At 41.0% G+C, this 534,278-nt stretch overlaps 7 protein-coding genes, 5 long non-coding RNA genes, 1 other non-coding gene and 2 pseudogenes across 36 annotated transcripts; 6 read left to right on the top strand and 9 right to left on the bottom strand.

The window, feature by feature from the left end:
* Positions 1-41,978: 41,978 nt before the first annotated feature.
* Positions 41,979-49,842, top strand: LOC118554324 (uncharacterized). 4 transcript variants are annotated; one of them, XR_013443411.1, is made up of 5 exons: positions 41,979-42,091; positions 42,347-42,462; positions 44,901-45,011; positions 49,352-49,433; positions 49,554-49,842. It is a non-coding gene; the product is annotated as an uncharacterized LOC118554324 (long non-coding RNA). The 4 variants fall into 4 exon arrangements; XR_013443410.1 differs by adding an exon at positions 45,375-45,512 and having other exon boundaries at positions 41,986-42,462; XR_013443409.1 differs by having other exon boundaries at positions 42,001-42,462.
* A 1,958-nt stretch (positions 49,843-51,800) lies between these two features.
* PSMG2 (proteasome assembly chaperone 2) lies at positions 51,801-73,762 on the bottom strand. Its single transcript, XM_078060647.1, has 7 exons — positions 73,567-73,762; positions 69,960-70,131; positions 66,169-66,227; positions 61,382-61,500; positions 60,326-60,499; positions 52,940-53,060; positions 51,801-52,122 (listed from the first exon to the last, which is right to left on the bottom strand). Exons 1-7 carry the CDS (start codon positions 73,621-73,623, stop codon positions 52,024-52,026), a joined length of 801 nt encoding a protein of 266 aa, XP_077916773.1. The 5' UTR covers positions 73,624-73,762; the 3' UTR covers positions 51,801-52,023.
* A 55-nt stretch (positions 73,763-73,817) lies between these two features.
* CEP76 (centrosomal protein 76) lies at positions 73,818-96,521 on the top strand. Of its 2 annotated transcripts, none has more exons than XM_036121738.2 (12): positions 73,818-74,262; positions 75,327-75,482; positions 76,522-76,603; positions 77,230-77,454; positions 78,834-79,019; positions 80,823-80,920; positions 81,293-81,421; positions 86,141-86,329; positions 89,935-90,101; positions 91,191-91,524; positions 93,583-93,800; positions 94,406-96,521. In XM_036121738.2, the coding sequence occupies exons 1-12, from the start codon at positions 74,200-74,202 to the stop codon at positions 94,542-94,544; spliced, it is 1,986 nt and encodes a 661-aa protein (XP_035977631.1). In that variant the 5' UTR covers positions 73,818-74,199; the 3' UTR covers positions 94,545-96,521. The 2 variants fall into 2 exon arrangements, with proteins under 2 accessions (XP_035977631.1, XP_077916772.1); XM_078060646.1 differs by lacking the exon at positions 73,818-74,262 and adding an exon at positions 74,507-75,018.
* A 14,209-nt stretch (positions 96,522-110,730) lies between these two features.
* On the top strand, positions 110,731-319,633 carry SPIRE1 (spire type actin nucleation factor 1). 3 transcript variants are annotated; one of them, XM_036121718.2, is made up of 17 exons: positions 110,731-111,310; positions 136,561-136,595; positions 195,268-195,501; positions 211,423-211,548; positions 239,290-239,367; positions 250,637-250,801; positions 273,759-273,845; positions 274,507-274,636; positions 292,708-292,880; positions 295,644-295,734; positions 304,910-305,052; positions 307,940-308,113; positions 312,138-312,275; positions 312,864-312,934; positions 313,480-313,507; positions 313,604-313,740; positions 316,233-319,633. In XM_036121718.2, exons 1-17 carry the CDS (start codon positions 110,989-110,991, stop codon positions 316,489-316,491), a joined length of 2,391 nt encoding a protein of 796 aa, XP_035977611.1. In that variant the 5' UTR covers positions 110,731-110,988; the 3' UTR covers positions 316,492-319,633. The 3 variants fall into 3 exon arrangements, with proteins under 3 accessions (XP_035977611.1, XP_035977613.1, XP_035977614.1); XM_036121720.2 differs by lacking the exon at positions 307,940-308,113 and adding an exon at positions 284,020-284,061 and having other exon boundaries at positions 110,732-111,310; XM_036121721.2 differs by lacking the exon at positions 307,940-308,113 and having other exon boundaries at positions 110,735-111,310.
* Positions 286,578-356,686, bottom strand: PRELID3A (PRELI domain containing 3A). 15 transcript variants are annotated; one of them, XR_004926430.2, is made up of 8 exons: positions 356,556-356,686; positions 344,815-344,983; positions 343,394-343,483; positions 342,493-342,563; positions 342,281-342,383; positions 341,711-341,765; positions 340,549-340,636; positions 339,464-339,767 (listed from the first exon to the last, which is right to left on the bottom strand). XR_004926430.2 is itself a non-coding variant. In XM_036121735.2 (7 exons), exons 1-6 carry the CDS (start codon positions 356,585-356,587, stop codon positions 340,583-340,585), a joined length of 519 nt encoding a protein of 172 aa, XP_035977628.1. In that variant the 5' UTR covers positions 356,588-356,686; the 3' UTR covers positions 337,362-339,456; positions 340,549-340,582. The 15 variants fall into 15 exon arrangements, 12 of the variants coding, with proteins under 12 accessions (XP_077916769.1, XP_035977629.1, XP_035977622.1 ...); XR_013443408.1 differs by having other exon boundaries at positions 339,465-339,767; positions 341,711-341,762; XR_004926428.2 differs by lacking the exons at positions 340,549-340,636; positions 341,711-341,765 and adding an exon at positions 337,362-339,456 and having other exon boundaries at positions 339,573-339,767.
* Positions 356,687-360,105: 3,419 nt separating this feature from the next.
* TRNAM-CAU (transfer RNA methionine (anticodon CAU)) lies at positions 360,106-360,180 on the bottom strand. Its single transcript has one exon. It is a non-coding gene; the product is annotated as a tRNA-Met (tRNA).
* A 35,654-nt stretch (positions 360,181-395,834) lies between these two features.
* Positions 395,835-439,726, top strand: AFG3L2 (AFG3 like matrix AAA peptidase subunit 2). Its single transcript, XM_036121709.2, has 17 exons — positions 395,835-396,132; positions 400,504-400,603; positions 401,203-401,280; positions 404,081-404,187; positions 404,324-404,476; positions 407,166-407,240; positions 410,520-410,644; positions 412,425-412,698; positions 413,900-414,037; positions 416,603-416,756; positions 424,387-424,494; positions 424,596-424,721; positions 426,872-426,982; positions 429,680-429,795; positions 433,062-433,262; positions 435,040-435,234; positions 438,887-439,726. Exons 1-17 carry the CDS (start codon positions 396,016-396,018, stop codon positions 439,127-439,129), a joined length of 2,421 nt encoding a protein of 806 aa, XP_035977602.2. The 5' UTR covers positions 395,835-396,015; the 3' UTR covers positions 439,130-439,726.
* LOC118554312 (WW domain-binding protein 11 pseudogene) lies at positions 417,374-419,837 on the bottom strand (annotated as a pseudogene).
* Positions 439,727-442,215: 2,489 nt separating the features above from the next.
* On the bottom strand, positions 442,216-458,850 carry TUBB6 (tubulin beta 6 class V). Of its 2 annotated transcripts, none has more exons than XM_036121714.2 (4): positions 458,732-458,850; positions 457,848-457,956; positions 455,936-456,046; positions 442,216-443,728 (listed from the first exon to the last, which is right to left on the bottom strand). In XM_036121714.2, the coding sequence occupies exons 3-4, from the start codon at positions 455,994-455,996 to the stop codon at positions 442,665-442,667; spliced, it is 1,125 nt and encodes a 374-aa protein (XP_035977607.1). In that variant the 5' UTR covers positions 455,997-456,046; positions 457,848-457,956; positions 458,732-458,850; the 3' UTR covers positions 442,216-442,664. The 2 variants fall into 2 exon arrangements, with proteins under 2 accessions (XP_035977607.1, XP_035977605.1); XM_036121712.2 differs by lacking the exon at positions 458,732-458,850 and adding an exon at positions 458,341-458,509.
* LOC118554315 (uncharacterized) lies at positions 457,451-474,675 on the top strand. Its single transcript, XR_004926425.2, has 3 exons — positions 457,451-457,640; positions 468,263-468,292; positions 474,139-474,675. It is a non-coding gene; the product is annotated as an uncharacterized LOC118554315 (long non-coding RNA).
* A 6,759-nt stretch (positions 474,676-481,434) lies between these two features.
* CIDEA (cell death inducing DFFA like effector a) lies at positions 481,435-501,145 on the bottom strand. The gene is made up of 5 exons (XM_036121715.1): positions 501,029-501,145; positions 491,891-492,035; positions 490,933-491,079; positions 484,024-484,205; positions 481,435-481,905 (listed from the first exon to the last, which is right to left on the bottom strand). Exons 1-5 carry the CDS (start codon positions 501,064-501,066, stop codon positions 481,758-481,760), a joined length of 660 nt encoding a protein of 219 aa, XP_035977608.1. The 5' UTR covers positions 501,067-501,145; the 3' UTR covers positions 481,435-481,757.
* LOC144379898 (uncharacterized) lies at positions 493,941-499,626 on the bottom strand. Its single transcript, XR_013443403.1, has 3 exons — positions 498,829-499,626; positions 498,607-498,750; positions 493,941-498,473 (listed from the first exon to the last, which is right to left on the bottom strand). It is a non-coding gene; the product is annotated as an uncharacterized LOC144379898 (long non-coding RNA).
* LOC118554309 (uncharacterized) lies at positions 500,245-530,456 on the top strand. Of its 3 annotated transcripts, none has more exons than XR_013443405.1 (5): positions 500,245-500,687; positions 525,005-525,204; positions 525,625-525,876; positions 528,682-528,826; positions 530,214-530,456. It is a non-coding gene; the product is annotated as an uncharacterized LOC118554309 (long non-coding RNA). The 3 variants fall into 3 exon arrangements; XR_013443404.1 differs by having other exon boundaries at positions 524,963-525,204; XR_013443406.1 differs by lacking the exon at positions 530,214-530,456 and adding an exon at positions 529,119-529,336 and having other exon boundaries at positions 524,963-525,204.
* Positions 520,144-521,538, bottom strand: LOC118554327 (calcium uniporter regulatory subunit MCUb, mitochondrial pseudogene; annotated as a pseudogene).
* Positions 526,748-528,687, bottom strand: LOC118554310 (uncharacterized). Its single transcript, XR_004926424.2, has 2 exons — positions 528,608-528,687; positions 526,748-527,694 (listed from the first exon to the last, which is right to left on the bottom strand). It is a non-coding gene; the product is annotated as an uncharacterized LOC118554310 (long non-coding RNA).
* Positions 530,457-534,278: the final 3,822 nt, after the last annotated feature.

The raw sequence follows: 534,278 nt of genomic DNA, 5'->3' as shown, positions 1-534,278 counted from the left end.
TATGAATATGGATAATGGTATTAAATTGTTTTCAAATAAGTACAGCAGTTCAATGCAGTGTTTTAAAATCACTGTGTTACTCTTGTGTTGGACATTGTGCTTTTTTTCTCAGACATTTCCTGTTAGAAGAGACCAAGAGTTCCTTCCTGGATGAGGCTTTTGGCTCCTTTCCCATCTAATTTCCCAACCAAGTGATGAGTTTGGGCTGAATATCCAGTCAGTTGTCAGGTTACTGGTGATATTCTTGTTGTCTAGACAAGACAAGCCTCTGAGTCATGTGAGCATCACCTTAACAGTCTAACAAACTCATAATTGTTTTTATTTTGCCAACTGTGAAAGTTTGATAATACCGTTCATTGAATACATCTCTTTAATCTTTTAAAAATGTAATGACTCACCTTATGTTCCTTTTGCCTTGCTTTCCAGCATTTTTGGTTTATTTTAGGAGTAAGCAAACTCTTAATTCCTGGTAAATCTTTCATAAAGAATGCATGAAAAGTTCATTATACCACAAAGTAGTACAGCAAGATAATCCTCTTTTTGTGTCAAAGTTATTGAAGGTCATCTACACTCAACTAACTACTTCTATTTCCCATTTCCCATCCACCCTTTACCGACCAGTGCCTGATTCTTTTGTGTCACTCCAGAAATGACCCAGGACAGTCACCTTAGCTCGTACTGTAGCCAGATAGAGTTTACTCTTCAGTTTTTACTGTACATGACTTCTTGACAGCAACATTAAGAATTCCTTCTTTGAAGCTTTCTCCATAAACTCAGTAAGACCTTTCTTTGCTTTCTTTGCCTCAGTTTTTCTGCCTGACCCTTGATTGATTGTAAGAACACTTAACATGAGATCTCTCCTCTTAACAAAATTTTAAGTGTATAATACGTTTCAGTGTTGTATAGCAGGTCTCTAGAGTTTTTTCATCTTGCTTAACTGAAATTTTATGCTTGTTGAATATGATTCCCTTTTCCTCCTGCCCCCAACCCCAGCCATTGGCAACCACCATTCCACTCTGATTCTGTGAATTAGACTATTGTAGACACTTTATGTAAGTGGAAACACCCAGTATTTGGCTTTCTGTGACTTGTTTTACCTAGCATAATGCCTCAAGGTTTATCCATGTTTCTGCATATTACAGAATTTCCTTTTTAAAGGCTGAACAGTATTCCATTGTATGTATACAGTTGACTCTTGAACAACACAGGGGTTTGGAACACCAACCCCCACACAGTCAAAAGTTTGTGTGTAACTTTTGACTTCTCCAAAACCTAACTAGTAAAAGCCTGTTGTTGACTGAAGGCTTACCAGTAACATAAACAGTTGACACCTATTTTGTATGTTACATGTATTCTATACCGTATTCTTACAATAAAGTTGGTAAAGAAAAAAATGTTACTTAGAAAATCATAAGGAAAAGAAAATACAGTTATAGTACTGTACTATGTCGATACCATAATTTTATGTTCTCTGTTTATAAGATGAATTATCTGTCAGTACCTGTATCAGTATTGTCTTATATGATATAAAATACTGTAGATGTGATACATATTCCTAACACTAGACATAAAAAATGGAAAGGTAATGTGAAAAATTCAGATTTCTTTATAGGAATAATGATTCATGCATTGATAACAAGCAGCAATATGATTACTTTATGGTAAACTAGTGTAATCAATACAATTGCTTCACAGTGGCCTAGCGTAATCAATATGATAGCCTAGCATTACATTAATGAATGAATTGTTATAAAATTTTTGTGGCATACAGTATTACAGTCATATTCATAATACAGTATTGGAAACATTAACATGTGATACATCTAGGCAACATGGTTCATCTGTGCATTTTTTCAATTGTTGCAAATCTTCAAAAAATGTCTAATATATTACTGAAAAAAAATCTGCAAATAAGTGGACCCACATAGTTAAAACCTGTGTTGTCCACCTGTGTTGCCACATTTTCTTTATTCATCTGTCAGTGGATTCGGTTGTTTCCACATCTTGACTATCATGAATAGTGCTGCAGTGAACATGGGAGTGCTAGTATCTCTTCAAAATCCTGACTTTTAATTCTTTGGGATAAATATCCAGGAGTGGGGTTGCTGGATCATGTGGTAGTTGTATTTTAATTTTTGAAGGAACCTCCATACTCCATAGCAGCTGCACCATTTTGCATTTTCACCAACAGAGCACAAGGGCTCCAGTTTCTCCACATCTTCAACACTTGTTTTTGATAATACCACCATGACAGGTATAAGGTGGTGTGTGTGTGTGTGTGTGTGTGCGCACACGCATGGGTGCATTTCCATGATTAGAGCGTTTTTTGATAAACCTGTTGGTCATTTATATGTCTTTGGATAACTGTTCTTTGCCTTTCAACTGGTTTCTGAGTTTTTCTGCCATTGAATTGTAGGAGTTCCTTATATATATTTTGGAGACTAACCTTTTATTGGGTACATGGTTTGTAAATATTTACTCCCATTTAGTAGGTTGTCTTTTCACTCTGATGGTTTCTCTTCTCTCTGACTTGAATATTGGAGCTCCCAAGGACTCTGTCTTTGGGCTTTTGATTTTAACATATTTACCTTGAATGATCTCATCTTTTCCCAACTCTTTATCTGATTCCTCTGTGCTGATTATACGCAACTTCCTCCACTCCTGCCCCGGCGTTAGCTCTGAGTTATAAATCATATATCCAATTCCGTAAATGGTAATGGCATAAATTTCTTAAACCCCAAAATTGAGTGTTAATTTCCCTCATCCCGAACTCCCCATTCCTCCTGTCTTATCAGTTCGGTGGCACCCATCAGAAACCTGAGATTTATTCTAAATCCCTCTACTTGGGCTCCACATCCCCTTGGTCACAAAGTTCTGTTAATCCTACTTCAAACTTTCATTACAGACGGGGAGCACAGCAGTAGACTCTCCTGCCCCCTGTGATAACACCTGTTTGTACCAATCCACTCTGCACAGCCTCCCAAGTGATTTAAAATAAAGATCTGAGTGTCACCCTCCTTAAAATTAGCTAATGGCACCTTAGAAAAACTTGCCTTCGTTTTAAATCCCGCACCCCCAGCATGCTGTGTGCAACCATTTCATCTTTTGCCCGTTACCTGACTGTCCTTTTTTTTGCTTTTTTGTTTTTTGGTTTTTTTCCTAGTTTTACTGAAAAATAATTGACATTGTCACTGTATGAGTTTAAGGTGTATAGCATGATGGTGTGATACGCATATATTGTGAAATGATTACCATAGTAGGTTTAGTTAATACGCACCTTCTCATATAGATACAGTAAACAGAAGAGAATTCTTGTGATGAGAACTCAGGATCTACTCTAACTTTCATGTGTATCACATGGCAGTGTTAGCTGTAGTCCTGTACATTACATCCCTGGTACTTATAACTGGAAGCTTGTACCTTTTTCCAATTCTCCCTCACCACCCACCCCCCCAACCATCCACCTCTAGTAACCACAAATCTGATCTCTTTTTCTGTGAGTTCATGGTTTTGTTTACACATATGAGTGGATCACACATATTAAATGAGATTATACAGTATTTGTGTTTCTCTTCTTTCACTTAGCATAGAGCCTTCAAGGTCTACCCATGCCACAAATGGTAGGATTTCCTTTTATTTTTTTGATTGAATAATATTCCACACATACCACATCTTCCTTATCCATTCATCCATTGATGAGCACTTAGGTTGTTTCCATGTTTTGCCTATTGTAAATAATGTTGCTATGAACATGGGAATGCAGATACCTTTTTGAGTTAGTGTTTTTATTTTTGGATATATTCCTAGAAATGGAATTGCTGGATGACAAGTAGTTCTATTCTTAATTTTCTGAGGAACCTTCATACTGTTTTCCTTAGTCACTGTACCAATTTACATTCCCACAAACAGTGCACAAGTGTTCCCTTTCTCCACATCCATCCTCCTGTCTTTTTGACGATGGCCATTCTAACAAGCATGAGGTGATACCGTGGTGGCTTTAATTTGTATTTCCTTAATGATTGGTGATGTTGAACATCTTTTCATGTTGGCCATTTGTGTGTCTTCTTTGGAAAAAATGTTCGGGTACTTTGCCCATTTTTTAATTGAATTATTTGGATTATTTTGCTATTGAGTTGTATGAGTTCTTGATATATTTTGGATGTTAACCCTTTATCAGATATGGTTTGCAAATATTTTTTCCCACTTTGTAGATTGTCTTTTCACTTTGTTGATGGTTTTGCTGTGCAGAAGCTCTTTAGTTTGATGTAGTCCCACTTGTTTATTTTTGCTTTTGTTGCTTATGCTTTGGGTGTGACTGCCTGTCCTTAATGGGCACCCTAAGGGGCAGCTATGTCAAACCATTTGGAATTAGTGGAATATTCCTTGCTCATTAATTTGTTGAATGAATATTTATTGAACATTTAATGTGCTGAGCACTATATGAGGTCTTGCATATTCAGTGACTGGGGGGAGAACATCGTTGTAGACTACTACAGTCTTGTGGGAGAGCTAAACAGTCACCATGTAAATAAGCAAATATGCAATTAAAATTAGCAATAAAGTGCTGTGATGAACAGAAGTGGCTACTTAAATATGGAGAAATGGGCTTTCCAGACTTGGGAAATCAGAAGCAGAGTTATTATTCAGGGATACTGGGGCACTCTGCTGCTCTCCTTGGATAAGGATAGGGCCTTACAAGAAGTTTGGCTCAAGAAAGGGAGAGGCCAGTGTTTGAAGGCATTAGGTTAAAGGAAAGTGCATAGATTGCTACCATCTGTTCTTTTGTTCCAGTTTGGAAAGGGCAGTGGCAAGGCAAGAATCAAAAGTTTTCTGACCTGGTGAGACCCTATCCTCTGGTCTTTGAGACTCATGGGCCCATACTCCTGAGGATTCTGGGGTCTAAGGGAAGCTCCTCTAAAATAAGCTGTATTTGGGGCACCTGGGTGGCTCAGTTGGTTAGGCGACTGCCTTCTGCTCAGGTCATGGTCCTGGAGTCCTGGGATCGAGTCCCGTATCGGGCTCCCTGCTCAGCGGGGAGTCTGTTTCTCCCTCTGACCCTCCCCCCTCTCGTGCTCTCTCTTTCTCATTCTCTCTCAAATAAATAAAAATCTTAAAAAAAAATAAAATAAAATAAGCTGTATTTGCCACTGCCCTGTGTGATCACCTTACTTTTGATAAAAGTTTGTCTTAATTAAATCAGGGATTTAATGTAACCTGGTGGGTCTTTTTTTTTTTTTTTTAAAGATTTTATTTATTTATTTGAGAGAGAGAGAATGAGAGAGAGCGAGTACATGAGAGGGGGGAGGGTCAGAGAGAGAAGCAGACTCCCTGCTGAGCAGGGAGCCCGATGCGGACTCGATCCAGGGACTCCAGGATCATGACCTGAGCCGAAGGCAGTCGCTTAACCAACTGAGCCACCCAGGCGCCCAACCTGGTGGGTCTTTAGATGGATCTGTTCCCAGCAGTTCTACCCCACCTGAAATGCTGCAGCTACTGTCAAAATGAAATTGATGTGAAAGCCCCACCACCACGATTGTACTTTGGATAGAGTATTGGGAAACCCAAGGAGTGAGCTGACTCTTCCCAGGTGGAGACCAGATGGCATGTGGCATGAGACATCTGGGTGGTTGAGGGAACCAAACAGCAAAATTCACCTGCTGTTCCAGTACTTCAGATTGCCTGGGCCAGTGAACAGTTTAAGGAAGTCGAGATAACAGCAAGGTAGCCCAATGCACAATTCCCAGCTGTAGGAATACTAAGGCTCCCCTCCAAAAGTTGACCAGTGGGATAAGAGAGGTCCCAGGGATACCCTCTCTGGCTCCCAGCAGCGGCATTCCAAGCAGAAGTTGGATAGCTACCATTATAGGGGGCACCTGGGTGGCTCAGTTTGTTAAGCATCTGCCTTGGGCTCAGGTCATGATCCCAGGGTCCTGGGATAGAGCCCCGAGTCGGGCCCCCTGCTAAGCAGGGAGCCTGCTTCTCCTTCTTCCTCCCTCCCTCACCCCTGCTTGTGCTCACTCGCGCTGTCTCTGTGTCAAATAATCTTAAATAAAACAATAACAAACTACCACTTTAGGTGTGGAGGGGAGAATGGAACTGAGAAATGCTGTAACTTTTCATGTCTTTGGGGGTAAAATGTGCCATGGGTACAGAAGCAAATTGCAAGGAGGGGGAAAGAAATCAGAATTCCTCTAAGTAGTAATTACATTGGCCTGTGTGAATTAGTCTTGCTGTTAAGATCTGAGCTAGAGCTGGGCGCCTGGGTGGCTCAGTTGGTTAAGCGACTGCCTTCGGCTCAGGTCATGATCCTGGAGTCCGGGGATCGAGTCCCGCATCGGGCTCCCTGCTTGGCAGGGAGTCTGCTTCTCCCTCTGACCCTCCTCCCTCTCATGCTCTCTGTCTCTCATTCTCTCTCTCGCAAATAAGTAAAACCTTAAAAAAAAATAAAATAAAAAGATCTGTGCTAGAGCTCTGTAAATTGTGCACAGTAAATGAGTGAGGCAAAAAACAATTTAATAGAAGAAATTGATATTAAAGCAAGGAATAAAAACTAATATGCTTGGAAGATAATGGTGTCTAAGAAAACTAAAAATTCTTAATTCAAATGAGTGTAAGATGATTCAATTTAAGTGTTAAATCTGATTTCAGTCCAGTTCTGTGTAGAACTTAGGGCAGGAACCTTTACTCCTTACCAAATACTCTGTTTACTCTTCTGTGTTTCCTATTTCCCGGCCCCACCCCAGCAGCTGCATGGAGCACATGACTAGTTCTGACAGTGAAACGTGAAAAGCAGTGAGGTGGGGAAAACCCACGCACAATTCTCCTGGCACTTCCCCTGCCCAGGCAACTGAGGCCAAGTGTTCTGAGTTAGTTAAAAGATGGTGGAGTCTGCTGGCCTAAGTCCCTAAAAGTGGTAAGATCAAATGGGGTTTCTTGATAGCCTTCTGGGGACGTGTAATGAGAGTGAGAAATGAATGGTAGTGTTAAGCCACTGATACTTTGAGATTGCTTATCCATAACATACACAACTGAACTACAGAAGGATGGTAACACACTAGAAGTGTTCGGGTTTGGAAGGCGAGATGCATAGTTTGCATTCTTATGGAAACTTTGCTTGAGTCCAGGGCATTTAATCTGATGAAGAGAGGCTACCCCGCTCTTAAGAAAAGATTGTTGTAATGTGGTCAGGAAGTTCTGCTACTTTCTACCAAAAATGTATATTGACCTATTCAAATTAAGTGAACTCTACAGTTAAGCTGTCACCTAACTTTAAAATGTAGGGATGGACTTCCTTCTACAGGGAGATAGAAATTTTACAAGATATATTATGTGTGGACATACACACCAGAAGACTATTACAGATGTGGAAGAATGTTATGGACATTGTTGAACAAAGAGGAAATCAATTGGATTTCTTGGAGAAGAAAACTGGTGTTCATTACTAAGAATGTGTAAAGTTAGCGTAATCAGGAAAAATGAGTACCTTTTAAAGAGACCAAACCGAAGCACTGGAAGAAGTGGAAATAGAAGGGCCACACCACCTCTTAGAGCTTAGGAGGGAGGAGCAGATGTAAGGAGAGGCCTTGTGACCAGGGAGGCTCCCTGAGCCTTGGGAGACCATCTTCCTGGAGCTCCTGGCCAAGCCATGCTGCCATTTCGATCCTTGGAAGCAGCTTACAGTGCTTGTCTAGGCACGACTCAGTGGGCTGAAAGAGTCATGACAGCACGAAGTAAAATGAGACCTGGGGGAAAGCACACACCCCCGCTACCAGGTGAAGAGAAGGAATCAGGTTTAGATGTACTGCTGTTCGGAATAATGAGCCTCCAGATGGAGATGTCAGCCGCTCCCCGAGAGGAGACCAAGTTCTCATAACCTTCTGACCCCAGGAAATCAGTGGCCACTTGTGGAGGTGACAGTAGAATGGGTTTGGACTATCCCATTATATATAACAGCCCCAATGCAGTTAGTTCACCTGGACTATGGAAATACCTCAGGGTCACAAAGTATATCAGTTAAGAAATACTGTGGCTACTACTAACAGATGGGAACAAAGAACAGCCTACACAGGATAGAAATTCAGAAACGTAGTGCAGGACTGGTTGGACAACTCAGGGATTCATGATCATGTGCTATCTATTTTTCTACTCTACCATATATGGGTCTTCTCAATATTATCTAAAGGTCTAAGATAGCTGCTGGAGCTCCAGTTGTCACGTTCACATTCCAGGACAGCAGTGGCCCTCCTGGCTCAGTCAGCTCGCATTAAAGCAGGTTTCCCTGAAGTTGGCATTGCCGCGTCCACTCTCATCTCATTTGCTAGAATTTGGCCACATGCATGCACTTAGTTGCAAGGCATCTAAGTATTTCAGCTGGGCCTATTTGCTGCTTTGTGTAAATAGAGTTCAGCCACCTACACACAACCTAGCATAGGCATTAAAAATAAATCCATTGCCAGAGCACCTGTGTGGTGCCATCCGTTAAGCATCCAAGTCTTGGTTTCTTCCGCCTCAGGTTGTGATCTCAGGGTGGTAAGATGGAGTCCTGCGTCTGGCTCCACGCTCAGCTTGAGATTCTCTCTCCCTCTCCCTGCCTCTCCAGCTTGTGTGCGCTCTCTCTTTCTAAGATAAATAAATCTTTACCAAGTAAATCCATTGCCCTAGAAAAGGGCTGATATCCAAACAGGAAGCTGAATGCCTGGTATAAATGTGTTTGGTTTTGGGGAAAATCACTCAGTACATTTCTGGGTCCATGTAGAAAGTGTCTTTATATTTCACTTCTGTGGCGCTCAGGCAATAATTACAGAATGCAAAATTGGAAGAATGAACATAGCACTATTTCCTCATGTGAGGATTCATGTTTTTGCATGGAGTTTTCTATGACCTGTAATTTCTCTAATAAAAATTTAAAGGATATCACTACTCCAGCCAGGATTTTGGTGGAGGGTAGTAAACAGATGTATGGTAAACATAATAATGCAACTGATGCATATTATTTTTTTAAAAGATTTTATTTATTTATTTAACAGAGGGAGACACAGCAAGAGAGGGAACACAAGCAGGGGAAGTGGGAGAGGGAGAAGCAGACTCCCGGCCAAGCAGGGAGCCCGATGCGGGGCTCGATCCCAGGACCCCGGGATCATGACCTGAGCCGAAGGCAGACGCTTAACGACGGAGCCATCCAGGTGCCCCTGATGTATATTATTATCAAGATGTGCCAGTATCTTTTATGAATTGATTCTTGTAGGACCCAGACATCATTGTTCTTAAGTTCTATGAATCAAATTATTCCCACTGAATTTTTTCTAGGTTACAAAAGTATCCAAATAATTCTTAATTTGCTTGTTTGGGATATTCACATCCACACTCAAAACTCTGTGGATATTCTTTTCCTTGGCAACCTCCAAATGGGAGCTACACTGGGAGGAATATTCTAGGAAATGTTGTTCTTGGCGTGCTTTGTTAGAACCTGCCCAGTTGTCTGCATCCCATTTCTCTCTAGTCAGTGCCCTAATGATAACACAACAGACCCTGGGAGGCAATTCAATCTGCATTGTAATTCAGCCACACTCAGGTTAGACTTGGGGTGTGCTTTTCAGAAATCTTAGCCCTCCCTGTGTATAGAGGAGATCAGGGTTTTGTTTTGGGCAGCCATAGAAATGTTCAGATTCCTTATGTGGACTTTGAGCTGGGGAATTTAAAGCCTTGAGATTATCATTCTCTTTCTTCCAAGTTCTCCACACTTAGAAACAAGCAACTAGCTCCATTATAGTCTTTATTTTTACTGAAGTCATCTGTGGCCACAAGTACTTGGTCACCAGAGCCTTGCCTTCTCTAGGTATCTGATTACAGGTATCTACAGATGATAATCTGAGTAAACGGTTTTGCCAGAGCATGCCACAGACTGTCAGTGTCCCTGTTACCACTGGAAATAGAGTCATTAATATCTTTAATCAGAACAGACAACAAATTTCAGAAAGCCCAGAATCACTTGAGAGAATGCAGCTTTAAGATTCCATTCCCTGGAACCATTCCACATCCAGTACCAAATTCTGCTATCAGTCAGGGATCAATCAGAGAAGCAGAACCACTTGGAGGTATGGGTATATGTAGGTATAAATGAAACTATTTGTTAAAGGATTGGCCTCATGCAACTGTGGGAGCCAGTTAAGGAAGCTCTGTAAGGCTGTTGTCTTAGCATCTGCAGCTAGAACCTGAACTGAACGGGATGGGCAGTGGTTATAAAGGGCTGTAAAATGGGAAAGCAAGGACAAGTTGGGACCCACAGGCGTGAGTTGGACCCATGAGGGTGGACTGAAAGCTGTGACAGCTCTGACAGCCTCTAAAGGTACAGTGTCCAGCAGGAGAAACTGGCAGCATCCGTCACAAAGCTGACATCCATGTGTGACCAGGCCTTGGCTCAGGGAAGGTGGAACAGTGCAGCCCACTGCTTTTCTACATTCCCAGGTGAGCCCACTGGTAGGTGACAGTGTGTACAAGCCATATAATGCCTACTGCTTCATGCCTACCCTCCAAATCTTATGGCCACCTTAACTGGAAATGTACAAGGAGTTGAGTTCTGGGAAATGTAGTTCAGCCTAGCAGAATTGGACATGTTCCAAAGCCACCACATTGCTAATATTTGTATACTAGGATTAGATATCACAAAGGATTTCCGGAACCAGATCAGCAAAACTGTTGAACTAGCCCACTTAGAGAGAATGGAAAGAACTAATTCTGAATCCTTCCTTGCAATGGTATTTACTGTAAGCAATTGTATCTATAACTGGTCAAGCTCTTCCCCAAACTGCTAACACTGGCGTTATGAATCTGCAAGTCATGCTGCCTTCAATTAAAACTAATCTGATTCCAGGAGGAAGGAACAATATTCTGGTGTGCAGTGCAGTTTGTCTTAGTGACTCTCCTGTTAAATAGTCCTTGCCCTACTGGTCATCCAATCTGCAGGGAAAGAAGTACTCCGGCTTTTAAAGGTCTACTAACCAACCCCTATTGGTTAACTAACCCCCTATCCTGGGCGTCCCAGAACCCAGATCTAAATGACTTGTAAACTAGGGAAATTGAAGATAGGTAGGTGGGGATATGTGTAGGTGTACACACACACACACACACGCCACACGTGAGCAAGTACATGTATAAACCACATCCACATAAGTGGTTTTGTTGTTAGTACACATTTCACAGATCACAGCTTAGGTATAGAAAATTGTTAATATTTTCCTATAATTGAACTTAATCTTTGCCTTGAGTATTCAATCTGCTTAATAAGCAGAAAATCAAGGTCTTTTCCAGGTAAATGTGGTCAGTCGAGGCAGGTAAAGATGTGAAATCAAGATTCTGCCCCTCCTTCTGTCTGCAGAAGCTTTAAGATTCCATTCCATCTGAGTCCTCACTTGCATCTTCACACAGAGGGTGGGGAAGGGTGGGATCGTGGCCCAGGTGCATCTTCTGCAGGACTCAATGGTCCTGCACAGCCTCCAGTTTATGCAGACCGGGGTGCACTGGCTGGAGCCCCAACCCGGAGGCCCCTGCAGCCCTCTCTCAGCCTCTCAGGAAGCTTGGGCACGGGGTGGGAGGCTCAGAGGGCTGTCTCGTCCCACCACCTGTTGTATCTGCCCTGCTGCTGTGTCCTGTGGTACCAGGACATCTGGGAAGCTGGCGGTCTCCCCAGGCTGTACCCTGAAGAGGGCCCAGGTTCTGCTCTCAAACTCCCCAGCATCTCTCTGGGGTTTCTGTTGTTCCTTGCCCACAGTATTACAAAACACCAGACAGTCGCTTGAACAGCAGACATTTTCTCGCAATTCTGGAGGCACCATGATCAAGGTGTGCCTGCGAATTCACTTTCTGGCTTAGAGCTGTATTCCTGGCTTGCAGACTTCCACCTTCTCTCTCTGTCCTCACATGGCCTTCCCTTGGTGACCGCAGAGACAGAGCAAGCGCTCTGGAGTCTCTCCCTCTTTTTTTTTTTTAATTTTTTTAAATTTATTTTTTATTAACATACAATGTATTATTTGTTTCAGGGGTACCGGTCTGTGATTCATCAGTCTTACACAATTCACAGTGCTCACCATAGCACATACCCTCCCCAATGTCTGTCACCCAGCTACCCCATCACCCCCACCCCCCTCCACTCTCTCCCTCCTCTTGTAAAGGCACCAGCCCTGTTGGATTAGGGCTCCGTTCTAATGACCTCATCTAACCTTAATTACCTCCTTAAAGGCCCTGTCTCCAAAAACAGTCACATTGGAGGTTAGGGCTTCAACATGTGAATTTTGGGGGGACACAATTCAGTCCATAACACCCCATTCTTGGCTTTAATGGGAAGCAGGGTGCAGGTTGTCTTCTGAGAGACAAATATTTTTCTCCTAGAACATGTCATCTCTTTTTGAAGACATTTTTTTCCTTTTTAAAAAAATTTAAATTCAATTAATTAACATATAAGGTATTAGTTTCAGAGGTACAATTCAGTCACTCATCAGTCTTATATAACACCCAGTGCTCATTACATCACATGCCCTCCCCAGTGTCCATCACCCAGCTACCCCATTCCCCTGCCCACCTCCCCTCCAGCAACCCTCAGTTTGTTTCCTATGATTAACAGTCTCTTAAGAGGGTTCGTCTCCCTCTTTGATTTCATTTTTAAGGACATTTTAAGGTATAAATTCTATGCTTTAATCTCTTGGGGTTCTTAGCCTTTTTGGTACTCAAAACCTCTATTTCTTTCTCAAAAGCCCAACTCCTTTCCAGAAGTCTGGGAATGTTTCTTAACTATGGAGGGGGTTACATGGGAATTAATTTAAAAATTAATTTAAAAAAATAAAAAAAATAAAAATTAATCAAGCTATAAATTTAAGATTTGTGTGCCTCACTATCTGTATGTTATTACTCAATTTTATTTTATTTTATTTTATTTATTTATTTATTTATTTATTTTTTTAAAGATTTATTTATTTATTTATTTGACAGAGAGAGACACAGCGAGAGAGGGAACACAAGCAGGGGGAGTGGGAGAGGGAGAAGCAGGCTTCCCGCTGAGCAGACAGCCCGATGCGGGGCTCGATCCCAGGACCCTGGGATCATGACCTGAGCCGAAGGCAGACGCTTAACGACTGAGCCACCCAGGCGCCCCTCAATTTTATTTTTTTTTAAAGAGCCCAACCATTATTAGCAAAAAAATGTGCTTGCATGACAACCCTGTGGGTTTCAGAAACCTAGATTTTAACCTGAATTCCTCTCAGGACAATCCTTCCTGATGCTGAAGCGCTGGATGTGTCTGACTGAAGGGGGAGACAGTCCTCGTGTAACGTGCAGAGGGACAGGGGGAACTTAAGTTAGCGTCTACACAGCTGTAGCAGAGTGTCTTTGGTTGGATCCACCAAGAAGAAAAACTCAAATAGCGTGGCTGCTCTGGGCAGGGAACTAGCAGCCTGGGAATGTAGGGGTGAAATACAGCTTTTTGTACTGTTTACATTTTTTTTAACCAGGAGCATGTATTACATAAAAAGTCGCATCTGCACCATTAAATAGTATTTCAAAAGGTCTGCTAAAAATGACATGGAAGATGTCCATGACATATTGTGAATTCAAAAGAGAAAACAGTGGGTGTAGTGAGAGCATCTCACCCTCGCTCACACACAGTGGAAAGAATCGCTCCAAAATGGTAGCCTGGGGACTGATGTAGAATTGGGGCTTTATTCCTTTTGTTTCTATACATCTTTTTGGTTTGAAATTTTTGCAACTAGCATGTGTTACTTTTATAATTAAAAATCCTTCCTAACAAAAATATTTTGCCAGTGGGAGTAATTCTGGGTTTGACCTTTTCCTATTAAATTTGGGAAATTTCATTAAGAATTTTAAGCTACAGTTTTGTGGCTGATTCAACCGCTTACATTCAGAGAAATTCCAGCTGTGAAGTAACACGTGGGAAGTAATACCAAAAAAGCCTAAACATGTGCCAACAGAGAACATGCCTTGTGTTCACTGAGGTCGCGAGTGGACCAAACTCTGAACTTCAATTCAGATTTCCTTCTTTAAGAAAGTTTGTGGGGTCCTTTCCTCCCTGCCCCATTTTCAAGAAATTTGCAACTATAGAAGTTTTAGAGCAGATTATTTAATAAGACTTGGTTAGGGTTTAAAGACAATGAGAGAAAGGGAGAACTGGTAACTCCTGTAATGTTAAAATATCATTTCACAGAAAACTATCAGTTCAGAGACATTTTTTTATACCAGATTTAGGCTGTGGGGACACACAGGCATTTTAAAGGAAAACTATTGAAATCTTTATAGGATATAAAGCAGCTTTTTAAGAGAAAAGATATTATCTATTCTGATGGCCTTGACTCAGAATTATTGACACTGAGGCTATTAACATTTCATGGTGTTATATTTTTTCATTAGCCTTTCTTACAGCTATCAATCTATAGTTGTGCATTTGGAGGCCACGTCTTCTTATACTGCACTAATAGGTTTCTGTCATCTCTTATTGTTTTGGTGATGTGACATTGGGCTAGAGGTTTACGGGCTGCGACCAAGGTGACATTTTTTCCCATCTTCAGAGACAGCATAAATGACAGAGAAGGGCAGCCACATGCTCTAACCAGCTGTCTGCACAGGGACGGTGCTGGGGAACACAAAAGGACATGTGCCATTCGTTTTACCAATACACATTCTTGAGTGCAGTGCTAACAGAAAGAAGAAAGAGCAGCCGGATCTGGTATCTTCTGTTCTTCTGTAATGTAATACAATTTTCGTAGTTGTTAAAAAGGCCAGCACTAACATCGCTAGCCCCATCTAAATTTGAGGAGGAAATCGACAGTACCAAAAAAGAAAGGAGAATCATGAACTATCTTTCAGCTTAGATGAAGTTGAGAAATAGTTTTGCAGAACTTCAAAGCACAGAAGAAAATGTTTCCTTGATGCAAAGAGGACAATCTAAAACCTTCTATGAATATAACTGCATATCAGTTCTCCTGACTTCAAATATCATTGTCAAATTAAGAGCACATAATTGTTTCTAACAAGACTACATAGAAAAGGGGCAAAAATAATTTTAGTTTTCTAGATTAAAATTAACCTCTTTATTTCACCAGAATTAAATAAAAATTATCATATAAACAATACTCTAGGAATATATATACCTATAATGTATATAAAGTAATTTCATTTTTATGAGAATGCTTTCAAATCATCAGAAACAATTACAACTCATCTTTAGCTGTATTTGTAGGAAAGGGAGAGAGGGAAAGAAGGAGAACATTATTCTGTTTGAGGTTTTTTTTGTTTTTGTTTGCCTTCGCTTATTCCTTCTCTAAGGTTCTTCCTTTCTGTAGGTAGGTCTGAGCTTCTGACCTACGTCATTTTCCTTCTCTCTGAGGAACTTCTCTTAACATTTCTTGCAAGGCAGGTCTCCTGGCAACAAGTTCCCTCAATTTTTGTCTGTCTGAAAAAGTCTTTATTTCTCCATTTTTTTCCAAATTTTTTATTGTGGTAAAATATACAATACATAAAATCTCCCAGTGTTAACCATACAGTTTGGTAGGATCAAGTACATTCACATTGCTGTACAACCATCACCCAGTCCACCTTCAGAACACTTCATCTGACAAAGCTGAAGCTCTGTCCCCATTAAACAATAATCCCCCAGCACCCCCTGCGCAAACCCCTGGCAGTCAACATTTTACTTTCTGCCTGTGTAATTGTGACTACTTTTAGTACTTCATATAAGTAGAATCATACAGTATTTGTCTTTTTGTGACTGGCTTATTCCACTTAGCAGAATGTCCTCAAGTTTCATCTATGTTGTAACATGTGTCAGAATTTCCTTCCTGTTTAACCCCGAATAATATTCCATTATATATACATACACATTTTGCCCAACCAACCGTCCATCAGTGGACACTTGGGTTGCACCCACATTTTAGCAGTTGTGAAGAATGCTGCTGTAAACATGGGTGTACCAAGATCTCTTCAAGACCCTGCTTTCAATTCTTTTGGATATATACCCAGAAGTAGAATGGTTGGATCTTGTGGTAATACTATTTTTCATTTTTTGAGGAGCCACCATACTGTTTTCCACACAAACTGTACCATTTTATATTCCCATCAACAGTGCTCAAGGCCCCAATTTCAACAACCTTGCCAACAGTTCTTATGTTCTGCTTAATTTTTTTTTTAAGATAGCCATCCTAATGAGCGTGAAGTGTTATCTCATTGTACTTTTTATTTGCATTTCCCTAATGATTAATGATGTGGAGCATCTTTTCATGTGCTTATTGGCCATTTGTATATCTTCTTTGGAGAATGTCTACTCAAGTTCTTTGCCCACACTTTAAATTGGGTTGTTTGGTTTTTTGTTGCTGAGTTTTAGGAGTTCACTCTATATTCTGAATGTTAATCTGTTATCAGATACATGACTTGTAAATATTTTCTCTCATTCCATGGGTTATCTTTTTACTCTGCTGATATTTTTTTTCAATGCACAATTCTTTTTAATATTCATGAGGTCCAATTTGTCTATTTTTAATTTTGTTGCCTGTGTGGTGTCATATCTAAGAAATCATGCCAAATCCAATGACATGAAGATTTGTCTGATGTTTTTGTGTAAGAGCTTTATAGTTTTAGGTCTAAGTTTAGATCTTTGATCCACTTTGAATTACTTTTTATTTATGGTGTTAGGTAAGGGTCCAAGTTCATTTCTTCACATGTGGTTATTCAGTCTTCACTTTTTGTTGAAAGGGCTGTCCTTTCCCCATTGCTTGATCTTGGCCCCCTTGTCAAAAGTCATTTGTCCATGCATGCAAACTTTTACTTCAAGGATCTCTGTTCTTTTTTTATTTTTTTTTTAAAGATTTTATTTATTTATTTGACAGAGAGAGATAGAGAGAGCAGGAACACAAGCAGGGGGAGTGGGAGAGGGAGAAGCAGACTTCCCGCAGAGGAGGGAGCCCGATGCGGGGCTCAATCCCAGGATGCTGGGATTATGACCTGAGCCGAAGGCAGACACTTAACGACTGAGCCACCCAGGTGCTCTCAAGGATCTCTGTTCTATTCCATTGGTTTATACATCTCTCCTATGCCAGTATACACTGTTTTAATTACTGTAGCTTTATAGTAAGTTTGGAAACCATGAAGTGTAAGACCTCCAGCTTTGTTCTTCTTTTTCAAGATTTTTTTTAGCTATTTAAAGTACCTTTGATTCCACATGAATTTTAAGATGAGTTTTTGTATTTTTGCAAAAATCATCCTTGGGATTTTGGTAGGGATTGAACTGACTCTGTAGATTGCTTTGGATAGTATTGACATTCTAATAATATTAAGTCTTCTGATCCATGAACATGGATGTCTTTCCATTTATCTCTTCTTTAATTTTTCATCAATGTTTTATAGTGTTCAGTGTACAATTCTTTCACCTCCTTGATTAAGTTTATACCTAAGTATTTTATTCTATTTGATGCTAATGTAAGGGAATTGTCTTCTTAATTTCCTCTTAGAATTGTTCTTTATTGGTGCATAGAAATACAACAGATTTTTGTTTGTTGACTTTGAACTCTGCTACTTTGCTGAATTTGCTTATTAGTTCTAACAATTTTTGTGTGTCTTTAGGGTTTTGTCTGCAGAGATAATTTTATTTCTTCCTTTTTAATCTGGGTGCCTTTCATTTCTTTTTCTTGCCTAATTGCTCTGGCTAGAACTTTCACTAATGTGTTGAATAGAAGTGGTGAAATTGGTGTTCTTACCTTGTTCCTGATCTTAGAGAAAAAGTTTTCAGTCTTTTACTATGGAGTATGATGTTTGCTGTGGGTTTTTCACATATGGCTTTTATTATATTGAGGTAGTTTCCTTCTATTCCTAGTTTGTTGAATATTTTTATCATGAAAGGATGTTGAATTTTGTCAAATGCTTTTACTGCATCAATTGAGATGATCATGTGGCTATTGTTCTTTATTCTGTTGATGTGGTATATTACATTGATTGATTTTCTTATGTTGAACCATCCTTGCATTCCAGAAAAAAAAAATCCCATTTGATCATGGTGTATGATCCTTTAAATATGCTGCTGAATTCTATTTGCTATTTTGTATTTTGTTGAGGATTTTTTGCATCAATGTTCATAAGGAATATTGGTTTGCAGCTTTTTTGTAATGTGTTTTCTGGCTTTGGTACAGAATAATGCTGCCTTCATAGAATGAATTATGAAATTGTTCCCTCCTTCTTTAATTTTTTGGAAAAGTTAGAGAAAAACTGAAGTTAGTTCTTCTTTAATGTTTGGTAGAATTCACCAGTGAAGCCATTATGTCCGGGGATTTTTCTTCATTGAGAGATTCTTGATTACTGATTCTATCTCCTTACTAGTTATAGGTTATTTTATTCAGATTTTCTGTCTCTTCGGATTTAGTCTGATAGCTTTTGTGTTTCTAGGAATTTTTCCATTTCACCTGGGTTATACAATTTGATGGCATACAATCGTTCATAGTACTCTTATAATCCTTTTTATTTCTTTAGAATTGGTATTAATGTCCCCACTTTCATTTCTGATTTTAGTGATTTGAGTCTTCTTTTCTTAGTCCTTCTTTTCTTGATTCCACCTAGCTAAAGGTTTGTCAATTTTGTTGATCTTTTTGAAGAACCAACTTTGAATTTCACTGTTTTTCTCGTTGTTTTGTTATGCTCAACTTTGTTTATGTCTGCTCTAATCTTTATTATTTCCCCTTTCTTCTGGTAGCTTTGGGTTTTGTTCTTCTTTTTCTGTTACCTGGATACATTTACTCATTTAAGATCTTTCTTGTTTTTTAATATAAACATTCAGAGCTATAAATTTCCACCTTAGCACTTCTTTCACTGTGTCACATTAGTTGTGGTATGTTATCTTTCGTTTTCATTTATTTCTATTTATTTTCTAAATTCTCTTGTGATTTATTCTTTGATCTATTGGTTGTTGAAAATGTGTTATTTAATTTCCACAATTGTGAACTTTCCAGTTTCTTTCTGTAATTGATTTCTAACTTTCTCCCATTGTGATCAGACAAGCTATTATCTGTCTTTTTAAATCCATTGAGACTTAGGTTGTGACAGAACAAATGGTGTGTCCTGGAAAATGTCCCATGTGCCCTTGAGAAGAATGTGTTCATGTTGGGTGGGGTGTTCTGCATATGTCTGTTAGACCTAGTTGGTTTATTCTGTTAAGTTCTCTATTTTCTTATTTCATGTCTGGTTGTTCTATCCATTGAGAATGGAATATTGGAGTCTACACAATTATTTTAAAATTGTGTGTTTTTCCCTTCAAATGTTAATTTTTGTTTCACATACTTTGATGGTCTGTCATTAGGTGTGTAATTGTTTATAACTGTTATATCTTCTTGCTGTATTGAAACTTTTATCAATATATAATATCCTTCTTTTTTTCTTATAAGCTTCTTAAATTTAAAGCCTATGTTGTCTGATATTAGTACAGTCACCCCCTCTGTCTTTTGATTATTATTTGTTTGGACTATCCTTTTCCATTCTTTCACTTTCAACCTATTTGTATTTTTTTATCTAAAGTGACTCTTATAGACAGCATATGCTTGGATCATGTTTGTTTATCCGTTCTGCCAATCTGTGTCTTTTGATTAGATTATTTAACCCATTTATATTTAAAATAATTCTTATTAAGAAGGTACTTACTTCTATCATTGTGCCATTTGTTTTCCATATGACATATAGGTTTTTGTGCTTCATTTTCTGCATTACTGTCTATTTTCATGTTTATTGATTTTTTTTGGTAGTAGAATGTTTTAATTGCCTTCTCTCTTTCTCGTGTATATGTGTGTGTGTGTGTGTGTTTATTCTGTAGCCTTTTTCTTTGTGGTTAGCGTTTCTTGCAAGGAAGAGCTAGTGGTAATGAACTTCCTCAGCTTTGGTTTATCTGGGAATGTCTTCATTTCTCCCTCACTTTTGAAGGATAGTTTTGCCAGATATAGGATTCTTTGCTCTCAGGTTCCCCTACCCCCTTTTAGTACCTTATATATTTCAGTCCACTGCCTTCTGGCATCCAGCGTTTCTGACAAAAAAAAAATCTGCTGAAAATCTTGTTAAGGACCCCTTGTACATGACAATTCTCTTCTCTTGCCACATTCAAATTTATTTTTTGTCTCTCAACAATTTATAATATATCTTGTGTGTCTCTTTAAGTTCATCTTACTTGGAGTTTGTTGAGCTTCATGGATGTTTATATTCATGTCTTTCATCAAATTTGGGAAAATTTTGACAATTATTTCTTCACATATTCTCTGCCCTTTTTTCTCTTCTTCTGAGACTCCCATAACACGTATGTTGGTCCACGTGATGGCATCCCACAGGTCCTTTAAGCTCTATTCACTTTTCTTCAATCTTTTTTCTTTCTGTTATTCAGACACAATAATTTTAATTGTCCTATCTTCAAGTTCACTGATTCTTTCTTCTGCCTGCTCAAATATGCCTTCGAATCCCTCTAGTGCATTCTTCATTTTGGTTATTGTACTTTTCAGTTCCAGAATTTATTTTGACTCTCTCCACAATTTCCTTTAGTTCCTTGGCTTCTTTAAGATAATTGTTTTAAAGTCTTTATGTAGTAGATCTGCCGTCAGGTCTTTCTTAAGGACAGTTTCTATTGGTTTGTTTATTTGAATGGGCCATACTTTCTGTTTTTCTGTATGCCTGATTTTTTTGTTCCACACTAGACATCTGAATCTAATAACGATAATTATGGATATTAGATTCTTCCCCTTTCTCCAGTATTTTCATGTTCTTTTTTTCCCTTTATTTTCTTTTCCTTTCCTCTTTCTCCTCCAATTCCCCTACTTCCCTCTCTTCCTCCTCTTTCTTTCCCTCTCTCTCTTTCTCCTTCCTCTGCTCCCTCCTCCTCTTTCTCTCCTCCTCCTCCTCCATCTCTGTCTCCTCCTTCTTCCTCTTCTATTATTGTCAGCTGTTTCTATACCAATGAGCAGCCTGAAGTGTAAATTAATGTCTTTTCAGGTCTTTTCTGAGCCTGCACCTTTCTCTTGGCATTCACAGTGATTTTCCAAGTCCTCTCATATATGCAGTTGCTTCTGATTGTCCTAGTCTTTAGTGTCTGGCTCCCAAAAGGGAGAAAAGAATAAAATTAAAGGGGGAAAATCCACTGGCCTATTAAATCCCCTGGATTTCATTTGCAACAATAATTTTGCCCACTTCTTTGAGTGTACCTCTGTGATCAGAAAAAGCGATCATAAATCAGAGCACATATCACTGATATTTGGAGGAGATGGTTTTGTTGTTGTTTTTACTAGCCTGTCTTCCACAGACTGTGTGCAAGCTGCTCCTGGAACATGTGCACAGCTGCCTGCTACACGCTGGGGCATGAGTAGCTATTATTGCTTTGTTTTGTTTTTTTTTTAAGATTTTATTTATTTATTAGAGAGAGAGAGAGAGTGTAAGCACATGAGTAGGGGGGAGGCGCAGAGGGAGAGGGAGAAGCATACTCCCCGCTGAACAGGGAGCTGGATGCGGGACTCTATCCCAGGCCCCTGGGATCATGACCTGAACTGAAGGCAGACACTTAACTGACTGAGCCACCCAGGAGCCCCTGAGTTAGCTGCTGTGTTAAGAGCTGAAATTGACAGAAATTAAACACAACTTACCATTCAAGTGTTCCAGTGGAAGTTTCAAGCCTTCAGTACAGTCTAGAGTTCCACAGGCACCAGGGTGGCTCAGTCAGTTAAATGTCTGCCTTCGGCTCAGGTCATGATCCCAGGGTCCTGGGGTTGAGCCCTGCATCAGGCTCTCTGCTCAGCTGGGGGTCTGCTTTTCCCTCTGCCCCTCCCCCTGCTTGTGATCTCTCTCTCTCAAATAAATAAATAAAATATTTAAAAAATAATACAGTCTAGAGTTCCAAAATAGTTACATCAGACAGATTTTACCAGTGTAATTGTTGCCTACATAGTGAGACAGATTTCTGATGCTTCCTACTCCACCATCTTCCCAGAATCCTTTTCCCCTTCACTTTTGAAGGATAATTTAACAGGTTACAGAATTCTAATTGGTAGATTTTTTTTTTCTCTCAACACTTTAAATATTTCATTCCAACGTCTTCTTGATTGTGTGCTTCCTAAGGAGACATCACATGTAAATTTTGTATTTGCTTTTTTATAAATAACGTGTTTCCTCCTCTGGGTTCTTTAAGGATTTTCTCTTTATCTTTGATTTTTTGTGGTTTGAAGATGATATGCCTAGGTATAGTAGGGGGTTTTGTTATTTTGTTTGTTTGTTTGTTTTGGCATTTACCATACTTGATGGGTTTTTTTTTTCTTTTTTAAAAAAGATTTTATTTATTTATTTGACAGAGAGAGACACAGCGAGAGCAGGAACACAAGCAGGGGGAGTGGGAGAGGGAGGAGCAGGCTTCCCATGGAGCAGGGAGCCCGATGCGGGGCTCAATCCCAGGACTCTGGGATCATGACCTGAGCTGAAGGCAGATGCCACCCAGGCGCCCTGCATACTTGGTGTTTTCTGAGATTCCTGGATCTATAGTTTGGTACCTAACATTAATTTGGGGGGAAATACTCATTTATTATTGCTTAAATCTTTTTTATGTCCCTTTCTGTATTTTTTTTCCTTCTGGTATTCCCATTATGCCTATGTTGCACCTTTTCTAGTTGTCCCATAGTTATGGGATATTCTGTTCTGTTTTGTTGGGGTTTCTTTCAGTCATTTTTTCTCTTTGCTTTTCAGTTTGGGAAGTTTCTATTGACATAACCTCAACTGCAGAGATTCTTCCCTCAGCTGTTTCTAGTCTACTAATGAGCCCGTCAAAAGCGTTCTTCATTTCTCGTACAGTGTTGTTGATCTTTAGAGTTTCTTTTTGTTTCTTTCTTAGAATTTCCAACTCTCTACTTATATTGCCCATCTGTTCTTGGATGCAGTCTACTTTTTCCTTAGAGACCTTATCATATTAATTATAGTTGTTTTAAATTCCTAGTCTGATAACTCAAACATACCTGCCATGTCTGCTTCTAATGCTTGCTTTGTCTCTTCAAATTGTGTTTTTTGCCTTTGGTATGTCTTCTGATTTTTTCTTTATAGCCATATATGGTCTACTGAGTAAACGGAACTGCTACCAAGAGGTCTTTAATAATGTGGTGGTAAGGTATGGGGGGAGGGAAAGCATTCTGTAGATTTATCAATTGTGCCTCAGTCTTTTAGTGTACTTTCCAAGTACTTCTCATTCCCCACCCCCACCTCCACTACCTTTCCTAGAACAGGATGGCTAGAGTGGGCTGGAATTGGATATTTCCCTTCCCCCAGGTGGTTTAGCTTCTGATAAAATCCCAGCAGATTTGGCTCCGGCAAATAGTTTCTCCTGAGAACAGACCCTGTTAACCCCAGCAGATTTGGCTCTGGCAAATAGTTTCTTCTGAGAACAGACCTTGTTACGAAGAATGGAATGCTCTGGTGAATTTTAAAATAATTACTTTTCCCCTTCCTCTGTCAGAAACAGGAGGATATTTTTTCCAGTATTCACTATGAGCAAGTGGTAGAATTCTTGGAGGTAAAACTCACAAAAGTGTCCCTCTCCCTTCCTATGCATGGGGTCTCCTGAAGTGTTTAACTCTCAGACTTGTCCACAATGAGCCTCCAGCAGTTTTTTAGTTATAATTCATGTTCTCCTACCCTGGCAGTAGCTTCCCCAAGAGTTTCTATACATGGGATTCTGCTCTGGTAACTTGTGATTCTCATTATCTCCTAATTTTGAGAGCAGCAGTTTGCCCCATGAGCCCCACTTCTCTGATGGATCTAGGAAGAGTTGTTAATTTTTCAGTTTGTTTAGCTTTTTACTTGGTGGGACACAGCGACAACCTTCAAGCTCCTTACATGCTGGACCCGAAATCGTAAGTCCCCTTTGCTTTTTCCTCTTTAATATTTTGTTAATTTTAGTGTCAATAATAAAACTGAAGAGTGAAAAACTAAAAGTTTAAAATTTTTCTTTAGCTAAGTCCTTGATTGCTACATTCCAATCTTATTTTTCCAGATTCCTTTAAAGAGCTTGAATTAAAGCTACTACTAATGAAAGGGTATTGTCAGCTGAGAATTCTCTGCTAAAATGAGGCTTTCCAAAATTGGAGACAACTTAAATGTTCATCAAGAGAGGCTTGGATTAAATAAACTGTTATATATGCATGACGGAATACTATATACTGACATGGAACAGTGTTTATGACATATTGCTTGGTTAAGAAAAATAACAAGTTGTCCCAAAATATATATGATATAATTCAACTTTTATGTAAATAAATAAACAACTACACACATTCACTCATACACAGAAACATGTAAATCATTTTTATATATTCCTATTAAAGGTCTTAAAGGAGAGACCTCAGAATGTTAGCAGTGGTTCTCTCTATTGAGAAGAATTCATTGGGGAGGGTGAGGTGAGAAGAGGTGGGAACTTTTGCTAATAGCTATATACACTTCTGATAGTGTATTCATGCTATCATTCAGCTTTGTTTGACTTAAATGGAACCAGAGATAATCCTTTGCATTAAGTAAAATTCCAGGACCTTATAAATCTGATATAAAATAAATAACTGAGAAAGTCAGTGACAAATACCAAATCCAGGGAAAGAGTTTTCTAATTATCATGGCCTAAGAATACACTCATGCAGTCTTATTTCACAGAGGACATTTGTGTATTTGAGAACAAACCATTTCATATTCAGTTTCACAATTGGACACATTTTTCCTGATCCAAAAAGCAAATATTTGGGTAATGTGTAATCTGCTCTCTCTTACCTGGCTCCAGGGATGACATGATATTAATTCCTTTCCAAGCAGCTAAGCAAATAAATTCTAAAACCAAAATAGTTCATATTTAAAAGTTATAGAAATCTCTAAAGTTTCTTGTTTTAAAACACAGTATGATATGAAGAAGTAAAGATGTATATTCAGAGATTATCCTCATGGTACCTCTGACGCAAACCTGGAACCGGCGTCTCTAGTCCTGTATTAAGCCATCAGTTTACATCTTATTTCAATACTTCTGGGGACAAATTTGCCCTTCGGGAATTTTAAATATAACCAGGAATGACCTGCTGGAACACCCTTGCCAAATAAGTCCAGGAAGATGTGCAAGAACCCCTGAGGTAATATGTACTGGGTTAAATATGTCCACGAAAAATCATGGTCTTAAAAAAAAAAAAAATCTTGTTCTTGCCAGAACCTTAATTAGAAGTAAGGTCACTGCCAATGTTATTGGTTAAGTGAAGGTGAAGTCATACTGGTGGGTGGGCCTTAATCCAGTATGACTGGTGTCCTTATAAAAAGAAAAGACACAGACACACAGGTTGAGGGCCATGTGATGACAGAGACAGAGATTGGAGTGATGACACTATACACTGAGGAACACCAAGGACTGAAAGCTACCACCATGGGCTGGAAGAGCAGGGGACGATCCTCCTCTAGAGCCTTCAGAGAGAACATAACCCCCCTCACACCTTTTGGACTTCCACCCGCAGAGCTCTGAGGGGATACATTTGTGTTGTTTTAAGCCATCCAGTTTGTGGCAATTTGATTCAGCAGCTCTAGAAAACAAGTGTATAATGTCTGGTTTTCATTGTAAAAGTATTAATAAATCTAATATAAAATACCTTATAATTTTAGCAGAATTTCATATAGAAATGATATGGTAGCATTTTATAAGAAAATTATTTTTTGAAAAGAATTGTGTGTTTTTTTTAACTTATAGAAATGTCGAGTATAGAGAAAAGAATGTATAAATATATACCCATCAACTAGATTTAAGAATTACTTTACTTTTGGGCGCCTGGGTGGCTCAGTCGTTAAGCGTCTGCCTTCGGCTCAGGTCATGATCCCAGGGTCCTGGGATCAAGTCCCACATCGGGCTCCCTGCTCGGCGGGAGGCCTGCTTCTCCCTCTCCCACTCCCCCTGCTTGTGTTCCTGCTCTCGCTATCTCTCTCTCTGTCAAATAAATAAATAAAATCTTTAAAAAAAATCTTCTGTCTCAGTCAGAAGAGCATATGACTCTTGATCTCGGGGTCGTGAGTTCAAGCCCCACATTGGGTGAAGAGAGTACTAAAAAAATAGATAAACTTAGAAAAAGAGAATTATTTTTCCCATATTTGCCATGTCTGTAAAGCATTGTGAAATAAATTACATATATCATGCATGTACTCCTAAATGCTTCATTATACAATTCTGAAAAAAATGCAGAAAATGTCCTACATAGTCACGACACCATTATAATATCTAACAAGATTAAAAATTCCTTAATGCCATCTAACACCCCATCCATATTAAAATTTCTTCAATTTTGTCCCCAAAATATCTTTTATAACTGGTTTGTTAAACTAGGATTCAATCAAGGACCACACATTGCATTTGGCTATTATGTCTCTAGGTATCTATTGGCCCCCTCACCTTTTTTATTTGGTAATGTTGTTGACTTGTTGGAGAGACTGAACAATGAATGTTGAGTGGACTGAAATGTGTCTCCCCAAAACTCATATGTTGATGCCCTAATCCCTAGTTATATGTGGAGGCAGAGTCTTTAGGGGGGTAATTAAGGTTAAATTAGCTCATAAGGGTGGGGCCCTGATTTGATAGGACTGGTGTTCTTATAAGAAGAGGAAGAGACATGAAACCCCTCTCACTCCCCTCACACATACAGAGGAAAGGCCATGTGAGGACACAGCAAGAAGGAAGATGACTGTCTTTGAATTAGGAGGAGAGGCCTCACCTGCTGGCACTTTGACCTTGGACCTCCAGCCTCCAAAGCTGGGAGAAAATAAATGTCTGTTGTTTAAGTCCTCCAGTCTGTAATATCTTGTTATGGCACCTGAGCTGACTAATAAACTACTGTCCTATAAAGTGTTCTGCCTTTTAGATTCATCTGTTTCCTCATGGTGGTATTTAACTTATTTCTCTATCCCCTATGTTTCCCATATATCAGAATTTAGATCTAAAGGGTTACTTAAATTTGGGCTCAATATTTTTGACAAGTCCTCGTGAGTGATGCTGTATACTTCATATTGCTTTCTAGTTACTGCACACCGTACCTGGTTGTTCCACAATTGATGCTAAATCACTCATTTAAGGTGGTGTGAGCTGATCTCCCCATTGCAAAAATACTTACATGGCTTTTAACTTTTGATTGAATTATTTCAGATATCCATAAGTTGTTTTCAGAGTGCAAGATTGCTCTAAATGTTTTCCATTAATGAGCTGAGGTAAAGTAGGAGAATTTGCAAAAGTATCCCAAAATAGCCTGCCATGTAGGAGACACAGCTCAATATTCAGGTTCAGAAAACTTGTGATGTAACAAAAATATCACTTTAAAAAAATTAATGTGCCTTTATCTTTTACCTTTTTGATTATAGATCTATGAATTTGGATGTTCTTGATTGTGAGCAACAAACTTGACACAAACTTCCTTAAATAATAAGAGAACTATATTATCTTATAGAAGGGTCCAGAAGTAGGGCAGGATCCAAGTTAATTATAACTCTGTCTTTTTTTTTTTTAAGATTTTATTTATTTATTTGCCAGATAGAGACATAGCAAGAGAGGAAACACAAGCAGGGGGAGTGGGAGAGGGAGAAGCAGGCTTCCCGCTGAGCAGGGAGCCCAACGCAGGGCTCGATCCCAGGACCCTGGGATCATGACCTGAGCTGAAGGCAAACGCTTAACAACTGAGCCACCCAGGTGCCCCAATTATAACTCTGTCTTAATACATGGGGCTCTAGATTGGTTCTGTGGCCCTGTCCACAGCCTTGACTCACCCTGGGGCCAAGGCCCTCTGAGGTTACCAGGTGGCTAGTGCTGCATGTATCCTCATCCAGGAGAGGGGGAAATCCCAGGAAGAGATCTAGAACCCCTTTTAGCAGCACTTAGAGCTATACTATATGGTGACCCCACTGTCTTTGCCAGTTCAACAGCTTACCACTTCTTTCTGACTGGTATGACTCTTTTTTTTTTTTTTTTTAAGATTTTATTATTTTTAAGTAATCTCTACACCCAACCTGGAGCTCGAACTCACAACGCCAAGATCAAGAGTTGCATACTCTACCAACCGAGCCAGCCAGGCACCCCTGGTATGACTCTTTATCTTCCTCCTGCATGCTCAGTGCATGCATTTTGGTGGGGTTGATTGCTACCACTTCCCATCACTCAAGGGCACTACCTGGCCAATCCCAGATATGGTCATTGGTGCAGGATATGGCCTGAATTCCCAGGGTGTGTCGGCCCCTTGGAGAAGAGAAGTATGTTCACTGGACGTGAGTCCTGGGGGGTGTAAGGCTGGAGTTGCTAGGCTGTCCCCCAGAGAGGATCTGACCAAGAGCAAGTCCAACATAGCAGAAAACAGGGTCAAGAAATGGGCAGGAACCAAGCCCAGGTGATAGTGTTACTGTGCCCGAAGCAAAACTGCTTCTCTCTACTGTTATTGAGTTAAAAAAAAAAAAAAAAAATGTTGCTTTTATTCTGTTTAAGCCATTTTGAGGCTCTGTCATTCACAACCAAAGAGTCATATTTATGCTACACTACACTCTACTGTATTATACTATGTCACACTACACCACACACACACACACATTCCAAAGTTTAAAGACAGGAAACTACAAGCAATGTCATTCTTGAATTTGGAGTCAGTCATTCTTAACAAATCTCCTTGTTGTATGTATTCATTCCCAAGTTAAAGAATCCCTCTGTGTGGATATGGCATGTGGTCTCTCTTTTCCTGTGGTTCTGGAGCACAAGGTGGGTGGACAAAATTGGGCAAACTGTTCCTCTTACGGAGTTCCATCTTGGGCTTGTTTTAGTCTGGGGTTACCACATGTCCCTAGCAGTGGGCCAAACACATTTTTTTAGTGAGTGTAAGGGCAGAATTATTGGGCTTCACTTTTTTAAAGTGTAAGCTGTTAGATGGTTGGCTAATCATTTTTGAATATTTGTCTTAATTGGCAATTGATGATCAATTCCATTAGACTCTATTGTTCTCCCAAACACCTACACATGAGTATGGATTCTGATTCTCTGTTCCATCAGACTTCACTGTGACTGGGAACTCCCCACTGGGAGGAAGCATGTGGAAGAGTTTAGGAAGTGAGAAGCATCTCTTGTGGCTGGAGGTCCAAATCCAGTGCTCCCAGAGCTAAGGGGAAGAAAGACCCAAAGCCTGACCAGGGAAGCAGTCATGCCATTAGCATGAGGACTTCCCCTGACCTCCCAAGTTCAAGGCTTCATGTTTTGCCCCAAAGTCCTGTCTCCAAATTCTCCTGCAATGAGCAAGAACTCTATGTAAAAGCATGGCTAATATCCTGGATTTTCCTGAGACCTAGAAGGAGAAGAAGATAGGAGTTTCCAGGAAAAAAAGGAGGCTGACAGATCAGACATAGAAACAGAAGCCACCAAGGACAGCTCTGTCTCTTCATGATTTCACGGTGCATGGCCTTGTTTGTAGGGTATCCAAAGGCTCAAAGATTCCATATATCCTTGCAACAGCCCCAAGTTTGCCTGTATTGAGCTGACTACTGTCCTTCTCTGCAGTATACTCTTTGTCCCAGGGGCTTCCAAGTGATGGTTTTTAACCTTTTTTTAAAAAGCTCATCAATTGGTGCTTTAATTATTTTTGGCTTGGGTGTTCAGGTTCAGAGCAGTTTCAAGAGGGTGCTATCAATAAAACCTGTGGCTGTGGCTAGGTTTCCCTCGTGCAAACCCCTAGATCCCCCAGAGCAAGCTGCTGACTTTGCTAAGACACCTGTTGCCCTTTGTGGTCTCTCTTCTCTATCCTTTGCGTGCGCAGTCACTGAAAAGCAATTCCTGGAAGAAATGTCCTCAAAGATGTTGATGTTTACTGCCTCTTGAAAAAGAGCTTCTCAAGATCTGAATTGTAACAACATTCAGAGTTTCTTGTTACCGCCCTGGGTATGGCTGTGCAAGGTAAACTGAATTCAGTGAGACTTGTTGGACAGCCATGACAGGGACTTGACTGAACGAGATTCTAATTGCTTAACAACCAAGCAGGCCATACGTTAGTTAGAATTTTAGAAGCAAGCAACCAAAAAATCCTTTACAGAATGCTTCCAGAGAGTAATACAGAAAATATAAGTGGCTTGAAAATACTACGGTTTATGTCAAATCAGTTTTATAAACATTTGCACAAGGATTGAAAACTGGTGTTTGGGAGATAGAATGACAAAATCATCACTCATCTTTCCTTGTTTACATCCTCCAAGAGCAGGGAAGGAGTTCTGGTCCATCAACTCAGAAGTTGTATGCAAATGTCTCTATTTAGTAGTTTATCCTTCATTTATTCAACAACAGGAATTTTTCTGAGGACCTATCATGTACATAGAAAGCAGTTGAGTTAAATCCTGAGGGTGATACCTGCCCCGCCAGGAGCTGATAATCTGCACCAGGAGATAATCCCTACACATGGTTCAGTAATCATTAAGTAGCGATTCAAGGATGCGCTTGATTAAAGGTCTGAATGTCAGGGACAGAGAAGACCAGGAAGTTCAGAGGTCAATGGGCTCAGGGTGTGTGCTGCAGAGGTCCCAAAGACTTTGGGGAGTGGACCACCATTTTTTATAGGCCACACGCACACACATTCCAAGAGTCAGGAGACAATCCGAGCAATGGTTTGGAGCTGGGAGGGTGGTGGGAGACAGTGAGGGCCCAAGCCTGAGTTTTTGTACATGCCCAGTATCAAATGAAGTGGGAGGGTAGGCTGGGAGCAGACAGAAAGTCTTGGGTGACACACTGAGGGAAGCATTAGATATTTCTGAGCAAGACAATGACACAAAAAAATCTGGCAGTGGTAACTGTCTCCCAGACTAATCTACTTTTTTCATAGTACTTATCACCTCTCAACATGTTATGCAGAGCACATTTTTACTATGCTTCTTACTTATTGCCAATCTAGAATGTCAGTTTCCCAAGAGGGCAAGGGTCTGCAGTGTCTAGAACAGTGCCTGGCACATAGTAGGTGCTCCATAAATATTTACTGAGTAATTACTATTTTCAAATGTGTCTCAAGACCAAAAATGTTCAAAATGTCAAATACGGAAAAGTGAGATGTTGAAAAGTGAGAGTGAATTTCTCTCTATGAAACTCATCTGCCTGACTTTTTTTTTTTAAAGGCCATGACAGAAAAAACAGTGGTTTGGTTGGGAAAATGCTGGTCACAGCAATGTTGGGAGGAATCATTTTACACTGGAAGGGAAGTGGGAAACCATGCTGTGGGTGGAAAGGAGTAGGAGTTGGAAGAGATCACTGGGTTGGCTTCAATTTAGGAGCCACTAATTAGCTTCCCCCAAATAAATATTCAATGAAGAATTGTCACTCACTCAGCATATCGAATTTAGTTGGGAACACTGGTCACTCAGTACTGTATAAAATAGCCTTAAAACATGCCTAAATGCTAAATTCCTAGAAACATGTAACCTACCAAAACAGAAACAGGGAGAAATAGAAAATTTGAGCAGACTGATTGCCAGCAATGAAATTGAATCAGTAATCAAAAAACTCCCAACAAACAAAGGTCCAGGACCAGAAGGCTTCACAGGAAAATTCTATCAAACATTTAAAGACCAGTTAATACCTATTCTTCTCAAATTATTCCAAAAAAAAGAAGAGGAAGGAAAACTTCCAAATTCATTCTATGAAGCTAGCCTTACTCTGATAACAAAACCAGATAAAGGTATTTATCCATCAAGAAAGAGAACTACAGGCCAATATCTCTGGTGAACAGAGATGCAAAAATCCTCAACAGAATACTAGCAAACTGAATCCAACAATACATTAAAAAATCATTCACCACTATCAAGTGGGATTTATTCCTGGGATGCAAGTGTGGTTCTATATTCACAAATCAATCAACATGATGCATCACATCAACAAGAAAAAGGATAAAAACCATATGATCATTTTAATAGATGCAGAAAAAGCATTTGACAAAGTACAACACCCAGTCATGATAAAAATCCTCAACAAAGCATGTTTAGAGGGAACATACTTTAACCTAATAAAGGCCTTATATGAAAAACCCACAGCAAACATCACACTCAATGGGGAAAAACTGAGAGCTTTTCCCTTAAGATCAGGAACAGGACAAGGATGTCCACTCTGACCACTTTTATTCAACATAATACTGGAAGTCCTAGCCACAGCAATCAGACAACAAAAAGAAACAAATGGCATCCAAATTGGTAAAGAAGTAAAACTTTCACTTTTGCAGATGACAAGATACTATGTAGAGAAAACCCTAAAGATTCCACCAAAAAAACTGCTAGAACTGATAAACGAATTCAGTAAAGTGGCAGGATACAAAATCAGCATACAGAAATCTGTTGCATTTCTATACACTAATAATGAAGCATCAGAAAGAAATTAAGAAAACAATCTCATTTACAATTACACCAAAAATAATAAAATACCTAAAAATAAACCTAACCAAAGAGGTAAAAGACCTGTATTCTGAAAACGATAAAACATTGATGAAAGAAATTGAAGAACATTCCATGCTCATGGACTGGAAGAACAAATATTAAAATGTCTATACTACCCAAAGCAATCTACAGAGTTAATGCAGCCCTATCAAAATACCAACAGCATTTTTCACAGAACTGGAACAAAAATCCTAAAATTTGTATGGAACCGCAAAAGACCCCAAATAGCCAAGGCAATCTTGAAAAAGAAAAACAAAACTGGAAGTATCACAATTTCAGACTTCAAGTTATACTAGAAAGCTGTAGCAATCAGAATAGTATGGTACTGGCTTAAAAATAGACACAGAAATCAATGGGACAGAATAGAAAACCTAGAAATAAACCCACAATTATATGGTCAATTAATCTTTGACAAAGGAGGAAAGAATATACAATGGAAAAAGACAGTCTCTTCAACAAATAGTGTTGGGAAAATTGGTCAGCTATATGCAAAAGAATGAAAGTGGACCACTTTTTTTCACCATACACAAAAACAAATTCAATAAAATAAATTAATGAAAAATAAATTCAGCCCAAGTGTCTACTGGTAGATGAATGGATAATGAAGATGTGGTATAGATATACTATGGAATTACTCAGTTACTCTGTTACTCAGCCATAACAAAGAATGAAATCTTGTTATTTGCAATGACATGGATGGAGCTAGAAAGTATAATGCTAAGCGAAATAAGTCAGTCAGAGAAAGACAAATACCAGATGATTTCACTCATATGTAGAATTTAAGAAAGAAAACAATTGAGCAAAGGGAAAGAAAAGGGAAAGAGAGACAAACCAAGAAACATACTCTTACCTATAGAGAACAAACTGATGGTTACTAGAGGGGAGGGGGTGGGGGGAATGGGTAAAAATCGGTGATGGAAACTAAGGAGCGCACTTGTCACGATGAGCACAGGGTGTTGTATGGAAGTGTTGAATCACTAAATTGTATACCTGAAACTAATATAACACTGTATGTTAACTGGAGTTAAAATTTAAAACTTAATTTAAAAATGCCTAAATACTAATATTAAGTGTATCATCTTACATTTGTACTCGAAGAAAGCGTGAGCACACACATGATCATGAAAGCACACATCACTTATTTTAAATAAGAACAGTCTGCCCACATACAGATGCTGCCTGCTCATTGCCACCCATGGGACATGTGCTTGTTTTTCTAGCCCTGGCAATGGATGTCATGAATGCCAGCCATGATTCCTTCCTTGGCAGGTCCCTTTGCCACCCCAGTATGAATTTGTAAAAGAGCTGACTCCACTAATTCCCTTGTTATCACTGGGTACCAAGCCCACTTCTCTCCACCAACTTCTCCCCTTTCCCTGGTGCCATAGTACATTTAAATACCTCAAGTGTGCCCAGTAGTGTTACTATATACCCAGCATAATTTTAAGTGGGAAATGATGTTGTATCCCTCAAATGAATAGTACTATTTAAGTTTTATAAATAACTACTGCAATAAGAGTCTGACCAACAATGATACTGTTGGGGTTCAGAACATGTTGTTTCAAAATACTGGCATATGGCATATGTCATTTTGGCATATTGATTATTTTGAATTAAACATACTTGAGAAACAGCTGGTGTAAAAAGGACACTGATCCTCCCTTGTCTCACTGAGAGCAGAAGATAAATCTTTCACGTGAAAGATAATCTTCCTGTAACAAGAGGGTAGAAGGCATCCTTATCACCAGAGACAGGGAGTTTAGGGCCAAGAAGACTGTACAAACAAAACTTGTGACATCTTCACCATATTAACAACCCTAGCTCAAACCCCTTTGTCTTGTCAATTCTTCACAAATTTATTGTTTCTTTGTCTAAAAGGTATATGAGGTGGCGCTCTTGTGTGCACATATGTTCATATGCAATTTAAATTGTTTATTTTTGTCTTGTTAATCTTTTATTATTGGGAGGAGTGTTCCTCAGCCAGGAACCTAGAAGGGTAGAGGGAAAATTGTTTTTCTTCTCCTACAATACTTTGTAAGTTGTAAATCCCGCTCAATGGGTCAAGTTACCCTCTTTAAGTATGAAGAGACCAGCCCCACTGTGTCTATTAGTGCCTGCAAGCCCACTGTCCACCATTCTCTGCCCTGTCTCCCTCCCAGGGGGCCACTCTGACTGGAGCTTAGCCTTTGGGAATCCCCAGCAGGAGAATGGAGGACAGACAGGTGAGCTGGGACAGAGACAATTCTTTTGATAAGAGATGATGATGACTTACAGCAGGAGATGGTGAAGATGGTGAGCCACGGTCAGTTCTTGATACGGTGAAAGGGGAGCCTTCAGGGATTGCTGACAGGAGGTACATTTGTGAAAGGCAAGAGACAGGAAGGGTGCCCAGGTTTTTTGCCTGAGCAACTGGAGGAAGCCAGAGATGTTAGTGGAGGTAGGGAAGAATGGTAAGGAACAGTCTTTTTTTTTTTAAGATTTTATTTATTTATTTGACAGAGAGAGAGACAGCGAGAGAGAGGGAACACAAGCAGGGGGAGTGGGAGAGGGAGAAGCAGGCTTCCCGCCTAGCAGAGAGCCCGATGCGGGGCTCGACCCCAGGACTCTGGGATCATGACCTGAGCTGAAGGCAGATACTTAAAAACTGAGCTACCCAGGCACCCCAGTAAGGAATAGTCTTGACCAGGATGGTGGCAATTTGGTTTTAGATGTAGTGAAGCCAAGGTATCTCCTACATGCCATGAATTTGGCATGCTGAGTAGGCAATTAGATGTTTACATTTAGAGCTCAGGGGAGAAACTGAGCTGGAAATATAAATTTGAGAACAGCAGCATGTATATGGAATTTTAAGCCTTGAGACTGAAGATATTAAATATTGAATTTTTAAAAATCTCTATCATTTCAAATATATATTGATAAATATCAACTGTTCTAAACCCTATTTGCAATGCAAAATGATCTGAAATGATTTAGTCATAAATAGAACACACAAAGCATGTTCTATTTGCTGTACTTCTGGCCTTGTACTCTCTTCTTGGAGACATTTTACCAAAGGTTAAGTAAATTTATGATTACATTACAACCTGCTTCCTGGGCAACCTCATTAACTTCAAATTTTTCCCCTAAATTATTATCCCTCTAATTGAAATTGGCCTGCTTTCTTCCCTTGAACTATCAATTCTGCTAGACTAAATTTGGAAAAATTTGCCTTCTTTTGAATATGAAGAGGATACCATAGCCCGACTCATAAAAGAAATATAGAAAGCACAAGTAACTCCTGCTGTTTAGTGAACAATATTGAAACAATGACAACATCAAGTTGATTTCAGCAACCGGCTACCTTTAGGAACCTGGTTCCTTTGTGAGTGGTGGCTGAGCTTGTGGGCCTGCTGTTGAGGGCACCCCCAATTGGCTCAGGCCCTAAAGTGCTCTGACTCAAAGTAGTCTGAGATAACATTTCTCCCCTTTATTTCAAAAGAACAATATGTTAACCCTAGAAAATTTAAGCTTTGTGGGTAAACAAACAGAAGAAAATAAAAAAATCACCCATAAATAACTGCTGCCAACATTTTGGTAAATAGCAATCCCATCTTTTTGCTATGCTTTCCTCCCCCTAAATTGAGATTATATGATAAAGAGTGTTTTGTAACCCATTTTATTTATTTAACCATATGGTTAAGTGAACATGTGTTCAAGTCATTAAATATTCTTCCCTAACATATCTTTGTGGTTAAAGAAAATTTATATGGGTTCATCAAAATTCAAGATAAATGACAAAACAAACACTCATTTCATAGATGCATCATTTCCAACAGATTCCCATGGGTTTCTCCATGTAGATCAATGTGAAAATGTTGGGGTTTGGAGCAAATGGTCGGGAAAGAATTCTTGAGATGTCTTCGGGGCAAACAGGGTGGTTTTATTAAAGCACAGGGACAGGACCTGTGGGCAGAAAGAGCTGCTCTGGGGTTGTGACAGGTGACTGATTATATACTTTTAAGTTGGAAGTGGGTTAGGGATAGTGAAAGTCTCTAAGGAATTTGGAAGCAAGGTTCCAGGACCTTGTGGGGCTAGCTGTTGTTAGGAAAAGGCCATTTACTACTGTTTTAGTAAAACCTTAGTCATGAGTCTCTTCAGATTTATATCAGTGGGCCACATCCTTGGAGGATGATTGCTACCTATATCTCAGTGGGGTAGAGATAAGGGAAGTTTCCAAAGGACTTTTTATATGTTAAAGGAGACTTACAGGATCCTGGAAGTTGGACAATATTAAGCTAAAGTATTAACATCGAGGCAGTTGAGTTCCTAGGGGAAGGTCACTCTGCCCGTCTCAAGAACTTGTCAGTGGGCTGTAAGTTGTAAGATTTAATTTTTTTTCCCCTAAATTTCTTTTGCCTTTGTCCCTCGTATCAGATCACTGTGAACTATTGTCTAAGATCATTTTTAAAGGGTACATGATATTTATCTTATAGATGTCTCCAACTTTACATTTAGCCAATCTCCAGTTTCATTTGTTTTCACGTTTTCATTGTTATAAATAAGTCTTGTACTTTTGTAGGTAAGTTACACATGGATTTCACAGAAAGCTCCAGTCTGAGGCTGATTACTTCAGAGAGGGTAGTGGCTGCCCGAAAGCTCCCGAGTCAAGTTCCTTAGGCTTTCATTCTGAGCTCCACTGGCTGTTAATTCACTGTTATTTACTACAATTTTAAGAATTAGGCTTGCCTATTTTGTTTTTGTACAAGCAGATTAGATGTGCAAGCTGAAGGGGCAGGTAGGGGTGAGAGAATCATGGGAGTTGGGGGGGGGAAAGGGCACACAGGATGAACGGCTGAGACCTGAGACAGGGGTTGTTAGATACATGCAAAATGATGGGAGGAGGACACTCAGATTGTTCTTTTTTTTTCATCAAATATTTATGAAGCATATGAAATGTACTGGCACTATGAAGATATGCCTAGCTGGCTAGGAGAGAAAAACAAATCAAGGTTCACAGAGATGACTAAATAGGGATTAAAAATACAATGTAGTCAACGTAACAAAACTTAGGTTCAAAATCCTTTATTTAGAAAGCTGAGTGAACAATAAAATACTCTTTGGAAACGTTCCCTTTCTATGCTTAAACAGGAAAAGTATTGGCATTTGAAGGAGAGTCAGTTACTCGGAAAGTTCTCATAACTAGGACACCTCATCGCCTAACCACCATTTTCAGGGTATTTTAGCTAATATGCAAATCAACAGCAGCTGTGAAAACAAACCCCCCCACAGCAGCAGCACAATAGATGGAATATGCTTGCAAGTTTTGTCAGGTTCTCTTTGGAACCGCTGTGAAATTACAACTATAAATATCATTTACATAAAGTATTACTGAAATACACAGAATTTATCATCTTGGAAAAAAAACATTGTCAGAGTATCTAAATGTAAATAGTCTCTATTCAATTATTCTAATCTATTTAGGATCTTAAATGGAATTACTGCCACATTAAATAAAAGTTTCATCTGCACCTCTTTTTTTATTATATCTGATTTATCTTCTCAAAGGAAAAAAAAAATATTTCTGCCAACAGAAAGGATTTCCCCCCCCATAAATATACCCAGTAGCAGTATCCTTTAAAAATCACATAATTTCAAAGTCAAAGGAAACAAAAACAAACCAACCAACAAGAAAGTTGAAGGGAGAAAATAAGATTTAAGATTTTTATTTAGGTTAGAAACTAGTCGGAAATAATATATTTATAAATTGATGTATCATTCTGCATTGTGTAAATGACATCCAAGACGCTTAGATTTTTGTAAATCAAAAAGAGGTATAACTTACATATTAAAGGAGAAAACAGTCTAACAGTTCCCTCTACTGGATGTTTTAATAGAAAACTAGACATAGTGAATTCCTGAATAATGGGAATGCACAGGATAGTGCAATTCCTGAGAGGATAGTGGACAAACCTGCATGGTGGTCTCTTTGGGAAGAAGGCATGAGGGGAAGCACGAGCTGAGGAAGCATTTTACGTCCGTATCCTTTAAATTGTTTTTGGTGAAAGTATATTCATCACTTATATAATTAGAGAATTTTTTTAAAAAAATACAAAATTCTATATATAATATCAATTTTGTTTTTAAAATGTTTATACATTTAAATAAATATATATATACATATTGAATAAATGTTTGGGTAGAATTACACCAGAAGGTCAATGGTTTTTAATTTTGGCTGTAATGATTATGGATGATACCTATTTTCTTCTTTATGCACTTTTGTACTTTCCAAATGTTTTATAATGAGCAGGCATTGATTTTATAATTAGGAAAATATTCCATTTATCAATAAAAAGTTTTAAAAGCCTAGTAAAATATTAGGTACATAAAAATGTTTTCTTTCTATGAATAAGATGTTGTTTCAACTCTTATTGTCAATTTATTCAATCTCTGTTTTTGTCAGTTATTTAGATAAGAGCTTATTCCTTAAGAATAAATACATATTGCAAGATATGGAAGTTTAATGCTCAAAATCTACCAAGTTGTATGACTGAAGTAAGTCATGGAATCATAAGCAGGCAGTTCCCCACTTGTTTATGGATTGTGTGTTTCTACCATGTGCTTGTTTAGAACTCAAAACACTTCACCATAGGAATAGGGCTCTAAATGTACTTCTCAATTTGGGCCCCAGAAGTCTATTTTACCCAAAGTATTGCTAACCTAGTGTGTGAGTTGTAATAAAAGTAGTAAACAACATTTGCAATGAAGAATAGTAAATAAGATTTCCTTAATAGTGGTATAACCCAAATGAGAGCTGGGACCCTTGGCCTGTAAGCTGATTTAAGTTCCTCAAACCCCAGTACGGAGGTGTGGGGAAACACAAGTCTCTAGATTTCTGTGAATTCATAGGGACTTAATTTCTTATGGTGTAAAGATCAAAACAACGTACTTATATTATTGCAGTGTGGGTATGACTCAAGATTCTGCTAGGGGAGGGGCGCCTGAGTGGCTCAGTTGGTTAAGTGGCCGACTCTTGGTTTCGGCTCAGGTCACGATCTCAGGGCCGTGGGATCGAGCCCTGGATCAGGCTCCGGTCTAAGTGGGGAGTTGGCTTGAGGATTCTCTCTTCCTCCCCCCACTCACAGGCTCTCTCTCTCTCTCCTCTCTCTAAAATAAATAAAGTTTTTAAAAAAATATTCTGTAGGGGAGAAGAAGAGGGAATTTATATCACTCAATTTAAAGATTCATTTTATTTATTTTAAAGCTTTTATTTATTTAATTGAGAGAGAGAGAGCACGAGCGGGGGAGAGGCAGAGGGAGAGGGAGAAGCAGGCTCCCCGCTGAGCCGGGAGCCCGATGTGGGACTTGGTCCCAGGACCCTGAGATCATGACCTGAGTCAAAGGTAGACACTTAACCGGCTGAGCCACCTAGGTGCCCCTAAGGTTTCATTTTAAATGAAAAACTTCAGTGCATCAAAGGACTCTATCAAGAAAGTAAGAGACAACCCATAGAATGGGAGAAAATACTTGCAAATCAAATATGTGATAAGGGTCTATTATGCAGAAATTTAAAATTTACTAATAAAAAGATAAATACCCAAATTAAAAATGGGCACAGGATCTGACTAGACATTTTTCCAAAGATATACAAATGGTTAATAAGCATATGCAAAGATGCTCAACATTATCAGTCATTAGGGAAATGCAAATCAAGACCACAATGAGGTACCAATTTCCACCCCCCAGGATGGCTATAGCAAGGATGTGGAGAAACTGAAACCCTCACCCCTCACTGGAGATCACCTAAAATGGTGCAGCCCCTGTGGAAAACAGTTTGGCAGTTCTCAAAGATGCCCAGATATTAGGTTAAACATCATTCTGGGTGTCTGTGAAGGTGTATCTGGATGAGATTAACATACAAATTGATAGTCTGAGTAAAACAAATTGCCCTCCCCAATGGGGATGGGCCTTATCCAATCAGTTGAAGGCCTGAATGGAACAGAAAGACTCAATACGGGAGAATTCACTATCTCTGCCTGACTATCTTTGAACTGGGACATCAGTCTTCTCTTGCCTTCAGACTCGACTTGAACTGGAACTTACCCCCTTGGCTATCCTGAGACTCCAGCTGCAGACTGCAGATCTTGGGCTTCTCAGAGCCTCCATAATTATATGAGCCAATTCCTTATAGTAAATCAATTATATATATATAAACACACACACACACACATATATATATATAAATTCTGTTTTTCTAGAGAACTCAGACTAATACAGTATGTAAAACACATAAAAGCATATGCTCATAAAAGATTTTGTACACAAATGTTCATACAGCGTTATTCATAATAGCCAAAAAAGAGAACAACTCAAATGTTCATCAACTAATGAATGGATAAAGAAATCATGGTATAATCCATAAATGGAATATTATTTGGCAATAAAAAAGAATGAAGTACTAATACATGGTAAAACATGGATGAACCTTGAAAACATTACACGAAGTGAAAGAAACCAGCCACGAAAGGCCGCATATTCTGAGTCCAATTATATGAAGTGTTCAGAATAGGCAAATCCATAGAAGCAGAAAGTAGATTAGTTGCCAGGGTTTGGGGAAGGGGAGAGATGTTTTTTAACTGCTTGTAAAATTCCTTAAGCATGAATAAGGGGTTTCTTTGGGTGATAAAAAAGGTTGTGAATTTGATGGCTACACAACTTTATGACTATACTGAACAACATTGAACTATATATTTTAAATGGTAAATTTTATGACACATAAATTAAAAATTAGACAGATAGACTGGATAGTTTAAAATCCCTAATCATCCCTTTTCTCTTTGGGGGGAGTAGGAGGAAATTAATAGTGTTGGGTACGTATAATAAGAGGCCAAATAGATGATCTATTTGATGAATAAGCTATTTTGGTTAGTGTTTGTATTCCTAAGGCTTATTCCTGAGATTGCTCTGGTTTTTAAGAATTTTCAAAAAGCATTACTGCGTAATTAAATAGAACATACCGAATGTAACGAGAGTCTGTTTTTAAGAATGCAGTGCTCTCCCACGAGAGGGCCATCTGTCCGGTCTTCGGGTTCTCTTCACTGGGAAACGAAGCGAACGTGGAGGGTCTGCACCCTGAGCCATTCCTGTACAAACTCCAGAGCAGAGCCCGGGCGTTTCGGGTGAGCTAAATCTCTGGTGGCTGTTTGTTTTGTCTTTCTCCTATAAGTGAAGTGTAGATCATCTTTTCTGGTTATTTGAATCCAAGAGGTTTAGAAAACTGAGGTTTTATGTGAAGTGACCTCTAAGAAACAGCTCGTGTCCTCTTTAAGCTCATCCTCGTGTCTACCCGTTGGACAGCCAGGTGTTTTCTCCTCTAATATATACCCGCAGGACAACGGAAATGAATGTATTTTTAACAAGCCTGGACCACGGAGGATGGCTTGGATTTAGTTCTTATTTTACTTCCGTCACGTCTGTTCCGGCGTGTGCGCGAGACTTCCTTCCCTCGGAGGTGGAGAGGCTCCGACCGGAAGTTTCCTGCGCTGTGTATCCCGCGTGTGCGCCTGCGCGGAGCGAGGGGCTCTGGCGCAGGTGGAGGTCTTCACGGCCAGACAGCATCACCTGCTGTGCTTTCCAGGCAAGCAGGGCAAATCGCATCAGCAGCTGGGTGCCTGTCCTGTGTGTGGCTGTCGCCACATGACCAGCCGTGACCCCAGAGTGGAAGTGGGGTGGGCAGCCCTGCTGGGGCCCCAGTTCATTTCTATTCGCATCATCTCCACACATTCATTCTTTACTTCCAAACTCCTATGAAAATTTACCCAGGGCCTGGGAAATTTGGTAGCATCAGTACCAAATCTAGACTTTTCAGGAATATTTGTTTGGATTGTTTGAGGGTGAAAGGTCTGCATGTGTCAAGTGCAGCTACAATTTGGAACTGGAAGACAAAAGACTACCGAGGTTGGTTGGCAGAGCCACGCTGACAGCCAGGGAAGAAAGGAATTAATGGAGGTATGTGTCTACAAGGTACAAGCCTGGAAAAAATGGTTTAATTTAGATATTTCTGTCCTACCCACTGTCTCAGCCTGTTCTCCCCTGCAGCACCAGCCACAAAGCTTCCCATCTGTCACTCCCAGGTTCCTTCCCTCCTCCTTAGCGACCAGCTTCTTGTTTCTCCTCTAACATACTGAGCGATTTAGCTGCTTCGATTTCTAATCCTATTACCACAGTAGTAAAAGAGCACACACATGTGATGATAATGAGTCCCCAGTATACCCAGTGTATTCTGCTCATTGTGAATTTTCACTGGGCTCTCCCAGATAAAAAATCCTGCATATACAAATGTTTAATTCACTCTACAAACATTTGCTGAGCAGATACTAGGTGTCAGGTGCTGGCATGCAAAAATAAAGTGCAGGGTGGAGAGTAGGTGGTGAGAGACTCAGGCCACTAACGCTACCCCGATGTCTGTTTCCTGGCTCACTGCCTTTGTGCACGCTCTTCTCGCTGCTGGGTGTGCCCCTCCCCTCGCCTCTAGCTGTGTGATTAATTTCCACTTGACTCGGACATCACTTCCTCAGACTAGCCCAGCCAGGCTGTTTTCGGGTCATCTCCTCCCTGTTCCTATAATACATGCATATTTTTGTCTTTACATCTGCCCCAGGGAACCGAAAATAACTCCCAAAAAGGGGATGGGGCGGGGGGAAGCTCAGAGTAGACCACATTATTTTTGGTATAGCTTTGAGCTTCAAGGATTTGATTTTTCTAATTTACCTTCTAAAAGGGAATACAGAGGAATTTTGGCATAAGCACAGAGCACTGCCCATTAGATGAGACCTGGACAGGCTATGAAGGCCCCACGGGTCACCCTCTGTACACTCATCATTGCACAGCTGATGGCCAAAGGCCTGGGGGAGGCTTCCGCCCCTGTGCCAGACTGGACAGAAGGGACCTGGCCAGAGCTGCCTGTGGGTCGCCAGAAGTGGAGAGGAGTGTGAAGCAGAAACAGAGCCCACAGCAAGGCAAGCAGTCAGCTGGAGGAGCAGAAGCAAGCAGGTTGAGCTCCGTTGGGCAGGCTGGATCTTACGTTTGGTGGACCGCGGAGGGTGCTTCAGGCTGTCACTGGGACTTAGGGGACCATGCAGATCTCAGCTTGCAGTCCCCATGAAGCCTGGTAGCGCATCTTCTGAACTTTCCTATGCCTCTCGACTTAAACTCATCACCAGAGATGTCATCTAAATCTCTCTCCGACACAGGTCAGAAGAAAGATAAGAAAGTCAATACACTAGAAAGGGAAATCCTTAGGTAAAAAAGCAGTTTTCTTGAGAGAGAGAGAAAGAGAGAGAGAAAGAGAGTGAGCATTGGGGGGAGGGGCAGACAGAGAGGGCAAGAGAGAATCTTAAGCAGGCTCCACGCCCAGTGCAGAGCCTGACTCGGGGCTCAATCTCATGACCCTGAGATCATGATCTGAGCCAAAATCGAGTCAGGCACTTAACCAGCTGAGCTACCCAGGCACCCCCTAAAAGAAGCATTTTTTTAAAAAGATTTTATTTATTTGAGAGAGAGAGAGATGGAGAGAGCACAAGCAGGGGGGAAGGGCAGAGGGAGAGGGAGAAGCAGACTCCCCACTGAGCAGGGAGCCCAATGCGGGGCTCCATCCCAGGACCCCGAGATCATGACCTGAGCCAAAGGCAGACGCTTAACCAACTGAACCACCTAGCGCCCCAAAGAGAAGCATTTTATTTTATTATATATATATTTTTAAGATTTTTATTTATTTGACAGAGAGAGACACAGTGAGAGAGGGAACACAAGCAGGGGGAGTGGGAGAGGGAGAAGCAGACTCCCCACTGAGCAAGGAGCCCGATGCGGGGCTTGATCCCAGGACCCTGGGATCATGACCTGAGCCAAAGGCAGACGCTTAACCAACCAAACCACCTAGCGCCTAGCACCCCCAAAAGAAGCATTTTATTATTTTAATTTTTTTTAAAGATTTTTATTTATTTATTTGACAGAGAGAGACACAGCAAGAGAGGGAACACAAGCAGAGGGAGAGGGAGAAGCAGGCCTCCTGCTGAGCAGGGAGCCCGATGCGGGGCTCGATCCCAGGACCCTGGGACCATGACCTGAGCTGAAGGCAGACGCTTAACGACTGAGCCATCCAGGTGCCCCCAAAAAGAAGCATTTTAATCAGAGTTGCAAAACTTCTGTGGTTTCCACCTTTCTTTTTTTTTTTTGTATTCTTAGTATTTTATTTTAAAAAAGTTGGGTGTGTATATATGTGTTATACTCTATACCTTTTTTGTAATTATTATTTTTAATTTTCCCTAAAAACTTTATTGGTCCTATAAACTTTATCGTGGCAAAAGACACATAATACAAATTTACCTTGCTAATATCTAAGTAGATAGTACAGTCTTGTTAACTATATGCATATTGTTGTACAACAGATTTCTAGAACTTTTTCATCTGGTGGGACTGAAACTCTATCCCTAATGAACGACTCCTTGATTGTTCCTTTCCCCAACCGCTGGCAAATCACCATTCTACTTTGTGCTTGTGTGAGTTTGATTACTTTAGATACCTTCATATAAGTGGAATCGTGCAGTATTTGTCTTTTTGTGACTGGCCTATTTCACTTAGCATAATGTGCTCAAGATTCATCCATGTTGTAGCATATGACAGGAGTCCCTTCTTTTTTAAGTTTGAATAATATTCCAATGTATATATAGTCCACATTTTCTTTATCCATTCCTCTATCCATGGACATTTAGCTTGCTTGCACATCTTGGCTATTGTGAATAATGCTGCAGTGAACCCGGGTGTGAAATATCTCTTTGAGATCCTGTTTTCAATTTGTTTAGATATGTACCCAGAAGTGAAATTGCTGAATCATATGGTGGTTCTATTTTTTATATTTTTAGGAACTTCCATATTGTTTTCCATAGTGGCTTCACCATTTTTGAATTCCACCAACAGTGCAAAAGGATTCCAATTTCTTTACATCCTCACCAAAACTTGTTATTTTCTGATGTGTGTTTAATGTGGCCATCCTAATGGAGGTGAGGTGATATCTCATTGTAGTTTTGATATGTATTTTCCTGATTTTTAGAGACATTGAGTATCTTTTCATACGCTTGTTAGCTATTTGTATATCTTCTTTGGAGACATGTCTATTCAAGGTCTTTGCTCATTTTTAAATTGTTTATTGTTGTTTTTTATATTGACTTGTAGGAGTTCTTCATACATTCTGGATATTAACCTCTTATCTGATATAGTTTGCAAATACTTTCCTCCTATCCTATAGATTGCCTTTTTACTCTGTTTCTTTGGTTACACAGTAGTTTTAAGCTTGATGTAGACACATTTGTCAATTTTTACTTTTGTTGCCTGTGACTTTTGTGTCATATCCAAGAAATTCTTTCCCATTACAATGTCATGAACATTTTCCCCAACATTTTTTTCTAAGAATTTTATAGTTTCAGGTCTTAGGTTTATTTATTTATTTATTTTTAAGATTTTATTTATTTATTTGACAGAGAGAGACACAGCGAGAGAGGGAACACAAGCAGGGGGAGTAGGAGGAGAAGCAGGCTTCCTGCAGAGCAGGGAGCCCGATGCGGGACTTGATCCCAGGACCCTGGGATCATGACCTGAGCCGAAGGCAGACGCTTAATGGCTGAGCCACCTAGGCGCCCCCCAGGTCTTAGGTTTAGTTCTTTAATCCATTTTGAGTTAATTCTTGTATATGGTACTAGGTAAGGATCCATCCTTATTCTTTCGCATGTGGATATCCAGTTTCCCAACACCATTTGTTGAAGAGACTGTTCTTTCCCCACTGGGTAGTCCTTGCGCCCTCACTGAAGATCATTGGGTCACACATGTATGTGCTTATTTCTGGGCTCTCTGTTGTGTTCTGCTGGTCTATATGTCTGCCTTTATGACAGTACTGTTCTCTTTGGATTATTGTAGCTTTGTAATATGCTTTGAAATCATGAAGTGTGAGATCGCCACTTTGTTCTTTCTCAAGATTGTCTTGGCTATTTGACGTCCTCTGAGATTCAATATGAATTTTGGGATTTTTGTCCCCAAAAATCCACTGGGATTTTGATAGGGATTGCATTGAATCTGAAGATTGGTTTGGGTAATATGGACATTTTGATAATATTAAATCTTTCAACCCATGAACACAGGATGCCTTTCCATTTATACATGTCTTTTTAAATTTCTGTCAGCAATGTTTTAGAGTTTTCACTTCAGTCTTTTGCCTCTTTGGTTAAGTTTATTAGTATTTTATTCTTTTTGATATTAATGTAAATGGGATTGTTAATTTCCTTTTCAGATTGTTCATTGTTAGTGTATAGAAATGCAGCTGATTTTTGAGTGTTGGCTTTGTAACCTGCAACTTTGCTGAATTCATTTAACAGTTCTAACAGTTTTTGTGTGGAATCTTTTGGATTTCCTACATGTAAAATCATGTCATCTGCTAACAAATACCTTTACTTCCCTCTTTCCAATTTGGATGTCTTTTCCTCCCTCCCTCCTTCTCTTCCTTCCTTCCTCTCCCAATTGCTCTGGCTAAGACTTCCAGGACTATGTTGAATAGAAGTGTCAAGAGTGAGTATCCTTGTCTTGTTCCTGATCTTAGAGGAAAAGCTTTCGGTTTTCCACCATCGAGTATGATGTTAGCTGTGGGCTTTTCACATATGACCTTTATTATGTTTAGGTACTTTCCTTTTATTCCTAGTTTCTTGAGTGTTTTTTATCATGAAAGAATGTTAAATTTTGTCAAGTGCTTTTTCTTTTTTTTTTTTTTAATTTTTTTATTGTTATGTTAATCCCCATACATTACATCATTAGTTTTAGATATAGTGTTCCATGATTCATTGTTTGTGCATAACACCCAGTGCTCCATGCAGAACGTGCCCTCCTCAATACCCATCACCAGGCTAACCCATCCCCCCACCCCCCTCCCCTCTAGAACCCTCAGTTTGTTTTTCAGAGTCCATTGTCTCTCATGGTTCTTCTCCCCCTCCGATTTCCCCCCCCTTCATTCTTCCCCTCCTGCTACATTCTTCTTCTTCTTTTTTTCTTTCTTAACACATACTGCATTATTTGTTTCAGAGGTACAGATCTGAGATTCAACAGTCTTGCACAATTCACAGCGCTTACCAGAACACATACCCTCCCCAGTGTCCATCACCCAGTCACCCCATCCCTCCTACCCCACCCCCCACTCCAGCAACCCTCAGTTTGTTTCCTGAGATTAAGAATTCCTCATATCAGTGAGGTCATATGATACATGTCTTTCTCTGTTTGACTTCAAGTGCTTTTTCTTTATCAAGATGATCATGTGATTTTTGTCCTTTCTGTTAAAGCTACATTTATTCATTTTTCTTTTGTCAAATTGTCCTTGAATTCCAGGGATAAATCTTACTTGTTCATGGTGTATAGTCCTTGTAAAGTGCTATTGATTTGGCTTACTAGTATTTTGTTGAAGAGTTTTGCATTGACATTATTCAGGGATATTGATCTGCATTTTGCACTTTGCTATCAGAGTAATGCTGGACTCATAAATGTATTAGGATGTATTCCCTCTTCAATTTTTGGGAAGAGGTTTTTTTTTTTTTTTTTTTAAAGACTTTATCCATTTATTTGACAGAGACACAGTGAGAGCAGGAACAAAAGCAGGGGGAGTGGGAGAGGGAGAAGTAGGTTTCCGCTGAGCAAGGAGCCCAATGCGGGGCTCGATCCTAGGACCCTGGGATCATGACCTGAGCCAAAGGCAGACGTTCAACGACTGAGCCACCCAGGTGCCCCTTGAGAGAGAGAGAGAGGAGGATCAGAGAGAGGGACAAGCAGAGTCCACACCAAGTGTGGAGCCCGATGCAGGCCTGATCCCATGACCCTGAGATCACGACTCCAGCCAAAATCAAGAGTCAGCCACCTAACCAACTGAGCCACCAGGTGCCCCAATTTTGGGGAAGACTTTGAGAAGGATTGATGTTAATTCTTTAAATACTTGGTAAGGGGCGCCTGGGTGGCTCAGTTGGTTAAGCGACTGCCTTCGGCTCAGGTCATGATCCTGGAGTCCTGGGATCGAGTCCCACATCGGGCTCCCGGCTCGGCAGGAAGCCTGCTTCTCCCTTTCCCACTCCCCCTGCTTGTGTTCCCTCTCTCGCTGTCTCTCTCTCTGTCAAATAAATAAATAAAATCTTTAAAAAAAAAAAAAAAAAAAAAAATTAAAAAAAAAATAAAATAAAATAAATACTTGGTAAAATACTCCAATGAAGCCATCTGGTTCTGGGCTTTTCTTTGTTGGGAAGTTTTTAAATTAGTAATTGATTATTGATTAGTAATTGATCATTAATTCAACCTCCTTACTAGTTATAGGTGTTTGGATTTTCTATTTCTTCATTATTGAGGCTTACTAGATATTGTGTGTTTCTAGAACTTTATCTACTTCTTTTAGGTTATCCAATTTGTTGGCATATAATTTTTCATAATACTCTCTTATAATCTATTGTATTTCTACGGCATCAGTTGTAATTTCTCTTTCATCTCTGATTTTAGTTGAGTCTTCTCTCTTTTTTGTCTAGCTAAGGGCTTTGGGGGTTAGAATTTCAACATACAAATTTTGGGGGACATAAACATTCAGAACATTCCATAGCACTTACTATTGCCATTTTGTTTTTTTTCTTGTCCCTTTTCCTTTTGTTGACTTTGTGTTTCATTGATGTTTTTGTGTTAACACGCTTTGATTCCCCCCCACCGCCCCATTTTCTTTTGTGTATCTTCTTTGGGTGTTTTTGTAACAGCACTCCTGTCAGTCTTAAGGGTTAACTGGCTTCAAGTTAACACACTCTTTACTTGCTGACATAAGACCCTTGATCTGTAACAGAACTAATTTACTTTCTTTGAGATTCGCAGACCACTGGCCTTGAAGAGTGAAGAACCAGAACTTTCCCAGGCCACAGAGGCCAGTAAGTCTGTTTGAAGCCACCTCAGCTTTCTGATTAGCCCAGCAAAATTTTTTTAGCAAAATGTTTTTTTCTTTTAGGTTACATAAATGATTTTACTAACCTCCCTTTGTGTATCTGTAGACCTTGCCGAAAGAACAGAGCATTCCTACACAACATGAGAAAGAAAGAACTGCACCCCCTCCTCACACAACCCCGGAGCACTGAGATGTTTGTAGTTGGAAACATCAAGTCTGCACATAATCAAGAAATGTTGCAGGCCGCTGTACAATCTTTACTGATAAACTACCCTAAACCCCTTTAAAATCCCCAGACCAGGCAGAAACCTCGGAGTTGGCTTTTGGACAAGAGTCCGCTTTCTTCCCAGGTTGCTGGCCCCCTGAATAAAGCTCAAATTCCTTTCCTATCAAAACTTGTCTCATGAGTGATGATCTTTCAGGCAACAGGCAGCTGAACTTGGGTTCTGTAACAGTTTCTTTGTGGTTACTGCAAGAGTTACATAAGACATCTTATTTTTATAACAATCTATTTTAATGCTGATAACAACCTAATCTCAATCATATACAAAAATTCTATTTAAGATTTTATTTGAGAGACAGCATGAATGGGGGGAGGGGCCATGGGGGAAGGAGAAGGAAGGGGGCAAGAATCTCAAGCAGACTCTGCGCTAAGCATGAAGCCTGACACAGGCTCGATCTCATGACCATGACATCATGACCTGAGCCAAAACCAAGGGTCGGGCACTTGATTGAGGAACCCAGGTGCCCCACAAAAACTCTATTCTTTTACATCTCTCCACCCGCCCCCCCCCCCCACTTTTTTGATTCACAAGTTATGTCTTTATCTATTAACATAGTTTTATAATAATTTTTAATGCTTTTGTCTTCTAATTGTCTATACCAGAACTAAAAGTACTTTACACACCACCATTACAGACGGTGATAAAGGACTCTGCATTTGCCTATTTACTTTTACTACAGAGTTTTAGATTTTTGTATGCTTTCACGTTGCTGTCTACCATCTTTTTTCAAAGGGTGGGACTCCCTCTAGCGTTTCTTAAAAGGCACATCCAGTGGTGATGAACTCCTCAGCTTTTGTTCATCTGCAAAACTCTCTCTTCTTCATTTGTGAAGAATACTTTTGCTGGATAGTATTCTTGATTGGCCAGTCTTTTGTTTCAGCATTTTGAATATAATATCCCACTCCCTTCTGGACTCTAAGGTTTCTGCTGAGATATCCACTCATTCATTATCTTGTGGGTGCTCACTTGAATGTGACGAGTCGCTTTTCTCCTACTACTTTTCAAGATTGTCTTCTATTTTTGAGTTTTTTTTTTTTTTTTTTAAACTATAGTCTTGGGTGTGGGGCTGTTTGGGTTCATTCTATTTGGGGTCCTTTGAGCTCAAAATTTGGATGTCCATTTCCTTCCTTAAGATTAGGGAAATTTTCAGCCATTACTTCTTCAAATAAGTTTTGTCTCTTTCTCGCTCTTTTCTCCTTCCGGGACTCTCATAATGCATATATTGGTCCACTTTATGCTATTTTATAGGTCCCTTAGGCTTGCTCCATTTTCCTTATTTTTTTATTCCTTTCATTTGGTAATTTCAGTGATCAGAATTGCGGATTCTTCTGCTTGATCAAATCTGCTGAACCCCACCAGTAAATTTTTCAGAATTCTATATGGTTGTTTTTAATTTCTTTCTCTTCATTGATATTCTCTCATTTTGTTCATTCACTGTTGTTCTGATTTCATTTAGTTGTCTGTACCCTTGTAAATCATTGTGCTTCAGTAGGTTTCCATTTCCTTGGTATTGGTTTCTGGAGATTTTATTTTAGCCCAGTGGATTATCTGAAGCCATTCATCAAGATACTCAACAAGACCAGGGGCGCTTGGGTGGCTCAGTTGGTTAAACGGCCAGCTCTTGATTTTGGCTCAGGTCATGATCTCAGGGTCCTGGGATTAAACCCTGAATCGGGCTCTGTGCTCAGCTGGGAGTCTGCTTGAGGATTCTCTCTTTCCCTCTCCCTCTGTCCCTCCCCTCACTCACACACTCTCTCTAAAATAAATAAGTAAATCTTAAAAAAAAAAAAAAAGATCCTCAATAAGACCTAATGCATCTGGGATATTGTCTCATCTGAAACAAATTTCAGCAGAACCACCATTGGGATTTCTTTAGAATAGCTACTATAAATACAGAGAATAATTAAGTATTCTTCTACTATTTTTGGACTTCTGACTTCCAGAACTGCAGGACAATAAATTGTGTTGTTTTAACCACTAAGTTTGTGGTAATTTATTACAGCAGAAACAGGAAACTAATACAGAAGTCTGAGTTTAAAAAAAAAAAAAAAGACACATTTCAGACAAAATTACTTAGGAAATATTTTATTGTACAAAATTTACATTTGTTGAATACAGTGAAAAGCATGGTAAAAGAACTTTTTGTTAATCCCTTTTCTTTGAGATTTTTTTGTGAAAAGTAAAGATTTATTTTCTAATACATTCGCAGATAATATAACTTTTTATATAGTTGTTTAACAGTTGTGTTGGTAATAAGTGTCTTGGGACATAAGGTATAAAACTGAAAAAAGATCAAAAAAGCGCAGGGGGAAGACCACTACCAAAGAGTAATCTCCACGAACTTGGCATTTTCCACTTCAAGGCAGATGCTGTGGGGTCATCACACTGTAACTGAAGAACAAAATACTTTAATCCTTCAATTTTATGACCAAATCCCCTTTTAGCATTTAAGTCGCATAAAACTCGCCCTTCTCTAGTTTTTTGTTAGTTTTTGCTCTTTTTGGGTTTGACATTTTTAGCTGAGTTTTATTGTAAGGAAAAACAAAGCAATAAATTTGTCTCTATGTTAATTGAAGATAAATTTCCTTAAGTTCCAAGTCATAAAGATATGCCAGAAGGCTATGGAGTCCATCAAGTAAAATCATATTTGAAAGGAATAGGGTTTAAATAATAATAATAATAATAATAATAATAAAAATCAGTGCTGTGTGATTTGTATCAATTTGTTCTTTTATCATATCATTATGGTACTTCTATTATGCCTAAAAGCTGATTTCCCTGGGTGTAATGCTTTTACCTCATAATACAGAAAAGTATTTAATTATAATGCACATTCAATAGTTATAGTATTGCTCACATAAATAGGTTTTGCTTTCCTTAAAAAAAAAAAAGTCCTGAATTCTAAAGAAATTTGTTTATTTTTCTAAGAATATGTCTGGTACAATTAATGCAACATGAACAATTAATATAATGAAGTACTTATGGTTTTCCTTTCTGGAAAATCAGTCTTAATGAAACAACTGTAGACAACTGGTTAGTTAAATGCCCTCTTTTCTTTTCAAAAGCTCAACTGAACTAAATTTTATATAAAGATGTATCTATACTTAACAAACTTTCACTTATTTGGTCTACTTATATAGAATAAAAAATGCAAGTTTATAAATACATAACCAGAGAAATCAGAGGCTTAAAGTGTAGTAACACTTACACATGGTTTGATTATCTGAAGCCATTCGTTAAGATACTCAACAAGACCTAATGCATCTGGGATATTGTCTCCTTCTGAAACAAATTTCAGCAGAACCACCATTGGGATTTCTTTAGAACAGCTACAACAAATACAGAGAATAATTAAGTATTCTTCTATTGATACAAGATGCTGATTCCATCTGTGTCTGTTTTTATAGCTAAGACAATCTGCCAGGTTTAAGGAAAGGAGAAGATGCCCCATAATAAGCTCACTTATTTATCCCCCTTTGCTCCAGATATATGCTACTTGTGGGGAAAGGACTAGAAGCCATGTAATGCCCACTCTGGGCATATGCAAGTTTGCGTCTCATACGAGGCTGCATGAAAAACCATCCACACTGAAATATGTTCTACTTCCCAAATCTGCTGTAGAAGATAGTGATTTTCAGAAGCACCACAGCAAAGAGACTGAAAGAAAATAACACCCTTGTTACTAATAACCTAAAACAGCGAAGGAAAATTGTGGAACTGAATAAAGGGAAAAAATGTACTATTACTTTTTTTTTAAAAGATATTTATTTATTTGAGAGAGAGATAGCAAGAGAGAGCATAAGCGAGGGTGCAGGGAGAGGGAGAAGGAGGCCCCCCACTGAGCAGGGAGCCCGACACGGGGCTGGATCCCAGGACCCCAGGATCAAGGCCTGAGTCGCAGACAGACACTTAACCGACTGAGCCACACCGGTGCCCCTTTACTATATTACTTCTTACAGATTCCACCTACTGAGTGATTTATTATGTGCTAAGCACTATCTGCATATTTTATCGTTCAATCCTACAATTCTTGAGGAAGTTATAATTATCTCCATTTTATAACTGAATCAATTTGGAATAGAACATGGACAGAATGCCTGGATTCAAATTCTAGCTCTGCCACTTACCAGACATGTTGGGCAAGTTACTTAGAGCTTCAGTGTTTCTCATTTGTAAAAGAGGGAACACAACAGAACTTACCTCACAGGTTGTTGGGAGGTGTAAAGGAGGCAGTAGAGGCAAAGTGGTTAAAACAGTGCCCAACATATAGTCAATACTATGTATGTGCTAGCTATTATGATGAAGTAACTGAAGTTTAAAGGGTTTGAAATGTAGTTAACATACTCAAAGTTCTAAATCTATGAAGTGGCAGAGGTGGGACTTGAACCCAGGTCTTTTGGACTCCAAAAGTCTCTTAACTGTATGCTATAAATGCCTCAAGCTAGTGATGAGATGGAGATAAATAAATGCAAAAAGCTTCCTGTTTGCCAACAAAAGCAAAAATTATTTCTAATACCCTAAAACCAAGAACTATGAGAAAAATTTCATGCCAAAACTTGAGAGCACGTGACTGACAGAGAGCTACAGAAATAAAGGTGAGCTGGGTTTCTAAGCAAGGGATTTCAGATGTGGAGAAGACTCTGAGGTAGGTTCAGAAGTCTCAGATGTACCAGGAGAGCCTACCATAGCATCTCAGTCTCTATATAATCAGAAATTGGTCCGGGTGCCTGGGTGGCTCAGTTGGTTAAGTGTCCAACTCCTGATTTCAGTTCAGGTCATGATCTCAGGGTCGTGAGATCCAGCCTCTCACTGGGCTCCATACTGAGGGTGGAGTCTGCTTGGGATTCTCTCTCTCCCTTTTCCTCTGCCCTGCCCCTCCCACTTGCATGCTCCCTCCCTCTCTAAAATAAATATTAGAAATCGGAAGTTGTTAGCACTAGTTATATCATCTCACCATGTAATTCTCAAATATCTTAGGGGCTCTCAAGCTTTGTATGGTAGCACTGTGAGCCATGATGACTCAGAAGATTCTAGTTCCTAAACATTCATGCTATGGTAGCCTTAGAAATGGCTCCTGCCTAGAGGAGGCTAGCTTCCCTGGCTGTGCCTTTATTTTCAAGCCTCTAGGTTAAAAAATGCAGGGGTATGTCTTGAATTTACAGTGCCTCCACTACTAGTTTGTAACACAAAGAGTAGCATTAAGAGTTTTAATAGCATCCTCTGGTGCTCTCTGTAAAAATGGAAAGTGGAGAGTAGCTAATTTTGTTACTTTCTGTGACATTAAAATCTAGCACATGAGATACATCCATTATTAAATTATAAATGTACTTTGATTCCAATTAAGTATAAGGGATTTCAGGCCAGCCACACCACTGCCACCACCTATCATTAGAGTAACTAATATTATCTTTTCCAGACATCAGAATATATATTTGTTCTCATAATGGGAAGGCAAAATATATATGTTACAAAAAATTTAGCAAAAATGGCTTTTTTCTCAATTTCAAAAATTCTTTATTGCAGTAAATATATAATTGCACTGAACATTAAACATGGGTTTGATTATAAATGAAAAGATTTGCATTAGAAAATTAAAAGAAAACTGATTTTGTGAGAAACATTTTTAAATAAGATGAACTCTAAAGTTTAAGTTAGAGTTGATGTATCTTGCAGGTACACACATTCAATTCAAATATATTTTAAAGGAGCTGGGAAGAGAACAAATGAAAAATTAGTAGTGGTAGTTACCTCTGGGTGATAGAACTGAGTATTATAAATATTGTTTCTTTGGACTATTCTACATTTTCCAAATGTTCTATGATGAGTACGTCTAACTTTTATAATATTTTGCTATCATTGCTAACTTTGTGAGCAAGTTTACAGTTACCCAGAAGTTATTCTTTTGGTCTCATGGAGTTTTACCCTACACATGTGTGGCTCAGAATTCTGACAAAGACTCAGGGAGACCCCCTAAGGCTCTTCTTGAATAGCCCTTCTCTGGTTCTCTGCCTTGTTCATTCCAGGTGTCCTAGCATTCCCCAATCATGTTATCTGTCTTCTCAACTCAGCAAGACCGCTCTCCTCAGGTTCCCTCCCCTTCTTTGTGTTGTAGTCCACAAAGTATCTGCAAGCAGAAAGCTGGGGCAATTGTAGGACTTATTTGCCTTCTCTCAGGAATCACAACTGTGTGCTGTTTGCTATCCAATGTCTGAAAAAGTTCTTTCATTAATTTTGTCCAATTTCCAGTTGTTGATGGCAAGATGGCAAGTCTGCTATCATTACTCTAACAAAATCCAAAGCAAAAGTAAACTGATTTGTAAAGAACTAAGAAGTCGGTGTGAAGGAGCAGTGAGCTGCAGGAATACAAAGAGAGTAGTAAATTCCTTGTGCAGAAGGGAGAAGCAAGTCAGGACACAAGGAGTGCTGTGAGGTGACTCTTGGAAACTGGGTTCGTTTTTGCAAGGCAGATAAGAGGAGAAAAGTACGTGGGACAAGGGAAGGAAGAATGAGACAGCTTTTAGGAAACTGACTGCTAGTCGTTTAGCTGGAGTCCAGGGCACCAAGGAATGAGCCAGGCAAGGAAATCCTGCAGGGCCTTGTATGGCACCTTAAGGAGTACAAATCAGATTCTGCACACAGCAAGTAAAACTGCTGATGGACTTTACTCAGGGGATGTTGTGATCAGTTTTGAATTTTAATTCTAGCAACACTCAAGCTAGAGCAGAGTGAGTGAGAATGGAGGAGGCAGGGGGAATCAATCAAAAGATCTTGAGAGCAGCTGCTATAGACCAAACCCATGTCCCTCCAAAACTGAAGCCCTAACCCCCAATGTGACTATATCTGGAGATAGGATCTCTGCAGGTAATTAAGATTAAACTAAGTCATAAGACAGAGGCCCTAACCTGACAGGACTGTGGCCTTATAAGGAGAGAAGGAAAGAGAGGTCTCTCTCTGCCATGTGAGGATATGGCCAGAAGGTAGCCATCTGCAAGCCAGGAAGGGGGGCCTCACCAGAACCCAACCATGCTGGCTCCCTGATTTCAGACTTGTAGCCTGCAGAACTGTGAATAAATAAATTTCTTTGTTTAAGCCACCCTGCGGACAGTATTTTGTTACGGCAGTCCAATCAGACTAACAGCAGTCTAGGCTACAAATGATGTGGCCCGAATGAAGCAAGAGAAGGACTGAAAGCTGGTGGTCTGTAGGGCAGGTGCAGAGAATGATTAGGTAGCCAGGGCTTCCACCAAAAGAATAGTTGAAGTGATATTTTATATTATGGGGAATAAACTAGACAAGATAAGAAGTAAAAACACAAATGACAGACTAAGAAAAAAAAAGAAAAATGGGGAGAAATGATGGTTTTAATAGGACTAGAGTAGGTTTTCAGGGAAAAAGAGAAAGCTGAAATGGTACACAAGTATGGCCAGAGACAGACAAAACTGCTGTACTGGGAAAACAAGCTAAAATGCCTGTATCCTTTCTAACAGAGAAGTCTTGAATATTTTGGAAAGAAGGAGGGGCAAAAATAATTACAAATAACAAGGAACAAGTTCACCTTTTAGACAAAGAATAAAACTCACTGTGATCCTGAACCATGAATCCTAGCTCTAGAATGAAGTGGTTCAAAGTGCAGGATTTGGGGCCAGATGCCTAGGTTTGATCCTGGCTCTACCAGATTACCCACATGGCTTTTAGCAGTTATTTAATCTTGTTGCTCTTCAATTTTCTTATTTATAACATGTAGTTAACAGCAATACATACCTATGAGCTTATTATGAGAATTAAATAATTTAATACATGTAAAGTGCACAGAACAGTACCAGGCACTTAATTTGCTATTACCATGACTACTATTTATATTACTATTATGACTTCTTCGGGTCATGCAGAAGTCACAATGTAGATTTTAGAGCAAGCAAACCAGTCATTCTATTTGGCAAGGCTAGGTTTACACTCTTTGAAATGTATTATGTTAAGGAGGCAGATTTATTGGTTGACTTTGAGCAATGATGGCGGGGACATATTTAAATTTTTTCTAGGTTAGCTCTGCCCAATTCTCTTAAGCCACCACTGACGGCACAAGGAGATGCTCCTTATTCATCTCTCCTCATGGGAGAGCAGGGAGTAGACTATATGAGCTTGAGAAGCAGTAGATGCCACCCTCTAAACACTGCCCCTCCCCCTCTTCATAACCATCGGCTCTGTCTTCCATGAACCCACCAGGCACATCAACTCCTGGCAAGAAGGAAGAGTCAGAGCCAGTTGAAGCATACAGCAAGGCGTACTGGTTAGCCCCAGACTTAGCCTCAGGTTGTATGAGACAGGAAGCTAAGGGCAGGCAAAAATGGGGACAGTGTAAATGTCTACAAATTTGATGGCAGGCTGGGCCATCACATAAGTCATATAAATCAATTTACAAAAAGTGGCTAAAAGAAAAAAAAGATCACTAACTTCCACCTTTACTTTCACTTGCCTTCTGAAAGTTCATGATTCCCAAAGACTAATCAAGAGTGACTGTAGAGTATTTAAAAGAAAAATGCCCCAAAATAACTATAAATCTGTTATTGGGCACACAATATAGAAAGATGTAATTTGTGACAACAATATCATAATGGGCTGGGGGAGGCAGTGTGCATGGGAGTAGTTTTTGTGTGCAACTGAAGTGAAATTAGTATCAACTCAAATTAGACTGTTATAACTTTAGAATGTTACATGCGATCACCATGGAAACCACAAAGCAAGTATCTATAGAATATACACAAAAGAAAATGTGAAGACAATCAAAAGATGTCACTATAAAAAATCAACCAAGCACAAAAGAAGGCAGTAAAGGAGGAAATGAAGAACAAAAAAGCTATAAGATATATAGAAAACAATAGCAAAATGACAAGTCCTTCATCAATAATTACTTTTAATGCAAATGGATTAAACTCTCTAATCAAAAGACAGATTGGCAGAATGGATTAAAAACATGATCCAATTATGTACTATCTACAAGAAGCTTACTTTGAATGTAAGGACACACACAGTTTGAAAGTGAAAAGATGGAAAAAGATATTCCATATAAACAGTAACCAAGAGAGCAGGATGGCAAATATCAGACAAAATAGACTTCAAGTCAAAAACTGTTATGAAAGACCAAGAAAGCTATTATATATTGATAAAAGGGCCAATTCATCAAGAAGACATAACAAATATAAAGATATATTCACAAAACAAGAGCCCCAAAAATATATGAAGCAAACACTGACAGAATTGAAGGGAGAACTAGATATGATGCTACAGTAATAGCTGGAGACTTCAACAGCCTACATTCAATAATGGATGGAAAAGACTGAGAAGGAAACAGAATTACCAATTAGACCTAACATATATACAGAACACCTCACTCAACAAAAACAGAATACACATTTTTCTCAAGTGCACACGGACGGTTCTCCAGGACAGACCTTTGGTAGGGCACAAAATAAGACCTGATCAATGAAAAAGATTAAAATCATACAAAGTGTCTTTTTCAATCACAAAAGAATGATACTAGAAATCAGTAATGGAAGGAAAACTGGAAAATTCACAAATATGTGGAAATTAAACAACACAATTTCAAACAACTAATGGGTCAAAGAAGAAATCACAAGGTGAATTAGAAAATTTAGGGGTGAATAAAAATGAAAACACAACATGCTAAACTTAAGAGATGCAGCTAAGGCAGTTTAAGAGGGAAAGTTAGAGCTACAAATGCATATTTAAAAAAGAAGAAATTTCACAGATTAATAACCTAAGTTTACACTTAGGAACTACAAAAATAAAGGCAAACTAAATCTGGAGTTAGCAGAAGAAAGGAAATAATGAAGATTAGAGATAAATAAAATAGAGAACAGTAAAACAATAGAGAAAAATCAATAAAACCAAAAGTTGGTTATTTGAAAAGATCAACAAAACTGAGAATAAAAAAAGACTCAAATTACTAAAATCAGAAATGAAGGTGAGGACATTAGTATGGATTTTGCAGAACTAAATAGGAGTTATTATTGAATAAGTACAGATTCTCTGTTTAGAACAATGACAAAGTTCTGAAAGCAGATAGTTGGTGATGGGTATACAACACTGTGAATTCATTAACAGCAATTAACTGTACACTTAAAAATGGTTACATTATGGGTGTTATGCACAAACGGTGAATCACAGAACACTACATCTAAAACTAATGATGTAATGTATGGTGATTAACATAACAATAAAAAAGAAAATAAAAAATGGTTACATTAATGTTTCATATATTTTACCATAATTAAAAAAAAGATTGATTGTAGAGGTTGCATACAGTAAGTATCAGGATCCTTAACATGCTGCACATTATAAAGTGTTAAATATGGTTTTTTAGGAACCAATTTTCCTAAGACTAAATTTCAAGTCTTCTCTTCACTTATCTTACTTTCCACTATTTTTAAAAAAGTAGGCTCCATGCCCAATGTGGTGCTTAAACTCACATTACCTTGAGATCAAGAGTCGCATGCCCTTCTGACTGAGCCAGCCACGCACCCCTCTTACTTTTATTTTTAAATAAGGTGGGGAACAAATAGACAAACAAACTCACCCTTCATCATAGAGTGTTTTTGTGATACCTCCTCCAGGAATACGAATACAAAACTCAGAATCATCTATTTCAGGAATGCATGGGCTTTTTTCCATTTCTTCCCAGTTAAGGCTCATTATTTTAGTTTGAACACTTTTTTGCACAAAAGGTGTGAGTAGGTATCTGAAGGGAGTACTAGAAGCAATCATATAATTAACTTTCTAAAAATCCACAATAAATATGAACATTAAGGCAAGTTTTTAAAGCAAATGTTTGTTCTCTCTATATTCTGTTGCTAAAGCAAAGCACAAGTTTCAGCAGTCTGCGCAATAACATGTAAAAATATTGCTCTGGCTTGCTATTTACATACTTAGGAGCGAGTATAAAGACACAGGCCAACTTAAACTAAGGCAAGGCCATCATGGAGATAACCTATTTCCCACAGCTATGCTCCCTTCTGGCCATGAGGCCTTTTGTGAGATTCCTAGACATGTTATATCTATTTGTGAGATTACTAAAAATTAGCTCCAATTTTGAAAGGTTAGTCCTGGCTAATGTTTCTTCATCATGACTTTTTGGTGCATCAATGATAATGAAATAAATAGTTTATAATTTCTATCTCTTGGATGTTTTGCCTACTATTTAGGAATTCAGTCTGACATGCCTGGGAGTTATACTTAAAGGCAAATGGATTTCTGTGATGGCTAAATAAATAGAAGTAAATAGAAATGTGAATCCAATCTTCCAAAAAATTATCATCCAATGAATCTTAGGTACCCTCTCTCTTTCTCTTCATCAGCTAGGCTCTGTGATGTCGCCACACACAATACCAAACAATCGAAGCACAGTTCCAGAAACATCTCTATCTTTACACCAAAGCCTTCCTTGTGCCCCAATCATAGGACTACCTAACCATACTCCCTCCCGTCTCTTGACTTTCTTTTATCTTCTTTCTAAATTCCAGAGGGGGGAGGCAAAGATATACATGGCTTTTAAAACTTATTTTAGCTTTTTAACAGAGACACCATCATAATACTGTGTAAATCATAACAAAATTTTTCAAAGGCAAAAACATACCTGCGAAGCTGTAGATCATTACGGTGATATGAATGACTGCTTGAAAGAACAATAACTTTGGCACAGTTACTACTTTTCACCCAGGAAAGCAGTTTTTCACAGAATGGCTTTGATTTATACTTTGTATACCATTGAAAGAATAAAAAGAAAGTCTAAAAGTTAGATCTTAGCATATAATAAGAGTATTCTATAAAATATTTTATCGACCTTATATAAAATTATAATTATTTTTGGATCCATTTACTGTCCTTAAAGTGAAGATGAGGGATGAAGAGCAAGGAATTTTTTACTGTATCTTTACAATTAAGAAATAAATCGTGAGGAATCTAGATTTCAAAAAAATTCTATTCTGACTGACAAGGGAAAATTTCCCAGTTCTCTAAGTAATCTATCATTACTTAAAAACTATCACATGGATATCTAGGAGATGTTCTTGCTAGAAATTTCTGATCTGAACATGACCAGGAAATAATCAGGTGAACCTAGGATGCTGAACATCTGGCACTGATCCTCAAAGGAGTCAATATTGTGAAGAACAGAAAGAGGAGGAGGCCACTTCTACATCAACAGCTACCAACTAAAAAGATATTATAGTCAAATGTAACATGTGAAACTTGATTGGATCCAGAATTGAAGAATATTTTTTTTTTTTTTTTTTTTAAAGATTTTATTTATTTATTTGACAGAGAGAGACACAGCGAGAGAGGGAACACAAGCAGGGGGAGTGGGAGAGGGAGAAGCAGGCTTCCCGCTGAGCAGGGAGCCCGATGCGGGGCTCGATCCCAGGACCCTGAGATCATGACCTGAGCCGAAGGCAGACGCTTAACGGCTGAGCCACCCAGGCGCCCCAGAATTGAAGAATATTTTATGCAGCCACCCTGGAAAACAGTATGGAGGTTCCTCAAAATGTTGAAAATAGAGCTACCCTACGACCCAGCAATTGCACTACTGGGTATTTACCCCAAAGATGCAAATGTAGTGATCTGAAGGGGTATGTGCACCCCAATGTTTATAGCAGCAATGTCCACAATAGCCAAACTGTGGAAAGAGCCAAGATGTCCATCAGCAAATGAATGGATAAAGAAGATGTGGTATATATATACAATGGAATATTATGCAGCTATCAAAAAAACCCACGAAATCTTGCCATTTGCAATGACGTGGATGGAACTACAAGGTATTATGCTAAGCGAAATAAGTCAATCAGAGAAAGACAAGTATCATCTGATCTCACTGATATGAGGAATTCTTAATCTCAGGAAACAAACAAGGTTGCTGGAGTGGTGGGGGTGGGAGGGATGGGGTGGCTGGGTGATGGACATTGGGGAGGGTATGTGCTATGTTGAGCGCTGTGAATTGTGTAAGACTGATGAATCACAGACCTGTACCCCTGAAACAAATAATACATTATACGTTAAAAAAAAAAAGATAGTAGGAAGGGAAAAATGAAGGCGGGGAAATCGGAGAGGGAGACAAACCATGAGAGACTATGGACTCTGAGAAACAAACTGAGGGTTCTAGAGGGGAGAGGGGTGAGAGATGGGTTAGCCCGGTGATGGGTATTAAGGAGGGCAGGTATGGAATGGAGCACTGGGTGTTATACGCAAACAATGAATCATGGAACACTACATCAAAAACTAATGATGTAATGTATGGGGATTAACATAACAATAAAAAAATTAAAAAAAAAAAACTAATTATGTAATATATGGTGATTAACTTAAAAAAAAGAAAAGAAAAGAAAAGAATATTTTAGGGACAACTGGGGAAATTTGAGTATGTCTTATGATACTACTGAATAATTCATTAAATGCTGATTTTCTTAGATAATGCTGCTGTGATTATGAAGGAGAATGTCCTTATTCTTGAAAGATGCATGCTGAAGTATTTACGGGTAAAATATCATGACATCAGTAGCCTACTTTTGGATTCTTTGGCAGAAGGAAACTGTGTGCATGCACACGCAAAGAGAGTAGATCAAGCAGGTGTGGCAAGATGTTAATAGCTGTTAATCTGGAAAGTGGGTTATGAAATTTTGGGGAGAAAAACTCACTTTATGGAAACTCTTCACAGACTGTTAATAAAATAATTATTCAATAGAATTTAAAATGCAGACAATAGCTAGCTTTTAAAATAGGAAGGTGGTAGAGTATGATTAAGAGAGGCAGGCTCTGGAGTGAAGCTGCCTGGTCTAGAATGCTGGCTCTACCTCCTACAAGGACCGTGTGTCTCAGGGAAATTGCTTAATCTTTCTGTGTTTCAGTTTTCCTCATTTGTAAAATGAGGATAATGTTAGTACTTACTTTATCGGATTGCTGATTATAGGTGTTTGTGTGTGTGTGTGTGTATGGCATATATATACGTGTGTGTATATATGTATATATTTATTTATTTATATATTCATGTATATATGTGTGTGTGTATATATTTATTACTCATAGCCATATTGGTGCAAAAAATCCATGTTCAATAAATATTTGCTATTTTGAAATCACTATTTCCACCTACCAAATATTTCATTAGGCATTTTTTTTTTTTTTTTGCCTATCTTAGTTACCCAAGTATTAAGAAGAGAACAGAAAAAGCCACACACATGGCATAATGTAAAAAATATTAGCAACTCTCACTGCAAAATTTTGAGTATATTATTAACTAAAAAAAGTAAAGAGTGATTCTAATGTAAATATTAAAATAATCAATAGCATTATTCACAGTCATCTCAAACTGGAAAAAATCTAATGTCCCATTAACAGTACAACGGATAAATTATGGTTTATTTATATAACAGAATCCCACAGAGGTGAGAATGAATGAAATACCTCTCCTTAGAACAACATGGACAGACCTCACAAATAGAATGTTGAGTAAAGGAAGCTAGACATAAAGTACATACCATAATGTGGATGGAACTGGAGGGTATTATGCTGAGCGAAATAAGTCAAACAAAGAAAGACATGTATCATATGACCTCACTGATATGAGGAATTCTTAATCTCAGGAAACAAACTGAGGGTTGCTGGAGTCGGGGGTGGGGTGGGAGGGATGCGGTGACTAGGTGATGGACACTGGGGAGGGTATGTGCTCTGGTAAGCGCTGTGAATTGTGCAAGACTGTTGAATCTCAGATCTGTACCTCTGAAACAAATAATGCAATATATGTTAAGAAAGAAAAAAAAAAAGAAGAATGTAGCAGGAGGGGAAGAATGAAGGGGGGGAAATCGGAGGGGTAGACGAACCATGAGAGACGATGGACTCTGAAAAACAAACTGAGGGTTCTAGAGGGGAGGGGGGTGGGAGGATGGGTTAGCCTGGTGATGGATATTGAGGGCACGTTCTGCATGGAGCACTGGGTGTTATGCACAAACAATGAATCATGGAACACTATATCTAAAACTAATGATGTAATGTATGGGGATTAACATAATAAAAAATTAAAAAAAAATAAAGTACATACCATAAGATTCCATTTACATAATAATATAATAACTAGGATGAGGCATGGGGGAGAGCCTATGGAATGCTGACATATTTCTGACCTCCCCAACAGCTGGTACTTAATCCACTTAACCAATATTTACCAAGTGCTTCTCTACATGCTAGGCACTATTCTAGAAGTTAGGGATATAAGAGTGAATGACACATTGTCACTTCTCTCAGAAAACTTACTTTATACTAGTTGTAGATGATAAACAAATATATGATATGCCAAGTAGTGAGGAGCTGTGAAGAAAATCACCCCAGGATAAGAAAATAGAAAGGGTGGTCAGGAAAGGCATTTCTGATGAGGTAACATTTAAGCAAGGACTCAAGGAAATGAGCCATTTACGTAACTAGGGGAAAAGTATTCCAGGCAGGGAAAATAATGTAAAGACTCCGAGACAGGAGTGAGCTTAATCTGAACAACAGAGAGGCCAATGTGGCTGAAGCAGGGTGAGTGAGAGAGGGAAACGGCAATGAGCACACAGGAATGGCTCGGAGTTAGATTAGGCAGAGCAGCTGCCCAAGAGAATGCTCTGTGATAATGGAAGTGCTCTTTATGGCAGCTGCTTGCCACATGTGACTATGGAGAACTTCAAATGTGGCTAGTGGGAAGGAGGAACTAATTTTTAATTTTATTTACTTTTAGTTTATGAATCCAAATTTAAATAGCTACATGTGGCTAGCGGGTACCATACCAGGACAGAGGTAGAACCAGGATAAGCCAAGGTAAGGCTGTGAGTTCAGTGGGAGTCAAACAGGAAGCCACCAGAGGGTTTGAAGAGATAAGTGATGTGTTTGATTTAGGTTTAAAGGATCATTGGTGGTGCTATTTGCAAACAGACTATTAGGTATTTGTGAGAGTGGGTGGACAAGAACAAAATCAGGAGTGTGAGAGAAGGCAGTGGTTTGAACAATAGTGGTTGGTAGCAGTGGAAGAGGAAAGAAGTTAGATTTAGAATTTATTTTGACACATACATAATTTAAATGTACATGCCACTGGTTGAAATGTGATACAAATGGAGTAAACCGAAAATATTCCTAAGCTTAAATGTTTTCACCAATGCTACCTGAAGGGAATATATAAGACCCACCCTATATGTCCCAATTCCTTTCAATATAATCATGAAATAATGGTAACACCTCTGAGATTTTATAAGATTGGTTCTCTATAGAACCAGACTCTTCTTAACTGTACATACAGTAAAAAGAGCAAAACTGAGTTTTGAATCTTAATTCTCAATAATACTTAATATTTTCTCATTATATTTTACTTTGATCAACTTAAAAAGACAAATATAATATACTAACCTTAATAAAAATGGATCTTAACTGAAGAGCCACTAGCTTCTTTGAAGGCAATGAATATACTACAAAGACAAAAAAATGAAATCATAAGATACTTAATATGATGGAGTTATACAAGTGAAAATACTAACATAAAAACTAAATTGAACTGTAAGAACTTTTATACCTAACATTTTCAATAAATATAAAACATATGAACTGTATCATTCAGTTAAAATAAAACATTTTAGAAGTACCTTAAAATGCACCTGTGGGCTTTATTCTATGGAAGAGATTCATTTCTGACAAGTTAATGGTTTGTTTATTTTATTTTAATTTGTTTTAGAGGTCGGGGGCAGAGGGAGAGAAAGAATCTTAAGCGAGCTCCATGCCCAGTGCGGAGTCCAATGTGGGGCTTGATCTCACAACGCTGACATCATGACCTGTGTCAAAATCAAAAGTTAGACATTTAACGGAGCCACACAGGCGCCCCCGACAAGAGAACTGTTAAGAAAATACCAAAAATTATTTTTCTTCTGTGATTGCAAAACCAGAGAAGTATGCCTCTGGAGACTTCTGGCATTATGACCAATAAAATTCTTAAGAATATTTTTAGTTTCTGATATTCTCCCCTCTTCTCGTTAGAGAATAGCGAAACTCATTGGGATTAAGAGAAGAACGAATAGGGGCGCCTGGGTGGCTCAGTCATTAAGCGTCTGCCTTCGGCTCAGGTCATGATCCCAGGGTCCTGGGATCGAGCCCCGCATCGGGCTCCCTGTTCAGCAGGAAGCCTGCTTCTCCCTCTCCTACTCCCCCTGCTTGTGTTCCCTCTCTCGCTGTCCCTCTCTGTCAAATAAATAAATGAATAAAATCTTAAAAAAAAAAGAATAAAATGCAGGAGAATGTTGGCCTTATGTTAAAATCTGTGAAATAGGCACATCTGTGTTCTTTAGGAGTTTCTGAAAGATAACATGCAAAATAAATATAAAATTTTCTGTGAGTCAATGTGTGTGTTTTTCTTCTGGGAAATGCACTTTAACTCTAGGAGAAGACCCACTGTGTCCATAATCTTCATCACATTCTACAGGGATTCTACTTTGCTGATGTTTAACCTGTCCCTGTCCAAGAACCAGAAGCCCTGAGATAAACCAAGGACGAAATCTGGAGTCTCTTGGAGGCATGATTAGGCCCCTGTGCTGAAGGGTAAGCTTTTAGTTACTGTAAATAACCCAGACTTCAGCAAATCCTTTGGTAGTTCATGTCTCTCCAGTTATAGGTCTTTTGGGAGAGTGTCTTGTTGGACCTGTGTGGTGTGATTGGGGGCTATGCTGCATCAGCAAGTCTAGTGACTACCAGGTATGTTCAGGACAAAGGAGGCAAGAGCGGAAAGTTTAGGAATTAGGGAAAAGAGCACAAATTTAGGGGAAAGGGAATAAGATGGGGGCCATTCAGGCCTGTAATCTATCTCTGACGTACATATCTAGTGCAATTCAACAGACCTAGGAGGAAGAGACAGATCTGAAGGGAGTGAGCAAAATGTAAGATACACCACCTCCTATAATAGCAACACTCATATTCTCTATCAGTGTATCATGCTAATCTTTTTTGTTGTTAAGATCCTGCTTCCCATTACTTTTCTGATGTGATACAATATGAAACCAACATCACCTTTTATGTATTCTGGCACAAAATATTTAGCTTTTACCTAACAAAGCCTTTAGATCTAAATACTGTTACAGAAAATACAGAGACTAGAGGAACAAGCCAAATGACACCACAAGGAAGATATTAAATGTAGCAGGTGAGACATCTGATAAGACAATGGGTCCAGTTTTTTCCTCAGAAGTCAGTTTCATGTAGAAGGAAAAAAAAAGAGTGCTCTAGAGTAAAAGAAATTTCAGAGGCACAATAATCAGATGACTACTATGGGTCTTTGTTTAGACTAACTTTAAAGGACATTTTAGGGTAAACTGGAACAATGTGAATATGATAGGGTATAGGAAGACACTAAGAAACTCCTAATTTTGTTAAATGTGATGGTATTTTAGCTATACAAGAAAATGTTCTTAAGAGATACATACTTGCATATTTGAAGATAGAATGTCATGATGTCTACAATTTATTTTAAAATACCTCATTCTAAAAATAAAGTGGATTGGGGCGCCTGGGTAGCTCAGTCGGTTAAGCGTCTGCCTTCGGCTCAGGTCATGATCCCAGGACTCTGGGATCGAGCCCCGCATCGGGCTCCCTGCTCAGTGGGAAGCCTGCTTCTCCCTCTCCCTCTGCCCCTCCCCCTGCTCATTCTCTCTCTCTCTAATAAATAAAAAAAAAAAAAGTGGATTAAAGGACTTCATCCAATTGACTTGCTGCAAGTTTTAGTCAAAGAAAAGCCAGTGGGTCTTCTCCTAGAGTTAAAGTGCATTAGCAGGGTGGTGTGGTGCTTAAGAGGCAGGTCTCAGGGCCAGAGCCTTGATTAGAAGCTCAGTTACACCAATTATTAATCATGTGACCTTAACTTCTCTGTGCAATGGTTTCCTCATCAATAAAACTACGCATAGAGTAGTTGTGAAGATTAAATGAATTAACACATTTAAACGCACAGTGTTCAGCTCATAGTAAATACTCAATAAAATGACAGTTGTTATCATTAGTGGAAGTACATAAATTCTAGTTCTACCATTTACAGTCCTTTATCCTTTAAGGCAATAACTGAAATTCACTCTTGTGTTAACAGAGTCATCTTTGCTGCAGGAATTTTAATATTAAGGTGTTTTGTTTTGTTTTTTAAGATTTTATTTATTTATTTATTTGTGAGAGAGAGAGAGAGAGAGAGAGAGCGCGCACAAGCAGGGTGAGTGGCAGGCAGAGAGAGAAGCAGGCTCCCTGCTGAACAAGGAGCCTGATGTGCAGCTCGATCCCAGGACCCTGAGGTCATGACCTGAGCTGAAGGCAGCTGCTTAACTGACTGAGCCACCCAGGCACCCCTTAAGGTTATATTTTGAAAGTTTATTTCATTATTGCAAGCTAATGGCACCATTAATAAGATGGACAAAAAAAAAAAGCGCTCTTCATTTGTCTTTTAGCCCATCAAAGGTCTTTCATGCTACTCTACCACCTGTGGCTTTCACCTTAAAATGGAAAACAGAAAACTGAGCAGCCAGCAGAGCAGCTTGCCATCAAAGCAAGTGGATACTCCTGTGCCTCATGATCAATAGCTTTCCCCTACTAGCTCAGGGTAGTACCACATTATAAACACAGTGGTCAGTGCAATGTCAACTGTATTCCCCAATTAATCAAGCTTGATGGCCTAATGAGGCACTATGATTTATGGCATGGGAAAAGCCTACACCTACTAGTAGTATTAGGCAACCCTAGCTCTCTGAGTCTTATTGCTATTACGTTATTATGGATTCTATAATAATATGAAAGGATGAGTAGCGCATGTTAAACATAGAGGACTGAAGCCGGTGGAATTCTTTTCCCTTTTCCTTGGTATTAGTGATGCTTATACTTGCCAGAAAGAACAGAAATTAAAACTGAGGATAAAAGAAGGAAAAAAAAAAACACCTTATGTTAAAAAAAAAAGGAAACCTCAAATTCTAGTTAAAGAAGTACAGTCATCATAGGAGTTGCCATTTAGAAAAGGCTAAGAACTAAAACCAGATGTAAGAGAACAGGACGTGACTAGGTCATAAATTCTGCATAGAGCTGGCACTAAGTACATGTTTGCTATAAAACAGTATCTGTAGAATCTACTTCTAATTTAAAACAACTCTTCCTTATAATAGAATAAAACAGGCTTAAGTCTTACATACTTTCAGCATTTATACTGAGTTCTGTTGAATTTTCTTCTGCAGTTGCATATGGATTGTTTCCAACCATCGGCACAAGACAATCGGTATAGAAGTAACCAATCTTACACATATTTAGTGTAGAAATAATCAAATCCATTGCAAGCTGGCCAACATTTCCAACAGATACTGCTGGCTGAAATAATAAAAAATATATGTTCATTAAATCATCAAAATTAGCAGCACTTTTAAAAGTTTAGACAGAAGACAATAATCACGGGACTACTTTTGGATGGTTATGCTCAGGTACATCATAGCTGGATAGAGACTCTTTCATTAGCTGCAACTGAGGTGTCAGCAGGGGCTTCCTCTACTTTTGAGACGACTGATTTAACACTGATGGAACACCTACTACATGTCCATCATTGCTCTAGCACTAGGAACGCAGCAAGACAAACCGACGCAAGTTCCTGCCCTTGTGGAGCTTCCATTCTAGTGAGGGAGTAATTTAATGTAATAAAATAGTGAAATGCATGCATGCTTCACTTTATTGAACTTCACAGAGAATGTGTTTTTTACAAATTGAAGGTTTGTGGCAACCCTGCCTCAAGGAAGTCTATCAGCACCATTTTTCCCACAGCATTTGCTCACTTTGCGTCTGTTACATTTTGGTAAATCTCTCAATATTTCAAACTTTTTCATTATTATATTTGTTATCATTTGATCTGCAATCAATGATTATGACTCACTAAAAGCTCAGATGATGGTCAGTATTCTCCAGCAATAAAATCTTAAAATTAAGGTATGCGCACTGTCTTTTTAAACATAATACTATTGCAAACTTAATAGACTACAGTATAAACATAACTTTCACATGCACTGGGAAACCAAAAAATTCATCTGACTTGCTTTATTGCAATATTCACTCTATTGCTGTGGTTTGGAACCAAACCCCCAATATCTTTGAGGTATGCCTGTATACAGTGTTAAGTGCTATGGAGAAAAGTTAAGTGAGAGTGTGTATATGTATGTGGTTGGTTGCAATTTTAAATAGGGTGATCATGAAAACAATGACTCTATAACTGACCAGTTAATCATGGACCTGAAAGACGTAAGGAAGACAGTCACACAAAGACCAGGGAAAAGAACACTTCAAGCAGTGGGAAAGCGAGTGTAAGTCCTCTTGGGTCATCCTTCCATTTGCTTTGTTAGTGCCTAAAGGTTGGAGTCAGCTTCTTTTCACATTAAACACACACGCGTATTTATCCCCACGACTTCAAAGAGTCCAATTGTCAAATCTCTATCTATAGCCCAAAACATTTATCTGAACTTCAGATCCTAATGGATATGTCCACATGGTTATCTCATAGGCAATGCATATTCAACATGTACAAAACTAAACTTCTGCCTATACTTGTCCTCACATTTTGCATTTTAGAAAAGAGCAACACTTGCTCATCTGATTACCTAACCCACCCAAGAAACTTCTTCCTTTTCTCTTACAAACCACATCTAATACACGTCTAATTTTCATTGATTCTATTTTCAAAGTATCTCTGTAATGTAGCTCTTCCTTTGCATTCTTCTAGCAACTGCTTCCCCCCACCATCTTATTTTTCTGGGTCTCTTAGGGTGGTCCCCCACTTCTCATTGCTCTCATCTACTAACCTTCTGGTTATCTCCTGTAATTCCCTTTCCTCTTCTCAAGGATTTTGCTACTTTAGACCCTCACTCTCCTATATCATCCACCTTTTCCTCACTATTGGATTCTTCCCATCATCATATACACATGCTGTAATCTTTCCTTCTAAAATACCCCCACCCTCCCACCCCACCCCCGTCCCGCACTCTGCTAAAATACCCTCCCTTGATCCCACATACTCCCCTAGCTACCAGCTCACTTCTTGGTGTCTCTCCATAGACAAAATTCCCTAGTTGTCTACTAAAACATAAGTAGGAACTTTATCTCTGAATTGATAAACAAACACATACATATACATGTCTCCATCCCTTCTTCCATTTATTCAACCACTCCAATATGGCTTCCCTCCCTTCACCACTCACTGGTAACTGTCAAGGTTACCACCAATAATCTTTTGGACATTATTTTCCCTATGAATCTTTCTCTTTTTTTTCTTCTGCCAAGTATCTTACTAGCTGTCTCTGCAGAAGTCTGGACTCAAGGTCAACTGATATGGCTGCAGCCTATGAACGAGCAAGGCCCTGAATTCCTTACCTTAACAAGAACGAGCCTATGACCCCATCCAGGTTGTACTAGCTCTCAGAGCATGCCCACAGCCCCTTTTCCTTGTCCTAAGATAACCTCCTGACATCACGGACTCAATTTTGCCTCATTCTGATGTCAAGTCTCCCCCCCAAAGTAAACACGGGAATATATGGTACATACATGTTTCATCTCCTGCAAGGATACCTTTCCCTTTTGTGATTAACAAATATTTTTCAGGGAGATACTTTGAAATTATATAAAATTTCCTTCAGTACATTATCACACACTAATTTTAACATTCATTCATATTTCTTGCATGCATCGTTAAGGTGAGAATTGCCCCAAGGTGATTACCATCATTCAAAAAACTGAGATAACTGACATATAACATTGTATCAGTATTAGGTAGATAACACAATTTGATATACGTATATATTGTGAAAAGATTACCACAATAAGTTTATTTAACATCAATCAACCACAGTTACAAATTTCTCTTGTAATGAGAACTTTTAAGATCTACTCTCTTAGCAAGTTTCAAATACACAATATTGTTTATTATAGTCACCATGCTGTACAATACACCAGGACTATTTATAACTGGAGATTTGTACCTTTTAACTGCCTTCATCTATTTCATTTCAAGCAGCCCTCATCCTCACCCTCCTCTGGCAGCCACCAATCTGTTCTCTGTATCTATGAGGGGTTTTTCCCCCCCGATTGCACACATAAAGCTTTAACAGGTCCTTACGTCCCTCCCTCTCCCAGTAAGCCCTAGGGGTCTTCAGTACCCTTTTCAAAGTGCTATCCTAGCATTTATTGCCCTTACTGGTTTACGTGTGTTTCCAACTAGACTGCACACTTCTTGAGGACAAGGACCTGGTCTTATTTTAATATTTTTACAGTACAGAATGTTTATTGAAACAGTGACTGAATATGGGCAATTTTAGGAGCAATAAAACCGTGTGTTAGCTACTGGCTAAGAGTACTTTTATGACCTTACCTGTAGTTTTCTAGTTAATGAGAGTCTTGCCAGCTTAAGACTGGCTGATACTAGTTGAAGAAAAATTTTCTAGGATATAATAATAAAAAAAGAAATGGCCCCTACAACTTATGTACAACGTTACCTGTAATTACCACACACATTACGTTGTACATTCAACGCAGACTACAAACTCTAGTCTCAGAAACGTTCGGTGAGAGCGCCAACAGATTCTATCTGAAGCGCCGCATCTAGCGACAACCTGTCTTCGGTGCAGGCTGAAAACCCGAAGCAGAAGCAAGTACCGTCCTCTGTCCCAGGCCCGTTGAAACACCTCGACTGGCGGTGGCGGCCACCGGGGAGCCTCCCGAGAGGAAGCACCCCAAGCCGGGCACGCGGAGCTCGCGAAAGCGGGGACTCACCATTAGGAAAGTGTAGCCCGTGAGGTCGGGGACCGACTCGCCACAGGGAACGAACATGGTCGCACAGAAGTGGGAGAACGGGGTGAGCGCGGGCCTGGGAGAAACGAAGACGGCGCCAAGGCGAAACCGCGAGCGCCGCGCCGCGCCGCGTCGCGTCGGTGTCCCCAGAGCCGCTAGCGACGGGGGCGGGGCGGGGCGGGGCCCGTCGTGCGGCTCGGCGTGGGGTCCTGAAGGGCCCGTCCAGCTATCTGCCGGTCCGCAGGGCGGAAAGGGCCCGCGACCGGGGAAAGATGAGGGCGGGCAGTGCCTGCGGAGACCCTGGCAGGGCAGGCAGATGGGGAGCGCTGAGCTCGCGGGATGGGGACCCCCAGGGAAGGGAACGGCAGGCGGAGGTGGTCAGGCAGGGAGGGGGGCAGCCCGAGCCCTGGTAGTCCGCGCCGTTTGAAAGCAACAGTTGAGCGCCGCCGCTGCCTCGGCTCACGCCCAGCCCCGGCCCTGACGCGGCGTCGCGCCTCCCGGGAGCTGCGTGAGGCCAGTCGGTCGCGCCGGCTCTGCTCAGCGGCGACTGGCTTTCCGGGGCTGGCAGGGGCGCACCCGAAGCGGGGAGAAGCGCGGTGAGACGCCGGCCCCAGCATGTCGCTGCCTCCGGAGAAAGCCTCGGAGCTGAAGCAGCTCATCCACCAGCAGCTGAGCAAGGTGAGGGCCGCGGGCGCCGGGCAACACGGGCCCCTCCGGCCGCCTTCGGTGCTGAGCGCCCAGCCTGGCGCCCCGAGGCCTAGTCGACGGCGGCGTCTGTTTGCCGGGACGCGAGCGCAGGCTCTGGGGCGCAGAGCGCGGGCTGGGCGGGCTCCGGGTCTGCAGCCGGGGCCGCTTTCTAGCCTCGGTGAAAGAGAACAATGCTGGCAAGTACTAGTGAGACTTTGAGGTGGCAGAACGCGGCGGAGTGATAGCACGGCTGTGAAGATAAAGCGTTCGTCCTGCGGTTACTGGGTATCAGATCCGGTACAAGTTGTGTTTGGAGCAGGTGTATATTCAGAGTTCAGGAATTAGAATTACGTTAGGAGTGAAACTTGTATCTTTGAAGTTGAACCAAATCAGCAAATTTTAAAGAAGTCATGAAAGGGAAGTTACTAAAGGTCTTGTAATGAAAGTGTTTGTGATACTTCGGAGCGCAAGAAGAACATTGTTAACGTCCTCGGCTGAATGCAGTAAGCTGCAGTAATAAAAGCTACCGTTTATTGTACACTTGTATGCCAGGCTTTGTGGTGAGTGTTTAGCATCTTTTACCGAAGCCTCACAGTAATCTTGATAGGGCACTATTTTTTCCAGGTTCATAAAGGGTAAAAAAGTTGACTCAGGGTCACATCTAATAAGTTGAAGGCTGAAATTCGTACTCTGATCTCCTACTCCAGGACTGTGTTCTCTTGATTATACTACACTCTCTTTCAAAAGGTCTGTTTTTTTGAGTGTTATTTGTGGGGAAATGGTAACAAAGGTAGTAGATAACCAGTAGAAATTATTTCTAGAACTTGTACTAAAAAAAATTCATCCTAAAATTTTTTTCTTTTAAAAAATCTTACCTTTATTCTCATTGAATTCTAGTAACAATTTTACGTTTACTGTTAGCTTGAGAAGCCTTCCTGAATTTTGTCTATCCACTCTCCCATTTTTTTCCTTTGGGTGTTTTGGAAAGAAATTAGTTAATTGGCAATGTTTGATGGCTTCATAAATGTAAATTGTAATGCGAGTTTTCTACATAGATGGATGTCCATGGCAGAATAAGAGAAATCCTTGCTGAGACAATACGGGAAGAATTGGCACCGGATCAACAGCAGTTATCAACAGAAGATTTGATCAAAGCCCTTAGACGTCGGGGAATCATTGATGATGTGATGAAAGAACTTAATTTTGTTACTGTGAGTAATCTTTTAGGGGAAAAATTTTGAGAGTATGTTCCTATGCTTAATGCTGCTTATAGGGTCCATATTTGGGGCCTCTTTTTCCTAAAATCACTTTAAAACAAGACCATTTTTGTCTAGTGATATCCTTACTTCAAGTATAAGCTAACTCTACCCTTTATTGTAGCAAGTAGGATAATGTATCAAAGAGATTGGAGTTACATACTATATTTTTCTCTCTAAAATGACAGAATTTTCTGTTGTCATTCTTTAGTTCTGTAAGTGTACCTATTTCAGTTAAATTAGTTCACCATAACCTAGTTTCTTTCCACTAGCATTCTATAATTTTTTTTAGGTTAGGCATATTTTTTAAATAAACACATTCTTTTGGAAATCCATTCTGTATGATTAACAAATTACCAATTTCTTTAAGAAAATAATTGTGTAAGAACCTTCAAATCTCTTTATACAAATAGGTCAGTAGTGGGATGAGAGCCTCAGTGCACAAATTAGTAAGTAGGCCTTCTTTTGAAAATGAGGCAATAATGAGAAACTGTGACCTAATAATACCTGGGTAATATAATGTAAAAATTGGATGGACCGCATAATACACCAGGGAATAAGTATTTTAATACAGCCTCCTTTTTTGGTTTTTGAAGTTTATAAACCCATTTGTTTAAAAATTGACCCAATAACAGCTTCTACTGTGTGAATGTCATTCCCTTATTAAAATCAGTTCATGGTAGAATCAAGTCAAATGTCATATTAGGTTTAGAAAAAGTTTAACCTTGTTTAAGGTATTAAGGATTTGTTTTTTTGCATTCTGTGGACATTGAAGACAGTTAAATTCCTTATTAGACTTTAGGCGTGACCAGTTGCATCATTTTTTTTTGCAGGCTTTTCGTTATTTTAATTGTACTGAGAAAATAAGAGTTTCCTTGAGGGGGCTTTATCCTATCTACTTTTATTTACTTCTTAGTCCCATTGTTGACATTTCCTTGCTTAGCTATAATTTTTGTTTTCTAATTTGTTTTCATTTTTTTCCCTGCCTTTCTAGGATAGTGTTGATCAAGAGCTACCTTCCTCTCCAAAACAACCTGTTTGTTTTACTGATAGACATTCAACGTTGTTAAAAAAAAGTATGTGTATTTCTTTTTAACATTGATTTTGTTTTGCACAGTATTACATATTGATGTGCTGTAATGTTTGGTATTTGATAGAAAACATTTTTCCTTTCTCGAATGAAGTACTTATCATTTTTGTGATTAATCATCCAAAAAACTTAGATTCTGTTTTGCATGAAGTATGTACGTCAGAAGATTTAATGTATCACAGAGTGGAAGCAAAAACAGGATAACCTGTTTCTCATGTTTTAATAGTATATTTTACAAACTTTATACAGCCTTGCTTTTTTTAATGGTAATTACCTAACAAGTACACTTGCTGCGTTTATATTTGTCTGAGTTGGTTTGTGGAGGTGAAGGAGTGTTGGATAAACAACCAAAAAGTAAAGGTTTCTTAAACCTTGGTTCTGACTCCTTTCTAGCTGGGAAAAAGTAGCCAGAATATAAACTCAGATAAAGATATCTTATTATGTATGTTTTCTTCCCTGGTTGTAAATGGTCCTGGTATAGAGTAAATTTGTTACTCTTTTTCTTTATTTAGTCTTTGGTTTTATTTCTGTTAAGTTATTATTTTCTATTGTCTTAATCACATTCCTTAAGTTATTTGGCAGTTTCCTCATATATATTGCTACACTTTACAGCTAATATTGATCCAACACGGAGGTATCTTTACCTTCAGGTTTTGGGTGGAAAAGCTTTCTTGGAACATCTACAAGAACCTGAGCCTTTACCAGGACAAGTTTGTTCAACCTTTACTTTATGTTTACATTTTCGAAACCAACGTTTTCGTTCTAAACCTGTTCCATGTGCCTGTGAACCAGATTTTCATGATGGCTTTTTACTTGAAGTACACAGAGAAAGCTTAGGTAAGGAGCAATGATAATTTGTCACTTAACTGAGTAAATCTTTGTTAGGTTTTATTGTAGAACAACCATAACAACTTTTGCTATAAGAGATTTATAATGAATGAATCTTCCTACTTTGCTTTTATTTTCTCCACTGCTTTTTTTTTATATAAATGACTTCCACCTTCTTGCTTTATTTTCTGCTTATTAATTTTCCCTGAAGATTATTTTTTATTGTCTTAATGGTTGCTTCATTAGTAGTAAACATTTAAATGCATATGGTGGGGGGCTGGGTGGCACAGTTGATTAAGCATCTGACTCTTGATTTTGGCTCAAGTCATGATCTAAGGGTTGTGGGATTGAGCCTTGCATCGGTCTCTGCGTTCAGCACAAAGTCTGCTTGAGATTCTCTCTCCCTCTCCCCCTCCCACTTGTGCGTGCACTTGCGCACTCTCTCTCAATCAATCAGTCAAACAGTAACTGCCTGTTAGGTGCATTATGCTATGGTAGGCAAGTGCTGCGGATATAGTGGAGAATGAGACATAATCCTCATTTATGAAAGATAGCTAGATTTATGATGTTAATGTAACTTTCAAAAATAAAAATTAGGATGGACATCTGTAACTCTCATTTTTATAACTTTAAAATTATATACTTGATTCCCATAATTGTTTTACATTATTTCTATTAATGTATTTTGTATGTTATTTCAATATAGAAATCTTTACATTTGTAAACTTAACAAAGTTATAGAATTATACCTTCAGAATTTTAGATTGCTAAGATGGTTAATACAGTACGAAAAATTTTTTTTGCCCCCAGTGAAAAATGTTGCCGTGGGCGCCTGGGTGGCTCAGTTGGTTGGGCGACTGCCTTCGGCTCAGGTCATGATCCTGAGTCCCAGGATCGAGTCCCGCATCGGGCTCCCTGCTCGGCAGGGAGTCTGCTTCTCCCTCTGACCCTCCCCCCTCTCATGCTCTCTCTATCTCATTCTCTCAAATAAGTAAATAAAATCTTCAAAAAAAAAAAAATGTTGCCCTAATAGGGCTGTTTAAAAAAAAAAAAGAATTAATTTGAGAGAGAGAGCGTGAGCGAGCACAAGGGGTGGTGAGGGGGAGGAGCAGACTCCCTGCTGTGCAGGGAGCCTGATGTGGAGTTCGATCCCAGGCCCCTGAGATCATGACCTGAGCCAAAGGCAGACACTTAACCAACAGAGCCACCCAGGGTGCCCCAGGATTGTACTTTTTTTTATAATGTAATCTGTTGCATGCTTTTTGAGGCATTACCAAATTATTTTATTTGGTTTTATATAAGTTTATTATTAGTATCCTTTGTAATAAAAGTATTCTTAGTTGGCCTAACAGAATATGTAATGTGGTACATTTGGTTTATGTTGCCAGGTGATGGAACTCGAATGGCTGATTCAACAACAATGTTATCAATAAGTGATCCAGTTCATATGGTGCTAATCAAAACAGACATATTTGGTGAGACTACTTTGGTGGCATCCTATTTTCTCGAATGGCGATCAGTTTTGGGCTCAGAAAATGGAATGACCAGTCTTACTGTGGAACTTATGGGTGTAGGTATGATGATTAATCACTGTTACCTTTTTATAGCCACAGCTTGTTTGTAAATACATTTTATGTTTTCTGAATACTTTTGTAAACCAAGAAGGAAACATGTAAAAAGAATTTCGTTAGGGGGCACCCGACTCTTGGTTTCCGCCCAGGTATTGATCTCAGGGTTGTGAGATCCAAGTCCCGCATCAGGCTCTGCACTCAGCATGGAGTCTGCTTAAGACTCCTTCTCCCTTTCCCTCTGCCCTTTTCACCTGCACTTGTGTGTGTTTTCCGCCTCCCTCTCTCTGAAATAAAATCTTTTTAAAAAATACTTAAAAAAAGGATTTCATTAGAATTATGTTGGACTGTAGTATTGTAGTCTTGGGAAATGTCATGAAGCATTTTATAAGTATAGAACTTCACAGTCAATCTGACCTTGTCTTAAGGAAGAAATTTTTTATGGGGCTTGCTTGCTCTTTCTTTCTTTCTTTTTTTAACATTTTATTTATTTGACAGAGAGAGAGCATGCCCAAGCAGGGGGAGCAGCAGAGGGAGAGGGAGAAGCAGGCTCTCCACTGAGCAGGGAGGCTGATGCGGGGCTCGATTCCAGATGCTTAACTGACTGAGCCACCTAGGCGTCCCTTGCTTTCTTTCTTTTTTCAAATTTATTTGATTGTATATAAGACTGTAAAGAAAATTAAGATTCTTCACACACATGCATATGTAAAAACCCTCTATTCCAGCACACTCCAGTGTACAGTGCATCCCCATTAGTACCAGTGTCTTCCTGCAGCAAGGGTTCTTACAGGTTATGGAGTTGATATTCTTCCATCCTTTTACTTGTGGGAACGTGGGACTCAAACAGGTACTAACTTGCTCATTGACAATATCTGTGAATAGTACTCTTTGAGGACAGAGATGGTGCCTATCTTATTCACCATTGTCTCCTTGGACTCTTGCATACTATCTGATGTGTAATACATATTTGCTAATAAAATAAGACCTACCAATATTTTATGCATAACATGTAGAGGAATTACTTTGGTATTGAAACTAAGTTGCATAGTCTAACCTGGCCAGGGGACAGTATAGCTTTAGGACTTTAGATTCTGATAAGTCAGACCTGGAATGTGTTTTTCCTTAAATAGAAAGTAGGGGAAAAAAGTTTTATGTGGGATATTTATTTTCAAAAGATATCCATTATTTGTCTTCAGATACAGTCCTAACATGGTTATCGTAGTAGTGACCAAGAAACAAGTATATTCTGATTCACCAGAGAAATAGTAAATAGTTCTGGTAACAACAACAACAAAAATATATTTGTTTTCTGATTCTTTAAAGCCAGGAATGGATTGAAAATTTGTACTCACATGTGATGTGAAAAATGGGAAGGGATTAAAAAAATATATATAGGAAAGGATACATAGGAATTACTATATATGATAAAGTATAAATATTTTCTGAGAATGAGATGTTAACTGTTGCTTTACTTTGTTTTTGATGTAAATCTGGTTGGCATACATTTAATGAAGATAAAAATTAAGAATACCAAATCCTATATATCCAAATAGCCCCTTAAAATGTGATAAGCAAACTCAGAAAATAGGTAATCTCTTTATAATTAGATAAAGGTCTTCATGCAAAATAAAAACTAATTTGATTTGGTTCGTTTTTAATATGAATATTCAAGATGATGTTGAATATTATCTGTATTTCATGTAAGAGGTAAAGCACAAAATTCTTTAATTATTTTGGTTAGACTTTGGTTGACTAAATATACATAGTATGGAAACCTCTGAAGTTCTAAATATTTATTTAAATTTATAGGCACAGAATCAAAAGTTTCTGTGGGAATTTTAAATATAAAACTTGAGATGTACCCACCACTCAATCAAACATTATCTCAAGAAGTAGTGAACACACAGGTAAATAATTCTGAATTTCTCTTCTTTGTGTATTTGTTTTCATAGTGGTGTATTTACCTGTTGATCCTAGAAAGTACTTTCTTTTTAGAAAATTATCACTTCCTAGTTTTAAGCAAAAGAATGACAATATGATTTATTTAAAAATGTTTGTATTGTGAGAAAAGATCACTAACCATTATATGGAGACGAGATTATGGGGTGGGGTGTAGATACAGGGAAGTCAGTCAGGAGGCTCTTAGAGAAAAATGGTAGAGATGATAGCTTATATTAGGGTGGTGGTAGAGATGGAGAGAAGGATGCTGAATTGTTACATATCTTAGAGTATGTAAGGAGAAAAAACAAATTGAAGGAAGTATTTTTTTAAATTTCTAGCTTGCTTTGGAACGTCAGAAAACTGCAGAGAAAGAGCGATTATTTCTTGTATATGCAAAGCAGTGGTGGAGAGAATATTTGCAAATTCGACCTTCACACAGCTCACGGCTGGTTAAGATTTTTGCACAGGTTTGTAAATTGCATTAGAAAAGGTTCACACGTATATTTGAGATTTACTGTTGTATATGTAAATTTCAATTAAGATGAATTTGTAAAATGTATTTATTCCAGACAAATGAAACTTTATTTGTAAAAATCGAGTATGATTTTATAATACTCTTTCACTGAGTAGGTGACATAACACATTTGTTTTATTTTGCTTTTCATTTTCAGTTATTCTTTTTAAACCCTTTTTGAATATATTTGGTTTAAAATAGATGTAGACCCACTTTGTTTAATTTGGAGAGTGATATTTAGTACTAAATGATTAAATACTAAGATACTTTGCAGTTGATAATGTAAATTCAGCTTTCATATGCAGAATTGGGGGTCTGTGCATGTATGTTTAGGCATATACATTATTAGGCTATCTTCTTAAAGACATTATTATATGTAATAATTCCATATAGCCAAAATCTCTGAACCAGTGACCAGTAATATTTAACTGCAGCATTTCAGTTCTGTATCTCTGCTTCTATTTTCCTGTATCCTAAGTCTATTTTCTCTCAACATATAATCATATAATAAAATATATGATTAGATCATATATTTTGTAACTTCTGAGGAATGATGCACATATTTTATATTCATTCAACCTTATGTAGATGCTTTTATAAGAGTTATAGTGTGGTATTATTTTGACTAATATGTCTCAGATCCTGTGCATTGGTCTAGTTTTACCCTACGTAGTAGGATGGGCTAAGAGTAGTTCAGTTTCTAGATGAGTTAAAAGTGGGAGAGCCTTGTTGATTAGTGGTGGAAATGAGGGAAACAGCTTCTCACTTTCCAGGAGCATTGTCTATGCATTGTTTGACTGGGCAGACAGGTAGCATTGATGTCAGGATGGGGCAAAGAGAAACCAGTCAAAATATAACTGGCTCCCTGCTGTCTATTTAGTCTGAGGTGAGGTTATGCATTGCCATGTGGAATCTGGGACCAGAGAAGAATGGGTGGGTGAGGAAGTGATCAGAGAAATGGCAAATGAAAGAGGAGGAGAAAGAGGATGATGCAGTTACGCAAATCGGAACGGGGATAATTTTTAGGAAATACTACTTGAACAAGTTCCCATCTCTTAGAATTCATTGTAAGAAGATTTGAACCACATAAGGTCACTTAGTCTCATGGTAACCATATGAGATTGTCAATTGGCCAGGCCTTGCCACTTTTTATAAAAAACAGTATAAAAGAGAGGAGTAAAGAATTTTTCCTAATATCAAACAGCAACTTAGTCATGGAGACTCCGTTAAGTTGCAGTTTCAACTAGTGCTTTTTTGGTTTGACTGGACCACCTCTGGATAAATAGAGAGTAAAAATGTTTATCTTACTTCAGTTCCCCAAAAGTGTCTTTTGCTGCTGCGTTCAATATTTGACTAGATGAAGTTAAGGAACAATAACATTTATTTAAGGCAGTCAGTCTAATCAAAACTAATTTTAAACCAAAAAGTTATTATACATGGTCTGAAATGAATTTCCAGTGCTTCTTGGCACAAGAGAAAATAGTTTACAGCAGCACTATCTTCCTGCAGTGATGGAAATGTTCTCTGTGCTGTCCAGTATGATAGCCATTGAACTATTAAGCATGCAAAATGTGGCAATAAAGAACTGAATTTTGAATTTTATTTAATTTTATTTAAAAAGCCACATAGGATTAGTGGCATTCTTAATGGACAGTGCAGGTTTAGAAGCTAAAGTACCGAAATTTTCAAGACATTTCGTTTATGGGGATATGTTATAGATAATATGAGAAATATTGCTGTAATGAAACATATAATGATATATCTTGTATTCTCAGATGCTACTATTGATGATTGATTTAGGGCACATGCATCTACTTTTTAGGTACTCATTCCTTTCCTCTCTGTTGGTGGAGTTGTAAGAATAGGACTAAATGGCCCACTCAGGAACTCAGTTAATTACCTTTATCCTAACCAAACATCTGTAGAATCATCAGAGTTGTTATACTTAATAATCTATTGTACTTTTTCTTCCTCACTTGCTTGTTTTGCTATAGTACAATAGTAATTCACTTAATGATAGCCTTTAAATTTTCTAGTGTAAGAAATTTTAAAGTAAGTTATAGAAATTGATCTTTAAGGCCATTAAGTTTTTTCTTTTTTTTAAGATTTTATTTATTCATTTGAGACACAGAGATAGAGAGAGAGAGAGCATGAGCAGGGAGAGAGGCAGAGGGAGAGGGAGAAGCAGGCTCCTCGCTGAGCCAGGAGCCTGATGTAGGGCTCGATCTCAGGACCCTGGGATCATGACCTGAGCCGAAGGCAGACGCTTAACCATCTGAGCCACCCAGGTGCCCCAAGGCCATTAAGTTTTAAGAAAATGTTACAAATCACTTGAGGATTGAGGCTATCCTTTTAATGTTCAGATTTTGATTTCAAGACAATATTCTCACACTATAGTAGATTAATAATTAATACTGAGCTAATGTAGGGGTGCCTGGGTGGCTCAGTCTTTAAGCGTCTGCTCTCGACTCAGGTCATGATCCCAGGGTCCTGGGATCAAGCCCCCGCATTGTGCTCCCTGCCCCGCATTGGGCTCCCTGCTCCACAGGAAGCCCTTTCCCACTCCCTTTCCCACTCCCCCTGCTTGTGTTCCATCTCTCGCTGTGTCTCTGTCAAATAAATAAATAAATAAATAAGTAAGTAAGTAAATAAATAAATAACAGAGTTAATGTAAAAGAAATTGAAATAATAGTTTTCTACTTCCCTCCAAAATTAGAACCATGGTTTTCTGTTTTTATGAGTGCCTTGAAACACCCTTCACTTAAATTTCCTCTCTTTCTGTCTCTGTTCCTTAGTTTCCTTAATTATCTTTGATTCTTCATTCTATTTGAGCTTTTTCCTAGCTGATCCCTTTGTTCTATCTCTATTTCTGATTCCCAAGATAGCATTGGGGAGATGGAAAGTAAGAGACCACCATGGATGTGTTTGAGCTGGGGAGGTAACAATGGGGTGAGAGAGGACGGAAAAAAATCAGTGCCTTTTAGAGTTGAGAACCATAGTTATGAGTCAAATCATAATAATACTTTGCTCTATAAAAAAAATTCATGATCTTTCTCATTATAATTAAATGTAAATAATAGGTTTTTTTTTTTCTTGCTAAGGTATGGGATTATAGTGGAGAGGTGATGTTTTTGTGGTATAGAAAGACATCAGTGGTTCTGATAATTGAAACAGTATTTTTCTGTTGGCTGAGTTAGGCCTTGTTTCTCAGGAGCCTTGCCATGATAGAGAGTGTTAAATTGTCTTTGAATTTTGAATAGAAAGTAATCCTTTGACTTTGTCATCTCAGTAACCATGAATGTAAGGGAAATGTGGGCTTTGGTAATATTAACTCAAAAAGCCCAGCGGTGGACAGTCATCAGAGACTTTTGTATGCCCTGTAGTTATTTAGCTCAAATGCTAGGATATATCCTATTTTGAAAATGTAAGATGTTTACCTTAAATGATTTTTAAAAGTCTGCTTTCAGTTCACTTGGTTAACAAATCCTTGTTAACCTTCCAAGTGTAATGGAAGCAAACTAAAAATGAGCTCTGATAACTTGTTGGATCAGTAAATCAGAAAAGTTACTCTGTTTGGATATACAGTATTAAGTTCTGTACGATAATATGAAAGAATACTTTGGCTTAGATCCCCTCTCCATCCCCCAAATACCTGCCTATTCTGTTTTCGGAAGAGTTCTTTTTTTTCCCTAATTTTATTGAGGAGTAATTAACAAATATAATTGTATATATTTAAAGTGTACAACATAATTTGATATACATATACTTTGTGGGATGACTACCAAGATTAAGATGATGAACACATCCATCACCCCACAGTTACCTCTTTCTCATGTGGTGAGGATGCTTAAGGTCTACTCTCAGCAACTTTCAAGTTTACTGTATTAACTAGTCACCATGCTGTATATTAGATCCTCAGAACTTACTCTTCTTATAACTGAAAATTTGTACCCTTTGACGTACATCTTCCCTATTCCTCCTTCTCCCCAACCCCTGGCAGCCACCATTCTATTTCCTATTTCTCTGAAATCAGCCTTTTTTTAAAAAAAAAAAAGATTTCACATGTAGTGACACCATACAGGATTTGTTTTTCTCTGTCTGGCTTATTTCACTTGGCATAATACTCTTCAGATTCATCCGTGTTGTGACGAATGGCAGGATCTTCTGTTTTATAGCCGAATAATATTCTATTGTATATGTAATACCACATTTTCTTTACTCATTCATCCATTAAAGGACATTTTACTTATTTCCATATCTTGACTATTGTGAGTAATGCTGCAGTGAGCATGGATGCACAGATACCTCTTTGAGATACTGATTTCAGTTGCTTCAGATACATATCCAGGAGTGAGATTGCTGAATCATGGTAGTTCAAGTTCTTATTGTCACAAGTTTTGGAGACAGCTGAGGGTTTGAATCCCAGCTCTGTTGCATAATACCTGTAGCTTCAGTTTCTTCATTTATGAAATGAAAACAGTAAGAGATGTTAAGATTAAAAGATAAATTGAATGCGTAGCACTTAGCTACCCAGTGCTGGATGCAGGGTAAGCACTCAATAAGTGTTATCCAGAATTACCTTGTCCCACATTAATATATTCTAAGAAAAAGTTGTAAAATTGGGAATGATTAATCTATCCTTACAGTTGATGTTTTTTCCCTCTTCCCCCAGGATGAAAATGGGATAAATAGACCAGTTTGTTCCTATATTAAACCACTTCGAGCTGGGAGGCTTCTGGATACTCCAAGGCAGGCAGCAAGATTTGTTAATGTCCTTGGTTATGAAAGAGCCCCTGTTATTGGAGGAGGAGGTAAACAGGAACAGTGGTGCACTCTGCTGGCCTTTCTCTGTAGAAACAAGGTATTCTACACATGTAATAGAATTAAAAAGCAGTACATCATAGTTATTGTGAATTGATTGCATTTGAAAACAGAAAAGTGGGTAAATTATCAATTTGAACTAGTCAGAATCTTTTGTTTTTAATACATAAAAAACTTAGCGTCTTTATTTTCTTGTGTAGTTTCTTATTAGCATAATATGATTTTTGTGAGGTGGAGACAAGTACTATCGTGTCAGAAATCAAGATATAGAGGTAAATTAAACAGTGAATTAGAGACGGTGCTGGGACCAGAATCATGGTCTTTCTAGTACTATTCATGTTTTAAAATCTGTTTAGATAATACATTTTTTTTTAAAAGAGAAAATGGCAGTACAAGATGAATATGGAAGAAAATCTTGGATTGCATGATATTTTGTTTAGTTTCAAGTGTAAGTATGTATTTAAGAATTTGTGTACATTTTTGATATTAACTGATTTCAATAAATGAATTTTATAGATGATGTGATATTTTTAATCTTCTGTGTTCTAAAAATGTTGATAATATGAAAACAAGATTATCTTTAGCATTTCAGTTTTGAAATAGAAAAAATTTTTTTATTACTTGTTTTGCAATAATTTTTGTCTGAGGTTTTATAAGTAGTATGAGTTCGTTCACAAGGCAAAGCTTATACAGAAGAGCCTATTTAGCTTAGAGATTGATTTGTTAGGAAGATTTTATCTTAAAAACAATTGGTGGGGGGCGCCTGGGTGGCTCAGTCAGTTAAGTGTCTGCCTTGGGCTCAGGTCATGATCCTGGGGTCCTGGGATTGAGCCCTGCGTCGGGCTCCCTGCTCAGCGGGGAGTCTATTTCTCCCTCTGCCCCTCACCCTGCTCATGCTTTCTCTCTCTTGCATGCTCTCTCTCTCTCTCTCTCTCAAATAAATAAATAATCTTAAAAAAAAAAAAAAAAAACAATTGAAGGGGCTCCTGGGTGGCTCAGTCAGTTACACATCTTACTCTTGATTTTGGCCCAGGTCATGATCTCAGGATGGTGGAGTTGAGCCCCAAGTCAGGCTCCGTGCTCAGCATGGAGTTTACTTAAGATTCTCTTCTCTCTTCCTTCCACTCTGCTTCTCCCCACCTCCCGCACTCTCTCTTTCTTTTTTCATTTTTTTTTTTTTTTAAGATTTTATTTATTTGGCAGAGAGAGACACAGCAAGAGAGGGAACACAAGCAGGGGGAGTAGGAGAGGGAGAAGCAGGCTTCCCACAGAGCAGGGAGCCCGATGCGGGGCTTGATCCCAGGATCCTGGGATCGTGACCTGAGCCAAAGGCAGACGCTTAACGACTGAGCCACCCAGGCGCCCCCACACTATTTCTTTCTTAAAAAAACGAAAACAGTTAAACATTATCAGTAAATTATTTTGATTTATTCTCAAGTTGTGGTTCCCAAAAGTTGTGTTTTGGATTTAAGCTTTTTTATTTTAAATATAGCAGGAATGGTACATATTTAAAGTCATTATGTAAATAATTCTTTCCTAAAGCAAATAATCACCCCTTGATTCATTATTTTGTTTACCTGAGTTTGTTTAAAGAGAAAGCACATCTTAAATTAGAATCTTGAAATTATTAATTTAAAAAAATTTAAAAAAAAATTTATTCAGAGAGAAAGAGAGTGAGTGAGAGTACAAGTAGCGGGGAGAGTCAGCGGGAGAGGGAGAGGCATACTCCCCACTGAGCAGGGAGCCCAACACAGGGCTTGATTACTGGGATCATGACCTGAGCAGAAGGCAGCCACTTAAACTGAGCCACCCAGGCGCCCCAGAAGCTTGAAATTATTGAAAAAGTTATTCTTGCACGAACAAGAGCATTACAGCAGTAAGGGTGCAATTTCTCCCATGATTCTATTGCCAGTTTTTCATCTCTTTTTTTATATTTTTGTGTTTCTCTGTGTATATATTATTTTTCCATAATTATAACTGAGATATAAATAAAGTTTTGTGTCCTGCTTTATAATTTAACATTATGCTATGGACATTTTCCCATGTAGTAGTTGCTACAATTTTTATGATCTCCATCTTTTCATGTTTGCATAAGTATAAAGTTTTCTTTAGTTGATATAACTATTGCCATTGTAGGAACTGTTTCTTTTGGCTACAGTAGCTTCTAATTTTTTGATATCTTTGTGAGTGAATATTTTCATTGAATATCTTTGGGAGTATTATTATTTTTCTTTTGAAAATTTTTAGTATAAAATCTCAGTATAGAAATTACTGTGTCTAGAAGGTTGGATATTTTTCAAAAGTTAAATTTGACATTTTAAAATGTTATTGGTTCTAGTATATTTAATCAAAAAACAGCAGTATAGAGCCACTAATACAAAATTTAAGGGGAAAGAAATCACCCCTCAGGCTAACACTGAGCTTAAAATTTTGCTTTTGTATATTACCTTTAGTCCTGCACTTAAATACATATCTTCATGTAATTGTAGCCTGTTTTAATATTTTTATTTTTTATAGATTATCAGATATTTTGTTTTTGTAGCTTTCATAATATTTTTAAGTTGTGAAAGTAATATTATCAAAGAAAATTTAAAAAATAGAAGGGAAAATGATATATAACCTTCCATAATTATAGCCATTGTTGACATTTTCTTCTTTCAGTCATTTTTCCTGGTATGTATTGCCTTAAAATGATCACATACAGATACTGTAATTCATTGTTTTAAGTTTGAGTATTTTCCGTATTTGCATTTCTTGATGTATCATTTGTCATCTTGTCTGTTCATGTCCTTTAGCTCTTTAGCTATTCATCTTTAAAATCTTGCTACTTTTCTTTCTATGTTATATAAGTTTTTTATAAACTTTTGAATCCGAATGTCCCCTTTTATTTATTTATTTATTTATTTAAGATTTTATTTATTTATTTGACAGAGGGAGACACAGTGAGAGGGGGAACACAGCAGGGGGAGTGAGAGAGGGAGAAGCAGGCTTCCTGCCGAGCAGGGAGCCTGATGCGGGGCTCAATCCCAGGACCCTAGGATCATGACCTGAGCTGAAGGCAGACGCTTAATGCCTGAGCCACCCAGGCACCCCGGAATGTCCGCTTTTAAAGTATATACGTTATGACTATCAGATTTGTGAGCACTGACTTCGTAAAATAATTTAGGTTCTTCTAAAATTAGTGTATTCTTACCCCTGTCCCCAATTGTTTCAGCTTACCACTAGACTAATGATTAAAAGAAAAAATTAGGGGCATCTGGGTGGCTCAGTCACCTTCGGCTCAGGTCATGATCTCAGGGTCCTGGGATCAAGCCCCATGTCGGGCTCCCTGCTGGGTGGGGAGTCTGCTCCCTCTCCCTCTTTCCTCTCTCTTTCTCTCTCTCTCTTGCTCTCTCTTAAGTAAATAAATAAAATCTTTAAAAAAAAAAAAATCTAGGGTGCCTAGCTGGCTCAGTCGGTGAAGCATGTGACTCTCCATCTCAGGGTTGTGAGTTTGAGTCCCATGTTGGGTTTAGAGATTACTTAAAAATAAAAAAAAAACTTGAAAAAATGAAAAAATTAATACTGCTTTTTTAATTATAATTTTTGTTGGATATTTAATGAGGAAACTGAAGGAATAAATACTTAATTCATTTCATTTTCTAGGGTGACTGTGAAGATCATGCTAACCTTCTATGCAGCCTTCTTCTTGGATATGGATTAGAAGCCTTTGTCTGTGTTGGGACTAAGGCAAAAGGAGTACCTCACGCGTGGGTTATGACCTGTGGAACTGATGGGACTATCACTTTTTGGGAGAGTTTAACAGGACACAGGTTTGTCAGCTGTTACAAGGATATTAAAATGAAGATGTAAATGTTTGAGATTATAGGTTCTTTATTTATATTGATGGTATTCAAAGGCACATCCTGATAATTTTCATTATTAGAGCCTTTTTGATAACTATGTAAAACATTACTTCAATTAAAATAATAAATTTGAAGAAAATTTGTACATCTAAAATATTGGTAAAAATATTGGTAAAAAATAAATGATTTATTTTTAATTTTGTGTAATTGGCATATGCTTTTTCTGATGTTTTTCCTCAAGCCTAAAAGTAAGTTCAGGTTGTAAATCATGATTTCTTCTGAAAATCTGATGTCACTAACTCCACATTGGTAAATTCACTGTATACTTTTCTTAGTTCTTTGGACTGCCATCAGATTTTGAAAGAGTTGCGTGCTCCTCCCTCTTTCCTGGGACCATCTCTTTCCTTAGCTTCTCCCATAGCTCTGTCTTTCAGTTTTCATTATTCCTGTCTGGCTGTTCTCACTTCTCCTTCATCTTATCTGTAAATGTGGGAGTTCCTAAAGATGCGGCCCTGGGCCATCTTCTCAGTTTTCTGAATTTCCCCCTGGTTGATAATCGTTTTAATTAGTTGTACCTATTTAGTTGTAGCTAAGTTATTTTAATTGTGTTACCTGAGATGAACGGTTTTGATCTTAATGATTATACATAGAATATATTTTCATGTTGAATAAAGTTGATTTTTATATCATAATATGTGCCATACAATTACTGTAGAGTAATCAAATTGTAGAAATATAAGAAGAAAAAACAAGTATTAAACTCTAGTCCTGGGAAATAGTTATAGCCTTAAGTATCTTTTTCAATAGGTGTTGCCTTTTTTTTTTTTAATTTTTTTATTGTTATGTTAATCCCCATACATTACATCATTAGTTTTAGATATAGTGTTCCATGATTCATTGTTTGTGCATAACACCCAGTGCTCCATGCAGAACGTGCCCTCCCCAATACCCATCACCAGGCTAACCCATCCTCCCACCCCCCTCCCCTCTAGAATAGGTGTTGCCTTCTTAATTTTTAAGTTTTTATTATATAAAGTGATGATTTACTTTTTTTAGGTACATCCACAAACCTGCCAATCCTGATGAATCTCCAGTTGCTGAACAGCCCAAACCATTGTACCCATATCGAACAATTGGTTGTGTTTTCAATCATCAGATGTTCCTGGGAAATTGTCAGCCCTCTGACTCAGTAGAAATCTGTGTATTTGATTTGAATGATGAATCCAAATGGAAACCCATGAGTGAAGAAGCAATCAAATCTGTTTGTGCTCCGGGAGCTACAACATCCCTTCCTCCCTTTCCCCCTCTGTGTGCATCCACAATTGATGCTTCTGTAACAAGTAATGAAATAGAAATGCAGCTAAGGCTGCTAGTGTCAGAACACAGGAAGGTAATTAACACTGAAATTTGTAGTTTTGCGCATTTTTTTAATTTGTTTATATATTTAACGATTTGGGGGGGGGCAGGTGGGATAGTGCCAGTCACTGTTCTGGCCCTGAAGAAAGCAAATTTAATTCCTGCCCTTAAGAAGCTTGAAGTTTTGGGGCACCTGGGTGGCTCAGTCATTAGGCGTCTGCCTTCGACTCGGGTCATGATCCCAGGGTCCTGGGATCGAGCCCCGCGTCGGGCTCCCTGCTCGGCGGGAAGCCTGCTTCTCCTTCTCCCACTCCGCCTGCTTGTGTTCCCTCTCTCTCTGTGTCTGTCTCTGTCAAATAAATAAAATCTTAAAAAAAAAAAAAAGACAAAAAACATAAAAAGATTAGTATATTTTAAGAATTTTTGTTCATGAAAAGAAACCAGTCAGGAGTGAAAAGAGCACAATTGGAGTGGGAAAAGTTATATGCAACACATATAACCATCAAAGGACTAGAATCCCAGAAGACTTACTTCTAATTCACCTCTTCGGATTCCCCACCTTTGGTGAATCCAGTTTTCCGTGTTCCTTGAGGCCATCAAAGGCAAACTGATTTATCAAATATGTTTTCTGGGCTCCCAATTACTATTAGTTTTGGCTTCTAAAATCTGCTGTACTCACTTGCCAACTCATCAAAGCATTTAAAAGTATATTTTGGAAAATATTTAATCTGGCATTTGTAGTTTGGTCTTAAAAGCAATAGGTTGTTTAAGGACCTAGTTCACTACACTGCTGGGAATGAAAGCCCCTCATTACTGCCCCTTTCCTTCCATCACTTACACTGCCTTTTAATTTTCTTAGGTATTGTTTACAAACAAGACCAGTATTTTATTACGTTATAAGAATTTATATAGAGAAGAAAACTGAGCTAGATACTAGTGTTAATCACTAAGTTAATGGTGCCTGTAAACCAGCAAGTAAGATTTACTTTTTGCCAGGGTAAAAAGACAGGTGATCGTAGACCTTTGGGGTTACTTGGAACCACTTAAAACCTTGAATACAGGGGCGCCTGGGTGGCTCAGTCGTTAAGCGTCTGCCTTCGGCTCAGGTCATGATCCCAAAGTCCCGGGATCAAGCCCCGCATCGGGCTCCCTGCTCTGCAGGAGGCCTGCTTCTCCCTCTCCCACTCCCCCTGCTTGTGTTCCCTCTCTCGCTGTGTCTCTCTCTGTCAAATAAATAAATAAAAATCTTTAAAAAAACAAAAAAAAAAAACAAAAAAAAAAACCTTGAATACAGAATGGATTGTGGATCACTACATCAAAAACTAATGATGTATTGTATGATGACTAACATAACATAATAAAATTAAAAAAAAAAAAACCTTGAATACAAAATCAGGAAATGGTAGAGATCTATTATGATAATCAAAATATTTAGGATTTTGAGAAGTTTTTTATGTTTGTAACAATGTTTTAAAAATATGTGTCTAGGTATCTGTAGTTCATTTGATGTTATAAATGAAATCATAATTGCCTTCAGCATTCCATTAGAAACATGTTTTAAGCTCCCTAAAGGCCTATAGCATGTCTTTTTCACCTTTTTATCTCTTTACAGTTTAAAAGTTAGTGTTTTTTATAAATATTTGAGTTTAATTATACATGCAATTCATTTGTTGATTTTTCTCCCCTACTACAGTTGAATTTGTGTTGGAGCAATCAAATTAAGCAGATTCAATCTTACTAAACTTTTTAAAGTTAAATAAAATATGATTTCAAATTTCAGTGGCACTGTGTTTTCCATAGTAGGACTCTTCCATGTAGTCTTTTCTAGTGGATATTAAGGAAGTATAGATTTTGGAGACTTTCCTAACATCATTGTATTGAAAGTTTATTGGTTTTTTTCCTCTAAGAAGTAAAACCAGATACCTGTAGTTCCTTTATTTGTATGTGTCCTTATAATAATTAATAGAAAGTTTAAAAAGTTATGACAGGTTTTAAAAATCTCTTGGCATACATTAAAATAGCCAACATTTATAATTGGTTTTTAAAACATTAGTGTATTTCACCTTTCCTTTTCATCTTTTGATTGCTGTAGGATCTTGGTCTCACTACTGTTTGGGAAGACCAGCTTTCCTATCTCTTATCACCAGCTTTGGCTTCTTATGAATTTGAACGTACAACAAGTATATCTGCAGGCAATGAAGAATTTCAAGATGCCATAAGGAGAGCTGTACCTGATGGTCACACATTTAAAGGGTTCCCAATACATTTTGTATATAGAAATGCAAGGCGTGCATTTGCCACATGTCTTCGGTAAGGTGGAATTTATGAATTCATAAATGTTGTTATTGGCTTAGGAATTTAAAGATATTTATTCATTTGAGAGAGAGTGAGCTCAAGGTGGGGGCAGAGTGGGGACAAGCAGACTGCGCTGAGCATGGAGCCCGATGCGGGGCTGGATCTCACAACTCTGAGATCATGACCTGAGCTGAAATCAAGAGTCAGACGTGCAACCTACTGAGCCACCCAGGCGCCCCTATTAACCTAGGAATTTTAGCAGTCTGGTTAGTCTGGTTATTTAGGAATGACTTTAGAATCACATGGTGAACTTTTATAATGATTTATTATTTTCCTTGCCACAGATTGTGATTCATTAGGTCTGAAATGTAGCTCTAGTAGTTGGGATAATTTTCCCGTTGATTTTGGTGCAGTCTCAGTTGAGGATTTCTGATCTTGTCCAGTGTAATTTTTTAAATTTATAGACTGAAGAAGTATTCTATAATTTGAATAAGTTAACCAAAATCACAGGGCTATTGGTAGCAGAGACAGGATTTTTAAAAATTATTTTAAATACTGACTTACTTAGAAATAAAACCTAAGTTCACTTCTTAATTGAATAAATTTTCTTTCTTCTATAGGTCTCCTTTCTGTGAAGAAATAATCTGTTGCCGTGGAGACCAGGTGCGACTGGCAGTTCGTGTCCGAGTGTTTACTTACCCTGAATCTGCATGTGCTGTTTGGATCATGTTTGCTTGTAAATATCGCTCGGTATTATAGGACTAACATTTCTATAAGAATATACCTGTTTTATTGGAATTTTACATATTGTACATTACTAGCTGTATAGAAGTTATTATTTTAAAAATCACATTCTGGCTTGGATGTCATATTTCACTTTTGTATATACCTGACTGATAATGTTTGAAAAAAATCGTGTGTATTTAAAAATTAAGGATAAAAAACTTGTATAAATCTGAGTGGAATTTAGTATAAATTAAGTGTGTATTTTATTTTAATAAATGCTACTTTGTTTACAGGTATTCAGTAGTTTAAATATAAATATAAAATTTACTCAGTTTTCTTTACATTAACAGTAATCAGAGATACTTATTTGTCTAAGGGTTTGAGTCATAGTAAAATCAATATGATCATTATTTTTCATAGATTAATGGGATTATTTTATATAAATTAGGAAAAATTAACCTCACAACAGATTTATTCATTAAATAGGTGAAAATACGTTTTGATGAATTATCACTTTTGAGGTTTACCCATGGCCATAGGGATATTTGTGACTTTCCAGGGATTTATGGGAAGACTTTGATGCAAGAGTAGGAAAAACTAATAGCAGAAAAGCATAAATATTAACAAAACAAACCTCACATGAAAGTACATAAATAATTTATAAATATGGTAGTTAGATCCATTATAAATTGAGTATTTTTATTTTTAAAAATTTTAAATATTTATTTGAGAGAGAGAGCGCGCGCATAAGCAGGGGGAGTGGCAGAGGGAGAGGGAGAAGCAGGCAACCCACTGAGCAGGGAGCCTGATGTGGGACTCGTTTCCAGGACCCTGGGATCATGACCCACCTGAGGGTAGACGCTTTTTTTTTTTTTGAAGGCAGACGCTTAACTGAGCTACCCAGGCGCCCCAAAAATGAGTATTTTAGAAAAAATTCATCATACCCTTCTGTTATGACACTTTGATAAACTATTTCTGTAATTATTATTGGCAGTTTGTTGCTGATTTTCTGTAGTCAGAGGATTCATTACTAGCCTCTTCATGGATTCCATCTTATAAACCACATTTGTTTGTCTTGAAACCACATTTGTTTTTCTTTCTTCCTTTTTCTTTTTTATTGTGATAAAAACATCAGTGTATATGTGACTACTCTACATTGGAGAATCATGTGAGGCCACTGAAAAATGAGCATATGTGAGGGACTCCATGCTGATATTTGCTTTAAAATTGAGCAAGTTTTAAAAGTTAGTTTTAAAAGTGAACAACAGTGAGCATTAAAAAAGCTATAGCAATTTGACTTTTTGTAAGAAGCTACATGACATAATTGATAGATTTGACTGTCCATTCAGCATCTCTGTGCACAGGTTGCTTCATCCATTGGTCTTAAAGCAACTATGGGGGCACCTGGGTGGCTCAGTTGGTTAAGTGTCCCACTCTTGATCTCAGCTCAGGTCTTGATCTCAGGGTTGTGAGTTCAAGCCTGTGTTGGGTCTGGAACCTACTTAAAAAAAAAGAAAGCAGCAGGATACTAGTTGGCTGTGCAAGTTACTCTTCATCACTTCATTGCAAATGATTTAATGTTTTTAAAATTAAAACCTAGAGATACCCTAAAATTTACCTTTTGTTTATTTTTGTATATGATAAATATTTATGATTTAACTTGTTTAAAAAATCTGAAAATATCCCTCTTAATTTTCATTGAAAACAGTAATCAGATGTTTTTTGTGAGACTGACATGACTTTAGAGAATTAGCAAAATAAGAATTAGACTTTTTTCCTCTGTTACCAGAATTACTCATAAAGCTATCAATGGGGAAAATTGCTTATAATTTTCAACTTTTGGAACAAACCATTTATGGGGCACATACTAAGAGGCAGACTATTTTAAGATCAAGGCTATGTTATCATTGAGGCTGGGCTTCCTGCCTTATTGTACCAGAGTAACACATGTATTCATAATGCATCTTTGGTATAAATTCTAAAATAAATTTCCTTTTTATGCACTTTTAATAGAGTGTGACATGAATAATTTTCTGTAAAGGTGGTTTATTTCAAAAGATTCTTTCAGTACATTTATCACTAGAATTCTCCCATTACCAATAATTTTTCTTTTTAAAAATTAAATTTACCTTGTCTGTTTAGCTGTCATAAAAGTTGTTTTCCTATTAAAAATGTAAAATTCTTTATATAATGTCTTTAATGTGTTCTTTTGTACACTAATACAATCCTCCATATATGTATATGTATAATATATAGGTATATTTATTAGGAGAAGAATATCAGAAACCTAGAAACTTTATTATTCAAGCACGAGCCTGTTGAATAAAACATATTAAATTTAGTTCCAACTAAGTGAACACTCCAAATGCCTTTAAATTTTTTTCTACTATTGAGGTGTGCATTTTTTGATATGATCTGCAAAAACACATCTATAACCTGGCAGTTCTGGAAAGTGCACATATTTGAAACTCACTTTTCTACTTCTTAAAAAGACAAGATTTGAACCAAATGAAGAGTAGGCTTTATATTTGGAAAGACTATTGCTGTTAAAGTAGTATTCTGTGCCATATAACTGACCATCAGAAGGCATTAGTTATAAATCATCAATTGCTTAAACTAACCCATTCACACTTTTGATTTCATGCTGTACTAAACAAGAACATAGTTTAGACTATGTTAGACTACAGTTGGCAATTTTTATAATTTTTTTTTGACTCTTAGATAACAATTTTGACCTTTATATAACTTGAGATAAGTACAGGAATTAGATGATCTGATTTTTAACATGCTCTTAACTTTTAAACCAATGAGAAAGTAGCATTGCTTTCTAGCTGTTGGTAGTTCAGAAATAATTTGAGATTAGCCAAAGCATATATAAAATATTAAAAACAGAATAGCCAAAATAGAAACCATCTAATTTTGAAGAACCTAAATTGTTTATAGCATATTCTACATTTAAAGTATAAGTTGAGTTATAATCATTAATGCATGTAAATGTGGGTATTAAAGGTTTAATATTTTCGTCTGAGATGTGGTTGGCATAATCATTGTAATTACATTTGACTTGTATTTGGTTTGTGAATTAACTACATGACACCAGTGTTGAGATAGTCATGGATATTAGAAGGGAAGTAGAGGAGGTTATTAGCTGTTCATTAGTTCACATATAGTCTCTATTTTTTAAAGATTTATTTTATTTAAATATTTTATTTATTTATTTATTTATTTATTTATTAAGATTTTATTTATTTATTTGACAGACACAGCGAGAGAGGGAACACAAGCAGGGGGAGTGGGAGAGGGAGAAGCAGGCTCCCCGCGGAGCAGGGAGCCCGATGTGGGGTTCGATCCCAGGACCCTGGGATCATGACCTGAGCCGAAGGCAGACGCTTAACGACTGAGCCACCCAGGCGCCCCAAAGATTTTATTTATTTATTTGACAGAGAGATAGAGCCAGAAAGCACAAGCGGAGGGAATGGCAGAGGGAGAGGGAGAAGCAGGATCTGCACTGAGGAGGGATCTCAGCGCGGGGCTCAGTCCCAGGACTCTGGGATCATGACCTGAGCCAAAGGCACATGCTTAACCATCTGAGACACCAAGATGCCCCAAGATTGATTTATTTTAGAGAGAGCGAACAAGCTGTGGGGAGGGACAGAGGGAAAGAGAGACAGAGAATTCTCAAGCCGACTCCGTTCTGAGTGCAGAGCCTGATGTGGGGCTTGATCTTGGAACTCTGAGTTCATGACCTAAGCCGAAATGAGTGACTGAGCCACCCAAGCACCCCAGTTCACATATATTCTTATGAAAGATTCCTTCTCTGATTTTACTGAATTTAGACTTGTACTAATACTCCAAGACAGATGTTTCCTAGTGTTTTTGAAGGTAACTAGTTTTTTGGGTGGTTTTGTTTGGTTGGTTGGTTTTTTTTGGTTTTGCATCTAAAACTAGAGTTTTAACTATCTTTATGCGATTTAATATTTCATGGCCTGGAATTACAGGATTTTGGACTTGAAAGGAGTCTTAATCCACATAATTTATATAGTAATGAAATGGAGATCTAGAGAAGTGAAGTTCTCTGTCCAAAGATTCATATTTCTAATAGGAGATCTGTTCTAGAATCAAGTTCTGACTTTGAGTTTACTTCTTTTTGCTGTGTCTCTGCACAATGTGAGTTTTTCTCTCTGTGGGCATGGCATTATTGGGTATGACCAAGTAACCATCCAACATAGTATGGAAAATTTTCATTTTAGTGGTTCTACCCAAGACATAGGAATATGGAAGCACCTGTCTTTTATGGTACTCATCACATAACCTATCAAAAATTATAGTAATATTTGGGATATCAAGTCACTGACATGAGGCCAGAATTACTTTTTAGGGAGGATGGCCTAGGGAAGCTGAGTCCCTTAGAGGGGCAGTGAGCTGCTTGAGATTCCTTATGGTGTAGAATTCAACTATTTGTATACTTAAGAGAGATTCAGTAAACCGAGGTACAGGGATAGTGCCTACTAACATGGATTTAGAAAATATTTCAGTCATATTGTCTGTATTTTGAGAGAATTCGGAAATCCATTTATTCACAAATTGGATGTACCTAGCCAGTTGTTAACTGAATTTTTACAAAATCTTTTCCTTGTACACAATGTACAGTGAGGGAATAGGAGCAGTGGTAGTATGAAACTGGAAGATGATTGTCAGAAGTTAGAAAATCTATTGATTTGAACACAAGCAAACATTTTATTGACATAATTGCCTACCATACAATTAACCTTTTTTTTTTTCTTCCAAGTTTTTATTTAAATTCAAGTTAGTTAACATAATGTAGTATTGGTTTCAGGAATAGAATTTAGTGATTCATCATGTATATATAATAACTTTTAAAGCATACAGTGCAGTGGTTTATATTCTATTTAGAGATACATACGACCATCCTCAATCAATATTACAACATTTCATCACCTCAAACAGAAACCCTGTACCCTTTAGCTATTACTTTCCCATCTCCCCATTCCCTACCCTCCTTTCTCCCTAGCCCTAAGCAACCACTAATCTACTTTCTATGTAGATTTCCCTATTCTGGATTTTCATATGAATGGAATCACATATGGTCTTTTGTAACTGGCTTCTTTAACTTCACATAATGTCTTAGATTTATCCATGTTGTTGCATGTATCATATCATTCCTTTTTATGGGCAAATAATATTCCATTGCGTGGATATATCATTGTTTATCCATTTGACAGTCAATAGACATTTTGGTTGTTTTCACTTTTTGGCTATTATAAATAATGCTGCTATAAACATTCATGTACAAGGTTTTATGTGGGCATGTGTCTTCATTTCTCTTGGGTGTATATCTAGGAGAGGAATTGCTGGATCATATGATAACCAACATTTTAGTGAAATGCCAAATAGATTTCCAAAGCAGATGCACCACTTTCTAATTCCACTCGTAGTGGATGAGGGACGATCTTGCCAACACCTTGTTATTATCTGACTTTCTTCTGATTCTAGTCATCCTATTGGGTATGAAGTGGTATCTCCTTGTGGTTTTTATTTGCATTTCCCTGATAGCTAATGATGTTGAGCATTCTTTCATGTGCTTATTGGCCATTTGTATATCTTCCTTGAAGAAATGTCTGTTTGGATCTATCACCCATTTTTAAATTGGGTTGTCTTTTTATTATTGAGCTGTAAGAGTCCTTTACATATTTTAAATACAAGTCCCCTATCAGATATATTATTTGTAGATATTTTTTTCCATTCTGTGGGTTGTTTTCATTTTCATTTTCATGATTGTGTCCTTGAAATACTAAAGTTTTTTTTTTTTTGAAGTACTAAAGTTTTTAATTTTGACAAAGGCCAATGTATAACAGATACATTGTTGTTGCTGTTGGTTTTGTTGTCATATTTAAGAACCATTGCCAAATCTAAGGTCATGAAGATTTACCCCTATGTTTTCTTCTAAGAGTTATATAATGTTAGCTCTTAGGCCTTTGATCCTTTTTCAGTTAAGTTTTATATATGCTGTCAGGTAAGGGGCTAGCTTCATTCTTTTGCATATAAATATTCAGGTGTTTCATCACCATTTGTTGCAAAGACTATTCTATCCCCATTGAATGATCTTGACACCCTTGTCAGTTGACCATAGATGTAGGAATAGAGTCATGACTCTGTATTCCTATCATGCCAATCTGTTTTTTTGTTCCTGTACCACACATTTTAATTATCAATCATTGCTTTTCTGTACGTTTTGAAATTGGGAAGTGTGAGAGTCCTACAACTTTGTTCTTTTTCAAGATTGTTTTGGCTATTCTGGGTCTTTTGCAATTCCATATGAATTTTAGAATCAGCTTGTCAGTTTCTATAAAACACCAGGATTCTAAGAAGTATTGCCTTGAATTTGTAGAGTATTTGTGGAGTATTGTCATCTTAATATTGTTAAGATGAAGGCATTTCATCATTTGCTTCACGAATATGGGTTGTCTTGCCATTTATTTTTTTTTAAAGACTTTTTTTTTTTAAAGATTTTATTTATTTGACAGAGAGAGACACAGTGAGAGAGGGAACACAAGCAGGGGGAGTGGGAGAAGGAGAAGCAGGCTTCCTGCTGAGCAGGGAGTCCAATGCGGGGCTCGATCCCAGGACTCTGGGATCATGACCTGAGCCGAAGGCAGACTCAACAACTGAGCCATTCAGGCGCCCCTTGCCATTTATTTTAAATCTTTATTTTTCCTCAACAATATTTTGTAGTTTTCAGAGTATAAGTTCTGTACTTCTGTTAATTTATTCCTATTTTAGCTTTTTGATGCTATTGTAAATGGAGTTGTTTTACTTAGTTTCATTTTTAGATTGCTCATGGCAAGTGTTAGACATATATAATTGATATTTGTATGTTAATCTTGTATCATGCAACTTTGCTGACATCATTTAATAGTTCTAATAGTTTTTTTAGTGGATTCCTTAGGATTTTCTTTAGACATAATCATGACACCTGCAATAGAAGTAGTTTTACTTCTTCGTTTCCAATCTAGATATCTTTTATTCATTCATTCACTCATCTATCTGCCTAATTGCCTTGGCTAGTACTTCTAGCACAATGTTGAAGGAAGTGGTAAGAGCGGATACCCTTGTCTTGTTCATGCTGTTGGGGAGAAATCATTCTTTCACCATTAAGTATGATGTTTTTAACTGGTTTTCTCATAGATGCCCTTTATCAGGTTGAGGAAATTCCCGTCCAGCTACTAGTTGTTTTTATCATGAAAGGGTGTTGGATTTTTGTCAAATGCTCTTTTTGCATCTATTGAGATGATCATGTGTATTTTGTTTTTTATTTATTGATATAATGTATTACATGAATTGATTTTCAAATGTTAAACCAACCTTGAATTTCTGGGATAAATTGTATTTGGTCATGGTGTATAATTCTTTTTATATGCTGCTATATTCAGTTTGCTAGTAATTTATTGAGGATTTTTCTGTCTGTATTCATAAGAGATACTGGCTTGTAATTTTACTTTTCTTGTGATGTCTTTGATTTTGATATCAGGGTAACAATGGTCTCATAAAATGAATTGGGAAGTGTTCCTTGCTGCTGTTTTTTGGAAGAGTTTGTGAAAAGTTGATTCTTTTTTTTTTTTTTCTGAGAGAGATTGGAGAGAGAGTGGGAGAGAGAGTGAGCTCACATGAGCTGGGGGGGGGCGTTAGGGAGGGGCAAGGGGTGAGGGAGAGAGAATCTTAAGCAGGTTCCACACCCAGTATGGAGCCCGATGCAGGGCTTGATCTCACAACCCTGAGATCATGACCTGAGCCGAAATCAAGAGTTGGATGCTTAGCCATTGGAGCCACCAGGTGCCCCAAGTTGATTCATTTTTCACTTTGATTGGTAGAATTCAGAAACCATCTGGGCCTGGGCTTTACTTTGTGGGTAGTTTTTTTATTACTAGTTCAGTTTTTTCACTTGTTATAGGTCTATCCAGATTGTCTATTTCTTCTAGAGGCAGTTTTGATAGTATGTGTCTTTCTAGGAATTTATCCATTTCGTCTAAGTTATCTAATTTTGGCGTACAGTTGTTCATAGTATTTCTTCATAAGGTCAGTGGTAAAAACTCCTCTTTCATTTCTGATTCTAGTAATGGGAGATTTTTCTCCCTCTCTCTCTCTCTTTTTTCTTTTCCCAATTTTGTTGATCTTTCCGAAGAACTAGGGTTTGGTTTCATTGATTTTTCTTTGTTGTTTTTCTGTTCCTTTTTCATTCATTTCTACCCTGATCTTTATTATTTCTGTCCTTCTTGCTTTAGGTTTAGTTGTACTTCCTTTTGCAGTATCTTAAGGTGGAAAGTTAGGTTACTATTTGGGATCTTTCTTCTTTCTTAATATAGTCATTTCCAGCTATAAATTTTCCTCTAAGCACGCCTTTGGATGCATCCCACAGATTTCAGTATGTTTTCTTCATTTTCATCCATCTCAAAGTATTTTCTGAAGTCCCTTTTGATTTCTTCTTTGACCCATTGGCTATTTAGGAGTGTGTTAGTGTGTTAATTTCCAAATGTTTGTGAATTACCCAATTTTTTCCCCTGCTATTGACTTATTGATGTTTGTTTTGTGGATTAACATAGTTTATCCTAGAGAATGTTCACATGTGCACTTAATAGAAAAGTATATTCTGTTGTTGCGTGGAGTGTTCTGTAGATGTCTGCTAGGTCTAGTGGTTTATAGTGTTCAGATATTTTATCTATCCATTAATGGTTCTATTCTAATTGTTCAATTGTTAATGAAAGTAGAGTAGTAAAGTCCTCCAACTATTGCCATTGAATTGTTTCTCACTTTATTCCTTTCAGTTTTTGCTTCATGTATTTTGGTGCTCTGTTATATATGTTTGTAACTGTATGTATATGTATATACCCTTTTATCATAAAAAGTCTTCTTTATGTCTAATAATGTTTTTGTTTTAAAGTCTACTTTTTCTGATATTAGTATAGCTTTCTTGTGGTTGCTGTCTGCATGATCATATCTTCTTCCATCCTTTAACTTTTAATCAATTCATATATTTCAATATAAAGAGTGTCTCCCGTGGACGGTGTATAGTCAAATCTCCCCCCCACCCCGCCCAGTCTGACAGTCTCTGCCTTTTGTCTGTGTCGTTAAATCCATTTACATTTAATGTTCTTATTTATATAGCTGGGTTTATGTTTACCATTTAACTTTTTGTTTTCTTTGTATTTCATACCTTTTTTTGTTTCTTTATTTCCCCTTTACTGCTTTCATTTGCATTAAGTAAATATTTTCTAATGTAGCATTTAAATGTCTTTAATAATTTTGTCACTATATTTTTAAGCTTATTTATTTTTTGGTGGTTGCTCTAGGGTTTCTCATATACATCTTAACTTAGAAGAATCAGCTTTAGATTTATAGTAGCTTAATTCCAGTGATATGGAATTTTTAATTTTTTAAGCTAAAGTTACAATGTTTCAAATGAAACTTGATTACTTTTTTTCTGGCAATACATCACTAAAACTAATGTCTTTAGATTAGTTCAAAGATGTTAAATTGGAATCTTCAGTTCTTAACAAACCTGACTGTAAGAATTAGTTAAATAACTTGTATATTACAAGTAGAGGTTGTTTTAAATATAGTAGAAAAAAATTAATTCAAAAGTTACCTCTTTGTAAAATTCCATGGCAATAATAGGTTCTTTTTCAAAGACATTTTCAAAATTAGCTGAAGTCTTTTTGAAATATGTGTTTACATGGTAAGTTTTTCTTCTAAAATACGTGTAATAGAGATTCTAGTCATTTGGTACACAATCACGGAAAAATGCTACTTTTTGTGTTGTGAACTGCATAGGTAAAAGTTAATGGCAGGATACTGTTGTTGTAATTCTATCTGATTTGCTAACTAAGACTGCAGCAAGCTGCTATCTTAGTTATTTCAGGTGCTTTGAAAGAATTTTTAATATTAATGCATTAATTTACTTTACAATAATTAAGACAAATTTAAGGTGTTAACACTATGCTATTGGGCTTTTAACTGTCATAGTCACTCTCTTGCATAATGGCAAGCTTTCTTGAGTGGGAGAGAAATAAGTGGAGGTATATACATAGGTGGCTGAGAATTTCAAATATCCCTAGATATGCTTGTAGGAATGTTGTATAAATGAATGTCTTCTAGTTTATGTGTTAGATCAGAGTAAAGGTCGTGAACAGTTGGCCTAAATTACTTTGGTGGTTGCTTTAGTGCTCTGCTTTAGCTGAGGAAAGTTGGCCCAATATTTATAATCCTACAAAATCAATAGAATTTAAAAATTGCTTCTGCTACAAAGAAAAAAAATGAACACTGTAATTTAGTTAAAACCGAAAATGTCAATGGCATTAGGACAATATTGCAGTTGAGGGATAACAATTACTTACCAAATTTTGCAAGGGAATAATTTTTTTTTTCAAGATTTTATTTATTTAGGGGTGTCTGGGTGGCTCAGTTGGTTGAGCGTCTGCCTTCGGCTCAGGTCATGATCTCAGGGTCCTGGGATCAAGCCCCACATTGGGCTCTCTGCTCAGTGGGGAGTCTGCTTCTCCCTCTCCCTCTGCCTGCTGCTCCCCACCCCCTGCTTGTGCTCTCTATCAAATAAATAAAATCTTTTTTTAAAAAAATAATTAAAAAAAATAAAAAAAAATAAAAAAATAAAAAAAAATTATTTTTAAAGATTTATTTTTTGAGATAGAGAGAGAGAGGAGAGAGCACAAGCAGGGGGAGCAGCAGAGGGAGAGGGAGAAGCAGGCTCCCTGCTCCTGATGCAGGACTCGATCCCAGAACCCTGGGATCATGACCTGAGCTGAAGATAGATGCTTAACCAACTGAGCCACCCAGGCGCCCAGCAAATAATTTTAATACCCTTAAAAGAATTGCATTAGGAAGTGTGTTTAAAATATTGTCATAGCTTTAGGTTGAGATCTAGGAGTCATATCTTTATGAATTTTAATGTCAACAATTTTTTTCTAACATCTCTTAGAAAGGAAGGATTATGATTACTAGGCAGAAAATAGGAGCAAGGGTTACACTTCCTGTTCCCAAGAGAAATGAACATGCATAGGAAATAAGAGAAAGAAAGACATTGTATTCCATTAATGACTATTGAGAAAAGATCAAGAGGACACAGGAATTCAGGTTAAGAAAATAGTTTGACGGAAAAGCACTACTAAAATATAAGTACAGCCCTACCTATACCCTTCCACAAAAATTACCAAAGCAAGCCTTAATTCATTGCTTATTTAATTGAATTAAAGTAAGCCATATTTTGTGTTAGTTACATATTGACCTGGGAAGAGAAATGAGCCTTTCACAGTCACAGTAGAACACTAGAGCCAAGAGCAGCTCCAGACTTCCACTGGCACATTAGGTAAAAATGACAATCTTTTGAACAACAAGAAAGGGCCATCTTTTTTTGTATAAAGTAGAGCAAAAATTAAATATGGAGGTTTGAAAAATATTTTAGCTTTGTCTCATCAACAAAGTATGACTTCAGTCTGAAAATGCATTCTCTTTAACTTATACAACCTAAAATTCTGGTTTCTTAAATGTTTTATTGAGAATTCTACATTTTCAAGCAATTATTGTCAAACATCAAAATTTTGCTATCAAATATATTTTCATGCCTTGTATTGTTTTCTATTTTCCATTAGAATTAAGAAATAAGCTACTGCTTATCCTAACTTGAAATTTGATGAGAAGTAGGTAATATGGCTAAAAAACAGGATCTGGAAAGCTTATGTTAAAGGAAGTATATTTGGGGGCGCCTGGGTGGCTCAGTCGTTAAGCGTCTGCCTTCGGCTTGGGTCATGATCCCAGGGTCCTGGGATCGAGCCCCGCATTGGGCTCCCTGCTCGGCGGGAAGCCTGCTTCTCCCTCTCCCACTCCCCCTGCTTGTGTTCCCTCTCTAGCTGTCTCTCTCTCTCTGTCAAATGAATAAATAAAATCTTTTAAAAAAAAAGAAATAAAGGAAGTATATTTGAAGTACTTTTGGCAACTGTCAGTAATTTGGGGTAAGTCACTTAACCTTGCAGACTCAAATTTTTATAAGTGTAAAATAGTGGCTTGGCCTCAAATTTAGATCTATGAGGTCTTTTCCAAATCAAATCTTCTTTAACTAATTGAAGCTAATAATTCCACTTATATTCAGAATCAGAAGACTATCTCTCCTTGTTGGTTTAAAAATAATTGCTCAAAGGTGAATCACATTAATAAAGTGAAACATGACTATTGTTTGACCTAGTATTTTCCAAAATCCTTCATGAACATACTGATATGCTACTGTTCAGATATTTTGCCTTGTTCCTCTACTCTTTCTCAGTTTTTATCAGTGGGTATGTAACTTGATCTCATCAAGGTAGGATAGGTAAATTTTGAATATGTTAGATGCTACAGAATGAATATGTTGTGGAAAACATTGGTTTAGGGTACCACTTAGTAAAAGGGCATTCATGGGTATTTTCTAAATGTTTCTCAATATCTTCGCCTTTGGATAGAAAAGTTAATTCTTTTACAAATTTATAGACCAGAGGAATCCAATTTTGTTGTGTTCTTACCTGGTCTTTGTACTTCTGATTCTATGTATGAGGTCACATGCTAATTTTCATGACTAATTTTAAAGATTTGGGGTTAATATTTAGTTTGATTATTGAAATTACAAGAGATGAGTTTCAGATTGCATTTAAGATTGTTGATGGAATTAGCCTTCTTAGGGGAGTGATAATTTGCAATTCTTTATGGGGATGGAGTTATTATAGATCACTTTGAAGATAATTACTATGGGGAGATCACCGCTATGGTGAAACCCAATGCCAGTGAACTCACAAGGACCAATGGAGGGAGATGGGGCGTCGCATCATTCACACAAGGTATTTAAAATATCAAAAGTTTGGTTGATCATAGTGGTATGTACAAATTTAAAGCATCTGCTTTTTATGTACTACTCTTGCTTGCTGGAGTGAGGAATGAAGTATGAGGACTTTTTTCTTGCTCTGTGCAAATGTAGAGAGATAGAAGTAGCCAAGAGAGCTGAGCTGGTCAGGAGGCCTGGATTCCAGTCCCACCTCTTTCATTTACTAGTCCTATATTCTGTCATTTGTAAGATAGGGATAGTAATATCTGACCTTCAAGTTGTATAACTGAAGAAAGCACGTTGAAAGTATAAAATTATCACTTTAAAATTATAAAGTATTATAATTGTGGGCAATGAAAATTTAGGTTATGCCACTGAAAAAAATATGCTGTTCTATTTTTTCCTTTTTGGTGCACTTTTCTAGGTGAATGTGCCTCTTAGGAGCAATTGTCTGGGAGTGACTGGATTAAGCTTGGGCTGCACAGGCAGACTGTGCTCCCTGAAGGCCTTGCTCCCTGAAAGACTCAGAGCAGCTCAGCCAGCACGTCCAGAGTATGAAGCATGAAGTACATTTATTCTGCAAAAATGATAAGTAAATATAAAATAAAAAATTTCAAGGATTCCATTTTTAATAAATGCAACAACAAAATCAGTGAAAACTAAAATCATATTCAGAGTAACACCTGCCACTATTTTTCACAGATCTTAACAGCACTTTGAAAAAGACATTTACCTGTTGATTTGAATTATCAGACATTTTAAATATATAGAGCAATTTTTTTAAGTGGTGAAGCCAAGAATAAAAAAATAAAATCAATGACAGAAATTGGAACAAAATATACTGTATAAGAAGGTATTCGAAGCTTTGAATTTGAATTGAAAATGAGAAAATGGGAAGGTTATTCCAAGTTATTCCACAGTCCTGCTTGAGTCCTGAGAATATCTGTACCTCTGATAGTCTTGAGTTATCAGCAGTCACTTTCTCAGAGTCTTATGATGACGGACGTGGGGCTAATCAAAATTTCAAAGGGTTCTGAAAATCATATAAAAATTATACTGTCTGTACAAAAATGCATCAAGTGTTCAGGTTATATAATAGATTTATAATAGAAGATAGCTAGGATTTTTAAGATTTATCTTTTACTTTTTCTGCATATATCAAACAACATTCTGCTTGTCATCTTGCCTCAATTTCATTCCATATAAGCTCTCAAAGGCAAGAAATTTACTTTAAATACAGTATATCAGTCATGAGTGTAGTATCTGGGGGAAAAAAGCCCTATTTTATATAACCTTCCTGTGGCTCAATGCCATAATGTTTTTCTTCCCCAAATGTATGTTTAAAAACTATCACTTAGGAAAGGAAAAAATCTTTCTGTTGTGAATTTGTGTTAAAGAATACATCTTTTAAAAACAATAACATTTTGGGGCGCCTGGGTGGCTCAGTCGTTAAGCGTCTGCCTTCGGCTCAGGTCATGATCCCAGGGTCCTGGGATCGAGCCCTGCATCGGGCTCCCTGCTCCGCGGGAAGCCTGCTTCTCCCTCTCCCATTCCCCCTTCTTGTGTTCCCTCTCTCGCTGTGTCTCTGTCAAATAAATAAAATCTTTTAAAAACAATTTTTTTTCAGGTAAAATTTGATTTTTCTTTTTCTTCACCTCCACTCCCTTCCTTCTTCCCTTCACTGTTATCTTTACTTGGAGATTTATTTATTGCCCTGTACCAGGAGTAGCAAGGGACTGGCTCATTGATTCATTAGTTGATTAATTAATTTAACTTGTGTTTTGTAGGGGGAGTAAAGGATAAAATGTAATAGATTTTTGTTGTAGCTGTCAAAGTGCAATGGAACAGCAATATCCCATAAGGCCAGGAGATGGTGGTGTTGTCCATAAGAGTAGACATTTAGCTGTTTTTCTGCATTGTTCAAACTGTTTTAAAGCCCTATGTATTTTCAAAATCCACACAGAATCTAAACTTTTAAGATACCAAATTTTGGGTATTTTTTCCCAGTTTTTCTTTAAGAGGTTTTATGTATCTATATATCTATATCAATCCATTCTATCTATATCATATAAGGAATTAGACCTTTCTTCTCAAGGGTTTGGCACACATAGTGCATTTTTACAATGGGATTATGAACCTATAATTGATGTTACTTAAGGGGTTTTTTTGTATCTCTTGTAGTGAAATTATAATAAGATGACTAGGGAGAAGCTTTTTTCTCCCCTTTCAATTCCTCTTTTTAAAAACATCCTTTTGCTTTTCTCTCTTCTCCCCCACTACTGCTGTATTTACTGTGATATCTTAAGCATTTATAATAGACCCTTGTAATTTTTACTGCAAGATGCAATTGTTGAGTGTGAGATCTAATAATACACACGGAACTGCCTTACAAGTTTAATTGATAGTTATAAATTTCTTACTTGGTGGATACTTTCAGCTCTGTCAGGTTCTTAGACAGGACTAGCCTCAGAGTGGAAAGTTACCAATTAAACTCATTTACCAATGAGTGATTATTTTATCTAAGAATTATACTGTATAATTTAATGAAGTCAGCGAGGCTCTGGGGAGTGATTTCTTTCTTTTATTCTATGGCTTATTGCCCTCAGTTCAGTGTTGCCACTGAGATATTAATTCCACATCGTCTGAACTTACTGGGTTAACAGAACTATGATGAGTGTGATCACTGGAGACGTTCTTAGTGAGGAGTTGTACAAACGTTACAAAATGAATCCGGAAGGACGCTGAAACTAATATCTACAAATTATTTACAACATGTTTGTATCCCAGGCCCTGGTCTACGCGCTTGGGAGAAGTCAGTGCGCAAAACCCATAGAAAAATGTCCCTGTCCTCACGGGGCTTACAATGAAGATGGGAGGGCCCATTCAATAAATAATACGTTTAAGTAAATTATATGGTATATTGATGGCGATAGCTACCCCAAAAAGAGCAGGGAGGATCCGGGGGATGGTGTAGGGGCGAGGCCGGGCGTAGTACGAAGTCGGCGGGTCAGGAGAAACCGTGTGGAGGCTTGAACGAGACGCAGGACCCGCGCCCAGAGGGCTGTCCGATGGTGGGCGGGAGCAGGAGCGGTTTCACAGACATTTATTAGGAATTTGCTCCAGGCTGGGTTCGAGCTCCTAATAAGACTCCCAGCGAGCCAATTCCAGGGGCATCCAGGGCCAGTGGCCTCCCAGCTTGGCGGGGGATGGCTGCGGTCGGCGCGGTCAGCTTGGCGGCGAAGCGCACGCCCGAGCTCCCGGTCGTGCGGACCCCTGGCGGGGCGGCTCCGCAGCCCCGGCACTGAGCGCGCGGCTGGCGCGGGCGCGGGGCGGGGCCGGCGGACGCCATCGCGTCGCTACGGGCTGGCGGCAGCGGGCGGCCTGGTCAGGGCTGCCGCGGCGTCCTCGCCGCTCTTCATTCGCCCACGGCCGCCGGGCCCTCGCCCAGTCCCCCACTTGGTCCCCCTCGGCGGCGCGCGCGGCCAGGTTGGGCGGGGCGGTTCCGGGGATGAGGAGGCGGTGGCGCGCCGAGACGATGCTCGGGAGCTGAAAATACGCCGGCACACGGCGCGGCGGCGGAGCGCTGCGCCGAGCCGCGGGATGGCTCAGCCGGCGGGCCCGGCAGGCGGCGGGGAGCCCCGAGCGGAGCCAGCGGGCGGCGAGGGGCCTCCGGGCCCCGGGGCGTCTGGCGGCGCCCCGGACGCGCTGAGCCTGGAGGAGATCCTGCGGCTCTACAACCAGCCCATCAACGAGGAGCAGGCGTGGGCCGTGTGCTACCAGTGCTGCGGGTCCCTGCGCGCCGCGGCCGCTGGCCACCGCCAGCCCCGTCGCCGCGTGCGCTCAGCCGCGCAGATCCGCGTCTGGAGGGACGGCGCCGTCACACTGGCGCCCGACGACGCGGGAGAGCCGCACCCAGCTGCGGGTGAGGCCGCCGACCTGCGCCCCCTCGGAGAACCCTCGCCGCGGCCCCCTTTCACTCGCAGCCCCGGGCCGGGCCCTTCCGCCCCGCGACCTCCACCTCCCACAGGAGGACCCCCTGCGGCCCCTTTTTCTCCCTCGCATTCCTGGGCCCTGCCCTCCCGCCGCGCGACCCCCACCTCCGACAGGAGGACCCCCCCAACGCGGCTCCCCTTTCCCCTCGCAGTCCCTGGGCCCTGCCCTTCCGCCCCGCGAACGCCCACCTCCCAAGGGAGACCCGGGAGGAGCCGGGCCTGGGGAGGGCGGGGGGCGGGGGGGAGGTGGTGGTGCTGGCGCTGTGGTCTAGCGGGGCCCCACGGAGGTCGGAGCAGGGGGTGGGGGGCCGGCAGCGGCACAAAGGGGGATTGTGAAGGGAGCGTCCCGGCAGGCCTGCGCCCCGCAGTAGGGCCGCGGACCTGCCCAAGGTGCTGGTAATTGTACAGACTGTCATAGGAGAGCTGCCCGCGTCTTGTTTGGGAAATGGAGTGGGTTGGGTCCTTTTCATGATAAGCTATGTATACATACTTACGTGCCAGGGCTATTTACTTGGGATGTGGTAGGTGCTATGAAAGGTTCACGTGAGATCTCGTCAAGGATAGTTAATTCTGCTGTCAGGAAAATTATACCTTTCAGAATGAGTAGTCAGCTAATAGTATTTTTAAAAATTTGGCAACAAATTCCTTCGGTTTGGAAATATAAAAAGCCCCGAGGAGAATTGGGAGAAACAGGAGGAGACGAAATAATGATTTCTAGCTTCTGAAAGTTATAAAATAACTACTATTTACCTGCGTGTTAAAATTTGTTGTGATGGAAAAACAGGCTTGTCAAGTCAAAAGTTGACAGGATGTCAGATAAACCAGATAAAATGGATTTCAGTTTGGTTATTGTCTAACGTAAATTCTTCAAGATTATCACCTACACGTTATTATGTAGCTAGGGCTTACTCAGAGATTTAGTGATGATGATGAGGGGATTGATAATAGGTTTCTCCTATCAGTTTTTATAATTCAGTCTTTTGAGAGGCAAGTATATTAAAAACATAGAGAAATAATCCGCCCTCACTTTTAGAAAGTTGATGGAAGTGTCAAAATGCTTAAGGTGAAAGATGTAATTCATTAGTCAGTAAAATGACATTTAATGCAAATCCTTATCTAAATTGGTTAAAATAAAAAACATTCAAGATTTTAGTTATCAATTGTTTCACTTCCCCCAGAACATTAAAATGTGTGTGTGTTTCGAGTAAACACATTTTAGAACTTTCATTTACTTAAATCTGTTCTTCATAATTCTCTTGAAATTATTTTATTTCAAATCGTTTTTAGTTTATTTGATGTGTTTATTGTATTTATTGTATTTATTTATTTATTTATTTATTTTGACAGAGAGAGACACAGCAAGAGAGGGAACACAAGCAGGGGGAGTGGGAGAGGGAGAAGCAGGCTTCCTGCCCATGAGGGGCTCGATCCCAGGACCCTGGGATCATGACCTGAGCTGAAGGCAGATGCTTAACGACTGAGCCACCCAGGCGCCCCGATGTGTTTATTGTTTTTAAACTTGGACAATGTTAGTGGGAAATACTTGGTATTATAATTTACTTACAACATATTAACATGATATGCCAAGATACATTTATTATAAAATATGGCAAAACCATGCCTTGGAATCTGGCATTTCAAGGGGAAAAATGGTTGTGTGCAACCCTCTTTAGAAGCAGCATTGGTAATGTTTGTTGACCTCTGGAAGAAACAAACAGGAGTTTACATTCTTTCTTCTGAACTTTATCCCAGAAGAATGTGGTTTAAGTTATATTTATGGACCTACTAGTAGTTTGTCAAAGACTCATGTATTCTGATGAGAGTCAAAAAAAAAAATCAGAATCTCATTTTGAAATCAATTATTATTGTTATTATTATTTTGTATCATTAGTGTGAGTGATACTATCTTGACCTCAATGTAATACTCTGTCTTTTTGGAGAGAATAGTAGTTTCCCTGCAGTAGCGGTAATGAATTTATAATCCATCCTCTTCTTCCTTAGTTTGGCTCATGATCTCGGCTACCAGTTGTTGAGAGAGCCCAACCAAAGTTGTTGATAGTCTCGAGCACTTTAGGCTTGATCGATTAAAAATCTTGAGGAAGTTCATACTAAAATGTTGCTTACGTTAGTTTATTTCCTCCTAGGATTTAAGAGTAGTTGCATGGCTACAGAAGGCAGTGTCTTCCGAACACTTAATCTTGATTCTTAAAAATGCTGAGTAATTTAGTACTGTGCACATGTATAAATTCTATTTTTCAGGAAAAATGGTAATCATGACGCCTCAATTCTAAGAAGTACTTTTTCACTGTAGGATGTTTAATAGGACTGTATGTTGATTGGCAACAACATACAATCCTATTTATATTTTCACACAGTTTATCCATTGATTTATTTCCAAATGGAGGTTTAGGGAAGTTAAGGGACTTGCTTAAATTCATAATGGTGACTTTGAATCAAATCCAGGTCTTTTAACCTCTAGGCTTATAAACAGATTTGGTTTGAATTTGGGTCCTTATTCCTCCCCTTCCTAGCTGAGTGACCTTAAATAAGTTCCTTAACCTCCCTTAATTAATGAATTAGAGACACTTAAGCTCTGCATATACAATCACCCTGAGTCTGGCCTTCTCATCTGTAAAATGAGAATAGATCACTTTTTCACGCGAGAGGGTTTAAGGGAGACGATGCATGTAAAGTGACTAAAGTAAGGCTTGTTATGTAGCAGAAATTCAGTAATTTTTAGTTTCCTTTCTCCCCTAATTCTGTGTCCTTTTGCACCACCATGGTGCCTGTGGTCCTGCTGTTCTGCATTTTTATTAAAAATTGGAACACAAAGGTTTGGGTCAGGGTTTCTCATTCTCATTTTTGGCTGAATAATTCAGTATGGTGTTGGCCTATGCCTGTGTAGGACGTTCAGCAGCATCCCACTGGATGCCAGTAACTACCCATCCCCTCCCTCAAGTCATGACAATCAAAAAAGTCCCTGGACATGGCCAAGTTTTCTCTGGGCAAAGTCATCCCCTGTTGAGAACCACAGGCCTAGCGGATGATGGGTGGTACACAGGATTGTGTTCAGTGTGGAGAATTGGATCCTGGCTGTAATCCTCGAGTGAGTGAATCTTTGCGCTGGCCACTCTTCCCTCTGCTCTTGAGTTGAATGAACAAGTGGTATCACTTCCCTTAGTCCCATAGGAAGAAATAACCCCTCACATGCTTTCTTGACTTGTTTTGGGGGTAAACGTAGTAGTAATTGATTTTAGTTCTTGTTTACTTTTAACAGTGTTCCTACATCCAGAACGTTCATATTCACTTTGAATTAAATTAGACATACCTATAAGAGAAATAGGGAAATGATGAAAGGTGTGGGAGGCGTGGAAATGAGACCAAAATGGGAAGAAGACAATGAAGAACAAGCAATTTTGTTTAGCATTCTGATATAATCTAGTGCCATATACTAACATCGCCATGAAAGCAGTGTGATATAGGATTGAAGGAGATAAAGAAAAAGGAAAAAATTAGTTATTTCGAGTATATCTTAAGAGTAAAAATGATTAAATTATGAAATAGGGTCTTAAGCAGCATATTTTATGAAGTATTTCTGTGATGACAGAAGGAAATATTGCTTAGAATCAAGAGGGCTTATGATTCTTCCTAGGTGTTTGACAACATTTTTATTTTCCCTAATGTTTATGTACACATAGTAAACCTTACTGTTTGATAAAAGTTTCTTATATGCAGGTTGATGCAGTTTTTGCTTTCACACATTTAATTAACAAGTTAAAGACACTCAGACTCTGCATATACGGCCTGCTCTTTGTCACCAGAATGCCTAACTGGCATTTGGAACTCATTTTATTATACACGTTATTTAGGAAGTAGTCACTGATGGAATTTAGGTTATATTCCAGACCTTCGCAAGATTAGAACTTTTTTTTCCTGGGATGCCACAGAGAATTATTAATAACAATAGTATTAGAGCTTAGAACCATTGTATGGTCTCAACAGCCTCTTAGGCCTTAATACCCATCTGACAAAAATAACATTTCAGATTTTGATTTCAAAATCTTTGATGTATCTTTAATGTTAGATGTATAAAGAACATTTTAAAAATTATGACTGCATCTTGATTTAAAATAATCTTAGATTGGTAATAGGTTTTCCTGGGAGGAACAATGAAAGCCTGGGTACATACTAATAAAGGCATCCCTTGGTATAGGGAACATTGGGCTTTGTTTGGGATTTGAAAAGAGGACATGATCAGTCAAGCTTCTCAGTAAGTTTCATGCTAATATGGTGGGAAAAATGGTCTTGAAATAATATCTATTTGATTTTAAAGAGAGAACAAATACTTGTGGAGAAGGTTGAAATAGCGAAAACATGTTTTAAAACATGAGTTCTTGTTCATTCTTGGTATAATTCTTGAGTGTTAACATCCTGATCATTAAATGAAAGGAATATTTGAGATTTATGTGTATGTGTCCAGGGTAGAGTTTGGGGGTGAATGATGGTATTAGCGGTTGGTGAGATGTCTCATCAGGTATAGTAATAGGTAAGAATTATTCCATTTGTACAATATCTCCCAATATGTTGGGCTAATTCAATTTTAAAAACATGCAGGGACGCCTGGGTGGCTCAGTCAGTTGAACGTCTGCCTTTGGCTCAGGTCATGATCTTGGGGTCCTGGGATCAAGCCCTGCATTGGACTCCCTGCTCAGTAGGGAGTCTGCTTCTCCTCTCCCTCTGCCCCTTCCCTCAGTTTGTGCTCTCTTCCTCTCCCTCTCAAATAAATAAATACAATCTTAAAAAAGAAAATGCATTGAGTTCCTACCATGTGCAAGCAGTGTTCAAGTTTCCATGAGTAATGTAAAGATAAATAGTTCTAGTCATCGAAGAAGAGAAAATAAAACATAAACACATCGATAAGTTTACCATGCAGCTAATGAAGCTTCAACTCTGAGCCCACTCATTTACATAGGTCTCTTATAGGCCCCTGCGCACAATATGTGCAGATGGTCATTTGCAAAATTAAGATATTTTAGCCATAATCAGTAAGATTGGTGTCACTGTTGACTCCAGTTCACCCTTCAGCCTACTTCTAGTTGTGTTGGGTTGTGTGGGAGTAGCCACAGACGTTTTTGGGAAAAATTTTGAAATAATGCTTTGTGGTTTATATCTGTTTTTCTGCCCTATGCAAAGGAAAACAGGGGAGTTTAGTCATATACAGATATGGGTATGTAAGTAAGTTGGGACTTTGTTGGGAAGCCCACAGTGTAGCCTCACCAAGAATTTTGACTCAGCTTTTGAAGAAAACAATCATTGATCTACCAAGGACTATATGTTGGTACGAGATGATGAGTCACGCTCTGCCTATTTTATTTGTAAGGTCAGAATCACTTTCCTGCATCATAAATTCTGTAAAATGGCAACAGTTCCCATCCCACTTTCATAATACTGTCATCAGAGCCATATTATGTTTTTCATTTGCCTCCTGTTGGCTAAGTAGAAAAAATAAACTATTCTCTTCCAGATATTTGTTTAAAATTATGAGGAAAATATTGCCAAATATAGTGGGTTTTTGGATTAACTTTTTATTTCGAGATAATTTTAGATTTACAGAAAAGTTGCGAAGTTAGCACAGAAATTCCTGTGTACTCCACCCAGTTCTCCTAATGTTAACATCTTATACTAGTGTGGCGTCTTTGTCAAAACTAAGAAGCCAGCATTGGCGCATTACTATTAACTCCAGACTTCATTTGGAACTATTAACTCTGGACTACTATTAACTCTGGACTTCATTTTTCTATTAATGGCCTTTTCCTGTTTTAGAATCCCATCCAGAATACCATATCGCATTTAGTCCTCATGTCTCCTTAGTCTCTTCTGGTCTGTTGTGATTTCTTACACTTTCCTTGTTTCCCCCGACTTGACAGTCTTGAGGGGTACTGGTCAGGGGTTTTGTAGACTGTCCTTCCATTTAGGTTTGCCTGACATTTTCTTGACTAGACTGGGGTTATGTGTTTGGGCAAGGAATTACCACTGAGGGGAAGGCTCCTCTCATCACATAGGATTGGGGCACATTATATCCACACAGCACCACTGGTGATGTGCACCTTTGTTTGCCAGGTTTCTCTGCCTAAAGAGTTAACTGTTTTTACCTTTTTCTATACTCTGTTCTTTGGAAAGGAGTCACTAAGCCCAGCCTGCGTTGGAGAAGGGGGCCTCCTCCAGGGGGATGAATGACTATTATTATTACTATTTAATTTTATATTACTTAATTTTAATATAATTTTATATTACTGCGTAATATTATTTGGAATTCTTCTGTAAGGAAGATTTGTCCCTTCTCCCCCATTTACTTATTTATTTACATCATTCTGGCATCATGTATATTTTATACTTTGTTATTCATTACCATGTTATGTTTTTAGTCAGATTGTTCCAACTGTGGCCAGTGGGAGCTCCTTCAGGTTGGCTCCTCTGTCCCTCCTTTTTTTTTTTTTTTTTTTTCCGTTTTTTAAGATTTTATTTATTTGAGAGAGAGAGAGAATGAGAGAGAACACAAGCTGGGGGAGAAGCAGGGAGCCTGATGCAGGTCTCCATCCCAGGGTCCTGGGATGACCCGAGCTGAAGGCAGCCACATAACCGCTTAACCAACTGAGCCAACCAGTCATCTCCTGTGTGCCTTTGACATGCAGCCATCCTTTTGTGTTTTTGAGCACATCTTCACTTTCTGGCACTACAAGATGTTTTAAGGCTTACGACGTGTATTTTTCATCCCCGTCCTACAATCAGACATATCCCTAAGGAGCTCAGCACTGGTTATGCTTGTTGATACTGGGGTTGTTTTGTTTTTAATATGGAAGAAGAGTTGAAATAATAAAAGGTTTACTTATTTTTGATGTTCAAACTTTGTTAGATTTATGAAGTATCTCTTTTTGGTATCTTGCTTATATTGGCATGCCTACCACTGTCTGTGTATTTGCTCATCCTTTCAGCAGTTATGTAATGAATACCTTAGAGCCAAGTTGAATAGAGAGGTTAAGAGAGAGCAGTCTGTACCCACTGTTTATCAGAAGGGAGAGGTACCTGGGAACAGAAGCCAGAGCAGCCAATATTGGGGTATCAATTTGGATATACTGGAGATGAGGGGAGGTCAGTGAAATGTGGCCTAGAGTCAAGTATGGATTGACTGAGGTATGTGGATGGTCAAGAACTGGTTTGGACAAATCCTGTGATCATTGGCCTTCCTCTTATAAGTCTTATGGATACTCTGGGCTAGTGGTGTCTGTCCTTAAAGCTGCAGCGGAACCATGCAGAATGTTGGCGATCAACCACATTTGAAATAGTTCCCCATTTTGTAAACATACATCCTCATTACTGCTCTGCAGTACAGCACGTGGATAAAATACACTCTTGTGATATGCTCATAAAATGTCTTAACCAAGCAAACAAAAGAGATGAAAACTATCACTGGGCAAATGGTTTTTGGTTTTGGCTAAGTATTTCAGACTGTTGCATGGGATCATGAATACTTTAGGGACCAGAAAAATACTGATTTATATAAAGCCATGCAAATTAATTGAGAAAGCTAGTAATATTTTCCCTAATTCTAACTTCTGTGTAGTTACTTCTGAGTGGTAGAACAGGTAAGATTTGTTTATTCATTCATTGAATTTATTGGGCTTATCTGGTTCAGCCTTTGCCCTTCTCAGGTCAATATCTCACCGGCATTCTATTGATTTTCAAATGTATGAAGGATAGACATTCCATGACACCCTGTTCTGTTTTGCTGCTGGTATTGCCCTCATCATACAAAGAAAATACATTAAGAAAATGTCCTATCAAATTTTTAAGCAATTTAAGCAAATTTCAACTAGTTGTGTAGGAGTCCAATAGTATTTTTTTGTTTAAGCACATTTCATCTAGTTGCATGAGAGTTCAATAGGTTTTTTTGTTTTAGTGATGATAGCCTGGTAATGAAATGTTGGTAGGATCTCTTAAACATTTTTGGGGGGTATGTTGTATTAATTCAATCTTTGGCCACTTTTCGTCTAAAAAAAATAATTTCTTTTGACATTTCCTTCTCAAAACTTATTTCTTGGACTTCCCCGGTTTTTTCACAAGTTTTTCCTTTTTTTGGAAGTTCAGCATACATACAGGAAAGTGCACAAATCATTAATGATACAACCATGTAAACACCAACCTGATTGAGGACAAAGGAGCATTACAAGTAGCCTACAAGTCTTCCACATATATAATCATTGTCTTAGTTTTTATCACCACGGATTGGGCTTGCTTGTTTGTAAACTTTGTATGTATAGAATCTTATAATATGTGTTTGTTGTGTCTGCCTTCTTTTGTTCAAAATTATGTTTGTGAGATAAACTACTTGTTATTGCATCTAGCATTAATTTGTTTTCATTGCTATATGGTATTCAATTGTATGAAAATACCAAAATTCGTTTACCCAGCCTGCTGTGGATGGTCATATGAAATGTTTGGAGTTTTAGCTATTATTTTAAATAATACCACTATAAACTCTCTTGAATATATGTATGCACTTCTGGTAGGTATATATCTAGTAAAATTGCTGGGTTGTTGCCCATGTGTCTCTTAAGTTTCAGTAGATATTGCCAAGTAGTTTTCCAAAGTGGTTTTTCAGGTTACCTTTCTTATTAGCAATGTGTCTGTTGTACCACATCCACTGTACTATTTGGGAATGTAATTTAAAAAAAGAAAAGTTTACCTATTTTGGCAGGTATGTTATGGTACATGTTTCATAATGGCTTTGAGTTGCATTTATCTGATGGCTAATCATGTTGAATGCCTTTTCATAGTTTTATTGGCCATGATGATATCTCTTTTGTGAAATTCCTGTTCAGGTCTTTTGACTATTTGTCTAGTATTTTTTTTCTTTCTTTCTTTTTTTAATAACATATAATATATTATTTGTTTCAGGGGTACAGGTCTGTAATTCATCAGTCTTAACACACAGCGCTCACCACAACACATACCCTCCCCAATGTCCATCACCCAGCCACCCCCTCCCCCTACCCCCTCCCCTCCAGCAACCCTCAGTAGTATTTTTTTCTTGTAAAACATAAATGTTATCATTTTAACCATTTAATTAAAGGCATTGATTACATTCACAGTGTTGTACGACCATCACCACTATTTCCAAAATTTTTCATCACACAAACAGAAACTCTGTACCCATTAAGCAGTAACTGCCCATTCTCAATTTCCCCCAGGCCCTGGTAACCTCTAATCAATTTATATTTTTTGTCTTTTCTTATTATTATATGTTACGATTTTTATATATTCTCATACAAGCCATTTGCCAGTTATATATGTTATAGATATCTTCTCCCAACTCTAGCTTTCCTTTTCATGTTAATGGTATGTTTTGATGAATAGAAGTTTTGATACATCACATTTTTATTATCATTGGATTCAAATATCTTTCTGATTTTCTTTGTTATTTCTTCTTTGATTCATGCATTATTCTGTCAATTTTTACTTATATATGGAGGCTATATTGTTAGGTGCATACCCATTTAAGGTTATAATATCTTCATGGTGGTTTTACCCTTTTATCAATGTGGCTATAGTTGACATGTATATGGTTACACCAGCTTTCCTTTTTTTTTTTTTTTTTTTTTTTTTAAAAACACCAGATTTGTTTGATTAATCTTTGCATGGTATATTCCTTCCCATAATTTTACTTTCAAGTTTTTAGCATTCTTACATTTAAGGTGTGTCTTTTACAAGCAGGATATAGTTTGGATTTGTTGTTTATGTAATATAATGATCATTAATTTTAAATTGGATTCCTTATTCTGTTTACATTTAATATAATTACTTGGGTTTGAAAATATACCATCTTACTATCTGCTTTCTATTTGTCCCACCAGGTCTGTATTCATTTTCTCTCCCTTACCTTCTTTTTCGTTAAGAATTTTTTTAATTGCTAAAATTTTCTCCTTCATTAGCTGGCTTACTGTACATTCCTTTACTATTCTTTTAGTAGTTACTTTACAACATGCATTGTTGAATTTTTATTAAAGTCTATATAAATTACTTACTGTATTACTCTCCAGACAATGCAAAGATCATAGAACATTCTAACTTCTTGTATCTCCTTCTGTTGTTGTATGATTGTTGATGTGTATTTTAGTTTATCATAGATTTTAAATATAAGACAATATTTTTGTACAATTTAATATTCATTTAGATTTTCCACATATTTGCCCTTTCCATGCTCTGTGTTTCTTTCTGCGTTACTTTCTTTTGGGATCCATTTTCCTCCTGCCTGAAGAACTCCTTTAGTATTTATTTTAGTGCAGGCCTGCCACTGTTAAATTCACCCAGAATTCAGTAAAAAAAATGGCTAAATTCATTCAGTCAAAAAAAAAAAAGGAAAGCTGGTGTAACCCTATACATGTCAACTATAGCCACATTGATAAAAGGATAAAACCACCATGAAGATATTATAACCTTAAATGGGCATGCACCTAATTAATTAATTAATTTGTAGAGGGCGAGAGAGGTGGGGACGAGGGACAGAGGGAGAGGGAGAGAGAATCTTAAGCAGGCTCCACGCCCAGCACAGAGCCCGATGTGGGGCTCCATCTCCTGACCCTGAGATCATGACCTGAGGTGAAATCAAGAGTTAGACACCTAATCGACTGAGCCACCCAGGTGCCCCGATTTTGTTTTCCTTTTAACAGCAAATTTTAATTAAGATGTAACTCATAGAAAAGTGCATAAATGATGAATTTTCACAATGTGAATACACTCATGTAACCAGAATACAGATCAAGGAACAGAATGTTATTAGCATCCCAGCAGGCCTGTTTGTGAACACTTTCAGTCACCAACCACCACTAAGTCACCACCAAGTCACCACTATCATGACTTTTTTTTTTTTAAGATTTTATTTATTTATTTGACAGAGAGACACAGCGAGACAGGGAGCACAAGCAGGGGGAGTAGGAGAGGGAGAAGCAGGCTTCCCGCAGAGCAGGGAGCCCGATGCGGGGCTCGATCCCAGGACCCTGGGATCATGACCTGAGCTGAAGGCAGACGCTTAATGACTGAGCCACCCAGGCACCCCTATCATGACTTCTAACACCATAAGTTTTGCCTATATTTGAACTTAGGTATATAGAATCAAGTAGTATTATACTACCTAATGTCTTAACTTTTTTTCTCTGAACTTTGTGAGATTGATCCATATTGTTGCATATAGTTGTAGTTTGTTCATTCACATTTTAGTATCATATTCCCTTGTATTTATCCATGGATGTTTGATTTTTTGGATCTTACATTTGGGTATTCAGGTATTGGGAATTATGGATAATGCTGTTGTGAACATTAGTAAGCATGTTTTTGGTGAACAAATGTAGCATTTGTGTTGAGTATATACCAGAAAGTGGAATTGCTAGTTCATAGTGTATGGGTATTTTCAGTATTAGTAGGTACTGCCAAAAGTTTTCCATAATGATTGCACCTCACAAACTTTATTTTCTTTTTTAATTTAAATTTTTTAAAAGTTTTTGTTTAATTCTAGTTAACATACAGTGTTACATTAGTTTCAGGTGTACAAATAGTGATTCAGCATTTCCATATATTACCTGGCGCTCATCAGGACAAGTGCACTCCTCAATCCCCATCACCTATTTAACTTATTTCCCCACCCATCTCCCCTCTGGTAACCATCCATTTGTTCTCTATAATTAAGTTTGTTTTTGGATTTGTGTCTCTCTCTTTTTTTCCTCTTTGCTCATTTGTTTCTTAAATTCCACATATGAGTGAAATCATATGATATTTGTCTTTCTCTGACTGAGTTATTTTGCATAGCATTATACTCTCTAGCTCCATCCATGTCATTCCAAATGGCAAGATTTCATTCTTTTTCATGGCTCAGTGATATTCCATAATATATATATTATATATTTTTATATATTATATATATATATATATATATATATATAAATACACACACACACCACTTTTTTTTTATCCATTCATCAATTGATGGACACAGAACTGCTTCCATATCTTGGCTATTGTAGATAATGCTGCTGTAAACATAGTGGTGTGTATCCCTTTGAATTAATTTTTTGTATTTTTGGGGTAAATACCAGTAGTGTGATTTACAGGTGATAGGGTAGTTCCATTTTTAACTTTTTGAGGAACCTCCACACTGTTTTCCACAGTGGCTGTACCAGTTTGCATTCTCACCAACAGTGCACAATTGTTTCTTTTTCTCCACATCCTCGCCAACACCTGTTGTTTCTTGTGTTCTTGATTTTAGCCATTCTGACAGGTGTGAGGTGGGACTACCTCATTGTAGTTTTGATTTGCATTTCCCTTATGCACCTCACAAACTTTAAAACATTAAAACCAATCTGGGACATTGGTATAAATTTAATAAGGATTTGACTAGTGTCGTATATATGGAAAGTCTATATCCCTAATAATAGTGGGATTTGTGGGTCCATATTTATTTCTGAAAACTAACTCAGATCTTTTTGTGCTACTTATGCTAATGCATTTTTAAAAATTTGGGTCTGTTGTCTTTTTCCCTCATACTTCCCATTTTCTTCATGGCCTAGTCTAACTGAAGGCCAAATTTATATCTAGTATACTCTTTAATACCTTGTATTCTTGAGAGATAAAGATGTATATAGACATAGCTGATGAGTAGTGGTAGAATGCCGCACTAACAGTCACCACGGGTTGTCGGTTCTGGGCTTGGCCGTTTCTTCTTGGATTTTAGTGATAATACTGTATTAGAGGAATCTCCCATTACACCATTTCATTTATTCATTCCACCAGCACATGAGTGCCTTCAAAGTGCACTGTACTAGATTTGAAGACACAAAGAAAAAGTGCACCCATACCTTCAAGAAGATCACAGGTACATAAGCTAACACTTACAGTATAGTTGCAGTAATTCTAAAGTAATAGAGACATGTACAGAAAACTGTGTGAGCCCAAGGGTGAGGGCGACTGACTGCTGGTATGATATAGGGCAGGTTTCGCAAAAGAGACCGATTTTCTGGAGAGGCTTTGAAGGATGAGCAGTGGGATAGAAGGAGGACACTTAGGCAGAAGCAGAAATGTGGAAAACTATTCCAAGAACAGTAGTACGTGGATCGTAGAATGGCATTTGTGCTGACGCCCACTTCCCCATACCAAAAGCAGACACTGTTTGATCAGTCATTGCATTTTTGCTGCTAAATTTATAAGCAGCTTTAGAGTTCTCAGCTGTGCTTCAGGCAGCCACTACCAATGATTTGTGGAGTTGGCACGTGAGGTTGAACCTGTTTGTCTTCTTTGCAGTGGGCGTCCACTGTGCCTGGAGCATAGGATGTGCGGGGGCGCGGTGGAGAATGAGACAGGCTAGAAACGTATGTTGACTGGGACCAGGTTATGAAGGACATTTTTGTGCCGTACTGTTGAGTTTGTATTTATAGCCTGTATAGGCAATGGAGAGCCGTATAAGCTTTTAAGCAGGAAAATGCTTACAAACAGATTTCTCTTTTGGGAAAGATGACTATGGGAGTTTTGGAGAAGGTGGATTGAATTGGGTAAAAACAAGGGCAGAGATACCAGTAGGCATTTCATACTATCGTTAGATCTTAGTAGCCTTTAAGTTGCCTAACCAGTTGGGAGTATTATGGCTCCTCAGATAGGAGATGTTGGAGGTCTGAATGAGGGCAGTAGAAATGGGGAGAAAGAGTCAGGTTGAGAATGATCTAGGAAATAGTACAGGACATGGCCCTTTAGGTTTTGGTGTGGGGGTGAGAAAGAGGAAGGACTCTTGGAAGGCTCTCAGACTTCCCACCTGGGTGCCTGGCTGCTGGGAAGGCAGGAGAGGCAGCATAGGGTGGGAAGATGATGACTTATACTGGTTAGAAATTAAATTGGCCTGGAAAAAATATTTTTCCAGTGGAGTCATATTTATTCCTACCAAGTTCCTTTGCTCTTCCAGAAGGTTGCAGATCACCTGTTGAACGTCACATGGTAACACAGATATAAGATATAAGAGTAGGCAGCAGAAGGTATGGTTTTAATTCTCAGCTCTGACGCTTGTTATTGTAACATACTGGGGTAAGTGAATATGGGTGGCAGTTACGGTGCTATAACTAAAGGCACTTGTGTTCAGAGATAGAAGTACCTGAGATACCTTGCTGGAAGGGTTCTGTTGGCTAGGATGGTCTCCTTCATGATCAGATGCCAGAGTGGGAGAGGAGATTCTAAGGAGAATAACACAGTGACGCTTATGAAATACATGAAAACCAGAATTCATTTGCTGGGAAATACAAAACTGTTTAGAATTGGCACTTGCTACTAGACCTCTTTTTAGGATTTGGATTGGGGAAGTTCCCCTCCAAGTTCTCCTTATTCTTGAATAAAGTGGTAGAGTGCTGTGTGATCTCAGTGTATTTTTGAGGTCTCATGAAATTTAAGCAATTAGTGTTTGAATTAATATCACTAGGGAAAAATTTTATTGCAAGTCCACACTGTTTACAAAAAGAACCACAACTTCCATCATCCCGTCCTCTAACACAGGAGTGTCAGGAATGTGGCTTCTGCATTGTCACTCCCTTCTGTTCCCATGGCTAAATGGCCATGGGTGCCTCCCACCCCATACTTGCCCTCACAGCTCTTTTGAGGATAGCATTCTAGACTGTCACTGTCATTTAGTTTGAATTGGCACAAGAGATGAAACCTTTTTGCTATACAAGTTTTGAGTGTTGCCATATTACATAAAATAGGCAAAAGTAATACTTGAGTTTTATTGAAAATAGTTATGCTGAAATTATTTTTTAGTGGAAAATACTTGGTATTTAATGATATTTGTTCTGTGAGATGATATAAAGTTTGGTTAATTGAGGTTGCTGAATAGGAAGAAAAAAATAATACTAATAATTAAGAAAACATATTTTTTATATGTTTTATATGAACCCCATGTGGGGCTCAAACTCACAACCCCAAGATCAAGAGTCACATGCTTCTTTGACGGAGCCAGCTGGGCACCCCAAGAAAACATATTTTTAAAACTTTCATTTCACAACAAGATCAGTTACAAATTGGCCACTCTAGTACCATGGAATAAGTTGGAAGGGTTTGGGGTCTGGGCCAAACTTCTCCAAGATTGGGGGTGGCCATGACGGTGGTGAGGCCTACCCTCATGGAGGGCTGGAAATCAGGGGTGTTTGGTACAGCAGCCAGGCCCCAAGGAATCCACTCATCTGATGAGCAAGCAGAGCCAGAAAGGGCAGACAGTAGCTGCAGATAAGAGCCAGTAAGTGGTCTCTGCTGGGGAAGTCTGGTAGTTGGTTTTAGCCACTGATAGGAGGTCCAAGGGCTAGACTTTAGTCCCGAGGAAAGTGACTGGCAATAAGAAGCCATGTTTTTTGGGACACCTGGGTGGCTCAGTTGGTTAAGAGTCCGAGTCTTGATTTTGGCTCAGGTCATGATCTCAAGTTTGTGAGATCGATCCCCTGCATCAGGCTCTGAGCTGCTGGGCTTGGAGCCTGCTTGGGATTCTCTCCCTCTCCCTCTGCACTCCCCCACCCCCCAAAAATTTTAATCCACTTTTCACCAGCTCTTCAAAAAAATGTGATGTCTTTATGCCTCTACAGTTCTTTAAAATAATAAGATTATGGTCCAGATCCTACAAAATGTGATTAAATGTATTGTTCATATTGATTAGTCAGGGATTCTTTGTTCTATTAAGACGGCATTAAGCTCACATAGACAGCATATTTTTTTTCTTTACCCACATTTATTAGTCATGAGCGGTGGACAAGTAAACCAAAGTGGTACTTAGAAAGTTTGTTTTTAGGGACACCTAGGTGGCTCAGTTGGCTAAGCATCTGCCTTCGACTCATGTCACAATCCCAGGGTCCTGGGATCGAGTCCCGCCTTGGGCTCTTCTCCCTTTCCCTCTGCCCGCCCCCCCCCCCCAGCTCATGGTCCCTCTCTCACTCTCTCTCAAATAAATAAATAAAATTTTTAAAAAAGAAAGTTTGTTTTTAAAATTCCCAAACTTTCCCCACTAGTGCTGACCCTGTGCTTCACTTTTGGGCATCCATTGCTTCCTAGTCTTTCCCTTACTGAGCTAGGAGAGAATGTAGGACAGTTGGGTGGGTCAGCAGCCTGGGTAACTGGTCACAGTTCTTTGACCTTCAGTGAGTCATTTATTCTCTAGAGCTTGAGCCTCCTCAGCTGTAAAAATGAAGGTTTTATACCAGGGTTACAATATGTTTGATCTATATAGAGCAAGTATTGATTAACTATAAGTATTAATGAGATATTTCATTAACAATTTTCTTAGAGTTTAAAAGAGCATTGTGGGGTTTGGTTTGAATGGGATGTTATTTCTAGAAATGGTCAGGGTAGTTTGGATGGATGCCTTTTGTCCTTAATACATTTCTGGCAGAGGTGTTTGGAATAGTTCCACTGCTCATAGCATTTCCCTTAATGTTGGTGTCTTGTAAAAATAGAAATGAAGTTTTCAGCAAGAGATGTTCAAGGTAGGGAGATGAAAAATTATAATAACCAGAATCATTCTTAGAGTGCTGTCAGTTTTGGAGGGAGCACTTGGGAGGTAAGATAAGACCCTCAAGGGTGTGCGCTGGCAGTAAAAGGCGACCACTAAGCTACCCTGAGGAGACAGGCAGGAGGGAGATGGTGAGGGGATGCAGGGAGAACAGGGAAGGGTGAGGGCTGGAATGCCTCCCTGTGAGTCTCATAGCTTCAGGAAAGTTTAACAAATGTAGGAAGGGTCAGCTGCGTTCTCTTCAGGTTGACACTGCGTGCAGACACAGGAGACCCCTAGAACTTACAGAGATTGGGTGGCGGGCTTTGCACCTACAGGCCAGGGCATGGGTGAGGGCTTGTTAAATTATATAGGTATCTAAGGGGCCAAGTGATCTGTTGACTTACAGCTTTTTGGGTTTGGGAGATAAGGGTCTTTTGGCTTATTTTCTCCTTGGAGAGAAGGCTCAAAGACTTAAATGGTAATAGAGCTAATATTAAGTGCTTATACTCAGTGACAGGCAGTGAGTTGAGCAGTTTTCTTGGATTATTTCTTTTGATCCTCACAACAATTCTATGAGATAGGTACTCTTCTTTTTTAAACATTATATATATATGTGTGTGTGTATATATATATATATATATATTTATTTATTTTTAAAGATTTTATTTATTTGACAGAGAGAGAGAGAGCACAAGCAGGGGGGAGCGGCAGGCAGAGGAAGAAGCAGGCTCCCCACTGAGCAGAGAGCCCCACGCGGGGCTCCATCCCAGGACCCTGGGATTAAGACCTGAGTCGAAGGCAGACGCTTCACCGACTGAACCACCCAGGCACCCCATAAAGATTATTTATTTGAGAGAGAGCATGGTGGGGAGGGGCAGAAGGAGAAGGCAGAGCAGGCTCCCCACTGATCAGGGAGCCCAACAACTTCAGACTCAATCCCAGGACCCTGGTATCATGACCTGAGCCAAAGGCAGACGCTTAACCAACTGAGCTATCCAGGCGCCCCAAGACAGGTACTCTTCTTAGCCTCTGCCTTACATATGGAAGACTGATGTGTAGAGGCCTTAAATTTAGCCAGTAACCTACCTGGGATTCAAGCCCCAGGAGTCTGGCCTGGAACCCTTGTTCTTAATCACTGTGTTTTATTGCCTTGTGCCGGGAGGGGGGGTAGTTCTTACTCTGGGACATTCTGCATGGGATTAGACTGTACACAGGGTAGCCTGGGGTTGTGTTTGGGATGATGAGAGCATGTCATATTGCTTTGACCTTTTCATGGTCTGTGTATTCATACCCTGTACCAGATCACTATTAATGTCGTGGTTAAAACAACACAAAATTATTACCTTAAAGTTCTGGTGGTTAGAAGTCTGAAAATGGGTCTTGTGGGCTAAAATCAAGCTATTTGCAGGGCTGTATTCCTTCTGGATGCTGCAGGGGAGAATCTGGTCCTTTCCTCTTCCAGCTTCTAGAGACTGTCCACATTCCTTGCCTTGTGTCCCCCTTCTTGCATTCACATGGCTCCAGTCTTTGCATCCATCATAACAGCTCCTTGGACTCTCCTGTCTCTCATAAAGCTCCTTGTGGTTACATTGGTTCCGCCTGGATAATCTAGCATAATCTCCCCATCTCTAGAGCCTTAACTTAATCACAGCTACAAAATCACTTTGCCATGTAAAGTATTCACAGGTTCTGCAGACTTTATAGTCTTTTTGTTTATGAGTTGATTATAGAGATTGCCATTTCAAGCTTTCTTATTTTCAGTTTTGAGTAATAACTGATGAAACTTCACTTCACCACCCCAGCCTGAGCCATTGCTGAGCTCCATCTGTTTGACCAATGAGTGTCATCATCCTGGGCACCATCAGATAAGGAGTTGGGGGGAAGGTATGTGTGAGGAACGTCTGCAGAGAGGTATAAAGTAAAAGGTAGTGGCTTTTAAAGATCTTAATGAAGTGTAAAAATGAGTGGAATTTTATGATTTTTCATATGATGTAGCTGCTTTTTCATTTCAAAATTGGTATCCCTTTTATATGGTTGTAATCCTAGTAAACATATTTTGCTATGCCAGTTTTCCTTAGGACTCTATTTTAGTTTATCTATATCTCTTGTCTTTCCACAGGGTTAATAGTGGTAAGCTTAGCTACGATTTGCTGAGCCCCTCCCTGCAGGAGGCATCATGCAGAGCCCTTCAAAACATTTTGTTTTTCATCTAATTTTCACATAAGCCTCATGAGGTAGATATTATTCCCTTTTCTTGTAGATGAGAAAGTGGGAAACTCTGGGAAGGATTTTACTTTAAAGTCACATCACACAGTTAAGTATGGAAGTGAGATTCGAATCCAGGACTGCACAAGTCTAAAGGCTTGCTCTTGCTCTTCTGCTTCACTGCCTTCCCAGGGCAGCTATGCGAAAGGCTTACTTAAATTCTTGCTTAAACATCAACTGTTGTGAAGAAGAAAATACATTAGCACAGGGCCATTGTGGCAGTGGAACATTAAATTGTATTCCATTCTTCCTGACAGGCAGGCCAGGAAGAGGAACTTGATGAACACACAGTCTTTGTTTGGTTAGCAAGTATACCAATTTTCTCCCATGTCTAAATCCTAAATTTCTGTTAATCTTTGAGCAGCTTTACTAGTGAAATGCTATGGCATAGAGGATAATGATTTGATCATTTAACAACCAAAGTAGAAGTGTCCCTTATATGGCTGTTTCTTGTGTCAAATGTATAACATTTTTTTTCGTTAAAAATATAACTTGGCAAAAATGATTTTGTTGGGGGAGATGGGTGTAAGCTAAAGACTGCGCAGTTTCAGTGTCCTAACTTTTCACACTGAAACATCTGGTCATGGATTCTGAGCCCTCAGTGGCCACAGTGTTTAAGAAACCCAGGTGTGATTAGGCTGCAGGGATTATTTTATTGCTAAATTTTGGCCTGTTTAAAACTGTACTCTTTTTCTCTAGTATTCATATAAAAGCTGTCCAGAAAGTGTACCTAATATATACTTGTCTCTTAAAGACTATTAGAGCTCTTTTTTTTTTTTAATTTATCTTTATTTATTTAAGTAATCTCTACCCCCAACATGGGGCTCAAACTCACGACCCTGAGATCAAGAGTCACACGCTCTTCCAACTGAGCCAGCTGGGTGCCCCCAGAGTATTAGAGTTCTTAAACGTATGCTTGATGTTAATCGGTTTTGATTAAGTCTTTGAGAATAATGTTCCTGAAAACATGGCACTTGTTCAGGGTATCATTCTTTCCTTCTCACCCTGCTCTACCCCCAGTCCAATCCATTACCTGTTAATTCTGCTTCTGAATTATATCTTAATTTTCTACTTTTCTTCCTGGTCACTGCCACCACCTGGGCTGGCTGTCCTCCATGTTTGCTGCCCCGCCCCCACCCCCCTGTTGCTATCCAGGACAGTGGGGCTGTCCACCCTCCATGTTTTCATCTTGACCCTCTCCACAGAGCAGGACCAACCTGGAAACCCACCTTGAATCAGCTCATGCCCTTGCTTAATGTTAACGTCCAGTAGCTTCCCATTGTACTTAACATCAAACCTAACTAAACTTCTTACACTGTCCTGAAAGGCCTGTGTGATCTGCCCCTGCCTGTCTTTCCAAATGCATTTTATGCTACCCACCTACCAAACACTTCCAGAGCCTTACCACAGGCTGCCTCCTGGTTCTGGGACAGGTTCTTCCCTCAGCCCTGCAGGTAGCTGCTACCCAACTTCACAGTCTCTATTTAAATGTCATCTTCTCAAGGAGTCATGCCTTACTATTCTAAATTGGATCATTTCTGTTATTTTCTCTCTCCCTTTTCTGTCCTTAATAGCATTTATTACCAGTTGTAATTAATTTTATTTGATTGCTTCTTTGGGTCTGTGTTCACTAAGATATAAGCCCTCGGGAGCAAGGACTATGTGTAGCTTGTTTGCTGCTGTATCATCAGTATTTTAGTATTTAGTAGGTGTTCAGCAAATATTTATTGAATGAATGAGAGGGGCAGAGGCAAACTTCCAGGAGGACAGGGTGTATCTACTGAATGCTCAGCTCATGAAAAAATAACATACTTTCACAGGATCAGATGGACCCAATCATTGCCCGTAGTTTGCTCACATGGGAGAAATTTGGAGAATAAATCTGAGAGCTGTTTATTTATTGTAAAGATTATAGGGGTTCTGTGTCTTTCTGGCAGGCATGTTTGCCTTCTGCTTATTCAGCTAATTTGAATCATATTGATAATGTGACTATGTGACAGACAGTTCAGCTGTATGCTGAGGTTTCTACCACCGTAATTTAAAAGTATTATACATCTACATGAGCACCTTAAATTTTTTCTGAAACTGTGCCTTAATTTCCACCATAGTTGTGTGGTCCGTCAGATTTTGTGATTCCACTGGGCTGAGGCCATTTCAGAGAGTGTGCGGTGTGAGGCCTAACCCTGAACAGCCAAGGTTATGAGTGGGTCTACCAAGACGTGTTCACTGAAATGGTCTCTCTGGTAACAATGAGCAGACTTTTGAATGAAAGTGTCTGATTATCAGCATTTAGGATTTAAAATGTCTTCGTTATCTTAGTTGAGGTGTTCTTTATGACATTTTACATTAGGAATAGTTCATTATTTATTTATTTATTTATTTATTTTAAAGATTTTATTTATTTATTTGACAGAGAGAGAGAGAGCGCGAGAGAGGGAACACAAGCAGGGGGAGTGGGAGAAGGAGAAGCAGGCTTCCTGCGGAGCAGGGAGCCCGATGCGGGGCTCGATCCCAGGACCCTGGGATCATGACCTGAGCCGAAGGCAGACGCTTAATGACTGAGCCACCCAGGCACCCAGGAATAGTTCATTTTTTAAAGCCATTTTATTTTATTTTTTCATTTTTTAAGATTTTATTTATTTATTTGTCAGAGAAAGAGAGAGCACAAGCAGAGGGAGTGGCGGGCAGAGGGAGAGGGAGAAACAGGCTCCCTGCTGAGCAAGGAGCCTGATGCGGACCCAATCCCAGGACCCAGGGATCATGACCCGAGCCAAAGCCAGACACTTAACCGACTGAGGCACCCAGGCATCCCTTAAAGCCATTTTATATCAGTTTATAGGAAGACTCGTTTTTGTATTTCCTAGGACATGAGGGAACTTGTCTAGTAAATCTTAAGAGCAGATCGGATATTTCAGAATGAGTTAAAAAGAAGGGCCTAAAAAACACAGCCTTGATTCTTCCAGCATTATTAAAATGCCCATTCTTTTTGGGAAACACCGAGCTGAAGTTTTGGCTTGCTGTGCAAATCATCCTTCTTCCTAATGTATAAGTATGTTAATAATATTGGAGTATTTTGAAACTTAATGTTTAAATATCATTCCAAATACTTCCTTTTATTTTGCATTGTCAGATAGTTAATCTAACCTTTTAATTAACAATAAATCAGTAAAGTTGTTAGTCTTATTGAAAGAACTAATGCACTGCATTTAATAATCTGAAACCTTGGTTAGGCCTACCATCGGCTTAGTTTACTCGACTTGTAAAAGTGAAGTCCTAGGATTCTAGGTTTTAGAGGGATTCCTTAGGTTTGGCTCCGGAAAGGTGGTAACCTTTAAAGAAGGACTCAACAGTTGTCAAATGAAAATTTCTTGGTTGCCATATTGGCAGTTTCCAACTGCTAAATCAAGGAGTACATTTCCCCCATTTCTCCAGAAGCAGTATTATAATGGGTAGATTGCTGTGATAGCACCTCCGCAGTCCCTTTCCCTAACCCCACTGGTCCCTGCACACGGGAATGGCGGACAGGAGAACAAAACCACACCAGTGCGCATGACAAGGGTCAGGAGCCTTGGAGTCTGTTCTTAGCTCTGTCATTTTGTGCAAGTCATTTGACTCGTCAGGCTCAGATTACTCATCTATAAAACGAATGGATTGGGCAGGATCATTTCCAAGGTTCCTTTAAGCTCTGCTGTCTTGTAATTGGGATTTTCTAATTCCTGCATCAGAGTCTGGGCAGGGATTTGGATGGCAGAGTAGTGTAGGTGGTCAGGCACTTCATACTTAACCACATTTCCATAGTTGCATGATTTAGTCACCAGATCAAATTGAATAACCAGAAGTGATGGTGCACTCACACAGAAATTTTTGGTGCTCTTTATAGGAAAGCATTTTCAGTTTTATAATAGAGGTCAGGGAAAAAACCTTATTTCGTAGGACTTGTGCCATTTTGACATCACTCTGTTATTCTTCGAGTACTTCATTACTTTCTGGTACAGAAAGATGTTCCAGCTTATCTTGTAATTTCACATCTTGGTAAACCCATTTCATAACCTTGGTTGTTCAGGGCTAGGCCTTACACAGCGCACTGTCTGAAATGGCCTCACCTCCACTTGTCCCGTCCATGGAGTCAGCCAATCCCCTGAGTACTGGTTCCTTTGAGGGGAAATGGTCAAGGTGTGCTCTTGCAAAATGGGGTGCTGTTACTTCTCCCTCTTTTGGAAGAAGAGCTAGGAAGTATTTTTTTTTGAAATTAGATAATACCCCTAATTCCAGTTCACTACCACAGGGCTCTTCCTCTCCTTCCCACATGTTAGGTTTGTATGGTCTTTCTCCTTCAGTTCATGATTCCCAGCAACATCAGCATATTTGTTTGCTCAATGCTACAATACATATAAAACCATTTCAAAATTTCTTACCAACTTTACTACCAATAACAAACCTACCACTTTCTTTGCAATTCTATTTACCTTAAGAATTATTATCCTGAATGGAGTGCCTGAGTGGCTTAGTAGTTAAGCGTCTGCCTTCAGCTCAGGTCATGATCCCAGGTTCCTGGGATCGAGCCCCACATCGGGCTCCCTGCTTGGTGGGAAGCTTGCTTCTCCCTCTCCCACTCCCCCTGCTTGTGTTCCCTCTCTTGCTGTGTCTCTCTCTGTCAAATAAATAAATAAAATATTAAACAAAGAATAATTATACTGAAGATGTACATCTGTGTACTCTCAAAGAGATTACTCTCTGTTATTGTTGTCTTAACACTGTATTTTCCCCTCCCTCCCTCCCTGCCTCCTCTTTCTCTTCTTCCCTTCCCTTCCCTTCTTTTCCCTTCCCTTCCCTTCCCTTCCCCAGATTTGTTGAGAGGTAGTCTGTGCCCCTCTTTGAACTGCTCCTGTTTTTAGTACTTTCCTAGGTTAAGCTAATCACCTTCTCTGTAGGAGTCATAGGATAATTAATCTACCAAAAGCACTAATGTTCTGAGCAGCTATATATATATAAATAAAAATATATGCTATATAACTTTAATAACTTTAATATATATAAAATATATAGTTTCATTTAACAATACATAAATATATAAATAACAGTTATGTATTTATCAAACCATAGTATGTAAAACCTTTATATATTAAACCCATTTTATTTCTATGTTCATGTAATCTTTATTTATTGCTCATATATAATTTTTAATCCACAGAACCCATGGTCCCTTGTTTTCTGGTCTCAGTTTCAGCCAGTATTTCACATTAGGATCATTAGGTCATCAGAAATTGTGGATTTCAATTTTTTCATTTTAAGAGTCAGGAGGCACATAAAAAACATTGTGGGCTTTTTTTGTGTGTGTGGTATCATCATAAACTCTAAGGTGTATAAATTCTCATTAAGCATTAAAGAAAACAGACTGCTGGAACAACCACTGTGGGCTAGGGCTAGGTGTGGGAGTCAGAGGCTGGAGAGAGGAAGCAGTTAGGAGGAAGGAGAGTGTTGTTGGAGGGAAGGAGGTAGAGGTTAATGTATGTTTGAACTGAGAACAATGATACTCAAGAAGTGTGGACTGGGGAAATTAAATTGATCAGTACTCAATATAAATATGTAACCTACTCTTTTTGTTAAAACTGCTTAATTGATCTTTAAAATGCTGTTTTTTAATTTAAAAAATATGTTTTATTCATCCAAATTGACAGAAAGATATAATTGTACATGTTCCTTGCTGTTATGTTTCAGTGATGAAGAGAAAATTGATGTTGGTACAGCGAAATATTGTTCAATTATAGTTATTCTTTAGGTGATCCTCTATTGGAAAAATTACTAAATTAATTATGTGGTTTTATCTAATCATATATCAAAGAAAAACAACCATCATATATTAAAGAAAATATTAGTTTGAGACATTCATGCTTTCATTGAAATGATCACTGTACCTTTAAACTAGAATATATATTTGGAGAAAAGCCCAAGAATCTTTTAAAGATTTTTTGAAGGTATTTTCGAATATTTTGAAAGATACCTTTTAAATACCTTTAAAATATTTGAAGGTATTTTAAAAAGAAAGTAAGACTTCAATAAAAATATTTTTATTTTACTTTCATTAACTTGTATATATGCATATTAAATATGTGTGTGTGTTTTAGGTCTTATTACAATTGAGTATATTCTTCCCATCTTCCTACTTAGTGTTTTCTTATGGGCCTATTTAAACAAATCTCTAGGCAGGACCTTATAGAATATTGGTCATTCTAGCACCTTCCATTTGCATAGATTTTCATAGATAAAATGAAGCCATGCCAGGGTAGCTAAAATATTTTTATCAGTGATAAAAAAGCTAAAATCCTTTGGAAGTAACTTTTTGTATTTTTATTACAGGTAAATTGGGATATTCACATTGTACAGAAATAGAGGTAAGAGAAATACTCAAATATTTATTAGTAAAGTAGCTTTGCAGTTCTTTAGATTAACTTAAATATTGAACTATATCTCATGGGTTTTTGGTCTTCTGACAAGGATGTGTTGAGAGCAGGTATATATCTTTTACATTTAAAAAGAGTAAAATGTGAAGAAAAATTCGTTATCTTGCCCATATAAATATATTTTTTATTTTATTTTATTTATTTTATTTTTTAAAGATTTTATTTATTTGACAGAGAGAGAGACACAGCGAGAGAGGGAACACAAGCAGGGGGAGTGGGAGAGGGGGAAGCAGGCTTCCCTCTGAGCAGGGAGCCCAATGTGGGGCTCGATCCCAGGACCCTGGGATCATGACCTGAGCCGAAGGCAGACGCTTAATGACTGAGCCACCCAGGCGCCCCTAAATATATTTTTTAAAGATTTATTTTTAAGTAATCTCCACACCCACTGTGGGGCTCAAACTCACAACCCTGAGATTAAGAGTTGCATGCCCCACTGACTGAGAGCCAGCCAGGCGCCCCTCTTGCCCATATTTTTAAAATGCCAGTGTGTGTTAAAAAGATTACGTTAATCGGGATGCCTGGGTGGCTCAGTCGGTTAAGTGGCTGCCTCCGGCCCGGGTCATGATCCCAGGGTCCTGGGATTGAGTCCCACATCGGGCTCCTTGCTCAGCAGGGAGCCTGCTTCTCCCTCTCTCTCCCTCTGCTTGTGCGCTGTCAAATAAATAAAACCTTTAAAAAAAAAAAAAGATTACCTTAATCATGGCTTTAAAACTTTCCCATGTTATGTGTGAAATTGAGATACTAAGATTCAGAGCCCTTAATAAGAAATAGTTTAAGTTGTTTTTTTCATAATCCAATCTAATGTGTCATAATAAATAAATCATAAATATTTTGAGCTCCTCTGGAGCTGCCTTGGTGTAGGAAAAAAAAATAGGGGCTTAGAAACAATATTTCAGTGAGATTAATAATGAATCAAATAGTTTGTTATCTTAGTTCAAAATTCTGATTGTGAACTTTAAGGAATTTCCACGTGATTCCCTGTGTTCCTTGCAGGAATTTCAAGGGTAGCACTGAAATATGAGGGTAGCATCCATGAAGTGTGTACGTCTGGTGTTCTTTGCAGCAACTGTTGCCTCATCTTTACATTAGGAGTCTTGGGTCTTTGTTAATGGCAGTGCCTAAATAAAGGATTTAAGAAGTTATTTTTCTAATATGGTAATACGTCTACATGTTGATGTAGATTTTAGTAAATTTCAACTGTTATTTTAAATAAAATGCAAGCTTCCTAAGGGATTATATTGTATAATAAAGAAGCAAAAATCATTTGTTCTTTTTTACATTCAGAAATTATACAATTCATTTTTGTATTTTCAACTTTGGAAGTAGAGATAATTTTTTTTTCCAAATTAGCTCTAAAAATAGGCAAGAACTTAATTTTTTTAAAAAGTAGAACTTAATATTTCTATATTGTGAGAATTTTTGATGTACTGTTCAATGTAATATAAAGGAGTGGGATTTGATTTGAGTCAGAAAATATAACTTCTGTCTGTGGTTTCTGGTGGGCATTTTTCTAGCTATGTAATTTTGAGCAGTATTTTTTTCTCCTGCTCTCCTAGAACTTTGGCTTTCTTATCTGTAAAATGTTAATCATAATTCCTATTGACCTCACAGGTTGTAAAATTTTAAAGAGCAAATATATGTGAAAATGTTATACAAACCCTGAAGACACTGTTTTATATATATATATATATATATATCAGGATGACTAAGTTTCATTATTCTGTCTTATGTTGTATCACCATAAAATCAGCATGGTTGTAGCACTTCGTTTAGTATTCACTTTGTATAGGAACGTCACTCATTTTATCTCTGTAATCTCCTAGTTATTAGCTCTTATTCTTTGACCCATACCTTGGGTAACCAAAAGAATTGGAATCTAAACAGAACCTCCTTTCAGGATTTTTTAAAATGACTATTTGATGAGGGAAAATCACAAGAAAATAAAAAGTTCAATCCAATTAATTAGTTAACAGCATGGAGTATTTTCTAGGGGTAACGGTGGTTAGCGACTGGAATTGTAGTTGGTGATTTATCTATATTGTTTGGATTTTTTTTTTTAAATGAGAACATCTCTGTGTATTACTTTGTTAATTAAAATAATAAAAAGGAGGGGCAGTAGAGGTTGTGGGAACTACTTTTTCAAGAAGTTTGGTGACTTGAAAGAAAAAGGAGACAGCTTAAGTAGAAAGTTTTGTTTTTTAGGGAAGATGGTACATTTGAAGGGGTGGGAGGTGGCGGTGGTAAGGAAGCAAGAGAGAGTGAGTTGGAGTCCAAGTTAGAGAGTGGGGATCTGCTGAAATCAGATGTAGGACTACCTCTGGCTTCACTAGAGCAGTGGTTCTCCAAGTGTGGTAAGAGGGCTCTGGGGGGTTCCTGACACCCTTTCAAGGTCAGACTGTTTTTGAAGTAATACTAAGACATTGTTTGCCCTTCTACTTTCATTCTCTTGAGGGTACAGTGGTGTTTTCCTTGGCTACATGACTGTGTAACTATGAATGTCATGCCAGACCTCAGAAGCAGATATAAGATCTAGCCAGCTTTTATTAAGCATGACCTTCAGGAGTTTTACAAAAATGCAAAACAATACCACTCTTCTTCTTCTTATTATTTTTTTTTTGAAAATAGAGGTTTCTTTCCCATAAAAATGTTACTTATATTAACATGTTTAATATTTTTAAATGATTTAATTAAATTTTTAAATAAAAAATTTCTCAGTTTTAATTTCTAATACAGGAGATGTTGATAGATTATGGTTCACATACATAAAAGCTCCTTGGACTCCTCAGTAATTTTTAGAGTGTCAGAGGGTCCTAAAACCACAGTCTGAGAGCTGTTGGGCTGGGGTGTGGTTAGCACGGGTATTTCTGCCCAAGAAACAGGATTGAGGGCTGAGAGCAGTAAAACCTGCAGTCCTGAGGAAGACAATGGGAAGTTGAGGGAATCTTTGATAATAAGGTTTTAAGCCCATCTTTTCTGTCAGTAAGACAACAGGGTCATTTCTGAGAGTGAGGTGATCCTGGATCAGAAAGGTGATTGTTAGAGCCTCTTTTGCCCTTCCATTGTTCTTCTGTTGAGAAAGCTCTGGCATTAAATGCAGACCAAGAGAAGGGCTGCTCACAAGTTGTAGATGAGTAGAACTGTGAAGGGCCCTGGAAAAGGTGGAGTAGCATGTTGCTTGCTCCATCCTTCTCCCTCACTTCTCAGCCTCAAGATTCCTCATCTGAAAGGTGGGTTGTTGTGATTGCAGAGAGTTTAACATAAAGCCTGCCTTAATGAATATAGCCTATTATTCTTAGTTGGGAGGTGTATAGTTTCCTGGGATGGAGAAAGTCATCTTCTTAAGCAAGGTCATGGACCACTAGGAGCCTCAGGGTGACTGCTAGTGAAAGCAAAATCCCTTTATCTTTCTGGGCCTTCAGGATCCTCACTGAGACATATAACTTGAAATGTTCAACTGTGTATTTTAGTAGTTTTTGTAGTACATAGAAATCATATTATGAATTCTTTTTTTAAATTAACATATAATGTATTATTATCTCAGGGGTACAGGTCTGTGATTCATCAGTCTTACACAATTCACAGCGCTCACCATAGTACATACCCTCCCCAGTGTCCATCACCCAGCCACCCCATCCCTCCCACCCCCTCCACTCCAGCAACCCTCAGTTTGTTTCCTGAGATTAAGAGTCTCTTATGGTTTGTCTCCCTCTCCAGTTTCATCTTGTTTCATTTTTCCCTCCCTTCCTCTATGATCCTCTGTCTTGTTTCTCAAATTCCTCGTACCAGTGAGATCATATGATACTTGTCTTCCTCTGATTGACTTATTTCGCTTAGCATAATACCCTCTAGTTCCATCCACGTCGTTGCAAATGGCAAGATTTCATTTTATTGATGGCTTCATAATATTCCATTGTATATATATACCACATCTTCTTTATCCATTCATCTGTTGATGGACATCGAGGCTCTTTCCATATTTTGGTTATTGTGGACATTGCTGCTATAAACATTGGGATGCACGTGCCCCTTCAGATCACTACATTTGTATCTTTGGGGTAAATACCCAGTGGAGCAATTTCTGGGTTGTTAGGGTAGCTCTGTTTTCAGCTTTTTGAGGAACCTCCATACTGTTTTCCAGAGTGGCTGCATCAGCTTGCATTCCCACCAACAGTGTAGGAGGGTTCCCCTTTCTCCACATCGTCACCAACATCTGTTGTTTCTTGACTTGTTAATTATTTTCTAGTTTTACTTTCAACTCTCTTTTTAAGACTTTTCCTATATTCAGAAAAACCAAACAAAATTATGAGTTTAGAGAAAGCAAGGAGGCCATACATAGGCATTCAGTCAACTTTTATGTGATCTTATACCTCAAGATAGTTTAATGTTTCTAAAAGATCAAGTATTATACCTTATTTCTCACTGGAAAGAATTTTTTTTAAAGATTTATTTATTTGAGAGAGAGAAAGAGCCCGTGCTCTCATGCATGTGCGAGTGGGGGGAGGGGCAGAAGGAAAGACTCCTCAAGCAGACCCCCTGGTGATCACAGAGTCCCATGCAGGGCTCAATCTCAGGACCCACCCATGAGATCATGACCTGAGCCAAAACCAGGAGTCCCACAATCAACCGGCTGAGCTCCTCAGGTGCCCCTGTTTGGAAAAATATTTTAATGTACTCAATTATACTAGTATATTCCAGCATTTGAACTCATTAAGGGAAATTTTTCATATAATTTGTTTTAAAAGACATTGTAAAATTTTTTACTTTAATAGGCAATTTAATTTTTTCCTATATCTCTTTTACATTTTTTGCAGGTATAATTTACATACAGTAAAATTTACCTTTTTCAGTTACAGTTCTTCGAGTTTTAACAGATATTCAGTTGTGTTAACCATCTCCGCCAATCAAGTTCTGTCATTCCCCAAACTCTGCCAGTGCCCCTTGGTGGTCACTCCACCCCCGCTTTGGGCCCCTGTCTACCGCTGATCTGTATTTTGTCCTTTCATTTTGAGAAGGGCATGTAATTTAAACAGTGCATTACCCCTGCTTCTCTCTCTCTGGGAGTGCTCACAGCTCAGCCTAGTCATTTATAAACTCTTAAATTAAGACTGACCTCTACCTGTGGGTACTTGCCTGTTAAAGAGGCAGTTCTGGTCCACAGCTTCGGGGAGCTTTTACCCTCATTTTACAAGTTTTTTCTACTGCCATTATTTAAATAATTTTGTGGGTTATACTTTTATACTTGAAGAAAATTACCAAACGCTTAAAAATGCTATAACATAAAGGATTTGAATTTTTAAGTATTTTAATTGAGGCATTTTCATTGTTGTAAATTTTTAGCTTTCCAAATTTCACCGCGTTCCTGTTTTCTATTAACCACCACTAATTATGAAGCACTGAGGCCCTTTCCCTTCAGCAGGAAAGAAGGTTAAATGAATAACTAGAACAATCCTGTTCCCTTGGTAGATGAGCGGTGTTTTGAGTGGAATAGGTTAAAGCATTATATAAAGTTAAATTAACTTTTGTCAATACTTTAATCTTGATAAAGCTAGTTTATAAAAATTGTAGCATAGTGGAAAACTGTAATCTTTACTGAGGGAATCTGTAGAAGATTTGTGCTCACATCTTCTGAATAGACTTCATATATACTGTACATAAATACTGTTTCATTCCCACGTGCATCTTTAAAAAATACTTTAGAGCTAAGTATATGCTAAATACTGTCATAGACATTAACTTAATTCTCATAACAAACTTAGAAACAAAGTCTAGAAAGAGAGCTGAAGTAGAGAGGTATGTAACTTGCCCAAGGTCGTGTAGCCAGGGTGTAGCAGAACCACTTCCCTTCACCTTTCATTTGTTTGTCTTTATCCAGCCTTTGTTTATCTGCAGTGTAAGGCATCTACATAATGCTAAAGATTAGTTTAGTGCCCCATTTGGGGCAGTGAAATGGCTAGGTATCTCGTTATTCTATATATGTCTCTACCTGTGACTACAGTTTCTGGCATTGTATAGCCAGGGACTGTGTTCCTGCTCAGTGTAGACTGGGCAGAGGAATGATTGCAGCCCCTGAACCTTCAGCCCTCCCCCCGACCCCTGTTGGGTAGATGAACATAGAGTTCTGTACTGTAGTAATTTGTGAAGTAGTCTGATTTTAACTTACTCAGAATGACTCAAGAGTTGTTCTATATATTTGAACCTCCTGGGAAACCAGACCTAGAATTAGTCTACTTTGTGGGGGAACCCAAAGATCTTTTTTTTTATTATTATGTTATGTTAATCACCATACATTACATCATTAGTTTTTTTTTTTTTTAAAGATTTTATTTATTTGACAGAGAGAGACACAGCCAGAGCAGGAACACAAGCAGGGGGAGTGGGAGAGGGAGAAGCAGGCTTCCTGCTGAGCAAGGAGCCTGATGTGGGGCTTGATCCCAGGACCCTGGGATCATGACCTGAGCCAAAGTCAGATGCTTAACCACTTAGCCACCCAGGCGCCCCACATCATTAGTTTTTGATGTAGTGTTCCATGATTCATTGTTTGCGTATAACACCCAGTGCTCCATGCAGTACGTGCCCTCTTTAATATCCATCACCAGGCTAACTCATCCCCCCGACCCCTCTCCCCTCTAGAACCCTCAGTTTGTTTCTCAGAGTCCATAGTCTCTCATGGTTTGTCTCCCCCTCCAATTTCCCCCCCTTCATTTCTCCCTTCCTGCTATCTTCTTCTTCTTCTTCTTTTTTTTTTTTTTTTTTTTTACATATAATGTATTATTTGTTTCAGGGGTACAGGTCTGTGATTCAACAGTCTTACACAATTCACAGTGCTCACCATAGCACATACCCTCCCCAATGTCTATCACTGAGCCACCCCATCCCTCCCATCCCTCACCACTCCAGCAACCCTCAGTTTGTTTCCTGACATTAAGAATTCCTCATATCAGTGAGGTCATATGATATATGTCTTTCTCTGATTGACTTATTTCGCTCAGCATAATACCCTCCAGTTCCATCCACGTCATTGCAAATGGCAAGATTTCATTCCTTTTGATGGCTGCATAATATTCCATGGTATATATGTGTGTATATATATATATATATATATATATATATATATATACCACATCTTCTTTATCCATTCATCTGTCGTTGGACATCTTGGCTCTTTCCGTAGTTTGGCTATTGTGGACATTGCTGCTATAAACATTGGGGTGCATGTACCCCTTCGGATCCCTACATTTGTATCTTTGGGGTAAATACCCAGTAGTGCAATTGCTTGATCATATGGTAGCTCTATTTTCAACTTTTTGAGGAACCTCCATACTGTTTTCCAGAGTGGCTGCACCAGCTTGCATTCCCACCAACAGTGTAGGAGGGTTCCCCTTTCTCTGCATCCCCGCCAAAATCTGTCGTTCCCTGACTTGTTAATTTTAGCCATTCTGACTGGTGTGAGTTGGTATCTCTTTGAGGTTTTGATTTGGATTTCCCTGATGCTGAGCGATGTTGAGCACTTTCTCATGTGTTTGTTGGCCATTTGGATGTCTTCTTTGGAAAAATGTCTGTTCATGTCTTCTGCCCATTTCTTGATTGGATCATTTGTTCTTTGGGTGTTGAGTTTGATAAGTTCTTTATAGATTTTGGATACTAGCCCTTTATCTGATATGTCATTTGCAAATACCTTCTCCCATTCTGTCGGTTGTCTTTTGGTTTTGTTGACTGTTTCCTTTGCTGTGCGAAAGCTTTTTATCTTGATGAAGTCCCAGTAGTTCATTTTTGCCCTTGCTTCCCTTGCCTTTGGCGATGTTTCTAGGAAGAAGTTGCTGCAGCTGAGGTCGAAGAGGTTGCTGCCTCTGTTTTCCTTTAGGATTTTGATGGACTTCTGTCTCACATTTAGGTCTTTCAACCATTTGGAGTCTATTTTTGTGTGTGGTGTAAGGAAATGGTCCAGTTTCATTCTTCTGCATGTGGCTGTCCAATTTTCCCAGCACCATTTGTTGAAGAGACTGTCTTTTTTCCATTGGACATTCTTTCCTGGGAGAACCCAAAGATCTTGAGAACAAGCCATGAAATACATCAGAGTTAGTGTTTTGGACTTATTCCATTCTGATTATATAATCAGTTTTTGACACAAGCAGGAGTATATGAAAATTTTTTATGTTCCCTGAGCAGCCTAAAATAAACTACCAAAGGAAGTATGTGGAAGTTCGCTGCTTTATTTTTATTTATTTATTTGTTTTTAAAGATTTTATTTATTTATTTGACAGAGAGGGACACAGCGAGAGAGGGAATACAAGCAGTGGGAGTGGGAGAGGGAGAAGCAGGCCTCCTGCCGAGCAGGGAGCCCGATGTGGGGCTCGATCCCAGGACCTGGAATCATGACCTGAGCCGAAGGCAGCCGCTTAACGACTGAGCCACCCAGGCGCCCCTAGTTCGCTGCTTTAACACAGTATAACATTTAAAAATTCCCACTTTGTGTTTAGCTAAATCAACCCACTGACCTTTGATTTCACTCTGGCTCATGCAGACTCGGTAGCAGTTGGATGAGTAAAACCTCTTTTAATTGACATTTAATATCCATTAGTTGATTTCAGAAGTAACTCAAAAATGAACTTGAAGAAGTATATGCAGTTGACTCTTGAACAACATGGAGGTTAGTTTAAAATCCACATGTAACTTTTGACTCCCCAAAAAGTTAACTGCTGTTAACTGCTATTAACCAAAACCCTTACTGATAACATAAACAGTCAATTAACAGGTACTTTTTATGTCATATGTATTATATACTATATTATTATAATAAAGTAAGTTACAGAAAATGTTATTAAAATCATAAGAGAAAATACATTTATAGTATTGTACTGTATTTAACTGAAAAAAATACAGTATAAGTGGACCCATTCAGGTCAAACCCATGTTATTCAAGGGTCAGCTGTAATATTTTTATGAAAATATTTGCATTTGTGCATAATTTTAGCTGCCTAATGAGCCCATTTAAATGATTGTGAAATTAGTATTTGATACCAAAACTAATTAAATCTTAAATTAAATCTTAAAGCAGAAACAAAAAGACAATTACTGTCAGATCTGCTCTTTCAGCAGAAGGCTTTCTTTAATTTTAAACCTTACTTTAAGGTTTTATAAATGGAATTGCATGACAAGAAGTTAAAATAATGATATATGCTCTATAAAAGGATTAGAAGAATAAGCTCCATTAACCGTTAGTAACAACAGCTTTTTCTTCTTGGTCAGCAGGCCAAAAGAAATGGGAAGGATGCTCACATTCTGCTTCCTGTGCTTTTGGATTAAAAACCCCAAACATGCCTGAATTTACATGGCTTTTTGGTTGACTTTAACTTAAATGGTTTGGAAAATGGTTTATGTGTCCGCAGAGTAAATTGTGTATACGTTTGATTTGCTGCTTCTGAGTGTGAGTATTAGTAGAAGTTGGTAGTGAGTTATTAATGGTGTGATAAATAGGTAATTTCACTTAGATTACATGTGTCATCAGATAGAGACTGGCACATTATGTTAGTTACTTGTTACATTTATAATTCATTTCTCCCTCCCTCCTTGCTTCTTTCTCCCTGCCCTTTGCTCTGACATCTCTCCTCTCTCTCATAACATTTATTATCAAAATGTCTTTCTGTGTTGTAGTCATAGATGTCTTAAGTACAGGGCACATGGTTTGACCATAGGATGCAAAATTTATACAAGTAGTGTTACTTTGTATAGTTTTTACTTTATTTGAAGACCAGTAACGGTTATATATGTCTGCTAAAGGATTTCAGAATAGCCTAAATTATCTGGGAGTAAACATAGTATTCTTGAAGGAGCAAAAAGTTTACCCTGCAGGTATCAGGTATCTGAAGCACCTCTACGTACATACTTTGATAAAGAGTAGAAAGTTTTCTTAATGATTCGCCTTATCAGGGAGCTATTATCAATCTGCCTTAATTAAGAGTTCATATATTTAATTCATTAAATTGTTATTGTAAGCACATAAGTACTGTTGAATGCATGGGTTTAGGAACAAACCTTACAGACAAAATTTAAGCATAAGCATGTTTAAGGTAAGCATACAGCTCACCTGGTAGGGGCAGAAATGCACTGGTGACCTAAAGAGTAGCTTGCCTACTCATGGCTAGTAGTAGTCATGAAGACTAGTCAGTATGATCTAGAGGGACTGGGGAGTGTGAGATGGACAGTCAGCCAGAGAGAGGCTGATTAAGAGAGTTTCTACTGTTCACTACAGTGTCTCTTGACATCATCCCTCAATTTGGTAGAGATTCTTACTGTATTTGGCAGAGTTTAAAAAAACACATTATCAGTAAAATTAGGTAGTTTACTTGGTATTGTGATAATTCCCTAGTTTTTTGTTTTTTGTTTTTTTTTGATGATGGTGCTTTCTTAATTTTTTATGACAGCTTTATCAAGGTATAATTCACAGAATACGAGCCAGCCATTTAAAGTGTGCAATTCATTGGTTTTTGGTATATTCACAGAATTATGCGACCATCATCAAACTTTTATAACATTTTTGTCACCTCTGAAAGAAATCCAGTACCTTCAGCTATCATCCAGCATTCCCCAGTACTGCTACCACCACCCCAAACAACTAATTTTCTTTCTATCTCTATAGATTGGCCTATTTTGGATATTCCATATAAGTGAATTATATAATTGGCCTATTTTGGATATTCCATATAAGTGAATTATATAATATGTGGTCTTTTGTACCTGACGAACTTTAACTTAGTACAGTATTTTCAAGGTTCATCCATGTAATGGCATGTATCATACTTCATTCCTTTTTACTGCTGATTATTCAACTATATGGTTTTGCCATATTTTGTGTACCCATTCGTTAGTTGATGGACATTTGAGTTACTTCTACCTTATGGCCATTATGAGTAATGCTCCTTTAAATGGTCCTGTACAAGGTTTTGTGTGGACATAAGTTTTTATTTCTCTTGGTTATATACCTAGGAGTAGAATTGTTGGGTCAACTGGTAACTTCATGTTTTAACTTTTGAGGAACTGCCAAACTTTACCAAAGTAGCTCCATTGTTTGACATTCCCACCCGCAGTATTTGAAGGTTTTGATTTCTCCACATCCTCACCAATACCTGTTGTTATCTGACTTTTTGATTCTAGCCATCCTGGTGGGTATAAAATGGCATCTATCTCATTTGGTTGTGATTTGCATTTCCCTGATGATTAATGACATTGAGCATGTTTTCATGTGCTTATTGGCCATTTGTACATTTTTCTGTTCATCTTTGCCTATTTTTAAATTGGGTTATTTGTCTCTTTATTGTTGAGTTGTGATAGTTCTTTATATGTTCCCTTATCAGATACATGATTTATAAATATTTTCTCCCATTCTCTGGCTTTCTTCTCATCTTCTTGATGGTATACTTTCAAGCACAAAAGTTTTTAATTTTGATGAAGTTTAATATATTTATTTTTTCTTTTGTTCTTGTTGTTTTGGTATCTTAAGAATCTATTGCCAAATGCAAGATCATGAACATTTACCTCTGTGTTGTCTTCTAAGAGTTTTATCATTTTGGCTCTTATACTTTGATGGTCTTTGATCCATTTTCAATTAATTTTTGTATATGGTCTGAAGTAAATAAGAGACCAGCATCATTCTTCTGCATGTGGATATCCAGTTGTCCTAGCACCATTTCTTGAAGAGACTATTTTTTCCTCATTGAATAGTCTTGGCACCCTTGTCAGAAATCAGTTGACCATAGATAGATCTGTGGGTTTATTTCTGGACTCTCAGTTTTAGTCTGTCATGCCAATGCCATGCTGTCTTAATCGGTTTCTATTTCTTCGTAGTAAGTTTTGAAATCCAGAAGTGTGTCCCCCAGACTTGTTCTTTTTGAAGACTATTTTGGCTTTCCTGGATCCCTTGCATTTCTATATGAGTTTAGATTAGCTTGTCAGTTCTACAAAGAAGCTAGCTGAGATTCCAATAGGGATAGCACTGAATCTGTAGATGGCTTTGAGTAGTATTGCCTCTTAACAGTGCTAAGCCATGAACCAATCCATGAACACAGGATGTCTTTCTATTTGTTTAGATGTTCTTCAGTTTTTTTCAGTGATGTTTTGTAATTTTCAGAACATAAGTTTTACACTTACGTTGTTAAATTTATCTGTATTTTATTCTTTTGGTGCTATTATAAATGTAATTTTTTTTATTTCATTTTTGGATTGTTCATTGAAAGTATTTATAAGTACAGTTGATTTTTATATAATGATCTTGTGTCTACAACCTTGCTGAACTCATTTATTAGTTTTTGCTCTAGGATTTTCTATGTGCAAGATCATGTCATCTCTGAATAGAGATAGCTTTATTTCTTTATTTCCAATTTGGATACCTTCTATTTCATCTTTTTGCTGTTTCTTTTTAAAATTGTTTTTATGGAACTCAGAGTTGGAGGGTGTAGTAATCCTCCAAACTATTTCAATAATTTATTTCAAATCTGTTGTACAAGAGAATACTTCAATGTTTGAATTTTAAGTCAGAGACTTTTGAGACAGTGTTTATGTAATTTATATTTCAAGTAGAAATGTAAATTTTGTGTGTGTTGAAACAGATTTTAATTTGGCCCGTTGTAACTGAATTTGGGGCTGTTTTTTGTTTCCCCTGAGGATCTTTTTATATGTAGCATATCAACTTTATTGCAAGAGTACTTTCTCGAATATAAAGTTAAGAAGCATAGATGGCTTTCACACTAGGAGTTGGTGACTGACTTTACTTGCTGAACTCATGTTTTTAGTTGTAGAGGTTTTATCTGACATGATTGCTTATTCTTCTTCAACAGAAAGTTCTTTGACAGTTTTATAGATTGTGGCCGTTCCATCTGTGGATAATTAATGAGCTTCTTGCTTTGTAATTTGGATTTATTATCTGGGGGAAAATTCTCATGGATAAATAGAGATTTATGTAAATGAAAAGAGTTGTGAAAGGGAGGAGGAATTATGGGTAAAAATGTAAAATCTTTACTTAATTCAGACATCATTTGTCAAGCAATTTCCATTTACCAACTCTGTGCTAGGTGTAGGGAATGCAGTGCTGTCCTCAAGAATTTTTATGTTGTTAGAGTACTGCTTTTATAAAATAAAAAAAAATGTTGGTTTATTAGTAGTCTTAACAAAAAGTAGCACATGGTGTTGCATAACTGAATAAGAGTTCAGAACCTGAGCTTGTTTGATCAAGCTATGCTCTTTTCTAGTTTTACTCTCTTCTTCCCATAGTTGTTGAATTCAGGCACTTGCCCACTAGCTACATAGAATAGCAAATGAACACAGTTGTAACAGTCAAAAATATTTAAAAAGTATCTCTCAAAGGATCTTGTAGTGGATCCATTTCATGGGTTACAACAACACTTAATACAATTGTCAAAATTTCCTTAAATTTTTTTTCAATTCCCTCAACCCTTGTAGCTACTTTGGAGCTCTCCTCTTAACACCTACCCTCAAACAAAACCACCCACCCACCCCACTTTTCCTAGAGCCCATCCTGTCTGTCATCTCCTCATCTCTCCTGCCCTGTGTTCTTTCCATTTCAGCTGGTACCTAGATTCTCCACTCCAAAGGAGAGTCTAGAATCACGGAGGGGATGTCCTTTTCCTTGCCCCATTCCTACCCTCCTTTTCCTGACGTTGATCCCGTATCTTTCTTCTGTACTGTGGACAACTTAGAAACTGGGCTGGCAAAAGTAAAATTCTCCATGGATAGTGGGTAAGGGAGAGAAGCTGGTATGTGAGTGAGAGTAGATGGTTGGGAATAGGATAATGTTTCTCTTTCCATTACATTTTATAAATAATTGAAACCATATTAAAAAGACCATGCTGTGCAGCCTCTCCATTTTGTGTTGGTGATCATGTTGATTATATGAATGTGAGTTTCATTCTTTTTTTTGCTGTGAGATGAGCTCCTTCGCCTCTCTCCTGTGGCTGCCCCCATATTTCACTGTCCATCCCAGAAATGAAAGATAGGGGAAAATGATACCTTTTTGAGTATGGCATAAAACAAAAGACCGTGGGCACTGGCTCTAATTTGGCATATGTTTTGGATGCAAATATCCCCCCTTTACTCTAGAGGCAACAATTCCTATTTCCTTAAATTGTTATTTATATAAATTTTGGCTTATTAAACTTGGAATTTTATTTTTTCCTTCTGTATAGGTAATAAAATTAGGTGGTTAGTACCGAGGTAATAAAAAGGAGCAAGGAAGTCATCATTTGCATGATTTCATACTTTTCTTATTATTTTCAAATAGACTATTCTATAACTGCTCTGTAGCTTACACAGGAAAGAAATTGAATAAATTAATTAAAAACAGATCAACAATCTGTATTTGTGACATGGGCCTGGGGTTTCATAGTATGGGCCAGTAGGTATGGCCTTGAATAAGGACTGCCAGGAAGTGTTAGAGGAGGCCGCTGCTGTTTTTACAGAGGCCATGGTTCCCAGACCTGACTTTACCTTGGGCAGAGAAGGGATGGGAGGAGAGCAGAATGCTTAGAGGGAAGGAGCAGGCAAAAGAATTGAAGGAGATTGTGAAACTTCCTTAAAATACCTACTCAAAGAGCTAGTTACGATTCTTGTTTTAAATTTCTTTGTTCTGGAAGGAACACAGGCCCGTTTAAGAATGGGAGATGGAGAGAATTCTGTAACCCATGACAAGCTGTAAAAGGTTGCTAAGGAGATTCCTTTGAGAAGGAGCAGTGTTTAAATGATCTGTTACTGAACTCTGACTTCTAAAGGCAGGAAATGAAAGGCGGAGGGTGCTTTATTTCACTCCTTTAACATTTTAGGAGGCAAGTAAAGCAAGATTCTTCCCTTAAACACAGAAATCATTTGGTGTGAATAAAATGAATTTATGTGGTGTTAACATTATAGCTGTAAATATTTTATTGAAGTACAGGGCATTGAGAAAGGTGCATAAATCATTAAGTTACAGCTGATGAACTTTTACAGATAGTGATAATGTTGTGTTTTAATGCCATTTAAGTATAATTTATTATTATATATGTCTTTGAAAAATGTCATCTTAAAAAATTTTAATTTCACGTGAAGATCCAAGTGATAATTTCAAAGCATTACAGAGATTTTATTTAGTTTCTGCCTTTAATTGCATGAGGTATTCCATCTTCTTTGCCAGCCTCCTGTTATTTAAACAAAAACCAAGGAAAGAAATTGTTTCAGGGAGGAAGGAGCCATTCTGTTTAGAACTGTTTAGAGCAGTGCCACCCAATAGAAATACAGTGGAATATATGCAATTTATTTTTTTTTTTTAAGATTTTATTTATTTATTTATTTAGAGAGAGAGAGAACGAATGGGGGGAGGGGCAGAGGCAAAGGCAGAGGGAGAAGGAGAAGCAGGCTCCTTGCTGAATGGAGAGCCCGTTGCAGGACTTGATCCCAGGACCCATGGATCTTGACCTGAGCCAAAGGCAGCCACTTAACTGACTGAGCCACCCAGGTGCCCTGGAATATATACAATTTAAATGTTTCTAGTAGCCACAGTAAAAAGGAAAAAGAAACAGGTGAAATTAATTTTCATAATGTTTTCTCTAACTCAGTATATCTAGAACATTATCATGTCAACATGTGATCAATATGAAAATTATTAATGAACTATTTTATATATTTTTTTCGTACTAAAGTCTTTCAGATCTGGTGTGTATTTAACTCACTTCTCAGTTTGGGCTAGTCACGCTTCAAGTACTTCTAGTCACACTTGGTTAAAAAGAGTAGGGAGAAGAAGGAATAGAAATGTTTAAGAAATGAGAAACTTGAAGGGATCAGAAAAGTTTTAGTCCTGAATTATCTTTTAAAAAAATCTATGAGGCTCAGTGGGGAGTAAGGAACAGTATGGTGAGGGGCTTGCCTAACAGTAAAGAGTAGATGCATATTCTCAGATATACTTCATAGATTCTAGGTAGGCAATGGGCAGAGATTTATGATTATAATCATAAATTCAGAATTTAACCTGCTTAAGAAGTTGAAATGTAAGGGTGAGTGGTGAGGGAGAATGAAAAGAACATAGGATCAATGGACTGTAGATTCTGGTGGGGTTGAATGATTATTAGAGTCAGATACTAGAAGGAGTGAGCTAGAAAGTCAAGGGAGATTGTCAAAGAGAGGGACCTTTGAAATTGAAGTGATGGAAAGTTGCAGTTATTGGTAACTGGGGGTCTGGGGTATTGCCGTGACAGGGAATGCCTGAGGTCTGCCAGAGGAGACATTACAGGAGAGGAGTTCACGGAAGTAAGAGGCTGGGGTGTTGGGAGGGTCATTTAACATCATCAAGAATTAAGAGGGGAGACTGACAGGAAAGCAGCCGCTAAAATTATCGAGCTATGATGGAATAGCTGGGGCTTTATAGATGACAGCAACAGGGAGGGAGAGTAGGTATATGTATATGGTCTGGTGATGTAAGAGGCAAAGCTGGAAAGCTTTGAGGAGGAAGGGAGGGAGGGAGAAATTGTGAGGAAGCATCAGGGAGAAGCAAGGAGGACATCCCCAATTTTAGTCCTAGTGATTTGAGGATTATCACAGAAAGAACAGCTAGGACCAACATTGCCCTCTGGGGAGATTCATATTTGGGTTAGAGCAAGAAGGTGAAGGGGGATCATTCAGAGAAGATGAAGATATAGGGGACTGTTGGTTTTGGAGGGCACAATGGAAGGGATTCAGGGGTTGGGGAGGGGTGGACCACAGGCCTAGAAGAAAGGAATGCAGAGTTGGGGAGATGGTCCATTATAGTATAAAACAAGTTATAAAACAGTAGGTACCGAATGATCCAATATTTATAAAAAATTATGCAAAGGACAAATATAGTAAACTGTTAGCAGTGATTGCCTCTGGGATATATGTATATATGTTCTTCTACATTGCTTGTATTTTCTAGGATTTATAATGAGTATGTTTTGCTTTTGTAATAAGAAAACAATAAATGAGACATCATGGACGTATTTGTGTGGGGGAGGGTTCTGTGAGGTGAACAACTCTAAAACTGTAAACACAATTTTGCTTTGTTACTAGTCACGAGCGATTCGGTAGCACTCTGTTCCATTCCTCGGTGCAGACCCGAGTCCAGTCCCATGACTGAGCTAGATGAGGGCCAGGGGAGCCAGAGCCATGCTTCCTGCCTTAGGGGCCTGGCCACAATTCAAGAATGATAGCTGATTCCCATAAAATTTAGTCTTTTTAGAGATCTCACTCTTCAGCCAGGAAAGAAAAGTGAAATCAGGTTGAGCCAGGAAGCATCTGTTGAAGGTGACTTGAAAGAAATGTAGGATGTAAGGGGAAGTTAGCAGTTAATGGCCATTCTAAAAAGATGAACTGCTGTTTTTAAAGCCTTTCCATGAATATTGTTGAATTAACAGAATCCATTTTCAAGAAACAGGACCTTGTGATTGTCACAAGTTACTCAGGCAATTAGAAACTAGGAAATTTACTCTTGTGTAAGCCACTTCATGAGTCACAGTTAAAGTGTGGTAGCGGAGCTGTCAGATCCAGCGCTGTTCTTATATCAGATGACTGCTGAGATAATTGAAATATTTTCTGAAATTTGTTTACCTTGAGCTAGGTAAAAAGCGAGTTGCATGTCCTAACAGAATTATCTTTTATTCCATTATTCAGCAGGTGTGAGGGTAAGTCAGCTTTTTAATTATCTGTATAGTACTAACAAAAGGGAACATTAGATTGTTAATTATAAAAATCAGGTAATTAAAGGGAAAAAATAATTTACTGGTTTTAATAAGGCAAGCAGCCATGGAAACAAGCTAGACCAGGAGAGTAGCCCTAAGTGAGGTAGGTACATAAACACCCCTTTTCTTCCCCCTCACCCCTCCATAAACATAAAATTTACCATCTTAACCAGTTTTAAGTGTACAGATCAGTAGTGTTAAGTATATCCATGTTGTTTCACAACAGATCTCTGGAACCTTTTCAGCTTGCAAAACTGAAAATCTCTTCCCATTAAACCACTTTCCACTCCTCCTCCGCCCAGCCCCTGGCATCCAGCATTCTGTTTTCTGTCTCTATGAATTTGACTACTCTAGGTCCCACATATAAGTGGGATCATATTTCTCTTTTTGTGACTGGCTTGTTCCACTGAGCATAATGACCTCAAGATTCATCCATGTTACAGCGTGTGTCAGAATTTCCTTCTTTGTTACAGTTGCATGTGTATACTACATGTTGTTTATCCATTCATCTCTTGGTAGTCACGTAGGTTACTTCTCCTCTCTTGGCCCTTGTGAGTGGTACTGCCGTGAACATGGGTGAGCAGCCATGCAAGACTTGAGCAGTGACATGATCTGCTCTGGTTTTGTTCAGAAAATACTTCACTCTGGCTCGTCCCTTTCACCCTGATAGGTAAGCGGAGACTGTTTCTGCTGTGTTCCTAATGCTCACAACTATCTGGCAATCAAACATTTGAAGAAATAAGTGGCAGAACTAAACATACTGTGCTGTAGACTCTGGAGGCCATCATGCGGTTTACAGTGTGTTAACTCACACATGTACTGGAGCAATGGTCCTTTACCAAATGGGGATCGCAGGCTTCATTGAAAATATGATGAAAAACAAACAAACAAAAAAGAAAATCTGATAAAAAGCATGGAATCTTCCCCAAAAAGAAAGCACAAAATATAGTAACATGTTTACCTACAATGTCAATGGTTCTTTTTTTTTTCTTTTTTAAGATTTATTTATTTTAGAGAGACAAAGTGTACGAGCAGGAGGGGCAGAGGGAGAGGGAGAGAGAATGTCAAGCAGACTCCATGCTGAGCGCAGAGCCCAACGCAGAGCTCAATCTCAGGACCCCGAGATCATGACCTGAGCTGAAACCAAGAGTTGGATGCTCAACTTGACTGCGCCACCCAGGCACCCCTGTCAATGGGTTCTTGAACTCCTGAGGCCCATGGAAGAACTTCATGCATAACTAGGGCATTGACTGTTCTTATATTCTTTGGCTTATATTGGTGGAGTGCTCATCCTACAGTGATATTTGAGATATCATAGATTCAATCCCTGAGCAGGCAGTGCCACTTACTACAAATTGTAGGTTACATGGCACTTGCCATTTTCATCAGCCTTATTTCATGGCAGGATAGATTTTTCCCCAGCCTTTCCTGATTCCAGGTCTCTAGCTGTGCGTGAGTTCCTAACTCCTGGCTGCTTCTGGATGCAGAAGTCAGGAGACCTTAGCTATAGACCCTTATTGCTGTGTTTTCTGTTCTGTTTCGGGTCCATGGAGATGTTCATCTTCTCTTGAGCATGGCTGTGTCTCAAAAACATTTAAAAAATTTTACCTTCCATTTATTTGGAGTGTATTTGTGGAATGACAGTCACAAAGTGTGAAGTCACAATACCACAGGACTGAGAAGTTACCCTTCACTGACTATTTACTAAGAATGAATTGATAGGAATTGGGGCAGGGTAGGGAGTGTCTCAACAGAAACAGTTTTGCGTCTAGTATGTAAAATTCTAGAGAGAATAGTAAGAATAAAAATTTAACATCAAGCATTTGGGATCTTTGCTTGCCAAAAGATTTCCTTGCCAAAAGGCCCAAGCAAAGCCTTTTAGGGATATGTATCAGAGTTATGAAACAGCATGAAACTAAAAGTCTAATCTGATTTTTACTGCTGTTTCCTTTCTAACTAGAGAAAGGAGGGGATTTTTATCTCATTTTGATGTTGCTATCTGTGCATTAGGATATTTTCAACTGCAAGCAACAAAAAGTAGCTCAACCTTTCATGTTTGTGTGTGTGTGTGTGTGTGTGTGTGTGTGTGTGTGTGTGTGTGTTTATAGAAAGATATTAACGCACACACATTGGGAAAGGGCCTGGAAGCAATAGGGAAATCTCTGTAACACCAAGCACACCTAGCCATCCAGATTTTGGTTTCTAAATAGCCTTCCCCACTAAAAATAGCCAAGGTTCCTTGGAGAAATGGCTGATTCCAGGGCTGCGACAGGAGGTATGAGATGTACACAGGACATCTTGGTAGACCAGGAACCAAGATGTACACAGAACATTGTGAGGGAACATGTCCATACAATGGGATACGATTTGCCAATAAAAAGGAACAAAGTACTTACACATGCCACAACATGGATGAACCTCAAAAAGATGCTATGTGAACAAGATCCACACCCAAAAGATTGCATCTTAATGTGATTTTATTTATATGAAATGTCCAGAAAAAGAAATCTAGAGAAATAGAAAATAGATGAGTGGTTTCTTGGAGCTGGGAGTTGGAAGAGCATGAAGTTTGTTTTTGGAGTGATAATTTGGTTGTGGCGATGGTTGTACAATTTTGTAAATTTACTAAAAAAAATCACTAAATTGTATACTTTAGGTGAATTTTACGGTAAGGAAATTATACCTCAGTAAGGCAGGTTAAAAAAGTTATGGGATTTGTCACAAGGACTCAAGAGTTAGCTTGAAGAAGCTACCACTGGCCAAATCTGGGAATATTTGAGCATACTGACAATGGATTAACTATGTTATAGTATAAAATAATCCATGGGTTTTTGACCTATAAATAAATACATTAATAAATAAGTGGGGGAGAAGGGACAGTTCTTCTTTGTACTAGATTGCTAACTAATAAATGTAGAAGAAATGATGGGTAGAACATCATCATTTTCTAAACATCATAGTAACATTTGGCTTAGGCAAGAATCATCATTAAAACTAACCAATGAAAATTTGATGAGGACTATGATGTTGACATAGTTTCAGAGGAGCTCTGTATCAGTTACATATTGATTTCAAATGGAGAAATAAGATACTGGAGCAATCTGGCAGAACCTCCTTAACTGACTGTATTCATTTTCTGTTGCTGTGCATAAATGTCCAGAAAATCATTACCACAAATTTAGTCATTTATTTTTTTATTTTTATTTTTTAAAGATTTATTTATTTTGGAGGGAGGGAGAGAGAGAGTGCGTGCATGCACAGGGGGAAGAGGCAGAGGGAGAGGGAAAGAGAGAATCTTAGGCAGACTTCACACTCAGCGTGGAGCCCAACGCAGGACTTGATCTTAGGATCCTGAGATTATGACCTGAGCCGAAATCAAGAGTTGGATGTTTAACCGACTGAACCACGCAGGTGTCCCTAAATTTAGCCATTTAAAACAATCACACATTTATTATATCACAGTTTCTGTGAGTCAGAAATTTGGGCATGGCTTTGCTGGGTCCTCTACTCAGGGCCCAGTAAGACTTTAATCCAGGTGTCAGCCAAGGCTGAGTTACCTGGAGGCTCCAGTTGCAGAAGGCCCACTTCCTGCATATGTGCTTGTTGGCTGCATTTAGGTCCTTGTGGTTGTAGGACTGACAGCCTGATTTTCTTGCTGGCCATTGGCTGGAAGATGCCCTCAACTCCTAGAGGCTGTCTGCAGTTCCTTGCCATGTGGATTCCCCAGCATGGCCCCTTGCTTCCTCATAGCCAGCAAGGGAAAGGAGACTCCCAGCAGGGTGGAAGCTATGTCTTAAGTAACATAATCACATACTTGTAATAAAACACCCTATCACCTTTGTTGTATTCTGGTGGTTAGAAGCAAGTCACAGGTTCTGCCCACATTCGGGGGTGGGGGCGGTCTCACAGGGTATGAACACCAGGAGGTGGGGATCGCGGGGGCACCTCAGAGTCTGTCTGCTCTGGTGATCAAAGTTAAAATCACTGGGATACACAAACCAACATCATGTGCTTTGTGTTGCACTGAAAGGGACACAGTATCACTTCTGAGGTATTCCTGCCAAGTATGTAGAACCTAGGCAAACATGAGGCAGACCAAAAATGTAGCCTGTACTCTTCAAAAGTGTCATTGTCATGGAAGACAAAGGCTGAAGAACTTTCTGGGTTAAAGGAGACTAAAGAGGCATGACAACAAATGCAAATAGGTGACCCTGGGTTAGAAAAAATAGCTACAAAGGACTTATTTTGGGGACAGTTGGTGAAATTTGAGTATAGACTATGGATTAGATTGTATCAATGATAAATTTTCTGATTTTGATAATTGTACTATGGTCATCTAAGACATGTCCTTATTTTTAGAAAACAAATACTATAATATTTAAGAGAAGAGATGGGTATGATGTATGTAATTTAGTCTCAAGTGGTTTCAAAAGATAATATGTATGTATGTTTGTGTGTGTGAGAGTGAGAACATAAAGGAAATGGGGCAGAATGTTAACTATACAGGAAATCTTAGGACTATTTTTGAGAATTTCCTGTAAGTTTAAAATTATATTGAAATGAAAAGTTCCAAAAAACTTAAACTGTCTTCAATTTCAAGGATGTTTATTGGCTCAAAAGCTAGAAGTCCAGAGGGGTGGGCTTCAGGATGGGCTTTATGGAGCAGCTCAGCAATCTAATACCTAGGTTCTGTCTGTTTTTCTGCTCAACAGCCCACAGTGTGAGTGTCATCCTAAAGCTGGTTCTTCCTAAAGCTGGTTCTTTCTGAGGTTGTAGGTGCTTGCCCATAAGGATCTGGGCTGCGTGCTTTCTCACTGGGCCCATAAGTACCCTTGCCATTTAAGTCAGTTTAAGCTTTTTGGAAGTTTTCATTTTGACATAATTTTAAACCTATAGTAAAGTCTCAAGAACAGTTCAGTGAAGTCTTGTATATCCTTTACCCAGATTTCTTTTTTAAACATTTATTTATTTGAGAGGGAGAGAGAGAACATGCACAGAGGGAGGAACTGAGGGAAAGGGAGAGACAATCTTGAGCAGACTCCTCACCGAGCACTGAGCCAGATGCACGGCTTGATCTCACGACCCTGAGATCATGACCTGAGCTGAAACCAAGAGTCTGACACTCAACCACCTGAGCCACCCAGGTGCCCCAACCTAGATTTATCCATTCAGGGAGACGATCACTCCCAGAAGTCTTCCAAGCAAATCTTTCTTTGTCTCTAATTGACTCAAAGATTGTAACTTGCCTACTCTTGGAGCAATACCTGATAATGGCTATGGGATTACAATGTGTATTATTCCAATGGTGTGTGGTTGTGTAAAATGTATTACACGTGCATATCTTTTTCACTTAATTCATTTTGAATATTTTGCATGACATTAAATATTTGGTAATACAGTAATTATATGGCCATAAGTTGTATAATTTACCAGTCCTCTGGAGTAGAAGATTAGGATTACAGTTTTTTTATATTATGAGTAACACTTGGGTAAACAAAGCAAATCTTGTATTAGGAATTTATCATAAGGAAATATTCAGAGAGGTGGAATAGCTAGATCAAAGGGTATACACATTTTTTAAGACTTGACGTATTTCCAAATTTTCTACCCAAAAGATTATGCCAATTTATGATCTCACCAATGATGCCAATTTATGTTCATTTTTTTGAACATTCAGTGATACTGAGTGTCAACATTTAAAAATTTTTTTTCCAGGGGCACCTGGGTGGCTCAGTCAGTTAAGCTTCCAACTCTTGATTTCGGCTTGGGTCATGGTCTCAGAGTTGTGAGATTGAGCACTGTGTCGGGTTCTGCACTCAGAGCAGAGTCTGCTTGAGATTCTCCCTCTCCCTCTTCCCTCCCCTGCTCGCACTCTTGTTCTTTCTCTCTCTCTTTCTCTCTCTAAAATAAATAATCTTTAAAAAAATTTTTTTTTTCCAAGTGGGTAGGCAAAAGATGACATCTCATTAAAAAATACACCCTCATCTGTTAGTGCAATTGAACCTTTTAATGACAACAAAAACCGTATTTTTGGTTATGTGTATTTTTTTGGTGAGTTGTCTATTCATGTGCTTTGCTTGTTTTTCTTTGAGATATTCATCTTCATATTGTTTAGGAGCCCATATTTAGTATATCTTATCTCTTTGTTCTGTTGAATATGTTAGCAATGTTTGTAATCAGTTCCTTGGCCTTTTTACAATATATCTTGTATTTTGGTCCTATAGAGTTTTAAAAAATGGATTCTTCTTTGCTCTTAAACATAAGAGAGATCTTTCCCATACTACTGGCAGATAAATTTTCACATATTTTCCTAATACTTTAAAAAAATAGATATATTTAAGTGTTTACCTGAAAATTTGGGGATGGTTCAATGTGAAGGATATTATTGTTTTCAAAGGCATTACCTAATGATTTTTCTACTTTTCTTCACTGATTTGAAATAGAAAGCTTATCTACTATATCTTTATATATACTAAAGTTAATTTGTGGGCTTATTTTTGTTATTGCCCTGTTGATCATAAAGTACTAACCTTACTTTAGTGGCATCTATTTACATATAAATTATGATAATTTAAAACTATATATTTTTTCATTAAAATAGATTTTATTGATAACATACAATAACTACATTTAAAAAGCTTATACTATTTAAACTTGTTAAATTGCTAGTTAATTTGGCTTGATGAAGTTTCATTTTTATTTAAGGAAAAAAACCCCACATGAATGGTGATTTGGGTTTTTTTTTGTTTTTTGTTTTTTGGAGAGAGATGGAGTAGGGGTTGGGGGGCAGAGGGGGAGAGAGAGAGTCTTTTTTTTTTTTTTTAAGATTTTATTTATTTATTTGACAGAGAGAGACACAGTGAGAGAGGGAATGCAAGCAGGGGGAGTGGGAGAGGGAGAAGCGGGCTTCCCGTGGAGCAGGGAGCCCGATGCGGGGCTCGATCCCAGGACCCTGGGATCATGACCTGAGCTGAAGGCAGACGCTTAACGACTGAGCCACCCAGGCTCCCAGAGAGAGAGAGTCTTAAGCAGGCTCCACACTCGGTGCGGAGCCTGACACGGGGCTTTATCTCCCTACCCTGAGATTGTGACCTGAGCTGAAATCAAGAGTTGGACGCTTAGCTAACTGTACCACCCCAGGTGCCCCAACAGTAATCTATGTTAAAGATATGTTGGGACAAATACAGCCTGGGAGCGAGTGGTGAAAGAAGTGCCCTTTTCCCTGCTGTATGGTCATTAAAATGTAATTTGCATTTTATATGCTCTCTAAAGGATATCTTAGCAGAATTCACAATACTACTTTTAATAAAGAACCAAAAATTTGAGGTGTTCTAGAAGGAATTGTTGCTTCTGACATAATTTGAAAGACATTTTAGGTTTGAGGTATCTTATAAACATTGTTCAATTCTTATTTATTTTTTAAAGATTGATTTATTTATTTTAGATGGGGGGAAGGGGCAGAGGGAGAGGAAGAGAGAGTTTCAAGCAGACTCCGCGCTGAGTGTGGAGCTTGATTTGGGGCTCAGTGCCACGGCCCTGAGATCACGATCTTAACCGACTCTGCCACCCAGACGCCCCCCCAATTCTAATTTAAAAAATAAATGTGTATATTTAGGGAGACATAATTATACCAAGTGAATATAAGAAAAAAAATGTTGGGGTGCCTGGGTGGCTCAGTCAGTTAAGTGTCTGCCTTCGGCTCAGGTCATGATCCTGGAGTCCCAGGATCAAGTCCCACATTGGGCTCCCTGCTCAGCCGGGAGTCTGCTTCTCCCTCTGGCCCTCCCTCCTCTCATGCTCTCTCTCACTCTCTCTCTCAAATAAATAAATAAAATCTTAAAAAAAAAAGGAAGAAAGAAAATATTAGTAAATGATATAGATAATACTTCATTTTCTTATTTTATACTGTATATTTCACAATTTTTAAATGTCAAAGATAATATACCCTTTAGTTTGGTGACTCAAGCTAGTCTCGTGTAAAAATCCAAAGTATGTGAAATCTCTGCTGCCTCTGCCCATGCACCACTGGCCAGCACAGTCCCGGCTAGCTCCTCACCCACATCTTCCCTCAAGTGTTGTTCAGACCTATCTGGATATGAGCGAATGGTACTGAGCTGGGGGCAGAGTAGGGGCCTACACATGGAACTATGCAGTCATGTGGGCATCTGTGCCATTTGAGTCCACTCTTCTCTTCCTCCAGCCTGCATATTTAATTATGCCCTCTAGAAAGTAGAGCAAGGAAATTAAGCAGCTGTTTCATTCAGGTGGGCAGATCTAAAAAAAAAAAAGGTGGAGACCGTATCTACTCTGCTTTTTGTATACTTTTAGTGCAAGAGAAGCCAGCTGTTGAGGTCGGTACTATTTAATTCTCAGTAAATTATTACTATGCATAGTTTCCTTTTCTTCTTTCCAAACACTCCTTTGGCAGTTGAACTATTCTGGAGGCCCTGGGATGAAACCATTCGTTTGGCAAATGTTCAGAAGTGCCAGGCACAGAGATACGGAGATAACAGTACAGTTTCCCCTTAGTTTTTGGCACCAGTTCAGCATAGGAAAGCTGTTCTGGCTCCTACCTGTTTGTGTGAGTCTTTAAGGTCTATCCACAGGGTTACAGCAGTAACCAGTCACCGCTCTCCCACTACAGACTCTTTGTGTCTGTGGGTGATAGCTGGCTCACTGGGATTTCAGGCCTGTCAGCTTTAGCCTTCTTTCATGCTTGCTCCAGTACACAGGCCCAGACAGGGGCATGGCTGCAGTGGGTGGGCTCTCTTTCAACTTGGGAGTTGTAAATAAGCCAGGTGGTTGAGATTAACTGTGTCTGTGAGAGAGACAGACAGACTAGAGAAAAGTTGCAAAAATGAAATGGTGTATAGAGGTTTTGAGGTAAGAGATGAAGAAAATGGTATACTTTGGTTATGTAAAGAAGCAAAGGAAGAAAGGCAGGAAGGCATTTGTTAAGATCTGTTATTGGCTGGAATAAAGTAATGGAGTGGTGAGGATTGGAGCAGGCCTTTGAGTGGGTTGCTCATTCTTACAGGTGGAGGGGAAACATGAAGAGGGCTGACAGGGCAGTGCATTGCTGCAGCTGTGGTATTAGGTGCTCCTGTCTATGCTCATGTTCTTAAGGAACATGTAATGAATAGTTATAAAGACGATGACAAAAGTCATGTCTCCCAACTGTATATTCTGTGAGTTATTTGACACAGTCATTTTAATTATTAAGATTAACCATGTGTGAACTAAACAGTGCTTTGAAATTAGGTCCAGTGCCACAGTCATTACAAAATATGGATTTTATATGAGCCATGGATTTCTCTTTCTCATGAAATTTCACAGTGAATGTCCGACATGGGTAATAACTCAAATGACAGTTGCTTATGTGATTTACACTGTCTGGATTAACTTTGTAGGGAAAATACTTTTTCCTAAGTTTCTGTGTAATAAAGGTTTAAATACTGAGAGTGGCCAGGTTGATATTTTATATTTAATTGTTCCCACTGTATTTAAAAGAAAATTGGAAGTAGTATGGTGAAAAAGAAAAATACAATGTCTGTGAAATGAAAAAGTCAAAAATAAGTATAGGAAGTTAAACCAGCTATTTCAAGGATTGGTGGTGAGTTTTTAAGGAGAAAGCAGATTCTAGCTTTCTTTCCTGTTTTTTTGTTTTGCCCTTCATGTATGTTTTCTTTCTCCACAAGATTGTTAATATAGGGCTTCCTCTTTTCTAGCTCTTTGGCTTTCCTTGAAAGCTCCCTTTTTGTATACAGTCAGACCTGACTGCGTGTCTGCCCTTGGCAACCCAGAGTGCTGAAGAATGGGAAAGAACTGTCTGATAATATATCGAGGCAGGTCATTGTGTAGTTCCAGCAACTGGTTCCGCATAGAGCGGGTTTAGTACATCAGCCTTGCACTGTGAGCCCAGTTTGTACAATTGGTGTGGTGTCTCCTCCAACCCCTCCCCACCTTTTTTTCTTGTGGCAAACAGGTCAAGGTGATGTGGGATAAATGTGACTCACTGGAGTATGTAAGGCAGATATTAAAGAGCAGCTCCTACGATACCTGAAATGGTACTCGTGTCACACGTTTCTGACATCTCCTCGCAAGCCTCTGTCATCAGTACTTCATGGGACTTTCTCATATCTCTGTTAGCATTTCCCACACTTGTACTTTCTGCTTACATGTGTGTTTACTCATCTTGATTGTGAGTCTTTTCAGGGCAAAGACTGTGTCTTATTTATCTTTGCATCCGTATTTTGGTACCTGGTACAAAGCAGGCACTCAATAAAGGTTAGTCAGATAATTGATTAAAAAACAGACACAGCTCTAGATGTCTACCGTTTGACAGACCCTGTGATGAATGAGTCACATGTATAGTTTTCTTTTAATAACACTTGGCCTTTTGGGAAAGGTTCTTATCTACTTTGGATTATTTATACTAACTTTACAATAAGGAGGTGAAGTTAGGAAATCAGATAAAAAAAGAAGAAGGAAAATCCCTTGCAAACCCCATTCCCCAGCAATAATAGCTGTGGGCATTTTGCAGTCTTATTTTTACCTCATGGACATGTGTGTTTTACATAAGAGTAATATTACATGTGAAAATACTGGCTTGTAACCTAATTTTTAATTTTTATTTATTTTTAATTTATTTTTAAAGATTTTATTTATTTATTTGACAGAGAGAGCACAGTAGGCAGAGCGGCAGGGAGAGGGAGAAGCAGGCTCCCTACTAAGCAGAGAACCCGATGCGGGGCTTGATCCCAGAACCCTGGGATCATGACCTGAGCCGAAGGCAGATGCTTAACAGACTAAGCCACCCAGACGCCCTATAACCTAATTAAAAAAAATTATTATTGAAGTATAATTGACATACAATTTATGTTAGTTTCAGGTGTACAACATACCAATTTGACAATTCTGTACATTACTCAGTGCTTATCATGATAAGTATAGTCACCATACAATGTTATTACAGTATTATTGACTGTATTCCTTATGCTGTGCTTTTCATCTCTATGACTTGTTTATTTTATAACTGGAAGTTTGTACCTCTTAATCCCCTTTATCTATTTCACCCATTCCCCAACCAGTCTCCCCTCTAACAACCACCAGTTTGTTCTCTTCATTTAAGAGTCTGGTTTTTTTCTTTTGTCTTTTTGTTCATTTGTTTTGTTTTTTAGATTTCACATGTAAGTGAAATCATATGGCATTTGTCTTACTCTGATTTATTTCACTAAGCGTAATACCCTCTAGGCCCATCCGTGTTGTCCCAGATGGCAAGATTTCATTCTTTTTTTTTTTTTTTTTTTAAGATTTTATTTATTTGACAGAGAGACACAGCAGGAGAGGGAACACAAGCAGGGGGAGTGGGAGAGGGAGAAGCAGGCTTTCCGCCAAGCAGGGAGCCCGATGCGGGGCTTGATCCCAGGACGCTGGGATCATGACCTGAGCCGAAGGCAGATGCTTAATGACTGAGCCACCCAGGTGCCCCAAGATTTCATTCTTTTTTATGGCTCAGTAATATTCCATTGTGTATATATCCCATATCTTCTTTATCCATTCATCTATTGATGGACACTTAAGGGTTTGTAACCTAATTTTATCACCTAATTAGCTGAGTGCAGTAATAGATGCTCAATAGATATTGTTTTAATGAACATTTTCCATGTTATCAAATATTTTTGAGCATCATTTTTTATGGTTTCATAGTATTTTTATTGTATGGCTATACTATAATTTATTTAACTTATCCTTCATTGTTCAATATTTAGGCTATGTATTTATTCACATAATAGACTGTTTGATCATATGTAATTCTCTGGCTTCATATCTTTTCTCCTCCTGTTCTTTACTTTGCTATTATTGATTCACTTTTAAGGCTTTGAAAACTTCATCTTTAAGTTCCAGACATTTGTCATGCCATTCCTTCTGCTTATAACACACTTCCCTCTTTGTCTAGCTAATATACATTTTTCAGACCTAAACTTGGCTATTCCTTCTTCTTGGAAATTTTCCAAGTTTGGATTAGTTGCCCCTCCAGTGTGCTTCATAGGTGGCGTTTTGTACTTATTCCTAGAAGCACTCAGTCTGCTGTATTTTAATTGCATGCTTTCTTAAGTGCATCTCCTAGTAGACTATAAACTCCTTCAGGAAAGGAACTATGTCTTATTCTCTGTTGTATTTCCCAGCCCTAAGTGCAGTGCTTGGTATATAGCAGGAACTTAGTAAATATTTTTTTGAATGAATGAATGAATGCATGAAACATCCCCCACCTTCCAGTGTGTATCATTAAGTGGTGATCTTTACCAATCTCATGTTTTTGATTTTTCAGATCAGCTTAATAAATAATATCTTTTATTTGTAAAGTGCTTATAGTATGCAAAATACTTTCAAAACTATTATTTCATATTATTGTTGAATCACTATATTGTATACCTGAAACTAATGTAACACTGTACATTAACTATACTGGAATTAAAAAAAAGAGAAAAAAAACTATTATTTGATTTTGTTAAACTTTGACTAATTTTTAGTATTTTGAATTATCAAGTGAGTCAGTCTGTTGTTTAAATACTGTATTAGTCTTTATTGATAGTTAAGTGATAATTCTCATTGTCTATGTGGTCTTAAATTTTCTAAGTAGATAAATTGCTTTCTAAGCAAATTTCAGTTAATAGATGATATTTTCTATTCATATTTTAAGCCCATCTTAAGTAATAATCATTAACTCTTTTTTTTAAAGTCTCCTTCCCAATCCCTAGTCATTAACTCCTATGAGAGTTTTGTAATTATGGTTTAAATTGATTTAAAACTATACATGAAGATAATAATGGCTTGCCTTTTTTTTTTGTAGTTAATAATTGGGCTTTGATCAGGTAACAAGAAGAGTAACCATTCAACAAATTCTTGGACAGGGATCAGAGAACCTAATGGCACAAAGAAAATATAAGATAGTAGAAATGAATTCTCTCCACAGCTGTCTGTATTGTCATTAAGTGACAATTGTCCTTTCTTTTCCTTCTTTGATGGTATTGATAACTCCTTATAGCAGTGATTCCCTCTGGGACATGGCACACACTCAGGGGGGAGGGTGGTTGTGGTGGAGTCCCCTAAGGAGCTTTTTCAGCTGCTTTGCCCTCTCTCCCTGCAGCAGCAGTCATCTCCACCTGCGGTGAAAGTGGTTGAGGACCAGGTGTGTGAGGTAGACACAGGCTGGGACCAGTGCTTTGCAGGAAGACTAACTGGAACTCCTCCATCAGAAAAAGTCATAGTGGAAGGGAGGCTGGGTTTGGAGTCTGCAGGTCAGTATCGTGGTCTCCTACTGATGAGTTGTGTGGATTTAGGCAGATAGTTTAACCTCTCTTTGTCTTCATCTTCCTTTCTGTAAAACAGTGATTGGATCAGATGATCTTTGAACTCACTTTTAGAAATGATCTTCTGATTTTTCTGATGATCAGACATCAGAAAGAATCTTGTTCTTGAAAGAAAACATATTTGAATGAAAAATGGGATTGTCTAAAATGTTATGTGAATTTAACAGATTATTAATATCATGCATTTATAGAGCGCTTCAAATGAATCTTCAGTAAGTAACTTCAGATTGCTGGCAGTTCTTCATTATCTCAGAAAAAGGAAATCCTGGTGAACTCTTTTCTATATTCAAGCTCTTGAATCTAGGACAGTGATCTCATCTGTCCTCATTGTTTTAAATATCATCTCTGTCCTGACGACTTACAACTTGGTATCTGCAACCTGCCCTGCTCCCCTGAAATTACCTGCCAATTTGCTGGTCCTCTGAGATATCTAATGGGCATCTCAAAGTTAATCTGCCTAAAACTGAATTCCTGATGCACCCTCCCCTCCAAACCGCTATTCTTAAAGTCTTCCATATCTAATCAAGACAGAAACCTTGGAGTTATCCTTGATTTCTAATACTTAACCATCAGTTTATTAGCAAATGCTTTTGGTTTAGCTTTCAGAATATAATTGGGAACTGCCCACTCCTCACCAGCACTCCTACTGCCCTTACTCCACCAGAATCTATGCTTAGTCAAAAGCTAGAGCATTCGTTTTTAAGTCATAAGTCATGTCATTGTTACTCCTCCACTCACAACCTTCAGTGGCTCCCCATCCCCTTAGAGTGACTTATAGCAGTCAACAAAGTCCAGTGTGATCTGGTGCTCCAATACTTCTGATTTCATACTATCTCTCTTACTCACTTTTCTTCAGATGAATTGGTCACCTAACTGTTGACAGAACATTTGAGGCACACACCCTCCTCAGGGCCTTTGCACTGGCTGTCCCTCATGCCTCAAACACTCCCCAGATATTCACACACCTGCCATCTTAACTCCTTCCAGTTGCTCCTATGTAACCATCTGATTTAAGGTCCACCTTGACTGTCTGATTTAAAATTACACACTGCTTTCACTACCGCCCCCACACTTCACACTTAATTTTCCTCCATGGTACATAGCACCTTCTAACATATTGTAATTTACTTATTAATCTTGTTCAATTTCTGTCTCCCTTTTCTAGGACAGGGACTTCTGTGGTAGACAGGGACTTCTGTCTGTTTTGTTCACTGCTGTATCACTGGGCTTTGTAATATTTGGCAAATAACTTACAGTCTCTTTTCCCATCTCTAAAAATAAAGATGATAATAAATGGTTATATATTTTATAGATATTATTTTGGCTAGATATTTTCCAGCGAGTTTATATTTAGGCAGATGAAATCATGAGAATTATACAGCTCATTTCACAAACTACAAGCAGTAACATATGCATGTCAGAGATCCTTGACTCAAGAAAGGGTGCCCCTTTGGCCAAGGAAGCTGCAGCACTCCTGCCTGTCCCTGCCTGCTTGTGTTGAGAATGGCTTCATCGAGAATGGCTTCATCGGCAGTCTGCCCATCCTTCTTTTCTCATTGCTGCTTTTCTTTCTTTCTTTCCTTCTTTCTTTTCTCTCTCTCTCTTCTTTCTTTCTTTTTAAGATTTTATTTATTTATTTGACAGAGAGAGAGAGCATAAGCAGGGGGAGCGGCAGGCAGAGGGAGAAGCAGGCTCCCCGCTGAGCAGGGAGCCCGATGCGGGGCTCGATCCCAGGACTCTGCGATCATGACCTGAGCTGAAGGCAGACGCTCAACTGACTGAGCCACCCAGGCACCCCTCATTGCTGCTTTTCATAGCTAGCTTTAGACCTCCACGTTGCTGGTGTGTCCTCCCGCTCAGGGCTCAGAGGTTTACAGGATGGGCATGGGACTCAGACCACTTTTACACTGAATTTTCAATTTAAATAGTCTCTTGTGGCCTGCAATTGGAACCTTTTATAGCTTTTTTATAGAAAAAATTAATTTCCATTTGTCAGACTGCATTGGAAGGGAACTTCAGAATGTAACCCATTCAGAAATTAGGAGGTAACTTTTAGAATGGCATTTCAGTTGCTATGTAGGAAAGATGTTATGGAAAGAGGCAAGATTAAAATACCCTCATAGCCCAGCTAGTCCTGAGAGTATATTTATTATGTATTTAAGCCTTTAGTAAGTCTTTGTTCTTTATCAGTATATATTTGCTTTATGAAGATAAATTATATAGGGACAATGGAAAAGTACTTATTTTGATAACTTAATATTATTGTTGCCTTACACTACTCTGTGTAGCAGAAAGGTAATTTAATCCTTAAAAAATTTGTTGTCTGCTTCCCTGTTTTAACAGAGATAAAAATGAGCATTGAGGTGGTGGCTGTGACTGGATTAGAACCAGAAGGAACCAGCAGTTGCTTATTAGTGGCTGTCCTTGTCCTGACTCTTCTTAGATTATGCTTTTCTGTTTGTTGTTTTCAGTTTAGCACAGAAGCTTTTTGCTTCAGAAATAATGAAGTGTGAACTATTCAGAATAAACTAGTTTCACATAAGAGCAACTTTAGTAGCATGGGGTCTGAGGGAAACATTTTATGTATCCTGGCAGTTTGGGTGCCTTTTGCGCCATGTCTTTGTGTGTGTTTGAGGGAAGGTTGTAGAAGGAGCATGCCTGCCTTCTCTCCTGGAACGCCCAGAGGGTTAGGCTGCCTTCTGACTTCCTCCCTTGGCCCACCACCCTAGTGGTATGGTCTGTGGTCACGAGTGTCCCTGCTTCTAAACTTCCTGTTCCTGGCTTTCTCTCTGTTGCCTTTGACTCGGTGTGTATAGAGCTGTTCAGTGGTTATGTCCATGGCCTTTGAGGCTGTCTCCGCTGCTAACTTAATCTCTAATCATTTTCTTTAATTTCAGTTTCTTCTTCTCTAGAATTGAGAGAGGGTAATACACATAATATCTATTTAATACTACTGTGATGAGAATGAAATAGATGATGTATGAAAATGTTTATTAGCACAGGCCCTTGCACACATAAATAAGTTCAACAGATGTTAGGTATTACTATAAAAATTTACTTGAAGCTGTATTTTCCGTTATTCAGTCCTTCAACAAGAATATGAATAACATATGAATAACTACCCGTGCTGTCTGCTGGGTTTTGAGAATACAACAGTGACCAAAGCAGATGTGGCCCAGATCACACTGAGTCCAGTGGGAAAGATGTTTGTGCCTTGGAATTTGTCAATTGTTAGAAGAAAACTTTGACCCAATCTAAAGTGGGAAAAGAAATTTAAATTGAAACAGGGATTAAATTTTAAATTGAGAGCTTAATAAAAGAACTCTGAAGTTAAAAAAAAAAAAAAGACTCAGGAAAATCAGTGTAGTTTTCCAGAGTTTTGAATAGAAGTGCTTCTACAAGCTGACAGATTTGCCTATAAAGACAATTAGTAGGTCAGCACTAGACAAGTAAGAAAGGGAGTAGAAAGAAATAAGGTCTGTGAAGTAGACTGGAGCAAGTCCATGGAGCTTAAAAAAAAAAAAAAAAGTAAAACAAGGAGAGCAATTGTGAACTGGAAAGTGATGTCGGTAATTTTCCAGTACAGAAGCCATAACCTCTGGTGGCAGAGTCAGGATTTAACAACTGGTTTTGAAAGAAACAGGATTTGGTTTAGAAATAAAAGTCTCTGCTATTAAACATGTAATGATTATACTCATGTTTTGGTAGCCTCTTTGTTTTAATATCAGTAAATGATATATGAAAGTATGCTATTAACTGTAAGTAGTACATTTCTTATACTGTAGTAAGATTTACTATAGTGAACAGGTTGAGTGTGTTGATATATTTACCTGGAAAAGTCTTTTTTTTTAAAGTTTATTTATTTATTTAATCTCTACACCCAACGTGGGGCTTGAACTCATGACCGCGAGACCAAGAGTCACATGCTCCTCCAACAGAGCCAGCCAGGTGCCCCTACCTGGAAAAATCATAATGCAAAAATTTTAATCTAATTTCCTATTTTCTCTGTTAAAATTAGGCAATTTTAGAAACAAATATCCATTAACTGATGAATAGATGAATAAAATGTGGTACATTCATACTATGTAACATTATTTGGGAATAAAAAGAAACGAAGTACTGATACATGCTACAACATGGATGCAGCATGTAATAAGGTGCTAAGTGATAGAAACCAATCACAAAAGATCACATCTTGTATGGTCCCATTTATTTGAAACATCCAGAATAGGTAAATCTCTAGAGACAGAAAGTAGATTAATGATTGTCTAGGGGGAGAGGATAGGTTTGGGGAAAAATGGAGAGTCACTTCTGATGGATATGGGGTTTCTTTTGGGGTGATGAAAATGTTCAGAAATTGTGGTCATGGCTGCATAACTCTGTGAATATACTAAAACCCACCAAGTTGTGGGCTTTAAATCGGTGAATTGTATGGTATGTGATTATATCTTAAGAAAGCTGTTAATTTTTTAGAATGAAGCAATTTAAGGAATTCCTGACTTCAAAAAGCAGAAGAGGTAGAATAGATCATTTACACTGAGCTGGATTCTCCCTAAGTCAATAGATGCCAATTCCAGTGCATGTTAGAGTGGTAGTTCTCAAATGCAGAGTGCACAGGGTTGCTTAAGGGTTTGTTACAATGTGGAGTCCCAGATCCTTCCCTATAAATTCTTATTCAGCAGGCCTGGGAAGGCCTTGGGACTCTGACTTTTAACAGGCATCCCAGGGAAAAGGTGTTCTTTGAATCAGAAACTGAGAACTGCTCTGGTACAGGGTTCTATTAGAATACTTTCCTGGGCCTGTCGATCCAGCTTTATTTTTATTCAGTTGCTTTGGCTGCCTTATCAGTACTAAGATAAATATTTAGTAATTTATTTAGAGTTTGAAATTATATCGGAACCACTCTAGCTAGCATTGTCTTATTACAGACTGGGAAGCCGAAGCCAGAGAGATTAAGTTTTTTCTTGAAGAGTCTCACAGCTACTAAGTGGGAGAATTGGAATCCAGATATAGGTCTGCTTGTGCCCAATCCAGAACTCTTCCCACTTTGTCACATCATCTCTCAGAATCTTATTTTATATGTGATAATCCTTACCACTGCATGACTGCCGCAGGCTTAGGTGCTACCTACTTTTTAGGGGCTCTGCCTATTCATGTGACTTTCAGGGTATGTGACTTGGAGCAAATTACTTAACCTCTCTGTGCTTCAGTTTCTTTATCAGAAGGAAGTAGGGTAAGACTAATACCTATGAGAATTATTGTGAGAATTTAATGATACCCGTACATTTGAAATACTTGGCACAGTCACTGACACATAGTTCATGTTCAGTAAATGTTAGCTGTCATTTCTAATAAATTTTAATGAAAAACTGGATGTAATGTCATGTCTGTGCGTACGGGGAAAGGCAATATCATGTTGGGTTAAAGAGGCGTCTTTGAAGTCAGTTCCCTAGATTTACATCCTGGCTCCATTACTTACATGTTGCATAATCTTGGGTAGGTTGCCTCACATATATCTGTACCTAGTAGCTCATCTGTAAAATGGGGACAATAATTGTACCTACTTCATAAAGTTCTTGTGAGCCTTATGGGCAAAGGCGTGAATGTGGAGATGGGTCAAACCAAATTATTTGTGGGAGTAACAGTTTACACTATAGGGCTTAATGTTTTAGGATTATGGTGGCAAAATAACTGATTTGTGAAGAATGATTCTTATGTTTTTGGTGATTTAAGTGTTTTATTAAATTTCTGGTCTTGTATTTGTGTATGTGTGGAAGTGATGAATAGCTTTCAGCAAAGGAAACACTTGTCTGAATATTTCAGATGACAATATGACATCTAAATTGCTGCTACTGTTGAAAGCCATCTGTCTGATGGTTCCTCACTGTTCATTTCTCTGCTGTTCCTCTCTTGAAGTTTCTTGGTTATTTACTTTCTCTAACTTTTCCTTTTCTAATTAAAAATCATGCTTATGCTTTGAAGGGTGAAATGTTTTATTATTCTATGTGTCACATGCAAGCATGTGTGTGTATGTGTGTATTTTCCATTTGGCTTGTTCATATTTCATTCATCATAATTTTATTTTTTGTCTGTTTAATAAGTTTCTAAACAAGATATTTAAAAATTTCCTTTTGCGACTAAGGATTTATCATTTTCACTTTATCTTCATAACAAAGTGAAATCTAAATTTAAAATATTTGATGTTATGTTTTGAGGCTTTATTGTTTGGTGCATGCAAATTCATAATTATTTTTTGAAATGTCCCTTTTTACTCTTTTAAATGCTGCTTTCCTTAAATTCTCTTTTCTTTGGACATTAGCATTATTTGCTTTGTTCTGGCTTTCTTCTGACTTGCATTTTCCTGCATGTATGTTTCCATCCTTTTGTTTTAAAGCTTTCTGTGGTGTTTTAGGTGTATTTATGGTAAACAATATGTTGCTAGATTATCTTTCTTAATCTCATTTGAAAGTCTGTTTTTTAATAGGCATTCTTTACCTGTTTATTATAATTTCTGATGTATTTGGACTGATTTCTTCTTATTTTGTGTTATCTATTTGTTATGTTTTGTTTTAGGTCCCTCCTCCCCTTTTTTTGCTTTTTTGAAAAATCACATAGGGCAATACCATCATGCATTTCTACATGGAAGCATTCAACTGAAATAATAAAGCCACTGCCCCTTTTTTAGGAGCTGCACTCTCCAGTTGCAGTCCCCAACTGGCTACTCATTCTCTCTGATCCTTGTACTAAGCTCCATGAGGACAGAGTCCAGATCATGCCTGTTACCCTCACCACTGCACCCCCAGGTGTGGTACCTGGTACATAGGTGCTCAGTGAATATTTATTGAATGAATCAATGAATGAATCAAAGAACGGATAGGTGATTATGAGAATCATCTACGTAGCCTTCAAATATACTGATACCTGGCCCCATACTTTGGAGATTTTGATTTAATAGGTCTGATATGGAGCCCAGATATATATCTTAAGAAACAAACAAAATATTCCCCCAGATAATGTGATTATCAGCTAGATTTGCAATAATTTGGACTCAGATTTTTCCTCTTTAAGACAGCTTTTCTACTTCGAAACAACTTGTGATTCTCTTGATACAGTTAATGACTGTGAAGAGAAACACTGATCATTGGGTAATCTGTTTATCTGCTCAGTTGGGGTGGGGCCACAGTTTCCCTAAAACACGGAAACCTACCACAATTTCAGCTCCTCGTTTACCTATCTATTTTATTTTTTTTTATTTTTATTTTTGGGGGGAGGGGCAAAGGGAGAGGGAGAGGGAGAATCTTAAGCCGATTCCATGCCCTGTGTGGAACCTGACACAGGGCTTGCTCTCACAACCCTGAGATCATGACCTGAGCTGAAATCAAGAGTCAGATGCTTAACTGACTGAGCCACCCAGGCACCCCATCTACTTATTTATTTATTAAGCTAAGCAGGAGGATAGCTGGTTATCACTGTTTGGGTAACACCAAAGGGCAGTGGTAAATTTTTCCTTTTTCTCAAATAATTCTTTAAGCTTTCGTACATCTTTTTCATGTGCTCTACAGAAGATCATTTGACTGAACATGACTCTGTGCCTTTGCATCAATAAAATCAATCACTGGAAACTTATAACCAAAGGGGATTAAAACAGAATGAGTGGTTGGACTGGAGATCTTAGCCTTTTTCTTATTTTTAAGGTATTGATTCTCTTAGTCAACATTTATAATGGTTTAAATAATTGACTGGGACACAAAAGACCCGATTTTGATTTTGGTTTATTGTATTGTACTCATGATGCTGTTTTATTTGTGTTGATTCATCTGTGGAGTTAGGAAATTAATTTACCTTCAAGGAGCAAACTTCATGGGAATGTGAACCTTTTAGGCTTGCAGACAACTGTTAATGAAACCTATGATTGAAAAAGTAGTTCATCAAGTTCCTTGTCTGTATTTGAAACTAAGCATTTAGAACATTAGTCTCTCATAATGAATTTTTGAGTCAGTAGATAGAGTTAAGGAAAAATATTAGTGGGGATGGTATTTTCAGATTTAATCAGGATAGAATAAAACAGCATGGTTTTTTAGTTTTTTATTTTCACCTTTTAATCTTGGTTATTTACCTTCAGTGCTTTGGTTTTCCAGTTTTCAAAATGGAAAGTATACTTTGTACAGTATGGAACCTTAATTAATGGTTACTAATCACGTACGTTAAGCAACTCAGATGAAAGTTACTTTAGTTCAAAGTACTATAGCAATAATATTTTAAATAAGTAGTTTGAGAACTTTCTGTGGAAATGACTAACAGAGGATCATTGACTTACATGTCATGATTATTTTGCGTTCTTTTGATGACATGGGACATGTTTCCCATTCTCAGGGATTCCTGATCTCACTTGTGGATTATTCTCAAATCCTTTTCTTTCATTACTTAGCTGGGAAACTCAGGGAAGTATTAGTACTTCAGCAGGCATTTATGGATTACCTGCCATGTGCAAAGCGTCGTGCTAGGCACAAGAGAGAGACCTAATGAAACAATCTTTATCCTTGAGGATAAATAGAAGAATCATCTGGAAATAAGAAAAGTGAAGCTTTTCCCCTCAGAAAAGTTTCCATTTTCCTTCCTCTATGTCTTTTCCAGATCTATCCTTTTTTAAAGAGATTTATTTATTTGAGAGAGAGAGATGGAGAGAGAGAGCAGGGGGAGGGGCAGAAGGAAAGGGAGAGAATCTTAAGCAGATGATGCCCCATTGAGCAAGGAGCCCATCACAAGGCTCTATCCCACAACCCTGAGATCATGACCTGAGCTGAAATCAGGAGTTGTATGCTCAACTGACTGAGCCACTCAAGCTCCCCTGCCCTTTTTTTAAGGTTTTTTTTGTTTTGTTTTGTTTTTTAATTTTTAAGTACTCTCTACACCCAACGGGGTGCTAAAACTTACAACCCCAAGATCAAAAGTCACATGCTCCACTGACTTGAGCCAGCCAGGTGCCCCTGGATCTATCATGATAACAATGATAATATCTTATATTTATATAGTACTCTCGCATAAACTGTATCAGCTGATGCTTACAATAGGACTTGGTCCCTTTGTTGTGCAGCATATGTGAGACTGTTAAAATTTTAAGTGTTCACCAGTATCTTCTACTCACTCCCAAATACCGCCTTTAACTGTAAAGAGAAGGATACATATATTTGTTAGGTTACAGAATGGTCTATCTAGAAGAACCGACACATGCTACAACCCAGAGGCATGAAACACTGTAAAGTTGTTAGAGCACGTCTGGAACACAGGATTGGGGGGGAGGTGGGGAATGAAGTTAGAGGGGCGCGTGGAGCCCAAGTCATAAGGGGCCTTGTGTGCACAGAGGAGTTTGTAGTTCTTCTGTGACTCACCATGTCTCAAATTTTAGTCTGCCTCAGAGTACATATAAAGTACACTGGCATGTTCCTATCAGTTTATCCAGATTTGACTAAATCCCCCATCATACAATGTGCTGTTTTTGAAGACAAAGATTCATTAATATATTTTTTACAGCTTTACTGAGATACAATTCACATAGCATATAATTTGTCCATTTAAAGCGGTTTTTAGTATCTTCACAGAGTTGTACAATCATCATCACAATCAATTTTAGAATATCTTCTTCACTCCAGAATGAATTCCTATACCCATTAGTAGTTGTTTCTCATTTTCCCCAATGCCCCTGGCAACCAGTAATCTACTTTCTGTCTCTCTAGATTTGTCAGTTCTGGACATTTCATATAAATAGAACTATATAGTATATTACTTATTGTGGCTGGCTTCTTTCACTTGGTATAATGCTTTCAAGGTTCATTCATGTTGTAGCATGTATCAGTGCTTCACTTCTTTTAATGGCTGAATAATATTCTTTTGTATGGCTATATCACGTTTTCTTTTTCCATTCATCAGTTGATGAACATTTGGGCCATCACTGTATTTTGTAATCTTGTTTTTAATAAAATTAGTTCTGTAAATTGCTTAGGAAATTACCACGTTATAAGGAAAAATAAATATGTTTATTCTGATTTTTAATTGAAGAAATAAAGACTTGATTTGTTTTCTAGACCTTCACTTCCTATTTAATATAAATGAAGCAGTCAAGTATATGCTATTGGAAAATAAGCATAAATAAGCCTTATTCTGCTATTAAAATCATGGTGCCTAGATTTTGATTTTATTAATATGAATATCATCATTACAGATTTCACTTGTATCACCTTGTTTTTTATTTTGTAATTGACAAATATTTGTAGCATCTCACATGCGTAGTTGTGGATTCACACTGTCCTCATTGCTTATTGTCCAGTTCTAATTAAAAATGAGGTTGTGCATGAAATGAAATTACAGCTCACAGTCCTTACACTAATTTGTAATAGATAGCTCTGTCACTTCCGCAGCAGTAACAGTCACTGTGGGCTGCCGTTTAGTCCGAGGGACTCAGCTGAGATCGTGTGCACACCCTGTCAAACCAGGTATAACTTTCTCTCTGACTGAAGAAAGCATTTCTACATGTGCCCAGGATTTATGGGAAAATTCCTTAATGTAGTGTACTCCGTTTTTGTTTTTATTTTTAAAGTAGTGAAGGGTTTTAGCAAGAGAGGGACATGATAAAATTTAGATTTTTAAATGGACCACCTTTCTTGATGGCTGGGAAACTGTTTCAAACCTTTTCTCTTTCTTCATCCCTCCAACACCCACTTCTCCCTCCTCACTCTCAGCTGCAACTGTGCTTTTCACTTAGGAAAGTAGAAGCAACCCGAAGAGAGCTTTCACATTCTCCCACTACACAGTCTACCTCCCTGCGTCTGTACCAAACACCCATTCAAGGGTATTACTTCAGAAATAAGCAGAAAGCGCTGTTTCTCTCCCGTACCACTGCCTCCATGTCCTCTTCTCGTGTCTCCACAGAGACTTACTCCATCAGAGCTGCTCTTGTCAAGGTCATCAGTCAGATAGGAAGAAAATTAGAGGAGTGTGGAATCAAGAGAAGATTAAAAAAGAAAAAAAGGACATGGTCAGCTCTGTCAAAAGCTGGTGACAGGTGGATTCAAAGCCTTGATGATTCAGGCAAACTCTACCCTGCGCTCAGGGCTCCGAACAGAGTGGTAGTGTGAAGTAGAGCTGTGGTTCCGGTGGAAAAGCAGATAAATTGGTCCCTTTATTTCTTTTTGGAAACCTTAGTAACCCCTGCAGATAAGAGAAATCAGGTCTTTCTGAGTGTTGCTGAGTCATAGCACTTCCTAAGACACTGAGCAACCCCAATCAGACTTTTTACTGTGGTGAAATACACATAGTGAAAAATTGTAACCATTTTAAGTGTACAGTTCAGTGGCACTATATTCACAGTGTTATGCAGCCATCACCACTGTTCCCAAAACTTTTTCCTCATCCCATATGAAACTCTGTACTCACTATCTCACGGCTCCCATTCCCCCTTTCCCAGCTCCCTGCTGACCTCTAATCTACTTTCTGTCTCTAGGACTTTACCTTTTGTGGATATTCCATGTAAGTGGAATCACAACATTTGTGTTTGTATGTCGGGTTTATTTAGCATGTTTTTAGGATTTACCCATGTTGCAGCATATATCAGAATTTCATTCCTTTTAAAGTCTAAACAGTATTTCATTGTATGTATAGCTCCAATCATTTTAGAATAAATTTTATTACTATTCTGAGTGTGTGTGAATAAAGTTTTCCCCCTCAGTGGTTTAAAATTCCTGTCTTGTCACTAGCTGTTCAGATTTGATTGTCCTTGTATTTTTGTATGTGTGTATGTGTGGTTTTTTTCCTCTCCTGAAAGCCCTTAGGGTCTGAGGTTCTTGTTTTTTAAGTTGGGAACCAGTTTCAAAATTGAATGTCCCAACAAAATAGGACAGTCAAGTTCCCATTATGATGTTTAGAGTTTTCAGAGACAGTTGTTGATATAATTTTTCTTTAATTCTGTTTAAGTGCAGTTTACTCAGAAACCTACTTACAGAAAATAAAGTCCACTTAACCTCTGTAATTGTTCAACTGTGACATTTCTATTAGCAAAATTTCATATATTTATAGCCTATGTATTTTCTTTTGATATTCCAATTCTGCAGTTTTCTTATTCTTACAGATGTCAGGATTAAAAAGGACTTTAGTTGGTTTTTCTTTAAGTTTACTCTTGAAGAGGCTTAGATCCATGGAGATTAAGTGACCAGCTCAGGGTCCCACATCCCATAATGAACAGATTCCATCTCATGACTACTGGTCCTATATTCTTTTCACGATGGAAATACTTTGTTCAGCTCTTTTTAAAAATCGACTTTGTGGTGTAACTTAAGTATAACAAAAGCAGATGTTTTAAATGTCCAGTTTAATGAGTTTTAACAAATGTGTACCCTCATATAACCACCACCCCAATCATTTCATTATCCCAGAAAGTTCCCTCTGTAGTCAATCCCCGCCCAGCCCCAACTTCATATAAATGTAATCATACAGAACGCACTTCTGTGTTCACTCTTTTGCTCAGCAGAATGTTTTTGAGATTCATTTGTGTTACTTTGAGAAGTAGTGTGCTCCTTTTTATTACTGGCCAGTACTTCACTGGGTAGGCACATTACAGTTTGTTCATCCATTCTTCTGTTGATTGACAGGTGGTTTTCAGATTTTGGCTGTTAACAGTAAAGGTACTATGGAGCATTTATGTATGAGGCTTTTCTTTTTTTTTTTTTTTTAAGATTTGTATTTATTTGAGAGGGAGGGAGGGGGAGAGAGAGAGCGTGAGCCGGGAGAGCAGCAGGCGGAGGGAGAAGCAGGCCTCCCACTGAGCAGGGAGCCCCATGCACAGCTGGAGCCCCATGCACGACTCGATCCCAGGACCCTGTGATCATGACCGGAGCTGGAGGCAGACACCCAACTGACTGAGCCACCCAGGCACTCCGTACAAGGCTTTTGTGGATGTAGATTTTCATTTCTCTTGGGTAAATAACTGGGAGTAGAATTGGTGGGTCATATTATAAAAGTATATTTAACTTTTATAAGAAACTGCCAAACTTTGTATCATTTCATATTCACACCAGCAAGTATGAGAGGTCTAGTTGTTCTATGTCCTTATTGTCCGTCTTTTAAATTTTAGCCATTTTAGAGGATGTAAAACGTTACCTGGTCATTTTGATGTGCATTTCTATCATGACTGTTCACATGCTTATAGACCCTTTGTGTATCTCCTTTTGTGAAGTCTATGTTCAAATCTTTTGCCCATTTTTTATTGGATTATTTTATTACTGAGTTCTAAAATTTAAAAAGTGTATTCTAAATTGAAGTCTTTTGTCAGATATATATACATATATATATTATAGATAATTTTGCCCATTGTGTGACTTATGACTTGGCCTTTCATTTTGTTATTTTTGTCTTTTGAAGAGCAAAGTTTTTAATTTTGGTGAAATCTAAGTTTTCAGTTTTTTCTCATGATTAGTGCTTTTTATGTCTTGTATAACAAATACTTACCTATTTCAAATTCATAGGTGAATATGTATGTAGAAAATACTTAAAATCTATGAAAAGCTACTAGTGTTATATAGATTTTTCCTGTGTTTTTTGCTAGAAGTGTAATAGATTTAACTTTCACATTTTGATATATGATGCATTTAAAAATAATTTTTTGTATGTTGCAGAGGTCTGGGTTTATTATTTTCCATGTAGACATCTAGTTGTTCCAGCACCATTTGTTGAAATGATATCTTTCCTCCATTGAACTACTTTGGCACTTTTGTTTAAAATCAATTGATTATATAGTGTAGGATTAATTATGGATTCTCTGTTCCATATGTCCATCTTTATGCCAGTACTACTCAGTCGTGATTACTGTGGCTTTATTGTAAGTCTTGAAATCAGGTAGTGTCAGTCATCTAACTTTGTTATTCTTTTCCAAAATTTGTGTTGGCTATCCCATACACATTTTTAAATCAGGTTTTTAGTTTCTCTAACAGTCCTATGAGAGTTCTGATTGGGATTGCATTGACTTTTAGGTCAATTTGGAGAGAACTGACATTCTAACAACATTTAGTCCTTCAATCCATGAACTTGGTGTATTTCTCCACTTATCCAGATCTTTAATTTCTTTCAGCAGTGTTTTGTAGTTTTCACTGTTGAGTTTTTCCAACTTTCGGTCAGTTGGTCTTTCAGGGAGTTTGTCTATTCATCTGAAGCTATAAATTTCTAAGCACTGTTTTAGTTGCATCCCAAGGATTTGGATATATATTTTCATTATCATGAAATATTTTTGAATTGAGCTTTCTTCTTTGACCTAAAGTTTATTTAGAAGTGTGCTATTTAATTTTTCATCTGCATTTGAAAAGAATGATTATTCTGCCATTTTTGGTGCAGTTGATAGTCATCTGTACTACGGTAAAAGTCAGGTAAACAGCAGGGAAATGTGACAAGGGTAGAAAGGATCAATTCTGAAGTGAATAGGAATACTTCATAGAGGAGGTAACACTGAGCTGGGATTTCAGGGATAGGTAGGATTTGTCAGAGAGAAATGCCATTGGCAGAGAGTGGCATGGATAAAGAAAGGTATGGTAATACGAAAACAATGGCAGTGATATGTGCAGTGTGGAGCTGTGAATGGAAAAGTTCACTGGGCTCAGAAGGTAAAAGACTTAGAATGGCATGTTAATGAATTTGTGACATATCCACATGAAAGTGCTTAGGAAATAATAGTGAATAAAGGAGTAACTCTCATACATGTTCAAATGGACCTTTCTGCCACTTAATAAAGGCAAAAAAAAAAAAGCATGTCTAAATTTTAGGGAAAGAGTGTTTTGTTTTGTTTGTTGTTTTGTTTTTGTTTTTGTTTTTGTTTTCTTGAGAAGTGACTAACCTCTGTTGGAGGTCTGATTTGCTGAACAAAGGTCACGGAATAATTATTCTGTCCCTGTCAGTAACTCTGGCCTCTTTTCATTATCTTCAACTTTACCCCCTCTACTTTCTTTTCATCACTATTTAAACATGCTTAAGGCTCTGTAGTCTTGAAAAGTAATTTAAAAAGTCCTACCTCTGCCCCCTTTCATCTCTAGCTGCTGTCACATTTTTCCCTTTGTCTTCATAAAAATTACTTTTTTTTAAAGTTTATTTATTTAAGTAATCTCTACACCCAATGTGGGGCTCGAACTCATGACCCTGAAAATAAGAGTCGCATGCTTCTCCAACTGAGCCAGTCAGGCGCCCTTGTCTTCATAAAAATTTCTGATCATGCTGTGTACACACAGCATTGTTTACTTACCCAGACTGCCCATGCTAAATTCACCAGTAACCTCTGCTTCACTAAATCCAGGGGATGTGTCCTAGACCTTCCCTTACCTCATCCATATTCAATACATATGACCATGTCTTCCTTCGTGAAATATTTTCTCTCTTTGACTTTTGTGATATCATAATCTTTTGATTCATCCTCTGTCCCTTCCCTAATACTAGTGCTCCTTTACAGTCTAGTTTCTTGATTTCTTATCCCCTGGCCAATCATTAAGTGTTTGATTCTTCTTCTCTTGTGTATTTTTCTCTCCTTCAGCTGTCTCATACACTCCTGACTTGGTGATCAATTATTTGCCAAGAAATCCCACTTTGTGGCCTCAGCTCATGGTTGTCTTCTGCAGTCCATATCGCAGTGGACTATCTGCTGCCTATCTAACAACTGTGATGCTGTTTCTCACAGGTATCTGAACTTACCATTTCTCTCTGAATCTCTTTTTCCTCCAGTTTTCCATATCAGTAAATAGTACCACTCTCTCTACTAGCCCCAGCTAGAAACTCAAGAATCTCTTTGATTCCTTTTCCCTACATTTAATGCATTGCCAAGTCCTCTTTCCTATCCATTCTACCTGTGAAAAGGCTTTTCAGATCCTCACCGTTTTCTGTCTGCACACTGTTAGCACTCCAGCCCAAGAAGCCATCATCCCTGAGTTGGACTCTACTGCAGTTGCCTCCTAACTAATCTTCCCACATCTGCTCTGGCCCATTTCTCATCCATTCTCCAACACCGTATTTTAAAGCTACACTATCTTTCTCTTTTTAAATTAATAGAATATTTCTTTTAGAGCAGTTTCACGTTTACAGAAAAATTGGTTGAAAAGTACAGAGTTCCTACATCCCCCTCTCCTCCTCCAGTTTCTCCAGTTATTTACATCTCACATTAGTGTGGTACATTGTTATAATTGATGAACCAATACTGATACGTCTTTATTATTATTATTAACTAAATTCCATAGTTTACATTAGGGTTCACTCTTTGTGTTACACATTCTATGGGTTTTGACAAATGTATATGACATGTGCTCACATTACTGTATCATAGTTTCACGCTTTAAGAATCCTCTGTGCTTCACCTTTTCATCTCCTCCCGGGCTCCCCAGATCTCTTGCAACATTTTTACTTTCTCCATAGTTTTGCCTTTCCCAGAAAATCATAGAGTTATATAGTCCTTAGCTTTTTCAGGTTGGCTTCTTTTACTTAGCAATACTTTTAAGGTTCCTGCATGTCTTTTCGTAATTTGATAGCTCATTTCTTTTTATTTCTGGGTATTAAAGAGGGCACGTTCTGCATGGAGCACTGGGTGTTATGCACAAACAATGAATCATGGAACACTACATCAAAAACTAATGATGTAATGTATGGGGATTAACATAACAATAAAAAATAATTTTAAAAAAAGAACATCTTGGTTGTTTCCAAATTTTGGCAATTATGGTTAAGTCACTGTAAACATCTGTGTGCAGGTTTTGTGTAGACATAAGTTTTCAACTTATTGGATAAATACCAAGGAGCACAATTGCTAGATTTTATGGTGAGAATATACTCAGTTGTGTGAGAAACTGCCAAAATGTCTTCCATAGTGGCTGAATCATTTTGCAGTCTCACCAAACAGTAAAAGTTCCTGTTGCTCCACATCCTCACCAGCATTTGATGATGTCAGTGTTTTGGATTTTAATGATTCTAATAGGTGAGTAGTGGGATTGTTTTAACTTGCAATTCCCTAATGACTTACAATGTTGAGCATCTTTTCATATGTTATTTGCTGTCCATATATCTTCTTCAATTAGGTGTCTGTTCCAGTCATTTGCTCCTTGTATAATTGGGTTCATTTTTGTATTGAATTTTAAGAGCTCTGTATATTTTGGATACCAGTCCTTTATCAGAAATGTGTTTAGCAAACATTTTCTCCCAGCTTGGGGCTTGTGTCATTCTCTGGACAATGCCTTTCATGGAGCAGAACTTTTTAATTTTAATGAAGTTCATTTTATCAATTTTTTTCTTTCATGGATTGTGCTTTTGGCATTGTATCTAAAAAATTGCCAAGCCCAAGATCACCTAGTTTTTCTCCTATGTTATCTTTTAGTTTTATAATTTTGCATTTAACTTTCAGGTTTATGATCCCTTTTGAGTTAATTTTTGGGAAAGTTGTAAGGTCTGTGTCTACATTTATATTTTTGCGTGTGGATGCCCTGCAGTTCCAGCGCCATTTGAAGAAAAGACGGTCCTTTCTCCATTGAATTGCCTTTGCTCCTTTGTCAAAGTTTAGTTGACTATATTTTTGTGAGTCTATTTCTAGGCTTTATTCTGTTTCATTGATCTGTTTGTATTCTTTTGCCAGTACCACATTGTCTTGATTACTGTGGCATGATATCTTTTAAAAATAAAATATAATCAGATCATCCCACTCTCCAGATCACTTCAGTGGCCTGCCTTTGCTTTTACGTGATGAAGATTCAGGTCCTTCAGATAGCTCATACTAGGCCCTGTGTTCTGTGTGAAGCCTCCCTCCCCACCTCTTAGACTCTTCCTAGCTCTTCCTTTGTCATTAGGATTTTCTTCCCCAGTCATTCCTTGTTATTCTTGACCTGCAGGCCTTTATACTCACTGTTTCCTCTCTAGAATTCTACTCTAACTCCCTCTTCTCCTGGTTAGCTATTCTTGCCTTTCACGTTACCATTTAAAACTTAGTGCATTAACAAGGGCTTCCCGAATCTTCAAGCTAGCTTAGGGCTCCCTATTATACATTCTCATAACACCCTCTCTTCTTTATTATAATGTTAAGCACAACTGTATGACTTATTTATTATGTTTTGTCTAAAACAGAATCTCTGTGAAGGCCAGAGACCTCACAGAGGTGTTTTTTCATTATTCCATTTCTATTGCTGTATACACTGCTCTTGGTAAATACCTGTCAACTGAATTAATGAGTGAGGGGAAGGGAACTGTGTACGCTGGACATTAGCTAGATTCACTAATGGAAAAATATGCTTTCTTTGGATAGCTTTTACTAGATGTGAGGCTGCCACAGTTAGTATTTAGAGATTGCAGCAGGAAATTTTATTAAATCTTTTATGTTTTTGTGAGAAAGGTAGAGAAGTGTCAGATCAGTAAAGGTTGCATTGTAATCAATGTCAGCCTGAGAAAATTGTCTCTGGTGTTCTGAGGGCTTCTTAGTTGCAACTACCCTATTTAACATTTAAATCAATTTTATGAAGACTTAGAAGGCATACCCACATTGGCAGATTTTATAAGTTTAGAAATGATAGTAAATGAATTAGCTGGTAGACTCTAGATTTTAAATGATGTTCCTAAGCTAAAAAAAATTGATCAAAATACAAAGATAAAATAGATTTGAGATAAATGTAAAACTCTTTTACCAGGGTTACATAACCTCTTTACAAACACTAGCTACAGTTATGTTTCACTTATTTTATTAAGATAGAAAGATAGCTAACTATTATGTGGTGTGTATTACTTGTCACTATGGTTGAATGTAAACCTAAAATGTCAGCAATTTAATGATTTAACAGAAATCTGAATATAAAACTGGGTGTATTTATAGAAGTATGTGATGTAGAACAAGGAAGATGCCCATTTTTTGTGTTCTTTGATGATTTTACTACATGTGGAATAGGATTTAATACTGGATGCCACATTTTGGACAAATGTTGGCAGACTAGGAGATGCTTGGATGTGCAGCTTGGTTACAGTAGAATTCTGGTTATGGAATCTCCTAAGTAGCAAAGCCAGGTTGGAGTCCTGGCTTTGTTACTTGTTAACTGATACTAAACAATTTATTGACTCTCTTAAGTTTTCTCATCTTTAAAATGGAGAAAATGTCTACCTCACAGGTTTGTGATAAAGGAAAACATGTTCCTAATAAAATGTTATACAAATATAAGGAAATCTCATTCATCTGATTGGCAAAGGGACCTGAAGAGTGGAAGAAACTGTTTTTAATTTTTAGGCTGGAGAAGAGGGGCTTTTGGCAATGAGGCATGATAGTGAAGGCAGTAGCAGCTGCTGTTTGAAGCACCTTGCTTGACAACCTTGATATAGATTGTATCCATTTAATCAGACTTGGCATTAAAGACTTTTGTGCTACTATATAACTTACATGCGTTTAGCAAAGATTTTAAATACTCTGTAAAGCAAAGTGCTAGGCACCATAGCAAATGCCAGGAAGAATCATACTTGATCCCTGTCCTAAAGAAGTTTTCATTCTAGTAAAAGAGACAAATATGGACTCAAATATTTTTAGGAAGTACAAATCAACATGAAGAGGGGCCAGATGAAGTGAGTTAGCATAGTAAGGGGAAGACTGCATGTGGGCTCAGTGGGCTTACATCAACCTTGAGTGCTTTACATGAAACACTCGTGTTGGTCGGTGTGCTGTTGTTCTGTAGTGAGGCTGCCCTCAGTGATGGCATGGCTGGGTCTAGAGGCCAGAGAACACTCAGTTCCATTCATGTGTCTCTTTACCCCAGAGCTGTAGGGCTTTATAGCCAGCCGTCACTACTGAGAGGTAATTAGTCATGATGATGTAGCAGCCTTAAATTTTGGAATGCGTGGTTTTATTCAATGCCTTCTTTTCTCCACCCTTTATCAGTTGGTTAGGCTTAAAAACCACAACTTTCTAGTGCGCTTCGCTTGTTCCATTTAACTTTAAGGTTTTATGCTGTAATTCCTGTAAGCTTTATTGAATGTTAGAGTCTCTGGAAGTGTCTGGGCTGGGGTGGGGGGGAGTGGTGCCAATGTGACAGGACATGAACGATGATTTTCCAGCTGCCTGGAGACTGGTAATTCAGATGAATATTTTAGATCTGACACTGCTGTTTCCCATGGGTTTTCTTAACATTTCCAGAGGTTTTAGCAAGTGAGTTTCTAAAATGAGTATAAGTAAGTATATATCTAGGCAAGCTGGTATGTCTAGGTACAGTTATGCTTTGATTATTGCTCTGGTGGTCACCCCTATTCCATAGCTCAAGACTATCTGAAGAACTGGGTATATGTTTTAGCAAAAGATTAGAATTTTCTTTCTCCAGTCCATGGAGGTAGTGAGTCACCTGGTGTACATGTCAGTCTAATAATGCCCAGCCTTATTATGCTGTATTCCCAAGAGGTTTGATTAAATATGGAACTACTTTATGGTTCAGATTTAAATCAGGAAAGGTGAATAGATTTAGGATGTTTAAACCAGGTTAGACTTAGTTTATCCTTGAGCTAAGAGAAGACCCTCTAGAAACTTTCAGAGGCTATACAGGGCTGGATCACCACTATAGTGGTCTGTTGGAATGAGAAAGATTGAAGTGACAGATATATTTGCCTATGTCCATAAATTCCATATCCAACTTTAAACCATACAAGTCTGAGTGGAAAGAATTTATATTTTGGTTCATTCATTCATTAACTGTTAAGTCTTTGCTATTTATAAAATAATGTAGAGACAAAGATGAATTATAGAGGGTTTTGCCTTCAAGGAGCTTAATCTTTTTGCGGAATTAAGATATGTACATAATTAACTATAATCCAAGTTAAAAAGTGAAGTGACCACATAAAAAGGTACAAGTTAATGTCATGGTGATTTTGAAGGGAAAAAATGATTGTTTTCCTCAAGGAAGAATAGTGGGTAGAGACTGTAATGTGATGTAACAGCTGACAGCTGTTAATCAGGGTCAGCAAGTCATTATGGAAGAGATTCCTTTGAGCAGGGAGATGGAAAAATGAATAGGATTTGGACATAGAAAAGTAGAGGAGAAAGTCCATGTAGAAAGTAGGAACAATACTGAATAATGTCAGAGAGACAAAGTAAAGAGCAAATAAAGGAAAGAGTAAGGAATCAGTACAGTTGAACGACAGTGTGCATGAGTGATAATAAAAGAAAACTAGGTTGAAAAGGTAAATTATAGTAAGATGAGAAAAAAGATCAGAACGTTAGAATGTATTTTTGTCATTTAAGACCTACTCTCCCGCTCTGGGAATGTCTGTCTAGACACACCTTTTACCATAAAACTGTGAGAAACAAATTTATGAGGGGCCCTGGCATCCTTGGAGAGCTCTGTGATCATTCTTCATATGTTAGACTTTACAGAAGGGGCACTGCAGTCACTGAATTGAGGAACCTAAATGCTGATCCTGGAGTGCAGAGGCCAAGTGGCGGTACTCAGTGACCACAAGCAGGGTTGATCTGGTTATCATAATGAATTATAGAGTCAAAGCAGCAATCAGAATAGTCTGATGCCCAGAAACCTATGGCATTGGCTACTTGATCATGGTGTTCCTAGAAGTAAAATAGATAGGAAGCCCACTGATTTCTTACTTGACCTGTATAAGCAGAAAAAGTTCTAGGTTAAGTGAACAAGAGTCTAACTTGAATCATAAAAACACAGTCATGACACCCCTCAGTCAATTCCCAGGCTTGAGTCATTTGCAGACCCAGAACCTGTTGTATGAAGGAGAGGCCATGTGTCCTGCTGAGGAAGGACCCCTCTACACTGCCAAAAATTTGCATTGTTAATTTTTCTTCCAGCCATCCCCGAAGGGGATGCACTGCCCTGGGGAAAGGAATTAATCAGATTATTTGGGAACTACTGGATATTGGCTCTGAACTGATACTGATTCTAGTAGACCCAAAACGTCATTGTGGTCTACCAGCTTACGGAGGTCAGATGATCTATGGGGTTGTAGTTCAGGTCCATTTCACAGAGAGGCCAGTGCATTTGTGAACCCATCCTGAATCTAGTTATTCTCCAATTCTGGAATGCATCATCGGAACAGACATACTCAGCAGTTGGCAGAATCCCCAAATTCATTCCCTGACCAATGAGGTAAAGCTGTTTTGGTGGGGAACACCAAGTAGAAGCTACTAGAACTGCCTCTACCTAGGACAGTAGTACACCAAAATCAATAGCACATTTTGGGGGGGGCGTGTTCCAGAGACTAGTGCCACCATCAAGGACTTGAAAGATGCAGGAGTGGTGATTCCCACATTTGTAATCAGCCTGCCTATTTGGCCTGTGCAGAGGACAAATGGATCATGGAGAATGACACTGTGTTATCGTAAGCTTAACCAGATGGTGGCTTCAGTTCCAGCTGCTATACCAGATGTGGCTTCATTGCTTGAGTAAATTAACACATCCCCGGTACCTAGTACGCAGCTGTTATCTGTCCAATGCTTTTTCTTTGTCAATAAGACCACCAGAAGCAGTTTGCTTTCATCTGGCAAGGCCAGCAGTACACCTTCACTGTCCTACCTCAGGGGAGTATCAGCTTTCCAGACCTCTGTCATAATTTAGTTCACAGGGATCTTGATTGCCTTTCTCTTCTCTAAGATACCATACTTGTCCATTACATTGATGACATTATGCTGGTTGGACCTAGTGAGTGAGAAGTAGCAACTACTCTAAATTTATTGGTAAGACATTTGTGTGTTAGAAGGTAGGAAATAAATCTGATAAAAATTCAGGGGACTTTCACCTCAGTGAAATTTCTAGGGGTCCAGTGGTGTGGTTCATATGGAGATATCCTTTCTAAGGTGAAGGATAAGTTGTTGCATCAGTCCCCACCCCCGACCCCACAACCAAAAAAGAGGCACAATGACTAGTAGCTTCTTTATATTTTGGAGGCAACATATTCCTGCAAATATATTGTATTACTCTGGCCCATACCGAATGACCCAGAAAGTTGCTAGTTTTGAGGAAGACCCAGAACAAGAGAAGGCTCTGCAACAAGTCCAAGTTGCTGTGCAAGCTGCTCTGTCTCGTGGGCCATGTGATCCAGCAAATCCAATGGTGCTTAAATTGGCAGTGGATAGAGATACTGTTTGGAGCTTTTGGCAGGCACCAATAGGCAAATCACAGTGCAGGCCCTTAGGATTTTGGAGCAAAGCCCTGCCATCCTTTGTGGATAATTATTCTCCTTTTGAGAAGTAGCTCCTGGCCTGCTACTGGGCCATAGTACAGACTGAACACCATGTGACTTGAGTTGCCCTTCATGAACTGGGTATTATCTGACCCTTCAAGCCATGAAGTTGGGTGAGTATAGCAGCACTGCGTCATCATTTGGAATGGTATATATGAGATTGGATGCAAGTAGGCCCTGAAAGTACTGCCCAAATGCACTTCTGCTATACTCCCTTTTCTTTCCTAGTCTATACCTATTTTCCTTGTGGGGAGTTCTACAATCAGTTGACAGAAGAAGAGAAGACTTGGGCCTGGTTTACAGATGGTTCTGCATAAGATGCAGGTGTCACCTGAAAGTGGAGAGCTGCAAGGTGTAGCCCCTTTCAGGGATGTCCCTGAAGGAGAGTGCTGAAGGGAAATCCTCCCAGTGGGCAAAACTTTGAAAAGTACACCTGGTTGTGCACTTTGCTTGGAGGGAATATGATTGGCATATTGGTGACAAGGAAATCTGGGGAAGAGATATGTGGATAGACTTCTCTGGGCAAAAAAAAAAAAAGTGAAGCTATTTGTGTCTAATGTGAATGCTCACCAAAGAGTGACCTCAGTAGAGAAGGATTTTAATATTCAAGTGGATGACATGACAAGTTCTGTGGACACCAGTCAGCCTCCTTTCCCAGCTACCCTGTCATCACACAGTGGGCTTGTGAACATGGCTACAATGGCAGGGATGGAGATTTTGCAGGGGCTTATCAACATAGATTTCCATTCACCAAGGTTGACCTAGCTTTAGCCACTGCTGAGGGCCTAACCTGCCATCAAGCAGAGACTAACACTAAGTCCTCAATATGGCACTGTTTCCCTGGCTGATCAGCCAGTTACCTGGTGGCAGGTTGATTACATTGCACTGCTTCCATCATGGAAGGGGCAGCATTTTGTTCTTACTGGAAGAGTTACTTTTGATATGGATTTGCCTTCCCCTCATGCAGTGCTTCTGCCAAAACTACCATCCATGGATTTACAGAATGCCTTATTCACCATCATGGTATTCCACACAGCATTACTTCTGATCAAGGAACTCTATAGGAAATAAAGTGTAGCACTGGGCCAGTGCCCATGGAATTCACTAGTCTTACTATGTTTCCCACTATCCTGAAGCAGCAGACCTGATAGGATAGTAGAACGGACTTTAAGGAGGCTAAAGAGATGTGTATGAGTGCCGAATTCACAAGGGGTAAACTTGTGATGGTTAATTTTATGTGTCATCTTTTGTTAATTTTTGAGTGTAGTTGACACACAATGTTACATTAGTTTCAGGTGTACAGCATAGTGATTCCGCAAGTATATACATTATGCTATGCTCACCACAACACTATTACAATATCATTGACTATATTCCTTATACTGTGCCTTTTTTAAAAAAGATGTTATTTATTTATTTCAGAGAGAGCATGAGTTGGGGGGGCAGAGGGAGAGAGAGAAACAGATTCCCCACTGAGCAGGGAGCCTGACACAGGGCTCGATCCCAGGACCCTGGGATCATGACCTGAGTGGAAGGCAAACGCTTCACCTACTGAGCCATCCAGGCACCCCTATGGTGTGCCTTTTATGTGACTTATTCATTCTATAACTGGAAACCTTTATCTCCCATTCACCTTCACCCATTGTACCCATCCCCCAGCCCCCCTCTCCTCTGGCAACCACCAATTTGTTCTCTGTATTTATTTATTTGTTTTGTTTTTTAGATTGCACATATATGTGCACTCATATAGTATTTGTCTTTCCCAGTCTGATTTATTTCACTTAGCTTAATACCCTCTAGGTCCATCCATGTTGTTGCAATGGCAAGATCTCATCCTTTTTTATGACTGCGTAATATTCGTGTGTGTGTGTGTGTCACATCTTCCTTATCTATTTGTCTATCAGTGGACTTATGTTGCTTCCACATCTTGGCTATTGTACATAACTGCAATAAACATAGGAGTACATATATCCTTTTGAATTAGTGTTTTTGTTTTCTTTGGGTCAGTATGCAATAGTGGAATAACTGGATTGTATGGTAATTCTATTTTTAATTTTCTGATGAAACTCCATACACTTTTCCACAGTGGGTGTACCAATTTACATTCTACGAACAGTGCATGAGGGCTCCTTTTTCTCTGTATCCTTGCCAACACTTTTGATTTCTTGTCTTTTTTATTTTAGACATTCTGACAGTTGTGAGGTGATATCTCATTGTGGGTTTGATTTGCATTTCCCTGATGATTAGTGATATTGAACATTTTTTTCATGTATCTGTTGGCCATCTGTATGTCTTTGGAAAATGTCTATTCAGGTTCTTTGCCTGTTTTTTGATGTGGAGTTGTAGAAGTTCTTTATATATTTTGGATATTAACCCTTTACCGGATATCCCATTTGCAAATATCTAATATCTAAAGTAGGTTGTCTTTTTGCTTTGTTGATTATTTCCTTCACAATGCAAAAGCTTTTTATTTTGATGTGGTCCTGATTATTTTTTCTTTTGTTTCCTTTCAACTTTGAAAATAGGGATTACAGTTCCAAGTCAGACTATACAAATCAATGAAAATATTCTGTATTTTCAGTGAGAAATAGTAAAAAACCAGTACTGTTTAAAAATCAGAAGTTGAATTTTTAAGTCTTATATTCGTTTTGAAACTTGTGTTGAGAAAATATTATTTCACTTGATATGGTAGATTTCAGATTTTGTGGAGATTTTTTGAGTGATCGCCCTGAATGCTTTTAAGGACTGTAGCGTATGTGATGACAATAACTCTATTGTGTTTAACTTGTCTTTAAAACTTCTGACTTTTCCTTTTCTTTGATACCACCTAGACAACTTTTTAAAAAAGACAGCATTGATAATGGCTACAAGTGGGATAAAGAAAAGGATAGATCTGTTTGTTTGTTTGTTTGGGGGGGGAGGTAGCTGAATAAGCATTGGAAAAAAGAGACCTAGGGGCAGGAAAGAGAGGGAGAGAACATTTCCTCTCTACCTATTGTAAGTCAGATACTATGCTAGGTACTTCCATTCATGTGAATGCCATTTCGTCTTAAAATCTCATGAGATATAGATAATCATTGACACTCATTTTACAGATAAGAAAAATCATGACTAAAATAAATAATTTGCCCTGAGTCAAATGGTTAGTGGTAAAAGTCAGGATTTAATCCTAAATGATTAATGGTAAAGTCAGCATTTATTATTTCTTTAAAAGATTTTATTTATCTATTTATTAGAGAGAGAGATAGCCAGGGGGGTGGCAAGAGAGCAAAGGCTGGGGGGCAGGGAGGGGCAAAGGAAGAGGGAGCAGGCTCCCGGGGATCCCGACCTGAGCTGAAGGCAGACACTTAACTGACTGAGCCACGCAGGCACCCCAAAAGTCAGCATTTAATCCTAAATCTTTGGCTTCGTTGCCTGTGTTCTTCCCCACAAAATAGCTAAGGTGAAATGAGCCATTAACATTGCAAAATAAAACAGAAGGGCTGTTTATATGTGATTTTTCTGAGCAGAAAAGAAAGGCTATGTTGAGGAATAAAATAGAATTCCCTATATTGGCAAAAGTCTGGAGCATTTGTGAGGGTGATATTAGACAGTGATATATACCTGGTGTTCCTAAATCAGGTTCATATTTCACGAGGTACTATTGGTGGAGTTGTGGGGGTAGGGAGGATTATCTGTGCACCACATTGAAATCAGAGTTTGAAAAAGTCTTTCATTTGTTTGCATCACATGAGAGATGTTTCCAATAATTAAATGGAACTCAGTGAGCAGTGTGTATCTATATATAAGTAGATTTTGTTGTTGTTGTTGGTTAAGCTTAAGTTAGCTGCTACTAGTAACTGAGTTTTCAGTCTCTCAGATCCCTGGTATTTCTTTGAAATCGACTTTGATAAACACCGGTGTAAGAGTTCTTTGATAGCTCTATCTGATCTCAGAAATATCTTTTGGAAATTTGGAAAATTAACCTGGTTAGTATTTTATATGAATGGATAATACAGATTTTAGTATATAGTATAAATCTAAGAAAACAAAAAGAGTTCATGTATTGTTATATACTGGATTGAAGAAATCACACAAAAATTTCCACCTGGGATTTTTTTTTTTTTTTTTAATGCAAAGGTGAGACTTTTAAATATCTCCTCAAATCTAATTTGTCACCTGTTTCTGAAATGGAATAGATTAAACCTAGCTTAAGTGTCATACTAAATATTTTATGCCTTACATTTAGTTCTGTAAAGCTGTTTAGTCATCTCCATTAATCACTTTCTTTAATGTCCCTAGGTTATTGAATCTCTGGGAATTGTTATTTATAAAGCACTGGACTATGGTCTGAAGGAGAATGAAGAAAGGGAGTTAAGCCCCCCCTTGGAGCAGCTCATTGATCACATGGCCAATACGGTGGAAGCTGATGGCAGCAACGATGAAGGCTATGAGGCTGCAGATGAAGGCCTGGAAGATGAAGAAGATGAAAAGAGAAAAGTCTCAGCCATCCAGTCATATAGAGATGTCATGAAGGTAAAGAGGCAATTGACATAGTACTTGTTTTTTTGTTTTTTGGTGTTTTTTTAAGATTTTATTTATTTATTTTGACAGAGAGAGAGAGACACGGTGAGAGAGGGAACACAAGCAGAGGGAGTGGGAGAGGAAGAAGCAGGCTTCCTGCTGAGCAGGGAGCCCGATGTGGGGCTCAATCCCAGGACTCTGGGATCATGACCTGAGCTGAAGGCAGATGCTTAATCGACTGAGCCACCCAGGCACCCCAGTACTTGTTTTTTTTAAGAGTTGTTATTTTACTTTAGACTTTTTTTTTAATTTTTAATTTTATTTTATTATGTTATGTTAATCAGCATACATTACATCATTAGTTTTTGATGTAGTGTTCACTTTAGACTTTTAACTGTAGAGAACAAACTGGTGGTTACCGGAGGGAAGGGGGGTGGGGGGGTGAAAATAGGTGATGGAATTGAGGAGTGCAGGTGTTGTGATGAGCACCAGGTGTTGTATGGAAGAGTTGAATCACTAAATTGTACACCTGAAACTAATAATACACTGTATGTTAACTAAGTGGAATTTAAATAAAAACTTTTAAAAAAAGCATATGGGAAAAAGTAAGTTACAAACTGAAAAAAAAAGCAAATGGGAATTCAGCATTTGATAATAGTTCATAGATAGATCTTCAGCTATTAGTGAAAGGAATAAGGAACTAAAATATTCCTGGTTTTGTGATTTGTTCATAACCTCAACATAGCCATTTGTGATTGAATTATAACTCTCAAAAAACCACTTTTAGATATCATATACTCCTTAATATTACATATTCTACACCAGCTTAACTGAGCATGATGTCTTCAGTTGACTTCTGCATTTTCCTTTTTATGGAGTAAATAACAACTATGATCCACTAATTTATATGAAGATTCTGCATCTGAAATATCACAGCTGATTGTCTTAGCTTGTTTTCTTGACCTACTTAGTGAAATTTATATGTAATAAAACAAGTTTTATAGCTTGAATTGAAATTTTCTCCTTAAACTTTCTGTGTACTTGAAGGACATAATGCTAAATGCACAGAGATTAAAATTAAGATTTGTCACCTTAGTCTTAAAAGAGCATTCTATTTAGAGTTATTTACATATGGTGTTTACTAGATTTTGTAAGCAGTATTGGTTGTATATCACTTATTTTCCAACTTTTTAAAAAGCATCCCAGAGACAGGAATAGAGAGGAACCTTGAAGACAGTATTTTCAGGTGTACTACAGCATACCCTGCATCTTGTCCCTTCTTAGATAATAAATTTCCTGAGAACTCTAGAACAGGACTCTACAGTTATGATGCTTATGAAATTCAGATACATTCTTCAGCTCTTTTAATACTTGCAGTACTTTCATTTTAAATCAACAGTGTATGCAGGTAAAATCCTCATATATGTACAAATTGGAATTTCACACATTTAATTCATTTTATATTTTCTAGATGTTAAAGAATATTTTGAAATATATATATATTTAAGGCAAGATAAAACTTTCTGCAGCCCACAAATGACTTACTTGTTTCATTGTAGACCAATGATAACGATAAAAAGTGAAAAGTAAAAGATTTTCCATTAAGACATAAACCTACTTATGTCTTTTTTTTTTTTTTAAAGATTTTATTTATTTGACAGAGAGAGACATAGCGAGAGAGGGAACACAAGCAGGGGGAGTGGGAGAGGGAGAAGCAGGCTTCCTGACGAGCAGGGAGCCCGATGTGGGGCTCGATCCCAGGACTCTGGGATCATGACCTGAGCCAAAGGCAGACGCTTAACGACTGAGCCACCCAGGCGCCCCCCTACTTATGTCTTTAAAAAGTTTTTTGGTAGGGGGTATGTAGGGGGCAGTGAACAGGGAGTGGTGAATAAAGAGGAGAATACCCACCTGACCAGTAGAATGATAGATGTCATAGCCAGATTGCTCTCTTATGCTACAGATTTAGAAGATGAGGGCTAGAGATTTATTGGAATCTTACAATTCTTATTCAATGACATTGAATATGTTAACTTATAAAACAAAAATTCTTAGACATTCAGCAATTTGAACTGGTAACTTTCATTTCATTTTATTATTTTTTATTTTGAGCTACTACGTTTGGCCTCCTACCTATCTTACTGCTTTCATAATATGAAAAATAATTAAAAGGGTGTTTACATATCATAAAACCCATTATTCATGGCCATATAGTGATATATAGAGTTTGTGGTTTGATTAGTGGGTTGAAATCTTCAGTTAGTAAACTGACTTCTTGTTGGAAGAGAAGACAAGAATTAACTGAAGGAATATAGCTGCTTTCTCCTTGTTTGAAGTGGAAATATGAAACTACATTTGAATAATATAAATAATAGAATACTTAGGAACTTGGAGATAGCTTGTTTTTATGTCTTAGTGAACAAGAACTCTTTAGTGTGTAACTTCTCCCCTGAATAGTCATTCTTAGTCTACTAGTATTTTAATTTATGTTTTAACATGATATTATTTGAAAAGTGCTCTCACATTTGTTGTTCTCGGAGGCTTACGATAACACTGTGAGGTAAATTGGGAAGGCATTTTTATACCCATTTTACACATGGAAGAACTAAGGCTCAGAGAGCCTTCTCCAACTTCACAGGACGGAGTAAGGGAGAAGAAGAAGGGTACATGGTGGTTAAATTCAGAGGCTTATACTCTGGTAGGCCTGGTTTTGCCATTTTTGTACCAACTGTTGTTGCCCTGGATTATTTAATCCTATGATCCTTATTCTTTTGTAAAGTGAGAACAATATCTGCCTGATTGAATTTTTGCATATAAAATTAGATGACATAATCAATATAAAGTATCTAATATAGTTCTTGTTATGAATAAAAACTTAATAGCACTTACTATATGCCAGGCATTTTTCTAGGTGCTAGGGACATACTACCAAACAACATACAAATGGTCCCTACCTTTACAGCTTTTAATTGAAATGGAGAAAAACAGAATATAAACAAATAAAGCATAAACACATACATATAATGTTTTATGACTCATTTCAGGGCTTTTTGCCATTGCATATAAATCAGAATGAATTGTAGTCACAAATTTATGTCAGAGATAGAAACGTTCTTCTCTTAAATTAAAAATATAACACCTAAAACATTTTCCTTTAAGTATTTTTTTGAGAAACATATATAACCAAGTTTTGAGAAACATATATAACCAAGTACTTAATACTTCCAAGAAGCATTAAGGAAAGATCATTTTTAAAAATTATTTTCTTGGGGTGCCTGGGTGGCTCAGTTGGTTAAGTGTCCAACTCTTGATTTTGGCTCAAGTCACAATCTCAGGGTCATGAGATTGAGCACCCCCCCCCCCAGTCTGGCTCAGCGCCCTCAGGGAGAGTCTGCTTGAGATTCTCTCTCTTCTTCTGCCCCTCCCCACTGTGCGTGAGCTCTTGGTCTCTCACCTTTTCTCTCTCAAATAATAAATAAATAACTCTTTTTTAAAAAATTACTTTTTTATCTGTAAATACATTCTGGAAACTATTCATTCAATTAACATGAGTCAAAAAGAAAAGATTGTAGATGGGAAGGAAAAAGTGGTGATGATGGAGTGCGAAGTGTGCAGGAGTGGAAGATCAAAGAGACAGGGTTAGGGATGATGAAAGAGTAAGACTTGAAATGGATAGAAAGGACAAGTTAAAAAAGTGTAGAATCTAGAAAAAGTGTCTGAGAAATGACTGAAATTAATGAGAATAGTATATGAACAAAGTTCTTCATTTGGAAATGAATGTAAAGTTCTCAGTTTATTTACACACTCATTTACCTTTTGAAATACTCATTAAGCATTTAGTGTACCTTCTTTGTGCAGACTGCTCTATCAGCACTTAGGTTGCTGAGATTAACTAGGATTAAGTGAACCCCTGTGAATTAAGTATTATAGACCAGGTGTGTAGGAACATACTAGCCCATACACTACTCTTGTTCAAATTAGCGATTAGCAATAGACATTCCTGCTTCAAGATACTTTACTTCCATCTGTAAGAAAATTGTTATAATAAATAGAAATTTGCAATGTCTGTTTTATAGAGGATGTCCTTCTAGATATAGTACCCTCATGAACATTCTGAACATACCAAAGTGGTGGTCCAAAACGTACATGAGATGCTCAGGGAGCACAGAGAGAAGCAATGAACTCAGCCTGGTGGATTCTGGTGCTCTTATACAATCCAGTCCCCCTAATAATTGGGGAAGGCATATAAAGCAATACCATATGCAACTCTTTTGCAAGCAAGAATTTACTTTTGTTGATATCTGAAATTAATGGTAAAGTTTTTCACTTAATAATTGATAGCTGCAGTGTAAATTTTCATAGCCCTTATATAAAATAATTTGACAGTATATTAAAATGTTTGAAACTGTTCATAATGTATAATAGCAAAGGCTAGGAACATCCTAGATGTTCATTAATAGGGGAGTCTCTAAGTATCACTCCCCGCTAAAACAATCCCAGGATTCCTTAGAGAAATGGCTAATTCCAGATCTAGGAAGGAAATATATAAAATAGCCTGGAACAACCTATCATACCAGAAAACAGACTACCCAGGGTTACTAAATTGTATAAAAAGGACTCAGAAGCCAACTCAAAGAGGTTCCCGTTGGTCAAAGATGGAAGAATTTGATCACTAGTAAGAATAATAGCTGTGATGGATTAAAAAACACATCAAATATTCTGATTTCCATGAACACATAAATGATAGTAAAACTCTCATTGGTCACCTTTAGAGGCTGTTAGGGAACCAACTTATTTCAAGAATTGGCAGATAAATGGAAAGCATATTCATCCTGCCTTTTCCATACGAACCAGCACCTTAGGGTAACCAATTAGTTTCGTACACGTTTTTTTTATAAAAGTATTCCAGCTAATATGTGAAAATGGAATGATAGGAATTGCAAAATGGTAATATTCTATTTCCAGAGAAAGAATAGCAGTAATCATTGTGTCATCAAAAGAGACCAACAGACTTTATGCGCCTCCTGATGGAAGTTTACAACATCACTTAGGAAGTATTCTTGCCAAATAAGCAAACGAAAAAAAACCCCTATCTTCAATAAGGTCAAGGCTCCAGATCTAACTACCAATTTTCAGGAAATCCAGAGGATACAGAAACATTTTAAATAACACCATAAGGATGCAATCTGCAAAATCCAGATTGTGGGAAACTCTGTAGGACAAATCATATAATTTCTTCAATAAATAAATTCAAGAAAAATGGAGGGGGAGAGAAGAAAAACTTAGATTAAAAGAAACTTGATACATAGCATCCAGTTGCAGCATGTGGACGTTATACGGATTCCAGTTAAAAGAAATGAATTGTAAAAATGTGTGTACATATTTGAGGTAATCAGAAAAATTTGGCCTCTTATGTTATACTTGATGATATTAGAAATTACTCATATATTTTTGTAAGATTTTGGGGCACCTGGATGGAGTAGTTGGTTAAGTGTTGGACTCTTGGTTTTGGCTCAGGTCTGATCTCAAGGTCATGAGATGGAGCCCCAGTGCTAAGTGTGGAGTATGCTTGGGTCTCTCTTTCCCTCTGCCCCCTCCCCACTAAAATAAATAAATCTTAAAATATTTTTTTTTATTTTTAAGTAATCTCTACACTGAAGGTGGGGCTGGAACTCACAACCCTGAGATCAAGAGTTGCATACTCCACTGACGAAGCCAGCCAGGCGCTGCAGAAATTACTCATATTTTTAATATGATAATAGTATTGTAGTTATTTTTTAAAGAGCATATGAAACTCAGCTATCTGGGATTTGCTATCCTGGCGGGTAGGGCTGAGCAGGTGAGGAAGTAGATTAAGATTGGCCATAAATGGATCATCATTAAAGTTGGGTGATGGGTACATGCTAATTCATACATGATTCACCTAGTTTTGTTTTGAAGTTTTTTCATATAAAAAATTAAAATATGTAAAAGTGTCCAGAATAATCCTTTGTGATAGTAATACCAATGGTAGAAATTTCTCGGGGCACCTGGGTGGCTCAGTCGTTAAGCGTCTGCCTTCGGCTCAGGTCGTGATCCTGGGGTCCTGGGATCGAGCCCCGCATCGAATTCCCTGCTCGGCGGGGAGTCTGCGTCTCCCTCTCCCACTCCCCCTGCTTGTGTTCCCTCTCTCGCTGTGTCTCTCTCTGTCAAATAAATAAAATCTTTAAAAAAAAAAAAAAAAAAGAAATTTCTCACGGAAGTAAGTTTTTAGTAGCACGGTACCCCGATACAAGCGGGTGCAACTGCGCATGTGCACCCCATGTGTGTTTGGGTTGTGGAGTGGCCTTCGGTGGTCTCCTCTGCAAATGGGTTTTGTGGCCTAGTGTCCCCATCCCCGCCACTGTGATCCCATGCCAGGGCATGGAAGGGGTCGCCACCAAGGTTTCCACCAGCCCACAAGCAACAGCATGGCAGCCAACCCCTCCAATGGCTCTTGCTCGTGGCCACCCATGACTATTACTGGCACCACCTGGGTTCCACTTCCAGTAACAGCTCCAGCAGAAGTGCAGACTATCCTGTGGAAGGCATTCCTCACCACGCAGGTCTCCCCAAGGCCAACCCGGTCACTGGTAGGCAAGCTTCTTTTCCCACAAGTCTACTCTCTTGTTCATGGCTACAGTGTTGGAGTCCCCAGAATCCTTGGAGTCTTCCCAGGCCTCTAGCAGGACAATCACCTGTGATTTAGCTCTGGAAGCCGTGAGGAAGCAGCCTGGTGGCCAGCCTGGCAAAGCCAACACTGGGCTCCAATCCTCAGTGGCCAACACCAGGCTTCAAAAGGCACTAGGCTCATCAGACCCCACCCCTCCCCTCCCTTTAGACTAGGTAGGTTGCAGCAAGCAGAAGCAGTTGGGCTCTTTTATATCAATATAGCAAAACACCAAAAAGGAAGTTGATAGAACCCCACTCTTTTATTATCCAAGCCACAAACTTTCCTGATACCTTGTAACTGTGTACCTTGCACCAAGTGGAAAAAAAACTCCAAGGCAGCCAGTAAAAAGAAAAAAAAAGAAAGAAAAAGAAAATTTTTAAATTGAAATATAATTGACATATTATGTTAGTTATAGGTGTACAACTTAATGATTTGGAATATGTATATATTGTGAAATGATTTTCATAAAAAGTCTAGTTAACATCCATCAGCATACATAGTTACACATTTTTTTCCTATGATGAGAACTTTTAAAATTTACTCTTTCAGCAACTTTCAAATGTACAATACAGTATTATTAACTGTGGTCACTATGCTGTATATTACATCCTCAGGACTTATTTTATAACGGTAAGTTTGTGTCTTTTGACTTCCTTCACCCATATTGCCCGCCGCCCCCACACACCCCTACCTCTGCCAACTACCTATCTGTTCTTTGTACAAAAAGATTATTTGTTAAAGTTTTTACTTAAATTCCATTTAGTTAACATACAGTGTAATATTAGTTTCAGGTGTAGAGTATAGTGATTCAACACTTCCATACAACATCTGCTCATAACGACAAGTGCACTCCTTAATCCCCATTATCTATTTTCACCCATTCCCCCACCCACCTCTTCTGGTAACCATCAGTTTGTTCTCCATAGTTAAGAGTCTGTACAAAGATAACTTTTAAAAGAAGAAAATGTTACATGGATACATTGAAGATGTGTTTTGCAGCATTATTTACACTATTCTAAAATGAAATAAATGGCAAAGAAATGATTACCAACTAGATGGACTGTTATATAGTCTCTAAAATTATAATTCGCTGAGTTATTTAGCAATATGGAAAATTTCTGCTTTAAAATAGAAAAGAGACCATGAAGTTCTGCATATACTGATATATGGATAAAGAATGAAAGAAACTGGTAATTTGAAATAGTATATTAGTGGTGGTGTGATTCAGGGTAAACCATTTAGCTTCAGAAATTCCATTCCTCTTATTGTTTACCATTTATATAATAAATAAAAGATTGTAAAATTTTAGTATATTAAGTATGTTATTGGCCATGAGTAGTCTTACAAGTTATGCTTTCAGTGTTAATTCATAATTTAAAACAAAATGTGGCATGTTTCTGCAAATATAAGCATAAAGTTTACACAATAAGCCCTGCTTATAAAAAGCTAGCAGGTTTTTGGTTTGCCGTGTAATGTCAGAATTTGCATACAATTTTGAAAACTCCTCGGGAAAAGTTTAAGAAAAGAATAGTACTGTAGAATGTGATTTAAAATAGAAACAAGATTTATGTATTTAATTTTATTATGCCAAACTAGATTAGCCCAGTGCAGAGTTTGTCTTCATTTTAAAAATGTACATGTGTTACAAATAGCTGATACAGGGTGCTTGGGTGGCACAGTTGGTTAAGAAACTGACTCTTGGTTTCAGCTCAGGTCATGATCTCAGGGTCATGAGATGGAGCCCCAAGTTGGGCTCTGTGCTCAGGGGGTAATCTGCTAAAGTTTCTCTCTCCCTCTGACCCTCCCTGCACTTACTCTGCTCACATTCTCTCTCACTCTCTCAAATAAATAAATTTCTTTAAAAAAACCAAATAGCTGATACAGGATCAATCTATTATTTTCATTTATGTATGAAGGTGGCATAGGTTTAATGGAGCATATACAAGTGAAGGCAAAATGTTTGTTTGAGCTTGTCATTACTGAATTAAGATCCTGCGAACATAGGTTAGTTGGGTGAACAGTGTTCATCAGTCAAATTAGAAAGACTCCAAAGAAGGAAACTGCAATTCTCTGTACTTCAGAATGTTGTGTTCTTTAAGTTTTGAAATTTGCTGGGAACATACTAATTTGTTTTTTCTGATTTAGGCAAAAATTTAGTAACTTATCCTAACTATATGATGCTAAATTTAGTGAAGATGTTTTTTATACAGTTTTTTCTTTGTTTAGTTGTTGATTTCTTATGATAAATATATGATTACATTCATTAGGCAAAACATTTTAGTTATAGTTTAAAATGATATTTTACTTAGGTTTTGCAAATAAAATTCTAAGCTTTGTGAACTGAACATTTTTAAAAACATTTGAATTTCAACAGTCGACAATAAATTATGAGGAAATCCTGTAGCCTAGTATTATCAACAGAGGACTGTAATGTGATAAATTCTAAACATTTGAGAAGATACCATTTTGATTATGCCATTTTCTTTTCTGGGATGATTGAGTTTATAAACATTGCAATTAAATGTGTCTAAGCAAAGGGTGATGGATTGCTAAATGCTTTGGAATATAGAATTTAAGCAAAAACTCTATTCTCAGTTAATTGTGCCAAAGTTTTAAGAACTTGATGGTCTGTATAGTATTTTGATACTAATTAGGGTAAAAAAAATCAGTGGATAATATATAGAATTTCTGAGTTACTGGCATACATCTTTGATGTGATATCAAATAAAATTTTTTCAGAGCACCTGGGTGGCTCAGTCAGTTAAGCGTCCAACTCTTGATCTCAGCTCAGGTCTTGATCTCAGGGTTGTGAGTTCAAGCTCCAAGCTGGGTGTGGAGCCTACTTAAAAAATAAATAAAATTTTTTCTCCTAGTTGGTGCATTCAAAAATATAGATGCTAACTTACTTGACAAAAAAATGAAAATGTTTCAAAATGTTAGAAAGTATTGTAGGTTGTCTTTTTTTTCTAATCACATCTATCTAGACAAAGTTTGCAGATATTTTCAAGTTTTGTTGAAAATATATAACAAGGTCTTATGTGTTTAATGAAAACTTCAGAAAATTTATTTGGATTCTAGCAATAGTATTAATGATTCTATACAGGGAATCCAGATAATGGAGTTGTCAGATTGACTTTTAATTTATGTTCAAGATTCCAAGAGTCAGGATTGAAACTTTGAGCAGAAAACTGGAAAACATATAAAAAGAACCAAATGGAAATTTAGAACCAAAAAATAAAGTAACTGAAATAAAAGTTTAGTGAATAGACTAGACAGAGCTGAAGAGAAAAAGAATGAAATGGAGTATCGTCAGTAGATATGAAGTGCAGAGACACAAAAAGAATAGAGTACAGAATAAAGGGTTAGATACAAAGGCAGTATATTTAATTAAAATCCTAAAAGGAGGGCAAGGAAAAGGGAGGATGGAAGAAATATTTGAATACTAAGAATTAATACATACTAAGGTAATAACTAATGTAGTTAATACGTATTAGTTAATACAAACTAAGAATTTTCCAAAACCATGGAAAATACTATGCCACCAATTCAAGAAGCCCCACAAATCAAGAGCAAGTAAAATAATATGAAAATAACTTAGTTTCTTGTAGTTAAACTGCCAAAAATCACAAACAGAAAATCTAAAATCTTAGAGGAAAAATTAGACTGCACTAACTTCTCAGTAGAAACAGCAGAAGCTGGAAGACATAATGGAATGATATCTTCGAAGTTCTAAAATAGAACCTAAAATTCTTTACCTAGTGAAATATCTTTCAAGAATAAAGGTAAAATAGGGGTGTCTGGGTGGCTTAGTCGGTTAAGCATCTGCCTTTGGCTCAGGTCTTGATCCCAGGGTCCTGGGGTTGAGCCCTGCATTGGGCTCCCTGCTCAGTGGGGAGCCTGCTTCTCCCTCTCCCTCTACCCCCGCCCCCTGCTTGTGCTTTCTCTCTTGCATGCATTCTCTCTCTCTCAAATAAATTTAAAAAATATTTTTTAAAAAGAATAGAAGTAAAATAGCTCTTTTTCTGGTTAACAAATATCAGGAGTGGCCTAGAGTAGGAGTTGGGGAGTCATCAGCCTTTAGGTGGCATTTAAAATTAACCTTAAAAATTTATTTATAGAACAATGGCAGGTAAGTTAAGTAAGAGATAACATAGTCCATCCTCTCTGAAAATAAACTGAAATCTAACAAATGTCAAATAAATTGTCTAAGGTCATATAACCTCGTGTTGATAGATGTGGGTCAGAACCTACTCCTGCTAATTATGTTCCTCTTCCCCCATATTGTCCCTTTTTTTTTTTTTTTTTTGGTAACTGTAAAAGATGGTTTTGTTATATGCTTACTGTATACCATGCTGTATGCTTAAATACTTGAAAAACATGACTTTCTTTAATATAAAAGTAATATACATTCATTCTAGAGTAGAGTGCATAAGAACTTGGCTTAGATCTATAGGTAGACTGCTTGGGTTCAACTCCAGTTCTGCTGCCTAGCTGTGTGATTTGGGTAAATTACTCAGCTATTCTAAATCTCAGTTTCCATATCTATCAGTTGGATTGTTGTAAGGATTAAATGAAATGATGCATTCAGGAACAAAGAACAAAATAAATATCAAGCAGTTCATGGACACTGAAATAACCACTTGGATTATTTCTCCTCTGTGGGACTGTTTCTCCCTCTGTCTCAATGGAGACTTTGTGGAATTTCATTATTCTTTGTTAAGTTTTTAAAACGTATTTTAAATTGCGGTAAAATACACATACAACTTATCATTTAAATTATTTTAAAGTGTACAGTTTAGTGGCATTAAGTACATTCACAATATTGTTCAACCATAATCATTATCTAGTTCCAGAGCTTTTTTATCACCTCAAATGGAATCCCCATACTCACCACTTCTTATCCCTTGTCTTTCAGCCCCTGGCAACCACTAATCAGCTTTCTGACTTTGTGGATTTGTGTATTCTGGGAATTTCATATAAATAGAATCATACAATATATGACCTTTTGTGTCTTGCTGCTTTTACTTAGCATAATGGTGTTAAGGTTCATCCATGTTATGGTGTGTGTCAGTACTTTATTCCTTGTTATGAATGAGTAAAATTTCACTGTATGTATATACCACATTTTGTTTTTCCAAGTATTAGTTCAGAATATTTGAATTGTTTCCACCTTTGGCTACTATGAATAGTTGCTGGTATGAACATTGATATACAAGCTTTTGTTTGAACACTGGCTTTCTATTCTTTTTGATAAACAGTTGACCCTTGAACAATGCAGAGGTTAGGGACATTGACCCCCTGCACAGCCAAAAATTTGCATACAGCTTTTGATTCCCCAAAAACCTAACTGCTAAGGAAGCCAAGTGTTGACCAGAAGCCTTTCTGAATACATAAACAGTCAGTTAATACATAGTTTATATGTTATATGTATTATTTACTGTATTCTTACAATAAAGCAAGCTAGAAAAAGTGTTATTAAGAAAATCATATGGAGGAGAAAATACATTTACAAATACAATACAGTACTGTACTGTATTTATATTTTAAAAATCTGCATGTAAGTGTACCTTAGCAGTTCAAACCCATGTTGTTCAAGGTTAACTGTATCCTACCTAAGGTGGAATTGCTGGATCACATGGTAACTTTTTGATAAATCACCACACTGTTTTTCTCAGTGGCTGTACCATTTTACATTTCTACCAGCAATACACAAGGGTTCCAGTATCTCCACGTTCTCATCAACATTTATTTTCCATTGTTGGTTTTTGTTTTTGTAGCCATCCTACTGGGTCTGAGTGGTATCTCATTGTGGTTTTGACTTGCATTTCTCTAATGACTAATGGTGTTGAGCATCTTTTTATGTGCTTTTTGGTCAGTTGTATATTTTCTTTGGAAAAATGTCAGTTTTTAAATTGAGTTGTCTTTTTGTTGTGTTTAAGAGTTCTTTATAGGGCCGTCTGGGTAGCTCAGTCAGTTAAGTATCTTGGTTTCAGCCCAGGTCATGATCTCAGGGTTGTGAGATGATAGAGCCCCATGTTGGGCTTGGCTCTGGGTGTGGAGCCTGCTTGGGATTCTCTCTCTCCCTCTCCCCTAGCCCCTACTCTCTTTCTCTCTCAAATAAATAATCTTTAAAAAAAAGTTCTTTATATATTCTGAATAGTAGACCCTTATCAAATAATCTGATTTGCAAATATTTTCTCCCATAATGTGGGCCTTTTAACTCTCTTGAAAATGTCCCTTGATGTACAAAAACTTTTAACTTTGATGAAGTCTAGTTTATCCATTTTATTGTTATTGGTTATGCTTTGGTGTCGTATCTAAAAAATCATTACCAAATCCATGAACAAGAAGGTTTATCCCTATGTTTTCAGAGTTTTATATTTTGGGCTGTTATATTTAGGTCTCTGATCCATTTTGAGTTAGTTTTTATATATATAGTATGAGTTAGGGGTGAACTTCATTTTTCTGCATGTGGATATCCAGTGTTCTTAGCATCATTTGTTGAAGAGACTGTTCTTTTCTCATTTAATGGTCTAGGCACTTTTGTCAAAAATTAATCAACCAAAGATATATGGATTTATTTCTGAACTCTCAGTTCTATTTCATTGATTTATAGGTCTTTCCTTATATACCACATTGATTTGATTACAGTAACTTTATAGTAAGTTTTGAAATTCAATCTGTAAGTCTTCCAACTTTGTTCTTTTCAAGATTGTTTTGGCTGTTTGAGGCCCCTTGCAGCTCCATATGAATTTTAGGATCAGCTTTTCTGTTTCTTCAAAAAAAAAAAAAAATCGTTGGTATTAGGGATTGCATTCAATGTCCAGATCACTTTGTGTAGTATTACCATTTTAACAGTATTAAATCTTCCAACCCATGAATATGGAATGTTTTTCCATTTATTTGGGTCTTTCAGCAATGTTTTATAGTTTTCAGTATGTATATCTTGTACCTCCTTGGTTAAATTTATTGCTTAATCGTTTTTTAATACTTTTATAAATGGAATTGCTTTCTTAATTTCTTTTTCTGATTGTTCATTGATACAGAAATACACCTTTTTGTGTGTGTTGATCATGTATTCCACAACTTTGCTGAAATTGCTCATTAGCTCTGATAGTTTTTTGTAGATTCTTTTGGATTTTATATATGTGTAGGATTATGTCCTATGCATTTGAAAAACATTTTTAGACCTAGTTATTACCTTTACACCAGTGTTTTTCAACTTGCAGGTCACAACTTCATAGTGGATCATGAAATCAATTTAATGTGTAAGTTTTGTTTTGAGAACTTGTTGTGTATAAAACATAGATTGTTTGCATGTATTTGAGTCCTTGTATAAAATATATTTCTTCCCAGGAATTATAGTAAAAAAATGAAACTCTTAGTAGTTGCTTTTCATTATCTTGGAAATGATAATTTTTTAAAAAGATTTTATTTTTTTACTTGAGAGAGAGAGCAAGACAGAGAGAGAGCATGAGCAGGGGGCAGAGGGAGAGGGAAAAGCAGACTCCTCACTGAGCAGGGAGTGGACATGGGGCTTGATCTCAGGACCCCAAGATCATGACCTGAGCTGAAGGCAGATGCTTAACCAACTGAGCCATCCAGGTGCCCTTGTTTGTTTTGTTTCTTAAATTCCCCATATGAGTGAAGTCATACAGCATTTGTCTTTCTCTGGCCGACTTACTTTGCTTAGCCTAATACTCTGTAGTTCCATCCATGTCATTGCTAATGCAAGATTTCATTCTTTTTTATGGTTGAGTATATTCCATTGTATAGCTTGTGAGATTTTTGCTTTTCATGCTTTCTGATAAATCATTTCTTAGCCTTGTTTTGGGTACTGTGGAGAAAATTTCTTACTGAAACCCAAGATACTTGAGAAGAATATACTTTATTAAAGATAGTAATCTATCTAGTAAATTGCATATACTTATTACAAATGAAAACAAAAGCCACATTATGAAGGATAATATAATCTACAAAGGTATCTTTTACTCTCCAATGGATAGAAATTATTAAAGTATAATAAAATGTATATTTTCAGTAATTGAATTAATATCAAATTTACTGAATATAGTAAAGAATTAAGGGCAAACTCACAGCTTTTTAAAGCAAATGAAGTACCTTAAAATATAATACATGGATGCAAAATTATTACTTTACAAAAGTAAAATTATTCCCATGCACTAGACTCATGATCGGGTGTCTTTCCAATCTAATGAATTAAATAGTGTTTGATTTTTCTAAATTGTTGTGTATGATGCTAACTTGCATCTTTTACCCACGAACAGTTTTGGGGGTTATGGACTATGTACAGTAAAGGACATTGGGACTGGAGCTACCACCAGTGGAGTTATTCTGCCCTCTGCCCTCTTTGTTCCAGTCTCCATTTACTGATGCAGCATCTTCCCAATGGTCCACCTGTCATTCTGACAGGGTTTTTTTGAGATTTTATTTATTTATTTGAGAGAGAGAGAGAGAGTGATTGAGAGAGAGAGCACTAGCAGGGGGAGAGGGGGAGGAGCAGAGGGAGAGGGAGAAGCAGACTCCCCGCTGAGCAGGGAGCTTGACACAGGACTCAATCCTGGGACTCCAGGATCACGATCTGAGCCAAAGGCAGATGTTTAACCAACTGAGCCACCCAGGCGCCCCTGTTTTTTTACTGCATTACACAATTCAGCATGTATCGGGATGAGCCTGGGCTTTAGAATCCCATAAGACTGTGTTTAATCCTTCTCCCTCGTGTCAGCTTTCTGATTGTGGACAAATCACTTGAGTCCTCTTAGCCTCAGTTTCCTTTGCTATAAAATGGAGATAATTCAGGGTTACGCTGAAGAGTAAATGCTATTATGCTGTGTATATGACGTGTCAAATACAAGTGCCTGGCATGGTAAAAAAAAAAAATTGATAGCTATTAAAACACCTGTGTTATGATTAATACTCAGTAAATGGTAGTTCCATTTCTGCTTGCAACCAAAACTTGTATAAATGTTCTGTCATTTTCAAATAGAAGCTAACGAATTCTACAAAGTTCATCTGTGCCATTGGGTGTTTGTTAGTAGAGCATGTTTTCCATATAATTGTGTAGATTTTACTGATGGTTTTGTGATGCATTAGGTTTTGGATGATGGGAATTGCCTTGCTGTCTGTTATGTAAATATGAATATATGGGGTATGTCTGTTTTTAAGGTACCAAAACCCCAAAATAATAAATGAGCATTATTATTTAATTTCCTCTTCTGTAGTTGTGTGCTGCTCATCTTCCAACTGAATCAGAGGCACCAAATCATTATCAGGCAGTATGTCGGGCACTGTTTGCAGAAACAATGGAGCTACACACGTTTCTGACTAAAATTAAGAGTGCAAGGGAGGTAAGTACTACTGCTTTTATTTATTGGCATTGTGAAAGATTAACCTGAATTTTCAACACTGTCCATCATAATATTTAAAATATTTATTACCATCCTTTTGATGAGTGCTGAAAATAATTTAGGAAAGAATCAACTTAGGCAAAATTGAATCTATTTTTTTTTAAATTGCAGTATAGTTGACATATATACAATATAATGATTGAACAATTCTATACCTTACTCAGTGCTCACCCATCCTCCCACCCACATCCCCTTTGGCAATCATTAGTTTGTTCTCTCTAGTTAAGAATCTGTTTTTTTGTCTCTTTTTCCTTTGTTCATCTGTTTTGTTTCTTAAATTCTACATAAGAATGAAATTATATGGTATTTGTCTTTCTCTGACTTATTTGGCTTAGCATTATGCCCTCTAGATCCATCCATGTTGTTGCAAATGGCAAGATCTCATTCTTTTGTATGGCTGAGTAATACTCCATTGTATATCTATACCACATCATCTTTATCCACTCATCTATCGATGGACACTTGGGCTACTTCCATAATTTGGCTATTGTAAATAATGCTCAAGTAAACATAGGGGTGCATATATCTTCTTGAATTGGTGCTTTCATATTTTTTGGGTTAATACCCAGTAGTGGAATTACTGGATCATATGGTAATTGTATTTTTAATTTTTTGAGGAACCTCCATACTGTCTTCCACTGTGGCTGCACCAGTTTGCATTCCCACTAACAGTGTAGAAGGATTTTTTCTCCACGTCCTTGTTAACGCTTGTTGTTTCCTGTGTTGTTAATTTTAACCATTCGACAGGTGTGAGGTGATATCTCATTGTGGGTTTGATTTGCATTTCCCTGATGATGAGTGATGGTGAGCATCTTTTCATGTGTCTGTTGGCCATCTGGATGTCTTCTTTGGAGAAATGTCTATTCATGTCTTCTATTATGATGATGATGATGATGATGATGATGATGATGATGTTATGTTAGTCCCCATACAGTACATCATTAGTTTTTGATGTAGTGTTTGTTCCATGATTCATTATTTTCGTATAACACCCAGTGCACCATGCAATACGTGCCCTCCTTAATACCCATCACTGGGCCAACCCATCCCCATACCCCTCTCCCCTCTAAAACCCTCAGTTTGTTTCTCAGAGTCCATAGTCTCTTATGGTTCATCTCTCCCTCTGATTTCCCCCCCTTCATTTTTCCCTTCCTTCTCATGTCCTCCATGCTATTCCTTATGTTCCACAAATAAGTGAAACCATATAATTGACTTTCTCTGCTTGACTTACTTCACTTCCATCCATGTCTTCTGCCCATTTTTAATTAGATTATTTGGGTTTTCTTTTCCGTGTTGAGTTATATAAGTTGTTTTATATTTTGAATTCTAACTCTTTATTGGATATGTCATTTGCAAATATCTTCTTCCATTTGTTAGGTTGTCTTTTAGTTTTGTTGATTGTTTCCTTTGCTCTGCAGAAGCTTTTTATTTTGATATAATCCCAATTATTTTTGCTCTTGTTTCTCTTGCCTCAAGAGACATATCCACAAAAATTTTGTTATGGCTGATGTCAGTGAAATTACTGACTGTGCTCTCTTCCAGGATTTTTATGGTTTCAGGTCTCACATTTAGGTCTTTAATCCCTTTTGAGTTTATTTATGTATATGGTGAAAGACATTGGTCCAGTCTCATTCTTTTGCACATAGCTGTCCAGTTACCCCAATACCATTTGTTGAAGAGGCTATCTTTTTCCCATTGCATATTCTTGTCTCCTTTGTCAAAGATTAATTGGCCACATAATCATGAGTTTATTTCTGGGTTTTCTATTCTGTTCTCTTCATCTATGTATTTTTATCAGTGTCTGTGCCAGTTCTGTACTGTTTTGATTACTGTAGCTTAATAGTATATCTTGATATTTGCAGTTGTATACTTCCAGTTTTGTTCTTCTTTTTCAAGATTGCTTTTGGCTGTTGAAGGTCTTCTGTGGTTCCATATAAATTTTAGGATTATTTGTTCTAGTTCTGTGAAAAGTGCTGTTGGTATTTTGATAGAAATTGCATTAAATCTATAGATTGCTTTGGGTAATATGGACACAATATTTGTTCTTCCAGTCCATGAGCATGGAATATCTTTCTATTTGTTTGTGTTGTCTTCAGTTTCCTCATCAGTTTTCAGAGTACAGATCTTTCACCTTATTTGTTTATTCCTAGGTATTTTATTATTTTTGGTGCCATTGTAAGTGGGATTGAATTTTCTTTTCTTTTTGGGGGGGGTTTGTTTTCTTAATTTCTCTTTCTGCTGTTTCATTATTAGTGTGTAGAAATACAGCAGATTTCTGTACATTGACCTTACTGAATTCATTTATCAGTTCTAGTAGTTTTGGGGTAGAATCTTTAGGGTTTTCTATGTATAGTGTCATATCATGTGCAAATAGTGAAAGTTTTTCTTCTTCCTTACCAATTTTGATGCCTTTTATTTCTTTTTCTTGTCAGATTGCTATGGCTAGGACTTCTAGGACTATGTTGAATGAAAGTGATGAGAGTGGACATGCTTGTGTTGTTCCTGATCTTAGAGGAAAAGCTCTTAGTTTTTCAGCATTGAGTATGATATTAGCTGTGGGTTTTTCATGTATGGCCTTTATTGTGTTGAGTTATTTTCCCTCTTAACCTGCTTTGTTGAGGATTTTTATCATGAATGGATATTGTGCTTTGTTAGATACTTTTTCTGCATCTATTGAAATGATCATGGTTTTTATCCAAAACTTGCTGATGTGATGTATCATGTTGATTGATTTGTGAATATTGAACCGTTTTTGCTTCCCAGGAATAAATCCCACTTGATTGTGGTGAATGACTTTTTTTACTGTATTGTTGGGTTCTGTTTACTAGTATTTTGTTGAGGATTTTTGCATCTCTGTTCATCAGAGATATTGGCCTGTAGTTCTCTTTTTTTGTGGTGTCTTTATCTGGTTTTGGTATCAGGATAATGCTGGCCTCATAGAATGAATGTGGAAGCTTTCCTTCTATTTTTTTGGAATAGTTTGAGAAGAATAGATATTAGCTCTTCTTTACATGTTTGTTAGAATTTACCTGTGAAGCTGTCTGATCCTGGGCTTTTGTTTGCTGGGAGTTTTTTGATAACTTACTCAATTTCATTGCTGGTAATTCGTCTGTTCAAATTTTCTATGTCTTCCTAATTCAGTTTTGGGAGGTTGTATGTTTCTAGGAATTTATCCATTTCTTCTAGATTAGAGTCCAGTTTGTTGGCAAATAATTTTTGATAATATTCTCTTACCCTTTGTATTTCTATGTTTCAATTGTTATTTCTCCTCTTTCATTTCTGATTTTGTTTAAAATTAAATTTGTTCTTAATTTTTAATCTGTTGTTTAAATGAAAGTGTGTGAATCCATTTTATAAAACAGATTTTTGTAAAGCTTCCTTACAAATGAGAAATAAAATGCTACTGAATTAGTTCAGTCAGTTTCCCATATGACTTGCTTTTCACCATCTTTCTGCCACTCTTTCCATTTTAAAAGATATAGTACCTTTTTCAGGAAGGAATATAGACTCAGGAAGGAGGCTACACATTTGATAATTTAACTATTTTATAGTGGATTTGGATAAATATTTAATGGAGGTGATTGGAATTAATATTCATATAGTTGACAATCTCATTTTAGCTACTTTCCTTCATTATTATTCATCATTGTCTGTGAGTTAAACTGTTATGTGTAGAGTCCAAAGAGAATCACTCTAATTTATTTACAAGTTGAATCACCATATTGTACATCACACAGATGGTTGTGAAGATTCATGAGATCTATATACAGCAGCACAGCATCTGTCAACACAGTAAGAGCTCAGTACATGATAGGTGGTGGGTATAATTTCTTTTATGACTAAAGTACAGAGTTTATCTGAAGTACTAGTTTAAAACTTCTGATGACACAGTTTGGGGAGGGATACAGTGCGATGTGTAAGAATGGAAGGAAAATATTAACCCATATTAGCCTAATAAGACTAATTATCTCTGATAGTAAGTGACAGATGTGTCATCCAGATCGCCCTTAATAAATCACCTTAAATAAATCCATTTTATATGTCTGAATAAGAGCTATAAGCATTTCTTTTCTGTCCTAGCCTGGATACTGCTCATAGTCTGTCTTTTTGTCATAGGCCAATGAAAAACTATGGTTATTTTTTTTTTTAGGATTTTATAGAGTTAGACCAAGAGAAAAAGTCTTCAAAGGGTGGAAAAGGGTGAACTATGTGTTATCTGAAGAATAATTACAGGGGCGCCTGGGTGGCTCAGTCGTTAAGCGTCTGCCTTCGGCTCAGGTCATGATCCCAGGGTCCTGGGATCGAGCCCCGCCTCGGGCTCCCTGCTCTGCAGGAAGCCTGCTTCTCCCTCTTCTACTCCCCCTGCTTGTGTTCCCTCTCTCGCTGTGTCTCTCTCTGTCAAATAAATAAATAAAATCTTTAAAAAAAAAAAAAAGAATAATTATAAGTACATCATGGACTAGCTTGTCCTCTTGGACAGAACCAGAGGATGTAAGATCCGATTAAACGCTTCAGAGTAAACATCCAAAAGTACATCCTCAGTTAAGGTTTAGTAAATAGTAGAAAAGATTACTTTTTAAGCTTGTAATTGTCTTCCCCAGCTTGTTAAGTTTGAGATTGCTTTCTCCAGAGAAACAAGCATTATTTTTAGGATATAAATACAGTCCTGTGGGGTTAATAGAGTAAATTAAATGCACCGCTGAAGTCCTTTCAACACACACATTCTCAGGAACCATTTCTGAGCTTAAAGAATTGTATTAATAAGTATTTTTTTCCTACTCTATTCCAGTAAGCTAAAAAAAAAATTTTTTTTTGCTCTTGATTAGAACTTTGTCAAACATGTTCCAAGAAAGAAATTTAAACGTTTTCAAAGTTTATTTAAATAAAAATCTCGCAAGCAGAGTAAAACAGCAGTGGCTGGTGGCTGTGTGGCAGTGCCCACAGAGACTGGCCAGGCGCTGACTGAGGCTGGGGCCCCTGAGGCGGTTCCAGCCCCATCTCATCACGTCATCCTCTGGCACCACCCCAGATTTAGCTCTTTGTAGATACTGGTTCTGTCCTGTTTTCTCATCTACTCTGTTTCCTTACTTTCCATTTTTCTCTCTGGAAACTGCTCCATTTTTAGAGAGGACTCCTCGGTGCCCTCGGGCTCTTCTCAGAATGCTCATTTCCCTGAGGATAGTGCTGTCTGCTGCTTCTCTCTCTCTCTCTCTCTCTCTCTCTCTCTCTCTCAGCTGCTCTCTCTGGCATATCTTCATATCTCTGCGCTGCAGTGGGTTGGTAATACTCTCTTTTTCCTCTGCTGCTTCCAAACAACTGCTCTCTTGGACAGAAAGCTCGTGCTGTCCACTTCCGTTATTCTTCATTTTTTTTTCCAGCAGTTTGGTATAGATTTTATTGGTTGACTTTGTTTCTCACACATACATTTCCAAACCTTTAGGCAGAATAGAAAATTTTTCTCTTAATACACACTATCTGATTTTCTATAAAGGAAAAAAATAAATATATATTTTAAAATATAATTAAAATGTATAATATATATTTAAATAAATATTTCCAAATTTTTCTTTTTCAATTGCATGCTCAACTTTATTTTTTTAATTATTTTTTTATTATTATGTTCAATTAGCCAGCATATAGTACATCATTAGTTTTTGATGTAGTGTTCAAGGATTCATTAGTTGCGTACCCACTGTCATCTGCCACTGTCTTGTGTGATTTCTTTGATCAAAAGAAACTATAGCTCTGTATCCTGTACTTCCCCTCTACTTCACTATTCTGCTTACCTGAACACACTTCTGGCCTTGTGACCACTTGTGATTATTCTGCCTTGGAAATCCTGGGCTTTCATTCCCCCTTCCTAACTGTAACTTCTGCCCCGTCGAGCTCTAGCCCTCACTGCCACCTGAGCCCATCTTCCAGTCTCTTGACTCCCCCATTTTTCTCCCAGTTTATCAGCCCTTCCAGGATGGACTTCCTTTCCTGGGTGGACTACATTCAGGTCACATGTCCATCCTGGATTGTTACACTAGCTTCCCGCCAGTCCCCTCATCACAGTGAATCTTCTTCATCAATTTCATTTTTCACATTGTCCATGAATGATTCTTGTAGGTCACAGGTCTGACCTGAGGAGTCCAGCCCAGTCCCATACCTATGTGTGACCATAGGCTAGCTTTCATAGGCTAGGGGAAGCTGCCCTCCCACATTTGACTTGGTACACAGCCAGGGTTCTGCACCCTGGTTTTCTGGAGGGAATGGCAAGGACACTGAGCATCCCCACTGGGCCAGCCATGCTCATCTACACATCTGCATCCCTAGCCCAGGCGCCTTCACCAGGGCCTTTACTGACAGGCTTTCCTCCCCTCTGAGTCAGTACTTTTCTTTCTTTTTTTTTTTAAGATTTTATTTATTTATTTGATAGAGAAAGACACAGCGAGAGAGGGAACAGGGGGAGTGGGAGAGGAAGAAGCAGGCTTCCCGCAGAGGAGGGAGCCCGATGCGGGACTCGATCCCAGGACCCTGGGATCATGACTTGAGCCGAAGGCAGATGCTCAACGACTGAGCCACCCAGGCGCCCCCAGAACTTTCTCTTTCTATCCTTCCTTCTTTACTTCGCACCAGCCCTCAGGTCCATAAAATGGCAGGAACATTTTGTCCACTACTCCTCGGCAGTGAGAAGATTTCCCCCACCTGCCTGCATGTCACCTGTGGGGTGTCATTCTGTGGGGAAAAAAGTGGAACAAGAGAAGCAAAACATCCTTTTTGGCCTCTCGTTTGCACTGTTGCAGGTACTTTTGATTTGGCTCATTCCACCTGACCATGAGACATGTGGCAACTCAAAAGAACCCCGTTGCTTCCCTGATTAATATGGTTCCCCATCAGCTGTAGACTAAAATTTAAACTCCATTCTGTATTTCCCCTACTTATGTTTTTATTGTCCTTTTCAACACTATGCTTAACATTTTACACTGTCTAGTCAAAATTGCTCATAGATTCTGAATACATCATGCTGTTGTAGGTCTGTGACCCTTGCACATCCTGTTCTTTCTGCCTGGAATTCTCTTCTCCCATTGCCTGTGTGGTGAACTCCTATTTAGCCATGTAAACCCGGCTCACGTATTGCCTCCTTTGTGAAATATTCATGACCTCCCTCCAACCCAACAGAGTTTTATATCCTCCAGTTCCTCTATATCTAATTTATCCTTTGGTCTTGCACTTCTCATACTCTGTGGTAGTTATTTGCTTACATCTTTGTGCTTTTTTATCTTCACAGCTGAACCAGGTACTTCTTGAGCTAAATGACTGTTTTAAATCATTTTTATGTTATGACTCTTAATGTAGTGTATGCATGTAGGAAATAGTCCAGAAATATTTGTTGAACTGAAATAACTTATATGTTATATCTGTGTTTTTCCAGAACTTTGGAGGTTTTTGTCTGGTTTAAAGAAGTCAGTTTTGAAAGCATTTGTGAGTCTTAGAAACATTTTGGCCAAAATATTTCTAGTAAAAATGAGAACTTTTATGGGTATATAGATAAGGTCTTTGAGTGCTCTTGATATTCTTTAAATTTAACATAAAAATTCATTTAATAGTTTTGATAAGGCATGCTATAAAATATGTGGAAATCCTGACACTTAAGAACATTCTGTATCATTTAATTACAGATTTTATATTACATAAATTGCTTGTCAACACTGAGGTTTTAGAAGTAAAGTCTTATCATGGTCCAAATGGATTTTTTTCCCTCTGCAATGTATGCTGCTTTCTTGAAATTACGAATATTTTCATACATGTTCATGTATGTATGGTGGTCATTTTAACCTTTTCTCAAGAGTGGTAAATTCACACTTGTACTAAAATACTCTGTTAATTTGATATTTTTTCTAAAGATCTTAAAATACTTTATACCGGCATACCTCATTGCATTTCACAGATACTGTGGGGTTTTTTTTGTTTTGTTTTGTTTTTTTAGGAATTAAAGGTTTGTGGCAACCCTTTATCAAGCAGGTCTATCAATGACATTTTTCCAACGGTATTTGCTCACCTCAGGTCTCCATGTCACATTTTAGTAATTCTTGCAGTATTTCAAACTTTTTCATTCTTGTCATATTTGTTATGGTGACCTGTGATGAGTGATCTTTAATGTTATTATTGTAATTGTTTTGGGGCACCACAAACTCTCCAGATAAGACAGCAGACTTAATTGATAAATGTGTATTCTGACTACTCCACTGACTGGCTCTTCCCCATCTCTCTCCCTCTCCTTGGGCATCCCTATTCCCTGAGACACAACAATATTGACATTAGGCCAAAAAATAACCCTACAAAGGCCTGTAAGTGTTTAAGTGGAAGGAAGAGTTGCACGTCTCTCATTTTAAATCAAAAGCTAGAAATGATTTAAGCTTAGTGAGGAAGGCATATCAAAAGCTGAGATACGCTAAAAGCTAGGCCTCTTGCATCAGTTAGCCAAGTTGTGAATGCAAAGGGAAAGTTCTTAAAGGAAATTAAAATGCTACTCCAGTGGATACATGAATTAAGAAAGCAAATGCTGATATGGAGAAAATTTTAGTGGTTTGGATAGATCAAACCAGTCACAACATTCCCTTAAGCCAAAGCTTAATCTAGAGCCAGGCCCTAACTCTTTTCAGCCTTTGAAGCTGAGGGAGGGGAAGAAGATGCAGAAGAAAGTTTGAAACAAACAGAGGTTGGTTCATGAAGTTTAAGGAAAGAAGCCGTCTCCATAACATAAAAGTACAACTTGAGGCAGCAAGTGCTGATGTAGCTGCAGCAAGTTATCTACAAGGTCTAGCTAAGATAATTCTTCTTCTGTTGGTAGAAGATGCCATCTAGAACTTTCATATCTAGAGAAGAGAAATCAGTGCCTGGCTTCAAAGCTTCAAAGGACAGGCTGACTCTCTTGTTCATTGCTAATGCAGCTGATGACTTTAAATTGAAGCTAGTGCTCATTTACCATTGTGAAAACCCTAGGGGCCATAAGAATTATGTTAAATCTATTCTGCCTGTTCTTTATAAATGGAACAACAAAGCCTGAATGACAGCACATCTGTTTACAACATGGTTGACAAAATATTTTAAGCCCATGGTTGAGACCTATAAAAAAAAAAGAAAAAGAAAAAGATTCCTTTCAAAATATTATTGTGTACTGACTGGCCACCCAAAAGCTCTGATGGAGATGTCCAATGAGATTAATGTTGTTTTCATGCCTGCTAACACAACATCTATTCTGCAGCTCATGGATCAAGGAATAATTTCAACTTTCAAGTCTTTTTATTTGAGAAATACATTTCATAAGGCTCTAGCTACAATAGATAGTGATGCCTCTGATGGATTTGGACAGAGTCAATTGAAAACCTTCTAGAAAGTATTCACGATTCCAGGGGCGCCTGGGTGGCTCAGTCGTTAAGCGTCTGCCTTTGGCTCAGGTCATGATCCCAGGGTCCTGGGATCGAGCCCCGCATCGGGCTCCCTGCTCTGCAGGAAGCCTGCTTCTCCCTCTCCCACTCCCCCTGCTTGTGATCCCTCTCTCACTGTGTCTCTCTCTGTCAAATAAGTAATAAATAAAATCTTTTAAAAAAAAAAGAAAGAAAATATTCATCATTCTAGATGCCATTAAAAACATTCATGGGAAGAGGTCAAAACATCAACATTAGCCGAGTTTGGAAGAAGTTGATTCCAACTTTCAAGGATGACTTTGAGGGTGAACCCTCACCCAGTGGAGGTAGTAACTACGGATGGGGTGGGAATAGCAAGAGAACTAGAATTAGAAGTGGAGCCCTGAAAATCTGACTGAATTGCTGTCATCTCACTGTATGGATAAGCAAAGGATGTGGTTTGTAAAAAATTGTTTTATTTGAGTGTAGTCAGCCCACAGTGTTACATTAGTTTCAGGTGTACAGAATAGCAATTCAACATCTCTATATGTTATGCTATACTTACCACAAGTGTAACTACCATCTGTCACCATACAACACTATTATAATATCAGAAAATGGTTTTTTTGTGATGGAATCTCTGCCTAGTGAAGATGCTGTGAATTTTGTTGAAATGACAACAAAGGATTTAGTATATTACATAAACTTAGTTGATAAAGCAGCGGTGGGTTTTGAGAGGACTGACTCCAATTTGGAAAGAAGTTCTACTGTGGGTAAAATTATATCAAACAGCATCACATACTACAGAGAAAATGTGAAAGGAAGAATCACTTGATGTGGCAAACTCCTGTGTTGTCTTATTTTAAGAAATTGCCACAGCCGCCCCAACCTTCAGCAGCCACCATCCTGATCAGTCAGCAGCCATCAACATTGAGGGAAAGACCCTCTACCAACAAAAAGATTATGACTTGCTGAAAGTTCAGAGGATGTTTAGCATTTTTTAGCAATAAAGTATTTTTTAATTAAGGTATATCCATTGTTTTTCTAGATATAATGCTATTGCACACTTAATAGACTAGAGTTATAGTATAAACATAACTTTTATATGTACTGGGAAAACAAAAATATTCATGTGACTCACATTATGATATTTGCTTTATTGTGGTGGCCTGGAACCAAACCCACAATATCTCTGAGATATGCTTATACATTTTAAGACTCAGACAGCATTTCTTCTGTACCTGTGAGTTGGTATATATCAAGTGGAATTTTCAAAGTGATAACCTCTTACTTAACAAGTTGATTATCTGATCATCAGTGATGTTTCACACTGCCTTGTATCTGTGTGTGTGTGTGTGTGTGTGTGTATAAAATTAGGGTAAAATCTTAGTATCAAAACATTTGAGCTCAGTTGCTGATAATGTTCCTGATTTCATAGACTAAAAGTACTTCATGTTAAATTTCTTATATACTCAGTTGGCAGTTTATTAAAATAAAAGTAAAATCCATAACCTATTCCCAAGTGTTACAGTTGTTCTATGACGTAGTAATTATGTTTATTAGACCTGGCTTACTTTACAAAGCACAGGGCCTTGTAGTTCATCATCTGTTTATTTAGAAAGCAAATTCATTTTCATTCTAATCTTTCATGATGTGATGATTTCCTTCTTAAACAACGAATGAGATCCATTAAGGTTATTCTGTGAATGATAGAGAAGTTTTGGATAGGCCTGCTGTTACTGTGTCTCAAAGGCAATTTGATATCCTTGAAAGTAAGTACATATTATGTGTCTCATAAGCAATTTGATATCCTTGTACGTAATTATAGATGGAGGGACTGGCTAAGCAATCCATTTAGTGCATCAGGTTGTATGAAAGAAGAGACAGCCTGTGTCCTACTGCCAGTAACCTGCCACCGCCCAAACCCTACCAGCAAATGTGGCTAGTGAGCGTGGGTGCTGGAGAATGGAGAATTTAGCTTGGCAGTTTCAAATGTAAGCTTTTTATTGGAAAAAAGGAAGTTTTATTAATGATAGTGCCCTTTACTCCACTGCTGTCTAGGTAGTGTTTGATCATCCATCCCTGTGTTATTATTATTAAATGAAATTATTTATCTGTTCCTCAAACTATAATCCCTACTGCTTTCCTGTATTATATTCCTATAGCTATAAAGTGACCTCTGTTGCTTCCTCCATTTAATCCTCATGAGTAATCCTGTGACCCTTACTTTGCAGCTTGGCAAACTGAGGCTTAGAGAGATTAGGGGCTAACACAGAAGTAAACTCTCAGCACTTCTGATGCCAGCGTTTCCGTCTTCATCCTGGTGAAGGTGCTCTAATGTGTTACTGCTGTTTTCCTGCAAGAACAGTCACATACAGTAGATTGTATTGGAACAAAGTTTAAGAGAGTTCCGGAAGGAAAATGCAGATGTATACTTTAATATAGGCTTCTGAACAAGATTGGAAAGAAGTTTGTGGGAGCCAGAGAGAATAAAATTTGGAGCTGGGGGAGAAGAGGGTTCCTGAGAGAACATGTGTGTGTGTGTGTCTTGTCTTTCTGTCTGTCTGTCTCACACATGCACACAAATGGGGAAAGCATGGGAGGAGGGGAAGGTATCATGTTAAGTTTAGGTATGAATAATATGAAGATGTGAGATGGGAGGAGGCAGGAGCATCATAGAAATGTCAGAGACTGAAACAAAATAATTTTTTTTAAAGATTTTATTTATTTATTTGAGAGAGAGAATGAGATAGAGAGAGCATGAGAGGAGGGAGGGTCAGAGGGAGAAGCAGACTCCCTGCTGAGCAGGGAGCCCGATGTGGGACTTGATCCCAGGACTCCAGGATCATGACCTGAGCCAAAGGCAGTCGCTTAACCAACTGAGCCACACAGGCACCCTGAAACAAAATAATTTTAAGATTAGTAGAAGTCATTTGATTTTATTCCAAAATGTTCCTAGCATGCTCTAACCATCATTGCCTCTTTGTTGAGAGTGTGTAGTGTGCTTGACCCTGCACCCCAATTCTACAGTAAATACAGTGTTTCATAGTAGAGGTATAACTATATTTACTGTAGTAGAAAAAGAAAAACTTGATGTATCAGAGAAGTATACTGTGTAAAAAGAATCTTTCTTTTGATAGAAGAATCCTTTTTACAAGCAAATAACTCACTTTAAAATTTATAATATTTATAAACAGTAGTAATTTTTTAAAAGCCCCTTTATGGTTGGTGAACCATTTTCTTTCACTCATTATTCATGTGACTTCTTACATCACATAGCCTTTGCTAGATTTCTGTCCACTTATCTTTAGAAAGGGAGGAGAGGGCATTTAGATATGCTAAGGCTCCTCCAGTCATAAACTTCTCTGCAGAAAGTACAGTTCATGGGACTAAATCTTTGTTTTAGTCATTCTCATTTTTGTAACAGTTTTGTTGTATAGGCAAAATGTATTCTTTTTAAATATATGCTCAGTAAAATTTGCTATGAAGTTGTTATATACTATTTTGTAATATATTTTATACTATTTTACATCATATTTTAAACTTGAGGTGGATTCTGTAGGAAAGCAATTCAGTGTTGTAGATTTTAGAGGAAAGCTCAATGTTGTCAATATTGAGCTATAACACGTTCAGTATCCACTAAAAATTCTGTATTTTAAAATCTAACAGTAAAAAAAAAATCCCAGTAAAGAAGAAATTCCTAATACAATATTAGTCATATTATTTATAAACAATAAAAATAATTGAGATTTGTGAAACATTATATGTTCATGTTATTGCAGTAAGAACTCTATATTAGAAGACATGTAAAATAGACTTTAAAGTCATAATTTGTGGGGGCACCTGGGTGGCTCAGTTGGTTAAGTGTCCGACTATTGATTTTGGCTCAGGTCATGATCTCCGAGTGGTGAGATTGAGCCCCGCTGGGCGTGGAGCCTGCCTAAGATTCTCTTTCTCCCTCCTTCTGCCCCTCCCCCGCCACTTGCATGTGCATGCACTCTCTTTGTCTCTAAAAAAAATAATAAAGTCATAATTTCTGTTTTTTAGGAGATTGTGTACTCAAAGTGATGAAAATTTTCTCTCCCCTTGCACTTTCTTGTGTCATATACATAAACAACCCGAGAACTAAAGTAGAATATTCCAAACATTTTGATCTTTATGGGATAAGATATCTAGATTGTTAAGCCATCTTGGATTTCTTCAGAGGCAGCCTCTTACAGGTGTCACTTCTGATTATCCGATTATAATGATCTTTGATCTCTTCTCAAGTGTGGTGCTTAATTCGTTTCTTATTGACATCTTAAACTCCTCTTAAAATTCTGTCTTCACTCACCATTCTGATTATGGTTTTTTATTTGCATCCTTCAGGCCTAAGCTGAAAGGACATATCCTCAAGTCTCCCCTCAATACCCTTATATATTTATCACACTCAACCGTTTTCTTTAAAATCAGTTATCCTGTTTATTTCCTTCCTCACAGCTATCACCGTTTTCTTATTCATTGGTGTCTGCCAACTAGAAAATTATCTCACCAAGGGCAGAGACCTTTATTCTCTAATTCGCTGCTGTATCCCAGTATAATAGGGCATCTGTAAATATTTGATCAGTGTTGAATGAGTTAGAGAATCTGTGGTTCAGCTACTGTAGATCTTCTTTCATACCACCTATCTTGAATCTTGGTCCCTTGACACTCTTGAATTGTCTCCAGAATGCAGAGCCTCCTTCATGTTCTCACTGCTTTGTGCCTTCCTCATGCAGTGGCCTGGCATCTCTTGCTTGGGCCATGGCAAAGCCTCCTGATGTTATTTCCCTTTTCATGTACAGTCTACCCACCAGTATTATGCCCCTGTGTAGAGATCTTGTTGGCTACTTGGTACTTGTAGGTGTAAGTTTAGACCCTTGACATGACATAGGGGACCATTCACAATCAGGCCCCAGTTTTACTCTCCAGGCTCTTCATTCACTGTTCACATATGCAACCTCTCCTCCAGTCCCTGAGCACCCAGGGGCTCTTTATCTACCTGAATTGCCCCTTTCCCCTCTTCTCTCACTTAGAAAATGCTTTCTTATTCTTACAACCTAACTCAAATGTCTACTACTCTGATACTGTTTTTCTGATTTAATTTCTTATTCTCTGTATTCATTCATAGAGTGGTCTGCTTTTGCTACTATCACTTATCATAGTACATTGTAATTACTGTTACAATAAATTATAATGAATTAGCTGCTTATGGTGCTGGAAAGAACTGGGATAAGTGCTACTTTTTAATGTTTTAGAAATAATGATGAACTACAAAAATGGATCTTGAGATAGGAGGTAAGGAGGATATGAAAGGCGTGTCTATAAACCTCAACATGGGAGAGGCAGTGAGGGAACTGGGTGGTTTGGTGAAAGTTTGAGAGAACATAACAGCCATACTTAGCTGTCACAAATGCTCGTGAGTGAAGAAGCACTCAATTTCAGAACTAGAATCAGTTGGCAAAATTCATTCATTTATACAACAGATATTTAATGTGTCTCTTGTGTGATAGGTACCACTGTAGTTAATAATAGCTAATATTTATTCCATACTTACTCTGTGTTAGATTCTGTTCTAAGATTTATATGTACATTAATTCATGGAGTTCTCACAATGAGCCATGCATTAAGTGCCATTATTGCTTCCATTTTTATTGGAGACACAATAATGAACAAGATAAAAATGGTTTCTGACCTTACAGTAGTTACACTCAAGCAGGAATGACAGTATAGGAGCAGCCATTCCAGCAGCGTGATGAGGGCCACAGTAAGTGAACGCAGGGCCCTGTGGAAGCACCTGAGAAGAGCGCCTAACCTAGGGAAGGAAACATTTTGTTTCCTCTGCCAATACAAATAGCTACAACTGTTTTAAATTAGCATTATGCCTAAACTGATGAATCACTAAATTCTACTCCTGAAACTAATATATGTTAACTAAATTGAATTTAAATAAAGAATTTAAAGAAAATTGGGGCAAATTGGGGCACCTGGGTGGCTCAGTTGGTTACACCTCTGCCATTGGCTCAGGTCATGATCCCAGGGTCCTGGGATCGAGGCCTGCATCTGGTTCCCTGCTCCTGCTCATGCTCTCTCTCTCATTAACTCACTCTCTCAAATAAATAAATAAAATCTTTTTTAAAAAAAGAATTTAAAAAAATAAAATAAAATTAGCATTATGCCTAGACATCCAAGTCCAAGAAGCACAGAGAGTTCCAAACAAGATGAACCCAAAGAGGTCCACACCACAGCACATAGTAATTAAAACGTCAAAGGTTAAAGAGAAAATCTTAGGGGCACTTGGGTGGCTCTATCGTTAAGTGTCTGCCTTCGGCTCGGGTCATGATCCCAGGGTCCTCGGGCTCCCTGCTCGGTGGGAAGCCTGCTTCTCCCTCTCCTGCTCCCCCTGCTTGTTTTCCCTCTCTCACTGTGTCTCTCTCTGTGAAATAAATAAATAAAATCTTAGAAAAAAAAAAAAAAGAATCTTAAAAGCAGTAAGAGAGAAACAAAAAGTTACATACAAGGGAAAACCTATAAAGCTATCAGCTGATTTTTCAGCAGAAACTGCAGGCCAGAAGAGAGTCCTCTACAACCAAGAATACTGCCAGGTTATCATTCAGATTTGAAGGAGAGAGAAAGAGTTTCCCAGACAAACAAAAGATAAAGAAGTTTATCACCACTAAACAAGCCTTACAAGAAATGTTAAAGGAACTTCTTCAAGTGTAAAGGAAATGGCCATAATTAGACATGAGAAAATTATGAATAAAAAGATGTAAAATATGATAACATGGAGAAGGGAGTAAAAAGGGAAGAGAAGGGGGAAAAAGATACTCTTTTTCTTTTTGTTTTTCAAGAATGTGTTTGAACATAACTGACCACCAAATTAATATAGATTGCTATTTCCTTAGGTTGGTATGTATGAGCTTCATGGTAACACACCCAAAACCTATGGTAGATACACAAAAAATAAAGAGAGAGAAAGTCAAACGTAACACTATAGAAACTCATCAGTCACAAAGAGTGCAAAAGAGAAGAAGAAAGGAACAAGAAGAACTACAAAAACAACCAGAAAACGATTTAAAAATGGCAATAAGTACATACATATCAATAATTAAGTGTAAATGGCCTAATGCTCCAATCAAAAGACATGGGGAGGCAGAATAGATTTAAAAAAAAAAAAAAACAAGACCTATCTAAATCCTGCCTACAAGAGACTTACCTCATACCTAAAGACATGTACAGTGAAGGGATGGAAAAACACCCACCGTGCAAACGGAAGTGAAAAAAAGCCAGGGTAGCCTACGACCCAGCAATTGCACTACTGGGTATTTACCCCAAAGATACAAATGTAGTGATCTGAAGAGGCACGTGCATCCCAATGTTTATAACAGCAGTGTCCACAATAGCCAAACTATGGAAAGAGCCTCGATGTCCATCAACAGATGAATGGATAAAGAAGATGTGGTATATATATACAATGGAATATTATGCAGCCATCAAAAAATGAAATACTGCCTTTTGCAATGACGTGGATGGAACTAGAGGGTATTATGCTAAGTGAAATAAGTCAATCAGAGAAAGACAAGTATCATATGATCTCATTGATATGAGGAATTTGAGAAACAAGACAGAGAATCATAGGGGAAGGGAGGGAAAAATGAAACAAGATGAAACCGAGAGGGAGACAAACCATAAGAGACTCTTAATCTCAGGAAACAAACTGAGGGTTGTTGGAGTGGAGGGGGGTGGGAGGGATGGGGTGGCTGGGTGATAGCTATATGTGACTTTGTTTTAAACCTTGTCATTCAAATTCTTCTGAATGGTTAAATCTTACCCTAAATTTAATAAAAATCCTGTGATGAGAGGATGATCTCTAGATGCCTAGATTGAAGCCAGTTTATCTTTAGCTGCTAATATTTGACCAGATATTGGAATTATGGGGTAAGAAGATGAATTGGAAATAAGCATGGCTCATTATAAATCTTCACAATGTTATATGAGTGTTTTTACACTACATAATCAACAACTACTACTGTAACACTTCATTAAGTGTCCTATGATTAGTCCTATATAAGAAATCAGAATTTCATGATGAAATCTTTGAGCTCAGTTTATCTTAGATAAGACTATTACCAAATATTGTACTTAAAGTGGAATATTATGTGCACACACACACACACATATATATAAAGTATCTTGTTGCTAGGGAAAAAACAATGTTTTTGGAATTGACTGCACTGTTATTAAATATTTTTTTATCTTTCTAAAAAAGTCAAATAACCACATTTTATTACCTGCAATTGGTTGAAAAAAATCAAATGTAAGTATATCCCACCCACCATCTCTTATCAGCCAATAATCAGATCCACCTGATTATTAATGACCACATTCAGTTAAACTAAGGCATCTGCATGTGACATGACTTCCGAATATACTCTGCTGGACTACATTCACAAAGATAAAGCCACAAGACCTCTGCCTCATTCACATATTGAAGTGTATTTTCATCAGCTTTCTCATATTTTCTGCCTTTCATTCTCCTCATGCCTGCTCACAACACTTCCAATAATGAAACTGTACCATTTAAGTTAGCTGGAAATTCCACCCTAAAGCTAAAAAGGACTTATGTTCTTCCAAGTGGTGAACATACCCTGTTTTGAAAGAAAGGGTTACCACCAGATGTCTGTTTGTAAGGTTGCCATTTGTTCATTTTAATGAGATTATCCATCATTAACTTTTCAGGGCCCTTGTCAATGTCTGTCTTTTCAATTGATTTATTATTTTGTAAGTGTTAATAAATGTGCAAAGCACTCACCTCATCAGAAATAATTAAATTACCCTCTCTGCCCTGGGTATCTTTGCTCTTATCACTGCTCTCCCTGCTTAAAATGTTGCAGAAGAATCTTTACTTGTCCTGTAAATTCTTCAATTTAATTAACTTTATTTTAACAGAAAAAATTCAAATGGTTCAAACACTCCAGGAGTACTGTTTCTCCAAAAATGGTAAATTATACCCTTCTGCTTCCGCCTCCTAGCCACACAGTCCCTGTCCCACAGACAATAAATACTGAATTTCTTCTTTGTCCTTATGGAGATATTTTATCCATAACTAACAAAAATACAATATTTTTTCTTCCTTTTTTATGCTGTTCTGAACTTACCTTTTTTCATTTAATATATTGTGGAGATTATTTCATATCTGTACATAGTGTTTATATCTTTTATGTCTTCATAATATTCTGTTGTGTGGATATACTGTGATTGATATACTGTGATTGATTTAATCAGCCCTTTATTGACAATTACTAGATTACTTCCAATTTTTTGCTATTACAAATAATGCTGCAATGGATAGTTCTAAAGGTGTTTTTCATATATGTAGGAAAATTAGAATTGTTATTTCAAAGGAAGTGTGTGTTTATAATTTTCATGAAGTATAAAATTGTCTTCAGTAGAGTTTTACCAATTCATACTCTCCTTAGCATTGTGTAAAAGTGTCTGTTTCCATACACAATGTGTTTTCTAAGTGATAGGTGAAAATTTGTATTCCATAGTTTTAGTTTACATTTTCCTTATTATTATGAATGAATGAGATTGGGTACCTTGTCATATGCTTAAGAGACATTTGTAATTATCAGTTGCCCAATTCATATCCTTTGCCCATTTTTCTAATGTAGTATTGGTCTTCCCTTGTTGATTTGTATTTTTTTTAAGATTTTATATATTTTTTTGAAAGAGAGTGAGCGAGAGAGAGAGAGTGCGTGAGTGCACAAGCAGGGAAGAGGGAGAAGGAGAGGGAGAAGAAGACTCCCTGCTCAGCAGGGAGCCCTATGAAGACGAGGGGCTGGATTTCAGGACCTTGGGATCATGACCTGAGCCGAAGGCAGATGCTTAACTGACTGAGCCCCCCAGGCACCCCTTGATTTGTATTTCTTAAGAAAATAGCTTTTTGTGATATAATTTGCAGGTATTGTCTGTGATATTTTAATGATCATTTTATGCTTATCACTGCATTTCTTTAGGTGTGAAGAGTTGATGAGTATGAAAACTGAAAGGGTGATCATGTATAGGGAGATACTGTGAGTCTAGCTACTTGGGGCAGATGGTCATTAAATCCTCAGCGTATGTGTGTGCATGTGTGTGTGTTAACAAAAATATTGGAATGTAGGAATGATACTCCTTTCACAGAACCTAGAAATGAATTTCCTTCATTTTGATGACTTTGTGTATAGCTTTTCCAATTTCTTCAGAAATTCGGTTTTACAGAAATTATCAACTTACGGTTTAGTATCTTAACATTTTACATTTTTCCATTAAGTAAAATGCTGACTTTCTCTCATTTTGTTGTAGTTATAGTCTCCCTATCATACCCCTCGGGGAGAAGAGTGTGTTACATCCTTAAGAAAGTGCCATAGAACTTGATGAAAATATAAATCATGTTCTTTAGTAATTACCCATTAACTCTTTAATATACATAGGAGACTTCCAGTTATTAGGACTGCTATAATTCCCTGGGAGATTTTTATACCCTAATTTTCAAAATACTACTTTGGGGCTGGTAAATAGATAAAATCCCTTTTCTTGCTTTTCTCTGTGGTAAAAATATCTCCGAAAAGACATCGTGGCTCTTAATCTTTGTGGCTGATATACATGTTCTATTTATTGTAGGCAACATTTGTATTTTGTCACTTGGGAAATGAATTTAATAGTAATTTCTTTGAAAGCGTATTAGCATATATCGAGTAAAAAAAGGTTTAAGGAATTACTGAAACATATTCCTTTTTACACTTTTAAAAGTTTCTAACTGAAAACATGTACTCAGTACATAGAGGAATATTAATAAATGATAAATAGTTTTAAGTGGTTAACAGTATGGAGGAAAATGGTCATCATGGGAATGCTGTTATTAACATATTCATGAATATATATATATATATTTTTAAAGATTTTATATATTTACTTGGCAGAGAGAGAGCGAGCACAAGCAGGGGGAATGGCAGGCCGAGGGAGAGGGAGAAGCAGGCTCCCCACTGAGCAGGGAATCCAATGTGGGGCTTGATCCCAGGACCCTGGGATCATGACCTGAACTGAAGGCAGATGCTTAGCCAACTGAGCCACCCAGGCACCTCCATGAATATATTTATAAGGGTGGGCATTTATATGTGAGCTGATGATGAATCTACACAATTGAATTAAAATTGGCATTTGAGCATTTGATATACTTGTGATTCACAGAGTAGATTTTATTTGTTTATTTTTTTAAGATGCCAGAAACAGAAAGTGTTGGCATGGAGCAGTTCTAATTGCTAGTTTGAGAACGGTTATGTCAGAAATGCAGAGAGTTAATTGCCATGTGGTTGCTCACTTAGAACTTTCTCACCATATTCCAAGCACAAGTTGGCATCTGTTATTACATTTGTACATGCAAAATAATTTATTCAGAAGCTAGAATATAATTGACAGAAGCTTGCCACTAAAACTAGAAAAATATGTAATTTACTTTCAAATTACTCATTTATTTTTTCTGCTAACTAGAAAACCTGAGATTTCTAGTTGCACATTTGTTCAGGCTTGTTCAATTATAGTATTCACAGATTCTCAACTATTTTATTTGATTTATTTGTGAGTCAAGATTTTGATTTCATGAAGAGACTAGAGAAAGGTCTCATTTGGTAAAAGAATAAAATGTTTTTGTGGAGGAGTAAAAGTGTTCACAATCAAATCCTTACAGATATTTATTGGCTTATAATAACTAATACTTACTAAATGCTTAACATGAGCCAGGCTGCATTCAGTATTTCTTCTGTATTATTTTATGCAACATTAACAAAATCCAAAAAGTGGCTATTAGTATCTGCATTTTATAGATGGGAAAACAAGCCGAGGATTAGAGCAGTTAAATGACTTGTGTAAAGTCACACAGCTAGGAAGTGTCTGAACTACAGTTTCTGCTACTGTTCAGAAGAGTAAAGAAACGTGAAATTCTTGGACTATTCATTTAAACTATCTTTAGTATTATAAAGAGTGGATAGTTTTTCTTAGTAGCAGGGAGTTAGGGATTTTATCACAGCCCAGAGGTAAAGGTAGAGATGCGTAAAGGTGTAACAGTGAGACCATCTGGACTACATTTAGTCAGGGATGTGCTGGAGAACAGTAAAATTTAAGGTTGGGTGGGAAAGGGACCATGTGCTTCTCATATTATTCTACCAGAGTACTCCTAAGACACACAAGCATGAACTCATATTTCTGGACCAAGGAGACATATTAAATCATAACTCTTTCAGTTGCAAGTAACAGAAATCCACTCAAACTAGCATGGGTAGAGTGGGTAGAAGATTTACTGGCTCACATAAATGGGAAGTCTAAGGGTATGCACAGCTGGATCCAGTGTCTCAAAACCTATAATCAGGGCTGGCTTTCTCTCTCTCACTCCCCAGGATGGGCTTTTACTAAAAGGCAGGTAAGATGACAGTCTGTAGCTTAAACCTCACATTCTCTCAGTTCAATAACTCCAGAAGAAAGTCTTTTCTCTTAATTGGGGCAAAAATATCTTGGAGGAAAATTCAGTCATGTATCTGTTCAAGAACCAGTCACTGTGGTCAGGAAAATGGGCCCCACTGGCTGGGGAGGCTGTGTGTTCACCCTTGTGAGTGGGCAGTGAGGTGTGCCAGGCATGGGGTTAGCCGTACTCAAACCGTAGGGTTGTGTTCCCCAGTGGAAAGAAGGAAGGGGGAAAAGGTTTCTAGAAAAAACAGCAGACGCCCACTGAGGCATATACTGTTTAGTGCAAGTCAAAATGTCTTTGAGGTCATGCATTTTACCTTTAAAATCCACGTAAATTTTGTTTTATATGTCTGCATCTGTTACAATATTTTAAAAACTTAATTCCATGTGTGGATTGAGTTCCTGCAGGAAATGGATTCTGAGGGGTAAAATTTGAGTTCAGGAGGTCTTATTGGGAATGCTTTGGGGAATACCTGTGAGGGGGTGAAGGAGAAGCTGAACTCTGATGCCAGTATAGCAGGCCTCAGCCAGTCCCACAGAGAGCTCAGAAGTTGAGATGGCCCTTCAGAGTTGTCCCAAGGGAGGCAAGGGGGCCTGACCTGTGTACTTCTGCACAGACCGATGACTGGGTGTGGGCCACCCCAGAGATGGGGCATACCCGTGACAAGGCAGCTCCTTGCCTGCGCGCTGAGTGCAGCTCCTGGAGCAGGATTAGGCTGTGAGCCTCTGGCAGACAACACCTCCAGCAGCCAGTGGACGAGAGTACTTCATTCCTGAAGGGGGTGCGGGGTGTGCACCTGGGCAGCTGACCACAACCTTCATCACATTATCTGTGAGTAACATGTCATTATAAATGCTCCCTGGCATATCGCCGTACTGTTTGACCAGAGGTCCCCAGAAGTACAGGTACCCCAGTTTGAAGGCCCCAGCAGAGACAGGGGGAACCCATCATAGGGGAGTGAAGAGATAAACCAAATGAGGAAGAAACTGGAGCAGAAGGAACAGTTGAGAGACTTGCTGTAATCAGCTTTGGTAGTAGCAGTAGGAATCAAAAAAAGATAAATATTTTCATCTTGCCAAAGACCGCCCATCTTCTACTGTGTCCATACTGTTTGTTTTGCTTTCTGTTGTTTGGATCCTAGAAGGGCTAGAGACCATTGGAAATTTTAAAAAAATAATAATAATTAAAAAATATATATATATAGGCTTGTAAAAATGAGCTTCTCCTACATGTTTTCAGCTTTTTCCATTATCTTTTGGTTTATAGATCCTTGGTAAACAATATAGTGCTTGTCGTGGAATCAGCCTCAAGCTGACGGGGGAAATACGACGGAAGAAATTCAGTGCGGTTTGGGGCTCTGTGTGCTCGTGGTCACAGGTGGGGAGGTGTGTGGTTAGGGTGTTGGCACGTCTGTACGCACCTGCTCCTCTCAGGCATTCAGGTTGCCAGCCAATTCATGTTGATGCTGACTGAATCTTACTGACCTGTTCAGTAGTAGTATTACTTCATTTCTTCTGTGTGGTATTAGGCTTATTAATTTTTCTTTTTAATTTACTTATTTTATTATTTATTTTATCATCTGTTGACTGAATGAGACACTTAAATGTAATGTGAGCTTGGGTTACATGTTTATTTCCCTGAACTGGAGAGCATATTTTTCTGTGTGGCATAAATAGAGGTTTTCTTCTCCAGCCCTCCAGTGGATTCTGAGTTTAGAGAAAAAAATTCAGGTTTTCCTCTGAATAATTTTCCCTTTCATTGGGCTTCTTATTAAAGTTGACTTGATAAGAACTGTTGAGGAGATTTAAGAGTTGGACTGTTCTTGGCTGAAAGATCTTAATTCACTTATTCAATAAATACTTAGCAAGTAGCTACCAAGTGCAAGGCATACTTTTAGAGATTTGAGGAGCCCATCACTGAACAAAATACACAAAAATACATCCTTATGAAGCTTAAAATCTGGCAACGAGGGCACCTGGGTGGCTCAGTCGTTAAGCATCTGCCTTCGGCTCAGGTCATTATCCCAGGGTCCTGGGATCGAGCCCCACATCGGGCTCCCTGCTCCACGGGAAGCCTGCTTCTCCCTCTCCCACTCCCCCTGCTTGTGTTCCCTCTCTCGCTTGTGTCTCTCTGTCAAATAAATAAATAAAATCTAAAAAAAAAAAAAAAATCTGGCAACGAGAGGCAGGCAGTAAACATATTAAGTAAGTCATATACACTGTTAGAAGGCAGGATGCTTTCTGGGAAAAGTCATAGACTAGGGGAATTGCTAGGGGCAGGGCATGGAGCTTGTATAGGATGGTTAAGGTAGGTCCCAGTGAGAAGGTGACATTTGGGCAAAAATGATGTATGGGAATTAGCTATGTGGATATGTGTGGTAAAGCATTCTGGCAAGAGGGAACAGCCAATGCAAATGCCCTAAGGCTGGAGGGGGAAGAAATAGAGATGAAGTACTTATTCTCAGCTCTTGGTTTTTTGGGTTGGGGAGGGAGGAGCCCTGCTGCTGATAGAGACGTCATAGCCTGATAGAGTGCCTAGGTGCCCAGAGGGAGTTCACCTCCTTAATCTCTTTTCTTTCACTATTTTAATTACAAAAATCTAGAACGAACACTCTTCTGGTCAATAGAATAATATATACCTTAAGCCATTAATTGTTTTTGGGATACAGCCTAGATTACAGTCTTCATAGGAACAAAATAAATGTGTGTGTGCCTCTCCTTTTGGTCTCCTCTCTGCTCAGCTCTGATTTCAAAATATGAATACTTGATGCAGATTGTGGACTTGGGTTGAAAACTGTGGCTTTAAATCATCAGAGATTTTTTAAATGACAGCTAATAATCCCTAGCAAAAAATTAGGTATTTTGAATATCAGAAATATTGCTTATACCAGGACATCTGGTATGTCTTTAGACACAGAAAAACAAAGAATCCTGATTTTAGTAATAAGGATTATTACTCAGATTTTGACATAATGTTGTACCAGATATTAAGTGCCCATTATCTGCAAAGCCCAGTTACAATTCACAAACTGTTCTTTTTTCTTGTGTAATATCAATTCATAAATACTAATTTTAGCAAAAGTAAAGTACAACTTTATCCAGCTGTTTTCTAAGACTTTTCTAAGCCATTGGGGTCAGCAACAGGACACTTAGGTTCCCAACAGGACCATTCATCTGGTGTCCCTTCCACACATCTTCCCTCATGTCTGAGACCTCGATGCCACTTCTACCTACTTCACTCTGCTCCATCCCACCTGCGGGGAGACTGCAGCCATGTCATTTAGTTTTTGGGAGCCTCAGTTGTGAGTCCAGCCATAACAAGAGTTGTGCTTGGGGCCAAATATTGGCTGCTTGAAGGCTTAGCCCTTGTTAGCTCTCGTTATTTCCCCACAGCCTGCTGCAGCCAAGAGCAGTAGCCAGGACCATTGGAAAAGAGCAAGGCTCTGGATGAGGATTCGGGAATGGGCCTGGGGCAGTACAGAGAATTTAGAGGTACATGTTTTCGGAGGTGCTTTCCCCAGGGGCTGTAAATGCAAGGTTCTGCTATATTTAACTGATTATATTTTAAATACAGCAGCATCGTGAGGTAGATACTAATACCTTCCTCTTAAAGGTGGGGAAACATGGGCCCAAAGATGGTAATGTAGCATGACTCAGATAGCAAGTGTCTTATTACATAATCTCAAACAAGAAACCTGACTTCGTTTTAAAATACGGTTTCCAAAATGTTAAAAAATAAATAAATAAACAAATAAATAAAATACAGTTTCCCCTGCTTTCCAAAAGTTCACATTATGCCACTTCACTTTTACAGAAAACCTACATTATGAAAGACCTACATTAGGATGGTAATGGCTTTTTCCTTAAAAGCAAAATTTCTCTGGATTTCTCTCAGCTAGCAAAACAGTGTAGGTGCTAGTGTAGGTCTTCAATTAAAGTGAAGTGGCTTACATGAACTTTCAGAAATCGGAAGATACCTGTAATTATGGAAACACATTCTGAAACAAGTAAAAGTACTCCCCCCCCCCCCGCCATAATTTCTTCCTTAGCAAGAGAAGAAATAATGCATTATTTATACCATTTTCTTCAAATGTTCAGAGTAATTTTTTTCTTCGTATATTAATACTCCTATACATTATTAAGTACAAAAATAAACAGGTGGTGTTATTCTCATTTTGTGGAAGGTCAGTCTGAGATGTTGAGAAGCCAAAAATAAATAGTTTAGAAATGTTTTCTATTGCCGGGCACGGTGGCACACGCCTGTAGTCCCAGCTACTTGGGAGGCTGAGGCAGGAGGATCGCTTGAGCCCGGGAGTTCTGGGCTGTAGTGCGCCATGCCGATCGGGTGTCCGCACTAAGTTCAGCATCAATATGGTGACCTCCCGGGAGCGGGGGACCACCAGGTTGCCTAAGGAGGGGTGAACCGGCCCAGGTCGGAAACGGAGCAGGTCAAAACTCCCGTGCTGATCAGAAATGTTTTCTATTAAGTATTCATTATTTTCATGTAAAATAAACTAGGTTTCATACAGTACATTTAAACTCAGTCCACATACATTCAGGAAAATAGGCTCAACGAAAAGTAAAATATACTAGAGTTAATTTATTGTGAGTAGGAATGGTATAATGCAAACTGGTAATTAATAGGTGAATAGATGTTTTACTTATCAAGATTTTCTTAAAATTGCAAATGTTGGATTACTGCAGTTTCATGGGGTATAACATTGTGTGTCAACTATACTCAAATAAAAAAATTAAAAATTAAGCAAAAAAGGGTCCAAACTTGCAGTTCTAAGATGAATAAGTTCTGGAGACTTAATGTACAGCATGTTGACTGTAGTTAACAATATTGTCTTACGTGCTGGGAGGTTGCTGAAAGTAGATCTGAAAGGTTCTCACCACATACACAATAAGGTAATTATATGAGGTGGTGGAGGTGGTAATTTACCTTATTGCACTAACGGTTTTTACAATATACGCATGTATCAAATAATAAAAAGCATTTTATATATTGAAATTTATTCATGAAATTATTTGACAAATATATATGGAGCATGAAAAGTGCCAGTGCTTACATTAGCCCCTGAGAATAGACTTTTGCTTCATGAAACCTAGGGGGAAGGCACAAACAAATGTAAAATTACAGTGTAATAAGGGCTACAGAGGAAGGTGTATGGTGCTATACGCCATTGTATAGTAGGAAGATTTGGCTTTGGAAGAGGGGGAAGGAAAGGCTTTCCTGAAGAATTGGTGATTCTGTTGAGCCCAATATCTGAAGGAAGAGCAGAAGTAGGAATGAAAGAGACCAGATCTGGGGATGAGGAGAGGAGAGCATCCAGGGCAAGACCACATCAGAAATCAGGCAAAAATTAGATCGTGTTTAAATTAAGAGATCTGCAGGGGAGATAAAAAGAAGAGGGCTTAGGTTATATGGAGGAAGTAATATCTTTGAGATTTAATGGTGGATTGAATATGGAGGTTGAGGGAGAGGGCAGTGTCACTACAGCTTAGGGGTACAAATTAATGTGGTGACAAAGTTAGCCACAAGGCCTAGAAGGAAATTAGGATGAGCAATCTCAGTTCATCCCTCTGTAGTATTGTATTTAGTCTAGCCTACCATTGACTGAAATCTACAGAGAAGTAGATTCTGTACTGTTTCAATAACACTTCTGTATATACTTTGTCTGAAGGTATCTGTTAGAAATTTTAATTTGAGAAGGTGGCTTAATGAAATTTTTATACCTAAATGTTTTCTTTTTATTTTAATTGGTAGAATCTTAAGAAGATTCAAGAAATGGAAAAAAGTGATGAATCTAACACAGACCTGGAAGAGCTGAAAAACGCTGACTGGGTAAGGTAGTTGGACATTCTCTGTTTTGCTTAGTGTTGAAGACATAGTGTAATGTGTTTTTTTGGGTATTGTTTTGTTTTTTAAAGATTTATTTATTTATTTATTTATTTTGGAGAGAGAAAGAGTGCATGAGTGGGCGGGGAGGGGCAGAGGGACAGAGAGGGGAAGCAGACTCCCCACTCAACAGGAAACCCAACGCAGAGCTTGATCTCAGGACCCTGAGATCATGACTTGAGCCAAAACCAAGAGTCGGACACTTAACCAACTGAGCTACCCAGGCACCCCATAGTGTAGTTTTTTAAAATCCCTGTTATTGGGGCACCTGGGTGTCTCAGTCAGTTGAGTGTCTGCCTTCAGCTTGGGTCATGATCCCAGGGTCCTGGGATTGAGCCCCTCATCGGGCTCCCTGCTCATTGGGGAGCCTGCTTCTCCCTCTGCCCCTCCCCCTGCTCATGCTCCCTCTCTCGCTCACTCTCTTGCTCTCAAATAAATAAAATCTTTTAAAATAAAATAAAATGCTTGTTACTAAGGGCTGTAATACGAATTGATATTGTATGAATTTGAGTTATATAGTCTTATATTTGAGGAAATATCTACTTCCCATTTTACAAAATTAACTGGTTTTATTAAAGCCACCCCCAATGTCTTCTGAGAATTTAGGTGTTTTAAAATGTTGACCTAATTATATTACTACTTTAGCATACTCATAAGTCAAAACATAAGCTCTGTTTCGGGATAAGGTGTGAAACTATAATGTAGTCCGATGAATAGTTACTGGATTAGTGTTCTGAGGATGCAAAATGAATAATACAGGATCTCTGCCCTCATAAAACAGAAGACAGACTTTTAGCACAGATGATTGCAGTATATTTATGCGACACACTTTGAGTAGCCAGTTTTTCTGGCATGATTCTAGATCCTAGTGAAACCAAGAGTCCCTGCCCTCATACATGACTTAGAGTTGGGTGGGCATGACAGTGTTGAGGACAGGAGAGTCAGTGTCATGAAATTAGACTGAGGTATGCTCAGGTGTCAGTGGGAAGGCACATTTCAGGATTCTGACTTTTCAGGTTAAGGATAAATAATGGTTAAATAATGACATCATTAAATGAGAGACTAGGAATTGGGGGATATGAACAAGTTGCTTTTGACCATATTAGATTTTAATTGTTTAATTGTTTAATTCTTTTCTAACAGCTTTATTAAAGTATAATCAGCATGCAGTAAGTTGCACATATTTAAAAGGCACAATTTGATAAGTTTTGACATGTACACACACACATACATACCCATGAAACCATCACCATAATCAAAATACTGACCCCATCCATCACCCCCCAAGTTTCCTCATACTCCTTTGTAATCCTGCTTCCTGCCTCCTTTCTCCCCAGTTTCTAGGCAATCAGTGGTCTGCTTTCTCTCACTATAGATTAGCTTGCATTTTCTAAAATTTTATATAAATGTAATCATATATACTGTTTTTTGCTTGGTTTCTTCCATTCAGCATAATTGTTTTGAGATTTCATCCATGTTGTTGCCTGTATCAATAGTTTAATGTTTTTATTACTAGTAGTAGTCCATTCCATTGTATGGATCTACATGTGTTGATGTATGAATGTAAATATTCTTAATTTATTGATGATATCTTTACTGAGATATTTGGAATGAAATTAATCTGGAACATTTAAGAGTAAGGTTAAAAAACAAGTAGGCTGTATTATCTTATAAGTGAGTATTGTCATTTTAGAATAATATTGATTATCAAGTTTCCTTTGTGTAGAATACTCTGGTAGTCTTTTTCCAGATGTATTTCATCTTGGCTAAAAAATTTTAAATTTTTTTCTTAGACATGGAAACCAGATAAATAACTCCAGGTGGTCAGAATTTAGCAAACAGTTAATATAAACTTGAACTAAAAATTTAATTTATTGCCTTAAGGCAAGCTCTTTTAAAAACTAGTAGGATCACTGACAAGAGATGCACTAACTGCATAGAGAGTTCCATTTGCCTAGATCACCAGTCTGTTTCTTATAAGACCATTAAAATGAATTATTTAGAAATATTAGAAAGAAATGAGTAAAGAATGAGGAATAGAATGAGGGAGAGTTAGGATATTTTTAATGGCAGGATCTAAACATCTCAGGATCTCCCTGGTGGAATATGAGGTAAATAAAATCTCTGGGAATACATACAATGACAGTTGTATATTATTTTATATGCTAACTATGACTTTAATTTCTGAATTAAATTTCTGAAAATTTTTGCCAAATGATAATATATAAAGAACTGGCTATATAAAAGGTCTGTTTGAATCCTTTCATAATTATAGCAAAATCTTCAAATGTGAGTAATTATCCTCTAATTTATCTGTTTTGAGAATTCAAAGTTTCACATATGTCAGTTTTTTCTTAAAGCCTGGGGAGGTCAAGAAAAGAGACAGAATTTTAAAAGATGAGATGAGGGGGCGGAGCAAGATGGTGGAGGAGTAGGAGACCTGGATTTCGTCTGGTCTCAGGAATTCAGCTGGATAGGGATCATACCATTCTGAACACCTACAAACTCAACAGGAGATCAAAGAAAAGAATAGCAACAACTCTGAACAGAAAAGCGACCACTTTCTGGAAGGTAGGACGTGCGGAGAAGTGAATCTGAGGCGATATTCGGGAGGATAGACGGCAGGGGAGGGGCCTCTGTTGGCCGCTTCTGGCAAGTGATAGAGCCACGGAGCACAAAATCGGAACTTTTAGAAGTCGGCTTCGCTGAGGGACGTCGCTCCAGTGGCTAAGCTGGGGGTGGAAACCTAGTGGAACAGTGTGGTCTCAGGACCCTCGGGGTCACAGAAAGACCGGGGATGCCTGAGTGTGGCAGAGCTCCCAGGTATCGGAGTGGGGAAGCCGGCTGCAGAGATGGAGCCCAGGTGCGGGCTCTCAGCTCGGGGTTGCCATAAACTGTGATCCGGGGCACAGTCAGGCCACTGCTCCTCCAGCAGGGACCCAACAAGCGGCAGATCCGGGGAGACTCACCTTCTTCCCCCCGGGAGGAGAGGTGCGGGAGCGCACCGCAGGGATCTGCTGAGTTTGGAGACTCCTTGCGGGGTCGGGTGCCAGAGATAGAAACGCTCGGTCACAGGCCGGGTGAGCACGGAGTGCGGCCGGAGACCGGGGAGACGGGAGTGACTGACTGCTTTTTCTCTGGGGGCTCACTGAGGAGCGGGGCCCCGAGTTCTCGGTTCCTCCAGGGCGGAGAGTGGGAGGCCGCCATTTTCACTCTCTGCCTCCAAAGCTGTACGGAAAGCTTGCAGGGAACAAAAGCTCCCGAGAGCAAACCCGAGCAGATTACTTAGCCTGGACCGGGCAAGGACGGGGCAATTCCGCCTCCGGCAAAGACATTTGGGAACCACGGCAACAGGCCCCTCCCCCAGAAGATCAGTGAGAACAGCCAGCCAAGACCAAGTTTACCTATCAATGAGAACGGCAGAACTCCAGCGCTAGGGGAATACTGCACATAGAATTCATGGCTTTTTTATCAAAGTTAATTGTTTTTTTTAACTGTCTTTTTTTCTTTTTTCTTTTTTTTTTGAATTTTTCTTTTTCCCTTTTTCAACCAACATCTTATCAATCCCTTTTTTAAAAAACATTTTTATTTTTCATTTTAGAGTCATATTCTATCCCTTCATAGTAGTTACCCATATTTTTGGCATATATATATATATAAGTTGTTCTCTCTTTAAAATTTTGAGATAGTTTCTTCTAACAGATCAAAATATACCCTAAATCTCTAGTGTATGGTTTTTTTCTACTCTCCTGCCTGATCACATTCTCTCCCTTTTTCTTTTTTCTTTCTTTTCTTTTTTTTTAAATCATCTTCTTTTTTCAAACAACTTATCAATTCCTTTTATAAAATTTTTTTAATTTTCATCTTTACAGTCATATTCCATCCCTTCATCATATCAACCCTTATTTTTGTACATATATAAGTTTTTCTTTCTTTAAAATTTTGGGAGGCACTTTCTTCTAACAGACCAAAATACACCCAAAATCTAGTATGTGGCACTGATCTATGTACCAGCCTGATCATATTTGATCATATTCTGCTTTTTTTTGTTTTGTTCTGTTTTTGTTTGTTTTTATCTTTATCTTTTTCTTTTTCTTTTTTCTCTCTTTCCCTTTCTTTTCCCCTGGTGTCAGGTCTTTTCTGATTTGTTTAGAGTATATTTTCTGGGGACATTGTTACCCTGTTAGCATTTGTTCTCTCATTAATCTGTTCTCCTCTGGACAAAATGACAAGGCGGAAAAAATCACCTCAACTGAAAGAACAAGAGGTAGTACCGACTGCCAGGGACCTACTCAGTACGGACATTAGTACGATGTTGGATCTAGAGTTCAGAATCATCACTTTAAAGATACTAGCTGGGCTTGAAAAAAGCATGGAAGTTATTAGAGAAACCCTTTCTGGAGAAATAAAAGAACTAAAATCTAACCCAGTTGAAATCAAAAAGGCTATTAATGAGGTGCAATCAAAAATGGGGGCGCTAACTGCTAGGATAAATGAGGCAGAAGAGGGAATCACTGAGATAGAAGACCAAATGATGGAAAATAAAGAAGCTGAGAAAAAGATAAACAACTACTGGATCACGAGGGCAGAATTCGAGAGATAAGCGATACCATAAGACGAAACAACATTAGAATAATTGGGATCCCAGAAGAAGAAGAAAGAGAGAGAGGGGCAGCAGGTAATATTGGAGCAAATTATAGCAGAGAACTTCCCTAATTTGGGGAAGGAAACAGGCATCAAAATCCAGGAAGCACAGAGAACCCCTCTCAAAATCAATAAAAATAGGTCAACACCCCAACATCTAATAGTAAAATTACGAGTCTCAGAGACAAAGAGAAAATCCTGAAAGCAGCTCGGGAGAAGAGATATGTAACCTACAATGGTAGAAACATTAGATTGGCAGCAGACCTATCCACAGAGACCTGGCAGGCCAGAAAGGACTGGCATGATATATTCAGAGCACTAAACGAGAAAAATATGCAGCCAAGAATACTATATCCAGCTAGGCTGTCATTGAAAATAGAAGGAGAGATAAAAAGCTTCCAGGACAAACAAAAACTAAAGGAATTTGCAAACACAAAACCAGCTCTACAAGAAATATTGAAAGGGGTCCTCTAAGCAAAGAGAGAGCCTAAAAGCAACAGACCAGAAAGGAACACAGACAATATACAGTAACAGTCACCTTACAGGCAATACAATGGCACTAAATTCCTATCTTTCAATAGTTACCCTGAATGTAAACGGGCTAAATGCCCCAATCAAAAGACACAGGCTATCAGATTGGATAAAAAAACAAGACCCATCGATATGCTGTCTGCAAGAGACTCATTTTAGACCCAAAGACACCCCCAGATTGAAAGTGAGGGGATGGAAAACCATTTACCATGCTAATGGACACCAAAAGAAAGCTGGGGTGGCAATCCTTATATCAGACAAATTAGATTTTAAAGCAAAGACTGTAATAAGAGATGAGGAAGGACACTATATCCTACTTAAAGGATCTATCCAACAAGAAGATCTAACAATTGTAAATATCTATGCCCCTAACATGGGAGCAGCCAATTATATAAGGCAATTAATAACAAAAGCAAAGAAACACATCGACAACAATACAATAATAGTGGGGGACTTTAACACCCCCCTCACTGAAATGGACAGATCATCTAAGCAAAAGATCAACAAGGAAATAAAGACTTTAAATGCCACACTGGACCAAATGGACTTCACAGACATATTCAGAACCTTCCATCCCAAAGCAACAGAATTCACATTCTTCTCTAGTGCCCATGGAACATTCTCCAGAATCGATCACATCCTAGGTCATAAATCAGGTCTCAGTCGGTACCAAAAGATTGGGATCATTCCCTGCCTATTTTCAGACCACAATGCTTTGAAACTAGAACTCAATCACAAGAGGAAAGTCGGAAAGAACTCAAATACATGGAGGCTGAAGAGCATCCTACTAAAGAATGAATGGGTCAACCAGGAAATTAAAGAAGAATTAAAAAAATTCATGGAAACCAATGAAAATGAAAACACAACTATTCAAAATCTTTGGGATGCAGCAAAGGCAGTCCTAAGAGGAAAGTATATAGCAATACAAGCCTTTCTCAAGAAACAAGAAAGGTCTCAAGTACACAACCTAACCCTACACCTAAAGGAGCTGGAGAAAGAACAGCAAATAAAGCCTAAACCCAGCAGGAAAAGAGAAATCATAAAGATCAGAGCAGAAATCAATGAAATAGAAACTAAAAGAACAGTAGAACAGATCAACGAAACTAGGAGCTGGTTCTTTGAAAGAATTAACAAGATTGATAAACCCCTGGCCAGACTTATCAAAAAGAAAAGAGAAATGACCCAAATCAACAAAATCATGAATGAAAGAGGAGAGATCACAACCAACACCAAAGAAATACAAACAGTTATAAGAACATATTATGAGCAACTCTATGCCAGCAAATTAGATAACCTGGAAGAAATGGATGCATTCCTAGAGAAGTATCAACTACCAAAACTGAACCAGGAAGAAATAGAAAACCTGAACAGACCCATAACCACTAAGGAAATTGAAGCAGTCATCAAAAATCTCCCATCAGGGCGCCTGGGTGGCTCAGTTGGTTAAGCGACTGCCTTCGGCTCAGGTCATGATCCTGGTGTCCCGGGATCGAGTCCCGCATCGGGCTCCCTGCTCGGCAGGGGGTCTGCTTCTCTCTCTGACCCTCCCCCCTCTCATGTGCTCTCTATCTCTCATTCTCTCTCTCAAATAAATAAATAAAATCTTTAAAAAAAAAAAAAAAAAAAATCTCCCATCAAACAAAAGCCCAGGGCCAGATGGCTTCCCAGGGGAATTCTACCAAACATTTAAAGAAGACTTAATACCTATTCTTCTGAAACTGTTCCAAAAAATAGAAATGGAAGGAAAACTTCCAGACTCATTCTATGAGGCCACCATTACCTTGATCCCCAAACCAGACAAAGACCCCATCAAAAAGGAGAATTACAGACCAATATCCTTGATGAACCTGGCTGCAAAAATTCTCACCGAAATACTAGCCAATAGGATCCAACAGTACATTAAAAGGATTATTCACCACGACCAAGTGGGATTTATCCCTGGGCTGCAAGGTTGGTTCAACATCCGCAAATCAATCAATGTGATACAATACATTAATAAAAGAAAGAACAAGAACCATATAATCCTCTCAATAGATGCAGAAAAAGCATTTGACAAAGTACAGCATCCTTTCTTGATCAAAACTCTTCAGAGTATAGGGATAGAGGGTACATACCTCAATATCATAAAAGCCATCTATGAAAAACCTACAGCGAATATCATTCTCAATGGGGAAAAACTGAGAGCTTTCCCCCTAAGGTCAGGAATGCAGCAGGGATGTCCACTATCACCACTGCTATTCAACATAGTATTAGAAGTCCGAGCCACAGCAATCAGACAACAAAAAGAAATCAAAGGCATCCGAATCGGCAAAGAAGAAGTCAAACTCTCACTCTTTGCAGATGATATGATACTTTATGTGGAAAATCCAAAAGACTCCACCCCAAAACTGCTAGAACTCATACAGGAGTTCAGTAAAGTGGCAGGATATAAGATCAATGCACAGAAATCAGTGGCATTCCTGTACACCAACAACAAGACAGAAGAAAGAGATATGAAGGAGTCGATCCCATTTACAATTGCACCCAAAACCATAAGATACCTAGGAATAAATCTAACCAAAGAGACAAAGGATCTGTACTCAGAAAACTATAAAATACTCATGAAAGAAATTGAGGAAGACACAAAGAAATGGAAAAACGTTCCATGCTCATGGATTGGAAGAACAAATATTGTGAAGATGTTAATGCTACCTAGAGCAATCTACACATTCAATGCAATCCCCATCAAAATAGCATCCACTTTTTTCAAAGAAATGGAACAAATAATCCTAAAATTTGTATGGAACCAGAAAAGACCCCGCATAGCCAGAGGAATGTTGAAAAAGAAAAGCAAAGCTGGCGGCATCACAATTCCGGACTTCCAGCTCTATTACAAAGCTGTCATCATCAAGACAGTATGGTACTGGCACAAAAACAGACACATAGATTAATGGAACAGAATAGAGAGCCCAGAAATGGACCCTCAACTCTATGGTCAACTAATCTTTGACAAAGCAGGAAAGAATGTCCAATGCAAAAAAGACAGTCTCTTCAACAAATGGTGTTGGGAAAATTGGACAGCCACATGCAGAAGAATGAAACTGGACCATTTCCTTACACCACACACAAAAATAGACTCCAAATGGTTGAAAGACCTCAATGTGAGACAGGAGTCCATCAGAATCCTAAAGGAGAACACAGGCAGCAACCTCTTCGACCTCAGCCACAGCAGCTTCTTCCTAGAAACATCGCCAAAGGCAAGGGAAGCAAGGGCAAAAATGAACTATTGGGACTTCATCAAGATAAAAAGCTTTTGCACAGCAAAAGAAACAGTCAACAAAACCAAAAGACAGCGGACAGAATGGGAGAAGATATTTGCAAATGACATATCAGATAAAGGGTTAGTATCCAAAATCTATAAAGAACTAATCAAACTCAACACCCAAAGAACAAAGAATCCAATCAAGAAATGGGCAGAAGACATGAACAGACATTTTTCCAAAGAAGACATCCAAATGGCCAACAGACACATGAAAAAGTGCTCAACATTGCTCGGCATCAGGGAAATCCAAATCAAAACCTCAATGAGATACCACCTCACACCAGTCAGAATGGCTAAAATTAACAAGTCAGGAAATGATAGATTTTGGCGGGGATGCGGAGAAAGGGGAACCCTCCTACACTGTTGGTGGGAGTGCAAGCTGGTGCAGCCACTCTGGAAAACAGTATGGAGGTTCCTCAAAAAGTTGAAAATAGAGCTACCATACGATCCAGCAATTGCACTACTGGGTATTTACCCCAAAGATACAAATGTAGGGATCCGAAGGGGTACGTGCACCCCGATGTTTATAGCAGCAATTTCCACAATAGCCAAACTGTGGAAAGAGCCAAAATGTCCATCGACAGGTGAATGGATAAAGAAGATGTGGTGTATATATATACAATGGAATATTATGCAGCCATCAAAAGGAATGAGATCTTGCCATTTGCAACGACGTGGATGGAACTGGAGAGTATTATGCTGAGTGAAATAAGTCAATCAGAGAAAGACATGTATCATATGACCTCACTGATATGAGGAATTCTTAATCTCAGGAAACAAACTGAGGTTTGCTGGAGTGGGGGGTGGGGTGGGAGGAATGGGGTGACTGGGTGATAGACACTGGGGAGGGTATGTGCTCTGGTAAGCGCTGTGAATTGTGCAAGACTGTTGAATTTCAGATCTGTACCTCTGAAACAAATAATGCAATATATGTTAAGAAAAAAAAAAAAGAAGATAGCAGGAGGGGAAGAATGAAGGGGGGGAAATCAGAGGGGGAGAGGGACCATGAGAGACGATGGACTCTGAAAAACAAACTGAGGGTTCTAGAGGGGAGGGGGGTGGGAGGATGGGTTAGCCTGGTGATGGGTATTAGAGGGTATTAGAAGGCACGTTCTGCATGGAGCACTGGGAGCACAATGAATCATGGAACACTACATCTAAAACTAATGATGTAATGTATGGTGATTAACATAACAATAAAAAATTAAAAAAAAATAAAAGATGAGATGATATTTGAACTGGATCTTAAAGGAATGAGTATAAGAGAATTTGGGACAAGAGCATTCTCAAAAGAAAAATCTAAATATTTTAGGAATATTGTATTAGAGTAATTTTAACGGCAGAATCTAAGAATCTGTTTAAAATAGGAATATTTTAGAAGGTATTCTAATGGACATACCATCGTAGTAAGTGTGTCGAATCCTTTCTTATTCAAGAAATGGCATACATGTTTTTAAAATTATAAATTGTTTTTGAAGACGTTTTTGAGAAATTTAATCCAGAGTTATCTTATGTAGATAATTCTTAGGAAATACATCACTTTTTTTTAAAGTTTTTTTTATTTATTTAAGTAATCTCTACACCCAACATGGGGCTTAAACTCACAACCCTGAAATCAAGAGTCCCATGCTCTTCCGACTGAACTATCCAGACACCCTTATCACTTGGTTTTTAATAAATATATTTAAGTAGCTATTTGAGCCGTTATTAATTTCAACAAACTGCAGTGTTTCAGTTAAATATCATAATGATTTACTTTTCACAGAAGTAGAGACTACACCTTAGCTTTTAGGCAGAAAAATAAATGGATTAATGTATAATAATAGTAATAATAATAATATACATATTTGATGTGTCTTATATTATTATAAGAACTTCATATATATCTCATTTTCTTGAAGGGCCAACAAGGCAACTCACCATTATTTGTGAAGAAAATGGATATTAAGTAATTTGTGCAAAGATAGTGATAACATAAAGATGATCACTTTTGAGCATTTTCCATGTACAGAACACTGTATACCAGTTCTGGCCATCTCAGCAAGTTATGAAGTACCATTTTCTTTTATTGATGAGGAATCCAGGGTTCAGAAAGGTCAAGCAATTGCTTCATGTCAGGTAGCTAATAGGTGGTTATATCAATTAGCTGTGGTCACAGTAATGCTGAATAACCAACCACTACAGAATCATAGTCGCATAAAGCAGTACATTTATTTAGCTTATGAGTGTACAGATCAGTTGTGGTAGCTCCAATCTATGTATGTCTCATCCTTCTCCTGGGCAGCCTGCCAGTCCAGGCATGAGGTTCTCATGGCAATAATAGAAGCACCAGAGACAAGCCCATTGTGCGTTTGCTTTTGCAGCCTTTGGTCACATCATTTCAACTACTGTTTCAGTGGCCAAGCAAATCACATAGCCAAATCCAGTATTGGGGTGTGGGACATGCATTCCTCTTCAGTGAGCAAAATCACGTAACAGGACTGAGCCCATTAATGCAGCCTTCCACAGTGGGTGAGTTAAGGTTTACACTCAGGTGATTCAGCACTTAAGAGCTTATGATTCTTGACTGGCTTTCTATCCACATTTTAATATCCTTAAAGCTAATTTTAAAAAGTGGTTTTGTTTGGTTTACTCAGTGTTTTGCAAACCAAGCTCTTCATTTTTTCTCTGTGACTGTAGCTATTTAGAGGAAACTAGTAAATTTATTCATGGACATCTCTCCCCCCTTGGTTCTTTTAGGCTCGATTCTGGGTTCAGGTGATGAGGGATTTACGGAATGGAGTAAAACTTAAGAAGGTCCAAGAGCGGCAGTACAACCCTTTGCCCATTGAATATCAGCTCACACCTTATGAGATGCTAATGGATGATATTCGATCCAAAAGATACACTTTGCGAAAAGTAATGGTAAGTAACAAAGAAAACTATTAACAGATTGAAGTGGTTATTCTTCAGTAATCTTATTTGTTGAAAATGTTCTTCTCAGTATTACATTTTCAAAATCATTTCTTCCTGTAGAAGTAATACACTGTCATTACAGAAAATTTGAAAAATACAGTAAGCTCAAAGAAGCAAAGTGACAAATGGGTAATTTCACAACCCAGAGAGATATTTTGTTAACATGCTGGTGTATAACTTTCAGTCTTTTTTTTAAGATTTATTTATTTATTTTAGGGAAAGAGAGAGCAGGCAAGCAGGGGAAGGGGCAGAGGGAGAGAGACTCTCAAGCAGACTCCCCGCTAAGCACAGAGCCTGACACGGGCTCAGTGTCATGACCCTATAATCGTGATCTGAGCAAAAATCAAGAGTTGGATGCTTAACCAACTGAGCTACCGAGGCACCCCCAATCTTTTTTCTATACATTTTATTTGGACAAAATGGATTAATATTGAACACTTTGTTTTGTAACCAGTTATTTTCACTTAACATAGTATGTGAACATTTTTCCGTGTCATTATGTGTTCAAAATCATCATTTCTAAATGACTACCTCTTTTATTGCTTTGTGGCTATACCAGAGTTTATTAAACCATCAACTTGTATCAAGTTGTAAGCAGCCTATTTTGTGTATCCTTTCATTTAAATCTTCTTGAATAGCAACAGTGAAATCTTTGAGTTAGGTTCTTAGAAGTGGAATCCTAACAGCACTATGTCTGAAATACATCCTGAATGTGACTTCTGCTCACCACCACCACTTCAGATGGTCTGCGTTCCAAGCCACCATCTCTCGCTCACACTATTACGGTGGCCTCTAAGTGACCTTCCTGCTTTCACTCTTGCCCCTTTTAGTCAATTTTCCCCCAAAATAGCCAGAGTAAATCTCTTAAGGTAAAAATGTGATGATGTCATTGCCCTGCTCAGAACCTTCCACTGTTCTCCATCACACTTGGAACAAACTCCACATCCCTACCTTGGCCTGCAAAGCCCCATGGAGTCTGATACAGGTTACCTTTGAGAATTCACCTCCTACAACCCTTCCTGGTTGATTTCCCCTCCTTAGCCATGCTGGTGTCTGTTGCTGTCACGTGCTCCTGCAACTGAGCCTTCGCTGCCCCTTTTCCTGGAACTCTCTTTTCCCACACATCTACATAACTTGCTTTATCACTTGTCAGGTCTCTGCTCAAGTGTCGCCTCATAAAGCCTTCTCCTCTTCTCTACCCACATGTTTCAGTAGTTCACATTGCCATGTATTTTCAGATTCGCTTTCTCTCTCTCTTACCATTATAGGGACTTAGTTCTTTCACTGTTATATCCCCTGTGACTAGCCCATGTGCCTGACACACAGCCAGTTGCTGAATACTGTGCCCAGCAAATAGTTGTGGGATGAATTAATGAATTATATCCACATTTTTTAAGAAAATTTAATTAGTTATTTTATATGGAAGATTCTTATGAAACACATGGCTTAGTTTTAAAGTAGATTTAAGTAGGGTGCCTGGCTGGCTCAGTCTGAAGAGCATGTGACTCTTGATCTTGGGGTCAGGGGTTTGAGCCCCAATTGGGTATAGAGATTACTTAACTAAATAAACTTAAAAAAATAAATAGCTTGAAGTAGCTCTTTGTTAATTTTAATAAGCTGCAATATTGTAGCTCTAAGTATCATGTTGATTTACTTCTTAGTAAATCTGATTTCCTTTACAAATGAGGAAACTGAAGTTTAGAGGTGCTGCATAACTGCCCAAGTCTGAACTAGTTCATTTTCATTCTGTCTTACCTCAGAATCTGTGCTGTGTGCTACACACGTGGCCAAATTGCCCTTTAGTTATATTGTGATGATTACTATTTACAACATAATAGTTTTTTCCATTTCTTCCTATCCTTGACCAAAGTGGGTGTCTTTTGGGATTGACAAATTTGACTGGGAGAAAATTCTCTTTTGTTTTTAAAATCTATATTTCTTTGATTACAAGTGCATTTAAGCATTTAAAAACATATACCATTTTTTTGTATTTCTTAATTTTATTTAACAAATTTTTTTAAAGATTTTGTCAGAGAGAGAGCACGCACACAAGAAGGGGGAAGGAGCAGAGGGAGAAGGAGAAGCTGACTCCCTACTGAGCAGGGAGCCTGATGTGGGGCTCCATCCTGGGATCCTGAGATCAGGACCTGAGCCGAAGGCAGATGCTTAACCAACTGAGCCACCCAGGTGCCCCTAATTTAACAAATATTTATTGAGCACTTCTCGTGTGCCAGGCACTATTCTAGACTCTGGAAAAAGGACATAATACAGTCCTTATTCTCAGGAAATTCACAGTATGGTGGGAGCCACTGGTAATTAGGCAAGCATTAACAACGGTGTGATAAGCTAAGTGTAAGAGTCTATATGCCAAAAAACAATGTTCAAAGTCCGAGGAATAATGGGATTTGACACAAGAAAAAAACAGAGGTTCTCCATAATGGGAGCCCTTTGCACTCTATAATTCCTATGAAGAATGAATGTAGATGGTTTCTTTTTTAAATGTCTTCACAGTATTTCCTAGTGCACTGTTAATTATTTACCCAAGACTCTATTAATAGACATTTAGATTGTTGCCAGTTTTCATTTTTTTAATTAGTATGATGAATATCCTCAAACCAACACCTCATCTAATTATCTCCTTGGTTTGAATTTCTGTTGGTGAGATGGATAGATCAAGGATTATGTACATTTTAAATTTTAATACATGTTGCCAAACTTTTCTCCAGAAGGACTGTACCAATTTACACTTTTACCAACAATGCAAGATAATTTCTGTTGCCAATACTTGGCAATGCTGTCTTTTAAAAAATGCCTACTTATCTGAACTTTATCCTGAGTGGGAACACTTAACAGTAATCACAGATGATTTTCCTCCTTATCCTAAAGGAATTATTCAGAAATTCATATTATTGATTAAAATAAGTAAATGTTGCTTCTGCTTAATAAATTATTAACACTTCTAATTAAAGTCTTTTACCTGTCACCCACAATATAGCTAAATCATTTTATTTTTCATCAGAAAAAATAATTAATGCTAAATAGTAGTTAAACTTGTCTGATACTAAGAATTACATGGGATAGGAGCACCTGGGTGGCTTAGTCCATTGGGCGTCTGCCTTCAGCTCAGGTCATGATCCCAGGGTCCTGGGATCAAGCCCCACCTTGGGCTCCCTGCTCAACCAGGAGTTGGCTTCTCCCTCTCCCTCTGCCCTTCCCCCCACTCGTTCTCTCTCTCTCTCTAATATATAAATAAAATCTTTTAAAAAAAGAATTACATGAGATGGATTTCTCTTGTAGATGCTGATTTAACAGGTCTCAGCTGGGTTGTAATATGTTGTAAAACATATAATATTGGGTGAGACTTAAGATCATGTATTTGGGAAATAATGGTATGTGATTATACATAGACATAATGACAAAGAACTGTGCATCCAAGTTGGAAGGTATTTACAAGCATAAACAATTACTCTTCTGTAGTAAATGAAAGGTTTTTAAAGAGTCTGGTTTTTCTTTCTCCCATTCATTCATTTTAAGGTAAAATTCACATTAAATTACCTATTTTAAAGTGTCTATACAGTTCAGTGGCATTTAGTATATCCACAGTGTTGTGCAACCTCCACCTCTGTCTAGTTCCAAAATAATTTCATCACCCCCAAAGGAAACCCTGTAGCCATGAAACAATCACTCCTAATCTTCCCTCCCCTGAGCCCCTGGCAACTACTTTTCTACTTTCTGTCTCAGTGGATCTACCTATTCTGGATATTTTATATAAATGGAATCATACAATATGTAACGTTTTGTGTCTGGCTTCTTTCATTTAGCATAATGTTTTCTAGGTTCATCCATATTGTAGCATGTAGGAGTACTTTATTCTTTCTTATGGTGGAATAACATTCTGTTAATGTGCATATACCATGTTTTATTATCCATTCATCACATGATGGATATTTGGGTTCTTTCCATCTTTTCACTATTGTGAATAGTGCTGCTATGAACAATCATGTACAAGTTTTTGTTTGAAAACTTTTTGATTCTTTTGGGTATATACCTAAGAGTGGAATGGCTGGATCATATAATAATTCTGTGTTTAACTTATTGTGAAATCACCAGAATGCTTTCCACACCACTTGCACCATTTTATGTTCCCACCAGCAGTGTATGAGAGTTTCAGTTTCTCCATATTCTTGCCAACACTTTTTACTGTCCATTTTAGTTTTTAATTATACCTACCATAGTAAGTATGAGGTAAAATCTCATTGTGGTTTTGATTTGCATTTCCATAATGACTAATGATGTTATATGTGTTTTCATGTGCTTGTGGGCTATTTGTATGTCTTTGGAGAAAAGTCAGTTCAGATCCTGTGCCTATTTTTTAATTGTGTTGTTTGTCTTTGTATGGTTGAGTTATAAAAATTCTTTATATACTATGGGTATTAGACTCTTGACAGATGAATGATTTGCAAATATTTTCTCCCATTCTGTAGGTTGTCTTTTCACTCTCTTAACAGTGTGCTTTGAAGCATAAAGGTTTTAATTTTACCAGTGTCCAATTTATCTATTCTTTCTCTCTGTTGCTCAGGCTTTCGGTGTCATATCTAAAAATACATTACCAAATCTAAGGTTATAGAGATTAACCCCTAAGTTTTCTTCTAAGACTTCTATACATTTAACTCTTTGATCTGTTTTAAGTTCGTTTTTGTATATGGTGTGAGGTAAAGATCAAACATAATTCTTTTGCATTTTTTTAAAGATTTTATTTATTTATTCATAAGAGATAGAGAGAGAGAGAGGTAGAGGGAGAAGCAGGCTCCCCACTAAGCAGGGAGCCCAATGTGGGACTTGATCCCAGGACCCTGGGATCATGACCTGAGCCGAAGGCAGAAGCTTAATCATCTGAGCCACCCAGGCACCCAATTCTTTTGCATTTTGATACCTGTTTGTCCCAGCATCATTTATTTATTTGCTGAAGAAACTATTTTTACCCCCATTTAATGGTCTTGGCTCTATTGTGATAAATCAGTTGAATACATGAGTTTATTTCTCAACTCTGAATTCTATTTCATTGATCTATTATGATTATCCTATGCCCATCCCACATTGTGGGGTGATTATAATGTAATACATATATTATAGTTAATTATTGTAGCTTTGTGATAAGCTTTAAGATCTAAAAGTGAGTCCACCAACTTTGTTTTTCTTTTTCAAGATTGTTTTGGTAATTCAGGGTTCCTTGAGATTCCATGTGAATTTTAGAGTAGGTTTTTCGATTTCTGCAAAAAATACCAGTAAGAATTTGATAGAGATTGTATTGAATCTCTAGATCACTTTAGGTTATATTGTCATCTTAACAATATTAAGTCTTCCAATCCATAAACATAGAATGTCTTTCCATTCATTTATATCTTCTTTTATTTCTTTCAGCAGTGTTTTATGGTTTTCAGTATACAAGTCTTACACTTCATTGGTTAAATTTGTTCTTAAGTATTTTATTCTTTTTGATGTTACTAGGAATGGGATTGTTTTCTTTGTTTTTTTCTGGATCATTCATTTTTAATGTATATACATTATACATACATATACATACTATATATACATATATGTACACATACAAATGATTTGTGTACGTTGCTCCTATATCCTGCAACTTTGCTCAGTTTATTAGCACTAATAGTTTTCTTGACGGATTCTTTAGGATATTTTTTATATATATGATCATGTCATCTGCGAAGAGAGATACTTTTACTTCTTCTTTTCCAATCTGGGTGCCTTTGTTTTGTTTTGTTTTTTTTCCAATCGGGTGCCTTTTAATTATCCTGTCTAGAAATGTCAGTGTTGAATGGAAAAAGCAGGCATCCATGTCTTCTTTCTGATGTTAGGGGGAAAGCATTCAGTTTTTCATCATTGAGTAGCTATGGATTTTCACAAATGACTTATCATGCTGAGGAAGTTTCCTTCCATTCCAACTTTGTTGAGTGTTTTTATCATGGAAGGGTGTGAGAATTTTGTCAAATCCTTTTTCTGCATCAATTAAGACAATCATGTGGGTTCTTTTGTTTCATTCCATTAATGTGGTATATTACCATTAATGTGGTGTATATTTCCATCCTTGCATTTATGGGATAAATCCCACTTGATCATGATGTATAATCCTTTTTAATATACTGCTAAAGTCAGCTTACTAGGAGTTAGGAGTTTAGCATCCATATTCAGAACTGATTTAATCCATAGTATTATAATGTCCATGTCTAGCTTGATATGAGGGTAATGTTGGCCTCATCGAATAAATTAGGAAGTGTTATCTCCTTTTCTAATTTTTGGAATAATTTGGGAAGGATTGAGATTAATTCTTTTTTGGGTGATGGGCATTAAGGAGGGCACGTGATGTGATGGGCACTGGGTGTTATATGCAACTAATGAATCACTGAACACTACATCAAAAACTAATGATGTACTATATGTTGGCTAATTGAATTTAAATAAATAAAATAAAATAAAAGTTTGAGTAGAATTTACCAGTGAAGTGTTCTTGTCTTGGGCTCTTCTTTTTTGGGAGATTTTTGATTGCTGACTCAATTTTTTTACCTATTACAAGTCTGTTCAGATTTCCTTTCTCTCTTCTTTTTTTTTTTTTTTTTTTTTTTTGAGAGAGTGTGTGAGCAGGGGCGAGGGGCAAAGGGAGAGAGAGAGAGAGAGAGAATCTTAAGCGCAACACATGGTACTGTCTCATGATCCTGAGATTATGAACTGAGCCTAAATCAAGAGTCAGACACTTAACCGATTGAGCTACCCAGGTGCCCCTCCTTTCTCTTTCTCTCTACTTCCTCCCTTTCTCCCTCCATCACTTTCTTCCTTCCTTCCTTTTTAATCAGTTTTGTAGTTTATGTCTTTCTAGGCATTTGTTCCTCTCACCTAGATTATTTTATTTGTTAGTGTACAATGATCATAGTATTCTCTTATAATGTTTTGTATTTCTGTAAGGTCTGTATTAATGTCTCTACTTTGATTTCACTTACGATATTTGTATTTTGAATCCTCTCTTTTTCTTGGTCAGTCTGTCAATTTTTTTGATCTTTTCAATGAAACAACTTTTGGCTTTGTTATTTTCATCTATTTTCCTATTCTTTATTTCTTCTCTAATCTTTATCATTTCTTTCCTTGTGCAAGTGATGGGTTTAGCTTGTTTTTTCTTTTTACATCCTTAAGATATAGAGTCAGGTTATTGATTTGAGATCTTCTTTCTTTTTTTTAAGATTTTATTTATTTATTTGATAGACAGCGAGAGAGGGAGCACAAGCAGGGGGACTGGCAGAGGGAGAGGGAGAAGCAGGCTTCCTGCTGAGCAGGGAGCCCAATGCAGGGCTCGATCCCAGGACCCTGGGATCATGACCTGAGCCGAAGGCAGACGCTTAACGACTAAGCCACCCAGGTGCCCCGAGATCGTCTTTTCTTAATATAGGTCTTTACCTCTATGAATTTCCCTCTGAGCACTGTTCTTACTGCATTCCATAAGTTTTTGTATGTTGTGTTTTCATTTTTATTAATTTCAAAGTATTTTATTATTCTACTCGTAATTTCTTCTTTGACCTGCTGGGTATTAGGAGTTTGTTTTTTAAATTTCACATATTTGTGAATGTTTTCAGCTTTCCTTCTACTAGTGGTTTCTTTCCTTTCTTTGTGATTAGAAAGATGCTTTGTATTTCAGTCTTTTTAAATGTGTTGAGACTTGTTTTGAGGTCTAACATGGAGAATGTTCTTTTTGCATTTAAGAAAAAAACTGTTGGGTAGAATGTTCTATGTGAGTTGGTTTATTTTAAGTTAGATTATATGTTCAAGTTATCTCTTTCCTTACTGATCTCTCTAGTTGTTCTGTCCATTATTGAAGTCTCCAACTATTATTATAGAACTATTTCTATTTTTAATTTTCTCTATGTTTGCTTCATATATTTAGGTGTGTTTGTATTTATAATTATTATATTTTCTTGATTTATTGACCCTTTATCAGTGTATAATGTCTTTCTTTGTCTTTTGTGACAGTTTTTGTCTGAAAGTTTATTTTGTCTGATATTAATATAGCCAGCCCAGCTCACCTTTGATTACTGATTGCATAGAATATCTTTCTTCATGCTTTCACTTTCAACTTATTCATGTCTTTGGATCTAAGTTGAGTCTCTTGTAGACAGCACAAAGTTGGATCGTGTTTTCTTTATCCATTCTGTCAATTTCTTCAATTAGAGAGTTTATTCCCTTTATACTGAACACAATTACTGACAAGGAAGAACTGATCTCTGCCTTTTGATATTTATTTTCTATATGTTTTAAATCTCATTTGTCCTCTAATTTTTTCATTGCTGCCTTCTTTTGTGATTTTTTTTTTCCTATATCCCATTTAGATTCTCTTCCCATTTTTTCTGTAGTTTTTAAGCTTTTATTCTTAGTAGTTCCCTGGAGATTACAATTGATATCTTACCTTTATAACAGTCAAGTTTGAACTAATATCAGCTGTGTGGCTCAGTAGGTTAAGCCTCCAACTTTTGGTTGTGGCTCAGGTCATGATCTCAGGGTCATGGGATCGAGCCCTGTGTTGGGCTCCATACTCAGCATGGAGTCTGCTTGTCCCTTCCCCTCCCCTTCTGCCCCTCCCCCCCATGCACATGCGCTCTTTCTCTCTCTCTCTTTCTCTCTAAAATAAATAAATCCTTTTTTTTTTTTTTAATCTTTTCCATTTCCAAAACATTGCTAAAGGGGAGGCTGTAGTGGGTGGCAACAAAAATAATTTTTAGTATGATTTAATATCTTAAACTATATGTTTTTGTGTTATTATCATGGATACTAAAAATAATTTTTATGCTTAAGGATTTGGGACAAAAGTTGAATAGCAAAAATGCAACTTAACTGTAAATATAAGGAATGACTTTTGGGCCTATTGACCAGATCTCTCAAGTCTAATGAAATAAGTTTCTTAGTTGTATTTTATATGAATTTGAGAATGTTGCATGTGATTCTCTTTGACCTCCTCCTAGTATATTATGAATGTAATCTGGTTTTTCCAGGCTTCAGCCTGGGATATAACAGCAAACTCAGATGTTCAGAGCAGGTAAATGTAAATGAGTGACTTGGGCCAGGTTCAAAGCTAGCAAAGCTTATCTGTGGTAATCAAAGTCAGAATAGTGTTTATCACAGGTGGGGGTGGGGTAGCAACTAGGAGAAGGCACCAGAGAGCTGCTAGTATTCTAGATTTTGAACTGGGTGATGGTTCAATAGGTTATGTTCATTTTCATATAATTAAGATTTCTGCACTTTACCATATATACATTGTACTTCAGTAAGCAAATTTACCCCCAAAGTTGACATCTACTCTCTAAAAGAAATAGACTTCAATACTACAATATATTCCTTTCTGCATACCACACTTATTGTTTGAATTCCACAGTTACGCATGCATTATCAGGCTACTCTATCGTGTGTGTGTAGAGGAAGATTCAAGTTTTAACCATGTAGTTTCATCTTTGGATGGTGGATTCTTTTGACAAAAAGCTAAATAAGTTCTTGGATTATGGCGGCTGTGAGTAGCAACATTTCATGATATTTACAGACAGATGCTGTCTCATGAAAAAAGTCACTTGAGGATTCAATGCTTCTGTGCTTAATGGCAAGAATCCTTTCATTTACTTGAAATGTTAAAATATAAGGAAGAACAGCGGGAGTCTGGCATTTTAGGCAGAGATGGCTCCCATGCCACCCCATTTGGTGCCAGCTCCATATCTTAGAAGTTCTGCCCAGCTGACCAGGATAGAACGTGGCTTTATTTGGAACAGTAAAGAGCCATTATCAAAAGCAGTAGAGAGGGTGACAATTGGGAGAGCTAAGGAGGCTAGACTGTGGCCTCAGTAGTGGCTAAGACCACTCAGAAATTGAACAAAGTAACTTAGGAAACAGGACAAAGTTGGGCAAGATCCCACTTACTCCTGCGGGTCTCAAAGGTTGTACTCGTGCTGGACCCACTTGGGAGAGACTGAGGAGGTGAGCACTTTGTCCCTGGCCAAATAGAGAGGTCTTGTGAATGCAGAAAGTAAAAACTGGGCAGACATTTAACTCCCGTGACAAAGGAAGGGACCCTTACTGGCGTCACTGTGTTTATGTACTACTTCTGACCTATCATTGGCTGATCGCTAAGTACTTTGCTGACCCAGGGGCAACCCCTAGGAAGCCAAGCTTAAAAATAAAAACAAGAATTTTAATGAGAAAAAAAAATACTGAGCAGAGACATTCGAACCTACATGTGGCAGGGGAAGTAGACTTAACAGAATTAGTGTACACAAGTCACCAAGCAAATAAACAACAATACCCATCCCCTGCAAGGAGAGATCAAAATCTAGAGCTCTTACAATATATTTTTTAAGTGTCCAGTTTACAGCAGAACATTATAGACAGCAAAAAAAAAAAAAAAAAATGTGGCCCATAGTAGTAGCTCTTAGTACAGGAACAGTTATGGAATGTACATTCCAAAGACAGGGTGTGGGGGCTAAGGAGCCTCGAATTGCCCAGGTCCAGCCAGTGGTCATGTCCTCTCACTGACCTCTTCCAACTGTAAACCAATAAAACTTCAAAAAGTTAGCATAGGAGAACATCTTTATGACCTTGAGGTAGGCAGGGAGTTCTTTAAATAGGACAGGTGTGTACATTGTGCACCAGAAGACTTACACAAGAATATACTAACTAGCATTTTTGCAGTACCATAATGTGGAAGTAACCTAATGTCCACCAACAGTGAAATAAATAAATTGTGAGCAAATAAATGGAATAAGAGCAAAGAAATTAATTTCTCCTACATGCCACAATGTAACTGAATCTCTGAGACATAATGGTGAGCAATAAAAGGCAACCCCACAAAAAGCCCTACATAGGATTCCATTCGTATATTTTTTTAATTCAAAAAAGCTATTCCTTTGTAAGTGTGTAGGAATGCCTGTTCTGTATTCTTCACTAATACTGTGTTACACTCTCAAACTTTTATCTACCAGTTTTACAGGTCTGATCTCATTTAATTTCCATTTCTTTATGAGTAAGATCAAACATCTCTTTAGATGTGTTTTAGACAATATGTATGATGCTTAATTAAGAGCAGTGACTCTGGAAATAGGGTGACTATGTTTGAATCTCAGTTCTGCCATCAACTCAATAGCATTTTGGGCATGTTACATGTACATATATATGTATATGTATACATATATACAGATACTGGTTTTAAAAAGTGAGACAACCTGTTTTCTATAAAATTTTAAGAAGAGGGAGAAAAAGGATTTTTACTGAGTTTTCTAAGAAGCTCAGAGCACAGAGAAACACTGAATAGCCTGATTATAAAATAAAGCCCAAATGAGGTGGAGACTGGATATAGAGTATGTTTTCCACTTCAGTACTGTAACTACTGAAACGTGGAAAGAGGAGGAGAGGCTAAAATATTAGACACAGACCAGGTCATCACCTCAAGGAAATGAAATTGGGATCTCAAAGAAATATCTGCACTCCCATGTGTATTGCAGCATTATTCACAATAGCCAAGTTATGGAAACAGCTTAAATGTCAACAGATGAATGGATAAAGAAAACGTGTATGCATCTACAGTGGAATAGTATTCAGTCATAAAACAGAAGAAAATCCTGCCATTTGCAACATCATGGATGAACCTGGAGGACATCATGCTAGGTGAAATAAGCTGGGCACACAAAGAGAAATACTGTATGATCTCACTTGTATGGTGAACTTTAAGAAATCAAGCTCATGGAAGCTGAGAGTAGAACAGTAGGTTTCCAGGGGCTCAGGGATGGGAGAACTGGAAAGATGTTGGTTAAATGTTGGTCAAAAGTCACAGGTTTCAGTTATAAGATGAGTAAGTTCTGGGGACTCAGCATGGTGACTATAGTTAATAATACTGTATTGTGTACTTGAAATATGCTAAGAGCATACATCTTAAGTGTTCCCACACACACACACACAAAAAAACAACCAGTAACTGTGTGAGGTGATGGATGTGTTAATTAGCTTGGTTGTGGTAAGCATTTCACAATGCATATACACATATCAGATAATCATGCTGTGCACTTTAAATATGCATAATTTTTCTTTGTCAATTCAACCTCAATAAGGCTGAGGGAAAAAAAGAAATCTGATTGGGGCCCAATATTAATCCATAAACTATAGATCAGCTTTGTACATTTTTAGTTGTTTTTTTTTTTTAAGATTTTTTAAAATTTATTTATTTGACAGAGAGAGACACAGCAAGAGAGGGAACACAAGTAGGGGGAGTGGGGGAGGGAGAAGCAGGCTCCCTGCGGGGCAGAGAGCCCGATGTGGGGCTCAGTCCCAGGACCCTGGGATCATGACCTGAGCAGAAGGCAGATACTTAATGACTGAGCCATCCAGGCGCCCCTTTACTTGTAATCTTATGTCATCATTAGTGGTTCTGCTTTGCTTAAGACAAAAATAGAAAAAAGAGTTTTTTCAAGGCTCAAGTTATTTAAGCTTTTTGTTTGTTGAAGGTTCTGTGAGCTTCAGAATGACAGGTGATTTTATAAATGTGTTCTTTATAATAATTATCAGTGATGCATCTGCTTGCCATTTAATCTATTTAGCTATAAATAATACATTTTTTGAACTTGGAGGCTGTGGGTAGGAAATGAAGACAAATGGATAGATGTTTCTCCTTCATGGTAGCCACTGTTGTTTTCCTTTTCATGCTAAATCCATGCAGTTCATTTAAGTAAGTGTATACTGAGCAAGGGGCTGGGCAGATGGAGGTTCCAATGTGAGCAGGTTCATGTGGGGAAGTTTTCAAGTTTTCAGTCTAAAAAGCTAAAATTCTTATTAATTCCTTATTTTATGTAAATGTACCTGATAAATGAGAGTGGAAATTCAACTACTCATTTAATTAACTTCAAAAACTGGGTGTTAAAAATTTTTTTTATTCTTATCAGTATAACGCCACTTTCTAATTTCTTTAAAAACAAATATTTTGGCTTTCTCCCGAGCCATGCGAGGGAGCCAGAGTGCTGCTTCTCTTGAGTTAGTGATTGGTCAGTGGTGGTCCAACATGCAGAAGTGAGTGAGTGGTGAAAAGCAGCAGAGCTGATGGGTCATGAGAATGTAAGTGCGTTTGAAGGCTCTCACACCCTTTACTCCAGGGCTCAGAGAATAAAAACATCTGCGTGCAGCTAATGGACATTCTTTTGGGCCAGAAGGATAGGAGCCCCTGATCTAAGGAATCAGGGTCTCTTCTGATTTGTTTAGTGTCTATTTTTCTGGGGATGTTGTTACCCTGTTAGCATTTTGTTCTCTCATTCATCTCGTCTCCTCTGGACAAAATGACAAGATGGAGAAAATCACCTCAAAAAAAAGAACAAGAGGCAGTACTGACTGCCAGGGACCTAATCAATACGGACATTAGTAAGATGTCAGAACTAGAGTTCAGAATGATTATTTTAAAGATATTAGCTGGGCTTGAAAAAAGCATGGAAGATACTAGAGAAACCTTTTCTGGAGAAATAAAAGAACTAAAATCTAACCAAGTCGAAATCAAAAAGGCTATTAATGAGGTTCATTCAAAAATGGAGGCTCTAACTGCTAGGATAAATTAGGCAGAAGAGAGAATTAGTGATATAGAAGACCAAATGATGGAAAATAAAGAGGCTGAGAAAAAGAGAGATAAACAACTACTGGATCACGAGGGCAGAATTCGAGAGATAAGTGATGCCATAAGATGAAACAATATTAGAATAATTGGGATCCCAGAAGAAGAAGAAAGAGAGGGGCAGAAGGTATATTGGATCAAATTACAGCAGAGAACTTCCCTAATTTGGGGAAGGAAACAGGCATCAAAATCCAGGAGGCACAGAGAAGCCCCCTCAAAATCAATAAAAATAGGTTAACAACCCAACATCTCATAGTAAAACTTACGAGTCTCAGAGACAAAGAGAAAGTCCTAAAAGCAGTTCGGGAGAAGAGATCTGTAACCTACAATGGTAGAAACATTAGATTGGCAACAGACCTATCCACAGAGACCTGGCAGGCCAGAAAGGACTGGCAGGATATATTCAGAGCATTAAATGAGAAAAATATGCAGCCAAGAATACTATATCCAGCTAAGCTGTCATTGAAAATAGAAGGAGAGATAAAAAGCTTCCAGGACAAACAAAACTAAAGGAATTTGCAAACACAAAACCAGCCCTACAAGAAATATTGAAAGGGGTCCTCTAAGCAAAGAGAGAGCCTAAAGATAACATAGACCAGAAAGGAACATAGACAATTTACAGTAAGTCAGCTGACAGACAATACAATGGCACTAAATTCATATCTTTCAATAGTTACCCTGAATGTAAACGGGCTAAATGCCCCAATCAAAAGACACAGGCTATCAGATTGGATAAAAAAAACAAGACCCATCGATATGCTGTCTGCAAGACACTCATTTTAGACCCAAAGACACCCCCAGATTGAAAGTGAGGGGATGGAAAACCATTTACCATGCTAATGGACACCAAAAGAAAGCTGGGGTGGCAATCTTTATATCAGAAAAATTAGATTTTAAAGCAAAGACCGTAATAAGAGATGAGGAAGGACACTATATCCTACTTAAAGGGTCTATCCAACAAGAAGATCTAACAATTGTAAATATCTATGCCCCTAACATGGGAGCAGCCAATTATATAAGGCAATTAATAACAAAAGCAAAGAAGCACATCGACAACAATACAATAATAGTGGGGCCTTTAACACCCCCTTCACTGAAATGGACAGATCATCTAAACAAAAGATCAACAAGGAAATAAAGACTTTAAATGACACACTGGACCAAATGGACTTCACAGACATATTCAGAACCTTCCATCCCAAAGCAACAGAATTCACATTCTTCTCTAGTGCCCATGGAACATTCTCCAGAATAGTTCACATCCTAAGCCACAAATCAGGTTTCAATCAGTACCAAAAGATTGGGATCATTCCCTGCCTATTTTCAGACCACAATGCTTTGAAACTAGAACTCAATCACAAGGGGAAAGTCGGAAAAAACTCAAATACATGGAGGCTGAAGAGCATCCTACTAAAGAATGAATGGGTCAACCAGGAAATTAAAGAAGAATTAAAAAAATTCATGGAAACCAATGAAAATGAAAACACAACTATTCAAAATCTTTGGGATGCAGCAAAGGCAGCCCTAAGAGGAAAGTATATAGCAATACAAGCCTTTCTCAAGAAACAAGAAAGGTCTCAAGTACACAACCTAACCCTACACCTAAAGGAGCTGGAGAAAGAACAGCAAATAAAGCCTAAACCCAGCAGGAGAAGAGAAATCATAAAGATCAGAGCAGAAATCAATGAAATAGAAACTAAAAGAACAGTAGAACAGATCAACGAAACTAGGAGCTGGTTCTTTGAAAGAATTAACAAGATTGATAAACCCCTGGCCAGACTTATCAAAAAGAAAAGAGAAATGACCCAAATCAACAAAATCATGAATGAAAGAGGAGAGATCACAACCAACACCAAAGAAATACAAACAGTTATAAGAACATATTATGAGCAACTCTATGCCAGCAAATTAGATAATCTGGAAGAAATGGATGCATTCCTAGAGATGTATCAACTACCAGAACTGAACCAGGAAGAAATAGAAAACCTGAACAGACCCATAACCACTAAGGAAATTGAAGCAGTCATCAAAAATCTCCCAACAAACAAAAGCCCAGGGCCAGATGGCTTCCCAGGGGAATTCTATCAAACATTTAAAGAAGAATTAATACCTACTCTTCTGAAACTGTTCCAAAAAGTAGAAATGGAAGGAAAACCTCCAAACTCATTTTATGAGGCCACCATTACCTTGATCCCCAAACCAGACAAAGACCCCATCAAAAAGGAGAATTACAGACCAATATCCTTGATGAACCTGGCTGCAAAAATTCTCACCGAAATACTAGCCAATAGGATCCAACAGTACATTAAAAGGATTATTCACCACGACCAAGTGGGATTTATCTCTGGGCTGCAAGGTTGGTTCAACATCCACAAATCAATCAGTGTGTTACAATACATTAATAAAAGAAAGAACAAGAATCATATGATCCTCTCAATAGATGCAGAAAAAGCATTTGCCAAAGTACAGCATCCTTTCTTGATCAAAACTCTTCAGAGTATAGGGATAGAGGGTACATACCTCAATATCATAAAAGCCATCTATGAAAAACACACAGTGAATATCATTCTCAATGGGGAAAAACTGAGAGCTTTCCCCCTAAGGTCAGGAACACAGCAGGGATGTCCACTATCACCACTGCTATTCAACATAGTATTAGAAGTCCTAGCCACAGCAATCAGACAACAAAAAGAAATCAAAGGCATCCGAATCGGCAAAGAAGAAGTCAAACTCTCACTCTTTGCAGATGATATGATGCTTTATGTGGAAAATCCAAAAGACTCCATCCCAAAACTGCTAGAACTCATACAGGAATTCAGTAAAGTGGCAGGATATAAAATCAATGCACAGAAATCAGTGGCATTCCTATACACCAACAACAAGACAGAAGAAAGAGAAATGAAGGAGTCAATCCCATTTACAATTGCACCCAAAACCATAAGATACCTAGGAATAAATCTAACCAAAGAGGCAAAGGATCTGTACTGAGAAAACTATAAAATACTCATGAAAGAAATTGAGGAAGACACAAAGAAATGGAAAAACGTTCCATGCTCATGGATTGGAAGAACAAATATTGTGAAGATGTCAATGCTACCTAGAGCAATCTACACATTCAATGCAATCCCCATCAAAATACCATCCACTTTTTTTAAAGAAATGGAGCAGATAATCCTAAAATTTGTATGGAACCAGAAAAGACCCCGAATAGCCAGAGGAATTTTGAAAAAAAAAAAAAAGCAAAGCTGGTGGCATCACAATTCCAGACTTCAAGCTCTATTACAAGCTGTCATCATCAAGACAGTATGGTACTGGCACAAAAACAGACACATAGATCAATGGAACAGAATAGAGAGCCCAGAAATGGACCCTCAACTCTATGGTCAACTAATCATCGACAAAGCAGGAAAGAATGTCCAGTGGCAAAAAGACAGTCTCTTCAACAAATGGTGTTGGGAAAATTGGACAGCCACATGCAGAAGAATGAAACTGGACCCCATTTCCTTACACCACACACAAAAATAGACTCAAAATGGATGAAAGACCTCAATGTGAGACAGGAGTCCATCAAAATCCTAAAGGAGAACACAGGCAGCAGCCTCTTCGACCTCAGCCGCAGCAGCTTCTTCCTAGAAACATGGCCAAAGGCAAGGGAAGCAAGGGCAAAAATGAACTATTGGGACTTCATCAAGATAAAAAGCTTTTGCACAGCAAAAGAAATAGTCAACAAAACCAAAAGACAACCGACAGAATGGGAGAAGGTATTTGCAAATGACATATCAGATAAAGAGTTAGTATCCAAAATCTATAAAGAACTTATCAAACTCAACACCCAAAGAACAAAGAATCCAATCAAGAAATGGGCAGAAGACATGAACAGACATTTTTCCAAAGAAGACATCCAAACGGCCAACAGACACATGAAAAAGTGTTCAATATCGCTCGGCATCAGGGGAATCCAAATCAAAACCTCAATGAGATACCACCTCACACCAGTCAGAATGGCTAAAATTAACAAGTCAGGAAATGACAGATGTTGGCGGGGATGCGGAGAAAGGGGAACCCTCCTACACTGTTGGTGGGAATGCAAGCTGGTGCAGCCACTCTGGAAAACAGTATGGAGGTTCCTCAAAAAGTTGAAAATAGAGCTACCCTATGATCCAGCAATTGCACTACTGGGTATTTACCCCAAAGATACAAAAGTAGGGACCCGAAAGGCTACGTGCACCCCAATGTTTATAGCAGCAATGTCCACAATAGCCAAACTGTGGAAAGAGCCAAGATGTCCATCGACAGGTGAATGGATAAAGAAGATGTGGTGTATATATATACAATGGAATATTATGCAGCCATCAAAAGGAATGAGATCTTGCCATTTGCAACGACGTGGATGGAACTGGAGGGTATTATGCTGAGCGAAATAAGTCAAACAGAGAAAGACATGTATCATATGACCTCACTGATAAGAGGAATTCTTAATCTCAGGAAACAAACTGAGGGTTGCTGGAGTGGGGGGTGGGGTGGGAGGGATGGGGTGACTGGGTGATGGACACTGGGGAGGGTATGTGTTCTGGTAAGCGCTGTGAATTGTGCAAGACTGTTGAATCTCAGATCTGTACCTCTGAAACAAATAATGCAATATATGTTAAGAAAGAAAAAAAGAAGAAGAATGTAGCAGGAGGGGAAGAATGAAGGGGGGGAAATCGGAGGGGGAGAAGAACCATGAGAGACGATGGACTCTGAAAAACAAACTGAGGGTTCTAGAGGGGAGGGGGTTGGGAGGATGGGTTAGCCTGGTGATGGGTATTGAGGAGGGCACGTTCTGCATGGAGCACTGGGTGTTATGCACAAACAATGAATCATGGAACACTATATCTAAAACTAATGATGTAATGTATGGGGATTAACATAACAATAAAAAAATTAAAAAAAGAAAGAAAGAAAAGAAACTGGACCATTTCCTTACACCACACACAAAAATAGATTCAAAATGGATGAAAGACCTAAATGTGAGACAGGAGTCCATCAAAATCCTAAAGGAGAACACAGGCAGCAACCTCTTCGACCTCAGCCGCAGCAGCTTCTTCCTAGAAACATGGCCAAAGGCAAGGGAAGCAAGGGCAAAAATGAACTATTGGGACTTCATCAAGATAAAAAGCTTTTGCACAGCAAAAGAAACAGTCAACAAAACCAAAAGACAACCGACAGAATGGGAGAAGGTGTTTGCAAATGACATATCAGATAAAGGGTTAGTATCCAAAATCTATAAAGAACTTATCAAACTCAACACCCAAAGAACAAAGAATCCAATCAAGAAATGGGCAGAAGACATGAACAGACATTTTTCCAAAGAAGACATCCAAATGGCCAACAGACACATGAAAAAGTGCTCAAAATCGCTCGGCATCAGGGAAATCCAAATCAAAACCTCAATGAGATACCACCTCACACCAGTCAGAATGGCTAAAATTAACATGTCAGGAAATGACAGATTTTGGCGGGGATGCGGAGAAAGGGGAACCCTCCTACACTGTTGGTGGGAATGCAAGCTGGTGCAGCCACTCTGGAAAACAGTATGGAGGTTCCTCAAAAAGTTGAAAATAGAGCTACCATATGATCCAGCAATTGCACTACTGGGTATTTACCCCAAAGATACAAATGTAGGGATCTAAAGGGGTACGTGCACCCCGATGTTTATAGCAGCATGTCCACAATAGCAAAACTGTGGAAAGAGCCAAGATGTCCAATGACAGATGAATGGATAAAGAAGATGTGGTGTATATATAGAATGTTATGGAATGGAATATTATGCAGCCATCAAAAGGAATGAGATCTTGCCATTTGCAATGACGTGGATGGAACTGGAGGGTATTATGCTGAGCGAAATAAGTCAATCAGAGAAAGACATGTATCATATGACCTTACTGATATGAGGAATTTTTAATCTCAGGAAACAAACTGAGGGTTGCTGGAGTGGTAGAGGGTGGGATGGATGGGGTGGCTGCATGATAGACATTGGGGAAGGGTATGTGCTGTTGTGTAAGACTGTTGAATCACAGATCTGTACCTCTGAAACAAATAATACGTTATATGTTAAAAAAAAAAAAAGAAGAAATAGCAGGAAGGGAAGAATGAAGGGGGGGAAGTCGGAGGGGGAGACGAACCATGAGAGATTATGGACTCTGAGAAGCAACCTGAGGGTCCTAGAGGGGAGAGGGGTGCGGGGATGGGTTAGCCTGGTGATGGGTATTAAAGAGGGCACGTACTGCATGGAGCACTGGGTGTTATATGCGAACAATGAATCATGGAACACTACATCAAAGACTAATGATGTAATGTATGGCAATTAACATAACATAAAAAGAAGTAAAAAAAAACAAAAACAAAAAATAAATAAAAATAAAAACAAATATTTTTATAAAGAGTAAACACAGAGAGCTTTCAAACATGGTCTATCTGTACCCAAAGTACTATGCTGAGATGTTTTTAATTTCATCCTCAGGTTTGAACTACATAACCATACCACAGTAATCCTCTGTTTTCGGTACAGTTGTGCTGATGTTTGGAGTTGGTGGCTTAGCCATATTGGATATTATTCAGAATATTAAGTTACAGAAGTGTAAAACATTTCAGTTGGCTTTTTTTAAAATGTTTGAGTAAAATGCTGTAATTCTAACAAATAGCTTCAAATAACTCACTTTTTAAAAATGCAGATGTAGAAACAACATCTGTTATTTAGAAGTTAAGACATTGTGGCTCAGAAATGAGATCAAGCTGTCTTATTTACTTGTGGCTCTACTATTTTGTTCATCCAGGAATCATTTATCATTGCAGCTCAGAGAGCTTGTTTCAGTATGTGTTCTGTATTTATAGGAAAATAATTTCACTGAGTCAGCAGCAGAATGACATTATTAGCACAAAGTTACTTTTTTTCATCCTGGTATGGACTTTCACTGACTCACTTCCATACTGTTCTGCCATCTACCTCATGAGCACTGATGCACATTTTGTAATTGGGATCCAGGGCACAGTCTCTGACTAGTGTGGAAACTGAACTTACGTGCTTGTTTGGGGAACGGAGTTTACAACCCTGGCCCTATTTAAACCAATTCCGTAAACACTGGTGTTGTGATGGAAAATAAACATTGAAGTAAAATCATATGAAAAATGGCTAGAAAGATATGTATTATCCTGCTCAGGATTAGAGTTGAAAATAATAGGAAAGTCTGATTAAGTTGTTCCATACAATAAGGATTTTTAAAAAAATCTTATGTAACACCAAATCCATAGGTAGGGGGTTGTCGTCCTGTCACGTTAAGCCTCCAGGTGGGCTGCTAGCAGACATGTCCTCCTTACACCAAGTACTAGCAGTTCAAGCAGCTTTTACTCCTAAATCTTTCCATGGGCCATCCTGGCTTCATTCAGGGGTGGGAGGTGTGGCCCGGGGAAGAAGAGAGTGGATGCTGTGTAGGTCACAGCAGGCTTGTCACACACCCTGAACTCAGATAGAGGGGTCGCATTTGGGGAGCAGACTGGGCTTGGGAGTGGCAATTCAGGTCCTTTTTTAAAAAAATATATTTAACATTATTTGTCAGCAGACACAAAGTAGCAACATGGACAAAAAATCAAAGCTCATACATCTGCAGTGAGGAATAACCAACTGATTAATGACTTGTGAGCAATTAAAGTAGTATTTAAGGTTGGTGAGGACAAGAAAACTGTGCACACCCTGAAATCTTACAGTCTTACAAAAATACCTGAGGGGCACCTGGGTGGCTCAGTCAGTTAAGTGTCTGCCTTCAGCTCAGGTCATGATCTCAGGGTCCTGGGATCAAGCCCTGTGTGAGGCTCCTCGCTCAGCTGGGAGTCTGCTTCTCCCTCTGCCCCTCCCCCGCCTTGGGGTCTCACACTCTCTCCTCTCAAATAATAAATCTTTAAAAAAAAACCTGAAAAAGATTTTACCGAATTTTACAGTAATTCTAAAATTTAAGTGACATTTCCAATAACGAGTTGTGAAGCATAAAGAAACATTTCTAACCTACTGAAATAAAAAAATCAACCATCGATGCAAGAGGAATAACCAAATTATCTTTTTCTTCTCTCCAACAAAATTGATATTATAAAGTTATTAGAATATGATGGGGTAATCAAAGAGGTCTCCAAAGTAGAAGGGGAAAGGAGATTTTTCAGTCAGGCATTAATGAAAACAGTATGCTAATTTTCTGGATTTTGAGAAGTATTAGGTATTTGTCATTTTTAAAAATTTATAACTTGTTAACATTTCTTTTTTCATCCATCTTTCATGAGGAGCATGACAGAAAATGCCTAGCAGGTTCTATTTTTTTCATATTAAGACTGGGAAATAAATAGGACAAAATGGTCACGACTGTGCCTTGTGGGGTGGTCAGAATGTGAGTTTAAATTGTTATTTTTTGTGGGTTTCTGGGTTTTCTTAAATTGCTTTTAAAAATATCTGTTTAGGGGCACCTGGGTGGCTCAGTCTGTTAAGTGTCTGCCTTCAGGTCAGGTCACGATCCCAGGGTCCTGGGATCGAGCCCCGCATCGGGCTCCCTGCTCCGTGGGAAGCCTGCTTCTCCCTCTCCCACTCCCCCTGCTTGTGTTCCCTCTCTCGCTGTGTCTCTCTATCAAATAAATAAAATCTTTTTAAAAAAACTTTCTTTCTATAACACATTGCTATAAAGAGAGTACGTAAGAGCAGGAGTCAGAGGCAGATGAGGGCTCTACCAAAACTCTCGAACTTACTAATTGTGTGACTGCCCCAGATACCCTCCTTGACGTGAGCCTGAGTTTTATTTGTAGAATGTGACTCAAGTCACCAGTCCTTCCTGATACCTAGGTTTTGTACAAGGATGAAAATAAGAAGTAAAAGGCTTTATAAGTTATAATTAATAAGCATAGTATTATTTATTCCATTCACATTCATAATTTTAGAAACTTTTTGTAGGAAAGGATGAATCTAGTATATATTTTCACCAAGTGGTAGAACTAGTGATTCACTTTATGAACTTGTATTTTCTTCCATTCTACATGGTTATTTTTGCTCTGAATCACTCAGCTATTTATTCTCCATTTTATTGATTCGAAATACGTCTTTGGTAGAGCCAAAGTATACTTTCAGTAATTTTGAGGTAACAGCTGTATCCAGAAACATAATGATAATCCTATAGTCATATGTATCTTGTACTTTTTGTCTCCTTTCAGGTCAACGGTGATATTCCCCCTCGGTTAAAAAAAAGTGCTCATGAAATCATCCTGGACTTCATCAGATCAAGACCCCCTTTAAATCCGGTATGTGATCTGAGTGTTCCCCTTGGTTGGAGGTCACATAGCAATGTGCTGTCCTGTAGGACGTGGTCTCTGGAACTCAGCTCTTGAGGTAGTTTTTACACCGATCTTTTATTCTCAGAATGATGAAGCCTAACTGTAAGTTATACTCTCCAGTCACAGAAAAAGTACTTAACATTATTCAATACAAAGCTGTCTTAAGATGATTTAACTCAAAACAACCTGAGTTATGGTGCAGTTTAGTAGCCACATGTCCCTAAGCAAATTAATCAGCCTCTCTCAGCCTTTATTTCTTCAACTATAGAAAGAAGATAACAAGAGTAATCTAAGAAGGTTGTGATGATTTACTCAGAAATGTTACTTTTAAAAACAGTAATAGTAATAGATAAAGTATAGGTTACATTTCAGTTGATTGCCTATCATGGTAGCATACTGTGAACATAATTATAACTTCAGCAAAACTGACTCCTTACAATTGGTTGAGCACATATGACTAAGTTACTGTGAAATCCAGTAATCTCCCTATTGCTTAAAGTAGTCCTTTGTCAGTGTTGCAATCAATGAAATACAATTTCATAATACTGTACTATAGGAATGGACTTCAGTAAGAATTATTTAAAGACAACCACTGAAGTCTATAGCCATTACTTTTTTTCCCCCCAAGGTCTCAGCCAGAAAACTGAAACCCACTCCACCACGGCCACGGAGCCTCCATGAAAGAATATTAGAAGAAATCAAAGCAGAAAGAAAGCTGCGGCCCGTCTCACCAGAGGAGATTAGACGCAGCAGATTAGGTGAGTCAGCTGCTAACTGCACTGCTGGTCTAGCCTCAGCCACTTGAACCAGTGTCTCTGTACCACCAGCCCAGCGAAAAGTAGTGGCATAATGGTGCGAAGTAAAAACAGTGTTTGTTCCTCTCTCTCTGTCTCTCTCTCTGTCACACACACACACACTCGAAGTTTATACTTAAAATTCACAGAATAGGAAATTCTTTCCCCATATGATACAGAACTACATGAGAGCGTCATGGCTTAGTGGGAATTGCTCTGCCATTCTCTAGACTGTGGTTTTAGGAGAGTCCCTTTACCTTTCTGAGTGTTGATTTCTTCTTTGGCAGAAGGGGGATAAAAATTCCTCTGCACTTTAATTATGGCTTTTATGTAAGAATTAAATAGGATTGTGGTCAAAATACTTCATAAGTTGTAATACATATACATAGCTATTATGTTTTAGAAATATGATATATAGTTTTACTTCACGTTTCTGTTGTCTTAATTATGGGTTTAAAGATAAACAATATTATGTGATGAAAGCAGTGATTGTTATCTGATATCACTTAACTTATTCCCAAGCTTCCTTTATATTTATTTAATGTTTTTTAATGTGTACTATAAATACACATTGATTTTGATTTATAGCAAGACCATATTATAAAATGTTTGTAAACATTTTTGTTTATACAGCTCTCCACTTATTTGTAAGATTAAAGATGCCCAAAGGATTCAGAGAAATTTCCTTTAGGAAAATAGATGATAGTGGCATCTGAACAGGAAAGGAACCACACACTCCTAGTTTTCTCCTCTGATATCTTTTCCTGCCTCTTTTAGACTCTGCTTGGTCCTTTAGATTTCTATCCTGGGCTCACCTCTCTCTGAGCAACTGTACCCTTTTCCATGGTTTTTGTTCTGGCTCCTAAAGCTCCCAATCTCTCTGAGCTCACTCACACCCGTTCATCCAGCTGTCTGCTAGCTAGGGCCTACAGCAGGACAGGAGAACCCATCTGTTTTCTCCCAAACCATCTTCTCCTGTTTCCCCATCTCAGTGTGCTCAATGCAGAACCTCTGTGTCGTCTCTGACTTCTACCTAACAGCCAAGCCCTGTTGATGTTTCTTATTCTAGATCTTCTTAGTTTCCCCCCAAACCTATCCTAACCCAGCCTGTCATCTTCTCTTGTCTAGTTTATCACATCAGCTTTGACTGCTGTCCCTACGTCCAGCCTGGAATTCTTCAGTCATGTCATGTTGGTATCCTTTTGTTAGACTCTCAGCCCTTCTTTTACCTTGTGACCTTCTTGCCAGCAGGGCCCACGTCCTTCTTGTTCATTGTTGTAGAAGTGCTCCCATAGGTGCTGCAGTAATTGAATGTACCTTCCAGTTACAAAGCTACTGAGTGAGTAAAGGTTGTATCAATTTATACCTGTCTAATTTTTATGGCAGCAGGTGTTGTCTCTTAAAAATAATGTTTAAAGCATGCCAAGTGACAAATCCATATAAGCATTTGTATAATAATGAACTAAAACATAGAAGCCATGTGCACCAAGAGTTAGTATCCTGAGAGTCCTTGAATGGGGCTGACGAGAGTCTGTGAATCCCCTGAAATATAAAAAATGTGTGCTTATTTCACAAAGTGTATGTATGTGAATTTTTCTGGAGAGAAGTCCATAGCTTTCCTCGGTTTCCTAAAGAGTACACAGCCTCAAAGAGTAAGAACCACTGTGGAAAAATAAGGAAGTGGTATTATGGGATGCTAGCTTAAGACTGGATTTTTTTAAATTGGTATACCTTGAAAAGAAACAATGGGGGTAAAAGAAAAGATTTCAACAAAACTATGAGGCAAAACAAATATATTACCATGAGAAAAGTAAGCTTTCACGATTTACAGGAGTACAGAGTAATTAGGCTGAGGGATTGTCAGCTTCAGTGGAAGTACCAATAGAATAGAGAAAGGAACAAGATAGGCATAATGTTCTTGTACAATGTGGATGATATTTGACATATAGTTCCTTCACTTTTCTAATGGTTTTTGAACCTTTACTTTCTATTAAAAACCATGTCACTCCTGGGGTGCAGAGATAGCAGGAAGGGAAGACTGAAGGGGGGGAAATCGGAGGGGGAGACGAACCATGAGAGACTAATGACTCTGACAAACTGAGGGTTCTAGAGGGGAGGGGGGTGAGGGGATGGGTTAGCCTGGTGATGGGTATTAAAGAGGACACGTTCTGCATGGAGCACTGGGTGTTATACACAAACAATGAATCATGGAACACTACATCAGAAACTAATGATGTAATGTATGGTGATTAACAAAATAATAAAAAATGTAAAAAAAAAAAATAATAATGCCTGCCTGCAGATGCTTACAGAAGAATGACTCCGGAGTGTTGTGTTCATGCTGCAAGACCCATTACCAGCAGCCAATCAGAAGGCATTAGTGAGGCCATCTGAGGGAGACACTAGCAGTCCTTCTAAGTGTCAAGGGGACACCCTCATTGCTTGAAAGGGTCATTGTAAGCCTTTGTCACATACGTATTCTTCTATTTCATTTTAAACAAATTAGATGCTAAATATCAGGAAACCTACTTTAGAATAATTAAATATCAGGGGTGCCTGGGTGGCTCAGTCTGTTAAGTGACCGACTCTTGGTCCTGATCTCATGGCTCCTAGGATGGAGCCCCATGTCGGGCTCTGAGCTCAGCACAGGAGTCTACTTGGATATTCTCCCCGTCTGCCCCTTCCCCCACTCGCACGCTGGCACTCTGTCTCTCTCTCATGCTCAAGTAAATAAATAAATCTTTAAAAAAACAATTAAATATCAATTTTATGTTGCGAGCATATCTTACTATTTTATTTTTTATTTTAACCTTATGAATGGTGTTTCACAACCATCAGAATTGACCTGTTACAGAAAGTGATTGTTCATTCTGTGAGAATCTTCTACAATTCTGCTTTCAAACTGATCTTGAATCTTATTGGAAAGTAAGGGATTTGGGTTCATTTCTGAATGAATCGTTGGTTCTTACCATACACTTTTGCTTTGGGGAGTTTGATTAGGATGAGATTGGCAGAATGAACTTGAGGAGACGTTTTCCTAAATATTTTTATAACCTTTTCCCTCCATGTAATTGTAAGCAGAATCTCACTATAGAAAAAATGTGTAAATGTTTAAAGAAGAAATGTTACCCATAATTTCAACATCCAGAAGCATCCACTGTGAATCTACTTGTGCAGTATGAAATGGAGACGAGAACTGTATGCACAGTATTCTGTTCTCTTGTATTGTATGTGATGTGAACATCTTCCCATGTCATTAAATAGGCCCTTGTATCCTGACATATGGCTAAATTTATTTCCCTATTGTTTTTTTTGTTTTTAAAGATTTTATGTATTTATTTGACAGAGAGAAAGCCAGCGAGAGAGGGAACACAAGCAGGGGGAGTGGGAGAGGGAGAAGCAGACTCCCCGCTGAGCAGGGAGCCCGATGCGGGGCTCGATCCCAGGACCCTGGGATCATGACCTGAGCCGAAGGCAGACGCTTAACGACTGAGCCACCCAGGCGCCCCTCCCTATTGTTTGACAGACTCTCCATTTTTTTTTCCTGTCAAGTCTGAAAATACTACTCTTGTGCATCAGTCTTTGTTCATGTCCAGTCATTTTCTTTTTCCTAACATCTCATACTGAATTGAGACTGGGTTTTAAATAGAAATTGTACCTTTAAAAAGCATCTTCTCCATAAACTTCTGAATTGCTGTTATGCTTGATTTCTCTCCTCTTTGTGATATACAGAACTTGGAAAAGATCCAAACCTCATCTTCCAAGAAATAATAGCATCCCTTTCTTACGCAGTAGTCAATCCTATTTCAAAAGATAGATTCATGTATCAGAGAAGAACAGAATGAGAAGATATTAGAGAAGGGTGGCAAGTGCTTTGAGAATACATTGTCTTTTATTTGCTATGTATAATTAGGAAAATCTAGAGTTCATAGTATTTGAATTCAGAAATGCAGGCTTTTTTATGATTCACAGATATTTATTTGAAAACCGCACACTAATGCATATATAAATACTATGATCAGATCAATCAGATTATGGACAGCAGAAACTGGATATTTACTTCTACAAGGGTTAAATGTAATATTCCTTCATAGAAGTCTTAAAAATAATTAATTATAAACAATTACAATTAATAAATGTTTAGATTTTTCTTTAGAAAAGCATTAAAAATTAAATTTATAGCACTTTTGTAAAATCAACGTTTTGAGGTAGAACACTTAATTTCTTCAATGAGTATTAGCTAAATTATGAAATCCTTTTCTGTTTAAAACATAATTTCTGCATCCAGAATATCTTGATTATTGAACTTTAAGTTTCTGCTATGAATTTTTTTTATTAACATATAGTGTATTATTAGTTTCAGAGGTAGAGTTCAGTGATTCATCAATCTTATATAATACCCAGTGCTCATTACATCACATGCCCTCCTTAATGTTCATCACCCGGTTACCCTATTCCTCTACCCCCCCTCCGCTCTAGCAACCTGTTTGTTTCCTATGATTAAGAGTCTTCAATGGTCTGTCTCCCTCTCTGATTTCATCTTGTTTTATTTTTCCCTCCATTCCCCTATGCTCCTTTGTTTTATTTCTTAAATTCCACGTATGAGTGAGATCATATAATTGTCTTTCTCTGATTAACTTACTTCACTCAGCATAATACCCTCTAGTTCCATCCACGTCATTGCAAATGGCAAGATTTCATTTTTTTGTTGGCTAAGTAGTATTCCATTGTATATATGTACCACATCTTTATCCATTCATCTGTCAGTGGACATCTGGACTCTTTCCATAGTTTGGCTATTGTGGACATTGCTTCTATAAACATTGGGGTACAGGTGCCCCTTCGGATCATTACATTTGTACCTTTGGGGTAAATACCTAGCAGTGCAATTGCTGGGTCATAGGGTAGTTCTGTTTTTTAATTTTTTGAGGAACTTCCATACTGTTTTCCAGAGTGGCTGCACCAGTTTGCATCCCCACCAACAGTGCTAAAGTGTTCCCCTTTCTCCACATCCTTGCCAACATCTGTTGTTTTCTGTGTTGTTAACTTTAGCCATTCTGACCAGTGTGAGGTGGTATCTCACTGTGGTTTTGATTTGTATTTCCCTGATGCCGAGTGATGCTGAGCACTTTTTCATGTGTCTATTGGCCATTTGTATGTCTTCTCCAGAGAAATGTCTGTTCATGTCTTCTTCCCATTTCCTGATTGGATTATTTTTAAAAAATATATTTATTTGAGAGAGAGAGTGCCTGTGCATGAGCAGGGGGCAGGGGCAGAGGAAGAGGGAGAAGCAGACAGGGAGCCCGAGGTGGGGCTTGATCCCAGGACACTGAGATCAGGACCCTAGCCGAAGGCAGGCATTTCACCGACTGAGCCACCCAGGCACCCCTCCTGATTGGATTATTTGTTGTTTGGGTGTTGAGTTTGGTAAGTTCTTTATAGATTTTGGATACTGGCCCTTTATCTGATAAGACATTTGCAAATATCTTCTCCCATTCTGTTGGTTGTATTTTGGTTTTGTCAGCTGTTTCCTTTGCTGTGCAAAAGCTTTTTATCCTGATGAAGTCCCAATAGTTCATTTTTTTTTTCCCCAATAGTTCATTTTTGCTTTTGTCTCCCTTGCCTTTGGAGACGTGTTTTGAAAGAAGTTGCTGTGGCCAATGTAGAAGAGGTCACTGCCTATGTTCTCCTTTAGGATTTTGATGGATTCCTGTCTCACATTTAGGTCTTTCATCCATCTTGAATTTATTTTTGTGTGTGGTGTAAGGAAATGGTCCAGTTTCATTCTTCTGCGTGTAGCTGTCCAATTTTCCCAGCACCATTTATTGAAGAGACTGTCTTTTTTCCATTGCATGTTTTTTCCTGCTTTGTCAAAGATTATTTGACCATAGAGTTGAGGGTCCATATCTGGGCTCTCTGTTCTGTTCCATGGATCTATGTGTCTGTTTTTGTGCCAGTACCATACTGTCTTGGTGATCACAGCTTTGTAATAGAGCTTGAAGTCCGGAATTGTGATGCCACTGGCCTTGGTTTTCTTTTTCAACATTCCCTTGGCTATTTGGGCTTTTCTGGCTCCATACAAATTTTAGGATTATTTGTTCCAGCTCTGTGAAAAAAGTTGATAGGGATTGCATTGACTGTATAGATTGCTCTAGGTAGAATAGACATTTTAACAATATTTGTTCTTCTAATCCATGAGCATGGAACGTTTTTCCATTTCTTTGTGTCTTCTTCAGTTTCTTTCATAAATTTTCTATAGTTTTTTGAGTACATATCCTTTGCCTCTTTGGCAAGGTTTATTCCTAGGTATCTTATGGGTTTTGGCACAATTGGAAATGGGATCCTTAATTTCTCTTTCTTCTGTCTCGTTGTTAGTGTATAGAAATGCAACTTATTACTGTGCATTGATTTTATATCCTGTGACTTTGCTGAATTCAGGTATGAGTTCTAGCAATTTTGGGGTGGAGTCTTTTGGGTTTTCCACATAGAGTATCATGTCATCTGCGAAGAGTGAGAGTTTGACTTCTTCTTTGCCGATTCAGATGCCTTTTACAGAAATGCAGGCTTTTTTAAATAGGTGGGTTTTTTTTTTATTCAAGTAGAGTTAACATACAGTGTTATATTAGTTTCAGGTGTACAATATAATGATTCAGCAATTTTCTACACTTCTCAGTGCTCATTAGGTTAAATGTCCTCTTAGTCCCCTTCACCTATTTCACCCATCCCCCCACCCACCTACCCTCTGGTAACCACCAGGGTTTTTTTTTCTTTGTCTCTTTTTCCTTTGTTTGTTTAGTTTCTTAAATTCTGAATATGAGTAAAATCATATGGTATTTGTCTTTCTCTAACCAACACATTTCACTTAGCATCATATCCTTTAGATCCATCCATGTTGTTGCAAATGGCAAGATTTCATTCTTTTTTATGGCTGAATAATATTCCATTGTGTAGATGTGTGTATATACAAACACACACACAGACATCTTCTTTATGTCTTCTTTATCCATTCCACATCTTCTTTATCCATTCATCAATTGATGGACACTTGAGCTACTTCCATTTCTTGGCAGTTGTAAATAATGCTGCAGTAAACATAGAGGTGCGTATATCTTTTTGAATTAGTGTTTTCATTTTCTTTGGATAAATACCCAGTAGTAGAATTACTGGATAATATGGTAATTCTATTTTTAATTATTCGAGGAACCTCCATACAGTTGTCCACAGTAGCTGCAACAGTTTACATTGCCACCACCAGTGACAAGGGTTCCTTTTTCTCCACATCCTTGCCAACACTTGTTGTTTCTTATATTTTTGTTTTTAGCCATTCTGTGAGGTGTGAGGTGATATCTCATTGTGGGTTTGATTTGCATTTCCCTGATGATGATGATGGTGAGCATCTTTTCATGTGTCTGTTGACCATCTGGTTGTCTTCCTTGGAGAAATGTCTATTCATGTCCTCTGCCCATTTTTAATTGTATTATTTGGGGTTTTCAGTGTTGAGTTACATAAGTTTTTTATATATTTTGGATATTAATCCCTTATCGGTTATATCATTTGCAAATATCTGCTCCCATTCAGTAGGTTGCCTTTTAGTTTTGTTGATGGTTTCCTTCACTGTGCAAAAGCTTTTTATTTGGTGTAGTCCCATTAGTTTGTTTTTGCTTTTGTTTCCCTTGCCTGAGGAGACATATCTAGAAAAGTGTTTCTACAAGAAATAGAGGATTTTTTGAATGGTGAGTGGATGATTATTCTCATCAATATAAAATTCCTAACTACTTTTCTGTGAGGTAACTAAAACACAGTAAAATGCTTATTTAAAAGTTACATCCTAATTTATTTACTAGAATGAAATACTTAAAATATTATTTCCTAGTCATCAAACAATAAGTATGATTGTCAACAAATAGTTGCTATAGTTGCCCAGTTTAAGATACACATCTCCTTTTTTGACATAAGTGCTTTTAAAAACATCTACATATGATTCCAACATCTTGCCTAGTTGTATTTGGGATCTAATTGAATGCTCTACCTTTACATCATTTTTTTTAATACTGTGTTGAGACTTTGGATTGTAAGTATAAATTAAATCTTTAAAAACATCTGCCAAAAAACATATTGAGAGATACTTACATTCTATTAAATTTAAGTGTTAGAACTCTACCTGGAAATCTACCTGGAAGACATGAACGGGGGAGACATTCTGCCCATTATGCCTATACTTCCATCCCCACTATAGATCTGAGGTTCTGTCCACTTCTGACCATAAAGGTGCTTGTCCTCCCTCAACCTAGGTCATGGGATAGATGGTACTGGTAAGAGTTTTGGGCTGCAGTGAAAATAGTTAATTCTCACTGTCATGAATTCTCAAATTAATCAAATCTTTGTAGTAAGCTTTTTTTAAAAAAATAGCTTTATTGAGGCATAATTTATCTACCATAAAATTCACCCATATAAAGTACACAATTCAATGGTTTTAAGCATATGTAATAAAAATTTTAAGACAAATTATTTCAATAGGAAATAAGTAACTTTATTCTTAAGAAATCATATTTAGTGAGATTTTACTATGTGTGAAGCACTGTTTGCTATGTGCAAGCACCTTTTTTTGGTTGGGTCATTTAATCTTCATTAACAATCTCATGAGATAAGTACCATTCTTCCCATTTTACAGATTAAGTAACCCCTCACCCACACTCTTCTAAAGCAATGATGTCAAAATCTAAAACAGAACTTTGCCTTAAGAGAATAGAAGCACAGAGAGGTTAAGTAACTTTCCCAGAATCACACTGCTCGTAAGTGGCAGAGCTGAGATTTAAACTCAGACATTCTGGCTCCTGGGGCCTCTCTTCAACTGCTAGGTTACATTGCCTACAAGAGGCAGTATAGTGATGCATTGTGATGCTAGTTCCTGAGGGAGATTTTTATGAAGTGTTTCACCTTAGGCAGAGATTTTGGTCAGATTTTCATCCTGAAATAAATTACTTAAGAACACATTTATTCTTAAATTTAAAAAATTTTGTGCCCTAAAATCATGTTCTATTTAAGCCAAAATCCTATACTATGTTTCTTTAAAATGTTTTGTATCTTTATCATGCTTTCATTCTTAACATGTTCTTTAAAAAGTTATTTTTTTTCTTTTATTGTTACTCCATTTCAAGTCTTAGTGATATAATTGAAACTAAGACTCATGGTTTTGTTGTATTTCAGATTTTTATTTGCCGCCTTCTGCCTTAAAGTCTGAAATGTACCATTATAGGTCGTCTTGAATCCTCCTCCCTTTTTTGTCCTCCCTGTATATTCCTAACAGCTGAATTATTTTCTTTTTGTTGTTTGTTTTCTTTTTTCAGCAATGCGGCCACTTAGCATGTCTTACAGTTTTGACTTGTCAGGTAAAAAAAAAAAAAAAAGCGCTTTCACACCTGACGTGGGTTTTGTGGTTTCTGTGAAAACATTTCATTCATCTCCTTGTCCAAACATGTCAAAGAAGAAAATTGAAAGGCTTCTTCTAAGCTGTGGTCAGTAAGATAAAACATTCTGCTTATTTGAAAACCATATACTTAAAAAAAATTAAAACTACAATAATAAATCTGTTGCCTACGAGGGATTATAGGAGAACCATCATGCCATCCCTGTGGTTATGGAATTTGACTGCCCATCCTTACGGTCACTGTCTCTCACCCACACTCTTCTTCTTCCTCTTTTTTTTCTTTTTTTTTAAGACTTTATTTATTTATTTGAGAGAGAGAGAAATCATAAGCAGGGGGAGGGGCAGAGGGAGAAGCAAGCTCCCCACTGAGCAGGGAGCCTAAGGCAGGGACTCCATCCCAGGACCCCAGGATCATAACCTGAGCTGAAGGCAGAGGCTTAACCTACTGGGCCACCCAGGAACCCCTCACCCACACTCTTCTAAAACAATAATGTCAAAATCTAAAACAGAACTTTGCCTTAAGAGAATAGAAAAAAGTTTCAAGAAACAAAGTTTTGATACTTCTTATTCTCTAAGCATTTAGTTATTTAAGTAATTAGACTCAAAGCTGTCAGCTACTTCAGAGGACCACCACTCCTCAGTCGATAAGCAAGAGCTGTCTTTGGTGTCCCAGTGCTCCCTCTGGAGACAGCATGAATGATTCTGAGAGCTGTTTGGGAGTGTAAAAATACAGGTATGTTCTAATGGCTTTGGTTGTAAAATACAGTTGACCCTGAACAACATGGGTTTGAACTGCTCAGGTCCACTTATAGGAATATTTTTTTAATTTAAGAGTTCACAGCAAAAGCTACACATTTATTTACAACTGTCCACCCCAGTCTTCATTGGACCAAAAGGAAGGCAACTAACCTGCTGCCCTCCGAGGACCCATGAAGGCCCAGGAGGCCTGCGGAGGTTGTCAGCAACCCCCAGGGAACCAAGACTGAACAGGGCTGCAGGGTGCCCCCTATTGCTGACAGGATGGTCAGGTCTACCCCCAAGCTCGTGGACAGGATGCTGAGCTGAAGCAAGGAATGTGCCCAGAGAACAGGATGGTGCTGCACAGGGAACCCACACACCCGCCACTCCTGCTCCCTGGTCCTCTGTGCACGGGGCTCAGGGGCGGTGCAGGCTGCTGCCCCTACCAAGCACGGACTCCTCCCCTCCCACTCATGTGTGGCCACACTTACAGGCAGATGGGGCAGCTGTACAGTATCCCCAGGCCATCGTGGCTGCCTGCCCGCCAGGCAGCTGCCTCTGCCAAGGCCCCGGGCTGCACAATATCACCATCATGCTACCAGGCTCACTGCTGCCTCCAGCTTGGCCTGACCTGTCTATACACCGATTTTTTTTTTTTTTTTTTTTTAGTAAATGTGCATATAGGACTGTGAATGCATTTTCTCTTCATTATGATTTTCTTAGTATTTTCTTTTCTTTAAAAATTTTTTTCTTTTCTCTAGCTTATCTTAGAATAGTGTGTATATATATACATATGCACACACACACAAATATTTATGATACATATAACATACAAAATATGTGTCAGTTGACCGTTTATATTATCAGTAAAGTTTCCAGTCAACAGTAGGCTTAATTACCAGTTAAGTATTTGGAGAGTCAAAAGTTATTTGCAGATTTTTGACTGGGGCGGAAGTCTGTACCCTAACCCCTGCCTGGCCTTGTTCAAGGATCAACTGTATAATTAATGTGTTCTGGGTTTGTAGTACAAGTTTAGATCCCTGCTGTTAAATAGACAGGGATTAGTAGTGAAACAGATAACCATCAATGACTAAATTTGATCTCTAATATCAGCCCCTTTTTAAATTGAGTTTTTATATATGAGTGAATTTTCAAAGCCAACTTAATCCAAATAAAATATTTTGCAAGTTGGAATTTTTCATTTTGGAAGCTGTTTTTTTGTTTGTTTTTTAAAGATTTTATTTATTTATTTGAGAGAGAGTGCACGCAAGCAAGAGCAGGGGGAGGGGCAGAGGGAGAGGGAGAAGCAGGCTCCCTCGGCAAGCCGGATGTGGGGCTCTATATGGGGGGCTCGATCCCAGGACCTTGGGATCATGACCTGAGCCAAAGGCAGTTGCTTACTGACTGAGCCACCCAGGCACCCCTGGAAGCTGTTGTTTTGAATGTAAAATGAGATAAGACGTTGGCACTGATATTTTCTTCCAGAGTTTTCTTTCGTATGCTCTGGAATTGTTGGCATAGCTTATATACAAATTCATATTTAAAGAGCCAAAGAGTTCTTGTATCCTATTCTGCTTATGAATATTTACTGAGCACCTTCCAATTGCTAAACTAGTTCCCAACTGTTTTTAAATTTCTGTTTATATTTGTAGGTCTCAGGCATCATTGTCATTTGTGCTTTTAAAAAACTCAGATAAATATTTTACAGTCTTCACTTACCATTTTTGACTGACCACTGAAGAGCTTTTTCTATTTTCTTTATTCAGTTGAAAATTTTTATTTTATCAACCATTTGCAGAGTAAATGTAAAAAAGAAAAAGAAAAACCTTATAAAAATGGTCTGGAAAATAAACTTTGAAGTGTTTTGATACATATTTGTTACTGATATTCTCCAAAAGTTGGCAGTATATATTATAGAGACTGTGTCTCTTTTCCTGGAGATGTTTCCATCAGTTGGACTATAAGGGAGTGGCTGGCTATCTAAACACATTGACTATTGGCTAACATAAATTAAGCACAGGTGGCTGATCTGGACAGTTTGCATGCCCATACACGTTATATATAAGTGTATTTCGTGTTCTTATAGATTATATGGTGGCTTCCAATTTGGGAAGAAAGCTCTTCACCTCCATGATGTAAAAGAGTAGCAAAAAATTGTATTTGCTTTCAACTGCTTATCATTTGCTACTTTAAGTGCACTTGATGATTTCCACATGCTTCATTCTCAATTTCTTGTGCTAGCTACTTTTATGTTTAATTGTTCCATTTTGACTAATTAATTAAAATTTCCCAAATAATAAATGGAAAAAATTGATCCATTCTTTTAACCTAAATGCAAAGATTGGAATACAGTTCTTCTCTAAATTGGGAAATTAACACACTAAGGAGTAAATATTTAAATATGTAGTATAGATAATGCCTCTGGACTTAAGTATAGAATAAGACATAATGAAGTATATTCTGCTGCTTAGGTATGTCTTAGAAATATTAATGCTTAGTGGAAAATCTTAACAATCCATTCAACATTAATTAAGGTAAGTGTAATTTGTTTTTGCAATGCAAATAATAAATATGTAATCAGTATCGCAGTCATATTTCCTCCAACCAAATAAGGCAGCAGTTGGGTGAATCTAACATATATAAAGTTATTACATAAAGTATTTAATATCATGGTTATGCATTTTAGATTCTGAACCTGAGGTATGTGACTTCTAAAGCCATATCTAGCATCTTAAATGTTTTTGCTTATTTATAAATATCACCAGTTTTTTCTCAAGAAATTCTGTCTTATATAGAAGTACAAAGTCTTATTCAATTCCTTGGTTTTCTCACTTGATACATTGAAGTAATAATAAGGATTTCTTCATTGGAACAGAAAGTTATTAGTAATCAAACTACTTAAAAATTTCTCTCAAAAATATGTTCCACCGGGTCTTTTACAAATATATAGTATGAGGTAAAATCACACACAGTATTTAGTCTTATATATGGAGATCATCCTGAAGCCTGTTACATAATTTTTTTTATTAATTCCATTTATCTCAAAGCTTTGAACTCAGTACGAGGTTATTATTTCAGTCAGTGAACTCAGTTTCAGTCAATGAGCTCAAATTACAGTTATCAACCTCATAGTAGTGTTCAGACAAGTAGAGAGCTATTAGGTCATTTCTCAAATCTCCTGCATTGAGAATGAAATGAAATCATGGCAGCCACAGTCACTCAACAGTTTTCCCCTAAACTGCAGGTCAGATTTTTGCCAGGCTTTAAGTACCACCAGTATTTTAAAAATTATTTTAATATACCATCAATGACTTTTAAATAAATTTCTTTAGGAAAAACATCCATAAAGCCATGTATCTGATATATGTTTTCTGAAGCATTAAAATAAATATATAACCATTAAAACTTTCAGTGTTCCTCCATGCACTAGTAGTGGTCTCACCCTTAGGGAAGCTTTGACTTGGAGGAATGGAGATGTGAGACCACCGCGGAAAGCTGACAGCTTCTCTTCTCACAATACCGGCCATGTGGGCGCCTCGATTGGGATCTGGGCAGCTAAGAGGAGACAAGGATGTGTGTGTTTTAACTTTATGCTTTCTCTTAAAAGCCTACCTACTACAACAACATGAGCAATTCTGTAGGAAGTGTATAAAATAAGATAAGCTATAGAATAAGATCTTTTACGATATGCTTCAAGACTGTATTTGAACACTCCTTTTTTTCTTGAATAGGAATTAATCAATTAGCCTAAATCATTTCCTCCTTTGCTTTCTGGAAAACTTCTCAATTATTCCGTTAAGTGTCTCTACACCCCCTTAGGAAAGATTTATTTAAAGATTTTAACCTTTAAATTTGTGTAAAAACTTGCTGCTTTTGCCCTTTAGCCCCCCTCAGTGCAGCCCCTCCCCCAATTATGTTTTTGTTATAGCTACTTAACATCTGGAAAGGTAATAAGAAAATTAACGCATGTCTTGTCAAGTTTTCTATTAAAAATTTTATGTTAGGGGCACCTAGGTGGCTCATTCGTTAAGCGTCTGCCTTCGGCTCGGGTCATGATCCCAGGGTCCTGGGATCGAGCCCCGCATTGGGCTCTCTGCTCCGCAGGGGGGGCCTGCTTCTCCCTCTCCCACTCCCCCTGCTTGTGTTCACTCTCGCTGTGGCTCTCTCTCTGTCAAATAAATAAATAAAATCTTTTAAAAAAAATAAAAATGTTATGTTAAATAAACAATTGACAGATCTGTCTTTTCTTCCTTTCCTCTCTCCTTCCTTGCTTACTCAAACCCTTTCTTCTCATTCACAAGGGCATGTGCTCTGACCTTCTTGATCTCTAAAATTAGCAAAAATTGTAAATATTAAACTAGATACCTATCATTTATAATAATTTACATGATTCTTTTAATAATGTCAAGGAAGACTATACTAGAACACGCTTATTCACTGAATGTTTCCTGGAAATCCACCTCTTACACTTCAAGCATATAAAAATTGTATGTTGGGAAGGAAACTGGTATATTTTTACAGTAACTGCAGTTACAGTGCTTTCCCTCCTAAAGGAGCTTTAATCATGTCTTATTTCACTTTCATGCTTAGTGTATACTTTACCTTCAACCGCAGGAGTTTCACAGACTATTCCATGTGCAAAGATCAGTTTCATGTTGTTGGTCTGTGAATTAAATTATGCAGTGACTACTTTTTTTTTCACTTTTATTTTTTTCGCTTTTAAATTCTCTAATTTAGTAGTTATTAAACTTTGTGTTTAACACGTCATTTGAAATACTGAAGAAAATTGGTTCCACTTGCATTGGAAGAGTGAGTACAGGGTACGGGGCAAAAAGGTGGCCTTTAGAATCAATACTAACAAGGAATCAAGTATCAGCTGTGCCACACACTAGCTGTGTACCTGCCTGAGTCACCTGAGCCTTAATTTACTGACAAATGGAGATAAAAATCAGTGTTAATAATTGCCAGCATTTATTGTGTGTTGTCGTATTGAGTAAGTATTTTATATGCAGTTGTTAACTTACTCTTCAAAAGGAGCACATGTCTGTTGTAAGCCCATTTCACAAATGATGAAACAAGAGGTCAGGTGTACTGCACACTATATTCTCTGTACTCTGTGCGTTATATGTAGTCTGTACATTGCTCTGTATGCTCTGTGCCCTGTACTCTGGGTACTATATACTCCGTGCTGTGTACACCCTACATACCACATGCTGTGTATACGCTATGCTCCGTACTATATACTCTATATGTTCTGTGCCCTGTACTCTGGGTACTATATACTCCGTGCTCTGTACACCCTACATACCACATGCTGTGTATACGCTATGCTCCGTACTATATACTCTATATGTTCTGTGCCCTGTACTCTGGGTACTATATACTCCGTGCTCTGTACACCCTACATACCACATGCTGTGTATACGCTATGCTCCGTACTATATACTCTATATGTTCTGTGCCCTGTACTCTGGGTACTATATACTCCGTGCTGTGTACACCCTACATACCACATGCTGTGTATACGCTATGCTCCGTACTATATACTCTATATGAGTGAGTACAGAGTGAGTACAGGGTACGGGGCAAAAAGGTGGCCTTTAGAATCAATACTAACAAGGAATCAAGTATCAGCTGTGTATACGTAAAAGCCGTGCCATGTTTATTTATATTATGTATACACAGCATTATACACATGCTGTGTATACGCTATGCTCCATACTATATACTCTATATGTTCTATGATCTGTACTCTATACTCCGTGCTCTGTACATCCTACATACCACATGCTGTGTATACGCTATGCTCCATACTATATACTCTATATGTTCTATGATCTGTACTCTATACTCCGTGCTCTGTACACCCTACATACCACATGCTGTGTATACGCTATGCTCCGTACTATATACTCTATATGTTCTGTGCCCTGTACTCTGGGTACTATATACTCCGTGCTCTGTACACCCTACATACCACATGCTGTGTATACGCTATGCTCCGTACTATATACTCTATATGTTCTATGATCTGTACTCTATACTCCGTGCTCTGTACACCCTACATACCACATGCTGTGTATACGCTATGCTCCGTACTATATACTCTATATGTTCTATGATCTGTACTCTGTACTCAGTGCTCTATATTCTGTACAACACACACTCTATGCTCTGTGGACTCTCTGTACTACTATATATTCTGTACTCTCCTCTGTACTACATACCCTAGACTATATACTGTGGCCTTTAATGTTTATTGTCACATGCGGCATCCACCCTTATTACTTCTATAGATGATTTTTGGCTTGGACATAAAAGCCGTGCCATGTTTATTTATATTATGTTTTTAATCCAAAGAACATGTATACTTTTGTCCTATATAAGATACTATAATTTGTACTGATTGCATTTGCCTGCCATGGTTTGGATAGATTTTTTGCATGGTTTTCATTCTTTTCTAATGGATGCTGTCCTGTGATGCTTCTAAGCCTGTTCATGGGTATGTATTGAATGTCTTCTTTGCCTATATACTTCCATCCTTAGGTATTTCTAATGTTTATTTTTCCATGTATACTTCCATACATAGCTATATGCACTATGAAAAATTAAACTGAATGAATAATATGCATATTCAAAATAAAGTCTTTCATTTTACAAAAATATACTCTGTACTATGTACTATATTCTGTATCCTTTATACTCTGTAGTCTGTACTGTGTACTCTATATACCTGGTGCTCTGTACTCTCTATACTCTGTGCTCTGTATTACATACTACGTATCCTCCATGCTCTGTGCTCATACATTACGTACTCTGTGCTCTCTGGGCTGTACTTTATTCCGTATACTCCATGCTCTGTGCTCATACATACGTACTCTGTGCTCTCTGGGCTGTACTTTATTCCGTATACTCCATGCTCTCTACTCATACATTACGTACTCTGTGCTCTCTGGGCTGTACTTTATTCCGTATACTCCATGCTCTCTACTCATACATTACGTACTCTGTGCTCTCTGGGCTGTACTTTATTCCGTATACTCCATGCTCTCTACTCATACATTACGTACTCTGTGCTCTCTAGGCTGTACTTTATTCCGTATACTCCATGCTCTGTGCTCATACATTACGTACTCTGTGCTCTCTAGGCTGTACTTTATTCCGTATACTCCATGCTCTGTACTCATACATTACGTACTCTGTGCTCTCTAGGCTGTACTTTATTCCATGAACTCCATGCTCTGTACTCATACATTACGTACTCTGTACTCTGTATACACTATACTGTGCTGCCACATTTCTTTGATCTGTTGTATTGCCTTCCCACCCAGATTTGAGCTCTGAATAATCTACATCAGCTCTATCCGAGGGAATGTATCTCAGATTCTTTGTGTTCATGTTTATATGAATATAGATTATTCAGTATTTTGATTTTTAAATTAAACCATTGTCAGATCTTAAAGCCATATGCCTGCTGTGGCTCTGTGTATGCCACCACTTTGGTCCATCTATCACTAGCTCTTTGGAGACAATAAAGTAAAACTAGCCTCTCTGGGTCTCTGCAAGATTAAGAAGTTATAGTCAGTTATCTATAGGATTCCTTCCAGCTCTAAGTTCTAATGTATAAATGTGAATCTGTTACTATTCATTTAAAGGTTTTCTTTAATCTGACAGTATCTAACAAAAATGTTTTATATACATAGGCGTTATTATATCAAGGCCCTGTGTTGTGTTTGTGTGACATGGAAGTGCCATGTCACCTGGCTTGTGGTTTGTGCTACCAAGTGCAGGTACTTGGGAAAGTGCTTTTGGTCTGCTGATTACTTTTCTTAGCTTGAGAAAAGGTAAGCTTTTGCCTTTCTTTTACCAGATGTAACTACCCCCGAATCTCCAAAGAACATTGTGGAATCATCGCTGGTGAACGGAGGTTTAACATCACAAACGGAAGAGAACGGACTGAGTGCTGCACAGCAGGTGCCTGTGCAGCGGAAGAAGCTCCTCAAAGCTCCAACTCTGGCTGAGCTGGACAGCTCCGACTCCGAGGTGAGCCCCGCGACGGCCCTTCCACACATCTGGACTCCACGTTCAGAATGCGAGCCTCTCTGACCTAGCTTACTAACCACGTTGCCTCAATTGTTGTCTAATCTCTTCCCATCTTTCAGTCAATAAAGTTGGGATTGAAATTAATTTGTGTAGCAGGAAATGAAACAGTGGATTACTTACTGTTTTTTTGGGAAAGACCAGTACAGTGGCCATAGTTTATAGAATAAGTTTTGAAATATTTGTATGGTCTTAGATTATAGTGGTATTAAAATAAGTAAAAAAAAAAATGCAAACATATTATCTTCAGAATGCTTCCCTTTGTTTTGGGGAAGGAAAAATAAAAAATATTTTTCCATGGATTCTTCTGTCTCTCTCTCACACACACACACCCCTACCCATAGTGAAGCTTGTTCTTTCTGTAATAGTAATACCAGTAGACAGGTCTGTAAAAGAAAACTCTGCTAGGGTTCTTCAGATTTCATCTTTCCCCTGCTGCCCTTTGGAGGAAGATCTCACGTCCTCCCCGTTTTTCAGAAACAATCAGGGTGCTGGTGCTTCCCAAATCTCTCTCAAGCCCTTTGTCTACAGCATCAGTATTGTGTATCTCCACTGTGTAAAATGAAATTACATCCTTGCCTCCCTCTTGCCTCAGGCCCTGCCAGACAGACAATACGCGCACACAGCCAGCCTCCTGGCTTGTTTGCTGTCGTGGTTGCTGGCTCCATCCGCTCCACATTCATCCAAGTTAGAATTAAGGAATTATTCCTTAATCACCCAGACCGGTTTCTGAGACGATTCTGGCAGCCTTCAGTACCACCCTTGGGGCAAGGCAGCAGTGAAGGAGCAGCAGGGGTTCTGGAAGTGACCTTGTTCCAACCAGGACCTGGTTAGGAGTCACTGGTCAGGATGTAGAACTAGAAAAGGCCTAGTTTAGTCAGTGTCAGAGACAGGTAACTGGATCAGACAATACAAACAAGCAGGTTTCTGGCAGTAGCTTCAGAGATCACAGACCATCATGATCCCCCAGCCAGGCAGAAAGTGTTTGGTCGAGGGAATAGACATGACAGGACAAGCCAAGCAGGAGTCTACGCCTACATCCTCTCTCTGAGGAGATCTGACCTTCAAGTCCCCTGGCACCTTCTGAGTGTCTTTGTGATTCCTCTGGGCCAGGAACTAAGCCTAGTGAAGATTAGTTTTCAAGCAGTGAGAAATTGGGTGCATCTGCCTGTGGTGGGCATGCAGGGGCAGAGGATCACCAGCAGCTTCTGGGAGCAAATCCCAAAAGGCCTTGCCGCCGTGCCAGTGCCCTCACCACCTCTCTGTCTCTTACTGACGGACTTGCACTCACCCAGCTGCCCCAGGATGGGCTCCTAGTTGTTCACAGTGGGAGCAAGTCAGAACAGCAGAGAGGAGTGGTGTGGAATATGTGCACATGCTCAGAATCGGGCTTTAAAAATGTTTCTGGGGAAGGTCGGCTGAGGTATGTGAGGCGGGGGGGTGGGGGGGTGGGGGGGGTTTCTGCTGGTTAAATCAAGGTGGCACCCACCTCATACTTATTTGGGACTACTGTGTATGTCTCCTTTTTCTTTTCCTAAGAGATACTCTTGGCTTTTATTTCCTTTTGACCTTTCATAGGCAGAAGGAGGTCATTCTAGTTGCTTGCTAGCTTTTCTGGAGATTTGTGTACCCACTACAACATGTTCAGGTTGAGGCTTTGGTTACATTGCTTGATTTATTCTTCATGGTATGTACCAAGAGTGAGGAGGTCACTCTTCAGACCTTCTTTGTTTGAACTGTGTGGTTTACACAGCCTTTTTTCGTCTCCTGTTCTTTGACCAGATCCTTTGTATTGTAGCTTATGTGAAACCAGTGCTTTTAGCAGGAGGTTTTAGGTGAGGCCATTTATTGTGAATGGCTAAATTAGTTCTTAAAGTCACCTTAACTCCGTAGGTCAGGGAGATAATGCACTCAAAATGCTTAACACATGTCTCACATAGTCATAGGTGAATATTTTAACCTAATTTTCTTTCTTCCACATTTAAAATATTTAGCAATTTTCTATAGATATTACGGAAATACATTGTCTTGTGGTTCATGTATATCCTCAATCACATAGTAGATAATAAATTTTTCGTGAATAAATATTGTACTTCTTGGTATAATCTGAAACAAATTAAGAAGATCTCGTCTCATTGGTAATAGGAATTTAAATTTTATTTTGCATAATGTAGACATTTTCCTAGATTCATATGACATTTTGTGAAATGTTTATTTTCATCCATTTATTCAACAAATATTAATATTTATTAATCACTTTTACTAACAGTGGGTTTGTTACTAACAACAATGAATGAGACACATAGTATCTACCTTCATGCAGTTACAATCTATTACTTTTACAAATGTGTTAAATATTTTCCTAATAATATTAACCACCATTCACTGTATGCCTGGTAATGTGTTAAGCATTTTGAGTGCATTATCTCATCTGATCCAATAATACAGTGTAAAGATGGTATTAAATACGAAATGATGGTACTGAGGTGAGAAACTTGCTGTGTCACATCACTCTAATGAGGGACAAAGCCAGGACACAAACCCAGGCTTGTCTAATTTAGGTATCTTCTAGCTTATCTTCTATTTGCCTTGAACCTTTGACATAATGTGGTGCCTCACATTAAAATAAATCTCTAATAGTAAAATGTTATTAGCATGAGAGCACTAATGTCTTAGTGCTTATTTCTCTGCCCACACCTTTCTCAGGAGGAAACTCTACACAAGTCAACCAGCAGCAGCAGTGTGTCTCCCTCCTTCCTTGAAGATCCCTTAGTAGAGGCTGCGTCCACTAGGAAGAGTGAGTATTTGTGGTACAAAGAGCTAGCATTGGGTTCCTTCAAAAACACACTGGACCTAGAATAGGGAATCCCAAAGTGCTTTGTGATCATTTAGGGTGGAAAGAGCTAACCCTGGAATTTTCCCTAGTCAGGAGCATAAATATGGTTATATTCCTAAAGTGACATGGTAAGGTAGGGCTGAACTGATAACTGGGCCTCAGGTTCTTAACTTATAGCAGATCAGTCACCTTTGGGTTTACAGATAATAGTTGTAGGGAATAAGTCAACTGTCTCTGTGTAATTTACCTCCTTGTCTGAATTTAAGCTGGGAGCCCTAAATAATCACACTTGTTATCATTCCCACCCCCACACGTATACACATATCCATACCCACATACGTGTATGGATAGTAAAAACGTCTTTATAACTCTTCATAGGTTCTGAACACAATCTGAAGTTGAGTGATTTCTAAATGCTTTTTTTTTTTTTTTTTAAAGATTTTATTTATTTGATAGAGAGAGACACAGTGAGAGAGGGAACACAAGCAGGGGGAGTGAGGGAGAAGCAGGCTTCCCGCCAAGCAGGGAGCCCAATGTGGGGCTCAATCCCAGGACCCTGGGATCGTGACCTGAGCCGAAGGCAGACGCTTAACGACTGAGCCACCAAGGCGCCCCTCTAAATGCTTTTTAAAAAAATATTTATTTATTTGAGAGAGAGTGCAAGTCGGGGGAGGGGCGGAGGGAAGGAATCTCAAGCAGACTCCACACCAAGCGTGGAGCCTGATATGAGGCTTGATCCCACGACCCCAAGATCACAACCTGAGCTGAAATCAAGAGTTGGATACCCAACCAAATGAGCCACCTAGGCACCACGTTTCTACATGTTTTTAATAATCTTTTTTGTGTATAAGATCATTATAAAAGATTTAAAAATTACACATTAAGGGAGAGGATTCTGGGAAGATGGTGTAGTAGGAAGCACCAGGAATCTGTCTCCCACCTAGACAACAGTTGTACTGGCAGAATCTGTGTATGTAAGTCGTTTGGAACTCTGAGTCTGTTGAAGGCTTGCAACTTCCAGGGGAAGATTAGATGAAACATTGTGGTTAATTTCGTTCTTAGCACAAAAGTAGCTACTCGTGGCCCACCCCCCAGCCACAGTGTACTGTTCCTGAAGCAGCTGGCCCATAGCTTACAAGAGCTAGGGTGGGCAAAAAGAACCCTGTCCTCCAAATACTGGGAATCTGTCCTCGATTGCTGCATCTGATTCCAAAGGTGTAGGTAAAGAGGCAGTGATTATTGTTGCTTTGTTGCAAGCTCCATGCATGCTAAAGTGACTTTCAGGGCATCTAAAGGGCTAGCCTCCTTACCCACCTCCTTCATTCTTAGCTTTTTCAATGTCTGGCTTCTGGGAGCCAGACATTAAAGACTAGGATATTCAGAAACTACATATACGGAGAAAATTATAAAGTGACAATGCATGCCCAGGGAATGGCTCATAAAAGACCTGAGAAGATCTTAAGTTTATATCTCAGGCTGATCCTCAGCACAGAGACAGCCTACAGCAATCAAGAAAACAATAAACAAAAACCATAACGAAAAACAGCAGACCCTGGGAAAGGGGCAGAATCTGAATTACCACATTATTAGATTCAAATGTCCAATATTCAACAACAACAACAGCAACAAAACAACAACAAAAAATCACAAGGCATACATACAAAGAAACAGGAAGGTATGGCCCATTCAGAGTAAAGAAATAAATCAACAGAAACTGTCCCAGAAAAAGAGGGGGATATGCCAAACAAAGACTTTTTAAAAACTGCTTTAAAATGCTCAAAGAACTAAAAGAAGATGTGGAGGAAGTCAAGAATCCAATGTGTGAACAAAATGGAAAGATCAATAAAGAGCTAGAAAACCTAAAATGAAACAGCAAACAAAAAATTCTGGAGCCGAAAATTCCAATAATGTAAATGAAAAATTCACTAGAAGATTCAAAGGCAGATTTGAACAGGCAGAAGAAAGAATCTGCACACTTGGAGATAGGACAATGGAAAGCATCAAGTCTGAAGAACAGAAAGAAAAAAGACTGAAGAAAAGCAAACAGACTGAGAGACCTGTGGGACACCATCAAGTGTACCAACATATGCATTGTGGGAGTCCCTGAAGGAGAGGAGAGAGAGAAAGGGGCAGAAAGAATAATTGCAGAAATAATGGCTGAGACTCCCCAAATTTGAGGAGGGACATGAATGTAAACATTTAAGCAGCTCAACTAAAATGAAAGAGACCCACACCAAGACATATTGTAATCAAACTTTGAAAAGCAAAAGACAGAGCAACAAAAGAGAAATGAGTCACTACGTACAAGAGATCCTCAATAAGATTTTCAATATATTTCTCATCAGAAATTTGGTGGCCAGAAGATGGGCCAATACAGCTTTCCACCCCACTATCTGAAAGTTTGCTTTACACCACTTCACTTTTTATGAAAGACCAACATTAGTATCTGTTTTAGCTAACTGAGAGAAATCCAAAGAGGATTTTCACTTTTACAAAATGCTTCAATTGCTTTTTTGGTTTATGCCATTTCAGCTTATAAAAGGTTTCACGGGGATGCTCTACTTTCAGATAGTGGGAGAAATCTGTATATTCAAAGTGCTTTAAAAAAAAAAAAAGTCAACCAACAATCTTATATCCAGCAAAACTATTTTTGTTCAAAGTGAGGGAGGAATTAAGACATTCCCAGATAAACAAAAGCTGAGGGAGTTCATAACCACTAGACCTTCCCAGTAAAAAATGCTCAGAAGTCCTACAGGGGGAAATGAAAGGACACTAGACAATAATTCAAAGCCATAGAAGAAATAAAGATCTCAGTAAAATACATGGGCAATTATAAAAGCTAATAATATTGCAACAATGTTTGTAACTGTACTTTTTGTTTACTACATAATTTGAGAGACTAATGCATTTAAAAGAATTATTAGTCTATATTTTGGGGAAGACAGTGTATAAAAATGTAATTTTGTGACACCAATAGCCAAAAGGGACGGAGGCAGAGTTTTTGTGTGTTACTGAATTTAAGCTGCTATAAATCCAAATCAGAGTGTTATAATTTTAGGATGTTAAATGTAGTCTCCATGGTAACCAACAAGAAAATAGCTACAGAATATACACAAAAGGAAAATGGGAAAGGAATTTAAACATTTCATTATTAAAAAAAGTCAATTTAACATGAAAGACAAGAATGAAGGAAAAGAGGGACAAAAGCTCTAAGGCATATTGAAAACAAATAGCACAGTGACAAAAGTCCCTCCTGATCAGTAATTACTTTAAATGTAAATGAATTAAACTCCCTAATCAAAAGCTGGAGATTGGCAGATTGGATAAAAACACATGATCCAACTATATGCTGGCTAGAAGAGACTCCCTTGAGACTCAAAAACACAAACAGATTGAAAGTGAAAGGATGGAAAAGATATTCCATGCAGATAGTAACCAAAAGAAAGCTGGGGAAACTATACTGACATCAGACAAAATAGACTTTAAATCAAAAAAAAGTTACAAGAGACAGAGGACACTATATTAATAAAAGGTTCAATGCAGTAAGAAGACAGACAGTTATTAACATTTATGCACCTAATGACAGACCATCAAAATATATAAAGCAAAAACTGACACAAATGAAGGAGAAATAGACAGTTCTACAATAATAGTTGGAGACTTCAGTACCCCTCTCACAATAATGGATAGAACAACCAGACAGAGGATAAGGAAGAAATAGAGGACCTGGACAACACGATAAACCAACTAGATCTGACAGACACATACAGAACACTCCCCCTAACAACAGAATATACATTCTTCTCCAGAGCACATGGGACATTTTCAAGGATAGACCATATGTTAAACTATAAGTTAAGTCTCAATAGATTTTAAAGGATAGGTATTATACAAAGTATCCTCTCTGGCCACAGTGGGATGAAGTTAGAAATTAGTAACAAAAGGAAAACTGAAAAATTCACAAAACTGTGGAAATGAAATAGCACACTTTTAAAAAATCAATGGATCAAAGAAGAAATCGCCAGAGAGATTAGAAAATATTTAGAAATGAATGAAAATGAAAATACAATACAATATACCAAAACTATGGGACACAGTGGAAACAGTGCTAAGGTGAAATTTATTGCTGTAAACACTTACATTAAAAACAAGAAAGTTCAGTGATTAGTCGCACAATAAATGTTCCTGTTTTAAGAAAGGAAGGAATGAATGAACGAACCAACCAACAACCTAACTTTACAACTTAAGGAACTAGAAAAAGAAGAACAAACTAAACACAAAGCTAGCAGAAGAAAGGAAATAATAAAGATTAAAGCAGAGATAAACAAAATATAGAGACTAGAGAAACAATGGAGAAAAATCAATGAAACCGAAAATTGGTTCTTCAAAAATATCAACATAATTGACAAACCCTTAGCTAGATAGACTAAGAAAAAAGAAGACTCGAATTACTAAAATCATAAATGAAGGGGTGATCATTACTGCTGATTCTACAGAAATAAAGAGTTATGAGAGAATATCATGAACAATTAACATCAAATTGGATAGCCTTGATAAAATGGACAAATTCCTAGAAATGCCAAGCCTAGCAAGACTAAATCAGAAAGAAAGAAAAAAATCTGACTAGACCAATAACTAGTAAAGATACTGAATTAGTAAGCATAAACTCTCCCTATAAAGAAAAGGCCTGATTCTGATGCCTCACTGGTGAATTCTTCCAAACATTTAAAAAAAACTATCAATCCTTCTCAAACATTTCCAAAAAATTGAAGAGGAGGGAATACTTCCTAACCCATTTTATGAGACCAGCATTACCCTGATACTAAAGCCAAACAAAGACACTACAAGGACAGAAATCTACAAACCAATACCCTTTACAAATACTGATTTTTTAAAAGATCTTTAACAAAATACTAGCAAACAGAATTCAGCAGTATATTAAAAGGATTATATACCCTGACCAAGTGGGATTTATTCCTGACTGCAAGGATGGTCCAACATATAAAAATTGATTAGTGTAATATGCCACATTAACAGAGTGAAGAAAAACCACCACAGGATTATTTCAATTGATGCTGAAAAAGCATTTGACAAAATTGAACACCCTTTCATGATAAAAACTTCAAACTAGGAGGAACTTCACAATAGAAGGAAACTACCTCAACATAGTAAAAGCCATATATGAAAAACCCACCTCAGAGGCGCCTGGGTGGCTCAGTCGTTAAGCGTCTGTCTTCGGCTCAGGTCATGATCCTGGAGTCCTGGGATCGAGTCCCGCATCAGGTTCCCCGCTTCGCGGGAAGCCTGCTTCTCCCTCTCCCACTCGCCCTGCTTGTGTTCCCTCTCTCGCTGTATCTCTATCAAATAAATAAAATCTTTAAAGATAAAAAAAAAAAAGAAAGAAAGAAAAACCCACCTCAAACATCATACTCAGTGGTGAAAGACTGAAAGGATTTCCTCTAAGAAACAGGAACAAGGCAAGGATGCCTGCTTTCATCACTTCTGTTCAACATAGTACTGAAAATGCTAGTGAGAGCAATTTGGCAAGATAAAGAAAGGGCAGCCAGAGTAGGAAAAAAAAAGGTAAAATTATCTCTTTACAGATGATATGATCTTATATGTAAGGAAACCCTAAAAGATTCCACACACACAAAAAACCTGTTAGAATAAATGAATTCAGTAAAGTAGCAAAATATAAAATCACACAAAAATCAGTTACATTTCTATACATAAACAATAAATCATCTGAAAAGGAAATTACAAAAGCAATTCCACTTATAATAGTATCAAAAAGAATAAAATACTTAGGAATTAACTTAACCAAGAAAGTGAAAAACTTGCTCACTAAAAACTACAAAACATTGATGAAATTAAAGAAGACTTAAATAAAGGGAAATACATCCTGTGTTCATGGATTGGAAGACTTAATATTGTTAAAATGTTTACACTGCCCAAAGTGATCTACAGATTCAGTGCAATCCCTATCAAAATGCCAATGACATTTTTGCAAAAATAGAAGACAATCCATTCTCTTTTTTTAAGATTTTATTTATTTATTTGAGAGCATGAGTGGTGGGGAGGGGCAGAGGGAGAGGGAGAAGCAGACTCCCCGCTGAGCAGGGAGCCAGACACGGGGCTTCATCCCAGGACTCTGGGATCATGACCTGCACCGAAGGCAGATGCTTAACCAATTCTACTTCTGATTATATAAGCAAAAGAATTGAAAGGAGAAAAAAAAAAGAATTGAGGGGCGCCTGGGTGGCTCAGTTGGTTAAGCGACTGCCTTCGGCTCAGGTCATGATCCTGGAGTCCCTGGATCGAGTCCCGCATCGGGCTCCCTGCTCGGCAGGGAGTCTGCTTCTCCCTCTGACCCTCCCCCCTCTCATGTACTCGCTCTCTCTCATTCTCTCTCTCTCAAATAAAAATAAATAAAATCTTTAAAAAAAAAAAAAAAGAATTGAAATCAGAGTTTCAAAGAGATATACATCCATGTTCATAGCAGCAGTATTCACAATAGCTAAAATGGAAGCAACCCAAGTGTCCATCAGTGCATGAACAGCTAAGCAAAATGTGGGCTATCCATACAATTGAATATTACTCAGCCTTAAAAATGGGAAATTCTGCAGTTGGCTACAACACTGACGAAACTTTAGGACCTTTTGCTAAGGGAAAAAGGCAAATACTATATGATTCCATTTATATGGGATTCTTGAGTAGTCAAAATCATAAAGAAGGAAAATAGAATGGTAGTTGCCCGGGGCTGTAGGTAGGGGAGAATGGGAAATTATTGTAATGGTTACAGAATTTCAGTTTTATAAGATGAAGAGTTATGGGGATGGAAGATGGTAATGGTTGCACAATGATGTAAATATTTAATACCACTGAACTGTACAGTTTAAAAATAAAGACACTAGGGGCACCTGCATGGCTCAGTTGTAAGTGTCAGGCTCTTGGTTTCAGCTCAGGTCAAGATCTCATGGGGTTGTGGGGTTGAGCCCCGTGTGGGGCTCCACACTCAGTGGGGAATCTGCTTGAAGATTCTCTCCCTCTGCGCCTCCCCCCGCTCATGTGCTTGCTCACTCAAATAAATAAATAAATCTTAAAAAAATAAAGACAGGTGTGTCTGGGTGGCTCAGTCGGTTAAAGCGTCTGCCTTTGGCTCAGGTCATGATCCCGGGGTCCTGGGATCGAGCCCCATGTCAGGCTCCCTGCTCAGCGGGGAGCCTGCTTCTCCCCCTGCTTGTGCTCTCTCTCAATCTCTCTCTGTCAAATAAATAAATAAAATCTTAAAAAACAAATACACTAAATATATTTTATGTATGTTTTACTGCAATGGAAAAAAAAACTTTCCAGAAGAAAAAACATTTATATATTAAGATATTTTTAGAACATTGATTTGATTTCTTATACACATGGAATTTTTAGTGATTAAAATTCTTTAGTATTTTGATTTACTTAATCAGATTATATCAAGAACAATAGGAGCTGATCTTGGTTTTTACCTATAATTGGTATTTGGCCAGGCCAATTAAATATTATAGAGATACAATTAAATCACATAATGGATTTCTGTATCTTTCTTGATTGTGGAAATTATGTTGTTTTTATTTAGCAATTTCTCTTGGTGGGATAGTCCAAATAGATGGATCACTTTAACTTTGTGTTGACTTTCACTTTCTTCACCCATAACACTGCAGCAGGCTTACTTTGCAGAGAGAGTAAGAGGAAGTACTAAAAAAAACTCGGTTAGCAACATTATTTATTTCTAATGTTCTCCTTACATTTGCACAATGTGAATCCAGAACCATTCAAACCCTAAAACATTCTCCTTTTAAACCCTGTCCCAAAATATTACTAGGCAGAAGATAGCAGTGTTACAGTGTTAACATCAAAACTGGAATTTAGTTTTTGAAATATAAATAAAGCTTGATTTAAACCTAAGGACAAAATGTCTTGATAAACCTCAAAAATGAAGAGTTTTTATATTTCATCTTTTAAAAAGAATATAAAAGGACTATACATTTGAAAATTTTGGCATGCATCAAAAAAAAAATGAAATGTTGCCATTTGCAACGACATGGATGGAACTAGAGGGTATTATGCTAAGCGAAATAAGTCAATCAGAGAAAGACAAGTATCATATGATCTCACTGATATGAAGAAGTTGAGAAACAAGACAGAGGACCATAGGGGAAGGGAGGGAAAAATGAAACAAGATGAAACCGGAGAGGGACAAACCATAAGAGACTCTTAATCTCAGGAAACAAACTGAGGGTTGCTGGAGTGGAGGGGGGTGGGAGGGATGGGGTGGCTGGGTGATGGACACTGGGGAGGGTATGTGTTATGGTGAGCACTGTGAATTGTGTAAGACTGATGAATCACAGACCTGTACCTCTGAAACAAATAATACATTATATGTTAAAAAAAAAAAAAAAAAGATAGTAGGAAGGAAAAAATGAAGGGGGGAAATCGGAGGGGGAGACGAACCATGAGAGACTGTGGACTCCGAGAAACAAACTGAGGGTTCTAGAGGGGAGGAGGGTGGGGTGTTGGGTTAGCTGGGTGATGGGTATTAAGGAGGGCACATATTGCATGGAGCACTGGGTGTTATACGCAAACAATGAATCATGGAACACTACATCAAAAACTAATGATGTAATGTATGGTGACTAACATAACATAATAAAATAAAATTTAAAAAAAGGAAAAGAAAATTTTGGCATGACATGGGAGTCTTTTTGGACACACAGAACACATATTTTTACATATTTTACATCCCTGAGACTCTTTAATTGCAAAATTCTATGGCATGTAACATGAGGGCATTTGTATGTACAAAGCTGAGACTATAATTGTGTTTTTATGTATAAATTTGAATGAACATTAAAAATACGAAATATTTTTTCTTTTTTCCTATTTCTGTAGAAAAGTTTATCTTGCAGAGATTTTTCTATAACAATCCTCACAGTATCCCCAAAAGGACCTCCAATCTTAATCCTCTAATGAAATAAACATTTCATCTTTGAATGCAGTGTTTGTCACAAGTGACAAAGGGTTTTCTGTTAGAAATTCAAAATCTAAGATTTTTATTTTGTAAAGAAAGTTCATTTCAGTTTGGTTCTTTTCATTTCTTTAGAGCCTCCAAAATTCTTGCCCATATCATCAACACCCCAGCCAGAGAGACGGCAGCCACCCCAGAGACGACATTCCATTGAGAAGGAAACACCCACTAATGTAAGACAGTTTCTGCCACCATCCAAGCAGAGCTCCCGATCTCTTGTAAGTAACTGGAAGGCTTCGTAGTAACTTAAGGATCAGTTAGAGGCCTGTTATCATTAGCTTTCTTGAGACGATGATTAGGAGAAAAAAAACTTCCAAACGTTAAAATGAACTTTAAACAGCTTTATTTCCTTTTAATATCTAAAGAAAACCCACTCTAACAGTAACCTAAATGAAATTTGATTTGACCATTCTTTGTTCATTTTAAAGTACTTTTTTTTTCAGAAGACTTATCAGTGATTGAAAATATGTATTATTATTAAAGAAATGCTTTCTTCTTTTTAAAGGGAATTAGTCTGCTTAAAAATTGTTGAAACTCATCAAAAAGTTAGCAGAGTCTGACTACAGTACACTATTTTATTGAGGCAGAGGTATGAGGGGAGAATTTTGATCCATTAGAAACCATTGTACATTGTTTTCAAGTATGTTTTATGATCTTGGAGCCAAAGCTGCTGTTTGCACTGGATGACAGTTCTGCTGTTTTCCCAAGACTTCAGGTTCGTCTAGTGGCTTTGATTCCCAGGACAGTAGGTCCCTGCCAGGAAGAATAACAGACCCTCTAACCAAAGGAGGTCTGCAAAGATTCTTCTGTAGTCCCACTAGACTTCACAAATATTTTCAGGCAAGACGAAGACTTCAATCAGTAATTCTACCAGCAACCTAATATCTAATGTTTTCTCAGGTGTTCATGAATAAAAAGCACTGGAATATGCTTACTCCATATTTTCAGCCATATTTTTAGGCTATCTTGAATCATCAAGGGTTCAAATGAAGCGATAAGAGATGTCCCTCCCTCAAAGCAGAGCAAGATAGTGTAGTTATTGTAAAGATACCAAGTTTGAACAGAGCTTTATAGTGTTGAAATTTAATCAGTCATGTGTTCCCAAACAGTTCAATTAAAGAACTAGTGATTGTATGTATGTCAATTCCTGATAGAATTCCTCTAACTCCTAGATAATCACTGAAACATTGATTAAATATAGCCTCACCAGTGGTTTACCAGTAGAAAAACAGAACTCTAACCAGACAGGTTCAAACTTCAGAATCCAAAGACTTTTGTTAATGTGAACAACTTTTTGCTTTAGCAAAATATAGTTATTGTCACAGCTTAAAAGTCTGTGAGAGATCACAAGTCCGATAATCAGGAGATTCTTCTCTTCACCCAACTTTTCTCTTCGAAGCCAATTTATCATTCAGCTGTGCACCGGGCCTTGTGATCACAGGACACCATTGTTAGTGTTAAATTTTAAAATTATCGATGTAGAGGAACTGTCAGATCAATTAAAAGAAATTTTAGCTACTGAGACAAGTTTTGAATAGAAGAGAAAAAATACCACAGAAGTAATAGAAGAAAGACCATCAGCTGACATCGAGGGCCCAGAAGTGTATTCCTGACAAAGGGGAACTCCATGTGTGCTAGGTCAGGCTGTGAGTTATTTTTTGTGGAGAAGAAGAGCGAGATAAAACCAATCTGCAGGCCATCAAAAGGAATGAGATCTTGCCATTTGCAACGATGTGGATGGAACTGAAGGGTATTATGCTGAGCGAAATAAGTCAAACAGAGAAAGACATGTATCATATGACCTCACTGATATGAGGAATTCTTAATCTCAGGAAACAAACTGAGGGTTGCTGGAGTGGGGGGTGGGGTGGGAGGAATGGGGTGACTGGGTGATAGACACTGGGGAGGGTATGTGCTCTGGTAAGCGCTGTGAATTGTGCAAGACTGTTGAATCTCAAATCTGTACCTCTGAAACAAATAATGCAATATATGTTAAGAAAAAAAAAAAAGAAGATAGCAGGAGGGGAAGAATGAAGGGGGGGAAATCGGAGGGGGGGACGAACCATGAGAGATGATGGACTCTGAAAAACAAACTGAGGGTTCTAGAGGGGAGGGGGGTGGGAGGATGGCTTAGCCTGGTGATGGGTATTGAGGAGGGCACATTCTGCATGGAGCACTGGGTGTTATGCACAAACAATGAATCATGGAACACTATATCTAAAACTAATGATGTATGGTGATTAATATAACAATAAAAATTAAAGTTAAAAAAAAAACCAATCTGCAGTCACAGAGAAGAGTCTCAGTGAAAGGCAGTGGAAAAGCACTTCTGTTCAGCACTGGATGGCGTCCAGGTTCCACGTGGAACCACAGCTCCCTCGAAGGGCCCAGCGTGCCAGCTGACACAAAGTAACATTCAGGTCAGAGTAGTGACCCTTCTTGCTAATAGCTTGGTTTGGGAAATCCATAAGGTCACACTCATCTTGCGGTAGTGCCCTCTAGCTTGGTAAGTATCATTTTTTAAAGTATGACAATTTAAAACTTTAACTATATTTAAGAAAATAAGGAATCATTGTGTATTTAGAACCCCTCCACTGAAAATGGCAGAAAGGTCTTCTTAGGTACTCGTTTTTATTTTTACTGTATCTCCCTCCCTTTCCTTAGGATGTTTAAAACGTAATTTTTTTCATCATTTGGTCAAATGATTGAGGATGATTGCCCATCTAAGTGAAAGGCGACTTGTCTTCCAGCACCTTCCCCAGGGGCCGGGGGGGGGCAAGTGCTGCTTGGTGCGCGCCCCCACACCCTGCTTTCACAGGCCGGGGGGCGGCCGTTCCCAGGACAGCCAAGTTAGGAGCACCTGCTGTGTGAACTCCGAGAGTCTCTGGGAATGATTTCCTGGTGTGATTACTGATTTACGCCTATGGGAGCAGACGTGGTGTGGACACACACATGTGGAATCTACCGTTAACATCCTCAGTGGTGTTTTTGTTTTGGTTTTCTTTCATGCTCTGTAACCACTATTTGTAGGTCACTCATGTTCAGCATTATTTTCTCCTTTTCTTTTCCCCCTGCCATTTTCTTTTTCCCTTATCTATTGTTCAGGTTCCTAGGATAACCAGTGTTTGGCCAAGGACGCCTTTCCGACCACTTTTTTCTACCATACAAACAGCTTCTCTGCTCAGCTCTCATCCTTTTGAAGCAGCCATGTTTGGGGTAGCAGGGGCTATGTATTATCTATGTGAGAGAGCTTTTACCAGCAGGTGGAAATCCTCAAAGGTTGGCCTCTTTCTGCTGGTTCTGGGAATTATTTCACTCTCTCTATCTCTTTGACAGTGATACCGCCACTACTGCACTCTGGACAATTAACAGCTTAGATGGGCACTTTGCTTCTGGTCATTGATTCCAGTCTTTTGTAGGATGCATAGAGGACACCATGAGCTCAGCTGAAAGGAAAATGACCTTGAAAGGACAACAAACTCAAAATGCAGCATCAGATTAGAGGGACCTGTGAGTGACCCGGTTGTACAGCGGGAGGAATGCCGTCTCCTCTCCATGTGCAGGGGGCACTCCCCGAGAGCCTGTGGGGCGCTCTCCTCCCCGGGCCTTCCCGCCATCGCAACAGCATTTGCGCCCTCCCCCAGCTGACAGAGCAGCCTGCTGCCAGGCCACATAGCCACGGGGACCCCCCCACCCATGGAACCACGTCATTCCCCGTTTCCCCGCACACCCCACCGTGAGCTCCAAGGGGCTGTGCAACCCTAGGCTCAGAATCTCTCTGTTCCCCAGCATCTTTCATAAAGCTGTGTTGTATGGGTCGGTGTTAACGTGGTTTTTATGACAGCCCACTTCTCTGTAGAGATTTTAAGTTTTCCTTTTATTGATGTGGTTATTTTAAATATTTTAAATTTTATGCCTTTCATTATTTTTTAGATTTTCATACAGAATATATTTTTTAAAGAAAGGATAATACCTGCCAAATCCCAGTGAAATCAGAAGGTCTCGAACTATGCCAAAAGCTTCCCCGGCCCCCAGAGTAGCGCGCGCTGCCGACGAGACTAGCGTTTGCCACTGCTCTGCTGTCCCGCCTCATACAGGCTCCTGGCTCTCCTAGGTCCTTCATTTACTAAACCTACCCTGGGCAAATGAACCAGCAGCTGGCTTCTTTGCTACTCTTTTATTACCCATCTTGGTTTGGAGAAGAGACTCTGAATGTAAATGAAATCCATCAAATTCCTTTCTCTTCTTATGTCATGAAACAGAGGATAGATCTCTATTCTTTTTGCCATTTTAGATCTGGCCCTTTGGGTAGTACGTGGTCAGGTGCAGGGATGGCATTTTAACTCCTGTCACTGTTACTGCTATTACCGAAGATCTGCTGGCATTTTCATTTTTATTATCAATCCTCCCCAAACAGAGATCTCTGTATACTAAGGCTATACTATTACTGTAGGCAAAGAGTTCACTTTGAGTTTTAAAGTTGAACTCGAAAAAAGAGAAGAGTAATTAAACTTAACAGGTGCTATTTTAATTTAAATTTGCCTTGGGTTTATTAAAAACTCAAGAAAAAAATGGTGGTTTTGGATAATTTTCAAATATCTGCTACTTACAAAGTTTTTGCTCATTAAAAATACTATATAGAATATGCATATTCCCATTCTCTCTGTGGTTCAGAAACCGGAGTCTACATTATGCTCTATAATTTCTGTGCTCCCTTACTCTGACCCTTCTGAATGGTAAATGTAACCAGAATATTGAACAAAAACTCAGGAATTTTAGTGACATACTTACAGAGTAAGTTCTAAAGGCTCATCTGCTCCTTTAGCATATTGGAATCTTTATTAAAACTCTTTCAGATTTAGCTTCCCTTTCCTAAGTTTAGGAGTGAGATTGAAGCACAGGGAAGCAAGGGGATTTTAGAGTCCATGTCTGGCTATGACCGAGTTCAGGGCGTGGGGAGGAGTGACCAAGCCCAGTGTAAAGCTCTCACTCACTGTTAAAGCCCTGAGTGCTCCTCACATTTTGGAGCATTAGTATCTCAGCAAGATCTGTTGAGGCTAAGGCTTAATTTGGCTTTGGGGATGTTGAATTAGTATTTTTTTCTCAATTGAAAAAAAAAAAAAAAACTAATTCCTAGTAACTATTTATTATTTTCTTTCATGTTGCATTAAAGTTTTGTTGTCCTTGGGAAAGCACCAGAATTAAAACATTAGCATTTGACCTGATGGAAATTATTTTATTCAACAGTAATCTGCTTGAAAGTTTAAAAAAGAACAAGAACACACACAAATACAGTTTCTTACTATGTCCTACAAAGTACTGGATTTGCATATGGTTCAAAGCAGTAAGTTGAAAGTATGCTTGACTAAGTCCATTGTGACTTAAGACTGAGAAGAGGGAAGTGTAGAGCCTGTCAGGTCCATTGTGTGTGCTAGGATATCCCTGCAAATAAAAAGGATTCCCATCTACCGGAAATGTTTACCAGCCCTAGTTGTAAAGTTCATTAAACTGGCACCATTTGCCTTCTTCCCACCTGCACAGCACCAAATCCCAGGTGGTGAGTATCTGGTTAGTTGCTAGATTCATACATTAGATTGTTCCCGCTCAGCAGTTTTGTCACATAGTTAGCTGGCAGAAAATGCACCACAGTCACACTCATCACTAATGAATAAAAAAGACCATAGGAAAGCTGCTTATGAAATATGTTAAAAGCTGAGAAAAGCCATCATTCAGACGTGTGCAGCCAACAAAGCTTACCTCATGCACAATTTTAGTGGCCTAACCTTCACACAGGCGGTGCATTGTTCCCACTTGACACTAGGCTATTTTCTCAGGGTGGAGCAAAACAGAGTAGATACTGGACAAGCCAATTTAATCCTGTTATCTTTGAAAGCTTTTCCCATTGAAAGAGAAAATTATGTGATGGTGATTTTTTAAAAAAGTATTTTAGACATCTTAGAGCAAATGATATAATCTTCCTGAACAGACTACCTTCCCACCCTCCAGATACTAAGCTCTTCCTCTTAAAAATTCAGTTGCAGGATTTTTTCCAAAACATTTTTAAGCAAATTTAACCTTCTTTCAGTCTGCCTGAACAGCAATGATTCTGTACTGATTGTTAGTAAGAAGCAGTTCTTCAAACTACTTTTCTTAGTAAATGCTAATGTTTATCAAGTTTGCAACCTAGATTTGTTTTTGTTTTTCTGATTGAAAGACAGAACTGAATGTTAAAACTCCATAAACTGACTGCATTCATAGTCATGTGCGTTCCCATTTGGCTTGTTTGATTCCAGAATGCCTGTGAGCAATGCTATTGTGTGTGTGTGGGAGTGAATTATAATGTGTTTGCACTGAGAACATTAAGTTTCAGTGTCCCTACACCACAATGGCCCCTGTGAAGCCTGGCAGGGTGAGAATGCATAAGACCATTCTGTCTTTCTCTTAGATCCACCAATCAAGCACAGAGCCGGATGGGGAGCAGATGGGGGTGAGGCTCTTTTATTCAGTGGGATCAGTTACATCAACATCTTCCTCGGCTGTTTTTAGGGAAACCATTAGCATAAGACAGCCAACATAAATATTTATTGTGAAATTCTTAAGATTTTCTCCACGTCTTTCCAGTGCTGACTGTGTATTCTGCAGTTATTGAAAAGTAATAACAGAAGCCCAGAGAACTGGGGGCAGCCTGTGGAGGTTGTCCCGGTGGTTCCGTGTTCCAGTTCCACTTGTGCCATTAGCGTTTTCCACGATGTGCTGATGTAACTTACCACTAAATAAAGCTTCTCAGTATAAATTACTAACCACATTCTCTTGGCTATTCTGGGTACCACAGACCAGTTTTCTAAATTGTACCAATGTTGATTTGCAGTTTATCTATTAGCATATAGTATAAAACACAACAGGAAGTAAGGTCTTGGCATAATCGTAAGAGCAAACTCACGTCAATTTGGTTTAGAACAAGAAAATTTTCTTCAAGATTTCAGTGCATAGATACATAGCTCTGCTTAATGGAATAGAAATTTGAGGCAAAATATGTACCCAAATGTGAGTACCTTTCCTTTCCTGGAAATTTCAATAGGCTATGATGTTTGACATGGTCCCCAGAAGTTTTCTGCCATCCGTTGTCTTGGTGTGATTAGAAATTTTGTGGTCCCCAGAGTGAGCCAGCTCTGTTCCAGTGTTCATTGGGAAACCTCTTTTCTTCTCTGAAGCTACTAACCAGGTGTCTGATCTGAAGGGAAATTGTGCAGTGCCAGAAAAGGGGGGTGGGAGTTTCTTATTCATGTGGAATTTTGAATTTCAGGAGGAATTCTGCTATCCAGTGGAATGCCTAGCTCTCACTGTGGAGGAAGTGATGCATATTCGTCAGGTCCTGGTGAAGGCAGAGCTGGAAAAATACCAACAGTATAAAGATGTCTACACCGCCCTGAAAAAAGGAAAGGTAAAGCTATTTCAAGTTGGTTGATAAGCAGGGTTAGAAGAATGATCTGGTCTCCTGAGGGAGTGGTCTGCTGGCAGCCAGATGGTATAGGACTTGTAGGGGATTTTAGGAGGTAAGAGGTTTATTCTCTAATACACAGTTCCTGTTCTGCCTTGTTTACAAAAAAAAAAAAAAGTATTTTTGTTTCTCCCTGAGAAATCAAAAACTGGAAGATTTAAAACAACCATAGTAAATAATGGCATACCTTCATAAAACCATGTCTGCATTTTAAAGGCTTGTAAAGAAACTATATCTGAGAAAGAAACTGTCTTAGAACCTTCCTCAGATTGATTCCATGATGGTGAGCCTCTGAGAGCTATGGAATATTACTACCTTTTAAAAGTGGAATTATAAGTAAATACAGAGTCAAATTATAATTATCACAGAGCCAAACTTGAAAACAGGGTTTCTGAATTCCCTTTTTCCTTCTGTCTGCTAACCTTCCCCATTATATAAATGTAAAGTGTATTTAGACATGTAAATTAGGAAATTAACTGCTGGCGGTGCTTTTTTCTCCCTTTAAATTTTTTTTTTTTTTTTTTTTTTTAGCTCTGCTTTTGTTGCCGAACCAGGAGATTTTCCTTCTTCACCTGGTCTTATACCTGTCAGTTCTGTAAGAGGTAAGGTTTTTTATAATTGATGACCATAGTCAAAGAAACACCGATCGCACTCGTACTTGAATCATTTTCCTACACAGGAACAATATTAGAGATTACCCAACCCATTATCAGATTGTGCAGTGCTTGGGAGTTAATAATACTGATTTCTTCAAAAGAATAGAGCAAACAGTTACTTGGAATAAAACCTGGAAAATGCTTCTCTGCATGTATTTCTTTTACATAACTAAGATCACTCTAATAATCATATGTCCAGTTGGAACAGAAAAAAAGTAGATGTGATTGTCATGTGATCCCTGGATAGACAAGTAAGAGAAGCCCAGACAGATATAAGTTGATCCTTTGACAGGAAACAGTGTAAGAATTAAGGTTTATAGATTGTCTTCTTGGTGATCCACAGTCATATCAATTTGTTACATTCTGGTAGAAAAACCAGAGAGTTTTTGCAGTTTATTATAGAAATTCATAACCACGCAGCCATTGGCTTCTCTGACTCTGCAGTCCATCTATGGTATCATGCTGAGTAACCTCTCTGATTTTGTATACAGGCCGGTGTGTTCACAGTGTTGCAAAAAGGTAAGCTAAGCTTGGTGAAATTATAATTTGTGTTAATTTTCAGTAGTCTGCCTCTTTAACAGTACTGCTCATTCTCGGTTTTATTTGGGATAATAGATGCGGCTGCCCTCCAAACCATACTCCACTCTTCCCATCTTTTCATTGGGACCTTCTGCCTTGCAAAGAGGGGAAAGTTGCATGAGGCCAGAAAAGCCTGCCACTGGCCACCATCGGCCACTCCGGAGCATTGCCAGGTGAGCAAGGGGCCTGGGACCTCAGAGCATCCTCTGTAAAAGAAGAATGTTCCGTTTGAGGACTGCTGATGGGGTAGGGTTTGGGCTCAGCGTGGTTTGGGGTGGCTGGGTGGTTGGTTTTAATATAGTTTTGACTTGCACACAAGTCTCCAAAACTTCCTAAAGGTAACTTGACAAGGGAACATGGCTAGCTGCTTGAAGCATACTTGAATGTCATCATTTTTTTTCTACTTTAGAAATAATTACTTTTGTGTGTCCTTTAAAAGTCTTTTTTTAATTTAATTTAATTTTATTATGTTAGTCACCATACAGTACATCATTAGTTTTTGATGTAGTGTTCCATGATTCATTGTTTGCGTATAACACCCAGTGCTCCATGCAGAATGTGCCCTCCTTAATACTCATCACCGGGCTAACCCATCCCCCTCCCCCCCTCCCCTCTAGAACCCTCAGTTTGTTTCTCGGAGTCCATAGTCTCTCATGGTTCATCTCCCCCTCCGATTCCGCCCCCCTCCATTTTTCCCTTCCTTCTCCTAATGTCCTCCATGCTATTCCTTATGTTTTAGAATCAGCTTGTCTATTCTACAAAAATTTCTTCTGGGATTTTGATTAGCAACGTATTGAATATAAGTATCAGTCTGGGGAAGAACTGACATCTTAACAATATCTAATCTTCCAATGCCTAAACACTATTTCCCCATTTATTTAATTTTTTTAAAAAATCATTAGTTTTTGATGTGGTGATCCACGATCCATTGTTTTCGTATAACACCCAGTGCTCCATGCAGTACGTGCCCTTCTTAATGCCCATCACCAGGCTAACCAATCCCTCCTCCCCACTCCCCTCTAAAACCCTGTTTGTTTCTCAGAGTCCATAGTCTCTCATGGTTCATCTCTCCCTCCGATTCCCCCCCCTTCATTTTTCCCTTCCTTCTCCTAATGTCCTCCATGCTATTCCTTATGTTCCACAAATAAGTGAAATCATATGATAATTGACTTTCTCTGCTTGACTTATTTCACTTAGCATAATCTCCTCCAGTCCCATCCATGTTGATGTAAAAGTTGGGTATTCATCCTTTCTGATGGCTGAGTAATATTCCATTGTATATACGGACCACATCTTCTTTATCCATTCATCTGTTGAAGGGCATCTCGGCTCTTTCCACAGTTTGGCTATTGCAGACATTGCTGCTGTGAACATTTGGGTGCATATGGCCCTTCTTTTCACTACATCTGTGTCGTTTTTAAAGCTGACCTTGTTTTCAGTGGAGTTGAAAACTTGCACGTAACAGTCTAATCTTTCTTCTTTAGTTTTGAAAGCATATCTGTTTAGTTCTAGGTTTCCAATGGTCTGCCATCACTTTGGCTTATCTTCCTATTGTATATGGCAGAAATAAAGCTTTATGCCAAAAGCTTTATGGCAGTTAAAAAAAAGTTGCCTGAATATCAGTCCCTCTGCATTTAACGCAGAGTAAGGTTACCGTTGGTCCTTAAGGAAGGACAGAAGGAGGTCAGGCCAGCTTGGCTCACACACTCACAGGGCCGAAAAGGTCGGAGTTTTACACACCAGCCTCCCCCGGTCGGGGAGGGAGCCCAGCACTAGTGCTGGGGGCTTGCAGTGCTACTCCTGCGCACCGTGGCTGTGGGCGGTGAGCCAAGGAAGCCGTGAACCCCGCTGGTGACTTGTGCCCGGCACTGTGCCATGATAACCTCCGACTGTGGATTGTCACCTGTGAGCTCAAGGCTGTGGGGCACGTTGTTGTTCCTTTCTGTACCTACTCTAAACTTATGTTCCTGTTTGGTTTCACTAAAGTAGTCCATGAGTAGATGATTCCTAGTTATTTCAAAAAATTACCCAAAACATTTATTACGATGTTGATCTCGTTAACTCCAGCTCTCTGGAATCCAAATAATTAGTCACCCAAATAGAATTGTCGGGAGAGGGGAAGGTATATTTGATAAATGCAAAAATGCTGAGGAAGCTGGTCTGAAGATAACTTTCCAGGATTAAGACCAATTGACTTCAGTTTACTATAGTCTGCCCTCCTCTCTACAGTTATCTCATGTTCACCAACTCTGACGCGGGGTCACTGGAGAAAGAACTTGAAGTCGCTTCTGAATTATCGATAGGACATTAGCAACATGTACTTTGATTTGTTTTTGTTGTTAAAATCTACTGTAGATCATGTATGGTATTCGGGTGAATAAATATGCTTTTTTTCCCAAAAATTCTGGAAGGGACACTAAGAGTTTTCAGTATTATTATTTCATTTTTTCTTCCATATTACTATTTCTTACTAAAACATGTTTCCTTTTTTAAAAAAATATTTTGAATTTTATTTCCAATTAGAAATTCTTCCTTTGGGAGAACATGAGATGACTCGCCCATTCCATAATGTTTTGGCAACAGATTTACTTTTTCTGCATGTATTTTCTTAGTATTGCAGTAGAACTGTAAGTAACAATATTCTAAACGTTTTGTTTTGTTCCAGGTTCCCCTCCAAATCTAAGTCTGTGGACAAATCCGATGAAGAACTACAGTTTCCCAAAGAGCTGATGGAGGACTGGAGTACTATGGAGGTGTGTGTAGACTGCAAAAAGTTTATTTCGGAAATCATCAGTTCGAGCCGGCGCAGCCTGGTGTTGGCCAACAAAAGAGCCCGATTAAAAAGGAAAACACAGTCCTTCTACATGTCCTCCCCAGGCGCCTCGGAATACTGCCCTTCAGAGAGGACTATCAATGAAATCTGAGCCCGTGCCTTTCAGTTGCTTTGTGTTCCGAGTCGGCACTAGCGCGGGAGAACACTGAGCTGGGCTGTCTCTCCTTGCCGTGGTCTTAGTTAATAGGCTTGAATTTGCATTAGATCAGGTTTTTCCGCATCACGTTGTTCCACAGACTGAATGCTGTGTTCATCTCGATTGATGGTACGTGACAGGTCAGCCAGTTGCTCGTCCGCACCAAGAGAGAACAATAGTTTGAAACTTGTTCGTGTGTGTGTGTGTGTGTGTGTGTGGAGTTGGAGGCCAGAGACTTTCTCCTTAGTTCAGTTCCTTACTGTTCCTCAGATCATTTCCTGACTAAGGCAAAAAGCTTCTCCCGTGAGAAATCGGCCTCACAACGGTGTCGATGTTCACACAGTTCTAAGCAGTAAGTCATATTGGCATCTCCACCCGACAGTGTTCCTATCTAATGGACATAGTGGCTGGGCCCTGCCACATACCAGGTCCCCGGGGTCGCCGGGCCAGGCTGTGTATCTGCTCACGGCACAAAACCTGGAAGGATTTGCTCCTATCAAACTGATTTTAAATTATCGTTGCTCTGCGCAGGGACTTCATGCCTGCATTCTAGTGCAGAACATCTGGGTAAGCTGTACACCCCAGTGGGGGACCATTTCCTCTGAGCCGCTGTGTTTGCCCCGGTGCCACGGATCAGTGTCTCCTGAGTGGGTGACAGGTTTTCATTCCCTATCTTGAATGTATTATGGTTACCTGTGGTTTTGTAACAGAGGTCTAAGAATTAAAGTTTTGTGGGAGTTTCAGGACAAAAGAAGGCTAAAAGTTTGTCAAGAAGTCGAGTGTATTTTGGTTAACTGTGAGAAGGGTTGTGACAGCGTAGGGTGCCGGCCATTGCCACACTTCGGGGAATGAGCTGGAGCTCATCCGTTTTCAACTACACTTTCCATAACTTTATAGTCTTAGCCATCACAACTAAATTAAGCCACAATTTGGTACCTAAGGTCTCAAACTGAAATTTATTTATTTTTATAAATGAATTTTAAGGGGAAAAAACATTGTCTAGTTCTTTTAAAATTACAAGAAAATTAACCTGCTGATCGACTTTTTGGATGCTTTTTGCACAAGTTTTCCTTGCAAACGACTGGAGTGAGTAGGGTGGGTTTTTGGTGGAGGGAGGTCGGAGGGTAGCAGATACACACCTGAGATTTCTCAGCTTGTTTGTCCCCTGCTAGGGGCTGTCCTTTGTTATTTTAGTTATGCTTAGAAATGGCCATCCCATCAAATTGCCATTGATGTTTGGAAAATCGGTTAATGCACATGCACCAGAGCTTCCTAAAAGCTATAGGACACGTCTGGAGTCCGCACTGCAACAGCACCATTTAGTAAGAGGCATGGCAGGCACATTTCATCCCACATCCAAGCATAGTGACATTTCTATATTAGATTAACAGTAATACCTCAAAACTGCTCTGGTAGTAGTTTTTAATGGATTGAAATTTACAATTTAGTAAATGGCTTAAAATTACTTATACTTATGAAATAAACTTTACCAATTGACTAAAATAATGCATGTTAACAGTTCATCTGTATTTGCATGTAAACATGAGCCACCAGAGAACCCTTCTTCATTTTGCACATGTTTAAATTATTTTAAAGACTCTCCTGTAAGAGATTTAAACATTATATGGGGTGAATCTCATTTATAAAATTTTCCAAGGGACTATTTGGACTCTATACCCCAGATGGTTTGGTGGAAGCCACACACCCTTTGAGGGCCCAAGGTTTGGGCCTCGAAATGACTCCCGGGAGAGGGAATGGTATTTGTGTAGGTACACAGACATGACCCACGATAGTAGGCTTTTTTAAATAATGACTAGTACTGCTATTACTAAAACATAAGAAACTAAGCCCCTAAAATGAGAGTTTCATTCACATTCACAAGGCAGATACCTAGCCCATCTCAATCTTTGGCTTCACTCCTTCAGGTTTATGATGCTGTCTAGGCTGATTAGGGCATTATGATCACTCTTACCAGAGCATTAGAATGTGAATCCTTCAGCAGCATTAACGAGGTCTGTCAAGTGGGTGGGAGGTCTACATGAGACAGTTCGCAGTGTGAGAGGAAGACACGTGACACGGTTGAAAGTGTAGAAATTGAATTAGCATCACTTTTTATTGCCAAAACAATTTCTTACAATTTCTCCCATATCCATGACATGTACTCAACACCTCAACTAAATTAGGTAATTCCCAGAGAGTAATTCACTAACAGCTTATGGAGCATGGTTTTACCCTTGTTAACCTTAGTCTGAATTTAGGCCTGTCTTCCTCTTCTTAATACTAAAATGACATGCCTTCGCAGTATTCTTTTTTTCCTGGTTTCCAGCTATTCAGCATTTACACGTGATCCAACAACAGCAAATCGGCTAGCTGGTTAGAAGGAGATGTGTCTGAGAGCTCGCGTGCACACCTGAGCAGAGCCCTTGGCGCATCCTCCAGCACCTGCCCCTTTTGTCCCAGACTTCACGAGCTTGCCCTGCTGGGAGAGCATTCCTTCCCCACAGCTTACCTTTCTACCAGTGTCAGAGTAGATAAGAATGCTTGTAAATACTGTAATATATTTATTAATATTTGAAAGGCATTCATTCAGTGGACAATGGGAATTAACTCTCCCAGGACAAGTAAAAATGAAATAATTGATATGTACATTGACCTAACAGTCTTACTAGATTTCAAGTCTTAAGCCTTTCAAATTAAACCAGAAGGTTGTTATGTAGGAGTTTTAAAAATGATCTTACCTTTGAAGAGATGATGTGATTAGCACCGTGAACTCATACCATGAATTTTTTAAGGCTTTTATTTTTCTAACTGTATTAATAAATATAACAATTGGATTTTCGGGGTCACATAGGAGACATGAAAGTTTTAAATTATGTTGCTATTTGCTAAAGCAAAATGGCAGAAAATTTTGTTCATGCCAGACTGTTCGAAGAGCCATGGAGAAATGTGTACGCTGACTGGACTTTGACCTGGCTTCCTGTGTGTATGAAAATCAAGGTATCGCTGGCATTCAGGGTGACTTGACGGTACTAAACGTTTTCCATTCAAGTCTTTTATTTTAAAATTTAGGGAAAAATAAAATGGCTTTCCATCATAACTTCTGTGTGGAGTTCCTATTGTAAAATAGTGTTGTCTTTTGGTAACTAGCCGTCAGAAGCCACCTAGGTTAGGAAGGCAAGAGACTTGCATCATCAGAAGTTACGATCAGGTTGAGATCGACACTCTGACAAGGACCACACTAGAAAAATTTTAAAAAGGGGCACCTGGGTGGCTCACTCAGTTAAGTATTCGACTCTTGAGTTCAGCTCAGGTCATGATCTCAGGGTCGTAGGATCAAGCCCCCACGTCAGGCTCTGTGCTCAGCGGGGAGTCTGCTGGAGAGTCCCTCCCTGTCTCTCCCTCTGCCCCTCCCCCAGCTTGTGCTCTCTCTCTTTAAATAATAAATCTTTTTTAAAAAAGGTAAAGAAAAACTTTCATTTATAACAAAAAAAAAAGAATAAAAAAATTTTTAATGGGGCCACTGACGTAACTCTGCTGTGTTACCAAGAAGCCATGACTTCCTCTCGTACCCTCAACAGTGTAGGAGATTAAAATTCTGTAAATGTTTCATCATATAAGAAGTCACATGAGTGGAGACAAATTATGTATAGAAAAATAAAGCTTCTATGTATTTTTTCTAAACAGAATTCCTCAAGGGATATATTCCTAAAATGTCCCATAAAAAAATTTCCTATTGTAGCACATAACTGCTTGAGGAGAAAATTAGATTAAACCCACAGTGAGCTTAAGGAAGTTCTTACGTTTCTGTTAACTAAATATAGCATCATTTACGATATTTATGTATCATAAATATTACCTGATACTGAGTTTGATACTCATTTACACAAGCTAAATTTGTCGGGCATATTTGAGGGTCTCCTTGCACTGAAGCGTCCCTGTGAGGTATATATGACAAGACATTTGTGTGTGTGTCCGGCTCATGATCCAGTGTTCACTGACTGGCTCAGTCCAAGTCAGAGTCCTTGCCTCGTGCCTCCTGGGCGCCCGCGGTACAGAAAACTTGGACACCACAAAGAGGAAAGCTTTGGGTAACCTTTCTAACTGTCTGTCTTTTTCCTTCCCAGCTTCAGTGCAGGAAGGTAGTTGCAAGTCATTGTAGTCTAGCATTTCATAAAGAGAATTGTGCTTGCTTGGTTGCACATACGATGTGTTTAGAGACTCTAGTTCTCGTCTGTGTGCACAATGTGCACACACGCAGGTTCATTATAATGTTCATACAGGGTGTGCTCCTACTCCCATGTCAGCCAAAGCCCATGTCAGAAAACCTCCTTTATCCACCCAGAAAGTTGAGGAGCTAAGAACCGACTTAATAATAAACTCTGCCTACATAATTAAATGTTCAGGTGCAATTACCTGGCAAACTGAATTGTACTATTATTCTGGTGCATTCCATTAAAATGTATATGATGGATAATTTATGTATTTAGACTAGATCTTACTATGCAAACAATTCTGCAGCTCTCTTTCTGCTGACAGCAAAATCCGAGCCACTGCGGCCTTATTGAAGCAGTGGAAATAAAAGAGCTTCAGAACTGACAAGACAAGGCTCTTGAAAAGTGGGACATCAAAAGTTCCTTTACGTCCTGCAGCTTAAGAACCGAAGAATCCTCTGGATGTTTAAACTTACGCCATGTTCAGTACAACTCAGTGCTCAAATTTCTTTTGCTGCCCAGAGGGCCTGACCCTGTGGGTCCTGCACTAGGAATGCTCTCACAAGCTGCACTAACGAATCTCCTCATCTATGGATTGAAAAAAAAGGGGGAACTCCCTTGTCTTGGGTGTGGCTGGCAAGGAGGGACAACCTTGAGCAAGCTTGCTCACTTAAAAGTTTGCCCTTCTATAGATTCTTTGCTTTGGTATTCCCTTGTGACTGCGGAATTGTCGTCAGTCCCATTCCCTAGGGTGACACAGCAGAGGACGTCACATCCCAACTCCTGGCAGGAGCAGCAGTGTTGGGAAGAGTGGAAATGCCAAAGACGAATGAGGATTCCTGTAGAGCTACCCTGAATATCAAGTTCCTGAGCAAGCGTGGTGTGAAAGCTGCAGGGAAGCATGTGGGAGAAGGAAGGCTCTGCACAGGCAAATCCGAACAATGTAGCTGTGTTAGAGCTTATAGAGCCCACGGTGTAAACAAGAAACAGAATCACTTCTACTCTTAAAGGGAAGAAATTCTGATCTTCGACATCCCAAAGAGAAAAGAAGCCTAAGAAGGTTCCAGCTTGCCCACCAAGGCAGGGGACGTGACTTGAGATAACAAGCCCGGAGTCATCCTAGCACACTCCCAAAGTCATTTCAGAAGTCAGATTCACAGAATATAAACTTGGACTGGCACTCCAGCCCCCAAGTGACTCCTGTGACAGCCTGAAATAGTCCCCCAGGTGGAGCCAATGGCAGGCACACCTCACAGCAAGAACTGGACCTTTCTCTGGCCCAACCCTAGCAAAAAGGATTTTTCAGGACCCGTGAGCCTTCGTTCTGATGTCTGAAACAAACTAGTCTGTAGTCAGCGAAGCTGATTGTTTCCGCAGTACCGGGTTTCAAGTATCTGAAATGGTTCTTACTTAACTGTGCTCCAGACAGCAGAACAGCTATCAGACACTGAGAAAGTTCCTTAACATTTCTGGATTTCAGTTTCCTCCATTTTAAAGCAAGAGTGTTGGACGAGGTGATCTCTCAGGTCACTCTTTAACCAGGAAGAAGCATCAACACGCCGGATCGAACAGCCAGTACTACATGGCTACCAACCAGTGAATAGTTGAGAGCCTGAGCCAATCGTAACAAGAAATTGAGAAAAATCTTTGTGCATCCGAGCCAGCCCTTTCATTACAGTGAAGTGTGAAATGACTAGTACTTTCCAGATGACATTTGTATTGATGACAAACCTGATGACGTGTATTACACAAACACAAGAAAAAGTGTAAAACGTGCTGCATCTGTTTGAAACCTGGGGAGGCAAAGACAAAAATGCAGCTTTACTAATTGCTATAAAGAATCCGAGTCCTTGCGTGTCAGTTATACCTCATCGTAAAAAAAAAAGAAAAAATCCTGAGTAGGTATCCCAAAATTAAAAAGAAAAATTTCAGAAAGATGAGTTGATATATATTAAAAACAGGCACAAAAAACCCAGCGTTTTACATCAACAACATCTGGTTACTGATGGTTCATCTCCCAACACTATGCAATGGGAAGACCTTGTCAGACCTGGTAAGTCTTTGATCCCACGGTGTGATGTGTATTCCTGTCAGACGTAAAGAGAAGCAGGTAGCCGTCGGGGCAACTACTTATAACAGACGATCTTCATTGCATTTAAAGGAAGCAAACGATCAGGCAACTCTTGTTACCCAGCTTGGTCAAAGAACCAGTTACCATGGCTACAGGGAATCCCCAGTATATACACCTCCCGTGTAGTAATGGGACCCCCCAGCCAGAAGCTTGTCTCTTTGGCCCTCTCAGTACGGTAGACCCCATGACTGCCTGGCTCTCTTCTCCACCAAATTTGATCTCTACTAGTGACTTTCAGAGCTCAAAGTGATCCGAGAAGGCATTCAGTCCTCGCTCCAGCCAATGGCGTAAGCTCTGTTTAAACATGTCCAGGACCGGGGGGACATTTATTTCTGCAAAGTTCTATCTTTGAACAACTCTAATAGTTGGGAAGCTCAGCCATCATGTAATTTAGTCCCATTGTTTAGCCCTTGGTTATGACTCATGGGGCTCTACAGAATGTGCCTACTCTCCCAAGTGGCTGCCTTAAATAGCCTCCTAATTCTCCTGTCTCCCTGCAACACTTCCTACTTCTTCCTCCTCCCTTCTGCGTTTTTTTCTCCATTGCACTTAGCACCTAACACCCTACTAAACTGTTCCAGGAAGACAAGGATCTCTGTCAGATTTCTTCACTGCCGTATCTCCAGTTTCTGGGGAAATACTTGGCATGTAACAGGTGCTCAATAAATGTCTGTGGAGTGAATTAATTAATGAATGAGCAGGTTCAATATGGAAATGAGAATAAATGATGTAATGTATGGTGATTAACATAACATAATAAAAAAAATACAAAGATGGAACCATCAAGATGTCTTCAAAACATTTGTAGTTTTTTGGGGTTTTTTTTAAGATTTTATTTATTTGACAGAGAGGGAACACAAGCAGGGGGAGTGGAAGAGGGAGAAGCAGACTTCCTGCCAAGCAGGGAGCCCGATGTGGGGCTCGATCCCAGGACCCTGGGATCACGACCTGAGCTGAAGGCAGACGCTTAACGACTGAGCCACCCAGGCGCCCCAAAAAACACTTGTAGTCTTAATCTGTGCTCTTTAACAGGTAACTGCCATGTGTAGCCCCTGTGTCTTTCCTCTAAGTCAATAAATCATTACAGTCCTAAAGTAGCTAATTGGAATAGAGAAGCTTGAGTCAGTAGCTCACACCATTAACATGGTTGACTTGGAGCTCCAGAAACCCTATGTGCCAGTCTTGCTTTTTCTACCCGACTCTGATAAATGGCAATGCCCCACACATTCCTCTCTGGGCCCTCTTCTGCTTCCAGAGCTCCTGGGTGGAGTCACCGTGCACAGCCCTGCCTCCCCAACCAGCTTTTTCCCATTAACAAATTGATGTGCAGATATACAGAGACCCTGGAGACCTATAATTGAAGCTACTACATAAATGCAAAGGGTATATTTATCAGTACTGAGTTTGTGCTCATTAACATTTTACCACTTGCCTCTTTTACATTATGGGAGTTAACTCTTACTAGTAATCATAACATTGGATTAAACTTCATGTGCCAACTGGACTGAAATTTTCAAAATATTCAACTACAGGGGCGCCTGGGTGGCCCAGTTGGTTAAGCGTCTGCCTTCGGCTCAGGTCATGATCCCAGGGTCCTGAGATCGAGCCCCACATCGGGCTCCCTGCTCCGAGCAGGGGGGGGCCTGCTCTCCCTCTCCCTCTGCCCGCCCCTACCCCTGCTTGTGTGTGCTCTTTAATAAATAAGTAAAAATTTTTTTAAAAATATTAAACTACAGCTGCCCCTTGAATAATATGGGTTTGAACTGTGCGGGGTCCTCTTACTGCAAATTTTTTTTTTCTTAATAAATACAGTAAAGTACTTTAAGTGTATTTTCTCTTATGATTTTCTGAGTATTTTCTTTAGCTTGCTATATTGTGAGAATACAGTATAAGATATGTATACAAAATATGTGTTAATTGACTATGTTGGTAAGGCTTCCAATCAATAGGCTATTAGTAGTAGTTAAGTTTGGGGGGAGTCAAAAGTTATATGGGGCTTTTTGACTGGGGGTGGGCATCAGTACCCCTAACTCGTGCATTGTTGAAGGGTCAACTGTATTTTCAATTTGTCATAGTAAAACAATTTGGTCATTAAAAGAGTATAAGGAAAGCTATGGAGATAAGCATTATGATAGTAAATATTCTGTGCTGTGTGTTACTATTAATACATAATTTTTAAAATACTTTGATTTTCAGTAGCTACTAATAAACTACCAGTGATTGAGCACATACCCTATTATCAGATATATTATCTCCCTTAATACTCAGCTCTGAAGTAGGCACTGTTACCATCCTCTCTCACAGATGTGAAACAGGAAAAACAAGCTGTCATTTGCCCAAGGTCAGCAGCCCAGCATCCGGCCTGAGGCATCTCCAATTCCAAAGCTGGGCTCATTGCCCTGCTCTGTTTCCTATTAGCTGCTAGGGTTCTGAATCCAGTTCCTGCACCACCGAAGCACTTATGGATGCCCAGAACTGTGTGTGCGAAGCAGAGCGTCTGCTCTTGGCTCCTGAGGAACTGTAAACTGGTCAGCCAAATACGTGAACAGATTTAAAAAAATAGTCCCCGGAAGCATAAACGTCTAGGAATAGATAGTAAGCTGTGAGCTGGTATCAGTCAAGGACACGTTCATGGAAGCAGGTATTCAAGTGGGTTCAGAGGAGGGGGAGGACCCAGTATTCCCCACAGTGCAACCTGTTGCCCACCTGGATCCGAGTCATCTGGGCCAATGCCTAGGCCTGGTTTTGACTTTTTCCAACAAGGAATGAGAAACCTCTGTAACTTTTTATTCAGGGAAAGTTATAATGAGATTATTCTGGAATGATCTGTCAACAAGAAGTGGAACCGAATGAAAGTGGTTGTACAAATTTAATATAAAATGAAATATTATTTATCTATTGCTACATAACAAACTACCCCAAGACACTGTGGCTTGAAACAAGAAACGTTTATTATCTCACAAGCTTCCATGGGTCAGAAAATCCGGAGCAGTTTTAGCCAGGTGGTCCTGGCCTCGCATCCCAGGAGGTTGCAGTCAAGATGTCAGTTGGGCCCGTAGTTAGCTTAGGGCTTCCCTGGGGCTAGAAGATCCGCTTCCAAGAAGGTTCCCTCTCACAGCTCCTAACCACATGGACCTCCCTGTAGGGCTCCTTCGGTCTTTCATGACCTGGCAGCTGGCTTGCCCCAGAGTAGGTGATGCACGGGCGAGCAAGGTACAAGTCACAGTGTCTCCTATGGCCTGGCCTGGGAAGTCATGGAGCATCGTGTAATATTCTGCAGCAACCCACCAGTCACACACTGCTCAGTGTGGGAGGAGACCACGTGGGACGTGGCCAGCCCTCCTGGTGGGGATAAGGTGATAAGCACCTAAAGCAGACTGCGCCAGTGAAAATGAGAAGGCACAGAATTGCCCTGAGACCTTTTAAAGGAAGGTTTGGTTTCCAAATGGCTACAGAGAGAGAAAGAGCAGGAGGAAGAAGTCTTAAATAACTCGGGTTTTGTATTTGGAAAATGGAAGTAGCACTACTTAGCACTGGGGGAGCAGAAAGCAGTTGGGTGAAAGGGAACAAATCTAGTTTTATTCATGCTCACTGAGAGATGCAGTGGAATCCCCAAGAAATGGGTCAGCTTTAAGGGCCAGAGAGTAAATAATAGGCATGGTTGCCTCATATGGTCTCTGCGGCATCCTCTTCTGTGTGTGTGTTGCGGGGGGGGGAGGGGGAGGAGTTACTTACAACCCTTTAAAAATGCAAAAACCGTCCTTAGCTCATAGGCTATAGTCTGCCAAGCCCTGCCCTAAGCAACCTGTCCTGTAATAGTGGAAGACAAGCATAGAGCATGATGAGCGGTCAAGGCCCGAAATCCAAATCAGTCCCAAGTTAGGACTCATGAATGTCCTCCCACTTGCCTCTTTTACCACTGACAGTTAACTCTTATCAGTGATTATAAAAGTGAAAACATATGCACGACAAAAAAAGTATGTTCCATCAATGAAGCCCAGTGTTCCCAATTCCAGCTGCGCACAGTGGTGCCCCCCACGGGACTCTGCGGCCCAACGGGTGGGCCAGCACCAGCAGTTAACGGCACCGTGGGCCAACGTGTCACCAGGCTGCACTGAGGCGCTGCCCATCCGCTCCCTGTTTCCGTCCTTTGAGGTGGTATCAGTGTCTGCATTTTCTGATGAGGACACTGAAGCTCGGTGGTCACACACTGGGCCAGATGTACCCCTGCATAACTATAATCCGACAGCTGGCACGTGAAGGGTACCCTCCCCAGCTGCCAAGTCACCCAAATAAATAACCCCGCCGCTTCTTTGGATCTTGAACTGTAACAGAACCTATGAGCACCTGTTCTGAATATATCAGGCTTCACTAAGGCTCAGCCATAAGGAGAGATCTGCTAGGGAAGACTTCAGGGGAAAAAGATGAAGTTCACAACAGAGACACCCGGCAATTAACTCCTATATCAAAGCATGCCTAACCCTTCCTTAATGTGAGGACAGAAATGCTGGAGGCAAAGAGTCATCTACTCTTTAGAAGCCAAAAAACCACAGGCTCAAATCAGATACAGTTTTAATAGTTGGTTCTAACACCAAATGGGTGGAACAGTCTTCAAAGAATACGTAGTACAACCACTTTTCCTATAAAAAGGGAAACAAGCTTTGTTTCCAGAGAGCACCTAGCTCTGCTTCTAGAAGAAACTTCTGGAAGCAGCTACTTAACCAGAAGGCGGCTACCAACACAAAGACCATAGGATGGCCTGTTGTGCTCACACCGCTCTAGAAAGCCCAACTTCCCAGAGGAAGCAGCACCCCAGTAACTTCTGGTGTAGCTGAAGAGTGGTCACAGTAACTAATGTATTCAACTTTTATTCCTACCAAACTCAAGGGCCACAATAACAAGGATGTAACACTGGAAACGAAAGAAAGGCAGCAGGATTCTGGATTTATTTCTATACTTTGGGCAATAAAATAAAGCAAGTAATATGACATTATCAAAATAACTAGTTTCTCCCGATAGTCCTTTCTCTTCTAAAAACTAAACTGGTTGGTTTAGTTAAAACATAAATAAGGAAAAAGGTATCCTAGTTCATGTTCAGAAACTAAAATGAAATAGGGATGCTTTATGTTATTTGCTGTATGCATATAATTAAAAACCCATATCCTAAGTTAAATCTAAGGTCTGTGGTCAGTGGAAGATAAAATCTGGTCAGGAAAGTCAGCGTGCATGCACAACACTGTTCCATTTGTGGAATGTCACCAAAGGTTAGCAGGGGCCGGTCAGCGCTGAGCACAGGACAGAGGCCCCCAGCCGGCACGGTGGGGGGCGGGCCTCCCGGGATCTCCTGGGGTTGTGATCACAGCAAACTCGGGATTAAAACCCAGGAGAAACTTCTATGTGAACGCTGGGAGAAAGCCATTCCCTTTTACACTCTGATATTTTTGGCTTCTGGGGAAGGGATATTAGAGATTTAACTTCTTGTTTATTAAACAAAACTTTCCATTAAAAAAAAAAGTAAAGATAAAGGTGAAGGTAAGCTATAGGCCAAGATGTGGCAAATTCACTTCCTCTCCCAGAGTCCCTTTCCTAAATGTCTCTAGGCATGCACTAATCACGAATGCTCCCTCCGACAGACCAAGTGTGGGCGAGCGCGGCAGTCCCCTGCGGGGGGCGGGGGGGGAAGGGGTGATCGGCTGCCACCTTTGCTGGGCCTGCGTCTCCGGGTCCCGGGCGCCGCGCGGGGGGCGGCTTCACGCTCTGGTGCAGGCGGGGGCTGCCAGGCCCTCCAACTCCGTGTTAAGTCGGCCGATCACCCACTCCAAGGCCTCGCGACCCTGCCGAGAGAACAGCACTGAGGAACCCCCCGGGGGTGCGCACACCTGCCCGGTGACATGCAGACCGCCGCAGTTCGGGGTCCCAGCCCGCTTCTGTTCTAAAGCTTCTGCCAGAGGGCACCTCCTTCGAGTGCTGGGGGTGCCTACCGAACATCAGCTCAACAGCAGTGTCCACAGATTATTTGTTGTGAAGCAATACTATACGATTAAAGTTGACCTTTTGCATATTTTCCAAATTCAAATGCGAGGTTTAATTTCACATGGCTCTGCCACCCAGCTTCCATGATACGGTATCATACAGCGCTTGTGCTTGGGCTGGGGGTGAATTCCAAACAGAGCTGCACAAATACTGAATCCATTCCCAGACCAAAATGAAAGTTACACAGCCCAACTCTTTCATACTGAAGAAATTTTGAAAATAACTGCTACCACTTTCTTAATGACTACCTTAACATTTTTTTTTATTTATAACGGAAAGCAAAGGGGAATTAAAAACCCAACACGTGCTTATGCTTATTTTTAACCACACTCTCTCAAGCCACCAAAAATTGGAAGTGGCTGAGTAACCGACACGTACATACCCTTGCCCTAAACATGCAGTCTTCCTCGGAAACTACACTGGGGTCCCCTGCACACTCTAGCCATATGGAGGAGTCAAGACAATCTACCTTTCCTGATACTCTTATCCCTGCTTCCCAGTGTGGTTTCCCAAATCACAAATTTCCATGTTCCCCTCTGGAACAGAACCCCATCTGTGACAGTTTTAAACCATTACCTCTGCGAGGCTATATAGTTACCTACCCTCCGTGGAACAGAGTTACCTACTAGTGCAACAAGAGGCTGTCACGAGAGAAAGGGGTCGGTGTCTCGGTGATACTGGCTCATGGGGGCAGAGTAGGGTTTGCAGCGAAGTGACAGATGTTCTGCCCTGCACCCACTGCCTTTGCAAATCCGGGGTTTATCTGCAAGGAGCCCTCAAATCCTTCAGGAATTAAGACTTCAGTGCTACACAGCTAAATCTCAAGGGGAAACTTTTTAAGACAATGTTGCTTAAAAATAGAAAAAAGGCACAAAACAGTATATACAGTATGGTTCTGTCTATGTTTAATAAAAGAAAGGAAAGAAAAAAAAAACCATAACTTGCATTTGCATAAAACACCTCTGGAAGCCTTCGTAAAATCGGGAGTTAACTGGCAGAGGCCAGGTTCTCCTCCTCTAAAGGAGAGGTTTTACTCTTCGAGAGTCTCGTGTTGTTGGTTGGTTGGTTGGTTTTTTACCATAAAAATAGACTGCTTTTATGTATTTTTGAAAGAATATTGTTCCCAAAAGGAAATCTCAAACACTTAAAGCAGATTCTCCCCCACTCATCCCTCCCCTCTCCTCTTGGCAACAACCAGTCTGCTTTCCAACTATATGGATTGTCCATTATAGATATTATTTATACATGGAATCATACAGTATGTGGCCTTTTTTGTGTCTGGCTTCTTTTATTTTGCATAATATTTTAGAGATTCATCCATGTTGTAGTGTGTATCTGTGCTCCATTCCTTTTTATAGCTGAATAATATTCCAGTGTATATTTGGACCACCTTTTGTTGATCATTTATCAGCTGAAGGACATTTGAGTTTCTACCTTTGGCATTTGTGAGTAGTGCTACTGTGAACATTCGTGTACAAGTGTTTGTGTACTTGTTTTCAATACTTTTGGGTATATAAGTAGGGGTAGAGTTGCTGTATCATTTTACATTTGCACCAATATGAACAAAGGTTCCAATTTCTCCACATCTTTGCCAATGCTTATTTTCCATTTAGTTGATTATAGCCATCCGAGTGCTTGTGAGCAGTTTCTGTAGGTTCGATTTGCATTTCCCTAGTGAATAATGCTGTTGAGCATTTTTTCTTGTGCTTATTGGCCATTTGTATATCTTCTTTGGAGAAATGTGTATTCAGATTCTTTGCCCACTTTTTTTTTTTAAGATTTTTTAAAATTTATTTATTTGACAGAGAGATAGAGAGCACAAGTAGGCAGAGTGGCAGGCAGAGGGAAAGGGAGAAGCAGGCTTCCAGCCAAGCAGGGAGCCCGATGTGGGGCTCGATCCCAGGACCCTGAGATCATGACCTGAGCTGAAGGCAGCCACCTAACCGACTGAGCCACCCAGGTGCCCCTGCCCACTTTTTTAAAATTTTATTTATTTTAGAGAGAGAGAGCATGAGTGGGAGGGTCAGAGAGAATCTCAAACAGACTCCACACTAAGTGGGGAGCCTGATGCAGGGCTTGATCCCATGACCCAAAGAACACAACCCCAGCAGAAATCAGAAGTCAGACGCTTAACCAACTGTGCCACCCAGGCGTCCCTGCCCATTTTTAAATTGAGTTGTCTTTTTGTTGTTGAGTTGTAAGAGTTTTTCATATATATTCTGGATAATAGACCCTTATCAGAATATGATTTGCAATTTTTTCTTCCATTCTGTAGCTTGTCTTTCCACTTTCTTGATAGTGTCCTTTGACGCACAAAAGTTTTTAATTTTGATGAAGTCAAATTTATCTATTTTCGCTTTTGTTGTCATATCTAAGAATCCATTGCCAAATCCAAGATCATGAATATACACCCTTATGTTTTCTTCTAAGAGTTGTATAGTTTTTGTTCTTGTGTGTAGGTCTTTGATCCATTTTGAGTTGGTTTTTGTATATGGTGTGAGGTAATGGTCCAACTTCATTCTCTTATATGTAGATATCCAGTTGTCCCAACACCATTTATTGAAGAGACTATTCTTTCTTTATTGAATTGTTTTGGCACCCTTGTTGAGTATCAATGGGTTTACTTCTGGACTCTCACTTTAATTCCATTGGCCTATCTGTCTGTCTTTATGCTGGTCCCACATTGTTTTCATTATTGTAGCTTTTGTAAGAAGTTTTGAAATTGGGAAATGTGAGTCCTCCAAATTTGTTCTTCCATTTCAATATTGTTTTGGCTATTCAGGATCCCTTGCAATTCCATATGAATTTGAGGATGGCTTTTCCATTTCCTAAAAAAAAAAAAAAAAAACTATAGGAGTTTTTATAAGAAATGCCTTGATTCTTTAGAACATTTTGGGTAGTATTGCCATCTTAACAATTATTAGTCTTCCAACCCATGAACAAGGGATGTCTTTCCATTCATTTATGTCTTTTTTCATTTCTTCCTTTTTTTAAAGATTTATTTATTTATTAGAGAGAGAGAGAGAGCATGCACGCAGGGGGAAGGGGGCAATGGGAGAGGGAGAGAGAGAATCCCAAGCAGATTCTCTGCTGAGCACAGAGCCTGACACAGGGCTCAATCTCATGATCCCAAGATCATGACCTGAGTCAAAATCAAGAGTCAGACACCCAACCAACAGAGCCACCCAGGTTTTTTCATTTCTTTCTGCAGTGTTTATAATTTTCAGTGTACAGTCCTTCACGTTCTTGTTTTATTTCTATGTATTTTATTCTTTTGGATGCAACTGTAAATTGGATAGTTTTCTTAATTTTCTTATCAGGTTGATCATGGCTAGTGTAAAGAAACACAACTGATTTTTATGTGTAGATCTTCTACCCTTTAATTTTGCTAAATTCTTTTATTAGCTTTCTTGTGGATTCTTTCTTCATTGGGTTTTCTATCTATAGGATCATGTCATCTGTGGATGTAGATAGTTTTACTTCTTCCTTTCCAGTTTGGATGCCTAATACTTCTTTATCTTGTCTAACTGCTCTGGCTAGAACTTCTAGAACAATGTTCAATAGCAGTAATGACAGTGGATGTCTTTGTCTTGTTCTTGATCTTACGGGGAAAGATTTCAGTCTTTCATCATTGCATAGGATGTTGGCTGTGGGTTTTTCAAAAATGCCCTTTCTCATGTAGAGGAAGTTCTTTCCTATACCTAGACTATTTCTAGAATTCTTGTATCTATTCCCAGAATAGTGTTTTCATCATGAAAATGTGATAAGTTTTTTCAAATGCTTTTCCTGCATCAACTGAGATGATCTTTGAGTTTTTCCCTCTTAGTGCTATTAATGAGATATATATCATTGTTTGATTTTTTTTTTTAAAGATTTTATTTATTTTTCAACAGAGAGAGACACAGCGAGAGAGGGAACACAAGCAGGGGGAGTGGGAGAGGGAGAAGCAGGCTTCCCGCCAAGCAGGGAACCCGATGTGGGGCTTGATCCCAGGACCCTGGGATCATGACCTGAGCCGAAGGCAGACGCTTAACAACTGAGCCACCCAGGCGCCCCCGTTGTTTGATTTCTGTATGTTGAACCATCCTTCCATTTCTGGTATAATCTCAGTCATGGTGTATAGCATCTTAATATGCTGTTAGATTCAGCTTGCTAGTATTTTGTCGAGGACTTTTGCATCAGTATTCATGAGGGATATTGGGCTATAGATTTATTTTCTGGGGGTCTTTGCCTAACTTTGGTATCAAGGTAATATTGGTCTCACAGAATGAGTTAGGAAGTATTCTCTCCTCTTTTTGGAAGAGTTTGCTAAGGATTTTTGCTAACTCTTTAATATTTGGTAGAATTCACCAGTAAAGGCATCTGGTCCTGGTCTTCTGTTGTTGTTACTGGAGATTGTTTTGTTTTGTCCTTCATCTCTGGTTTTATTTATTTGTGTCCTCTCTCTTTTTTTCTTGATAAGTCTGGCTAAATGTTTATCAGATTTTTTGTTTTTTTTTTAATCTTTCCAAAGAACCAGCTCTGGTTTCACTGATCTGTTCTATTTCATTTTTAGGCTCTACTTCATTTATTTCTGCTGTAATCTTTATTATTTCCTTCCTTCCACTGGCTTTGGGCTTTGTTTGTTCTTTTTCTATTTCCTTTAGGTGTAAGGTTAGGTTGTTTATTTGAGCTTTTTCTTGTTTCTTGAAGTAGGCCTGTATTGCTATACAGTTCCCTCTTAGAAGAGTTACCGTGTCCCTAAGATTTTGGACCACTATGCTTTCATTTTCATTTTTCTCAATGCATTTTTTTAATTCCTCTTTGATGCCTTGGTTGACCCATTCATTGTTTAGTAGCATGTTATTTATTCTTCATGTATTTGTGTTCTTTCCAGTTTTTTTTCTTGTGATTGCTTTCTAGTTTCATACCATTGTGGTTGGAAAAGATGAGTGATATTTTTGAATTTATTGAATTTTTTAATTTATTGAGTTTTTTTGTGTGTGGCCTAATGTGATTTATTCTGGAGAATATTCCATGTGTACTTGAAAAGAATGTGTATTGTGTTTTCAGATGGAATGTTCTGCATACATCTGTTAGCTCCGTCTTGTCTGATGGTTGCTGTTTCCTTGTTGATTTTCTGTCTGGGTGATCTATCCATTGATGTAAGTGGGGTGTTAAAGTCCCGTACCATTATTGTATTACTGTCAGTTTCTCCCTTTATATATTAAGTGCTCCTATGTTGGATGCATATTTTACAATTGTTATATCCTCTTGTTGGATTGATCTTTTTATCACTATGAAATGTCCTTCATTGTCTTTTGTTACAGTCTTCATTTTACAGTCTATTTTGTCCAATATAAGTATTGCTACTCCAGCCTTCTTTCTGCTTCCACTTGCATGGTAAATGTTTTTCCATCACTTTGCTTTCAATTTGCATGTGTCTGTAGGTCTGAAGTGAGTCTGCTGTAGGCAGCATATAGATGGGTCTTGCTTTTTTATCCATTCAGTCACCTTATGTTTTGATTGGAGCATGAGGCCATTTACACTTAAAGTAATTATTGATAGGTTTTATTTGTTGCCATTTTGTTATTTGTTTTACAGTTGTTTTCTTAGTTCTGTTCCTTTCTTCTCTTGCTCTCTTCCCTTGTGGTTTGATGACTTTCTTTAGTGTTATGCTTGGATTTCTTTTTATTTTTTGTGCATCTATTACACATTGTTGATTTGTGGTTACCATTAGGCTCATCTATAACATGCATACAGCAATGTATATTACTAAGTTAATGGTCACTTAAGTTCTAAAAGCACTAAATTTTTACTCCCCCAACCCCACATTCTATGTATATGACGTCATATTTTATACCTTTTGTGAACTCCTTGACTGATTTTTGTAGATATTATTGATTTTACTGCTTTTGTGCTTTAAACTCCATACTGGTTTTATAAGTGATTAACCTACTACTTTTATTATATGTTTGCATTTATCTGTGAAATTTTTTCCTTTCATAATTTTCCTATTCCTGATTATGACTTTTTTCCCCAAAGAATTCCCTTTAACATTTCTCACAAGGCTGGTTTAGTAGTGAACGCTTTTAACTTTTGTTTGTCTGGGAAACTCTTTACTGCTCCTTGTATTCTACCCTTGCTGGGTATTCTTGGTTGTAGGGTTTTTCTTTTCAATACTTTGAATATATCATGCCACTCTCTTCTGGCCTGCAAAATTTCTGCTGAAAAATCAGCTAGTAGCCTTATAGGGTTTCCTTTGTACGTAACTTTTTTTTCTCTCGTGCTGCTTTTAAAATTCTCTCTTTATCACTACCTTTTGCCATTTTAATTATTAAGTGTCTTGGTGTGGACCTCCTTGGGTTGATTTTGTTGGGTACTCTCTTCACCTCGGGAGGAAGGGATTTTCTGTCCCTTCTGTCTGTTTCTTTCCCCAGATGAGGGAAATCTTCAGATATTATTTCTTCAAACAGATTTTCTGCCCCCTTCTCTCTCTCTTCTCCTTCTGGGATCCCTATAATGTGAATGTTATCACACTTGATGTCATTGAGTGCCCTTAACCTATTCTCATTTTTTCTTTTTCATTTTTCCCTTTTTTTTTTTTTTTTGTTATTCAGCTTGGTTGCTTTCCATTACCCTGTCTTCCAACTCACTGATTTGTTCTTCTGCCTCCTCTAATCTGCTATTGATTCTCTCTAGTGTATTTGTTATCTCTGTTATTGAGTTCATCTTTAGCTGGTTCTTTTTTTTTTTAATCTCTTTGTTGAGGGTCTCATTGAGATTCTCCACCCTCTCCTCAAGTCCTGTAGTATCTTTATGACTACTACTTTGAATTCTTTATCAGGCATATTGTTTATTTCCATTTCATTTAGTTCTTGTGCTGTGATTTTTGTCCTGTTCTTGATTTGGGACATATTCCTCTGTCTCCTCATTTTGTCTGTGTTTGTTTCTATGGGTAGGAAAGTCCGCTACATCTCTTGATCTTGAAAGTAGTGGCCTTATGAAGAAGAGGACCTGTGGTGTCCTGCCACACAATGCTTCCTGTTCACCAGACCAGGCACTTCAGAGATGTCTCCTATGTGGGCTATGTGTGTCCTACTGTTGTGCCTGAGATGCATTTGCCTTCAGTTCAGTCAACTGCAATGGCTCTCTTTGCCTGCTATGGGTCTGGAGCCACTGTTGGGCACTGTCAGCAGTCAGGCCAGCCGCCTGTCCTCAGCCCATCTGCCGGGGTATCACACCAAACTGCAGGGTGCTCTTCCTATGCTGCCCTCTGAGAGGCTTTGGTTGCAAGGTTTTTAATTATTGATTCAATGTCTTTAACTGTCATAGACCTGTTGAGATTCTATTCCTTCTTAAATCAGTTTTGGTAATTTGTGTGTTTCTCGTAGTTTGTCACATATTGTAGAATTGTCTTTCTCCTTTTGTTCTGCTAATGTTTGCTGCATATATTTGGGGGCTCTGTCGCTTGGTGTGTAAATGGTTATAACTTTTGTCTTCTTGATGAATTGACCATCTCATTGATGTATAATGTCCTTGTTTTTCTCTTGTAACAATTTTTGACCAAAAGTAGATGTTGTCTGCTATTAGTTGCCCACTCCAGCTCTTTTGGTTATTATTTACTTGGAATATCTTTTTCCATCCTTTCACATTCAAGCCATTTGTGTCTTTGGATCTAAAGTGAGTCTCTGGTAGACAGCATATATAGTAGGATCATGTTTTTTCATCTACTCTGCCAATCTCTGTCCTTTAATTGGTTTGTTTAATCTATTTACCTTTAAAGTAATGAATGCTAAGAAAAACCACTAACTTCTTACACTGTTAGTTGTTTTCTGTGAGTTTCATAATTTTCTGTTCCTGAATTCTTTCCATCCTTGTCTGTTGTGTTTGATTTTTTTTTTTTCCACAATGGTACACTACCATTCTGAGTCCTCCTATTTCTTTTCTGGATGTTTTAATTATTTTCTTACCGGTTACCCTGGTGATTATAATTAATATCTTAAATTCAGAAAAATCTAATTTGAACTGATACAAATTTAGCTTTCATAACGTATTAGGGTTCTCCAGAGAAACAGAACCAATAGGATGTGTACATATAGACAGAGATTTATTTTAAGCAATTGGCTGACATAATTATGGAGGCTGGCAAGTCCAAAATCTGCAGGGTAGGTTAGATAGGACTTAGATTCACTAAGTGCTCCCCTGGTTGAAGTATTCTATTAGAATCCATGGTTCTACAGAAGTTGATTCTGTCATTTTTTGCCAGCTTATTGGTTATTTCAGTGGGGGGACCAATTCTGGGAGCACCTGCCTCTACCATTTTCCATGATGTTACTATTTATATTTTTTTAATGTTTAATTTTGAAATTATAATAGATTCAAAGGAAGCTGCAAAGATAGTACAGGAATGTCCCATGTACCCTTTACCCACTCCCCCCAATAACATCTTGCATAATTATAATACAATATCAAAACCAGGACTTTAATATGCACAGTGCAGCACAATGAATTTTAAAAGTTCACTTCAAATGAGACTTAACCGCATGAAATTTCATAACATCAAGGATAAAGAGATCCAAAAAGCTTTCAGAGAGAGAAAAAAGAAGTCACATATAGAGGATCAATAATCTGAGTGGAAAACAACAGAACAATGCCTTCAAAATTCTGAGTGAAAGTTTTTTGTTTTTTTGGCTTTTTTTAGAATTATATGTCCAGCGATGCTATGAACGAAGTATGAGAATAGAAGAGCCGTTTTCAGATGTGCCAAGTCTGAGAAGCCATGATGAGATGTTCTTCCCCAACCCGTGAGAGGAAAGAGAAAGAGGAAGGCAGGGAAGCAGGGAAAGAAGGGCTCTAGGAGAGGAGAAGATCAAGGAAATGTCCAGAAATGCCCACAAAAAGGGATGACAGCCACATGGTCAGAGAGTAAGGCCTGACTTCCAGAAAGGATGGCGCCAGGGAAACTGGGAGGGGGTGTGCTGCCGAAAAAGACTGACCTGTGGAAAATGACGTCACAAGGTACTGCAGAGAGCGATTAAGAGTGTGGAAGGACTCAGCCAGAGACCTTTAAAAAATATAATTAAATAAATGAAAAGAATAAGACAATTATTATCCCCAAGGGGGAAAAAGTTGCATAAGAAAGAAAATGTAATTATGGCTTGGCAATAAGCAATAGCGATGTATTTGTATTTTCAGAATTATGGAAACTCTGAATGTGCTTTCAACCATAAACAATATAGCTATTTTGGGGGAATAGGAGTGGGGAGGAAGAGATAAAAGAGATAAAATAATACTTTAGCAAAAAGGTAAGTAATATCTAGATAATGTCTAAAATTGGCAAATCAAGAAATAGCAGGATATGCTTGCTTATTTAGAAATCTAGCAGTAAAAGCCAAAAACTGCCAAAAGAGTTGAGCATCTCCTCAGAAGTGTAGAAACGTGCTTTGCAGAAGGAGTAAGGGGAGTTATTTTACCATAAATCTTTTAACTCAGTTTTACCAGGAGCTATAAGCATAAAATATTCTGGTAAAAATATAAATGAATATCATTTCATTTTAGATTAGAAATACTATTATCAAACAAAAAGCACTATCTAAAAAAATGGTAGAACACAGTTCTACTCATCCTTTATGGGGGAGGCCTTCTCTGAAGTGTTTAGAATTCAAAGCAGACTGAAAGATTTTATATTCTCCTTGTGAAAATAGGAAAGTTCAAATTCCCACCTGGAAGTACCTTAAAGCTAACGGGACAGCTCAAGCTCACAAACACTTTCACCACCATTTCATCACAGTGGCTCCATGTGCATGAGCCTCCCCATGGATGGGTGTGAACGGTGACAAGTAACACAAGCCTTCAGCCCCGGCGGTCGCTGGTCCCAGAACCCAGGACAAGCCAGCCACAGCCTGAGGGCAGAGCGCTTTGCTCCCTTGACCAATTCCAACTGTGTGGTGGGAGAGCTCACGGTACCATCACCACACACGTCACTGTGGGGGTGGACGCCCCTATTCCAGTGTGTGCAGACCTGCACTAACAGTGGTGAGAAGGTTGCACGGTGGCAGCATCTGACGTGACCAACGGTGGCCAGATATGTGTGAAGAGACTGGCAGTGCAGAGGGTTGGCCAAGGGGCATGGGAGGGAAACAGGGAGTCATCAGGAAAGAGCGGAGTTGTTTAGTAAGATCCCAAGAGTCAGCAGAAAATTGCTGGGAGCTGTTGCCCAGGGGAAGACAGACAAGGCACAAGGGCAATCTGACAACACTGGCCCGGGGGTGGCTGGCCTGTGGGCAGCGGCGGCGTGGCAGCTTGGCGGCCCTCGCCCTCCTAGGGGTCTTCCCTTCTTTGGGTCTCACTCTGCAACAGACGGGCCTCCTGTCTTGAGAGGTCAGGCCGAAGAGCCCGGTGGAGGCTGTGACCAGGCAAGGGGCAGATTCCAGCAGATTCCACACCTCTCCCAGACGGGGGCGAACCATATTCAAGGCTCGCTTATTTCTTCCTTTCCTTCTTCCTTCCTTTTTTTCTTTTGTTCTTTCTTTCTTTCTTCTTTAATTTTTTTGGGTGAGGCATCTGATTAAAGATTGAGGCAGTTTAGCCCTAGTTTATGAGGAAAGAGAATGTGACAGAGTCCACAGCTCAGAGTGACACATCACACACGCCACACTGCCCACACACACTATGCTCACCAGGCAGGCGGGCTCTCTACATGTGGTCACCTTACTGGTGCATCCGTGGAAGAAGAGAGAGCCAGCGGCAGATCGTGACCTTGGGTTCAAGGTGAAGGTCTTCTGCAAACTTAAGCTTCAGCAGGAAGTTCTTAAAGGAGCCTGAACCACACGGCTCCCGTTTGCTGATTGAGGCACCGAGTGTGTACACACATGCTGCAGACAGACAGACAGACCAACCGTGGGAAGCGGACCCCAGAGCAGCACAGTATGGAAGGTCAACAGGGTGAGGGTTTCAAGGCAGGAGTATTAGGATTCCCTAAACAGAGGGAAGCAGGAAACTCTCTGACTTTCCCATGAAGTATGAAGATGACTGTTGACCAATTAAGTGTCAAATCCCTTTCTGACAGTCCAGCCACTGGTGGCCTAGGAAACCAAGGAATGTTTGTGAAGCTCAAGAAGATGCTAGAAATGGCTTCTGCCACTAAAAGAAAAGAGCCAGTGGCAGTCACATGGCTGGGTGCTGGCCTACAGCAAGTGAGGAGCAGGACTCCCCCCAGCCCCACAGCGCTGATGCAAGGGCACAGGGCATTCTTTATAAGAACATGTGCAAATATTCAGATCCTGCCCAAAATGAAAAAACCCTCCCATCTGATTGGTCTGGAACTACTCGTGAAAGCCTCTTTTCTGATGATACACTAATTCTAGGAAATGTTTAAGCAAGCAGGTATTGAGAACAGCTTGGGAGATGCTGAACTGCCTCTCTTGGAGACCAGATAACCAATATCCAAGTCTTCCTGGGAAATAAATCCTGCCATGAAACAAGGAGATGAATTAGGAAGAGGATGAACTAAGGGCGGTTTCCATTCCAGAAGATACTAAGGAGCACAGGGCTGGAGACGCATGCAGCCGCACCTTGAAACACCCAGCGCCGCACACCATGCACACGGTTAGCAAGATGCTAAATTCTCTATGGGGGTAAAGACACTATAGTTACCACTGTTCATCATAAGGCGCAGGCGCAGACCCCGTTAGCTCACAGCGCGCTCAGAATTTTCAATTATCCACTCAATAGCAGCCCACCCCTGGAGCAACACAGAAAGAGTTCGACATGGTGTAAGAAATTCTGCTTCCCTCGCTGCAGACAGCAGGCCTCAGCCTGCACTTCAAAGGGCACGAGGAAAGCGTGGCCCGTTTTATTTTTTATTATTTATTTATTTATTTTGGTAGCGTGGCCCATTTTATTTTTTATTATTTATTTATTTATTTTGGTAGCGTGGCCCGTTTTAAAAGAGATACAGCAGTCACCGTTCCTGAACCATCTTCACTGGAGCGGGTAGTTTCTCAAGCTCAGAAATCAGGTGGTACGTACTCTGCCTGAAATTCTCACACGGGCTTGGGCTGTGCCCACCGCGGCACCCATCAGCTGCACTGTCCCCTCCTGAGAGCCCGACCAGCGGGCGGCCTCGCAGCCTCCTCAAGGGCTCATCCCACCCAAACCCCAGGATGACCTGCTCTCCTTCTCCTGTCTCCTGGGCAGGCTACCACGTGGCAACACAGCTCGGGGGAGGAAGTGATTCTCTGGCAGGCCTTCAACATGCAACCCCTCACATAAAGTGAAATAAAAGACTTTCATTTGGCCTCACTGAGTTTCCTCTGCCTTTTCTCATAAGAGGTCTCGGGGTTGGCTTTGGCCTCACCAAGTAGTCCTTTCCTCCTGTAACTTATTTTTTCCAGCAAACATTTAGGGCGCCTGCCCCAGGCTAGACCCTGGACTCACAAAAGTGAGTACAGTTCTGTCTCCTCCCCAGAGGGCCTGCAGTGTGGACACGAGGCAGGCAGCTCTGGGCACTGTGTTTGCCCTGCCTTCCCTGAACTGAGCTGAGTGACTGTCAACATTGCTCAAATTTGGATTTTTCTTAAAAACAGAGCAGACTGGCTCTTCTATCAGTGCCGTGGCTACATGCAAGGCAGAACTAGTTTTCCCGTTAAATTGTGACAAGCATGGTAGGCATCCCACTGGTCCCCCAAATGGAGAATTACTTCTGATCAAAATAAACCAGGAGAGAGGAGGGACGGGGAGGACAGCCAGGAAGACGTCGGCCTGGGAGGGAAGCGAAGGTGAGAAGCGAAGGCCCTGCTCTGGCAGGTGACGTTACCTTGAACTCGTGCAACGGCTGCCACACATCCAAGCTCTTTCCATGGCTCGCTCTGCTGGAAGGAGGACAACCTGGACTCCGTGAGCAGTGTCTGCCTCACGAAGGCAGCCCTCCCGCTAGGGACCTGGGGTCCCACCTTTCTCCTGCCACCTCCACAGACCTTACTCCCCAGTCCTGCCAGAGGGGAGGCACAGAGACGGGAGTTAGGTCTGGGGGAGCTTGGCAGACGGGAGGCTCAGCCGAAGCCTGTCCGGTGGGAAACTACGATTCCTGACCACCTGCCTGACAACGCTCACGCGTGGGGTCTGTCCTGTGCATGAGCCTGTGCTCGTTGGCTCTCTGACGCTGCACTTGCCTCCGCTGCGTTTGTGTCCCACGTTCACCCAACGCTTCCCCCCCGAGGCCCGGGACAGCTTTCCCTGCGGCCGGTTTTGACCGTGACAGTGGAAAAGGCTGTGACATCACAAGCTCGCTGGCGATGGAGGGCCACAGCCCTCGGTAGGACGATACATTTCAGCCCCTTAATCTGGCCCCTGGCGTGCACACGGGGCCCGGGACTGAGAGCCGTACCTTCTTTGCGTTGGATGATATCGTGTTGGCCATCAGACTCTCCAGATAGCTGCCGAGGCTGATCCCCTTCACAGTGATGATGGCTTCTTGTGTGAGCACCGTCCTACGGAAGAGCAGCCGGGAAAGGGGCTGAGTAGCCCTGACCAGGGGGAGGCTCCGGCCCACCCCAAGCCTGGAATTCAACGTGTCAATCCCAGGATGCAGTGACTTACATTTCAGGGTCCTCTGGATGCGGAGTGTACACCAACCTCTCGTTCACCGACACCAGGTTTGTGAGTGTGATCTTGAAACAAAAAATGGCTTTAGCTTCTATTTCTCTTGCATTTCTTCCCAGACCATCTGCCCATACCTTCCATCCCCAAATCAGCACTCGCTGAAGCCAGAAGAGAAGAAACATTTAGGCCCTGGGAGTGCCACCACGTTAAGTCCCAGGGAAACCTAGTCCTGGCCGCTCCTTCCGGCGACCGTCACCTGTCCTCTACACCCAAACCTAAGTCTGGCCTGGCCTTCGAGGCCCTTTCAAACCGCCAAACCATCAGCAGTCATACAAAAGCATAATCCTTCTGGGTTAGCATCCAGGTAAATGAGCACAAAGCTGCTGATAAGCTTTTTTTATAGAATACGATTTTATAAAAATAAACCATGTCTAGCCCATGCATTTTCCCCAACACATTTTTTAAATGTGCAGTAGGCCAATATAAATTCTTTTGAGTGAGAGAGGAGTGAAGGGGAAAAGGTGCTTGTAAAATTACTGCTAAAAATCACCTCTGCTGTTGGAAGTCAGGATAGTGGTTATCTTGAGGGTGGGGTGGGGGCGCCCACCAGAAGGGAGCACAAGGGGAGCTCCTGGGGGATGGTCACACTCTGTCTCTGATCTGTCTGCTGGTTACAAAGGTGTGTTCACTTTGTGACAATTCATTATGTGTGTTTTTCTGTACATTTATTATACTGGAATAAAAAGGTAAATAAAATACTGCTAAATAAATTCAGCCTTTCTACTAAAAATAAAAGATCACTTAGACCAAAGGTGGGCTGGAAATAAAATTAAATGAAGACATTACCCACCACACCAGGAAATACCAAGCACCTTTCTCATCTTAGGCCATTGCTTACATTGGTGGAACAAAGTTCCATTTTCTTTTCTACTGGATCCACAACAGAATGTTCTTTGATGTATGTCAAAGTCCTACTGGTTCCCAAAATCTAAAAAACAAAGCAAAACTAGCATAGTGACATGTCAAAAATTTCATTCTGTAGCATCAAACACAAATTTCATTTACTAATTAAGTCCTTTATCTATTCAATGAAAAATACAACTGGGGATCCAGCCACGGACAGCCCTGCACAGCTCCTCAGGTGCCTCTGCCCCAGCAGCCGAGGCCGCCATTGGTCCAGTGAGTGAATTCAGGTAGAGGTGAGTGTAGGACAGTAATAAATGGCTTGACAGAAAAGAAAACGGCGAGGGGCCGGGAGCGTGGGGAGGGCCCGGGAGCGTGGGGAGGGCCCTCTGCCGGGTGGCAGAGCCAGGAAGGGAGAGGCACAAGGCAGAGTCCTGGGGTTAGCCGGGTGAGCTGCCGATGACGCCTCCTGGGCCCAGCCCCACGTGCTGAGCTCCTGGCGGAGTGAGAGGCCGGCATGGCAGGGGAGGGAGAAGGTGGGCTCACGGGGGTGTTGGGCCCATGTCAGCGCTGGGACTCTGTGTTGAGAAGAGAGCAGGGGCCCGGGGAGGGGCAGGAGGAAGTCGTGCTCGGGTTTACATTTTCAACAATCTCCCTGATGGCTCTGCAGAAGAGACTTGTCATTGACTGAATGTGTCCCCCACGCTCATATGTTGACGTCCTGACCCCCAGCACCTCAGAATGTGACTTGTATTTGGAAATAGGGCCTTTGGAGAGGTAATTAGGTTTAAATGGGGTTCATTAGGGTGGACCCTATCCTAGTCTGAGCAGTGTCCTTATAAGAAGGAGAGATTAGGACACACAGAGGGAGACAGCAGGGATGCGTGAGGCGAGGGACCACCACCTACAGAGGCAGCAAGAGGGCAGCAGTCCGCCAGCCAAGGAGAGAGGCTGGACCGGACCCTCCCCTTACGGTCCTCAAGGAAATCAACCCAGCGGCGCGCCTTGATCTTGGACCTCCAGCTTCCAGAGCTATGAGCAAACAAGCGTCTGTTGGGGCCCCCAGTCTGTGGTATTTGGTTAGGGCGGCCCCAGTGGACACGGGGCGAGAGGGTTCTGTGCTGGTGGGGCCAGGGCCGAGGCTGGGGAAGCCGGGCCACACACCACGGAGATGGAAACTAAACGAAGTTTACAGAGAAACAAACCATCTCGCAGCCTTCTCTGAAGTCCTGAGTGGGTGCTCTAAGGAAAGGCTGTCACTTCCTGCAGATGGGCACTTGCCGGGCAGATGCAGGTGCAGCGGGGACAACCTGGGCGCAACCGGGTGGAGCCGGGGTGGGGCAACGCAGGTGTCGCCGGGGCACGCGGGGAAGCGGGCCATCGGAGGCGCGGCGGGGCAAGCAGTTGCAGGCTCACCGCTTTCACGAAGCCGGGCAGCCCCCACTCGGTGCTGAGGAGGCGGTGGCTGTGAAGCCGGCCCCGGCCGTCCACACTGCGCTCCAGCACGTCAACTCCCACGACACAGGGGTTCATTGGATTCGGGTACTTCCTCATGGCAGCTTTGATGACGGTGTCCCACGGGTGGCTGGTGGGAAACACATAACCATCCGGAATAAGCAGGCAATCCCTACATTTGTAAAGCGGGCCACAGTGGCCCAGGGTGGCCAAGATGCTGCGGCCCACAGAGTGAAATGAAAATCAATGTTAATGCTCTCATTAAACGGTTTTTCTTTTGGTTTTAATTAAAGTTATACTCAAACAAATCTATCTGAGGCATCCGGCTCCATACCCGGATCCGGGATCCTGCGATCCTTCTGGGCTGACCAGAGGCCATCAGGAGGCTTTGCCTGGCAGAACTCTCGGGACACTGGGGACACAGAGGTCTCAGGCTATTGGCAGCCATGCTCAGTGTGTCTGCATTCCCAGCCCAGATGCTGCACTCACAGGCCACCCCAGCACTGGGGCCTTGGCTGAGCCACTTCCCTCCCTCCACTCAGCACCTTCCTGTCCACATCTTCCACCACCACCAACCCCTTGCACTCCCCCAGTCCCTAAGAAGCAGCATCCTTTCCTTTGGGGCTTCTGGGTAGAGAGACATGTCTCCCCATCCCAGCCTGTCACCTGCCCCTCCCACGCTGTTCCATGGTAGGGGTGGAACACTAGGGAGCTGGAGTTTATTTGCTTCTTTGCCTGCACTATTGCGGTGAATGAAGGCTTGGCTGTGACTTCCAGCTGGGCTCCTGGACCTAACTGACCACCTCGACACCTGGAACTCAACGCTAAAATAGTACAGTAACGCACCTGCCTCATGTGTATCTAGAACAGGCTACTACTCCCAGCTAGTGATGCTCTACTGAGAACCAACTACAGTTGACCCGTGAGCAACACTGGTTTGAAGTGCGTGGGTCCACTTATATGTGGATTTTTTTCAATAAATACAGGATAGTACTGTAAATGTATTTTCCTTATGATTTTTTTTTTAAGATTTATTTATTTTAGAGAGAGAGAGTGCAAGCAGGTGGAAAGGGCAGAGGGAAAGAGAGAGAGAGAGAATCTCAAGCAGATTCCCCAATGAGCACAAAGCCCAACATGGGGCTTGATTTCACGCCCCTGAGATCATGACCTGAGCCAAAATCAAGTCAGACGCTTAACCAACTGAGCTACCCAGGCGCCCCCTTCTTTATGATTTTCTTAATAACATTTTATTTTCTCTAGTTTATTGTAGGAATACAGTATATATTACACATAATATATAATAATATAATATGTAGTAATATATATAATGTATAATACATATGTATATACATATATAAAATATGTGTTAACCAACTGTTTATGTTATCAGTAAGGTCCATATTAGGCTTTAAGTAGTTAATTGCTGGGGGAATCAAAAGTTATACATTATTCTTATCTACAGAGTCTGTGCAACCCCTATTAAAATACCAATAACATCACCCCAATATTTATAGCAATAATGTCCACAATAGCCAAACTATGGGAAAAGCCTAGATGTCCATCAACAGATGAATGGATAAAAAAAATGTGGTATATATATACAATGGAATATTATGCAGCCAACAATAAAATGGTATCTTGCCATTTGCAACAATGTGGATGGAACTAGAGGGTATTACGCTAAGCAAAATAAGTCAATCAGAGTAAGACAAGTATCATATGATCTCATTGATATGAGGAATTTCAGAAACAAGACAGAGGATCATAGGGGAAGGGAGGAAAAAATGAAACAAGATGAAACCGGAGAGGGAGACAAACCATAAGAGACTCCTAATCTCAGGAAACAAGCTGAGGGTTGCTGGAGTAGAGGGGGGGTGGGAGGGATGGGGTGGATCGGTGATGGACATTGGGGAGGGTATGTACTATGGTGAGTGCTGTGAATTGTGTAAGACTAATGAATCATAGACCTGTACCCCTGAAACAAATAATACATTATATGTTAATAAAATTTTTTTTAAAAAAACCACATGTGGTTTATCTAAACTCTCAAAAAAAATACCAATAACATTTTTCACAGAACTAGAATAATACTAAAAATTGTTTAGAACCACAAAAGACCCCAAATAGCCAAAGTAATCTTGAGAAAGAAGAACAAAGCTGGAGGTAACACAATCCCAGGTTTCAAGCTATAATACAAAGGTGTAGTAATGAAAACAGTATGGTACTGGCTCAAAAACAGACACAAAGATCAACAGAACAGAACAGAGAGCCAGAAATAGACTGACACTCACATGGTCAATTAATCTACCACAAAGGAGGCAAGAATATAAAATGGGGAAAAGACAGTCTCTTCAGTAAATGTGCTAGGAAAACTGGACAGCTCCATGCAAAAGAATGAAACTGGACCACTTTCTTACACCATACAGAAAAACAAAACTCAAAATGGATTAAAGACCTAAATGTGAGGCATGAAACCATGAAACTCCTAGAGGAAAACAGGGATACATTGTTTGACATTGGCTGTAGCAATATTTTTCTAGATATATCTCCTAAGGCAAGAGAAACAAAAGCAAAGAGAAATTATTGGGACTACACCAAAACAAAAAGCTTTTGCACAGTGCAGGAAACCGTCAACAGAAAAAAAAAGGCAACCTAGTGAATGGGAGAAGATATTTGCAGATGATATATCTGATAAAGGGTTAATATCTAAAATATATAAAGAATTTGTTCAATCTAACACCAAAAAAGCAAATAATTCAATTAAAAATGAGCAGAGGACCTGAATAAACATTTTCCCAAATGGGCCAAAAGATACACAAAAAGATGCTCCAGATCACTAATCATCAGGGAAATGAAAATCAAAACCACAATGAGCTATCACCTTATGTCTGATTAAGAGACATAAGGGAGTTAGAATGGCTAAAATAAAAAAGACAAGAAATAACAAGTGTTGGTGAGAACATGGAGAAAAAAGAACCCTTGTGCACTGTTGGTGGGAATGCAAATTGGTGTAGCCACTATGGAAAACAATATGAGGTTCCTCAAAAAATTAAAAATGAAATACCATACAATTCAGTCATTCCACTACTGGGTATTTACCCAAAGAAAACAAAAATATTAATTTGAGAAGATATATGCACCCTTATGTTTACTGCAGCATTATCTATAATAGCCAAGATATGGAAGCAATCCAAGTGTACATCGATAGATGAATGGATAAAGAAGATGTGGTATATATGTATATACAATGGAATGTTCCTCAGCCATAAAAAAGGGTGAGACTTTGCCATTTGTGACAACATGGATGGACCTAGATGGCATTATGCTAAATGAAGTAAGTCAGACAGAGTCAAATACCATATGACTTCACTCATACGTGGAATCTAAAAAACAAAACAAATGAATAAACAAATAAAATGCAGAAATAGATGCAGAAATGCGGAGAACAAACTGGTGGTTGTCAGAGGGGAGAGAGGTAGGGGGATGGACAAAATGTGTGAAGGGGAGTAGGACAGACCAGCTTCCAGTTATGGAGTGAGTACCTCATGGGTACGATAGATACGGCGTAGGGAATGTAGTCTAGTGTTACGTGGTGCAGATGGCGGCTACCTGTGGTGAACACGGCGTCACACACAGAGATACTGAATCACTGTGATACACCTACAACTAACAACATCGTGTCAACTACATTCAACAGAAATATTTAGGAAGTAGTAGTACTTTGTAACTAATTGTAAGAGAAAGAAAGGCAAAGTGACCATACATTCCAGTTTGTCCAGGACAATTCCAATTTTTGCCTTTTGTCTTATTGGACATATTAAGAGTGACCTCTTTCACCTTCAAAGGTATCCCAATTTGGATGATAAACTATGTATTAATCCTGAAAATAAGGAGAGAGGAGGACTCAAGAATGATGCCCAAGTTTCTGGCTTGAACAACTGTGTGGCTAGTTGGGCCATTTACTGAAAGGGGATTTTTTTTTTAAAGATTGTATCTGAGGGGCGCCTGGGTGGCTCAGTCGTTAAGCGTCTGCCTTCGGCTCAGGTCATGATCCCAGGGTCCTGGGATCGAGCCCCGCATTGGGCTCCCTGCTCCGCGGGAAGCCTGCTTCTCCCTCTCCCACTCCCCCTGCTCGTGTTCCCTCTCTCACTGTGTCTCTGTCGAATAAATAAATAAAATCTTTAGAAAAAAAAAAAAGATTGTATTTGAGAGAGAATGAGAGAAGAGCATGAGCAGGGGGAGGGGCAGAGGGAGAGGGACAAGCAGACTCCCCCTGAGCAGGGAGCCCGATGCGGGGCTCGATCCCAGGGCCATGAGATCATGACCTGAGCCGAAGGCAGACGTTCAACCGACTGAGCCACTCAGGCACCGCAGAAAGGGGATTTTTAAACAAGTTACACGTAATTTTTAGCTGTGCAGGGGCTCAGCACCCCTAACGCCCCACATTATTCAAGGGAAACTGTACTTTGTCCCACCTTTGAAGTGGTATATGGCGTGAAGTGGCCAACATATTTTTTTCTGATTATAAAAAGTGTCCAAAGTACTGAAAAACAAAGTATGCAAATAAAAGCATCCACAATTCCACTATCCAAAGATGATGCCAGGCTGTGTGGGAGTCCCCGAAGGTGTCCCCAGCTCTCCCTGAAGCTTCTCCTGCAGGCCGCCGCCACTCTCTCTCTGGCCCTGAGCCCTTGAGGCAGGGGGTGGGCACCTTTGTCCCTGTTTGGTGTCCCGCTATCGGCGAGGTCTCGAGCCACGTTCACGTATGCCCCACTGATGGGGCAGCGCTTCTTTAGTGCTCGGTTAGGCTGAAACCCTACGGCTGTCCACAGGGAGTCAGAGGTGCCCCCTTCAGGTTTTCAGGGTGGACCGTCCCCTGAGTGCGTCTTCCCCCAATTCTTCCTTCCTTGGGATGTGTGTGCTTCCAGAAGCATCTGAGCCTCTGGCAAGGATGAGTATGTCAACAACGCCATCATTTTCGCAGACGTACTCAGACAAGTTTAAACAACATTTGTAGACACATCCCAGAGTCAAGAGCTAGACACACGCGTGCGCACGCGTGTGCACGCACACGCATGCACGCACGCACACACACATGCACTCACACACACACATGCACTCACACACACACACGTGCACTCACACACACACATGCACCCCTTACAAAAATTAAACAGGATCATGGTCAAACCATACTCAGACACTGCTTTTTATATTTAACTGATGATGAACATCTTCCCATATCAGGAACCTATTTTCAGAAATCTGATTATAGGGGCGCCTGGGTGGCTCAGTCGTTAAGCGTCTGCCTTCGGCTCAGGTCATGATCCCAGGGTCCTGGGATCGAGCCCCACATCGGGCTCCCTGCTCGGCGGGAGGCCTGCTTCTCCCTCTCTCGCTCCCCCCTGCTTGTGTTCCCTCTCTCGCTGTGTCTCTCTCTGTCAAATAAATAAAATAAAATCTTTAAAAAAAAAAAAAAAAAAAAAAAAGAAATCTGATTATAAAGGGCTACACCACAGGTCATCTTATAGGTATTTATATGTAACTAGCTCCCTACAACGGTTATTTAGCTTTTGCTCCCAATTTTGCTCCTTAAAATAAAGACAGTAGCAAACATTTGTGTATACTCATCTTTCACATATCTAATTTTTCCTTAAGCTTATTCCTAGAAATGAAATTACTAAGTCAAATATCAAAGATTACGAACAAATTGACGGGTTTTGTTCCATATTTGACATCCTTTTAAAATATCAGTTACTGACCATTAATTTACTTTATCCTCATAAAACTCTGTCCCGTGTCAAAAAGTTTGCAGCAGGGCCCACTCTAGAACTGGGTCTCCCAGCCCCCTACCCTCTGTTGTTTCCATTATGTTCCATGGCCTCTAAATTGTCAGGAACTGGTCTAAAATCTCCTCTTTTAAACAAAGAAATGCTTTTTCAAACCATGGAATCATGTCACTGAGTTGATACATCCACCAGCTTTAACATAAAGCGATGAAGACGCAGAGATGTGGTTACACCTGATCACTCTGGAGGACCCAGAGAGCTGAGCCTTCTTCTCTGAGAAAGAACTGTCAGGGACGTGGTTGATCCAAGATCTAGGGAAGGAGGGAGAATCTGGACATACGTGAAAGCAGTAAGGGACCGAGTTACATGGGGGCCTTCTCAATGAAATACTCTGTGAGCATTGCAGGCTAAGGTCCTAAGAGTTGTTCCCATAAAAATCACTACTTTAAGCAGAATAGGCTTTGCCTTCTGAAATTACTTAAAACTAGCAAAGAGTTGAAATATTTGTATGAAGCACATCATACACAATAAATCTTTCTTTTCTAGAGAAACCTTGCATCTTTCTAGCTGATGATTTAAACTAAATACAAGCCACTTAAAACACTCACATAATAAATAATTCTACTGATTATAGCAGGAGGACCAATACAAGTTAATATGGACATCAGCAGATGCAGGAAATAACATTTTTTAAAATAACAAGGGTTAAGTAGAGCACACTTCCTGGTTAAAGGAAATAGCCTGACATTCATTCGATTGGCAAAAATGTCAAAGTCTGGCAATATCAAGTGTTGGGAAAAAGGGGGAGACTGAGCTGTGGGTGGTAAATCGGTCCAAGCCCTGAGAGATGCTGAGAAGGCTGGTGCCCTGGTGTCAGGGCTTTTGCTCAGCTATCTGGGTCAGGCAGGCCAGGAATCAGCTGAAGTTCATCCTGAGAGGCGCAGTCCTGGCTCTGTCTGTGACTCACAGTGACCACGGTGGAGTGTGACTCCGTCCCCAGGGGTGGCTGCCTCGGAGCACAGCGCCGGGCATCACCCCTGCGGCGCCTGGCCCGGCAGCCCAGGAGGTGGTGGGATTCGGTCTACCTGGCACACTGGGGAGTGGAAAGGAGTAACAAAGCATCTCTCTATGCACAGCCAGGGTGTCAGAAAGATGAAGTGGGATGAAATTATAGGACGCCTGGGATTTGCCTAAAATAACCCAGGGGAAGGAGCGGTGGGTAGGGACACGTGAAGCCAGCTGGGCTGTGAGAGGGTGACTGTCAACGTGGGAGATGGCAGCGGGCACTCACTATTCTCAGCTCTCCATTTTTGCATACTTTTAAAATTTCCATAATAACAAGGTTTTTAAAAAATATCTGAAGGCGGCCACAAGCAAGGCAGCGCGCTCCTGCACCCGCCCAAAGCAACTCCAGGCCCAGCCCGGCAGCTCGCAGAGTGTGCTCCACGCCTGGGGGCTCCCAGCCCTCTCCAGAGCTCTGCCAGGCCAAAACTGCCTCAGTGCTACTGAGACATGATTTGCCTTTTGCTCCACATTGACCTTTACCCCAATGCTGCAAAATCAACAGAGGGTAAAGCTGCTGTCCTCTCCCCACGAATGAAGGCCCTGACCCCAAACCGCACTTGGGGTCAGGGCTCACTGCTGTTCACTCAGGAAAACAATGCCAGTGTCTCTTAAAAATATCCATTATGAAATAGTAAGATTATTAATTTTGCATTAGACCCCTAAGTACCCCTGTACTGATGTTCTGAGCAAGACAGCAGGGCGCGCAGGAAGCAGACCAACTGCACTTGGAGGTCCACCGTGGCCGGGGGAGCCCCAGGCAGCTGGTGGGCGGTGGGCCCAGCTAGCTGCTACTCTCCAGCCCAGCCCACCACTTCTATGCGAAACAACAGATGGACGGACTTTGGTTGTTCAGACTTAGGTATGTGGCAGACATTTTCTCAAAAATGAATACAACGAGCCTATCACTTCAAGAACAACTGATTATTATTTGCTGCCAAAGAGAAAATTTGAGCTTTTGAATGCAGACTGGAATTTTAGAAAACTTGTATCCTCTACTGGGAGCCTGATGACTGCCCCATACTGCATACCTGATGAACCCATATGTTGCAAGTGACTGGTGTGAGATGTCACTCATGTATAAGGCAGGCCAATTTCTCTGGTCATTATGGTTTCAGATCTTCCACCGCAATGAACTTCAGAAACCACTTGTCTTGTTGTAGTAGCAAATTACTTAAAGTAGCCACAATCACTTTAAAAGACTATTAAAATACCAAATGGGTTTTACTCATAGAGTGAGGTTGGGTCTTATTCGTATATTTGAATAAAAACAACAGACTGCAAAACACTGGTGCAGAAGCAGACAGGAGGATCAAGCTATCTTCTGTTACGCCAGAAATTAGCAAAAAAAATCAAACAGCGCCACTCTTCCTACTAATTTTTGTGCTTTTGGAAAATACAGGTTTGTTTTTATTAATGAAGTGGGTTTATCATTATTAATTTGAATGAATGAATAAATATTTTTAAATTTATCCATTTTAATTTCTAATATAGTAAACAGTGGTAGACATAACCCAAATAAAAACTGTCTGGGACACCCAATATTTTCTAAGAGTGTAAAGAGGTCCTGAGGCTGAAGAGTTTGAGAATCGCTGGCCTAAGCGGGCCCTTGATTAAAGGGACTGGAAACGTACACATAAGTGATCACTGCAGTATGATATGGAATAAAGGGGGAAATGTTATGTCCCTTCAATAAGAGAAAGGATAAATTGTGACATATTCATACAATGGAATATCATGCTGCTATGAGACACACAAACACACACACACATCTCAAAAACACACTGTTGTGAAGAAAGGGAAATGGTCAAAAGATCTGTACCAAGTGATGCCACTGATTTCCATTTAAGACAACAAATGACATTATGTATTGTTTACGGATAAACACACACACACACACACACACACACACACACATAAACGTAGTCAAACCAACCTTCAGAAGGATGAACCCACCAAGTTCATAATCTTGTCTGCCTGTGGGGAGAAAGGGAACAGCACTGGGAGGCACTTCAACTCTTGTCTGTAATGTTCAATTTCTCTTGTTTAAAAGAAACGGTGGGGAGGTGCTTTTCCCTGCTCCTGGCTAGAAAGCAAGCCTGATGGAGGGCACATCCCCTCCAAAGCTCCTGACTTCTCTGAGATGGTTATCACCTTCTGGCTATCTTTCCTGGTAGCTGCTGGAATCCAAGGAGTGCATGATCTTGATGCTGCCAGCCAATCTTGTGTTGGCTGTTAGGAAAGATTCTGTTCTAGGCCTACCTGAAACCTTGGTCAATGCTGTGAGGATGAAATTTATAGACCTGTTAATGTTTAATGACCCTTTCTATATTTTTATAATTCAGTCCTGTATTTTTCATTACTATGGTAACACACGTTGATTCCGATGGCTTTCCCAAAGGGCTCTCCATTTCCATAGCTGTGTTCATACCCCACTCCAGGCCCTGGGGTTTCTTTTTTTTTTTTTTTAAGATTTATTTATTTTAGAGAATGAGAGGGAGAGGGAGGGAGACTCCCAAGCAGACTCCGCAACGAGCACAGAGCCAGATGTGGGACTCGATCTCATGACCCTGAGATCATGAGCCGAGTTGAAACCAAGAGTTGAGAGCTTAGCCAACTACACCACTCATGCACCCCTGGGCCCTGGGGTTTCTTCAGGACACAGGAGGAAAACTTGATAAATGTCAAAGTTTTTGTGCCTGATTATTTCTTGCCTTTCAAGAGTAAACTTATGAACCTCCAGTCAAATACTCACCTGCCAGCACAACAAATATATAAAAAGTAAACAAGTATAGAAAGAAAAAGAAAGGTTTATAACCCCCAAAGGAAAAAAACAAAACAAAACAAAACAGTGATTTTAAGGGACTAAGCAAAGGGAAACTCCTTATTAAGCCTAGCTAGAAAGCCAGGCTTCCATTGTGGTACTGTCCTCCAGATGGCCTGTCATCAAGGAGTATCATGTCACTCACCATCTGTCTGCCACAGGGGCCTACCTACCATCATCCTCAGCCACTTGCATTCCACATTTGCCAATTTTAAGTTCAAAAATCAACGGCAGAGGATCAGCACCTAGTCTACAGCAGCTTGGGGGCTCCCTGGAATTCTCTGGATGGATAGCCGCCCTCATTCTGGAAGGGCACCTGGTTTCCTTGAGATTCCTCAGCCCCACACTGAGCACCTACTATGTGTCAGGCCCTGGCAGAGTATCAGGGACACAAAATGAATGAGGTAAGGAACGAAAGACTTATCAGGCTACCATGCCAATGAACCTCAAAAAAATGTGCCAAGTAAAAGAAGCCAGACACAAATGACCACATATTGTATGAGGACATTTATGTCAAATGTCTGGAAAAGGCAAATCTACAGAAACAGCAGATTAGTGGTTGCCTGGGGCTTGGAATGAGAGTGGCGGGTGCCTGTGAATGGGAATGAGGGCGTCCCTGTAGCATGATGGAAATGTTCTAAAACCGGACCTTGGTGATGGGCGTACAACCCTGTAAATTGACTAAGAATCATTGAATCGTACACATTAAGTAGGTGAGTTTTATCAATAGTGACTTTCCCTAAGCTGACCATTCACTTCTGCTTGTCAACCAACATTCCATGAACCTCTAGGGCAGCCCTTCTCAGGTGTTCAGTGAGAACACTGAGCCCCACTGCCTGGGCACACAGTTTGCAACGACTTAACTTCTCCCCTCTGCATTCTGATGGTGCCAGTTTGTCCCAGAGAAAAGAATCTCTGGAGTCACTCTCACTGGGGCTTTCACTGGATCTCTCAAGGAAGCCCAGCTGAGAAAGGCTGCAGACTATACAAAGATCCACACTAAACTGTTTCCCTTAAAGTCTAAAGATTTCACTAAACATAATTTCGGAGGTTTTAAATCACTTGATAAATTTTTATTATAATAATTTTACATAAAAAGGCCAAAGGATGACAATTCCATTTCACGCAGTATTTTTTTTTTTTTTTCCAAAAACGAAATGCTTCTCTAAGTGGGGTCAAGGAATCTTTAAAATCTTTGTTCCTTTAAAAAATCTTAAAGGATAATTTCATAGAGTCACATATCAAGCGACTTAGGAGAAGATACCATTGAGGTCACGAGGATACTCCTAAACAGTTCCCAGTTTTCCACGCTGGCTTGGGGGCTTTCCATGCCCACAAGTGCATTCAGGGTGAAAGACCCCCACAAGCCTTCTCCACATTTGGCTTCCTCCCGAGCTCACAGCTTAGTGTCTGTGTTCAACTGCACCGCACAATCTCAGGGAAGGACCGGGCCCGCTCTCCAGGCCTCCGTTCTCCCTAGGATGCCGGGCGCCCTGCCCCAAAGAGCGCATTGTGCAGGCGAGATCGGGCCTGCTCCCGGGTGGGCTGAAGTGTGGGCACGGCCACTTTGCCGAGTCCCCTCCCCGCCGCGTCCACCCGGGCCTCCATGCACACCAGGGCGCCCCGCCGCCGAGGGCACTCGCCGGCCCGCGCCGTCTGGCCCCATTGGACTGGCTGAGATCCGTCCCCGCAGCTCGGCCCTCCGTCAGACCCCCAGGGAAAGGCCGCCCCCCGCTCCCCGCCCCCTAGCTTCGACAATCCCACCACCCGCCTCCGTCCGTCAGGCGGCCCTTCCATCAAACAGACGGCGCCACTCCGGCTCTCTCCCTAACGACGCCCTAGAAGGGACAGAGCCCGCCCCCTTTTTAGGATGCCAGGGCCGCGGTCTAGGAGCGGCCAGCGCGGGGCTGGGCGGGCTCGGCGAGGGCCTGGTCTGGGGTCCAGCCTTTCCTCGGCCGCCCCCCGCGGCTCGGGGGCAGGAGCAGGCGCCGGTCCGGACCCCACCGTGGCCCGCAGCCCGACCTCACCCGAACACGTGCTCCGAGCTCCAGATCTTCATCGCCGCCGCCCGCCGGCCGCAGGGCGCGGGCTCCCCGCTCGGACTCCGCGCGCCCGATCCTCCGCGCCCGGGTCCTCCCTCCAGGCGCGTGGGGGCGGGGCGGGGGCGGGGCGCGCGCGGCGGGGGCGGGGCCGGGCGCTCTCCGGCCCCGCCCGCTTGCCTGTCACTTGGCCACGAGGGTTATGGCGGCTAAAAATAGGAATGCGGGACTCAGCTGGAGCCGCGGATGGGGGATCTGCGCTGCGGCAGGGAGATGCGCGGACAGCACCGGCTGCAAATGCAGGGATGGGAGGCGAGGGACTAATGCTCATCGCTCAGGTTGTCCAAATTCTCCCAAAGCGCTCTCCAGCCAGCCTGGCTTCTACTCTTGGTAAGTATAAAGAAAAACAAAATCTCCTGCCAGACCCCCCAAAACTCCCCAAGGAAATAGAAGAGAAAGAAAACAGTTTTAGTATTGAGTCGCATTAAACCAGAAGGTAATGTGCGTCACAGGCGGTCCCCTAAAGAGATTGCAAAGACAGCAAGAAATCTCACCCTTTTATATAGTTACATAGCCAGGCAGGTGTGACACCTACATCCATGTTCTCAAGTGAGAGGACTCGACCGCACCTTTTGTCACACAGAGTTCACCCTAAATTTACCTGGTGATTAGAGTGACTGTTTTTGTTTGCTAATTGTCTTTATCCGAAGAAGCAATAAAATTCTCATGTCGTTGCCATAGAAGGTAGGTTTGAAGCCAGGTGCTCCTGGAAATTAAGCTAACATTTCAGAGAGATGGTGCCCAGGACCTTGAGAAAGAATATTTCTGGGTTAGAACTGGCAAAAGGCCTACTTAGCTTTTTAAAAACATGTACACACATCTCGAAAGGATGAAGAATGTACAAGCTTTCTAGAGTAAATGCTCTTTAAGAAGGGAAAGGAGAGGCTCTTTTCCTTTTGCACCAGGAAGAAATCAATTTTTTTCTTTTTAGATTTGTATTTACTGTGCACTACCACAACCAAAGTTCAGGCACAAAGAAGCAGATGCTTGTTTTGCGAAGAAGAGAAACCTGCGCAGAATGAGATGGGGTGTGAGGGCAGGGAACCTCATCTAGCCTGCTACTGAATCCCAGCACTTAGCACAGCACGAGGCACTGACTGGGCGTCTGGAACCTGTTTGTGCAATGAGCCAGGGAAGAGGAAAGAGCTCACGGAACCAGCCAGAAGACCTAGGTTAGGCTTACCATCTACTCACATTGACCTTTACCACCTATGGCTTTAACCTTACAGTAATCTTTCAAAGTTGGTGGTACTATGCCTGTTTTATAGACGAGCAAAAGAGAGCTCACAGAGCAATGCAGTCTGTCTGATGGAGGGGCCACCTGGCTGACGAGGCCCACGGTGGAACTGCAGAAGCAGGGAGCAGGGGGCAGCTTTTCCTTTGGGGTTCGTGGAGGGCTGAGCTGCTAACGTATAGGACTGGACAGTGGGGTTTGCATGATTTCCCCCTCACATCTGTGCTACAATGGCTCACAGTTATGATCAGGCCCGTTGTGGAACACTTCCTACGCACTCAGCCCTAGAAAGCTAGGTGCTGTTATTTTGGTTTTTAAAAACCATCATCATTTACAGTCAGCATTTTCCACAAATGGGAATGGAGCATGAGCCTTAAGGAATGGGGCCGGATGGTGAGTTAGAACACACTGTAGGGGAGACAGCTCCTGTAGGTTGCTCCAGGTCTGAGAGGGATGAGCTGCTGAGTTTGCATCTCACCATGTGAGGAAACTAAGACCCTAACCAGGTGGTGCCTTGGTACAGAAACATGCTGTGTATGGTGAAGCTGGGTAACCGAGAAGGGGGGAGAAATGAGGACCACCTTCTGTCCCTTGCCCTGCCCTCAGGTCTCCCTGACACACAGCTGTGGCTTCTCAGGCAGCCACGGCCAGCTCAGGTGTCTCCCCATCCGTGCAGCTCCCTCCTTCTGATTACATCACAGCCTATGCACACCTCCCCCTGAGACTCCCCACAATGTATTATGATCATCTGCGATTTTCTGCCTCTCCCACCAGGCTAAAAAACCTTTTGAGATCAGATATTAAGTTATCCTTATCCTTAGTATTTCCAGAGTCAGAAACATAGTTGGTACACAATGAATCCATAATTGTTGAACAACCAATGAAAGTCACATCCCTGCTTGAAGTTCTATCCTGATACCTCCATCTCTGGTCAAAGACCACACTTTCCTTCACTCCGTTAGCAGTAGCTGCAGCACCTGGGAGCCTCTTAGAGATGGAGACCCCGGGCCCCACCCTCAGCCCGGCCATGCAGTAGGCGGGGGCCGAGGGGGACAGGCATTTGTAGTTTAACAAGTTCTCCCAGGGACTCCGATGCCAATGGAGACCAACGGCCTCAAATCCACCTTGCCCAATTTGCCAGCCAGATTGGGCAAGGTGCTTCCTTGTCATCACCAGACATTCGCTCATACTATTTCTTCCAGCCAGAATGTGCTCCTCCATGCTTGTCCCGGAAGCATCTTCCAGATGAAGAGAGAAGTAGATGCAAAAATCCAGAAACATGAGGGGGTACAGTGCTCTTAAGAGGCTGTAAGTTGCCTGTAAGGCTGGATTGCAAAGTCCCAGGGGGAAGTGGCAAGACCTGAAGCTAGAAAGGTAGACAAGGAGCCATATCATAAGGGCCTTATATATTTCATTCCAAGAAGTCGAGATTTAATTTTGACGACAACGGGGTTTTGACAGATTTTAGAGTTTGAGATCTCGGAAGCAAAACAGTTTAAAATACAAGCAAGATCCGGGAAGTACACTTGGCTGGATGTGGGGGGCTCAGTGAAATGGAGATGAGGATGCTCCATTATGTCTTCTGTCCCAAGTCTGTATTCAGAGTCACCTGGCGCTGTGGAGCCTGCCTGCCCGGGGGCACCCATGAGTCTCCACTGCAGTAATGCGTGCGCTTATATCCCAGGGTGGGTGTCTGGGGGAGAGGCAACCACGTGCTTTTCATTTTTCTTTTCCCAGTGCCTGGAGCACAGAGGCTTAATACATTCATTCCACTGAGTGGATAGCAGGGATCTGCTCCAACTGCCCTTTGAGGCGATAAGGGGCCACAGCGTGAGAGGTAGAGCAGTGGTCCCAGCCATGGCTGTATGCTGGAGTAATCGGAGGAGCTTTGAAAAGCACCAACGCTGGGAACCCACCCAGGGGCTTTTTATTTCATTGGACTATCATGTGGCCGGTCTAGAAGCTGCTCCCCAGCGCAGAGGAGATAAATGAGTGCTTGGGCCGGCACAGTGGGGATAAGACTTGGAAACACTTAAAGATCTTATAATCAGTTGGGTTTAGTGGAGAAGGAAAGAAAGGACTGCCCACCCTCCTTCCCTCTTGTCCCTCATCCCTGTCATTTACTGAGGAGTTGGCAGTTTGGCTTGCGGGGGGTCCCTCTCTCCACCCCCACTGCCCCACCCTGGCCATCTATTGCCTTAATTCTTTTTTTTTCCAAATTTTATTTTTTTTAAGTAGGCTCCACGCCCAACGTGGGGCTCAAACCCACGACCCCCCGAGATCATGAGTCGCATGCTCTACCGACTGAGCCAGCCGGACACCACTAATTGCCTTCATTCTTCGCACTGTCAGCATCTGTGTGGATGATCCATGCAGACGCTCCAACATCTGATTCCTGGGCCTTCCTAACTTTAGGTACCTTCGTCCCCGCTTGACTTCAGCCACCCACTCCCCACCAGCCTGCTGCCTGGATCTTGCTTATGTTTTGAATTCCACCTTAAACATCTCAAGCTCCAATGTCTTACTTTGGGGGACTCTCTGCCTCCCTAACAGGACAATGACTGTTTAGGTGGCACCTCTCTCACATCCGTAAGTGCTCAGGGGAGGCAGATCCCACCCCACTTGTTTCAGGGCTGAGCTGAGGTCTGAGGGTCTGAGGACTGGCTCCGGAGCCAGCTTGTGACCCAATGCCGACCACGGAGCATGAGGGAGCCTGCTGCGAGGTTGCGGGGAGAAAGTTTCTTGCTCCAAAGAGCAAGTTATCAGAAACCATCACTTCCATTGCATAACTGCTAAAACTGGTGTGACCCCCTTGCTACCAGCAGGAGGATGAAATCAGCACCGAGAATGGAAATTGATAGGAAAAAGGCCGTAGTGAACCCTTTCTCAGCCAGCCTGAAATGCCCTTAGCCAGGGACTCACAGCCATGCTATAATAAATGTTTTCATTGTTTCATGTCATTGGAATTCACATTTTAGCCTAAAGCCCCCAAATGATACACACACCTTCTGAGCTAAGCCTCCAGTCCTCTCCTCTGGAACGTTCCACCAGTGCCTTCCCCACTCACCCTAGGCCACAGTTCACAGAGAAGTGACCCCAGCTCTCTCCCCTCCATGCTGGACGGACGCTACAATCTGCCATCTCCGGTCAGGGCCCACAGGACTCTGTACCACTGGTATGAGGTCACACTCTTACGGATCACTGCAGAGGGAATGGCAGGCGCCCTGTTCCATCCAGACGCTCCAAGGACACTTTGCCTTATCTTTGGATAGCATAATCCCCCAAGTGATTGCCAACCTTTACCACTGTCTCCATACCTCCGCTTCAGTTCCTGTCCCCCTCATTCGGGGCAGATGACTTTACTTCTCGCTAAATGGAGACAATTAAGCCAAGAGGTGTGATCTCTTTCAACCTCAGGCCATTATAGTGTATTGTGCTGCTAAGAGCGACATCCAGAGGAGGCTGCCCAGGTTCAACTGGATAACCAACTACTGATTGTATGACCTTGAGCAACTTGCTTATGTCCGAGCCCCAGACTCTTGGTATGTAGAGTGGTTGAATGGGCCACAATGGCGGTCAGGGCCCAGCAGTGTTGGACACACAGCAAGTGTCCAATATGTAGTGGTTCCCATCATGATCTAGACCCAGGCCAAGCTCCCCTCCGTCCTCCAGTCTCAGGTGACCCGCTCTTCTCTGGGTCTCCTGTCCCCTAGGCACCTGCTCCACTAGTCATCCCTTCCACACATGGGGCATTTCACTTCACATCCACCCTGGATTATAAATATGGCCAACTTTTAACTTTAAACCCCTCACACAAAACCCTCCAAATCTCCCCCTTGACTCTGCACCTGTCTGTGGGTCCTTAGAGGAGCCCAGGACCTGAGCTCTTTCACTTACCTCTACCCGTGCTCATCCCAAACAAACCAGATAGGTTGATTTTTCCTTGCTTGGGGTTTGCAGAAAACAGAGGAGTAATTCCCAATCACCCTCCCCTTAAATAGGCAAAGATTTGTTATTTTTAATTAAATATTAAATGAGGGGCGCCTGGGGGGCTCAGTCAGTTAAGCATCTGCCTTCAGCTCAGGTCATGATCTCAGGGTCCTGGGATCGAGCCCTGCATCGTGCCTCCTGCTCAGCAGGGAGTCTGCTTCTCTCTGTCCCTCTGCCTCTCCCCCACCTCACCCAGCTTGTGCTCGTCTCTCTTGTTCTCTCTCAAATAAATAAATAAAATCTTTTAAAAAAATAAAATAAGTAAATGTGAAATAAAACAATGTTCTTATTCCATAGGAATATTCGAGCAGAGATGGAGGCTAGCTTAGGGGGTGCTGGGCAGACCCACCGTGCCCCGAGGTAGTTCCTGGATGCTTAGAGGATCCACACACTCTTTGCTCTTCGTAACAGCTAGGACAGACTCCGGCAGGTGGGGCGGGCGTGCTCACGGGCAGGTGACACATGGGTCTGATCCAGTGCCACCCAACAGCTCTTTGTTGTTGTTTTAGTTTTATGAGTTCTGTAGAACTGGAAAGGTGCCAGTGAAAAGAGCGACTGGCCGTGTGTTAGTTGGTTAGGCCAAACACAGGATCCGGTTGTTTCCCCAGGAATCATCAGGCAAAGATGGGATGATAGATTTGGCTGCTGACTGAACCTCCCGCAGCAGTGCACATCTGGACTGGTTGTTGTCACAGCAGCTGTGGGAACGAAGGAGAGATTCCCAAGAAATGGAGGATTTAGGAGCAAAAGTCATCCCTCACCTTTATCTTTGGTTGAAATGCCTCTTCCACATTTTTTTTTTTTTTTTGGCTTGAAAACCAGGGTCACTTGTGTGGTTACTGAATCAACGACGGAAAAGATGAAAGACACGTGCCATCCTAGAAGTTTATGGTGGTAAATGCCAAAGCTGTGTGTGTAAAGCAGTTGAAACTTATCTTCCGGCTACTACACTCCCCTGTAAGTATTATGAAATTGTTCTCCCCACTTCTCTTCTCAGTCTTTAAGAGTCCATGTTTGCTCTTCCCGCTTTGTTACTACTTATTATATTCCACATGCTGTGACCGGCTCCTGAGACTCTTCTCGTTAGGGTCACCAGAAGCCATCACATTTTCCAATCCAGTGGCCATTGTTCAGCCCCATTCCTAGACCTCTCTAGTGCACTTGAACTACTGAGCGGTGTCTCCTTGAAACTCTGCTACCTTGTCTCCAATGACATCTCATTGCTTGTCATATCCCTTCTCAGTCTCCTTAGCAGATTCCTCTCCCCCCTCTGCCTTCTGTTCTTCTCACTCTACACCTTCTCCCTGAGTGAACTCACTGAGATTCATGGTTTCTACTAACTCCCAAACCTGTATCTCCATCTCATTTCAACCCCAAGCCTCACACCCATCTATCCGGTTACCCACAGGATATTCCCTGGGTCATCAGGGCACAAGCATCTTCCACTGTAAGCAGATTCCTTTCCAGAATTCACTTGTCCAGGGTCATGGTAGCACCCAGGTGCCCCAAGCTAAAGTAATCCCTTACATCCTACATCCAACCAATCATCAAGTCCTTTAGAATTTACCTCTTACAGACTGTTTTAATCCATTCATTCTTCTATATGCTTTAAGAGCCAGTGTGATTTAGTAGTTGTGGTTGAAGGCATAGGTTTGCAGATGAACAAACCTGGGTGCCCATTCTGGCTCCCTTTCTGCAAATTGTTTGACTTCTCCAAACGTCCATGTCGTGATCTATGAGATGGGGATACTAGCGTAGCTACCCTGTAGGATGTGTGAGAACTAAATGAGAGTATAGGGCAAGTCCTTTAGCACAGGGACTGGTGGGCAGTAACAAGTGTCAGCCGTTCTCATTGTTAGTACTGGTTTACCACCTGCCACCGCTGACCCAGCCCAGTCCTTCACCACCTCGCCTCTGGATTACTCTAATGGCCCCCTGGCTGGTCTCACAGCCGCCCAGCCAGCCCCTCAGAATGGTGCCATCCCCGTGCCTAAATGTCACTCTCGTGTCATCAGTGTATGTCGCACCCCCGCCAAAGCTATGTTTGACACACACACACCCCCCCCACGGCACTCCTCACTCCCTGGCCCTCCCCTGATTGTCCTTCCTGCACACCTCCACCATGACTCTCAGCACGCTGTTCCACGATGACTCTCCTTGTTTGTGTTTCTGCCTCTCCCACTAGATTGATGCTTATTAAAGAGGCAGATTTCTGGGCTCCACCTGTTGCCTTTTAAATTGGCATCTCGGGGTGGGGGGGGCAGAAATAGGCATTTTTTGATGAGCAGCCTAGGCAGGTATAAGGCTACCTGAAGTGTGGAATGGAGTCCTCCACATGCCTGTGAGCTCTTCAAGGATGAGGACAGAGCCTTACTCATTTCTGTGTATCCAGGATCCATCCCAGGGCCTGACAAACAGTAAGCACTTGATAATTGCTTGTTCTGTGAGTCAGGGATGACTCGGAGGCCGTCCTGAAGCTGGGAGTGGCCTGGTCATGGGGACAGGTGGGGCTCACTGGCAGAGCCCTGCAGGCCAGTGTCCCTGGAAACCCTACGGCCTCTTTTTGAGAGGCTTTCAACTGACAGTTTATAGTTTGAATTCTATATATTGAGATCTTGTGTCAAAATTTCATTTTTACAGGAGTCTGATGCTAAAAATAAGTAAGTCTGAAGACTGCCATGGCAGAACAGTTTTTTAATGTAGAGAGAAAAATCAATCTCCCAGGAGGTAGGAAGTTTTGAAGAACTTTTGGAGCTGTTTCTTTCCCATTTGCCATGGATATGGCTTCATTATCCCAGGATTATAACAAAATTTAGGCTATGGTTTCTTTGTAAGTTTTTACTTTAATTCCAGGTCGTTAACATACGGTGTTATATTAGTTTCAGGAGTAGGCTATAGAGGTTCAACGGTTCCATACATCACCCGCTGCTCATTAGGCTCTGAGGTTTAATTGATCCTCAAATACAGTGACAGGAAAGCCTGGATTTACAGAGATTTCACACTGCCGTGCTGTCAGAACAAGATGGCAGAGGGCCATTAGCATCTAGGTTTTCTAAGATCCTACATATAGAGTGTTGCTGGAATCTGAAGACATGTTCTCTAACTAAATTCAGAACTATCCTGAACCTTAACACACCTGAGATATTCTAACACATTACTAAAATAGAGGATATCCCCATGACCTTTTAATTTCTATGGTATATGTTTCTATTATATAATTAATTCCTCTTCTCAACCCCTACATACAATTTCCAAAATAAGTCCCTCAAATATATATCTTAAATTTTGCTCCTTATTTCTGCTTCTGGGCACTTTATCCCACACAGTTTACACAGTTTTTCACTAGAAACAGAAGATACCATTTCCTTCCAGCTTGCAAACCCCCTTCCCATTATACCTGCTGGCATTGCAAAAGATGGCTTATGACTAAGGGGGTGGTGTCCAAAACAGTCATCAGTTTTCTCACAGGAAGACATGACTGGGAAAAATCTAGGAACTTTAGATTTGCATACACTCTTGTGGCCAAGATTTTTAGAAAAATATTTGATCGTTACTGGGCCACCTGGCTGGCTCAGTCGGTGGGACATATGACTCTTGATCTTAGGGTCGTGAGTTCAAGCCCCACCTTGGGCACGGAGCCTACTTTAAAAAAAGAAAAAGAAAAAGATTTCATCATTATCAAGTAAAGTGGTAATTAGGAAGATTCTAAATGTTCTGCTATTATCATTCATGAGACTTGCACTGCTATAACTTGAGTCGATGTCATGATTCCTTCTTTTATTCATTATCATCTAGGAGATATTAATATTATGTCTGGAGGTTCCTTCACCAAGTTTCTGAAATTCACAATGCGGCTGGTCTCAGAGATTGGTAGACCTCTCCTGCCACCTAGTGGGAAATATGCAGTACAGCTCTGCATGAACTGTCTCCAGGTCCTGGTCCCAAAACACTTACAAATAATTTTCTTTAGGTAGTATTTACCAAGCAATCTCTCTGCTAGGACATCATCCTCTGAATAGATACTGGCATATAGGTGTATAGATATGGATATGGATATAGATACATCAATAAGAATGTTCATTGTAGCATCTGAAGTACAAATAAATTGGGAACAGTCTAAACAACCCTTGGTTAAAACCAGTTATATCTTTACCACAGAATACAATGGACCTGATTAAAGAATGGGGTGGAACTATGTGTTATTAACATACAAAACTATATGTTAAAAAGCAAGGTGCATAAGGTATGATTCTATTCATGTAAAAGTATGTTTTATATGCTTGTAAATACATATAAAATATATAGACAGATACACACAGAAAAAGAACTTTTAGAGAGTTAGCTTTAAGCAGTAGGAATAAGAGGTTCAGAGACTTTTACCCTCCATTTTGTAACTTTATATATTGATTGAAAAAAATTTTATCCTAAACTTTTTATATTTCCAAATTTTATTTGTTCTTGATTATAAAACGAATATGTATTTACTATATTTAGAAAATAGAAATAAGCATTAATTTTTTTTAATTACTTGTAACTTCAGCACTGAGAGATATAACCTCCTTTAATGTTCTTAAGTTTTATTATATTTTATTTGGAAACTTTATGGTTCAAGAACAAACAACAGGATGAAAAAGTTCACACTAAGTTTCAGAATATCCAGACCATCCTGCCATCTGTAAGTGCGTTCATTAATTTCTTGGATGTGTATTCTGTTGACCAGCCCCCAGCCCCCCGCAACACTGATCCACCTTTAGATCTCTATGGATTTGCCTATTTTGGACATTCTCTATAAATGGATGCATATAATCTGTGGTCTTTTGGAACTGCCTTTTTTCACCAAACGTAATGATTTCAAGATTCATCCATGCATCAGTACTTTATTCCTTTTTATGGCTGAGTAATAATCCATTGTGAGGATATGCGCATGCTGTTTATCCATTCATCAGTTGATGGACGTTTAGGTTGTTTTCACTTTTGTCTGTTATAAATAACACTACCATGAACAATTGTGTGTAAGTTTCTGTGTGGACATATGTTTTCATTTCTCTTGGGTTTATACCTAAGCATGGACATGCTGGGTTATACGGTAATTGTATGTTTAAACTTCGGAGGAAATAACTGCCAGACAGTTTCCAAAGCAATTGCACCCTTTTACTATCTCACCAGGATGAGGGTTTTGATTTCTCCACCCGCTCATCAACTCCCACTATCTCTTTTTATTGCAGTCATCCTATAATGTGAATTGAAATCTCACTGTGATTCTGATTTAATTTTCCCCAATGGCTAATGATGTTGAGTATCTTTTACTGTGCTTGTTGGCCATTCGTCTGTCTTCTTTGGAGGCATGTCTATTTAAGTCTTTTGCCCATTAAAAAGCTTTAATGAGATATAATTCACCTAACATATAATTCACCCATTTAAAGTGTATAAATCAATGGTTTCAGTTCATTTACAGAGTGGTAGCGCAACCATCACGACCAGTCTTAGGACATTTTCATCACCTCAAAAAGAAACACATACCCTTGAGCTATTGCCCCCCTAATCTCTTTCCCTCCCCTCATCAGTCTTAGGCAACCACTAATCTACTTCTGTTTTTATAGATTTGCCCATTCTGAACATTTCATATAAATGGGTTCATACACTATATAGTCTTTTGTGTCTGGATTCTTTCACGTAGCATGATGTTTTCAAAGTTCATCCCTGTTGGGGCATGTATCAGAATTCTGTTACTTTTTATGGCTGAGTAGTAGTCCATTATCTGTATATGACCACATGTTGTTTATCCGTAACACTTGGGTTATTTCCAGTTTTGGGCTATTGTGATGATGCTGCCATGAACATTGCTATACAAGTATGTTTGAATCCTTGTTTCAATTCTTTTGGGTATATACCTAGGAAGGGAATTGCTGGATTGTCTGGTAATTCTATGTTTAGCTTTTTGAGCAAATGCCAAACTTATCCACAACAAATGCACCGTTTTACATTCCTATATGTAGGAATGTAGTAGCAATATATGAGGGTTCTGATTTCTCCACATTCTCACTTTTTTTTTTTTTAAATTCTTATAGCCATTCTAGTAGGAGTGAAGTAGTATTTCATTATGGTTTTAATTTGCATTTCCCAATGACTAATGATGTTGAGCATCTTTTCATGTGCTTATTGGTCATTTGCATATCTTCTTTCGAAGAGTATCTATTCAAATCCTTTGCCCATTTTTAAATTGGGTTATTTGTCTTTTTGCTACTGAGTTGTAAGAGTTACTTATATATTCTGGATATTAAACCCTCATCAGATATATGATTTACAAATATTTTCTCCCATTCTGTAGGTTATACTTTCACTTTCTTGTTAATGACCTTTGATATACAAAAGTTTTTAATGTTGATAAAATTCAACTTATTTTGTTGTTGCTTGTGCTTTTGGTGTCATACCTAAGAGTCCATTCCAAGTCAAAGGTAATAAAGATTTATTTCTATGTTTTCTTCTCAAAGTTTTATGGTTCTACTTGTTATCCTTAGGTCAGTGATCCATTTGAGTTAATTTTTATAGATAGTGTGAGGTATGGTTCCAACTCATTCTTTTGCATGTGGATGTCCAGTTGTCCCAGCACTATTTGTTGAAGAGATTATTCTTTCTTTAATTGAATGGACTTGGCACCTTTGCCAAATTCAGTTGGCCATAGATGTATATGTTTATTTCTGGATTCTCAATTCTATCCCATGTGTCGATCCTTATGCCAGTTGTAAGTTGTGTAGTTGGGAAGTATGAGTCCAACAACTTTGTTCTTTTTCAGGTTGTTTTGGCTATTTGGGGCCGCTTGCAATTCCATATGAATTTTGAGAATTGGTCTTTCCAACTCTGAAAAAAAAAAAAACGCTAGAAGTATGATAGGAATTGCACTGAATCTGTAGATTGCTTTGGGCAGTATTGCCACTTAAACAATATTAAATCGGGCGCCTGGGTGGCTAAGTCAGTTAAACGTCTGCCTTGGGCTCAGGTCATGATCCCTGCTCAGCGGGGAGTCTGCTTCTCCCTCTCTCTCTACTCCTCCCCCCTGCTTGTGCTCTCTCTAGTGCGTGCTCTCTCTCTCTCAAATAAATAAGTAGAATCTTTTTTAAAAATTTAAAAAATAGGGCGCCTGGGTGGCTAGTTGGTTAAGCGACTGCCTTCGGCTCAGGTCATGATCCTGGAGTCCCAGGATCGAGTCCCACATCGGGCTCCCTGCTCGGCAGGGAGTCTGCTTCTCCCTCTGACCCTCCTCCCTCTCATGCTCTCTGTCTCTCATTCTCTCTCTCGCAAATAAATAAAAAAATCTTAAAAAAAAAAAATTTAAAAAATAAACAATATTAACTCTTCCATTCCATCAACATGGGATGTCCTTCCATTTTGAGGGACTTTCTTTTCAGCAATGTTTTTTAGCTTTCAGTGTGCTAGTCTTCCACCTCCTTGGTTAAATCTCTTCCTATGTATTTTATTCTTTTGGATGCTATTATAAGTGGAATTGCTTTCCCAGTTCCCTTTTTGTATTGTTCATTGCAAATATGTAGAAACATAACTGATTTTTTTGTGTGTGCATTTTTACTTGAAATTCTAGTTATGTTATTGATTTGATGTCTTTCTTCTTTTTAAAATATAGGTATTTACAGCTACAAATTTCTCTCTGAGCAATGTCTTCACTACATTCCAAATTTTGGTATGTTGTGTTTTCTTTTTTTTAATTTTTAAAAAAATTTTAAAAGATTTTATTTACTTATTTGAGAGAGAGAGAGAGCATGAGCGGGGGCAGGAGCAAGGGGAGAGCGAGAAGCGGGCTCCCCACTGAGCAGGAACCCTGATGCGGGACTCGATCCCAGGACCCTGGGATCATGACCTGAGCTGAAGGCAGACACTTAGCCAACTGAGCCACCCAGGTGCCACGTATGTTGTGTTTTCTTTTTTTATTTTATTTTATTTATTTATGTATTTTTATTTTATTACTATTTTTTTCTGTATGTTGTGTTTTCATTAGCATACAAAAACTGCTGCTCAGGGCACCTGGGTGGCTAGGGTCAGCTAAGTAGCCAACACTTGGCTTTGGCTCAGGTCATGATCTCATGGTTCTGGGATTAAGCCCTGCATCAGGCTCCCTTGTTCACACTCTCTCTCTCTCTAAAATAAGTAAATAAATCTTAAAAACAAAGAACAAAAAACACTGCTGCTCTACAGCTCCATCCTCCTCCTCTTTATGTTGTTGTTATCGTAAATTGCATGTTTATTTAATGTGTGCCCAAGAACCCAAATTTATAGTTTTATGGACTTGTCTTTTAAGTCATGTGGGAAATAAAAAATGGAGTTAAAAATAAAAAATACCATGATATTGACTTTTACATTTATCTATTTATTTACCTATATCAGAGATCTTCATTTCTTCATATAGTTTGAGTTTCTGTTTGGTGTCCTTTCATTTTAGCCTGAAAGATTTCCTTTAGCATTTTTTGTAGAATAGGTCTAGTAGAAATGAACTCCCACAGCTTTTGTTTTTCTGGAATGACTTAATTTCTTCTACATTTTTGAAGGACAGTTTTACTAGATATAGAATTCTTGGTTAACATATTCTTTTCTCTTTCAGTACTTCAAATATATCATCCCCCTGCCTTCTACCCTCTATGGTTTCTGATGAGAAATTGGCTGTTTATCTTATTGATGAGCTCTTGTATGTGATGAGTTGCTTCTCTCTTTTTGCTTTCAAGATTATCTCTTTGTCTTTGGCTTCTGTGAGGGCTCACTGAAGAGTGGGGCCGTTAACTTTCAACTGCCAGGCTAGAGAGTGAGTCACTACCATATTCATCCTGCCCATCAGCGCTGAAAGCCTTTGGGGAGTGAAAGAGCATCACCTAGTGGAGCCACAGTTGCTTACACCAAGCCCCACCCCCGTGGCCCTGGAGGTGCATTTCCACTGAAACAAGTCAGCCTGAGAATCAGCACAGCAGACCCCTCCCCCAGAAGACCAGCAGAAACAACTTGCATGCTCCAAGTCTACTGATCATAGAGTGCTGCAAAGCTTCAGGTTTAGGCGAAATAGGATCTAACTTCCTTTTTACTTTTATTCTATGTTTATTTTTTCATTCATTTTCTTTTTTTTTCAATTCCCTTTTTTAAATTGTTTTTTAAAATTTTTTAGTTTTAGATACATACTTTGTTTTTTTGTTTTTTTAAAGATTTTATTTATTTATTTGACAGAGAGAGAGGGAACAAGCAGAGGGAGTGGGAGAGGGAGAAGCAGGCTTCCTGCTGAGCAGGGAGCCTGATTTGGGGACTCGATCCCAGGACTCTGGGATCATGACCTGAGCCAAAGGCAGACGTTTAACTGACTAAGCCACCCAGGTGCCCCTCTATACACACTTCGTATATATTTTTTATTTTCAGGTTTTTTTCTTTTTCTTCTTTCCCCCTTTCTCTCTTTCTTTCTTTCTTTCTTTCTTTTTTTAATTTTGGGATCTAGATTCTTTTTTTTTCAAAGATTTTATTTATTTATTTGACAGATAGAAACACAGTGAGAGAGGGAACCCAAGCAGGGAGAGTAGGAGAGGGAGAAGCAGGCTTCCCGCGGAGCAGGGAGCCTGATGCGGGGCTCGATCCCAGGGCCCTGGGATCCTGACCTGAGCCGAAGGCAGACGCTTAACGACTGAGCCACCCAGGCGCCCCTGGATCTAGATTCTTTTAACAATCAGGCCAGAACACACCCAGGAGCTGGTTTTTTGGGGGGGGTTTGTTTTGTTTTCCTTGTTTTATGGGTTTCTTTCTTTCTTTCTTTCTTTCTTTCTTTCTTTCTTTTCTTTTCTGGCAAAATGATGAGATAGAGAAATTCACCCCAAAAGAAAGAACAGGAAGTAAAAGTCATGGCCAGGGATTTAATCGATATAGATATAAATAAGATGTCTGAACTAGAATTTAAAACACCAATTATAAGGATACTGGCTGGGCTTTAAAAAAGCATAGAAGACACTAGAGAATCTGTTACTGCAGAGATAAAAGAACTAAAATCTAGTGAGGACAAAATTAAAAGTGCTATAAACTGAGACGTAATCCCAAATTGAGGCCATAAAATGAGGGTGGGTGAATCAGAAGGGCAAATCAGTGATATAGAAGACAAAATTATGGAAAATAATAAAGCTGGAAAGAAGAGGGAAAGAAAGGTAATGGGCCACGAAGGTAGACTTAGGGAACTCAGCAACTTATTAAAACATAATAACATTCATATCACAGGAGTCCCAAAAGATGAAGAAAGCAAAAAAGGGGCAGGTTTTTTTGAACAAATTAGAGCTGAAAACTTCCCTAATCTGGGGAAGGATGTAGACATCAAAATCCAAGAAGTACAGAGAACTCCATTTAATTCAACAAAAGCCAACCATTGCCAAGGCATATCAGAGTCAAATTTACAAACTACAGACAAGGAAAGAATCCTGAAATCAGTAAGGGAAAAAGTTCTTAACCTATAAGGGAAGACAGATCAGGTTCGTAGCAGATCTGTCCACAGAAACGTTGAAGCCTAGAAGAAAATGGCAGGAAACATTCAATGTGCTGAATGGGAAAAAATATGCAGCAAGAGGTTTTTATCCAGCGAGGCTGTCATTCAAAATAGGAGAGATAAAGAGTTTCCCAGACAAACAAAAACTAAAGAAGTTTGTGACCACTAAACCAGCCCTGCAAGAAATTTTAAGGGGGACTCTGAGTAGAGGAAAAAAAGACCAAAATCAACAAAGCCTAAAAAGGAACAGAGAAAATCTCCAGAAACAGTGACTTTACAGGCAATACAATGGCACTACATTCTTATCTATAAATAATTACCCTGAATGTAAATGGACTAAATGCCCCAACCAAAAGATATAAGGTATCAGAATGGTTAAAAAAAAAAAAAAAAGACCCATCTATATGTTGCTTACAAGAGACTCATTTTAGACCTAAAGAAACCTGCAGATAAAGTGAGAGGATGGAGAATGCTCTATCATGATAATGGACATAAAAAGAAAGCCAGAGTAGCCATAGTTATATCAAACTAGATTTTAAAACAAAGACTATAATGAGAGATGAAGAAGGGCATTATATCATAATTAAGGGGTCTATCCATCAAGAAGATCTAACAGTTGTAAATATTTATGCCCCCAACTTGGGAGTACCCAAATATATAAATCAATTAATAATAAACATAAAGAAATTCATTTGTAATAATGCAATAATAGTAGGGGACTTTAACACCCTACTTACAGCAATGGACAGATCACCTAAGCAGAAAATCAACAATGGCTTTGAATGACATACTAGACTGGATGGACTTAACAATATATTCAGAACATTTCATCCTAAAGCAGCAGAATACACATTCTTTTCGAGTGTACATGGAACATTCTCCAGAACAGATTACATACTGGGTCACAAGTCAGCCCTCGACAAGTACAAAAAGGTCGAAATCATACCATGCATATTTTCAGACCACAACACTATGAAACTTGAAGTCAACCACAAGAAAAAGTTTGGAAAGACTTCAAATATATGCAATTAAAGAATATCCTACTAGGGGCAACTGGGTGGCTCAGTTGGTTAAGCATCTGCCTTCAGCTCAATGATCCCAGAGTCGTCAGATCAAGCCCCATGTTGGGCTCTCTGCTTAGCAGGGAGCCTGCTTCTCCCTCTCTCCCTCTGCCTGCTGCTTCCCATGCTTGTGCTCTCTCTCTCTGCCAAATAAATAATAAAATCTTAAAAAAAAAAAAAAGAACATCCTACTAAAGAATGAATGCGTTAACCAGGAAGTCAAAGAAGAAATTAAAAAAATACATGCAACCAAATGAAAATGAAAACATGACAGTTCAGGGACACCTGGGTGGCTAAGTCAGCTAAGCACTTGCCTTTGGCTCAGGTCATGATCTTGGGGTCCTGAGATTGAGTCCCACATCAGGCTCCTTGCTCAGTGGGGATCCTGCTTCTCCTTCTGCCTGCCATTCCCCCTGCTTGTGCTCACTTTCTCTCTCTGACAAATAAATAAATAAAATCCTTAAAAAAGGAAAAAAAGAAAATATGACAGTCCAAAACCTTTTGGATGCAGCAAAGGTGGTCCTAAGAGGGAATTTTACCAGACATTTAAAGAGGAGTTAACACCTATTCTTCTCTAAATGTTCCAAAAAATAGAAATGGAAGGAAAACCTCTCAACTTATTCTACAAAGCCAGCATTACTTTGATTACAAAACCAGACAAAGACCCCACTAAAAAGGAAAATTATAGGCCAATAGCCCTGATGAACATGGATGCAAAAATTCTCAAGAAAATACTAGCAAATCAAATTAAACAGTACATTATTCACCATGATGAGGTGGGATTTATTCCTGGGCTGCAGGGGTGGTTCAATATTCGTAAATCAATTAGTGTGATACACCATGTTAATAAAAGAAAGGATAAGAACCAGGGGGAGGAGCAAGATGGTGGAGGAGCAGGAGACCTGGATTTCATCTGTTCCCAGGAATTCAGCTAGCTAGGGATCAAACCATTCTGAACACTTATGAACTCAACAGGAGATCAAAGAAAAGAATAGCAGCAACTCTCTGAACAGAAAAGCGACCACTTCTGGAAGGTAGGACGTGTGGAGAAGTGAATCCGGGGCGATATTCAGGAAGATAGACTGAGGGGGTGGGAGCCTCCGTCGGCCGCTTCTGGCAAGTGATAGAGCCGCGGAGCACAAAATCGGAACTTTTAGAAGTCGACTCTGCTGAAGGACGTCGCTCTGGTGGCTAAGCGGGGGGTGGAACCCTCGCAGGACAGTGTGGTCTCAGGACCCTCGGGGTCACAGAAAGACCGGGGGTGCCTGAGTGCGGCAGAGCTCCCAGGTATCAGAGCAGGGAAGCCAGCTGCAGAGACAGAGCCGAGGAGCGGGCTCTCAGCTCGGGGTTGCCATAAACCGTGATCCGGGGCCCAGTCGGGCCACTGCTCCTCCAGCAGGGACCCAACAAGCGGCAGATCCGGGGAGACTCCCCTTCCTCCCCCAGGAGGAGAGGTGCGGGAGCGCACCGCGGGGATCTGCTGGGTTTGGAGACTCCACCCGGGGTCGGGTGCCAGAGATAGAAACTCTCGGTCACAGGCCGGATGAGCACGGAGTGCGGCCGGAGACCGGGGAGATGGGAGTGACTGACTGCTTTTCTCTGGGGGAGCACTGAGGAGTGGGGCCCCGAGTTCTCGGCTCCTCTGGAGCGGAGATTGGGAGGCCGCCATTTTCACTCTCTGCCTCCAAAGCTGTACGGAAAGCTTGCAGGGAACAAAAGCTCCCGAGAGCAAACCCGAGCAGGTTACTTAACCCGGACCCGGGCAAGGGCGGGGCAATTCCGCCTCCGGCAAAGACATTTGGGAACCACGGCAACAGGCCCCTCCCCCAGAAGATCAGCGAGAACAGCCAGCCAAGACCAAGTTTACCCATCAATGAGAATGGCAGAACTCCAGCGCTAGGGGAATACTGCACATGGAATTCATGGCTTTTTTTCCCCGTGATTATTTAGTCTTTCAAAGTTAATTTTTATAATTTTCTTTTTTTCTTTTTCTATTTCTTTTTTGAATTTTTCTTTTTCCCCTTTTCAACCAACATCTTATCAATCCCTTTTTTAAAAATCTTTTTTATTTTTCATTTTTACAGTCATATTCTATTCCTTCATTGTACTTAAACTTATTTTTGGTATATATATGTAAGTTGTTCTCTCTTTAAAATTTTGGGATACAGTTTCTTCTAACAGACCAAAATATACCCTAACTCTCTAGTGTATGGCTTTGTTCTAGTCTCCTGCCTGATCACATTATCACATTCTCTCCCCCCCCCTTTTTTTTTAATTTCTCTTCTTTCTTTTTTCAACCAACTTCTTATCTTATCAATTCCTTTTATAAAATCTTTTATAATTTTCATCTTTACTGTCATATTCCATCCCTTCATCATATTTACCCTTATTTTTGTACACATATAAGTTTTTCTTTCCTTTAAAATATTGGGAAGCAGTTTCTTCTAACAGACCAAAATACACCCAAAATCTAGTGTGTGGCACTGATTTATTCACCAGCCTGATCATATTTGATCATATTCTTTTTTTTTCTTTTTCTTTCCCTTTCTTTTCCCCCGGTTTCAGGTCTCTTCTGATTTGTTTAGTGTATATTTTTCTGGGGTCGTTGTTACCCTGTTAGCATTTTGTTCTCTCATTCATCTATTCTCCTCTGGACAAAATGACAAGACGGAAGAACTCACCTCAAAAAAAAAAAGAACAAGAGACAGTACCGACTGCCAGGGACCTAATCAATATAGACATTAGTAAGATGTGGGAACTAGAGTTCAGAATGACGATTATAAAGATACTAGCTGGGCTTGAAAAAAGCATGGAAGATACTAGAGAAACCCTTTCTGGAGAAATAAAAGAACTAAAATCTAACCAAGTCGAAATCAAAAAGGCTATTAATGAGGTGCATTCAAAAATGGAGGGTCTAACTGCTAGGATAAATGAGGCAGCAGAGAGAAATAGTGATATAGAAGACCAAATGATGGAGAATAAAGAAGCTGAGAAAAAGAGAGATAAACAACTACTGGATCATGTGGACAGAATTCGAGAGATAAGTGATACCATAATGAAACAATATTAGAATAATTGGGATCCCAGAAGAAGAAGAAAGAGAGAGAGGGGCAGAAGGTATATTGGAGCAAATTATAGCAGAGAACTTCACTAATTTGGGGAAGGAAACAAGCATCAAAATTCAGGAGGGACAGAGAACCCCTCTCAAAATCAATAAAAATAGGTCAACACCCCGACATCTAATAGGAAAACTTACAAGTCTCAGAGACAAAGAGAAAATCCTGAAAGCAGTTCGGGACAAGAGATATGTAACCTACAATGGTAGAAACATTAGATTGGCAACAGACTTATCCACAGAGACCTGGCAGGCCAGAAAGGACTGGCAGGATAGATCCAGAGCACTAAATGAGAAAAATATGCAGCTAAGAACACTACATCCAGCTAGGCTGTCATTGAAAATAGAAGGAGAGATAAAAAGCTTCCAGGACAAACAAAAACTAAAGGAATTTACAAACACGAAACCAGCCCTACAAGACATATTGAAAGGGGTCCTCTAAGCAAAGAGAGAGCCTAAAAATAACATAGACCAGAAAGGAACACAGACAATATACAGTAACAGTCACCTGACAGGCAATACAATGGCACTAAATTCATATCTTTCCATAGTTACCCTGAATGTAAACGGGCTAAATGCCCCAATCAAAAGACACAGGCTATCAGATTGGATAAAAAAACAAGACCCATCAATATGCTGTCTGCAAGAGACTCATTTTAGACCCAAAGACACCCCCAGATTGAAAGTGAGGGGGTGGAAAACCATTTACCATGCTAATGGACATCAAAAGAAAGCTGGGGTGGCAATCCTTATATCAAACGAATTAGATTTTAAACCAAAGACTATAATAAGAGATGAGGAAGGGCACTATATCCTACCTAAAGGGTCTATCCAACAAGAAGACCTAACAGTTGTAAATATCTATGCCCCTAACATGGGAGCAGCCAATTATATAAGCCAATTAATAACAAAAGCAAAGAAACACATCGACAACAATACAATGATAGTGGGGGACTTTAACACCCCCCTCACTGAAATGGACAGGTCATCTAAGCAAAAGATGAACAAGGAAATAAAGACTTTAAATGACACACTGGACCAAATGGACTTCACAGATATATTCAGAACATTCCATCCCAAAGCAACAGAATTCCCATTCTTCTCTAGTGCCCATGGAACATTCTCCAGACTAGATCACATCCTAGGTCACAAATCAGGTCTCATTGGGTACCAAAAGATTGGGATTATTCCCTGCATATTTTCAGACCACAATGCTTTGAAACTAGAACTCAATCACAAGAGGAAAGTCAGAAAGAACTCAAATACATGGAGGCTGAAGAGCATCCTACTAAAGAATGAATGGGTCAACCAGGAAATTAAAGAAGAATTTAAAAAATTCATGGAGACAAATGAAAATGAAAACACAACTGTTCCAAATCTTTGGGATGCAGCAAAGGCAGTCCTAAGAGGAAAGTATATAGCAATACAAGCCTTTCTCAAGAAACAAGAAAGGTCTCAAGTACACAACCTAACCCTACACCTAAAGGAGCTGGAGAAAGAACAGCAAATAAAGCCTAAACCCAGCAGGAGAAGAGAAATCATAAAGATCAGAGCAGAAATCAATGAAATAGAAACCAAAAGAACAGTAGAACAGATCAACAAAACTAGGAGCTGGTTCTTTGAAAGAATTAACAAGATTGATAAACCCCTGGCCAGACTTATCAAAAAGAAAAGAGAAATGACCCAAATCAACAAAATCATGAATGAAAGAGGAGAGATCACAACCAACACCAAAGAAATACAAACAATTATAAGAACATATTATGAGCAACTCTATGCCAGCAAATTAGATAATCTGGAAGAAATGGATGCATTCCTAGAGATGTATCAACTACCAGAACTGAACCAGGAAGAAATAGAAAACCGGAACAGACCCATAACCACTAAGGAAGTTGAAGCAGTAATCAAAAATCTCCCAACAAACAAAAGCCCAGGGCCAGATGGCTTCCCAGGGGAATTCTACCAAACATTTAAAGAAGAATTAATACCTATTCTTCTGAAACTGTTTCAAAAAATAAAAATGGAAGGAAAACTTCCAAACTCATTTCATGAGGCCAGCATTACCTTGATCCCGAAACCAGACAAAGACCCTATCAAAAAGGAGAATTACCGACCAATATCCCTGATGAATATGGATGCAAAAATTCTCACCAAAATACTAGCCAATAGGATCCAAAAGTACATTAAAAGGATTATTCACTACGACCAAGTGGGATTTATTCCTGGGCTGCAAGGTTGGTTCAACATCTGCAAATAAATCAATGTGATACAATATATTAATAAAAGAAAGAACAAGAACCATATGATCCTCTCAATAGATGCAGAAAAAGCATTTGACAAAGTACAGCATCCTTTCTTGATTAAAACTCTTCAGAGTGTAGGGATAGAGTGTACATACCTCAATATCATAAAAGCCATCTATGAAAAACCTACAGCGAATATCATTCTCAATGGGGAAAAACTGAGAGCTTTCCCGCTAAGGTCAGGAACACAGCAGGGATGTCCACTATCACCACTGCTATTCAACATAGTACTAGAAGTCCTAGCCACAGCAATCAGACAACAAAAAGAAATGAAAAGCATCTGAATCGGCAAAGAAGCTCTCACTCTTTACAGATGATATGATACTTTACGTGGAAAACCCCAAAGACTCCACCCCAAAACTGATAGAACTCATACAGGAATTCAGTAAAGTGGCAAGATATAAAATCAATGCACAGAAATCAGTGGCATTCCTATACACCAACAACAAGACAGAAGAAAGAGAAATGAAGGAGTCGATCCCATTTACAATTGCACCCAAAACCATAAGATACCTAGGAATAAATCTAACCAAAGAGGCAAAGAATCTGTACTCAGGAAACTATAAAATACTCATGAAAGAAATTGAGGAAGACACAAAGAAATGGAAAACGGAAAACTTTTCCATACTCATGGATTCGAAGAACAAATATTGTGAAGATGTCAATGCTACCTAGAGCAATCTACACATTTAATGCAATCCCTATCAAAATACCATCCACTTTTTTCAAAGAAATGAAACAAATAATCCTAAAATTTGTATGGAACCAGAAAAGACCCCGAATAGCCAGAGGAATGTTGAAAAAGAAAAGCAAAGCTGGTGGCTTCACAATTCCAGACTTCAAGCTCTATTACAAAGCTATAATCATCAAGACAGTATGGTACTGGCACAAAAACAGACACATAGATCAATGGAACAGAATAGAGAGCCACGAAATGGACCCTCAACTCTATGGTCAACTAATCTTCGACAAAGCAGGACAGAATGTCCAATGGAAAAAAGACAGTCTCTTTAACAAATGGTGTTGGGTAAATTGGACAGCCACATGCCGAAGAATGAAACTGGACCGTTTCCTTACACCACACACAAAAATAGACTCAAAATGGATGAAAGACCTAAATGTGAGACAGGAGTCCATCAAAATCCTAGAGGAGAACACAGGCAACAACCTCTTCGACCTCGGCCGCAGCAACTTCTTCCTAGACACATCGCCAAAGGCAAGGGAAGCAAGGGCAAAAATGAACTATTGGGACTTCATCAAGATAAAAAGCTTTTGCACAGCAAAGGAAACAGTCAACAAAACCATAAGACAACAGACAGAATGGGAGAAGATATTTGCAAATGACATATCAGATAAAGGGCTAGTATCCAAAATCTATAAAGAACTTATCAAACTCAACATCCAAAGAACAAAGAATCCAATCAAGAAATGGGCAGAAGACATGAACAGACATTTTTCCAAAGAAGACATCCAAATGGCCAACAGATACATGAAAAAGTGCTCAAAATCGCTCAGCATCAGGGGAATCCAAATCAAAACCTCAATGAGATACCACCTCACACCAGTCAGAATGGCTAAAATTAAGAAGTCAGGAAACGACAGATGTTGGCGAGGATGCGCAGAAAGGGGAACCCTCCTACACTGTTGGGAATGCAAGCTGGTGCAGCCACTCTGGAAAACAGTATGAAGCTTCCTCAAAAAGTTGAAAATAGAGCTACCGTATGACCCAGCAATTGCACTAGTGGGTATTTACCCCAAATATACGAATGTAGTGATCCAAAGGGGTCTTGCACCCCAATGTTTATAGCAGCAATGTCCACAATAGCCAAACTATGGAAAGAGGCAAGATGTCCATCAACAGATGAATGGATAAAGAAGATGCGGTATATATACATATACATATATATATATGTGTGTGTACATATATATATACATATATATATGTATGTATATATATATACATATATATATATATATATATATATATATACACAATGGAATATTATGCAGCCATCAAAAAAGAAAAAAACAGCAAAATCTTGCCATTTGCCACAACGTGGATGGAACTAGAGAGTATTATGCTAAGCGAAATAAGGCAATCAGAGAAAGACATGTATCATCTGATCTCACTGATATGAGGAATTCTTAATCTCAGGAAACAAACTGAGGGTTGCTGGAGTGGTGGGGGGTGGGAGGGATTGGGTGGCTGGGTGATAGACATTGGGGACGGTATGTGCTATGGTGAGCGTTGTGAATTGTATAAGACTGATGAGTCACATACTTGTACCTCTGAAACAAATAATACATTATATGTTTAAAAAAAAAAGGATAGTAGGAAGGGGAAAATGAAGGGGGGATTCGGAGGGGGAGAAAAACCGTAAGAGACTATAGACTCTGAGAAACAAACTGAGGGCTCTAGAGGGGATGGGGGTGGGGGGATGGGTTAGCCTGGTGATGTGTATTAAAGAGGGCTCGTATTGAATGGAGCACTGGGTGTTATACGCAAACAATGAATCATGGAACACTACATCAAAAACTAATGATGTAATGTATGGAGATTAACATAACAGAATAAAATTTTTTTAAAAACTGAAAAAAAAAAGAAAGGATAAGAACCACATGATCTTGTCAATAGATGCAGAAAAAGCACTTGACAAAATACAGCATCTTTCTTGGTAATAACCCTCAACAAAATAGAGATAGATGGAACTTACCTCAACATCATAAAGGCCATATATGAAAGAGCCATAGCTAATATCATTCTCAATGGGGAAAAACTGAGAGCCTTTCCCCTACGGTCAGGAAGAAGAAAAGAATATCCACTCTTGGGCGCCTGGGTGGCTCAGTTGGTTAAGCGACTGCCTTCGGCTCAGGTCATGATCCTGGAGTCCCAGGTTCGAGTCCTGCATTGGGCTCCCTGCTCAGCAGGGAGTCTGCTTCTCCCTCTGACCCTCCCCCCTCATGCTCTCTCTATCTCATTCTCTCTCTCAAATAAATAAATAAAATCCTAAAAAAAAAAAAGAATATCCACTCTCATCATTGCTATTTAACATAGTACTAGAAGACTTAGCCTCTCCAATCAGATAACAAAAAGAAATAAAAGGCATCCAAATTGGCAAGGAAGAAGTCAAACTTTCACTATTTGCAGATGGCATGATGCTCTATGTAGAAAACCCAAAAGACACCTCCAAAAAAATGCTAGAACTAATACATGAATTCAGCAAAGTTGCAGGATATAAAATCAATGTGCAGAAATATGTTGCATTTCTTTTTTTTTTTTTAATTTTTATTTATTTGACAGAGAAAGACACAGCGAGAGAGGGAACACAAGCAGGGGGAGTGAGAGAGGGAGAAGCAGGCTTCCCGCAGAGCAGGGAGCCCAATGCGGGGCTCGATCCCAGGACCCTGGGATCATGACCTGAGCCGAAGGCAGACGCTTAACGACTGAGCCACCAGGCGCCCCCGCATTTCTATACACAAATAATGAAGCAGCAGAAAAAGAAATCAAAGAATTTATCCCATTTGTAATTGCACCAAAAACAATAAGATACTTAGGAATAAACCTAAGGAAGTAAAATATCTGTACTCTGAAAACTATAGATCGCTTATGAAAGAAATTGAAGAGGATACAAAGAAATGGAAAAGCATTCCGTGCTTATGGATTGGAAAAACAAACATTGTTAAAATGTCTATACTACCCAAAGCAATCTACACATTTAATGCAATCCCTATCAAAATACCACCAGCAGTTTTCACAGAGCTAGAACAAACAATCCTAAAATTTGTATGGAACCACAAAAGACGCCGAGCAGCCAAAGCAATTCTGAAAAAGAAAAACAAAATTGGAAGCATCACGATTCCAGATTTCAAGCTCTATTACAAAGCTATAGTCCTCATGACAGTATGGTACTGGCACAAAAACAGACACATAGATCAATGGAATAGAATAGAGACCTGAGAAATGAACCCACAACTATATGGTCAACTAATCTTCGACAAAGCAGGAAAGACTATCCAGTGGAAAACAGACAGTCTCTTCATCAAATGGCATTGGGAAGACTGGACAGTAACATGCAGAATAATGAAACTGGATCACTTTCTTACACCATACACAAAAATAGACTCAAAATGGACGAAAGACCTAAATATGAGGCAGGAAACTGTCAAAATCCTAGAGGAGAACACAGGCAGAAACCATTTTGACTTCAAGCCATAGCAACTTCTTACGAGATACAACACTGTAGGCAAGGGAAACTAAAGCAAAAATGAACTATTGGGACTTCATCAAGATAGAAATCTTCTGCACAGCAAAGGAAATAATCAACAAAACTAAAAGGCAGCCTACAAAATGGGAGAAGATATTTGCAAACGACATATCTGATAAAGGGCTAGTATCCAAGATCTATAAAGAACTTATCAAACTCAACACCCAAAAAACAAATAATCCAGTTAAGAAATGGGCAGAAGACATGAATAGACACTTTTCCAAAGAAGACATCCAGATGGCTAACAGACACATGAAAAGATGCTCATCACTCATCATCAGGAAATTACAAATCAAAATCATGATGAGATACCACCTCACACCTGTCAGAATGGCTAAAATTAACGTAAGAAACAAAGTTGTTGGTGAGGATGCAGAGAAAGAGGAAGCCTCTTGCACTGTTGGTGGGAATGCAAACTGGTGCAGCTGCTCTGAAGAAGAGTATGAAGTTTCCTCAAAAAGTTAAAAATAGAGCTACCCTATGATCCAGCAATTGCACTACTGGGTATTAACCCAAATGTCCATCGACTGATAAATGGATGATGAAGATGTGGTATAGATATACAACGGAATATTACTCAGCCATCAAAAAAATGAAATCTTGCCATTTGCAATGACGCGGATGGAGTAGAGTATATTATGCTAAGTGGAATAAGTCAGTCAGAGAAAGACAAATACCACCTGATCTCACTCACGTGGAATTTAAGAAACAAAACAGATGAACATATGGGAAGGGGGAAAAGAAAAAAAGGAGAGAGGGAAGCAAACCATAAGAGACTCTTCTTTTTTTCAAGATTTATTTATTGGAGAAAGAGCAGAGGCACTAGGAGAGAGAGAATCCTCAAACACACTCCTTACTGAGCGCAGAGCCCAACACAAGGCTCCATGAGGAGATGGAGATCATGACCCTGAGATCATGACCTGAGCTGAAATCAGGAGTCAGATGCTTAACTGACAGAGCCACCCAGGCGCCCCCAAAAGAGACTCTTAATGATAGAGGACAAACTGAGGGTTGATGGAGGGAAGTGGGTAGGGTGATGGGTATTAAAGAAGGCACATGTGATGAGCACTGGGTGTTGTATGTAAGTGATGAATTCCTGAATTCTACTCCAGAAACCAATATTGCATATTGTATATTCAAAATTTAAATTAAAAAAAAAAAGAAAAAGGGGTACCTGGGTGGCTCAGTCGTTAAGCATCTGACTTGATTTCAGTTCAGGTCATGATCTTAGGGTCATGAAATCGAGCCCCACATAGGGCTCCACACTCAGTGGGGAGTCTGACTGAGATTCTCTCTCTCCCTCTCCCTTTGCCCCTCCCCCCCACTATCTCTCTCTCTCTCTCTCTCTCTTTCTCTTTCTCTCAAATAAATAAATAAATCTTAAATAAATAAATAAATAAAGGACAAATAAATAAAGTCTTTGTCTAGTAAGTCCAATGTCTGGGTTCCTTTTTTCTTTTTTTTTAAGTAGGCTCCACACCCAGTGTGGAGCCCAATGTGAGGCCTGAACTCACAACCCTGAGATCAAGACCAGAACTGATATCAAGAGTCAGACACTCAAACAACTGAGCCAACCAGGTGCCCCCAACATCTGGGCTTCTTAAGGAATGGTTTCTTTAGGTGATTTGCTAATGTTTTCTCCTGGTACATGCCTTGTCTTCTCATTCTTTTAATGATCCATTCATTCTTTCAAAGATCCAAAGTTCTCAATTTTGATGAAGGCCAATTTATTAAATTTTCTTTTTTGGATCATGTTTTTGATGTTGTACCCAGGAAATCTTTGCCTAATCCAACATTACAAAGATTCAAAATGTATTTTCTGCTAGAAGTTTTATAATTTGGGGTTTTAGATCTATGATCCATTTTGAGTCAAGTTTTCATTATGTTGTAAGTTATGATTCAAATTCCATTCATTTTGCATGTGGATATCCAAATTTTCCAGGACCATTTATTGAAAAGTCTGTTCTTTTTCCACTGAATTAGCTTTATACCTTTATTGAAAATCAATTTAGCATGCATGTGTGGATTTCTGAACTCTATCTCATCCCATTGATCTATTTGTCTATATTGTCACCACTACCCACCATTGTGACTACTGTACCCTTAAAATAAATCTTGAAGTTAAGTAGTATTAGTTCCCCAACTTTGTTCTCTTTCAAAGTTTTTCTAATTTAGGCCTTTTGCCTTTCTAATTAATTTTAGAGTTAGTTTGTCAATTTGTAACCCTCCTGGGCATTTCTAATCCTGCAGGGATTTTGATTGGGTATGCATTGAACAGATACATTAATTTGGGGTAGAATTGACATCTTAACAATATTGAGTTTCCCAATCCATGAACGTGCTATATATTTCCATTTATTTAGGTCTTTAATGTTTCTTAGCAATGTTTAGCAGCTTTCAGTGTTCAGGTTTTAGTCAAGTTGGGCTGCCATAAAAAATACCACAGATTGTGTGGCTGAAATTAATTTTCTCAGTGTTCTAGAGGCTGGAAAGTCTAAGAAGAAAGACCTGGAAGATTTAATTCCTGATGAGAATTCTCTTCTCGGCTTGTGAATGACCACCTTCTTGCTGTGTCCTCACATAGTGGAAAGAGAAAATTCTGGTGTCTCTTCCTCTTCTTGTAAGGGCACCAGCCCTATTAGATTAGGGCCTCACCCTTACGACCTAATTTAACCTTTATCATCTTCTATCTCCAAATACAGTTATATTGCAAGTTGGGGCTTCAAATATGAATGTTGGCGGAACACAGTTCAGTCCACAGTGAAGTCTTTTACATATTGCTATATTTATCCCTATTTCACATGTTTTTCTGATATTGTAATGGAATTGCTTTTGAATTTCAATTTTCAAGTGTTTGTTGGTAGTAGATAGAAGTACAATTGATTTTTACAGGTTGCTATTGTATCCTGCAACCTTGCTAAACTCAATTATCCTAGTAGCTTCTGTAGCTACTAGTAGCTTCAATCAGATTTTCTATATAGAAGATCATGTCCTTATATGTGATAAAAATAGTTTTATGCCTTCCTTTCCAATCTGCCTTCTTTTCTTTTCTTTCCTCAATGCACTGGCTAGAACTGCAAGTACAACATTGGACAAAAGTGTTAGGAATGGACATCCTTTTTTTTTGTCCCTAATCTTAGGGGGGAACATTCAATCTTTCTCTGTCAATTATGATGATAGCTGTTAAGTTTTTCATAGCTTTTTTTTTTTCTATCAGTTTGGAGTTTCCTTCCATTTTCAGTATGCTGAGAAGTTTGTTTTGTTTGTTTGATTTTAATCAGGAATAGATATTGGATTTTGTCAAATGTTTTTGTTCTGCATCTATTCAGATGACTATATGGTATTCTTGTATATTAGCTTTACTATGGTGAATTACACGAATGATTTGAATGTTAAAACAACCTTTCATTCCTAGGATAAACCCCACTTGGTCATAATGTATTATGCTCTTTCTATATTGTTGGACTCAATTTGTCAAGATTTGATTAGGAATTTTTTTATCTATGTTCATGAGGGATATTAGTACCTAGTTTTCTTTTCAGGAATGTCTTTGGTTTTGATATCAGGGTAATGTTGGCTTCGTAGAAAGAATTAGGAAGTATTTCCTCATTTGAATTTTCTGTAGAACTGGTATTATTTCCTCCTTAAATGTTTGGTAGAATTCCCTAATCGAACCATCTAACACGGACTGTTCTTTGTGGAAGGTTTTTAACTAACAAATCAATTCTTTTAATAAATATATAGTTTTTAAGTTATCTGAAAAGTGAGCTTTGGTAACTCGTATCTTTTTTTTTTTTAAGATTTTATTTATTTGAGAGAGAGACAGAAATAGTGCCAGAGAGCATGAGTGGGAAGGAGAGGGAGAAGCAGACTCCCTGCTGAGCAGGGAGCCTGACGCGGGGCTTGATCCCAGGACCCTGAGATCATGACCTGAGCCGAAGGCAGACACTTAACTGACTGAGCCACCCAGGTGCCCTGGTAACTTGTATCTTGTAAGAATTTGTCCAGTTCATCTAATTTGTCAAATTTATTGGCCTACAGTTGTTCATAGTATTCCATTATTATAATTTTAATGTATATAGAAACTGAAGTGATGTCAACTCTCTATTCCTGATATTGACAATTTATGTCTTTTTCCTGATAAGTCTGGCTATTGATTTTCTCAAAGAAACAGCTTTTAGTTTCATTCATCATTCATTCTCTCCCTGCTCTCCCACCCCATTTTCAATTTCATTGATTTTTACTCTGTCTTATCCTTTCTTTTTTCTTCTTCGGCCTTATTTCCTCTCCTTTGTCTAGTTTCTTAAGGTAGAAGCTGAGATCATTGATCTGAGAACTTTTTCTTTTCTAATACAAGCATTTAGGGCAATAAAAATCCATCTACCTACTGCTTTAGATTTATCCCACAGGTTTTGATGTACTTTAATTTTTATTCAATTTTAAAAATGTTATAACTTCCCTTTTGATTTCTTCTTTGACCTCTGTGTTATCAAAAGTATGTCTGAGTTTCCAAGTATTTTCCTGATATATTTCCAGATATATTTCCTGATACTGATTTCCAGTTTAATTCCATTGTGGTCAGAGAATACACTTTGTATGACTTGATTCCTTTTAATTATTTTTTTTTTTTTTTTGGCCCAGAATATGGTTTAACTTAATAAATGCTCCATGTGCACTTCAAAATAATGTGTATTCTGCTGTTGTTGAGGGCTGTTTCCTATAAATGTCAAATAGATTAAAATGGTTCATCATATTGTTCTAGTCGTCTCTATACTTAACTGATTTTCTGTCTAATTGTACTGTTAATTATTGAAAGAAGGATTTTTTTTTAAGATTTTATTTATTTATTTGACAGCGAGAGAGAGAGACAGCAAGAGAGGGAATATAAGCAGGGGGAGTGGGAGAGGGAGAAGCAGACTTCCTGCTGAGCTGGGAGCCCGATGCAGGGCTCGATCCCAGGACCCTGGGATCATGACCTAAGCTGAAGGCAGACGCTTAATGACTGAGCCACTGAGGCGTCCCTGAAAGAAAGATTTGAAGGCTCCAAATATAATTGTTAAGTTGTAGTTCTGTCAGTCTTTGTTCCATGCATTCTAAGGCTCTCTTAATGGGTGCAAAGATGTTTAGGATTATTATGTCTTCTTGATGAATTCACCTCTTTATCTTACAAAATGATACTCTTTATAAATCCCTGGTAATATTACTTGCTCTGAAATTGACTTTTTCCTTTCTTTTTTTTTTTTTTTTTTTAAGATTTTTTATTTATTTATTTGACAGAGAGAGTAGCAGGCAGAGTAGCAGGTAGCGGGAGAGGGGGAAACAGGCTTCCCGCTGAGCAAGGAGCCGGACGCGGGGCTTGATCCCAGGACCCTGGGACCATGACCCAAGCCAAAAGCAGTTGCTTAACCAACTAGCCACCCGACGCCCCTATATTTCTTTTTTTTTTAAAGATTTTATTTGAGAGAGAGAGAGAGAGCAAGAGAGAGCACAAGAGGGGGGAGGGTCAGAGGGAGAAGCAGACTCCCCTCTGAGCAGGGAGCCTGATGTGGGCCTCCATCCGGGACTCCAGGATCATGACCTGAGCCAAAGGGAGTCGCTTCACCAGCTGAGCCACCCAGGCGCCCTGTCCTTTATTTCTTTTCTTTGAAATCTACTTTGTCTATTCAGTTTTCTTTTGATTAGTGTGAACATGGTATATCTTTTTCTATTCTTTTATTTTTCACCTATTTGTCTTTATATTTAAAGTGGGTTTCTACATGCAGATATGGTTTTTTGTTTGTTTGGTTTTGGTTTTTTTTAGCCATCCTGAAAATCTCTGCCTTTAAATTAGGCTGTACAATCTACATTTAATGTGATTATTGATATGATTAATTTTAAATCTACCATCTTGCAATTTGCTTTCTCTTTGTTTCAACTGTTCTTTGTTCTCTTTCTCACCTTTCTTTTGGATTAATTGAGTATTCTTTTATTCTTTTTTTTTTTTTTTAATTTTTTTATTGTTATGTTAATCCCCATACATTACATCAGAGTATTCTTTTATTCTATTCTATCTCCTTTATTAACTTTTTAGCTATAACTCCGTGTTGTGTTATTTTAGTGGTTATTTTAGGTTTTACAGTATACATCTCTAACTTACCACAATATGATATCATGATAATATACCTCTCTGCATATAGTATTAGAACATTACAACATTATATGACCATTTTTCACCTCCTGGCCATTCTGCTTTTGTGGCCATACGTTTTACTTCTATGTATGTTATACAACCCAGAATACATTCTTACTGTGTTTACTTTAACAATAGACTATCTTTTAAAAAGGTTTAAATAATAAGAAAAAAACCCTCTTTTATTTAACTACGTAGTTACCCTCCCCTGTGCTCTTCATTCTTTTGTGTAGATCTAGATTTCCATCTGAGAACACCTTTCCTTCTGCTCAAAGGACTTTTATTATTTGTTTTAGTAGATCTTATGATGAATTCTTTCAGCTATTGTTTGCCTGAAATAGTCCTTAATTTGCCTTTGATTCTTTTTTTTTTTTAAAGATTTTATTTATTTGACAGAGAGAGACATGGCGAGAGAGGGAACAGAAGCAGGGGGAGTGGGAGAGGGAGAAGCAGGATTCTCGCTTAACAGGGAGCCCGATGCGGAGCTCAAACCCAGGACCCTGGGATCATGACCTGAGCCGAAGGCAGACGCCTAACGACTGAGCTACTCAGGTGCCCCAATTTGCCTTTCTTAAAGATATTTTCACTAGATAAAGAATTTTCAGTTGACAATAAAAAAAAAACAAACATACTTCAACATGTTGTTCTTTGATGTCTCTTGGCTTTTATTTTTCCCCACAAGCTATCATCCTTATATTTGTTCCTCTGTACCTGTTTTCCTTCTATGGATGATTTTAAGATCTTTTAATTTTTTTAAAGATTTTATTTATTTATTTGACAGAGAGAGACACAGCGAGAGAGGGAACACAAGCAGGGGGAGTGGGAGAGGGAGAAGCAGGCTTCCCGCTGAGCAGGGAGCCCAATGCAGGGCTCGATCCCAGGACCCTGGGATCATGACCTGAGCTGAAGGCAGACGCTTAATGAATGAGCCACCCAGGCACCCCTGTTCAATTTAATTTTTATATTTCTGAGTTCCAAGTGTCTATTTAATATGTTCAATCTTTCCTCTTGTTTCTTGCAGATGTAGCAAGAAACATAAAATTGTAACAAAAAAATAGTTATAATAACTCTTACGTGTCCTTGTCTACCAATTCTATCACCTGTGTCATTTTGGGGTTAATTTTCTTTGCTTAGTTTTTCTCCTCATTATGGGTCTTCCCAGGTTCCTAGATCCATATTTTCAACTCAGAAAGACCACTGGGCTCTGCCTGTTTCCCCTCTGTGCTTCATTGCCTGGAGACTGTCTCCTGTAATAAGGTGGGGTAATCCTAGGGCTCACCTTGTTTGTCCCCTATCTCTCGGTGATTACTGTCTTTCATTGCCTGATGTTCAATGTCTTAAAAATTGTATTTCATATATTTTGCTTTCCTCCCCACCAGTTGTTTCAGGCTCTATTGCTCCTTCTTGTAAGGGAGCAGAAGTTTCTCTCATTTAAAAAAATTGCTGCTATATCAAACATCTTTTTACCCACCATAACGGTATGAAACTAGAAATCAATTACAAGAAGAAAACTGGAAAAACCACAAACACATGAACACTAAATAACATGTTACTGAACAACAAATGGGTCAATGAATAAATGAAAGAGGAAACCAAAAAATACTGTAAGACAAATGAAAACGGAAACACAACTTTCCAAAATCTATGGGATGCAGCAAAAACCGTTCTAAGAGGGAAGTTCATATGATACAGGCCAGCACAGGAAACAAGAAAAATCCCAAATAAACAATCTAAGCTTACAGCTAAAGGAACTATAAGAAGAACAAACAAAGCCCAAAATTAGTGGAAGGAAGGAAATAATAAAGACCAGATCAGAAATAAATATTTTTAAAAACAATAGAAAAGATCAATGAAACTAAACCTGGTCCATTGAAAAGATAAACAAAATTGGTAATACTCTAGCCAGATTTATCAAGAAAAAAAAAGAGAGGAACCAAACAAATAAAATTGGAAACGAAAGAGGTGAAATTATAATGGACACCACAGAAATACAAAGAAGTATAAGAGACTACAACGAAAAATTATATGCCAACAAATTAGACAATCAAAAAGAAATGGTAAATTCCTAGAAATACTCAATCTCCCAAGACTGAATCATGAAGAAATAAAAAATCTGAATAGTAATGACAATTACAAGTAATGACATTGAAGCAGTAATTTAAAAACTCCTGAAAAACAGAAGTCCAGGACCAGACAGCTTCACAGATGAATTCTGCTAAACGTTAAGAAAAGCATTAGTAGTTATTCTTCTCAAATTACTCCAAAATACTGAAGAGGAAGCAAGGCTTCTAAACTCAATTTTATGAGGCCAGCATTACCCTGATACCCAACACTAAGACACCATGCAAAAAAAGAGAACTACCGGCCAATATCCCTGATGAACATAAATGCAAAAATCCTCAACAAAATACTAGCACACTGAATTCAACAATACATTAAAAGAAGCATACGCCATGATCAAATGGGATTTATTCCAGGGATGTAAGGTGGTTCAACATGTACAAATCAATCAATGTGATATACCACATTTAAAAAAATGAAGGATACAAATCATATGATTATCTCAATGAATGCAGAAAAAGAGCAAAATTAAACATCAATTTATGATAAAGTGGGTACACAAGAAATGTACCTCAACATAATGGGTATGGAAGAAACAAAGTGGGTATAGAAGAAATGAATCTCAATGTAATAAAGGCCATAGATGACAAACCTACAGCTAACATCATACTCAATGGGGAAAAGCTAAAAAAGCTTTTTCTCTAAGATGAAGAACAAGACAGGAATGCTGCTCTCACTGCTTTTATTCAACATAGTATTGGAAGTCTTAGCCACAACAATTAGGGAAAAAAATGAAATAGAAGGCAACAAAATTGGAAGGGAAGAAGTAAAACTACTACTATTTAGAGATTACATGATATATACATAGAAAACTTTAAAGACTTCACCAAAAAAACTATTAGAACTAATAAATGAGTTCAGTAAAGTCTCAGCATACAAAAATAACATACAGAAATTGGTTGCATTTATATATACTAATAATGAGCTATCAGAAAGAGAAATTAAGAAAACAATCTCATTTTAAATTGCACCAAAAAGAGGAAAGTACCTAGGAATAAATTTAACCAAGGAAGTGAAACAAAACACCTGTACTCTGAAAACTATAATACATTGACAAAAGAAACTGAAGATGACACAAATGGAAAGATATTTCATGCTCATGGATTAGAAGAATTAATATTGTTAAAATGTCCAGACTACGTGGGGGGATGGATGAAATAGGTGATGGGGATTAAGGAGTGCACTTGCTGTGATGAGCACTGGGTGATGTATGGATGTGTTTAATCACTATATTGTACAGCTGAAACAAATATAACACTGCATGTTAACTATATTGAAGTTAACATTTGAAAAAAAGAAAAAATGTCCATACTACCCAAAGTAATCTACAGATTCAATGTAATCCCCATCAAAATACCAATAGCATTTTGAACAAAGAATAACTAATCCTAAAATTTGTATAGAACCGCAAAGACCCCAAATAGCCAAAACAATCTTGAGAAAGCAGAACAAAGCTGTAGGTATCACAATCCCTGATTTCAAAGTATACTACAAAACTATAGTAATCAAAACAGCTTGGTACTGGCACTAAAACAGACATAGATCAATGGAATAGAACAAAGAGCCCCCCCAAAAAACAACTCAAGAAGACAAGAATATACAGTAGGGAAAAGACAGTCTCTTCAGTAAATGGTGGTGGGAAAACTGGACAGCTACATGCAAAAGAATGAACTGGATTACTATTTTACACTATATACAAAAATAAATTCAAAATGGATTAAAGACTTGAATGTAAGACCTAAAACCATAAAACTCCTAGAAGAAACCAGAGGCAGTAAGCTCTTTGACATAAGCCTCAGCAATAATTTTTTGGACCTGTCCCTTTAGGCAAAAGGGCAACAAAAGCTAAAATAAATAAATGGGATTACATTAAACTAAAATGCAAGGTGAAGGAAACCATCAACAAAATGAAAAGGTAACTTACTCAATGGAAGAAGATATTTGCAAGTCACGTATCTGATGAGGGGTTAATATCCAAAAGATATAAGGAACTTACCCAACTTAATATTTAAAAAGCCCAAATAACCTGATTTAAAAATGAGCAGAAGACATAAATAGACATTTCTTCAAAGAAGACATACAGATGGCCAACAGGCACATGAAAAGATGTTCAATATCACTAATCGTCAGGGAAAGGAAAATCAAAACCACAATGAGATGTCATCTCACACCTGTCAGATTGGCTATTATCAAAAAAACAAAAAATAATATGTGTTGGTGAGGATGTGCAGAAAAAGGAACTCTTGTACAGTGTTGGTGGGAATGTAAACTGGTGCAGCCACTGTGGAAAATGGTGTGGAGTTCCTCAAAAATTAAAAATGGAGGGATGCCTGCGTGGCTCAGTCGGCTAAGTGTCTGCCTTTGGCTCAGGTCATAATCCCAGGGTCCTGGGATTGAGCCCGGCATCGGGCTCCCTGCTCAGCGGGGAGCCTGATTCTCCCTCTGCCTGCCACTACCCCTGTTTGGGTGCGCTCTCTCTCTCTGACAAATGAATAAATAAAATCTTTTAAAAAAATAAAAATTTAAAAAATTTTTTAAAAATGGAAATGCCATATGATCCAGCAATTCTACTTCTAGGTATTATCAAAAGAAAGCAAAACACCAATCAGAAGAGATATATGCACCCCTATATTCATTGCAGCATTATTTATGATAGCTAAGATATAGAAGCAAATTAAGTGTCCATTGATAGATGAATGGATAAAGATGTGGTATATATATGTATATGAATATTATTCGGCTATAAGAAAGAATGAAATTTCACCATTTGCAACAACATGGTTGGACTTAGAGGGTATTATGCCAAGTAAAATAAGGCAGACAGGGAAGATTTCACTTATATGTGGAATCAAAAGAAGAAAACAAACAAAACAAAACAGACACGGACTCATGTACAGGAAGCAAACTGTTGGTTACCAAAAAGGGAAGGGTTGAGGGGTGGGTGAAATAGGTGAAGGGGATTAAGAGGTACAAACTTCCAGTTATAAAATAAGTCATGGAAATATAATGTACTGCATAGATCATATAGTCAGTAATATTGTAATAACTTTGTATGGTGATAGATGGTAATGAGATTAATGGGGATCATTTCATAATGTATAAAAATATTGACCATCATGTACACCTGAAACTCACAGGATACTGTGTTAATAATACTTCAATAAAAAAATTTTAATAATGGTATGAATTTACCATTGTTTTAAACAGTCCCCTATAGATGAATATTCGAGTTATTTCCAATAATTGTGACTACAAACAATGCTGTAATTATTACCCTTGTGCTCACAGCATTTTATATGTGTGCAGGCTCGTCTTTAGGGTTCATTTCCATAAATGGAATATCCGGGTTAAAGAACACATGCATTTGACATTTAGGCAGACATTGCCAAATTCCCTTCTATCCACTGTCATTCTTGTGCCCACCAGTTATTTCTGACAATGCCTGCCAGTAGAGTGAGTTGTCAATATTTTGGATTTTGCCCCTGTGACAGGTAAGAAATTTCATTACCATTTTAGTGTCTGTTCTTCCAGTTTTTCCGTATCTGTATATGTGCATATGTCAATAAATTTCTGATGCTACCTTTGTACCCCTCCTCAGGCTCATCTCCTGCCTTTCCTTTTCCTCCCCATCCATAACATCAGCTACCTTTTATATCATACATACTACTGGCAGAGCTATTAGAAAACAGAGTGAGATGTAAAACTTGGCTCCAAAGTCCTCTCTCTACTCCACAGTCACAGTGTGCGAAACAGCGTGCAGTTCCATTGAGTTCATCTGAGAATCATTTCTCTTTGAAATGGTTCCCGATGGGCCCAAGCTAGATGTCACAGTCTCAGCACTTTTATTATTGCATTTAGCTCACTGATTCGTGATTATTTCCATTGCTCTCCTAAGGTTGGGGTATGTGTTTTAGCATCTCCAGAGCCTTGGACGATGCCGCCACTGATTAGTCGCTCAATAAAATATTTCACGAGTGACACACCGAGGGTGAACGCCTAAAATGTAGAAAATGGCCTCGTGCCCAACCCAAACAGGGAAAAGTCCATTTATCTTGGGCCCCAGCAGCCTTTGCGGCTCTCTCCCCGCAGGTCCCGGCTGGCCCCGCCCTCCAGCCCGACCTCGGCTCGCCCTCCTTCCCTTCAGCCTCGCCTCTAGCTCCGCCCCGGCGCTCCTCTCCTGCCCCGCCCGCCATCCTCTCGCTCCTCCCTCTAGGCCCATCTTCACGCCCGCCCTCCGCACGCCTCCCTTAAGCCCCGCCTCCAACCCTGCACCCCCTGCGTTTTCCCTTCTGCCCCGCCCACCGCCGTTCCTCGCCCTCCACGCTCCTCCTTCGACCCCGCTTCCAGTGGAGCGAGGACGCTTCGGAGGCGTAGGAGCGGCCCTCGACCCAAGCGCCCGCTGTACGGCTGACGTCAGCACGCCGGGAGGGGTGGGGCCGGGAGAAGACGCGCGCGTCGAGAGCGTGGGCTCGCCTGTGAGTCGGAGACCAGCAGCGCGGTTCGCTGACTCTGTTCCGAGCCGTCTCCCGCGGCCCGAGGCCGTCCGTTGCCGCCTGCCCGCCCGCCGGCCGCAGAGCCGCGCCTGCGCAGCGTCCCCGGCCCGAGCAGGCGGCGCCGGCGGCCATGGCGCACCGCTGCCTGCGGCTTTGGGGCCGGGGAGGCTGCTGGCCCCGCGGCCTGCCCCCACTGCTCGTGCCTGGAGGCCGCATGGGCCCCACCGAGCGCTCCTGCCTCCGGACGGTGAGTCCCGGGGGCCCAGCGTCCTCCGCCCCCGGCCCGGCCCGACCCTCGGGCCTGCTTCCGGCCCGGGAGAGCAGGGTGTCAAGGTCACCGGCCCCCGGGCACCCTCGCGCCCGTCCGGGCGTCCGGGGCGGGTTCGTGAGGCCGCGTGCGCTGCGTGTTAAATGCTGGGTCGCCCCAGCGTTTCAGATCATTTATCCCGTAAGCACGCTGTGCGTGTCAAACCCTGGGTATAGAATTGGATTTTTGAAAACAGAATCAGATACTTGTGCGTCAGGAAGCTTCAAAAAGATCATCTGGGAGGGTCCTCTGACTTCATTAAGGACGAACCCATTTTACAGATAGAGCAGCTGAGTGCTCGCTTCGGCAGCACATAAACAGATAGAGCAGCTGAGACCTAGAAACGTTAAGGAACTTGTCTGTCGTATCACCAGTATAGGTTGCCTTTCTTTCACCTGCTTTCATAGTACTGGAAAATAGCAGCTGTCGTGCATGTGTTTTAAGGGTTGGCAACGTGAGCATGATTTAATGAAAGCACAGGTTTTGGAGGTAAGCTACTCAACCTCTCTGAGCGTCCATTTCTCCATCTGTTGAATGGGGCTATTGCTGCCATTCTGGGTCTGGCACATAGTAGATAATACATACTAACTATGATTATTAACAACATCACCTCCTCAGAGTAGAGAAAGTGTTTTTTGTTGCATAAGAAGGCCTGTCTTTAGTAGGCGGCTATTTCTCTGTTGGTGGTAACGAGCAGATACAGGGCTCCAACGTGTGGGCTACGGTAGTACGTTTTTCTGAAGTGATGATAATGTGTTCTCACGGAACAGCGGCAGTAATCTGTCAAGTAAAGGTTCATGTAAAGGGTGCGTAGTCGATATCAGCTTTTTCAGCCACACGGTCTCTTGCTGTCTGCCGGTTTTTTAGAGACCAGCCTTGCATTGGTTTACTTAGGGGCATAGGGGCAAAAGAACATGGAACACAGGAACCTGTCACTTACTAGCCAGATGCCCTTGGGGAAATTATCTCAGCCTCTCCACTTAAAATGGGATATTAATGGCACCTGCATTCATGATTTTCTTTGAAAGTCTTGCCAATCTTGGAGTATCTTCATCTTTTTCTTACTCTACTGCCCTGCACTAGGCCTCACATTTGCATTGCATCCGTGTTGCCATCTTACCTTGCCCTCTCCTTTTGTCCCTAGTGGATATTGGACTCAGACAAGAAACAGATAGGGATCTGCCTTGTGAGTTTGCAGTTACGATGTCAGGAATCCTTTCCGAACCCTCTTTCTCTGTTGAGTGGCACTGTTGTCCTGTGAGTCTTGGATGCTGAGGTATAAGGAAGTCTCCTGCGCTGATAGCAGTAGCTGATTGATTGGAGGGTCTGTGACACATTCCCTGGTGTTGCTTAGAAGATCTCTCTGGGGCTGCTAGGGCATTGCTGTGCTACCTGTAGCAGGGGAGTCTGAAAGAAGATTTGCCTTCAGGTTTGTGCTGCTGTTAAGGTCGGACACAGAAGGAGGATTCTCAGTTTTTCTGGGGAAAAGATTTTGGTATGAGATGTCATTCTCAGGTTTTATGCTCAGAGGAATAAGGACTGATGAAAAAGCAGCTAAAAAGTGCTCATACTGTCAAACATAAAAGCTAATCCTCTAACATGAGGTACTCTAAACTTAAATTTTGTGAGTTGATACTTTTTATCTTATCCTTTGAGTGGGTTTGGACTAGATAAGCAGAGAAAAGTTTCATTGATGGTGCCCTTAGAGAAAATAACCTCAGAGTTAAAAGCAGTTACAGGATTATTGCTAGAGGTATTCCAGGTCAACACAATTTGAAAATAGAAGGTTTATCGGTCAATAAATGTTTATGGAGTACATACCTTGGGCCCGATTCTATACTTTACGGTGACATAAAGACTTACTTTATATGGTGATGTAAAGAACCCTTACTCTCCAGTGGCTTTCAGAATAATTGGGAGTGGTAATTTAAATCTAGGTATCACCGTACGATTTTAACAGTGCTTTTACATACATTATTACATTTGATCCTCATGGTGGCATCCCTGGGAACTAGTTGTTTTCTCCCGTTACAGATGTGTAACTGAAGTTCCTAATATGAGATGTGTCGTTCAAAAAATTCAGATTTCTAGCTTTAGCAAAATTAAAAGTTCTGACGCCGTCTGCCTAGTGATTACAGGTCCTTCAAATCCCAGGCCTAGATGTTGCTTTTCTTAAAACATCCGTAGGTCCCTTGAACATGTAATCACTTCCTCTGTGCTACCTCTGTCGCATATACTTAGAGGTTTTGTATTGCTCTGTGTATTATACCATCCTGTAATAGGTTTGTTCTCAGGACTCTCTCCCTTGCACTTCTGAGTTTCTTAGAGGTAGGGATTGGTTCTGACTTCCAGACCCCCACCACTTACCAGTGTGTGGCCTGGATAGATGGCTGAGTGGATCAGTGTGACTTGTTATCTTATCCACCTTAACTAGCAGGTCATTTTAATCTGTACCCTTTATGGATTTGGTATTGGAAAAGCTTTATTCACTTACGATACATTCTTATTTATTATCAGTGGTGGTTTCATAGGCCAAGTGTTCCCAGGGGTCAGGGAGGGCCTAACACAACAGAAGCTCCAAATTCTGTCAGACCAGCATTGCTGTCAACCAAGATCAGTGTCAGTGTTTCTGTCCTATTTTGCTGTGTAGAATTGTATATTAATTTGAAGTTAAATCAGCTCATACTTTATTCTTTATTGACTTTTTTATTCACATCCCGTAAAATTAATCATTTTTATTGTACAATTCAGTGCTTTTTAGTATATTCACATGGTTATACAACCGTACTACTATCTAATTCCAGAACATTTCATCACCCCAGAAAGAAGCCTTGTAATCAAATTAGAGTCACTCCCCATTTCCCTACAACCGGTCCTCTAGCCCTAGGCAACTGCTAATCTACAGTCTCTGGATTTGCCTGTTTCAGACATTTCATAATGGTGGAATCATATAACATGTGGCCTTTTGTGTCTGGTTTCTTTAATTTAGCATAATGTTTTTAAGGTTTATCCATGTGGTAGCATGTATCAGCGCTTCATTCATTTTTATGGCTGAATAATATTCCATTGTTTGAGTATACCACATTTATCTCTTCATCATCACTTGATGGACATTTGGGTTGTTTCCACTTTTTGGCTCTTGTGAATAATGCTGTTATGAACATTCATGTACAAGGTTTTGTGTGGACATGTTTTCCATTTCCTTGAGTAGGAGTGGACTGACTGGATCACATGGTAACTCTGCATTTAACTTTTTCAAAGTGGCTGCACTGCTTCCCATTCCCGCCAACAGTGCCCCAGGGCTCCGCTTTGTCCACAGTCTCCACATTCTCACCAGCGCTTTTTATTGTCTTTTGATTATAGTCATCCTGACAGATGTGGTTTTGTGATGTTCTCTTTTCCTCATCAGACCATAAATGGGGCAATGCTGGTGGATACTAATACAGATGAACTTCTCTTTAAACATTCTCATCTGTATTTAAAAGTTTGTTCTCCCCAGAAATGGTGATGATTTTTCACTTTGCCAAGGGATAGGATAACTTGAAGTTTTTCACTGCCAAATTCGGATGTATCCCCTCAATGCACCTTGCTTTTAATTGTGAACCTAAAAATTTAATAGGGAGCTTGTTCAGTTTGTTTATGTTATACTTCAATTTACCTAGACTGTATTTAAAAAATAACTTTATAGCAACATACGTTACTTAAAGCAGAGATGTGTCTGTAATGGGACTTGAATAACCTGCATTCTCACCAGGATGACAATATATCAAATACCTTTAGCAAATGTTACTAGTGTAAGGATTTTTTTTTAAGGATTATCAGTGATGTCGGACCATAACTTCCTTATCCTGGAACTAAGATGAATTTAGTATTATGTTTGCAAGCAGTGCTGTTGTAATTTCAGGTGAATAGTCTTGTAGTTTTATAGACCCTGCAAACAAGACAGCATGAAGGAGCAGATTTTCTGTGTCAGTTTGTCTTTTGAATGCTACAAATTGATAAACAATGCCAAAGTGAATGTGTTGGTGGAGAATAGTAATTGGGCCACAGTTCTAACCTAGGCAGGATTTTGAAGTATTCTTGTCTTCTGGATCATAATTTATGTCTCCTGGTTCGGTTGCTGGAATAGAGTGGCACAGTCCTGGGCAACTGGAGGCCTCCCTTTTAAAGGGGGAATCCCCTATGCTAGTGTGTAACCACCTGTTGAGGGGAGAAACATGTCATTCACTTTGAGATATTAGGAGAAGAAGTCCTCTTAAATGTTTTATCTTGATAAAATTTTTATGCTTTTATTTATATGTCATGTTGCAGCTTTATCGATATGCTACAACTCAGGCAACAACCAGCAGAAATTCTCTTCTGACAGATGTAATTGCTGCTTATCAAAGATTCTGTTCTCGACCTCCAAAAGGTAAACACACTCAGTGTGATCATAATGTTATATATTCTTGTTAAAGATGTACCAAGAGCAGCGTGCCTGGGTGGCTCAGTCAGTTGAGCAGCTGCCTTGGGCTCAGGTCATGGTCCTGGGGTCCTGGAATCAAGCCCCGCATCGGCCTCCCTGCTCAATGGGGAGTCTGCTTCTCCCTCTCTCTCTCTCTGCCCCTCCTCCTGCTAGTGCTCTCTCACTCTCTCTCAAATAAATGAAATCTTAAAAATAAAAAATGTACCAGGAGCAGGTGTTTACTAATAGATGCATAGCTGTTGTTTCAGGTTGACTAAACTTCTGTCTCCTGTAAACCACCCCCTACCTACTTCTATCTGATTGCAGTGATGAAAATGTATCCCCTTCAATTATAACACTTTTGTAGGTAATGAAATTGGCATGCAAATGAGGCTTTTTTCTTTAACACCTCTGGTTATTTAAGCGTTGAATTACTTCTACACAAGAAATGCTATACTTTGAGCATAAGCGTTTTAATGAGGTATCAGCTTCAAAAATGAACATACAGACATAAAACCTAATGAATTTTAGTTTGAGGGTGTGTATTTTTTTTCTTTTTCTAACAGGATTTGAAAAATACTTTCCTAATGGAAAAAATGGGAAAAAAGCTAGTGAACCTAAAGAAGTTACCGGAGAAAAAAAAGGTACCTTTTAAAAAGATTATGTTTGAACTTACTACTTTCCTCTAGTATATGATGTTGCCGATCGTTTTCGCTGAACAAAGGAAGTGTTCTCTTAAGGCAGTTCTGAAGTGGAAGGTTACAAGTACATGCAAAGTTCTACAGACCCTGTGTTTCGTTTCACCTAATTTTTCTGTTCATATTTTCTTGTCATTTTTCAAATTGAATTAAGTTCACCTTAGAGATGACCAGTCATATTTAACTCCAAATTTGGTCAATGTATTTTACACATCTAAATCGTTAAGAAAAATCTTAGAAACCTAATACATGCATTTTTATCTGGCACATATTTTGATATAGTGCAGTGTTTTTCAAATTGTTCCTCAGAGCCTGTCTTAGCTTAGGGTTTCAGATAGGGTTTCTTAGAGCTTGGTGGCTGGGAGGACTGTGTAGGCCCTGAGTCTCCTGTCCCCCTTTCACACATGTGATAACATTTAGCACAATGCCCGGCACATTTTAGTTGGCATCTTTGTTTTTAGGGAAATGTAAGGAAAACTATAATACGCCCTTGTTTTTAAGTGAACTTGGATCTAGTCGGAGAGACAAATACATGCTCAGAGAATGCAGGGAGTGAAAGGAAGGCTAGGGGCTAAGAGAAGGGAGAAGCGCTAGTGTGGCCTGCCTAGAGACATGGGCAGTTTGTACAGGATTTCCCAGGGGCATGGTGGCTCGTCTTTTTATCTTGGTTTAGGGGCAGATTAAGGATAATAGGTCCATTTTTAAAATATAGCCTGTTGCATACTTTTTGCATGTGTGTTACTTTGTCCTGTCCCAGTAGTAGGGAATCTTGTCAAACAACTTTAGAAATGCGCTGTACTCTGTTTCCCAGCCCTGCGCCTCATTTCAGGTAGGGCTTGCCTCTCTCAGACCCTGCCTCACCTAAGATGGGTGCAGAAGCTCCTTGTGTGCATCATGGTGGGGTGAACACGTCAGGAACTCCGTGCTAGGTAGCTGCAGTCTCTCATCCTGCACGGGAGAGGGGTTGCTTCACCATAGTTGAAGATGTTAGAGTAGTATTTGTGATTCTGTCAAAGGGGAGAAAAGTGGGGGGGTGGAGGGTGTTAATGGCATATTGGTTTCCCAGGGCTGCTGTAACAAAGCCCCACACCTGGGCGTCCTAAGCAGCACAAACATGCATCTCACAATTCTGGAGGCCGGAGGTCCAAGATCAGTGTGTTGGCAGGGTTGGTTTCTTCTGAGGGTCACCAGGGAAGGCTCTGTTCCAGACCTTACTCCTTGGCTTACAGGTGACTGTCTTCTCCCTTGCCTCCCTTCTCTCTGTGCATTTCTGTGTCCAAATTTACTCTTTTTATAAGAATGCCAATTATATTGGACTAGGATCTACCCCTATGACCTCATTTTAAACTTGATTATTTTTCTCTAAAGATCCTATTTCCAAATAAGATCACAGTGGGCAAGGACACTCAACATATGAATTTGGGGGAGAACACATACCAACCTGTAACAGTGACGAATTTTCAGATTCTTACAAACTAATTTTATGTGGGTAAGATTTTTTGGTTGTTGGGGTTTTTTGTTTTGTTTTGGTTTTTTGGTAGTCCATTATCAAAATCATGCCTCGCTTACAGAAGAAACTGTTACAGTATTCACTTCATGGGAGTGGGAAAGGGGAGCACCTCCTTTTTACCTTCAAGTGGGCATTCAGGAATTCGTTTACCTTCACCTCAAACACAACTCTGTCACTGTCTCAATGTCAACACTGCAACCAGTTATTTACGAAGTTTCTTAAGCTACACCATTTTATCTGTAAAATGAGTATAGTAGCATACTTACCAGGTTGTTGGCGTATTGTGCAGGTATCACGGGATAGTGTGTGTAAAGTGCTGGCAAGCTCCCTCGAATGCTAACTCTCTGTTAGTCTCCTTGCTCATAGCAGACTGATGAGTTGCCATAAGCTATTTCACAAGAAGACCTTTTTGTTGGATTTGTATAATGTTTTGATTGTTTTCAAAGACTGGAACTTCCCTCTCATTTTTGATATGACCCTATAAAATAGGGAAGATGGCTTTATTCACATGTTATTGTTCCTACTTGTCAGGAGCACAAAGAGATTAAGTAAAATCTCAAGGTGTCAAGGTAATTTGAAGAAAAACTGGATTCCAATCTTAGATATGCTTCTGATTCCTCAGTCAAGGTCAAAACTTGTTCTAAAGCCACAGTAACAACAAAATTGATGCTTCTGTCTCCCAGGAGGATAGCTATTCTGTGCTCAGTGACTTTTATACTTGGTTTAAATCTTGTTGAGGTACAGGATTGGATTGCCTTACAAAGACCCGATGTAACTATCAAATAACAAAGCTAACATTTAGTGTGTGCTTGATGAAACTCTGCCTCCTTATTTTATAGTAACATCAAAGACGTGTATGTGAGTTATAACAGAATGAAACAGTATTTCCTTCAAAGTCATCCAAACTTTGAATACTGAGTATTGTCACGACACTGTAACACACAGGCTGATTCCCAGAATTGCTGGTTGATGAGTAGCTGAGACAAGGGGCGTTGAAGAGTTTCCTATTCCTGATTCCCAGAAATTAAAGGCCTACATTGATTTCTAAGCATATAATACAACAAAGAGGTCACAGCTATTAATAGTTGGCTCTGGATATATCTTAATGAAAAAAGATTAACAAGTTATTGTGAGAGCTTTTGTAGTAAGTCATTTATTAAACCATAGTAATGAGAACTTTGTTGAGAGAGTTGAAATTCTGCGGTGCTGCTCTGTGTGCTCTCTATTGATGAACAGACTCAAAGCCAGCTGCTACCCCACGCCCTTCTGGAGGAGGAGTTGGTGGCGGTGGAAAACGAGGTGGCAAGAAAGATGATTCTCACTGGTGGTCCAGATTCCAGAAGGTGTGATTCCAGGCTGTGTATTACTTTGGAGGGTCTGGGGTGGCCAGGAGAGGTTGGGAGGGATTTGTGTCCAATATAGCCTAGATCATACTGTGACATTCCATTCTTGACAGAGACTGTCTCCTTCTTTGCCCAGGGTGACTTTCCATGGGATGACAAGGAATTCAGGATGTACTTTCTCTGGACTGCTCTATTTTGGGGTGGAGTCATGTTTTACTTCCTGTTCAGGAGCTCCGGGAGAGAAATCACATGGAAGGACTTTGTCAATAACTATCTTTCCAAAGGAGTAGTAAGTATTTTATGGGATGGGTGGTTTATAGTGGTTCTAAAGGTGAAATTCAGTAGATTGCACCAATAAAGTAACAGTCAACTAGTTACCGAGCTTCTCCTGTTGATTTTTTTTTTTTTAAAGATTTTATTTATTTATTTGACAAAGAGAGACACAGCGAGAGAGGGAACACAAGCAGGGGGAGTGGGAGAGGGAGAAGCAGGCTTCCCACGGAGCAGGGACCCTGATGCGGGGCTTGATCCCAGGACCCTGGGACCATGACCTGAGCTGAAGGCAGACACTTAACGACTGAGCCACCCAGGCACCCCTCATCTTGAATTTTTTTAATGCTGGAGAAAGTACTTGCAACCAAGAACCCTGTTTGTTTTGGCCCAGCTGTCCCCACATTTACCACAAAATCCTTTTCTTTCACTTCTACTAGAACCTAGCTTTTGACTTGCTCCCACCATCCTCCATCTAGTTTCATCATTTTATCATTTTCCTATGGTTCTTGGTCACCTCTTCCCCCTGCTGGAGTGTGCCACCCTCTCCGGCTCCTTTATGCCTCCAGGGCTCTTAATCTCCCAGGGGCTTGGAATTGGTAAATAAGTGATAAATGTTGAAAGTGAGAGCAGATGGGCTCTAAGTGGGGGCCCAGGCAGGGCTGCCTAGGAGCCTTTGTCACTACCAGCAGGTCTTTACCCAGTGAGCCTCTACTCCAGTATCTTTTAGATGCTGTGGACTGTAAGACACGTTATTTTATGTATTCCTCAGAAAAATTTAGTAAGCTGCCAATGAAACTATAAAGTAATACCAACTGTCAAACATATCCTAATTTCTCAGAAGTTAAAATATGAAAAATGTCCACCTTAGAATTGATGAAGTGAAGTGATAGTGAGAGAACCAAGCTGCTCTGTCACTGTGGGGAAATTATTTAACCACTCAGTACGGGGCTTTTCATCATTGAAATGGATAAAATAAAGGTGAGATAGTAATACTTACTGGTAGCATAAGAATCAAAAGTTATTTTTATTTTTTATGTTTATTTTTTTTAAAGGTTTTATTTATTTATTAGAGTGTGCAGGGGGAGGAGCAGAGGGAGAGGGACAAGCAGACTCAGCACTGAGCACAGAGCCCAACCCAGGGCTGGATCCCAGGACCATGAGATCATGACCTGAGCTGAAATCAAGAGTCAGAGGTTTAACTGACTAAGCCACCCAGGTGCCCCTCAAAAGTTATTTTTAAAGGTTGTACAGTAAGGTGAGGATGGAAAAAATGGAATCGATTATTTACTCGGATTTTTGAGGCAAATGTTTCTTGTGGAAGCCAAGATATTTATGTATGTATCCCAGTTGTTGGGAGAGCCTTCTTTCTAAGAAGTAACTTGTGTCCGTGTATGGAGGGGGCCGTAGCCATCCTTCGAGTGTGGTGACAGGGCTTTGAGGAAGATTCTGCAGAGAAGCATCTCCTTTTGGACCCACTGGTTCTTTGAAATCAGGCTCCTCCTGGAATTACCCAGGGCTCCCTCACTTTCCAATTTTGACTTGTACCTTTCAGACTTCTGCCAAAGCAGACTTAATGACAGCAGGAAACAAGCCTCTTCCAAAGGGCTCATGCTCCAAGTCAACTCAGAACTTTGGAATGAGGTTTTTAGTGTTCTTAAAAACCCTGTATAATTAGGACATTAAAAAAATAAGTTTATATCATTTTATACCCGTAAAATGGCAAAAATTAAAGTCTTCTAATAGCAAGTGAGGATGTAGACCAATAGGAATATTTTGTTGTGCAGTGTGAATTGGAGAGCCACTTTGGAGAGTAGTTTCACAGTGTCTAGTAAAGTACGTATATCTTGCAACCCAAGCCTTACTGTATCTATCTACAGGTACATGTCCAGAGAAATTTTTGAAGATGTGCCCAAGAGGATATATGTGGCAGGACTGTTCATAACAGTATTGTTAGTGGTAGCCAATGTTTTGAAACAGCCTAAGTGTCTGTTAACAGGAGAATGGATAAATAACTTGGGGTGTGCTCATAAAGTGGAATACTATGCAGAACTGACATGTCAGCAAGGATGAACCTCACAAATAGGATAGGAAGGGGAAAAAAAGTTATAGAAGAATATATACCAAGCAGGACCATTTTTAAAGTCCTAAAAACAGGTGAACCATGAGAGACTATGGACCTGAGAAACAAACAGGGTTCTAGAGGGGAGGGGGGAGGAGGGATTGGTTAGCCCGGTGATGGGTATTAAGGAGGGCACGTACTGCATGGAGCACTGGGTGTTATGCGAAAACAATGGATCGTGGATCACTACGTCAAAAACTAATGATGTATTGTATGGTGACTAACATAATATAATAAAATTAAAAACTATAAATAAATAAATAAAGTCCTAAAAACAGGCAACAGTGAGTGTATGTTTAGGGTTACGTCTGTGCGTGGCACAAGCACCAGGACATGCTTTGGGACAGTCAGTACCTAATGCCGAGAATGGCCACCTCTAGGAAGAGGACATGACTGGGGGCTTCAGCAGTGTTTGTGACATTTTTATTTTTCAACCCAGAGAGGGGAGCATGGATCCTAGAGTCCCTATGTTGTCATTCTTCTTTGTGTGTCTAAAATACCATGTGCAGTTTTAATGTGCTTGAGAGAATATCTCAAGTCTTTTCTGTAAATTTGTGTCTAAATATTTAACTTTTTAAAATTCCAGGTAGACAGACTGGAAGTCGTCAACAAGCGTTTTGTTCGAGTGACTTTTACACCAGGAAAAACTCCCGTTGATGGGGTAAATGATTTTATTAATTGATGTGGATTAGCTATAAATTAACTTCAGATTTAGAGTTGAAAAGCAAGCATTCCTCACATTGCAGTAGGTCTGTGCACTGGGGATACCAGAATTAGGCAGCACAGCACTTGCAAATTTCACTAACATGGGTGAGAATGTGAACGCTGTGTATGTAGTTGTGTTACGAAGACTAGGTCAGTTTTGGTTTGGTTTTTGGTAATCATTTGGCTGTACATTTAGGAAACCGTGAAATCCCAGTTTTCAGTGTTCCGGTATTGTCTATGATTTTTCAAGACTGAGAAAACGATTGTTTGGTTAGGGAAAGACTGTTAAATCTGCATTGCTATGTTTTGCGGTAGCTTTTTTCAAGTTGGTTTAAGAAGCATTCTGATCATCTCTCTCCCAGCTGTTATGTGATATTGGATTATTTTAATTTACATTTCTTTTCCCATTTCAAAAATAATTTGTGTATCCGGTCCAACCAGTTTGAACCCTATTCCAGATACCCTAGACCGGATTGAGGGGATTGTGGGGGAGGGCAGCAGAGGGGCAAATGAGGTTCCCAGGGGATCCCCAGCCTTTCCCAGGCCTGCCCCTGAAGACTGTCCCTAATCCCTTGGTGTCCTACTGTTTTACCACCCTCCCCCAGGGCCAGACCTCTTTACCAGGTTGCATCCCTCCTTCCAGATGATTTTGCTTAACAGTTTCCTAGTCATCCTACCCGAATGGGGCAACATTTAAGGAAAACTAGAACTGATGGTGACCACCTCTGTCTGAAGCACATCAGTAAATAGAGGAGTATCTGTAAAGCTGTGTGGCTCTGGTATTTCAGTCACTTGTAGGAGTAAGTTCTTTTACCTGCCTTCATTTCTGCCCCCCTCCCCACTCTCTTTACCTTATGATGAAATGTTCATTAATAACCACGCTACTTTTTTTTTTTTCCCAGAACTATTCCTCAGAGTTTTAGTGCTGGAAATTAAATTGGCACTCCCTTTCAAGAGGACAATTTGGCAGTGTATATCAGCAGTTTTGAAAGTACGCACACAGTAATGTTGCTTCTAGGACTGTATGCTAGGGAAATAGTTAAGGGTGCATGTAAAGGTGTCTATACAAGGATGTCCTCCAAAACATTGTTTCTAGAGCGGAAAATTGGAAATCGATAAATGTGCACCATAGGCACCTGGTTAATGTTAGGGGCTCCTCATTTCCCTTGCTTTAACCTCGTTGCTAGAGTAGTGGCTCAGCGGGGCAGTCCTCTTCCCTAGAGGGCAGTTTTTCCATCTAGTATTGGCGTGCACACACATTTATGTATCGAAATTCATACTATTTTATTATAAATTGCTTTCTTTTTGTTTCTCCTTTATATTGCAGTTAAGGTTTTATATCAATTTCAAAATTGTGCATGTGTTTCAAGATTGTAAAGGGGATATTATGAAATCTTGAAGGAATGGCATCAAAATTGCTCATAGTGTGTGTCCCTGGGTGTTGAGGTTATAGATGCTTATTTTCTTTATATTTCCTTAGTTTTCTACAGAGGGCATGTTTAATAAAAAACTTTATTTTGAGCTCTCAGAAACAGAAGAGTTCCAGTGTCCTGCTTACAGAGTAGCAATGTTAGTTGTGCGTAGTATAAGCACAGGCTTTGGAGTCTGACGGACTCCGCTTCGGATCAGTTCTACTCTTTACTACCTGTATGGCCTAAGTCCCCTAAACCTGGATTTCTTTATAGCTAAGATCAGAACAGCAATAACAACTCTTTAGGGTTTAGTGCTAAATGAGATCATGAACCTCAGTGGGGGTTTTCGAACTTCAGTATGTCTAAGAATCGCTTGGAGAGCTAGGACCCACCCTCAGAGGCTCTTAACTAGATCTGGTTCCCAAATCTGCTGCTGGGCCTTTATCTGCCCCGAATCTCTTATGTGAGTCCTACTGCTAGCACAGTGTCCAGCTGATAGTAGGTGCTAAGTAAGGGAATGCTCAGTCACATGGGGTTAACCTATTATTGACTTGTTTGTGGGCTTGTAACCACAGGAATTTTGTAGCTTTGACAGTGAACAACTCAGCAAGGACTGTTGTTATATAATATAAAACTTAAGAAAAAGTGCATGTATTACAAAACTTACTCTCCATCTTTTGTTTTGAGATACTTGGAGAGAAATACCAGAGTGATATCCTCCATTCAGTAGCACTGGTTGGTGGGAGGAATATGGGATGACATGTTACTCTCTTCTGTGAATTGTCTGAAGTTTTATATCCTAGATTTATTGTTTTGATTAAAAAAAAATCTTTTAAAAGCAATTGCAGGTTTAAGGAGGAACAGGGTCTTTTTGTGCTATAAAATGCAACTACTCGCTGAGTGCTTAGAGTGTATATTAGAAACTCCGTTAAGTGTGAGTTGTTGTGGTAAGTATGTGTGTGGTTGTAGAAGAGAGGCAGTGTGACGTGCCAGTTAGGGTCGCTGGCTCAGGACTGCTTGGGTTCGGATCCAGCCTCTTAGCAGATTTGTAACCATGGGCAAGTGAAGTCACCCCTGTAGTTTTCTCATCTGTGGGGTGATGGGGACGGTAAGAGGGCTGATCTTCACCCAGTAAACAGCTAGAGCAACGGGAATACTCACGTACTAGAGCTGGTGGGTAAGTACCCGTTGCCTCAAACCCTTCAGCTGTTCCTCCCTAGGGCCTTGGTAACTCACCAAATCAGGTGAATAGAAGAGTAATGTCTGGCACAGCGAGGAATGCTTCTGTTGTCATTGGGTGGTGGGATGCCTTCCTGATGTTCAGATTTTGAATGTGACTTCTGGTGACAGTACATACTTCTTAGGGTGGTTCTGAAGATTGAAAGAGTTCATGTCTATAAAGGACTAAGAACGATGCCTGACACTTAGTAAGTGCTCAGTAAACTTTAGCTGTTGTTACTGTGTCACATTAGTTTTTAGTTTGGAAATAGGCAGCTGAGAAATATGTGGGAAATGAAGAAGAGGAAAAGGACACATATTTACGAAAAGGATTGTCTTTTTAAATAGATTTTTCATTTAAGTTTATAGTTGTAGAACCACTAAGGAATATTGCTTAAGAAATGCTTATTTGCAAGGATTGCCAAGTGTTCTCATTGAGTGAAACTTAATTGCTGCATCATTAAAACCAGTTTTTTATTATTGTTGGTTTTTTTTTTCAATTTCTGAATTTTCAGTATTTCTGAGAAATTCTTTAAAAGTTGAACCTCCCAGTAAATTAAACTTTGCTTTCATTCTTAGGATATTTTGTTTTTGTGTTTTTATAGCAATACGTCTGGTTTAATATTGGCAGTGTGGACACCTTTGAGCGGAATCTGGAAACCTTACAGCAGGAATTGGGCATAGAAGGGGAGAATCGGGTTCCTGTTGTCTACATTGCTGAAAGTGATGGGTAAGAAGACTGTTGACTGTGTCCTGCACGGCTCACTGTGTGTTCCATCACCAGGTGGCAGGTTACAGACCACATTCTCAAACAGGCCTTTCTTGGTGTAGCCAGACTTCTTGTAAATCATTGGTAATTTACTGGGTTTTGCTCATGACTGATTTTTCTACGTATTTATATTTATCTTTGATTAAGCGATAAATTGGGGTATGACCATCCTTTAGTAGGATTTTAGCATCAAGAGCCCCGTTGTGTGAAAGAGTGACATTTTGGTCTTTTAACCATCATTTACATTTATGTTTCAGAGTTTCCCAAGAATTTTAAGTAACTCTTCTTTTCTTGTCAGAACTTGCTTCTTCTCTTAGGGATTATTTGTCTTTAATAAGACCATTTACAAGTCTGAGTCTTTCAAGAAGGGCCCATTGATTTCAAGAGTCTCTTGTCTTTCAGTTCTGTGGGGATTATATTGTCTTTGGGTACTCACCCGCATACTACACTGAGGTAGATTTCCTCACAGTCACTCCATTCGAATCGAAGTGTACCTCACTGTAGAGTTACCAGCTCAAGAGCAAAAGTAGAAAGAAATCTTAAATTTTCTGATATGTAAAAGAGCAGAAAAGCAGATTGCTAGTGTGCTAATCGAGCTGGTAGTGGTACTCTGTTTTAGAGACTTTTTTGCATCTCAGTTTGTGTAGACGTACAGTCTCCCTCCGTATTTAGATCCAGAGAGCTATCGAGGTGGTTTCACATACGCTATGTCCCTCGGCCCCCGGGGCTGTCGTATAATTGGTTAACTTTGCTGCTGAAACATTACAGAAAATTTTGTTGCACCATTCCTTGAACTTTTACTGTCGGTGTCTATTTTTTTCTCTCCAGAAATAAACTAAAGGTAAAGTTCTCACAGTTCTTACTGCCTGCTGTAGGGGCATTTAAAATATTGTAAAAGATGAAAACTTAGAAAGTTGATCCTGGTTTTGTTTTTTGTTTTGTTTTTTGAGCTAACCTGTCCACAAGGTTTTGATTCAAATTTCTTAGGGTAAGTTCAGCTAAATTGCATTATATTAACCAATGCGAGTATGTATCCATACTCATGATTGTATTGAAATTTACTAAGACAGGCAAAAGGTATCCCCCGGCTTTACGTCCTATCTGAGCAGTGTCCTCCAGAGCAGGCACGAGTTTGAAGGGTAAATGATTGCTGCCCTGGGAGTCAGTCTCTTAAGTCTGCACAGAGCGGCCTGTGCAGTGCTCACCAAGAGATAGCTGTCCCCATTGTACACGGGACTTTGGAGGCTGATCTGCTGTTGACTTAGCAAGGATTTGATATTTGGAAGACATCTCTTTAGAATAAGTCAGTGCATTCCAGTAAGAGAACTGGAATTTCTGCCCAGGCTAACACCAGATCATGTTAAAAATGTTAAAAATTTTAAATGAGTAATTCAAAAGAAATTTCTTTGAACTGCAGATATAGTGATAGTAAGTTACAGTTGGGTCTGTATTGTGCATAAATGGTAATTATGGGGATAGAGAGAAAATCTCAGTAGACAGCGCATAAAGAACAGTTTTTTCTTTGGTCTCATCTTCTGCAATTCTATGTCAGTGATATCGAGGCACTGGGATTCTCTTTGTGCCTCAGACAAAATATTAGAATATTCCGGTTTTCTAAAAATAGAATATCTATACAGTTATATCCTGAGTAGTTACCAAAAAGTATATCTTGCAAAACGTTTACAAAGCCAAAGGTTAACAGACTTAAAAACATGTCAGTATTGTCTGTGGTTTCCTTTAGCTCGTTTCTCCTGAGCATGTTGCCCACGGTGCTCATCATCGCTTTCTTACTCTACACTATCCGGAGAGGGCCTGCTGGGATTGGTCGGACAGGCCGGGGGATGGGTGGACTCTTCAGTGTTGGAGAAACCACTGCCAAAGTCTTGAAGGATGAGATAGATGTGAAGTTCAAAGATGTGGCTGGCTGCGAGGAGGCCAAACTAGAGATAATGGAATTTGTGAATTTCTTGAAAAACCCAAAGCAATATCAAGATCTAGGAGCAAAAATCCCAAAGGTAAAGTGAATTTTCAGAAGATTATTTTCAACTGATTAACCCAAAAATCTTTTGAATTACTTCTTGATCTCTAAAGTTATAATTTTAATGAAGTTTGATTACTTATGATAAAGTATTTTTCTCCTTCTATCTTACCAGTCTGCTTTTTACTCCAGGGTTTTTTCAGGTCATTTATTCTGTAGGAATGTTTCTGCTTGCATATAGTGTGTATATTCCTGGAAAGATTGTGTTCTCTCCCCTTGGAAGCCTTCCCTGATTTGCCTTTCTTCTCCCTCAGTCGGATCTAGATAACCCATTTCTCAGCAAGTGTGCACCAGAGCATATTGCCCCCTGCTGTCACCCAGTTATCCCTCCCTGAGCAAATTTGAGCAGACTCTGCCTGTACCTGGGACTCAGACTCATGGCACAGGATTTGGTGGAGAAGAGATAGACAACACTAATTCTAGCCCCCCCCCCCCCCCCGCCGCCAAGGAGACATCCCCATGCCCACTGCTGGCGATGGGCTGGCCTTACTCATCTTTGTATTCTGAGGGCCAGGCTCAGTCATTAAGTAAATGAATCAAGAATGCTTAATTATTTAAAAAATCCATTAATAAAGTTTACTTTAAAGGAATCCTTTGTAAAGGAAATCATCATTTCCTTGATTTCCATGTCCTGACTGTATGGATAAAAAGTTGTATTTGATAATTTTATAATTTGCTGTTTGCACATCATGCCTAAGCATCTCCACAGCTTAAATAATTATACTGTTTGAGCAAGCACATTTTCTCTTTTTAACTATGTTCACAATTGGTCATTAGATTTTTACTTCATTTGTGAAATTTTAAAGGGAAGAAAGTAAGCAAAGTGTAATTTGGGAGTGTGGTGTTCTGTGTCTCCTTGACTTATTTAAGTGAACCTCGGTTGGTTTATTAGTAGATATTCAGTTTAAGTCTAAAGGTCTGAAAAGCAACACTAAAAATCTTATTAAATAAGTGAAGTATTTAAGATTTCACATTCTTACTAAATTTTTAAAACCAGTCTCTAATAATCCTTTTCTTACTAATACAAAAATGTTTTGCCATAGTTCAGATGTTTAAGGAACATTTAGTATATGTCAATAGAGTTTTAGACAGGTTTCTATCTCAGAATTGTTTATGGATATGCAATTTACTTTTCTGAAATTCTAGTTAAAGATACTTTTCCTTTTTTATATCTGAAGGGTGCCATTCTCACTGGTCCTCCAGGCACTGGGAAGACACTGCTGGCTAAGGCCACAGCTGGAGAAGCCAACGTCCCTTTCATCACCGTTAGTGGATCTGAGTTTTTGGAGATGTTTGTTGGTGTGGGTCCAGCTAGAGTAAGTCTTTTGTTCTGTTAGGATGGCACAGCTTCCATCCTCTCCCCCTGAGCTTCCCCCCAAATATGGAGTTGCTAAAGATGGCCCTGGCCCAGACTAGTGTAGTCTGTTAATCGGGTTGTCCTTTTGTCATTGAGTTGTGAGAGTTCTTTGTATATTCTGGATACTAAATCCTAATCAGATACATTATTTGCAAATAATTTCTCCCATTCTGTGGTTTGCTTTTTCTCTTTCTTGATAGTGAAGCACAAAGGATTTAATCTTGATGAAGACCAGTGTATCCATTTTTTTTTGCCATTGCTTGGACTTTGGTATCCTATCTAAGAATCTGTCACCAAATCCAAGGTCATAAATACTTACTCCCATGTTTTCGTCTAAGGGTTTTATAGTTTTAGCTCTTACATTTAAGTCTGTGATCCATTTGGAGTTAATATGGCATAAGGTAAGGGTCCATCTTCACTCTTTCACATGTGTGTATCCAGTTCTCCCAGCACCATTTGTTAGACGATTTTCCCATTGAATGGTCTTGGCACTTCTGACCATAGATAGATACACGGGTTTATTTCTGGACTCTCAATTCTATCCTGTTGCCCTGTATGTCTGCCTTTTTTTTTTTTTAAAGATTTTATTTATTTATTTGACACAGAGTGACACTGCGAGAGAGGGAACACAAGCACGGGGAGTGGGAGAGGGGAGAAGCAGGCTTCCTACAGAGCAGGGAGCCCGATGCGGGGCTCGATCCCAGGACCCTGGGATCATGACCTGGGCAGACGCCTAATGACTGAGCCACCTAGGCGCCCCTATATGTCTGTCTTTATACCAGTACTGCAGTCTTGATTACTGTTGCTTTGTAGTAAGTTTCGAAATCAGGAAGTGAGAGTATGGATTAGTTTTTAAAGCAGCACTTAAATTTTTACTCTTGTGTATTTCATTAAATGTTGACTTTTTTTTTTTTTTTTTTTAACACCTCAGAGAGGTAAAGTGCTATCACAGTTGCTTTTCCAAACATCAGGATATAGCATATAATCAATGACTAGGTGTTGTGTCATCAACTGGCAGCATTTTTTTTTTTTGTCAGTGGCAAATGTATTAATGATGCATCGTACCACTGATGGCATCTTAGGTAGAGTAGGTGGTTTCATACGAGTCTTGTCAGGCAGCTAGGGGAGTCTGAAGGAGTTAATGACATTGGACTGTGGAATCTAATATGGGCGGGAGCAGTGGGGGTGACTGAAGACAGGAGAGGGGCTGTGGGTCGTGGGAAAGCAGTGAATCTAATGGGGTGGAGACCTAAGAGGAGCCAGCTGTCAGAGAGGCTTGAGCCCATGAGCAGGCCAGATCGATAGGAGGGGGTCAGAGTAGACTGGGAAGCTGGTTATGTAGGGAAACCTTGGCAGAGCGGAACAGAAGGTGATTGAAATAGGTGCTTCAGGGGACCGACCGACCAGGAACCACTGAGAAAATAGTGTCCAGTGGGGGTGGGGTGGAAGAGTGGGAAATCAGGCCCAAGGAGTACTGCAACAAGGAGGGTGATGTGTCTGCCCCACGATGAGAGCCTCCACGAGCAGGGGTTTTTCAGCAGAATTATTTTGGCAGTAGTCATGGCATGTGAGATAGACTTCAACTCCCATGGGCCCTGAGGGAAAGACAAAAACCCCTTCTAGTTGAGAGCTTTGCAGGGACAGACAAATTTGAGTTCAGGCAAGAGGGTGAAGGAGGTGTTTAGGGAAGAGTGTGAGAGGGTGGGTGTCCGTTGATCACAGATCTAGAGTTCAGAGGGGGAGACCCTGAAGGGACATGAGTTACCCTAGAGGATGTGTTCAGAGAAGTATAGCAATGAAAACCTGGAAGTCCAGGCAGGAAAGGTGACAGGGAGACTTGGACTTTGGTGAGTGAGGTGAAGAGGGATGTGAGTCATAAGAGATTGTTTCTGGATCTCTTAGTGTGAGACTCTGAACTCTTCGCTGGTGGCGAGGTATGGGGACGGCCAGTCCTTCAACCCACCTGAACTAGTGGCCTGAGGGGACATGTTTGGTAGGACAGAATATAGGTATGGGGGCCTCCTGTAGCAGCAGGGCTGAAGGCAGGGCACTGTCTGTCATATGCTCTGGGGTGATCACTGGGGGGGCGTGGCTAAGTCACTGCCTTTGCTGTGTGTGTATGTGCTGCCTACATCTCTTAGTAAGTGTCTGCTTGTTAACAGCTGCCTTGGGCATGAAATGCAAACCCCAGAGTAATTTGAACTTCTAAACTGAATATAAAGTTTACAGTTCTACAGTGTTATCTTTTTATAGGGCAAAAATGTGTAGCATTAATAAGTTGCTATAAAAAAATAGCAGATATTGTTAGTCTTATGATATTATAGAAATAATGTTTGCTCACCTTAAATCAGTTACCCACCAACTTCATTTGCCACCTCCTTGCTTATAACATTTTAAATATGTGCTGTACAGTACAGTATGTAACAAAAAGATTTCCTGTTGGATGGAAGCATGATGCTTATTTTAGTAGGAGGGAAATAATATTCACTTGTCAAGTGACTCTAATGTATATACTTTTATCCAGGTCCGAGACTTATTTGCCCTTGCTCGCAAGAACGCCCCCTGCATTCTCTTCATTGACGAAATAGATGCCGTGGGAAGGAAAAGAGGAAGAGGCAACTTTGGGGGACAGAGTGAGCAGGAGAATACACTCAATCAGCTGCTTGTGGAAATGGATGGTGAATATTCAAGTCTTTTGTATTTTATTTTTTTTCTTGGTGTAGAACATTTAGTCCATGAAACACTCAAAGTTTAGGTCAGTGGGAAATAATTTTAATCAAAGGATTGTACATTTTTTTCCCACATATCTTACTTTGTATTAGTAAATGACATTGTGATCCATTTCACTAATGGATTGCAAAAATACTTGCAAGAAAATACTAAAATAACTCAAACACAAAAGGCAAGATGGGGTAAAATAAACTGTTTTTTTTTTTCAGAAATCTCTACTCCAGTGCCCACTGTACACAAGAAGAGAATCAAAACAAATAAATAACAAAGATCCCCCCACCCCCGATCACAAGTTTCCAAAGAATTGGAGAAGGGGGAACAAAGGGGGTGAAAATGGTGGTATGAAAGGGAATGGATGTTAGCAGCACTGCTTCAATAACCAGTCTATTCTGAATGAAGTAATCCTCTCTTAGATGCAATAAATTCTGAACAAGGCTTAAACTTTAGGATATTCCTTGAACTGAAATTTAAAAATACCTTGACAGTGAAAGCCGCTCCTTCACTAAATTTAGTAAGAGCCTCTTTCCCCATGAACCACTGAGGCGAACAGAAACCTGCTGTGGCATTAAAAACTGTTGCAGGATCTCTTCCATCCCTTCGTGAAAGCTTCAGAAACATCATCCTTAGTCTGCACTTAGACGGGAACAGATGGACCAGATTTGGGAGCTGCTTTGGCTAGAGGCACAGCAGAATGATCCTCTGACTTTCTTTGGGGAGCAGCAGTGGCCCCTTTATCCTCCCGATGTACCCTCAACGCAGTGGGCATGAATCGAGTAATCTCTGCCTTGGGATTAGTGACCTATGGCTTGGCACTGATGGTTGTCATGGCTTTCTTCTCAGTGGGGGCTGCGCTTGTATCATCCGCCTTGGGTCGCTGAATCGTCAGGTGGAGAACTTAACACCCCCTGGGGTCAGCAAGGGAGCTGGTGGGAAAAAGTGGGGCAGGTCAAGGTGGAGGCACCAAAGGTGGGCACTTCTGCCGGTACGAGGTGGAGGGATACCCGGAGGTGCAGGGGGAGGTAGCCTTGGTGAGGGTCCCCGAGGAGGAGGAGGGCCAGGAGGCCGACCTGGAGGTGGACCTGGGGGAGGGCCAGGGTGTTGGTCTGGTGGTGGGCCTTCAGGCAGAAGTCAAGGTGAAGGTCCTCGCAGTCCCAGCATTCCAGGTGGTCTCAGGAATGTAGGAGCTCCTGGAGGTGGTCCTGGTGTGGGAGGTGCTTGGATCTGAGAAAGAAGAACAGACTGGGGGGGCGGGGGGAGATGCTGCTGTGAAGAAGCAGTAGATGTGCCATCAGAAAGAGATTCCTCTTTCTGCCATTTTTGTGATTGCTTTTCTGCTTCAGAATCATCAGAATCCTCTTTGTCATCATCCTCTGAAAATTCTTCTACTTCTCGTCCCTCCTCAGGGATTTCCTGACCTGCCATTCGAAGCATCATGGCTTGAAGAGGGAGTCAGCTCCTTCATGTTCTTTTTCTTCCTTGATTTTCCAGGCATATCTGTAAATCTTACACTCAGACCTGACTTCTTTTCTTCCTTATTGTCTCTCTCGTGATCATCATGGTGCACGAATTCACCCCCTTCACTCTCTGCATCTGATCTGTCAGTGTCACTGTCATCAGTATGGTCATCATGCTTATCTTGATGTAATCATCTTCACTTGTGCTGGAAACATCATCATCAGGAGCCCGTTGAGCATTCCGGGCTATATAACATCTCTTCATCCTGCCTACAAGGGGGAAGCTCTAGGGCAGAGCCCCCTTTACGGCATACATTTGCAAGACTTGAGGAGGTGGTAGACTGGGGGGGACAAGGAGGTTTTCTGCCAGGGGGCAAACGTGGCACACCATGTCCAAGAAGAGGAAGTATAGAAACTGCCTGTGTTGGAGGCCCATAGGCTGAGGTCTTTTTAAGGATGGAGGGTGGCTGGGCACCAGGAAGTGGAATGTCCCGGATCTAGATGTTGGAAGGAGCCTGTGGCGTCCCTGGTGGGGAATACTCTCCGCTTCCACAGGCTGAGCATTCTGGACAGCGTCAGAATATTGGCTAAGTTGAGCCCTCTTCTACTCATACTCTGCTTCCAGCTTTCTCAATTCTTGTAAATATCTGGATTCTCGTTTTCGTAGAGTCGTAGAATAGTAAGTTCACAGGTCTCACGCAGCTTTTTACACTTGTCTTTTAGCACCTTCGCATTTAACTGTGGTTGCTGCGCTGGGCTAAACCCCATTTCAGCCAGTTTCTCCATGTCCTGAATAATCTCTTTGGGATCCTTCATCTTCAAAACTGCAGCTCGTACCATCATGCAATTTTTTGTTCTTTAACTCTCTCTTCGGGCTTGGTCTGTGGGGTTCATAAATTTTCCACTCTTGGTGGATGATGTAGATCTCCATCCCATGTTGACAACTTGTATGGTTTACTTGTTCATTAAAAAAACAACACTTCTACTGGGCCCCTGGGACTGCGAGAAGTGGGGAGGGGACGATTCTCGGCCTCTTCTACCTCGTAGGGGCCTTCACCTCTCTCTGCCATTCAGCCACCCAGCCACTGCCATCTTGAAGGTCTTTTCATATTTTAAACTACACTTTCTAATTGTTTTCCATATTCTAAAGTGAGAATCCTTATGCTGAGAGTATAAATTTTTAAAAAGCGTTCTCTAAAACAGCCCTTTTTCAAGGCTCTTCTGTACCAGTACAGAGAATAGCAAAATATTCTTACTTAGCAGCCTGCCATAACTTAATATTGGTGTTAAGGTGGTGTTTTTACCTGGTATTGAATAAGGGAAAAATTGGGGAAATGATCCACAAAAGAATTACAGTCTCATTCTTTTTTTCTTTTTTTTTTTTTAAGATTTTATCTATTTGAGAGAGAGAGAGCAGGGGGAGGGGCAGAGAAAATCTCAAGCAGACTCTGAGCTGAGCACAGAGCCCAACATGGAGTGCAATCTCACGACCCTGAGCTCATGACCTGAGTGGAAACCAAGAGTCAGATGCTTAACCGACTGAACCAGCCCAGCGCCCCTCTTTTTTTTTTTTTTTTTAAAGATTTATTTATTTTAGCGCATGAGCACAAAGTTGGGGGAAGGACAGGGAGATGGAGAGAGAGAGAGACAGTCTCAAGCAGACTCCCTGCTGAGCAGGGAGCCCGACACGGGGCTTGATCTCACAACCCTGAATGACCTGAGCCGAAATCAAGAGTCAGACGCTTAACCCAACTGAGCCACCCAGGTGCCCCAAGTCTCATTCTTAAAACCATTTATCATTCTGAAGCATCAGGAAAACCCATACACAACCAAGTGTGAATTTGGCAGATTTTGAATACTCCTACTAAGAGAGTAGCAATCTTTCCACATTAGTCAGCTTTTTCTTTTATTAGGAAAGCCAGTTTGTAGCATCTAAGAATGCTGCTTGCTGTAAGATACATGGATGCTTTCGTGTGCTCAGAGAGGGTAGTACAGTGCTGAGTATTGAACTGCTTTATGTGACTGAGCTGGGCATTGTACGGGCACTCCTTGGAGATATTGAGCCTTCCATTCCAGACCACCGCTGTAAAGTGAATATCATAATAAAGCGAGTTAAATGAATGTTTTGATTTCCCAGGGCATATAAAAGTTATGTTTACACTATATTGTAGTCTAGTAAGTGCAGTATGTGTCTTTAAAAAATGTATATACTTTAATTAAACAATGCTTTATAGCTGAAAAATGCTGACGATCATCTGAACTTGTAGTGATTTGTAATCTTTTTGCTGGTGGAGGGTCTTGCCTCAGTGTTGACAGCTGCTGACTGATTAGGGTGGTGGCTGCTGAAGGCCAGGTGGCTGTGGCAATTTTTAAAAATTTGAGAGAGAAAGTACAAGTGGGGCAGGAGGAGAGGCAGAGGGAGAAGCAGACTCCCTGTGGAGCGGTGAGGCCCACACGGACTTGATCCCAGGACCCTGGGATCATGACCTGAGCTGAAGGCATCCAGGTGCCCCCTCCCCCCCCTTTTTTCTAAAGATCTTATTTTTCAGTAATCTCTGCTCCCATCGTGGGGCTCGAACTCATAACCCCAGTATTAGGAGCCACATGCTCCACCAACTGAGCCAGCCGGGTGCCCTACTTTACTGTAATTTCAACAGTCTTCACAGCAACTTTCCCAGGAATAGATTCCATCTCAAGAATCCACTTCCTTTGCTCATCCATAAGCAGCTCCTCATCCATGAGGGTTTGATCATGAGATCACAGCCATTTAGTCACCTCTTCAGGCTCCACTTCTAATACTGGTTCTCTTGCTGTTCTACCACATTACCACCTCCACTGAAGTCCTGATCCCCTCAGACTCATCCATGAGGGTTGGAATCAACTTCTTCCAAACGCCTGGCAATGTTGGTATTTTGACCTCTTCCCATGCATCACAAATGTTCTTCATGGGGAGTCCTTCCTACTATCTATGGCAGCTACAGCCCTGCGAAATGTATTTCTTAAAAAATAAGACTTAAAAGTCCGAATTACTCCTTGATGCACGCACTATAGAATGGCTGTTATGTTTGCAGGCACGAAACAGCGTTAATCTCAGCGTCTTCATCAGAGCTCTTGGGTGGCCAGGGCATTGTCTGTGAGCAGTAATATTGGGAAGGGAATATTTTTCTGAGCAGCTATCTCAACCCTGGGCTTAAAATATTCAGTAAACCATGTTGTAAAAAGATATGCTGTCATCAGGCTTTGTTGTTCCATTTCTAGAGAACAGGCAGATTTAGCATAATTCTTTAGAATTTTCAGAATGGTAAATGAGCACTGGCTTCAATTTAAAGTCACCAGCTGCATTAGCAACGAACGAGAGAGTCAGCCTGTCCTTTGAAGCTTTGTAGGGAGGCATTGACTTCTCCTCTCTAGCTATGAAAGTCTTAGATGACATCTTCTTCCAGTACAAGGCGGTTTTATCTACATCAGAAGGTGTTTAGTGTAGCCACTCTGAACTATCTCAGCTAGACCTTCTGGATCACTTGCTGCAGCTTCTACATCAGCACTTGCTTCTCATCTTGCACTTTTATGTCAGCTTCTTTACTTAAACCTCTGGAACCACCCTGTGGCAGCTTCCAACTTTGCTTCTGCAGCTTCCTCACCTCTCTCAGCCTTCACAGAATTGAAGAGACTTAGGGCCTGGCTCTGGATTAGGCTTTGGCTCAAGGGAACGTTGTTGCTGGTTTGATCTTCTATCCAGACCACTCAAACTTTCTCTGTATCAGTAGTAAGGCTGTTTTGCTTTCTTATTATGTATCCACTGGAGTAGCATTTTAATTTTCTTCAGGAACTTTCTCCCTTTGCATTCACTCCTTGGCTAACTGCTTAGCACAAGAGGCCTAGCTTTCAGTCTACAGTCTTATCTCAGTTTCCAATGTGCCTTCCTTACTGAGCTTAATCATTTCTAGCTTTTGATTTAAAGTGAGAGACATGCGACTCTTTCTTTCACTTGAACACTTAGAGGCCCCTGTAGGGCTGTTAATTGGCCTAATGTCAATATCGTGTCTCAGGGAATAGGGATGCCCAAGGAGAGGGAGAGAGACAGGGAACACTCGGTCGCTGGAGCAGTCAGAACACACATAGTATTTATCAATTAAGTTCACTTATATGGGTGCAGTTTGTGGTGCCCTAAAACGAACACTATAATAACATTAAAGATTACTGATCACAGGTCACCACAACAAATACAGTAATGAAAATGGGGTTGCCTGGGTGGCTCAGTTGGTTAAATGTCCGCCTTCAGCTCCTGGATTCGAGCCCCAAGTCTGCTTCTCCCTCTGCTCCTCCCCGCCCCCCCCCCCCCCACCGCCTATGCATGGTCTCTCTCACATTCCCTCTCTCTCAAATAAATAAATAAAATCTTTAAAAAAATAACAACTAAGGGGTTGCCTGGGTGGCTCAGTCAGTTAAGCATGTGTCTTCAGCTCAGGTCATGATTTCAGGTCCTGGGTTCGAACCCCGCATAGGGCTCCCTGCTCAGCAGGGAGTTTGCCTCTCCCCCTGGCTTGTGCTCTCTCTCTCGCTCTCTCTCAAATAAATCTTTTAAATAATAATGATAGTGAAAATGTTGAGGTATTGTAATTATAATGAAATAAAGTATTGTAATAATAATGAAAATGTTGAAGTATTGCACCAAAATGTGATAGAGACACAAAGTGAGCAAATGCTGTTGGAAAAATGGCACTGATAGGTTTGCTCAACATAGGGTTGCCACAAACCTTCAATTTGTAAAAAACACAGTATGTATGAAGTGCAGTAAAGCAGAGAGCAGTAAAGCGAGGTCTGCCTATATCCACATTAAGAAGGTAGAGCTCTTCCCTCCCTCTGTGCTGGTCAGTCCATGTAGAGCCATCTTTGTGGGGTCCCAGTACCACAGCTCTTCTGGGGCCAGGGTCCTGAGGGGGAAGGCTCTATAGCCAAGGCACTGACATTTGAGAAGTGGCAAGTAGCACCCAGCAAGCTGAGCCTGGCTAAGAGGTTGGACGTGGAGTTTGATACTTGTCATCAAATATTCAGTGGGTTGTCCTGTGACCCAGGGAGGTTAGACACATTGTTTGCAAATTTAATCTCATTGATTTTATTTTTATTTGTTTAAAGATTTTATTTATTTGTGAGAGAGAGCCAGCAAGCTTGAGCTGGAGGAGGGACAGAGGGAGAGAATCTCAAGCAGACTTTGCACTGAGCGCAGAGTCCAACCTGGGGCTCCATCCCAAGACCCTGAGATCATGACCTGAGCTGAAATCAAGAGTTTGACGCTCAACCGACTGAGCCACCCAGGCTCCTCTAATCTCACTGGTTTTAGAACATTTTAAAAATGAAGGCACCTGGGTGGCTCAGTCGGTTAAGCGTCTGCCTTCGGCTCGGGTCATGGTCCCGGGGTCCTGAGATCAAGCCCCACCCTGGGCTCCCTGCTCAGTGGGGAGTCTGCTTCTCCCTCTCCTTCCGTCCCTCCCCCCACTCATGCACTCTCACTCTTTCATGCGTGCTCTCTCTCTCAAATAAATAAGTCTTTAAAAAATTTTTTTTAGACATTTAAAAAATGGGCAACATACTCTCAATTTATAGTTACATAAATTAAAATCTCTGGTATTTGTGTTTAGAAAAATGATGCTTGGGCTCCTGGGTGGCTCAGTCGTTGAGCGTCTGCCTTCGGCTCAGGTCATGATCTCAGGGTCCTGGGATCAAGTCCCGCATCGGGCTCCCTGATCAGCAGGAAGCCTGCTTCTCCCTCTCCCACTGCCCCTGCTTGTGTTCCCTCTCTCGCTGTCTCTCTCTCTGTTGAAAAATAAATAAAATCTTTAAAAAAAAAAAAAAAAAAGATAAATGATGCTTTACGGGGGACGCCTGAGTGGCTCAGTCGTTAAGTGCCTGCCTTCGGTTCAGGTCATGATCCCACGGTCCTGGGATCGAGCCCCGCATCTGGGCTCCCTGCTCAGCAGGAAGCCTGCTTCTCCCTCTCACACTCCCCGTGCTTGTGTTCCCTCTCTCACGGTCTCTCTCTCTCTGTCAAAAAAAAAAAAAATCTTAAAAAAAAAAATGCTTTATTAAAGCTTTAAGTCTTGCATTTTTGTTATTGTCTCTTTAGGTTTTAACACAACAACAAACGTCGTCATTTTGGCAGGCACCAATCGACCAGATATTCTAGATCCAGCACTGATGCGGCCAGGGCGCTTTGATAGGCAAATCTTTATTGGTGAGATGATCTTCATTGGGTTCAGCCCAGTTCTTTTGAGGAGAGATGTAACTGTTTCACTGTGATTTTTTTTTTTCCCCTCTTAAAAATAATTTCTCAAGGACCACCTGACATAAAAGGAAGAGCTTCTATTTTCAAAGTTCATCTCAGACCACTAAAACTGGACAGTGCCCTGGAAAAGGAGAAACTGGCAAGAAAACTTGCATCCTTGACTCCAGGGTTTTCAGGTGAGTGGAACAGAGCCTGCTCTCTCTGTTAGAAGTCCTTTAGGTCAGTGACATTTGCCAGGTACCAGTTTACTTTTACCTCTCACCTTGGGGCCTCTTCAGTGTATATTTTTACCTTTGTATTGTAGGAAATTTCACACATCTGCAGAAGTTAAGAAAATAGTATAATGAACCCCTTTGCATGCATCATCTAGCTTCAGGAACAATTACTAATTCATGTTGAACCTTTATATATACCCTACCCTTTTCCTCCTGCCTCTCGGTTATTTGTATGTGGGTTTTAGTTGTTTTGTTTTGTTAAGGTTCATTTATTTGTTTGAGAGAGAGTGCACATAAGCCCTTGGTTGAGCAGGCAGGGGGCAGGCAAAGGGAAGAGTGAATCTCAGGCAGGCTCCCCAAAGAACACAGAACCTGCCATGGGGCTGGATCTCATTGCCCTGAGATCACGACCTGAGCTGAAATCAAGAGTTGGGCACTCAACCAACTGAGCCACCCAGGTGCCTCTTGAGGTTTTTTTTAAACAACTCTATTGAGACAAAATTCAAATACCATAAAATTCATCTGTGAATTGTACAAGTGTACGATTCAGTGGTTTTCAGTATATTTACAGGGTTACACTGTAACTACTGTAGTCTAATTTTAGATCATTTTCATCACCCCAGAAGAATCCATTAGCAGCCACTCCCTCCACCCCTAGCCCTGGGCAGCCCCTCACCTACTTTCTGTTTCTGTAGGTTTTCCTATTCTGGACATTTCATATAAAAAGAATTACGTAACGTGTGATCTTTTCTTCCTGGCTTCTTTCACTTAACATAGTGGTTTCAGAGTTCACCCATGTTGCAGAATGTGTCAGCACTTTATTCCTTTTTCCGGCTGGATAATGTTCCATTGTGTGGATAGACCACATCTTTATCCATCATTTGGGTTGTTTCCATCTTTTGGCTATTAGAGATAATGCTGCTATGAACGTCTGTGTATAGATTTTCGTGTGGACATACGTTTCATTTCTCTGGTTATATACCTAGGAGTAGTGCTGCTGAATCACTTTCTGAAAAAGTGATTTTCCAAAGTGGCTGCGCCATTTGACGTTCTCGCCAGCAGTGTATGCGGGTTCCAGTTTTCCACATTCTTGCCAATGCTTGTCATCGCTTGTCTTTGTGATTGTAGCCACCCTGGTGGTATCTCATGGTTTTGATTTTCATTTCTCTAATGACTAATGATGTTGAGCATCTTTGCATATGCTTATTCCAAGAGTTTTTAAATGTAAAATGTGAGCCTTTCTTAAAAAGGAATTCTATACATAAGTGTATGGTTAGAAGAAGATAGGCATCTTAAATGTCCCAGGGTCCTAACTTTACTTGTTTTTTATCTTTAAACTTTGGAATTTATCACATTTCAGTGTTTATTGAGTTACCATATACTTTATCTGAAAAGTGATTTTAAAGAGACTTATGGGGTGCCTGGGTGGCTCAGTCGGTTAAGCATCTGCCTTCGGCTCAGGTCATGATCCTGGGGTCCTGGGATCCAGCCCCACGTCGGGCTCCCTGCTCAGTGGAGAGTCTGCTTTTCCCTCTTCAGCCTACCCCCCCCGACTCCCAGTTGTGCTCTCTCTCTCTCTCTCTCTCAGATAAATAAATAAATAAATCTTAAAAAAAAAAAAAAAAAAGACTTATGGATCTAGAAAGCATTTGGCAAGCTTCACATATTTAACTTTGGTTATTTAACCGAATGCACTGAGTTATTTTAATGCTTATGTTTTTCATTATATTTCAGCATGTTGCCTAATATCCGCATTAGTCACTCTCCCAACAGAGCTCATAGAACTAAGTTAATTAATGGGCATTTTTAAAGACTGTCTTAGTTCACTGTTACATGAACCATATTGCCTATAAAGGTAGCTGCCCATAATTATCTCCTTACTACTAATAATACTTGCATCTTAGTTCAAAGGGCCAGGATTGTACCAGGTTGCTACTGAATGCTAGAACAGCTTAGGGTTAACATGAATCAAACTGAATTATATTATGCTAAACCCTTATTCAGTCTACTGCTGGTTGAGAAACTGACTGTGGATATGGTCATCCATAATGTGTGGCTAATCAGTTCAAGTATATTTGGTGGGTAAGCTGTTTTGTACATTGATTTTGTAGGAGCTGATGTTGCTAATGTCTGTAATGAAGCGGCTCTCATTGCTGCGAGACACCTTTCAGATTCCATAAATCAGAAACACTTCGAACAAGCTATTGAGCGAGTGATTGGTGGTAAGCAAACTGAATGTAACTCAAGTCGAAAGGTTGATAAAATGAGTTTGAGGCCATGGGTTTCTCTGTTTTGGCAAGATGTAGAAGCAAAGAAAAGTCCATCTACCCAGCCTGGGGTTGCCATGCACCTGCTGTGTTCCCTCAGTGCTGTGAGGGCGCCCCCACCCCCCTCAGCCACAGTCTTGTGGAGATGGATGCTGTTGATTTGGGTGAGTCTGAGACAGACAGCATCCCACACCACGCCTCACTCACATGGGCAGCAAGCAGCAAGGTGTCTTGCCCTGAATTATACCAGTCCAGTGTTTTGAAAATGCTCACAACCTTCCTGTTTCCAGAAATTGTATTGCATGAGTTAAATGTGCTCTCTGCTAGGTAGAGGTGATGGATAAACAGCTGTAACACCTGGTTAGCCAGGAAATGCTCACCCCACAAGCACGGATGGGGAAATATATAACATGTTTTCCAGGGAGCTTATAATTAACACCCATAAAAAGATAACTAGAAGTTCCAGAACTTGGGCATTCAAAGAAGGGAAGGGCGCTGTGGTCAGGCAGGGCTCTACAGAAGAGGCGGGATTTAAACCGGGCTCAACTGAAAGAGGAGGTTGGTGTCAGAGTGGCAGGAACAGAAGGTGCTTGGTAGCAGTGTTAACACCCTGTGTTTCAGGGAGGGAAAGTAAACCGGTCAGATTCAAGTTCCTTTGGGAAGTAAGGCAAAGCTGGAAATAATTGCTTAAGTCTAGATTTTAGAAAGCCTTGAATGTTAAGCTCAAGGGCTTTTTAAACTGTTGTCCTGTGGCCAGTGTTGAACTAATGTGGGATTTTTCTTGAGTCATCGAGTAGCATGATAATCAGTGATATTTTAATAAAAGGAATCTGACACTGAAGAAGACGGAAGCATCAGAAGGCAGAGAACTTTGTAGTCATTAATGTGAGATAGTGGATTTTAGCTTAAGTAGTCCCAGTGGTAATAGGCAAAAACAAAAACGGACAGCCTTACAGGCCTTGGGAAGAACAGGGTGCTTCAAGAAGCAGCTGGCTGGGCAGAATTTGAGACGGGGCGAGCTATCCACGTGGAACTCTGCAGCACCACGTGCCACAGGCTGTGGTTCCTGTGGTGTGGAGGTGGGTGAGAGGGCTCCGGGGGTCGGGCCCACAGGGTAAACACCGCCTGCAGTGGTAGCAGAGGGGAGGAGAGTGAGCCAGCGGAGTCGCCACAGGCCCGCAAGGTGCATCAGCGAGTAAGACAAGGAATAGATGCCACTAAAGGAAACCCAGGAGGTTACCAGAGATGGAGGATAAGGGCAAAGACACGTTTATAAAGCACTCGTCAGCAGGATCAAGTGATGCTAGAGGCTAGTATAGCAATGTGTTTAACCTGGATTAGGTGCTACATCAGTAACCCTTGAACGAATAACAGACTACTTATTCTAGAAGTTTGTTACTGAGAGGAAAAAATCTAAGATGATAGAGTTGTAACTGGGATTAAAGCAATTCACTGTAGGGGCAGCTGAAAGCTGCATGTCTGTGCCTTTTAGGTGGGGCAACAGTCAGTGCTCAGTGTGAAAGACATCAGGGTGGCACATCCAGGAGGGGTCCTCGCTCTGAGGTACACAGACACTCACCTGCTCACAGCTCAGCTACTGTAAACCAGCCAGGAGCAGTTGGTTTGTAGTAAGCATACTGGGAAACTGAAAACTTCAGGGATCAAGCGGGGGGGAGGGGGGCAGGATTCTTGTTTTCTCATATAAGCAAGAACTGCTCAACTCTTCTTAGTAACTCACCCGCCGTAAATCTCCACCCTTCCAGCTCTGTTACTGTCTTGGGTTATGTCATTGGGAACATAACTCTTTTTTTTTTTTTTTAATCTTTCAGACTCATTAATATGTTGTCATTTGAGAAATTCTCTCAGATGGATTACCTTGAACACAACAATTTGTCACAGTGTGACGATTTGTGTTAGTACAAACTATGTAGTTCGTTTCTGTGGTACAAAGGGGCAGAGGAGGTTTAGTATCCACCTTGATCCAGGCCAGAGAAGACTCGTACTTGGACTAGGAGTCCCCCAGCTGTGTAGTCAACACATGGGCCCAACACAGGGGCGTCTCTTGGGTTTATTTTCTCAGGTCTACCCTGCTGCTAGCTCTTGGAACCCCCTGGGCCAGTTGATTAGTGTGCCGGGTGCTGTAGCACTGGCCTAGCCAACTCGCTGGCAAGGTATTTTCAGATCTTCAAACAGCTCGGTTCTCCTCTCTCGTATGCTTTCCATCAGGAACAGACAGCAGGCAGTTTCATGCATGTTGTTTACCCAGTGCTTGAGAATTCCAAGTACCTGGATTAAAAAGGAGATCATTCCACACCTCTTTGTCTTTTCTGAATTTTATGTTTTAAATTGACCTAAGTGCTGAATTTTATTTTGTATTTCTCTTTCCCAGAACAAGATATATGGCTCAAAAGAGTGGGAGAGTTAGAGAGTTAGTGGACCTGGGGGTAATGAATGCATTTTGCAAGTAGCTGGGTATATTTTGGAGTTGGTCCTTTACTTTTAGTCTGACCGTGGTTGGGAATTTCCAAATTATAGGCAGCTTAGTCTCTAAGTCACCTTTTAGATGAGGCGTGTATAGATTGTATAACTGTCTTTTTACGTCGGTGCCACTGAGGCAGTGATTTTGATTTTAACTTGTTATTATTTTGTCAGGCTTAGAGAAAAAAACCCAGGTTCTGCAGCCCGAGGAGAAAAAGACTGTGGCTTACCATGAAGCAGGTCATGCAGTTGCCGGGTGGTATCTGGAACATGCAGACCCACTTTTAAAGGTAAAGCAGTTTGTGTTGAACAGTAGGCAAGCCAACTGATCCTGTGAGCAATTACTTAAGGAGAAAATTGCATTCCCACAAAGGACAGGTATATAAAATTTGGTCAAGAAGTGTGGTAATGATGGTGGGATGAAGAGGTTATGCAAACCCTCCTGCAAAGAAGTTACAAAGTTTAGAAAGAAAACTGCTATTTAAAGGGACCGAACAGTGTCCAAAGCAGACCAAAGCTGGAGAATTTCCTTTTGAAAAGGAGTAGCTGCAATGGGTTAGAATTGGGAGTTCGTGGCTTCCTTGCCTGAGGGTTTTTTCTATGGCCACAGTGATGGAAAAGGCTGGTCTATCATATTGAGGTGGCAGAGGAAAGAATTTGGGATTTGAAGAATATTGGAAATTTAACAGGAAAATCCTGGAAGCAAGAAAGCTACAGAGGAATGAGACCCAAGTCCAAGTAGAAACTCCTCGGCTCCCTGGCTGACCACTAAACTATGCCTGCACAGGAAGACCCCAGAGAGCCTGGCAAAAAAGAAAGAGACCAGAGGGAAATCTCCTGAAAGATGGGTGCATCAAGTGAGATTGGTAAATTTTTGCTTTTTCAACTGAGTGCAGTCCCCATACTGGTGCAGCACGAACCACAGGAAGCCGCAATCTGATTTGCAATGTCAGGGGACCACTGGAAATGGAGGGGGAGCCCCTGAAGCAAGGGAACCACAGAAAAGGTAACATAAAGTGTGCAGAAAACATCCTAGATAGGGGTGCCTGGCTGGCTCAGTCGGTAGAGGGTACCACTCTTGTTGATCTTGGGGTCATGAGTTCAGGCCCCGCGTTGGGGTAGAGTTTAGAAAATAAATAAATAAATAAAAAACCACCCTAGATAATCTATAGAGAAGCCACTAGAACCAGTAGGTGAAATTAGCAAGGTTACAGAATTCAGGATCCATATACAAAAATCAGTTGTATTTCTGTAAATTAGCAATGAACAATTAGAAAATAAAATATTAAAAATTCAATTTCATTTACAACAGCATCCAAAAACACGGAACATGTAGGGGTACATTTATTGAAGTACTTGTAGGATCTGTACACTGAACGAAATAAGACCTAAATAAAAATAGAGATACAGGGACCCCTGGGTGGCTCAGTCGGTTAAGTGTCTGCCTTCGGCTCGGAGTCCCGCATCGGGCTCCCTGCTCAGTGGCGAGTCTACTTCTCCCTCTGCCCCTCACCCTGCTCTCGTGCTCTAACTCTCTCTCTCTCAAACAAATAAATAAAATCTTTAAAGAAAAAAAAAAGAGCGAGATATACCGTGTCCCTGCAATGTTATGATCATCGTTCTCCCCAGATTCATGTATAGTTTCAGTGCAGTCTCTGTGGTAAACATAGCCGACTTGTTCTGTAGAAATTGATAAGCAGATCTAAAATTTATATGGAAATCAGGTCAACTAGAATAGCCAAAACAGTGAAGTTTGAAGGGGTTACACTGCCAATTTTAATACCTTGTATATAGCTAAGTAATGAAGACTAGTATTGCAGAAGGGACTAAACAGATCAGTGGGATGGAATGGAGCCCAGAAATAGACCCTCACACATAACTGATTAATTGATTTTCAGCAGAGGTGCCAAAGTAATTCAAGGTGGGGAAGATTGTCTTACCAGCAAACGATTCTGGCAACTCAGTGTCATGGGGGAAAAAAGCCAACCTTAACTCTCAGATCATATGTAAAAAATTAATTTGAAATAGACTGTAAAAGCTAAAACACAATAAACTTTTAGAGGAAAACATAGGTCAAAATCTTTGTAACCTTAGATAGGCAAAAATGTCTTAGTACGCAAAAAGGATGAACCACAGAAGAAAAAGTTGATAAATGGGATCTCATCAAAATTGAAAATGTTTTGTCTTTGAAAGACACTGTTAAGAAAATGAAAAGCAAGCCACATATTTTGAAAAATCTTGCAGTATATGTATGACAAAGGACTTGAATCTAGAATACGTTAAAAAAAACTCTTAAAACTCAAAAATAAGCAACCCAGTGAAATCATGGGCAAAAGATCTGAAGGTATACAAATGGACATTAAGCACATGAAGATACTCAATTTCATTAGTCATCAGAAAGTGCAAATTAAGCTACAATGAAATACCACCACATACCCACTGGAATGGTTGAAATTAAAAAGTCAGTCCTGAGTGTTGGTGAATGTCAGTCTAGCTGGGGCTCCCATCCATTGATGATGGGAATGTGAAATGGTATAACCATTTTGAAGAACAGTTTGGTAGTTTCTTATAAAGGTAAACAAATGCTTCCATACAACCAAACAGTCTCACTCTTACATAATCACCCAAGAGAAATAAAAATATGTCCATACAAAGACTTTTACTGCTTGATTCATAATAGCAGTAAACTGGAGACAATCCTGATGTCCCTCAAGAATGAAGTGGATGTTTGGTATGTTTATACAATGGAATGCTACCCAGCAGTAAAAATGAATGAACTATTAATACACATAGCAGTGTGGGCGAATCTCAGAAACAGTGAAAGAAACCAAACAAAATAAAGTACATACTGTATGATTCCATTTATATGCAGTTCCAGAAATTGTGACTAAGTCCCTATGGATTGGTCACATATCTCCAGCTGGGGCTGGAGTGAAGGGGGTTGGGGGGGCGGGTAGGTAAGACTGACCAGAAAGGGATACAAAAGAACTTTGCAGGACGAAGAAAAGATTTTCTGTCTCTGTTGTGGTAGGAGGTTGTGTTTGTCAAAACTCACTGGACTTGTACACTTAACGTGGTGTATTTACTGAATATAAACTATCCCTCAATAAAGTTGATTTTTTAAAAATTTAAGGAATTTACTCCATTGCAAAAAGCACTAGGAAAGAAAATGAAGGCTGCTGAGCATCTAGGTCTGCCTTCCCCTTCGTCCTGTAGAGGAGGATGTGGCTGGGACTCTGTGAAGTTGAATGGCAACTAGGCCACGTTTGAGCTGCCAGAAGGAGTCCTCACTCACCAGCTGTCCTTTCGTCAAGATTAAATAATTTCAAGTGTGTATCACAAAAAGACAAGAAATACTTTCTAGAACTCTAAGGTGAAGTTATTCTAAGAGAAAATACTCCCTCTGAACAGTCAACTGCTAGACCTCATCTTGCCAAGGCTGACGGGTTGCCCAGCTGCTATGCTTATGTTTCGGCGGCGAGCTTATATAGGTAAACCTCATGGTCAACATTTGGTGGCGGGATACTCAACATGTTGTATGTTTTCTGCTTGCCAGGTCTCCATCATCCCGCGGGGCAAAGGACTAGGTTATGCTCAGTATTTACCCAAAGAACAATACCTGTACACCAAAGAGCAGCTCTTGGATAGGATGTGCATGACCCTGGGTGGCCGGGTGTCGGAAGAAATCTTCTTCGGGAGAATTACAACCGGCGCTCAAGACGACTTGAGGAAAGTAACTCAGAGTGCCTATGCTCAAGTGAGTGTATGAAATGGAGGGTTTCTTCCTTGCTCTCTCACATTTGCACCAGAAATGGGCGTTTGTGGTTGGCCCTGAAGCAGCAGACTGGCTATTGTTGTGTTGTGTTTGACTGGCTTAGACTTTTCAGGCAAGAAGTAATTCCTAAAAGGAACTTTTTTTTTTTGGTAGTATATTTAAAGTTTACAGATTTCGGGGCACCTGGGTGGCTCAGTCGGTTAAGCGTCTGCCTTCGGCTCAGGTCACGATCTCAGGGTCCTGGGATTGAGCCCCGCATCGAGCTCTCTGCTCAGCGGGAAGCCTGCTTCTCCCTCTCCCGCTCCCCCTGCTTGTGTTCCCTTTCTCGCTGTGTGTTTCTGTCAAATAAATAAAATCTTTTAAGAAATAAAAAAAATAAAGTTTACAGATTTCTCCTGCTATCTGAAAGTCGAGCAGTCCTGTGAAACCGTTTGGAAGCTGAAATGGCTCAAAGCAAAGAAGCACTTACTGTTAATTGATATGGGAAAATTTCTGAAAGTTCCCAGACCCCAAAACTGACGTCTGGTAGACTGCTTTACCTTGGGACACATCTTGTAATGGAGGCTGCAGTGCCGCTCACTGCCCGGGGGGTGGGCTGCCTCTGTACCAGCTTGCTGCAGAACACATGCGGAGTGCTCTTCTCACCTCTTTTCATAAAAAAAAGTCCTCTTTCAGTTTCTTTTCGGTTAGCGCAAGCACGTACTGCTGTAGGTCTTTCATAAAAGCAAAGTGACACAAGATGAAAGGCAGGGGATACCTATATTACTAAGAGTCTATAAAGTGGGTATGCAGAGTTTAAAGTTCTGTTAGAAGCCTCTGTGATCCCACAGTGCAACACTGCTTGTACTCTGGGCTGTCCCTAAGAGCATCCCTTCTTGGTCCCCTCCCTTCCTGACGGACCAGCCACTCTCCTGACTTGTTACTGTCATACCCACATTTTCCTTGTTTATCCCTGGTACATACATCCCCAAACAATAGAGTTTTGCTGTCTCAGAACTTCATATAAATGACTTTCTCTGGAAACTCCTATAACCCGTATGTCACCTCTTCTTCTGGTCTGTCACCTTTTCCAGTCTTTTTTACTTATTTGTTTATTTTTATTTATTTATTTTTATTTTAAATATTTTATTTATTTGAGGGAGCGAGCGAGAGAGCATGAGTGGTGGGGGGGGCAGAGGGTGAGGGAGAAGTAGACTGGCCACTGAGCAGGGAGCCTGATGCGGGGCTCGATCCCAGGACCCTGAGATCATGACCTGAGCTGAAGGCAGATGCTCAACGGACTGAGCCACCCAGGTGCCCCTTAAAAAAAAAAAAAAAAAAAAAAAAAAGTCTTTAAGAAAGACTTGAGGGGCAGACCCCATGGCTTGAGGGAACAGGAAAATGCAAACTCCCTTCTAGGTTGGCACACTGCCCTTTCCAGGAAGAGCCTGGAGGGCATGGGTTTTATCCTCTTGGGTCTGTCAGATCCTTCTTGCTTCTCTGCTTCCCTTCGCGCAGGGAGAAGTATCTTGCGGGTCTCATAGATGTTGTCCATGGGCTTCTTGTCTTGTGTCCCTAATTGAGTATTGCTGCACTGTCTACATAGAACACCCTTGTCCATTCAGCCAACCCAAGGCTGCCATGTAGATTTTGCCAGGTTAAAGAGTGGTAGTACAATGAAATGTGTGGAGTTAATGCCATTATAAAGACTTACTGCCATTTTTTAAGTCAGCCTGTCAGCAAAACCGATGCCCACTACTAATCATGTATTCTTTTCCAGATTGTTCAGTTTGGCATGAATGAAAAGGTTGGGCAAATCTCCTTTGATCTCCCACGTCAGGGTGATATGGTTTTAGAGAAGCCTTACAGCGAAGCCACCGCAAGACTGATAGATGACGAAGTACGAATACTTATTAATGATGCTTATAAAAGGACAGTGGCTCTCCTCACAGAGAAGAAAGCTGATGTGGAGAAGGTAGGTGCTAGTCGTATGAATAATTCTCTACATGGTTTTGCCAAAAAAAAAAAAAGAAAGGTTAAAGTGATGGATTGACTGGGTTAGTTTATAGACTTGAGCATTTCCTGTAGCAGGCTAACTCATTCTGATTCTGTGTCTGCTCTGTCTCTGAGGGGGTGGGAGTGCAGTAGTGAGCAACAGTAGGACACAGTCCTGGCTCTTGGGGCTGTTAGCAGTGTGAGTGCAGGATTCATGGAATCTGCGAATAACCACAAAATATGCAACTGAGGCATCCCTCCCCCCTTCCGTGTGTTTTACCCGTACTCCTCAGTAAGGAACACAGCGGACTGACAGGGATTTACCGTTGTCTTTCACCTCTGGCATAAACAGGTAGTGATGAAAGTGCAAATAAAAGCTAGCCCACGTGAAATTGGCACATGAAAATTACCTTTGGCTTAATTATGAGCTTTGCGAATAAACATGCTCTGTGTTTTCTGTCCTACTTCATATGATAGCACCTACCAAAGGGAGGGTTTCCTTCTGAATTCGGTGGATTTCTTGCATCCATTAAACTCAATTATTCTGAATCCATGCAACCAAAATTAGAATTTTTTGTTCTTTGAACATTCCACACTCCTAGAGCACAAATGAGAAAGCCTTTTAGGAGGGATTGACACGGATAAAAGAATATTCCAAGATGTGCTGTTCCGTCAGTAAGGCAATCCAGAAGCATCTGTGATGTCTTTTCACGAAAGTGCCCAGTGCAGGCGGAGAGAGTTGGTGCCCCACACACAGGAGCTCTGAGAAAGGAAGATCAGAGTGGTCAGCGAAGGCTTCGTATAGAAGATAGAACTTAGATTTTATGTAGAAGGGTAGTCACGTTACAGTGAACAAGTTGAGGGGGGAGCAGAGGGCGGTGTGGAGGCCTGGTGAGCAGGAGGTGTGTGGGGAGCAGGGCAGGGTTGAGCAGATAGTTGGGGGGAGGGAGCTGCAGTACCCAGGTTCTCAAAAGCTAGCTAGGAAGTTTAGAAACACAGTTTTAGAAATAAGAGTGACCTTCAAAATGATCTGATCCAGCCCTTTGTTTTATAGTAAGGAGTCCTTAAAGAGTGTTGAAATGAAGAAGTTCATCATTTGCGGGAGTGTGGCAGCCCAGGGAGTGGCAGAGACTGGCTCAGGGGCTGGTGCGGGTCGCTCAGTTGGACACAGTGCTGGGGCTAGCACTGGAAGTAGGGCAAAGGCAGATCTGAAAAAAACTGAGATTTATTGGTTAAATGCACAGAGTGAACGAGAAGAAAGCCCTTGAGATGATGACTCCTGGTGGCAAACACAGAGGGTGGGGATCAGTCTTAAACCCAAGAGGACACGAGCAGTGGGCATTTGTGAATGAAATGTGGACAGCAAGTCCAGGCTGGAGATAGGATCTGTTGGTGGTCCCCCCATAGCCAGATGTAGAAAAGAAGGACCTGAGCCATGGAGGACCGTGGAGGAGCTCACTCGAGACCCCTAGCTGCAGGAGGACAGTGTGCATTCATGGATTCAAGAGGAAGCTTCCATGTGCACACCATAGATGCCAAACAGGTCCAGGGAGTTGGACCCAGTTATCTAGCCTTCTGAACGTACAGTGCATGTACTGACAGTGGTAACAAAGACATGTGTGGGAAAGGGAAATGGATTCAGCGGAGTGAGGATCTGGAAACACTGCGGAGTCCGGAAGTACTGTTTGGCCCATTTGAGAAAATTAAATCTGTAAAGAGTAATGTTGAGCCAGCCAGGAGATGGGGAGCCATCAAGAGGAGAGGTGGCTGGAGATTTTCCTGCTAGGACTAGTGTCCTCCAAATTCTGGGCCTCAGTTGACTCCTCTGCTGGACAGGATAATACATAAGGGCTAAGCTTTAGGAGAATAAGAGTAAGTGGCTAGCATCCACCTATCATCCACCCGGTGTACCGGGTACCGCTTAAGATGCATGAACTTCTCTAAAGCTCCCTGCAGCCTTAGGAGGTGGAAACACTATCATCCCATTTTACAAAAGAAGAAACTAGTACAGGGAGAGGTTAAGTAACTTTGCTTAAGGTCATACAGTTGGTAAGCAGCAAGACCAGAATTTGGACCCCATGTCCTGTCTGCAGAGCCCTTCCCGTTAACCTCCGACCAAGCCTGTGCTGTTGAATGTGGTTAGTCCCAAGTGAAGTGTGCTCTGAGCACACTGGGTTTTAAAGGCTTGCTATGAAAAAAGGAAGGTAAAATATCTCAGTAATTGTTTATATCATTACATGTTAGAACGATACTGTGTTTGGGGGCACCTGGGTGGTTCAGTCAGTTGAGTGTCCGACTCTTAATTTCAGCTCAGGTCATGATCGCAGGGTCATGAGATCAGGCCCCACGTTGAGCTCTGCACTCAGCTCAGTCTGCTTGAGATTCTCTCTCTCCTCTCTCTCTGCCCCCCCCCTTCTCACTCTCTAAAATAAATAAATCTTTGTGAAAAATGATACTGCATTTGATATATTGGGTTAAATAAAATGTATTATTGCAATGTAAGTGGTTATGCACAATGTGTAAATAGACAAATTGAGAGTTAATGGTGGTCTAAGAAGACAACCTGGTTATGTTTTTAAGAGTTTTTATCTCTTAGAAACAGAGACAAAAATATATATGGATAAAATATGACAGCTGGGATTTTCTTCAGAGTAATCTAGGGAGTAGATGAGACAAAAACGGCTCTAAGTTGAGGACTGTCAATAGTGGCTGCATGGGGATTCGTTATCCATTTTCTGCTTTTGTGCATATTTGCAGTATTCCATAAACTGATAAAACAGAATAAAATTGATTTATTTTTTGGTATCTTTAAAAACAGGGTTTCTAGTGTAAAAGTGCAGATAAGTCAAATTTCTAAGTAGGGAGTTACCTTAGAAACTAAATCTATTTTATGAGATCAGTTGATATTTTAACCCGCTTTGCTGTCTTTGTAATGGTCAGATGCTCTAATAGCCATTGTCCTGCTCCACCCTGACACCCTCACTCACCTCCATACACATAGTTGGTCAGCTTTCCCAGTGTCCTGTTAAGATGTGTACTGTCAAATTTGTGGTTCAAGCATAGAAATGACTAGAACTTCAAGATACATGTTTTCGTATAAACCTTCCTGGCTTCCTTTTGTATCTCTGCCCTTGTCTTTATTTTTTCAACTAACTTTTTAAAAATTTCTTGCTTACCTCTTTCTCCCCTTTCCCCCAGCTTGCCCTCCCAGCCACTTTTCTAAGTTTGTAATGTATCCTTCCAGAACTTCTTTATGTACATGTAAGCACATAAAAAGATTTATATTCCTCTCTTTTTAAAGGCAAATGTAGCATACCATAAAGGGTGTGCATCTTGCTTTTCTCACTGAATATGTTTCTCCAAGATGTATATATAACAGATTCTTCATTACAGGTGCATAATTGTTCATTGTGTGAATGTATCCAAATGTATTTAGCCCCTCCCTTACTGGTGGACATTTGTTTTTTCCAATATTTTGTTTATTTTACTCTAAAATCCTGGGACCTTGTCTATATCTTTTCAGTGGTCTTAAATCCTATTTTGGAGTGGGGTTAGCTATAAATAAAAAAATCATTAGCTTTGCAAAGACTTTGCTAAGAAATTGTGTTTAATGGAAATTGTTCATATTTCAGGTTGCTCTTCTATTATTAGAAAAAGAAGTGTTAGATAAGAATGATATGGTTGAACTTTTGGGCCCCAGGCCATTTGCGGAAAAGTCTACCTATGAAGAATTTGTAGAAGGCACTGGCAGCTTGGATGAGGACACTTCGCTTCCAGAGGGCCTTAAGGACTGGAACAAAGAACGGGAGAAGGAGAAAGAGGAGCTCCGGGATGAGAAAATCACCAACCAGATCCGAGAAGGGAGACCATTTTAGCTTGTGCCTTTGTCAAGGTCGACTCTGGCTTTCTCAGAGGAATAAGGACACTGCGGGGCTGATCATAACCATCTGCTGACCTGGTTGAGATGGTGGGAAGAGGAGTCCTTAGTCCTCAGCCTCTGGAGTCACAGCCTGGGTGGCAGGTGACTTTCTGAAGGCCCAGGAGAATGTTTCCCCGAGCCCGCCAGGCTCTCAGACAGCGGCCGGGAGCATGGAGAGGGCACCCAGCGCCGCTCCCTCCACCATCTGTGGTGCCAGCTGATGTGTGGCGGGGACCGACCGACCATCCGTGGAGGCTTGCTGGTGTGGAAGAGGTGTGTTGTTCTCGTCCCATCACCCACTCTTCATTCCTGCTTCCCTTCAGAGTTTCCCTCTGTGGATGAGCTGTGAAATTACATTGGAGTCCTGATAAGAATATTTTAATTTGGCGTAATACTTTAAAGATTGAATCCAGATCACATGTTGCTGTTTTAATGGAATGGTTTTCTACAGAGAGCTGTAACAGATCTACAGATATGAATGTATTATGTAAATACGGCTTCTTTACATCAAAAATAAAGTGTACTGTACTTTTTTCCTTCTGAACTCAACAAAGGGTCACTGTTTTATGCTTGGGGTATTTTATTTTTTTAAAGATTTTATTTATTTGACAGAGACACAGTGAGAGAGGGAACACAAGCAGGGGGAGTAGGAGAGGGAGAAGCAGGCTTCCTGCGGAGCAGGGAGCCCGATGCGGGGCTCGATCTCAGGACCCTGGGATCATGACTTGAGCCGAAGGCAGACGCTTAACGACTGAGCCACTCAGGTGCCCCTTGGGGTATTTTCTTTTAGAAAACATAATGGAAAGGAATTAAGTGTTCTAACTTTGGAGAGAGGAATCCTTTAAAACCTCACTCCTGCTGGTTACCAGCTCCCACAAGAGGCTTGTGAACTTCTAGAGTCGTACATTCTGGAATGATGAACTCTGGATATAAAGTACATTGATACAAAGTCAGTGCAAGAATCTGATGATGGCATCAGCTTACATCCTCCCTAGGCTGGTCGTGACCAGACGTTGGTCCTGGCATCTGGGTCTAGAAGTCAGTGTGTGATCATAGCAGGTCCGGCAGGCTGTCCCAAACCAGCACATTGGATCTCAGTTACTTCAGCTTGCCTTGTGTGTTCTTGATGCGGTTAAGTATGTGGTGGCAACAACCACTTCTCAGACTTCAGACATAGATTCAGATGGCATCCCTGGAACAGCGCTGGACCGATGGGGAGGGAGGTGGTATGGGCAGGCTGCTCTGACCCTGGACCACTCCTCCAGGTGGCCCAGAGATGCCGAGCTCCAGCTCACCGGACCACAGAGCCATCTGTGTGGATGCCAGTAACTCAGTGTTCCAGGAGCATGGGAGCCTTCCTCAGCTCGTCCTGCAGTCTCTCAGCTGCTCTGCCCAGTGACCTGCAGATGTAACAGACTTACTGCCTCCCTTCCTCAGAGGATGTTTGTGGGAGGTGATTCAGTGAAGAATTGTTTGAAGGCTGTATGATTCACTTGGCCATCAGGATGTCTGTGCTGTTCCCCACACGATCCGTAGACAATAAGACTGTACTTCCTTAACCACTGTGAGGAGGGGCGCCGGCAAGTGCGGAGGTTTGGGAGCCCTCTGCTGTGAGGCCTCCTGAGTGGAATGAAGTGGGTGGTGCCAAACTTGAGTCAGGTTTGACTCAGTAAGAAAAGGGACAAAGCCGTGCGTGAGATGGTTGGTCAGATGGTAACTCACATCTGCACTTCTAATTCAAGCTTGTGGAGTCTTGAGAAGGCAGCCAGCGTGGCCTGGAATAGCTACCACAGCCATCCTCGGGTTTCCTGACCTGCACAAGGAGGCCCACAGCACGGTGGTGACCAGTGCTCATGCTGGCTCCCACATGGAGCCTGACTCAAACCAGGGGTTCACAGCACTCATCCTTTCTTCCAAGGTCAGTCAAACCTAGCATATTTCCAGGTTAGATGTGGATGGTAAGATACTTATTTTTACTGTAGTCTCACAAAGTGTAGTGCAGATTTCTGCAGAAATGGGGTCCGTTTTCACTGCAGTTCAAGTCATGCTGCTGTGTTTAGTGATTCCCTTTCCATCTACCCAAGGTTGGGGCTCGGCACAGGATAGTTACTGGGTGTAAGCCATGGCATCACAGAGCTCAGGCCTTCTGTCAGGTGGGGGAGCTAGGTTACACTGTGGGGTAACCCCAGAATGGCTCCAAATGACAGTCATTTCTTTCTCGCTCCTTGTCCAACAAAGGTCAGAGGGGGCTGTGCTCAGCAGTTACCGGGACCCAGACTGATGGAGGAATCCAGCAGAGGCAGAGGTGAGGGTTGAGCACTAGCATTTAGACCTTTCCACCTGGAAGTGACATGCTACTCACATTCTTTTGGCTGAAGCAAAGTTATGTTCACAGTTAACTTCAAAGGGGCAGAAAGGAGAAACCAGAAACACTGGTGAACGGCAATGTCTGCTAATTACTAGTAGGACTAGCCTGGTCATGTCCTATGGAGTTTGACTTTACAAGACCTCTTACAGAAGTTGTGTCAAGTTATAGAAACTGTAAAGTGATGATTTGTTACATAGAAAATAGCCCTCAACCTTGGCACTGAGGCTGAGTACTCCTGAAGGAAGCACACAGCTCTCAGAGCCGACCCTGCCAGGTCCCTCCTCACCCACCAAGAGCTTGCATGTCCCCCTGGCTCTGGCTGGAAGCCTGGAGGTCATTTTCTGTAGCTCCTCTGGCAAATCTTAGCCCAGCTGTCAGGGAAGGTTGGGACTAACTAGCCCAGGACGTGACACTGGAAGATGAAAGATTTTGTGGAAGGTCTAAGTGCTGGTTGCAAAAGGGGACAACGGGCTTTTATTTACATGTGTGCTACTCTGATGCTCAGGAGAATTCTGGCTGCCACCCTTAAGGTCTGCAGTTCAAGGAAAGCCTTTCCTCTGAGTTCATTCACTGAGTGGCAGGGACAGTTCACCCCAGAAAGAGACAAGGTACCCAAGTAACCATTATAACAACGCAAACAAATCTATCAGGAAACAGGCTGGAAGAGGCAAAGGAATGGTTTTAGTGTTTTATTATGAATTGGTTGTTTTAAAGTTCCATATTGCATTTTCAATATAAGGCAACACTGCACAGCTTCAGGTTTCATCACAAAGGATGAAAAACACTGTTTCTAACTTCCTTGCTAATTCTCAGCATGGTTGAACACTTGACAGAAGGTGAGGTCAATTCATGTAGCTCTTCCTTGATGGCCCCTTTATTGTTTCAAGTCCTCCAGTAGAAGATCTGTCGTCTGATCTTTTGATTGGGTAGGACTGCCGATTCTCTGCTATTCCGATGTACTTCCTTCCTTCCAGATGACTGATAGTGCAATTTTGTTGCATTGGTGAGGGGCCTATACCCACATATTTAGAGCAGAGCACCATGTGGTGGCCATCAGGGTCACGATGCTCCGGAGTTAAAGAAACAACATCTGATGTGTGGTATCTGAGACTGGGATGCGCCTCTATTCATTGATCTCCTCTTCATCGTCTTCAAAAGCTTCCTCGCCGTCATTGGCCGTGGCTTCTTGATACTGCTGGTATTCCGACACCAGGTCGTTCATGTTGCTCTCGGCCTCGGTGAACTCCATCTCATCCATGCCCTCGCCCGTGAACCAGTGCAGGAAGGCCTTGCGCCGGAACATGGCGGAAAACTGCTCCGAGATGCGCTTGAACAGCTCCTGGATGGCCGTGCTGTTGCCGATGAAGGTGGAGGCCATCTTGAGGCCGCGCGGCGGGATGTCGCACACGGCCACCTTGACGTTGTTGGGGATCCACTCGACGAAGTAGCTGCTGTTCTTGTTCTGGATGGCCAGCATCTGCTCGTCCACCTCCTTCATGGACATGGGGCCCCGGAAGACGGTGGCCACGGTCAGGTAGCGGCCGTGGCGCGGGTCGCACGCCGCCATCATGTTCTTGGCGTCGAACATCTGCTGCGTGAGCTCGGGCACCGTGAGCGCGCGGTACTGCTGGCTGCCGCGGGCCGTGAGCGGCGCGAAGCCGGGCATGAAGAAGTGCAGGCGCGGGAAGGGCACCATGTTCACGGCCAGCTTGCGCAGGTCGGCGTTGAGCTGGCCCGGGAAGCGCAGAGAGGTGGTGACGCCGCTCATGGTGGCCGACACCAGGTGGTTGAGGTCGCCGTAGGTGGGCGTGGTCAGCTTGAGCGTGCGGAAGCAGATGTCGTACAGGGCCTCGTTGTCGATGCAGTACGTCTCGTCGGTGTTCTCCACCAGCTGGTGCACCGACAGCGTGGCGTTGTAGGGCTCCACCACCGTGTCCGACACCTTGGGCGACGGCATGACGCTGAAGGTGTTCATGATCCTGTCGGGGTACTCCTCGCGGATCTTGCTGATGAGCAGCGTGCCCATGCCTGAGCCCGTGCCCCCGCCCAGCGAGTGCGTGAGCTGGAAGCCCTGCAGGCAGTCGCAGTGCTCACACTCCTTCCTCACCACGTCGAGCACCGAATCCACCAGCTCGGCCCCTTCCGTGTAGTGCCCCTTTGCCCAGTTGTTGCCTGCGCCCGTTTGTCCTGGGACAAAGCACAAGAGAGTGGCACACAATTTCAGTAGGTCGGCACGGGGGTAGGGGGAAGAGGGAGCTCCCTCTTATTCATACTTTTAAGACGGTGATGAAAAAACACATCTTTCAGCGCCAGACTCAATTCTATGGAAAGCAGCACTGGAAACAACCTGAGTTGGCTCATTCTTCTGTTTCTGGGAGAAATCAAAAGGCTTTGCCACCAGGACTTACCAAATGTTGCCTCTTTTACTGAGAGGCGCTTGTCTTAATCAAATAGACTTGGAAAGAGTTGGGAAAATATAAATATTAATTCCAGTACAACTCTGCCAATATGATTTTTTAATTAAATGTTTTAACTATGTTTTTACTGCAAAGAATTTTTAGGTTGAAGCTTAGCTTATTCAGGTTATAGAAAATGTAAGATATATACTCTAATTCACAAAGACAGCCGTAATTATCAGAGCAATCCTCCAAACTGGACTTTCTTTTAAAAAAAAAAGATTTTATTTATTTATTTGACAGAGAGCACAAGCAGGGGGAGGAGCTGAGGGAGAAGCAGACTCCCCCCTCAGCAGGGAGCCCAAGGAGGGGCTTGATCCCTGAACCCCCGGATCGTGACCCTAGTGCCAGGCAGACGCTTCACCGACTGAGCCACCCAGCCGCCCCTGGATTTATTTTCTGTCAGAAAACCATGACTTTTTCAATCCAAATCAATATGGTAATACACATTCCAAGGATTATTAGAAAAACCACTTAGAACTAAATTCTAGAGCACACTGTAGGGTAAATTATGAAAAGCAGTAAAGTCAATGCTCAGTGCTGACCTCTGCAAGCTCATGATGAACATGGTCCCCTTCCCCCACCTCCATGCCTGGTTGTGCCCCTCTGATGGCGAGAGATAATATATCCATTTAGTAATAAACTATAAAACAAGGCACTGCTGTTGCTCATGATTTTAACTGGTAGAAGGCAATGTAATATATAGCCAAAATTATAAGTTAGTTAAGAAGCGAGGAAGATTATTAAAAGGCATTGTGTTTATTTAGTAAATTGGTATATATCAAATCTGGTTCTAAAAAGATTGTATAATTAAAGAATAAATTCGTTAGCATCCCTATCAAACTTTCCCTACGTATCGGATGAAAAGGACCAGGACGCACCATAGGAGCTGGGCAAGTGACCTGAATGTGTCAAATGGACAAAAAAAACGAGAGGAAGCAGAGATGCCAGGGTTGTTTGCTCTTCCGCTCAGAGCTAAGACAGTGCTGGAATCCTACTGTGTGGACTTCTCTCCACTTATTCCAAAGATGTTCACTTGATTTTTGTCTACACTTAACTGGTGGCAACAATCCACAACCACCATTCAGCAACCAGCTTTTCTGCTCTGGGCAGGCAGTTCCATGCCCCACATGGGGCACACCAGTGGGAAGCTGAGCTGGAGACCAGTGACACAGCTCCAGTTGCCTCCCAACAGTGGCCCAGTGCTACACCAGGTAAGACAAGGGGATGCGAGGCCCTCGTGCACTTCGGGCTGGGGCCCTCTTACTGAGCTCTGCTGCTGGCCCACCACCCCCTCCCCCGGATTCTGTACTGTGGGTGTGGCTTCACACAAGGGCCTACTTTTGGAGGAATGTGTCTCATCTCAAATATCCTTGAGTCTTCCACAGCATTTATCAGTGCCAAACACTGTGGGTGTTAAGTGGAAATCTGTAAAACAAGAAAAACAGCCAAGATCCTGAGGCTCTTCAGTAATTTTAAAATGTATTGGCTACTAGTGACTTGTATCACATACAAAGAAAGGTCTACTACCCTCCTTAAATACCTAAAGTCGTCCTACAAATGAGTAAGGAAAACAGTAACTTTTAGGAAAATGGGCAAAGGATATAAACAGTTCACAGGGAAGGAAATTCAAATAACTTAAATATTTGATGCATTCCTTATAAGAGAAATGTACACTAGAACAAGGAGATTCAGTTTCTCCCCTGTGAAACTGACAGAGATCAAAAAGCTGGCAAACCCTGTTGGCCAGAATTGGGGCTGTGGGGGAGGTTGCATAACAAGGACCAGCCTCTATGGAGAACAATTCAGCATATCTAACAAAATTAGTCCTCTTAGGCTCAGCAATTTTACTTCTATAAATTTGCTTAGACATGTATATGTGCACATGTGGAAAATGACGTAGACAAACATGTGCTGAGCAGTCTGTAATAACAGTAAAGAGAAAAGAAAACAACCTAAATATCTCTTAACAGGGGACTGGTTAAATCAGTGATGGTTTCAATGCAAACGAACACACGAGCAGCCATCAGCTCTAGCACTAGTTACTGCAGTGAATAAAATCTCAGTCATCTGTACAAGGGATGAGGAGCTTCCATTTTTTTTTAAAGATTTTATTTATCTGACAGAGAGAGACACAGCGAGAGAGGGAACACAAGCAGGAGGAGTGGGAGAGGGAGAAGCAGGCTTCCTGCGGAGCGAAGGCAGACGCTTAACGACTGAGCCACCCAGGCGCCCAAGGAGGTTCCATTTTTATACTACATACTTGTGTGTTTGAAGAAAACATGTGCAGTTTTAACTTTATGATGAAAACAGTAAACACATTTAAATATTCAATAGTGACACGTCCAGGAGGGCAGAACTGCCCATCGGAATGAGACACAGCTGGCCCCCGCTCAGCTCTCTTAGCCCCACCTTGCAAGGGAGCTCAGCCCTCACTCCTGCTGTCTTTGTCCCATCTGCTCAAAGGCCCCAAGACGATGGGCGTGGCAGCACTGCGGCTCCACGAGGGGCCCAGGCTGGGCAAGAGCAAGCTCCTCCAAGCTTGCAGCTCCCCCCCCCAAGCACCCCCCGAGGGCACCGGCCACTTAGCCCTCTCTGGTGGCCATTTCCTTGTCTGGGAGGTGACTGTGTTCTCTCTTACAAACAGAGATTCTCTTTTTTCTGGCCCAGCTGACTCAAAAATGGCCATTGTTCTTCCTATGCCCTCCACTAATTCCTGTCCACCCCTCCCCACCCAACCCAGCAGGCAGTGGCCCGGCCAGATGCACCAGAGGCAGGGGGAGGAACAAGGGCAGGGCTCAGTGTAGACTAGTACACCTTCACAAAGGAAAGAATGCGAGTGCAACTGTCAAAAAGAGGCTAAGAGATGATTTCATTAAAACAGAGTAGAGGGGCACCTTGGTGGCTCAGTCGTTAGGCATCTGCCTTCGGCTCAGGTCATGATCCCAGGGTCCTGGGATCGAGCCCTGCATCAGGCTCCTTGCTCAGCAGGAAGTCTGCTTCTGCCTCTCTCCCTGCTCTCTTTCTCTCAAATAAATAAAATCTTTTTTAAAAAATGTCATAAAACAGGGGCGCCTGGGTGGCTGTCGTTGGGCGTCTGCCTTCGGCTCAGGTCGTGATCTCAGGGTCCTGGAATGGAGCCCCGCATTGAGCTCTGCTCGGCGGGAAGCCTGCTTCTCCCTCTCCCACTCCCCCTGCTTGTGTTCCCTCTCGCTGTGTCTCTCTCTGTCAAATAAATAAATAAGATCTTTAAAACAAAAATGTTATAAAACAGAGTAGAAGCCAGCAACTGACAAGAAGGTAGCTTCAGGCAGGCATGCAGCCGCAGCAAGTCAAGCTCGCTGAACTTGACCCTTCCCCAGCTCACACCGCTCACTCGGCTTCCTCAGTATTTACAGCATGATTAGCCACAAGGTTTTCTCTGCTCTTGACAAAAGGAAGAAGCGAGTGACTTCTGAAAATATTTTGCCACAGTCTCCTAGCAACAGATGTTCCCAGTTAAATATTTGGGGGTCATGAGTTGAACATGCTCTGTAATGAGATGTTGTGACATTAATCAGCGGCTCAGGACCGTAGAACACAAGGCTGCAATCTCGAAGCTTTGGCAGGCGGGTTGCAACAGGTCCCCAGGGTTTTCTCAGAGTCCACCCTCTGGTTTACTTGCTCTTGCTCACATCGGGTGAGGGATTAAGTGCTCCCTGACCCCCTCTAGCCCCAAGTCGGGAAGGGAAAGTTACATGCGCAGAAAGACGCTTTCTGGTGCTCCATTTTCTCTCACAAAACTCTCTCCCACTGTCTCTGGGCATGAATGCTCCTCAACCAGCAATTTGTTAAGAAAAAGTTTTTTTAAAGTATATTCACGTACAAAACTTAAACGTAGGTAACTTTCACTTTTAAAATGATACATTACTTCAAGTCAGTGTTTTTTTAAAAACCACTTCAAACCATACCTAGAGGTGGAATGATACTGGTGTATGTAATTGACCAACTCTGAAACAGGGAGCTCTGAAGCTATAGGGGCTGAGCCACCTCCTAGGCAATTCTGCCTCTTTCATTAAATAGAGAATGACTTAAAAACAATATACTGTGTTTATAGACTCTGGACACCTCTCCATTCCCCATAACAAGCATGCTAATTTAACAAAATAAGCAGATTCATTTAAACAATTCATAGTTCTTAATTAAGAGTAGTGTCAGCTTTGAATTAAATTTTTTTTTTTTTTTGTAAATAGGCTCCACGCGCAATGTGGAGCTTGAACTCACAACTCTGAGATCAAGAGTTGCATGCTCTACCGACTGCACCAGCCAGGCGCCCCAGTGTTGGCTTTAAATATTACTATTAAAGCTATTTTACATCAGTACAATCTGCTAAAATTTTAAAATATTCTGAATCAAAAATCGGGGTGCATGTTCTAACAAAGAAGCAAAGATACAAGAAGCAATCCTAAAGGCAGTTTAAAAGCCAGATGTCGTTTCTAACATTCTTGAAGGTTTACAAGGGCAGTGGATTAGATAATTAAATGGTCACCATAGGTCTGTGTGAATTTGTTCTTAATCTTGTTTGTCCCACTTACTGATAGCTAGAAAGATGAGTCCAGACCTTTCTTAGGCTCTCTCAGTTTTCAGTTCAAATATATTAAACCAAAGGAAACTTCCACCGTCACTGAAGCGGCTGCCATGAGAAACCAGCTTAGCACAACTTCAATAGTTTGATCCAATTCCATAAAGCCTCTTTTTTTAATGTATATTTTTTGTTTCATAAAGACTTTTTTTTTTTTTTTTTTAAGATTTTATTTATTTATTTGACAGAGAAGAGACACAGCGAGAACAGGAACACAAGCAGGGGGAGTGGGAGAGGGAGAAGCAGGCTTCCTGCGTGGAGCAGGGAGCCCGATGCGGGGCTCGATCCCAGGACCCTGAGATCATGACCTGAGCCGAAGGCAGACGCTTAACGACTGAGCCACCCAGGCGCCCCCGGTAAAGACTCTTTAAAAAGCTGCACAGGAGTGGTGGCTGAGGGGAGGCCTGACCCTGAGCAGACATCTGGGCTGGGTTCAACACAAGTGGCGGGGGGGGAAGGTGCAGGGCCTCCAGAGTCCTACCAGAAACCCTTCTCCAGCAAGTGCACCAACAAGAGCCACCGCCTCATCCACGCCGACACTTCTCAGGACAGACTTCACCGCATGTAAAAGGCTGTGAAATAGACTTCATATCTACACACCTACCACCCATTGTAAGAAATAAAACATAACAAAGTTGCATGAAGCCCAAGGTAACAAGAATGAGTCTGAACATCTTAAACAATGTACAATTAGATAATGTTTTTCTATTTTCTCTCCGGAAGCAATAAGGGGCGTGTGTGTATGTGTGTGTGTGTTTCAGCTAACCGCCCGTCCCCATTGGAACAGGGTTCACGGAGTTGTATTTTAACGTTGGGTCAGGTTTCTCTATGTGTGAGTCCTGTTTATGGGAGTGTAAGTCTCTCTTTTTCTTATACTGACAATTTCTACAGTTTATACACACTTGCCAAGTTCAGAGTTCTTTTCCCATTTCCTCAGAAGTATTTCTTAAAGCATTGTCAGTTATATTGCTCAGAGTCCCTCAGTTGATACATTTCTTTAAAAGTTTAATTTCAGGCAAAAGGAGAGCAAAAACTGCTGTGGTCTCAAACACTGCTGGTGGCATTAATCCCACTCAAAGACTGAAGCAAAATGTGTAATGGACCTAAATATGTTCACAGGCTCTGACCCGGTAATTTTACTTTTGAGGATCTATTCTGTGATCAGAGTTAGAAACACAGACCAATTTATGTGAACCAAGATGGGAACATCTAGATTCTATATTACTATATTCTTTTTTTTTTTAATTAAGTAAGCTCTATATCCTAAGATCAAAAATCGCATGCTCCGCCGAATGAGCCAGCCAGGTGCCCCCGTATATTGTATTTTTTCTTAGAGCAAAATCTGGTAAGAAATGACTCCCTGATTATTGGCCACTATGAAATAAATAATTACAGATTATGCAAGTATTAAAACTTACAGATTTTAGAAACTATATATTAACGTGGAATATGGCTTAAACATAATATTCAGTGGGAAAAAAGATCTGATAGTGTTTATAAATAATGAAAATCAGCAAACAGAAAGAAAAGATAGAAATATACCTCAATGCCAATGATGATTATGTGATGATGATCATATAGAATAATTCTTTTACTCTCGTTCTTAATTTTTAATGATACAGTTCTATATTAGCTTTTGTTGAAAAAAGCAAAGATCAAAATAAATAAATACAAATAATGTAGAATGAAGGGGGATCTCCCTTTTTAGAGTGGTATATTCCTGGGGCGCCTGGGTGGCTCAGTCGGTTAAGCGTCTGCCTTCGGCTCGGGTCATGATCCCAGGGTCCTGGGATCGAGCCCCACATCGGGCTCCCTGCTCAGCGGGGAACCTGCTTCTCCCTCTCCCTCTGCCTGCTTCTTCCCCTGCTTGTACACTCTCTCTGTCAAAAATAAATAAAATCTTCAAAAAAAAAAAAAAAAGAGTGGTATATTGCTTCTTATGATGATGACTATCGTGTCCTGGGCTTCCTTTTTTGAATGTAGTTGCTAGAAACCCAGAGCTTAAATTAATTCTCAGCTGCAATTGAATTAACTCTCACAGTTCACCCTGTGTTTTAAACGGCCACGTTTTATGGCTATCTTTACTATACGTTGTCTTATATCCTTCCTAGAAACAGGAAAGCCATGTATTTTACATAAATAAAGCTTTACCAGATGTTTATATATTCAAACTCACAGGGCGCCTGGGTGGCTCAGTCGGTTAAGCGTCTGCCTTCGGCTCAGGTGCTGATCTTGGGGTCCTGGGATCAAGCCCTGCGTGGGGCTCCCTGCTCAGCGGGGTGTCTGCTTCTCTCTCTCCCTCTGCCTCGCCCCACCCACCCTGCTCGTGCTCACTCTTTCTCAAACAAATAAATAAAATCTTAGAACAAAACAAAACCAAACCTCACAAACTCATGTATTCGCTTCTAACATGCATATGCCCGAGGAAGGGCTCCTACAAGGTCAGTAACGGGAGCGCCCTTCTGAGAGGGAACAAAGTGGACAGAGGAGGGAGGGGCCAGCTTCCCACTGTACATGCCTTCTGCACTTCTGAATTTCCTACCATGCATTGCCCATCAAAAATCAAGGACAGTTGACCCCTGAACTACATGGGCTTAAACTGCGTGGGTCCACTTATGCACAGAATTTTGATAAATAAGTACAGTACTGTAAATGTATTTTCTCTTCCTTATGATTTTCTTTTTTTTTAAAGATTTTATTTATTTACTTGACAGAGAGAGACACAGTGAGAGAGGGAACACAAGCAGGGGGAGTGGGAGAGGGAGAAGCAGGCTTCCCCGCTGAGCAGGGAGCCCGATGCAGGGCTCGATCGCAGGACCCTGGGATCATGACCTGAGCTGAAGGCAGATGCCTAACGACTGAGCCACCCAGGCGCCCCTCCTTATGATTTTCTTAGTAACATTTTCTTTTCTCTAGCTGACTTGATTGTAAGAACACAGAATACATAGAACATACAAAATAGGTGTTAATCGACTGTCTATGTTGTCGGTAAGACTTCCAATCAACAGTAGGCTATTAGTAGTTAAGTCTTCGGGGAGTCAAAAATTATACGTAAATTTTGGACTGTGCAGGGGGTCAGCACCCCTAAACCCACGTGTTGTTCAAGGGTCAACTGTATACTTTTCTTAATGATGAAATCTATTAATTTTTTTGGTAAAGTTTACTGAGACTGAGGTAGATTGAGCCAACTGTAATTCAGGTTCAAGAAACCCTAGCTACCTCTCAGATTCTTACCAAAAATCAGTTACACCTTCAAAGGAAGGGCGTCTGGGTGGCTCAGTCGTTAAGCGTCTGCCTTCGGCTCAGGTCATGATCCCAGAGTCCTGGGATCGAGTCCTGCATTGAATCCCTGCTCGGCGGGGAGCCTGCTTCTCCCTCTCCGAGCTCTGCTGCTTCCCCTGCTTGTGCTCCTTCTCGCTCTCTCTCAAGTAAATAATTAAAATCTTAAAAACAAAACAAAACAAAAACAAAAACCTCCAAGGGAAGAAACTGGGCAGAATTCTATGTGGAAGTATATTTCTGTGCATGTTGGGGAGACAGGCCGTTGCTTCCTTCAGATTCTTACAGAGGCCTGGATGCTTGAGGGCCCTTCATTCCTCAGACCTTCCAGCTGAAGGAGCCCCAGGAAGGGAGCTGATAACACGAGAGGTAGCAGAGCGGAAATCAGCGGCCAAGTCTCCCTTCTCCCCATTCAGTGCTCTCTCTTTTTTTTTTTTTTTTTAAGATTTTATGTATTTGACAGAGAGAGACACAGCGAGAGAGGGAACACAAGCAGGGAGAGTGGGAGAGGGAGAAGCAGACCTCCCGCTGAGCAGGGAGCCCGATGCGGGGCTCGATCCCAGGACCCTGGGACCATGACCTGAGACGAAGGCAGATGCTCAACGACTGAGCCACCCAGGCGCCCCTCAGTGCTCTCTCTTTTTGGCGACCCAAACTCAGTAACCCAGTGAGGTGGTGCATGCAAGAAGAGTCTACAGCTGCTAAGGATCTATACCCGCTTAGGGGTATAGATCTATACCCTGCTCTGCGGGGAGCCTGCTTCTCCCTCTCCCACTCCCCCTGCTTGTGTTCCCTCTCTCGCTGTGTCTCTCTCTCTGTCAAATAAAAGTAAAATCTTTAAAAAAAAGAAGAAGAAGAAGAAGAATCTATACCCACTAAGAGAAAGAGAAAGGTGGCATTGATCTGTGTCAAGATCAGTGCCACAGGGGAGTTGTCCTTTTTTCCTTCTGGGCATACAGAATATGAATATTCGCCCAGTCAAGTCTCCATCACAGGAACTGAGGGAGCAGTCCGCTGAACTGACAGAGACTGACACCAGCCGGTAGTAAGGGCAAGGGGGCGGGGGGGGGGGCGGGCAAAGGGGTTCAGCTCTTCTAGAGACCAGTACGCAATGTCCATAATGCATGTGCGAACATTTCTTCAGGACAAATTCCTTGAACTGAAACTGCTGAATCAAAATTCCAGATTTGCTGAATCCATTAAGCTGTTCTCTGACAATGCTTACAACTCAGTCTCCCAAGCAACCTCACCAATGCCAGCTGTTGGTTTTTAAAGTACCACCCTGTCTGTTGGGAGAAAAATGTCTTGTTTTAATGTCTCCTCCTCATTCCCAATTACTAGTAAATTATGTCCCTAGGTATTTATAACTTTCATTGCTATTGTGAATAGGATATTTTCCCATTATATTTTATAATTGATTATTACCTTTAAGGAGATCAATTTGTCCCAGTTTGCCTGGGACTTGACCAGTTTCAGGACTGAGCGGGTAGTGTCCTGAGAAACCCCCCAGTCCCAGGCAAATCAGGACAGTTGGTCACCCCATAGCAATAACGTCTGAGTCTTTATCTTGTGTGTGACTGCCTTATTGAGGTCTTGTAAGTGCCAATCACTGGTCATTGGACAGGCTATCTGGAAAATCCAAGAGAATCATTCCACCTTCAAATAACAATTTTGTCTTTTCCTTTAAATGATCTGTATCTCTTTTCTTTCTCTGGTCTTCGTGCACTAGCTAGAACCTTCAAAACATGGAATAGTAGAGACAATGGACATCTCTTTCTCATAAGTGACTTTGCTTGGAATACTTCTAATGTTTCACCAGTGAGTGTGACGTTGCTATGGATTTGGTAGGTAATTCTTAAACAGAGGAAGTATCTTTTTTACTTCCAGCTTGCACATAAGGGTTTTTGTCCTCTACAAGTCAGGAACACATACTGAATTTTATTAAATATTTTGGGGCACCTATTAAGATGTTGTCTTTCTTAATCTATTTGCTGACTTCTCTCTCTCTTTTTTTGTGAGATTTTATTTATTTGTCAGAAAGATAGAGAGAGTACAAGCAGGGGGAGTGGCAGGCAGAGGGAGAAGCAGGTTCCCTGCTGAGCAAAGAGCCCAACGCAGGACTCGATCCCAGGACCCCGGGATCATGACCTGAGCCGAAGGCAGACACCCAACTGACTGAGCCACCCAGGCGCCCCTATTAGCTGACTTCTCAAAGTTGAACCATCCTTGCATTCCTAGGATGTTGCTAATATTTATCAAGCACTTACTATGTAGGAGATATTCTAGATACATAGGGTTTAAATAGCAGAGGATTATCTGTTACTCTCAATGAAATCATCTCCACATGGTGCCTTTTGAGGAAGGGGTTGGAAAGTAGATCTTTGATAGATTTAATTTCTATACCACAGTAACTTTAAGCCATGAATCAGCCTTAAGAGTCTCTCATTTCCTTGTAAGACAATTTACCTTTTACGGGCATGGAAATTGTGCTTATTGTTGATTGAGGTACTTTTGTTGATAAGTAATATTTTTCTCTCTAGGCATATTTCTTACTCAATTACACCAGTAATTTTTGAGAAAGAACATAAGTGAATGTGTGGTATCTAACATTAAAATATGGTCGTCAAATGGAACACCTTCAAATCCGCCACATATCCTGTAGGCTCTACCTTGGCTCCTAAGGTAGAAGTGGTTATGAATGGCCATGTGTTTGTGTAGTGCCTTTCCGTTTTCTCTTTTCATTCCCCTTATTTAGTGGAGTGTGTTTATTAAGGCTTTGAGCACTACTATCCAATAGAACTTGCTGCGATGAAGGAACTGTTCCGTATGTCCAATATGGTGCCACTCGCCACATTTAATTATTGAGCCCCTGAAATGTAGCTAGTACAACTGAGGAAGTGAATTGATTTTATGTAATTTCTATGAACTTTAAATAGCCACATGTGGCTAGTGGCTACCACATTGGGCAGCAGAGTCCAGAAGAGGCTTCGCTTGGGGCCAATTATGGCCCAACCCTTGAACAAGTTATTATCAGAAACTTTGCCTGTCCCGTTGGTTGTGTAAGTTGTCAGGGTGATGGGGAAGGGGACGATACTCAAAGGATTCATAAACTTTGTGAACGTTCATCTTGCTGAGTTCCCCTTATAACAGGTCACTACCTGACTCTACTAGAGAGTCATCAGGTCATGTACCCATAAAATCTTTCAGGATTCTGTCTCTTCTTGCATATTTTGAATATTCCTTCTCTGAGTATTTTGTCAAGTAACCTTGATTCTAAAAACCATGGCTACAGGGTGATGGAGGCTGGTAGTACTAATGGTGCCGCTTCATTTAACGTTACACAATTTTCTTTGGGAGTGTGTGGATGGACAGGTGCTTTATCATGTCTTAGGTGGAAGAAGGGAGGGAAGGATTTGCTCAGTTCTAACAAAACAAAATTCACACAGTGCCAGCCTTTGGGAAAAAAACAAAATAACTGTCTATAGGTAATGAAAGAGAAATATAGGTATAAACACACTGCAATTAAAAGATGAGCAACAGGGGTGCCTGAGTGGCTCAGTCGTTGGGCGTCTGCCTTCAGCTCAGGTCATGATCCCAGGGTCCTGGGATCGAGCCCTGTATCGGGCTCCCCGCTCAGCGGGAAGCCTGCTCCTCCCTCTCCCACTCCCCCTGCTTGTGCTCCCTCTCTGGCTGTGTCTCTCTCTGTCAAATAAATAAAATCTTAAGAAAAAAAAAAAAAAAAGATGAGCAACATAGGAACCAAAACAAATGATTATCATCATATTAACGATAATTTATAAGGGCAAGAAAGAAGTTAATGTCTAAAAAATTGTTAAACCAAGAACTATCAATACAAGCATTTCATTTAGAGAGACAGAGATTACTTTCCTAAAGAAAAGTCAAGAACTAAAAGGGGCAGCACCCTGGACACTGGAGACTGCTAATTTCCATCCTAAGCTTTTATCTTTTAATCTTGCACCTAGTTTGATGTGTGAAAAAAACAGAAAGAGGCAGAAGGAAGCAGGAGATGGAACCCACCGAAGATGAAGTTGTCCGGCCGGAAGAGATGCCCGAAAGGCCCGGACCGCACACTGTCCATGGTGCCTGGCTCCAAGTCCACCAGGGCAGCCCTGGGCACGTATTTCTGAGCTGGAAGAGAACAAAGCCCACCCCCAAGGGTCACTTTCTGGTCTCCAGAGTCATGGACTGTCCCATAGCAAGTCCCCCCAGCACAGCTGCCTGGACAGGTAGGAAGCAGGGTTTCTTCAGAGACAGGCCCGGCTTTCTTAGGACCCCAGAACCTCAGCACTGGGAGGGGCCTGAGGGAACACAGTTCCAGCTGAAGTTGTTCCGATGAGGAAACCAGCCCAAGCATGAATGGGCAGAGGAAGTGCCAGGAATAAGCAGGATGAGAAATCAGGTCTCCTGACTTCCTGCCTTCTGTATTTTCCACTTCACCCTGACACCTCTTTCCTGTTGGGAAGTTTTACTTTTTTAGCTCCATGGAAATAAACTGTATCTGTTGCAGCTAATTGCTGTGTTGCTCTACATTCTTTCCACTTTTTGGCACCTCCCTCATGCACACACATACATGAATCCAAGCTTTAGCCTGAGCACCTCGTTATAGATACAATCCCATGGGCTGTTTCCAGGCTCCAGGCTGTTTCCTAGGGCCCCAGAGGGGGGTGGCCAGGATCCACTCTCATTTATGAACCAGTGTTGCTGTGTAGCTTTTTTGTTAGCAAGCACATTTTCATGCCTAGTGGGCAGGAACTTGTTCCCCAGTGAAGATGGGGTTAATAGGATTGCACCCTACAACTCCTGTCCGGCTACACACACATAGCCAGACTGAAGAAAGGAAGTTAACAAGCTGGACCTGAAGGTTAACAGCAGATGCAATGTATAACTGGAATTTTCTTTAGTGCTATCCAGAAATTTCATATTCTATGCCCTGCTTGTCCAGACCTTTTCTTCTAGCTGCTGAATGAATAAAACCCAGTGACTTATGTATCCTGCTCTTCACAACTCTTGTGTGGACAAACAGCAAGTGACTCCAAAAACCAGATTAATTCTTTCTGGGGACATATGTCATGCATGTGGAAGGGTACCATCTGTCATTTTCTGGGTGTTCTTTCAAAGTCTTAGTTTTTTGTTGTTTTGTGAAGGGCACCTATCACTTTTATAATAAAAACTGTAACAAATAATGTATACATATAGCCACAATATATATGTAGGTATCCAGGGCAGAGGTGATGTTATTCCCAAACTTGGATAAACCACAGCTTGGAATTTGTACTGAACTCCACCAATTATCCAGAACTGTCTGTCAGAAGTAGTTCCAGCTTCCAGAGAGCATAGAGAGTTTTTGGAGGTCGGTAAAAGGTCAGAAAAGTCATTTAACTGGGTGCTTTTCAAATTTTTAGCCAAGAATCTCCATTAAGAGATCTATTTTAAACTGAAAAAGAAAACAAAACAAAAAGTCGGACATGACCCAGTAAGGGATTTCACAACACTAACGGGTTGTCTAGTTCAAGAGTTCAGACCCCGTGATAGGCCAAATTCGGCTGTTTGAAAGAAACTGACGGCGGATTTCCCGCCCCAGGGGAAGCGAGGAAGGAGTCGGGCATCCTGCTATATCCCGGGAAAATTTCCGAGGGCAAACTACCCTAGCGCAAGGGCGGCATCCTGAGCGCCAACCTTGGATCGGTCGGAGAAGACCCGGGAAGGCCAGGGTCCCGGAGGGGTAAGGCCGGGTCCGGGAGAGGGATGGCCGGGGTCCAGGCGGGGGTGGCCGAGGGTCCGGGACGGGATGGCTAGGGCCCCAGAGGGGGGTGGCCAGGATCTGAGGAGGAGATGGCCAGGGTCCGGGCGGGGATGGCCGAGGGTTTGGGAGGGGGACGGCGGGGTCCGACGGGGAAGGGCGGAGTCCCGGCGGCGCCGCGCTACTCACAGGATGACTCATTGTAGTAGACGTTGATTCTCTCCAGTTGCAGCGCCGAGTCACCCACGTAGCCTCCGGCTGGGTCGATACCGTGTTCATCGCTGATCACTTCCCAAAACTTGGGCAGGGCGAGGCGGGGGAACAGACGGTCAGAACCCGAAGCCTAGGGCGCCCTCCCCCGCGGCTCACGCCAGGGCTGGCCCGGCGGGGCGGGGTGCGCGGGGCCCGGCTGCCGAATTCCAGGCGCGCCTGAGCCGCCGGCGGCCGCTCCCAGCTGAGGTGGGGATAGGGGTGAGGGGCAGGGGGTCCCTGGCTGTGACGCCCCCTCCTCGGCCGCGCCACTCCTCGAAGCACTTCCCGAGTGCCGCGCAGGGCAGGGCTGGGCTCCGAGGACCGAGGCGCACAGAGGGTGCGCACCGGGGCGCCCGCACCAAGGGGTCGAGCCCCGACACCCCCAGGCTTGCCAGCTGCCCACCCGCAGGGAGCCCAGTGCCCGGCCCACCTTGGTGCCGATCTGGTTCCCGCACTGGCCCGCCTGGATGTGCACGATCTCCCTCATGGCGGGCGCCGGCTCTGCGCTCGGGGCACTGGCTCTTCGGACCGCCGCTGCGACTGCGGGCCCCCGGCGCGCTCCCCGGGACTCGACCCTCCGCCTGCTCTCCACCCCCCATCCGGGCTGCCCCGACCAATGGCCGCGGGCCTCGCCCTCCCCGGCCGCGCCCCCTCAGCCCCCGCGGACCGCGCGCCGCCCCCGCTCCCCCCAGCGCCCGCAGAGCCCCCACCCCCGGGCCTCGCCCTCCCGGGCCGCGCCTCCTCGCGTCGAGGCGGGCCTTGGGCCTCCCTCCTCGCCCCCCAGGCCTCCCTCCTCAGGCACCCCGCTGCCGGCGCCCCACCTCGGCTCGCCTGCCCCTGGGCCATCTTCCCCGGGCCGCTTCCACGCGGTGCTGTCCCAGGAGGGAGAACAGAAAGGGGAACTGAGGACGCCCTGCTGGGGAAGTCAGGCCGGGAAATGCGCCTACTGAAGCGGGTTTGGGGGCGGAGATAGGGGGAGACGTTGGAGACTTTAAAAGTGGGGAGGCGGGCGGGAAGGACGCGGCTTCGGCCCCTCCCCGCCCTCATTTTGCTGCCCTCCCTACCCCCGCACCCCCCCGTTGCTGACCCTCCCCGGAGGGAGACCGTTCCCGCTGAGCCGTCCTGGGCAGGCGGGGTCCCACCCGGAGCCGCCCGGGGTGGGTTCTGGGGCCGCGCGGGCCTGGCTGGGCCAGGCCGGGGCGCTCTGCAGCTGTGGGTGCGCACTGTCCACCCCAACACTCCCCCCCCCGGCACCCCGCCCGCGCCGCGGGGTCAAACCCAGCGAGGAGACAGGCTTTGGGACACGAAAGTGGAGTGTTCCAGCGTGACTCTGACTCTCGTCCTCCCCACTGAACTTAGGGTATTGGTTCTTACGTCCTTGCTTTCCTGCCTGTCCGTCTCGAAATACAGGTACCCTTCCATTCCCGCGACTCCGAAACGTTTGTAGTGGGGTTTAGTTAGAGTGAATACCTGGCGGCACCTGACAGTGAACACGCGCACACACACACACCTGTACGCACACACGCACGCACACCCCCTGCACAGTTGTCTACGCAGCCTCTCCACTGGGAGTCAGCGATGAAAAAGCTCTTCGGCCCCAGGAGGGCGCAGAGGGCTGGCTTCTACCTCTGCCGGCTCCCTCACCTTCCCTACTCCTGGGTGCCGGGGACTCCCTTTTGCTGTCCGGAGGGAGGGGTGCCTGTGTGCCTGTTCTTTACGTAAGTGCAGTGCTGGAGGAGTGAGGACGCCAGAGGGAAACTTCATCGGACACGTCTCCATGCTCAAGGGGCCGCGGAAAGGCAGGCCGATGCCACAGAAGGAACGCAGCCCTCTCTGGGGACGTGAAGACAACTGTGCCCATGCAAAGCATGGCTCCATATTTCTTTTATAACGTGGTGCAGCCCGGACCTCTCTCTGAACTCCAAACGTCCCGTTTCCCAGTGTTTGCTGGGCGGCCCCTCCTGGGCACCTGTTCCCTTCACACCCTCCAGCAGGTAACACAGTCCTCACTTTAGGGGCTGGCATCCGGGCCCTCTGGGCTCGGGCCCCTTACCCCTCCCTGCTCAGTTGCCCCCATTCCGCCCCCACTCGCTCGGTTTGCCCCAGCCAGCCTGGGCCCCTCTGCGGCCAGCCCTCTCCATCGGCATGCTCACCAGGGACACCCACACACCTAGAACTCTTTCCGGTTCACTCCTACGGAAGCTTCTAGCTGGCAGGGCTCACTCACTCATGTACTCCTGAGGCAGATACTTAATGTATGCGGGGGGTAATCAGGGTTACTTCTGGGCATGAATTAGGCCCTCAGGGAGCAATAGTCCCTCTTCCTGGCGGTCTTGTGTGGTAGAAAGGAATGACCACCGGGTGGTGAGTCAGGGTGACTTGGATTTCAGTTCTGGTTCTGTTTCCAGTTAGCTTTGTGTTCACTCCAATTCTCTGGGCTTCAGTTTATTCATGTGTAAAATGAAAGGATTATCCTAGGGGCTCTGATTCTGTGGCACCTTTGGCTGGAATGTACATCCACCAGAGACTTTTGCATGAGTTTCCCTGTGTGAGCACTTTAGGTGGGGAGACTCTGGAAAGCCCGGACTGCACCCCCTCCCAGGCCAAATGGAAATGCCACACAAAGAGGAAGGGACAATGCTCTGGAATCTGCACCAGTAGTTTCTCTTTAGGTATATGAAAACTTTGGGAAAGTCCTCACGACTGTGTGGTTGGAAAGTGGGAGAGAACTTGAAATATTTTTTCTTTTGGAGTTTTCCAAATGTTTCCAATTTTAAGGATTAATTTCTTTAACCTTTGGGTCCCTGGCCCTGGTCCCCTCCCGCACCTTCTGTGATGCCAGGAAGCAGGTGAGGGGCCACAGCCCTGCCCACGCTCTGTCATCAGACTTTCAACCTGAGGTGACCCGGCTGTCCTCTTCTGAGTAGCCAGCACCCTTATTTAGGCTGTTTGCGGCCATTGCTCAATTTAATTACTGACTCCAAGTAAACGCTCCCTTTTTCCGTCTCCTGGTACTGAGTCTAGTGTAGGGAGCTGGGGGAGTGGAGGGCCTCGGGTTCCTGGGAGAGACTTTGCTCAGCTCTGGTCACACAGCCCCTGCGGAATCAAGCCACTAAGTAGCTTAAAGAAAGGTGTCTACTTCAGAAGCTTTGGTGGTTTGTGGAAATAACCACGTTTTCGATGCTACTCCTTGGGTGGGAATTTGAATCCGAGATATTTGATGGACTAAGAAAGCAGGCATCAGTGGCTTCAGGAACACCCCGTCACCGGGATTCGACGGCGCAAAGTTGATTTATTAGAGTTTCTAATGGACACTCCCTGCTGACCGGCACCCCAGCCTACCATCCACATCACGAGGGCGGGTAACTAAGGTGACTTGGGCTCATTGCCGCACGCTTTTCCACACAACTTATGGAATCATCACAACAACTTATGGACTCATCACAACATCACAACAGTTACAGATGCTACTGCAGATGAGAAAACGGACGCTCAGAGCGGGCATCACCTTGCTGGCAAGTGGGTGACAGGATTCCAGCCCACGGCTAAGGTCCTCACAACGATGGGGCTGGAGCAAAAGGACACCTGGGTCTAAGGATGTGCAAGTTACAAATCAAGCCTACAAAAGTTTTAAAGGGTGCATTCTGTCCTCCTGCCTTTTCCTGTCTGGAAAGCCAGGTTCCAGTGTAGGATTCTCAGACGCCTTGGGGATTTGCATCAGGAGTGGGGGAGGAGGGTGCTGGCCTCCAGCCTCCAGCCCCAACTCTCAGCTTGCCCCCGTCTCTCCCTTTCCAACTCCATCCCACACTGGGAAGGGCCTCCTGGGCTCCTGGGAACACCCCAGACCCCCCAGCCCCCACACAGCCATCCCTGGGACACCACTTTTTGCACATCAGTGTCACTGTCCACCATGAGGGGGGCCTGGAAGCAGGTTGGGACGTTCGTGGGGACATTGAGTGTATCAAATCAACTTTATAACAACAGGACCTGACGTCTACCTGCTGGTGATGGAATTGTTGCCATGTTGTGTGGCAATTTGGCAAAAATGGCAGCATGTCTTGCTGTAGTCAGATGGCTTTACCCAGCCCAACCTAAGTGTGTTTGTATTTTCCCAGTCATGGAATCAGCTCCAACACTGACCATTTTCTCTGATACTGTGCATAATATAACAGTCTTCAGGGCGCCTGGGTGGCTCAGATGGTTAAGCGTCTGCCTTCGGCTCAGGTCATGATCTCAGGGTCCTGGGATCGAGACCCGCATCGGGCTCCCTGCTCAGTGCAGAGCCTGCTTCTCCCTCTCCCTCTGCCACTCCCTCTGCTTGTGCTCTTCTATCTCTCTGTCAAATAAATAAATAAAATCTTAAAAAAAATATATATATAACAGTCTTCAGTCTGTTCTAGAAGGAAGAGCTCTGTGTGAGGTGACAGAATCCTGGGATCTGATCCCCGATGTGACCTCCAAGCCTCAGCTTCTTCCCCAGCAACATGAGGGGGTTGAGTGACTAGATACAAAGACCTTGAGCCCAAACATCCAGGGCTCCCCCAGCACCCCTAGGCCATACTCAGGGGATCTTCCCCCCTCATTCTCCCTCACCCTGGCCCCTTATCTTGAGCACACACACTGCAGGGTGTGCGGGGTAAGGGGCTGAGGCCCCAGCACACCCAGGTGTTATGGAGGAGGGGAGAGAAGTGCTGGGAGGGGCAGAGGTCCTGATGGGGAGCTGCCCAGGGAGAAGGGGCTCTGGAATGTCCCTGCCAGGTGACTTAGGCTGGAGGCCAGGGGAAGGAAGGAAAGGTGCCTTCATCCCGGGATTTTTAAAGCCAGCTGGGGCACCTGGGTGGCTCAGTTGGTTAAGCGACTGCCTTTGGCTCAGGTCATGATCCTGGAGTCCCAGAATCAAGTCCCGCATCAGGCTCCCTGCTCAGCAGGGAGTCTGCCTTTCGGAGCTCTGACCCTCCCCCCTCTCATGCTCTCTATCGCATTCTCTCTCTCAAATAAATAAATAAAATCTTTAAAATAAATAAATAAATAAAACCAGCTGAAGCAGGACACTGTTCAGGGCTAGCCTTGGGCAGCTTATATTTTTAAAAATAATCTTTGTATTATTTTCCCATTAAAACTAGTAGATGAGTTTTGCCAGATGAAAATTCTGGAGATCTGTTGCACAACACTGTGAATATACTGAATGCTACTGAATTGTATGCTTAAAAATAGTTAAGATGGCACATTTTATGGTGTGCACTTTTTCAAAACCATAATTTTAAAAAGGGGTGGGGTAGTAATAGACAAGCTTCACAAAAGTTGGAAAAGACTGAAAAGTAAACAAAAAACAAAAATCCAACCCCCAAAACACCATTAATTAATTAGTTAATTAATTAATTAACATTTGGACACATTTCCTGGCAGTCTTTTTTTTTTTTTTTTTTTTTTTTAGTTAACATATAGTGTAATATCAGTTTCAGCGGTAGAATTTAGTGATTCATCACCTCCATACAACAGCTGGTGCTCATCACAGCAAGTGCCCTCCTTAATTCCCATCACCCACCTAGCCCATGCCCCACCCTCCTCCCTTCCAGCAACCCTTCCTGATAGTCTTACTCTACAACTAGTTTTCTTTCTTTCTTTCTTTCTTTTTTAAAGATTTCATTTATTTGACAGAGAGAGACACAGTGAGAGAGGGAACACAAGCAGGGGGAGTGGGAGAGGGAGAAGCAGGCTCCCCACGGAGCAGGGAGCCCAATGTGGGGCTCGATCCCAGGACCCTGGGACCATGACCTGAGCCAAAGGCAGACACTTAACGACAGAGCCACCCAGGCGCCCCCTACAACTAGTTTTCTTAAACTTAATTAGGTTCATGTTGCCTGTGGGCTTTGAAACACTGAACTTTGTAAGCATAGCTTCTTCACGTTTGCATGGTGCTTCATAAAAACCATCCTTAATGACCGCACAACATTTTATAGAGTATTCTAATTATTCCCTTCTGTTGGGCTATCTGGCTTAATTTCCAATTTTCCACTACTATTTCCACTATTCCACTACTGTCAATAATGCTTCAACAAACATCTTTGTGCATGAAATATTTTTGAATTTAGAATTGAAGATTGGTTCCTAAACGTGGAATTACTGGATCAAACGCTATGATTAAAAGGATTCCAATCCCTGTTGTCAGTCCTCTTTCCAGAAGAGAGGCAGAGAGGAGCAGTGCAGGAAAGAGCTCATTGCAACCTGAGGATGAGAACCTCTTTGTGAAGAGGGAGATTCTCACCAACCCCCAAACCTCCTCTCTTGGTCTCTGGATGCCTGGAATTCTTTGAGAGAGAGAGAGAGAGAGAGACAAAGGCTGTGCTTTTCCTTTAAAGAAGAAATACCTTAGAGGCTCAGCTGGCAGGGGCTTTGAGGTCCGGTGTGTGTGAATGAAGGTATGGGGCCCTGCCCTGATTAGAGGTGGAGGTGGCCCCTGGGAGACCCAGCCTGTCACTGAGAAAGGGAAGGACATTCCCACCGGCTCTACCCTAATGTGGAGTCTGCCCTAATGTGGAGTCTGCCCTAATGTGTTGGGAGTCACACCAATACAACTCTATATAGCCCACAGGGCCACTTTACTCGAACCTGTCCTACTCGATCCCTGACAGTTTCATGTGCAAAGTGTTCCCTGTCCCTTTCTATGTGACTTCTGCAGTGTCCTCTCCTTGGGAATGTTAGAGCACAAAACTCTCCTGCTAATAAAATGAGGTGGCTGGGATTAGTGCCTCGTGGAGCTTTGAGACTGGACAGAGTAGGTTGAGTTTCAGCTCTGCCACATGGGGAAATGGGGGTTATACTCCAGCCTTACCGGACTGTTGGGCAGATTGTGTATTGGGTATGTAAAAGGGCCTTTTCGTTTGATGAGGAGACTGCCTGAAAGCAGGCACTCAGCACGTTTGTCTTCAAGTATGTACCATATAAACGCATAAATCTCTCATTTCTAGAACTGCAGAAGATAACTTCGTTTTGTTGCAGTCATAGGGCTATAAAAAATTAAGTTTATGTTAAATGAAATAGAAATCGATTTAAGTGATTGTGTGATTTGGAAGGTTGTGTGTGTGTGTGTGTGAGAGAGAGAGAGAGAAATAGAGAAATAGATACTTAATTACCTCTTCTTTATTTTTAAAATTTAAATCTAATTAATTAACATATAGTGTATGTTTCAGAGGTAAAGGTCAGTGATTCATCAGTTGCATATAACACCCAGTGCTGGGGCACCTGGGTGGCTCAGTCAGTTAAGCGTCTGCCTTCGGCTCAGGTCATGGTCCCAGGGTCCTGGGATCGAGCCCCGCATCGGGCTCCCTGCTCAGCGGGAAGCCTGCTTCTCCCTCTCCCACTCCCCCTGCTTGTGTTCCCTCTCTTGCTGTGTCTCTCTGTCAAATAAATAAATAAAATCTTTAAAAAAAAAAAAAAAAAACCAAACACCCAGTGCTGATTACATCACATGCCATCCTTAATGCCCATCACCCAGTTACCCCATCCCCCCACCTCCCCTCCAGCAACCCTCAGTTTGTTTGCTGTGATTAAGAGTCTCTTATGATTTGTCTCCTTCAGTGATTTCATCTTGTTTTATTTTTCCCTCCCTTCCCCTATGATCTTCTGTTTTGTTTCCTAAATTCCACATATGAGTGAGATCATATGATAATTGTCTTTCTCTGACTGGCTTACTTTGCTTAGCATAATACCCTCTAGTTTCATCCAGGTGGTTGCAAATGGCAAGATTTCATTTTTTTTGATCACTGAGTAATATTCCATTGTATATATATACCACATCTTCTTTATCCATTCATCTGTCGATGGACATATGGGCTCTTTCCATAGTTTGGCTATTGTGGACATTGCTGCTATAAACATCGGGGTGCACGTACCCCTTCGGGTCACTACCTTTGTATCTTTGGGGTAAATACCCAGTAGTGCAATTGCTGGGTCGTAGGGTAGCTCTATTTTCGACTTTTTGAGGAACCTCCATACTGTTTTCCAGAGTGGCTGGACCAGCTTGCATTCCCACCAACAGTGTAGGAGGGTTCCCCTTTCTCTGCATCCCTGCCAACATCTGTCATTTCCTGACTTCTTAATTTTAGCCATTCTGATTGGTGTGAGGTGGTATCTCATTGTGGTTTTGATTTGGATTTCCCTGATGCCAAGTGATAGGGAGCACTTTTTCATGTGTCTGTTGGCCATTTGTATGTCTTCTTTGGAGAAATGTCTGTTTATGTCTTCTGCCCATTTCTTGACTGGATTATTTGTTGTTTGGGTATTGAGTTTGTAAGTTCTTTATAGATCTTGGATACTAGCCCTTTATCTGATATGTCATTTGCAAATATCTTCTCCCATTCTGTCGGTTGTCTTTTGGTTTTGTAGACTGTTTCCTTTGCTGTGTGAAAGCTTTTATCTTGATGAAGTCCCAATAGTCCATTTTTGCCCTTGCTTCCCTTGCCTTTGGAGATGTGTCTAGGAAGAAGTTGCTGTGGCTGAGGTCACAGAGATTGCTGCCTGTGTTCTCCTCTAGGATTTTTTTAAAAAAGGTTTTATGTATTTATTAGAGAGAGAGAGAGAGAGAGAGAGAGGAAGCACAGGCAGAGGGAACAGCAGGCAGAGGGAGAAGCAGGCTCCCCACTGAGCAAGGAGCCTGATGAGGGACTCGATCCCAGGACACTGAGCCAAAGGCAGAGGCTCAACCGACTGAGCCACCCAGGCATCCCTCTCCTCTAGGATTTTGATAGATTCCTATCATCAAATACTTACCTAGTTGATATAACAGTAAGTGTTCAATTCTATCTGTTAGTTAGGGAAGAGAAAGCAGAGGGCCGGAAGAGGACAAAAAAGAAGAGACAGACCTCCATGCTTAAAAGGAAAAGGAGAAATATAGAGAAAATGGGCGATGTATTTCCACCGATGGATCTGCCCCTGGGGGTACCACCCAGGCCTGTCTGTCCCAAGACTCTCCCTCTGTCTTGCTGGACCAGCTCCCTGTCAGGGCCTGGGGGATCAAAGCTCCAAGGTCAGAGCCCCATCAGTCTATTCTGTCTGGTTCTGTCATAGGATACTATTTTGAGTGTTGAGGATTCACTGATTTATTCACTCTTTTCTTCAACAAATATTGAGTGTTTATTGCATCCCAGACACTGGGCTACGACTAATTATAATTGTCATCAAGTTTTAGTAACCTCTGCAGCAGATAAAAAAAAATAACAATTATAATGATGTGATATGCTGGGAATAAATAGCGATTGCCACCATTCTTACTATTAAATGACTTGGAAACATTTTTTTCATATTAATATTAAGACAGAAAGTGATGGAAGTGAATGAATGATTCTGCCCATAAGTGTGTGAGGGAGGGCAGTTATATGGGAAACATCATGGAAGGAGAATTTCAATGGGACTTATTTGCACAAGCAAAGCAGACCCCCCCTCCCCAGGAAAGCATGAGAATAATCGACTAGATGCCCAGGACCCAAAGGGCCCGTTTTAATAAGATTCGCGGTCTCCCAACAAGGCTGGGAGGCCCCCAACAGTGAGGGTGACCGCATGATGCTTCTGACCTTCCGGGCAAGGAGTGGACCTGTGCACCAAATCCCAGGAAACAGAGTTTCCTGGGGACATCCTGCGACCTCCGCCTTCTCTTCCTGAGGTTGACCAAAGTTGCTAGCATCTCATTCGTGATGAATCCAATGAGCATTTGTATGCGTGCCAAGATACATTTTTTGTGTGATAAAAGTCTTATAGGCCTGAACTTGTGTCCATTGATTCCTAGAAAAAAGATTTAATTTAATTTATCGCTGCCCTGAACCTTGACCCTTGGTTCCTGCCATGGAACTTTACCTCCCTGTGACGTGGACACTGCTCTGGGTCCCCCAGCCCGAGCTTCCTGAGGAGCTGGAGCCTCTCCCCGTGCAGCCCCTCCTTCTTCTTTCTTGCCCCCCTCAGCGTCACCTCTACCTGTGTCTTCTGCTTGGAGCTCTGGCAATGTGCTCCAGCCGCCCTTGGGACTTCTGCCTGTGCCTCTGTCAGAGCCCCTCAGGCCACGTCCCTCACCTCCTGCTGACATGTGTCAGCTGGCCCCCCCCTGCCCCGGGACGCGACCGGGATGTTTGGACCTGTTCATCTGTCCTCCAGCCCTTCCTACCACTCACTGAGCTGTTCTGTAATGAAATGGTGCTGGGAAAGATAGTTTAAAGTTCTGCTACACTTTCACAACTAGAAGCACAAATGGGACTGTTTGGGTTTTTGCTATTTACCCCTGTGGCTTGGATTAAATTAAGTAAATGTGCATCATCCCCACCCCAGGGTTGGAATAATCTGATGCGCTCTTTTTCTGGTCCCAGGTTCCAGCTGGACATGACATCACCACACAGGTAAGTCAGCATTGAACTTCCAGTCTGCCCTGTGTGTCTGCCCCAACCCCAGTATCATGTGCTCACTGTCTCCATGATCACATTGTCCATTGTCCCACATTTAGAAGTCTTACCTCCTGGACTAGACTGTAAGTTCCCAAGGTTAGAGACTAGACGTCCTGTATGTTGTCCGCAGCACCCAGCGCACTGCTTACTGTGCACAAGCATCCAGTGGAGGCTTGTAAATGACCAAAGTAGAGTGGAAGAAAATTTGCGATGCAGAGGACTTTGAAGGGACGACCCAGAATATTATGATGGGAGATGAGGAAAAATTTAGTAATGCCTCCGTGAACAAAGAGGTGTCCACCAGGGTTTTCTCAGAATTAAATATAAATTCAGATGGCATTTTAAAAGCAGAATCAGATGGTTTACAACTGATTATGATCAACCAGTTACTTGCCTGAATTCTGTGCCTAGTTCTCCCCAACAGGCTAGCTAGGGACTGAGTTTTCATCTAGCCATGGCCGTGGCCCTGGGTGCTCCTGCAGGTGGTGGGGCATCTGGGAAGGCAGGGGACAAGGCTTGCGGCCACTGTTCCACAGCTCTGGAGTGGGGTGGGTATTTCCACCTGACAGGTTTGCTGGGAGCACCTGACGTAACGTGCGTGAAGGTGCCTACGGACCCGAAAGTGCCAGACCAAAACAATGTGACGTTCTGATCGTTCGTTCTCTGTAGTAAGAGACAGCTATTTGGAGAGTTCAGCTCAGTTCAAACTGGAGCCCACCGCACCCAGCTGTCTCAGCTGTCCTCAGGAATTTCGTGGCAGCCCCTCCCTCGCTTCTCAGCTGGCCCGGTGATTCAGAAAGCACCCCTCTCCACCCACCCTGATGGCTCATCTCCCAGTTCTTTAGCTTATCGCTCCTAAAGTGTATCTGTGACTCACTGCCCAATATATGCTATACGGCTCACCCACTTGATCAGGAGAGATAAAGCCATCTGGTGCTCTGTCCACAGTGCTCCAAAACAGGGAGCACTGCGCTTTATGCGACACATCTCATTTAAGGCCGTCCTTTCCAAGGCAGGTCTTATTCGCTCTTCTACAGATGAGGAAACCAAGTCTGAGAGAGACCAAGGAACTTGTCCCGGCCTCTGGCTCCTTAGACTCTAGCTGCTGCTTTTTCTTTTCTCCTTTTACATTTTATTGTATTACCGTAAGAGCACTTGAGGTGAGATCGACCCTCTTAGCAAGGCATACACTGTATCATTATTGGCTATAGATACAAGGCTGGATAGCAGATGTCTAGAACTTACTCATCTTGCTCAACTGAAACTTTATAGCGCTGATGAGTAACTCCCCATTGTCTAGATCCTAGCTGCTTCTTTTTTTTTTTTTAATATTTTATTTATTTGACAGAGAGACACAGCGAGAGAGGGAACACAAGCAGGGGGAGGGGGAGAGGGAGAAGCAGGCTTCCTGCCGAGCAAGGAGCCCGACGCGGGGCTCGATCCCAGGACCCTGGGATCATGACCTGAACCGAAGGCAGATGCTTAACGACTGAGCCACCCAGGCGCCCCAGATCCTAGCTTCTTAAACAAGAAACCGGGGCCGGGAGCTCGGGGGCTGTATCCACACTGACATAATGCAACAGAACTGTTTCAGCCGCAATAGAATTGATTGGAAACTGATGAATCAGGAAGACCTATTTTGTCTGGTGTTTATTCCAGGGAGAGCTGGGGGTCACAAGGCTGAGATTTTCTCCCTGGCCCTGCCCTTCCCGTTCATCCTTGCTGGACGAGAGCCCGCACTCACCCACGGACAGACACACTGAGCAACCAGCCTCTACTCCAAACAGACGCCATGCCTCGTCCCCTCTCTCATCTGGCTTCCACTCAACACAGCAGTTGGAGAAGTGGCACCTCAAGGGCTCCCCGACTATTTTTATGTGGCCATCTGCCTTCTGGACCGGGCCTGGCAGGCAGCAACAGGCCCGAGGAACGCCACAGCAAGTGGGTGACGCCCAGACAGCTGAGGACGCCCAGCCCTGCCCCTGACTCTTGTTCTAGGGACACTGGAAATGTGGTGCAAGGGTACCAAGAGGAAAAAGAAAGGCTTTTTCATGCCGTAGCTGGGGGTGCTGTGGGGGCCCTTGGTTCCTTTTCCATTTCTAGAACAAGCTAAGGCCGGTTCAGTGCTGCCATTGCCAGGGCCCAGGTGGCAGGGCCGGGCGCGGAGTACAGTGTGTGGGGCAGCAGTTTAGGCCACCTGCTGACCTCAGGGCCATCAGAGGAGAGAGCGTAGCGAAGACGCTCTGCGGAGGGGGTGCGCTCCATGAAAGCCTCGGGCTTCCGTTGTAATGAGACCCCGGGGTGTCCCTGCAGCCCACCCTGACTGAAAGCTAAGCCTGGGGCAACATGGAGGCAGGCGGGGCTTTTCCGTGGTCAGATCTGTGGTTAGAGGAAGGGTTTGCCTCTCTCATAGCTCCCTGGGACGGAGGAAGCATTACAAATCAATCAATAAAAGCCCCCTTTGCGGGGCGCCTGGGTGGCTCAGTCGTTAAGTGTCTGCCTTCAGCTAGGGGTTCGTGATCTTTAAAATAAAAGCCCTCTTTGCAATACAGAAAATTTTAAACAGATGCATATCAGACATAAGATATTGAACCCAGCTTCATGTGGAAGCATTTCTTTTTTTTTCTTTTTTAAAGATTTTACCTATTTATCCGACAGAGAGAGACACAGTGAGAGAGGGAACACAAGCAGGGTGATTGGGAGAGGGAGAAGCAGGCCTCCCGCGGAGCAGGGAACCCGATGTGGGGCTCGATCCCAGGACCCTGGGACCATGACCTGAGCCGAAGGCAGATGCCCAACAACTGAGCCACCCAGGTGCCCCTTTTTTAAAAAATATTTTTAATTAACATATAACGTATTATTTGTTTCAGGGGTACAGGTCTGTGATTCATCAGTCTTACACAATTCACAGCACTCACCATAGCACATACCCTCCCCAATGTCCATCACCCAGCCACCCTACCCTTTCCACCCTCTCCCCTCCAGCAACCCTCAGTTTGTTTCCTGGGATTAAAAGTCTCTTATGGTTTGTCTCCCTCTCTGGTTTTCTCTTGTTTCATTTTTCCCTCCCTTCCCCTATGATCCTCTGTCTTATTTCTCAAATTCATGTGGAAGCATTTCTTCAACAAACCTTGACAATACACCTGTTTCCTGATAAAAGAAAGAAAATGGTGTATTCACCTCAGATTTATAGTAAAGGCTTCATTTGCCTTTTTCAGGAAGAAATGGGAAAATAAATGGGTCAGTATATTGAATTTCTGTTACGTCTTTCTTTCTCCTCAATGTAAAGGATGTTTCCTTCCCGGGCATTTATGATGTCTGCTACCTGCCAAACCCCATTCCAGGTCCGCGTGCTCCATCAGGCTCCTGGGGTCAGGAAAAGGTGGATCAGGGCATCCGGAGCCCTGGGCTGGCACTGGTGGGACTTTGAGAAAGGCACCTAGATTCCAGGCTTCCTCATCTGCAGGGTAACCATGATAATGAGGATCTTAACTGCATTGTTATGAAAATCAAATACAATTATCTTCAAACTATGGAACTATCTCGTAATCATAAAAACATTAAAAAATTTAAAGAAGTTATTTGGAACATGACTGACCCAACAGGGGTCAGAATTTTTCTGTGGGCCCCTAAAACTGCCCTCCTTCTAGAAGGAGAGGTTGGACAATTGAACTGAATTTTTGCCCTCCCTGCGGCAAGGGCTCTGGTTGCAAATGGCCGACGGCCAGTGAGGGGCTGGGGCAAGGGCACGAAGCAGAACTCTCCCTCTTGCTCTTCCTGCCGCCTCGCAGGACCCCAGCACACCCACTCGGGCCCCGGGGGCATGCCGAGGAGCAACGACACCAGAGCTCAGGCAGCCCTGACTCCAGCCTCCCAAGGACGTGAGCTCCTAATTCCCTGCGCCGGACCCTTCCCTGCTGGAGCTGTCCACAGTGGCTGTTCCTCCTGCTTTGAACCCTGCCTGCAATGGCAACTCAGAGAATGAACTGGGGGACACAGTCATGGGCGGCCATGGGAGCAGAGACGGCCCCGATCCCGCTGCCCCTGTGCTCTCCCTCTCCTTTCTATGAGGTTTGGTCTCTGTGTTGGTCTTTTGGGCTTTTTAGGTGGCAGGGACCACGGATGCCGCTTGGACCACATGCGTGGTTTTGTGTTTGGCAGCTCCATCCACACATTGGAGAGTCGAATACCAGCTGTTCCTCAAAGAAGGGTCTGTTTGTCTCACCTGAAGAGCAGGAAGGGATGCAGTGCCGAGAGAAGGGACCCCCGCCACAGAAACGCGTAGTCAAGACAACCGAGCCGAGCATCGGACTCTGGCATCTGGGGGTTGCCTTTGTTGTTGCTGAAAGATCCTGCGCAACCAACCACCCCAAAACACAGTGGCTTGAACAATGGGCATTTCTTTTCTTTTCTTGCCCCCCCACCCCCCCACCCCCCACCCCCTGCCACTTGGCTGGCAGCTCTGCTTGGGGCTGCAGGTCATCTGCGTGTAGCTGCAGGCTGTGGGGCAGGGTCAGTACCTGGGGCCCTGCCGAAGGGGCAGGGGCTACCCGGCCATGTTCTCATCTTGACCACCCTGCGAGTGCCCAGGGCAGGCCAGGCGTACACACTGCAGGCTTGGTGTGAATATACCAAACCTGCCATCATGGGGCTCCAGCACCCAGCAACACTCTATGTACCAGCAGGGAGGAAAATAACTCGTCTCCCCAGGAGCTTAAGAGACAAGTCTGCTTTGAGAGGATCAGCGAGGAAATTGTTGCTCATGACAAATTGAGTTCATCTGAGTGTCTGTTTTTATAAACTATTTTTCTCATTTGTGACCTGCCTTAGATATTTTTGTTATAATTTTTGTTATTTTTTTCCAGCTCTCAGGAACTATGTGTATTCCTGCCATTTTTTAATAGAACCTTACTGTTTGTGTTTATATTAATATTTTCGGCCTGTTTCAGCAGCGATTATCTTATTCAACTCTAATAACACTGCTCTTGGGAAGGAAAAATAACATTATACCCATTTTACAGATGAAGAAATTAAATCTTAGCAATATCAGTTAACTCCCCCAAGGCCACCACAGCTCGCAAAATAGCAGAACTTGGAACTGGCACCTAAATATTGTAGGAGTCTTCAAGAAAACATCTGTGTCTGGCAAACATAGGGTGATATTAAAAAATGGCAAGAACTAGTACCATAAAACTTGAATCAATCAATCAAAATACAAAATGAGGGGCACCTCGGGGGCTCAGTAAGTTAAGCGTCCGACTCTTGATTTCGGCTCAGGTCATGATCTCAGGGTCATGAGATTGAGCCCCAAGTCTGGCTCCAAGCTTAGCACAGAGTCTGCTTGAAATCTTCTCCCTCTGCCCCTCCCTCCCTCATGAGCATGCACACACTCTCTCTCTCAAAAATAAAATAAAATAAAATAAAATAAAATAAAATAAAATAAAATAAAAAATGCTTTCTTTTTATTCTTAGTTAAACAAAACTATATATAATAGGGGTGCCTGGGTGGCTCAGTTGTTAGGTGTCTGCCTTCGGCTCAGGTCATGATCCCAGGGTCCTGGGATCAAGCCCCACATCGGGCTCCCTGCTCGGTGGGAAGTCTGCTTCTCCCTCTCCCTCTCCCCCTGCTTGTGTTCCCTCTCTCGCTGTCTCTCTCTCTGTCAAATAAATAAATAAAATCTTAAAAAAAACAAAACAAAACAAGAAAACTATATATTATAAAACTCCCAATCATGTGATATAATTTGTAGCATAATTTGTTAAGTCATTTTAGTAATTTTCAATCACTTTTTGATTTTTAGGAAATGTTCATGTGATCTCCCTGTATAACTTGGTGGCTGCTAGCTAGAAGATGCCATTGTCTCTGCCATGGTCTGACACAGGGAGTGACATCGATAGACATTGGGTGACTTGTATGGAGACTCCTCTTCGCATCAATGGTATTGCTCTTGGTATTCACGAGTTCTACAAAACCAACAGTAATTCCACTCAAAGGACTTCTAGACTTCTCTAACACTGCCTAAGATTTTATACAATATCTCTGTCGTTAACCAAGCCGTGAAAACACATTATTAGAATGCCATTATTTAGTAAATGGCTTCATCTTGTTGACTTTTATTCATTTTCAAGCCATGGAACATAATTCAATAACCTGAAATAGTGTAAAACATTGTTCTGGGGCGCCTGGGTGGCTCAGTCGTTGGGCGTCTGCCTTCGGCTCAGGTCATGATCCCAGGGTCCTGGGATCGAGCCCCACATCCGGCTCCCTGCTCTGCGGGGAGCCTGCTTCTCCCTCTCCCCTGCCCCCCCACTTGTGTTCCCTCTGTCGCTGGTCTCTCTCTGTCAAATAAATAAATAAAATCTTTAAAAAACAAAAACAAAAACATTGTTCTGTTTTTTCACTTTTGTCATCAAACCGCAAGTGCATTATAATGTAATTGATCAGACATAATCAATGGGAAAAAATAGTTTTCTCCTGGAGTTGATGTTCATTGTGTATATCGACAAATGGTGTTTCCTGTGCCTCCATTTCAAGTGTGCCTTCCCCTTCAAGCTCAGTTTATTTTAAATATTTGGTCACTTTTACAATTTATGGAATTAATCTGTCATTTTTAATAACTGAAAATGTTCTTTCTGATGCAATCAAAAGAAGTATTGGCACTTCTCCTAGACTATAATTTATAATTTCCAAATCTCTCTTTTAGATGTTTTTTAATAGTTTTCGTTTCCAAAATTTTAAAGGCTTCCAGTCCAGTTGTGTATTACAGTGAATATACAAAGTGTGATGCAGTTTTCACACTGCTTTTCTAGCTCAAGCCCTAGAGACTGCCCATTAAGGCTTGACCAGTCTTCTTATTTCAGTTCCCAGCTTGTCAGGTGCATTAGACATTTTATTTTATTTTATTTTTAAAAGATTTTATTTATTATGAGAGAAAGAGAGGCAGAGGGAGAGGGAGAAGCAGGCTCCCTGCCTGATGTGGGACTCAATCCATGGACCCTGGGATCACGACCTGAGCCTAAGGCAGATGTTTAACATTAACTGACTGAGCCACTCAGGCGCCCCTGTCTTTCTTTCTTCTTAAATTCACTCTCCAGCAAGATGGGGAATTTACAAACCTGAGTCATTTGTGACTGAATAGCTCCCATTACTTTAAAAAAACATTCTCACATTCTTCCTGAAGTTTCACCCTTGCAATCAGCCTGAGATCTGATTCAGAGTCAGTGGATATTTTATTCTAATAATACAGATTCAAAATGATGCTCAGGGAGGCTGTGCCCTGAGTCAGGCAGAATGGGAGGTGGGCAGCCGGGTGGAGGGGAGAAGGATGGTCTTCCGGTGTAGGACCTCACACTGTAGTTTCCACTAAAGCTGAGCTTCTGAGTGGGCATCGACTTCTCACTCTGAGAAGTTTTATATTGTATTTTATTTAGATGATCATGTTATGCATCATATGTGTATTTCAGTCTTCTGTGTATTTTTTGTGCTTATTATTGGGGTGTGGCAAATAATTCTCCCAAGAAAAGAGTAGAGGGGGACTTCCTTCCTTGATTTATTTATCCTATTAACTAACAAATACTTACTGAGCACTTTCTATGTGAAGATGCTGTGGTAGGTGCTGGCAGATGGGGGGACGGCGTCCTGTGAGGGGAAGCTTGGCAGTGATCTGAGCAAACCCAGAGTTCTCAAAGGGCAAGTCAGAGTCTCGCTGCCACAGTTTAACTTCAGCAAGCGTCATCTACATGAAATTGATGCTGTTAACTCGAATTTAGTGGCTGTTTCCAGTTTTGTTTATATGTTGTGTAAATTTGAAAAAACAGTTGTATAGAAGCGATCAGAATAAAGGGTTCATATCTGATTTTATGTTTGTACATATTCAAATAATGTTGTAATGAAAATAACAGACCTTCTTTGGGCTCTCCCTGCCCCCCACCTCTCACATGAACTTTTGAGCAGTTTCAGGTCGCTCCCTTAACAACGCAGGTGCACGCAGGCACACAGCAGGGGCACACATCCGTGCAGACAGCATGCGCACGCACACACCATGCACACGTGTGCATGTGCACACCGCACGTACACGCCTACATTAGCACACACTGGGTTCCCAGCACAGCCACAGGCACTCCGGGCCCCAGGACCTAGGAGCCTGGCCGGGGATCTTCTCGCCCTCCCAAAGGTTTAGAAGTCGCCCTGGGAGGAATCCTACAGATATCCTTCCTGCACTGGCAGCTCAGACCCCCCAAGAGGCCCCGCCGCCTGCCCCAGGCCGCCCTCCCCCGCCCCCCACGACGCCCCCCCACACGACGCCCCCTCTTCGCTCGCGCCGCGCCGGCCCTGGCCCCAGACCCCTCCCGGGCCTCGCACTCTGAGCCGGACCCCCAAATCAGCAACACCGTCTGCTTCCGGTCTGCCCCTTCCGAAAGCTTGTATTGTCAATTAGCTTGTACCAGCCACCCTGGCAGAGACTGCAGGGCAAGTCCCAGTTGAAGAAAGGAGCCTGCGCTCCCCGGAGCGCTCCCTTCCGGCTGGGGGGCAGGGCCGGGCCGTGGGGGACCCCGAGCCACCTGGGTGAAGGCTGGGAGGGACTGCTCCCACATCCCGGGGAGATTAAAGGCACTGCCTGGGGAAGTAGGTAGGATGGATTTTCTATAACTCAAGAGGACAGAAGTAGAACCCGTGAGCAGAAGTTTTAGGGACACAGATATTTGACTTAAAAAAAAAAAAAAGAAAAAAAACTAACAAAACTGTCCACAAATAGAATGAGCTGCCTTTGTGAGGGATGTAACCCCTAAAAGTGTTCATACCAAGGACGAGGACGGAGCACCGACGTCCTGGGTGCGGTGGGAGGATCTCTGCATACACCCACCACACCGGGACATCTGTGACTCAGGTTGAGACAACAGCTTGGCCTCGGGGGGCCCTCCTCCTGAGCCAAGTGCCCTCATCTGGGCGCGATTCAGCCCTTGAGGAGAGAGGCGATCATTTCTAAAGCAAAATGCCATTTGGAGTGGTAATCCACCCTGGTGCATTGGGTACAGGAACGAGTGGAAGTCACATCCTTTTAGATTTTGTTGTTTGTACGTTTGAGGTCTGACTATACACCAGTGAGACAGGTGTTGGCAGGCTTGAGTGTCATCCCATCTCAGTTGTCCCCTCATTGAGTTCCCGTGAATCACGTCCAGGTGGACAGGAGAATGTGGGGCACAGCATCCGTGACCAGAGCAGTGATTTCAGTGCATGGGCACTCTGTGCACCCACCCTCCCCGAGCCTTCCAGGGAGGGTGCCGAGTTTGTAGCCTGGCCTTTGCGCTTGCTAAGGGAGTAATAGAAGTAGAGGCTAGGCTCACTTAGAAAAGGTGGAGTCCTTTTGGAAGGGTCAGATCCTGGATCCTGGATCCTAGATCCTGGAGTCAGAAGCCTGGGGAGCTGACACGTGTGTGGATCTGTACTCCCCCTCCTGGTGGAGCCTGGAAGCCAGCACACCTTGTAGGTGTCCACGCCTAGCACAGAGCAGGAGCCCCAACACCACAACTGTTGTACGGTGGGGGGGCCCTCAGGTCCTGGCCAGGCCCGGGGGGACCTGGTTCCGAGCAGTGGAGGCGTGAAGACTCCGTGCAGGTGGGGCGGCGGAGATGCGGTATGACCTTCACAGGCTGAGCTCCAAGACCAGTGGGCATCTTGGGGGAGGCCTGGGTGGGACATGAGCCTGGATGGTGCCTTGACATATTAGCCCCCAGAGCACCTATCTGTGACACGTTTTGACCTTGGCCTCTCTCTGAGGCCAGGGAAGGAGCCCCCTCGGAGCTGGGCTTTTCTCCGGGTATGACAAACATAAGGACCCCCAGAACAAGCCCTGTGTTTGCAACTGTTCACGTGAGGGTGGTTCCAACTCCCTTGTAGAAACTAAGATAATTGTAGCAAGGAACAGGAGTCCTACAAGAGAAAGAGAGGGATGCTCCCCACAGCTTTATTTACATACATTTTATTTATTAGAGAGAAGTTGGGAACCCAAGGCAGGACCCCCTGAGTGGGAACAGCACTCCTCAGATGTGGGGGAAGGTCACTGTCTGTGGCTCGTCCCTGGGCCATGAGCACACCAGGTGGCTTCCTGGAGAAAGGCCACATTCTCCCAGGTCTGGGCGCTGAGAGAAAGCAACCCCATGTCCCCAGGCTGGCCAGACACAGGGCCAGGCTCTGGCTTCTCTGTGAGGAGGCAGCTCTGAAGGGTGGCCGGGCTCACCTTTGCTGTGTAGGAGGAAAAGCATACCGCTGCCAGGCTGTTCGAGGAGAAAGAACTTTCCTTGCAGGACCTGGATTCCGGTTTTAAGGCCCTTGCCTGACAAAGCCTCCAGGGTCACTGACTTGGGGTCACTGATGGGGTCCCGGGGCGAGCAGGCCACAGACACTTTCCCTGGGGCTGGGCAGAAGAGTAGAAATGTGGTGAATTGGAAAGTGCCAGGCTAACAAAAGGTGCTCTGTTAACATTTTTTAAGCCTGTGCCAAGAACACCTGTCTGGGAAGGGAATTCTCGGACCACCTCGTTTTAATCCTAATTGTATAGATAAAGAGTCTTGTGACAGGTAAGTCTGCTCACAGCCGAGTGATTCTAACCAGAGTCTGTCTTTGGCCATGCTAACGCTCTCAGTCCATGCCAGGCCTGGTTACCCAGTGGAGATGCCAGGATGTGTGGGGATGTGGAGCTGTGTGTGTGTGACCGAGAAAGGGGGCACACTAATAAACACTGGGGTGCACACCGAAATAGGAGGTCACGAACTCTGAGCGCATAAGGATGATTTCCCATTTTCTCAATAGTGCCTCTAGAAGTCAGTAAATCAAGGGCACAAGGAGAGACCCTGAACCCTTGCGGACCCGGTCCCCTCCTTGCAGGGGACACATGCCACTGGAGCAGCTTCAGCTAGTGACTTGGTTATCGGTGACATCCCAAACCCTGTAGACTTTCTCTGCAGGGTCCACACTGCGTGGAGCTCCGCCGAGCAGCCTGGCCATTCCTGCTAACCACGGGGACCACACCTTTCTCCCGGCCAGTGGACTAAATGTGAGTTGTGGAGATACTAAGATTAGAACAAGAAAGTGTCACATTTGGAATGCATGTCGCCTAATTCAAACTGGAGACAAAAGGGAGCCGCACCTGTTGGGACCCTGCCCAGACATGGAGCAGGTTTTTATTCTGCTAGTTCTCTCCCATCAATAGCCTCATGAAGGGCCCTCGGAAGCCTTTGATGTTTGCAAAATCAGCCTTTGCCTCCCCTTTCCACAGGCCTTGAGCATTAGAGCCCCGAGGCCTGGGTTTAGCCCTCCCTGAGAACTCTGTCGGGCTCCTCCTTCCCAGGCCATCCCAGTAAAGCACCACACAGGATAAGGGGAAGAGAGCCCCCAGACTCCAAGTAGTCCTTCTGAATGGATCCCCTTTTTGACGATGAGGCGGCACTTCCACATTGTCCTTTTGCTTAATTCCCCTCCCCCCAAAACAGGCCAGGGTGCCCTGTGGACACGGGGAGGAAAAGGACACACAGAGGGAGGGCACCAGCTGAGTCAACAGGATCAGGCCCATCAGTGAAAATTCCTTTTTTGGAAGCCAGGCAGTCTCTTTCCAGGACTGCAGAATCCTCGGGAAGTGACGCAAGCCCTCAGTCAGGGAGACGCAGGGGCAGCGCTCCACTCCTCCGAAGGTGCTGGAAAGGCGGCTCAGCGAGTGAGATGTGAGCAGTTTCTGGGGTCCTCTCCTTCCTCCTGGAGCACCCGGCCCAGCCCCAGCCGCAGCCCCAGCCCCAGCCCGCGGAGGGCAGGCTTCTCAGCAGAGCTCCTTATATAGGAAACCTTCTACCAGGGAGGCTTGTGGGGGGCAGCCCGGCACTGCATCTGAGCCTTCTCTGCGAAACCGCCTCTACCACTGCAGCGTCCTACTCTGGAAGGAGACAGGAGCAGAAGGGGGCAGAGGGTGCTAAAAATGCCTGTTTTGTCACGATGCTAAAAGCAGGGGCTGTGTCTTGAGGAATGCTGTGTGGTTCCTTTACTCTTGCCTCTCCTGCCAGGAAAAGCCTCTCCAAGCAGGCAGCTCAGGAATGGAGAGAGCCCAGGACGGAGCCGAGCGCCCAGAGGGTCTCTGGACTGTGTGTGAAGGGCAGCAAGGCCGAGGCCCCCGGGAAAGGCTGGGCCGTGGGCAGGGGCTGCAGAAACGGTGCGGGGCATTCTTTGCTGGGCTTTCTTTTCACTGAACTGCCAGCCAGGAAAGGAGAAAGGCCTCCAGGGCAACGTTTCCTAAGAGGAAATCACAAATCTGAATTGGAGGACATTTGTCTCCTACCATCTTAGGAGACAAATCGTGTTCCCCCTTATTCTAGTAGCAGCGCCCCCATTTCCTCTGGGGAGCCACGTTGCCCCCAGCCCATCTGTGTGGTTGGGGCTTATCCTTCTGTGCCTGCCGGACCTGGTGTGTGGCCCTGCATGTCACACCCTCGCCCCCGGGCCCCGGGGACCACGCAGCCCCAGGACTTCCTGGCATCTCATTTTCATGTGGGGAGGGCCGCCTAAGAGGACGCCAGCTCAGAGGGAAGCAGGACAAGATTCCTGGCCACCTCCCTGGAGGGCCTGTACCCGGCCGTGCCTGCAGCTAGAGCTGCCCCTCTCGGCTCACGGTGGCCTGGGTCAGTGTCCTGCCACTCGCAACCAGGGGTCCCACCTGATAACCCTGGTGACACTAGGAACCGAAGACATGGTCCACTAGTGCCATGCATCATCAAGTCTGGGTTTGTGTGTGTGTGTGTGTGCTTAAGCTATAAGCATTGGTTGAAGACCTCCAGAACTTCAGGTTCTTAAGCTTTTGGGTCCCTTTGGGCTCATTCAGGACCTACATTAAAAAAAAAAAAAAAAGAAAAAAACAAAAACACAGGGACGCCTGGGCGGCTCAGTCGGTTAAGTGTCTGCCTTCGGCTCAGGTCATGATCCCAGGGTCCTGGGTCCATTAGTTTAACAAAGACTCAAAAGTGATCATATCTGTTAGCAGAGCACTTCTGGCTGAGTTTTGCTTATATATAGAAGTTTTGTTTGTTTGGAACACAAAAGAGACGCGAGGAAGATCTACCCACATGAAAAGTAGCTCTGGTGATTCGTTTATTGCAGGAGGTGAGGAGCTGAAAGGCCTAAAGCATGTTTGTGTTGCTCCGGAGCCACCTCCCCTCCCCCATCAGAGGCCCCTACACTTCTCCTCCCTCCGGGGCATCCTGCTGTGCAGCCCCATCTCATGGCCGTCAACTCCTTCTCCTTCCCCTGGGTGCCACCCCCGAGCCCAGGTGACCCGCAGTGTACAAATGCATGTGGTTTAGAACATAAGCATCTTTAAAATCATCATTCAAGAGGGAATGTTTGGGTCAAGAGCCGCCCGGGTCCCTGCAGCTTGCCTCCTTATCCGCACATGACCCCCCCTCTGGAGGGTGACCTGCGAGGAGCCTGCTCTTCTGCGTCACCCAGCAGTTGGAGCATGTACGAGCCGGTGTAGATGAGCAACTGTCCCGTCACCTGGGCGGCGTGGGACAGGAAGCGCAGCAGACTCCTGCAACAAGGGGGACAAAGGTGCACGTCAGGCTGGGCGTTCTGGGTCGGCCAGGGGCAGACCCGCAGCAATTCCTCACCACCCCCAAACCTGCACGCAGAGGAGGCACGGCTCACACGTGATGCCGTAGGGAACCCGTCCCCCCCGAGCCCGCCAGGACTGGCTGATGTGCAGATGCTGACACAGGACGCCTGGGGCCACCTTTCCTCCGGCCACTCCCAAACGTGGCCGGTTGTACAGTGGTCAGGAAGCACGGAGAAGGCGCACAGTGTGTCCTGTCCTTGGCAGCTTGCTTACTCTGGCCACCTCAGGTGTGTGGGGCCTGTTATTAAAATCAGCCTAGTCGGGTGTGAAAGGAGAGGCCAGGCTGAAGGAGAGTGGCCCTGTGACCCAGGTGGCTTAGGGTGGCTGGGACATCCCAACTGGGCCCTGTTCTGGCATCTAAGCCCTGGGGCAAAGCCTGGCATTCCCGTTATTTCAGACTAAAAAGGGGGCTTTAACTCAAATTCTTACTCTCTACCGAGTCCGAAGCAAAAGGATTTCATTCCAGTTTTGAAAGTTTTGTCACTTCACAAGGCCTGGGGGTCAGCCACGCCGCTCTGGAGAGCCCCCTGCCCCCGGGGTCCCATGACAGGACCCTGGCGCGATGCTTTCGATGTGGGGGCCTGGATGACTTCTGTGGCTGCTTGTGGGGCCATCAGATCTCAGATGGTAAGAATTAGGGACAAGAAGGCCAAATTTGCCTCTCAAGAAAGATTTTGCTGAGGCAGGATTTTGGATGAGGTTTACTTTCTTCATTATATTTTTCTAAGTTGGTATAACTCTCCTGTCTCACTTTAGGAAAATCAAGCAATCAAGCTCTTTTCTCCCATCTCAGCCAAAGGAGGAAGCTCTCCTAGGAGTCAAGATTTCAACACGGGGACAGTGACAGCTGTCTACGAGTTGGCCATTAATGGGTCTGAGTGGGAAACAGAGGCCACCCAGAAGCACTGCGGGAGCCAACTCTGTGCCCGGGCCCGCGGCCCCCTCAGAGGAGACCAATCTCATTTCCAGAGCATTTCCTGCCCTGCACTTGGCCTCAGGGATGACCAGAGTGGTCCCTACGGGGCCAGTGGCGAGAAGGAGCCAGGGCCCTCCGAGAAGCAGGGGCCCCTGCCCGGAGGGGCTGTGCAGGGAGCACCGGTTTGTCAGCTCGAAACGTTTTTAGACTGGCTTCAAAGACCTTCTCTGCTGTCGGTCTCTCCTTCTCCATCCATCCCTCCACAGGAATTAGGTACTAGAGGATCAATCGTCTTTACTAGAGGACAGAAGTAGGTGTGTTTAGAGCCCAGGCAATCATAAAGAACTTGGAAGCATCCTTGTCATTTTAAAGATGATGGAGCTGAGGCTCAGAGAGGTTAAGCAGCGTGTTAAAAGTCCCACAGCCGGCTGCTCAGAGGCAAGCCTGGGAGGGACTGCAGGGGGCCCTCTCATGCAGGGCTCAGGCCTGGGGGTGGGGGGCGGGCTGTCCAGCCTGGTCACAACCGAGTGTTCCTGGGGGATACACAGAATGTGTTCAAATAGAGCCGGGGTACGGACTGGGGATCTGTCTTGCACAGGCTCCCCCGGGGGCCGTGCAGTCAGCCTGGCCCCAGCCTGTGGGGTACTGGTGCCCTGGCAGTGTGTGGAAAAGGAACATTCCAGTGCCCCCTGGCTGGAGCTTCAGGCCGGCAATAATACAGAAGACGTGGAACAGTCGTCACCCAGGTCTGGGTGGCCACTCTGGGCAAAGCAGGGCAGAATTGCCACGGCTCCCTCGTAGCTGTCATTCATTGCTTAGAATAAAGGCTTTCAAATGCACAGCCCTCATTTTTAAAAGAAATTTGGTTCTGCTCTCTATTTATTATTTAGTTTCTGTTTCCATGTAGTATTTAATGGTCTCTGGAGGAAAAAAAATATTTTGGCTCAAGACTTTCTGTTTTCTGATTAAGTCTGTGGCATAAACGCCCAGAGGACAACAGGAACTAGTGAAGGTCGGCAGCCGCCGGTCAGGACAGGGCAGGGCAGCAAGCGGGGGACGGGCCACCCGGGCAGCGCCCACGCAGCTCCCAGACCCCCAGCCGACCCCCGAAGGGTTACCTCAGCAGGGCCTTGACTCCCGTACACCGGATGTCGTAGGACACCGAGTACATCTCATACATGGTGGCCTTCACGTTGAGGCAACCAATGACGTCCTTGGGGTTCAGCTTGTACAAGTCGAAGGTGACTCTTGCTATTCCCGCCTTCTTTGGCTGCTGGAGAGCTGAGATGTAGTTGCCACCCTAGAACCAGGAAGGGAGGGAGAGACTTTAGGAGCCTCTCCAGCTGTGACATGCAAATCCCATAATTCTAGGTTTTTGTTAGTTTTGACTGTGCTCATTTAAAACCTGTTAGTGACTGAGCTGCTGTTTACTTGAGGCCTGTTTTCAGCAGATCAATATGCTCCTATTGCTACCGTGTCCAAACCACAAGAAACTAGCCTTCCCTAAGCTACTTCCAGTTTCGTGACTTGGGATGAGTGCAGTTTGGCTCCGGGGCCCGGACTGTAGGATGGCTGTGCTATTGGCATGAGGTCCTGAGCACATCCAGCCCAGTCACTTAGGGCCACCCGTGGTGACTTGACTGACGTGGACGATCTCATGAGTATAGCTCGGTCTGCTTAAAGAGGAGTGGGCAGCTATTTCCATTTTACAAGAGGCTGCCAGGCAGGAAGCTTCAGAATCAAGTGGCTAAAGCAAGGGCCAGGGTGCTGCCTCTGTTTTCTAGTCACCGCCCTGGATGAACGCAGACCTCCTGGGGACATGGAAAGCTGTTTGGTTACCAATGCCATGTAGGTCCTTCTGAAATATCAGTAGACCCTTCAGGTCAGGGGAGAAAGCCAGAGACCTCTGTCAGTCGTTAGGTTTACAAAGAGCACGAGAACGTCTTCCCCACAGAACGTTTTGCAAAAAGCAAGAAGGGAACCAAGCTGTGCCAGGGGTGACTCTCCCAAGGGCTGGCTCCACACACGGACCTTGCAGTATTCAGGATTCAAAGGTACTCCGTCTCAGGAACCCTTGGGGTTGGGAGTAGTTGAGGCTAGAACTGTTCAATTCACCAATGACAACAATGACTATGTGAAGGTAAAACATAAATTCCCCTAAAAGTACCCAGACCCTTCTTGCTGGAGCCACACTCCTCTCCTCCCACACAGGACATATGCAACAAGAGATTCTGGTGGTAGCCTGTTGTTTAATGCACAAGAGGTCCTGCTGCCTCTTTAGGGGGTATTAACCGTCCAGCATTTAGGAAACATTATTATTATTACTTTTTTTTTTTTAAAGATTTTATTTATTTATTTGACAGAGAGAGACACAGCGAGAGAGGGAACACAAGCAGGGGGAGTGGGAGAGGGAGAAGCAAGCTTCCCTCTGAGCAGGGAGCCCGATGCGGGTCTCGATCCCAGGACCCCGGGATCATGACCTAAGCCGAAGGCAGACGCTTAATGACAGAGCCACCCAGGCGGCCCTATTATTTTTACTTCTTAAGTCGAGTGGAGCCCAACAGGGGCTTGAACTCATGACCCTGAGATCAAGACCTGAGCTGGGATCAAGAGTGGGACACTTAACTGATTGAGCCACCTAGGCACTCCTAGGAAACATTCTTTTTTAAAAATTAAGATTATAGTATGAGGGGCATCTGGGTGGCTCAGTCATTAAGCGTCTGTCTTCGGCTCAGGTTGGGATCCCGGGGTCCTGGGATCGAGTCACACATCGGGCTCCCTGCTCCGCGGGAAGCCTGCTTCTCCCTCTCCCACTCCCCCTGCTTGTGTTCCCTCTCTTGCTGTGTCTCTCTCTCTGTCAAATAAATAAATAAAATCTTTTTTAAAAAGAAGATTACAGGGGGCGCCTGGGTGGCTCAGTCGTTAAGCGTCTGCCTCCAGCTCAGGTCAGGATCCCAGGGTCCTGGGATCGAGCCCCGCATAGGCTCCCTGCTCTGCGGGAAGCCTGCTTCTCCCTCTCCACTCCCCCTGCTTGTGTTCCCTCTCTCGCTGTGTCTCTCTCTCTGTCAAATAAATAAATAAAATCTTTTTTAAAAAGAAGATTACAGGGGGCGCCTAGGTGGCTCAGTCGTTAAGTGTCTGGCTCCAGCTCAGGTCATGATCCCAGGGTCCTGGGATCGAGCCCCACATCGGGCTCCCTGCTCCGCGGGAAGCCTGCTTCTCCCTCTCCACTCCCCCTGCTTGTGTTCCCTCTCTCGCTGTCTCTCTCTCTGTCAAATAAATAAATAAAATCTTAAAAAAAAAAATAAAAAGAAGATTACAGAATGAAAAGGAGGGTTTTACCTAAAATCCGGCCACTGTTCTTTCTCACTGACTCATGTTCCTTTCTGACGTATGGAAGTTTGTATCTTATTCCCCCTAAAAGTCATCCTTAAGATTGGGTCTTAAATCAAAATCAAGCCCTCACAAGCTCCGTGGTGACATGGGTTTCTCCGACCTGCCGGCCAAGGAAGGAGAAATGCTCACCACACGGCCTGGTCCTACGGCGCCCTCCCAGGCCTCCCAGGCCTCCCAGCACTCAGACTGCAGACGGGCGACCCCTGGCGGCTACTTCTTGGCGGGCCGTTCTCGTTGGAGTTAAATACAACTGGCCTCACTGATTAAAAAACAAACAAAAACCACACACCTACAGGGGGTAGGACAGATCCTACCCCTTATCATCAGCTCGGAGGTGCCCATTTCCACTGGAGGGAAGACGGTTGAAAGGCCTAAGTCAAGAGAAGACACCGACCCCAAGTCGCTGGTCAAGCAGGCCGTTAGGGGGCTGCGAGGCCTCCCGCCCCCTTGAACACACCAGCCCACAGGATTATTTGTGCCCAAGGCCTCTCAGCGCCCCCGCTCTGGCTCAGCCTCCCGGCGCCCACCCGCGCTGAGGGCCCACGAGCTCAGTGTCTGCTATAAAAACAAACACAAACTGCCCTTCCCTTCTGAGCTAGTTTCCTGTTGCTCTTGTAACAAATTACCGCAAACTCAGTGGCTTGAAACAACAGAGACTTAGACCATAACAATCTGGAGGTTGGCAGGCCACAGCGAGCCAGCAGAGATGTTCCTTCTGGAGGCTGCCGGGGGAGACGGGGCCCCCTCGCCTTCCCCAGCTTCTGGAGGTGCTCTCATTCGTTGGCTCCTCACATCTCCCCTCCTCTTTCCCTGCTTCTGGCCCTCACTCTGACCCTCCTGTCCCTCTGTAAGGACCCTGGGATGGCACAGGTCCCCAGGTTATCCAGGCCCATCTCCCCAGCTCAAGATCCTTAACTTAACCACACCCGCTAGGTCCACTGGCCAAGTACAGGAACACCTTCATGGACTCCAGGGGTTAGGATGTGGGCATCTTTGGGAGGCCGTTATTCTGCCCACAACATCTTTCTCAAACAAAAAGTAGTCCAGCTCAAGATTGCCTTTTAAAAGGTTTGTCTAATTCACCCTATGCTCTTCCAATCCAGCAGTAGCCCTTCCACCCCAGTTGTGGCCACTAGAAATGTCTTCGGATACTGCCAAATGCCTCTCAAGGGGTAAGACTGGCCCCAGTTGAGAACCTCTGCTTGATGGATATCTATAGATTCTATTGAAATCCACATAAACAAAAGCTATTTGGGGTCATCACTCATTTTTAAGAGTGTAAAGGCGTACTGAGGTAAAAAATTTGAAGATCACCTGCTTACTGGATTATTCTGATATTTTCACTCAACAGAGTTGACGAGATTTATCCACAGAGATACCTATAGCCGTACTTGGTGCATTTTCACAGCTGAAGAGTGTTCCATTCAAGCAAGAGACACTGGAGTGTTTCTTTATGTGTATGGATATAGAAGCTCATGGCTGGGTATCTGCGTGCCGGGCATATGTCTAGGAGAAGACTGGCCGGGTTGTAGGTGGTGCTTCAATGCTATGGGATAAAGGCACACCGTTTTAAACAGCTGCTGGTGGGAGTGTAGAGAGTTCATTGCTCCATATCTTTAAAAAAATGGAAAGCCTAATAATACTAAATCTAATGATGTAAAAGAGTATCTTATTGTGGTCCTGTGTTTTCCTAATCACCAGTGAGGTTGAAGATTTTTTCCTATATTTTACTGTCCATTCTGCAGATACCTGTCCCTGTTTTTTGCCCATTTTTCTATCAGATTGTCCATTGTATCCATAACTGATTTCTGTGATATTCCTAAATTTATCAAATACTAATCCTTTGTTGGATTATGTTGAAAACACCTTCTGCCCACTTGTGGCTTACTGGTTTACATACTTTATAGTATCTTTTGGTGAACAAAATTCTTAATGAAATTTATCATTTAAAAATGATTTATGCATTGTCTTGTTAAAAAAAAAAAAAAACACCCTAAGGATGTCAAACATACATGAGACCTTCTCAGTCATGTCTCCAACTTCTGTCATGCTTTCCACTTCTACCTTCTTGTGCTACATCATGGAACCTTCTTGAGACGTATCTTCAGTGCTGCCTGTCTCCATTTACTTTAATTTCCAGAAATTCTATTTGATTCTTTCAAGACTACCGAGTCCTTTCTGATTACCTCTTGTCCCGTCTTACTTTTGATTACCTTTTATATTTCTTTGGGCATTTTATTTTATTTTATTATTTTTTTAAGATTTTATTTATTTATTTGACTGAGAGAGACACCATGAGAGAGGGAACACAAGCAGAGGGAGTGGGAGAGGGAGAAGCAGGCTTCCCGCCGAGCAGGGAGCCCAATGCGGGGCTCGATCCCAGGACTCTGAGATCATGACCTGAGCCGAAGGCAGTCGCTTAACCAACTGAGCCACTCAGGTGCCCCTCTCTGGGCATTTTATTTATTTATTTATTTTTAAAGATTTTATTTTATTTATCTGACAGAGAGAGAGAACGCGAGAGAGGGAACACAAGCAGGGGGAGTGGGAGAGGAAGAAGCAGGCTTTCCGCCGAGCAGGGAGCCTGATATGGGGCTCGATCCCAGGACCCCGGGATCATGACCCGAGCCGAAGGCAGACGCCCAATGACTGAGGCACCCAGGTGCCCCTCTTTGGGCATTTTAAATACACTTATTTTATACTCTCTATCTGATGATTCCAACATCTGAGGTCTTTGGAGGTCTGACTTCATTATTTCTGCTTACTCTCACATACAGTGCCTTAAGTCCTTACATTGATCTGACTGTGAACTCACATTTGTTGGAACTTAATGGAAACTCTCTGATGCCTGGATCAATGCTCATTCTGAGCCTATTTGCTCCTACTGGTTACATGGGGACACAATCAACCCCACCTCACTGGGGCTGGATGGAGGGACCAGTTGAGCAAAGAGAACTCAATGGATAAACTCCTTCCATCGATGCTTCCCTCCCCAGGGCTTGGGAAACTAAACTCTCAGCTTGAATGTTTTTTGGAATCAAGAGTCCTTAAAACCTCATGCGGGCAGCTTGAGTCTATAGATTCTTAGGAGAGAACTTTAAGATTCTCTGCTTTATGTGGGCATCTCTAATCTGGCCCCTTACCTTGTGTCAGCCCAAGATTTTGTCTCCTGTCCTGTCAGCCCCTGTCAAAACTGCAGCCCTTAGTCACTGAGGTGAGTGGATGGCCACAGGTGAGATGCTCACAGGTAAGCTGCTTCTCTCGATTCTGGCTCCCATAAGAGTTTTGGCCTCTGAGGATTTTCCCTTCTTGAAGATCAGTAAGCATATAAGATATGTTTTAATATTTTGCTTTACACTTTTAAGTGTTTTATAGTGGGATCCAAGATATATATAATCTGTAGTTTTCCTGGATATAGAAACCTTTATTCAACTTCTTTACCTTTCTAAATCACTGTACATTCACACACACACACACACACACACACACACCCCTCCTTAACTTCACTGGCTATGTTAGCTTGCTGGCCTCCTCAGGACAGAGACTGGGAACGGTCACCAGGTCACATCTGCGCACTTGAACAGGACCTGTAGCTCCTTACTGGCCTAAACCTGTTCCTCAGAATTATTTGCTTTAAAGCTGGTGCAGCCACTCTGGAAAAAAATATGGAGGTTCCTCAAAAAGTTGAAAATAGAGCCACCCTACAACCCAGCAATTGCACTGCTGGGCATTTACCCCAAAGATACAGATGTAGTAAAAAGAAGGGCCACATGCACCCCAATGTTTATAGCAGCAATGTCCGCAATAGCCAAACTGTAGAAAGAACCCAGATGCCCTTCAACAGACAAATGGATAAAGAAGATGTGGTCCATATATACAATGGAATATTACTCAGCCATCAAAAAGACGAAATCTTGCCATTTGCAACCACCTGGATGGAACTAGAGGGTATTATGCTAAGCAAAATAAGTCAGTCAGAGAAAGACAATTATCATATGATCTCACTCATATGTGGAATTTAAGAAACAAAACAGAGGGTCATAGGGGAAGGGAGGGAAAAATAAAACAAGATGAAATCAGTGAGGGAGACAAATCATAAGAGACTCTTAATCATAGGAAACAAACTGAGGGTTGCTGGAGGGGAGGGGGGTGGGGGGATGGAGTAACTGGGTGATGGACATTAAGGGGGGGGGCACCTGATGTAATCAGCACTGGGTGTTATATAAGACTAATGAATCACTGACCTCTACCTCTGAAACTAATAATACACTACATGTTAATTAATTGAATTTAAATAAAAAAAATAATTATTTACTTTAAATCATATAGCCCAGGCTCATTAAGATGCTAAGTTTCCTAGGAATACTTTAAAGCAACCTGTTGAGGGTAGCAGATCCAGTTATTAGGTGAACACAAGGTATGTATTTAGAAAGAGGGCAAGACAACACCAAACTAGGGAATGCACTTTTGTGCGTAAAAAGTCGGCTAAGCCTGCTTCTCCCTCTCCCACTCCCCCTGCTTGTGTTCCCTCTCCTGCTGTTTCTCTCTCTGTCAAATGAATAAATAAATGAATAAATAAATAAATAAATAAATAATAAACTCCTGTTTAAAAAAAAAGTGTTTTTGCTTACCGGTGTCCACTTCTGCCCTTTCTCCAAGATCATGAAATGTGTGTTGTCTTCTAAGGTCTGAAAGAACTCTTCCGTATCCACCACGGTTCCGTCTTCTTCCAGCACCAAACTGACTAGTCCACTGGTGATAACTAAGGCTTCCAGCGTCTAGATCGGCAACGCATTGGAGACATGGAAGAAAGCAGGAGATTCCATTTTGACCACTCAAAGCCACTGATTAAGTTATAGTTTCAGAAATACTGTCTGATCTTGCTAAAATTTTAGTGGTAAAGATCTACCTTCACTGGTGTCTATGACTTAGTCTTTGCCTGGAAAAAGAGAAGTGCAGATTTTTTAATGGATCTATCTTCTTCAGAGATTTCAATGACATGAGACAAATGAAGACACTGGGTAATAGCTACAGTTTCTAAAATTACTTATTTTGACAAATAAAATGAATAACGCAGCAACACGATAAAGAGCCTTAGTCTCACGTCACGTATCTGAACATCTCTCCTGCTACAGCGTCTACACGTGGGATGCTCACTTATTTCCATGGGTGTCTTCGTCTGGGTTATGTCTCCCTGACCCAACTCCACAGGCTCCAGAGAGTCTGTGATTCTTCCTTATTTGGTGATCTAGGACACTGTTTTCGATTAAGGACTATTCTTCCCTGGGCTTTATAACCGAAAACAGATTTCCAAAGCCTGCTGCTTCCCTGTATTCTCCCTTGTCAAAGAAGAAAGGCTACATTATCAGTTGATGACTGTTTTTAAAGCCTTTGTTTCTGCAGCTAAATCTTTTATGGTACAGAGAAGCAATAATGTTCCCTTTCATTTTTTTCTTCTCCCCTTAGAGTCTCTGAGGCCATGACAGTGACATTTCTGTCTCTGCACTGGGTTAGGACCCAAGACCAGAGCCCCGTGTGTGATCAGGGGCCCTACTGCGAGTGGTGGGGAGGCGCTGTGGCTCCTGGCACCTTGCTGAGGAGCTCCTTCAGACTGCTGGCCATCACCCCTCGCCGGCTGCTTCTGTCATGGCTGGAGACCCGGAACGGGCGAGCCGAGTGCATGAGGGGAGTTAGTAGGACTCTCTTGGTCTGTGATCCCATAAACGTCAGGGGCCTGGAAATGGAAAAGTAAAAATATCTTGGATGTTATCTTCAAAAAAGAGTCTTTACAGAGAGGTTTGAAGTACACAAAATTAAAACAATTTTAATATTTGCATCTGAAAGAAAGAAAATCAATAGTTGGGGATTATTGAAAATTTTATATATATACACATATATCCTGACATCCAAAAAACAAACAAGTTATATATATATATATATATATAATTAAAAAACACAACCATTATATTATTACACCTATTTTACTGGAACATTCAAAGTCCTTGTAGTAACTACATGAGAAAGAAATGGTAAGGGTATCGAACTCAAACAAGAAATAAGAATTCTATGCTGCAAACATGGCTTTTACAGATGAAAAAAATCTTAAAAAAAAAAGAGAAAAGAAAAGAAGAAGATTCCCAGAGGCTATGAAGTGGCCAAGCAGAGTTAAAGAATTAGGTACACGTGCACAAAAGTTACATATTGTACAGTAAGACTAAGCCAGGAATCGAAAAGCCAGATATTGGTCACTAGAGCAATAAACTAATTTTTAGAAATTAACTTAGAATAAACGATGAACAACAGAACACTATAATAATTGTGGTTGGAATAACAAGAAGGAAAAGAACTTTGGGTCATACGTTACATGACACTTTGGAGTAAGTTCCACATTTAAGAAAGAATTAATTCAAAATTTCACTATTAGAAAAACTACCATGGAGAAGGAAAATAACTAACAAAACCAAATCAAGACAATTTTCTGAGGAAAATAATCTCCAACCCTTGATTATCAAATTTTAGTTACCTGCAAATACTGCACACACACACACACACACACGTACAAATGTGTATCTATAGTCCAAATACACACACATATATATAATGGGGATAAATGAGAACCTTACAGCTTTAGTAGTTATTTAACAAACACTTTTGTTTTTAAAGATTTTATTTTTAAGTAATCTCTACACCCAACGTGGGACCCGAACCGACAACCCCGAGATCAAGAGTTGCAGGCTCCACCGACTGAGCCAGCCAGGGCCCCAACATTTGCTTTGTAAATATTGACTCAATCCTCAGAAAACTGTGATATAGTCTTGATTTTCTCAATTTACAGAGGAGGGCAATCAGGCCAGAGAGCTGCCCCACAGCTGGTAGGAGCCAGAGCTGGGATTATGACCCAAGCACCGGTTCTTGGCCTCAGAAAGGTTATCTAGGTGTCTCACACTAAAGAATAAGACAAGTTTGCATATTCGGGAACATACGAGGCTTTCGATAGCAACTAAAGAAATGCAAAGCCACCTCTGACATACTACCGCATGCTTTTAAACAAACATGCAAGGAGTTATTTAAAACTAACTCCGTAAGGAGAAGCAGATGCGCCTTGCCGTGGCTCTAGGCAGGGCTTCAGTCTCCTTGGAGACCAGTCTAGCAATGTGTAGTTTTCACCCAGGACTAGGGGCTGTTTTATATTTAGGAATGTATCCATAAAGAAATTATTTAAAAGAATATAAACAGGGCGCCTGGGTGGCTCAGTCGTGAAGCGTCTGCCTTCGGCTCGGGTCATGGTCCCAGTGTCCTGGGATCGAGCCCCACATCGGGCTCCCTGCTCAGCAGGGAGCCTGCTTCTCCCTCTCGCACACCCCCTGCTTGTGTTCCCTCTCTCACTGTGTCTCTCTCTGTTGAATAAATAAATAAAATCGTAAAAGAAAAAAAATATATAAACATAAGTTAGCAACGTGTCAGGTAGCTCGTTTCATGTCAGGTGCTGTGCTAAGTGACACGTGACCTCATTTAATCTCCGCAGCTCCTGAGGTGATAGAACCTCTAGCTTGGCTCTCCCCACACCTGAACAGTGCCTACCGATTTCAGGTGCTCAAATAGTTGTGGACAATGTGAACAAATAGTCTGTACAATGACATTCAGGAGAATGAAACAAAGGGCTTTATTTTTAGGGCAACCTTGTAGAAGATACAAAGTGATGACATCACTGCTTTCTGACACTGGTAAAATCTTGTCTAGATTAACCCTATGAAGGCTAAAATTCTAGAGACTTCTGTACTTTTTGTGAATGCCTATCGCCTAGGATTTGGTACTTTATTTTATACATATACATACACACATACATACACACCTACACATACATTGTCATATATTTATCTATGCTTTATTTTCCCAAACAAATTGGAATTTCCTTATGGACAAAAGCTTCTCTGTTGTATCTCCCATAATGCCTAGACTAGCACTAGGCATATGTGTTTTAAGTAATATGTGGTCTAACTTGAAGCTCTACAAATGGACATCGTGAAAATTCAATGGTTTACCAAGTAATTTTCTTTTTTTTTTTTTAAGATTTTATTTATTTATCTGACAGAGAGAGACACAGTGAGAGAGGGAACACAAGCAGGGGGAGTGGGAGAGGGAGAAGCAGGCTTCCCACTGAGCAGGGAGCCCCATGCAGGGCTCGATCCCAGGACATGACCTGAGCTAAAGGCAGACGCTTAACGACTGAGCCACCCAGGTGCCTCCTAACAAGTAATTTTCTATATGAAAAACCGATAGTATAATAATGAACCAGCTCTCAAAAATTGTCAGGTTAAGTTCATGCTCGTAGCACGATCAGCCAGTTTCCGCAAGGTTTCCATAATAGCGAGTGTCAGCACCTTGTCCCTCTGCCCCGGCAACAAATTGGCGTTCTAGGAATCAGGCCTGCATTGTTAGCATGGATTTGATCTGAAGAGTATTCAGCCAGCTTCACATCAGCGCGTCCTAACTGCTCACATCCGAGCCCTCACTATGGCCAGCTTGTGCTTGCTCTTAACATGTTAACTAATCATCATCACAACTTTACAGGGAAAGTATCACCCCATTTCTCAGATGGGAAAACTGAGGCTCAGAGTGATTTCTCAAGGTCACTCAGTTAAGAAGGAAAAGACAGCTCCTTTCCCTTCTAGGCTGGCAAAATCCATGTGTTATTTATTCCTAGTGAGGCAACTGCAAGGGGATTGTGCCAGGTTACTGACCTCTGATTCAGGTGCCCCATTAGATTGAGCAGAGACCCAACAAGTGAATCCAAGCCTTAAACTGACACAGCGGTGAGGCCAGCAGACAGCCTCCAAACTTTTGCCCTGATTATAAGACGTTACACCAGGTTCCTCAGTTACACAACCCGATGAACAAGATGCCTACATTCTGCTGAGCTGACGCTGCAGAGAACCCACTCATAGTTCCATCTCCAGCGATTTGGTGGACTGCGCAGCGAGGATTTTCCGTATTACGCTTTACATTTAGGATCGGGCTTTGGTGGCAACCTACTCATGGCCACTGAAACTTACAACTCCCGGGGGAAGTCCCTCTGAGGAGGAGAGAAAGATACTAATTCCACTTAATGCCAGACACTGGGCACATCAGTGTGTTACTTAACAACTTGACAAGACATGTGTGTCAGATGAGCAAAAGTGAGGCTCAAGAGGTTAGGAAATGAATAAGGTCAGAGTTAGCAAGTGCTAGAACAGTGGCTTGAGTCCAGCTCCCACTTTTGCACCACGGTGTCTGCCCTATAAGGGTGCAAACCCTCCTGTGGGACAGGGCAACCCTGGACCCTTTCTGGCAAAGCCTCTCTTCTCCTCACAAAGCAGGAAATCATTGCTATGAACCAGAAGTCCTTCTAGAATCTGTACTCACCGAGGCCAGGGTCTGTCTGTACATTTTCTGACTTCCCCACACCCCTAGCCTACTGTTGGCACACAGTCTATTCACTGAGTAAAAGACAGGCTAGAACAAGATCAGAGAAATGGGAGAACAAAGTTCATGTCCTGGAATCAGGTCCAGGAGCAAGAGGCCAATGGCTCACCTTGTGGGCACGAACAGCTTTGACCTAGTTAGTTCTGGTCTTGTACCTCCTCATTGGATGCCAACATTCACGCCTTAGGAAGCACCAGTGCTCCAGTTACATAGTATAGGTGATTATACAGAGTCCTGATTGTCTTTTAACTTCGGACAAGATAAGGGCTGGCAGTGATCTCTGGTCCTCCCTCTCCATGCTGCCCTCAAGATAGCCATCCTCAATAAAAAAAGTCCATGTTCTTCTTACCCATTACTTTTCCTAACTGGGAACTGGGTCATTGTCGGAGAACAGGCTTATGGAGTGCACCTCAAAAAATCCTCGGAAAATTAAATTAAATTAAATTTATTTAATTAATTTAAATAAGTTACATTAAATTAAATCCTTATATTCCTTTTAAGGAACAGGATGAGTGATTTGATGTATCAAATTATATAAAATTGAGACTCTCTTGTGGATAACATAAAAAGGGGTTAAATGAAATTTTATGTACACTAAACCTATTTAACAATTGTTATAGGAGTATTTACTTTGCTCCAGCTAAAGGGGCAGCGGGGTTAACTAGCTAGCTAAGTGAACAAAGCAACATATTGATCCAACTCACTCCTGGTCCTCCCAAGAGGATAATCTATGTCACTGGCTATCAGCGCAATGCCTAAAATGTGTTGCTATTCTCCCCTCAATATTTTAATGTATCAAAGTCGAGACAGGAGCTCTGAGAAGCCTTGGATTAGATACATCACACGTCGGTCACCCTCCAATTCCTGGGAAAGTGCAGACAGGCCTACGAAGCAGGAAGGAAACAGCTCACTAAAAGGAAAAGGAAAACCAGGAAACAGGTTATTCAAGGAAACAGATTGTTTCGGGGAAATCGAGACAAAAAGAGAAGTCAGACCTCATAGAACATTCTTAAAAACTGGGAAGGGGCATATCTCCCAGAAGTGAGGAAAACAGAGAAATCTTTGTATTTTTCCCGGAGGGAACTGAGGAGGCTCAACTTACAACAGTGTGGCAAATAAAGCAAGGAGCCACAGACTGCGGACAGATGTGAGCTTTACTCCAGGAAAACGAAGCTAGGCCTCCCCCCCGCCCCGAGCATAAAAAAGCATGTTTTTATGCCACCCGATGGACTGACGTTTCTTCCAAAAGTGGAAGAAGGAGGAAAAGGGCAGGCCTGGGAGCAAAGTCTCCCCCAGAGAGAAACATTTTGGGGTCAGCAGTGATGAGGTGGCTCTGTAAGGCCGTGTAAGCGACTCCCCGGGGAACATCCAGAATGAAATGAATGTTTCAGTGTCTGAGCGGCCCCACGTTTTCTTGTTAGGTGGAAAGGAGGAACCCACCTGAGAGTAAGTCAGCGCGGACATGGGTAGGCAAGTCAACCAAGCAAGCACTACCACCAAAGCCTGGGGACAACGAGGACATCAGGGAGGGAAGTGGTGATGTCCAATACAGCAGTGCAGAGAGACAGACAGGATTGAAAAGCAGACATCAGGCCTGGCTGGATCTGGGCGAGCGGTAGGGACAGTGTCGGGGTCTAACTCAGTGGCCACAGCTGGAGGAGTATCGGCCTCAGCGATGCTTCCCCCTCCCCAGCAGTGCCCGAGCCTCCTTACGGGCTTACACACATGGGGACCCACGGCCCCACAGGGATCGTGCCGGCTCCCGTCTGGGCCTTGACCAACCTATCGAAATGCTTGATGCAGTAAGAGGACTCAGTGTATGACCATGAAGTCTTTGGACATTTTGAGATGTTATTAAAATAACAGTTTAGGGACGCCTGGGTGGCTCTGTCGTTAAGCGTCTGCCTTCGGCTCAGGTCATGATCCCAGGGTCCTGGGATTGAGCCCCACATCAGGCTCCCTGCTCAGCGGGGAAGCCTGCTTCTCCCTCTCCCACTCCCCCTGCTTGTGTTCCCTCTCTCGCTGTCTCTCTCTCTGTCAAATAAATAAATAAATTAATTAATTAATTAAATAAATTAAATAAATAAAATAACAGTTTAGACCCACGAAGGAGTGAGGGTCAGGAACCGGGGAGATTTACTTGTAGCAAATGCAATTCCTTGTTTATGTCACTAGTGAGAAGGTGGTGAAATGTGTCCTGAAATGCCAGCTACATACAACCTAGAGATCCTTGTTCAAGGAAAGGAAAGCTGTACCAAATAGCACAAAAGCAGCAATTTTGTGCCCAGTATAGTATCTGTCAGCTCTGTAACAACTTCAAGGTCGGTGTGAACGCTCTCACTCACCGACAGACACAAAGGCTGAGCAGCTTTGTCTATGACAGCACACGCCGCTGTGGGCATCCTTGACGTCCAGAGCTCTGCTAAGAGACCTCAGGCTGCTTGCGCCATGACTATGGTCTTGAGGGATCACAGACGATTAACAAACTAATGACTGGTTTAAGACTTTAGAATTGCTGACCTTAATAAAAGATGTGTATGTGGATTAAGTTATTTCTTTGGCAAAAGGCAGTCATCTACTAAAGAAAGACAGAGTTAGGGCCATCTAGGTTAAATTAAGGAACACAGAGGAGACAGTAGGAAGACTGTAACTAACAAACGTGGCCATCACCTTGTCTGGGCTCACGTGGGTCTTCAGCCTGGACATGGTTCTAAAGGACAGGGAAGAGAAGTGTTTTCCTTTCAACAAGCAGTATGCATTGTTTTTCTTCCAGTTTATTTTGGAAGCAGGTAGATTTTTTTTCAAAGAACTGCATAGTGTGTCCCTAACAAATGGTCACTCACTTTTAGAGTTTGCCAAGCTCAGAAGAATGTGTCGAGTAGACCTTCCCTTATGTTTTGATTTGCCAACATTTCCCAAGCAAGTCCCCTCCATACACACTTGACCCAATGGAAACCTCACACCGATGCATTTTGGATCTGGGTAGCCTGTTGTAGGTGAAAAGGCAGGGTCAGCAGGCATCTCCCGCTCCAGGCAACCGCAGCTAGGAATTAGTGCCTACTTACCAGTCCTTAAACCTCAGCCTGCCACCTCCCTAGGGCTCACAAGAAGTTGCAGAATGGGTGTGTTTGCATATTTGAGAATTGCACTCCAAACTGTCAACAGCTGTTACCCCTGGAGCGGGATTGTATGGGGGGGTGGGGGAGGTGAGGAACAAAAAAGGAAAGAAACCCAAGGCTTTACCTTTATGCTTACATGCGTTATTGAAGATGCATGAAACAAGTCTGTTTCTCACCCTCCCTGGTTCCTACTACTTGACTTCTGGTTTTGGGGGATTTGTTTGTTTGTTTTTAAAGAGAAAGCCCGTGCTGTTCAGACAGACCACCTTTACATTTTGGAAGCTATTTTTCTAACCTTGAGTATTGCACACAGCAAATTCAGCCCCCTATAGATCACACTAGCTTTGTAAAGTGACGGTCCCTGCCATCCTTCCCTTTCAACCTACCCTGTCCCTCTGCCTTTTGGTACAAATGGGATCAGTCACCTCTGAAAACCTGCATTTTAAAGAACTCAAGGGCTTTTCTATCCTTTTTGAAGTACTTTGAAGATCTTCAAAGAAGCACTATCCCTTCCATAAATCTATACTTAAAAATTACTTCCATGCAATATTTGGATTTTATTAACAAGGACAGGATTGGGTATGTCAAGATATTGATGTGGGAAACAAAAGCAGAAAAGAAATTATTAAATTTCCTTACTACCTACAGCCCATTGACAAGTCCTTGAAAGAGGCAGAGTGACATTCCTCTAGGGACTCAACTGCCTCAATGTTAATACTTTGCTAAGGGCAAAAGACAATCCTAGCCCAACCCCCCCACCTCCTCCAGGATTCTGTAAGTCTACTTTAACATACAAAAATTCCTTTGGAAACTTCCTTTAGCTCTGCTGCCCAAGATACATGTTATCAATCATGCCCCAAGCATATGACCCACCCATATGCATCTGAAGGGTCTCATGATTGAGTTTCTACTAAACAGTAATAAATGACCTTTCCTAACAATAGCTAGCCCCCCTCAGGATCCTGGGAGGCTTACACTATCCCTAACCCCCTCCCATCTTGAAAGTATATAATGGGCCACTCCTCATGACCCTCAGCTCTTTCTGCCTACGGGTCCTGTCCCTGTGCTTTAATAAACCTTTTTGCATCAAAGACCTCTCTAGAATTCTTTTCTTGGCCGTAAGTTTCCAACCCTATCGTTCTTTCCTACATCAATATGAAGATGAACGGAAGCCGGGTTGGGGTGAGGGTAAGTGCTGCGGTGCCTTCAAGCCCCCAGAGGAGGGCAAAGCCCTGGGAGAGGGGATAGACTCCGCAGGCGTCCGCGGGCCCTTGGTCCCTCCCTGGGCAGGGAGGGCGTTCTCGGATGCGGCGAGGAGGGGGAGCCTTCTCCCCAAACACCCCCTTACAAGCCTTGGTGGATTCATCAAGCAGGGGTCAGGGCACATTCAGAGCCCAAGGGGTGCTCTCGGCTCAGCCCATCCTCCCCTTGGAGCTCAGAGCCCTCCCTCGTCTTTAGGGGTAAGCCTGGACCATCCCAAAGCCGCCCAGTGTCCCCACCAGCGCCCCTGCTCCTGTCGCGATCCCGAGGTACCCTAGAAGCCCTGTCCCCGCGCACCGTGGAGGCGTTGCCCGGGTTTCCCAGGACGGGGGCCCTCGAGGATCTGCACCGGCGGATGCAGCAGCAGGAAGAAATTCAGCCACTCCCGCCCTCACCACTGTCACCTGTTCCGCGGATGCCCGCGCACCTCGGGAGCGCCACACCTGGCCCCTGCGGCCAGCTGGAGGAGCGGAAGGAGCCCCGCGGCGGCCTCGGGCTCTGCCCACCCCGGCTGCCCGAAGGCGTGCGCACAGAGGCGAGGCTGGGTGCGTAGGCTGGGACGCGACCTCGGGCAGCTCCGGGTCGCGGGGCGCAGGGGGTGCCGGGGGATCCCGGGCGCAGGCGAGACGAGGGGCTCACGGAGGTGCCAGACCCACGGGGATGCAGAACGCTCAGGGCGTGGGGGGACACCGGGCGCAGGTGGGACGCAGAGTGCCCAGGCACAGGGGTATGTGTGGCGCGGGGACGCGGGACGCTCCGGGATGCGGGGTGCACGAGGTGCAAGGAGACGCGGGGCGCAGAGGGGACGAGGGGCCCAGGGGGATGCGGGGCGCGGGGGGACGTGGGGCGCTGGCGTGGCCCTGAGCCGGGCTCGCGCCGCACTCGCCTGAGGAGGGCTCCGGCGTAGTCGCGGGCGGTGTCCATCGCCAGGGTCCCCCTCACAGGCTCGGCGTCGGCCCGCCCGCGCCCTCTTAAAGCCCCGCCGCCAGCCCCGCCCCGGGCCCGGCCGGCCCGCCCCGCGCAAGGGCGAGGACCTTGGCAATGCGCTCGCGGCTGCTTGGCCTTCCGGGAGCGCGCCCGGGTCCGTGCCACCTCGGGGCCCCACGGGGAAAGCGGCTCTCGCAGACCGCTGCAGAGGACGGTCCCCATCACTCGCGACCCCCAGCTGCTCCGCGAGTCCCCTGATGGTCATTGTTAGTCTAGGTTTGCCTTGCGCGTTCTGGGAGTTGGGAGTAACTGGCGACATCACCAGCCGAGGCAGCGTGGCTTTGACTGTGAAAAGGCAGATGTGCTGTTTTCAAACCCAGGCCATGCGGGGAGAGGCCAGGGTGGGGGAGATGAGGTGCAGGATGAGTTACCCCCAGGGCCGCGCTGGGTTGGCGCCCAAACTGCAGCCCACGACGTCCCGCTCGGAGCTCAGCAAGCCAGTTGGCAAGGTGAGGAGGTTGCTGTAGACACCAGGACACGTAGCCCTTCAGGTGCTTGGGGGAACCTTGGCTCCCTTCCTTTTAGGTTGCTTCAGGGCTGTATCATGGGCATTTGGGGGCAGTAGGAAGGGTATTCAGAACGGAGGGGTAAAGGAACCGCTGGACTGTATTAACAATCTTTTAGCTATAGGTAAGAGACTTTCTCAGAGTGGGGGCGCCTGAGTGGCTCAGATCGTTGAGCGTCTGCCTTTGGCTCAGGTCATGATCCCAGGGTCCTGGGATCGAGCCCCACATCGGGCTCCTGGCTCGGGGAGGAGCCTGCTTCTCCCTCTCCCTCTGCCTCTCTCCCTGCTCATGCTTTCTCTCTCTCTCTCTGTATCTCTGTGTCTCAAATATATAAATAAAATCTTTAAAAAAAAAAAAAAAGAGACTTTCTCAGCGTGAAGAAGGCAAGAGAAAAACAAGCTAGGGCAGAGGGGGATTTTGTTCAGGTCCTGATGCCACAAATAACCATCCCAGAAGAGGCACTCTGGCTTGTTTTAGACCTCAGAAGGGGGCAGGGAGCCTGTCAGGGATTCCACAGAGCTCTTACCTACAAAACCAAAGCAGAAGTCTCTTGTTGTGTGTAACAGTCCCTTAATTCCAGCCCTTTAAAAAGTGGACACTTCCGAGGATGTAGAGTTGCTAGTGCATGCTATCCTGCACAGAGTTGAGGGACTGGCTCCACAGATCATTAGTAACTGCTGGTGGCCCTATTATGAGAGGTGTTCCCGAAGAGTTGGAGTCTGACCTGTGCTGCCCTTCTCCTGACTCAACTCCGTTTTAGCACCCTGATTTGGTCACCCAAAACGGCTCCTTCTGTCGGCGTTCCTCAATTCAGCTCACGGAAACAAGCACACACTTCTTCCCCTTTAAGGTCACTGGGGTCAACAAACCTCATTTGACTTGCTTGAAGGGGTGTTGAAGCCAAAAGCAATGTCCTTCCAGAGTCCTGGACTCCACAGGGCCTGCTGTGGAGCACAGAGCTGTGTTTTCTGCTCGATGCCACTGGGACTGAGGCTCCTCCCACTGAGACCCTGCTGTGGCCTGGATGTTTGTGTCCCACCCCCAAATTCATATATTGAAGTCGTAATGCCCAATGTGATGGTATTAGAAGGTGGGACTCTGGGAAGGTGCTTCAGCCAGGAGGGTGAAGCCCTCACGTGTAGGATTAATGCCTTCTGAAAGAGGTTCCAGAAAGATCCCTAGCTCCTTCTGCCGTGGGAGGACACAGCAAGAAGGTGCCAGCTATGAACCAGGAAGAGAGCTCTCACCAGCTCTCACCCTATCTCAGGCTTCCAGCCTCCAGAACTGTGAGCAGTGAATTTCTGCTGTTGATAAGCTGTCCATTCTGTGGTATGTTGTTATAGCAGCCCGCATGGACTAAAGCATATCCCCGGTCTGATAGACGAGAACAGGGTCCAGGCAAGTCAACTCAATTCACCTTTTAGAAAACTTTTTATTGTGAAAAATTTCAAATGTAGGGACATATAGCCGGAACGTTACGTGAGCACCCTTACGCCCAGGGCCTGGATTCAAGCACTGCTAACATTTTGACATATTTGCTTGTTATTTATCTGTATCTTTATCGAAACTCTTCACATAAAATTCTTCAGCTTGCATCTCTGCAGAAACAAGGACCTTCTCACACATACCACAGTGACATTAGCACTCCTAACAAAATAAAAATGATCTCTTAATAACACCTAGTACTCAGTCTATAGTCAAGCTCCCCAAACATCCCCACCTTATGTACAAGGCACTTTTCTTGTGCCTGAGAGACAAATGTATTAGACCTGTTCTGGAACAGTGAAGGTTAAGATCACAGGAGATTCTGACACACCAATAACCAATCAGGGGAATAGGTGCAATTAATTTACATCTTTCTAGGGTCTAGAGAGGCATCTGGATGTTAAGGCACTTAGGGTAGGCTTGTTAAGGACTGATGAATGGATGAATGAGGTGCTATGTTCATGGTAATATGTGAATGCAAATTACAAAGGGAACAAAATGTTGACTTCTGCCTGCAGGGTGTCCAGGAAGGGACCCTGGAGCTGAGGCTTGAAGCTTGAGAGAGCATGTGGTGCACGGGGGTGCTATCCTGCATTGCTTGGCGTGTCTGGCATCCTGGGTGGGTGTGTGGGGGCTTCTAGAGGAGAATGCCCCGTGACCACTCAGGGCAGCCATGCTGGAGTGAATTTGCACAGCTCCGAACACATAGCCACCGTTGCTCTCAGTGGGGAACCAGCAGAGGTGGTGGGGTGACCTGCTCAGACGTAGATCTGAGAAGACCACTCTGGGGTGGCTCAGAAGCTGGACTGGGCCAGGGGGCCTGTAGGTGACCCACGTGACAGATGTCAAGGGCACTGACAGTGTGGGAGAGGGGAAGGGGTGGAGAGGGGGCAGGGAACATTTCACAAGACCCGGTGATGGACAAAAAGGAAAGCAGCTGGAGAGACTCTGATAAAATTTCTGATCGGATAGCTGGCGAGGCAGCGAAGCCCTTACTGGGAGGAGAAGCACAGGAGGGGCAGCGAGGTTGTAGCTGAGATGGACATTATGCTGAAACGCACTGGCCCGTGGGCTGTGCCGGGCAGAGATGCGGGGTGGGCCCCTCGGCCCGTGGCCCACACTCAGGTGGCCCTCAGGGCGAGGACCCGGCTGGAAGCCAAGGCTGGCCAGCTACCTATCTGCTCCTAAGTGGGGACCTGTGCCATACAAGTGGGTGGGTGGTCCCAGGAGGGCGTGTGGAGAGGGAGTGGAGGGCAGGGGCATGTGTTGTTCCTCCGCGTGTGGCGGCCAAGCCCAGGAGACCATGGAGAAGAAAGTGGGTGAGAGACTGCACGTGCCCGCCGTGAGGAAAGTGCTTTCTAGCACATTTCCACTGATAAGCTCCTTTCTCAGGCAACATAATTTAATACACCTTTATTCAGCAACTCCCATGTTCCAGTGCAACCTATGTTCCACCAACAGCCCATCTGGCCACACTGCCTAGGCTGGTGATGTCAATCACTCCAGCTCCCAGAACGCGCAAGATCAGAAATCCAGTGTTCTGTGCGGACTTCGGCCACTGTTTGTCCACAGAGTCCCTGCAGAGTCTGTGTGCGGTGCCCCCTTGGCGTCGTGCCTCAGGGCGGGCTTCCAGAGGCTGGCCTCCCTGGCTCCCCGGCTCCCTCTGGGGGTCCATGTAGCCTGGTCTCCTTCTCCCAGGTGGGCCTTCCCTCTCCCTCTCCAAGTCCTGGCCGAGCACCCGCTCTGGAGCACGGGCTCCTAGCCTGGCCGGACCGCGTTCCAGTGCCACCGTGGGCAGGTCACCTAACGTCTCTCAGGCCACAATCTTCATCTGTAAAAAGGTGCAGGGCTCTTTCTCTCATCAGGCCGGGGGGAGAATCAAGTCCCGTGAGGGAAGGGCTGCCCAGGCGCAGTGCCCGCCAGAGGGCTCTGTCAGTGCGGGTGACCAAGGCCACCGTGATGCAGGTGACGGCCAGCTGGACTTCCGCTCCCAGCCAAGGGTCAGAACCTGCTACGGAGCTGGATGACATTACGGAGAACACAGGTGCTTAAAGCTCAGAGACACTTGAGCAAGCATCTAACCCGATTTCATGTGTTTTACAACAAAGTGGATAAAACAATGAACACTGAGTCGGAACCCTGGACTTGCAACGTCCAGATTCTGTGATTGTGGGCAAGTTTTCCTTGCATTGCTTTTCTTATGAGCTTCACTTTCTTTATTTCAAGTAATCCCTGACCATCTGTATTCCTTACCAACTCTCACGGGGTTGCAATGAGGGTTGAATGAGATAAGTTTTTGAAATACATCGTCAGCTGTCAAGCACTAGAAAGTGTTAGGTCTTATTATGGCACTGATAAGGAAATTGAGCTCTGGAAAGGGGCTAACTCGAATTCTGTTGACCGCATAACCAGGGCATCTTCTGCAGAACTGTCAGTAAGGCAAAGAATTTCTTTCACTTCCCATAGTCAAAGTGCCCAGTATTCTCCTATTTCCATATTGCTTTCCAGGAAAGCTTACAGTTAGAAAAAAAAATCCCATATATTTACTTATACTAAGGTATAATGATTGCTCTCCCACTCAGCAAACATTTACTGGGCATTGCCCTAGTTATCCCACACCCCAGCCTCAATCCATTCTCTGCTCTTCTTTGCCCAGCCCTAGGCTCCAGGACGCTGACCCTCGGGGTTGCACTAGAGGTGCCTTGCCCTTTGGCTTCCAACTGGTTTCATTAATGGGAGGCACTGGTGGCCTTTCTCTAAAATTAAAAACAATTGTATTGCAAACTCTAATATGCATACAATAAAGTGCACAGTTCTTTATTGTATGACTCATAGAATTTGTATGTTTATAAGACACTCAGATCAAGATAAAGAATATTTGCAACCCTCCAGTAGGCTTCCTCTTGCCCCTTCTTGGCAGTAGCCCCACCCTCCCGCCCACAGTGGTAACACTATTTTGGCTTCTATCACGATCGCCACAGATGAGTTTTGCATGCTTTTGAACTTCAGATAAACTGAATCCTACAGGATCTTCTCTTTTATACTTGGCTTTATTTGCTCCACCATTTGTCTGTGAAATTCATCTACATCGTTGCATAAATTAGTAGTTTGCTCATCTTTATTATAACCAAATAGAATTCCATTGTGTATTCCAGTTTCTCTCATTGGGACTGGGCTTGAGAGATGAGTCAGAGGAGCTCACCCTGAGTGAGGGCACAGACATGTACCCAGATATTTACAGCACGGGGTGCCATGGGAGGAAGGGGGAAAAGCATCCATTTTTCCCCTCTAGAAAGGCAGGGAAGATTTCAGAGAGGAGCTGAGTGTTGACCGCATGGAGGAATTGTCTAGAAAAAAGTAAAGAGCCATCCAAGGGGCAAAAGTAGTGTATCTAAGACATACAGGCATGTAGTGCCCGGTTCTCTCTACATAAAATGGCTCATTTAGTTGGATGGAGGGCAGAGCAGTCAGAGGGACAGAGTGACATGGGGAGGGGACACATTTGAAGAGAGGGAAGATTTTGCAAATCTCCGGAATATAGTTCTGATGGAAAGACATGTCTCAGGAACAGGCTTGTCCTAGGAGGTCTGGCCTGGGCATCTGCATTTCCACCAGAGCGGCTTTGGGTTCTGGGGCCTCTGAAACCAAGTCACAGACACAGAGAACGATGCCTTGGCCATGAGCCAGGTAACAAAAATTCGCGGTGAATTTTCACAAAATTGGGGAGATTGCTTGTGGTCGACTACGCTGTCTTTTTTTCTCACGCTTTCACTAAGGTCAAGACCCGGGATCACAATTAGGAAAGAGGAACGGGAGGATGAGGCAGATAGATGTGTTTATAGGCAGGAAGGCAGGGCTATGGATGGGGCATCCGCCCATTCGCACTTTAAAGTCCCAGGGGCTGCCGAGGCCAAGGTATGGCAGAGGTCTCCAGAAAGCCAGAGTACACTTTCTTCAGTATTCCAGTAGCTTCCGTTCCTCACCCAGAGGAACCATAACCAGGCCAGAGTGCCAGGCACACTGTGTGGGGGGGTGTTCCAGCTCCGCCACGCACTGGGAGTGAGACCCTGGACAAGTCACCCAGCCCAGCTGAGGCCACGGATCTGAATCCGAGCGGGGTCAGCATGCAACCCCGTGAGAGGCGGGGCAGGCAGGACACCTCTGTGGGGTGAGGAGCCCTCGGTCTGGACAGCTGTTTCTCCAACTAGATTAAAGGCCAAAGTGACTTTAGATTCTGGAATGGGCATTAAGGTTTTCACGCTTTCTTGTGTAGCCTGCATGGAAACCTCGGTGTTGAGTTACTGCCTGCCTAAGCCATCGTGTCACCCCAATGCAGTGACTCTCAACCTTTTCGGGTTCAAGATCCCTTAAACAGCTGAGGAAAGCTCTAGACCTTTTCTCCAGAAAGTCTCCTATGATCAACCCTCTTTGTGGGGTTCCATGTGCCACAGGCTGCGAGGCCTGCTCAGCTGGGAGGAAGGGCCTACCCCTGTGGCCCCAGGCTGGCCCTCGGTGAGCAGACTGCCGGGCTAGGAACAATCCGGGGTCATCGGCTCCCTGTCCCTGACCAACACTCGTGTCGGCTGTTCTCATTACTAGGGATGGATGTTTCTTTTCCCTCAAAATATAGGAACAAAGGTGATGTTCTGTTCTGCTGACTTCAATTTGAATTTTTCTCTCCAAAGAAAGTGCCCAAAGAAGCCTGTGTTTTGGGGCTAATTCCAGGGTGAACAGTCCTCGCCTTTCCCAACTGGGCAGAAGGGCAAAGCAGAACTCTGTTTTTCGCAACGAGTTGTGCCAACATCAACAACACCATGTCTATAAAAAATAGCCCCGGACTCTTCACACAAATACCTTGTCATTATGAGACATTTTTATGAAAACCTTACAGATAGGGCAACATTTCAGACCGCTGTCACCAGTTCTGGCCCCGTTCCTGCCAGTTCCTCTGTCCCATGTGACTCCTTTCATGCCCTTTTCTAGGTGATCATACACAGACGAGCATTACTGTGTGTATTTGCTTACATAACTGGGGTTGTATTATATGTAGTGCTCTGCAACTTGCTTTTTCTTTTTTCTTTTTTTAAAGATTTTATTTATTTATTTATTTGAGAGAGTGAGAATGAGAGAGAGAGAGAGAGAGCACATGAGAGGGGGGAGGGTCAGAGGGAGAAGCAGACTCCCCGCTGAGCAGGGAGCCCGATGTGGGACTCGATCCCGGGACTCCAGGATCATGACCTGAGCCGAAGGCAGTCGCCTAACCAACTGAGCCACCCAGGCGCCCGTAACTTGCTTTTTCATTCACCAATAGGTAGTTCTTCCTGTCTTAGTACGCATCACCCACCTCAGACTTTTGAACTGCTTCATCATATTTCACAGCATGGCTATAACCTATTATTCTCAACATTTCCCCTCTTGCTCAATTTTGAGCTGTTTTCAGTTGTTCATGAGTAGAAACAGTTGCTGTACTAAACATCTCATAAATGCATCCTGTGTGCATGGGTGTTTCTCTGGGGTATAACACCAAGAAATGGAATTGTTGCTCTTAGGGTATGCGCATTTTTTTTTTTAAGTGGGCTCCTCGCCCAGCGCGGAGCCCAACACAGGGCTTGAACTCACAAGCCTGAGATCAAGATCTGAACTGAGATCAAGAGTCGGACACTTGACCGACTGGGCCACCCAGGCGCCCCATTTTTTTAAGTAGGTTCCACACCCAGTGTGGGGCTTGAACTCATGACCCTGCGATCAAGAGTCACAGGTCCCACTAACTGAGCCAGCCAGGAGCCCCAGGGTATGCACTTTTTAAAATGCGAATAGATACTACTTTCTTATTTCTGACATGTATGTAGGCTTCTTGCCACCGCCGCAGGCCCTTTCCCTGTCCGTCCTGCGCTGGTCATTAAGCCGGCTGGCAGGCCTCCCTGGATGGCCCTTCTTCCCACTTCTGTTAAACTGTTTTCATTACAATAATAATTTAATAGCTGTCACTTATGCTTTCCTTCAAAACTTATTCAAAAACTTACCTTTTAATTTTTTTAATTAAAAAAATATATATTTTATTTATTTATTTGACAAAGAGACACAGTGAGAGAGGGAACACAAGCAGGGGGATGGGAGAGGGAGAAGCAGGCTTCCCGCTGAGCAGGAAGCCCGACTCGGGGCTCCATCCCAGGACCCTGGGCTCATGACCTGAAACGAAGGCAGATGCCTAACGACTAAGCCACTCAGGTGCGCCTCAAAAACTTACTTTTTTAAAGCATGTAAAAATGGTTTTCAAAAACGGAAAAAGAGTGACTTGTGAGGAATATGCTTAAGGAAATGTCCAAACTCACTAGTGATCAAAGGAATATATTTTTTAAAAATAAATTAATTTTTATTTATTTAAAATAAATGCCACCTTCTGCCTCCTGTCCTTTAGTAAAGATTTTTTAAAAACCAACACTGGTAAGAGAGCAGTAAAATAGGAATTTATACTCTTCCTGCTGGTTGGTGTCTAAACTGTTCCACCTCTTTGGAAAGTAGTTCAAGAGCATGTATCATGAACATGAAAAATGATCATTACCCTTGATCTGTTCATTCCGCTTCAGGGAATCGATTCTGGCAAACCCTGGTATCATTCATGTGTGTTTTATCGTCTCCGTCGGCCCCTAAGCTCCCTGCATCTCCCCCAGACCAGGTACCCCACGGGGGATCCAGCCAAGGCTGCAACATCACGTGGCTCAGAACACACGCACACACCCCTCAGTGGCCCCGTTCCTTCCCTGCGGTGGGCCTGAGCCTTAGTCCCTGGCCTGGGGCCTCGCCCTCCGCAGCCACCAGCCTCCACTTCCCCTCTGCAGGAACGATCCTCTCTGACCTTGTCTGGTTGAGGAAACCTGCCCTTGCCTCTTCCCTGCGTGGTTCAGTGTCTTCGGGTGGATGGAGCACAGACCTCGGGGTTCCACACCCAGTGTGGGGCCTGGAGAGGAGGCAGCTCCCACCTCCGCTTGTGCGTGTCCAAGCCCCCCAGGACTTGGGGTGCCCCCTGCCAGCCAGGGTGAGCCCTGGCTGCCAGGACTCAAGGCTTCAGCACATTGATGGGGTTGGTCATGTTCTCAGGACAGACTCTTCTGGTCCTGACTGCAACCCCTGGGTGGGAACAGCGAGGCCTTGTGTGAAAACGGTGTGGTTTTGACACTTCGGGAGGATTTATAGCAGGGCAATCAATAAAGCCTGTGTTTCAGGCTCTTTCACTTTATGAATTAGTCAGCACATTCATTAAATGAGGTGTTTGGATTCAATGGCCACGCACTCAGAAAGGGGGAAGCTTTCGTGCAAAAGAAATGAACAAAATACCAAACAGACTCTTACATACAGAGAACGAACTGGTGTTTGCCGAGGGCAGGTGGCTGGGGGAGGGGGTGCTGAAATAGGTGAAGGGGACTCAGATGCACCAACTTCCAGTTATAAAGTCAGTCAATCACGGAGGCGTGTGGGTGGCTCAGTCGTTAAGCGCCTGCCTTTGGGTCAGGTCACGATCCCAGAGTCCTGGGATCAAGCCCCGCATTGGGCTCCCTGCTCGGCGGGAAGCCTGCTTCTCCCTCTCCCACTGCCCCTGCTGTGTTCCCTCTCTTGCTGTCTCTCTCTCTGTCAAATAAATAAAATCTTAAAAAAAAAAAAAGACTGTAATAAGGTGGTGTGGTGATGGATGGTGACTGCACTTGTGGTGGGTACTGCTCACAGAATGGTCACTATGTTGTATCTGACTAACATGACCTTGTATGGCAGCTAGGCTTCAATAACAGTAACAACAACAACAATAATAAAAGGAATTGTGCTAAAGCAGAATCTTCTACATCTTCTCTACTTCATTATTACATAACACCTAGGATTGGCTTAGAGACAGGCAGTTCCTGCCTTTCCACTTTATAATGAAGCCAATTTGTGATGGGGGAATCCCAAGGATCATGCCCATAGATGGTAATTGCTCGAGGGAGAGCAAAAAACCCAGGAATCCCCTAATAAAAGCTGTCTACAGATTGCATTCACAATTCATATACAACGTGCATTTTATTTTTGCTTTTTAATAGATATATCCTAATTAGTATTGTCTTCCTGAGCCCCTCCATTTTTTTTTCTTTTAAATTTGCCATTTCTGACAGTCATTCAGTATATGGATCTGATGAGTTGGTCAATAAATATTGTCAAAAATAGAAAGAAAAGATGAGAAGGGAAAAAACCTTGCCACCTTTTCTTCTCTGTGAATTTAAAAATCATATCATGTTTCTCTTTATCTACCTAAGTAAGTGTGAAGGAGATAATTAAATAAGGCCCGGGGTGCCTGGATGGCTCAGTCATTAAGCGTCTGCCTTCAGCTCAGGTCATGATCCCAGGGTCCTGGGATCGAGCCCCGCATTGGGCTCCCTGCTCAGTGGGAAGCCTGCTTCTCCCTCTCCCACTCCCCCTGCTTGTGTTCCCTCTCTCGCTGTGTCTCTCTCTGTCAAATAAATAAATAAAATCCTTAAAAAAAAAAATAAGGCCTGTAAAAAATTCTTAGGCGTTGCTTATAATGTCTCAGGTGAATCTTTTAGAATGAGCTAGGAACGATTTGTAATACCCAAATCATACTTTGTACCTGTGAAATAGGTGAAGGGGACTACACATAAGCGCGCGCGCACACACACACACGCTCACACATATTCACAGGTCTCGGTCAGAATCTCAGTGTTGAATTACGTGAAGCCTGTCTTTTTAAGTTGCTCAGAGAACTACTAATAGCATTTGTCTTAGTGGATGGCACCAGGGATAAGTGAGACAGAGATGGAGAGGAAATTTAATTTTTATTCTATAATCTTTTTGAATTTTGTACCTTTTAACTTAGAACACATACATGTATTACCAATTCAAAATATTAATCGATCAGTGTTATTTTTTTTTATTGAGAGCGCGCATGGCAGTGGGGGAGGGGCAGAGGGAGAGAGAGAATCTTAAGCAGACTCCATGCCCAGTGCCAAACCCAACACAGGGCTCCATCTCCAACCCCAAGATCATGACCTGAGCCAAAATCAAGAGTTGGACATTTATTTATTTATTTATTTTTTAAGATTTATTTATTTATTTGAGAGAGCAAGAATGAGAGAGAGAGAAGAGAGTACATGAGAGGGGGGAGGGTCAGAGGGAGAAGCAGGCTCCTCACTGAGCAGGGAGCCCGATGCAGGACTTGATCCCGGGACTCCGGGATCATGACCTGAGCCGAAGGCAGTCGCTTAACCAACTGAGCCACCCAGGCGCCCAAGAGTTGGACATTTAAACGACTAAGCCACCCAGGCACCCTGATCAGTGTTATTTTTTTTTTTAAAGATTTTATTTATTTATTTGGTAGAGACATAGCGAGAGAGGGAACACAAGCGGGGGGAATGGGAGAGGGAGAAGCAGGCTTCCTGCCCAGCAAGGAGCCCGATGCGGGGCCCGATCCCAGGACCGTGGGATCATGACCTGAGCCGAAGGCAGATGCTTAACGACTGAGCCACCCAGGCGCCCCTGATCAGTGTTATTTTTTTAAATTTAGCTCCAAATGCTCTTTAGTTGTTTCTGTGTAAATATACAGACATAATTATGGAGAAATCCTAAAAAGAAAACTAAGACTGACTGAATGGCAAGTCAATCCAATAGGCAAAAGGAAAGTCTTTTTTTAACAGGGCCAGAAGAGCTAGATATTTATATAGAAAAAATAATTCTTGGCCCATATTTCACTCCATCTACAAATCTTAATTCAAGATGGATCACAGGTCTCAGTGTAAGAGCCAGAACCATAGGGGTGCCTGGGTGGCTCAGTCGTTAAGCGTCTGCCTTCGGCTCAGGTCATGATCCCAGGGTCCTGGGATCGAGCCCCACATCAGGCTCCCTGCTCAGCGGGAGGCCTGCTTCTCCCTCTCCCACTCCCCTTGCTTGTGTTCCCTCTCTCGCTGTCAAATAAATAATAAAAAATCTTTAAAAAAAAAAAAAAGAGCCAGAACCATAAAGCTTCTAGAAGAAAACAATAGGAAACAATCTTTGCGACTTTAGGGTAGACAAAGATTTCTTGGACATGACAAAAAGCACTAATTACAAAACAAAAATTTGATAAATTGTACTTCATTAAATTTTAACATGTTCTGCTTATCAAACAATAATCTTCAGAAATTGAATAATCAAGCTACAAACCGGAGAAATATTTGGAAAAATATATCTTTTAGCCAGCGTGTTTAGAGAACTCCTACCAGTTAACAATAAAAAGATGAACAATCCAAATAAAATTGGACAAGAGACTTGAACAGTCACTTCACAGAAGATCTACAAATGGCTAGTAAACACATGAATGGTGCTCAGTGACATGGTCATTACTGGTCAAGGCAGTTTCAGTATCTGAACATCAATCAAGATTGTTCACATCAACAGACTAAAGAAGAAAAACCAGGGGCACCTGGGTGGCTCAGTCTGTTAAGCGTCTGCCTTTGGCTCAGGTCATGATCCCAGGGTCCCGGGATCGAGCCCCAAATTGGGTTCCACGCTCAGTGGGGAGTCTGCTTCTCCCTCTGACCTTCCCCCCTCTCGTGCTCTCTCTCTCACACTCTTTGTCTCAAATAAATATATAAAATCTAAAAGAAAAAAGAAAAGAAAAACCATACAATTATCTCAGTAGATGCAGAGAAAGCATTTGACAAAATTCAATAACCGTTCATGATGAAAACTCTTAGCAAAATAAACATAGGAAAGAATTTCCCCAAGCTGACTAAGGGTATCTACGAAATAAAACAAAACAACTACACTGGAGTTCATGAAAATTTAAAACTTTCATGCATCAAAGGACACTGACAGGAAAGTGAAAAGACAACACACAGAATAGGAGAAAATATTTGTAAATCTGATAAGGGTGTAATGTCCAGAATATATAAAGAATTTTAACAACTCAACAATAAAAATAACTCAATTAAAAAAATAGTCAAAGAATATAAATAGACATCTCCCCAAAGAAGATATACAAATGACAAATAAGCACATGCAAAGATGTTCAACATAATTAGACATTAGGGAAATGCAAATCAAAACCACAATGAGATAGTACTTTACACCCAGTAGGGTGGCAATTTAAAAAAAAAAAAAGGAGAACAAGTGTTGGTGAGTATGTGGAGAAATTGGAAGCTTTGTGCATTGTGGATGGAAATGTAAAACGGTACAGGTGCTGGGGAAAACAGTATGGTGGTTCCTCAAAAAATTAAAAACAGAATTACCATATGATCCAGCAACTTTACTTCTGGGTATAAACACAAAAGAATTCAAAGCAGGGACTCAAACAGATATTTGTACATTCTTGTTTATAGCAGCCTTATTCACAATAGTCAAAAGGAGGAAGCCACCCAAGTATCTGTCAAGGGACGATTGGATAAGCAAAATGTGGTACACCCATACAAGGGAATACTATTCTGCCTTCAAAAGGAAAGAATTCTGACACATTCTACAACATGGATGAGCCTTGAGAACATTACACTAAATGAAATAAGCCAGTCACAGACGGACAAATACTATGTGATTCAACCTCTATGAAATAGTAGTCAAATTCATAGTGACAGAGTAGAACAGAGGTAACCCAGGGCTAGGGAAAGGGAAGGAATGAGAAATTATCATTTTGGGGGGCTTTTTAATTTTTTTTAAAGATTTATTTATTTGAGAGAGACAGAGTGAGAAAGAGAGTGAGCACATAAGCATAGGGAGGGGCAGAATGAGATGGAGAGAGAGAATCTCAAGTAGACTTCCTGCTAAGTGCGGAGCCCAACCCTGGGCTCCATCCCACCACCCATGAGATCATGACCTGAGCCAAAACCGAGAGTCCGGCACTTAACCAACTGAGCCACCCCGGTGCCCCTGGGGGCTTTTAATTTTTTTATTTTATTTTTAAATTTCAATCCCAATATAGTTAACATACAGTATTATATTAGTTTCAGGTGTACAATGTAGTGATTCAACAATTCTATACAACACTCAGTGCTCATCATGATTAAGTGTGACAAGTTAACATTTAGTGGATACAGAGTTTCAGTTTGGGATGATGAAGAAGTTCTGAAAATGGTTAGTGGTGATGAATGTACACCAATGTGAATGTATTAATGCCACTGAACTACATATACTTAAAAATGGTTAAAATGGTAAAATTTTACATCACATGTATTTTACCACAATAAAAAATAGCAAAAACCACAACAAAATACTAGAAATCTAACAAAATACATTCAAGATCTGTATTCTGAAAACCACAAAACACGGACTAAGAAATCAAGGAAGATATAAATAAATGGGGACCATACATCTTGTTTGTGGATTCAATATTGTTCAATACTGATAAGATGCCAATTCTCTCCAAACCAAAGCAACCCCAATCAAAATGCTAGCAGGAATTCTTTCTTTTGGAAATCAAGAAGGTGATTCTAAACTTTAGATGGAAAGTCAAAGGAACCAAAAGAATTTTGAAAAAGAAGAATAAAATTGAAAGACTAACTCTGCCTGACGTAAAAACTTACTATAAAGCTACAGTCATGGAGACAGTGTGGTATTGGTGAAAGGAGAGACACACTGACCAAAATGGAACAGAAGAGAGTTCAGAAATAGATCCACACATATATGGTCAACTGATTTTCAGCCAAGTGTAAAGTCTGTGAAAAAAGGCTAGTTTTCAACAAATGATTCTGGAATGTTGCATATCCATATGAAAAAATGAACTTTGATCCATACCTCGTACCATATACAAAATTAACTCAACCTGGATCATAGACCTAAATGTACAACCTAAAACTATAACACTTTTAGAATATAAAATAGGAGAAAAATATTCTGAGCTTGGGTTAGGCAGACATTTCTTAGCTACAATGTCAAAGTCATGAACCATAAAAGAAAAAAATGATAAATTGAACTTTATCAAAATTAAGAACGTTTACCCTTCAAAAAGATTGTCAGGAAAATGAAAATTCAAGCCATGGATGTGGAGAAAATATTTGCAAATCACATATCTGATAAAGGTTTTCTTTTATTTTTTTAGAAGATTTTATTTATTTATTTGTCAGAGAGAGAGCACAAGCAGGGGGGAGCAACAGGTAGAGGGAGAAGCAGGTTCCCTGCTGAGCAAGGAGCTCAATGCAGGACTCGATCCCAGGACTGGGATCATGACCCCGGCCAAAGGTAGATGCTTAACTGACTGAGCCACCCAGGTGTCCCTCTGATAAAGGTTTTCTATCTAGAATAAATAACTCAATGACAAGAAAAGAAACAACTCAATAGAAAATGGGCAAGAGATTTGGAGAGATACTTCACTAAAAAAGATAACTCATGTACAAATAAGCACACTAAAAGAAGGGCAACATTATTAGTCATTAGAGAAATGCAAATTAGAATCATGATGAGGTACCACTATAAGGATTGTGAAATTTATCTATTCATTCATTCATTCATTCATTCATTTACTTATTTTTGAAGGAGAGAGAGAGAGCGCGCACATTTGTGTGCGCAAGTGGGGTTGGGGTGGGGTGAGGGAGCAGAGGGAGCAGGAGAAAGAGATTTCCAAGCAGGCTCCATGCTCAGCACAATGACGCTGAGATCATGACCAGAGCAGAAATCAAGAGTCAGGCGCCCAACTGACTGAGCCACCCAGGCACCCCAGGATGTGTGTGAAATTTAAAAATTAAAAACAAATCTGACACGGGGTGCCTGGGGGTGTGATCTTGGGGTTGTGAGTTCGAGCCCCACGTGTGGTGTGGAGTTTACTTAAAAACAGAACAGAAAACCACAATGAATCTGACAATACCAAGAACAGAGCAACTGGAACTCTCGTGCATTGCTGGTGGGAATGAAAATTGGACAATAGTTCCGCAGTTTCTTTTAAGTTGAACATTCAACCAGACAACTCAGCAATCCCATTTTGAGGTATTTACCCAGTGGAATAGAAACTTATGTTCACGTAGAAGCCTGTATGAGAATGTTTATAGCGGCTTTATTCATGATGGCCCCAAACTGGAAATAACCACCTAAATGTGCCTCAACTGGGATTCGGTAAACAGACTGGTATATCCACACAAGGGACTACTACTTGGCAGTAAAAAGGAATGAATTCCTGCTGTGTGCAACAACATGCATGAGCCCGAAATGCCTTTTGCTAAGTGAAAGAAGCCAGATTCAAAAGACTATGGACTGGGGCGCCTGGGTGGCTCAGTTGTTAAGCGTCTGACTTCGGCTCAGGTCATGATCCCAGGGTCCTGGGATCGAGCCCCACGTCGGGCTCCCTGCTCCGCGGGAAGCCTGCTTCTCCCTCTCCCACTCCCCCTGCTTGTGTTCCCTCTCTCACTGTGTCTCTGTCAAATAAATAAATAAAATCTTAAAAAAAAAAAAAGACTATGGACTGTGTAATTCCATTTATATGACATTTTGGAAAAGGCAAAAATATAGCCACCTCAGAAGCTGGGGTTGAGGGGAGAGTGACTACAAAGAGTATACCGGGGAATTTTCGGTGGGGGGTGATGGGCTGGTTGAAACTCTTGGTTGTGGTGGTAGTTACACAGCTGTATGCATTGTCAAGTTTTGCAGAGATGTACATTACAAAGGGTGAGCCCTACCATATGTAAATCATACTTCAATTTAAAAAAAAGACTGGTAGGAGCGCAAAATGGTGTCACCCTGGAATTCTCTTCAGCAGTTTTTTTTTTTTTTAAGATCTTAAAGAGGGAGAAGCAGGCTCGCTGCTAAATGAGGAGCCCGATGCGGGGTTTGATCCATGGGATCATGACCTGAACTGAAGGCAGATGCTTAACCTACTAAGCCACCCAGGCACCCAGCCCATCTTATTGTCACCTTTTACTTCCTTTTCTTCATTGACCTTGCTGCTGATCAGAAATTCATCAGAGGCCAGTGCAGTAACAGAGTATGAGACCCATACCAAGCGCTGAATCCCGACAGTGACGCTGGGTGAGCAAAAGCTCATGCTTTTTCAAAGCCTAAAATGTGTCTTTGGAGGTAATGTAGAAACACAGTTGGAAGTTATTCCAAGCCAAAAGACAGCAAAGGTCATCTTTTGTATGTGCCCAGGGACAAGATCTTCTGGACTGTAGTAGCAGCTCTTTCTTACACAACAACTCCTGGCCCCATTTGGCTCCTGGCTTGGCCCTCTACCCCTACCCCAGGTGCCCCAGAAAGCCTGCAGGGAAGGATGAGCTGTGTATCTATTGCCAGCCACTAGGTGGCATTAAACACACCACTCTCCCAGGCACTGGGGGACCTAGAGAGTGCGTTCCAACATGACTGGCTTTTTCACCCACCTGCTATCTTCTCTCTTGCCCCACACCAGTCCTCCTTCTCACATTCTAGGCTTTGCATAAAGTTTCTCTAGCCATAGTTGTCAATAGGCGAATTGGCAATAGCCCTGGGGAAGCCCTGAGGTTTATACTCATGTCTGTTGGTTTGCAAGCTTGGATATTCTATAATGCTCTGGACAAGACAAGATTATGGCCAATGTATCCAATCACTTAGGGCTTTTCAGAATTTGGAGTAGCAATTATGTCATTTTTGCATGCCCTGCACATAGGCTCAACAGAGGTATGGCTTCTTGTGTCCCCGAACAAGACCTTACCAGTCCGCTGGAGAGCCAAAACCAGCTTCAGGTACACTTAACAGGCTGGGAAGCTAGGGATTTGGCTTCGGCTGGAAACACCATTTCCCCATATCCTTACCACCGGAATGGGGACTGTACATCCCCTCCAGCCATGGCCCCCGAATGACTGCATTCTGTCATAAAGCAGGGGTTAATCTCCTCCCCGCTGCCTCAGGAAGAAGATACTAAGATAAATCCATACTTGTTATGTTCAAGCTTTGTAGAGCAGTGACCTTTGATAGAAACCGCTTCCCTACTTGGCTTCATAGTTTTCACTGATTCTAAAATAAGCCATGTGTCTTGAATGAACCTACTCATTCCTTCTAGGTATCAAGTACATTTGAACCACGCCATTACTAAGAGTTTATTTTGTAGCTTTCATACCTGTATAGGACTTGCCACCATTTATACTCTACCGCCATCCAGTTTAATTTAATCTGACAGGTGTTTACCAAGAGCCTGTTGTGTGCTCCATCCTTCTGCAAATAGGGACCTGCTCAGATAGCTTTGATGGTACCTCATGGCCTGTAAGACAAATCACAGTCTTTAGCATGGCTCATAGGGCCCCGTGATCTTCTTCCAGTTCGTGGGGCCTGGCATTGGCTAAGTAAGCCTTCCTCAGAGGCTCACTATTGATTATGATCATTTCTCTGGCCTCCCCGTCAGCCCTCACTCCTATCTCCCACCCTCTGGTCACACTGGCCACTGGCTGATGCTGAATTTACTACACACTGTCATGATGAACAGCATCGTTGTTCATGTGATTTCTTCTGCTCAGACTGCTTCTCTTCGTCCATCCAAATCCTAACTCATCCTTCGAGATTTAGCTCAGATGTTAGCCCTCCTGTAAGGCCTTCTGGTGTCCTTCCCTGTGACATAATACATTTCTCCTGTCCATTGTCCCCCAGCACCTTGTTCTTACGTTTTTTACAGCACTGATCATTGATAATCTTATATGCCTGTTCGTATACATCTTTACTTCAAATGGTAAATTTCTTGAGGACAGGAATCATGTCTTATTATGAGTAACTCCAGCACTTAGCTCAGAACTTAACTGTGGTAGATGGAAAAATAATAACAAACATTTCCTGTGAGTCCTCTGTCTGGCCAAGAATGGTGCTGAGTGCGCTACGGATCATTTACTCCTCACCCTATAAGTAGGTGATATTATTACCTATTTTACAGAGGATGAAACCTAGGCACAGAGAGTACAAGAAGCCGAAGGTCTTACACAGGAAGTTAGTAGTGTTATTGGGATATGTTCAATAAATGATTATGAGCATGTTGAATGGAGTTGAATTAAGATTTTTCCTATTCTGGGAAGATGTCAAAAAAAAAAAAAAAAAAAAAAAAGCCATGATCCCTGTCCTTGAAATACTTAACTGACAACACTTTTTTTTTCAAGCATTTTTTTAAATTAACAAAAGAGATCAAAACACTCAAATTCAAAGGCACTGTGCGACTCAAAAAGCTCCAGTTTCTAAGTTGCAGAATCAGCACATACTGGAAAAATTCAGTGACGTTTGAAAATGTAAGATTAACTCTTTTCCTTGAGTTCCTTTCCTTGCATTCGCAAACGGACTGAGTGGCCGGCCACCTGTTTGAGGGATTCTGTAGCCTTGGCAGGATCTTTTAACTTGTACTGCATCACATGGAATGCCATTGCTTTGATTTCTCATGCAGGAAGTGAAGAAACTGCGTACCCTTAACAGCTGATACGTATGATCCTGTCGAGTGACTATGAAGTATGCAAAAAAGACCATGGAATTTGCAAATGTGTTGAGGTTTGTCACTGGGTCCATCACATCCCAGGAGTACACCCAGCGGGGGAGCCATGCCACTGGGCCCCCGAAATGGACCCACGGCCGCTGGTTTTGGCTCCTGAGCGAGATACGATTCCAGCTTTGATCTGTTGGAGAGGCCACGGCTGTCCCTTCAGGTGGTCGGTTTTCTCCAGTAAACGGTGCTCTTTTTCTGAAACTCTTCTAAACGCAAAGCTGTAAACAGTCTGTGAACCAAAGATTTCCCATTTTCCCATGCTCCATGTTCAGTTTTTTTCTTTCTTGGGGCATCGTACCTCTTAATGACAAGTTTAAAATCATTCGTTAGCAAAATTTCCATCAAGGTTGAAGCTGCAATTTCACTGCCATCTGCTGTGAAGATGGCGGCAGTTTGACACCTTTATCTTCCTTTTGGAGGAAGGAACCGACTGCTGATAACACTGGTTTGACCACAAATCGACAGCGTGCTTTTCTGGATGGCCAAGTAAGTGTTAGCAAGGGAAGGCCGACTCTGTCATTAACTGTTCCTTCATCACGGGGCACCGCTGAACTCCGAAGACCGGACCGATAGTGTTGTAGATTTCCACACAGCTTCACACGCACAACCTGGCGCATCCGCGATCGCGGCCACGCAGGCGCTCGGCCCTGGGGTCCGGGGGTCGGCAGCAGCCGCGGGCGCCGCGGCCAGGGGCCCCTCCGGACCAGGTCAGCCGACCCTGGCCAGCGCCCCGCAGCGGCCCCCCCACCCCCACCCCGCACTCCCGGGGCGCCCTGCCCTCCCGGCGCCTCCTGCTGGCCCCCGCCCCGCAACACTCTGTAGCTCACAAAATTCTGCGTGTCAGTGTCCAGAAGCAGGGCTCCAATTCCATCTTAAATTTCACTTAAAGTCATTAAATGCCTTTTCCAAAGTAATTATTGCAGCCATGAAAAACAAAAAACAACCTTCTGCCAAACACTTGAGTAACCTCTGGATGAACTCGTTCAATTCCATCTTGTTCTCTTACTGGACTCAAATTTTACATCGTATCTTTACTTTGGCCATGACCTATGTTGACATTTGGGGTTATCCACGCACTATGGCATATTGCATGGAATAATGGCATTTACTCTGTCACGATGCCTAAATCCCGTGTCCGCACAGTCATGGATACGGAAAAGCAGAGCAGCGAGGTTCTCCCTGCCTTCAAGGGACAGGCATCTCAAATCACACGCTAAGGCTCCGCGTAAACTCCGAGCCTAAGTTTTTGCAGGGCGCCAACGTCTGAGAGCGCCTGCGGCCTCGGGCGCCGCGCAGTTCGCCACCGCCGACAGCAGGGGGCGACCTCGGCCCAGCGCCGCGCGGCCTCCGCCGGGACCCCAGTCCCAGGCCCAGGGGCGCGGAGAATCACCCCCGGGGCGGGGCGGGGGGGTGCCGGGCCAGTTTCCCCAGAAGCTGAGCTCCTCTCTGGGGAATTTGGTCCAGAAGGTTCGGTCCGCAGAAGTCACTGCCCAGTGGCTTGTTCTGGCGAGGATGCGCCTCCCAGGACCCTCGCGGCCCTGGCTCCATGAAGAGGAGGGGATCGCAGGTGGGAGGCGGGACTCCCGGGGGATAGATGTAGTCCGGGGTCCAAAAGCTTTGGTGCGCCCTGGTTTGCAGTGAGACCATAACGCGGGGACACCCCTTGGGCGTTGGCAGCTGGTTGCGACATTCTTCCCAGCCTCAGGGGGCTAACTGCAGCTGGCTCTTAAGAAGGACACACCCTGTCCAAATATCTCTTTCTCTCCTGGCAAACCTTCCTTCTCTGGGGAGTAAGGGAGTGTGATTCACAGGAAGGCTGGCCCTGAGCTACGGGCAGTGGGGGTGGGGTGGGGGTGGAGGGGGGGGTGGGGGGTGGGGAAGTTAGACCATGTAACATGAGGGCGTGGGAAACTCACCTGCCCCCCTCACCTGGGTGCCTTAGTGCTGGCAGGATTTCAGTAAAATGAAGAGAGAATCAGAATCCCCAAAGATCTAAAGGCCATGCTGAGAAGATGGACTGCTACAGGGAAAAAATAAAAAGCCCTACATAGAAGTCTAAAAAGCTACCTCTGCAGGACCATGACCAGGGAGGCATACCTTCATAGCAACACATGTGATTAAGGATTTTGTTTTGAAGATTTTATTTATTTATTTGATAGAGAGAGAGTGAGTGTGCACACAGAGGGAGAGGGAGAAGCAGACTCCCTGCTGAGCAGGGAGCCCAACTCGGGGCTGGATCCCAGGATCCTGGGATCATGACCTGAACCGAAAGCAGATGCTTAGCCAACTGAGTCACCCACGGGCCTGGTGATTAAGGATTTTGACTTAATTTTTGTTGTTGAAAACTGAAGAAGAAAACCGCATACCTGCTGTGTGTGTGACCTTAAGTCATTAATATCTTTTTTTAAAAAAGATTTATTTATTTAGAGAGAGGGAGAGAATCCTGAGCAGACTTCCTGCTGAGCTTGGAGCCTGAGGTGGGAGGGGGAAGTGGACTCGATTTTAGGACCCTGAGGTCATGAACTGAACTGAAATGAAGAGTCAGATGCTCAACAAACTGAGCCACTCAGTTGCCCCTTAAGTCATTAATATCTTCGTGAGAGTCACTCTTCTCCAAGCCAGGGAGGCTGCAGACCTGGCCCTCTGTGCCACGTGGGTCCTGCAGCATGAGAAGGGTGGGGAACTGCCTCCCTGTCCAGGGCCGAAGCCTTGGGGGCACCCTGCTGACGTTCCACTTGAGATGTGGAGAACCAAAGAAGTCACAACATGGAAACACTTCTGGTAAGCGGCAGTTGGAGGCTGAAACCTAAAACAAGGATGAAAGGGCTTTTCATCATCCGGACCCTTACTGAGATGGTTTTGGTGAATCTGGTCCGGGTGCCAGGTGTGCACAGAGCTTGGCCGACTCTGGGGGTGAGAAGCGAGGCCATCCGGGGGATGGGGAGGGGACAGAGGCCTGCCCGTGCTGAGTCAGGCCATCTAGACCTACGCAGGGGATATGAGATTGCGCAGCATTTCAGCATATCGGAGTGGCCCTGAGCCATTCGGGCCCTGCACGTCCTCCTCCTCCCCCAAGGCTGATGGGGAAACTAAATGACTGTTACTGTTGCTTTTCTGGCGGTGAATCCGTCAGGCATACCTGCAATCTACTGTAAGGCTAGTGATGGGGGGGGGGAATCTGTAGGACAGAGACCAGGTCATTTACCTGGGCAGGAGGTTGGACCAGGTGATTCCTATGCCTCCCCCACCCCCACCTGGGAGACTCCCTTGTTAGGTGGAAGAAACCTCCAGGAGATACTGTCCAAGTCCCCAGATAAGTTATGCATGGATGTATCAGCTCATCCTACCGAACAGAAGACACCCTGTGGCATGCCTGGTGAACAATGAAATCGCCTCATGGAATCACAGCTCGCCTACCAACCGCTGGAGAGGCCGAGCGACAAAAGTACTCTCCGAGTGCTTGCAGCATGAAGTGGTAACTGCTGTGCTTAGTGCCCAAGGCCCTCTGAGTTGGCCCTGTGTCTTTAGCATCACCTCCCTGTCCCTCTCCCAGATGACACCATGCCCCTCCCCAGCCACGCAGCACTCGGAGCTCTCCTTGCATGGCATTCCCACTGCCAGTGCTCCCCCTCCACCTGGAATGCCCTGCTCCTGATTCCTGATCTATCCCCCCCCCCCCAACCTCCTCAAACTCCACGAAGCCTGGGCCCCATGCTCACGGGTGCTGCCGGAGCTGGGGGCGAGCCCCTCCTGTCAGCCCTCTCCAGTGGGACTTCTCAGTGCCGGGCACTGGAGGGTGGGGGCTCCAAGGTTACCCAGGCCTATGTTTGGTTTTTTCCCCAATCAGTACACAACTTTTATTGCATCTTTGAAATACCACAAATAAGTCTGAGGACTCATCAGTCATCTTGCTGCTTCTGTAGCTGGACAATTGAAATCTTATTCATCAGCCATCTCTTGAACTGTTTCTTTTTCAGAAACATAGATACCCCCCAAACTTTCTGGTACCCTTGTTTTGTTTTTGTTTGTTTGTTTTTGTTTGTTTGTTTTTGTTTCTGTTTTATTTTTTATTGTTATGGTACCCTTGTTTTTAACTGTTGTGGCTTGCTGAATCAAAGCAGCTGAATTTGATACAAGTTCAATGTCGTTTCAAGAATTAACTTATCTTTCTGGGCCTCAGCCACACCCTGCAGATGTATTTTTTACCCAAGAAATGGCAGATTTCAACAAGAGAACCATTCTCCTGTAGAATGATGTTGATGGGGAAGTGAGCAGACACAGACCTTACGTTTTGCTGGAAGCCAGCGTAACACTCTTGCTCACGTTCTGGACGTGAGCACAGATGTGCGAACAGTAGCCAGTTCCTTTCTGTGTCCCCAGCATTTGTAACCTGGAGCCTCTTCTTTTTCTTCTCAAGGAGATGGAGTTCTACGCCGATGTGATCCCAGTCTCTCTGCAGGTTCCTCTGGGGCCCTTCATAATAACAGCGCGTCCCTGCGGAGTCCTGTCGACATTTTCTGGAAGGTCGACAGTCTAATTGCTGAGAATGGCCTTCATTCCTGTCGTGGATACAGCAGAGCCAGAGGCGGATGAAGAGTCAGACAGGAACCTCTGACCTTCAGGAGCCTAAACGAAGCCGGCTGCTCCTCGCATATGAATGTGTGTATTCTGAATCACGCCGTCCCCGATCCCCCGAGGCCCCAAATCATGCCCCACCTGCCACCCTCACCCTTGCGATCCCTCCCCTCCCAACCCCAGGCTCCTGGGGCCTCCCTGGCCGGGTGTGGTGGTGGCGGTCCTGCCCCCGGGCCACCTCCCGGGGCCCTGGGTGCCTAGAACCCGCACGCCGGAGTTGAAGCAGCCATTGGGACCTCCTTTCCTACACTAGGTCCTCAGCTTTCTTTCCCTGCCGTCCCCCTCTGTTTGGCTGTGAGTTCTGGGTGTGTCACGGGGCTGGGGCTGCGTGGGGTCGGCGCGGCGGGGGAGGGCCAGGCGCGGGCGACCGCCAGCGTTTCGGGTGAAGCTCAGCCACAGAACTCCGCACACTTCCAGATCTTTGTCTTCCCACGTCCTTTACAGGAGGCCTTTAGGAGGTGACAGAGTGTCCCCCGCCCGCCCCCATGTCTTTACCAGCGGGAAGGGAAGGTCAAAGCCGATGAGAGGGAAGCCTTTGGCTCCTGCAAGTCTGTCTGCTCTTGTGGTGCGTCTGTTGGATGCAGCCATGTGCGCGCAGGTTCACATACTCTGCCTGACCCCGGGAGCAGCCCAGGTTAACCTGTTTCACTCGGAGGCCCAGAGAGGCTCCACGGGTAGCTCGGGATCACCCAGCTGGTGAGTGGCGCCCACGGGCACAGCCCCCGCACGTCCCACCATCCACTGGGAACGCAAAGGGTTGGTTCAGAGGGCCTGCTGCTTCTGGAAATCATCCGGACTTTTAGGCCACTGATTTGGTTCTTTGCTTATGCTTTTAAAAGTCTGTTCTAAGGGCGCCTGGATGGCTCCGTAGTTAAGCCTCTGACTCTTGATTTCGGCTCAGGTCATGATCTCGGGCTTGTGGGATCCAGCAACCCCCCTCCCCCCCCAGCGCTGCTGAGCATGGAGCCTGCTTGGGATTCTCTCTCCCTCTCCTTCTGCCCTTCCCCCAGGCACTCTCTCTCTCTCTAAAAAAAAAAAAAGGTCTGATCTATTTATAGCTTGCCTCCATGGAAAAAAGCATGATGATTAAAGCGTGTTGCGTATTTTAATGTGGTTACTACTGAGGGAAGCCAGGGGAGGTATTTTCTGAGATTGCCTGAAGTCTTGAGTGCAGAATGATTATAGAACTGATTGTGAATGGCTTAGCAAGTCAGGCAAAGCCTGTGTAAGCTATGGTGTAATCTGACTAAATATTTCTAGCTTTCTCCAATACCTGAACCATTCCATTTGGCTGTGAAAGATACCATGATCCCTTTCACTCTTGAATATTCAATAGTAAAAAAAAAAAAATCACCTAGCATTTCACAGCTCTGGATACTGTCACATTTGTCCTGTGACATCTTCTCAATAGCCCTGGGAGAGGGGTTGGACAGGTTCCACGTTCCACCAAAGACCGACAGAGGGCAAGGGACTTCAAGGTTACACAGCTACTTTAGTGTGAACTTGGGACCAGAATCTGTTTTCTGACTCCTGGTTTGGATAGTGACATTTAGTGATGTGCTAAGACAAATGTTCTCCCTTTTATTTTGGGCTAGATCATCAAAGAGTAGGTGAACAGCATTTTGCAAGGAAGTCAATGATAGGGTGAGCAGTTTGGTTGACTCTGAAGATCATAAAGGTGGGCAGCTTGTTTGAGCTCGTTTGGCTGCTGGGAGGCTTGTCCGGGCAGTGGCAGCCGGGCGTCAGGTTCCACGGTGGGCTGTGCTCTGTGCCCCAGCCTGGCCTCTGGCTTCAGGGTCTCAGGCACCTCGCTGCTCTCCAGGGGGTCTCTCCGCTTCTCTGGAAGAGGCAGTGACAATGTTCATGCCAAAAGCTTCCCAAAGCCAGCTTGGGACTCTGAGCAAGTGCAGAGCGCAGAAGTAAACACAGGTGGAGACACCCATTTAGGCTGCTCGTAGGGTGCTCTCTCAAAGGCTTTTCCTGTGGGGAGTTATTTCTTTGAAGAAATCTTCCATTAGACACTGAAGAACTAAAAGGCATCATGTGATTAATAATTGTTACACCTCGAAATGCATGAAGAAAGTAAGGAATTTCTTGTGTGTCTGCATTTTTACTCAGAACTGTTTGAGTATATCCTGAGCAAATAAAATTTTGCAAATCTAAGCCTAAGAAGATCATCAACAATTTGGTGAGACGTGAGCATATATTTTAAACGTTCATTCAAAAAAGCCATACCATTTATTAGAAAGTCCCATTCAACAAAGTCATAAAATGGCAAATCGGGCTGTTTCCAGAGAGAAAAGAAAACCCAGCCTCCTCAAAGATGATTGTCATTGTGCTTCAGGAACTAGTCAGTAGCTTGGAGAGACCAGGGCACCGGGCGCACGAGCACAGAGCACTTAGAGCAGTTCTGGGTTTTCTCGAGGGTGGTCAGACTTGGAGTAGACTCCGTATCCTCAAAGACACGACTATTACAAAATGTAATTAAGATACGGTGCTCACAAGAATGTGAACCTATGGAAATATACAAAGAACCCAGAGTTACTTAAAAACAAAATGTATTTGCTATCCCAGCTGGATAATACACACCTCTTCTCCATTCCTGCTGGGAACTTTGGCGAGGTGTGGTCTTTACTAGTTCATAGGCTGAGGGAACAGAATCTAGAAAAAGCCTTGGAGAACTGTAATGCACAAATGTTAGGTATCAAGTGGGGCCTCGGTTTCTTTCAGTGGTTTGCCCAAGGTCACATGGCTAGTTGGTATAGAGCCAGGAGTTGAATACAGAACCAGTTCTGATCCTTGTCCAGTGTGCTACTCACACTTCTGTACGCTTCCCCTTGAATCTTAAGCATTAAAAATTTATGCTCAATAACCCACATCAGTGTTTTCAGAGTCACAGATGTATGCCTAAAAGATACTAATTTATGTTCGGAATGACCTTACCATAATATTAAATTACCTTAATAGTTTGGTATTGCTTTTAAGTTTCTCTTTCTTCCTTCCAATACATGTGGGTTTTGAGGAAGGCTCTCTTCTACTACTATCTTTATATCATAAGTAGGTTCCCTCGAGGCAGTATAAAAACGGTTAAAGGTTATCTGTGTATACATGTAAATAACCTACAGATTAGGAGACTGATACTTAGGGAAAATTTTTTTGAAATGATCACTGTCAGGGTACAAGACAGTCTCTCCAACAGCGCATGTGCTGAGCCCAGGTGATAAAACAGTGGTCTGAACACCAACAGCTGCTCTCAGAGCCCAGCGGTTTCCAGGAAGCTTGGAGAACCAAGAGGGCAGGTGTGTTGTGCGTGCTCTTATTAACCACTGCCTTCACGTGTATTTAGTATGGACACGGTCACTGCAAGGATGGTGGGACAGCTGTACTTGGAGCACGCCCCTAATGTAATAATACCATTTATTTTTACCTCTGGCGTTTTTGTATGAAGCAATGATCTCACATCCGTATCTGAAGCCTACTGAGCTCTTCGCCTTTCTCCAGGTTCCTCGTTAGGCATTGGAAACACAGCCCGACTCTGGCAGCCCCAAAGCTTGCGTCTTTGGTATTTCACGTGCAAGTCATTAAGTGTCTGCTCAACACGGAGGACAGAAGCCTGTCGTCGTGATGACAGCAGGGGCGGTTCATGGTGAGAGACACACTTTAGGGAGGGGACTCATTAAAGCAATTTAAAAAAGTGACCCTAATCTTCTCTAATGGAAAACTTAGTAAGTTGGCTACACAACTTAGAAAATTAAGTTTACAAAGGGTCTCATTTGCTTACATAACTATTTTTAGTAAGAATGTGAAGGCTCCCTTCTGGGCTCTGAAGTTCCCTGGAGCCCGGTCCTGCTCGTCCCCCCACCAGATCTGCATGGCCTGCTCCCTTTAGCTGGAGTAGCTTGTTTCCATTTATGTCACTAATCGTTTTTGTTTTTAAGATTTATTTGAGAGAGAGAGAGTGAGACAGCGTGCAGAGGGAGAGGGAGAGAAGCAGATGCCCCGCTGAGCGTGGAGCCTGACGCAGGGCTCCATCCCATGACCCTGAGATCATGACCTGAGCGGAAATCAAGAGTTGGATCCTTAGCCACCCGAGCCACCCAGGCACCCCTATGTCACTAATCTTTAAAATGTATTAAAACTAAAGTCATTCAGAAAACCTTCATTGAGTGCTTACATATTTCAGTTGCTCCAAATTAACTTGAACAAAGAACATTTTAGTGATTATGAAAGATCTGGGTATGGGGGTGCTCGCTGGAGGAATGGTGTGCCTCTCCTGGGGTTCAGCAAGAGGCTGGATGCTGGGCAGCAGGGCATGCAGGACACTCGAGACTCCCAGGGGTGGCAGAAGCTTCAAGTAGTTAAGGCCCTTGGCCCTGAAGTTCTGTGGCCCTGTCTGCCATGTGCCAACTTCCTGCAGGTATCAAAAGTGGGGGGCCTCCCCTGCACATTAGACTCCTTAGTCCCAAAGGAGATCCCAGTCCTCACATCTGAGCCCTTGAACTGTGCACCTTTTGGGGGTTCATCTGATCACCACATTCAGATCAGAAAAGGAAACTCCTTTTTGATAGCAAATTTACCAATTAATAACCCAAGGGGATGTGGTGGTAGGCATCTGGGTAACTGACTCCCAAAGGGACTAATCCTCTGGGGAAGTTCACTGGGGGCTCTACTCTTTGCATTGAGCAGGGGGCCTGCATGCAGCTTGCGTGTGAGAGGAGAGGCGGGTGGTGTGGGGGAGTTAGCAGTGAAGGGTCCACCAGTGTCCAGAGAGGAAACACCTTGGGGGTCAGCCTGGGGCGTGCGGAGGACTCCTCACGGGTATGGTCCGATGAAAGTGGCAGGGGTTATTGTACAGGCAACCTCTGAATTTGAGGAGCCAGAGACAGCAGATGCCACGGAGGCTCCCAAATACTCCATATTTGTTGGCATTGATGGTAAATTAGGAACATGAGGGAAAAAGGGCAGGTTGCAGTTTTCTCCATCTTAGCCTGACTGACTTTCTATCTTTTTTGTTTGTTTGTTTGTTTTTAAAGTAGGCTCCAGGCCCAGCATGGAGCCCAACCTGGGGCTTGAACTCAGGAGCCTGAGATCAAGAGCCAGACGCTTAACCAACTGAGCCACCCAGGGGCCCCTGACTTTCCCAATTCTTAAACTTCAGAAAGGATACCTGGCTAGTCAGCGAACATCCTTTATGTAATTCCATCTCCTACAGAGGGAAAAAATAAAGCCCAGAAAATACAATTTCTCCTCATTAAATAAATGGATCACAGAAGCAATCTAATTTCTCAGAGATTTGTTTTTGAGTTATTCATGTTTCTTCAGTTTGTCCCATGTCTTGGATTTCATATACTAACATGTGTTAGGTTAATGAAACAAGGAGGCCATCAGACCGACGGGGCTCTAGACCAAACCAAACCATCTACGCCTGTAAATGCCTCAAGGTTACAAAAGTGAAACCTAAGGACCACCAATCCCAAGCAGCCAGCTAGGCCTTATGCTCTATTTCCTCACTTTGCTTCTGCCTTTTCTCTATAAAAGCTTCCCCCCAACTCCTGTCAGTGGATCTGTCTTACTACCTCCAGTTTGTCACTGCCTGGTTGGAATCCATTTTTGCTCAAACTAAAATGTTAACATGCCTCAGTTGATCTTTCAACAGTTTTGGTGTGATATGAAGGTGAACCACCTCCCCCCACCCCCATGGCCCCCAGGAGCAAGGAGCAACCAGGGGCAGATACCTGCTGAGCCCAGTGAGCTCACTGCTTTTCTCACTGCATCTGGAGGCTGCGGGTAAGAACTGAGCTCTGCAGTTTCCACATTTAAAAGAGCTCTCTGAGGGCGCCTGGGTGGCTCAGTTGGTTAAGCGACTGCCTTCGGCTCAGGTCATGATCCTGGAGTCCCGGGATCGAGTCCCACATCGGGCTCCCTGCTCAGCAGGGAGTCTGCTTCTCCCTCTGACCCTCCTCCTTCTCATGCTCTCTGTCTCTCATTGTCTCTCTCGCAAATAAATAAAAATCTAAAAAAAATAAAAAAATAAAAATAAAAAAATAAAAGAGCTCTCTGAGTTTCCTTGAGGATTTCTTTTTCCAGACTGGGTCTGGGATCAGTCAGAAGAAACCACACCAGGTCCAGGGCCAGACTAGGTCCAACTTAAGCTGGACTGGACCAAGTGAGGCCTCAGGGAATAAGCCGGGGGGGGGGGTGGGAATCAGGGTAGAAAATGGGTTCCTTTGAGTCCAAACAATCTGGGACTCCTCCATCTGGGACCCTGGCTAACTATACGTACCCAGGATCCTCTTGCATTATGGTGGTCAAATTGGGAACTTATAACCTAGATGAGCTTATCCATTTATGAAATGCTCTAGAGAAAAGAAAGTTCCGAATTTCCCCAAAACAAAGGAATGCATTTTTATTGATATGCAGAAGCTTCTAAGAAACTGAATGAATCAAAAAATGTTTCTTTAAAAGATTCTGTACAAAAGGCAAATGAAAAGCTTATACAACAATGGTGGTGAATCTAAAAAGAAGTATACACTAACTTGTCTGAGTGCTCCTTCCCTGTACCCTCCTCTCCCCAAATATTCTGAATCTGTGGGTCCCTTCACTCCATTGCCTTTGCACTCTGAAGATGAGCTAGAGGTTAAACCAATGCCTTTTAAAGTGAGGTCATCTGCAGAGCCTGGAATACCAGATGTAACCACCTTTCTCCATGGTCAAAGGCTGAAGATTCAAAGATTCTCCAAACACTAAAGGGAGTTCTTGAAAATTTTATGAGTAATTTATAATTTTTTATAAAAGATTTTATGTAATCTCTACACCCAACACGGGGCTTGAACTCACCACCCCAAGAATAAGAGTTGTATGCTCTACCAACTGAACCAGCCCCTAAATGTCTACCTTCATTATAAACAAGGGCATTGGAAAAAGGAAGGCCTGCTGCCGAACCTATCGTTTTATAGACCTCTACCTATTAATTCACACTATTTTTCCATCAGGGGAGGGCTTAAAAAATTTAATTATCAAAATAATAAGCATTGATGGAGTTCCAAGGGATTCTCCAGGAAACTGCTCCCCATGATACCTCTAAATGAGCAAGGGGAAATGAAGAAAAAATCAATGGAGAATCCTACACAGTATTGGTGGGTCTGCAGAAGCTTTATCAACAATAAATCCCACTTTCATAAAATAGCCAATCCCTCAGAGTAAAGAAAATACTTCTGTAGTAAGGGTTTCTCACCAAATTCAAAGGGTACCTGTATCTACCCCAGTCCTGATGATATTAGGGTCATTTCCAGGAAACCATACTTTCCTTTTGTGTGGCACTGCCCCCGTAAACCTGTTAGGAGAAGATTGGCCTTCTGAACTGAGGAGTCATATACAATTTAAGTAGGAGGAAAAATGACCTGAGCTGCTCTCCTCTCTCCAAGCAGGACTTGATGAAATGGAGACCGGAAAGTGTGAAAGTCCCGATCTCTCAGAAGTGCCTGAATGCCTATGGGCTTCTTCCTCAACCGACAAAGGCAAAATTAAGAGCGCTGAACCCATAGAAATCCAAATAGATCATTCCAAACCTCTGCCTAAATTGTCTCAATATTCACCAAGACCAGAATCTCCTGAAGAGCTCTCACCGACTACAGAAGACTTAACTAAGGACTCCAAATCCCATTCACTAGTCCCTGTAATGCTCCAATCTTACCCATTAAAAGACCAAATGGACAAGGTGTGTCCAGGATCTGCATGCAATCAATAAAATTGTGATCCGAAGGTTCCCCGTCGTTCCAAATCTCAATACCTTGTTATCTAATGTAAAGTGGATCACAGTGGTGGGTCTTTGCTCTGCTTTCTTCAGCATCCCAGTTGACAGCAAGAATCAATATTTATTCATCTTTACTTGGAAAAATCAACAATATACCTGGATGATAACGCCACAAGGGGTCACTGAAGCCCCATCCTGTTTGTCCTGGGTTTTATATCAAGATCTTACAGTTCCTCAAGAATGCTATATTCATCAGTATGTAGATGCCTTATTGCTATGCTTCCCTCTAAGGGAAGACTCAGAAATAGATTCAGTTTAACTATTACAGCAATGAGCTTGTAAAGGCTGTAAAGCTTCCAAGGAAAAAGTCCAATTCTCAAAAGAGAAGGTCCGCTATCTAAGACATGATTTGAATGCAGAAGGCATTTTCCTCTCACCTAAAAGAATAAAGACCACCCAAAACTTCCCCAGAACTACAACTAATAACAATTTCCTGAACTTGCAGGATATTGTAGATCTCGGGTTCCACATTTTTCTCTGATTGCATCGCCTCTGTATGAGCTTACAAGGAACTCAATTCCAGAGCCCTTATCCTCGGAAGCTAATCATGAACAAGCCTTTAGCTAACTAAAATTAGCCCTGCAACAAACTCTGGCCCTAGGGCTCCCAAATTATACTAAACCTTTCACCTTATTTGTCCATGAGAGCAATAACCAGGCTCTAGGAATTCTAACCCAAGAGCATGGAGGAAAACACAGATCTACTGCTGACCACAGCTTACAGGTAGACCCAGGAACCAGAGGACATCCAAACTGTTAGAAAGCAGTAGCCACAGCGCCTCAACTGGGGGGGATCCTCAGCTGAACCGGTATTAGAACATGACCTAATATTACAAGTACCTCAGGCTGGTCAGAGTCTATTACACTGCGATCAGATTCAACATTTTCAGCAAGTAGATGAACGTCTTGTGAGAGTCTTCTCCTTTCACCTTCGAACCTCCGTCTATCGTGCTGCAGCTCACTCAAGCCTGCTGCCCTGGCCCGATGATGGTACGGATCTGCGTAAACGTGTAGATGTGCGGTTCTTGACCCTTCGCATGACTTACAGGACAAATCATTAGAAAACCCAGATTTGATACTCTTGGTCAATGGGTCCTATGCTAAGAATGCAGGAGGGCAGTATCAAGCAGGAACAGCAGAGTTACATGCCCTCACTTGTTAGCCACCCAAGGATACCTCGAGCACATATGCCTTTGGGTGGTCTTTGACTTTGCTCCATGATGGAAACAGAGAAAGTTCCTCACTTCTGGAAAACTGGACTTGGAGTAAATGAACGGCTCTCTGCC

This window comes from Halichoerus grypus, chromosome 13, assembly GCF_964656455.1.
Source record: "Halichoerus grypus chromosome 13, mHalGry1.hap1.1, whole genome shotgun sequence".
Taxonomy (NCBI): domain Eukaryota; kingdom Metazoa; phylum Chordata; class Mammalia; order Carnivora; family Phocidae; genus Halichoerus; species Halichoerus grypus.
This window is presented reverse-complemented; position numbering and strand designations above follow the sequence as displayed.

Bases quoted from the DNA above. Each gene is read 5' to 3' on its own strand.
- TUBB6 (XM_036121712.2), bottom strand. From the start codon at position 458,397: ATGAGGGAGATCGTGCACATCCAGGCGGGCCAGTGCGGGAACCAGATC. The intron at 457,957-458,340 runs GTGGGCCGGGCA...GCCCTGCCCAAG, and splicing joins GGAACCAGATCGGCACCAAG to TTTTGGGAAGTGATCAGCGA. The intron at 456,047-457,847 runs GTGAGTAGCGCG...GTTCTCTTCCAG, and splicing joins CTACTACAATGAGTCATCCT to CTCAGAAATACGTGCCCAGG.
- AFG3L2 (XM_036121709.2), top strand. From the start codon at position 396,016: ATGGCGCACCGCTGCCTGCGGCTTTGGGGCCGGGGAGGCTGCTGGCCC. The intron at 401,281-404,080 runs GTACCTTTTAAA...ATTGATGAACAG, and splicing joins AGTTACCGGAGAAAAAAAAG to ACTCAAAGCCAGCTGCTACC. The intron at 404,477-407,165 runs GTAAGTATTTTA...TTAAAATTCCAG, and splicing joins ACTATCTTTCCAAAGGAGTA to GTAGACAGACTGGAAGTCGT.
- PRELID3A (XM_078060642.1), bottom strand. From the start codon at position 356,587: ATGAAGATCTGGAGCTCGGAGCACGTGTTCGG. The intron at 343,484-344,814 runs GTGAGCCTGCAA...TTTGTTTTTTAG, and splicing joins TGCCCGGCTTCGTGAAAGCG to ATTTTGGGAACCAGTAGGAC. The intron at 342,564-343,393 runs GTAAGCAATGGC...TTTTGTTTCAAG, and splicing joins TGGAACTTTGTTCCACCAAT to ATCACACTCACAAACCTGGT.
- SPIRE1 (XM_036121718.2), top strand. From the start codon at position 110,989: ATGGCTCAGCCGGCGGGCCCGGCAGGCGGCGGGGAGCCCCGAGCGGAG. The intron at 295,735-304,909 runs GTGAGTATTTGT...TCATTTCTTTAG, and splicing joins GGCTGCGTCCACTAGGAAGA to AGCCTCCAAAATTCTTGCCC. The intron at 305,053-307,939 runs GTAAGTAACTGG...TCTATTGTTCAG, and splicing joins AGCAGAGCTCCCGATCTCTT to GTTCCTAGGATAACCAGTGT.
- CIDEA (XM_036121715.1), bottom strand. From the start codon at position 501,066: ATGGACACCGCCCGCGACTACGCCGGAGCCCTCCTCAG. The intron at 491,080-491,890 runs GTGCCAGGAGCC...TTGCCGATCTAG, and splicing joins TGAAGGAGCTCCTCAGCAAG to ACGCTGGAAGCCTTAGTTAT. The intron at 481,906-484,023 runs GTAACCCTTCGG...CCCTTGTTGCAG, and splicing joins GGAGTCAAGGCCCTGCTGAG to GAGTCTGCTGCGCTTCCTGT.
- CEP76 (XM_036121738.2), top strand. From the start codon at position 74,200: ATGTCGCTGCCTCCGGAGAAAGCCTCGGAGCTGAAGCAGCTCATCCAC. The intron at 74,263-75,326 runs GTGAGGGCCGCG...TTTTCTACATAG, and splicing joins TCCACCAGCAGCTGAGCAAG to ATGGATGTCCATGGCAGAAT. The intron at 93,801-94,405 runs GTAAGGTGGAAT...TTTCTTCTATAG, and splicing joins GCATTTGCCACATGTCTTCG to GTCTCCTTTCTGTGAAGAAA.
- PSMG2 (XM_078060647.1), bottom strand. From the start codon at position 73,623: ATGTTCGTTCCCTGTGGCGAGTCGGTCCCCGACCTCACGGGCTACACT. The intron at 61,501-66,168 runs GTTAGTATATTA...TGGTATACAAAG, and splicing joins TAAGATCCATTTTTATTAAG to TATAAATCAAAGCCATTCTG. The intron at 52,123-52,939 runs GTAAGTGTTACT...TTTGTTCTTCAG, and splicing joins TTCAGATAATCAAACCATGT to TTACAGTGTGATGACCCCAC.